The 576,716-nt window shown below is 39.1% G+C and overlaps 9 protein-coding genes and 1 pseudogene across 18 annotated transcripts; 6 read left to right on the top strand and 4 right to left on the bottom strand.

The window, feature by feature from the left end:
* Positions 47,854-110,369, top strand: SMIM14 (small integral membrane protein 14). Its single transcript, XM_018049380.1, has 5 exons — positions 47,854-48,114; positions 76,400-76,509; positions 98,289-98,337; positions 104,857-104,999; positions 107,081-110,369. Exons 2-5 carry the CDS (start codon positions 76,435-76,437, stop codon positions 107,111-107,113), a joined length of 300 nt encoding a protein of 99 aa, XP_017904869.1. The 5' UTR covers positions 47,854-48,114; positions 76,400-76,434; the 3' UTR covers positions 107,114-110,369.
* Positions 120,354-152,393, top strand: UGDH (UDP-glucose 6-dehydrogenase). Of its 2 annotated transcripts, none has more exons than XM_013964591.2 (12): positions 120,354-120,673; positions 128,892-129,060; positions 138,482-138,583; positions 141,687-141,887; positions 141,996-142,193; positions 142,902-143,049; positions 145,188-145,282; positions 147,091-147,221; positions 147,443-147,576; positions 148,045-148,136; positions 148,251-148,361; positions 150,932-152,393. In XM_013964591.2, the coding sequence occupies exons 2-12, from the start codon at positions 128,899-128,901 to the stop codon at positions 151,040-151,042; spliced, it is 1,485 nt and encodes a 494-aa protein (XP_013820045.1). In that variant the 5' UTR covers positions 120,354-120,673; positions 128,892-128,898; the 3' UTR covers positions 151,043-152,393. The 2 variants fall into 2 exon arrangements, with proteins under 2 accessions (XP_013820045.1, XP_017904868.1); XM_018049379.1 differs by having other exon boundaries at positions 120,382-120,673; positions 128,897-129,060.
* On the bottom strand, positions 156,028-171,947 carry LIAS (lipoic acid synthetase). 3 transcript variants are annotated; one of them, XM_005681520.3, is made up of 11 exons: positions 171,759-171,947; positions 170,473-170,645; positions 167,771-167,864; positions 167,080-167,160; positions 163,046-163,202; positions 162,905-162,962; positions 161,491-161,619; positions 159,692-159,837; positions 158,972-159,042; positions 158,031-158,142; positions 156,028-156,361 (listed from the first exon to the last, which is right to left on the bottom strand). In XM_005681520.3, the coding sequence occupies exons 1-11, from the start codon at positions 171,801-171,803 to the stop codon at positions 156,309-156,311; spliced, it is 1,119 nt and encodes a 372-aa protein (XP_005681577.2). In that variant the 5' UTR covers positions 171,804-171,947; the 3' UTR covers positions 156,028-156,308. The 3 variants fall into 3 exon arrangements, with proteins under 3 accessions (XP_005681577.2, XP_005681578.1, XP_005681579.1); XM_005681521.3 differs by lacking the exon at positions 161,491-161,619; XM_005681522.3 differs by lacking the exons at positions 156,028-156,361; positions 158,031-158,142; positions 158,972-159,042; ... (3 more) ...; positions 163,046-163,202; positions 167,771-167,864 and having other exon boundaries at positions 167,076-167,160; positions 171,759-171,922.
* Positions 171,966-176,730, top strand: RPL9 (ribosomal protein L9). The gene is made up of 8 exons (XM_005681517.3): positions 171,966-172,044; positions 172,474-172,520; positions 172,610-172,725; positions 173,331-173,426; positions 174,540-174,672; positions 175,429-175,509; positions 175,712-175,826; positions 175,999-176,730. Exons 2-7 carry the CDS (start codon positions 172,475-172,477, stop codon positions 175,816-175,818), a joined length of 579 nt encoding a protein of 192 aa, XP_005681574.1. The 5' UTR covers positions 171,966-172,044; position 172,474; the 3' UTR covers positions 175,819-175,826; positions 175,999-176,730.
* On the bottom strand, positions 180,042-211,558 carry KLB (klotho beta). Its single transcript, XM_005681519.3, has 5 exons — positions 210,711-211,558; positions 191,628-192,138; positions 189,136-189,404; positions 181,781-182,924; positions 180,042-180,793 (listed from the first exon to the last, which is right to left on the bottom strand). The coding sequence occupies exons 1-5, from the start codon at positions 211,446-211,448 to the stop codon at positions 180,405-180,407; spliced, it is 3,051 nt and encodes a 1,016-aa protein (XP_005681576.2). The 5' UTR covers positions 211,449-211,558; the 3' UTR covers positions 180,042-180,404.
* Positions 231,841-304,606, top strand: RFC1 (replication factor C subunit 1). 2 transcript variants are annotated; one of them, XM_013964589.2, is made up of 25 exons: positions 231,841-231,982; positions 245,424-245,552; positions 251,317-251,392; positions 253,068-253,190; positions 272,419-272,651; positions 273,563-273,640; positions 277,215-277,292; positions 278,405-278,492; positions 279,838-280,109; positions 283,000-283,107; positions 286,088-286,267; positions 287,403-287,507; positions 289,521-289,920; positions 291,459-291,568; positions 293,050-293,164; positions 294,616-294,707; positions 294,886-295,023; positions 295,172-295,267; positions 295,391-295,489; positions 296,561-296,715; positions 296,842-296,959; positions 298,602-298,747; positions 300,609-300,822; positions 302,003-302,194; positions 303,212-304,606. In XM_013964589.2, exons 1-25 carry the CDS (start codon positions 231,980-231,982, stop codon positions 303,293-303,295), a joined length of 3,432 nt encoding a protein of 1,143 aa, XP_013820043.2. In that variant the 5' UTR covers positions 231,841-231,979; the 3' UTR covers positions 303,296-304,606. The 2 variants fall into 2 exon arrangements, with proteins under 2 accessions (XP_013820043.2, XP_013820042.2); XM_013964588.2 differs by having other exon boundaries at positions 291,456-291,568.
* On the bottom strand, positions 299,823-390,926 carry WDR19 (WD repeat domain 19). Of its 3 annotated transcripts, none has more exons than XM_018049377.1 (37): positions 390,779-390,926; positions 385,257-385,348; positions 384,894-384,959; positions 382,779-382,904; positions 379,414-379,529; positions 375,834-375,949; positions 372,418-372,498; positions 371,153-371,265; positions 370,713-370,886; positions 366,138-366,208; positions 365,296-365,468; positions 365,094-365,208; positions 362,689-362,795; positions 361,610-361,732; positions 355,805-355,954; positions 353,770-353,917; positions 353,440-353,644; positions 350,572-350,731; positions 350,274-350,384; positions 346,013-346,122; positions 340,425-340,482; positions 336,327-336,467; positions 336,165-336,247; positions 335,600-335,683; positions 334,216-334,362; positions 333,765-333,889; positions 331,771-331,883; positions 329,925-329,993; positions 323,348-323,425; positions 321,238-321,334; positions 320,916-321,040; positions 317,786-317,867; positions 316,010-316,160; positions 314,323-314,446; positions 312,856-312,932; positions 312,390-312,514; positions 299,823-299,866 (listed from the first exon to the last, which is right to left on the bottom strand). In XM_018049377.1, the coding sequence occupies exons 1-36, from the start codon at positions 390,782-390,784 to the stop codon at positions 312,403-312,405; spliced, it is 4,029 nt and encodes a 1,342-aa protein (XP_017904866.1). In that variant the 5' UTR covers positions 390,785-390,926; the 3' UTR covers positions 299,823-299,866; positions 312,390-312,402. The 3 variants fall into 3 exon arrangements, with proteins under 3 accessions (XP_017904866.1, XP_017904865.1, XP_017904867.1); XM_018049376.1 differs by lacking the exon at positions 299,823-299,866 and adding an exon at positions 305,829-306,157; XM_018049378.1 differs by lacking the exon at positions 299,823-299,866 and adding an exon at positions 307,347-307,388.
* On the top strand, positions 394,258-397,513 carry LOC106502811 (annotated as a pseudogene).
* Positions 408,625-500,945, bottom strand: KLHL5 (kelch like family member 5). 3 transcript variants are annotated; one of them, XM_005681515.3, is made up of 12 exons: positions 473,990-474,525; positions 472,776-472,874; positions 457,471-457,653; positions 454,639-454,775; positions 453,938-454,134; positions 447,813-448,025; positions 436,735-436,921; positions 426,457-426,681; positions 422,566-422,728; positions 419,210-419,422; positions 414,643-414,814; positions 408,625-409,755 (listed from the first exon to the last, which is right to left on the bottom strand). In XM_005681515.3, the coding sequence occupies exons 1-12, from the start codon at positions 474,370-474,372 to the stop codon at positions 409,699-409,701; spliced, it is 2,229 nt and encodes a 742-aa protein (XP_005681572.1). In that variant the 5' UTR covers positions 474,373-474,525; the 3' UTR covers positions 408,625-409,698. The 3 variants fall into 3 exon arrangements, with proteins under 3 accessions (XP_005681572.1, XP_017904863.1, XP_005681570.1); XM_018049374.1 differs by lacking the exons at positions 472,776-472,874; positions 473,990-474,525 and adding an exon at positions 500,828-500,945; XM_005681513.3 differs by lacking the exon at positions 472,776-472,874 and having other exon boundaries at positions 473,990-475,621.
* TMEM156 (transmembrane protein 156) lies at positions 524,011-563,662 on the top strand. 2 transcript variants are annotated; one of them, XM_005681511.3, is made up of 7 exons: positions 524,011-524,163; positions 539,098-539,367; positions 542,629-542,889; positions 546,067-546,186; positions 548,791-548,874; positions 560,313-560,418; positions 563,084-563,662. In XM_005681511.3, exons 1-7 carry the CDS (start codon positions 524,076-524,078, stop codon positions 563,094-563,096), a joined length of 942 nt encoding a protein of 313 aa, XP_005681568.1. In that variant the 5' UTR covers positions 524,011-524,075; the 3' UTR covers positions 563,097-563,662. The 2 variants fall into 2 exon arrangements, with proteins under 2 accessions (XP_005681568.1, XP_005681569.1); XM_005681512.3 differs by having other exon boundaries at positions 560,316-560,418; positions 563,084-563,659.

Genomic DNA, 576,716 nt, shown 5'->3' with positions numbered 1-576,716 from the left:
GGGGTTGAAAAAGAGTCAGACATGACTTATCAACTAAACAGCAGCAACAAAATAAGACCTAAATTCTTATCGTAATATCCCAAATGTCCACGTTTCAATAAAAAATTACTCACCATACCAAAAAAAAGAAAACCTCAAAGCAAATGAGAAAAAGGCAATTAGCAAATGCCAGCACTAAGGTGACACAGATAGAGCAGCTTGCAATTGCAATCATAAGCATGTGCGTGTGTTTGTGTGTTCACTGAGTTGCTTTAGTTATGCCTGACTCTTTGCCAGCCCATGGACTGTAGCCCATCAGGCTCCTCTGTCCATGGGATTCTCCAGGCAAGAATACTGGAGTGGGTTGCCATGCCCACCTCCAGTAGATCTTCCCCACCCAGGGATCGAACCTGGGTCTCTTATGCCTCCTGCACTGGCAAGCAGGTTTTTTACCACTAGTGCCACCTGGGAAACCCAACTATAAGCATATTTGAAACAAATTTAAAAATTGAAAGTTTCAGCGAAGAAATAGGAAGTCTTAGAAAAGAAATAGGACATGAATGAGACCCAAATGGAAATTTAGAACTAAAAAATACAATAGCTAAAATAAAATCCTGATGGATGAGCTCAACATAAAAATGGAGAGGTCAGAAGAATCAGTGAACTTGAAGACAGAAGAATATAATCAGTGAACTTGAAGATAGAAGAATATAAATTATCTGCTCTGAACAACTAGGAGAAAATGGATTTTTTTTTTAAAAAATTAACAGAATCTTGAGGACCTATGAAACTATAACAAAAAATCTAATATTCCTATCATCAGAGCCCTGAAGGAGAGGAGAAAGAGAACAGGGCCACGACAGCATTTAAAGAAATAATGGATAGATAAAGAGGAGAGGGTAGATAAAGCTGTACCAAGCTGACACTTATCAAAAGGACTGTAGTAACTATAGTAATTTCAGATAGAGCAGATTTCGCAGCAAGGAAAATTATCAGGGATAGAGTGGGTATGACATCATTAATAAGGGATCATTTTCCAAAAAGGCTTTATAATCCTTACTGTGCATCCTCTTAACAACTGAGATCACTTGTACCACACTTAGCCTGTAGTTAATACTATATATGTGTACTTAAAAATTTGTTGAGGGTATAACTCATGTTGAATATTCTTACTACAATTAAAAGAAATATTTTCTTAAGAAAAATCTGTAATATTTGCATTAGCTTTGCAATATATGTATGTATGTGTACATACATAAATTAAAATAATATCTGTCAAAGAAAAACAAATAATGGCTGAAAATCTCCCAAATTTGGCAACAAAGATAAATGTGCAGTTTATGACTATATGACTGAACTCCAACAGGATGCTTAAATTATGTCGACACATCATAATTAATCATTAAGGCAATTAGATTATTAACATAAATAGTGGAGGGTAAAGGTACATAAAGGGAGGTAGGGTAAAATGTCAACACCAGTAAATTTTTTCCACATGTGGAAAAATGACAGAACTATATACACACATTGTACTGATGTCAAATTCCCAGCTTTGTTGTTGTACTACAATTATATAAAATCTAACCGGAGCGACTTCACTTTCACTTTTCCCTTTCCTGCATTGGAGAAGGAAATGGCAGCCCACTCCAGTGTTCCTGCCTGGAGAATCCCAGGGACAGGGAGCCTGGTGGGCTGCCATCTATCGGGTCGCACAGAGTCGAACACGATTGAAGCGACTTAGCAGCAGCAGCAGCAGCAACCTTTGGGAGAAACTGGGTGAAGGATATGTGAGACCTGCCTGTACTATTTATGCAACTTCTTTTGAATCTATAATTATTTCAAAACTAAACGCTATTAAAAGCTTAACATACATAAAGCACTTAGAATAGTTCTTGCTACACAGTAAGCACGATAAATGTGCCAGCATCATTAAGCAATATCGGTAAGCACATTGGGCTTCCCGGGTGGCACTAGTGGTAAAGAACCCACTTGCCAATGCAGGAGACATAAGAGACACAGGTTCAATCCCTGGGTAGGGAAGATCCTCTGGAAGAGTGCATGGCAACCCATTCCAGTATTCTTGACTGGAGGATCCCATGGACAGAGGACCTTGGTGGGCTACAGTCCACGGGGTCACAAAGAGTCGGACACAACTGAAGTGACTTAGCACATGGGCAAGTACATTGCTAGTCGAGCGTCTTGAGGCCATACCACTAAAAATTATATTGGCCATTGCCCCTTGTTTGGCTCTACTGCTTCACCTCAGGCAAGTTTCTGAAATGACTCTGAATTTTAGTTTCTATAAAAGTAGCGTACTTGAAATAGATTAACACAGAACCTGACACACAGTTGATTCAACGTTTTGCTGCTCTGCTGCTAAGCCGCTTCAGTCGTGTCCGACTCTGTGCGACCCCATAGGCAGCAGCCCACCAGGCTCCCCCGTCCCTGGGATTCCCCAGGCAAGCACACTGGAGTGGGTTGCCATTGCCTTCTTCAACAAAGCTTAGTTCCTATCAACTCTCCTACTTTCACTAAATTATCACTCCAGACTGGCATTCCCATCTACATCAACTAACCAGGTTCAAACTTTACTTCCCTCAGAACCAAAATCTGTCTTTGTATGGACATCAGAGTTCCTAAAGTCCAGCTTCTCTGTTACTCATGACTTTATTAATGGTTCTTCACATTGTGAGAGCCTATATGCATTCATTTTACCTAAAATAATTTGAGTTAGATTTATATCACTTATAACCGTATCTAAAGTGACAGTTAATCTTCTAAGGTAAATTACTTAAACTACTTGAATTAAATACTGAAATTAAACTTCGTGGCCAGAAGTTCTTTTAGAAATAATTTAGTCCAAACTTTCCTAACTACTTCTCTTAAATTTCAAGATTAAGGAGTTCCCAGAAAGGTTCACAGACTTGCCAAAGTCATGTAGATAATGCCTGCTCTGAGCCAAGACTAGAAGCTGGTATCTTGAAGCTGTGACACCACAACCTTGTGCTATAGAGAAGTGGGAATGTAAACCAAAACCAGACACCTCTCTCTCTACATTCTATCTGTAGGGCTGTAGCTGCTGTTTAATGTTCATACAATACTGACTGCTAATTTTGATCTTGTAGTCAAGATGTTCCAATTTTTTTTCCCTTGAAATACAAGTAAATCCAAGCCTCATCATTCAGTTTTTAAGCAGCCGAGTTTTTTGGTTTGTTTGTTTTGTTTTGTTTTAGCACACAAACTCTGCTTTACATTAACCCATATTAAATTTCCTTTTGGATCAGCCTGTTTTAGATCTTCTTGAATCTTTATTCTGTCATTTAGCTTATCATTTACTAAACACCCCCCTTTTTGTACTATCTGAAAACTTGATAATGAGCTTCCAATATGCTCATTCATATTAAGTGATTCATGAAAATATTTAACAGGATGGGGCTCTATAGAGGCCTCTGACAAGCTACTGGAATCATAAATCATTTCGACTTCCAACAAAATGTACTATCATCCAGCTCTCCATGTTCATGAAACTTGTCAAATACCTTAAAAAATAAGGATATATAAGGTTCATACCATTTTCTTGATCTGCTACAGTAATAAGAGTAGCAATGAAAACTAATAGTGATGAATATTATTGAGTCAACAGTCTAAGCATTTTTCATATACTATTTTAAATGTAATCCTCTCAAAAATTCTGTGAAGTAAGTATTATTATCATATTATTATTTTATTATTGTGGAATCATAGTTCCCTGACCAGGGATCAAACACATGCTCCCTGCATTGGAAATACAGAGTCTTAACCCCTGAACCACCAGGAAAGTCCACTATTATTATTTTAATTTTTGCTATGGCAGAATAATTCAGGCTCTCTAGCGCATACACAGGTATGGTTTGGTTTTGGCTAACCACATAATTTTCTAAGTATTATTGTTTTCCTGACTGGTGGGAAAACAGAAATATACCTGGAGAAACTGGAAGGTTGTTGCTGTTGTTTTGAGAGCATTGGAAATGAAGCCGATTATAAGGGGATTTTTGTGAAGTTCTTGTTTTGTCATATATAATTCCCATTTTTTATCAATGCCTTCAAAGTTTGGATTATTATTGTTGCTTTGTGATAAGGCCATGCGTGGGAGATTGTTCTCCAAGAAAGCCGTGGGTGAGAATAGAGCTAGCCCAGAAGAGCTCCATTACATTTGGGTAGCATGACAGGCTCAGAGAAGTTTTGGTAAGTGGTGGAAGTAGGATTGAAATTCAGCCTCATTCCACTCCAAGGCCCACTTTCTTCCCTTGTGGGCGTGGGATCAGACCAGGGAGAATAGGAAACCTATCAGGAAGACCCACTTATTTCTTAGTGAATTCAAGCTGGGCCTCATGTTCATCACTTTTCTAAATATTCACATATCATTTGTTTAATTATTTATTCCATAATTTCCCCAAGGAAAAATGTGCTCATGGGCTTATAGTTTCCCAAGGAAAACTGTGCTCACGGGCTTATAGGGTTTTTTTCCCCTCATTATAGAAAATGAGGGGAATTACCTGCAGTCCAGTGGTAAGGACTCTGTGCTGTCACTGCTGAAGGCCTTAGGTTTGATCCCTGGTTGGGGAACTAAGATCCTGTGAGCCATGTGACTCAGTCAAAAAAAACTCCCCAAACCCTCTTTCCCATGTAGGTCCTAGCCTTTCTAATTTGATGATAATTCTCAGTGATAGAAAACGGAAGCAAAGTAGGAGCTGATAAATTCTGCTTTTTTCTCTGCCATGTTATCATCACACCTTCTGTTCCTTGTTCTTCTTGCTCAGAACCTCAACTTCCCTGACATTGTCTTTATGTAGTAGTTCTGTTAAACATGATTATTACAAGTTAGTGTTTTTGGATTAATTTATTAAACTACATCATAGGCAGTTTAGTACAAAACCTTGCTTTTAAAAATATTTTACCTATTCTGAAGCATTTTTATAGCTGTTCTCTCATGAAACAATAACTGAAAAGCATACTGTTTACAACATTTCCTTGAAAATGCAGAGTTTCGGACAGTAATTCAACTACTTTATTGTTAAAATGAAAGCCTTTTCCCCCAACTTTATTGAGATATAATTGACATAGACCATTGTATACATTTAAGGTGTACAGGCATGATGACTTGATATACTTATATATTGCAAAGTGATAACCACCACAGTGTTAGCTACCGCCTCCATCCTGTGCCATACTACCATTTATTTTTTCTGGTGAGAGTACTTAAGATCAACTCTCTTAGAAACTTTCAAGTACATGATATGGTGTTACTAGCTGTAATTACCACCATGCTGTATATTAATTAGATCTCCAGAACTTGTTAATCTTATAGCTAGAAGTTTGTACCCTTTGACCAATATCTCCCCATTTCCCACATTCCCCCAGCCCCTGGTAACCACCACTCTACTCTCTGTTTCTCCGCATTCAGCTTTTTCAAATTAAAATGAAAGCCTGTTTAAATGGTAGGAATAGAAGTTGAGTTCCATCTCCCAGAAAGTACAAAATGATAATGTAGGAAAAAATAAGAAATGTTATATTAATAACAAAAATTTTGTTTCGACTATTTCCCCCCCTTCCAAGTTATTCATTCTCTCTGGAGAGGTAAGCTGGCCTTGCATTTTTATTTCCTTGATTTGAATTTCCATAGATTTTCCATTTAAAAATATATTTGCATAATTTTGTATTTCCCCAAATAGCTAGCAAGAAATCCTCTTCAAAGTAAGTGGTTAGATGTTATGTTCAGTTGCTTCATTTACGGGACTTTGAAACTCAATAGAGGTGACTCAGAGATGACTCTTTGGGTTGGAATCTTAGGATTCAGCCACTGTAAAATTTATGCAAGATTATGTTCAGCATTTCATGTCTTCTCTGCCTTCCCTAAATTCTCTTAATGTAGCAGGATTTTCAGTTCACTTCAATGAAGTGTTCTAAAACAGCTGCCACATTTCGTATCTGTTATTTGCATTGGATTACAACTATGAGTCAGTCTCTCCCTTTAAGACACTCACAGCCTAGTTGGGAAGATAGCCATATCAATTAAAAAAAAATTCGATAAAAATACTGGGTTGGCCAAAAAGTTAGTTTGGCATTAGCCATAACACCTTACAGAAAAACCTAAACGAACTTCTTGGCCAACTCAATACAACCATGTGTGATGTGTGAAACAAAGGAAACATGTGCAAAGGAGTGAAATAGTGCAAAGGAGGACATTCTCATTGTGAGGTTCAGAAAAGAGTCACAGAATACTGTGAATGTTTAGTCACAGATATGAAAGAATGAATAGGTATGCAGCAAGAAATCAAGGTGCAAAGAACATTCCAGATAGCAGATACACCAGGTAAAAACCATGATGTGTGTAAAAATAAAGATGACCAATGTTCTAGTGAAATGTGTAAGTGGAGTGTGAAGTCCAGATTGTGATGTCATATGTCATATATGCCATGTAAATAAATTTGAACTTCGCCTGGATGAGAAAGTGAAAGTGTTAGTCTCTCAGTCGTGTCTAACTCTTTGAAGCCCCATGGACTGTAGCCTGCCAGGCTCCTCTGTCCATGGAATTCTCCAAGCGAAAATACTGGAATGGGTAGCCATTCCCTTCTCCAGGAGATCTTCCCAACCCAGGAATTGAACCCAGGTCTCCTGCACTGCAGGCAGATTTTTTACCATCTGAGCCACCAGGGAAGCCCAAAGGTCCAAACAGTCAAAGCTATGGTTTTTCCAGTAGTCATGTACGGATGTGAGAGTTAGACCGTGAGAAGGCTGAGCACCGAAGAACTCATACTTTCCAGTTGTGGGGCTGGAGAAAACTCTTGAGAGTCCCTTGGACAGCAAGGTGATCAAATCAGTCAATCCTAAAGGAAATCAACCCTGAATATTCATTTTAAAGACTGATGCTGAAGCTGAAGTTCTAATACTTTGGACACCTGATGCAAAGAGCTGTCTGTCTGGGATAGACCCTGATGCTGGGAAAGATTGAGGGCAGGAGGAGAAGGGGATGAAGAGGATGAGATGGTTGGGTGGCATTACTGACTCAGTGGACATGAGTTTGAGCAAACTGCCTGAGATAGTGAAGGACATGGAAGCCTGGGCTGCTGCAGTCCATGAGGTCACAAACAGTCAGACACAACTTAGTGACTGAACAACAAGTGGATGGTTTTGAATGGAGAAATGACTTGTCAGAGAAGGATCTTTGAAAATCATCCTGGCATCCAGCAATATGGAGGATAACTTACAGAGAGTTGTACTCAAGGCAGAATCACCATTTAGGAGATTATTGTATTAGCCTAGGTCCTGACTGATTGGTACTAGGTTTCTGGCTTGTGATTTGGATAGCTTGCTAGCTAGTACTCCTGCTTCAATTCTTCCCGCTCTGCTCTCTTACATAGCAGTCTGAGTAGTTTTTCCCTCCTTCTATTTTGTAAAATTTCACTTGAAAGAATGCTGCTGCTGCTGCTAAGTCGCTTCAGTCATGTCCGACTCTGTGCGACCCCATAGACGGCAGCCCATGAGGCTCCCCCGTCCCTGGGATTCTCCAGACAAGAACACTGGAGCGGGTTGCCATTTTCTTCTCCAATGCATGAAAGTGAAAAGTGAAAGTGAAGTCACTCAGTCATGTTCGACTCTTAGCGACCCCATGGACTGTGGCCCACCAGGCTCCTCCGTCCATGGGATTTTCCAGGCAAGAGTGCTGGAGTGGGGTGCCATTGCCTTCTCCGACTTGAAAGAATAGTACAGTGTATACTGACATAGCTTTATTCTGGATATATCATGTGCTAACTTTTTGCCACATTTATGGCTCTCCACCCCCTTCTCTCTCCCTGGCCCTCTGCACTGGATTTGTCTTGTCAGTTTAGCTAGGCTGGAACTACATTTCCCAGAATTCATTTCTGTGCATGGTGTCACAAAGAGTCTTGAGATTCTGTGCATATAAAAGTCTGCCACAGTTCATGGATCTGGCAGAAGACATGAGACTCCAAGGTTACAGTTAGAGGATTTTGCTACTCACAGCATAGCAGGCTGCGTAAGCTTCTTATTCATACAGCTCATTTTGTGTCCCCACCCTGACCAAAACAAAAAACACACATACACACATACTCCCAATCTTTTGTAATGGACTGTAAGCAAATCTAGGCTTCCCAGGTGGCTCAGCGGTAAAGAATCCACCTGCCAATACAGGAGACGTGGGCTCCATCCCGACATGGGTTAGGAAGATACCCTGGAGGAGGAAATGGCAATCCACTCCAGTAGTCTTGCCTGGAGAGTCCCGTGGACAGAGGAGCCTGGTAGGCCGCAGTCCATAGGACTGCAAAGAGTCGGACACGACTGAGCAACTGAGCATGCAATGCAAGCAAATCTGCTCAACCTTTGCCTTGGAAGGTGACATCATATTATTGTCTGGTTATGCTGCAGAGTGAGGCAATCTGCCCTCTGTCCCAGAGCAAGACACTCTCTCTCTCTTCCAAGGCTGCACTATAATACAATCTGATATTGCCTTTTTCTCAAGATGTACAGAAGAGTAAGAGAACCATGGAGAACTGTTGCCCAACACAAAACTCCATGACCATGAGGGATTTTTTGCACGAGATTTAGAAGGCATAAGTGAAGTAGCAGCCATCTTCTTTGTATAATTGTAATGTTAGTGCAGAGTACTAGCAAGTATTAGAGTTGTCTCTTATCTGTTGGCTCATGCTGCTGGTGTGGGGCAGCAGACAGACTAACAGCAACTTTAGCTCCTGCCAGATCTCCTCCACCAGCTTCTCCACCTCCTGGGGAAGATGCCTGCATAGCCCTTCAATAAAAGTCACCAGTTTATTCCTTGTATTATACCCCCATCATTAAAGTTGGAAACTCGGAGGTGATAAAAGACTCACCTCAGTTCTAGTCCATCCTGTTAATTTCACAGATTTCAGTTTGTTCTTGCCTCTGCCAGTTCACATCCATCTTTCTTCTCTGAGTACCCACTCTGTATAGACTCGAGAAACATACTCAGAAACAACAGCCTTATATAAGCCAATCAAAATGGTCTAGTACTAGCATAAAAAAATCAGTAAATAGATCAATAGAATAAAATAGAGAGCCCCCAAATAGATCCACACTTATAACATCACTTTTTTCTTTTTTAAAACAAAGGCATCGAAACAATCCAATGAGGAAAGGAAATTTTTCAACAAATAATGTTGAAACAATAAGATATCCAACGTTGTTTTGGCTATTTTAGTTCAATGTATTCCTTAAAAAATTTAAAATCAGTTTGTCTGTTTCTCCAAAGAGTCTTCAGAAATTTTAATTAAGATTGCATTGACTCTGTAGATCAGTTTGGGGATAATTGACATCTTAACAATTTTGAGTTTTCCAATCCATGAATATCATATAGTTTTCTATTATTTATATCCTTAATTTCTCTCAGTCATGTTTTACTCTTTTGTAATGGAGAAGTCTTGGGCACTTTTTGTTACATTTATTCCTGATTATGTTCTGGGTGACGCAAGGGTGAAGAATCCACCTGCCAATGCAAGAGACACTAGGGACACAGGGTCAGAAAGATCCCTTGGAGGAGGAAATGGCAACCCTCTCCAGCATTCTTGCCTGGAAATTTCCATGGACAGAGGAGCCTGGCGTGCTTCAGTCCATGGGGTCACAAAGAATTGAACACAACTGAGCAACTGAGCACATAGCATACATGTTATTATTATTTTTTCATTTTTTGGCTATGCCATGCAATTTTCAAGATCTCAGTTCCCGGACCAGCAATTGAACCTGGGCCATGGCAGTGAGAGCCCGGAATCCTAACCAGTAGGCCCTCAGGGAACTCTGTAATAACGTTATTTTTTTAGTGCTTTGTAAATAGTATTTAGGCATCACTGGTACTCTTGACTGGCAAATCCCATGAACAGATGAGCCTGGTAGGCTGCAGTCCATGGGGTCGCAGGAGTCAGACACAACTGAGCGACTTCTCTTTCACTTTTCACTTTCATGCATTGGAGAAGGAAATGGCAACCCACTCCAGTGTTCTTGCCTGGAGAGTCCCAGGGATGGGGGTACCTGGTGGGCTGCCATCTCTGGGGCTGCACAGAGTCAGACACAACTGAAGCGACTTAGCAGCAGCAGGTATCTCAATGGTAAAGAATCCTCCTGCCAATGCAGGATATTCATGTTTGATCCCTGGGTCGGGAAGATACTCTGGAGAAGGGAATGGCAACCCACTCCGGTATCCTTGCCTGGGAAATCCAATAGACAGAGGAGCCTGGTGGACTATAATCCTTAGGGTCGCAAAGAGTTGAACACAACAACTAAACAACAACAAAAATAGTGTTTAGTTTTTGTATTTTCCAGTAGTTTGTTGCTAAGATATTGACATCCATTGATTCTTTAACTCTGATTCCTTGCTAAATTTAATAATTAAAGCACTTTACTGTGTATTCCCTATGATTTTCTGTGTAACAAATCAATCACATAATCTGCAAATAGAAACAGTTTTACTTTTCCTTTGACTCTCCATATCTTTTTTTTTTCTTGCCTTATTGCAATAACTAATACCTCTTATATAATATGAGTGGTGAGTGCGGATATTCCATCTTTATGTCCAATCTCAGAGGGAAAGCTTTCCCTAGTCCACCATTAAGTATGATACTAGCGGCAGTGTTTGTACATGTGTCTACTCAGACTAAGGAAACTCTCTTCTATTCTTAATTTGATGAGAATTTATGTCATGAATGGTTGTTGAATTTTAGCAAATGCATTCTCTGTCTAGGTAGACAGGAGATACATAGCTACATATATTCATATATCTAGATCTATATATATATATATTCACATACTTATGTTTATATCTCTCTATATATATATATCTGGAGCCTCCTTTTAGTATAGCTTGTTCCTCTCTACTGCATTGTCCCGCAGATTTTAGCCAGCTCAGAGGCCGCAAACTCTCATATCTGCCTCCTCAGTTCAGCAAGATCTCTATTCTCTGCTCAGATTCAACAATAGAAAATTGTTCTCAGGCAGAGAGCTGATCAATCATGGAACTCACCTCATGAGTATCCTTTCTCTCAGAAATTGCAATCTGTGCTATTTACTGAATATTCTCAAAATAGTTGCTTAATATGTTTTGTGCTGTTTTATGGTTGATTATTCCGCTATGAGCAGAAGTGGAAGCCAAATATAGCACCAATTCAAAAATGGCTTTCTCTTCCTCTCTTTTTAATAATTACTTATTTATTGCCGCATGGGGTCTTAGTTGTGGTATGTGGGTGGGCTCTTTGTTATAGCACACAGGCTTAGCTGCCCTGTGGCACATGGGGTCTTAGTTCCCCAACCAGGAGTTGAACCCTCATCCCCTGCATTGCAAGGTGGATTCTTAACCACTAGACCACCAGGTAAGTCCCTGCTCTTTCTCTTAATTATGGAATAACAAGCTTCTTATTTTTTACTTTTCTGTATTTTCCAATTTACTTCAATAAAGTTTTCCCTGAATTCATGAGAAACCTATGGCTTTAAATATATATACATATGTATATTTATTTTTTATACCTATAATTGTCTTGCTTCTGCCCTGGAGTGGACTGTGTGGAACAGTGACCCTCTGTTTCAAAGGCCAACATTGCCTTCTGGGATTGAGCTGAAAAAAATCATTAACTAGGAGAACAGTAGAAAACAAATATTGCACCAAGAAATTGGGACATAATGCTTCTCTTCTAGCAGTATGTCTGTATTCCAGGAAGGATTAGGGGTAAAGGTGAAAAGCAAAAGGAAGTATGAATGCCAAATGAGTTTATCCCCATTCTATTGGTAAGGAAGAATAGATTGATTGATATTGCATAGACAGTTTGAAATCTCTGCCTAACCATTGAGACCCAAGGAATCGTCTAGGTCATAGTCATTTTGCAAATGAGAAAACTGAAGCCTAGAGAAGTTAGTTCGCCTTCAGTTATATAGCTTATTAATGATAACAAATTGGAGTAGAAAGAGTATGGGGTTTTAGTCAAATATTTCTAATCATATTTTGGTTCTACCACTTCCTAATTATGCAACTTGGGTCAAGTTATTTAACTTCTCAGGGCTTGTCTTTTCGTCTTCAAAATGATAGTAATCTTACCTATTTCAACTGATTGTTGTGAGAATTAAACATATAAATACATAGTTAATTCCAAATAGATGGTTGGTATTCAATAAATGTTATCTTCATATTCCTTGTAGTAATAGTTATTTGCAAAGCAAGGGTGCTGTCTATAATAACTCATACAGAGACTGTACAGTATGCTACTTTGAATAAAGGAAGTAATAAGATACAAATACTGGAGTCATACCCTTGTTCTAAAGCCATGGTTCTCAAAACATTTTAAGGAGTATGCAGGACAAAGAAATAAACATATTTTAATTTGTATATGTTGATAATACCTGTGATGCTCAATTCTATACCTCTATTTGGCGGGGCCATAGGGTGCCCAGATATTTGGTCAAGCATTATTCTGGGTGTGTATGTGAGGGTGTTTCCGGGTGAGATTAATATTTGAGTCAGTAGATTAAGTAAAGCAGATTTCCCCCTAATTGAGAGAGTGGGCCTTATCTAATCAGCTGAAGGACTGACTAGATTAAAAGGCTGATATTCCTGCAAGTCAGAGAGATTTTTTCCTACCTTGAGACTGAAATGTCAACTCTTTATGGTTCTCAAGCCTGCCAGCCTTTGGACTGGAACTGAAACGTTAACTCTCCTGGTTCTGTTCCTTTCAACTTGGACTAGAAGTACATCAGCTCTCCTGGGCTTCCAGCTTAAATACTTACCCTCCAGATCTTGAGACTTCTCAGCTCCCACAATCATGTGAGCTGATTCCTTGTAATAATTCTCTTTATAATTATAAATACACACACACATCTTAATGGTTCTATTTCTCATAAGGACACTAATATCATACCATAGATATACACGTGTACTTACTTATTCTTCACGTCTTCAGAATAGTCAACAAATAAAAATCTATTTCGGGGAATGCTTATGCAAATCCACAAGAAGTTGGGAAATACTAGGCAACAGCTAACTTCTCACATCTGATAAACCTCTTAAGAATGTATCTGCCTCTCTGAGAGTGCTGCTTTTCTCTAAAACAACATGGCTAGTTCCAGGAGAAAGTGAGGGGACTCAGGAGCAGCAGAACCAAAGAATACATGTCGATCAACTCATTCCTAAAAGTGTTACCTTGAAGGATAGAAAGTTTGAGCAACTCTTTTGTAACATTTCCTGTTTATGTTGCCTTCAACCAGCTTTTGCAGTTCTCTGTCTATGGCATTTTTAGTGGACTTGGCAGTATCGTGAATCATGCCCATGATCTGTCCCGTGACTGGTTGGTGACTGCTGGCAGCTGGATGGGGAATCCATTGAACAGAAAACATTTTTCTAATCCTTTCGTATGTTTGGTCTAAGTGCTATCATCAAGTCAGCATTAAATAAATGTTTTATGATTCTGGTTTTTAAATCTCCAAAATAAAGATAATAATGCCAGCTATATATTTTAAAATATGGTAGGAAAATTATAAAATGCAAAAGTATTACAAAATAATACTTTTGCTTTTCAGATGAAATGGTGCAAACAGAAAGTGTTACTGTAAACACTAGAAGGCACTATTTCACTACCGAGGCGGACAATGACTCTACCACAAATTTCTTGTATCATAAACTCCTCCTCTTGCCCAATTTCTATTCAAGAACAAAAAGTATGAGAAACTCTAAAATATACATTTGTACAATATACTAAGCAGTGCAAAGAAAAGGGAAAAGGAGAACTAATGTATAAAGGACACTATGAAAAAATGTAAATTCAATAGAAAGAAGACAGAGACAAAAAACCTGCAATAGGTGATAAAGCAGAAGAGGGATAATGAGAAGAAAATGAGGTCAAAGCAAGTTTCTTTTATACAGAGTAATATATGGGAAGTATTTTCAACGTCACAACTCTTTGTCATGTTGTATTGAGAAATCCTGATTTATAATTAGTCACTGGCTCTCTAGGTCTGTGTGGGCTTCCCTTTCCAACCTTTTTCACCCATCCTATTTCTCTCAACTGCACTTTGCAGAGAGGATGCTAGGGATGTGTCAGAATCCAAAATGAAGACAAGGATTAGGGAGGGGGTTTGGAGTTTCCCTGAAAACGTAAGTGCTGTTTTGATAGTACTGCTCATTGGAAGAAAAGTGACAAATTTCCTACTTATATCTCCCTAGATAATTATGTATCTGAATGCTTCATTTTGAGACTTAGAAAGGAATTGAGGGGACTGTGAGTGACAGAGAACAAAACTGGCCTAGACTGTGTGGTTAGACGAAGAAGGCCATGGCACCCCACTCCAGTACTCTTGCCTGGAGAATCCCATGGACGGAGGAGCCTGGTGGGCTGCAGTCCACGGGATCACAAAGAGTCGGACACGACTGAGCGACTTCACTTTCACTTTTCACTTTCATGCATTGGAGAAGGAAATGGTAACCCACTCCAATGTTCTTGCCTGGAGAATCCCAGAGACGGGGGAGCCTGGTGGGCTGCCGTCTATGGGGTCTCACAGAGTCGGACGTGACTGAAGTGGCTTAGCAGCAGCAGTGTGGTTAGAGGCTTTTTTAAAATTTTAACATTTGGAACTTAAGGCTTCACAATAACTTGAGGTTCATTTGTTGTTTGGTTGCTGGTGATTTTGCTTTGTTTCCTTTTCTCTTTCTCTGAAAGAATACCTTCTTCACCTTTTAATTCTTGACAATTAAAGGGATCCAGAAGGAAGCAGCACAGAGCTGGCTGGCTGCTGGTTATGGTATAAATTTAAAGAGGCATCTTGAGATTGGATTCTATTAATACTAGTCTATTTCTGAAGTCAACTTAGAAAAGGAAACAGGAACTGAAAGTAACAGATTTGTCCAAATCAAACACTGTACATTTAAGAACCTAGGCAATCATGGTTTGAGACTCTCAGGAAATTTTTACTGTGCTTTAAGGACAAGGAAATCAAAATGCCTCCTTTAGCACATTTAGATTGGAGTTTAAAACACCTGACTAAACAATTTCTCAACAATAAATACTCTATTATACTATGCGCTCTCTGTGAATCATGTCTCATATCTTCTGCACCTCACTGTCTGTACCCATAATGACTGGCATCCAGCAGATGCTCAACAGTTGAATGAATGAACATGGAAACATTCCCCAGGTATTAGTCATTCAGGCTATCACTGTCCTGCTTTTCTTTTTTTTTTTCTTTGATCTTTTTTTTGTCCTTGCTTTCTTTGGACCATGCTCTTATGATGGAAAATATTAATTAACTATCTCTTTCTCACTTCTTATCAGGAATAGTATCTGAGTCCAAAGAATATAATTGAGGCTGGTGTGAATCTCTGTGTAAGAGGGAGCAAGGGGACTTTAATAGCCAGTAAGTAAATCTGTGGTGCCCTCAAACTCCATGGAAGAGTGGGAAAAAGAAGCCATTGGTCATTGGAAAGTTAACACAACAGTGAGTCTTGTTGACAGAGGACAAATTCTTTCTTCATTATGAATCTAGACTTTGATGCCTTCAAGAAAAAACCATTAACGCAAGTCCTTGGGAGTAATAGCCACCTTGTATATGACCCAGGGACTGGCAGTATTGCTTCCCACCTAGTTGAAGTTCAGAAAGTTCTTGTCCAGCAAGAGCACATTAATGTTGATATGCAATATAGTCAGCCTTGCTGAGGTGATTTGTGCTGCCTTCCTTCTGTCTTGTAATCCATATTTGAGTCTATAGGGCTAGACCAGGGCAGATTGAGGGGGAAAGGTCCAAGGGATGAATCTCTTCTTATGCAAGGAACAGGAGCAGTGTGTTTCTTTTCCCTCCTAGGAGTAATGTGGGGTTGTAGGACTGAGTGTCTTGAAGAGGAGCTGTTTGGGGGAGAGTTAGGGGCAAAGCCTGGAATTTTCTGTTAAGAATGGAGCGGGGGGGGGGGATGTGTGTGCAATGAGGACTCCCTCCTAATGAAATCTTTGGGTGCTTTTCCTTTAGGAATGCAAGGGAAATTTCAAGTTAGCTGATATGAAATTACAAGACACACCTTGGAAGGAAAGTAATGACCAACTTAGACAGCATATTAAAAAGCAGAGACATTACTTTGTCAACAAAGGTCCGTCTAGTCAAGGCTATGGTTTTTCCAATAGTCATGTATGGATGTGAGAGTTGGATTATAAAGAAAGCTGAGCACAGAATTGACGCTTTTGAACTGTGGTGTTGGAGAAGACTCTTGAGAGTCCTTTGGACTGCAAGGAGATCCAACCAGTCCATCCTAAAGGAAATCAGTCCTTAATGTTCATTGGAAGGACTGATGTTGAAGCTAAAACTCCAATATTTTGGCCACCTGATGTGAAGAGCTGACTCATTTGAAAAGACCCTGATGTTGGGAAAGATTGAAATCAAGAGGAGAAGGGGATGACAGAGGATGAGATGGTTAGATAGCATCACCGGCTCAATGGATATGAGTTTGTGTAAGCTCTGGGAGTTGGTGATGGACAGGGAGGCCTGGCGTGCTGTGGTTCATGGGGTCGCAAAGAGTCGGACACAACTGAGAGACTGAACTGAACTGAACTGAACTGATATGTTAACGCCTGCCTCTTCTATAATTCTCCCATATAAATAATTAAGTTCTATTCCAGCAGAGTCTGTCTAGTTGTGGAGGCTGAAAGAACAGAGTAGTGAGGGGGAAAGTGTTATTCTACCATATATATATATATATATATTTTTTTTTTTTTTGGCTGCACTGCGTCTTAGTTGTGGCATGTGGGACCTTCGATCTTTGTTGTGGCATACAGGATATTTATTTGTGGCATGAGAGCTTTTTGTTGTGGCATGGGGATCTAGTTCCCTGACCAGGCCACCTGCATTTGGGGCATGGAGTCTTAGCCACTGGATCTCAAGGGAAGTTCCTACAATATTCTTTTTAAGCACTCCAGTAGAGAAGGGGTACAAGCCTAGCAGGCAGACTGTGGGTCTTAACTGGAGGCCTCAGCTCTTTGTCAAATTGACCTCTTCCTACGATGTGGCAACTGGCTTTCCCACAATGAGAGACCCAAGAAAGACCAACACAAAAGTTAGCCTTTATGACCTAACCTTGAAGTGGCACACCATCACTTCTGCCGTGGTGACATAGACCAACTCTGATACACTGTGGAAAAGCACCACAGAAGGGAGGAAATACCATGAGACAAGGACCATGGGAGCCTAGCTTGGAATTTGGCTACCACTGATGAAATTCCTAAATGTATTTGATTATAAAACCTTTTTTTAAAATGGGAATTTCCTGGGACTATTGTTCTATGAAACACACTTTAGGAACTGCTTTTATATTTTATGGGTAATGGAAGTCCATTGGAGTTTCTACATGACTGTGGAATGAATCTATGTTTTGAAACATTGCTGGCAGAAACATGCTGAATGAATCTAAGGAAGAGTAAAGATTAAAGTTAGATTCCAGTTAGGCAATTTGGCAGTGTTGTGCATGAGAGGTGATAGCAATGGGGAAATGGAAATTGGGGGTGGAAAGAGGAACCAAAGTGAGATACACTGTGGAGGCAGAAACAAGAGAACAATGTGATTATGAAGGAGAGAGGCATCAAAATGACCAATTTCTAGCTTTAAGTGATTAGGATCATGATGAGTCCAAGAGCCAACACTGGAAATACGGAGTGAGGATCAGGTTTGGGAGCAGTGTTGATGAATTTAGTTCTAGATATCTTGAAATTTTGTGCCAGTCAGGAGCCTATTTACATGAGCACATCAATGAATACATTTTTGGCCACAAGCAACAAAAACCCCTACTCAAAATGGCTGAAATAATAAAGGCAATATTTCGCCCCCAAATTGGAAATCTAAAGGTGGGATTGGCTTTATGGTTGACTTAAAGTGTCCCCAGTTCCATTTTCCAGTGGTGGTTCCTTTGGCTCTTCTCTCTCCCCTGTGTCAGCTTGTTCCTTGGGCTGATTTTTAAGAATGCTGCAACTATTCTGGCCTCACACCTGCAGGTGACTATCTTGGAGAACAAAGAAGTCATCTCACCTGTGGAGTGGTCTTTCCTCACTTGTCAGAGCCTAGATTGAATCTCATGCCTAGCATGATTCAATCCCTGAGGCCAGAGGAATGCTTTGTGTTCATTTAAACCAATTACTAGCTAGGTGGTTGGATAGGATTCTTAGACCAATGAAACCTACTGCTAGAACTAGGGTGTAATGGATGGAGGAGATAAAATCCACGAGAATGAGCCCTGCGGACAACTGAAAGTGTGATTCCAGAGCACAAAGCGAGGCAGATTTGGAGGTCATCTGCACTGATATTAATTTGAGGACTTGGGAGAATTTGAGATCACTTAGTGTTCTTGCCTGGAGAATCCCAGGGACAGGAGAGCCTGGTGGGCTGCTGTCTCTGGGGTGGCACAGAGTTGGACACGACTGAAGCGACTTAGCAGCAGCAGCAGCAGCAGGGTCGGAGACGGTGATGGCACCCCACTCCAGTACTCTTGCCTGGAAAATCCCATGGACAGAGGAGCCTGGTAGGCTGCAGTCCATGGGGTTGCAAAGAGTCAGACACGACTTAGCGACTTCACTTTCACGCGTCGGAGAAGGAAATGGGAACCCCCTCCAGTGTTCTTGCCTGGAGACTCCCAGGGATGGGGGAGCCTGGTGGGCTACCGTCTATGGGGTTGCACAGAGTCGGACACGACAAGAACAAGAGAATGTTGAGGAGCATTTGCATTAAAGGGTCAATGCCGAGTGATGGGAACCAACAAAAAAAAAGTAAGGCATGCGCAGAGAGGCCAGTATTTGTGGAACCAGGGCAGTAACGGCTTCTCTGTAACCATGAGAGAGGCAAAAGAGTTTACTTTCCATTTGTTTTTTCTTACCTCTCCAACTAAGTACAGTTCATAGGCAAATGCTGTGTCATTTATGGCATGATATCATCAATTCAATGGCCATGAATTTGAACAAGCCCCAGGAGATGGTGAAGGATAGGGAAGCCCGGCGTGCTGCAGTCCATGGGGTGGCAAAGAGTCGGACACAACTGAGTGACCGAACAACAGCATGTCATTTATTACCGTTCCTTTTTTCCTCTCAATCAGAATGTCCCTCAAAGTGAGTTTCATATGTATATATATATATACACACACACATATATGACAAATGCTCGGTAGTTATCTGTTGATTGGTTTTTGTTGTTGCTGTTATGTTTTTTTTATTATGGTGGGAAATTTGGCTAAGAAAGCACATTGTATGAATACATAGGAAAAAGTGCAACCAAAACAAGCAAGAACATTTGAGGAACTCTGGATCTTATTTAGACTCAAACATTGGTGTCATATTTAAAAGAAAAATTTTCAAACTAAAAATTATTTCCGTGCTAGTGAAACCACTAGGAAGCATCTCCTGAGTACACTGTTGTCTTCAGAAACATTGTTCGAAACATATTTACCAAAAATATGACAAGATTGTTTAAAATGTAAAATTTTGCATTTGAAAAAAAGTCTATGTTACATAATGTCAATTTAGTGGTTCTTTTGTTGCTTTTCTCCTCAGAATATGAGTCTAAATGTGTATATTTTGCATATAAGTAAGATAAGGGCAAAGAACCACCTCTTTATCAGACAGACATTATCTAATTGTATCATGCAATGCCTTCTGAAAACTTGTGTAGGCAGAGTTTATTTTACTTTATTGAAAGGAATTAGCATCTAATAAAATCCCAGCACACTAGGAAGCATCAGGAATCATCCTGGAAATCAATTAGCCTTTTAATTGATTGACTTTTTAAGATTCTAGCACCTACGCCACGCGCAGTTTACAGTTAACGCTGGATAATGATGATAGAGAAACTGTTATACACATAGAAATGTAATCGACACCATGACACATAAATTAGGTACAACCTCATAGAAAAAAAAGAGGTAGAATAAATTCTTTATGATTAATTTTTCATTTCAAGTAATCATTTTTGAGTGATTAAAGTCTAGTAAGTTGCTTTATTTTGAGACATTTTTTCCAGTGTTGCTCCTAACCGCTCTGCACTGGTCATGAAACAATGGACTGTGGAGATGAGAGTTTTAGAGAAAAGAGATCAGAAGTTCTGGCTCTGAAGTTAGAAAGTTGAAATGCCATTTTTTTTTCCCCTCGATTTCCTCATCTGTAAAAAAGTAGTAATGTTATCTGTTGCATTATTGTGAGAATTACACACAGCATGAGGGCTGGCAAATACAAAATGCTCAGCAATTGCTAGCGAGCGACTGACTGGTAGGTTTTATTTTAGACGGTCCCCAATGACTGATCTACTCTGCAAGTAATTGGTAGACAGAGTCATCTATGATTTAATGGCAGTTGCTGCTTGTATGATTTCCAGTATTTGGGTGGAGAACTGTTTATCAAAGCCAAGGACTCTGTGTTCTGTTTCTGTGTCATGTTTATTCAGTCATTAAGTAACCTCAGTGTCTGTCTTTGGCCCTCTATTACTCAGTATCTATGATTTAACTGTTGAAAATGATATCTGAACCCAAATTATGTTTCTAAGTCAGGTCAGTCTTTCCATAGAAAAAGCAGGCCTCCACCCAAATAAATCATTCTGCTCAGAAAACTGCATCCTAGATTTTGTCCCTGGTTCAAATTAAAATATATTGATTTTTATATGTTTAGAGTAAGACTTCTTCATTTCTCACACTGTGTTTTCAAATTCTTGCCCAAATATAATCTCTTTTTCATTCTTACCATCTGGAGCTAGGTGATCTTATGCTGTCTCAAAACTTCTGCCTTAGCCCTAGACAACTTACATTAGAGAACTGAAAATTCTGTGGGAGGTATCTGTTTCCACCTTCTTCTCATTTCAATTCATATTGGATGCTATAGAGTATTGGGTTGGCCATAAAGATCATTCGGGTTTTTCCATAAAAGCATACTGAAAACTCAAAAAAAAACTTTTTGGCCAACCTATTATTTCATCAGACATGCCAATTTATTCATGACTATCTCTCCTTAAACTTCCTTGGAGTCTCATTTAATTAAATTAATTTATTTGGCCACACCAGGAATTGAACCTGGGCCCTTGGCAGTGAAAGCATGGAGTCCTAACTACCAGGGAATTCCCATCAGAGTCTCATTTTAGACATGAACCATGGTGCCCTTAGCTCAGAGTTAGGAGAGAATGTAGGATTGAATGTTTTAAATATTAAATCATTTGATGAAATCTGACCGTACTTTTGGCCAACCATGCCGTGATATCATAGCAGCTGAAAGTTTAGCCAAGTATTTTAATTTTAAATAGGCTTCTGTGTTGAAGATGGTTCTAACTGGAATTGGAGCAGCCAGTGTTGACTCTCCTCTTACGCAGTAGGGGAGCTAGTGTCAAAATATTCTGCTTATTATTTTTTCTCCTAATTAGGTAATATTACCTCCTTTCGTCATTTTTTCTTATCTTTTAAACAGAGCCCCCGATGATAGCCTAACCTTATGACCTTATTGTCTTAGAATAATTTATTTAATGTGCAATAGCTATATGTGCACTAACAGTAGTAGTTTATAGAGTTTTACTGCTAAAAATGATCCGAAGGACTCTAAATGACAATGCTTATGAATTTACAGTTTACTATAGGAAAAGACTATATCCATGGTATTAAAGTAGGATTGTTATTGTTCAGTCTCTCAGTTGTGACTCACTCTTTGTGACCCCATGGACCACAGCATGTCAGGCTTCCCTGTCCTTTGTTATCTCTCAGAGTTTGCGCAAATTCATTGTGTTGATGATACCATCCAACCGTCTTATCCTCTGTTGCCTCCTTCTCCTCCTGCCCTCAATCTTTTCCAGCCTCAGGGTCTTTTCCAGTGAGTTGGCTCTTCCCATCAGATGGCCAAAGTATTGGAGCTTCAGCATCTGTCCTTCCAATGAGTATTCAGGTTTGATTTCCTTTAGGATTGACTGGTCTGATCTTGTAGCCCAAGGGAATCTCAAGAGTCTTCTCCAGCACCACAGTTCAAAAGAAAGTAAGGATTGCATCCCTGCAAAGGCTTGTTTCACTGTAAGGGGTCCAGAGAGGCCAGGTGGGGCTGCTTTGTTCACCCTCTATAAGAGCTGAGGTCAGATGCAGATACAGACTACTTTGAACGCAGAAAGCTCCAAACGGAGTCTTAGGCAGAGTCTTTTATATTTGCTGGTCACATAGACATACTCCTGCTAAATAACCAGTCTCAATGACAGAGCTGAGTCCAGATGTAAAACACTGATCTCTTAATAATCAATGTTGCCAAAGTGGCACGAACCATAACAACCCTGAAACTCCTCCAACTTGTGGTTTCCAATCAACACTACCAATCAGTATGTTTCACGACTTGACAAGGGTCAGTGCCATGCAAGAACTTTAGCAGAACAGTTCAGGTTGATTCCTGGCCTGTTGTGATTAACTGTCCCAGTAAGGTCTACCACCCCGATCTGTGTTTCAAGACCTTTCTACAACAAAACAATTATCCTTAATTTAACAGAGATTAACTTGCACATTTAGGTTCTAAACATTTGCAGTCATCAGTGAGGAGTTGGTACAGATTTAAACAGAAACTAAACCATCCAATAATAATAGCACAAATTTTCTCATACTTTATACTGACTTTATAATTCATTTGCCTCTCTGATCTATAGCTATCTGAACTTTAAGGTATATACCAGCTAAATGATTAAGAATCATAATCAATCTACCATTAATTAAGTCTACATCTTCCTTAGGTCAATTCTTCTCCATAGAAATAATGTCTTGTGGAAAAAAATCAAAAGACAGAGCCACATTGGTATTTTTCTATGTGGCCATAGTTAGAGCTCCCCTTTTTTTCACTCATTTTGAGAATGTAGACTACTTCTGGAAGTTAATTTTTCCTTCAGCTCACTTCTTGGCTCTTCAAAAGAGAAAAAAGTTTTGTCAGAGTCCTTCTCCCCAAAAGCATTGAAGTCCAAGTTGACAGAATATTATTCTTTTATTTTAAGCCTCATCAGAATTGTTGGTTTTTCCTTTTCATGAAACCCATATATTGGCTTCTTTCCTCTCATCAATAATTTCTCCTTGCTTTCATTAATCATTAATTTTAATCCTAGTCTTTCCCCTATTAGATCCCTGTGGTTCAACCACTGAGTTTATCTGTATGACTGGTAGCAAGTTCATCTTGGCTGGACATGGCTGCACTTCCCCTTCATTCCATTCCTAATTGTATGAGGTCAGATTGGATAAGTAGAGAAAATCCCGCTCTCCTGTCCACGAGCAAAGAAACATTGTTACAGTTAACCCCAGCCTGTGGAAGTGGGAGAAAGGATAATCTATCCCACTAATCTCTTTGGAATTCTTGCATTAGATTCAAAATAATAACAGTATCTTGTTTTGCATTATCAGCCTCTGGAGGGTGTAGTTACACACCTAGTCTAGAGACTATGAATTTGGCATTTGTCATAGACCAAATTTTGTGTATCCCCTCAAATTAATATGTTAAACCCTACCTCCAGTGTGATGGTATTAGAAGGTGAGGTCTTTGGGAGATAATTAGGATTAAATGAGATTATGAGGGCAGAGGGCTTCCCTGGCGGCTCAGATGGTAAAGAATCTGCCTGCAATGCAGGAGACGTGGGTTTGACACATGGGTCGAGAAGATCCCCTGGAGAAGGAAATGGTTACCCACTCCAGTATTCTTTCAAAGGGTTCAGTCCATGGAGCCACAAAGAGCTGGACACGACTGAGCGGCTGAGCACACTTTATAAGGGCGGAGCTCATGAGTGGGATTAATGCCCTTATAAGAGTCAGGAGGGAGCTTGCGGCTGCCTAATTTCTGCCTTGTAAAAGCAAAGCAGATGGCAGTTTGCAACCTGGTGGAGGGTCCTCACCAGGATCTAACCCTGCCAGCACCGTGATCTCCAACTTACAGCCTCCAGAACTGTTGTTCATAAAGCATTCAGTCTACGACACTTCGTTACAGCAGCCCAAACAAAGACAGCATTGAAAAAGAAAATTATGGAAGATTTGTAGTTAAATTCCTGCATCATTCTGCACTCTATTTTCCCTACTTCCATAGTAAAAACAATGTATCTAAGGGAGACATGACTTCAGTCACCTTCCTGTTAAGTTGCAAACTACAAGCTATAGGTTCGAGGACCAGTCCTTTAATCCTTCAATCTGTCATCACCCCTACACCTTTTTAAGCAGTTGTGTTTAGTTTCAATTGTCTATTAATCTACTACTTTGAGTGTGATAAGGAATATGATAAATCCAGTCCATTGAATGTGGTATTTCTTTGCCTATTTTAGCACCATGTGGGCAGAGAAGTGAGGGTCTTGATCCAAGGAAATGTAACTAGGAAGGCCAAATTGGTACAATATTTTTGTTCTAAATTTTTGATAGTATTCAAAGCATTGGCTTCAGTCACTGGGTATGCAAAGCCAAACCCAAAATATGAGTCAAGTTTTGTTAATATCCATCTAAGTTCCCCCCAGGCAATAGATAAAGAGTCAGTATTATCTACTAGCCAGCTATGAGTTGGATCTTTTCTCCTGGGAATACTTCCCACAGCTATTTGCAAACCCTGCCTTTTTGATGGCAAACGGAATATTTATTATTAATGGTTTAAGCTTCAGTAAGGGCCACTGGTAAATTTGTCAATTGATCCATTGATGCGTGATTTGAATTCCTCCATGAAGACTCATTTCATGTACCCAGGCTGCCAATTCAAGTGGTCAAACTAAATCATCAACTTAGTTGATTTGTTGATTCTTTGCATAAGGCTTCTTTGGTGAGCATCAACATGTACTACTTTGGTTTGCTCTTAGAACTTACATAAAGATTTTCAAAGAGCAGTATCCTTTTTGTCACCCAGTCATTTATGGTCCACTTGCCAGGTTAATTTTCAAATCCACTGGTCAAGAGTCAGTATATACTCAAAACGTAGGGTGTGTACTTGTAGCTAATTCTTCTATCATTGCCAGGAATACATCCTATAATTTAGCCCCCTGGACCAAGTTGTTTTTATCTTCCTTCATGAGAATTTTACTATCTGTTAGACAGTGGGCCACACTTTCCATATTGAGCCATGACCCTCAATTCTGGAACTGCTAGAATCATAACTTCAAAAAGCAAATACAATTTACATCTTGGAGATCTCTCTGAAGTCAAAGCAAACTAAAACTATGACCATTAAAGTTCAGATCATGAGATGACAGATAATTCTGGTAGATATTAATTATGAATGATAGTTTAGAAATTAAATGATATATAAATTTGCATAGATATATTTCCCAATCAGAGCTTATAATTATTAAAAAGATGAGAAAATAGTCTTTTCAACAAGTGGTACTTAGACAACTGGGTCTCCACATGCAACAGAATTAACTTGGACCCTTAACTCACACCATAAAAAATTAATTTGAAATGGATCATAAAACTTAAGAGCTAAAAAGATATAAAACTCATAGAAAAAATATAGGGACAAATCTTCATGACCTCAAGTTAGGCTATTAAGTGCGGCACCAAAAGCAAAAAAAAAAAAGATAAACTGGACTTCAACAAAATTTAGAAACTTCATGCTTCAAAGGACACTAACAAGAAAATGAAAAAGACAACCCACTAAATAAGAGAAAATATTTGCAAATCATATATCTGATAAAGGATATTTTATCCAAGGTACACAAAGAACTCTTACAACTCAACAATAAAAACACAATTTGATTTAGAAGCATGTGAAAAATAAAAGTAGATATTTTTCCAAAGAAGAGATGCAAATAGCTAATAAGCACACGCAAATATGTCACACATAACCAGTCATTAGGGAAATGCAAATCAAAATCACCTTGAGATACCACTTCATATTTAACAAGGAGACTTAAGAAAAAAAAAAAAAGGACAGTAACAAGTGTCAGTGAGAATGCAGAGAAATTGGAATACTCATACATTACCAGCAGGATGTAAAATAGTATAGCCGCTTTGGAAAACAATTTGACAGTTAATCAAAATGTTTAATTTAGAGTTATCATATGCCCTAGGAATTCTCCTGCTGGCTTCCCTAGTGGCTCAGACTGTCAAGAATCTGCCTGCAATGCTGGAGGCCCGGGTTTGATCCCTGTGTCAGGAAGATCCCTTGGAAAAAGGAATGACACTCCATTTGTCTTGACTGGAGAATCCCATGGACAGAGTAGCCTGGCGGGCTACAGTCCAAGGGGTCACAAAAAGTCAGACACAACTGAATTGCTGAATTGGACACTTTCACAGCAGTTCTGCTACTAGATCAGAATAGGCAAATCCACAGAAATAGAACGTATATTAGTGGTTGCCAGGGAATGGAAGGAGGTAAATGGGAAGTGACTGTTAATGGCTATGGGGGTTCTTTCTGGAATGATGAAAATGTTTTGAAAGTAGATAGCTGCACAAATCTATGATTATACTAAAACCCACTAAATTGTACACTTGAAAGAGTGAATTTTATGCTGTGTGAATTATGTATCAATAAAGCTATTAAACAAACTATTAAAAAGTAGCTCTTATAGAAAATAATAAATATTTGAAGGTTTTAATTTCATGTTTGGGGACTTCCCTGGCAATCCAGTGGTGAAACTCAGTGCTTCCATTACAGGGAACTAAGATCCCACAGGCCAAGTGGTACAGCCAAAACAAAAACAAAACTTCATGTTTATATCTCCTGAAAGCTGCTTCATTAACATATTTAGACTTACTTTACCAAAGAGGAAATGCAGATGGCACATGAGCACATGAAAAGATGTTCAACATCATTAGCTACTAGGGAAGTGCAAGTCAATGCCACGATGAGATAACACTCCACACCTATTAGAATGCCTAAAACTAAAAAGACTGACCATGACAATTGTTGGTAAGAATATGGAGGAATTAATCCTCATATACTGCTGTAAGAATGTAAAGTGAAACTTTGGAAGTTTGGCATTTTCTTAAAAGTTAAATACACACCTTCCCTAAGACCCAACTATTCCACTTATAGGTGTTTACTCAAGAAATATGAAAGCATATACTAATGCAAGGGCTTATACACAAATGTTCCTAGTATAACAGCCCAAAGTGGAAACCCAAATGTGCATGGATAAATTATAGTATATCCATACAATGGAATGCTACACAGCAATAAAAAGGAGTTAAGTCTTGATACATGAAACAACAGGGATATGCATACTGGGTAAAGGAAGCTAGACCAAAAAGGAGTACGTATTATATGGATTCATTTATCTAAAAGTCTAGAAAATATAAAATAATCTGCAGTTACAGAAACTAAGATGAGTGATTGTCTGGGAAGGATGGACTGGGATGAAGAGAAGGGAGAGATTATAAAAGCAACACTTTGGTGTTCTACATAAATTAGTTTTCTTGGTTGCGGTAATAATTTGATTGATGTATATGCATGTTAATTCTCATCAAGTTGTAGTCTTTAAATATATGCAGTTTATTTTAATTTACTTTTATCTCACTAAGATTTTTTAAAAAAATCTTTGATCTTTTGCACAGATATAGAAACTTCTTAATGGAAATTGGTATAGTTTTAGTGAGCCTCACTCATACAACAGATTTATTTATGAAAACTTGTAGTAAGCTAAATACAGATAAATAAAGTAACATTTTTTAAGCAACAAGGAAGCTCTTTAATCAGATAATTCTTTTTCTTCAAATAAGAAAAATTTGAACACAAAATGATGATATGTGTGTATATTTCTGAGATTTTATACATGCATAGATTCTTCTCTTTTTTTGGCCATGCAACTTGCAGGGTTTTAGTTTCCCAACCAGGGATTGAGCCCAAGCCATAGCAGTGACAGCTTCAAATCCTAACCTCTGGACTACCAACCAGGGAGCTCCTTTACACAAGCATAGATTCTTGCAACCACTACCACAGACAGGCTACAAAACAACTAACACCTGAAAGAATTCAACCTGCTGCTCTTTGTATTTAGATCATTTTCTAAACCTCATCTTGGCTACCACTGACCTGATGCATTCTAGGAATCAGCGAACTAAAATGGACTGGAATGGGTGAATTTAACTCAGATGACCATTATATCTACTACTGTGGGCAGGAATCCCTCAGAAGAAATGGAGTAGCCATCATAGTCAACAAAAGAGTCCAAAATGCAGTACTTGGATGCAATCTCAAAAATGACAGAATGATCTCTGTTCGTTTCCAAGGCAAACCATTCAGTATCTTGGTGATCCAAGCCTATGCCCCAACCAGTAACGCCGAACAAGCTGAAGTTGAATGGTTAGACCTACAAGACCTTTCAGAACTAACACCCAAAAAAGATGTCCTTTTCATTATAGGGGACTGGAATGCTAAAGTAGGAAGTCAAGAAACACCTGGATTGACAGGCAAATTTGGCCTTGGAATACGGCATGAAGCAGGGCAAAGGCTAATAGAGCTTTGCCAAGAGAATGCACTGGTCATAGCAAACACCCTCTTCCAACAACACAAGAGAAGACTCTACACATGGACATCACCAGATGGTCAACACTGAAAGCAGATTGATTATATTCTCTGCAGTCAAAGATGGAGAAGCTCTATACAGTCAACAAAAACAAGACCAGGAGCTGACTGTGGCTCAGATCATGAACTCCTTATTGCCAAATTCAGACTCAGATTGAAGAAAGTAGGGAAAACCACTAGACCATTCAGGTATGACCTAAATCAAATCCCTTATGATTACACAGTGGAAGTGAGAAATAGATTTAAGGGCCTAGATCTGATAGATAGAGTGCCTGATGAACTATGGAATGAGGTTCATGACATTGTACAGGAGACAGGGATCAAGACCATCCCCATGGAAAAGAAATGGAAAAAAGCAAAATGGCTGTCTAGGGAGGCCTTATAAATAGCTGTGAAAAGAAGAGAAGCGAAAAGCAAAGGAGAAAAGGAAAAATATTCCCATTTGAATGCAGAGTTCCAAAGAATAGCAAGGAGAAATAAGAAAGTCTTCCTCAGCAATCATTGCAAAGAAATAGAGGAAAACAACAGAATGGGGAAAACTAGAGATCTCTTAAGAAAATTAGAGATACCAAGGGAACATTTCATGCAAAGATGGGCTTGATAAAGGACAGAAATGGTATGGACCTAACAGAAGCAGAAGATATTAAGAAGAGGTGGCAAGAATACACAGAAGAATTGTACAAAAAAGATCTTCATGACCAAGATAATCATGACGGTGTGATCACTCACCTAGAGTCAGACATCCTGGAATGTGAAGTCAAGTGGGCCTTAGAAAGCATCACTACAAACAAAGCTGGTGGAGGTGATGGCATTCCATTTCAAATCCTGAAAGATGATGCTGTCAAAGTGCTGCACTCAATATGCCATCAAATTTGGAAAACTCAGCAGTGGCCACAGGACTGGAAAAGGTCAGTTTTCATTCCAATCCCAAAGAAAGCTAATGCCAAAGAATGCTCAAACTACTGCACAATTGCACTCATCTCACATGCTAGTAAAGTAATGCTCAAAATTCTCCAAGCCAGGCTTCAGTAATATGTGAACTGTGAACTTCCAGATGTTCAAGCTGGTTTTAGAAAAGGCAGAGGAACCAGAGATCAAATTGCCAACATCCGCTGGATCATGGAAAAAGCAAGAGAGTTCCAGAAAAACATCTATTTCTGCTTTATTGACTATGCCAAAGCCTTTGACTGTGTGGATCACAATAAACTGTGGAAAATTCTGAAAGAGATGGGAATACCAGAGCACCTGACCTGCCTCTTGAGGAACCTATATGCAGGTCAGGAAGCAACAGTTAGAACTGGACATGGAACAACAGACTGGTTCCAAATAGGAAAAGGAGTACATCAAGGCTGTATATTGTCACCCTGCTTATTTAACTTCTATGCAGAGTACATCATGAGAAACGCTGGACTGGAAGAGGCACAAGCTAGAATCAAGATTGCCGGGAGAAATAGCAGTAACCTCAGATACGCAGATGACACCACCCTTATGGCAGAAAGTGAAGAAGAGCTAAAAAGCCTCTTGATGAAAGTGAAAGAGGAGAGCAAAAAAGTTGGCTTAAAGCTCAACATTCAGAAAACTAAGATCATGGCATCTGGTCCCATCACTTCATGGGAAATAGATTGGGAAACAGTGGAAACAGTGTCAGACTTTTTTTTTGGGGGCTCCAAAATCACTGCAGATGGTGATTACAGCCATGAAATTAAAAGATGCTTACTCCTTGGAAGGAAAGTTATAACCAACCTAGATAGCATATTAGACTTTGCCAACAAAGGTCTATCTAGTCAAGGCTGCGGTTTTTCCAGTGGTCATGTATGGATGTGAGAGTTGGACTGTGAAGAAAGCTGAATGCCTAAAAATTGACGCTTTTGAACTGTGGTGTTGGAGAAGACTCTTGAGAGTCCCTTGGACTGCAAGGAGATCCAACCAGTCCATCCTAAAGGAGATCAGTCCTGAGTATTCATTGGAAGGACTGATGCTGTGGCTGAAACTCCAATACTTTGGCCACCTTATACGAAGAGTCGACTCATTGGAAAAGACCCTGATGCTGGGAGGGATTGGGGACAGGAGAAGGGGACGACAGGATGAGATGGCTGGATGGCATCACAGACTCGATGCACATGTGTTTGGGTGAACTCTGGGCATTGGTGATGGACAGGGAGGCCTGGAGTGCTGCGATTCATAGGGTCACAAAGAGTCGGACATGACTGAGCAACTGAACTGAACTGAATGGTGTAAATATTCTGAATGTGTTAGGTTCAAACTATCAATGTGACATTACTGAACTTGGAAAGAAATGGGCACAATTTGCTCTCATAGGGAAGGAGCAAGTATGAGTTGGTTCCAGCAGAACACTAATTATTGTTAATGTAAGTTTAACAGGCACACATGGAAAGAATAGTGGATATAAAATCAGAAATACAGTGTTGCAACGCGTAACTTCTGAAAGACCATAAAAAACTTCTCAAACTTCTGATTCAGTTACTGATCTGTAGACCTAGTATAATATGTGTTTGTGCTCAGTTGTGTGCAACTGTTTTGCGACCCCGTGGACTATAGCCCACCAGGCTTCTCGACCCAAGGATTGAACCTGCATCTTCTGTGTCTCGTGCATTGGCAGGTGGATTCTTTACATGGAGCCACCTGGGAAGCCCCTAGTATAATATACTGAACTCTTAATTACTAGGATGACCAACAATGAGCTCTTCATGGAGAAGTGAAAAGCATGGTTAAATACATTTAAAAATACCATTTATGATATGAAAAACCTCCAGCAAGAAACATGTTTTTGAATAAATACAAGTTATGGATCAATTTTGACAAAATTAAAGAGAAAACTATAATAAACAATCATAATGACCCAGTTTTTAAAACCAATGGGGATTCCTTGGTGGCTCAACGGTAAAGAATCTGCCAGCCAATGCAGGAGACATGGGTTCAATCACTGATCCTGGAAAATCCCACATGCCTCAGAGCAACTAACCCTGTGGGCCACAACCACTGAGCCTGTGCTCTGCAGCCCAGGAGTCACAGTTACTGAGTCCACACGCCGCAACTACAGAAGCCTGCACAACCTTGAGCCCATGCCACTGCAATAAGAAACCCACGCACTACAACAAAGAGTAGCCCCCACGCACCACAACTAGAGAAAGCCTGCGCAAAGAAATGAAGACCTTGTCCAGTTGCTCAGTCGTGTCCAGCTCTTTGCCACCCCATGGACTGCAGCATGCCAGATTCCCCTGTCCTTCACCACCTCCCGGAGCTTGATCAGATTCATGTTCATTGAGTCAGTGATGGTATCCAACCATCTTGTCCTCTGTTGTCCCCTTCTCCTCCTGCCCTTAATCTTTCCCAGCTTCAGGGTCTTTTTTAATTAGTCAGCTCTTCGCATTAGGTAGCCAAAGTACTGGAGCTTCAGCTTCAGCATCAGTCCTTCTAAAGAATATTCAGGACTGATTTCCTTTAGGATTGACTGGTTTGATCTTGCAGTCCAAGAGACTCCCAAGAGTCTTCTCCATCACCACAGCTCAAAAGCATCAATTCTTCAGTGTTCAGCCTTCATTATGGTCCAACTTTTATATCCATACGTGACTACTGGAAAAACCATAGCTTTGACTACACAGCCCTTTGTTGGCAAAGTAACGCAGCCAAAAATAAATAATTTTTAAAGATACATTAAATGTTCAGAAAATCACAAATAATTAAAGAATTTTAATTCCTCGGATTTATTTGGATTTTTAAACTGAATTAAAATCTATGAAACTACTGTATTTAGCTGATCCTTGAAATACTTGAAACCGCTTACAACAAACTTCATAGGTAGCAATTTTCTATTAGAATATTTTTAAGTTACTCTGGAAACAAGTTGTCCTATTGTTACACTTTAGGCCACTTCTCAGTCTTATACTAGCTAACTCAGCTCTCCTTTTCTTCCTTTCTGCATTCCCCAGAAACTCATTCGGCTGTAAATTTTTCTTTAAAGACTTTCCTCTGTTTAAGTTTATTGAATGGAAAGGGGAATGAGGGAATCTTTGGAAATATTTTATATCTTGATCTAGGTGGTGGTCACATGGGTATTTACATATGTAAAAATTCAAGCTGTGTACTTAAGATTTTTAACGTGGGTTCCCAGTTGTCTCAGAACCAGCATAGCACTGCACACCATGATTTGCTCATAGAAGGCTCTCAGTTTAACTGAACTGAACCAAGATTGCCGCAGCAGAACTTGACCTTTTACAAGCGCTTGATATGTGTTTGTTTTCCTTGTTGACAATGATGACTATTTGTGGACTGTGAACCTTCTTCCTGGTCCAAGAAACATTTGCCCGGAAGTCAGTTACATAATGATTAACTAAAACTACAGTTATTCCAAATTAGTACTTTCTCTTTCTGTCCTTGAGATTTTTAACTCATAATGGAAGATTTGGGCAGGAAATGGAACATGTTTTCTTTCTACAGTGGGTGGTGTTCATGATCTTGGTTTTACCATCAAAATATTGGTTGTACATAACGGTGCCATGATGTCTATCATTTCCTTTCCATCCTTTCTCTGCTTTAAATGAATTTTTCTGCACCTCCTACTCTAAGAGTTTGCTCACACATGTTATTCCCTTGTCAGCCCCCAGCCAGTTGGACCAGAAATAAACTAAGCTGGGCCAATTGGCTTTTCTCTCCCTAAAACTTGGAATTGAGATTTAGAAATCCCAGAACTCTCTTTCACTGCTTGAACTGGAGATAATATACAGCTGGTATGGGTATGCGTCATATGTACACTTGTGTATATAAGTGGTCATAGGCCGTTGTCTTGGGCTCTGCTATATCATGCAGTACCACTTAACTCTTGGGGATCTTTTTATCATTCCAAATTGTAGAAATACAGAGTGCCTCACTATTTAGCTGACACCTCCCTCTTTCAGTTTTACCTACTCTCTCAAGTCTCTTTTTCTATTTCCTAGCAGCATCAGGAGAATGCCTTGGCAACTTTTGGTCCAGAGGTTTCCTTAATTCTCAGCTCATTGAAGCTGACAATAGTTCAGAGGGTTCAGGCACCCCTACTTTACTAGTGATTTTTTTAATTAAAAAATAATTTTAAAAATTAATTTTAAAATAATTTGATTTAATTAAATCAAAGACATAAATAGATGGAGACATATTCCATGTTTCTGAGAATCAATATTGTGAAAATGACTATACTACCAAATGGAATCTACAGATTCAATGTGATCCCTATCAAATTACCAATGGCATTTTTCACAGAACTAGAACAAAAATTTCACAATTCATATGGAAACACAAAAGACCCAGAAGACCCAAAGCAGTCTTGAGAAAGAAGAATGGAGCTGGAGGAATCAACCTTCCTGACTTCAGATTATACTACAAAGCTACAGTCATCAAGACAGTATGGTATTGGCACAAAAACAGAAATATAGACCAATGGAACAAGATAAAGAACACAGGGATAAACCCATGCACCCATGGGTACCTTATTTTTGACAAAGGAGGCAAGAATATACAATGGGGCAAAGACAGCCTCTTTAATAAATGGTGCTGGGAAAACTGGACACCTACATGCAAAAGACGGAAATTAGATCACCACCTAACACCATGCTGCTGCTGCTGCTAAGTTGGTTCAGTTGTGTCCAACTCTGTGCGACCCCATAGACAGCAGCCCACCAGGCTCCCCTGTCCCTGAGATTCTCCAGGCAAGAACACTCGAGTGGGTTGCCATTTCCTTCTCCAATGCATAAAAATGAAAAGTGAAAGTGAAGTTGCTCAGTCGTGTCCGACTCTTCAAGACCCCATGAACCGCAGCCTACCAGGCTCCTCCATCCATGGGATTTTCCAGGCAAGAGTACTGGAGTGGGGTGCCATTGCCTAACACCATACACAAAGATAAACTCAAAATGGATTAAAGACCTAAATGTAAGACCAGAAACTATTAAACTCTTAAAGGAGAACATAGGCAGAACACTCGATGACATAATCAAAGCAAGTTCTATGACCCCCCTCCTAGAGTAATGGAAATAAAAACAAAATAAACAAGTGGGACCTCATTAAACTTAAAAGCTTTTGCACAACAAAGGAAACTATAAACAAGGTGAAAAGACAACCCTCAGAATGGAAGAAAATAATAGCAAGGGAAACAAGTGATAAATAATTAGTTTCCAAGATATACAAGCAGCTTATACAACTCAATACCAAAAAAAGCAAATAATCCAATCAAAAGTGGGAAAGGGACCTGAAGAGACATTTCTCCAAAGAAGACATACAGATGGCTAACAAGCACATGAAAAGATGCTCAACATCACTCATTATCAGAGAAATGCCAATCAAAACTACAATGAGATACCACCTCACAGTTGTCATAATGAAAGTGAAAGTGAAGTCATGTCCGACTCTTTGTGACCCCATGGACTGTAGCCCACCAGGCTCTTCCATCCATGGAATTTTCAAGCAAGAGTACTGGAGTAGATTGCCATTTCCTTCTCCAGGGAATCTTCCTGACCCAGGGATCAAACCTAGGTCTCCTGCATTGCAGGCAGATGCTTTACCATCTGAGCCACCAGGGAAGCCCAGTCAGAATGGCCATCATCAAAAAGTCTACAAACAATAAATGCTGGAGAGGGTGTGAAGAACAGGGAACACTCTTTCATTGTTGGTGAGAATGTAAACTGATAAAGCCACTATGGAAGATGGTATGGAGACTCCTTAGAAAGCTAGGAATAAAACCACCATATGACCTAGCAATCCCACTCCTAGGCATATACCCTGAGGAAATCAAAACTGAAAAAGAAACATGTACCCCAATATTGACTGCAGCTCTGTTTATAATAGCTAGAACACGGAAGCAACCTAGATGTCCATTGACAGATGAATGGATAAAGAAGTGATGGTACATATATGCAATGGAATACTACTCAGCCATACAAAGAAACACATTTGAACCTGTTCTAATGAGGTGGATGAAACTAGAGCCCATTATACACAGTGAAGTAAGTCAGAAAGAGGAATATAAATATCGTATACTGACACATATATACGGAATCTGAAGAAACGGCACTGATGAATTTATTTTCAGGACGGCAATGGAGAAACAGACATAGAGAACAGACCTAAGGACAAGGTGGGAGGAGAAGAAGAAGAAGGGGAGATGTATGGAGAGAGTAACATAGAAATTTACAATACCATGTGTAAAACAGATAGCCAATGAGAATTTGCTGTAAGACTCGGGGAACTCAAACAGGGAACTCTGTGACAGGCTGAAGGGTTGGGTGGGAAGGGAGATGGGAGGGAGGTCTGGGAGGAAGGGGACATGGGTATACCTATGGCTGATTCTTGATGATGTATGACAGAAAACCACAAAATTCTGTAAAGCAATTATCCTTCAATTAAAAAAAATTTTTTTAATTTCTTTTTTTTTGGCCACATGCACAGCATGTGGGATCTTAGTTCCCCCACAACAGATTGAACTGATATCCCCTGCATTGGAAGCACAGAGTCTTAACCACTGGACCACCAGGGACGTCCTATTAATGACTCTTTTAATGACCCCGCAGTCATAGAGAAGGGAAACATTCCCTGCCTTCTCTCATAATGTAGCAAGAGAGAATAACCTCACCTTAGAACACTGCATTCCCCACAAAGGGCAACTTTCACTTATACTGTCTTCCCCTTCTGAGGAAGGGGATAATGGAGAGGGTAGCATTGATTTTCCTAACTGGTACCTCTTACTGGATCCAGTGGGGAAGGGATAGATTCCAAAAGCTGATGTTTTCTCAAACATGAGTGTGTTATCTTTAGCTGTATATCCTTAGCTCTGAGCTCAAAAACAGGATCTCACTTTACTTAGAGTGAAAAATCCCTGATATAAACAATAATATGGGTTGGACTCCTTTCCAATGCTGTTTCATATAATTAGCAGTGTAAGTGCCTCACTTCTGGTAGTGACTCTCAAATATATGTATAAGACAAATTTTACAAATTTCAGTATTGGTTGGACTTTTTAATAGTCTAGTTCATTACTTTTAACAAACCATTTTCACATATACTGTGCCACTTAATTGTCTGGGCTATCGCTGATCCACAATCCTATCCAGAGATTACACTGGAAAATTCCAGAGTACCCCGGATTCCTAGTTAACTTTCCAATTACCCTTCCTCCTTAAAGTGCACAGCCTCCTTTCCAGACCCACAAGAATTCTAGTCGGAGCTGATTCTAGATTAAAACCTGTTTTAGGAAAGAATACCTTTTCATCAATTTTATTCCCCCATTAATTTGGCAGGTAGATTATTTCTAACAATTGCATTTGGAATCTGTCTCAGGATTTTTGTTCCTTCTGCATATCTACCATTATTCGTCTTTGTTACAATATAAGAAAAAGCACATCTTAGAATTTATGGTGTATATATTGATAGTTGGTTTCTGCTACTAAGGGAAAGTTAAATAAGTAGCCCATGGAAGGGGCCCTGTGTAACCTGACCCCTCCATGATTCTATTTCCTCCTTCTTTTAATTCTTACAACCTTGGCTAGTATGCCATTTGGATTGTGACGGAAACTAAAATAAAAGTCTGTGGATTTCCTCATATAGATAACATAATGGTTAGGAATAGGATGCTGCTGCTGCTAAGTCGCTTCAGTCGTGTCCAACTCTGAGCAACCCCGTAGACGGCAGCCCACCAGGCTCTGCCGTCCGTGGGATTTTTTTCAGGCAAGAGTACTGGCATGGGGTGCCATTGCCTTCTCCAAGGAATAGGATAGAAGCACTTAAATTCCGCCTGTATCTTGAAGGTTTCCTTCGAAATTCACAATCCTAAACATCACATTAGGAGAAATAATATCCTGATCGCAGAAGGTGATATATCTTTTAGATAAACTTTAGAGAAAGACTGAAATACATTTGTGACGGTTTAGGTGGAGATTGAGGGATAAAAATAGACATAGCATTATGAATTCCAGAACTCAATTATCTCCGTGTGTGTGTGTGTATAACATGCTCCAGAGGATGAAATAAGCAATATCTTCTAAAAAAAAAGAAATGTTTAGGGCACTTGGCAGTCATATAGAAGCTATCACAGCTGCTTTTCCACATTTATTATTAAACATTATCCCCAAGGTCAGAACTCAGCTTGCCTTTTATTTTCTTCACACTAAATATCTTTCTTTCTTCCCATAAAGTTTCTAATGTCTTCCTTATTTTCCCTCACTTGGTCCCCTTCTTCAATTTTTATTACACAAATTCTCGAAAAATTATTGTTACTTTCTTTAAAATGGTACAGAGAATATTGTCAATATATCAATTGTTATGTAGCAAAAAATAAATATGTGGAATGTTTCACTTTGAAGTTTTAAATTATGAAAATGCTACTCACATTCTCTATCTTCAGGAAATAATAAGATAGCAGTGAAATTGTAAACTCTTCAAAATATAGGAGTAATTTGATTTATTCCTATAAAAGTGAACATACTTTCTCAACATCTATTTCTCCCAAATTTGTGTAAGTAACTTCAACTGGCTAACAGTGAGGGTTTTACCCCAAATAATAAAATGGCTTTAACTGACTCATTAACTTTCAAAAAACTTGAGCATTGTTGACCAAAATTAATTCCAAATAAATTGTTTAAATAAATAATTGAAAAGTTAGACAAAATTTGAACTAAATATTTATTCAATGTTTGGATCTGAATGTTCTTTGTAGCCCTCAGGATTTTCATATTCATAAATGTGCCTCTAGAGCCAAAGACACAGTGGGTATTCCACATATACCTGCTGAACTGAAGATAACCAGATAACCTTGTAGGCTTCAAAGTAAAAAAACAAAAACCTGTCTCAAAGGAAAATAGGAAACAATTGACTAAATTTTTAAAATTTAATTTTAGTATATTAAAATTATAATTAATAAAATGAAAGATAGTGAACTGAAAGAATATTTGAAGCAAACAGGAGAGATGAAGAGTAGAAATAAATTTAAAAAAGCATAGAAATCTTTATTAAAAAGCTATTCCATTTATAAGAGCATCAAAAAGAATAAAATATTTAGGAATAAACTTAACCAAGGAGGTGAAAAACTAATACACTGAAAACACTGCTGAAAGAAATTAAATACACAAATAAATGGAAAGATATTCTGTGTTTACAGATTGGAAGATCTTATATTATTAAGATATCAATACTATCCAGTGATACTACAGATCAATGCAATCCCTATCAAAATCTCAATGACACTTTGTTTGCAGAAATAGAAAAATTTACCCTAAAACTCAGATGGACTCTCCAGAGACCCTGACTAGCCAAACGAATCTTAAAAGTGAAAAGAATAAAAAAAAAAAAAAGTGAAAAGAATAAAGTTGAAAGTCTCACATTTCCTGATTTCAAAACTTACGGTAGTCAAAATAATGTTGTACTGGCATAAAGATGGATATATATACACAAATGTAATAGAATGGAGAACCTAGGGAAAAAACTCACATATATAATAAAATAACTTCTTGACATGGGTGCCAAGATCTTTCAATAGGGAAAGAATAGTTTTTTTAACAAATGCTGGGAAAAATGAATATCCAATGCAAAAGAGTGAAGTCCAACCCTTACCCTATATATATATACACTATATATATAAATTATATACACTATATATACCCTATATATATATACACTATATATAAAAATTAGCTGGAAATTGATTAATGTTATAGCTAAAAACTATGAAAAGATCTTAGAAGAAAACAGGTGAAAAGCTTCATGACTTTGGATTTGGTAATAATTTCTTGGATATGACACCAAAAACATAGGCAACAAAAGAAAAAATAAATTGTACTTCATAAAAATAAAAGATAAACTGAACTTCATCAAAACTAGAAACTTCTGTGTAAAGGACATTATCAAAGAGTGAAAAGGAAAGTCACAGAATGAGAGAAAATATCATAAATTATACACCTTATAATGGATTAATATGCAGAACATATAAAGAACTCCTACAACTTAACAACAAAAAAAAATCCCACCCAATTAAAAAATGGGCAAAGGACTTTAGTAATCCATTCTCTGAAGAAGGTATACAAATTGATAACTAGAACATTAAAAGATACTCAACATCACTAATTATCAGGGAAATACAAATCAAAACTATATTGCAACAGCAACTCACACCCATTAGGATGGCTAATATTGAAAAAAAAAAGTTATAAGTGTTGGTGAGGATGTGGGGAAACTGAAATCCTCACGCACTCACTGGAAAAGACCCTGTTGCTGGGAAAGATTGAAGGCAGGAGGAGAAGGGGACAACGGAAGGTAAGAGGGCTGGATGGCATCACCGAGTCAATGGACGTGAGTTTGGGCAAACTCTGGGAGATTGTGAAAGACAGGGAAGCCTGGCGTGCTGCAGTCCATGGGTCACAAAGAGCTGGACACGACTTAGCAACTGAACAACAACAACGTCAGGCACTGTTGGTGGGAATGTAAAGTGATGCAGCCACTGTGAAACAGTTCCTCAAAAAATTAAACATAGAATCACCATATGACCCAGTAATTTCCCTTCTGGGTATATACCCAAAAGAATTGAAAGGAGGGACTTGAACTTTATTTGTACACCCATGTTCACAACAGTGTGATACACAGTAGCCAAAATATAGAAGCAAGCCAAGTTTTCATCAACAGGTGAAAGAATAAACAAAAATGGTATGTGTATATATACACACATAACATGGATGACCTTACATAATGCTAAGCGAAATATGTTAGTCATAAAAGGATAAATATTAAACAAGTCCACTTACTTGAAGTACTAAAAATAGTCAGATTTACAGAGATTGTGAGTAGAATGGTGGTTTCCATGGAATGGGACGAAGGGGCAATGGGGAGTTAAGAGTAAAACAGGCACAGTTTTAATAGGTAAAGGAGAAAATGTTCACGAGATAGATGTTGGTAATAGTTGTACAAGATGGATGTATTTAATACCAAAGAATTGTACCCTTAAAAATGGTTAAAATGGTAAATGTTCAGTTATATATATATTTAACTAATTAACAGCTGACTTGTGGCCACGCAGGTTCATATGTTGAAGCCCTAACCCTCATTGTGACTATGTGGAGATAGGATCTTTAAGGGTGTGTGTTTTATAATGTGTTAGTCACTCAGTTGTGTCTGACTCTTTGCGACCCCATGGACTGTAGCCTGCCAGGCTTCTCTGTCCATGGAATTCTCCAGGCGAGAATACTGGAGTAGATTGCTATTCCCTCTTCCAGGGAAACTTCCCAACCCAGGGATCAAACCTGGGTTGGGAATTTCTCACAGGAATATTCTTTACCGTTTGAGCTACAGGGGAAGTCTCCCTTTAAGCGGGTAAGTGAGGTTAAATGAGGTCATAAGGACAAGCCCTAATCCAATAGGAATAATGTCCTTATAAGAAGAGAAAGACACACCAGAACTGTCTCTGCACAGAGTAAAGGCCACGTGAGGACAAAGCAAGATGGTCATCGGCAAGCCAGATCTTGATCTTCCGGATTTCCTACCTCCAAAGCTTCAGGAAAATAAATTTCTATTGTTTAAGACATCCAGTCTGTCCTATTCTGTTATGAGAGCCTGAGTAGACTAACATAACCACAGTTGTTGTTTTCTTTTTTTTTAAGGAAAAAAATCACTAATGATGTTTTGAACTGTAAAAATAATGCAAAAAATTCAAACCATACAAAGTGTAAAAAATCATTAGGGAGACTCTCATAACCCCCACCCCAGAATAACCAATGCCAATAGTTATAAGAATATCTATCAGAATACTTTATGAGTACATGGGGCATATATATTTGAATTACAAACACTTTCTACTTCTAATGCAAAAATCAGAGTAGGTCTGGATCAGAAAAGGAAGATATCTTCAAGTTTGTTAATGCCTAAAACATAATTTTACTATTCATACATTCCATTACCATTGTACATTTAGATTATTTCTAGATTTTTTCCATCATAAAATGTTAATAACTTCCTTATAGTCATTTAAAATTATTTCCAGCCTCATATTTTTTAGATCCTAACATACAATTTCACGAACCTCATTCCATAATTCATCAGGCACTCTTATCTATCAGATCTAGGCCCTTAAATTGATTTCTCACTTCCACTGTATAATCATAGGGGATTTGATTTAGGTCATACCTGAATGGTCTAGTGGTTTTCCCTACTTTCTTCAATTTGAGTCTGAATTTGGTAATAAGGAGTTCATGATCTGAGCTACAGTCAGCTCCTGGTCTTGTTTTTGTTGATTGTATAGAGCTTCTCCATCTTTGGCTGCAAAGAATATAATCAATCTGATTTCGGTGTTGACCATCTGGTGATGTCCATGTGTAGAGTCTTCTCTTGTGTTGTTGGAAGAGGGTGTTTGCTATGACCAATGCGTCTCTTGGCAAAACTCTATTAGCCTTTGCCCTGCTTCATTCCGCATTCCAAGGCCAAATTTGCCTGTCAATCCAGGTGTTTCTTGACTTCCTACTTTAGCATTCCAGTCCCCTATAATGAAAAGGACATCTTTTTTGGGTGTTAGTTCTAAAAGATCTTGTAGGTCTTCATAAAACCGTTCAACTTCAGCTTCTTCAGCGTTACTAGTTGGGGCATAGACTTGGATTACTGTGATACTGAATGGTTTGCCTTGGAGACGAACAGAGATTATTCTGTCATTTTTGAGACTGCATCCAAGTACTGCATTTCGGACTCTTGTTGACCATGATGGCTACTCCATTTCTTCTGAGGGATTTCTGCCCACAGTAGTAGATATAATGGCCATCTGAGTTAATTTCACCCATTCCAGTCCATTTTAGTTCGCTGATTCCTAGAATGTCAACGTTCACCCTTGCCATCTCTTGTTTCACCACTTCCAATTTGCCTTGATTCATGGACCTGACATTCCAGGTTCCTATGCAATATTGCTCTTTACAGCATCAGATCTTGCTTCTATCACCAGTCACATCCACAACTGGGTATTGTTTTTGCTTTGGCTCCATCCCTTCATTCTTTCTGGGGTTATTTCTCCACTGATCTCCAGCAGCATATTGGGCACCTAATGACCTGGGGAGTTCTTTTGGTATCCTATCATTTTGCCTTTTCACAGGGATCAAGACCATCCCCATGGAAAAGAAATGTAAAAAAGCAAAATGGCTGTCTGGGGAGGCCTTACAAATAGCTGTGAAAAGAAGAGAGGCAAAAAGAAAAGATATAAGCATCTAAATGCAGAGTTCCAAAGAATAGCAAGAAGAGATAAGAAAGCCTTCTTCAGCGATCAATGCAAAGAAATAGAGGAAAACAACAGAATGGGAAAGACTAGCGATCTCTTCAAGAAAATTGGAGATACCAAGGGAATATTTCATGCAAAGATGGGCTTGATAAAGGACAGAAATGGTAGGGACCTAACAGAAGCAGAAGATATTAAGAAGAGGTGGCAAGAATACACAGAAGAACTGTACAAAACAGATCTTCACGACCCAGATAATCATGATAATGTGATCACTAATCTAGAGCCAGACATCTTGGAAAGTGAAGTCAAGTGGGCCTTAGAAAGCATCACTATGAACAAAGCTAGTGGAGGTGATGGAATTCCAGTTGAGCTGTTTCAAATCCTGGAAGATGATGCTGTGAAAGTGCTGCACTCAATATGCCATCAAATTTGGAAAACTCAGCAGTGGCCACAGGACTGGAAAAGGTCAGTTTTCATTCCAATTCCAAAGAAAGGCAATGCTAAAGAATGCTCAAACTACCGCACAATTGTACTCATCTGACATGCTAGTAAAGTAATGCTCAAAATTCTCCAAGCCAGGCTTCAGCAATACGTGAACTGTGAATTCACTGATGTTCAAGCTGGTTTTAGAAAAGGCAGAGGAACCAGAGATCAAATTGCCAACATCTGCTGGATCATGGAAAAAGCAAGAGAGTTCCAGAAAAAACATCTGTTTCTGCTTTATTGACTATGCCAAAGCCTTTCACTTGTGTGGATCACAATAAACTGTGGAAAATTCTGAAAGAGATGGGAATACCAGAGCACCTAACCTGCCTCTTGAGAAATCTGTATGCAGGTCAGGAAGCAATAGTTAGAACTGGACATGGAACAACAGACTGGTTCCAAATAGGAAAAGGAGTCCGTCAAGGCTGTATATTGTCACCCTGCTTATTTAACTTCTATGCAGAGTACATCATGAGAAACGCTGGACTGGAAGAAACACAAGCTGGAATCAAGATTGCCGGGAGAAATATCAATAACCTCAGGTATGCAGATGACACCACCCTTATGGCAGAAAGTGAAGAGGAGCTAAAAAGTCCTTGATAAAAGTGAAAGAGGAGAGCAAAAAAGTTGGCTTAAAGCTCAACATTCAGAAAACGAAGATCATGGCATCTGGTCCCATCACTTCATGGGAAATAGATGGAGAAGGAGTAGAGACAGTGTCAGACTTTATGTTTTTGGGTTCTAAAATCACTTCAGATGGTGACTGCAGCCATGAAATTAAAAGACGCTTACTCCTTGGAAAAGTTATGACCAACCTAGATAGTATATTCAAAAGCAGAGACATTACTTTGCCGACTAAGGTCCGTCTAGTCAAGGCTATGGTTTTTCCTGTGGTCATGTATAGATGTAAGAGTTGGACTGTGAAGAAGGCTGAGCTCATAAGAATTGATTCTTTTGAACTGTGGTGTTGGAGAAGACTCTTGAGAGTCCCTTGGACTGCAAGGAGATCCAACCAGTCCATTCTGAAGGAGGTCAACCCTGGGATTTCTTTGGAAGGAATGATGCTAAAGCTGAAGCTCCAGTACTTTGGCCACCTCATGCGAAGAGCTGACTCATTGGAAAAGACTCTGATCCTTGGAGGGATTGGGGGCAGGAGGAGAAGGGGATAACAGAGGATGAGATGGCTGGATGGCATCACGGACTTGATGGATGTGAGTCTGAGTGAACTCCGGGAGTTGGTGATGGACAGGGAGGCCTGGTGTGCTGCGATTCATGGGATCGCAAAGAGTCGGTCACAACTGAGCGACTGAACTGAACTGAACATACAATGTAACATTATCCTTTCCATTACCATTTTTCATATAGGTTATTTCCCTCTTTTTTGCCCATCATATTAATACAAATGTAATTCATGTCTTTATAACCTTACTCTTTTTAAAACTAATTCATTAGTTTTCCAGTAGTGAAAATTGGTCAATGGATGTGATACTTCTAGAGAACTTGATATATATCGCCAGCTGATATCCAAAATGTACCTGCCAACTTACCGTCAGCAGTGCCAACAGTACCAATATTAGATAGTCGTATTTAAAAATATCTCCCTCTCTGCTAAAAAAAAAAAAAAACAAAAAACTACAAAACTCCCAAAGTATTTGTAGTTAAAAAAGGAAATATTAACTTGCATTTTTTCTTGCTACTGAGATTGAAGATTTTCAAATAACTATTAAGTCATTTGTATCTTTTTGTATTTAACTCATACTCTTTACCTATACACATATTAGAGGCATTAATATCTTTCTTAGTGATTTGTATGAGTCCTTCATATATTACATTACCCTTTTATTTATCAACATTTATTCCAAATATTTCCCAGACTGTTTTGTCATTTAATTATATATGTCCATTCAACAAATATCAATTCATTATGTTCTAAGTACTGTGGTGGGAATTCTATGTTGTTTTTTACATTACTTTATATGGAGAATTATACACATACTTTTTGACTCTTCCACTGCTTAGTTTTCAAAGGTTGAACTTAGGGCAAAAACCCATGTATGATCCTGTCTCACTGGTCAGGGCTGGTCCTTTCTATCTCTCATGAGATTGCAAGCAGACATTAAGCAAGGATGCAGTCATCTGATGCTAGACTGAGGATGCAGGATGAGCCCAGTCAAGGCAGTTCACTCACACAGCTGGTAAACTGATGAGGCTGTTGGTGGAGGCTTGTTCCTCTCCACCTGGAGTCTTCAAATATAAGTCTGCTTGAGTGGAGTGGCATGGAACCTTGCTTCCTCCAGAGCAAGCAATCCAAGACAATGAGGCAGAAAGCTGCAATCAATGCCTTTATGACCTAGCCTTAGAAGTCACACATCTTCAGCTGTAGCTGAAGGGCTACAGGTCAGAGTAGCCCTTTTTCAAAAGGCTGAAGGAGTCTTATTTCCAGAGTTGAGAATCAGTAATCACTGGGGATTATCTTGAAAGCTAGCTATGAAAGGTCCTAACATCTTGATTTTCCTGTAATTTACTTTATAAAGCAAATGCTGATAATTTTGTAATGTTCTGTACCATTACAATTTAGTAGTATACTGCTCTCAAACAGTCGTACTTTCAAACACATATGTGCACATGGGTGCACTCAAGTATATGAGACTTTGTGTTCCACAGATTAAAGTTCCACAGATTAAAGACCCTGTGTTACAGTCAGCCTCTGAACTTCATTAGGTCACATTAGAACTTCTGTGAACTTCATTAGATACCACTTAAAACTCTCTGAATTTGAGTAAACAGAGTTCAAGATGCAAAGTTTAAGAAGCTTGACTTCTACGTAGTTGTATTGTTAACTTGGAAACGCTTTGTTTTACCAGAAACCTTTCATTTTCTAGACATTTTTACCTGTGATCCCACTTTAATTAAAAAGCTCTTGCCCTTAACGATTTACTCACCTTTAGCTAGAACATGATTTTCTAAGTTGACATGGCATTTTACAAATGCTTTATTTTAAAGTTACAGCAATTATTTCTACATAGGTTATTCTAAGAGAAGTCAAGGCACAAGTAAATTGGGCAAAATAAGCAGCCTGTCATCCCCAAACGACCGTCCTTGGGTCTTGCCTCCAGCTTAGGCCCAGGTCACTCCCCCATGCCTGTTAGCTCACATGCTCTAGAGCTATGCTGTCCCATATGGTGACACCAGCCACACCCAGCACTTGAGCCTTGCTCTAAGTGTAAATTCACATTCACTTTTGAAGAGTTAGTATGACGTAAACATGAACATCTCATTAATAATTTTTACATTGATTGCATGTTGAAACTGTATATTGGACGCATGCTAAGTTGCTTCAGTTGTGTCGGATTCTTTGGGCCCCTACTGGCTGTAGCCCGCCAGGCTCCTCTGTCTGTGGGATTCTCCAGCCAAGAATATTGGAATGGGTTGCCATGCCCTCCTTCAGGGGACCTTCTGGACTCAGGGATCCAACCCGCCTCTCAAGTCTCCTACACTGGAACGTGGGTTCTTACCACTGAGCCACCTGGGAAGCCTCATAATATTTTGGATAAATTAGGTTAAATAAAGTATACTATTAAAAAAAAAAAAGCAGCTCTCACAGATTATACTAATTCGCTGAAAGTGACTCAGCTAGTTGAGGTGATAAACCAGACACTGAGGCAGAAGTCCAGGTTAGGCGAAAAGGTCAACTCAGAATAAGGAAGGTAGTTTCTTAGAGCTAACTTTCACCTCTCCTGCACGATAGGCAAATAAGCACCTCTGTAAAATCTTTGGAACTCACACTTTTCATTTAACCACTAGTCTCGCTTTAATTAAAGCCTGTCCATTCATGGACCTCAGAAAACAAGAGTAGCCCGAAGTTTTCCCAAAGTGGGAAACTTCTCGGGCCCGTTGTTCAGTGGGGAGACTTAAGAAGGCCAGAATGAGAGAGTAGGAAGCATCACCTTGGTTTAGAAAGAAATGAGGTTCTCACACCGTAAGTATCATCCTTATTTCAGTCCCGAAGGTCAAAGCAACAAAGGTTAGAGCTGACTGCCTAACAATAGCTTTCCTCTCCCAGGTCCCCATTATCGCTCTATCAGTCCTGCATTCCCGTAACACTCCTCTTGAACTGAATGCAGCCAGCTTTCCGAGCGGAGTTTGCCTTCGGGACAGGGGATCAATAACTGCCACGTCTGTCATACTTTTGTTTATATAAGACCAAACCTCGATCTCCAATTTTCACCTGGGCCTGAGTGATCCAAAACAATCTCTACAAGTCTCATCAGACACCACCTTGCGCCCCCACCTACCACTACCCCCGCTATTCTAAAGCCTCCAGCTGAGGAAAGCCATCAGCTTAGGCACCACTACCCCCGCTATTCTAAAGCCTCCAGCTGAGGAAAGCCATCAGCTTAGGCACCACTACCCCCGCTATTCTAAACACTCCAGCTGAGGAAAGCCATCAGCTTAGGCAAAGGGAGACACACTGTCCACGACACACGAAACAGAACCTACGCGGGCCACTTCAACAAACGCGGGGCCTCGCCCTCTCCATCACACAACGTTGAGCCCCACCCCTCCCAACCGGAACTGCAACTCCCGTGTTCCGTGCCCCCTCGAACCGCGTGACGCTCGCGGCCGCCCCGCCCCTCCGGACCCACTGGGCAGGCGCGGGGCGTGCGCATGCTCGGCAGGGCGGCTGCCTGGGTATTGAGCCGCTGCAATCTGTTGCGCCGCCGCCCGCGGGAGCCGGCAGATCCGGGTCTCGTGGCTTAGAGTGACGTGGTCAGTCGAATCAAAACAGAGGAGGGGAGGAAGCCGGCGGCCAGGAGCGGCGGCGGCAGCGGCTTCCCGAGCAGCCGCAGCGTTCCGGAAGCTCCAGGCGGTCTTTCTGCCGAGGCTTAGTCCGGGCCCCCATCCTCCCCGCCCCGTCGGTTGTTTGGGCGGGTGAGTGTCTCCCATTTCTCCCACCGCCGTTTGCCGGCCCACCTTCCCCTCGCCCCGATTTTTCCTGGGGGCTCTGGCGGGCTGCGGCGGCTGCGGCAGTGCGGGGCTGCTTCTCGGGCTCAAGGGGTCCCCGACCGGGCTGGCGACTCTGCATCGGGAGAAGCCCGCTGCTGTCGAGCCCGCGTCCTCCGGCGAAGAGCCTGAGATTTGGCTTTCTCTGCAGGAGACCAGAGTCGGGACTTGGCAGGGAAGTGGACGGTAGCCACGGGTGGTTTTATTTTTAGGGCAAGCAGTCAACTCGGGTGGAGGCGTATAATGGAGTAAAAAGAAGAGTGAGTGAGTCGTAGCTGGAAGGAATCCCTCACAAACCTTGCAATCTGCACTAAATCATTTACCTCTGTTTCTCAGCGCTTGCCGGGTCTGATGTAGTCACCGGGATGCGTCCTTTGTTGTGATTGATGAGACTAGAAAGCTGCCATCCAGAAAGCGGGAGCTTTTAGCCCTTACTGTGTTGTGAATTTAAAGGATTCCTTTTTTCTGTTTGTTCAGTACGTGGAACCAGAGCTGACAGTAAAGAGGTGGTACCCTTTATTGGGATAAAGTGCGATAAACTGGTTACCGGAGTACCTGAAGTCCCGTGTTACCATTAGAGCCAGTTTTCCGAAGTGTCTTTTCGTGTGTGTATTAGGATTTTAGCCACAGTGATGTTCGTTAGCTGGAGAGCGTCAATAGGGTGTTTTCAGTTGCCCTAGTTTACAGAATCGAGGATGTGGCCTTAGGAGAATGTCTTGGCTTTGCATAGAGAAAGTCGGATGAGCTTCCTGCACGTAATACCCACGTTTAAAGAGATCTTCCAGTTATGTGTTTTGTCAGAAACCGTTGGCAGCGTAGAATAACTTGGACGGCGTAAGCCCTTCCAGGGGAAGTCTTGAGCCCCTTAGAAGGCGTTCTCACTGCCCAGTCTGTGGAGCCTGCAGGTTTGTGTTCCCTTCCACTTTAGATGACCCGACACGCAGATTCTTCTGGGGTAGCCTGCTTCGAGCCCTGCCACCCTCCGCGCCTTTCCACAGCATGAATGAGACCAGAAGACCAAACCTCTGTTTTGTCCTTAGTTTTTTTAAAGTTTTTTTTTTGTTCCCTCCAGAGAATTCATTAAATTGAGGTGTTTCTTTAGCAAAAGGCAAGAAAGAGAGCTATGTATTAAATTGATTGTCATTTATCAAATCCAGGAAGAGGTCTTAGGAATTTGAACTACTCCCTTGAAGGGTATATTATGTCCTTGTGTGGTATAAAATGGACCTCTTCCTAGCAGGTTTCTTCCTTCAGCGTGTGCAGTCGAGATCTTTTTTTCGTAATACCACAGTTGGAATGCTGCTGATCGAAACAAATGAAATTATGTTTTCTTGAAGTTCTTTCTCTTTTTTTTTATTTTTTAAGCTAACCTATACCTAAATATTTTTGTTTATATGAAATAATTTGTGATAATTGGAGAAAATGTTGATTAAAGCAGATAAATGAAAAAAAGAAGAAATGTCATCGATATTCTTGCCATCCAGAGACCACCAGAATGTCAGCAGTGGTTTATATCCTTCCAGACTTTTTTGCATTTAGATATTTTATACAGAAATGGTATCATACCTCATGTTCTTCTGTAACCTACTTTTTCACATATTAGCACTTCATTTTTGAGTAACGCATTACAGTTTTTATAGATACTCTTGGACCTTAACTTTTATAGAATATTCGCTGTATGTTTGCCAAACCATAATGATTAAAATCATGGTTTTAAAAGATTTCCTCTCAAATCTCTCATGATGATATTATAAGATTTATGAAATCAATATGCATTGTGTGACAAACTAAGACTTTGCTTGTTTAACTCTTGGGAAAACAGGCACAGAATAGCCTGAGTTAACACTATGGAAATTTGAAAAACTTTTGCTCACTTGGTGATTTGATTTAGTTCTGTGCCATAGCTCCTGTATGTCCCAAATGTTGACCAGCTGTCCATGCCTCCAGCAGTAAGGTCCTAAAAGATTTTACTTTATACACTTAATATGCTTTATGAACACTGAGTCTTGGATGTGTGCCTGCTTTTAGTCCAGTGCTTTATCAGTGGTGCCAAAAGAGAAGCAAGGTTCCCTGCACCTCAGCTTCAAAGGATAAGTACTTACTAAAGAGTATCCTCGGAGAAGGCAGTGGCACCCCACTCCAGTACTCTTGCCTGGAAAATCCCATGGATGGAGGAGCCTGGAAGGCTGCAGTCCATGGGGTCGCTGAGGGTCGGACATGACTGAGCGACTTCACTTTCACTTTTCACTTTCATGCATTGGAGAAGGAAATGGCAACCCACTTCAGTGTTCTTGCCTGGAGAATCCCAGGGACAGAGCCTGGTAGGCGGCTATCTATGGGGTCGCACAGAGTCGGAGATGACTGAAGTGACTTAGCAGCAAAGAGTATCCTAAATATACTAATAACCCACTTGGGTCCCTTAGTCATAAACTTACTTACATGTGCCTTGAATGGTAGTGTTCAATATGTATTCTAGATTTGTCTACTTCTTCCCATCTCTACTGCTACCACCTTTGCCAACTCCTACCGTATCTCACCTGGCCTACTGCAGAAACCTCTGGTCTTCCTGCTTCCACTTTGGCTTTTTATGGTGCATCCCCTTTCCCACAGCCTGAGGGATCCTTTAAAATGTCAGATCGTGTCACCCCTTTGTTGAAAGTCTCTCATCACATTCAGAGTAAAATCCTACCTTTCTCAAGGTTTGCCAGGCAGTAGAGGTCTAGGCACTGCCTTCCTCTATCTCACCTTGTATCCAAATGCATTGATCAGTACCCAGGAGTCTGGCAACAGCAGTTTCTTCCTGTGTTCCAGCTGCACTAGCATTGTGCTAGGGACTTGCCAGGTTTGCTCTTGCCTCAGGGCATTTGCACTTGCTCTTCCTTGTGGCTTCAGTCTTCTCCCAGATCTTCCTGTAGCTGATTCCATCCTGTCATTCAGGTCTCAGTTCAGCTATTGTCTCTTCAAGATTGCTTCCACAATTATCTCACCATTCTGTCATTTTCTTTATAACATCACCGTCTGGAATTTCCTTTGTTTTTATATTCTGTCTCCTATACTAGAAATTAAACTCTGGGGGAAATGAGGACCTTGTCTGTCCTTTTCACTGCCAAGCAGGTGCTCAGTATGATGGTTGAATGAATAAACTTGAACATGACTGTATTACTGTTGAATGCACTGTCTCTTTTTCTTATATATAATTTTATTTATTTATTTATTGACTGCTGGGTCTTCATTGCTGCGTGGGCTTTTCTCTAGTTCTGGGGAGTGTGGCTGCTCTTCATTGCAGTGGCTTCTCATTACGGTGGCTTCTCTCATGAAACACAGGCTCTAGGGCCTGTGGGCTTCAGTAGTCGCTGCATTTGGGCTCAGTGGTTGCGGTTCCCAGGCTCTAGACCACAGGCTCAGTACTTGTGGTGCACAGGCTTAGCTGCTCTCCTGCATGTGGATCTTCCCAGACCGAGGATCGAGCCTGTGTCTCCTGCATTGCCACCTGGATTCTTTACCAGTGAGCCACCAGGGAAGCCCCTCTACTGTCTCTTTTAAACCAGTTCTTTTTATGGCAGAACCCTAATTTTCAGTCTCCTTCTGTAGGGCTGTACCTTGATTCTCCTACTTCAGTAGTTCTTGATGTTTGGACCAGGGAACAGCCATGTTGTACTTTTTGTTTAGTCACTAAGTTGTGTCCGACTCTTTGCGACCCCATGGACTGCAGCACGCCAGGCTTCCCTGTCCACCATTTTCTGGAGCTTGCTCAAACTTTTGTCCATTGAGTCAGTGATGCCATCCAACCCTCTCGTCCTTTGTCATCCCCTTTTGCTTTCAGTCTTTCCCAACATCAGGGACTTTTCTAATGAGTCAGCTGTTCGCATCAGGTGGCCAAGGTACTGGAGCTTCAGCTTTAGCATCAGTCCTTCTAATGAATATTCAGGATTGATTTCCCTTAGGATTGACTGGTTTGATCTCCTTGCAGTCCAAAGGACTCTCAAGAGTCTGCTTCAACACCACAGCTCAAAAGCATCTATCTCCTTGAGCTGGCTTAAATTCATGTTTACTGAGTCAGTGATGCTATCTGACCATCTCATCGTCCACTGCCCATTCTCCTTTTGCCTTCAGTCTTCTCCAGCATCAGGGTCTTTTCCAGTGAGTTGGCTGTTTGCATCTCGTGGCCAAAGAATTAGAGTTTCAGTATCAGTCCTTCCAGTAAATATTCAGTGTTGATTTCCTTTAGGATTGGCTGGTTTGATCTCTTGCACTCCAGGGGACTCTCAAGAGTCTTCTCTAACACCACAATTAGAAATTATCAGTTCTTTGGTTCTCAGCCTTCTTTATGGTCCAACTCTCACATCCATACATAAGCACTAGAAAAACCATAGTTTGGACTATGCTCAGTTGCTATGGTTGTGTCCAACTCTTTGCACCCTGTAGACTGTAGCCTGTCAGGCTCCTCTGTCCATGGGGATTCTCTAGGCAAAAATATTGAAGTGGGTTGCCATGCCCTCCTCCAGGGAATCTTCCCAACCCAGAGATCGAACACAAGTCTTGTATGTCTCCTGCATGTATCAGGTACTATGCTAAAAAAGTTTAACATGTTTTTCAGTTAACTGTAAAGCAACTCAGATATAGGTGTTCTTGCTCCCTGTTTACAGATGAAAGAACTGAGACATACTGAGTAGCAGGTTGGATTTGAACCCAAGTCAGTTTTCTTAATCAGTATACCCTACAGTGTTTAGAACTATATGCAGTACTTTAGTTTTAGTAAGCCATTTTTTTGTTGAGGGCAAAATAATGTTTTCCATGCCATTTCCAGTCCTTAATGAAGTTCATTGTTTTTTGGCCTTTGTGCCTGAAGTTGCACAATTGGTAGATGACCTCAAGAAACATTCTGTAAAGACTCCTATATCTTCTTGCTTTGTTGTATTGAGTTTTCAGAGCCTACCAGGTTTAAAGTAGATTTCTCCTCCCTGTGCATTACCTTGCATTCCACACATCCAGAATCTATCACTTTTCTACCTGCTCATATACTCATTTGAATTCTTCATACATTTTCTTCATTGATTTGGGTGTTGTAATATTTGGACTACCATGGGATCATCATAAACTGAACAGATTTCTCACTGTAAGACCCTTTGCAAATGAGTTAAAAGTACTGAATTTGATTGATGCATTGGTTTGGGGGGCTTCCCTGATAGCTCAGTTGGTACAGAATCCTGCCTGTAATGCAGGAGACCCCGGTTGGATACCTGGATCGAGAAGATCCGCTGGGGAAGGGATAGGCTACCCACTCCAGTATTCTTGGCTTCCCTTGTGGCTCAGCTGGTAAAGAATCCTCCTGCAATGCAGGAGACCTGGGTTTGATTCCCTGGGTTGGGAAGATCCCCTGGAGAAGGGAAAGGTTACCCACTCCAGTATTCTGGCCCAGAGAATTGTATGGACTAGTCTATGAGGTCTCAAAGAGTTGGACACACTGAGTGACTTTCACTTTCACTTTGATTTGGGGTGGGGAGGATACTTAATCTAGAGAAATACTGGTTTGTCTGTCTTCTCTTCCTAGTCTTAAAGCCTGAATAGCTATATTTATCTGTGGAAGCTCTGGTCGCACATGATCTTTAGCAGAGCTCTATCATAACCCATCTCTGGCTTTTGTAAATAACCTATGTGGCTCCTTTTGCTTCCCTTTTCGTATTCAGTTGTCTGTGGCTATTTGGCTTATTTGATTGGGAGGCCCACGATGTCAGGGAGGACCGATTAAGCAACAGTAGGCTTGTTGATGGGATACATAAATGAAGAAAAATATCAACTTTAACTATATCTGTAAAAAGCAGTACGTTGAAAAATCTTTTCCCATATAGTTTAATAAGACTTAGAACAAAAGCTTCAATAAAAGATACTAAATTGTCTACATTGACAATTAATGGTGATATATTAATATGTGAGTTATAAAGATTTTGCAGAAAGTAAGCCCTCCTGACAGTTATATTGTAGCTTATATTAGAATATTTTTAAGATTGTAAAACTTCTTAGGCAAGTACTACTACAAGCTTATAAGCAAAGGTATTCTTTTGGTGTGTGCTTACGTTCATGTCCATGTTTCAGTCCACATAACAAGGGCTAACCATCTGAATTGATTGTATGCACATGGCAGTAGATCCTACAGTTAAGTATCAATGTGGGCGCTTCAGAGCGATTTGAAAAGAAGGCTGAAAATTATTTGAATCTGAAATTAAAACAGTTAACCTGTACGCATCTCAATAGCAATGACATTTACTGTTCATGAAGTCTATAGGCTTGTCTCTTGACTTCCATTACATAATATATGTTTAGCTTACACATCAGCCCTCCAAGTCAGACATTGTCACCTCCAGTTTACACTGGAGGAAACAGGCTCTGGTTAGTAAGTTGCTTAAGGTAAAGCCACTTGGGACTTGTGGGATTCAAACTCAATTTTCTTTGACCCAAAATTCATAAACTTTATATTACAACAATGTTGACCAGTCTTTTTGTCTTATAGAATCATGGGAGCTATAATAAGTAAACCCAGTTTTAGCTGTCAGTTTATGCTACTAGAAGTACTTTCATGAATTGTTTTGTTCTGTTTAAATCTAAATTGGATATGCGTGTCTAGAGTCCCTCCTTTAAAAAAACAGGAAAAAAACCCTGAGACATGCTTGTTATTGAAAAGCTGCAAAGGATAGTAATATATAAAACCAACAACAAAAGTTACAATCCTGTACACATATTTCACACTGACTGTATTTCACATATCCTGTACAGTGACTGGAAAAGGTCAGTTTTCATTCCAATTCCAAAGAAAGGCAATGCAAAAGAATGCTCAAACTACCGCACAATTGCACTCATCTCACATGCTAGTAAAGTACTGCTCAAAATTCTCCAAGCCAGGCTTCAGCAATATGTAAACCGTGAACTCCCTTATGTTCAAGCTGGTTTTAGAAAAGGCAGAGGAACCAGAGATCAAATTGCCAACATCTGCTGGATCATGGAAAAATCAAGAGAGTTCCAGAAAAACATCTATTTCTGCTTTATTGACTATGCCAAAGCCTTTGACTGTGTGGATCACAATAAACTGTGGAAAATTCTGAAAGAGAAGGGAATACCAGACCACCTAACCTGCCTCTTGAGAAATCTGTATGCAGGTCAGGAAGCAACAGTTAGAACTGGACATGGAACAACAGACTGGTTCCAAATAGGAAAAGGAGTACATCAAGGCTGTATATTGTCACCCTGCTTATTTAACTTCTATGCAGAGTACATCATGAGAAACGCTGGACTGGAAGAAACACAAGCTGGAATCAAGATTGCCGGGAGAAATAGCAGTAACCTCAGATATGCAGATGACACCACCCTTATGGCAGAAAGTGAAGAGGAACTAAAAAGCCTCTTGATGAAAGTGAAAGAGGAGAGTGAAAAAGTTGGCTTAAAGCTCAACATTCAGAAAACGAAGATCATGGCATCCGGTCCCATCACTTCACGGGGAATAGATGGGGAAATAGTAGAAACAGTGTCAGACTGTATTTTTTTGGGGCTCCAAAATCACTGCAGATGGTGATGGCAGCCATGAAATGAAAAGACTCTTACTCCTTGGAAGAAAAGTTATGACCAACCTAGATAGTATATTCAAAAGCAGAGACATTACTTTGCCGACTAAGGTCCATCTAGTCAAGGCTATGGCTTTTCCTGTGGTCATGTATGGATGTGAGAGTTGGACTGTGAAGAAGGCTGAGTGCCGAAGAATTGATGCTTTTGAACTGTGGTGTTAGAGAAGACTCTTGAGAGTCCCTTGGACTGCAAGGAGATCCAACCAGTCCATTCTGAAGGAGGTCAACCCTGGGATTTCTTTGGAAGGAATGATGCTGAAACTCCAGTACTTTGGCCAGCTCATGCGAAGAGTTGACTCATTGGAAAAGACTCTGATGCTGGGAGGGATTGGGGGCAGGAGGAGAAGGTGACAACAGAGGATGAGATGGCTGGATGGCATCACGGACTCGATGGATGTGAGTCTGAGTGAACTCCGGGAGTTGGTGATGGACAGGGAGGCCTGGCGTGCTGCGATTCATGGGGTCGCAGAGTCAGACACGACTGAGCGACTGAACTGAACACATATTTCCTTCCAGTCTTTAACTTTTAAAATTCATCTTTGGTACAGCTGAGATGTAGTACTCACATAAGCTTGTATTCCTTTTGAGGGGTGGGAGTGGGGTCAACATAGTGATCTTTTTACCGTAGTCTTAGAAAATATCTAAACTTGATTTTAACTTGCTGCATTTTATAAGATATTTTGAATAAACTGGTTTACTTGAAGTTTTCGCTTAATATTGAACATGAATGTAGTTTCCAGTTTTCACCATTATAAATAATGTGGTGAACCATGGCTTTAAATAGCCAGTCAACCAGTCTTAATTATGTAAAAAAAATCACATTTTAATGACTTGAAATGCGATTTTAATCATAGTTCAGCAAGTATATACAGCATTTATATTCTTGCAATCCTAGAAAATTTAGTCTAGGGTTTTTTTTTTTTTTAATAATTTTACTTGTTAATTAAAAAAATTTTGGGCTGTTCTGGGTCTTCCTTGCTACACACAGGCTTTCTCTGGCTGCGGTGAGCAGGGACTACTCTAGTTGCGGTGCATGGGCTTCTCATTGCAGTGGCCTCTCTTGCAGGGCATGGGCACTCGAGCTGGGCTTTAGTAGTTGTGACGCACGGGCTTAGTGACCTCTTGGCATGTGGAATCTTCCTTGCTTAGGGATCAAACCCGTGTTTCCTACCTTGGCAGGTGAATTCTTTATCACTAAGCCACTCCGGCCTGGCGTGCTGCAATTCATGGGGTTGCAAAGAGTCAGACACGACTGAGCGACTGAGCTGAACTGAACTGAAGCCACTCAGGGATGCTCCTACATGAGGATTTTTTAAAATAGAGGTAGCCTCTGAGAAGAAGAGAACCTTTTTTACTTTTGTGGTTTTTTTAAACTTCTGTATTTGAATTGTGAAAGTATAAATGTGATTGCTTTTAAAATTAAAAAAAAAAAGTTCAACTCCTTGAGAAAGTGTATGTTTTTCTAAACTAAAACCAATTTTTAGGTTTATAGTAAAGCTTATGTTTTGTTTATAACATTTCAAACTTGAGTGCTTTTGTTTGAAGAAAGTTATCTTTTTGTTGCTTTATTTTCATATTGAACTTTCATTTCCTTTTTTAAATTTAGGTCAAAACACAGATGTGAGTCTCAAGTTTGTAAAAATACAGAATAAAGCTGGTTTATGCTTGACTGCACTCATTGACAAGTATTGCAGGTGCAGCACTTTCAAATTTTAACAATGATAAAGATGCTTCAAATCAAGTTAGGGATACAGTAAGCATCTTCTTGGTAAATGAAGTTTTAGAGGATGTGTTCTGGTTGCCATCTTGTTTTAGCTTATACTTTTTTAAAAAAAGCTAATTTTTTTTTTTAACATATTGTGTATTTTGTTGCTTTGTACTCCTGGCAGAGGTAATATAGAAGAAACTGACTTACTTGAGAAATTTTGAAGACTTCTGTTTTTCCTGTGGTGCTTATTCAGATTTCACTTTTTTTAAAGATTGAGGTATTTTTTGGCTGTGGTGTGTCTTCATTGCTGTGAGTGGATTCACTCAAGTTACAGCGAGTGGGGACTACTCTCTAGTTAGAGTGCGCGGGCTTCCCATTGCAGTGGCTTCTCTTGTGGAGCACAGGCTTTATGGTCGTGAGTCCCGAGTTTCGTGTTTTAGTAACATTGCTTTCTGTATCACAGTGGTTCTAAGCGTTTTTTTCCCTGTCATCATGAATGGCATTTGTGAGCACCTATGTCCAGATAGGTCGTCTAGGCTGTAGCATGGCTGAGATACGCCATGAGTTAATCTGAGTTGGGAGAGTAGTAACCATAACTCCGTTCTGCCCCAAAAATCATATAGGCAAGGAAGTGAAGGGGAGTAATAGTGAAAAAAAGTCTTGATTCTGCTCTGGTTTATTTGAACGGTGGAATGATAGAAGGCAGGAGGAGAAGGGGACGACAGAGGGTGAAATGGTTGGATGGCATCACCGAATCAATAGGCATGAATTTGAGCAAACTCTGGGAGATGGTGAAGGACAGGAAGCCTGGTGTGCTGCAGGCCATGGGGTCACAACTTAGCGACTGAACAATAACAACAAATCATTCGCAGATTTGTAACATTACTTGTGATGTACTTCAGAATTTCAGAACATGCTTGTATTTTGTAATATAGCTATTGAAAACTGGGTTCTTAACAGTTGCATCCTCTATGATTTGGGGGGCGGTCACAGAATATGGAATTTTTATAACATCTGTTAAATTTTTCTGTTTCTAACTTAATGGAACACAGTGTTTTTTCCTGAATTAAAAATTTTTTATTCAGAATGTGATTAAGTAGTGCTCGAGTAGAAATTTCAGAGAACATTTTCAGAGCTTGAAACTTTGGGTTAAGATGCTAAATATAAACAAAGATGATTCAGTTGCAGAGTTTTCCCTTGTTTGGCTGTTTATAATAAATTTTACCCCTGGGCCTTGAGAGAGTCTTTAGGATTGTACAAGAGTAAAGAATAGCCGGGGAAGAACAGAAAATTTGTAGATGAGGGACCAAGATTCAGAACGGAAGACTTCCTTTCTTTTTTACTTTTATGCAAAGGAGTGATAGCTGAGCCCCAGGGGAATTCAACCCCACCCCCACCCCAAAGCTGTATACAAAGAACTTGGTTGAGGATTGAAGATACATTTCAAATCTTAAGGCTTAGAGTTGAATTGCCTCAGAGCATTTTACAGTTTATAAAGCACTCTTTAAAATTCTTACCCGATCCTTGGAATAACCCATTAAAATAAATAGTTTCAATTATCACTCTTGTTTTATAGGTAGGGAAACTGAAGTCACAGAGAAGCTCATTTATCCATTTTTTCAGTAGTGTCGTAACTTAAGTCATTTATCTAAGATATATTCTTTCTGCTATCCCATGCTGTTTTTAGTGGGTGTTCTTAAGGTGATTCCTAGAATACAGTCGGGCTCTGTCCATGGAATTCTCCAGGCAAGAATACCGGAGTGGATAGCCAGTCCCTTCTCCAGGGGATCTTTCCGACTGAGGGGTCTAACCCAGGTCTCCTGCATTGTAGGCAGATTTTTTTTTTTTTTTACCATTTGAGCCATCAGGGAAGCCCACGATCAGATACAGGTAAGGGGAAAAAAAGGTTGTAGAGGAAAGAAAAGGTAGTGTCTAAGGTGTAGGAAAATAGGGTCACATTAGCAGGGAATTTCCAGAAAAGTAATGGGGGCCGGGGGGCCCTTTAACCAAGTCCTGTGATGCAACCACAGGAAATTCTTGATAACCATGAACAGTTCAGCTGTTAGTATAAAAGGCATAGAAGTTAAGTGAGTTAAGTAGTTCTCCTTTTGAGCTTTCTCTGGAGAGATTATCACAGTAGTTGTTTGTCTGAGACATTTATTTTGGCTGTTAATTATATACTAGTATGTGATTATATTATTATTATTACAAGAATGAATTATAATTAGTAATTAACTTGATTGCAAACGCTTGGAGGTAGGGCTTAACGTTTTATTTCTTCTGTATCCTCCTCTGAACTCTTCTGCTAGCTACCTAGTCCCCTGGGGACTTGTCAGATATATCCTTTTCAGGAAAGGAGAAGTGAGAGAAGACTGGGGTTTGAAGCCCTGCTCTACTGGGTGACTTTGGGTAAGTCACTGACATTTCTCAGGGCCTCAATTTTTTTTCTTTTTAAATGAGTGAATGAGAACTGCTGCGTCCCCAAAGTTTTAAAAGTACCTTTTATGAAGTTGTGGTTTGTTGAATATGAATAAATGAAGACAGCATCCTCTGATACATACCTTATCTATACTGTGCTATCTTGCACAGGCCTCCTAGTCAGATTGGCCTTGTGTTTTCTGTACATTCCCATTCTCCTTGAGGAAGAAAGAACATTTTGTTGTCATTCTTTCTAGCCTACTCTCATCTCTTCCTTTTGAATAGTATGCCCTCTGAAAGAATATATTTTAAGCTTTTTGTTATCCTGTAAAAATGTTTTTTAATAAGATTTTCGAGTGTGGTTTTTATTTTTCTCTTGTAAATAGCTAATTCTGGATGGGCCTATCAACTTGGGAAAAAATGCACAACACAAGAGCCATGAGTTGAGTTTATTCCATGTCTTACTGACATGGAATAGCACGGGAGATAGGCTCTCAGCTAGCTCTGAGGAACCATTCCAAAGGTAATGGAGGAGCTGGTATCTATATGTGCAGTCAGTTGAAAGGTTACTGAAGTTGCCTGGATCAGATATCTCAATTTTAGTGCTTTCCTGTGCATGGGAAGATGCAACAATCTGAGGTCATTGGAATTCTTCCTTAGATAGGCCTCTCGACTGTCTGTGCTGCTGTGCTGTGCTTGGTCGCTCAGTCGTGCCCCACTCTTTGCTCCCCCGTGGACTGTAGCTTGCCAGGCTCCTCTGTCCATGGGAATTCTCCAGGCAGGAATACTGGAGTGGGTTGCCATACCCTTCTCCAGGGGATCTTCCCAACCCAAGGATCAAACCCAGGTCTCCTGCATTGCAGGCAGATTCTTTACTGTCTGAGCCACTGGGGAAGTCAAGAATACTGGAGCTGAAGGGATAGGGTAGCCTAGCCCTTCTCCTGGGGATCTTCCCAACCCAGGAGTCAAACCTGGGTCTCCTGCATTGCTGGAGGGTTCTTTACCAGCTGAGCTACGAGGAAGGCCCACCTAGGGGTCCATAAATCCAAAACACAGAATGTGTCGCCCTAAATTCTTTCATTGTGTACTTACAGATCAGCAGCTATTGTGGCTAATGATTTGATCCTTAAAGAACTAGAATGGCAGGGAACATTCTTTGGTTACACACAGTATAGGGTCACCCTGTTGGATCAAATAGGGAGTAGTAGGAATTTGTAACTGTAATTGCTTGGCTATTAATGTGAATTTCAAAAATTTGTCATGCTAGAACTCAGGAAGTTTTAACTCCTAAGCACAGAGAATTGTGGTATTTAAGGAATATAATGGATTTATTTCAATATTTACATTTTAAAATGACTTTAATCTCCGAGGCAGCATTTTAGCCTAGTTTTTACCAGATGATGACTGACTGATCTGAACTTGAAACTGCATCCTTTCTCCTTGCCCACTTCCCATCAGAGAATCAGACTTGCAAATATAGTTTAAGAGGAAAGTATGTAACTCGAAAGAAGTATTAGAAAGTTAATTGATGGTTATCTAATTTCTGTAGTGCTCTAAAGTTGTCTTTATACAGTATAACCTTCATGATTGGTCATATCCAACAGATGTGCAATGAGTCTTGGTCAGGAATTTACATTATGACTTCCTGTCCAAGGTCTCTCTCATACTGGATGGAAATGTGATCATGGTCAAATTGCTCGCTTATCTGAACTTATTTTCCTCATTTTAAAAGAGGAATAATTTTCTTGCTTAACTTGTTGGAAGGGCTGTTGTTAAGATATGAAAGTAGCTAGAAAGCTGCAGGCATAACTGTTTTAGATATGACTGTTTGAGATCCATTTCTGATAAAAGAATAAAGCAAATGAGTATGTTGCAAAAACATTGTATCTGTGGGAATTTGAACACGTTATTACATTAAGATGTTGAGTCATCTGATGAAAGTAATCTGAACTTCTAATTATACATGTTAGTGTATGATATAATATTACTGAAATTGAGAGGCAAATATTTTGTTCTCCCTGTTTAATATGAAAGGTAGCCAGAGTTTTGGGATAGCTCTCCTTAATTGGTTGATCAGTTTTCTAATTGGCTACTAGGCAAAAGCGGATTCAGAAAGGGGTTTGTTGAAAAATTATTTTTAGAATTGAGTAATTTTTCCTGTAATTGGGAATAAGGTTAAAAATAGAGAGTAAATGCAAAGGCAATTTTCCTGAATGTCTGGGGGGCCAGTTTCAGCTGTTTCTGGTGTGCTTTACTCTTTTGGTTTTTATAACTTTGGAGTGTTAATAGCATTGATTTTTTTTTAGGTAAAAATGTATAAAATACTTCTGAGTTCCTCATTTCACTGACAGCATCTCTATTTTCTGTATTATAAAAACAAATTGCATGCATTCTAAATTGTTACTTTGTATTTTGCCCTTGCTGTGGGTTTTTATTTTTAACTTTTGATCACTGTAAAGATAGGACTAATTGAAAAAGTGATTTTATCATAAGTCACCTTCTTAAAATTACAGTAGAAAGATAGTTTTCATCCTCTGACCTTGAATTAGGCTTGGTTATACCTGCTTTCTCAAGAAGAGCCCTCTGTTTGCATGGGGAGAAATCAGAAGAATTATCGTTTGTCTATAAAAATGTATTTCTAAAAAACTGAGGTATGCTTGAAATTTTTAATACTAACAGGTCATGAATCTGTATGTATCCATCAACTGGCTTCAGCAGTTATTGAACTTAGGACTTTTATTTCACCCACACCTCCCCTTTTGCAGGGTTATTTTCACCTGGATCCTAGGCATAAAAATCTCTATAACTGGAAATACATAGTGAGATCTCTCGGAGATAAAGACTCTTTTGGATGTGACAATTGACATTATAGTTATGTTAAAAAATTTAATGCAGGGCAGTTTCCTAAATGACATTTAATCCAGTCAGTGTTCAAAGTTCCTTTTTGTTTGTATCATAATTGTCCTTTTGTTAGGTTTGTTTGCTTCCGGATTCAAACAAGGTCTATATACAGCATTTGATTGATGGCTCTAAAATTTCTTAAACTGTAACCATATCCCTGCCATCTCTTGAAGTTTTGTTTACTTTTTACTATTTATTTATTGAAAAATTGGAGTTAGTTTTCCTTAGTTTTGCTGCATTCAGCATTTTTCCTGATTTATAATAAAAGTTAATATATAATTATTATTTGATAGGGACTCCACATTATTTGATAAGGACTTCCCTGGTGGTCCAGTGGTTAAGATTCTGACTTCCAATGCAGAAAGTACTACTAGTTTGATCCTGGTCAGGGAACTCAGATCCCACATGCCTTGCAGTTTGGCAAAAAAAAAACAAACTATGATATTGAAAGATAAAATATACAAAATGAAAAGTGAAATCTTGTCACTCAGAGATTCCCGATGTTAGTTTTCTTATGTTTTCTTTCAACTTTTTCAAGTGTGTTTTTTTGTGCTTTTAAAATATGTGTATGTACTTTGCTTATTTTTGTATCCTTTTTAATATATTTTAATATTACATTGTGTTTATTTCCCCATGTCATTATGAAAGAAAATGAAGCATTTGGCTGCATAATACTTCACAGTATATATCTTAATTTAAGCATTTCCTTTTAGCCAGACATTTGTTTGTTGTTTAGTTGCTAAGTCACACCCAACTCTTTGCAGCCCCATGGACTGCATCCCACCAGGCTCCTCTGTCCATGGGATTTCCCAGGCAAGGATACTGGAGTGGGTAGCCATTTCCTCCTCCAGGGGATCTTCTCAGCCTAGGCACTGAACCCGTGTCTCCTGCGTCTCCTCCATTGGCAGGCAGATTCTTTACCACTGAGTCGCCAGCCAGACATTTAGACTGTTTCCAGTTTTTCACTGTGATAAAGCTGTGATAACCGTCTTAGTACATAGGTCTTTGTATTTCAGATTTTTAAAAAATTACGGAACCTTAGAAGTGGAATTATTCAAAGGGCATGAACATTTTTTAATTTCTGAATTCATATTGCCATAAAAATTACATTTTGTAATCTCCAGTGCAGTTCCCACTTTAAGAATCTGTTTGCATATGTTCCATGTTATTAAGAAATCTTTGCTTATCATATTAGTTAGTGGAGTGTGATTTTTTTCCCCTATTCTTTGGCTGTTGTTGGGGTTTCCCTGGTGGCTCAGACGGTAAAGTGTCTGCCTGTAACACGGGAGACCCAGGTTCGATACCTGGGTTGGGAAGATCCCCTGGAGAAGGAAATGGCAACCCACTCCAGTATTCCTGCCTGGAGAATTCTGTGGATTGAGGAGCCTGGTAGGCTACAGTCCACGGGGTCGCAAAGAGTCGGACACGACTGAGCGACTTCACTTCACTTCACTTGGCTGTTGCAATTGTATTTGAGATTTTTTAATGCATATATTATGTTGTAAGTTTGTTGATATTTTTCATTGTTCTGCCATTAAAGATCAAATACTCACTTAAATTTGTCTTCTAGAATCACTTAGGGTTTTTTCCTTCCTTAATTGCTAGAAGGCATTCCTAGCATGTACTTTGTACATTCCTAGCATTTATTAAACTGTTGATCCCCTCCTCATTTATTTGTAATTCCAAGTTTTGATATGTAAATACACTTTGTGGTTGGTATGTTCAGAAAATTCTAGAAAAAGGAATTGTTTCCCTGTTTACTGAGTTTTAATATTATCTCTCATCTCTCTCCTCCCTCCACCCTCTTTTTTCTGCTTCCCACCTATGAAATATATCCAGATGTCTTTGATTCTGAATGAGTCTTGGGAAAACACCTTAAAAAAACCTAGTCTAGTCCTCATCTGTTTTCCTTTATTTTCCTTGTTATATGTGTATTTTAAAAATGAATTCCCATTTGCTTTTATTTTAAACTGTATTTACCAGATGTTACCAAAACATTATACCAACATTAGTAGTTTATGATGCATACTCTGTTGTTAGAGCATTTTGATCCTGTTTAACTGTTAATACTTCCACTAGAGGCTTAGTAGAGGAAGGGAAAGGTAAAACATTGAAAACTGGCTACGCCCTGAGCCAGAGGGTATAGTCTTATGTACTTTCCAATCCAGAGACAAGTTTTCATGTATCTTAATCCAGAAACAAGTTTTTATAGTCTTTAGTATACTACAAAGAGTGATTACCTCAGATTTAAGGCAAAGGCTGACTTTAGAAATATCCATTGTATGGCCTGTTTATATACTTGGTTATTTCTCACTGATAATGGGATTTGGTTTATTTTGTAACACATATACTTACAGAGTTTAGAATACCATTTTTATGTATTAATGCTTGCTAACAAATTCAGTGATGATGGAAGGTCAGACAGTGCTTAAGATAATTTAGCATGTTCAGTTCAAGAGAAAGGTTGAGGTGTAATTATTTGTCTCTTGAGCAGATATTTCTGGTATGGGAAGAACAGGATGCTCACAGTAAAGTTATTCTTTTGAAAAGTTAATATTTTTTGAATCACTCAGAAGAGACAAAGGCAGTATATAGTGACAAGTTTTCTCACTACTTTTGTCACTTAGACACTTGGGCCCCCTCTTCCAGAGGGAACCAGTTACATCATTTTTGAATACTAAATTCTTATGGTTTTAAATGATTGGTGAGTATCCATAGAAGAAAATTTATCTTTAAGTTATTAATGCAAGGAAGTTTGGCATCAACCTTTAGTATTTATTTTGGATAGACTCTTTTGTTTACATGTTTGTGTGTTTACATATATGTGACAAATTTGCATACCCATATGTAATATGTGATTCAATTTTAAAAGTAAAATATAGAAAATTAGGAAAGCAAGAAAAAACATCTGATAACCTTAACAGAACTGGTATAGTCATTTTAATGCAGAATACTTCTCCCCTAGATTTAAATTCTGGCCACATAGTACTTCTACATACTTTTGCCCCCTTAACCACAAGAATTTCATATTGAGCATACTGGGTTTCTGACTCATTTCTTATAAGGGATATGAATTTCTTAGTAATATTGCTCTTGGAAGCAGGAGCAGGGAACTAACCTTTATTGAAGAAGAGAGGAAATGAGAGATTGGCGAGAGTAGGGAGGTTAAATAAGGGTACATATTTTTATAATTCAATCTTGAGAAAAATAAAGGAAAAGTCAAGTTTTGGTATTTTGAGGTTCTTAGAACTGATTGCTCTTGTTTTTTTCTTCTTTTGTTTTAAATTTTTTTTTTTAAGAGAGGATCGAATCCAAGATTGAATCCAAGGATAAGCTGACATTTTGTTGTTTAAAATGTTTGCATGGAAGGACAGAAATGCCTTGGGTAGCCATTGCCTTCTCCGGGGCATCTTCCCCACCCAGGGATCCAACCCAGGTCTCCTGCATTGTAGGCAGTTTCTTTACCATCTTAGCTACCAAGGAAGCCTAATACGCAGTACCTGCCTCAAAGCAATATTAATTTATAAACTTCTTGGTAGAATTTCAAAGAGGACGATCCCAAAATGTTTCTGGAGGACAATAAATGTCGGTGGAATTAATAGTACATTACCCAGGACTTTCTTGATGGTTCAGTAGTTAAGACTCCATGCTTCCACTGTAAGGGATGCCAGTTGGATTCCTGGTTGAGGAACTGAGAGCCCACAGGTTGTGTGACACAGCCAATAAATAAATAAATAGAAATATAAAGAAAATATTATATTACTAATTTAAGATAAGTAAAACCAATAATAGTCTATTTCTTTTTATCATTTATAAGGACTTTCCTAGGATCGCCTGGAAGTAATATTAGTCTGTCTCCTCTATTTTGTAGGTTTACCTTGATCTTGTGGTTAAGAGAGTGTTTGATAGGTTTTTCTACTATAAAGTTACCTTCTTCTGATTTCTATCCTTTAGAAGGGAGTCAGGAAATCTAGTCCATGTTTAAGGCTGGGGTAGGGTTAAGCTTCATCTCCCAGAGGATGATTAATACTACTTGGAATTTTATAAGGAAGATTTGTCCCTTTCCCTCCTACTTTCCTCTCCCTTTGTGGGAGTATTTTAAAGCAAACCATAGATGACACACATGTCATTGATAAGAGAATTTTTATAGTTCTTGATACATATTGCTAAATTAAACTCCAGAAGGATTATGGCCATTAACTGGAGGACTAGCAATGTATGAGTAAACTTTTATGGTACTTTTTTGGTGTTTTTTTAGGTGAAAGTTTACGTTTTAATTTGCATTTATTTGATTAGTTAGGGTGACCTTTTAAAATGTTTGTTAATTAGCTGTAGCACCTCTTTTGGGAATTATCTTTTCCCTTGGTCTTTACTTATTTTAAAGGTCTTTTAGAGACTCTGTTAGCTATTTTAACTCCTTTTTTTCTTAGAGACTTAAGAAATTTATTTACATTTTGCTTACTGGCCCTTCATTTTTAATCATCTTCAGGGTTTTGTCTTTTATTCATATCTTATGATCACATCATTCTTAGTCCTGTTGTATTCTTTAAAAATTTTTTCCTCCTCTTGCATTTACCTGTATATATTATAAGGAAATTTGGCAGCCATTGGTAAAGCAAGAAGTAAACAAGTAAGACCATTTTAGGTAAAAGTCATCTAATGGTAATTCCATTCCAAATTAATGTGAGAACTCTTTGTGGGTTAGTCTAGCATATGAATTACTTGCTTTAAAAATTCATGACTGGTTCTCCTAAGCATTTTGTATTAAAAGTACTTTTATGTTATACTTTATAAATATTTACTGTTTTGGAGTGTATTATAGAGAAGGCAGTGGCAACCCACTCCAGTACTCTTGCCTGGAAAAATCCCATGGACAGAGGAGCCTGGTAGGCTGCAGTCCATGGGGTCGCTAAGAGTTGGACATGACTGAGCAACTTCACTTTCCCTTTTCACTTTCATGCATTGGAGAAGAAAATGGCAACCCACTCCAGTGTTCTTGCCTGGAGAATCCCAGGGATGGGGGAGTCTGGTGGGCTGCCGTCTGTGGGATTGCAGAGTTGGACACGACTGCCGCGATTTAGCAGCAGCAGCAGCAGCAGCACTGTATTACAAAAGTATGAGATTAACTTTTATAATCTTGAAACCTATGTTGACATTTTAGTATGTTTTGGGAATTTTTGTTACCCCTAGGTATTGTAAAATACCTTCTTTTAAAAAAAGTATAATTTCTTAAAAAAGAAACCTAGGTGATAATAGCTTCTTGCAAAGATATATTAAAACCAAATAGTTTCTTCTGTAAGAGAAACCAAGATGAACTGTCACACATGTGCAAATATATAAAGGCCTTCCCACCTAAATTTTTAGGCTTGGGAGACATTTTATGTTTTTTTTTTTACTTCCTTTTAGTCCTTAACAATTATGACAATAACAAATAGTTCCAAAGTAAAAGAGCTGAAGTAAAATTGTCAAAAGAAAGTCAAGGGTTTATGGTTACCCTTCAGTTCTTTCAGCTTGTTCCTGGAAGAAGATAGTGTGTTAGTCACAGCATTAAAGAAAATGAGAGTACTCTCCTAATAATGTTTCACATTGTCATTGGATGTTATTTTTAATTGCTGTTGGGATTTTAGATCTATTTTCCTATGGTTGTTTACAGTTCTGTCAACTCTTTAGCTAACAGTCTAATAAATTAATATTTAAATGGAAATAGACCCTTACAAATCTGGCTTTGTAGCCACCTAGAAGAAAAGGAAGCAAATAACCTATAACACGTTCTTAATCTTACTGTGATATAATGGATTAATACTCAATAATATAAAGAGCTCCTAAAATCAACTAGACAAAAAGAGTTTGAAAAAGAAGAAATAACTTGAAAAGATGTACAGCCTCATTACATGGGTAATAAAAGCAATAAGACACATTTTGGGGCCTGACATTCTGGCAAAAAGTTTTTTTTTTTTTTTTTGTATATTTAAGTATTGTTATACTATTAGTGGTGGTTACATTGTATGAATTGCTAACTACTATGCTGTGCAATTAGTAATATATACTATGTGCTTTTGATTGAATTGAAATTGGTTAAGGCTTTTTGTGAATGCCTTTAGACCTAGAGATTTCTTTTAAAAAAAACCAAAAACTTAGTCCTACAAAATATGGGCACAGAGATGTTTGTTGCAACATTATAGTAACAAATGTTGGAAAGGCCCTAAATTATCTTTACTAAAGAAATGCCAAAATTGTATGTTCATGTTTTGGAGTATTATGTAACCATTAAAAAGAATGAAGTAGAGCTTTATATATTGAAAGGTCTTCAAGACTTAATGTTACCCAAAAGCAAGCTGCAGAACATGTATAATATGATCTCGAAAAACCTACCAAAATGATGTATGTGTATATATACTTAAAAGGATATAAATACATATAAAAAGACCTGAAAGTAGTCACACTTGACTGTTAACTATGGTACATCTGGGGAAAGGGAGGAGAATTGGGGAGCGAGAAATGGGAAGGTGGACATTTGCCATTTTACTCTGTGCTTCCAGGGATACCACTGATACTAAATATGTAACACTGATAATGTTGCTGTTTTACAAATATTTGCTACTAAGAGTGTTTGGCCTAAGCAGGAACCACTTTTAAAACGTTTTATTTCCTAAAGAATCAGTCCTGTATATAAGCATGCAGTTCCATGGCATAATTCTAGAAAACACAGTAATAGAAAAGTAGTGTCTACGTTTTTCATCTTTTCCAAAGTTAAAAACAGGCAATTGAATTTGACTCCCCAAAGATGAACTAAGGTAAATTAAACCGAGCTAGCGTGAGCTGGAATGTTTAAGGTTCTAACCGCAGATAGTAAATTGGTAGCACTGGAAAATTCCTTCAGCACATACAGAAACAGGATGACTCAACCGACTTAACTACAGCTGAAGTCTACCAGGGAGGGTTTATTAGTTGTACTTGGTGGAGGAAATGACCCAGATCTGAGGAATACGGGAAATTGTGTTTGCCCTCCCAGCATAGTGAGTGGATTATTTTACTGCTTTCCTGTGCTGAGAGTTGTTGAAGAGTGGACGGTTTGAGAGCTTTAGATCTGTTTTATCCTTTATGCTGCATTCAAAAGTCATCTGTAAACTGTTGCTTAATTTACACCCAGAGTCATAATACCACAAATATTCATTATAGTGGGAAAATACTGACGTGATATATAAGTTAAATGCTTGTTATGGCAAATCCTAAAATAGAAGAAAGTAGAAATGTATAAAAGCTCTCTATCACTCAACTTCAGTAATTATCAATTCACGGCCACTTTTGTTTCTTAATGCCGTATTTACTTCTCTCTCCTAGATTATTTTGAACTTCTTCAGTGCACTGTTATTTTTTATGACTTTGGCCTTTTGTGACCAACTGGAGTAAAACTGGTTGTCTTCAAGGGTCAAACCCATAACTTTGATATTATTCAGCATTGTTCTCACATTAAGGATGTGTATTGAGGAGGCAAATAACTCCTCTGAAACATGAAAAACAAGAGCATTGTTTTAAGTTACTTTCTATGAAAGGGCTCTTCTAGGCCGATTTACCAGAATTCTGATTCAGTAGCCCAGTTTTGTCTTGCCCAGGGTAGAGCAGCTTCTTAATGTCTTTGGCCACCAAGGGGTTTAAATATGGGGTGGAATCAGGTACAGTTTTTGCTCTAGTACTCAGCTGCTGATGTGCATTGTTGCTTGTTCTGAGGTCCTAGCCAAAACATAACTGTTGCCATTCTTTTTTTTTTTTTTTTAAGTAATTTTAAAGTGGAAACTCTTAACTGAAAATAGTACATAAAACAGCTCAAGTTTACATATAGAAATTTCCACAGAAGCATTGTACTATTGAGGAATGTCCTATTTGTAAATGCATTTTCTTATTTTACTGGCAGCTAATTAAGACCAGCTGATACTTTTAAATTCTAGTTGATTTACATGTTCCTGGCATATATAGATACAGAGAAAATAAACATTGTCCAAAATTTTAAAAATACTTGTTCATTGCTATGACTTAAGCAAAGAGGGAGGTGTTCAGAGACAGAGTGATGATTAAAATAGGCTCCTGCCCCCAAGCTGTGTCTTTGTCTGGAGGGGTGGGTAGTGGTGGAGTCTAATTTTATAAGTCAAATGAATTAAAGAGACCTAAAAATAGCTGTTTTATAATTTTGATAGGTGCTAAAAAACAAGTCTCCTTTCGTTTTATAAAAGTCAGTTTGCTAGTACTTTCTTAGAGTATTTCTGTGTTAAGGGACTATAGAACTGGATAGACATCGGACTTTTAGTATTTGAACTTTATTTTAAAAAAACTTATGATTATATCTTTTAATTTCAACCAACATTGCATTGGCCTGGCAAGGCACTGAGAGGGCAGGAGGAAGGACCCGTATTTGTGAATATTGCGTATGTCCACACCCAGCACAATCCGAGCCCTTTAACAGTTGAGGAGCAGACTTCCAAGGGTGAACTTTATGTACACAAAAGGGTAAATTATGTTTATTTTCAGGGTTTTCTCTACATCGAAAGCTTATCAATTAAAAGAACATATGGACACAGAGTGGCCTCAGACAAAACTGAAGTAGTCAGAGTTTGTATTTGATTTTTGAGAGTGAGACTGTTCAGCTTAGGTTGCCTTGAACTCTGCTTCCCCTCCCCAAACCCACTTACCTTAGCTCAGGCAAGAAGATACTAGATGGGAAATAGGTTTTCCCTGACTGTTATGTGACTTGATTTCACCTCAGTGTATCTTGGATGTTTCCCCAAATCATCACATAGAAAATTGACTCATTCTTAAAGATGACCCTGTATGCGAGAGAACAAAAGAGACACAGATGTATAGAACAGTCTTTTGGGCTCTGTGGGAGAGGGAGGGGGGGATGATTTGGGAGAATGGCATTGAAACGTATAATATCATATAAGAAACGAATCGCCAGTCTAAGTTCAATGCAGGATACAGGATGCTTGGGGCTGGTGCACTGGGATGACCCAGAGGGATGGTATGGGGAGAGAGGTGGGAGGGGGATGGGGAACACATGTACACACGTGGCGGATTCATGTTGATGAATGGCAAAACCAATACAATATTGTAAAGTAATTAGCCTCCAATTAAATAAATTTAAATTAAAAAAAAGAAAATTGGCTCATTCTTTTCAACAGCTGTATAGGACTTCATGTACTCATACTGTTGTTTATTTAATTAGAGCTACATGGATAAATACTTTGAATTAATATTTTTTGCTCTTATAAAAAACATTGCAGTGGGCATCCTTATATAAAAATTTTGCATGTTTATTTGGATATGGATATCTGAGTCATCCATGTAAAATTCCAATTTTCTGGTAAAAGTGATGTTTAGATTTGCATTTCTTACATTTTGTAGTTGCTTATTGGTTCTGTTTTCCTTGTGAACATGCTCTTTGCTCCTTTTATCTGTTAGACTGCCATTTTCATACTGACTTTTCAGAACTATCTGTAAATTAAGGAAATTAACCCTGATACGTGTTGAAGGTGTTTTTTCCTAAAGTTCTTTGTCTTTACAGTGTATTTTTGGCTTATAGTAATGAATATCACTTTAACTGTCAAAATTATTGATCCTTTATAGTTTTTTGGAATTATGTTCTTCTGCATTCATCCCAGTGACCTGGTTGTGGTTATATATTGTGACTTTTTAAATTTAATTTTTTCTATATTTTAAAAGTTTTCGTATATATGTACATAGTCATTATAAGAAATGTGTAAAAATTAACAAAATGAATGTCTGTCCTCCAAATTACATTCTCCTCTCCAGAACTGATCACTCATTAAATTTGATGTATTTTCTTCCAGTCCTTTATGTATGCATCATACTTTAAAGAAGTAGACAACTATTTTACCATTTCTGAATAGTCCATTGTTTAAAATGGCACCTTTTAAGAAACAGAGCTGAAGATTTCGGCTGATTTTTACTAAGAAAGCTCAGACAGTAAACTAGGAAACTTTTCTCAGTGACAATATATACAAAATAAAACTTCGGGATATATAATCTCTCATAGAAAACTATATTTTGGATTACTACCACTATGCCATATGTATAACACAGTTGTTGTTCAGTTGCTTAGTCACGTCCAGCTTTTTGCAACCCCATAGACTGCAGCATGCCGGATTTCCCTGTCTTTCACCATCTCCTGAAGCTTGCTCAAACTCATGTCTACTGAGTCAGTTATGCCATCCAGCCATCTCGTCCTCTGTCATCCCCTTCTCCTCCTGCCTTGAGTCTTTCCCAGCATCAGGGTCTTTTCTAATGAGTCATCTTTTCGCATCAGTTGGTCACACTATTGAAGCTTCAACTGCAGCATCAGTCCTTCCAATGAATATTCAGGATTGATTTCTTTTAGGATCGACTGGTTTGATCTCCTTGCAGTCAAAGGGTCTCTCAAGAGTCTTTTCCAACAATACAGTAGTCCTTTGAAGTTTGTTTTTTAGAATGAAAAGTGAAAGTGTTAGTTGCTCAATTATGTCTGACTCTTTGCAACCCCATGGACTGTTGTTGCCTATCATGGGATCTCCCAGGCAAAAATACTGCAGTGGGTTACCATTTCCTCTTCCAGGGGATCTTCCCAACCCAGGGATTGGATCAAACCTGCATCTTCTGCATTGCAGGTGGATTCTTTATGGGCTAAAATGTCTTTAATTTGCTTGTCCATAAATAACAAGTAATTCTTGGTTAGAGAATTCAAATAACAAAGGACCATATAGTGTATGATTCCATTTACATGAATTGTTCATAATAGGCAAATTCATGGGGACAGAAAGCCAGTTAGTGATTACCTAGTACTGGGAGGAAGAGAGGAAAGTGAAGAGTGAAAAGTTTCCTAGTTAACTCAGCAGACATGAGTTTGAGAGGAAAGTGAAGTGAAGTAAAGGTTTTGTTTTAGAGTTATGAAATGTTTTAAAATTGTGGCAATGATTGCACAATTCTGAGAATATCCTAAATATTGAATAGTACCTTTTTAGCACCTGAACTGTATAGTACGTGATTTATCTCAGTGAAGCTGTTATAAAAAATAAATTCAAGTAATACATCTGTGTGTAGATGGAATAAATATTTCTAAGACTCACTTTTATAAATATTCTAAAAATAAATAAAGTACCACCTTTATTACGTTCAAAATTCTGGTAAAGTCATAGGTCAGTTTGCCAACGTTCTGTTCTGATCCATTGCTCTGGTTGAGTATTTGTGTGGCCTCACTTTAAAAAGTTAAATTGCTCCTGCATCTAGAATTTGTTTTGTTTTAGGAATGAGGGTAAGGAGTCAGCTTTCCCCAACACTGTTTATGGAATAGCTTATCTTTCCCCCAGTGATGTGATGTGCTGCTTTTTGGTTCTTCCAGGTCTTAGTTGAACATTTCTTATATCTTCATCGGCTTTGCCCCCATTCATTTTCCAAGACCCTGGATTGTGTTCATTATCATTATCCTGAATTCTTTTTCTGAAAGGTTGCCTGTCTCCACTTAATGTAGTTGTTTTTCTGGGGTTTTATCATGTTCTTCATCTAGGACACCATCCTCTGCCTTTTCTGCCTGTCTGACTTTCTGAGATTTGGGGGTTTGTTTTGCAGGATGCGGGGTTGTAGTTCTTCTTGCTGCTTCTGTCTGCTTTCTGGTGGATGAGGCTATCTAAAAGCTTGTACAAGCTTCCTGATGGGAGGGACGGGTGGTGGGTAGAACTGGGTCTTGCTCTAGTAGAGGGGGCAAGTTTAATAAAACTTTGTCTGCTAATGGGTGGAGCTGTGTTCCCTCCCTGATCATTGTTTGGCCTGAGGTGACCCAGCACTGGAGCTCACAGGCTGTATGGTGGGGCCGTTGGTGGCCCCTAAGAGGGCTTCCACCCAGGTGTGCTTCCCCAAACTGCTGCTGGCAGTGCCCTTGTCGCGGGCAGTGAGCCACAGCCACCCCTTGCCTCTGCAGGAGACCTGCCAACACTAGCAGACAGGCTTGCTTCAGCCTCCTCTGTGGTCACTGCTTCTTGCCTCTGGGTCCTGCTGTGCACGAGACTTTATGTGCCCTTCAGGGGGGGGTCTCTGCTTTCCCCCATCCTGTGTAAGTTCTATAATCAAATCCAGCAGACCTTCAAAGTCAGATTCTCTGGGGATTCCTAGTCCTGTGCCAGCCCCCCCAGGATGCGAACCCTGACGGAGGGCTCAGAACCTTCAGTACGGTGGGAGGACATCAGTGGTACAGTTGTTCCCCAGTTTGCGCGTCGCCTACCTGGCAGTCTTAGGGTTTGGTTTTTATCCTCATTGTGCCCCTCCTGCCGTCTCATTGTGGCTTCTCCTTTGTCTTTGGGTGCCAGGTATCTTTTTTTTTGGTGGGTTCCAGTGTCTTCCTGTCGATGGTTGTTCATCAGTTAGTTGTGATTTCAGTACTCTCACAAGAAGAGGGATGTCCCTCTACTCTGCCATCTTGGACAGATCTCCTCACTTGTTACTCTTATTTTTCAAGATCTTCCCAGCCATTTCCTGGCTATTGTCTTGTTAGTTCATGCCCCTCCTCCCCCCTCCCCCTGACATTGATATCATTTTAGATAACTCATTTTTTTTTTCTTTCAGAGGGCTTTCCTGGTAGGATGAAGACTGCAAAGTGGACATAGCTTTACTGTTGTTGTTTAGTTGCTAAGTCGTTTCCAAATCTTTGTGACGCCGTGGGCTGTAGCCTGCTAGGCTTCTCTGTCCATGAGCTTATCCTGGCAGGAATACTGGAATGGGTGGCCATTTTCTTCTCCATTTGACATAGCTTAGGCTGCTTTAGTAAAACAGCGCAAACTGAACGGCTTAAACAACATTGATTTCTCACAGTTCTGGATTTGGGGAGGCCTGTGACTAAGGTGTGGTAAGGAATCTCTTCCTCCTTATGTAGATGGATGCCCTCTTGCTGTATCTTCACATGTCAAAGAAAGAGATATCATATCTTTAAGGGCACTAATCCTGTTTATACGGGCTCTACTCTGATAACCTTATTACCTCCCAAAGGTAGTGGTGGTGGTTTAGTCGCTCAGTCATGTTCAACTCTTTGTGACCCCTATGGACTGCAGCATGCCAGGCTTCCCTGCCCTTCACTATCTCCTGGCGTTGGCTCAAACTAATGTCAGTGGAGTTGAGGTGCCGTCCAACCATCCTACCTCCAGATACCATCACCTTGGGGATTAAAGCTTCAAAATAAGAGTCTGTGGGGGGCGGCAGTTGGCACAAACATTCAGTCCGTGGCAGTGCTGAGGCTAACAAAGTTAAAGGATTAAGTGATTAAGCAGAATAGAGCGCTAGCAACAGCATCTTCACAGGTGGGACCAGTAGAGTATATGAAGACTTTTGGATTTATAGAAAATCAGTCTGGTGATAAAGTGGTAGCCAGTCATTTGTATAGATTCATAATTCAAGATTAGTAATTCATAGATATAAGTCAATAAATTTGAACTGTAAAGAGAACTATTATGAATCTATACATAACATGAATTCTTCATAGCTCAAGAGAAAGAGTAACTCTGAATAGTAGTCTTATGATTTATTTTTTCCTTCCTCCTAGATTTAAACAGTCAAGTTAAATCAAGCTGGGTAATCATGGCAGAAGGTGGATTCGATCCCTGTGAATGTGTTTGCTCTCATGAACATGCGATGAGAAGGCTGATCAATCTGGTGAGATGAACAGGGCAGTCCTCTTCAGAACTGAACTGTACCCCCTCTGTCTTGTTTTTGGGAGAATGTTGGTTATTGGAAAATTTTCATCCGATGGGCACTAAAAATTACTTCATAATGAGAATTCCACAGTGGTTTAAGTCATAATGGTTACAGTGCTTGCCAGCATTTCTTTTTGTGTTTTTCTGAGCATTTCTTTTACTAGAGATAAAAACAGATTGCTGTCTTCATTTATAGTAGATGTATGTTGGTGGAATTCACCATTGTGAGTGGTAAACACACATTTATGTAGACTTCTCTGTATTAATGCATATTGTTTTTGGTTATACAGAGCTCATTTACCTGATAAACTGTTAGGAAATCACACATCCTCTTATGATATAGTTCAAATCCTACTCTAAAAAATGGCATGACAATAAAGATTTCTATATAGATCATTTCCAAATCCAAAGCAATTATTTGATAGAGGCAGATTTCTGAATAGATTCTTGATAGGTTCTATTGGAGTATAGTGAGATTTCAATTGTAGGTTTAAGACTTTCCTAGTCTATAACCTTAAACACAAGGCTGTTTATGTATTATGTAACTGACATATATATATATAATATATATATATACATTGTTTATGTATTATACTTTATACTTTTTATGTACAAAAGGAAAGACTTCACTATTATTAAAAATAAAATAAAATTGACCCTTGAACAACAAACGCCTGAACGAGTTTGAACACTGAGGGTCCATTTATGGGCAGATTTTTTTCAGTAGTAAATACCACATACAGTACTGCATGACGCAGTTGGCTGAATCTGCGGGTACAGGACTGCTTGTTTGGAGGAATTGCATTACAGAGGGCCGACTATAAGTTAGATGTGGATTTTCAGCTGCATGGAGGGTTGGTGTCTCTAACCTCCTCATTCAAAGGTCAACTGTAAGTTATTATGTTATTGATTATAACATTTTGTTTGTTTAGAATAGTCTTGTACAGGGCTGTATTATTATAGGGCAGTTAATACAGGTTGGTTCAAACATTTGCTGAAATACTTGAATTGTTGGTAGTTAATTAGCAAGTTTCCTGCCCACTCAGTGTACATGTAATCAGTGCATTGATTATGAATGATACTTCTTTGAGAGTTAGCCTATACTAGGACTTATGATCCTTAAAAATGCCTCAAGAGGGTAGAGATGAACGAGGAACTTAAAAATTAAATCAGACTTTCTTGAGTATAGAAATGTGGCAGTATCATCTCTCTGATAACCTGACATAAAAACAGATTAGTCTGAATAGTCCCTTCAGTCATGTCCAACTGTTTGCGACCCTATGGACCATAGCCCACCAGGCTCCTCTTCTGTCCATGGGATTCTCCAGACGAGAATGCTGGAGTAGGTTGCTGAGCTCTCCTCCAGGAGATCTTCCTGACCCTGGGATTGAACCAGGGTCTCTTCTGTCTCCTGCATCGATAGGCGTGTTCTTTACTGCTAGTGCCACACGGGAAGCGCCAGTCTGAGGAGAGATGATAAAAAGTACTGTCTGGGAATTCCCTGGCCAGTGGTTAGGGCTCCACGCTTTCACGGCAGCGGGCCGGGGTTCATTCTCTGGTCTGCTAACTAAAATCCCATAAGCTGTGTGGCCCAGCAAAATAAATTAGTAAATAAATTTCTCCTGTTTATGTATAAAGTTTAAGCTGATAGTTTTAATGTCTGAATTCAATCAAATATAAGGCACACTTTTCGAATCACTGTGATGTTAGGAACAAAAGATAGCCTTGTAATCTATTTATAGTAACATTTCTCAAGAGATTAGTTTTTAATAAGGATTACTACCTCTTTTTATTTTTTAGTATAATACTTTTTATTTTTAACATACTTTATTTTATTAGCTTTGCTGCTTTTTAAGAGTTGGCTAAAACTAAGCCCTGCTCTTTAGGATTCCCTGTACACGTCTGTTCTCTTTAGTAGATTGTCAAGGAAGCCATGTTTAGCTTTTTTTATAACGAGCATAGTATTTCATGTTTGATGGTACATTACTTATAGCGATCTTTGTTTGAAATACTAATTTTGTGATAAAATTGACTTCAGATTTACAAATTTTCAAAAGTCCACATCTCTTAGTGTGTGCTAGATATTGTCACATCACTATAAATTACTGATGGATGACCCACTTGTGTATAACATGCTGATAGTTTGATAGATGTTGAATTGTGGTTTTTAATTTTTATGTCATGTGTATTCTTTGATTTAAATTCAGAGTCAAGCAGCATTTTGGGGTCATAACTACTCTTTGTTGGTATTTAGTTCAGTTCAGTCCCTCAGTCGTTTTGGTATTTAAGTGCTTTCTAAACATTTTTTTCTAAAGAAGTTTCTTTAGAAATATGGTCTCTAAATTCAGTAATTCAAATATTTCTGAATAATACTACTTATAATAACCAAAAATTATAAGCAACCTAAATGTCAATTAGTAGAGCAGTGATTATCATAGAAATTATATGATAAAATCTTGTTTGCAATAGTTATATTTGAAAAATATTTAAAAACAAGGGAAATAATGTGTGTTATATGAAATGAAAAAAAAAGATACACAAATGGCATTTAGTATGATCTTGCTTTTCTGTATACACATACCTCATATATATGTGTGCATAGGAAGAAAGACTAGAAGAGAATACATCAAAATGTTAAAATTGGCAATCTCTGCATTGTAGAATATAGGGTGACACTTCTCTTTTATAGTTTCCTGTATTTTCTGTGATAATAAATCTTATAATCAGAAAAAGGGTATCTAATGAAAGCTATCAACGTTTTCATTAAAATGTTATCAGTATTCCTTTTGTAATACTTTAGGCATCTTTTCCACCTCTCATGCATGTGTTATCTTCTACTTATACTTCACAGGATCCTTTTTGCACAGTACCTATTGTCTTATTACCTTGTAGAACTCATAACTCTACAGCCTATATTTTAAAAGCAGCTTATCTGTTTAAATATATTTTTTCTGTATTAGTTATAGCTACCAGAATGTAGATGTCTGCACGCTCAAGAAACTCACAGGTATAACAATACTGTTAAAGTATGATGACAGGGCAGAGATTCTTATTTTTTAAAAAACTGGACATTTAATTCATCTTTGTAATAAAGTAACATCTCATTAATTTCAAGTCCTAATCTGGAACTTTTGTATTTTCAACTTCATGTATAATAAAATTGGCTTTTCTTGTAGGTTAGAGTATTACCAATTCCTGAGAATTTAAAATGCTAATAGCAAGTAAAACTTGAAACTTGAGGATTTTAATGATTGGTTATGGTTAGCTCATTAGTTGTATGTTGCTAATGAGTTGCAGTTTTGTTTGGCCTGTTCTGTGGAAATAGGTGGGCTTTGCCAAGGAATATATTCAGCTTAGGAGCAGTTAAGATTTTACCATTAGTTCCTTTCCATTTTAATAAAGTTGTGTTCATTCACAATTTAAAACTAATTTATTTTCCTGATTTAGTAATTATATCAGTTGTAAGTTCTTCATTGTAAGTAATAGAAGTTCTAACTGATTTAAGCAGAAAAAGGACATATTAAAAAAATATTACGTGGCTCACATTGAAGAGACTGGCATGGAAGATGAATAGCATCAAAGGGAATGTAAATACCAAAACGAGCCCATACTTTTAAAATTGGCCCAGCCAAAAAGCTGCTGCTCCTGAATTTCAGACTTTTGTATATTTCGCGGTTGATACACTGTCCCCTTTTGGACAAATAGTAGACATTTTATACTTGACGTGTGCATAACTAGACCTTTCTTAGCCCCAATCTTATACTTCTGTCTTCTCTCTCTCTCTTTTTTGACTGCACTATGCAACATTCTAGTTCCCTGACCAGGTATTGAACCTGGGCCACAGCAGTGAAAGCACTGAGTCCTAACCATAGGACTGCCAGGCAATTCCCTGTCTTCTCCATTCACTCCATTATTCTGGCTGCTCAGGCAACAGTGTTTGCATCATCTTTTACTCTGTTCTTTCAACCCAATGGCTAATGCAGAAACCAGGGGTCAGTTTTAAAAAGTCCCTTTGGATCAACCTTAAAAGTATATATCCAGAATCCATCCCTTTCTTACACTTCCAGTGCAACACCCTAGTCTAACCTACACTGTCATTTTTGCCAGGATTATTGAAATTAGCCTTCTTGCCAGTCTCCTTGCTTCTCTCCTCTTGTCATCTCCATTCTCTTCAACTGTAGTCTCACTGCAGCAGCTGAAATGATTTATTTCTGATAAGTCAGGTCATATACCTCCTTTACTCATGGTTATGCAGTAGCTCCCCCTTCAGACATTTGTAGTAGAAAAAACACTAGGGACTTCCCTGGTGGACCAGTGGTTAAAACTCTGCACTCCCCACTGCAGGTGGCACAAGTTTTGCTTGTTTGGGGGACTAAAATCCTGCATGTCGTGCTGCGCTACCAAAAAAAAAACCCACAAAATTTATGTGGTCCTGTGTAATCTGTCCCCCATTACCCCACTGGTTCCTCTTTGCTAACTCAGTTCTACCAGTTGCCATTCCTGAAAAATACAGGTCACATCCGAAGGATCAAGAGTCTAAATGACTTTAGACTTTTCAACAGCAAAACTGGAAGGCAACAACACAATGACTTTAAATTCTGAAGGGAAATTATTACCAGTCCATCATTCTGTATCCAACCAAATTGTCAATCAAATAGGGTCTTCAAAAGTTTTGCCTCATGTACTGTTTCTTTCACTGCTGGGCTCAGGTTTGATCCCTGGTTGAGGAATTAGGATCACACAAGTCACATGGCATGGCCAAGAAGAAAAGACCTGGAGGTAAATGCTAAAAGAATCAGCTAAAAGTTGAAAGTGGTATGCCTCTGTGCAGGGGGAAATAGGAAGCGGTGAGGAAGTGCTCTTTTGGAGAATAAACTGATAGAACAGTTTAAGTTGTTTACATGCATAACTAATAAAAATTTAAACAAAGAGCAAAATCCTTACAAGTTCGTGAATACAAAAAGAAGGTGCGACTTGTGGATAACTAATTATGTTGTGTGTCTTTCCCCCTCTATGGAATATAAAGTGCTACCAGGAAGAAACCAGGATTACTGCTTTTTAAAGGAAAGTAGAAGATACTCATGGGAAGGCTGCTAGTTGGGTTTTAAGGACCAAGACAGAAGCCAGGGTAACCCCAACCTCTATAGTGGATGTGAAATAGGAAGGAAAAAAAGGATGCCTGGTCCAAGAATGGAATGCACTAGTAAACCTTAAAATGAAGCCTTCCCTACTTGGAACCTTGAGAGGTTCTCTAGGCTGCCTGCATGGGTCCCTGGAGTAGGAAATGGCAACCCACTCCAGTATTCTTGCCTGGAGAATCCCATGGACAGAGGAACCTGGTGGGGTACAGTACATGCAAGCTGCCTGCATGCTTGCTTGATAAGGGACACTGTTTGTATACCCTAACTGCTCACCCAGCCTGCTGCTGCTGCTGCTAAGTCGCTTCAGTTGTGTCTGACTCTGTGCGACCCCATAGACGGCCTCCTACCAGGCTCCTTTGTCCCTGGGATCCTCCAGGCAAGAACACTGGAGTGGGTTGCCATTTCCTTCTCCAATGCATGAAAGTGAAAAGTGAAAGTGAAGTCACTCAGTCGTGTCCAACTCTTAGCGACCCTATGGACTGCAGGCTACATTCATTAATGTAGTCCTCCAGCCTAGTCCTTCATTAATAAATATGTACAGGAAAACAAGCAAAGAGTTGAAGAAAACAAAAGTACTACAGTGTGGTCTCAGGTACAGCTACATTAGAAGACAAGAGGAAATAGATCCTTCTAATATGAAAAGTCATAATGGGGAGTTCCTTGGTGGCCCAGTGGGTTAAGAATCCACCTGCCAATGCTGGGGACATGGGTTTGATCCTTGGCAGGGGAACTAGATTCCCACGTGCCGCAACTACTGATGCCCAGATGCTCTAGAGCCTGTGCTGCTCAACAAGAGAAGCTGCCACCGCGAGAAGCCCAAGTGCTGCAACTGGAGAGTAACGCAGCAGTGAAGACCCAGTGCAGCCAAAAAACCAAAACAAGTCATGATGAGTGTATAGCTCTAAACACTGACCCATGCAGGCAGGTTGTGCTGGTCTTAAGTACCACTGGCAACATGATTTTTCTAGGTGGTAAAGTTACACCACCAAATTCTTGGTGGAGTTAAAATTAATATCTTCCCTTGATTTAAATGTGAAAGTCCAGTTAAATTCCTTAATAATTCTATGTCAAGTAAAACCACCCAAAAAATAACTTTGTGTTACTCTTTGAAGGGGTCTTAGATTTTAGGCTCAGGTTTTTTACTTACGTGAATATGTGGCAGGACCTTTGAAAGCTAGGGGGGATGCCAGCCAGTCACAACAACCAAAGAGCTGCTTTGCAGATGTCCAGATGCCCTAGTACTGGCACACTTGAGAACCTTTGGATAGGGGGAGAATTAGGGTTCATAAAAAAAGGAAATCCAAATAAGCTGAAGGCAGACATGAAGAAGAGAAGCATGGTTAATAGAAAGCATAAAGTAAAATGTTATGTGTGAGTGGATTATACTCCCTTATTAAAAGAGACAGGTTGGAGTTTTAAAATGCTATTTACAGGGGAGATAGACACTGAAAACAAAATACAATAGATAAGTGATAAACGAGTGGAGAGGGGGGAAGCTGTCCCAAAAGGATGTGGTATTAATCTCAGACAAAATAGACTCCAAAGCCAAAACAGTTGAACACAGGAATAATACTGTCAAAAGATAGAATCCATCGTGTTTGGAACAAGCTATTTATGTCCCAAAGAACAGAGAATGCAAAAACTATTAGAAATGAAAGAAGAAGCATATTTTGGAAGTGTCTGAGAAATGTTAGTGAAAGCCATTGAGATGCCTATGCAGGTTCAGGTTAGAGTGTGTGTAGGTCAGGTTTCCCTGGTGGTCTTGTGGTTAGAAATCCATCTGCTAGTGCAGGGGACTCAGGTTTGATCTCCGGTGGGGGAGGATCCCACATGGCACAGAGCAACTAGGCCCATGTGCCACAACTACTGCAGCCCAGGCACTGGAACCTGAGCTCCGCAACAAGAAGTCCACGCAGCATGCAAGAGTCGCCCCCGACTTGCCGCACACATCAACTAACACCCAGCCCAGCCTAAAGTAAATAAATAAATCTTAATCAGCTGGTAAATAATCTGTCTGCAATGCAGGAGACCTGGGTTCCATCCCTGGGCCGGGAAGATTCCCCTGGAGGAGAGCATGGCAACCCACTCCAGTATTCATACCTGGAGAATCCCCATGGACAGAGGAGCCTGGTGGGCTACATGGGGTGGCAAAGAGCTGGACACCACTGAGCGACTAAGCACAGCACCCAAAAAGAAGAAAAAAGTGTGTAGGTCAAGGTCAGTTCAGTCACTCAGTCGTGTCCGACTCTGCGACCCCATGAACCACAGCACGCCAGGCCTCCCTGTCCATCACCAACTCCTGGAGTTCACTCAGACTCACATCCATCGAGTCTGTGATGCCATCCAGCCATCTCATCCTCTGTCATCCCCTTCTCCTCCTGCCCCCAATCCCTCCCGGCATCAGAGTCTTTTCCCATGAGTCAACTCTTCACATGAGGTGGCCAAAGTACTGGAGTTTCAGCTTTAGCATCATTCCTTCCAAAGAAATCCCAGGGCTAATCTCCTTCAGAATGGACTGGTTGGATCTCCTTGCAGTCCAAGGGACTCTCAAGAGTCTTCTCCAACGCCACAGTTCAAAAGCATCAATTCTTCAGCGCTCAGCTTTCTTCACAGTCCAACTCTCACATCCATACATGACTACTGGAAAAACCATAGCCTTGACTAGACGGACCTTAGTCAGCAAAGTAACGTCTCTGCTTTTGAATATGCTGTCTAGGTTGGTCATAACTTTTCTTCCAAGGAGTAAGCGTCTTCTAATTTCATGGCTGCAATCACCATCTGCAGTGATTTTGGAGCCCCCAAAAATAAAGTCTGACACTGTTTCCACTATTTCCCCATCTATTTCCCATGAAGTGATGGGACCAGATGCCATGATCTTCGTTTTCTGAATGTTGAGCTTTCAGCCAACTTTTTCACTCTCCACTTTGACTTTCATCAACAGGCTTTTTAGTTCCTCTTCACTTTCTGCCATAAGGGTGGTATCATCTGCATATCTTAGGTTATTGAGATTTCTCCCGGCAATCTTGATTCCAGCTTGTGCTTCTTCCAGCTCAGCGTTTCTCACGATGTACTCTGCATATAAGTTAAATAAGCAGGGTGACATTATACAGCTTTGACGTACTCCTTTTCCTATTTGGAACCAGTGTGTTTTTCCATCTCCAGTTTTAACTGTTGCTTCCTGACCTGCATATAGGTTTCTCAAGAGGCAGGTCAGGTGGTCTGGTATGCCCATCTCTTTCAGAATTTTCCACAGTAGGTCAAGGTAACATTTGTAAATGTGTTGAAGAGGATCTGAGGAATATATCTCATATTCATAACTGGTTATATTGGAGAGAGTTTGACAGGCATGTAGGCACTCTTTAAAGCCATAGAAAGTCTGATGCTGATCCTCCATTTTAAAAAAAAATAGTTTTATTTATTTATTTTTGGTTGAACTGAGTCTTCATTGCTGCGATGGTTTTTCTCTAGTGGAGAGCGGGGGCTGCTTTTCGTTGTTTCTGTTGTGGTTTGCAGGCTTCTCATTGCAGTAGCTTCTCTTCTTGCAGAGAGGCGAGTAGGCTCAGTAGCTGCGGCTCCCAGGCTGCAGAGCGCAGCAGTTGCGTCTCATGCACTTACTTGCACTGTCTCCTGTGGGATCTTCCTGGATCAGGGATCGAACTGTGTCTCCCGCCTTGGCAGGTAGATTCTTTACCACTGAGCCACCAGGGAAGCCCGCGGACTCTCCTTTTACAGATGGGAACACTGAGGTACAGGGCTTTAGTCACCTTTCCTAAGGGTTAAAGCTGACCAGCGAGTCGCAGAGGCACACCTGGGCTTGACATTTAGCTCTAACCCTGTGCTGTTTCTTCAGTATGGTGATCTGCTCTGCCCCCTGTGGGTTTCCGTCAGGTACCTTAAAAAGCACTGTATTTGTGATCAAGGGTGGGTGGGTAGCAGGGTAGGAGAAAAAGTGGAGACTCTTCACTGTACTTTTTTATCTTTTAAAACTTTGTGAGTACATTACTTATTCAAGTAATTAACTTAGAAATAAAACTTTGTTAGCGTTTCAAAGGCAGTATAAGCAGTACAGTTATATACAAAAATTAGACTTTTCCCACTGAAGAGTAAAGTTTTTTAATGCACTGTTACAAAGAAAATATATTCTGCAATATTTACTGGCCTTTTAATAACTTTAATAAGACTGTCTTATCTTCCCTCTGTTGATTTCTAAATTGGTAGAATTTTTCTCAAGTTAAATATATATATATATAAAATTAGGAAAACCTTGTATGTCTCCTAAGGCTAAATGGACATTAACAGCAATTCACACTCTGTACCACTGCCTCATCAGTGCTGTGTAAGGTCTGATTATTTAACTGCTAAGCTGTACCAGTACCGAGAATATAAATCTGTTTTTTGTGCATTTTATTGTACATTTCCAATAGGGCTTTTAAAGCAAATGACTATATCTCTGACTACATTCTCATAGGAGTGTTTTAAATGATGTATTAGAAACGGTGGTTCAGTGCCAGGCTGGTAAAACTGCAGTACAAAGAATGCCCATTTTGGGGTGCTAATGGCAAAGCTTTACTTACTCTGCTGCCATGTTGCCTTAGGTTACACAAGTATCAGACTGTTCTTAACACGGTTGTGTTTTGCCAGGTTCTGTTAATGTTCATAAACATTAAAAAATGGAGGCATTATCTGATGTTACTGATACCTTTCTATCCTAGCCTAATATTCTAATTAGAACTCTAATGCTTTACTCATTAGATACTGGCTAACAAGACTTAAAGAGGTGGATAGGAATATGCAGTAAATCCCTTTCAGTTAAAATCAGGTATCTTTATCATGTTACATATAATTCTGTGTTTCATTACTTGATTTAATGGTGGTAATACATCTGTTGATAAATATTGGTTTTCACTGATGTAGTAGTCGAATGCTATTAGACAGGTAGAAAGATGTCAACACAAAACCACAATCTAATTATAAATCATTCTTTTAAGTTGTATAATTTTTGTGTCTCGGAGGGTATTTTTTTAAAGAGGTGTTTCCTTATAACTAACATATCTAGTTTGTTTTGGTTTTTTAAAAATCACTTATATTTCCTTACAACCATGAAGATGCCCTGGAGAGAGTCTTTTTCCGTTCCCACCGAAGCCACTTGCAGAATTATTCTGTTTTTATCCTCTTCTGCTCTCTTGTCACCTCCTTCTGTTCTCCTCCACTGGCTGTCTCTTGGCATACAGTTTCTTCTATTAACGATAGGAGTTCCAGAAGGAGAGAACAGATGGATTTAGAAATGTGAATTTAGATTATGTTTTGTGTTTTTCCTCTTCTGTTGTAACCTAAGATTTGGAATGCAGATAATTCCTTTTTTGTTTGTTGAGCTCTGTAGTTCAGCCCTTATCTAAACAGTGTACCTGAAACTTCAGCATCTTTAATTTACTTAAACTTGTTTCTGTATTAAAGTGCTATAGCATGTGCTCTGGGAGATCATTGGTCCGATTCACCTTAAAAGCCTGAGTAAGTGAAGTCGCTCAGTCGTGTCCGACTCTTTGCAACCCCATGGACTGTAGCTTACTAGGCTCCTCTGTCCATGGGATTTTTCAGGCAATAGTACTGGAGTGGATTGCCATTTCCTTCTCCAGCGGATCTTCCCGACCCAGGGATCGAACCCGGGTCTCCCGCATTATAGACAGACACTTTACCGTCTGAGCCACCAGGAAAGTTTGACTGATGTCCACTGTACTTAAATAAATCACAGTAAGACCTGTTATTGGCCTGGAAGATGTATGCCTTAAAAGTTTAAGAAACTTCTCTACCCAGGAAATGTTATCTACTGCTACTATCTTTTCCTCTTAATATATTTTTTGTTAAATGTTTAATTACTGAAATAAAAAATATAGTAATATTCTTTCAAAAAAGCAATCAACATATTAAAATAAGATCAAACCCCTCACTCACTTCTCCGTATCTGGCACAATACTACTTCCCTAGATGAATTTGGTATGCATTTTCCCAGATCTTTCTAACAAACATTTAGATACTATGATATATATATTTTATCCCCAGTTTAATAATATTGAGCATTTTCCATGTTGCTGTAAAGCCTTTTTAATAATATGGTTGACTTTTGGTTTTTACTTTAGTCAGTAAAGGAAATGTTCTGTATTTCCTTCTTTCAAATCTTAATATTTTTTTTATCATTATCATCTAGCCACTGGAAAGCTAAATGGTCCTGTGATTTATGGTACAATTGAGTTTACCAATTAGCAAGTGTTGACCTTGAAAAAAGTCAGTTATTTTACCAGCAAAAATGGATTTATTTGGGAATAGCAGAGAATTGCAATTCAGGACAAGCAAGCCACAGTGAAAGGAGAAAGTTAGGAGGGGTCATTCTGAACAAAAGCCCATTGAAGAAAAGTGAGAGTTCAGGGTGATTATGGTTTCTCACTGGCTGAGTTTCTGGGGTAATCAGTTTCTTATAGGAGATGCAACGTACATTTTGTACTGTTGGGGCCTATAATTAATGGCTCTTCTACTGAGGTCTGTAACAATTGATAAATCTTATAATTGGCATCAAATTGTACTGTGTGATAGCTCTCCCTTCTGGCCTCATGGTTTTCCTTTGTTTTTACAGAAGGGGGGTTATGTTTTATTTAAAAGATAACAGTAACTAGTACATGTCTTCATGGCCCAAAATTCAAGGAGTACCAAGTATAGAAAGGGAAAAATAAGAATCTCCCTATGTTTGCCAGCCTCTCATTGCCACTTTACTAATTATAATTCATAGTTTCTTTTGTGTTTCCATTGTTGCTGCTGCTGCTAAGTCGCTTCAGTCGTGTCCAACTCTCTGCAACCCCATAGATGGCAGCCCACCAGGCTCCCCCGTCTCTGGGATCCTCCAGGCAAGAGAGTGGTTGCCATTTCCTTCTCCAATGCATGAAAGTGAAATGTGAAAGTGAAGTTGCTCACTCATGTCCGACTCCTAGCGACTCCATGGACTGCAGCCCACCAGGCTCCTCTGTCTGTGGGATTTGCCAGGCAAGAGGACTGGAGTGGGTGCCATCGCCTTCTCCTTCCATTGTTAGGACTGTATAACAAATTACCCTAAAACTTAGTGGGATTAAAAAAGCCTTTTAATTAAGTGGACAAACTCTGTGTCTAGAGTTCATACAGAGCACAGTGGAGATGGCTAGTGTGCTGCATAACGTCTGGGTTCTTAGCTGGAAGACTGAGAGGCTGGGAGCAGGAAGAGCATGGAAGGCTTGCTCACTCGCTGTCTGGCAATTGATGCTGGCTGGTGGCTGAAACCCTGCCTAGCGCTGTCAGCCAGAACACCTACATGCGGCCCTTCATGTGGCTTCATGCCTTCCTCACAGCACAGTGGCGTCGTTCCAAGGGCAAGCATCCATCCCAGGGGAGGATGAGGAAGGGAAAGAAGCGTGCAGTGGCTAGATACTTCTTGCAACCTAGCCTAAGGTGTCACATATAACACTTCTGCCATACTTTTGGTTGTAGCAGTCCTGAACCTGCTCAGCTTCAAGAAGAGGGGCAATAGACTTCACCTCTTTTTAAAATTGAAGTATCATTGATAAACATTAGTTTCAGGTGTATGACTTATATGTATTGGGAAATTACCATCACAGTAAGTCTAGTTAATAACACTTGTCACCATACACAGTTACAGAATGTGTATGTATGTATTGTATATACATAATTTTTCTAGTGATGAGAACTATTAAGATCTATTCTCTTAGCAACTTTGAAGTATGCATATGGTATTATTAACTAGAATCACTATGCTGTAAATTATCTCCCTATAACTTAATCATTTAACAACAGGAAGTGTACATTTTGTCCTCCTTCACCCATTTCGCTCACCTCCGACCCGCAAACCCCCCCACCTCTGGCAACCACCAATCTGTTCTCTGTATCTTTGAGCTCTCTTTTCTTGTTTTAGTTCCGCATATGGTATTTGTCTTTCTCTTACTTATTTCACTTAGCATAGTTCCCTCAAGGTCCATTCGTGTTGCCACAAAAGGCAAGGTTTTGTTCTTTTTAAAGGCTGAATAATAATTCCACTATGTGTGTATACACATCCTGGAGGAGGGCATGGCAGCCCACTCCACTATTCTTGCCTGGAGAATCCCATGGACGGAGGAGCTTGGTGGGCTACAGTCCATGGGATCTCAAAAGAGTCGGATGTGACTTAGCTACTAAACAACAACAACTTTCGCATATTTGTATTTATTTTTGCCCTTCTTGCCTTTGCTTTTAGAGTCATCCAAAAACTCATCACCAAGACTAATGTCAGGGAGCTTACCACCTATGTTTGCTTCTAGGATTTTTGTGGTTTCAGGTCTTTAATTTATTTTGAGTTAATTTAAAACCATTTCTGAGTTAAGAGAACTAAATGTGATCAGATATAATTAGATTCTAGCTATCTCTCACTTGAGACATTGGGCTTCCTCAGTGGTGTGATTATGCAGAAATTCTTGAATGTAACTTTGTATTATGTCATTTCTTTAAAATTCTCATTCTGTAATTTGGCAATGTATATCAAAACTTAAAATGTATGTACCTTCATTATAGCAACTCTTCTCTATATTCTAAAGAGATTAACCAGTATGTAAGAATGTTTTTATAGGAACATTCACAACATTGTTTTTCATATATAAATTTGGAAATGATGTATTTAAATGGAATGTGGTACAGTATTAAAAATTGGGTAGAGCTGGGTTTTGACAGTCTAAGGTTATTTCAAGCCATCCTTATTACTGAGAACTATATGAGGTCTGGTTAGGGAACACTGAACAACTGTTTAACCATTTATTTTAAAGTACATTTTTGCTGTTGGTTTTGGCATTTCACTTAAAAAAAAAAGTGATAACTATGAGCAGGCTTACTTACATAAACAGGCTGCCCTTTCCTGCGTAATGCTATAATCTGAAAGCATACTATGGGCCATGACCTGAGTTTTTTATATACATTTTATATTTGATTTTATATATGTTATATCTTTTAATCCTCACCATGATATTAACGTTGATAATAGATTGTATTTATTTCTTTTGTAGTTTGAAACTCTGCTTTAGAAAGTAACAGACACAGAATTTGAACCCAGATACCTCTGACTTTGAAGCTGCTTTTTTGAACCACTGTTCTGTATGACACTGTTTATCAGTCCGCAGGTAGATCTGTGCCTGGGAAAGAAGAGCACCTCCAATATACATTAGATTCTTGAGTAGACACAGAAAAATGGCAAATAAGTTCTTATTTAGGTTCTGTGTTAGTTGCCCCAGGCTGCTTTAACCCAACACCACAGACTGGGGGCCACAAACAGTAGCTATTTCTCATGGTTCTGGAGGCACTGGAAGTCCAAGATCAGGGTGCTACCTGATTTGGTATCTGGTGATTGGGCTCTTTTCTTGGTTTTCAGATAGCCACCTTGCTGTATCCTCATGTGGCCCAGAGAGGCTGAGGGCTCTGGTCTCACCCTCTCATGAAGTGAAGTAAAGTGAAGTCGCTCAGTCATGTCCGACTCTTTGCGACCCCACGGACTGTAGCCTACCAGGCTCCTCCCTCCATGGGATTCTCCCTCCATGGGATTCTCCCTCCATGGGATTCTCCCTCCATGGGATTGTCCAGGCAAGAGTACTGGAGTGGGTTGCCATTTCCTTCTCCAGGGGATCTTCCCGACCTAGGGATCGAACCCAGGTCTCCCACATTCCAGGCAAACGCTTAACCTCTGAGCCACCAGGAAAGCCTCTCACCCTCTTACAAGGACACTAATTCCATCAAGGTGGCTCCACTCTCATGACTTCATCTAAACCTCATCACCCCCCAAAGACCCGTACCCCCAAACTCCATCACACTGGGGATTCGGGCTTTAGTATATGAATTCAGAGGGGTGGAGGGAATACGAACATCCATAGCAGATACCTTTTGATAATTCCAAAGAGAGATTTTCTGTTTTTCTTGTAATTTTTTTAAAGAATTTCTCCAAGCTAAGATTCCTCATAGAAGTTCCATTTATCTGCTTTTTTGCCATTAGAGTCTTCTCTTTGATCTGTGTTTTTTTCCATCAGCCTCTGACAGCCAAAGTTCTATATTAGGCTTCCTAGATAGCCTAAGAGACTATTTTAGCTTCTACATTTTCCCTAACATAAAATCTCGGTGCCAAGACTCTTACATTCTTTTAATCTCTGTTTTCTTCTTTTTTCCCAATGAAGAAAAGCATTTATTCTAACCATACTATTTTGTCTCATCGATTTTGAAGCTAATTCATTTAAGGAACTTTACATGACCATCCTGGTTAGGTGGGGAAATCTAAATCTACTTTTAGTTCTTTCCTGGGATCCTGGGATCAGTGTTAGTTAGCAAAAGGGTTTACCTGGGGAGCAACCATTGACTGTAAATAGTCCGCATGTGGCTCCCCCCACTCCACTGCCATACAGAAAATATTTGAAGTTTATGGCTCCATACTATAGTTACTGCTATGCCTGTTTCCCTTATATTAGTATCCTTTTTTTTAAAAATAAAAGTATAGTTAATTTACAGTGTTCTGTTACTTTCTGTCATATACCAGGGATTCAGTGTTATTCCATTATGGTTTATCACAGAATTTTGAATTTAGCTCCTTGTGCTATATAGTAGGACCTTGTTGTTTATTGATTTTCTTTTAATTATTTTGTTTTCACAAATGACTTCCCTTTGGAGTGGCCAAAATCAGCATCAGTAGTCCCACTGTATTCCTCAGATAAGTCAAGAGAAAACTGAGATGCACTGTAAATTAGGCCTCTGTTTAAAGAGTTTTATCAAAGCAGTGAGATTCTCTTGTTTTACTAAATGTGTTTTTCTAATTCTTTAAAGACTATATAGTTTACCCATCACAAGTGTGTGAATCTGACATACTGAATATATATCCCAACACACTGGTTTGGACAGAACATGTAAATCCAGGACCAGAAATGTAGTTATGATACTTTGGCACCTCATTATGCAGAGCCTGCAGCATCGTCTGCCTGTGAACATGTAGAGCGTAGGTAGCCGGCAACCTGTGGAAGACCAGCCAGAGGAGCAGGATCCAACTCCAGCTCTCAATGGAATGTCCCAAAGACTCGCTGCAGCTTGGACTGGAGATACAGTGCTTCAGTCAGCCAGACTCTCAATGAATAATTTCTTTTCATTCTTGATCTTGTGTGTGTGTGTGTGTGTGTGTGTGTGTGTGTGTGTGTGTGTGTGTGTGTGTGTGCAGGCACTTTTTAACATTTTTATTAAAGCTGAAAGGGCTTCTTTCTGCAAGGCATGAGTTGTAATTTGACTTCCCACTTCTGGCTTCCCTTACCTAGAAAAAAATCAGTTCTAAACTGACATAGCTACCACCTAAAACTGACATAATTTCTATATTTGTCAATTGTATGTGAGTGAATTAATTTTCTAGAAATTTGTATAACAGGACAAATTATACATTACTGTTTTTTATCATAGTCCCAAAAGGAAGCTTATTCCATGTAGTAATACCTAAAGGAAGAGATCTCTTTTAGTGCTGAAGGAAAACACTGGGTATGTTAATCTTAGAGGCTATTAGGTAATTAGATATGGTCATTTTCACCTTACTCTGAATTTGCTTCGGTTCAATAGTATATCACTTGTATATCAATTCACTGGAATATTTTGTAACCATTCAAAATTGTGGCTGGTTACACAATGTTTCAGTCTAATGATATGTTAATAAAAATTATGATACATTTTGTACATTGTAAAGTAAAATAGAATTGGGATTGAAAATCTCTACTTCAGAGTTAGTACTGGATATATTAGCTAACCTCCTCCAGACTCGAATTTCTTCATCTGTAAAGAAGGAATAATAGCCCCTGCCTCCTCTAGTGAGTGTGAGGATTATCTAAATTCTTAGTATAGTCCCTACCACATAAAAGTTCCTAGTAAATATTTGTTATTACACTGGTTGTAGTTATGTGTGATTTAGTTGCTCAGTCGTGTCCAACTCTTTGCATCCCCATGGACTATAGCCTGCCAAGCTCCTCTCTCCCTGGGATTCTCCAGGCAAGAAAACTGGAGTGGGTTGCCATTTCCTTCTTCAGGGGATCTTTCCCACCCAAGGATTGAACCTGGGTCTCCTGCACTGCAGGCAGATTCTTTACCAGTTGAGCCACCAGGAACCCTGGTGATTAATTGTAATTATGTGAAACTGCATATTTTTAAGACTAGAAAACATAATGATAATTTACTAGGCAGAGAATTAATCCACATTAATTCCTAAGTATTCTGTAATGTTTCTTGTATTATAATGTAATACAAATAATTATTTAAATTATAATTTAAGGTAATATTTATAAATTCATATCATTAAAATATATTTGTATTTAAATGTACTTCTAATATGATAATAATAAGGTACTCCTGTCCCACATTGATTAAACATATCAGTATCTGTTATTTATCTTAGAATTAGAGGCAGTCAAACTAATGCCATTAACAGCAAACTGTGCTGACTTGTGCATGTACAAAGAGCGTTTGGTTCTGAGGTTGACTAAATCCAGCAGCTAAATAGTATTGCTTGTATGCCCCAAACACAGTGGCCTTGTGGTTCCTCAACACCAACTCCCAGGTACCTTTTCATCCAGGGGCCTTTCCTAGTTGTTTATTCGGTCTGGAATTCCTGAATTCTCATGTCCTTGATCTTTACTGTTACTGTCGTGGAGATAGTCCCTTCAGTGTTCCTGCCTCTGTATGCATGATTTAAAGTGGCTACTGGATTGCCACTGTATGCCATCCTATTTTCATTCTCTCTGTGACTCTTTGACATTTTTATATTTCTTAGTTGTCTGATTTTCCCCACAAGACTGTATGATCTTTAAGAGTAGAAATTTTGTCCTTTTCACATCGTATGATCAGTACCTGGAACTGTACTTGGCACATAGTAAGCATTTAGTAAACATTTTGAATGAATAAGTGGATATAAATGATAGTTGCATTATAACTAGACATAATTAATGAGCATCTCACATTTTAAAATGAACATTTGTATATAGCTACACGAAAATATTTCTTTTTTCTTTTCTTTCATCAGTGTTTCCTAATGGCTTTACCTGATGTCATTAGAAGTAGTGTTGAATGATTTAAGGGCTAGATAGTAAATATTTTAGGCTTGGAGTCTCTATGGCAGCTACTAAACTCATCTGTTTTAGGAAAGCAACACAGATAATATGTAAACAAAAGGGTGTGGCTATGGTTCAGTAAAACTATTTATGAAAATAGGCCTCCAGCCTGCAGGTTGTAGATTGGTGACCTTGCTATAGACTACAAAACCACTGCAAGGGTGTGGGGTAAAACTCTGACCCGAATCATCACTGGAACATCAAAAAAGTACACAGTGAGTATCTTATCTGGTAGACCCACGTTGAAGCAGGAGGATGGGACTGGTGCAGGCATGAAAAAGAAGCCTAGAGCTGGTGATGTGGCCCTCCATTGAAGTAAATTTGTGAGGAAATGGATTTGGGGGCTTTTCACATGGAAATCATGTAATTTGTAGATGTCATTGAGCTCCTGTTAGCTAGCAAGTCAGGCCTCAGGACAAGGGCAGCAGTTCTAGTAGAGCTATAGCCAGAAGCCAGAGCCGGCATTTGAGTTACGTAATGTACAAGAACTGATAATTCATTGGTCATTTTAATCACAGCTGTAGGTTTGGGGATATGCTGTGTGGTTGCTAAATATTAAACCCACAAAAGTTCTTTTTACTCCTTATTTGATGTCTTAAGTGATTAGATAGTGCTTGTGCTATCCAGTGACATTTTTTACCTAATAAACCTTTATGTTTTACACAATCTACTTAGAGGTGGAGGAGGAGTAATAGGAAAAGATACATATGCTTATAAAAACGTAAGGACATCTCTAGTGAGATTCACAAAAAGCTGAGTTTTGTGGAGGCTTACTTTGCCAACAAAGGTCCGTCTAGTCAAGGCTATGTTTTTTCCAGTGGTCATGTATGGATATGGGAGTTGGACTGTGAAGAAAGCTGAGCACTGAAGAATTGATGCGTTTGAACTGTGGTGTTGGAGAAGACTCTTGAGAGTCCCTTGGACTGCAAGGAGATCCAACCAGTCCATTCTGAAGGAGGTCAACCCTGGGTGTTCTTTGAAAGGACTGATGCTAAAGTTGAAACTCCAATACTTTGGCCACCTCATGCGAAGAGTTGACTCATTAGAAAAGACCCTGATGCTGGGAGGGATTGGGGGCAGGAGGAGAAGGGGACAACAGAGGATGAGATGGCTGGATGGCATCACTGACTCGATGGATGTGAGTCTGAGTGAACTCCAGGAGTTGGTCATGGACAGGGAGGCCTGGCATGCTGCAATTCATGGGGTCACAAAGAGTCGGACACAACTGAGCAACTGAACTGAACTGAAGGTTAGGAGAGAGAGAGATTTACCATGCATAGAATATCTTTTTGTACTTTTGAATTTTGTACTGTGTATACATATTACTTATTGGGAAAAAATTAATAAAACTTAAACAGAATATATGCAAAGTAGGAAATTCATTAGGTCTGATTTGTGACCCAAAGGCTAGAAGTCTGTTTTCAATTTCTTTAGAATGTATAATTTGTTTACAGTATTAACTATAGTCACCATGCTGTACTTTACATGCGCGTAACTTACTGATTTTTTTTTTAATTAGACATTTGCACCTTTTGACCTCCTTCACCCATTTTGCCCACCCTTCTCCCCCTGCCTCAGGCTGCCACCAGTCTCTTCTCTATATTCATGAGATTTTTGTTTTTAGATTCCACATATAAGTGAGATCATACAGTATTTATCTTTTTCTGACTTACTTCACTTAGCATAATGCCCTTGGGGTCCATCCATGTTGTTACAGGTGGCAAGATTTCATTCTTTTTTTATGGCTGAATAATACTCCTGTGTGTGTGTGTTTTCTTTATCCATTCATCCATCCGTTGACACTTAGAGGTTATTTCCGTATCTTGGATATTGCAAATAATGCTACAGAAAACATACAGTTATATGTATCTTTTGTATCTTTGTGTTTTTGTTTTCTTAAGGTAAATACCCAGAAGTGGAACTGCTTGATTTATATAGTAGTTCTATTTTTAACTTTTTGAGTAACTTCCATACTGTTTTCCATAGGTTGCTACCAATTTTTATTTCCACTGACAGTGTACAGGGGTTTCCTTTTCTCCATATCCTCACCAACACTCATTATTTACTGTCTTTTTGATAATAGCCGTAGAATGTATAAAAGGGTTTTTGAATTGATTCTTTGCATATTTAGGAAGGTTTAAGGTATCCAGCATATTTTTTTTTATAATAATTAAGATCTGTTTTCTCATTCTAATTCAAATAGAACTACTTTTAGTGGTATACAGAAAAACAAGTCTGATCATCTTAGCAATTTATAAGATGATTTATTCTGTTGTTTCAGATGAGGTCATAATTTGTCTAGCATAGTAATAATAATAGCTAACATTTCTTCTTTCCTGTGTTGTCACTACATTTCATATGTGCTGTGTATTTAATTCTTACCTGTATTCAGATCTAGGCATATCCTCATTTTACCACGTGAGGAAACTAAAGCTTAAAGGTGTTAAAGAATTTGCCAAAGGTCTTGAAACTCTAGAAAGTTGCAGAGCCTGACTTTAAATCAACATCTGTCTTTGTTCAGAGTCCAGCTAAGCACAAGTGCCATGGAGTGGCTTCCCCAAATAATTGCAAGTGATGTTAAACTGCTTTAATGGAGAGAGGGTATGATTATAAAGTAATGAAGCAGAATTGAAAAGTTGCATGCTCATTCTGTTTACTCTGTGTCATCTCTTTTAAGATATATGAGGTTATCATTTTTAAACATCCTAAAAGGCCTCAGCATAGGGTGAACATTCATAAAAGGATGATGTCTGTTTATTGATAGATGGGTCTTTTCTTTTCAATTATCTTTTAAACTTCATAATCATATGGTTCCAAAATTAAATTATATGTTAAGATAGACAATGAAAACTTCAAATCCCATCTCATCAGAACCTACTCTGTTCCTCCAACCCACTGCCCAACCCCTGTGGTATCATTTTTATTAGTTTCTTATTAATCCAACCACTGTTAATGCAGATGTAAGCTAAAAGGAAAAAAAAATCCCTTTCTTTCAAAAGGCCTTTTCTATAAAGGGAACCTGTTTTTCTCTCTCTTTGCTTCTAATTTTAAGTGAGAAAAAAATCTTGTTAACCAAGTTTACTCTTTCTTTAGTAGCTCTCCGCTATGGTTAAGTGCTTTTCCTTTGGTAAGTCTAATAACATATGGCAGTAGGAGTTTCTGTCACAGGTAACTTTTTAAAATTCCTAATTTAAGTAGGTGAATTGCACCAGACCACAGTATATTTGAGTATTATGTTGAGGAGAAAAAAATCCCACCAAACTGATCAGGCCCTATATGTATTCTGTGTTTTTATCTGATATTTGATTTTGAAGGTACAGTAGATAGTGTGGTAGTGTTCATTAAAAAACAAAGCATGATCTTTCTGATAAGTAGTATCCGTTTTGGGAAGTCTGGTGGCTAATTTCCTTTTTTCTTATTCATTGTAGTTGAGGCAGTCGCAGTCCTACTGCACAGACACAGAATGTCTTCAGGAATGTAAGTAATGATGGGACAGGCGGAGGCTTGGCATTGGGGGCACAGTTAGGGATCGGAATATGACTGAACATTTGCCAGAAATTATGCTTACAGTTTGCTGTTTAAGGAGATGACTCTCAGTAATGTATCTCCTACTTAAGATGCTTAATTTTTTAAGTTAAAAATGTGTTTTTTGGTCCTGCCACAAAATCAGAACTGCCTCATTGAATAAAATCATAAAACCATAGATACAAAAAAAGGAAAAGAAAAACTTCCAGAATAATAAAAGATGACCACTGTTGACAACTTGGTGTAAACCCTCCCAAGACCTTTTTTTGGGGGCAGATATGTGAGGAACCAGTCACTTTGGGCTCATTGGACTGAACACTGGGGCTTTAGCACAAACCCCTCACTCTTTCCCTAGCATCTATCTGCATCCACTGGCAACTTTGAGAGTTTGTGAGTGCAGGAAGGGGAGGCCATTTTTTGCCAAGGTTTGGAAGCTTTGGGAGCCATTGGAATCATTCCCTTGGCTCTGACATTAGAAGTCTCAAGAGGGTCTGGACAGTGGGGAGGTTTCTCCATGACTTTTGAGGCAGTGGTGATGATAAAGTGAGAATCAGTGTAGGAAGGTGGATCCTGCATGGTGAATGTAGCTGGTGGACTTGGTGGCCGTAATATGAGGCATCTTTTTTCAGGACAGAAATAACCTGAGGGATACTTTGAAGGGAAATAGTAGCCAAACCAGTCCTGTACCATAATAATTTGACCATAAGAATGGAATTATGACATTCACAGGATGGTGAAGCCAGGCACAATTCAATTCATATATACCTAGAAAAATGGGATCACTTTGTATATGTTGTTTTTCACTACTATATTGTGACTATATCAACATGTATTTACCTTAAAAATATTTACTAAATAGTAATTCATTATGAGGATGTACCAGTGTTCAAATAATTCCCTTCTGTTGGAATCTTAGGTTACTAATATATTTTTGCTGTTATAAGTAATACTTAAATAAACATCCTTATGTACATTTTAAGACTTTTGACATACTGCCAAATTGCACTTATTAGTAGGCTAGTTGCGTGTACTTCATATCTCTGAAGCTGAGTGCTACTTTATTATGTATATGAAGCGAAAGCAAAACACAGCAAGGTGTCATTATAAAGAGGCTTGTTACTACATTATTAATTACTGTTATTACTGTGTGAACTGAGCATCCCATCAAATTCTGTAAATGGAACAACTTAGAGAAATAGAAGCTAGTGCAGTGCCTGGCTCAAAGTAGAAGCTTTGTCAGAAGGTAGTCTTTTGGTGCAACAGGACAAAACCATATGCCTCTGGGCAAGAAAGTAACGGACAGACATTCCATTAGGTTTGGGGCGTGATGGGTGGTGATCGGTGCCCCCACTCCAGGTTTCTTTGCATTGCCTCTTCAGCAGCATTCACTAACCTACAGTGCTCCCTCTGATAACCAGCTCAGATTTTTGCCTCAGCAGAAAAACTAAAACCTGTTCTTCTTGTTGGAATTAATCTCATTGAACTTCTGATGGGGAAAAAGAAATTTATTGTATTTGTGGTGTTTGTGACCCTTGAGCCAACCCCACCTGTAAACCAAATATACTCTTATTTCTGTGAGTGAAATTTCACTTCTTTAATCCAAACATAAAAGCAAGACTCTAGAGCTTGAGTATTCATTCAGTTATCTTAGCCAGTTGTCCACCGCCCGCTCTGCTCACCCCAGTCCTTAGCATTTGGTGGAAATCCTTTCTAACAGCCATGTCTTTAAATGGTTTAAGCAGTTGTTTCCTCTGAGTGATATGTAATTATTTTTTCTGTGTATTTTAAATCTTTAGCAATGAGCTAATGCTCACATATAAAGTATATATGTTAATCAGGGGTCCCCACAACCCCCCTTCTGTTTCAGTAACTTGTGAGAATGGCTAACAGAATGGAGGAAAATAATTAAATTACTGTTACCGGTTTATTATAATGATGCAGTAACCAAATGGGAGAGATGTGTAGGGCAGGGGACAAGGGGAGAGGTGCAGAGCTTCCCTGTCTTCTTGGGTACACCACCCTCCCAGCCAACTCCATGTGTGCCCTGGCCCAGAAGCTCCGTGAACCCCATCATTCAGGGGGTTTATGGAGGTTCCGTTTCATAGGCGTGAGTGACTAGATCGTTGTCCATCTATATAAGTTTAGAGAAATAACCCCTCAGGATCTGTCAGCTGTTAGATCCTCTCTCTTTTTCATCTTCCTTGTGTCCAGCTAAATTAATAGTGTCACTGTGAATATCCCATTTGACATCTTACTTGTAATACTTACTTTTTCTTGTAACCGAAGACTTAACCATTGAGTAGAATGGAACACTGTATTTTAGTGTACAAAATCCTTTTACATTTTTATGATGTGACGTTTTTCTAGACCACAGAGTAAAAGGTATTTATCCTCTTAAGGCAAATAATTCCTAGGCAGTGAAGGGAACAGGTTTTATATCCCCCATGTGATTGTACTTCTTTAATACTCAGATTATTTGGCACTATATCAGTGTTTAGAATGTTTAGTGCTAAACAGTCATCACAATAAAAACCAAAGTGGCCAGATCACGTAAAGGCTGTCTCACTCCTCCCTGTTGACTTTACAACAGCTGCTCCTCATACTTGCTTGTATTGGCCGCATGCAGTGCCAGGGAGTTTGAGTAGCTTATATGTTCTGAGACTTCGTGAAGAAGCCCAAGTCAGTTCAGATATCCGGCATCTCTAATCCCAAAATACATGGTTCAAAACTCAAACAGTTAATTAGTGTGTAGTGAAAGAGGATTTCCTACTCATATTCTCCCATCTGTCCAGGTCCTGTCTTTGGGCATTATTTGCCCTCTGTGTATCTTTCCACAATTTCTTTATGCATACACAGGCAAATATTTATTGTTTGCCACCCCCCTTTCTTAGTACACACTGTTTTTCACCTGTTTTTTCCCCTCTGTCAAGAAATAGCTTGTCACTTGTCTCATGTAAACATGCCTCACCATTGTGTTACAGCTTCACCCCAACCCCCACATACCATAATTTCTTATTTGAATGCTCTTGGCAAACATTTAGGTCTGTTTTCAGCTTTTTGTTAATAACCCTGCAGAGTATGTCTATGTAAAGTACCTTCTAGAGCCAGTCTTAAGTTTGTGCTACTGCTGTAAACAAGAAAAATACTGTGGTCATCGGTTCGACTGTCCTGGTTCAGCTATTGCTGATATGGGCCTTAAGTTATTGGAGAATGAGAGAATGCTCTTATCAAACCTAGGAAGTCAGGAAAACTGTATCTGTTTAGCCTTTTTAAGTAGAGGATTCTGCATATTACTGCCCTGCAGAAGTTTTAGAGGCACACTTAGCTTTTTCTTCCTCCTCCTCCCATCACCATTTCAGGCTTTTGCCAAGTGTTGTGCTTCTCTCATCTTGTTGCCATTTATATCTGACCCTTTTTCATTCTCACTTCACCATCTTATCCAGTCCGGTCATTCACACCAGGACCTTTCTGCACGTAGTCTTTTCTGTGCTCAGTTGCTAAGTCATGTCCACCTCTTATGTGACTCCATAGACTGTAGCCATCCAGGCTCCTCTGTCCATGGGATTTTCCAGGCAAGAATACTGTAGCGGGTTGCCATTTCCTTATCTAGGAGATCTTCCCAAACCAGGGATAGAACCCATGGTTCCTGCCTCGTGTCCTGCATTGCTAGCAGATTCTTGATCGCTGAGCCACCAGGGAAGCTTAATTTGATCCTAAAGCTGATCAGCTATAGCACAGATCAGTAGTGGCTGATGTTTATCGAATACTTACTGTGTTCCAAGTACTGTGCTACTTTTCATGTACTGATCATTTCCATCTTCACAACTATTCTATGAGATGATGGTAATATTTCCATTTCACAGGTTAAAAAAAAAATCGAGGCACAGAGATTATTTATTTAAGAGGTGGTAAAGTCAAACAGCTATGAGATAGTTTCATTTTTAAAAAGTTAATGAATTAATTAGGAGACGTAGGAAACCATTGTTTCAAACTAGAAATGCTACCCTAGTCTAGAGAACTAAGGAAAGAATGGGCAGAGAAAATGGAGCTTTTTTTTTTTTCACCAGACGAGAGTGGGTTGTAGGATGTTGTTGAATGAGTTAAATGAGATCATGCCTGACAGGGAAAAATAATGAGTCCGCAGAATGACTGAGTTTGTGAAGTTGGTGAATGGCAGCCAAACTAGCGATGAACTATTGCATCAGATTCACTTGGAAAGCTTTAAAAATATTGTTGGTTCCTGACCCCACCCCGGAGGCGCTCCTGAATTAGATGATATGAGGCAGGGCCTTAGAAATGGTGGCGTGGATGTTGTCACAGGCTATTCTGTTGGGCATGCAAGTCAGGGATCCACTGGATAAAGGCGGAAGAAGGAATGAGGTTGACTGGAGCAGAGGAGGATTTTTCTGAGAAATGGTAAGTGGTAACATTGGTGAGTAGGGCCACGTCTTATGAGGAAAGGCCAGGCTGAAGAGTTCAGAGTCGAAGCAGTAGAAGTGGAGAGTGAGTCACTGGGTTAGTCAGCAGAGGTGTGTGCAGAGCAGTGTTGTAAGCAGGCTTTTTCGGCAGCAGTGTGCAGGAAGGAGAGGCTGCGGTGGGAACCAGGCTAGGAGACAGCACCGGGGAGCTAGGAGTCATGTTAGCACCATGGGAGTCTCACACAGAGAGTGAGCATTTTACCACGTTTGCTTTGTCTAGAACTAGGCATTTGTAAATTTGGGATCTGAGGTTTAACTATCTGAAACTTCACAGTCCTTTACTTGTGAAGAGCATCAAAAAGCAAGGGACCCATTTTCCACACTGAATTGGCATTGGGCTTACACTTCAGGTCTAACTAATGTAGCATTTTAGTTCTGAGTGGTACACTATATGAAGTGATCATATGTAGACAACACAGTTCTCTTTCTTTGACTCCTTTTATATACTCTTAACTGCTAGTTGTAAGTTTATCAAAAATCCTTTTAAAAACTGTATTTGCCAATTTTACTACCCACAGGAGTAATAGCTTCCAGGGGCCTGTCTTCTGTGTGATACTGTCAGAGATTATGACATAGCGAAGAGGTTAAGAGCATAGACCCTGGAATGGGACCACTGTATTTAAACCCCAGCTTTGCCACATGCCAGCTGTATGGCATTGGGATTTAACCCCCCATTCCCCAGTTTCCTCATCTATAAAATCAAAGGTATTATATACCTGCCATAAAATAAGATTGCTAAGGAATTCCCTGGAGGTCCAGTAGTTAGGACTCAGCACTTTCACTGCTGATGGCCTGGGTTCCATCCCTGTTCTGGGAAGCTGGGAACTAAGATCCCACAGGTCTCCAGGCGCAGCCAAAATAAAAATAAACAGATTGTTAAAAGGGATTAAGAGAGATAATGCCTGGTTCAAAGTAGCCGCTCAACTTTTAACTATAAGTCAGTAATAAAAATAATAGATAATATTTTGCTTTAAAAAAAAAATCAGTCTTGGAGCAGCTTAAAGGATAGAATTAGAGGAGTCAAGAGTAAGTATGAGGAGGTTGGTTAAGAGGCCATTGCAGTAGACCAGACAAGAAGCTTGAACAAGTGTGGGTGTGGAGCTGAAAGTGGACAGATTTGAGTGGTATTTAAAAACTAAAATTGACAATAACCACCTATAGATACTATTTTCTCTAGAAATCTGATCTTCTAGAATTTTCATTTCTGACACTTTGAGTTCTCTAATACACATTTCATTTATTATAAATTTGTTAAGCTCGTTCCATGAGCCAGGTACTTATTCTGAAATAAATAAGATATGGCTGCCTTGAGGGACTGATACGTACACAGACACCAGATTTTTTTTTCTTCTGGATAAATGCATAGACTTTGAAATAACTAGATCTTAATCCATATTCTTTTTCCAAAAAAAGGCCAAATTAATCCCTGTTTGAAAATGTCATTAAAGGGATCTTTAATTCATATATGTACAACTTAGATGTCCCCTTTTCCTTAAGCTCTATTTTTTTTTCAGGCTGCTTCTGTAATTAAAATGTATGACCCTCTCTCCCCTAGCATGGCTTTCCTGTATATCAGGTGGTCCTAACCTGGGTTCTGCAGATCTCAGTATAGCTATGAATTGCCATGAATCTTTTGCAATTATTAATATATACAAAATTGTTGAATGTGTATGCATGGACTGTTACTGTGGAGTCTTTTTCTTTATCAAATTCTCAAAGGATTCTATTACCACACTACTATACTTTTAAAAATCTTTATTTAATAGGCTCTGGCTTATGACTATTTTATACCATTTACCATTTAGATTTTCTCACAGGAGGAAACAAATTGAAGATGTGATATTTAATAATTCTTAAAAGTATTAATAGTTTTTATATTAATACAATTTTGAAGTTATTTAAACAGAGTTTGTTTTTACATTTACTAACAACATGGTAATTATTCAACAGTTTTTTTGTTGTTGTTGCAAATACATTTTCTGTTTGTCTTTAGTGCCAGGACCCTCTAGTGATAATGGCATCAGTATTACCATGATCTTGATGGCCTGGATGGTTATTGCAGTGATCTTGTTTCTGTTGAGACCTCCTAATCTAAGAGGATCCAACCTAACTGGAAAACCAGCCAGTCCTCATAACGTAAGTGTTGTGGATTAGAGATCTTTTGGGGTGGGGGGATGGGTGTAGCCTGGGACAGGGGTGGAGTTGTTTTGACTGAAATATCTAAATTACCAAAAGGAAGATTTAGCTCATAGAGTAAATTAAATTCTTCCTATGTAGTTCCAGTAAGTCTTGCAATCCCAAATGGCTTAGTTTTCATGGAGTTACACATAGAGAAGTACAGACCAGTAGCCCCCACATCATTTTAAGATAAATTTCAATGTTTACTCACACGAGAAACATAAAAAGTGGTCCAGTTCTTAATAATCCAGTGATAGTTCTCAAATCTCAGTCCTCCAGTTTCGAGGTCTGTCCACCTCACAGTTGATCCCTTTGCCTCTCATGTCCCAAGGTTCCTAGATACTCTTACTAGCTACAGTTCAAATGTCCCTGCTTGAGCGTGCACACACACACACACACACACACACACATTCACTTATTCACTTTCTCTCTCTCCATTTTCTCCCCTTCTGTCCTAGATGTCAAATATAGCAGGGACACGGAGCCCGTCTGGCTCAACCTGCTTTCCCATCCTATTTCTCTCAAATTCATTCTGACAGTTCTGCATCACAATAGATCAGCTGAGCTGGCAAAAGGAGTGGTAGGAATCATTTATGTTGATAAATCTTGATAGTCACGATTATAACAATTTTTAGAACCTAAATGAAAAATATGATAAAGTGACCCAACGGGGAGTTTTTGATTAACGTCTTTAATAGAGGCCTCCATTAAAGGATTCTTTTTAATTGTTTTCAGAGCCAATATTTATACTTGTTTTCTTTCTCATTTGATTTGGGTATTATCTCTTTAAAACTATTTCCATGGTGGCTTCACTTGTTGGACACCAAATTATCCCACTAGTTCCCTTCTTCAGCCTAAAATAATTGCTTCTTTCCCCCAATCTTGTGTTGCTAATATTAAAAAGAAATTTAACTAGACCAGTTGCTTATATAGGAGAAAGCAAATATGCAATGTTAATTGGTCAGTGCTTTGGGGCTGGAACATTTAGATATGTAGCATGCTGACTTTAGTTAAGAAAGAAGCCATCATTAGCACTATATAAAATGCCTTATTTTTAGGTTTTCTTCGAGAGGAGTATATCCATAAAACAGCTTGTGTGTTGTCTTGATAAAGTGCTTTCTCCCTAGCCTTTTTTCTTTCTGTGTACAGTTTTGTTACTTTCATATCAAAGAGCAACATCCTCAATGTTTGGCGCTAAATTAGAAGCCATTTAAAAGTGACAGAAATGCAAGATTACCATCATTGTAGACCAGCAGTTCTAGGAATGGTAGTCCCACAGCTCTAGGAATAAGCATGAAGACATACTGACCAATTACAAGCAGAAAAATTGAATATCATCTGGGGTTTCATATAGCATATCAGAGTAGTAAGTAAGTGGAATCTTCCTAAAGATTCCTAAAAGCCCTGCTCTTTCCTTTACAGTTCAGCTTTCTAATACAAGTAACAAAAATCATTTCAGCCTGGTTTAAGTAATTGGCTTTATTGGTGTACATATCAAAAAATCCAGAGGGAGGGTCAGTGTTTAGAAAGTTTTAACAGTTCATTAGAGACCTAGTCTCTTTCCTCAGACCATTATTTATTCCAAGGTAGGCTCCCTTTCTGTCCCCTGTAGGGCAGCTACCAGTAGCAGCTGGAGCCAGCTATTTCCTCACTGAAAGATGTTCTGTAGAGAGAAATACAAGTCTTTAGCTTCATTTTAATTCTACTGTACTCAGTCACCTTATTAGCAAGAAGGATGAGACTGCCTTAATTGGTTTAAATATCACTTCTAGAGCTGTCAGGGAGAGCACTTTCAACTAAGTCAATATCACTGTTACAAAATTTTCTTTTCTTCCATACTACAAAGAAGAAAGAGACAAATGTTGGTGAATCACAGTGCTGTCTTGTGCAGAAGAAACATAGGAGAAGTCCAAATAAGTATATGATTTAGGATGGGAAGCTGAGGGCCATCACTGCTCAGTTCTTACTGTATGTGTTAGATTGGTTGTACTGGGGAATTTAAGAAGTCAATTTCATAATTTCTCTCTCTCTGATGTCAGGGTCAAGATCCACCAGCCCCTCCTGTGGACTAACTTTGTGGATATGGGAAGTGAAACTAGTTTAACACCTTGCACGACCAAATGAACGAAGATGACCAGAGTACTCTTAACCCCATTAGAACTGTTTTTTCTTTTGCATCTGCAGTATGGGATAGTATTGTTTTCATGAGCTTCTAGAAATTTCACTTGCGAGCTTATTTTTGCTTCCTGTGTCATCACCTTTCCTATATTTGAGTAAATGATTACATTAAAAAGTTACATGGGGCTTTTTTGGTTATCCTAAACTTAAACATTCCATTCGTTCTGTTTGTAACTGTGATCATAATTTTTGTGGTAATTTCTGGCCTGATAGAAGGAAATTTGAGATCTCTACATTTAAATATTTTAAGTACTTTCAATGGGTTTAAAAATTGTTTTTCTTTAATAAGGTATTTATAAAGTTATTTGGGGTTACCTGAGATTGTATGAAAGAAAATTAGAACCACACTGTATTTATATTTACCTTGGTAGTTTATTTGTGGATGGCAGTTTTCTCTAGTTCTTAGGACTGTGACAACTTTTGGAATATTTTACACATTACAGCTGAAATCTGTATCATCCACTACAGATGATTTATGTGGCTAAGAAAAGGAGAAAAGAAATGAAATAACTGTTTACTAAGTTTTTATTCCCATAAAATGTCTAATATTCAGAAAACTTTAAATAAACATGATTTAAATGGTGGATGATTTACAGTCCATTATATGAAATTTGTAAGCCTCTGCACACTAGCCTTATTACACAGTTCATGAAAGGAGGAAAAAATTTAATTCTTTCTACCTTTGCCAGGTATAATCTATACAGTAATAATTTAAGCTATAACTTATTTTTAGAGTGGGTGCCTCTCAGGAAACTGCTTTTGTGTTGTAAACTTCCCTGTTAAATGAAACGATCTTAAAGCTGTCTTGGGGGCCTGTTGGGTTACTGACATTTGAATGCTTTCACTTACTCTTTTTTTTTTTTGGAAGATAAAATTTAGAGTCTTGTTATCTTTCTGACTTTAAAAAATATTTAATGAATTCTTGGTTTACTCCAAGGGAAAAGGAGGAAGATGAGAAACAATCAAGGATATTTTTTCTCAACCTCTGTTTCATTCTTGTTTGGTAATAGGATGGATTGGGGTGGGGAGGGGCACTAATATAAGGAAAATTTTTGAAATATATAAAAATGTAAAAGGTTTCATTTGTTTTTGTTCAGTTTGAAAGAAAATGAATACAAATGGCATTAAAAAGTCTGCATGACCTGTGTGGTTATAGAGTTTTTTCTAACAAATGATCGCAGATGATTTATGGGGGCTAGAAGATACTTTGCTGTCAATGTAAGGATGCTGCCCCTCCCAGATCAGTTTAGCTTTTCACTGTATAGACCTGAGAAATTACTTGTATGAATTAAATAAACTTCTCTATATTATTGTACTGTTTAATAGAGTCTCTGATACAATTACATGACACTTGTAGGGTATTTTTCCCCTTTATTATGATTCTGTTCTAGGCTATAAACACTGTAAGGGCTTCATTTCATTATATAATCTGATATCGAATGCTTGCATTCCTCCTGTGCATCTTGGCTTTGTGCTCAACTTTTCTTGAAATAAAATAACCTACTGTTAATTACTTGTGTTAATCGAGGGGTGTCATAACACAGGTAAGTCAAATCCTGGGTAAAAGAACACCATAGATTTAAGGTTTTTCCTCTTAATATGGCCTATTAAAAGCCTTCTCAGCTTCATAGCTTTTAAAGCAGAAAGGGCAGGAATGGCCTAAGATGGAGCTGAATCCCTGTAATCATTTCTTTTTCTGCCCTTGCCCCTGAACTTTGAAGGCTAGCACATATCTCGTAACGGTCTGCTGTTTAAGCTGCTAGAAAGCTAGTCTCTGGAAGAGATAGTGATGTGTCACTGACTCTGTGGTTCACAAAGAACTAAGAATTGACTTTGGGGAATTCCCTGGTGGTCCAGTGATTAGGACTCCATGCTTTCACTGCCGAAGGCCCAGGTTCAATTCCTGATCAGGGAACTAAGACCCTGTAAGCCACGTGGAGTGGCAAAACAAACAAACAAAAAAAAGAATTGACTTTGGTTGAAGGAAGTGGCTGTGACCTGGAAACAGTATCTAGTATTAGCTAGAGACCTGGAAATCTGGGTTCTTATTCCTAGTTCTTCATTTCTGTCACATGTACTTAATTGACATTACATTAGAATATTAACCATTCCTATATGGACCATCTATTTAATTAATAACAAAAGTTCTTAGTGAAGTATTTAGTCTTGGTTTTTCTGCTTGTACAATTTCTCTGCCCTCCCAACAAAGACAGTATGCGGTAGCACATAAAGTATTCCTTTTAACCTAATTAGTAATTTATACTATTCTGTTTTATCCCTAAAGCTTCTACATGTGGCCTTTTTATTGAGCATACTCTTAGTCATTATTTGGCTTGTAAACATTCACCTAAATTATGGCTACAATAGTTTTTAAATAGTCTGGAAAAAAGCTTCACATTTTAATCACTTTTGGCTCTTAAACAGCCCACAAATGCCATTAATAGTTTATTTTATTTTAGAGTTATTTAATGTTATTTTATGCAAAATAATGTTTTGTTCTGTTTTGCTTTCCACATGGAAAAAACATTAGAACTGTGTATAGTAAAAGATTTTATGATGTATCTATCCAAACACTATCCCATGTTCAGTAAGTCATATTTTAATTTTAGACTACTTGGAGAGAGTTTCTAAAGTAACTATTAACTACAGCTATTCAGTGGTTACTTTTAGTTTCTTTGTGATATGCGATGTTACAGTGTTTATAAATTATCTATATCTTATATTTTCAAAGGAACCTCAGAAGTCTCACACCCTGAATCAAAGTCTGTCAATGAATAAGTGCTAAAATTTGACCAGCTCAGCTTAAGACACAAAACAGCAACTTGAAGGAGAAACTGAGAGAGTTTAAATTAATGGGTGAAATTTTTGTTGTTGCAATAGTAGGTTTAGTCTTAACTTTATAACATTTCTAAATGAAAAGTCATATGTATTTGTTACTGTGTCTGATGATTACTTTGTTAAAAGCAAAAGTGGTCATGTGATGTACCAAATGTTAACTGCTGTTTTTAAATGTTTAAATCATGCCAAACAAATCATGTCTGTGCCATCCAGGGTTTATTGTAATCTTTTACTGAGTACTTGGACTGGGAAAAAGGGCTTGTACTATGCACTTTTTATTAATGAATAAATAGGAAACATTAGTAACACTCACTGCTTTCTGTTTGGTTTTTGTGGGAAGAGAAGGGAGCATCTTTTGCCTAGTAAAATGTTAAAGTCCTTTATTCAACAGTTTTTTTGGGGGGTAAGATTTTTTTACCCTTAACTAAGACATTCCTAAGCAAGAAGAACTTTGAGTTATACAAAGAATATTTATGTAATAGCAATCTGGGGCCAGTATTCAGAAGGATTCTAAGAATCTCTAGGAAATTAGGTTGCAATTACATTTCTTTTGTTATTTCTTCCTAGAATACAGGTCCAGTAGACAGACATTTGCTATCCAATAGTGTTAATTATATGAGCAGATATATGTTACCCAAAAGGAGCTAGACATGTAACTGTTCTGAAAACAGACAAAAGTGACATTTGCTTTTGCTCTGTGACCTGGAATGCATCCAGATACTAAAGATCACAGAAGCAACTAAGTGTTCATTGACAGATGCACAGATAACGATGTGGTATACACGGAATAGAATATTACTCAGCCATGAAAAAAGGAGTCTTGCCATTTGTGACATGAATGAATCTAGAGGATATTTTATGCTAAGTGAAGTGGGTCAGAAAGACCAATATCATACTGCTTCACTGATATGTGAAATATTAAGAAAAAAGTGAAAACAGACAGATACACAGAACAAATGGGTGGTCGCCAGAAGGGAGAGAGCAGGGTGGAAGGTGGTGTGGGGAAGCAAGGGAGGACAAAATAGGTGAAGGAAATTAACAGGCACAAACCTCGTTATAAGTAAGTCACAGGGGTGTAATACACAGCATAGGGACTACGGTCAATAATAGTCTAATAACTTTGAGAACAGATGGTTACTAGACTTGTGATGATTTCATGTACATAAATGTCAAATCATTACATAGCATACCTGAAACTAACAATGCTTTATGTCAACTATATTTCAACTTAAGAAATCCCAGGACTGGGACCTGGGTACATATTTAGAGCTCTGGTTGAGAGAGGAACCTGCAAAATAGACTGAGAAGGAGCATCCTGTGAAAGAAGAAGAAAACCATATGCATGTAGTCTTGGAAGCCTGAAAAGAAAGCAAATATCTAAAGGGAGGAGGGCTCAGTGGCGTTCAGTTCTACTGAGAAAAAACATGGAGGTGGAGAGTTGAACATTTTGACAAAGGATTCGTAGTGAACTTGAGAAAAGGTGTTTTGTTGGAGTAATGATGCAAACCCAGCTTGGAGTAGTTAAGGGAAGAAATTAGGGTAAGGAAGGAGAGACAAGTACAAGTGACTCTTTGGAGGGGGTTTTCAGTGATTGGGAGCAGAGAAATGGAGTAGTAACTTGAGTGCGATGTGGGTCTGGGGCAAGAAGAAATTTCTATTGCTGTTGTTTTAAGATGGAAGATAAAGAGTATGTGCAGAGTTGTGAGGTGATAGCCAAAGAGACCCCTCCACAGTGATGTCACCCCTGTATTGGCCTCAGCACCAATATCATCGTGTGTGACAGCAAGACTCACTAATACCTACATGTTTTTGCCAAGGCTCCCTACTGTCTCCCTACACCCATAGCCTGGCTGTGGTAATTCGCCTTAGAGACTACCTTGATTAATCCTGTCATGTCCTGTACCCCTGTTTATATTGGCTTCCACAAGTCTAAGACTCCAAGGCCATCATCATTCATTTCCCCTCAGCTGATGCAATCTCATACCTTTCCTCCTAAACTTAAGGGTCATCATCTGCAAAAGCCCCATATTTTCAACGCTTTCTCTGAACATTCCCTTCCCTAAAACATGGTATTTCCTTAAGGGTACTAACTCTTGCCTCTTTGGTGAGAGCTATTTTCTTTTCCAGATCATATGACCAAGGAATGGAGACAGTGAACCTCTTCCCAGTTTCTCTTTTGGACAGCCAGGCTATCATTCTCTCCTCCCTAAAACTCTCCAACTCTTGAAGCTCATGCTGTTAGAGTATTCTACCCTGGCTTTCACAGTTATTTATAGACTTCTGGATTACTCCGCACTCCTTGAAGATTTTAGCACCGGACTTTCTGCCTATCTTTTCAGCATTCTTCTATGGTGATTCTGGTATCAGTATCCAAGAAGACAACCCTTTCAATACTCAGTCCTCTAAAATCCTCTAGTTATCTCATTTTCTACACACCTGCAGCCATCCACTCCATGAGCAAATCCTAGACCTATAATTTTAAACCTTATTACTTGTATGTTCGTAAGAGAATTTTGAAAAGTGGCATACTATTCTAAATTTTTTTTTCCTTTTAGAAGTCAATGCAAAGCAATCTTGATGCTCTTTCTTAACATAGGTTCATATGTGTCCCTCCCACTTCAGAAACTGTACTACTGATGTCATTTTAATTATTTTTTTCTGTATTTTGCTGAAATACACAAGGAGGTAGAAGGGGATCTAAACCTTGATTTGTATCTTTCACCCAAATGTGGCTCCATGTGTGAGCAAACCAAACAGAATCTCTACAACTACCTTCATTTATTTTAATACAGTTGTTCAGTAAAGCCACAAGTAACAGCAAGATTATAATGCAGAAACTACAAGAGACTGTGAGACTTGCAGACAAAACTTGATAGCCTCAAAGCATTCAGATACCTGCAAGCCCAGCTGCTGTTCTTCATGCCAGAATCAGTGTGATTAAACACCTTGGAATGTGAAGTCAAGTGGGACTTAGGAAGCATCACTGGGAACAAAGCTAGTGGAGGTGATGGAATTTCAGTTGAGTTATTTGAAATCCTAAGAGATGATGCTGTAAAAGTGCTGCACTCAATCTGCCAGCAAATTTGGAAAACTCAGCAGTGGCCACAGGACTGGAAAGGTCAGTTTTCATTCCAATCCTATAGAAAGGCAATGCCAAAGAATGTTCGAACTACCACACAAGTGTACTCATCTCACACACTAGCAAAGTAATGCTCAAAATTCTCCCAAGTGAGGCTTCAACAGTATGTGAACCGAGAACTTCCAGATGTTTAAGCTGGATTTAGAAAAGGCAGATGGACCAGAGATCAACATCCTGCCAATGTCTGCTGGATCATAGAGAAAGCAACAGAGTTGCAGAAAAACATCTGCTTCATTGACTACACCAAAGCCTTTGACTGTGTGGATCACAACAAACTGGAAAATTCTTAAAGAGATGGGAATACCAGACCACATTACCTGCCTCCTGAGAAATCTGTATAGAGGTCAAGAAGCAACAGTTAGAACTGGACATGGAACAAAGGACTGGTTCCAAACTGGGAAAGGAGTACATCAAGACTGTATATTGTCACCTTGCGTATTTAACATATGCAGAGTTCACCATGAGAAATGCTGGGGCTGAATGAAGCATAAGCTGGAATCAATATGGCCAGGAAAAATATCAATAACCTCAGATATGCAGATGACATCACCCTTATGGCAGAAAGTGAAGAGGAATTAAAGAGCTTCTTGATGAAATTGAAAGAGGAGAGAAAAAAAGCTGGCTTAAAACTCAACATTTAAAAAACGAAGATCATGGCGTCCAGTCCCATCACTTCATGGCAAATAGATGGGGAAACAGTGGAAATAGTGTCAGACTTTATTTTCTTGGGCTCCAAAATCACTGCAGATGGTAACTGCAGTCATGAAATTAAAAGATGCTTGCTCCTTGGAAGAAAAGTTATGACCAACCTAGATAGCATATTAAAAAACAGAGACATTACTTGGCCAACAAAGGTCCATCTAGCCAAGGCTATGGTTTTTCCAGTAGTCATGTATGGATGTGCGAGTTGGACCGTAAAGAAAGCTGAGCGCCAAAGAATTGATGCTTTTGAACTGTGGTGTTGGAGAAGACTCTTGAGAGTCCCTTGGACTGCAAAGAGCTCACACCAGTCAACCCTGAAGGAAATCAGTGCTGAATATTCATTGGAAGGACTGATGCTGAAGCTGAAACTCCAATACTTTGGCTACTTGATGCGAAGAACTGACTCATTTGAAAAGACCCTGATGCTGGGAAAGATTGAAGGCAGGAGAAGGGGACGACAGAGGATGAGATGGTTGGATGGATCACCGACATGATGGGCATGAGTTTAAGCAAATTCCGGGAGTCGGTGATGGACAGGGAAGCCTGGCATGCTGTAATCCATGGGGTCGAAAAGAGTTGGACATGACTGAGTGGCTGAACTGAACTGAACTGAACTGAATCACCCTGGAAATTTTCAAGAACGGCTCAGACTTTAGTCAATGCTTAAACCATTTAAAGTTGGCATTTAATATGTTTTTAGATATGTGTGTATAGTTTTGTTAATAAAAGTATTAAACATCATCACTGACTCGATGGATGTGAGTCTGAGTGAACTCCAGGCGTTGGTGATGGACAGGGAGGCCTGGCGTGCTGTGATTCATGGGGTCACAGAGTCGGACATGACTGAGCGACTGAACTGAACTGAACTGAAGATGAAACCTCCAAGTGGAAAAAGTATTGTAAGATTTGATATGCTAAGTCACTTCAGTCGTGTCCGACTCTGTGTGACCCCATAGACAGCACCCCACCAGGCTCCCCTGTCCCTGGGATTCTCCAGGCAAGAACACTGGAGTGGGTTGCCATTTCCTTCTCCAATGATGAAAGTGAAAAGTGAAAGTGAAGTCGCTCAGTCGTGTCCAACTCTTAGCGACCCCATGGACTGCAGCCTATCAGGCTCCTCCATCCATGGGATTTTCCAGGCAAGAGTACTGGAGTGAGGTGCCATTGCCTTCTCCAAGATTTGATATAACAAGTTTAACTAGTTTAATGAATAAATCTTTTAAATTCTATCCATGTCAATTTTATCCACTACTCTTTGCCATTTTTATAGTCCTACAAAATATTTAAATTGCTTTAAAAGTATTCCAACTCATTAATTTAAATGGCATCTTTTTAAATTCAGAACGTGTCCAAAATGTCCTGTTTCTACCTCTGACCTTCACCCTTAACAAAAATAAATATAAAATGAGGAAAGACAGATTTGAAGTGTCTTGATTAATGAGTATAAGGGACTTTCCCCAAACCAGAATTCACTTTATCCCTTTGTTTGGCGTCCAGAATTTTACCCCTGGTGAATGGATCATAGTAAGGGTTTGTTTGGATAAAAGGTAAGTCTTTCTTTTGTAAAATGCACTATTCTTGGACATATCAATTTTGAGAAAGAGTACCTGTGAAAGTTGAGCCAGAAATTTATTCCCTTAAATATATCTGTGCAAGGCATAACTAACCTTTACTGTCAAAGCCAAGATAGTGTCACCCTTGGTGTGAGATGAGAGGAGGGGGAGGATATTACTAAAATCATCATGCTTTTATTCCCTGATCATCTTGCTCTTTTTTTAATTTAAATATAAATTTATTTATTTTAATTGGAGGTTAATTACAATATTGTATTGGTTTTGCCATACATCAACATGTATCCGCCACAGGTATACACGTGTTCCCCATCCTGAAACCCCCCTCTCCCTCCCTGTACCATCCCTCTGGGTCGTCTCAGTGCACCAGCCCCAAGCATCCAGTATCATGCATCGAACCTGGACTGGCTGTTCGTTTCATATATGATATTATACATGTTTAAATGCCATTCTCCCAAATCATCCCACCCTCACCCTCTCCCAGAGTCCAAAAGACTGTTCTATACATCTGTGTCTTTTGCTGTCTCGCATACAGGGTTATGGTTACCATCTTGCTAAATCCCATATATATGCATTAGTATACTGTATTGTGTTTTTCTTTCTGGCTTGCTTCACTCTGTATAATCTCGCTCTCTTTTAAAAAACATGATTATTTATTCATTTTTGCCTGCACTGGGTCTTCACTGCTGTGTGCAGGCTTTCTCCTGTTGCAGAGCATAGGCTCTAGGGCACATTGGCTTCCATAGTTGCAGCACTTGGGGTCAGTAGTTGTGGTGCTTGGGTTTAGTTGCCCTGTGGCTATAGGATCTTCCAGGATCAGGGATCAAACCTGTCCTCTATATTGGTAGGCGGATTCTGAACCGCTGGACCACCAGGGAAGTCCTGATCATCTCTTGAATCTGTTCATTGCTCTAAATCTCTTGGGTTACTACACTGGACATACTGCTTCTAATTCTTGATGGCTGTCATTAGCTCTGAATTCATCCTTTTTATTCCTCCAAGCCACCCTCTTTGTTTCCCCCTGTTAATGCTATATTTCCTTTAGGAGCTTAATTTTCAAAACTTGAGGAAGGAGCTTCCCGGGTGGCTCAGTGGTAAAGAATCTGCCTGCCAATGCAGGAGACACGGGTTCAGTCCCCGGTCCTGGGAAGATCCCACATGCCTCGGAGCAGCTGAGCCCATGTGCCACGACTATTGAGCCTGTGCTCTAGAGCCCAGGAGCTGCAACTGCTGAGGCCATGTGCCACAACTACGGGACCCTAGAACCTGTTCTTGGCAACAAGAAAAGCCACTGCAGTAAGTCTGCTCACTGCAACCAGAGCATAGCCCCTGCTCGCCACAGCTAGAGGAAAGCCTGAGCAGTGGCAAAGACCCAGCACAGCCAAAAATAAAGCATCCCTGACCTGCTGTGCTAGATGCTTCTATTGTGTATTCCCACAAGACTATATATATCTTCCTTAATAAAGTTATTTTACATGCATCTGTGTTACTGATGTTTCCCCACAGAGAGTAAAATATATGAAGGCTGGGAATGTACTATTCTTTACTCACAATTCTATTCCTAATGACTAGCACAATTTTATCACGTAGTAAACACTTGGAGGAAATATCAAGCGCTTTTTAAATTTTAGGAGGAACCTGTTTGTAAATTGAAATCCTACATGAAATTTTGATAATATGAAGCAGATTGACAGATAAAAGTAGAACTGCTCTGATACGGAGGAGGAAGTCGGAGACACAGTGCTCTGTCAGCTTTAACCTCCCACTCATTTTCTTTCTCATAGACTCTGACACACCACCAGGGAAACTCAGAGCTCCATGATACATAATCTGAAAATAATTGCCCTACCACATGCAGTTCTCAAACTTTTTGTTCTCAGGACTCCTTTATACATTTAAAACTTGAAGACCCCAAAAAGCTTTTTCATGCTTATTATAGCTGTTTGTATTGACCCTATTAGAAATGAAAATTGATAAATCACAAAGCAATACATCAACTCCTTAAACTTAGCAATAATAAGCCCATTGGTGGTGGTTTATTTGCTCACCGACTCTGTGTGACCCCAGGAACTGAAGCCTGCCAGGCTCCTCCCTCCATGAGATTCTCCAGGCAAGAATACTGGAGTGGGTTGCCATTTCCTTCTCCAGGGGATCTTCCCAATCCAGGAATCAAACCCAGGTCTCCTGCATTGCAGGCAGATTCCTTACCAAGTGAGCTACAAGGAAAGCTGTAAGTCCATTACATGTCAACATAATGTATTTTTATTAAATTACTTCTAAATAAAAAATTAGAAGATTGGCATTGCTTTACATTTTTGTAAACCTATAATATCTGCACTGATGTGTTATAGGGGCTTCCCTGGTGGCTCAGATGTAAAGAATCTGAGGGAGACCAGGGTTCGATCCCTGGGTTGGGAAGATCCCTTGGAGAATGAAATGGCTACTCAATCCAGTGTCCTTGCCTGGAGAATCCTATGGACAGAAGAACCTAGTGGGCTATATAGTTCATGGGGTTGCAAAGAGTTGGACATGGCTGAGCGACTAACACACACTGACCTGTTATAATATCACATGTCATATAGCCTCTGAAAAATTCTACCATATCCTTCTGACAGAATGAGTGAAAAAAGAAAGGGACATATTAGTATTATCATAAACATGTTTTTTACCTTCTGGATCCCTTGAAACGTTCTCAGAAATAATCAGCACATTTTGAGAACTGTTGTCCTATATCTAAAGGCCCGTTTTAGCTAATATAGTTTGATTTTGTTTCTAAGATTCTATTGAGCTTTTTAAAGATTATGATCGTTATCAAAATACTAACAATGTGAAATGAATAATAGGTAGAAAAATGTTGAATTCAAAATAAAGGGACTAGAATAGTGGTTTTTTATTAGAAAGCCGACTGTAACAGTAAACAAATCTGTACGCACCAGGTTAAAAAAAAACCTTTGGGACTGACTTGGTGGTCTTGTGGTTTAGACTGCGTGCTCCCAATGTAGAAGGTGTGGGTTCAATCCCTTGTCTGGGAACTAAGATGCCACATGCAGTGTAGTGTGTCATGGCCAAAAGACCAAAAAAAAAAAAAAAAGATACTTCTATTAAATGCATTGAAATTACTGTTTATTTGTCTCCCCCACAGCTTGTGAGTTTTGGAAGAAAGAATTGGATTTTGATCTATTTTTGGTCTCTAGGATAATGTCTAACACAACAGGCACTAAATCTTTGCTGAATGAATCAATTTAAGCATATAGAATGTACAACGCCTACATATGCTATCACTTTTTCTAGAATTCACAGCAAACAATTCAACAGCTTGTTTCAAGTGCACATCATGCTCATATCAGAAATCTGTCATCTATCTACATGGTATTTTAACATGCCTTTATAAACTATCCACTTTCCTCGACATGTTTCAGATGGTCTTTGATTTCAATATTACCTGAATAATTTTTTAAAAAATTTATATAATTCATTTTTATTTATATAATTGATTTACAATGTTGTGTTAGTTTCAGGTGTACAGCAAAGTGATTCAGTTATATATATATATATTTTTCTTTTTTCAGATTCTTTTCCATTACAGGTTATTACAAGATATCAAGTATAGTTTCCTGTGCTATATACGAGATCCTTTTTGGTTATCTTTTTCTTTTTTTGGCCCTACTCAGCGGTATACCGGTGGTTACCCAAAGGGAATCCAATCAGCACCCTGTGCAGTGGAAGCGCAGGGAGTCCACCACAGATCGCCAGGGAAGTCCCTGATTATCTATTTTACATATAGTTGTGTGTATATGTTAATCCCAAACTCTTAATATGTCCCTCCTTCCCCTTTCCCCTTTGGTAACCATAAGTTTGTTTTCTATGTCTGTGAGTCTATTTGTATTTTGTAAAGTTCCTTTGTATCATTTTTTAAAAAAAGATTCCACATGTAAGACGTGATATAGTTATCTTTAGCTGACTTCACTTAGAACGATAATCTCTAGGTCCATCCATGTGACGTAATTCTTTATTTAACCAGAGGAAAGAAAAAGTCATGACTGCTTCCCCCACCTCTTTAAATTTGAGGTTTAAGATGACCTTGGAGTGGGGAAACTGGAATAGAACTGCTCTCATTAAAAGTGGGCGGCTCCATACGTTAATTTCACTCTTCCTCATACGCGGCACTTAGATCTTGCATGCTCTCTGCTACCTATCGTGCACAGACGTCTCAAATCTCAAACTTGGCAGGAGTATCTGGAAAATCTGCCTGGAGGGCATGGCTGTCTCGCTTCTCTACTCCGGGATCAGGGTGGGGATCACTAACTGGTCCAGTCATGATGGACTCAGCATCCATCTGGCGTGACTCCTTCCCAGAAGCGGCGGGTCTATGTAAACTGACTAAACCCTCGGACTCGGGCCCGCAGGGTACGAAGGATCCACGAGCCTGGAGGACGTGGGACTGGAGGAAGCTGCTGGCCACGCCTGATCCACAGGGTCTAGGGGAGCCGGAAGACAAGGCAGGCCCTCCAGCCTGCGGGGAGACCGGAAAGGGGGCCTGGACCTTCCGGTCCCCTTAGGCCTCAGCCCCAAAGTATGGCTGACCTGGCACGCACGCGGCACCACCTCAGCGCTGTCAGACAGGATGGGGACACGTGGAAGGAACCGGGGGCCAGATGGCAAGAGAAGACTTCAGACTACAGGGGAACTAGTACCTGATCTACTCGCTCCCCAGGATCTAGCCGCTTGGGCCTTGGTGGACCCGCAGCGCACGCAGCCCCGCCCAGCGCGGCTCTCGGCAGGGGCGGGGCCGCTGAGCTGGACGGAGCGGATTTGCTCAGCTTCGGCAAGGGGCGGGGTCTGTCCCCCTCCCAGCCGCGACTAGCCACGCCCCCGTATCCCCGCCCCTGGGCCCCGCAGGAAATTGGGGAGGGCCCTGGCCTAGCTTGGCGGGAGGGGGAGCAGGGATGCAACTGAGGGCAGAGTCCGGGAGGGCTTGGCTCCCAGGGAATGAATCCTCCGCCTTCTCGGGTGGAAACCTTTAAATACGGGCTCGGGCCCGGGACTCAGGGTGTGGCCCCTGGCAGCCCGAGAAGGGTGTGCGGTGAGGGAAGATCAGACGGAGCAGGGCGCGAGTGCTGAAGCTGCGGCTGCGCGGCCCAGAGCGAGGAGCTGTCCGAGCCGGGGGGATAGAAGCGGTTGCAGCGCTCCGTGCCTGGAAGTGGGTAAGCGCCTTTCTCGGGCTGGCCCCGCCGCCCAGTGGGGTGCTCCCGGATCCCGCCGGGATGTGAAAGGAGCCGGGCGGCGTGTGCGCGCTGCTTCCAGTCGCTCGCTGCGCGCGGTCCCAGGCTTTCCAGTGTCACGACTCTCCATCTCCTCTTCTGGGCTCTGGGCGGGAATCGTCTTTTGGATCTGCTGCCTTGGAAGAGGGATAGCTTAGGCTTTTAATTCAAGACTCGGCGAGTCTTCCAACCGCTTCTCTTTTCTGCTTTCTCCCACTTTGCGACTTAAGTGAGATTTCCCTGGCGCCTCTGAAAACCGAACATCACCGGAGGAAGTGGTCCTTTGCTTAGGGACCCCATTTTGGCCTCTGAATCAAAGTCTTTTGTGTTTAGAATTGCTCACATGGAGTGCTGCTGCTTTTCTCCCTTCACTGACCGCCCTTCTTAAGAAACTGACAAGAAAATGAACCACAGAGCCTTTTTGAAGGCGAAGTCCTAAAATCTATATAGCTGTCCTGAAATGCATTGTTGGCTGCCACACCATATAATGGCTTTATTTCATGTAAAGAAAGGCCTTTCTTGAGTGTTTCAGTAGATCGTATTTGTGTGAGGCCTTGACAAATTATACCTTCTTATATATAGGAACATAATTGAGTAGGGTCGAGAATTCTGGTATATAGAAAAGAAGGATTCACTGATAGGGAACTTTTCAGGGATATACAGAGGAGTAACTGTTCACTGACTGCCCTCAAAGACACAGGGAGTCTGTGAGTTTCTTCAAATCCCCTGAGAAATGGACAACTGTAGTCTGGTCTGTTTCTTGGTGGGTAGGAGGGTGGTTCTGGAAATGAAAGAGGTTACTGTGTGCTCTGAGATGTGCTTGGTAGTGCCTAGCATCTAGTTTAAGGTAAGGGATAGACAACCCTGATTTAAAGGGTCTCATTTCTTCTCCTGTTGCTGTACTCCTTTAATAGGAAATCTGCACCCAATAATCATACTCCATCTTCTCTTCTTGTTTCCACAGCTTTACATGAAATCCTTTAGATATAAAGTTAACAGTCTTATTCATTGATTGAATATTTTTCCCAGGTCAGGCATTTGTTAGTATTTAATTTCTGAAATGTCTAAAATGATGTGTGAAGTTAATGTGACATCCATTGCCTTAGCTTTGTGGTTGTTTAGTCACTAAACTGCATCCGACTTTTTTGCAACCCCATGGACTGTAGCCTGCCAGGCTTCTCTGTCCATGGCATTTCCCAGGCAAGAAATGTGGGTGTGGGTTACAATTTCCTTCTCCAGGGGATCTTCCTGACCCAGGGACTGAACCTGCATCTCCTGCACTGGCAGGCGGATTCTTTACCACTTAGCCACCAGGGAAGCCCATTATACTGGGTAGTTATAGAGTACACTGAAGAGAGGTGGAGATGGAGGGATTATATTCACCTTAGATTGTAATAGGAGGTTCGCTGTTTGTTAGCCAGAGCTTGTAGGTTGAAATATTGATCTGAATTTGTAAAATTTTTAAAGAAAAATAGTTTTGGGACAGCTTGGATTGCTGTGACTTTCCCAAAACACGGGATAAAAAGTCATTTCAAACTGACTTATTCGTAAGCAAATATTACCATTTCCCGGACAGCACAGTAGAGGATCAGAAGGTATATAAAAGTAGAAATTTAAAGTGGTACCAGAAGATATCTGTGTCAGGCAAAGTACATCACTAACACTGTATCAAGCTCCATATTAAAGCTTATTGAAGCTTTGTTGAAACTTCCAAGTGGACTTGCACAGATGGTACATTGGGCTTCTTCAGTAATTTACCCATTGTCATCTGCGACCCATATGAAATAGCAACACAAGGACACCCCCAAAACACATGCAGTCCTATACAGGCCCACCTGCCATCAACAGTTTACCCTAGCTGCTTATATGAAAGGCAAGCTGAATATGGCCTGGCAACCAAGGTGGATAAGAAGTAACTCTGGGGGCTTCCCTGGTGGCTCAGTGGTAAAGAGTCACCTGCCAATGCAGGGAACACAGGTTCAATCCCTGGTTCAGGAAGGTCCCACATGCCAAGGAGCAACTAAGCTGGTGAGCCACAACTCCTGAGCCAGTGCTCTAGAGCCTAGGAGCTGCAGCTACTGAGCCTGTGTGTCACAAGTAATGAAGCTCGTACGTCTAGAGCTTGTCCTGTGCAACAAGAGAAACTACTGCAATGAGAAGCCCTTGCACTGCAACAAAGAGTAGCCCCCCGCACCTCACCAGCCGCCACAATTGGAACAAGCCTGCAAGCAGCACTGAAGACCCAGCACAGCCATAATCTTTTTTTGTTTGTTTTTAAAGAAGTAGCTCTGAGAAGACATGCTACAGTTCTACCTTAACAGAAAGGATGATAGGATTTTGGACAATCTGCAAAAATACTGTGATAAGCCTTCTAAGCTAAAAATACTCAAGTAACAGTTTTCATCTCAAAAAGACCCTTAATAAGACTTACTTATCCAATTGATATTTATTGAGAGCCTATTCTAGGTGCTTGGGTGAAGAGCAGCAGAGAAATGTTAGCCTGGGACCACCTTATTAAACTCCTGAACCTAAGAGTTCATCATGTAGATATTCAACGCATGTTTATTGTAAGAATGTTAACAGAACCTGTTCTGGTTGAGATTGAGGGCATAGGCTGCCCTTACAACCTCTTGACTATGGGTTAAGTGATAACATCATAAAATCCTCTCTTTCAAAAGTCCTTTGAGATTTCACTTTTTAGGTATTCCACATATCTTGGTTTTGATTAGAGAGGCCACCTATCTAGTAAGGGTGTTGCTGTCTGTGGTAGTCCTTCAGATTTGTCACAGTTCACGACCTGACCTTCAGCCTTACAGATCTGGAAGGTTGATTTTTTTTTTTTCTCCCACAGACCCATGGTTAATGAGGTTTTAGGTGTTAACTTTCAATGCCTAAGCTCATAAGAGACTGATGGATATACTAGGATGGAACCTTGGTAATACAGTAGGGAAGTTTTATTCTAGTGCCTGGAATACTGATGTCTCAAACCCAGGCCATCCCTTTCTAGCATTTTAATTTCTGGCAATCTGAACTCATAAGGCAGAGTGGAATCAGAGCCAAGAATTTGGGGGGTAATTTGCCATCCAAGCATTGGGAAAGCCTTTTCTTGCCTCACTGTTCTGAACCCAGAACACTTCTGACTTCCAGATTCTGTGTCACTCTAGATAGCTCTGAAATAAATGTCATTCTTCTTCTTAATGTTCCTTTTCCAGGCTCCAAGCTGATCATTCCCTCTTCTTTTTCTTCAATGGAGCTTGTTAGGTTTTAGAAACATTAATGCCTTTGATTGTTATGGTTACTTTCAGCTGTTTCCTTAAGTTATTAAATTATAGCCTCATGGATTTTTATGGTCATACCATCCTGAAAAAGGCATTTGAGACCCACTTCCAATTCATTTCCACTCTAGGAGACAATTATTACCTGTTAATACTTTTTTTTTTTTTTTTCATAATTTTAAACTTTTGGGACCTTCCCTGGTGGCTCAGTGGTAAAGAATCCACCTGCCCATGCAAGAGACATGAGTTCAGTCCCTGGTCTGGGAGGATCCCACATGCTGAGGAGCAACTAATAGTGAATTGATCCTGTGCTCTGGAGCCTGGGAGCTGCAACTGTTGAAGCCTGAGCTCCTTGAACCGGTGCTCCAGAGCAAGAGAAGCCACTGCAATGAGAAGCTCATACACTGCAACTACAGAGTAGCCCCCACTCAACTAGAGAAAAGCCTGAGCAGCAACTAAGACCCAGCACAGCAAAATAAATAAATAAAATTATTTTGTAAAAAACAAAACTTTTATTTTGTATTGGGGTGTGTGTACTTAGTTGCTCAGTCGTGTCTGACTCTGTGACCTCATGGACTGTAGCCCGTCAGGCTCCTCCATCCATGGGGATTCCTCAGGCAAGAATACTAAAGTGGGTTGCCATGCCCTCCTCCAGAGGATCTTCCCAACCCAAGGATCGAACCCAGGCCTCCTGCATTGCAGGCAGATTCTTTACCATCTGAGCCACCAGGGAAGCCCAAGAATACTGGAGTGGGTAGACTATCCCTTCTCCAGGGAATCTTCCCGACCCAGGAATCTAACCGGGGTCTCCTGCATTGCAGGTAGATTCTTTACCAGCTGAGCTATTAGGGAAGCTCTGATTAACAATGTTGTGGTAGTTTCAGCAGAACCGCAAAGGGACTCAGTCATACATATACATGTATCCATTCTCCCCAAACCTCATTCCCATCCAGGCTGGCATATAACATTGCCTCTCACTACTTAACATCCACTATTTTTTCCTTGTAACTAGGCAGATCGCCTCACTTCTTTGGACTCATTTCTGTATGTAAGTCCTTATCTATTCCCTCCTATCATCTGAAATGCCCTCCCCGCTTATATTTCCTTTTTATATCCTATTCATTCATTTTTTTTTTTAATCCTATTCATTCTTTAGGCCAGTCTTAGATCTTACATTTCCCTTGATGTAGGTTGATTTCTTATTTTGATTCCTCTGGACTTTAACACTTATTTTGTCATTTAATTGGTTATACTCTCTTGTATAATTGAACCATGTTAACTGGGTGCCACTAATTCCATTTTATCCTTTAAGTCAGTTTAAAAGTCACCTCAGAGAGACTTCAGTTCAGTTCAGTTCAGTCTCTCAGTCGTGTCCGACTCTTTGCAACCCCATGAATCGCAGCACGCCAGGCCTCCCAGTTCACTCAGACTCACGTCCATCGAGTCAGTGATGCCATCCTGTCATCTCATCCTCTGTCATCCCCTTCTCCTCCTGCCCCCAATCCCTCCCAGCATCAGAGTCTTTTCCAATGAGTCAACTCTTTGCATGAGGTGGCCAAAGTACTGGAATTTCAGCTTTAGCGTCATTCCTTCCAAAGAAATCCCAGTACTGATCTCCTTCAGAATGGACTGATTGGATCTCCTTGCAGTCCAAGGGACTCTCAAGAGTCTTCTCCAACACCACAGTTCAAACGCATCAATTCTTTGGCACTCAGCCTTCTTCACAGTCCAACTCTCACATCCGTACATGACCACAGGAAAAACCATAGCCTTGACTAGACGGACCTTAGTTGGCAAAGTAATGTCTCTGCTTTTGAATATGCTGTCTAGGTTGGTCATAACTTTTCTTCCAAGGAGTAAGTGTCTTTTAATTTCATGGCTGCAGTCACCATCTGCAGTGATTTTGGAGCCCCCAAAAATAAAGTCTGACACTGTTTCCACTGTTTCCCCATCTATTTCCCATGAAGTTATGGGACCGGATGCCATGATCTTTGTTTTCTGAATGTTGAGCTTTAAGCCAACTTTTTCACTCTCCTCTTTCACTTTCATCAAGAGGCTTTTTAGTTCCTTTTCACTTTCTGCCATAAGGGTGGTGTCATCTGCATATCTGAGGTTATTGATATTTCTCCCAGCAATCTTGATTCCAGCTTGTGTTTCTTCCAGTCCAGCATTTCTCCTGATGTACTGTGCATATAAGTTAAATAAGCAGGGTGACAATATACAGCCTTGACGTACTCCTTTTCCTGTTTGGAACCAGTCTGAGAGACTTGCTTTACCCTAAATAAAATAGTCCATTCCCCACAGTGTTTCTTTTTCAGCTTTTCCTTTATTTCCTTTATGTGGAATTTACCACAACTGCCATTGTTTTGTTTGCATGCTCTCCTACTAAAATATAACTACCTAAAGGTGGGAATTCTTGTCTGTCCTGTTCATTGTTGTATCTATAGTACATAGAACAATAGTGTCTGATACATAATGGGGTCTTTAATAAATGCTTTTCAGTTGAATTATTCCCTAAATAAATTGTTAAGTAGTTGAGGGTCAGGACCTATATTATTCTATGGCCAAATTCTCTGCTGTGCCAACACAGTAGACTGGTAAATTCGGAATGTTAATTTTTCATGAAGGAGAAGAAGGGGATAAGCCTGAAGAAAGTTGAGGCACTTTTTCTGCAACCAGATGCCCAGAGTCTCTTCTGTAGAGGGGATAGCAGCAGTGAGTGCTGGAGATACATCTTTGGTAAGCCTGCTCCAGGCCCAACTCTCCCTCCCACAGGTGGGAACTTTCAGGACACTCCCCTCCGCTTTAGCCACTTAGCAATTCCAACTCAGTCATAGCTCCCCATACATTTTCCTTGTCTATAGGGCGCTTGAGGCTGGGAGAGTATTAACAGGCAGAACTGAAAAATAGAAGGGTGAAGTAATGAAAGACACATGGTGGCCAAAAGTTTATTTTTCTAGGCTCAGTGTTTTTCTTAAGGTGTATCCTGGAATACTAACAAAGGTTGCTTGTGGTAGCAAAGTAGATAAGGATGGGGTAGGTGTGAGTCTTTTGTTTACCTTATTACACAGATTTTTTTGGGGGGGGCTGCCCCAAATGACTTGTGGAATCTTAGGTCCCTGACCAGGGACTAAATCCAGACCAACTGCAGGGAAAGTGCTTAACCATAGGACCATTAGGGAACCCATCAGGTTTAATTTTTGATTCATATGAATTATTACCTATTCAAAATAAAAATACATTTAAAATATTACTTTGTAGGTATATTGCTAAGCATATTGCTCTCTTTCAAAAGTCATTAGGTTACAAATTCTGTACATATTTACTGTTTTACTGAAATTCCATCTTAAGTTATTAAAAGGTCATTAGAGGGAATTCCCTGGCGGTCCAGTGGTTAGGACTTTATGCTTCCTCTACAGGGGGCTAGGGTTTGATCCCTGGTCATGTAGCTAGGATCCCATAAGCTGCACAGCCAAAAAAAGAAAAAGGGAGTCATTAGAGATCAGACTCTGGGAGCTGATATCTTGTAACCATAACCAAAAGATCAATTTATAAACCAGATTATTTGTTTATTAGCACAGACCAGGATACTTGTATGGGTTGTCAGGCCATTTGTTTCCAGTAGGGAAGCTTACCCAGAGAACCAGTGAAGATTAGAACATTGTTTGATTAGTGCAAATTCATATCAGAGGGAATTGGATCATCTTAATTACGTGCTTTGTGTACCTTTTTTCACTGTAGGGATATACTTGCCAGGCACTGTATCTAGGTGAGCCTTCCATATTACCTTCTCTGATCCATGCAGGAATATACTAACAGGTTCTTAAACTCTCTAATTCCCATTTTCCTTCTCTTTGGAATCCATGAATGGGTTAGATCAGATGGTGTCTGAGATTAGATTTGGTCCTTGGCAAGGGCAAAATTTCTAAGAATTTGATCAGTTTGATTATTTTTATTCTTATTACTGAATAAATTGACATTCTTTTGTATAACTCAGTCCCTTGTCATTTTGATTAGTGTGAATCAGTTCACCTTCACTTGGAAAGTCATCAAAATCTGTGAAATAACTTTGCTAACTACAGAAATTAGTCTTAAGTAGCTAAGTCGTGTCCAACTCTTGTGATCCCATTCACTGGCCCGCCAGATTCCTCTGGCTATGGGATTCTCCCAGCAAGATTACTGGAGTGGATTGCCATTTCCTTCTCCAGGAGATCTTCCCAATCTAAGGATCGAACCCAGGTCTCCTGAACTGCAGACTGATTCTTTACGAACTGAGCTACTAAAGCCCAACTACAGAAATTAATTTCCTTTAACTATTTTATAGTTTCTGATTAAAATTGAAATAGAGTTTAAGATCTTTGTCCAGTACCTAAGAAAGAATTGCTGAAGCCAAACTGTGCAGGGAATATAATCTCAGAGGTCAATTTTGGGCTTAGAACTAATCTTAATATCTGTCATTTTAGTCTAAACCTGTCATAAAGCTGACCTTTGTACACCAACATTTAGTTAAGCAAGAATTGCACGGGTGTATTCACCTATGAATTTTCCCTTGGCAATCAAAGTTATGCTACTGTGTTAGAGAGCAAAGGTTTTATTGTGCTCTTTGACTTTCTAAATATTAGGTCATTATAATCTTTGTCACACTTTTTCAGTAATATCAGTTACTATAATTTTTTCCATGTTTCGTGCTGGTACAGCTGAGAACAGGCTAGGTCATCCATTACCTTTTTTAAAAAAATCACTGTTTTCATAATTCTTAATGGGTCTGATTGTAGGAAATCTTTCCCTATACCTGTCACCTTGACAGTTGTTATAAAGTGTGATGAATGTGCAATGTGGTTTCTTTAAATTTTCTGTTCTCAATAGTCTTACTGTTTCTCTTCTAGTCCAGCCATGTTTGAAATTAAGAAGATCTGCTGCATTGGTGCAGGCTACGTTGGTGGACCCACGTGTAGTGTCATTGCTCACATGTGCCCTGAAATCAGGGTGACGGTTGTTGATATCAATGAATCAAGAATCAATGCATGGAACTCTCCTACACTTCCTATTTATGAGGTAAATCATATTAAACAATGCATTGTTCTTATGCTCTTTGCTTTCTTACTTTTTTTGCTAATTTAATTTGATGTAAAACTCTATGACTGTAACTGTAGGAATAAAATGGAAAAGTCTAAATACATATTATGAACATTATAATTATGTCAGATATGCCCAGGAAAAATGTGTAGAAAAAAGTTTACTGAATATTAATAATTGTATTAGTGGAGTGAGATGATGAGTAATTTTCTTCTCCATTTTCTAATTTTGTCTGTTAGTATGGCTACCATATTATAATAGTGCAATTAAAAAGTGGCATTCTGTAAAAATAAAAATTAAAAAACTGGTTGTTTCTAATATTGATTCAGGTAAGCCTATTATATTTTTGGATTATTGTATTTATCTCAGATAAACCTTGAATGAATAAATGGTGTCTTTCATGTTCAGTGTTCAGTATCACAAATTTGTTTAAATTGGAATTTCAGTATTTCTTTAATTTAGAGAACTCATAGTTAGGAAAATGTGTCTCTATTTTATTGAGTAAGGTTTCATTTTTAAAAGTTTTCATAGTAAAAAGAGTTCATGATATTATCCTTTTGAAACCCAACAGAAAAACATTTGAAAGTTTTGAGGATAGCATTTTTCTCCAACATCAATATATTCTTTTTTTTTTCCAGAAAAGTTTTGTAATTTATAAGACTAATCAACTGTAGTCTTTAAGCAGTCTTTAGCAGGGGAAATCTCTGTAAGATAAATCTTCCTGCTGTTTATAGTTCTATGAATAGAAATCCATGATTTGTTAATATCTAAATCAGACTTAGAATTTTTTTAAAGCCCTCTGTGTGGTAGCTTCTGTTTGTGCTTTATCCTTTCTTCCTCTACCAGATGAACTTCCTGTGATACTTCTTTAAATACCTCAGTGTGATGGCATTTCTTTCCCTGTTAGATAACACTACTACTACTTTGGTTTGTGGGAATTTTTAAAAGCATTTTGGAAAGATAACTTGATTAATAGTTCAATAATTCTGATATCCATAAAAGGGCTGGAAGTCATCTGAAATCTTGTGAACGGTATTTATATCCAGTCATTCAGTTGATTACTGAATTGATTATTACATAATTATTATGCCAGCATAATTTTTCAAACACAAAGTGTAACAGAATGGCTAAAATTATGACTGCTAACAATGCCAAATGTTGACAAGGATTTAGGGCAATTGGAATTTTATGCACTGCTGTTGTTTAGTTGCTAAGTTGTGTCAAACTCTCTGTGACCCCATGGACTCTAGCTTTCCAGGCTCCTCTGTCCATGGGATTTCCCAAGCAAGAATCCTGGAGTAGGTTGCCATTTCCTTCTCCAGGGAATCTTCCCAACCCAGGTATCGAACCCACGTCTCCTGCATTGCAGACAGATTTTTTACCACTGAGCCACCGAGGAAATGCTTATACACTGCTGATTAGAACATAAATTGGTACAGCCAGTTTGTAAAATGTTTCAGCGATAATTATTAAAACTGAAAATATGCATAGTCTGACTTAGGAATTCCACTTCAAGGCGTATATGCAACAGAAAAGCTCACATATATGCACCAAAAGACAGTATTACTAACAGTGTTATTCCTGATAACCCCAAATGGGAAACACCCTACGTGTTAATTAGCGACAGAATGGATACATAAATTATAGTTTAATTTTATAATAAAATACTACGTTGAAAAATCAATGAAACTACTCCTGCATGCAAGCATATGTTTAAATTCTATAAAAGTAACAAGTCATTGGACACAAGGTAGTCCATACTATATATCCCATTTATATAAAGTTCAAATATAGATATACTGGCCTGGTGGTAGAATTCAGCATGATGGTAGTTTGAGGGGTTGTAGTTACTAGAAGAGGACATACTGCAGGCTTTGATTTAATGTTTTTTGGTTTTGTTTTGTTGACCCAGCCAGGCTTGTAGGATCTCAGTTCCCCAACCAGAGATTGAACCCAGGCCACAGTAGTAAAAACCCAGAATCCTAACCACTAGACCACCAAGGAACTCCCCTGTTTATATTCTTCTAGTTCTTATATGGATAGTGATCACACAAGTGTGTTCACTTCTGAAAACTGAGCACTTTTCTGTGCTAAAGTATATGTACTGTTTAAAACTTTTTTTTACTTCACTAAAATTTTTACTTAAAAAAAAGATTATCTCGAACTAGAAGTATAAGCTATCTATAATATATTGGCTTTAGATTTTTTTTTTTTCGAGAAAACAAAAACGTTAGTTGATCAGAACGCATGTTCCCTAGATTCTTATTATTAGTACTGTTTTTTAAAAAAATAATTGGATTTATTTCTTTATTGACTGTGCTGGGTCTCTGTTGATGCCAGGGTTTTTCTAGTTGGGACGAGCGAGGGCTCCTCTCTAGTTGAGATGCATGAGTACTCAGTAGTTGTGGTTCCCAGGCTCTAGAGCACAGGCTCAATAGTTGTGGTGCATAGGCTTAGTTACTCCATGGCAGGTGGGGTGTTTCCAGACCAGGGTTCGAACCCATGTTTCCTGCATTGGCAGGCAGATTCTTTAGCCACCAGGGAAACCCAGTTGTTGCTCAGTTGCTAAGTCGTGTCCAACTCTTTGAGACTCAATGGAAGACCAGTGCCATTTCTATTATCTGAAATTTGAAACTCTTTTTCCTGAGACTTCAGTGCTTTAAATTAAATATAGTATGTTCCACAGATACAGAAAACTTGTGATTACCAAAGGGGAGAGGGACGGGAAGAGGGGCAAATTAGAGATATAGAATTAACAGATATAAACTATATGAAGTAGATAAGCAACAAAATTATCCTGTATAGCACAGGGAATTAAACCCATCATCTTGTAACAACCTGTAATGGACCATAATCTACAAAAGTACTGAGTTACTATAATATAGACCTGAAACTAACACAATATTATAAATTCAGTTCAGTTCAGTCGCTCAGTTGTGTCCGACTCTTTGCGACCCCATGAATCGCAGCACGCCAGGCCTCCCTGTCCATCACCATCTCCCGGAGTTCACTCAGACTCACATCCATCAAGTCCGTGATGCCATCCAGCCATCTCATCCTCGGTCGTCCCCTTCTCCTCCTGCCCCCAATCCCTCCCAGTATCAGGGTCTTTTCCAGTGAGTCAACTCTTTGCATGAGGTGACCAAAGTACTGGAGCTTCAGCTTTAGCATCATTCCTCCCAAAGAAATCCCAGGGTTGATCTCTTTCAGAATGGACTGGGTGAATCTCCTTGCAGTCCAAGGGACTCTCAAGAGTCTTCTCCAACACCACAGTTCAAATGCGTCAATTCTTCGGCTCTCAGCCTTCTTCACAGTCCAACTCTCACATCCATACATGACCAGAGGAAAAACCATAGCCTTGACTAGACTGACCTTAGTTGGCAAAGTAATGTCTCTGCTTTTGAATATACTATCTAGGTTGGTCATAACTTTTCTTCCAAGGAGTAAGCGTCTTTTAATTTCATGGCTGCAGTCACCATCTGCAGTGATTTTGGAATCCAAAAAAATTAAGTCTGACACTGTTTCCACTGTTTCCCCATCTATTTCCCATGAAGTGATGGGACCGGATGCCATGATCTTCGTTTTCTGAATGTTGAGCATTAAGCCAGCTTTTTCACTCTCCTCTTTCACTTTCATCAAGAGGCTTTTTAGTTCCTCTTCACTTTCTGCCATAAGGGTGGTGTCATCTGCATATCTGAGGTTATTGATATTTCTCCCGGCAATCTTGATTCCAGCTTGTGTTTCTTCCAGTCCAGCATTTCTCATGATGTACTCTGCATATAAGTTAAATAAGTAGGGTGACAATATACAGCCTTGACGTACTCCTTTTCCTATTTGGAACCAGTCTGTTGTTCCATGTCCAGTTCTAACTGTTTTGCTTCCTGACCTGCATACAGATTTCTCAAGAGGCAGGTTAGGTGGTCTGGTATTCCCATCTCTTTCAGAATTTTCCACAGTTGATTGTGATCCACACAGTCAAAGGCTTTGGCATAGTCAATAAAGCAGAAATAGATGGTTTTCTGGAACTCTCTTGCTTTTTCCATGATCCAGCGGATGTTGGCAATTTGATCTCTGGTTCCTCTGCCTTTTCTAAAACCAGCTTGAACATTAGGGAGTTCACAGTTCATGTATTGCTGAAGCCTGGCTTGGAGAATTTTGAGCATTACTTACTTATTTATTTATTTTTTATTTAAGTATTAATAATAAATTAATAAATTTATTTAAATTAACTATACTTAAATTAAAAATAAATAACAGCCAAATACCCAAAATAAAAGTAATAGCCACAGAAGAAGTGAATCCGTGATCTCACCTTGCCATGTTATACTTTTTTTTTTTTGAAAAATTAAAGGTTAAATTCCTCCAAAAAAACACAATAGTATTCTACACTGATATTGAATCCAATTGGGATATATACTTAGAGAAAAAGAATTAAGATCTAAGATGATTTTTTTCCATGTCTTACTTGTTTTTTCTCACTAACCTACCAAAAAAATCAAGTCTTTCTTGTTGTTTCACGCTTTTATTTCATAAAATTTTTCTTCTTTAAAACTCTTTAAATAGAATCTAAAAGATTTGAAAGTCTATCTAGCACGGCTGCCCATTCGAAACAATGTTTGAGTTCTCAGAACTCTAACAGCCCATAATTGTATTGGCTTTATGTAAAGTTGTAATTATTTGGTCTTCATAGTTTTTTTAATCTCATTTTTAATATGTCTACTCCAGAAAATTAGATGATGATAAGCTAAGCAGCTATTTCAGTTCTGTACTAGTTAGTGTAGCTTGCAAAGAAATGGAGTCTTTCAATAAAACCCAGCTGACTTTGGAGGTTAAAAACATGGCATTGCTACTTTAAAATTCTAGAAGGAATCTTCTTGTAAACAAGAAGATTCTTGTTTTAACAAGTAGAATGGTTTTCCTCTTAGCAAGTAAATGACTTTAGGCTTATAATTTTCATGTGTATTTCTTAGACATTAGTTGTTAAAAGACATCTACTGAAGGAATTTATAAATCAGAAGAAAATAGATCATTTCCATAGCATTGTGTATTTAAAAAAAAAATTGGGGGAAAAAATTAGGAAAATGAGCCATGTGACCCAATTATCTATTTTCAAATATATGTTAGGCCTTTGTTCCAAAATGGAACAAAATTTATTTCTTTATTTTGTGTTGTAAAACTATTCCTACACGTTTCCTTGGCCATATTGAAGGTGTGAATGTTAGCTGAAATGTCAAATAGGGAGAACTGTGAAAGAAGAAGAACAGAGACAAGTTTAACCAGAGTTCATGCTGTTTTATGAATTCCTTTACTGAGTAGCTTATACGTATTGTTACCAGTTGTGATTTTACACTGACCAGTGACTATGCCAAAGCCTTTGACTGTGTGGATCACAATAAACTGTGGAGAATTCTGAAAGAGATGAGAATACCAGACCACCTAACCTGCCTCTTGAGAAATCTGTATGCAGGTCAGGAAGCAACAGTTAGAACTGGACATGGAACAACAGACTGGTTCCAAATAGGAAAAGGAGTACGTCAAGGCTGTATATTGTCACCCTGCTTATTTAACTTCTATGCAGAGTACATCATGAGAAACGCTGGGCTGGAAGAAGCACAAGCTGGAATCAAGATTGCCGGCAGAAATATCAATAACTTCAGATATGCAGATAACACCACCCTTATAGCAGAAAGTGAAGAGGAACTAAAAAGCCTCTTGATGAAAGTGAAAGAGGAGAGTGAACAAGTTGGCTTAATGCTCAACATTCAGAAAACGAAGATCATGGCATCCGGTCCCATCACTTCATGGGAAATAGATGGGGAAACAGTGTCAGACTTTATTTTTTGGATTCCAAAATCACTGCAGATGGTGACTGCAGCCATGAAATTAAAAGACGCTTACTCCTTGGAAGAAAAGTTATGACCAACGTAGACAGCTTATTAAAAAGCAGAGACATTACTTTTCCAACAAATGTCTGTCTGGTCAAAGCTGTGGTTTTTTCAGTAGTCATGTATGGATGTGAGAGTTGAACTACAAAGAAAGCTGAGTGCCAAAGAATTGATGCTTTTGAACTGTGGTGTTGGAGAAATCTCTTGAGAGTCCCTTGGACTGCAAGGAGAGCCAATCAGTCCATCCTAAAGGAGATCAGTACTGAATATTCATTGGAAAGACTAATGCTGAAGCTGAAACTCCAATACTTTGGCCACGTGATGTGAAGAACTGACTCACTGGAATAGACCCTGATGCTGAGAAAGATTGAAGGCAGGAGGAGAAGGGGATGACAGAGGATGAGATGGTTGGATGGCATCACTGACACAATGGACATGAGTCTGAGTGAACTCCGGGAGTTGGTGATGGACAGGGAGGCCTGGCATACTGCAGTCCAGGGGGTCGCAAAGAGTCGGGTACGACTGAGCGACTGAACTGACTGACTGCTGAGGCTCATGTGATCCAACCAGGGATTGAATCCAGGCCCTCAGCACTGAGAGCTTAGACTCCTAACCCCTAGACCACCTAGGGAATTCCCAAGGGAAATATTTAGAAAGAAAAATGATCAGACTTGACTGTTGATTATATAAAAGGATGAAGGAGAGGTACGAATCTAGAATGATATTCAGGAATTCAGGGCTGGGGAATTCCCTGGTGGTCCAGTGATTTAAGTCTTGGCACCTTCACAGCCGAGGCCTGGGTTCAGTCCTTGGTTGGAGAACTAAGATTCCACATGCCACAAGGCATGGCCAAAAAGAAGAAAAAGAATTCAAGTCTGAAGAAGTAAAGTTAAGATTATCCAGGTATTAAAAAAAAATATTATGCAGGCAGCAATAAAATCAGAGTAGGTTAGCCCTCTCAGGAAGGACCTATAGTGAGAACAGAGCATGAGTCAAGGGCAGAACCCTGGAAAATACCAATGTTTCATGGTGGGTGGAGGAAGAAATGCCTTAGGGAAGCTATGAAGAATAGTTTAGAGAAGGTGAACTAAAACCCAGAAGAGTTTTAGTGGTGCAAACTCCATAAAGAATATGTCTTGATTATGAGTGACTAACACAGGGGCCAGTACTCAGTCACTACTTGACAAGTATTTGCAGAGTGAATAAGCTGTCAATTATGACAGATACAGCAGGAGTAAGAGATGAGACGTATTCTTGCAATTCAGTATTATGGAGGCCATTGCAGGTTTTACAAGAACAATTACAAGTGGTAGGAGATTGGAGAAGTAAGAGTGTAGAAAAGGAATGACTCTTAAAAAGTTTAGTAAGGAAATAAAGGTGGTGGTCACTGGAGAGGGACATGGGGTAAAAACGATTTTTTTTTTAATTTATATTTTTTTCCTATGGTTGATAAAGAATCAAGCATGTTAATAAACTAAGGTAGACAAATCACATAGAGAAGGAAAGGTCAAAATTATAAGAAGAAAGAAGCTAACTGATGGAATTAAAGTCTAGAAAAATAGCAAAGATGATGAGGTCAAAAGCACAAGAAAAGGAACTGGCCTTGAAAGTCGCCTTCTCAGAAATTGGAAGGAAGTAAACAAGGATGGGGCTTCTCAGGTGTTTCAGTGGTAAAGAATCCACCTGCCAGTTCAAGAGACTAGGGTTTGATCTCTGGGTTGGGAAGATGTCCTGGAAGAGGAAATGGCAACCCGCTCCAATATGCTTGCCAGCAAAATCCCATGGGCAGAGGAGCCTGGCAGACTGCAGTCAGTGGGGTCAGACAGGACTGAGCACACAGCCATGCAAATGAGGATGGATAAAGGTACTGGTTTGTTGGTGGGAACGGGAAATAAAAATGACTGGAACGTTGGTCAGTCTCAGTTGTCGGAACATGGGAGGTACAATCCTCTGAAGAACCTGTAGTGTAGGTTGGAGCAGTAACCTCAGAATGAGAGGACAAGTAAATATATTACCAAGCTACCTTGAAAAACTCAGCTAAGTGTATGTAGGGTCCACAAAGTTGTGCTCATTGTGATTTTTTTCCCTGGTGGTCCAGTGGTTAATGTTATAAGTTTATATTTTATGGGTCAAACTATATTAATAAAATTAGGCATTTTTACTGTCTAAGAAGGAAATAGTAATGACCATCAGATGAAACTTGGTAATAAGGTATTCATGTTTTTACTCAGAGAACAGAATAGTAGATTCTGTTAATATTTAACAATGAAAACTTTTTGTGTTACCATATTTATTAAATAGTTATTACTTTAATGTTAATTTTGTTCACTTAAAAAAGCCATTTAATAACTACTTCTAAAAAAACCAAACTGGATAATTTGCTTTGCTTTTTCTGAATAAAACAAAAGCTAATTTTAACCTGTGAAAGGATCTGAGTTCTTCCATTAAATAGTACCATATAAACTCGAAATACTAATTATGATAATTACATAATGAACCTAATAAGAGGTAGAACCTATATTATAAACTGCTTCTGCATTTGTTTTGGATATCTACAAACATCCCATTGATTTTAATGGAATAATGTAGCTGTTCATGTTGAAGTCTTATTAAGACTTATTGTAAATTCTGCATTGCTCTGATTTTAGGTTACTTTAATTTAAATACCGGAAGATTATATATAGGATTGAATTAAATCTTTGCTATTTTACAGAGATTTACCTTTACAGAGATAACCCTTTACTCTAATTTTCTAGAACCTAGTCAAAATAAGGAAACAGTTGCTATAACTGGTGACACCAGGGACTTCCCTGGCTATCCAAGGGTTAAGACTCCACACTTCCACTGCAGGGGGCAAAGGTTTGATCCTGGTCAGGAAACTAAGATTCTGCAGGCCATTCGGACAAAAAAAGAGACATTTCTTGAACTGAATAAAAATGAAAATATAACATATCAACTTAAAAAATTATATGGGAAAGTAACAATTTTTTTGATAGACATATTTCTTATAATAGGACTTAGAAAAGTTATAAATTTACGCATGTGTAAATATTTATCAACTATTTCACAACTAGTCTGAATGGTCTGTGTTCTACGACCTGGATTCATGGGAGTAAACCTGCATTCATAATGACGATGCAAAATCAAATGTTTGCTTGAAATCACAAAAGACTTTGACTTTCCTGATCATTATGTGATACTTGGTGTTAACTGTTAACTCTTATGAAATAGTCTGGAACATGGTCAACAATGAAATGCATTAAGTTGATCTGCTGCTTTAACTGTTCAAGTTCAGTTTTGCTTTTTTTTTTTTTTTTATGTTACATAATGTGCATTAGATGGCCTTTGGTACCAGTTTGATCTTTGAGTTTTCTACAGAGGTGTTATTTGAGAGCAAATCTAGACCTTTAAATTACAACATGACCTTTCCCTGAATGAATGCAATTCTATACTATTGGGTTATCTCATCTGGCTGGTAAAATTTATGTGCAACTTCGTTTCTTTTCTCTTTTTAGCCAGGACTAAAAGAAGTGGTAGAGTCCTGTCGAGGAAAAAATTTATTTTTTTCTACCAATATTGATGATGCCATTAAGGAAGCTGATCTTGTGTTTATTTCTGTAAGTATTTTCCTTTGCTGTGTGAGTTAATGTATTCTTGTCTGTATAGAAGTTTCATTGTAGTTTAATAATAAATCCAGTGGCATTAGGCCATAGCATTACTTAGTATAAAGCTGTCCAGTTGAATTTTGATGCTTACTAATTTTATCCAACAATTCACCAAACTCTATGATCATCTGATCATTTCAGATCATTGAATAAATAAGTTCAGAGAAAGTTCTAGTCTGAGATCTAGAATTAGGAAGTGTTGATAACTTGTGAGCACACATGAGCACATAGGGTGATAGTATATGTATTTCGTTGTTTCTTGGTTCCCCTGCTTAGTGTAGGTACGGTAAAAAGAATCAGGTAAAGTTTGCTGCAACTGTACAACCATCTCCTATCTAGATGAATTTATATTCCAAAAGTCATTTTAAATTAATTATTTAGAACTTGGCATATCTTGATTAGGTTGTTAGGCTAGTCCATAAATAACTTCAGTTCATAATAGAACTTAACTGTTGTACCTTTGTAATTAAAAAAAAAGTAGAATCAGTGCTTGGGAATACACTCTGGTAATCCAATATGTGAACCAAGGTAGCTTTTTTTCTTGCTGTTTTGGTGGCTCAAATATTCTGTGTGTGATGGTATAGTTATCACCAGGTGGTAGCTGAGCTAGCGTGTTATATGACTTAAGACCTTTATAGCCTTATGGAGTAAGGGGAAAGCCAGTGGTGTGAGCTTGGACAGGGTTCCATGAGATAAAGAAAACACCAGGGGTGTCCATAGTGTAGAGATGATGTTGAATTGATTATGTGTATCAAGGCAAAAGCAGTACTGTGAAGAAATATGAACTCCAGGAGAAAGTAGTAATGAAACCCTTGGTGAAACTGCGCTATGAATTCAGTCTTTTTAAAAATTACTTCAGAGGAACTGGTGCCAGTTTTGTGACTCACCTATCCTTTGTCTGCTCAAGCTTGTAGAAGGTTAGGGTAGAGGCATAGAAAAGGAGAAATTATTTGGGAGTATCTAGATGCTTGGAGAAAATCAAGAAGTTACCTTAGTCCCAACATTTGGATAACCACAACCTAGAATGGGAATAGGGGACTTTTCTGTAAGAAAAAGAAATATTTTTTTTAAAGAATCTATTCTTAAGGCAATAGAGTTTACCTTAGTGTGTTCTGGCAAAGACAGCTGATTATACACTGCCTGAGTTCCCTTGACTCCCTTGAATCTTTCCAAGCTATTGCTTTGTGTGCCTGTTAGAGTTATTTTTGTGGTATGACTCCTACCTAGCTTCCATTTTTCTCTGCATCAGTTTTTTTTTCAAATTGTGCTTGTTGTATACTTTTCATTATGCAAAATAGCAAACTTATGCAAAAGATGGAACCAACGATATAATGAACCCCTACGTAACCATTCTCCATTGTCAACAGTCATCATGGTCATTCGTGTTTTTTGTCTTTATAATTTTTTTGGCTGCTCCTCGGGGTATGTGGGATCTTAGTTCCCCCAACCAAGGATCAAACCCACACCCCCTGCAGTGGAAGAATGGAGTCTTGACCACTGGACCACCAGGGAAGTCCCCAATCTTCTTTTATACTTCTCTCCCATCCTAGATTACCCAAATTATTTTTAGGCGAATTCCAGGTAGGAATAGTTTTATGCTATGGAATCAGTTTTCAATGGTTATCTTTAGAGCTCCTTTGCCTGGGGAAACCATCTGATCATCCCACATCTCCAGCATGGCTCACATTGTCTTATCAGTCGTCTTCGCCCTTCTGTGCGCCACCGCACCTTGACTTCCATACCTAAGTCTTTTCCTAAGTTGTTCCATGCATATAAACAAAATTTCCTCATGCTTCTCACACCTCATCTAAATCTTCATGTTTTGATTTATTTTGGTTTCATGCTTTTATTTGGTCTCCCATTAAGTCATAAGCTTGTCAAGAGAAGAAAATTGGTGCTACATACTGGTTCAAAAATTATTCCTATATAGAAGTTTGGACTTCTCAGAGTATTTTCACTTTTATGTGAATGTTATGAAACTCATGAGTTAGATTTTAGAGCATGTGTTATTCTCATTTTCCAGTGAGGTCATTGAGACAAAGGCAGCCATACTTCCCCACGGTTACATGATACAGCTACACCAAAACTAAATGCCTGGACTCTGAACTCATGGTTTCTTTTTCTTTCTATATGATAGTCTTTGTCTGCATAGTGTTCTGTATCCTGGAGGTGCTAGATAATTTCTAGTTCTAAATAGCCAAGAAAGCATTTGTGAATGACACTGCAGACATTTATAAAAACTTATTGATATAGGTCTATAAAAAAAGGAGAGTACAAGGAGTTTTAAGTTTAGTTTTAAAGACTAGGATAATATGTATACATATAATCAGGAGAAGAAGTAAGAGAGAACTTACATTTCATTTCAGTCCATGAACTCCTTTTGGAGTCTCCTTCATCTTTATATCTCCAGTCTTAGCTTAGTGAAGTGAAAGTGAAAGTCACTCAGTTGTGTCCGACTCTTTGTGACCCCATGGACTATACAGTTCATGGAATTCTCCAGGCTAGAATACTGGAGTGGGTATCCTTTCCCTTCTCCAGGGGATCTTCCCAACCCAAGGATTGAACCCAGGTCTCTCATATTGCAAGAGGATTCTTTACCAGCTGAGCCACAAGAGAAGCCCAAGAATACTGGGGTGGGTAGCCTATCCCTTCTGTAGTGGATCTTCCTGACCCAGGAATCAAACTGGGGTCTCCTGCATTGCAGGTAGATTCTTTACCAACTGAGCTATGAGGGAAGCCCAGATGAGCTATGTGGGAAGCCTAGTCTTAGCTTAGACCCTGCCTATCCTGCTATCCTGACTCTGACACATATATAGTAGCTTCTCAATAGAAATGTAGAAATGTAATGAGTGAGTTCTCCAGGTACTTCAAGCTGTTCCCTAAGGTATTATATTTATAAAATGTATTATTTCCATGGAATTAATAGAGGGTGAAACCAAGCCTACTGATGCTGTTAACTTCCCACTTGACTAGTCAGTTGTTGGTCCAGGGTGTATCTTGATATAAGTGAACATTTCACAGATACTTTGTTCTTAATTCCGTATACTTTCATCAGGTGAACACACCAACCAAAACCTATGGAATGGGAAAAGGCCGTGCAGCAGATCTGAAGTATATTGAAGCTTGTGCTAGACGCATTGTGCAAAACTCACACGGGTACAAAATTGTGACTGAGAAAAGCACAGTCCCAGTGCGGGCAGCAGAAAGTATTCGTCGAATATTTGATGCAAACACAAAACCCAACTTGAATTTACAGGTATGAAAAAGGAAGCATTAGAATCTGGCCTTCTTATGTAAATATCAGTGCTTTGAGTTGTCCATAATGAATTCTAGCTTAAAACTTTCCTTTGCTTTGGGATTTTAGGTGCTGTCCAACCCTGAGTTCTTGGCAGAAGGAACAGCCATTAAGGACCTGAAGAACCCAGACAGAGTACTGATTGGAGGGGATGAAACCCCAGAAGGCCAGAGAGCTGTACAAGCACTATGTGCTGTGTATGAGCACTGGGTTCCCAGAGAAAAGATCCTCACCACTAATACTTGGTCTTCAGAACTTTCCAAACTGGTTAGTATGTAGCACTCAACTCTCTATTAAGTTTAAGCCAAGGACTTATTTTTCTTAATGCTGATAAGCTACCTAGGTACTTTTTTAATAAAAGATATGCTTATGAAGATAATATTCTTGTGTATTATGAAATAATTTCATAAAGGGATCAAGTATTTGGGTTAGAAATATTTTAGAATATGTAAAAGAAAATAGAGTGTACTAAAATACTAATTTTAAAAATCACTCATTTCCTTCTTTTTATTTTCTCTTTTTTAAATCTTCACCTTTATTTATTTATTTTTTAAAATATTTATTTATTTGGCCGAACTGGGTCTCAGTTGCAGCATATGGGATCTTAGCTGTGTCATGTGGGATCTAGTTCCCTGACCAGGGATTGAACCCAGGCCCCCTGCATTGGGAGCAAAGAGTCTTAGCCGCTAGACTACCAGAGAAGTCCCTTTTGAGGCCTGACGTGCTGTGATTCATGGGGTCGCAAAGAGCTGGACACGACTGAGCGACTGACCTGAACTGAACTGAACTGAATCATCTTTCTTCTCTAATTTAAAACATTTTTCTGAACCAACCCACCCATTGCCTCTTTAGATTGAACCCATCAGAAACTTTCATATCTCCTTCAGTAATTTGCATCAACTTGATGAAATATAATGCAGATTATATAAAATGTTTATCTTAGTTCATTGTATTCTTCCTTTTTTTTGTTTAAAGACAGCAAATGCTTTTCTGGCCCAGAGAATCAGCAGCATTAACTCTATAAGTGCCCTCTGTGAAGCAACAGGAGCTGATGTAGAAGAGGTGGCCACAGCCATCGGAATGGACCAGAGGATTGGAAGTAAATTTCTGAAAGCCAGTGTTGGTGAGCTGAAAGTTTTCTATGCATCTAGAAAAAGTTAGACCTCTAACTTTAAGGAAGCCTTTGCTTGACACCCTTAAAATGATGATTTCATTATACATGTAGCCTTCAGCTTATCAGGGACTTTCTAAGTGAGACAATAGTTACATATTGTTTAATAATTAGTGACTGATTAGTATATAAACATGGTTCAGTGTTTCAGAAGAAATATATTAATGTTTTATTAGAACATTTAGGTAGAATAAGTTTAGGAGATCACATCAGAAATCATGTAACACCTTACTGAAGCAATAGGAAAAAATTCCTTATCATTTGCTTTTCCTACTGATCAGTCAGTTCAGTTCAGTCGCTCAGTCGTGTCTGACTCTCTGTGATCCCATGAATCGCAGCACACCAGGCCTCCTTGTCCATCACCAACTCCCGGAGTTCACTCAGACTCACGTCCATCGAGTCCGTGATGCCATCCAGGCATCTCATCCTGGGTCGTCCCCTTCTCCTCCTGCCCTCAATCCCTCCCAGCATCAGAGTCTTTTCCAATGAGTCAACTCTTCACATGAGGTGGCAAATGTGACCCTAGTGAAATATCTTCATTACTTGTGGATTCCATATTTGTGAATTATTTAGCCTACTTGCTAAAATGTATTTGTAACCCAACATCAGTCCTCATCTGGTCATTTGCAGATATGAACAGAGCAGCATAAAATTTGAGTCACCCAACACATACATTCCCAGTTGAAGTTGAATAAGGCAGTACTCTTACCTTCTTGTTTTAGCCCACATACTGCAAATGTCTGCTGTTTTTGTGGTCTTTTTAGTACCATATTTTTTGCATTTTGGTGCTTTTTCCCCTCTGTGATTTCACTGTTTAAAATGGCTCTCAAGAATATTGCTGAAATTTTTTCTGGTGTTCTAAAGTGTCAGCAAATTATGATGTGCCTTACAGAGAAAATACATGTGGTTTGATAAGCTTCACTTCAGTGCTATTGGCTTTGAGTTCATTGTTAATGAAGGTCAACAATATTTTTAAATAAGGTGTCTCTAAATATAAGCACACATAAAACAAGATTATGTTGATCAGTTGACAAAAAACATTACCAGAAGCTCCCAGGAGCCTAATGCTGTATTTTACCTACAAGCAGCACTTCAGTATTTGCTAATTCAGTCTTTGTGGTGAATTTATAGGATATAACTACTGAGTTTAATGAGAATTGTGTATATTTTTGGATTTAAATTAATAAAGTTGATGTAAAGGTAAAAAGAGTCTTTTACAGATTGGGCCACAGGCAGCACTTCCTATGTTTCTGGGGCTTTATGCCATTTTTCAGTACTGATTTCCTGGCCTTTTCTGTCTTTCTGATATTTACTTCTAGTGACCATTTAATAAAAATAGCTACTGTTTCCTGAAGGCATATTATGCAACAAGTTCTGAAACAGGTGTTTTATATATCTTAATTTATAACCTGTTATATAAAAGTGTTGCTGATTAAGGATTGGGGGAATTTTCATAAGTTGTTCAGTCATACAACTAGTGAGTGGCTAGGTGTGTCTGACTTCAAAGCTCATGCCAACCCTCACTGTATACTGCATTGCTCTCAAACAGCGGTGGGCGAACTATAGTCCTCAGGCCAAATCTGGCCCACAGCTTTTTTTTTTTAATTAAGTTTTATTGGAAAATAGCTATGCCCATTTGATTACATATTGTCTATGACTGCTTTTGAGCAACAAAGGCAGAATTGAATAGTTGTGCCAGAGACTACATGACCTACAAAGTCTAAAATATTTTTCACTGGGAATGTTAAAGTTTGCCAGCTCTGTGTTAGAGTGAGAGATGTGGAGCAGTTATACCAGCTAATGATGGAAAAAATAGAAATGTAGCCACAATAAAACTTAAGTTAGAAAATTATTTTAAATTATTTGTAATTATTTAAAATTATTTATAACTATTAGGAAATTATTTATAGTTGATTAGTTTCTTGCAAATTTCACATAATTTATAAACTCATTAATTTTCCCCCATTCAAATTTTATTATTAAAAATCCTAGCATAGGCCTTCTGATTAGTATGACACAGAAATTTGTAACATGATTTAGTTGTGTGGTTCCAAATGAAAATATTGTCATTTTTTTTTTTCTTTCTTCAGGTTTTGGTGGGAGTTGCTTTCAAAAGGATGTTCTGAATTTGGTTTATCTCTGTGAGGCTCTAAATTTGCCTGAAGTAGCTCGTTATTGGCAGCAGGTATTTATAGTCAACAGGTTATGATTAACTTCCGATTAAAACATGTCATCTTTTTCTGTCAAATGTTTTTGAGAGTATTAATTTTTTCTAGGAACTCAATTATTATTATATTCAATTTGTTCATTTTAGGTTTATTTATTGAGCTTCTGTGTTTATAATTTGTCTGTTTTGGTAATCAGCTATGATGAAAGTTTATGATAAACAAGTATTCCTTTTACTTTTAATAACAAAATTTGCTCCCTGTATAAAGCAAGAGCTTTTAATTGTAGTTCTTCATCTTGAAAGGCATAAGAGAGAAGTAAAAGAAGAACCTCTGTTGTTATGCTTGCAAATGGTTTGCATGTGTTGATATTTGTTTTGTCCCTTTGAGATTCACAGAGCTAAAATTGGAGACCCTACTCAAACTGGAAATAGAGTTAACATTTATTGAGTGCTTACTCTGTGCCAGGCACTCTTTAAAGTACTTTGTATGTAGTATCTTAGTTCTCATCATTAATATTATCCCAGAAGGAAATGGCAACCCACTCCAGTGCTCTTGCCTGGAGAATCCCAGGGACGGAGGAGCCTGGTGGGCTGCCGTCTATGGGGTCTCACAGAGTCGGACACGACTGAAGCGACTTAGCAGCAGCAGCAGCATTTATAGATGGGGAAGCTGAGGCTTAACAGTGTTAAGTAATTTGCTCAAGATACCAGTCAGTGTATGTATCTTTTCCAAATATTTTTTCCCAAGGCTTATAATTTTTCAGATTTCAGCAGTGAGTAGGAAAGTAAGGAAATGAGCATTTTTAGGGAAATAAACACTTCTAAGTTCCTTTCACTCACTCTAGTGTAACGGCTTTATGTTACTGTCCATTGTGGGGAAAATGCAGATAAAGGCTTCATTTTCCAGGTTCCATGGCAGTCCAGTGGTTAAGATTCCACAGTTCCACTGCAGGGAACACAGATTTGATCCCTGGTTGGGGAACTAAGATCCCACAATGCCTTGCAGCTATTGGCAAAAAAATAAAGGCTTGATTTTTCTAAAGCTTTGAGCTCATTTCCCAAGCTTTCAGACTCTGAGATGGCTTCTGGAAGCTTAGAGCCTTAAAAAAAAAGTCTTTCCTTAAATTCCTCTGGTCACAAATATGATGTTTGTTTATAAATTCTTAGGAAAGTAACAGATTAGATGATCAGAGACTTTACTGGTCACAAATATGATGTTTGTTTATAAATTCTTAGGAGAGTAACAGATTAGATGATCAGAGACTTTTACTTGTAACATTCAGTTAAAAATTTCTCCAAATGTTCATGGTGTTATGGTTCATCTGGAGGCAACTGTAGCTCTGTACGTGGTTTGACTGTTCTCTATCTTCTTTCTACTCACACTCAGTTTTGAAGAGGGGTCTGGTTAAGCATATGAGCGAGTACTTTGGAGTTTAGTTGCTTCCTTAGGGTTTGGAGAAGTTGGCTAAGGAGAACACTATTTTCTATGTGCCTTTTTAGGCTGGCCTCATGGCAGACCTCAAATGGGGTTGGAATTTACCTGTGCTCCTCACCTTAACATTCATCCCAGTCTGATGCATGTAAAGTTAAAACCAAATGAAACTTATAAACTTTTCAGGGTGGGGAGGAGTGGGAAAGGAAGGGAGTGGGTAAATTCTTTGTTTTTTTCTAATCTGTGGATACTAAAGAGGTTGGAAACTTTTGCCTCCTGTTAATTCTTAAGGTTTGTATTTATACAAGAGTACTAACCATAAAGGTATACGCAGTGTATACACAGGCTGTACCACTTTTAACTGATCCTTGCATAATTGTGTACATCCTTTCAGGTTATAGACATGAATGACTACCAGAGAAGGAGGTTTGCTTCTCGGATCATAGACAGTCTGTTTAATACAGTGACAGATAAGAAGATAGCTATTTTGGGGTTTGCTTTCAAAAAGGACACCGGTGATACAAGGTATTAATTCTTTCCTTTTTGAGAATCTTAAATCCTCATCCTGATTTTTTGATGGTAGCTGTATATGTGAAATACATGTATGTGTATAGTATAAAGAGTAAAAAAATGGACGTTCATATCCTCACAAGAAATAGAATCTCACCTGTATATTAAATCCATAGGTATTAAAATATATGCCATTCAGAAGCATAGCAAAGCTGGGTTTTGTTTTTTTCCTTCAGAGAGTCATCTAGTATATATATTAGCAAATATTTGATGGATGAAGGCGCACACCTCCATATATATGATCCAAAAGTACCAAGGGAGCAAATAGTTGTAGATCTTTCTCATCCAGGAGTTTCGAAGGATGACCAAGGTGAGTCAGGCTTTGTCTCCCACATGTCATTTTGAGTTTGGGCTCCCAAACTTATTTATTCTCTGGAAACCTTTGGTTGTTCAGTTTTTGTCATTGTTATCATTGCTAGGCCCCTCTTTTCAACCTATATTCTCTAAAATTAAACTCTGAGTCATTGCTTCATCAACTTTGATTTGAAATAATCCAGTGGATTAGTAATGTAATTACTAATTAGTAATCAAGTAATGAAGTAGATTACTCTAACAATGTTTCCAAGATATTCTTTTAAAAAGCCCCAGAAATTATAAGGAGATGCTTCTGGGACAAGACTGGGGACTACTCCAGGCCCCTCACTGTTACCCCCACTCATATTTCAACCAGACCATTCCACTTCTGTCAGACTCTCAATTCCTCCTGCAATCCTAGTGTTAAAATGCATAATTTCAAATCACTCCTCTCTTACTGCAGTTTTTTGTTGGGTTGTTACAGTGGCCCGGCTCGTGACCATTTCCAAAGATCCCTATGAAGCCTGTGATGGTGCCCATGCTGTTGTGATTTGCACTGAGTGGGACATGTTTAAGGTGAAGTGACAGAAATGAGATTAAGGAAAATTTTAGAGGTGTTCTAATAGCATTTGGGGTGGAGTATGCGTTCCTGTATATGCTCTAATTATTTCTCTGGTTCTTTCTTTATAGGAACTGGATTATGAACGCATTCATAAAAAAATGCTGAAACCAGCCTTTATCTTTGACGGACGACGTGTCCTGGATGGGCTCCACAATGAACTACAAACCATTGGCTTCCAGGTAAGCATCATCCTGAATTGGTTTTGTTTCACTTGTTGGGTCGTTTGCCTTTTGAAATGGGCTTTGAGTTTCTTCGTTTTCATCTTTTTCATTTATTTTTTGGCTGCACTGGGCCTTCGTTGTGATGTGCGGGCTTCTCATTTTGGTGGCTGCTCTTGCTGCAGAGCACAGGCTCTGGAGCACGTGGGCTTCCGTAACTGCAGAACATGGCCTCCGTAGTTGTGGCTCACAGGCTTAGCTGCTCCTCGGCATGTGGGACCTTCCCGGATAAGGGGTGTCCCCTGAACTGGCAGGTGAATCCTTAACCACTGGACCGCCAGGGGAATACCTGGCTGTAAGTTTTATGATTTTAATATTTTCTCATTTAGCAGTAACATAACTCTGGGAAAACGTCAGTCAGTTCTCTGGGAAGTCTCTGTGGTGTTTGTGAAATACTCTACTCCCTCCTCAAATTCATAACCTAAAGGGCATTCAGTTTGGTCTCTCTTACAAAGTTTATAGGGCCAAGATGTGCCTCACCCTACCTCGTATAAACATCAAGTAAGAAAGTATAGGCATTATTTTTTTTTTTTCCTAGAGCCTCCAAAGCTGCTCTGTTACACTGTGCGCGCCACACTGACCCCCTCAGAGGCCAGGTCATTTATTCCTATAGAAATGTGTTAGTACTATAGTTGTCCCATGATGGTTTAGGATCCTCTGTCTCTGAGTGCTTAGCACTATGCTGGTGCTGTGAGAGGTCTAAATGAAAAGTATGGGAGCTGCAGGGGTGCCTGGCCCTCTTTTAATGCAAAGCTTGTCAGTCAGTTATGGAACGTTTGGAGAGCAGACAGAAAGCTGCACAATACATTTTGTGTTGCACCCACTTCAGTTCTACCAGGGGCCTCAAAGGTATTAATAAGAAAGAGCCCCTTTCCATTTCCTCAGCAGACGTGGAGTCTGGGCCCCGAGGGGGAGGTTGGGAGGATAAAGAAATCTGCCAAGAGATTGTTGTCAGCAGAGTCCCAGAGCAGAGCAGAGTGTGGCAGTGTTTCGAGTTGGCTGTGTGCGTCTGCTTAGCACCAGCTGTCTGGGAGAGGTACTGATAAGGCCTCGTTCCCTGTTCGGAATATCTGATCTATTTCTCTTAACCTGTCGCTGACTTGTTGAAGATCCTTCTTACTTATAATTCAGTGCCCACTCCTCATCCATGAGAGATTAACTTGCATCACAAATCAGATGACATCCTTGTCAGTACACATTCCATCAAAGACCCTGGGGACTCTTCTATCCAACCCCTCCTTAGTGAGTAATGGGACTGTTTTTCCCAATCATGACTTAACTTAGCAGTGTTATTTTTTAAACATTATTTGCAGGCACAGAAACATTTTCTCTCATTGCTGTTTTACTCATCTAGAGGAGAAATGCAGAGACATATATATATAAAAAATGAGTTCGAGCTCTTATAATTAACTATTCCTAGTAAGGGTTAAAAAAACTATTAGACTGGAATTGCTAAATAAAGAGAATTTATAAGCCATTAAATAAGACAACTGATTAATACAAAGCAGAGGGACCTCCTTGGTGGTCCAGTGACTAAGACTCCACACTCCCAATGCAGGTGGCCTCTTTTCAATTCCTGATCAGGGAACTAGATCCCACATGCCTCAACAAAGAGTTCACATGCCACAGTCAGAGATCCTGTATGTAGCAATGAAGATCGATCTTGCGTGCTGCCACTAAGACCTGGCCAAATAAATAAGCAGAAGCCCTTTGTGGTATGTGTCAGCATTAAGTATTAATTTTTAATTAAAAATGTCCTTTTTAATTAAAAATACATTTCTGAAAATTAGTATATTTCTCTCTGCTGTAGAGAGGAGATAAACTATTATTAAAGAAACAGTATCTGTAAAGATAATATTGATAATTTTGGAAAGAGGGGGAAAAGTTTTAAATGTAATATGCAAAATGAAAATTGACTACTATTGGTTTATTGAAGGTTGACTTAATATGCCAGACATTGTCCTGAGCACTTTATCTAACTGAATCCTTACCACAGCCCTTCGATGTAGGTGGTTAACACCATTTACGAACAAGGAAGAAAGACCTTAGAGAGTTTAGGTATCAGCAATTATCAGTCAGGATTCCAACTGGAGCCTTTAAGACTCTGAAGCCTGAACTTCTAAAAACTATGCTGTTATAACTTATGCAAGTTTTTTAGAATAAGGGAAACAAGACTTTAGAATAGAGTTTGGAAGAATGTGAATGAATGGGAATCTGGGCTGTTTATTGCTTTCACATCTGCTTTTAAAGCCACAGTGGCATGTAATCTCCTATTCTGTTTGAGAGAGTCTGGTGTTAAGAACGAGAGGAGTGAGCATGTCTAGATATGAATATGAAAAGGGGAATGTAGACTGACTGTAGAAACAAAAAATATGGAAGGAACCAAAGGTCTTTCACAGCAACCCACACAACCTGAGAAACTTCTTCTGCCTTTAAAAAGAAAAAAAAGTCTTCTAGGTTTTAGCCCTTATTACACTGTATGGCAAAATGTTACATTTAGGTATTGTTAACAATTTTCTTTTCTCCTCTAGATTGAAACAATTGGCAAGAAGGTGTCTTCAAAGAGAATTCCATATGCTCCTTCTGGTGAAATTCCAAAGTTTAGTCTTCAGGATATGCCCAACAAGAAACCCAGAGTATAGACATTGCCATTTTTATTTGGAACTTTTTTGGTACTTCAAGATAGCAAATATCTATCTGATAGTAAATGATAAATGAACCAAGTGCTTTTAAGGAAACAAAACTATTTTTTTAATAATCAAATTTATACTAGCTATATGGGAATTAGCATATCTGATAATTATGAAACTAGAATTTTTTTACGTATTTTTATAATATTGTTACCTCAGTGATTGGATGAGTAGCAAATAATCATGTTGGTTTTAATGGTGTCGATTTTTGTAAAATTAAACTTCAAACACTTTTTACTTTAGAAAATATCTTTAGGCAGCACTTCAAAATCGAATGGTAACGGGAGTGACACTCCTCAGTTTTTCTGATCAGTGGTTTATCTACTTGTCATTAAGTATGTATTTTCACTGCTGGAGTAGGAAGTGACTACTCACTCCAGTACTCTTGCATGAGAAGTTCTATGGACATAGGAGCTTGGCCGGCTACAGTCCATGGGATTGCAACAGAGTCAGACACAACTTAGTGATTAAACCACCACCCCATGTATTTTCTGCCATGAAATGGCTGTGCTAAATACTGGGCTAAACCTGTTAACCTTTCCAATAGTGTCATGGAGATTTAAAGTTTTCTGGATTAATTGGGTGAGGTGTGTTCCATGCCATTTCTTGTCTCCCTGAACTGAGGAGGGTGCCATGGACAGAATGTGGCCTTTGTGCTTTTTTTCCGCCTATGCTTCCACGTTGGAAGTAACCCTACAGGTCTGGTTTGGTTATTGTTCTTTTGCTTCTTTTGTTTTAATGGGCTGTATCGATGGTTTCTTGAGTCCACTGCCCATTTCCAATCAATTCAAATAAGACTAAACGGTAATCTTTTTTTAAAAAAACATGAAGAAAAAAATCAGTGTAGTGAAATGAAAGTCTGTATCATTCCTTGTTTTTCCTCACTGATCATTGTTTTTTAGTCTAAAAGCCCAAACTATGTTACTTTTACTTGGTATTTTATTCCTGTGACTTACTGCAGTTTCTCCCATTTTAAGTAATAAAATCAATATAATCTCATACATAAATTTACAGTAGTAGATTTTACAAGTTAATGTATAGCATAATCCTAAAATAAGGAATTTTGTGTTTTCATCTGCTTTTTTTCTTATGTCTCTTGTTGACTTATATTTGATTTTCTCTTGTGTTTATCATTATTGAAATATGTCCATTTGATGCTTGTGCTCTGCCGAGAGTATACAAATTGAGTTAAACAGATACAAATCTCATCCTTTAGGAATTTTGCAGTTCAATAATAGAGATAAAGATGAGGACAGAGACATCTGTACAGATATCAAATACATAAATAAAATATTCTTCATAAGCCAGTGTGTGGGTTATTTTTTGTCTCGTGCAAATTCGTGACAGTATGACATTAGACAGGAAAATCACTCCTTTTTTGAGAAAGGGGCATTATGTTGTTGTTTCAAATGATGCAAGAAAGGAAGAGAACAGACCAGGTATTGGCAAACAAAATCCCATGGGCCAAACCCGGCCAGCAACCTGTGAGCTAAGATGTCTTTTACATTTTTACATGATTACATTTTAAATGGTTTCATATATATTGCTATCTGACCCTTTAAGAAAAAGTTGGCAGACTAGAGTGAAGGAAACAAAACAACAGAAAGAGACAATAGATGGTCCCTTACTCCTAGATTTTGAAATGGGAGTGGGCTTATTAACGAACTGCTCTTCATTTCTCTTGAGAATATTCTTATATTCTGCTAACAATCTTAAAGTCTAGTAAAGGGATTATAACGCAAAGGTGTCTTGCTAAAGCAGTTGAATAAGGCACCAGTTTTAAGTTGCAGGATGCTTCAGTGCCTAGAATTGATAACTAAATGTGTAAAACATGGTTACTGATTAGAAGGTGGGAGAACTGGCAAGTGGATGAAAATACAAAAGACAAAGAGCCATATAACCTGGCTGTAATGGGGAAGAAGTGACTTGGTAGGTTAATTTATAGCAATTTGAGCCTTTATGTGAAAAGTTGCAAGAAGATGGTTACCATTGTTTTCTCTATTAAGACAATTAAAGACCTTGTGTTTTTTTAAAAATTGATACGTTTCTATTTTTAGGGGAGATCACTGGTGGCCCATATTTAGGATTTTGGGCTTTCACTGCAGTGGCCCTGGTTCAACCCCTGGTTGGGGATGTGAGACCCCACAAGCTGTATGGTATGGAAAAAAAAAAAAGATTTATTAGCTAGTACTTTTGAGATTATTAACTAGTACTTAAAATTGAAAATAATACATGGACATGATTTTTAAAAATTCAAATCAATACAAAAGGATATATAAAAATCTCAGGACTTCCCTAATGGTCCAGTGGTTCAGAATCCGGAGGCCTGGCATGCTCCGGTTCATGGGGTCACAGTCAGACACGACTGAGTGACTGAACTGAAATGAACTGAACTGAACTGAACTGCCAATGCAGGGAACCATGGGTTAGGTCCCGGGTCGGGGAACTAAGATCCTGCAAGCTGTGAGGTATGACAAAAATAAATACATACATTCGGCTGCAAGTAAGAGAAACTCCTGTTCAAACTAGTTTCATTAATAATTATATCTGACCAAATAGGAACTGGGTTTTGGAGTTGGCTGATTTAGTCATTGGAAATGGGGCAGAGACCTCTGTTCTTCTCCCTTAGTCCAGCAGCTACCCCTCTTCCAACTTCTTCCCTCTCCCCTGGCAATGCTGATGCCCTGCTGGCACATTTTATTCTCTTTCTTGTTGTGAACACACAAATGAGAAATATTAAGTTTATGCCATTTCAAGTTGACTTTGTGATTAAAAACTATGTGCCACCTGTCATTTTCACTTTTTCAAAGAATTTCATTTGTACTACAGAAAGAAAAGGATCAGACATATTGAAATGTGCACATACCAGATATTACATATTGGAGACTATGGCTGCATTAACTTGTACCACCCGGTCAGAAATTTTTTATAGGCTGCCTGCCATGTCTGTGCATTTAAATGTGCTTGTTTTTAATGCATCATTGTTTAGGAAGGTCAGAGCTCTGTCCTGGCCTTTCAAAATTCAGGCCTGCCCATTCTTGTACAGTTGTACAAAGGACTATACCTACATCTCTACAGTACATGCCCACCAGATTTGGTCACATATTCTAGTCTTGATAGAATGGTCAATTATGCAATAATGAGTGGAGGAATAACAAATTCAAAAGATCGAACATTTCTTGCTAATCACCTTTCAGGTTTTTGGAATATATTTAACTGGAGAGTATCCTGAGATTGCAAGATGTTTTAAAGTTTTTAAATGTGTTATTATTTAGCTGTACCAGACAGGATTTTTCTCAAGAGTATGTAACCAAAATAAAGGAGTAAATGGACTATTGAGATCTGACAAAGGCTGCAAACGTCACCCATAACTCCCAATTTCACATCTGTATCAAAATAGCTTCATTTTACCACTCACTATTTTTATGAGCAGTTGTTACAAATTAAAACTTTATCAGTTCAATTCAGTTCAGTCGCTCAGTTGTGTACGACTGTTTGCGACACCATGGACTGCAGCACGCCAGGCCTCCCTGTCCATCACCAACTCCTGGAGTTTACTCAAACTCGTGTCCATTGAGTCGGTGATGCCATCCAACCACCTCATCCTCTGTTGTCCCCTTCTCCGGCCTTCAATCTTTCCCAGCATCACGGTCTTTTCAAATGAGTCAGCTCTTCGCATCAGGTGGCCAAAGTATTGGAGTTTCAGCTTCAACATCAGTCCTTCCAATGAACACCCAAGGACTGATCTTTAGGATGGACTGGTTGGATCTCCTTGTAGCCCAAGGGACTCTCAAGTCTTCTCCAACACCACAGTTCAAAAGCATCAATTCTTCGGCATTGAGCTTTCTTTATAGTCCAACTCGCACAATCATACATGACTACTGGAAAAACCATAGCCTTGACTAGACGGACCTTAGTTGGCAAAGTAATGTCTCTGCTTTTTAATACACTGTCTAGGTTGGTCATAACTTTTCTTCCAAGGAGTAAGCGTCTTTTTATTTCATGGCTGCAGGCACCATCTGCAGTGATTTTGGAGCCCCTCAAAACGTTTATACTTACGCTAATAAAATGCCATTTTAATTATTTTACACTGGGATAACAAAAATTTCACTTGACAAAATAACTCTTCTGTTAAGATATTTCATTATCACTTGCCTACCCTGGGCAATTATTAACAGCAGATTATGTTACAAAATCAGAGTCTGAAAATTAATCCATTTTTTTTTCCTGTGAAATCCCATAGACAGAGGAGCCTGATAGGCTACAGTCCATGGGGTTGCAAAGAGTTGGACATGACTGAACACACACAACATAAGGAAAGTGATTCAAAATATATATGGCTCCCCTGAGTTAAATTAAAATGTAATTTTCAAAGTTATACACTATAAAAAAAATTAGTTCACGTACTTAAAACCTCAAAACAGAAATGGCTATCCAACTTACATATTTTACCATATTGCCATCTAAATACATCCCTAGTGAGATGTGGTAGAAAAACAGGATTCAGAGTCAAAGGATGAATTTGAGTTCTACTAGTTAGGAAAGAAATTCCTCACTCAGATCATTACTATGATAGAACACAGTCACCTCACCAGAGTGATGTAAGTTGAATAAAAGGAATAAGTGGACAGTGCATGTGATGAAGCAAATTTTATAAAATCAGAGTTAATATTTTATTATTAGGTTATATTTCCCCATCTTGGACAAAACCATGGTCTTGGTTTCATAGAAGTCCTAAACAAGTAATCAATGTAGAACTATGTTGTAGGTGTAAAACAGTTGTTATCTATATGAAGGGTCTACACTGAAATTCTTAAGCCTTTCTAAATTATTCCAATGTTTTTGCTAAACAGACATAACCTCAAGTCTATACTGTTTCATCACAGTATGTCATTTTCCAGAAATGAAAGGTGACAATGATATACAGAGGCTCAAAAGACTTTCTTAAAGTTTTTAATGTATTATTTAAATGAATGATAAACTCTTACAAAGACATTTTATGATTATATCATAACAAGCAATTGTTTACTGGGACAAAGAAGATATCCTAAAAGATGAATGAATTATTATAGTTAAATATGCATAGCTTATTGACATTTTTCTTAAAACAAAAAAATTAGGATATATGCACTGAATTCTAGGCATTACACCATGACTTCTGTTAACAACTGGAGTGAAACTTCCAAAACTGTTATCATCTTGAATGTCTCGTTAAATGTTACAGGGCTTTTGTTTTTCTTTTAGCCACTAGATTTTTCAGGAAAAATTCACCTATTTAGGAAAAATAAAAATATATTAGTATCAATTTAAGGTATAGATTTCAGAATAATTATACTTCCATGTTTCCCTTTAAAGACGACTTCTGTATTTATTGGTGTTTCCTTCTTCTCAATTCTCAATGGCAATAATTTTCTAACCCCACAGATCCCCCACATCTTTGGCTCTTTCCTCAACCATAATGATCATTATCCTTAAAAGACGTTTTCTATCACCACAATATCTACCATTTTTCTTTCAAGTAACTCAACATATTATAAAGGGTGACCCTATCGTATCTAAGGTGCATTTATTCTACTTTATGTACATTTATTCTACTTTATGTGCAGTATCTACTCCTCAGCACTGATAAAGTATTGCTGTTGGTTGGCACAGTTATTTCAGAGAGCAATTCGGCTACATTATTAGCCTAGATTCGATATTTATAAAACAGAGACCTTGCTGCAGTTGAGCAAATTCATTTGATGGAATCTCTTTAGCTTATTCCCCTCTAGGGAAGCAAGAGCCCTTCACTTATAATGGGCTTGCATTCTCTCTGCACTCTTAAGATGTGCCTGTGCACTAAATTAGCTACTTGGAGGAGGCATTTCACTTTTCAGGTCTTAAGGTACCGCTTAGTCTCTGGCTGTTACACCACGGCTCAGTGCTTAACGCCAGAGCTCAATACTCCAGGCCCAACATTATGCGGAGTCTTAATGTTGTTGTCACTTAGTTGTGTCTGATTCTTTTGTGACCCCATGGACTGTAGCCCACCAGATTCCTCTGTCCATGGGATTTCCTAGGCAAGAATACTGGAGTGGGCTGCCATTTCCTTCTCCAGGGGATCTTCTGAGTAGAATGCAATGACTGTGATGTGTACATAATCACCAAGAACCCCAAGGCTCATAACCTAGCCAAGTAATGGAGAGAATAATCCCTGCTGTCCCAGGCTTTATCTAAATCTGATAAGAACAGAACCATATTATTATGTCCTAATCCATCTGAATCTAAGGCTTTGTTCTTTTACTGGTAATTTTAAAGGAATTTAAAAGTTTATAATTCACTTACTTGTAAAAGTGAGAAATTTGCCTTACCAAAAAACAAAACAAAACAAAAAACCAACATAAACTCCTTTCAAATGATATTATTCTACTTTAACCACCCTGGAAGCTGCTGTTGGTCCTATCCTTTATATATATTTTTAGCTTGCCAGCAGCACTGCTTGAAGAAGAATAATTTATAATTATTTCCAAAGTTCCCACAGTCTGTCAATCAGCGTCTGATCAAATTCTTGGGTTTTATAACCAAGATAAGCTGTTGCTAGTTCATCAAAAAATTCTTCAATTTCTTTACAGAACACACTAAATACTACATCTAAATATTAATTTTTACAATCAGAATTTATGTCTAATTTAAACATATCTAGGATTAGACTTCAACGTATAACAGTCATTAAAAAGATTATTAATGTATAACACAGTTTGGATATATCAAAAAAATAACTAGCTGTTTATTCTTGTAATGGCCATTACCACATGACTTTCTCTCTTAAAAAGGCTTTTATTGTCACAAGTCAGCTCAAGCTATTTATCAAAATAAGAGCTGAAATTACAAAGGTAAAAAATCATATTGCAGCTAGTAAAATTACACTAAAATTATGGACTAAACAGAAGCATGAACTTACCTGCTTTGTATGAAGAACGCACCAGGGGGCCACTTGCAGTATAATGAAATCCAAGTTCATTTCCTACTTTTTCCCAGTATTTGAACTTTTCAGGAGTAACGTATTCTTCAACCTAGATTTAAAGAATTCTAGATTCTAGAATTTTCCGAAATCATTTTAGTTCTATATGTAAATCTACTTGTTGGCTACTTGGTCAGAACATAATGGTAGTGAATTACAGTGAAGGGGAAACATCAATTTTGTATTACACTAGCTATTCCAATGAGGTCGATAAGAGTCAGACACGACTGAGCGACTTCACTTTCACTTTTCACTTTCATGGATTGGAGAAGGAAATGGCAACCCACTCCAGTATTCTTGCCTGGAGAATCCCAGGGACAGGGGAGCCTGGTGGGCTGCCGTCTATGGGGTTGCACAGAGTCGGAAACGACTTAGCAGCAGCGGCTATTCCAAAAGAGAAAGGATCAGTCATGCCTGTAAGATCGATCCCTAAGGATAAGACTGTGTTACTTATCTTGTATCTTCTGCTCAGCACTGTGTCTGGCACATGGAAAAGTGCCAGAAAGTTTTACTCAAGAAAAGTTTTCTGAATGAATGAATAAATGTCTGATATAGAAATAGGGAGACTGGCTTTTCTTTCTTACTTCACCTCTGGCTCTCATATAATTCTAAAACAAATCACAAGACTGGCAGGAGTTATATGAATGCACTTCCCGACTTAAAAGTTTTTTTTCCTATAGGTCACTTTCGTAAGACAATATTGAGGGCAGCAAATAAGTGCTAGCATAGCCGCTTTATGCAGATAATAAAATGGAACGGGAACTCAGAAATATACATGGAACATTACACTAAAAAGCAGCTTCTGAATTTTACCTACAGAAAATAAAGATTTAATTCAAACTGCCAAGAAACATTTGGCAACCTATGGTAGTTTACTGTACCTTAAGGTGGCGCTTTGTTGGCTGCATATATTGTCCTAAAGTCAAACAGTCCACATCTGCCTCACGAAGAGCTATAGGAAGAAAAGCACACATTATATGAGCAGATTTTTTTTTACAGTGCTATCTGTATGCATTGCTGTAAAGAGTAGCTTTTAATTATTATTTGAGTTTATTACTCTTTGAACCAATAGATAACTGCAAGTTGGCCAAGGGCCTTCAGGTAAAATAAAAGCTTTTATATTTTAAAATTTAAGAAGCTCAAGAATTGCAAAGCAAACAGATTTAATACACTAAAAGTCAAAAGCACACCATGTTATGTAACAGTGCTGTAAGTAAGCACTTTCTCAAAGGCCTGGATTCATCTTAGTCATCTTTGAGCTCAGTGGTTGACAGAGCTCCTGGTACCTGGCTAGCACTCAAAAATTGTCTTGACTGGACAAGAAAAGCAGACAAAATCATGTTTTTAGTTGATGAAAGGGTAAGGAATAAAATGGAATGCAAATTCCATATTCTAAGCATCCTGTACATCATTCCATAAAGTTTTAAGAAAACATTCTTCCTTTCCTTTCTATGCTGCTGTTTATAACCACATCCTAAATTTTTGTTCTCACTAGCACTTTCACTGAGACTATGGAGAAAGCATACCAGGTCTTCCAAAGTGGGATTCCTGCTATCACTCAAGTTAAATGGAAAAGAGTTTTCATTTTCCAATTTCTTTACCTTTCATCGTGGCATATACTTGGTCATCATTCTCACCTAAACCCAACATAATAGATGTTTTAGAGATAACATCAGGTCGAACCTCCTTGGCATGTTTTAGTACGCGTAGAGACTGGTCAAAATTGGCCCGGGGATCACGAACTTTCCTTGAAAACAGCAGAGTTGTTGTCAGCAAGAATAACCACAAACTCAACTAAGTACATAATTATGCAAGCAAGCTGAAACACCAGGAAGGTACATTCTGGACATCACGCCGCATCATATGGGTCAATGGCAGCATTTGTGCACAAATGTCTAACTGTTACTTTGGGAAAGAAAATAAGGCTTCACTAGGCCCCCAGTTCTGTTGACTTTTCAGGCCTTTCAAGCCTGGGGCAGGGAAAATGAGAACAGAAGTCATGAATGAAGTAATTCAGTTTATGAATTACTTATTGAGAAACCAGGATTCTTCAGCCGGAGAATGAGTGGTTATAAGGGTAACTGAGAGAAGGGGGAAACATGGAAGAAAATTTCGATACTGAACAAAGAAAAAACTGTTTAACCTGAACCATTTCAGAGGACTGAAACTTCTATGTTCATTTCTTTTCTAAAGACTAAGCTGCCCTCTGCTGGTAACTACACAGCATTGACATTTCTTAGGTTAAAAAAAAAAAAAGCACTATTCTGGAATTTTCACTGGAAAGGATAATGTTTTTTAAATGAAAACAGAGAAACTGGCACCCACTGGTGGTGGGATCATAAGATATGACAAGGCTGGAACAGGCTGTGTGCTTGACTTCAACAGGGGACAAACCACCAAGTTTTAAATGGATAAAGACCCAAAGGACACAGTTGCTGACGTTAAATTGCATTGATTTGAACTCTAATGTACCTTTATTCTGTGTAACTGATCTGTTGTTATGGTTGCTATTTTTAATCAGAGACCAGTTCACACAGGAGGAGAGGGAACAAATTTATGAATTTAAAAGTAACCACAATACTGATAAGGAAAATACTTTTTGAAAGTATTTATCCACTGAATTTAAATTATGCTCCCTAATACAGTTATGATTTAGTAGAAATGCTGGTTGTTGTTTATCATACTTCTGACACAGAATAACGTGTAGAACCTAATAAAATCACTACCAAATGCTTTACTAAAATTATGAAAATGAATGTATAATCTTGCCTGAAATTTTTTATTTTTCTGAAATACGAATAGTTATTGATACAGAATAACAATCTATAATTATTCTTAACTACTAAAATTACTAGGAAGAGTAAGAAAGCACAGCACCTACTTTTTTAAAAGAGATTTAAAATACATCTGAATGATACCATTTTTTTTCAGCATCATTTACTGTATATATTATTGTCAAATGCATTGTTATATGTCCTTTTTTAGAACTACAATCAATTGCTCTTTTGTAATATGTTTCTTTTTGAAAATTGTTCTTTGGGAAAAAACCCCAGCTCATCAGCACTTGCAATACTTTACCAAAAAAAGGAAAGGAAAAAAGATGCTAGTTATGTTTGTATGCGTATACCAAAACATATACACACATGCATAAATATGTAAGTATATAGACACTGAGATGTAAGTAACTGATATTGCCAGGTGGAAATATGGATGATGTCTACACTCTTTTTGTTGTCTATATTTTCTAATATTTCTGTACTAGACATATATATTTTTTAAAAAAAAAACAGTTTTGTTTAAAGAGAGTTCACTTTATAAAATTACAATCTTCTCCCCTGAAAAAAAGTATAGCAGATTTGACCCTCCAAACTTCCCAACATTACTCCATACATGAAATCACCTCTGTAATTCTGGAACTGTTTCTACATTATGTGCGTATACATCTAATCCTGACAGGGCAACTTTCTCTATCGCTTTAAGATCTCCTCGGAAATCAGGGGTGAGACATTCCACAAGAATTTTTGGATTCCTATAGTGAAAAAGAGATAGGTATCACACTGAGGAAAAGAATTGACGAAACTTGCTCAAAATAGAAACCATCAATATGCATTCAGCATCAGTTTCAGCACAGTAAGCTTCAGAATCTTGCCAAGAACAGCACCAACAGACAAATGCTTATATATGAACTGTTAAATGAAAACAGTGACAACCTAGAACATCAGATAATATGTACACTGTGGTTAAAACACATCTGCTTGCAAATAATGATCAGAATAAATTTTGGGATGACATAAACTTTTAAACTTTATTAAAAGGTGTTTGAAGAAATTAAAATATTAAATATTAAATAAAAAATAACATATTTTTATGAAAGTAAATTGGGATACCTCTTATGTGAATATAAAGTGATTGCCTTAATTTTGATTTCTTTTAAAATTCATGAATAATGCCCTCCTCCCTTCCTCTTGGTAAAATATTTCACAAGTATTCTGGGCTTTAAAACCTGTCTTCTGAGTTGCTGAGTCATGAACTTTGCTTAAATGAAATACAAGCTAAACATTTATCTATTTATACTATGCATTCAAGCATTAAAGTATGAACTAGGTAATGGAGCTGTTCCCTTTGATAAGCAGTAGAAATGACTGAGAAACTAATAAACTTTTTCACAAACAAAATTGCAACTATTTTTTTTGGAGTTGTTTTATGAGAGAACAGATGTAGAAAGCACCACATTGTACCCTCTCTTGGATTCAAGAGATGTTGAAAGAACACATCCTATAGCTCACTGTTTAATTGCAAGGAGGGACCCACTGGTAGTTTGTGAAATCAATTTTATGGGTGGAACAGCAAACTTTTTTTAAATGAACTATTAAAAAAACAAATAGAAAATATTGGGGGAATCAGGGCAAAAACATTTACTGAGTGTGCTAGGTGCCAGACTAGTTCTGAGCTATAGGAAATAAGCATAGACTCCTTTTTAAAGGCTTTTAAAATAAAATTTACATATTAATAAAATGTGAGTTATGGGTAAAATCCCCAGGGCATGTCAATATCAATAAAATTTATATTATGATTACATATTTTAACAATGTGGGCGTTTATCTCATCCTAACTTCTCCTAGATGATGATTTATTCAATTCAGTCCTGGGAAGACTTTAATTTCCAGCAGATTATAAAACGAGTTTTTATAACCCCCTGCAAAAGGTTAGTAACCACTGCTTTAAGTTAACCTTAAAAAAACCTTAAATAAACTGAATTTAATATGGGTCAACAAAAGTCCCTAAATTACATAAGCAAATGCAAAAACAAGTACCTTTCCTTTAAGTAAGATACAGTCTTTGCAAAGTGCTCAGCTCCTCCATCAGGCATATCTGGAATCAAGAGAATCCACTGCTTAAGATGACGTCACAGCTTAATAATTCAATTTAAGAAGAGGTAATGATGTCTCACTAACCATCTCGATCCACAGACGTCAGGACAACATAATCCAGACCCCACTCTGCAATTGCCTTTGCCGTATTGTAGGGCTCACTGGCATCCAGTGGAGGTGGATTTCTTGCAGTCTTAACAGAACAAAACCTACAACCTCTTGTACATGTGTCACCCATCAACTAGAATAGAGATGTTACAGTTTAAATCAAATAAACAAATGACAAATTATACTCATAAGGGAATAAAACTGCAAGGAATGAACAAATTTTGACCCTGTTTATATGAAATTTGAAACATTCAAAGCTAAACAATATAGTTAAGGAATACAAATATATATGGTAAAACAAGAAAGAAAAGGAAACAATAAACTCAGAATAAGGAGTAGTGTTAAGGGAAAAAGAAAGGGGATGGGATCAAGAAGGGATGAAAAACTAATGTTCTGTTTTCAAACTGGAGGTATCAGGGTATCTGCGTATTGGTAGTCTTTATAACTTACACATAGGTTATAAAAATTCTTTTATATCTATATAACAAAAATGATGTTAAAATAAACAAAATATTCAATTAACCTATCAATACGCAGATCTCTGTGGAAGTTAAACAGAAGGCATAGCTCCCTCTTGTTAAACAGATGAAACAGAAAAACACATAAAACGTTAGTAATGGGATTCCCTTCTGTTTCTCCAGGACACTGCTTCTGCTGCCATGGGTCACTACCATACTCTACCCCTCGCCAAGCACAGCCACTGTGGATGTTTTGGAGCCACTGGAGTTTCAAAGCCCTATGCTAAAAAAAAAAAAAAAAGCCCTATGCTAAAAAAAAAAAAAAAAAGCCCTATGCTAGGGGTTTTGATTTGAGGCAGAAAGCAATTCTTTCCCTTTATGTTTAACTCATTCAGAAGGAACTCACTGCAGTGGTAATTAGGCCCACCATCTCAAAGAATGTTACTGAAACAATGAAACCTCCCAGGAGCCACTAGGTACCAATAGTGATCATAGAGAGCAGGCAAGGGATAAAACCAGAGATTTTCATCAGGGAGTATTCAGAATAACTCCTTCCTTCAAGAATTGATGTTGCATAGAGGGAAAGTTATGACCAACCTAGATAGCATATTCAAAAGCAGAGACATTACTTTGCTAAGAAAGGTCCGTCTAGTCAAGGCTATGGTTTTTCCAGTGGTCATGTATGGATGTGAAAGTTGGACGGTGAAGAAAGCTGAGCGCCGAAGAATTGATGCTTTTGAACTGTGGTGTTGGAGAAGACTCTTGAGAGTCCCTTGGACTGCAAGGAGATCCAACCAGTCTTTTCTGAAGGAGATCAGCCCTGGGATTTCTTTGGAAGAAATGATGCTAAAGCTGAAGCTCCAGTACTTTGGCCACCTCATGCAAAGAGTTGACTCATTGGAAAAGACTTTGATGCTGGGAGGGATTGGGGGCAGGAGAAGGAGACGACAGAGGATGAGATGGCTGGATGGCATCACTGACTCGATGGACGTGAGTCTGAGTGAACTCCGGGAGTTGGTGATGGACAGGGAGGCCTGGCGTGCTGTGATTCATGGGGTCGCAAAGAGTCGGACATGATTGAGCGACTGAACTGAACTGAACTGAACTTAGAAAAGCTCTCTGAGCCAAAGCAATCTTGAGAAAGACTAGAACTGGAGGAATCAACCTGCCTGACTTCAGGCTCTACTACAAAGCCACAGTCATCAAGACAGTACGGTACTGGCACAAAGACAGAAATATAGATCAATGGAACAAAATAGAAAGCCCAGAGATAAATCCACACACCTATGGACACCTTATCTTCGACAAAGGAGGCAAGAATATACAATGGATAGTGGTGCTGGGAAAACTGGTCAACCACTTGTAGAAGAATGAAATTAGAACACTTTCTAACACAATACACAAAAATAAACTCAAAATGGATTAAAGATCTAAACGTAAGACCAGAAACTATACAACTCCTAGAGAACATAGGCAAAACACTCTCTGACATAAACCACAGCAGGATCCTCTATGTCCCACCTCCCAGAATACTGGAAATAAAAGCAAAAATAAACAAATGGGATCTAACTAAAATTAAAAAGCTTCTGCACAACAAAGGAAACTATAAGCAAGGTGAAAAGACAGCCTTCGGAATGGGAGAAAATAATAGCAAATGAAGCAACTGACAAACAACTAATCTCAAAAGTATACAACCAACTCATGCAGCTCAATTCCAGAAAAATAAACGACCCAATCATAAAATGGGCCAAAGAACTAAATAGACATTTCTCCAAAGAAGACATACAGATGGCTAACAAACACATGAAAAGATGCTCAACATCACTCATTATCAGAGAAATGCAAATCAAGACCACAATAAGGTACCACTTCACACCAGTCAGAATGGCTGTGATCCAAAAGTTTACAAGCAATAAATGCTGGAGAGAGTGTGGAGAAAAGGGAACCCTCTTACACTGTTGGTGGGAATGCAAACTAGTACAGCCACTATGGAGAACAGTGTGGAGATTCCTTAAAAAACTGGAAATAGAACTGTCTTATGACCCAGCAATCCGACTGCTGGGTATACACACCGAGGAAACCAGAACTGAAAGAGACACGTGTACCCCAGTGTTCATCGCAGCATTGTTTATAATAGCCAGGACATGGAAGCAACCTAGATGTCCATCAGCAGATGAATGGATAAGAAAGCTGTGGTACATAAACACAATGGAGTACAAAGAATACATCTGAATCAGTTCTAATGAGGTGGATGAAACTGGAGCCTATTATACAGAGTGAAGTAAGCCAGAAAGAAAAACACCAATACAGTATACTAACACATATATATGGAATTTAGAAAGATGGTAACTATAGCCCTGTATGTGAGACAGCAAAAGAGACACAGATGTATAGAACAGTCTTTTGGACTCTGTGGGAGAGGGAAAGGGTGGGATGATTTGGGAGAATGGCATTGAAACATGTATAATATCATGTAAGAAATGAATTGCCAGTCTAGGTTCAATGCAAGATACAGGATGCTTGGGGCTGGTGCACTGGGATGACCCAGAGAGATGTTATGGGGAGGGAGGTGGGAGGCGGGTTCAGGACTGGGAACTCATGTACACCCGTGGCAGATCCATGTTGATGTGTGGCAAAACCAATACAGTATTGTAAATTAAAATACAGTAAAAATTAAAAAAAAAAGCAGCTACTTGAAAAAAAAAAAAGCTCTCTGGATGGCTCTGTATTATTCTAGAAGGAGCTCTATCTCACACGAATTTCCAGATTCTCATGTAAATAGTCTCTTGCTGGTATAACTCATTTATCAGACATTCCCGAGACAAGTATAACTTTAAGTTAGACATAATTTAGATTTAACCCAATATTTCAATCTCTTTGTATGAATAAATACGGTAGACTGCATTGTGAATTCCATTTCTTACTCCATCATATTAAGATTGTACATTTTACCCACTGCCATGTTACTTGCAGGGCCCACCTTCTGAGGGAGGAACTTAGACCTCTATTCCCATTGATGTCTGGCTTGGCCATGTGACTTATTTTAGCCAACAGAATGACAGCAGGCATGACCAAGCATAAGCCTCAAATAAGCATGGATGCTTGGCTTGCCCTCTTGTGCTCCTTCCATCCTCTGTGATAAGAATATCCTTGGTGAGCAGCTGGTCCAAGAATAAAGCTCTGCAGAGGAGACCTGAGTCCAACCTACTTCCTGGAGTCCAGTTTAGCACACTCAAGATCAGAGGATCATGGGCTAACTGAAAGGCCCATGAGAGGGAAATATAAATTAATAGAAGAGGTAGTTCAAGGTAGCATGTAATTAATCATTATATTCTAGGTAGATGGAAGAATCAATAACAGACTTATTCAGAGAAAGGTGAGATTGTAACAAGCTAGATTATTCTGTCAAGGTTCGCCCCCACCACAAACTCATATGTAACAAAAAATATCATATTTTTTTTGAGACTCAAAATGAACATTTGTAGGAAAAAGACATAAAACATTTCCTTTCGGTTTCTACACTAAAACTCTGGAATTTGAGGGTGGCCTTACCATGATTGTGGCTGTGGCGGTAGCATGTTCTCCACCTCCCCAACACTCTCCAATATTGGGACATCGAGCTTCCTCACACACCTATGAGTAAAAGAGAACTGAATACAATCAGGTTGAAAATATTTACCAACTGAGAAATTAGTCATCAGGCATTTTATACTATCCATTCTTTATATAGTATGTTAAGAAATTCACTATTTGGAAATGCTGTTAAACTGCCAAACTACACAGATATTAGGATTCTATTTTTAAATTAAAAACTATGAATGTATATGTTTTATATGTACAAATAAAAAAGTCTACAAGGGTATATGTTGAATACTTAAAGTGGTAAAACAAACATTTGAGATTTCATATAGTATGTTTCACATTTAATATATCCTTTCCAACAAGCATGTACTTAATTTGTAATACAAGACAAACAAAAACTCTCATTCCCTGAATGGCAGAAAAAAATTTTTTGGTTTGTACTATTAAATAAGTGGCTAAGAAATACAATTACTTTTTGCTTCTTTTGCAGGGAAAATAACTTTTAAATCTATTTCCATTACTGAGAGTAACGTGAAAACGTCTTTACTTTCCTTGCTATTTTCAATGTGTATTTTATTAATTTTCAAGTTATATATGCATAGAAAAATTATGTCTTCTAAAGAGGGATACTTAACCCTTAACAGTAAGTAACAAAACTTACTGTGTGAAGATTTAAATTCCGCAAAGTGTTTTTCAGCTTATTGTAATTCTTCCCCATAGGAATCTCTGTCTTTAGCCATGGAGGTAGTCTTAACCTGCGGAAAGCCAAAATAACTATATGCTAACAAATATGTTCCCAAATAAGCACACCGCTTTGAAGTTACTTTGATCTATTAAGATGACCAACTGGGAATTTTCCCCCTGTAATCCTGGAATGATTCTTTTAATTTCTGCCACAGGAGATAACAGAATCAAAGTTCAGTTCAGTTCAGTCCAGTCGTTCAGTCGTGTCCGACTCTTTGTGACCCCATGAATCGCAGCACGCCAGGACTCCCTGTCCATCACCATCTCCCGGAGTTCACTCAGACTCGCGTCCATCAAGTCAGTGATGCCATCCAGCCATCTCATCCTCTGTCGTCCCCTTCTCCTCCTGACCCCAATCCCTCCCAGCATCAGAGTCTTTTCCAATGAGTCAACACTTCGCATGAGGTGGCCAAAGTACTGGAGTTCCAGCCTTAGCATCATTCCTTCCAGAGAAATCCCAGGGCTGATCTCCTTCATAGTGAACTGGTTGGATCTCCTTGCAGTCCAAGGGACTCTCAAGAGTCTTCTCTAACACCACAGTTCAAAAGCATCAATTCTTCGGCGCTCAGCCTTCTTCACAGTCCAACTCTCACATTCATACATGACCACTGGAAAAACCATAGCCTTGACTAGACGGACCTTTCTTGGCAAAGTAATGATTCTGCTTTTGAATATGCTATCTAGGTTGGTCACTTTCTTCCAAGGAATAAGCGTCTTTTAATTTCATGGCTGTAGTCACCATCTGCAGTGATTTTGGAGCCCAAAAAAATAAAGTCTGACACTGTTTCCACTGCTTCCCCATCTATTTCCCATGAAGTGATGGACCAGATGCCATGATCTTCGTTTTCTGAATGCTGAGCTTTAAGCCAACTTTTTCACTCTCCTCTTTTACTTTCATCAAGAGGCTTTTTAGTTCCTCTTCACTTTCTGCCATAAGGGTGGTGTCATCTGCATAATGAGGTTATTGATATTTCTCCCGGCAATCTTGATTCCAGCTTGTGCTTCTTCCAGTCCAGCGTTTCTCATGATGTACTCTGCATCAAAGTTAAATAAGCAAGGTGACAATATACAGCCTTGACGTACTCCTTTTCCTATTTGGAACCAGTCTGTTGTTCCATGTCCAGTTCTAACTGTTGCTTCCTGGCCTGCATACAGATTTCTCAAGAGGCAGATCAGGTGGTCTGGTATTCCTATCTCTTTCAGATTTTTCCACAGTTTATTGTGTTCCACACAGTCAAAGGCTTTGGCATAGTCAACAAAGCAGAAATAGATGTTTTTCTGGAACTCTCTTGCTTTTTCCATGATCCAGCGGATGTTGGCAATTTGATCTCTGGTTCCTCTGCCTTTCCTAAAACCAGCTTGAACATCAGGAAGTTCACGGTTCACGTATTACTGAAGCCTGGCTTGGAGAATTTTGAGCATTACTTTACTAGCATGTGAGATGAGTGCAATTGTGCAGTAGTTTGAGCATTGTTTGGCATTGCCTTTCTTTGGGATTGGAATGAAAACCGACCTTTTCCAGTCCTGTGGCCACTGCTGAGTTTTCCAAATTTGTTGGCATATTGAGTGCAGCACTTTCACAGCATCATCTTTCAGGATTTGAAATAGCTCAACTGGAATTCCATCACCTCCACTAGCTTTGTTCGTAGTGATGCTTTCTAAGGCCCACTTGACTTCACATTCCAAGACGTCTGGCTCTAGATGAGTGATCACACCATCGTGATTATCCGGGTTTTGAAGATCTTTTTTATACAGTTTTTCTGTGTATTCTTGCCATCTCTTCTTAATATCTTCTGCTTCTGTTAGGTCCATACCATTTCTGTCCTTTATCGAGCTCATCTTTGCATGAAATGTTCCCTTAGTATCAACTTAGATTTGCTCAAACCACTTTAGAAAACACCCATAACTGTGTCTATCAGGGCACTTTGCTCATGTCTTTGTTTTGCAAAGGCACAGAGTAATACCATCTTTAAAAAAAAAAAAGGAGCTTTTGAAACATCTCATTCCCTAATGAATAATACTGACAAAAAGTTCTGTATTTGTTCAGATTAAAAAGAGACCCCACAGGTGAACTTTCTGTTCTTTGATTTTGATAGGTGTTAAATGGAAAAAAAATGTAAAATTTGGAGTAAAGGCTACATATCCTCAGGTTTCCCTTGTCTTCCACCCACTTGTAGTCTAGAAGTTGCTGGGAAAAGTATCTCCCCAAACAATTTGTGCTCTGCACCAAATTCTCTTACAATTCTTTTAAACTAAGGCATGCTATCCGTGCTAGGAGAAACAAGTTAGATCATCAGCACCCAGTAACAATGAAAACCTTATCAAAGTATAACAGACTAGTATCAAGGTGATAATCTTCGCTCTCTGAAGACACTTGTTGTTGGATGGACAAAGGGAGATGGTGGGTAGGATGGATAAGTCCTAGCAAGGCCCTCAGAGGACAGACAGAAAAGAAAATTTCACCTATTTGCTTATTCTATGTTAGTTATTAGTTCTTTCTAATGATTTTTAGCTAAATTTAACAAGCTGATTAAAAATGTATTTCAGGGTTTGGTTATATCTGAAAATGACACACTATGAAGAAATGGGATGTTAAAATTACCCCAAATTTTCAATTACCTTTCTCCTTTCTGGCGTTTTAAATTTCCTTTATATTCATCCCAGGTACTCTTGTCAGCCAGATCACCAGATATAAATTCTTGAAGGTCTGGTCCTCTCTGTAAAAATTCCTTTTTTTCATCTGGCAGGGTACTTACTTCTCTGACAGGGCTGCATAAATATCTTCCAAACACCTAAACAAAGGGTTCATTATGACATTTATTTAGTTTGCTGTTTAGTCACTAAGTCATGTCTGACTCTTTTGCAACCCCATGGACTATATAGTCCACCAGGCTCCTCTGTCCATGGGATTTCCCAGGCAAAAATTTATTTAGAAGAGTTAATAATAACTTAGTTTTAACCTATTTAAATAGCTAAATGGAAGAGTAAGCCAGAGAACTGATTCAGAAATGTTAAACTATTTACAAGCTCTGTGTTGAATAAGGCTAAGGAGGACCCAAAGGGAACAAAACAAACCTAAAAAATAATAGGAATTAACTATTTCTGTCTAGATTTAAAATAGATTTGGAAACGTCTTGAACTGGCTAACAAAACATGCCACACTTTATCTGTATCAGGACTAAAAGTCAGTCATTCAAGTTTAAACTGCAATAATAGGAGAAGATGCTACAGATTTGAATTTTCTATTCCTGAGGAGTCAAGGACGTTTAAATAAAATCTGAAGTAAATTATCTCTGTCTTGGGCTTTGGATAAACACGTGTTAAAACTTAGAAGTTTAAGGTTTAACCCAGCTGATTTCAGAGAACTTGAAGTAGGGAAACCAAACTTACTATTCCAATTTTCTACGTTATATTCTGTGTTTGATCAAGGAAGTCACTCAACATATATTTGTTGACCAAAAGAAGCCGTCAGCTTATGGATTTGAACACACACATGGACAAGACAGCCAAAACACTATAAAACTCAAAGAGTTTAAAAAAAAAAAAGTGTGCCTATTAAGATGCTGTACAATTGCTACTGTTCTCGGCCAAGTCTCCCGCTCAAGCTTACAACACAGATTTGGGTTCTAACTGCCCAAACCGGTGTCTAGTACAAATCACTGACATGCAAGAAAAAAAAAAAAAGACACCTCTCAGAGTCAGCCAGAGATACCTACAAACAAATCACTACCAGAGACTTAACTTCCTTGGGGTGTCTGAAGAATTAGACGAGATACCACACGAAAAATGTTTAGAAGAAAACCTGGCTAGAAGTAAACATCCAGTAAATGCTGGCATTATTGGGTGCTCTAAAGGGATGGGAGCCCTCTACCCTACGCCCGCACCCTGCTCCCCCAGCCGCTCACCCGGGGGCCCACGGTGCGGACCGCGCCCCCGCAGCGTAGAGACATCTCGCTCTTTCTTTCCTAGCAAGGACGAATAATCAGTAATTCCCGGGAAAAGAGAAAAGGACAAACCGTCGCCAGATTTATGACAACATGAACCACCCTGACCCGGTGGAACTCGCGCAGCTCCGCGATTGGCTGCTTTAGTCTAGCGGTGTCGCACACTGATGACCCCACACGCAGACCTATACGGACTATAAGTGCGTGATGACGAAAGACGCTCTCTCTTTGCCGCATCTACTGCGAGGTGAGGTGGTTTCTGTAATCGGTGGGCCTGGGGAATCTGAAGCCATCGGCTCTGGGAAGGCCAGCGGCGCGGTTGTGGCCCTCGGGAACTCTATCGTGGTTGTCTCCCCACACAGTGACCGCCATATGAATTTGGTTGAGCTGGAAATCGAGCCCTGTACTGGGCTTTCAGGCCTACCCCAGCTCCTCAGCCTTGCCGGGATGGCGCCAGCTTGACAGGACACCCGGGGGTGCGCTGAGCAGGGAGTTCGCCGGCTGGGCTTATAACATGCGCCTGCGAGCTGCTCCTTCGAACCAGGGCGCAGCGGGGACCTCTCTCGGTTCGGGTCCTCCCGTATTCTTGCCGGCGGTCTCCGGTAGGAGTGGAGTTCCGTGCGGTGGAGGTTGGTCGTTAGGGGCCTTCTTCTTACCCTAGGTGTTTGTGTTTCAGAATGAAGACCATTCTCAGCAATCAGACTGTCGACATCCCAGAAAATGGTACGAGACTTGGTGTTTGCGTTTTTCTTACGTCTTTACTACATGCTCTATACCTTGTTCCGAGGCCTCACGAGTACGTTCTCTCCTAGTCGACATTAACTTGAAGGGACGGACAGTTATTGTGAAGGGCCCCAGAGGCACCCTGCGGAGGGACTTCAATCACATCAATGTAGAACTCAGTCTCCTTGGAAAGAAAAAGAAGAGGGTGAGTTTTTTGTTCGTTTTGGACACAGTTGCTTGTTTGGAAGGTTGTGATTTAAGAGTAACAAGATGGGTTGCTTTTCAAATTACGAAATTCAGATTCTGTGTTTTAGCTTCAAATTGGGTGTTTAGAATTATAGCTAGTTTCAATGTTGTTGCTTTAACAAAATTGGAAGATCAAATTCTGAACAAAGTAGATTAGAAAAACTCCTTCCAGACCAGGGTGCAGCGGGGTAGTAATGATTCGTAGCAGATCTTAATAATACTGTTACAAGTTAAGTTTTTTTTTTTCCCTGATTGTTTTGTAAAAATCTTAGGGACGCAGCAGTGGGTCTTAAACCTGATAATTTTCCAGGATTGACGTTTAATGCAGCTTGTACCATACTTTTGTTTCTGGGTTGTCGTTCCTTTGTGAAATAGTGTACCTTTAATGCATAGTAATAAAAATACTTTGAGGTGGTGTGGCTTTTTTTTTTTTTTTTGGCAAGTCATACTTTTTAATTAGGGCAAGTACTACAATTTACAGTGATTTTTGTGAATAAATGGACTTCTTTCTAAGCCTGCTTATTTCTGGAAAGAGTTTTCTAAAGTTTTTTTGTTGTGTTACAGCTCCGTGTTGACAAATGGTGGGGAAACAGAAAGGAACTGGCCACTGTTCGCACAATCTGTAGTCACGTACAGAACATGATCAAGGGTGTTACACTGGTAAGCAGATTCCTCAGACTGCTTTGTTTTGGAAGGGGGAGGTTTCTCAGCTGTACTTCATGTATGCAACATATATGTTTGCTGCAGAGAATAGATTATGCATGAAATTTAGTGGCGTACTTGAGCTCTAGTGCTTGGGAAGAGGTAATGTTGGCAGATGTGTCCAATAGGCGTTCCTGGGTTTTGGGATTAAGTGATACATATGTGTGTGTGTGTAAAGACCAGGTAGTCTTTGATAGTCTGCTGATGGTTTTTTTTTTTTCCCTACACAAATTAAGTCTCATTTTCAAGGTGCATGCTTATAGAAAAGTAACACACGGGGTAGACTTTGGTTTCTTGTTTGATGCCTGTCAATACTACTCTTGTGGGGATAGAAAAAGGTGGATCAAATTTCTGAATTCCATGTCCGTTTCCTTAAAAACATACCAGGGTAGGTTCCTTGAGTGTGGGTGCCTTTGTATCCTTAATTCTTGCTATCTGGTGTACCTTAGTAATTCAGTATGTTAGCCCTGGTGCCCAAGATGAAGGGCTTTGGGGTTCTTTATGAGAAACTAGTGTTGTTTACTGTGGGCATGGTGGTTAAATCACTGTGGTCTCCGACTCTTTCGCAACCCTGTGAACTGTAGTCCACCACGCTCCTCTTTCCATGGGATTTCCCAGGCAGAAATACTGTAGTAGTTTGCGATTTTCCTTCCCAACCAGGGATCAAACCCATGTTCCCTGCACTGGCAGGTGATTTCTTTACCACTGAGCCACCTGGAAAGGCATAGGCGGTAGTGAAACACTTTTCATTAAGGTGCGCACTGCAGTCCGGCAAAGAGACAACAGAAACCGATGATTCTGTATACAGTTGTGTGGTGTGGGTGATTTTATAACGCCTTGACATGAGTATGTGAGAACAGTTTTCAGTTTCCTTTGTCATGGAGGAGGAAGTTTTCCTCTAAAGTCTCTAGAGATTTGGTCATCCTTTTCTAGGTGCAAAGAGGGAAACAACCCTGACAAATATGTAAATATTCCTTACAAAGGGGCAGTTCCTACTTGGTTTTCAGAGAAAAACTGGGTATCCTGTTCAAATTTCTCAGCGTTACTGATGGTTTCTTTATTTAAATCTAGGGCTTCCGATACAAGATGAGGTCGGTGTATGCCCACTTCCCCATCAACGTTGTTATTCAGGAGAATGGTTCTCTTGTGGAAATCCGAAATTTTTTGGGTGAAAAATACATACGCAGGGTTCGAATGAGGCCAGGTATGGTTCATAAGTTTTTTTTTTTTTTCTGCTTGTGAAGGCTTAAATATATTTTGGGTTAGTTATAACTAAGGCTAGATTATTTCAGACTTACCCAGTACAATTAAAGTAGAAGTGCACTTAAAATAGTTTTTCTCTGATACATAATTGATGCGTCTAACACTGAAGCAAATTTTAAAACTTAGTGCTCTTTGATTCTGCTTTTTTTTTTTTCTATTGAATTGAGGGGGAGTGGGAGGTCTTGCACAAAGCTTGTGAGATCTTAGTTCCCCACTAGGTATCAAACCCTCGCCCCCTGCATTGGCATCATGGAGGCTTTAACCACTGGATCAGCAGGGAAGTCCCCAAAAATGAGCTTTGAAGAATACCAAAGGTATACAATGGAAATAAGAAATAAGATTGGATACAAAGCTTATTTATTTATCTGGCTGAGTCTTAGTTTTTGCTTATTTATCTATGGGATTCTTAGTCACAACATTCAAACTCTTTAATTTGCAGCATGTGGGAACTAGTTTCCTGACCAGGGATTGAATCCAGTCTGCCTGCATTGACAGCCCAGAGTGTTAGCTACTGGCCCACCAGGAAGTCCCAGGAATACAAAATTTGCCCAGATAATTCAGATTCTATTACAGAACAGATAGTTTCATTTGGTGTGTGGAATTTTAAATCAAGTAAATTGCTCCTTAAACATTTTAAGTATTCTATAATTCTTATTTTTTATCTTGACACTATGCAAATGCCCTCTTAATATTTTAGGGGTGGCCTGTTCAGTATCTCAAGCCCAGAAAGATGAGTTGATTCTTGAAGGAAATGACATTGAACTTGTGTCAAATTCAGGTTTGTATGTTTACTGTGCATAATTAATGCCTATAAAGTCTTGTCTATCTAAATCCTGGAGTTGAATACCTGGTATTTGTTCATTTGGTGAGGGTTTTTTTTAATTTTGGGAATCTTAATTAAAAGCTATAAAGTACAGCATGTGATGAAATACTTGTGATGAGTTTGGCTGATAATTGCCTTATCTTTTTCACCCTTATAGCTGCTTTGATTCAGCAAGCCACCACAGTTAAAAACAAGGATATCAGAAAATTTTTGGATGGTATCTATGTATCTGAAAAAGGAACAGTTCAGCAGGCTGATGAATAAGATCTCAGGTGGGATTTTGTAATACCTGTATAATTTTATTGCTTTAGTTGGGTCTAATTAATAAACTTAAACTGTAGTTGTAGCAAAGGCAGAAAGTATGTTTTACATGATTGGGAATAAAACTTTTCTGGGTAAGAATATTGATGGAGAATTACAGACTGTTTCTTTTCTTTTTTACAGTGATCCTGCTGCAGAAACAACAAGATAGCAGATGGTTCTATGGACTCAGTTATGATCCTTTAAAGAGACAATAAAAACTCTTGATTTGAGATTTTTTCCTACTGATTTGTCATTTCAAACTATTTGGCCAGTAAACAGTTAAGTAAATTCTAATGTGTTAAGAATAATAACAGAAGGAATAGGAGTGGTTGATTTTGTTGTTGTTGTTAGCAAGACTTAATGGCAGAAGGGGCTTGAAGGAATACCAAGGACATTTCAGGCAAGAGGAATACGGTTATCGTGGGAAGAACTTTAGGAGATGCCCTGAAGGTATGTAATTTTACAGTGGCATAGATTTGAAGATTTGTGAGGCAAATGCCTGAGTCGCAGTAACTGAAAAGGCAGCTGAGAAGTGCTACTTGTCTTGGTAAGAATTAAAAGATGGAGTTAATTTATATTTATGATAAACATGGTTGCTGTAGTCTAAGGTTCTCTCAGACCCAAATTTCAGCCACTTCTATATCTTAGTCTTTGATAGCTTTAAAAAAACTTAAGAAACATTCCATGTGTCATACTTCAGATACACTACTAAACAATACTGTGTTTTAACTCAGTAGGGTTGCCCCTAAACCTGCAGTCCTCCCCTATCTCATTTGTTAGAAACTGTAACTGTGTAATTTCTCAGGCAATACATTCAACTTTGTCTTACCTACTGTGTCTAGTCCATCAATAAAATCTGTGGGCTTACTAAGATCTTGGTTGAAATAAATGAAATTAATTTTATATTCAGTTAATCATTGGTTTGATGATAACAGTTAAATTTTTTGTAAATACAGATTTTGCTTTGAATTATTTTGAGATGAGGTTTGGGGTAGGTGTTGGATGGGTAAGTTGTCTTCCTTTGAGTGACAGGTTAGCAGTCAGATATTTTCAGTGAAGCCTGTTGAGCTCATTCCTCATGTCCGTCCTAGCATACCCTGCTCCAGTTTTTGTCCATAATGTTTATAATGTAAGATTAATAGTTTACTTTGTTGGGTATTGATTATATACTCTTTTCCTGCTAAGAGTCTAACCTTCATGGGGGGGGTGTGACCTTGTCTACCCTGGGATATTCTGAGTTCTAGAACAGTGTCTGGCATATAGCTGTTTGCTGAGTAATTGGTTCCCAAATTGCCAGGGAGATTCAGGTTGTGGAGATTGAGTAATAGTAATGGGCCTCAAAAGATGTTTTTAAGGTATTGACAGAATTTTAAAATTGAATTTGAGGGTTGAAATTTCCAAGTGGCAGTGTTGCAGAGGGATAAAGGTGTTATTGCAGAGTGTCGGTATATAGGCAGTGGTAGCAGCAATGGGAGTGTGTAACACCAGAAGTGAAGCGTGGAGACTTTAAAGGGTAACTGTTGGCAGTCTGGTTGTAGCTGAGGAGTTACTTCAATTTAATAACTTAGATGTGGTAAAGGAACGTGTAGCAGCTTCTCCCCAGGGAAGCTGTCCGTGTTTTCTGTTACTACAGATGAGCATGTAAGTGCATCCTCAGTTTTGAGGTGTATCAGTCTACATTTTCTAATGAGAAAACATACTTGGGAGTAAATTGCCCATTTGGCACACAGTTTCGGCGGATGGAGGGAGGGGGTGTTGGCAGAACCCAGTTAAAACACCATTCACATTCCACAGTCCTTAAGTTGAATATAAATAATCAGCATAACCCAGTTTATTTGGAATGAATTACATTGAGAATTAAAACATCCAGTCATAATTTACTGACCTCAATTTCCAGAGGCTCTTTAAACACCATAATTGCAATACTTCCATATATATCAGACTTAGTGGTGAAAGGGTTGTTAAACTGAACGTGGAGAATGCAATAATATACAAAGTAAACTACATTTTAAGATGTTCTTCAAGTTTTGAAAGGTAAATTAAAAGATCTGTCAAAAGCTGCCAACAGTTCCTAACTGACTCTATGGTTTTATTTTTTAAGTAAACAACCAACCATGTATTTGGTAATGCAGGATCTATGTTGTGGCAAAGGCTCTTTAGATGTGGTATGTGGGTTCTAGTTCCCTGACCAGGGATTGAACCCAGACCCCCTGCTTTGGGGTATGGAATCTTAACCACTGGTCCATCAGGACAATCCCCATTTATTATTTTAAAATGAATTTAAGAAAAACCTGAAAGGTATAACTGAGCATGAGCTAGATTAAAATATGTACCTAGGGACTCATGGAGCTTCCCTGGTGGCTCAGATGGTAAAGCATCTGCCTGTGGTGCAGGAGACCCGGGTTCGATCCCTGGGTTGGGAAGATCCCCTGGAGAAGGAAATGGCAACCCACTCCAGTACTCTTGCCTGGAAAATTCCATAGACTGAGGAGCCTGGTAGGCTACAGTCCATGGGATCGCAGAGTTGGACTCAACTGAGTGACTTCAGTTTTCAGGGACTCATGTATCATGATGGCTTAAAGACTAGTAAAATTCCCAGATGGCAAAAAAGGACAGCATTGAATTAGGGACTTTACTATTGATACCTTCTCTTCCCTGGTGGCTCAGATGGTAAAGCATCTGCAATGCAGGAGACTCCGTGAGATCCCCTGGAGAGAAGGGAAGGGCAACCCACTAGTATTCTTGCCTGGAGAACCCCATGGATGGACCATAGAGTTGCAAAGAGTGACTAACAGTTTTCACTTTGTGGCAAGGTGACAAGTTTAAAAGATACATTAAGCACTAAATGTAAAGACTTACAAACAATACAAGATAATCAAAACAGGACAGGAAAGCAAACATCTTAATTCCAAGTCTGTTTTTAGGACTGAATATGGATTTCTTTTTCAAAACCTTGGATGTTGATGAGTTGCTCAACTGATACTCTAGGATTAAAAAACTAGTTACTATAATCATGTATAGCCTCAAGCCTAATAATCAGATGAAAGTTGCTCAGTCGTGTCCGATATTTGTGACCCTTTGGACTGTAGGTCTCCAGGCCAGAATACTGGAGTGGGTAGCTGTCCCCTTCTCCAGTGGTTCTCAGAGAAATATAAAAAATTCTTGGAAAACAAAAGCTGCTAAGGTTGGAGGAAGGATGCAGTTGGAACAAGGAGACAAAAGGATCTAAAATTTTATTATCTGAATTGGCCAGCCAGAAAGAATATTGATGTCTTAACCACTTTTGCATTTGTTTGAATTGACCAATTGTGTTATTTTTATCTTTGAAACTTAATGCTGTTATCAATTAGTATCTCAGTTATGCAGGAAATAAGCTTTCCTTTGACTGGAAGTCAGACTTCCAGAGGAGTAGACAATAGTTAAATATTGACTCACCTAAGGAAAGAATGGGTATAAATGGGTTTAGATTCAGGTTTTCTTCCAACATTTAGAATACAGTGAATGAATGTTAAGAACAGAATTCAAAAAAGTCAAACTGCAAATTCTGTTTCAAGAATTTACTTAATCCTAGCTTCAAAGGTTGCAATGTAAGAATAGTTTACTCAGGCCACCAGTACTCTGAATTGTGTCCACAGTTGGGAGGTGCCTTCTACACCTTGAGAGGTCCATATGTGCTTGTGTTAGATCAGTGAAGGACTTCAGGGGCGAGAACAAGTCTCATGGGATAAATGGTAACTTGATAACGATAATATAAAAAAATCATATCTTAGAATGTTTTCTGCATCTGTCACCTAAGATTCAGGTGAGGAATAATACCAATTTGAAGGAAGTTGCTGTACTCTGAGGTTGAATGACCTCTGTCTTCACAGGCAGTTGGATCTAGTTGAATTTAATCTTTGTCCTCTGATGTTTACATGAGTTACTAGAAATTAAATGTTATTTTTAAAAAAATCATCTGATAAAAGAGCTCATAAAATGAGATGTTTTATAAATGCTCAATTTTAATTTCTATTGACAAAAGCTGAGGGATTGATGTGCTTAAGAGTTTATAATTGGCTATAGACAAATGATACTTAACCCTATTTTTTTCCATTTGAGAACCACCCTGACCAAAGGGGAAAGCACCTAAAAAGTGACAGAATTTTATCGCTGACAATCTCCACTGTGGAATCTTAACAGAGTTGTACTTTCAAAACAATTTATTTTATCATAAGTAGCTACTGGTATGAATAGAGGAAAACTAGAGAATAATGATAGGAAACAGCTCATCAAACACCATGAGACAACGTATCAGAAAATCGTCATAGGCTTACTGTCGAGGGAAACCTTTACCTCAGATCCAAGAACTGAATTCACTGATGTCAACACCTTTTAAGGGACAATTTGAACCATACAATGGAGACCAAGATTGTCATTACCTTGGCTATCACTAAATTCTCAAGTTGTCCTTTTTCTACAATATAGGTGTATCTTCTGTAAGTTACCAGTATATGGAACTGGAGTGAATTTTTAAACTTTTCCATCCTGCAGACAGAAATAAGATCAGCTTAGCTAAAAACTCTTTTGTGACCTTTCTTTAATGGTATGTGCTGTGAGTTCTTTGCTTTCCAAATTTTTCTTCTCTTTCGCTTATGAAAAATAGTAATTGATAACAGTAGAACCAGAGTGGAGAAGAAACAACATCCAAAGAATATCAGCGGTTTCTTCTGCACAAGAAGTAAGCAGACAATACATTCTGTGTTTCTTTGAGCCTGACTGCATCTAGGACTACCGTTCTCAGAAAGGAAGCCATTGTTGCTGATCAGTTTGTTGTAAAACTGGATTGAGGATTTAGCTTTGAAATCGGGTGTGAAGAATCCAAATCTGGGTCTAGATTTTTCTTCAGTCAGTTTGAATACATAATAGCCTTTGATTTTGATTTTATCAATCAGGTATGCTGAAAAATACCAAAAATAAACATTATTAATCACATGTGAACTATTAGATATCCTTAAGAATTTAGTTTTCATTGAAAACAGTCTAAAACTCATGCTCATAAAACATTTTCATTAAAGGTTTTTTGACATTCTTTTATCAATGATCTTTCTTGAGAAGATGAATATAGGTATAATGTAATTTTTTAAAGATTGAATTAAAACATATCTATAATCATACCAAAACACCTGCAGGAAACTCAGATTTAAGAACTGTAGCCATAAAGGTCAAAGGACTTAACTGTCAACTTGTTCACAGTGTTAAAAAACAGAAAAATTTTGCTTATTTACCTTGATTCCAGAGCTCAGATGTGAGATAACGGCCCAATAACTGCACTTGATTTCCCCAGCCACTCACTCTGGCTCGCCTACTCAACTCTTTTATACCTTCTGTCAACAAACTTACAGCACCTCCTCTGTTGGAATCATCTTTGACTACTCTCATACACACATCCAATCCTGTTGACTACCTTCAAAACACATCCAGAACCTATCCACTTCTCACTATCTCCACTCTTAACTGGAGAAGGAAATGGCATCTCACTCCAGGACTCTTGCCTGGAAAATTCCATGGATGGAGGAACCTCCTAGGCTACAGTCCATGGGGTCCGCAAAGAGTCGGACTCGACTGAGCGACTTCACTTTCACCACTCTTAATAACCTGACCCAGTCCACCATTATCCTTACCCAGACCAGCGCAATTCTCCCTATATCAATTCTTGCTCCTTTAGAGTGTGTTCACAAGAGCAGCAATTCTTTTGGTGTGGGTTGGATCTTGTTAACCTGTTTAAAACCTAGAACCTTCCTATCCCTGAGAGTAAGCTACAGTTTTTACGACGCCTTCTAAGCCCATAATAGACTATCATTAATGAGCCTGTTCCCCCTCATTGTTTGGTTCATATTACCTGGTAATGTCATATATTTTAAGGGAAATGGCCCTCGAACCTCACCTTTCAAAGCCTCCTGAATGTATTTCTCTAAGTAGTATTTTCGGAGCTCATCATTTTCCAGAGACTGGTCATCGATGCCACTGGCCGTGATGTAAACATCCATGTCTCCATAGTTCCTCCGGATCCACTTCAGCACCCTGCGCTCTCCCCAGGGCATCACGGCCAGGCGGGTGGGGGAGCTCAGGCAGGTGATGTCCTGCAGAAACTGGATGTCCCTGTCTGTGTCGTAGGTGCTGCCGTTCTGGCGCTCGTGCATCACGAACCTGGTGGTGAAGTGGTTCAGGGCGTAGAAGTCCGCAGTGCCCTTGACCAGCCTCCTCTCCTCCTCAGTAAACTGAGGCAGCGTGGAGCGTGCGAGCCCTTGCCTATTCTTGAAGGCGACGTACTCTCTCATGGCCAGCGGGTAGTCCCCCGTCTTGAAAAGGGGTTCTGCGAACCAGGCGATTTGGAACTGGAGGAAGCGCTCGGCCGCCTTCCAGTGCGAGTCCGCGTAGGGATTGGCGGGCTCGGCCCAATCCGAGTGCAGAGACAGCGACAGGGCCCCGCGCTGCACAGGCCTGTACTGCCGGTCGTAGAGGTGCCAGGCCAGGGCGTGGGCGATCAGCAGGTGGTGGGCTGCCCAGTAGGTGTCGTTACTAGACTGCTCGTAGATGTCACTCAGTCGGTTAGGCTCGTTGATAGTGATCCAGAGCTTCACCAGGTCCCCCAGCTCCCGGAAGCACAGGTCGGCGTAGTCCTGGAAGGCCTCGGCCGTGGACCGGTTCAGCCACCCTCCGCTGTGCAGCAGAGGCCCAGGGAGGCCTAGGTGGGTGTGGGTCGGATAGTACAGCGTGACCATTGAGGAGATGTTGAGCTTCAGCCCCTCGCTGACCACACACCTGTAGTACCTCAAAGCCTGTCTGTTAGCCATGGACAGGTTGCCAGTGGGAAGGATTGAGGGCCAGTCCAGAGCAAACCGATAGTGGGTCACTTTCATTCTTGCTAACATCTCAAGCTGTCTTTTGATGCTGACAAAATCCGTGCATTGAGCTGGCCTTGTTTTCAGCCTCACTCCTTCCACTCGGTGCAACAGTCTGTTGCCCGTCACATTCCACACATACAGATGAGGATCGCTGAACTGCGGGGAGGAAGCCACGGCCTCAGGCTGTGAAAGCAAGCACATGCAGGCAGGCAGAGTCTTAGCATGCGTCCTCTAAGAGAAAGAGGTGTGTGTTAGTCACTCAGTCATGTCCAACTCTTTTGCGACCCCATGGACTGTAGCCCCCAGGGCTGGAAGTGAGTTGCTATTTCCTCCTCCAGGGGCTCTTTCTGACCCAGGGATGGAACCTGGGTCTCCTCTATTGCATTCGGATTCTTTACTATCTGAGCCACTTCAGACCTTCAGACCAGAAAGGAAGAGCCTGATCTTATTTTGTCTCTCACAATAGAGAAAATAAATGATGCACATGTCCTTCAGAACAACCTGTGTCTTCCTGCTTTTTTCCTGTTGATGTCAGCAAAAAAGGCCTGATGGATTATCCTCCCTCCAGGCCCTTGAAATTTACCAGGTAGACAGGAAAATGTAGAGAAAGAACCACACCTAGGGCTTGGCTTGCAAAACAATTTGTCTTTCAGAAAACAGGAGGATGTTTTCCAGTTCCTGGGTCCTAAAAACCAGGTAATATGGGGTTGGGGGTGGGGGTGTGTGTGTGGGGTTCTCATGTGATTCTGTTCAAATGCATCAGGAAATTGGCTTGGTTCTCAGTTAAAAGGAACCACAAAAGATGGACCTTCCAAACCTGTCATAAATTAAAGGCAAATTAGCATTCCAGTTGTGGAGGATTTCACTGAGATTAGCATTTGGGGTTAGAGGAGGCTGGTGGACCCCAGCCACAGTTCCTAAAATAGGCCAGTGGGAAAGAGCAGGAAATGACCCCTTGAGTTTGCTGAATGCGGCTAACACATTCCAGTTGAAAAATCCAAGTGATGTCACACGTCCATCATTCAGTTCTCCCCTTCCCATGTGCCTGTGAGAACACAGCATTTATTCCTCCAAAGGGAGGATTCTAAACACGCTCCTTATATAAGGTAATGAAGTGTGAAAGGAGAGAACCCTAAAATAACCCCCAGAATCTCACAGGTTGACTCTTGAATCCATTCTCTGCCCCTCCACTAAGCAGAGAGCCCTGGACTCCTGCTCTGGTTCTGTCCCTTTAAAAGCCAGGCTTGACAACTCTGTTTAGTGACAGAGCAATCTCACCCACCTCACAGGTGTACTGTGAGAAGTCTGTGACTCTGGGCAATTCTCTGTCAACTCTAAAGCACTCTACAAACATAAGATACTTATGACTTGGGTGTAGCTCTCCCTGCAATTATCGCCTGTTAGGCCCTTGAGTCTAAATTAAAACAGAAAAGGGCTTAAGAAAAACAAGTTCAAGATTAATAAGAAAAAGTGAAAGTTCTGTTCTTGTTTTAATGTGCTTTTTCTTCCCATGACTGAATTTAACTGCACCTGGTAATCAATGGTAATTAGCCTTTGGTAAATATTTTCCCTCTAATTGTTTTCTCATGTGTCATCTTTCATAGTCTAATTATAAAATCATATCATTGCCCACTTGCCATCTGCCAACTAGCTATCTAGAACATTAAACGGAGAGAACATTGATCATGTGAGCATGAAGCTAAATCTGTATATAATTATTTGAGTAAAACCCTTAGCCTAGATAGCCAGTTTCAGTGTTTTGAAACCTCAGAGCATCATGGTATTGAAAGGGTATTTATTTACAAAGGGCAATCTTACAGTAAGGTAAGGTACAATGAAATGAAAATCTGTTTTACTTTTAAAAATCTCCAGAAAGCATTAGTCTTAGCAACTGTGTGATTAATCTGCTAAGAGAAATAGTTGAAGTATTGCACTCTGACCTCAGCCCCAGCTCCCAGAGCTTGGTTCTAAAGTTCTATTTTCCACTAAAAGGATCCTGGACTCCTTGGAAAAATGGCTGTTTTCAGGTCTGGTTCAGGAAAGGAATGAGGGGATCCTGGTGAATATTGCACCAGAAAAATAAGAACATACTTAAAAACTGGAAAGGAAATGTCAAAAAGACATAAAAACAGCTTGAAAGAGTCCCATATGCCAAATTTGAGATAATTTGAGCATCAAAAGTTCCAGTGAATCAGTGACAACAATGAATTATAACTGAGTTAATTCACTCATTAAACAATGTGTTTAATTCACTTAATAAATACAGAAGAAATAATCTAATTAGAAATTTGCCATTTTGCAATCTACAAAGTAATAACTAATTCAGGCAAGGTTCATAAATCAATGTTAAGAGCATTGGTTGAATGCTGTTGAGAAATAGGATATTTATACAGTCTTAAAATATCACCATCAGACTAATTCTTAATTACAAATGGAAAAGGACCTTTCAGTTAAGAGATCTGGCAAATGCCACATCAAGAAATCTGGTGACTGCTACTTCAACTAGTGTCTCCAGTAATGAAAGAAACTGACTTTATGTGCCTCCTATGGGCTGGAAGAAGCACAAGCTGGAATCAAGATTGCCGGGAGAAATATCAATAGCCTCAGATATGCAGATGACACCACCCTTATGGCAGAAAGTGAAGAAGAACTAAAGAGCCTCTTGATGAAAGTGAAAGAGGAGAGTGGAAAAGTTGGCTTAAAGCTCAACATTCAGAAAACTAAGATCATGGCATCTAGTCCCATCATTTCATGGCAAATAGATGGGGAAACAGTGGAAACAGTGTCAGACTTTAATTTTCTGGACTCCAGAATAACTGCAGATGGTGATTGCAGCCATGAAATTAAAAGATGCTTACTCCTTGGAAGGAACGTTATAACCAACCTAGATAGCATATTAAAAACCAGAGACATTACTTTGTCAACAAAGGTCCGTCTAGTCAAGGCTATGGTTTTTCCAGTGGTCATGTATGGATGTGAGAGTTGGACTATAAAGAAAGCTGAGGGCCCAAGAATTGATGCTTTTGAACTGTGGTATTGGAGAAGACTCTTGAGAGTCCCTTGGACTGCAAGGAGATCCAACTAGTCCATTCTAAAGGAAATCAGTCCCGGGTGTTCATTGGTAGGACTGATTTTGAAGCTGCAACACCAATACTTTGGCCACCTGATGCGAAGAGCTGACTCATTTGAAAAGACCCTGATGCTGGGAAAGATTGAGGGCAGGAGAAGGGGACAACAGAGGATGAGATGGTTGGATGGCATCACTGACTCAATGGACATGGGTTTGGGTGGACTCCAGGAGGTGGAGATGGACAGGGAGGCCTGGCGTGCTGCAATTCATGGAGTTGCAAAGAGTCGGACATGACTGAGCAACTAAACTGAACTGAATATGATGTATTGGAAAATACACAACAGCATCTATGTAGTATTATTTCTAGAAACACTTAACTGAATCTAATAAAGAAACAGAAATCCATGCTTGCAGACATTTTACAAGCAACTGGGATGTCCCTGGTGGCTCAGTGGTTAAGATTTCACCTTCCAATGCAGGAGGTGTGGGTTGAGGAGCTAAGATCCCACATGCCTCCTGGTCAAAAAAAACCAAAACATAAAGCAGAAGCAATATTGTAACAAATATGATAAAAATTAAAAAAAAAAAGTCCCACATTCTACAAAGCAACTGGCCTGAACTCTTCAAAACTATCAATACCATGAGATTAGGGGGATTTCTCTCAATTAAAGAAGCTAAAGATACACATAGGCCCAGATGCTGGGGAAGGCATAGTAGTATTTTTTAAATGTTATTTTCATTTTGTAGTCTTCTTATAGAGCCCATCTACTCTTGCCTGCCCATCATCTATTCATACAACCTTTGGCTGAGTTTTCAAAAAGCATCCAAATTTTTCTTGGTAAAGCATTTATCCTCATTCCTTAAGTGCAAGTAAAGCTGACTCCTCAGTGGGCTCCAGGTGTGAGCAAGAAGCCCAGGTCTGATTGGTCACAGCATTGCTTTCCCCTGACCAAGTGATCAGCTCTTGCTCCGAGGAATAGGAGTAGGGTCCTCAGAGCGGACTGACGGTCATAGTGTCAGTTACTGGAGAGCAGATGGGTCTTCACATGAAGCAGGAACTTGCAGGTTGGGTTATGTACAAACCGGAACTCTTGTCTCTCCTGGGGCCTGTTGTTGCTGGTTCTAGACTTTGCAAAACATAAACCTACTTGAAGTGGTAGGGAAAAGATGGTCTGCCTGTGCCATGTGGAAGAGGAGAGACATACTGGGTAAGTGCGTGCCTCTCCGGGGGTCAAAAACTGAAGGTGAGTCACTGTGTTTATATCACTCTCTATATCTTTCCTCCTTTTATCACTCCCGGGCCTTTCCTAAAGTTTTGTTTAAATACTGATAGGGGTTGAGATTCATAACTTTGGTCACTCACGGTTTCGGCCCTTTTGTCTAGTTGTATCCCTTGCACATCTTGTTTTTCCATAAGCTTCTCGAATACAAGTACTATGAGGTCTTATAGCATAATGGTCAGAGACAGACAAATCAGGGTAAGTTGGATAAGTTATGTAACCTTCCTAAGCTTCGATTTCTTTGCCTATAAAATGAGGGTTTTGTGATTAAGTATACTGAATGCACATACATCCAGAAGTTAAGTGCTTGGAACATAGTAGGAGCTTCAAAAATAGTTTCAGAAAAATTATTTCGGAAAGGGCATTGTGCATCTGAGAACTTGAGGATAGCTTGCTACATGTTCTGTCACTATTTGTTACCTTAGGCAAGTCACTTTCTGTTATTAATTGACAGGCCTTACTTTCCTTAGCTATAAAATGAAAGATTTGGTATAGGCTCACCTGGGTCTAAAAGTTGACCTTTTTCATACACTATGCACTGAGTACTTACTGTGTATCTGAAACTGCTCTAGTAAGGCATCCAGCAGGCAGTAAAGCCTCAAACCTCTCCACTGTCTTGCAGAGAAAGTTTGCATTCTAGTAGGAGAAACAGGTGATCAGTAAGGAAAATGTGTAAAGCAGTTAGCAGAGGATGGCAGTGAGGGAAATGAGATACTGATTGAAGGGTACAAACTTCCAGTTATAAGATTAACGTGTTCTGGGGGTCTATTATACAGGATGATGACTATAGCTAATAATATTGTATTGTATACTTGAAAGTTGCTAAGAAGATCTTAAATTTTCTTATCATAAAAAAAGATCTTAAATTTTCTTGCCTGTGATGGTATGGAAGTGATAGCTAATGCCATAGTGGTAATGTTTTTGCAATGAAAAATGTATCAAATCAACACATTGTACACCTCAAACTTACACAATGTTGTATGTCAATTATATCTCAATAAATCTGGAGAAAAAAAGGAAAATGTGTAAAACATAGTATGGTAGATGTGATGAATGCTATATAAGAAAATAAAGCAGGAAGGGAGAATAAGCAGTGATAGTGATGAAGTTATGTTGTTTAGAGTAGAGGGAAGCCTTATTGAGAGGTTGACATTTGAGTTACATTTGAAGAAGGTGAAGAATGAGGCAAGTCAGGAGGCCGCATTGGGGTATAAAGACCTCATAAGGCAAATGACCCAAATTTATCATAAATCACTTAAATGAAGGTCCACTAGTAATTTGCTTCTGGCAAAACAAAAATCTAGGGAATTCCCTGGTGGTCCAGTGGCTAAGACTCCATGCTTTCATTGCTGAGGGTGTGGGTTCAATCCTTGGTCGGGAAACTAAGATCCTACATGCTACATGGTTGCAGCCAACAAATTAAAAAAAAAAAAAAACTGTAAAATTTGTTTCCTGTAATTTTGATACTACTGACAAATGGCTGTCACAAAAATGACTGGAAGATCTCTCTAGACTATATGCAACTTGAGGGCAGTATGAAAAGCTCTCAGTAAGCATGAATTCTTCCCTTCCTCTCTCTTCTTTCCCCAATGTCCCTTATAACCCCCAAATAATCATGGTATTTGATATTATCTGACAGCTGTTTCTTAGATGTCATTGAGTAAAATGAAAGGGAATACTGTGTATTATTTGGAGTTGGTGATGGACAGGGAGGCCTGGCGTGCTGTATTTCATGGGGTCGCAAAGAGTCGGACACGACTGAGCGACTGAACTGAACTGATAGTTAAATTTGTGGAGCTTCCTAGGTGGCGCTAGTGGTAAAGAGCTTGCCTGCCAATACAGGAGACAAAAGAGATGCATGTTTGATCCCTGGATCAGGGAAGAACCCCTGGAGGAGGGCATGGCAACCCACTGCAGTATTCTTGCCTGGAAAATTGCATGGACAGAGGAGCGTGGTGGACTACGGTCCATAGGGGAGCAAAGGGTCAGACACAACTTAGTGACTTAGCATGCATGCATAGTTAGTTTGTAAGTAGCCACTTACCTTAAGGACAGATTCAGTGACACCCCAGGAGAAATCACAGGGAAACTGACCCTGCACATCTGGTGTGGACTCTTTCACAGAGAAACCATTTTCTTGAATGATCTGTTTATAGTAATGTGCTGAAGACTTGGGCTTTCTTTCTTTTTGTTTACTATTAAAATCCACATAAAATAATCCTCGGCGAGTGGTATAAGCATCCTGCCATTCAAAGCCATCCAGGAGGGACCAGGCTGTGTAACCAAACACTTGTATTTCATCAAACTTGATTGCTGTACAGAAAGACAAAAGCAGATGTTCAGAGGCCTAAACACTCTGGTTCATGCTTACAGCTTCACAAATGACATGCCAGGGGCAGCATATTGTGAAACCAACCTTTTGCCTAATTTGCAGGCCCATTATATCAACTAGGAATTTTATTTTATTTATTTTTTTGAATTTTATTTTTATATTTGAAAACGGGCAGTTATTTTCAACTAGAATGGTCTTCCCAAGTGAACAACACAGTTAAAGGGTCAAGTTTAAAATATTCCTTGTCAGGGAACTAAGATCCCACGTGGGGCACCACGTGGCCAAAAAATAAATACATAAAATAAAAATAAAATATTCATGAGACTTAACTTAGTGTGCAAATCTGTGTCAGAGTGCATGGTAATTTCCAGAACCCTTTGGGACCAATGCAGATGCCAGCTTTGACCAAGAGTTTCTCATTTCAAGCTTGGGTGGTTTCCCATTTGTGGACAAACTGTCTTTTATGACACAATCCTCAGGGACTGAGACATCAGCTTTGAGAATGAACATATGTGAATGCAGATTTAAGGAGGAGACAGAAGCACGGTGATGTAAGAGAACAAGAATTGACTGGGCCCAGGGGCAAGAGGGGAGAGGGCTTGCTCTATTGTGCTCCTGGGCGGGGCTCTTGGGCAGGTTTCTCGACCTCAGTTTTCTCATTAGTAAAAACAGAGGATTGAAAAAGATGATCTTTCAGAAATTTTCTAGCTCTAAATTTAACAACGTTTAGGAATTAGATAAAAATTAAATATGCAATAAAAACAACAATGGTTCAATCAAACATGAACCTTTGTTCTTAAAAGCTTTCATTTTCTCACGGAAATGTCTCCTTTCTGCACTTTGGGGGTTTTATCACAGAATTTCTTTTCCTAAAAGGGAGAATTAATGTCAAGAGATTCTAATGAGATAAATGTTTCAACAGGCCGTGGGTCTCGTGCTTTGGTGTCATAGGGCCCTGTGAAAGGAGGAATGGTAATGCCTAGGGAGTGATACCACCTCTGCCCAGGCGCTATGGGCAGAGTTCTCTGCTCTGGAGGCCCCCATGTGCACGAGCCCTGGGGCTGGGCCTGGCACAGCTCTGTTCCATGCGATCCTCCTGCAGTTTAGAACACTAGTGTCTTGCTCTCCCTGGGGACCTTCCCTGAACACTCTCTACAGAACTGGGGATTTTTTTCTCAAAGTTTGTGACTTTTGTTTTGGCCACTCCATGCAGTTTGCCATGATCTTAATTCCCTGACCAGGGATTGAATCCATGCTTTGGCAGTGAAAGCACGAAGTCCAAACCACTGAATCCCCAGGGCATTCCCTTCAAGCTTGTGACTTCTAAAGAGAGCTATAGAGTTGTAGAAAGAGCCACCAAGAATTCCTTTATATGGGAGAGAAATGGAGCCCAACTCTGTAGGGGACAGAACCATCATAATCAAAGCTCGTCTTCTGCTCCATTATTTCTTTCTTTTTTTTTTTCCAAAGAAAGCTCCATTATTTCAATCAGCCACCTGCAGATGTCACTCCCTGAGTAATGGAAAAGGAATGAGAGGATGAGCAGGGCTTAGAGAAATATCCAGGAACAATAGAAATTGTTCAGCTTAGCCATTCATGGCTCATTCCCGGTATTCAGACTTCTCATCATCGAGTCATATAATAGAGTAAAAGGACCACAGTCAAGAAAAGCTTTCAGCATCTTAAAACTGTTAAACTTTGGACATGTCTCCTTTAGCACTGGTGGCTCACACGGTAAAAAATCTGCCTGCAATACAAGAGATCCAGGTTCAATCCCTTGGTCAGGAAGATCCCCTGGAGAAGGGAATGGCAACCCACTCCAGTACTCTTTCCTGGAGAATTCCATGGACAGAGGAGCCTGGTGGGTTACAGACCATGGGGTTGCACAGAGTTGGACACGACTGAGCGACTAACACTTTCTTTTCATTTTCCTTTTGTATTATGTTCTTTTTGAAGGAATGAAGCAGCACCTTGTTGAAAATTAGGATGTATCTACAACCTAAAATTATTCTGCTTTCAAACTCATTTATAAAGGACATGAAACTGAAAAAAAAGGGGACATGAGAGTAACATAAAATTCTGTCATCACTGCACAATAGAAAAGTCCAACAATACCAGCAACCTAGTCAAAGGTGACCTTAAATATCCTATAGCAAAAAGTATTCAAAACAGTTTTTTTTTAATTGAGCTAATGTACGACCAACCTTGAAGAACCTGGTTGAGGAAGTTCTTCATCATGTAGATGGCTGTGGTATCCTCTGTTTTTACGTGACTGTCCATGAACCAGCCATTCTCAGTAATCAAGATTCGGGGATTGCCATATTCCAGTTTAATCCAGTTTAGCACATCTCTTAAATTGAGTGACACGTTTTGTCCCAGTTTAGCCATAGTGTTGGGGGGCTTGAAATTGTTGGGTCCAAAGGAAAAGGCAAAGAAGTCAGCTGTGCCCCTCACCTCATTCTTCTCTGCTTCAGAGAAACGAGGTAGAATGGAGAGCAACTGCTTTCTCATCACTTCTGGATAGTCGCCATCCCTGTGGATAGGGTTGGCAAACCACCCGAGCACGGAAACCATGGATTGCTGGCACTTGAGTATATCCATTGTATTTTCTGATCTGTTTGGTTCAATCCAATGGGATCCCAATGTGATTGACAGCTGACCCTTCTGATGTGGGCGGAAGTTTCTGTTGTAGTTATGCCAAACTTTCGAATGAGCCTAGTAATAAGAAAATATTGTTAATCTTTATTGCTGTTACTCACAAGGTTGTGACTTGGCTGGTAGAAGGTATTTTCATGGATAAATTAATGAATTGCTGGGTGATGGAGGGGAAAGCTGCCAGAGAACTCTGATAACTACGGAGTCTGCACTCTGTTCACTTCCTCCATGCTTCCAACTTAAAGGTTCCGCTGTAAGATCACCGAGGGGCAGGCAGAGAGCCCTTGTCCAAGCTCCATCTTACTTTTTCTCTCCCTGTCTCCCTTCCAGGCCTTCTTGGGGCTGCATGCAGGTGAGATACTATGTAGATTACAGGGTTTTTTTCCTCTACATAAAAAGACTCGGAGCAGTGATCTTTCATTCGTCTACAGAATCTTTTGGCACTAAGTTAGAAATGCAGGATAACACAGCCTTTAAATTCTATAAATGGATAATAACAGAGCTCACCTCTTATTGTAAGATTTGAATGAATTAATGTACTTTAGGAGAGTACCTGGCACAGAGTAACCTCTATATGAGCCTTAGCTATTATTACTGTTATTACAAAAGGGTGGCAGGCATGGTACAAAACAGAAAACCAGTGGAAATAGTGTAGGATTTGGGGTCAGCACACTTGGGCTTCAAGTTGAAGTACAAGCTACAGTGGCCTTTGACAAGTCACTTAAACTTTCTGAAATCTCTTCGTATCTTCAGCTGTAAAATGAAGTTACAAATAATAATCCCCTTTGTAAAGTTGTTTTCAGATGCAGGGCTAATGTATATATTGATTATGTAGCATAGAATAGAGCATCCAGGAGCTACTGCCTAAAGATGGATGTTATTATTGGTCCCCCTGGAGTTTACATTTCCAGTTGAGCTCACTTAAAACAGAGCCTCATGATCGGTCTCTAATCTATTTAATAGGTACTTATTGAGTGCTAACTCAATGAATGCCTGTCTTGCCTTGCCTTGAGAAGCTGAAATAAATAGCACAGGAACCTGCTCTCAGAAGCCAATGATCTCAATGGGAAAATAAGACTAAAATGTGTGAAAGAGAAATATATAGCACCACATAAAATAAAACAGTAAATTAAGCCAGTAAAGAACCATGAGGTGTATCAGAAGGAGAGCCAAAGGTTAAGGATTCCAATTAACGGCTCTAGGCCAGTTAAGGGCTTCCGTGGTGGTTGAAACAGTAAAGAATCCACCTGCAATGTGGGATATCTGGGTTCGATCCCTAGGAAGATCCCCTAGAAGAGGGCATGGCACCCATTCCAGTATTCTTGCCTGGAGAACTCCATGCACAGAGGAGACTGGTGGGCTATAGTCCATGGGATTGCAAAGGGTCGGACACAACTGAAGCGACTAAGCACACACACAAGGCAGATTAATGCCCAGGGTCTCTTTCCTGTCCTGGGAAGCCAGAACTTCCTGGGGAAATGAACACATTTTCAATAGGCTTCCCATATTTTTCTACATTTGCTTCTTTTTGTTCCCCTCTCTACAAGGATGGTGTTTTAAAAAAATTAACGCACATTTAATGTGCATTATGTAGTCTATTGTACATCCTTATGTAGTCTATTCTCCTTTCCTCTTCTCAGCACCTGACTTGCTTGCCTCTTCTTGTCTCTTCCTAAATCTGCCAATTTCTCCTCTATTTGGGTGCTTCTAGAACAAGAGCACAAACCCTTACTGCTTCTAACCCACAAAGTCAGCTTTCAATCTGTTCCTTTGCTTTTTTTTTTTTTTTTTTCCCCTTTTGCTCACTGGAGATGTTTTATTATACTGGGTTGAATTATCCAGAAGTGCCTTTTTGTAGGTCAAAAATAATAAAATATGAACAACGATTCAATCCTAATAGATCCTGTGGACATTAAAAATGCTCCATAAAATCTTGTTAGGGTGGGGAGAGATAAACATAAATGTAAGGGGTGAGGATTTCAAAACTGATGTCTCCTTGCTTTATGCAAGAAGAGCTAAATTAAGCAATTTCATGAAAGATTTTCTGAAGAAGGAGATGCCTCCAGCTATTACCTCTATCTACCTGTTCTTACTCAGTTTTCATTGGAAGATTCTGGGAGCACTGAGCAAGCATCCCAATGTTCCTAAAGATCCTTAAAGAATATTCTTCTCACAAAAGTTTTCAGGCTGTAACCTCTTCCCCTGCCTCCAACCTGAGGTTGCAATTTCTGGAAGGACTCTCAGTACTGCCTGGGACAGACTCTATCTGAAGTGGTCTCAGCTGCTCCAGACTTTTCTGGGGCTGGAATCACAGCGGGTCTTAACTGCATTTTTCCTGATTTGAAACAAAAGCAATTGTGCATTGCTAGAATTCAAAGGGAGGCATTCTTTGCTTATTCTAATCCATCACTTAATCCCTTGGTAGCCTCAGTGCTTTCATCCATAAAAGCCCCAGTGATCAGTAGTACGCCTCCTGTGGGTGGGTGTGCACCTCTGATGTGTAAACTGAAAAGCATTAAACACATGTAAGATTCTGAGCTATAAAGTAGCTGCCTGGCAAATATGATGTCATCAGACACTAAAGGGAAAGTGAGTTGAAATTTGTATAATGTATTAAACCAGTCCCAACAGCAATTAATCAGCTCTAATAGGAAAAAACAAGGGAGAATTTTCTTTGAAATAAATATTCTACTGCATATTTCAGTGATTAAACAAAAGATGATGTAAGTTGTGATAAAACAGACATATATCTTTGCAGTAGTTTTCCAAGCAAGTTTTCTGGAAAAATAGATCTCTCCATATATCTAGATACACATGCTATATACACATTTTGTTATGCCCCAAGGTGACCTTGGTGTTTCACAGTGTCTCTTTCACCTTTGCTGCTATTTGCATAGGCTATCAAGGTATCTAGGGTTATCTTTGCTCTGGGCTGAAGAGAGCCTCTCCATTCTCATGTGGAGAATGGGGGGGAGGTTCTTTGTGCAGTATTTATAGTTATAACTTGATCCTGTTTGCCAAGTAACCAGGTAAAAAGTATCGCTCCAAAAGAGTGAGTTTGACATAACTCTTGATGACACTGGAATATCTATGTGCATGCTTTGGTCCAACGCTCAGAAAGGAGGTCTGCTGGGGAAACTGGACCACAGTTGGTGGGGAGAGTGCAACCTGGGCCCTGCAACCTTGCACAACCGTCATTCTGTGATTTTCCAAGGTTACCCTCTTTCTTGTACAAGGCCATCTACCTTTGGAATGATTGATTTAAGGGAGCTTCAACCTTTGTTCTTTAGATTCAGTAGCTTAAAGGAGAAGTCTGCTTTTTCTTTTTGAGGCAGATAGCAGGCAGAGACAGCCAGGGGCCCAATATCTCATTCTGCTCCCCCCTCTAATCTAACATAGAAGTTCTCTGATGCCACTGGAAGTCCAGACGCATGATAGGAAGCAAATAAGATAGCTGGACAACTTTAGAAACAAAGATGAAGAAGGGGTTAGGGTCAGGATGATGGAAGGGACACAAATGCAAGGCAGTGCTTTGGATGGCATGTATCGAAGAAACCTGGTACATCACACGTATCTGTATTTAAGGAATGCCCAATCATTGGTCAAAAATTAAATTTTCAAATCTGTGCACGGTTTTAGTCACATTTTGGCTGAAATATTTGCATTTGAACTTTAAACTTGTTTATTGTTAAAGCTATTTAATAAAGTATTAGCACCATTAAAGCAAATTTACTTTAAAACTCCACAGAGCACATTGTTTCCATATTTCTGTTTCCCTCCCAGCTTTTCAAAATATATTTCTCAGCTAAAGTCACTCTAACATTTTCCATGTTATTTTTAGTTTTCATAATAACCTTAACAGTATGAGTTGGATGAAATATGATTTCCTTAGTCATCTCCCTCTTTTGATAAAAATTAGCTTGTCTTTCCTTTCCTGTCTCCTTTCCTCCTCCCTCTCTTTTCTCTCTCTTCGTTCCTTCTTCCCTCCGTCACACCCTTTCCTCCTTCCTTTCTGCCATAAATAATGTAATGACTCTCTTTGGTCATATAGCTTTTAATTTGTTTGAATTATTTCCTTTTTTTTTAAAATAAAAACCCAGGAATGAGCTATCTGTTTTTTGAAATACCTTTACATATTTCCAAATTGCTTTGCATACATTTTGTCCTTCAGTGTGGCTGTTTTTCAACCATCTACTTGGAATCATTGATTGCTCTTTTGGGGGATAACTGGCAGTCAGGAATGCTATGTAAGTGCTGCTCACCTACGTGGTACCACGGGGGACAGGACCTGGATCTTGAGAGCAGGACGCCTAGGCTTTGGCACTGGCCCTGCTACTAACTAACTTTAAGGTCTTGTGTAAGTCATTTCCCTCCTAGAGGCAGTCAGGTCCCTCCTTCATTATACTGAGCTAAAAATAGACATTCCAGAGAATTACTGTGAAGATAGAACAGGTAATATACTTAAAGACCTATGAAAACCACAGAAACCTAAATTTAAAGTACTTTAAAGGAGGAAGCTGAAAATTAATTAACTTGCTGTAGAGAACAGCTTTGGGAAGTTGTGTGGGCATACTAGCGTTCCCAGGTGGTGCTCCCTGAACTCTCAAGGCTCCTGGCCGACAGTTTTGCCCTTGTTGCTGCTGACTGAGTTTATTCATTGTCTATTTGGGCTAGAATTAATTTCCGTTTGGTTCATTTTTACATTTACCTAGCACTTAAAAAATTTTTTTTACTTTTACCCAGCACTTCTTTATATTAAGTATCAAGTTTTCTATTAGTTACAATCCTGCTCTTCTAAATTATTTAATATTCATTCACTCCACATTATTTATTGGGTGCTTAAGATGTGTCAACTTTATAGTTCATTGCTAAAAAGATTATATGACTATTATTTCTTTGAAATATATTATGTGAAAAAAAATATGTGATTGTTATTTTCTTATTATTTTTTGGACAATCTTGAAACTCTCTTGGAAACAATATCTTACGCTCATTATTCTTAGGAGAGAATTTAAATATTAACAGAAGTTATGACTTTTCATAAAGAAAATATTTACCCATTTTATTTCTAATGGTTTGAATTTGTGTTTTGTATGGTTGGAGTAACACAGATCATGTTAAAATTCACTATTTTCCTCCTATTTTCTTTTCAATCATGATCTCTTCAACTTATTCTTACAAGTCATTGATTGTTATCAATTTGCATAGTGTCAGGATTTCCCCATAGAAGTCATGTAAAAACTAATATATTTGTTCCTGCAAAAAAAGGTCCTATTATTGTCACAGGATTCTAATTTCAATTATAATATTACTAGATTAAACTAATGCCTGAGCCAGAATCTAAGCAACACAAAGAAGAAAAGGTTTAGAATAAAGGCAATAATCTATTAAGTGAAGCATCTGTAGGTTTCTCCAGATACTAGGCGGGCACTTAGAAGAAATCAATATCAGTAAATTGGTACCTTATTGAAGTTCAGATTACTTGCTCAAGGAGAATATATGCATGCCAACTTTGCAGAAGGCAGAATGACATTTTAAGTTTTCTGTTATTATTAAATTGACAATAGTGATCCTGTTAGTAATATTTTCAGGCAAAAAGACTGTATCTCCAAGTAAAACTGAAGCCAAAATGGCCTGGGTTGGAGACTTGAAGCCTTTCTCAGAATTTAGAAATAAAAAGTTAAAGATAGTCAATATAGAAACCACTCTGAAAATTACAAATAATGTAATTATTACAAAAGTAAAAAGAAGACCTACCACTTTGGGGCTTGCCACAAAGGCAGACTGGCTGGAAACCTAAGGAACCTAAAACTTCAGGGCTCCTCACTGGCCTGAGGCCCCATGAAATATCCTGGGTGGGGTGGGGAGCCAGACAGTAATTGGAAACGTTTCTAATTAAGTATTTCTGATAAATTCCTTGATGAGACCTCAGAAAATAAGGAATCTGAATCTCTAAGACTACAATTACTACAGTAATTTGTTGTAATATTTTTCTCATTCTAAATAGATGTTTACTTTTGTACCAACACTTGTGTTTATGACTTTGTTTTGCTTGTTTTCTCCTTTATGTAAATTTCAGGCCCAGGCAACATAGATCCACTCTTGGCCTACAGGGTTCTTAACTGTATCTATTTTGTTCACAGTTTTACAAACAGATGCTCAGGGGAGAGCCTGGCATAGAATACTTGTTGACTGAATGCCCACTATGGATCAGCTAGTTTGCTGGTGACCTGAGATACATTGTTGATAATACAGCCTCTGCAGAGCAGCTTTTATTTCTCCCATTTTAGAGAAGAAACTGAAGTTAAAGAGACTGAATAGTGATGGAGCCAGGACGTGAACCCAGGCCTCTCTGAACGCTATACTAAACCATCCGGTTTTCTCTATGTCCCACCAGTTCTAAATTTTGAATCTTGGGGAAAGGCCATTTGACATGAACCATGACAGACTGTTTTAAAATTACATTTTCTTTCTGCTGCACTTGGTTATTAAAAGAACTAAATAGTCTTAGAATGAGGGTCTCACCGTTGCCTGTTGAGAATAAAATATCTATATACGGGTCTGAAATTTAGGATCATGTAGAAAGTTCATGGAGGACCTACCAGCAAATTTGGGATTTTCAGAAAACCATGTTGTTGTCCAAGTGCCTAGTACAGCATGTGACATTTATGTGTAATTCCCCTCTTTCCTAGAACTGGCAATGTTGACATTGGATATTGTTCTCACTGCTGTCAGAGGCTAAATGAATCCCTTAGGAACCATTTTTACACTTGACTGTCTTGACTAAAGATGGTGAACTGTACACCATTGTCAATGTTAGACTGAAAGGGCAGGGATGCTTTGGTTGCATAGCACTTAGCACAGCATCATCTTTGCACAAGTCTTAATTAAATAGTTCCTTAAAGGTGAGTGACTTTCATGATAAAATAGAAAAGTATTTAAATTGCATAATCAGAAAATTTATAATATAAACAGTAGTAAAAATAAACATATATCTAGTGCTAAACACACTGAGCTTTTCAATACACTGTCTAGGTTTGCCATAGTTTTCCTACATCACTTTGCTAACAAAGGTCCGTCTAGTCAAAGCTATGGTTTTTCCAGTAGTCATGTATGGATGTGAGAGTTGGACCATAAAGAAGGCTGAGCACTAAAGAACTGATGCTTTTGGTAGTGCTGGAGAAGGCTCTTGAGAGTCCAGGGGACAGCAAGGAGATCAAACCAGTCAATCCTAAAGGAAATCAATCCCAAATATTCATTGGAAGGACTAATACTGAAGCTCCAATACTCTGGCTACCTGATGAGAAGAGCCAAATCATTGGAAGACTCTGATGCTAGGAAAGATTGAGGGCAGGAGGAGAAGAGGGCGATAGAGGATGAGATGGTTGGATGACATTATTGACTCAATGGACATGAGTTTGACCAAACTCTGTGAGATAGTGAAGGACAGGGAAGCCTGGCGTGCTGCAGTCCATGGAGTTGCAAAGAGTGGACACAACTTTGTGACTGAATAACAGACATTTGTGGTTCAGTCAATAAAGATACTAAGCACTATTCTAACTACTTTCCATGTCCTATCTCATTACAGTCCTCATTTAAATCTCGAGAGGTAGGTACTATAATTATTCCCATTTTATAAGAGAGCAAGGGAAGAGAGGTTAGGTGGTTTGTTCATAAGTTAAGTTAAGCTGAGGCTGTATTGCTCCAAGTTTTGTGTTCTTGCCTGCTAATTAGAGGTAGAAGATGGACTTTAGAGATCATTCGGTCTAATTCTTTAAAACTCTTTGTTACAGAAAAGATGCTGAAGCACGAGAAATAAGTAACTTGCCCAACGTCTCAGTTAGTGCAGAGCTAGAATTAGAGCTAAATCCTTCAGCCTCTAGGTCACTGTCATTTCTGGACATGATGCACATTAAACTATGTGCTTTCAAAACAGACATTTATATTTTAGACTCAAAGGTGATTGAACAGGCTGTGTAAATGCAAGGAGTATGTAACAGACATGGCACAAAAATGAGGGGCAGTACACTGAGAAAGACATGTGACAGGGGGTGCCAGGAACACTTTAAGAGGACTTCCCTTGTGGCTCAGCAGTAAAGAATTCACCCTCAATGCGAGAGAAGCAGATTTGATCCCTGGGTTGGGAAGATTCCCTGGAGAAGGAAATGGCAACCCACTCCAGTATTCAGGCCTGGAGAATTCCATGGACAGAGGAGCCTGATAGGCTATATAGTCCACGGGGTCACAAAGAGTCAGACAAAACTGAATGACTTTCACTTTCACTTTTCATCCAGTCTTACCAGCTGGGACATCATCTCAGTCCCCAAACCGAAAGGTCATCAGCATTACCTCCTGTTCTGCTTAATTATTTTTTTGCCCTGAAAGAAATTATACACAACAATAAAAGCAAGTTTAGAAAAATCATTTTTACTTCTTGCTTTCCTTCAACCCATGGCTATTATTTTATCCTTTTCTTCACACTGCATTCATTATGGTGATTAATTGCTTAAATTCAAGTCTATAAACACTTATTTAACAAAACAAGGCAGCTTTGCACAGTGACAGTATTGTAGCCAATTAAATTTATCCAAAGTGTGATCGTTGCTAATTGAAAACTTTTCCCAATATCCTGCTTAAAAACAAAACAACAAAAATGCACACATACAAATACAAAGAGAAAACAAATACAAGCCACTTTAGTAGGCATTTAGAAAAAATATTAACAAGATAGCTCCTGCCTTCAGGTGACCTATGACCTCTAGTAGGAGAGAGAAGTACAGAAAGAAGTAGAAGAAAAATTAGTTAGAAATGATAACAAAATCTTAATGTAATAATATGATTCAAAGTTTTAAAGAATGTCTATATGTGTAGGCTTATATATAGAGAGAAATATATTTTGACATTGAACAAGCTGCTAGCATTGTTAGTTCTGAGGTATGGATTTAGGGAGTAAGAAAAGAGAAGACTGTTCATTTTTAACTTTATGTCTTTCTGTATTGTTTAAATGTTTTGTAGTAAAAATGCATTATTTTGAAATTTTAAGAAGTCAAGAGAATAGGTTGAAACATGTTTCCTGTCAGTGAATTTAATTGCTCTGTGCTATCACTTTTCACTTTCTCTGAAGTTTCAGAAGTCTCAAATTTAAAAAAAAGTGACTTACATAAAAAGTTCTGTTCTTCTGGATTTCATTCTATATTAAAGAATGTTTAGTTTTTTTTTTTTTACTCCAGAATAACATGTTCATATTTAAAGGTAAAACAAGGAAGCATACAATAACATGTGATTACCATGTAAAATGAACTGATAACAGTAAACCCAACCCTTTATTTAAGACTCAGTCACAGAATCTCGGGTCAAGCTATGATGCTATAGAGAACCAATGAATGGACTCCTCCAAAATACTAAAGGATCCTGGTTTTCACCAGCCTCAAGTCTCCCTCAATTTTTAGGTAGTACTATTAGATCACCCAGGAAGTCAATTTCATTACTTCTGTGATTCACTATTTATTGATTAGTAAGTTAGGAAGTTCTAGTCTATTCTCAGTGTCCCTCTGCTTTTCAGCAACAGAATCACTGTTAATGTTCAATAATTTTAATTACTCCTTTTCTTTCAATATAAACTATTTTCTAATATGAGTTTTCTCAGTAAGATTTTTTGCATGCAATTAAATGACACGTGTTATATTATAAACTAGTACATGTTTCCCTCAGTTCATAGTTTCATTGTATTCACTGTTTCCATTAGTTACAATATTTTTGATCTCCAGTTGGGCCTAATTTTCCATGTATGAGAGTGTTCACATCAAATCAAGCTGTTTAAATACGATCCCAATGTTATTCTCTGAACATTTATAATTACATTTATTTAAACCTGTTAATCATTCACTGAAGTATAAGTTTTTCTACTTAATGATTAGAAAAGGTAAACACTGGTCTCTTGAAGGTTTTAAAATACCAACTGTCCTCTACAAATAGTTTTTTTACTAGACTGTTCTGTCAAACAATGGTATTCTGGTTATTGAAACTCTTTGGCAATTCTTATCCAAAAGCTGTTTTAACCTTGTATTCAAATTTGATTAGAAACATTGATAAGAATACTATTTTTAACTTGCTTGATCATTATTTCCTGTGTCTTGTTAGACGTGTCTTAGGTCCTAATAAAGATGAGTTGGGATTATAATATAGGTACTATGGCGTTCCCTGGTGGCCTAGTGGTTAGGATTCTGGGTTTTCACTGCCATGGCCCGGGTTCAATCCCTGTTGGGAAACTGAAATCCTGCAAGCTGCTCAGTGAGGCAAAAAATATATATATATTATATATATACACACACACATATTTGTGTGCATATAATGTTATATATATACCATGCATTAGCTAATTAAATGAATAATTATGTTAACATTTTTAAACTTTAGATGATATTGTCAAAGGCACGCATATATGAGTAAATAGCACTTTAATGGGACATTAAAGTTTTGACAAGTAAAAATTAAAATCATGGGACAAATAATAAACCTCATGATTAACGCATGAGTTAGGGATAAACTGTTCATAGATTTTGTGGACAAATAAAACACATAGCTAGATTGTTTTGGTCTTTAAATAGGCAAAGTGAAGTCAAATATCTATCAAGTCTGCATCAACACAAGTGGCTGCCATGAGGTTGTAGGCTGTAAATTGGTCTTTTTTGCTGAGGCTAGGTAGCTGATTCACGTCAGCTAACTTGCTAACTTGTATTCAGACTGATGAAATTTAAATTTTGGATCTGACACTTATTGTGAATTAAAAAAAAGACATTTGTATAGTTGTGCAATCTCACAATTATACAAAATACAAATTTCTGTGGGCTTCAGTTTCATCAACTATAAAATGCCTATAAGAATACCTACCTGGCAGGGTTGATGTAAAAATTAAATGAGATAACATATGAAAAGTGGGGAAGGAAATGGCAACCTAGTAGTTTCTGACACAATAATAGGTGTGCAATAAAATAGTTTTATCATAATAGCTATTAAGAATAGTATAATAGAACATAAAAAAAGTTATCTGTAATAATTGTGTCAAGTGCCCATTTTAAGAATTAAAACCAGTTTCTGTCCTTTATCCCATTTCTGTATTATTTTTCCTTTGTTTTGTTTTTGGTGTTAGAAGGGAAGTGGTGGAAGGTAGCAAGTTAGTATTTTTTTAATGTTCTCATGGACAGAAAAGCTTGGGCAAGTTTTTTAGCTAGCAGATTTAACAAAAATTATTTTTGATATATTGTTGTCTTGCAACCCAACTTTAACAAGGGAGCTTTTAAAAATTCCTTTTATTTTCCCATGGAGAAAACCATTTCAGATGATCCTTGGAGGTTTTGCTTCTCTGTAACCAAGACAAGCTAAAAAGTACTCCTGCTAGAAACTCCATTTTGAAATATTATGCTTAGTTTTCAAAATATTCGTGGGAGGTTGGGCTGAAGAGGTTTAAAAATGACATTTAATCTATTTAAATGTGTCTATGAAACAGGGCAGCCTTCTTGTTCAAGAAAACAGTTGCAGCCGTCTGTTGCCAAAGAAGGCTTAGCTATAAATCATGTGAATGGTGGCTTTTTCACAGCTGTTTCTGCAGTTTTAGCACTAAATTTTGGTTAGGAATTTTGACGGAACCCTTAAGAAGCATACTATATAAAGATGACTGTTTTCTTTTCTTTTCAAAATACAAAATAATCTCTTTACTTTCTTACTTTATGTATTCTTTGCTTTTATTTTTATTTATTTTATTTTTTGCTTTTAATTGTGAAAATTGTCATAACACGTAAAGGTAGAAAGGATACTATAAAGACCCCTGAAAACACATCACTCAGTTTTAAGAGCTGTCAACATTCTGCACCTTGTTTTGAGATGGGCTTTCAATGTAAACTTTTTAACAGAAGCAGGTATACACAATGAATTTGCATGTTCTGAAAAGACAGTGTGTTTATGCCAGTATCTGGTTTAGTGTGTGTGTGTGCGTCTGAAGCCACTTTTATTCAATTACAATTTTAAATCCTTTCTGGGGCAAAGCAGATTTTCCTTAAATAGGAAATAATCAATTGAATTATTTATTGAATACCTAATACATATGCAGCCTTGTGTGACCTTCTCTGAGGGAATGACGCCAATAAATGCCAAGACAGAGTTCCTCAAAGAGGTGGAAAAATAGGGCATAAATCAAGTCGTATTCCAGGCTCAGGAACAAACTGGTGAGGCCTTGACCTCGAGTAGAGTTTCCCAACGTATCTTGTCCTGAAAGCCTCTTTCACAGTATTAAGCAATCTCTTGAGCCCCTGAGGAATTTAAAGATATCATTTCATCATTTGTGTGTGGTATACAAACAAGTGTTGATCTATATTTTCTTTTATGTAATTCTATTTCATTAAAGATTGTACTGAAAAGTTTATTTCAAATAAATTTAAAATATTCAGAAAATAAAATATGAATATTTAAAATACTCATACATAAAGATAAATATTGGCATTTTCCCATTTAATAATGAATAGGTTTATGTTACTAAAATTATTTTAACTACATAAGAAAATGTATTTTATGACATATTTTTAAATGACACACTGTGTTTGGTATTAGGACTGAAAAAGTAAAAAGTGAAAGTGAAGTGACTCGTGACCGATTCTTTGCAACCCTGTGGACTGTAGCCTGCCAGGCTCCTCCATCCGCAGGATTTTCCAGGCAAGAATACTGGAGTGGGTTGCCATTTTCTTCTCCAGGGGATCTTCCCGACCCATGGATCAAACTCAGGTCTCCTGCATTGCAGGCAAAGTCTTCACCCTCTGAGCCACAGGGAATCCCACTGAATATATACTCAAATACAGAATAAAATGTACATATTCATTATGGTTTTCCAAGGCTGGTACATTCATATCTTTTTGTATGGAATGTGATATTGGGCATAACAAAGATGAACATTTTTTTATTTTAAATGTCACATATTTAAGGATATTAGAAAACACTGGTCTTTCATATATAATAGTATATAAGATTTCCTTTCAAAATAAACTTTTTTTTCACTTTCTTTTTTTCTGGCCAATTATCTTATGGGATTTCAGTTACCCAACCAGGGATTGAACCCCGGGCCATGGCAGTGAAAACACCAAATCCTAACCATTAGACCCCCCGGAGACTCCCCTCAAAATAAACATTTTTAAAGAAAAAATAATTAATAATGCATGTGGTACTTGGGTATACAAACGAGCCTGCAAAAAGCCACCATGAAGTAATGCTTTGTGAAACACAAAGTTATGGCATCAAAAATGGATAAATATTAATATATTTATAATATTGCTTCTATAACATTTTGTCTGAATTCTTGAATTTTACTCTTAAAAAAGAACAAGTGTGCAAAAAGTAAGTTTATTGTTTTGTTCATAAATAACTATATAAGAGAAATGGGTTGGGGCAACTCTTTCAAGTATTTTACAATGAAAAGCCAAACTAGATACAATCATCAATGTTACTTTCTCATTTAATATTTTTTAAAGCATCATTTGTTATCGAAAAACATCCTGATATGCTATAAATTAGGGTCTGTGTATGGGACTTAACAAGTCTGGTGAAAATCTCCTTGAGGTGATTTTATAAAACTGAGACAATTGTATGTCCCTCATATTGATTGTATTTCAAAGTTACTGTTCTTTATGGTTCATATCTTTAACCAGTTGACAATTTATAGCTTTAAACCAGTTGTTTTCAAGGGAGAGAAGGGGGAGAAATTGTGCATCCCCCCTCAACTCCAGGGGACATTTGGTAATGTCTGGAGACAATTTTGGTTGTAACCCTGGGGACAAACATGCCACTGTCATCTAGGGGATAGAGGCCAGGAATGCTTCTAAACTTCCTGTAAAGCACAGGACAGATCATGGAGGAAGAATTATTTGGCCCAATATGTCAACAGCACCCAGGTTAAGAAATCCTGGTACTGTGTAAACAGTACACATCTATGATGGATAATAACTTAAACCCATGAAATGATCAGAACTATCATAGAAGCTGGCAGTATTTAGTTGTGTAATAAACTGAAGGAGTTACCATCTTATGAGCAACCTCATATCCCCCACCTCCCTATATGTTTACTCAGAGGCTCTCAAATATTTCATTTTAAGGTGGGGGAAGGGAATAAAATTCATATATTTAAATTATTTTGCATATTTGTTGATTTACAGATAGAATAAAAACATATACCATTACTGCCTTTATTAACATGAAAACTTGGCGCTTTGCTGCTCTGAGGCATGCGTGCATAGGCCAAACAGGCTAGAATCTCGTCTCTGGGATTTTAAAACCTGATTTTGGGACAGAGAACTCTTTCCTCTACAAAGGAGAGTACGAGGCAAACCCACAAGAAGAAATGAACAAGAGAGACTAAGATAAAGGGCTTGTGAGGGTGTCCTAGTTACTGGGTCCATTCATCCCTGTGATTTGGTTACAGGAAATTGCTCATTTTTGCTTAAGTCAACTTGAGTTAGGTTTTTATCTCTTGCAACCAAGAATCCTAACATAAAACATACCACTGAATAAATATAAGCAATATTTCAAGAATTAGCTAGAATGCAATGAAATACGAATTTTGAACCTGTGGTTGGTTCTTCGATTACAAGGTATAAGATAGACATCCCAAACCATTCATTCCACAGTATTAATACCTGTTGCTGCTGCTGCTAAGTCACTTCAGTCGTGTCCGACTCTTTGCGACCCCATAGACAGCAGCCCACCAGGCTCCCCTGTCCCTGGGATTCTCCAGGCAAGAACACTGGAGTGGGTTGCCATTTCCTTCTCCAATGCATGAAAGGGAAAAGTGAAAGTGAAGTCACTCAGTCGTATCCGACTCTTAGCGACCCCATGGACTGCAGCCCACCAGACTCCTCCATCCATGGGATTTTCCAGGCAAGAGTATTGGAGTGGGTTGCCATTGCCTTCTCCATATTAATACCTAGCATGTACCTAATATTCTGTATTAGGTGCTGGAAACGTAAAACACATCAAACAGTCTCTCCTTGCAAAGAACTCTCAGGCTAGTTGAGGGAGATGGAAAAATACCACATGAAAGGAGTGCTATGATAGACGCAAACATGTCTTATTACGGGAGCCCTCAGGAGGGCACTAACTCTGATGAGTCGAGAACTTAGCAGTGGAGACTGCCGCAGTTGAGTCTTGAAGGACATTAGATGGATAAAGCAGGGAGTTAGAAGGGCATTCTAGCTGGATAGAGCGCTGGTAGACTTAGCACGCACACACAGAGGCTGCGTGGAGAGGAGTAAGTGAAGTGAAGTCGCTCAGTCATGTCCGACTCTTTGCGACCCTATGGACTGTAGCGCACCAGGCTCCTCCATCCATGGAATTTTCCAGGCAAGAGTACTGGAGTGGGTTGTCATTTCCTTCTCGGTGGAGAGGAATGGTAGCGTAAAATTAAGACCCTCTTGGGCTTCCAGGGTGGCTCAGACAGTGAAGGATCTGCCTGTGATAGGAGAGACCTTAGTTCCATCCCTGGGTCAGGAAGATCCCCTGAAGAAGGGAACGGCTACCCACTCCAGTATTTTTGCCTGGAGAATCCCATGGACAAAGGAGCCTGGTGAGCTTCAGTTCATGGGGTCACAAAGAGTCGGACACGACTGAGCGAGTTTACCTTTCACAAAGCACTCCTAGTAGTGCGTTATTATGGAGAGTAGAGTACTAGGGGTTAGCGTCACTGATGGGAACAGGAGTGTGGCCAGGAGGGAGGAAATGCAGGCTGGGGCTGTGTCTTAAAGATTGTGAAAACTTGGGACTTCATTTCTAAAACTTTGGAGAGCCACTAATGGATTTTATGCAAAGGAGTGACATGATGCTTGGTAGAAATGTCATTGTATAAACAGAGATGATAATAGGTACCTGGGAAGGTTGTAAAAATCATAGAAAATATTTAAAGCTATGATTACAGTGCTTAGAGATAGTCAAGGCCGAAGAATGCACCCTCTTTCTGTCCAAATGTTGTTAAAAACTCAGAGTGGAGGATCTATTAGTAGCTATCAGACTTAGCTTGCTCTAAGGTAATCCCCAGATATTCAATAAAGTGAAATCTAGATTCCAGGTCAGTCTCAGGACTGGCTAGACCATTCAGGTTTCCTGCAAACCAGAACATTTAAGACTGAGATGGTGCTTTCAACATCATCCTGGAACTAGAAAGGCTACAAAGAGCCACTGTGAAATCTTTTCAGTATCTGAGGACTGGGGAATAAAGTGGTCTATAAATGACTTATGAATTTAGTTTTATATTAGTTTTTTTTTTAACTCAATAAATGTTCTTGGACAAAAAACTAAGCCTAAAGAAATGCTTCTTCTGGGTCACAAGTTGACATAATAAGGGAGAAATATTTCGTTGCAACATAAAATATCAAATGAATCTTTTCTATGTTAAAGGAAGGCGAGAGAGGGGGTAAATAAGAAAATCTAGTTCACCGTGGGCTGCCAAACTATTGCGAGATTTCTCTCTGGTGCTATAAGTCACTGGGTTATGCAGTAGATTTCACTTTCTGACTGATTGCAAGAGACCCCTCATGCTCCTTATTCACTTATAGGTCAGTGATTTAGAAACTTAAAGGGATAAAAGTAATTATTTGGAAAATAATTAAAATGTAATCCTTTTATTTTAAACAATAAAATTTATCTTACTATCTAATTTTATGTTAAAGACAGTTTATTTCAAACTAGAGGAAAATGAAAAATATCTGAAAATATAGCTTTGATAGAATAAGTTTGGAAACAGTATCTATTTGTTAATTAAAACTTTTTTTCTGTGTGTTTTTATCAGATAGTTTTTAGGGCTTTAAATTAACCACTGAAACATATTCTTCATGATAATTCTAATTGTTAACATTTTTCCAGGTAGGTGACCAAAAACTTTTTAACAATTTAGAATATTTTTATTTATAAAAAGGTTAAATAAGCATATATGCACATGTGTATATTTGCATAGAAAGCTTTATAAAGACTATATGAGATACTACTAACAGTAGTTTCCTTGAGTTTGGGATTATCAGGTGCAGAGGGAGGGATAAATTTAACTTTTTCACTTTATATCTCAATTTATATGAGCATGTATTATTTTAATAATTTAAAGAACTAAATAAAAGGAATATTTTTCTAAAATATATATGCATAATCTTCATAGTTAATAGCTGTATGCTTTCTCCCCTTTGAGGTCTATTTGCCAAATCACAGTATACCCATACATTAATATTTGTTCTGTATACAAGTACAGTCAAAGATACATAAATGACCTTGAGATTGTAGTGCAATATGTTAACTGAACTGCAAGGGCAGGTGTGACTGAAACATAGTGCAATGTACATGTACAATAATCCAAAAAGTTCAAAAAGGAAAGAAGGGTTAACAGGTATTTTTGTATGTGAAAATTTAGACATGGAGTAATTTTATGTTCCTATACATTTTTCTGTTTCTATATATTTAACATTTGATTATTAAAACATCAAATTACTTCTCCTAGCACATTATGAAACCCTGCTAGTAAAGCTTTTTTCATTTTCAAAATGTAGCAGGTGTCCAGAGTAATTTATTTTTTCCAAGTAAACTATTTAGATTAAAAAGTGAAGCCTGATTCTAGATATTAGCCTCAATATAAGACAAAACTTGAAAATTCCTGAAAGATTGCTCTTTTAAAAATATTCTTAATATAGATATTCTGTGTTTAATAATATTATAATTTATAAATTCCATGGTCACAACAGCTCATTTTACTCTCTAACCTTGGGCAACTTATTTAATCTCACTAAGCTTCAGTTTCCTCATCTTTAAAATGGGGATAATAAAAGACCTAGTTCATAAGGTTATTATGAGGATTAAATATGATAATACATATAATATGCTTAATGTCATTTGTGGTAAATAATAAGCTCTCAATAAATATTAGCTATTATTTTGCTTACATTTCACTATTCTTTTAATCATTTTAGCATTTCCCAACATAAACTCTAGGTTTTGAAATATACTCCTTTAAAACACTTAGTAGAGCATTTTCTTTCCAGTTGTTATATTACTAGTTTAATTTTAACTCCTAGAACAAATAGTCTCATCTTTTCTGCCATGTAACACAAAATCAACTGGAATACATTTATTTCAATTCTTGCATTTAATATGTATTATCAATTAGCTAACATTTATCTACCTCATTATTGCTAAATATCACTAAGAATAGCAATATCAACAACAAATACATGTTTGAAATGGTTATGCCTTAACATTAAGTTCTGAATTGGTTGCATATGGTCAGAAAAAGGGTTTCAACAATTAAATTTATGAAGGACTGGCTTTCCACAGAATGAAAGTAAACTCATATTCTCACTTTCTGATGTATAGCTGTAGATTTAAAAATAGTTAATTTAAAAAGTGTAATATTTAAGGAAAATAATTGGGTTAATACAGTAATAAAACATGCACTACCTTAAGTATGAAATCTGAGGATAGAACTTGTGAATTAGACTAAAATTAGTTGAGCTGATTTCAGTAAAAATTTATTTAAATGAAACATACATTTTCATACAGTTTCTTTTAAACTCCTGCTCTTTATATTCTGAAAGTATACTATGAAGTCAGCTGTACAGTACCTTGATCAGGTTGTGTCCCACGGTGTAGACAGCTGCTAAATTTCCCTTCTCTCCAGGAGCATGGATACCAGTCCCATACCCATGCCAAGCGACTAGATATGGGTTGTGAATTGTAATCCAATATTTGACACGGTCCCCAAATGTCTGGAAACAGTATGTGGCATAGTCATTGAAGAAATCTATTATGGTTTCATTTTTCCACCCCCCATATTTTTCCTGGAGAGCCAAAGGCAAATCCCAATGATATAAAGTAACTATAGGTTCAATGTTTCTAAGTACCAGAGCATTGAGAAGAGTATTGTAATACTGGAGACCTTTCACGTTGACAGCTGATACTATTCCACCTGGGAAAAGCCTTGGCCAGGAAATTGAAAATTGATAGAAAGAAACGCCTATAAAATCCAGGGCTGATAAGTCCTTTTCCAGAAAAATGTAACTGTCACTGGAACTATTCGTGGTGTTGACATTTTTAAGGTGTGTATGGATGAAGTGATCCCATATAGAAGGTCCTTTTCCGTCTGCCTTCCAATTTCCTTCCACTTGAAATGCTCCAGTCCCAACGCCCCAGAAAAAGTTTTTAGGAAAAGTGTCATAGAGAAACAGCTGACTTTCATTTACCGGACTGAAATTAGGATTTTTAGACCATATAGTTCTTCCGTCTCCAGAGAATCCAGTTACAGCTCGTAGGAGAATAAACGCTGACAGGATGACAGATCTTGGCAGCCCCCCGCTGGACATTGTTTTCCTATAGCGTATGTTTCTTTCGTCGGTGCTGAAGAAAATCCATTCATTCCCTGGAGATCATGCTGCACAGCCTGGCTTCATTTGCCACTAACTGCTCGACTGTCTTATCAACGCTTCAGTATAAAAGCTTGTGATTGTAAAGCTCTGTCAATGATTAGCTTGAACTGTGAGACTTAGGATGGGTCAGGGAGAGCAACGTAATTTGAGGGAGGTGGCTCTATTACACTCACCAGCATGTTGCCTTCTCTCTTATTATTGGAAAAATTATATGGAAATGCATCAGTGACAAATAGTTCAAATGTATAACTTATATATAAATAAGGAAGGAAATGCCATAGTTTCTTTGTCGACTTTCATAGTGATGAAAATCTTTTCTGGATGTTTTGGACATTATTGAGTAAAGAGTATACCTTTTCTATTTTTGTAGGTTTTGAGTGGTAATTTTATGTTTCACATTTCAGAAAAAGCAATTTTATGGACAAATAAACAGCATTCCTATATGCTAATAATAAAGAATTAGAAAACATAAGATATTATACATGCATGAAAATTATAACACATTTAAGAATCTTATTAACTACTGTTTATTTTAAGAACATTTAAAAAATGTATTTATAAATTAAAAAATGAAGGAAGAAATATACAGCACTTTCTGGGTGGAAACACTGAATAATTTCCAATTTAATTTATACGTTTAATGCACTTTTAACCAAAGTCCTCTGATCCCAAATTTTAGTTCAACAAAATTATTGTGGAAATTCACTTAAAGAATAAATACACAATAATTGCAAAAAAAAAACACTGAAAAAGAAAATAGTGATGCTGTGTACTGCCTTTAGATATGAAAACATAAAGAAAAATTTAAGGAGCATTGTCTGGAATAAGAATAAATAGAAATAAGTATTGTACAGAACCTATAGCCTCCAAGTGACCTTGGTTATTTGGTCATTAGTTAAAATTTTAAAAATCTGAAGCATCACATACTAGTGAGAGGCAGAACGGTTAATGGTTTGGCTTCTACAGTTAGACTGCCTGAGTTTAACGGTTGTGTGGCTGAGGACAAGTTTTTCAGCTTCCTGCACCTCAGTTTCTTTTCATGTACAATAAGGCATAATAATAGTATCAACTACCTGAATTATTGTGAGATAATACATGTAAAGCACTTTGAATAGACACTGACACATAGTAAGTGCTCAATGAACATCATTCTTATTTCTATGTGAAAAGTGATGATTATTCAGAAAGTGGTGCAAGGATTTAGCATAGAAGACACTAAGTTCTGGCTCCTGCCTACATGTTTACCTTCATTTCTCATCCATTAACCACACGATCTGAACCACATGCAACCCTCTTCTCTGCAGCTGTAACAGCCTTTAATGAGCTCTGCACACACCCATTGCCCCTACCCCTGTGCCTTGGTCTGTGTGCTCTCTGCATAGATGTGCTCTCCCCACCTCAGTTAGCTCTGGTCTACGCGTCCTCCAAAACTTCAGTACGTCTTCTGGAAAGCCTTTCTGACTCCCCCATTGATTTTATTTTTAAAAATTATTTTGTTTATTAATTTGTTTTTGGCTGTGCTGGGTCTTTGCTGTTGCTAGGGCTTTTCTCTAGTAGTGGCGAGCAGGGACTGCCCTCCAGCTGCAGCGCACGGGCTTCTCACTGGAGTAGCTTCTTTTGGTGTGGAGCACAGGCTGTCCAGTACGCAGGCTTCAGTAGCTGTGGCGCACAGGCTTATTTGCTCTGCGTCATGTGGGATCTTCCCAGATCAGGGATCGAATCTGTACCCACCTGCATTGGCAGGTGGACTCGTCACCTCCTTATTTTATTTATTTTTAAATTTAGATTTTAAGAAGGTTTTAGTTTATTGGCCCTCTCCTGAAAACACTCTTCAGTCACTGCAGGTAAAATCACTCCATCTGCAGAACCTACTCCACCTGTTGTCCAGGCTCCAGCTTGCTTTTTGCCAGCGTCACCATTGGCCTTACAGTCCCGACTTCATTCTGTGCTTGCATTCCTTTGGCTGTTTTCTTGAGGTTTGCTTCTTTTCATACAGGCCACGTCTTGCAAGTCTGTGTCTGGGTTCATTTTGGGGGATGTAATCTAAGGAATTGTAAATCAACTGTCTTGTCACCATAAAATGGGTTCTAAATCCAAATACCAAGATGACATCTGGTGTGGTTTTATACATTTTAGCTAGTTTTTCCTGACTTTCTGTCTTAGGCACTGCTGTGTCCCCAGGGTGAAGGACATTTGTTTCTACTGAGGCAGCAGTTTGGTCATGAACTTCCTGGTCCAGATGGTTACAGTGACATTCATGATGGAGGTTGATCCTCAGGCAGGTCAGGAGGAAGAATAGCCACTCTGATTTGATTTAAATGAATATTCTCTGTGTTCCCATGGCAGCCCATGTTTTCACTGTTACGACACTTAACATACACTACATTTATCTGTATCTTTTGTTTGACTGTAATCTCTGTCTTAAAAACAAGAGCATTACTGTTTGGTTCCCTGTTGAATATCCGGGGCCTAAACTTGTGTTGAATGAAGGAATGTAGCAATGATATACTATGCATACCTCTGTCACTGCATTTATCATATAATCCCAGAACTGTTTGTCTCTCTTACTAGACTGTAAGAATATCTCTTATTTAAATTTTTATCTTATCAGAGTAAATGCTTGATCATTGTCTGTTAAATGAATGGAGTTGATGCAATTAGTTCCCTGTTTTAAGATTAAAATTTCCTCAGTCTAGTGAGACAAAATTGACATATAGGGCTTCCCATATGACGCAGTGGTAAAGAACCCACCTGCCAATGGAAGAGATGCAGGAGATGCAGGTTTGATCCCTGGATGGGGAAGATCCGCTGGAGGAGGAAATGGCAACCCACTCCAGTATGCTTGCCTGGGAAATTCCATGGACAGAGGAGCCTGGTGGGATACAGTTCAAAGTGCTGCAAAGAGTCAGGTATGAGTGAGCAACTGAGCACATACGCACACAATTGATATATAACATTGTTTTAGTTTAAGGTGTACAAATAATGATTTGATATATATATATTATGAAATGATTACTAAATTTTTTTAAATATAATAATTCAGAACCTCATAAATATATTCATTTCAAAAATATACAGCCACAGAAATTTAAGATGGTAAATTTTATGCTATGTGTATTCTACCACAATAAAAAATATGTATACATAGGGAATTTCCTGGCAGTCCAGTGGTTAGGACTCTGCACTTTCATTGCTGAGGGCTCAGGTTCAATCCTTGGTTGTGGAACTAAGATCCCATAAGCCACATGGTGCCACAGAAATCTAGAAGGAAACAGAAGTAAAAATGAAATTATAGAAATATATGGTTTATAGGATGATATATATATTTGAACATACATAATTTGTAATTAAAATATTTGAAAAAATAAAAAATTGAAAAGCTAATAACAAACTTGAAAAATGAGCAAATCTAGAAAGGTAATGGCCAACTTTTTATTATGTAAGTAATTCATTGCAAATCAAGAAAAATAAATAAATGGGTAAACTACATGAGTAAAAAATATACAAGAGAAGAAATTGTAACTGTGTAGCTAATGAAAAAATTTTAATGACTGGTAATTAAAAGCACTTACAAAAATTACTATACAACATTTTCTTTTATAAAATTATCAAAAATATATGTAAGTAACAAAAATCAACATTAATGAGGTTGTAAGACATTGCTGATTAGAATATATTCGTACAATACTCATGGAAAACAATTTTTAATATATTGTGAATCTTAGATTTTATTCTATCTTTTAATCCAGTGATCTCTGATGTATAATAAATTAATTAAAAATATATAAAGTGCTGTGTGTGCAAATATTTTTGTAGCAGCATTATTTATGACAGAGGGAAATTAAAAATAATTTAAAGATTCATTCATAGGGGAATAATTACCTAAAGCATGAAATGTCCATTTGATGAAATGTTTATTATTAACATTTTCAAAGAATATGTAGTAACATTAAAATATTAAAGATAAAAAACTGAAAAAAATTCAGACAATAAAATGAATAATCAGTATGATTATAATGATGTAATAAAAGCTATAACCAATACTTAGAATTATAAGAAAATACCCACATTTTTGGCTTCCCTGGTTCATTGGTCATAAAACTGCCTGCAGTGCAGGAGACATGGGTTTGATCTTTGGATCAGAAAGATCTTCTAAAGAAGGAAATGGCAACCCATTCTGGTATTCTTGCCTGGGAAATCCCATGGACAGAGAAGTGTGGTGGGCTGTAGTCCACAGGGTTGCGAGAGTTGGACATGACTTAGCAACTAAACAACAATAGCAACAACCACCCACATTTTTTACCGTATTGCATTCGGTAATATATCATATCATACCATTTCTTGGTATTTCCCCAAATGAATTAAAAATTTATGTCCACACAAAAGCATGCACATAAATGTTTATAGAAGCTTTATCCATAATTTCCCAAAATTGAAAGCAATGCCATTCAATAGGTGAATGGTAAACAAAGCTGTGGTAAATGGAATATTATTCAGTGATAGGAAATGAGCTATCAAGCCAGGAAAAGACATAGAGGAGCCTTAAATACACATTACTAAGTGAAAGGAATGAATCTGAAATGGCTACATACTGTATGATTCAAACTATATGATAAGCTGTAAAAAGACTATTGGTTGCCAGGTACTGGGGAGAGGAAAGCATGAATAGGTGGATTGCAGGGGATTTTTAGGGCAGTGAAATAAATATTCTGTAGGCTCCTGTAATGTTGAGCCCATTAATCAAAACCTATAGAATTTACAACATACACAGTGAATCTTAATATAGACTATAAAGTTTAGTTAGTAATAATATATCAATATTAGATTATCAATTATAATAAATATACCACACTAAAGCAAGATGTTAAATATGGGAAAAATGTGGGGTAAAGGAGTGAAGGAATTTATGGAAACTTTGTAACTATAATTGCTCATGAAAAAGTATTAATTAAAAAATAGTTTGTTGACAAAGACTAGGTTTTGAAATGTATACTGAGCATTTTTTAAGTTAATTTGTTAAATTAACTATAGTTGATTTACAATATTGTGTTAGTTTTAGGTATACAACTTCAGATTCTTTTCATTACAGATTATTAGGCTATATTGAATATAGTTTCCTGTGCTAAAATGTAAATCTTCGTTGTTTATCTATTTTATATATAGTGGTATACAGTGATATGTGTCCCACCTCTGTTCACTTTGGTAACCATAGGTTTGTTTTCTGCGTCTCTGAGTCTGTTTCCGTTTTGTAAATAAGCTTGTTGTGTCATATTCTACAAATAAGTGATAGCATACGGTATGATGATCTCTAGATCCTCCTGTGTTCCTGCAAATGGTAATATCTCATTCCTTTTTATGGCCGAGTAATATTCCACTATATTACTCATTCAGTTCCGTTCAGTTGCTCAGTCATGCCAACTCTTTGTGGCCCCACTGACTGCAGCACGTCAGGCTTCCCCGTCCATCACCAGCTCCCAGAGCTTGCTCAAACTCATGTCTATTGAATCAGTGATGCCATCCAACCATCTCATCCTCTATCATCCCCTTCTCCTGCCTTCAATCTTTCCCAGCATCAGGGTCTTTTCCAATGAGTTAGTTCTTCACATCAGGTGGCCAAAGTATTGGAGCTTCAGCATCAGTCCTTCTGATGAATATTCAGGACTGATTTTCTGTAGGATGGACTGGTTTGATCTCCTTGCAGTCCAAGGGACTCTCAAGAGTCTTCTCCAACACCACGGTTCAAAAGCATCAGTTCTTTGGTGCTCAGCTTTCTTTATGGTCCAACTCTCACATCCATACATGACCACTGGAAAAAAGACTAGACTAGATGGACCTTTGTTGGCAAAGTAATGTCTCTGCCTTTTAATATGCTGTCTAGGTTGGTCATAGCTTTTCTTCCAAGGAGTAAGCATCTTTTAATTTCATGGCTGCAGTCACAAACTGAAGTGATTTTGGAGCTCAAGAAAATAAAGTCTTTCACTGTTTCCATTTTTTCCCCATCTATTTGCCATGAAGTGATGGGACTGGATGCCATGATCTTTGTTTTTTGAATGTTGAGTTTTAAGCCAGCTTTTTCACTCTCCTCTTTCACTTTCATATTACTTATATATATATATACACACACACACACATACCCCATATCTTTTTTATCCATTTATACATGTATCTGTTGATAGGCACTTAGGTTGCTTCCATGTCTTGGCATTTTTAAAGAATAAAACGGAAAAATAGATAAATAAATTTTATGATGACAATGACTCAATACTGAAACAAAAATTTCCAAATATTTACAAAAATAGATTATGAATTTATGAAGTATTTTTCATGGCTTAGTGAATCAAGACTAGGAGCTTCTTTTTTTTGTAAACAACTATCAAATATTTTTTGAATATTTTACTCATAAAAGGATCCATCTTAGGTCCTAGGAGAGGACTATATACATCCGTGCCCTCAAAGAGTTTACAGTTTAGTCAAGGAAAAAAAGAATAAAAAACATAAAATGTCTAAGAATTTAGATAGTGTCTGCCAAGTACCAGGTGAGTGGGGCAGATCTATACACTCTAGGAATTCTACGTTCAAAGCACCACTTCATAATGCTTTGTACAAATGACAGAATTTTATAGTTGAATGGGTCTTTAGAGATCTGGGTCAAGCCTTTATTTTATAGATGAGGGCTTTGAGACCAAGATATTAGAAGCCAGAATTCATCATTTAATCATTCATCTATTTTCATTCAACAAATCTTTATTGATTATCTCCTATGGTCAAGCACTTTGTTGGAGGTTGGAATTTAAAACTGAAGATGTCACAGATTTCACTGATTCAATTCACAGATTCAGATCTTATAGAAATACATCTGTGCTCACTCAGTTGTGTCTGACTCTTTGCAGTCCCATGGACTATAGCCCACCAGGCTCCTCTGTCCATGGAATTTTCCAGGCAAGAATACTTGAATGGTGTGCCATTTCCTACTCCAAGGGATCATCCCAACCCAGGGATGGAATCCACATGTCTTGCATCTCCTGCGTCGGCAGCTGGCTTCTTCACCACTAGCGCCATCTGGGAAGCTTAGAAGCACATAGGAGTCGTATATAATCCAGCACTGTGAGTCTGTGTGTGTGTGTACATGTGTGTGTATGTAAGTGGAAGGCTGAGTGGAGATGCCTGAAAACTCTTACTTTTTTCTTAAAAAATGAAGAATGAATGACAAGATTTAGCCAGGAGGAGGAGGGGAGGAGAGAGAAAAGCTATCCCATGTAGATGGAGGAGCATATTTAAAGTCCCAGGAATGGAAACGTTTGGCAAGTCGTTTAGGACCCCCGGGTCCTAAGAGTTAGAGGGAAATGGCAAGAAATGATTTGCAGAGATTGGCAGGGACTAGGTAATGAAGAAGTTCATGACCCATGTTGCTGGAATTTGGCCTTTACCTTGAAAGAAATAGGCAGCCACTGAAAATATTTTAAGCAAGTATGTAAGGTAGGGTAATACTGTATAGACAGACCCAGAAATACAAAGTTAAGGCCCACACAGAAGGTCATCTGCCACACATTTGTCTGAAGAAGGAGTTCCAAGTTGTCAGGTGGCTCTTTACAGTGATTCAGAGATCCAGACTGCTTATGTGTATGGTCAGTTGCCCCTAAGGCCTCGCGGGGGCCTCACCCACTGCACTCAGTTGGTGAAAGTGGAAACCTGACAAGCTTTGGCCTGGAAGTGATGTACACAGTTTCTAATACATTGCAGTGGAGAAAACTAGTCCTGTGGCCACTTCTAGAGGCAGGGTGAACTGGGCAATATTCTCTGGTGCTCTTGCATGCTCAGTCACGTCCAACTCTTTGTGACCCCATGCACTGTGGCCTACCAGGCTCCTCTGTCCATGGAATTTTCCAGACAAGAGTCCTGGAGTAGGTTGTCATTTCCTACTTCAGGGTATCTTCCCAACCCAGAACCGAACCTGCGTCTCTTTCATCTCCAGTATTGGCAGGCAGATTCTTCACCTCTCCACCACTTGTGTCCCGACTCTACTCTCTACTCAATGCTGTGGATGGGAGAGCACGCGATTTGGTATTTAGCCAGCATCCTCTGCCACAGGGAGGGCCCTGATCAGATCTTCACTCTAGGAAAATCACTCTGGCAGGGAGTGGGTAATACTGGAGGCAAGGAGATTGGTTAAAAGGCTCGTCTGTTAATCTGAAAAATGATCTGGCTTGTACAAAACATAGTATGTAGCAGGGTAAGATGGAGAGAAAGAGATGAGTTCAAGAACTAGTTAGAAGATAATACCAACAGGCTTTGATAATCAACTGGATATTGAGACAGAGTTTAGAAGAGAAAGGAGCCAGTGGTGACCCAGGTTTCTGACTTGGGCAACTGGTTAAAAGTGAGAACACAGGATTTTGAAGAGAAGATGGTATTCTTAACATTTTGAGTTTGAGGTATGAGATATCTGGTGTCCAGTTAGCTATTTGAGACTAAAGTTTGAGGAAAGATCTTTTTCTGAAAGTATAAATGTGGGCCGTATCAGTGCGTAAACAGTGGTTGAAACTTTAGAAATAAATGGAGATGTATCACACAAGAAGTGAAAAAGTAGTTTTTTGCAAATCTTTACAACATTTTTATTGTGATGAAATATACATGGAATTTACCATGTAACTGTTTTTAGGTGTACAGTTCAGTGGCATTAAGTACAGTCATATTGTTGTGCCACCATCACCATCCATCTCCAGACGTCTTTCATCTCCCCAAACTGAAACTCTGTACCCATTAAACAATGACTCCTCATTTCCCCCTTTCCTCAGCCCCTAGCAATCACCAACCTACTTTCTGTATCTATATGAATTTGACTTCTCCAGGTACTTCATATAAATAAAATAATACAATACTTATTCTTTTGTGTTTGACTTATTTCACTTAGCATTATATTTTCATAATGGTTCATCCATTTGTAGCATGTGTCGGAACTTAATTCCCTTCTGAAAGTGAAAGTGAAAGTCACTCAGTCGTGTCCAACTCTTTGTGATCCCGTGGGCTGTCCATGAAATTCTCCAGGCCAGAATACTGGAGTGGGTAGCCTTTCCCTTCTCCAGGGGATCTTCCCAACCCAGGGATTCAACCCAGGTCTCCTGCATTGCAGGCAGATTCTTTACCAGCTGAGCCACAAAGGAAGCCCAAGAACACAGGAGGGGGTAGCCTACCCCTTCTCCAGGGGATCTTCCCAACCCAGGAATTGAACCAAGGTCTCCCACATTGCAGGCAGACTCTTTACCAACTGAGCTATCAGGGAAGAGGTCGAATAATATTCCATTGCATGGCTATATCACATTTTATCCATTCATTCATTGATGAACATTGGGTTGTTTCTACCTTTTGGCTGTTGTGAATAATGCTACTATGAACAGCATTATTCCCCTGGTGGCCCAGTGGCTAGGACTCTGGGCTCCCAATGCTGGGGGCCTGGGTTCAGTTCCTGGTTGGGGAACTGAATTCCACATGCCACAGCAAATAATTTGCATGCTGTAACCAAAAAGATCCCGTATGCTGCAACTAAGACCCAGCAAGCTAAATAAATAGATATTTAAAATAAATAAATAAATTTATTAGAGTCCCTGCTTTCAATTCTTCTGAGTATACATACAAAAGTAGAACTACTGGATCACATGTCCCTTCTATGTTAAATTTTTTGAGGGATTTCCATACTGTTTGCCACAGTCTCAATTTTTGCTGCACATCAAACTCACCTCTTGAGTTTTAAAAAATACATGTGCTCAGTCTCCATCCCCTGGAGACTGATTTCAGTATATCTGAATAGACACCTGACTTCTGTTTCTTTTTAGAATTCATATTCTTTAAGATACTAGAAACAAATTAATAAGGTTGGTTTTAAAAGAGTAAGAAATTCTATCATGTAAGAATTGAATCGCCAGTCTATGTCTGATGCAGGATACAGCATGCTTGGAGCTGGTGCATGGGGATGACCCAGAGAGATGTTATGGGGAGGGAGGTGGGAGGGGGGTTCATGTTTGGGAACGCATGTAAGAATTAAAGATTTTAAAATTTAAAAAAAGAAAAAAAAAGAAAAAAAAATAAAATACTACTGTATTAAAAAAATAAAAATAAAAAGCAAGCACTTAAAAAAAATAAATAAAAGAGTAAGAATAAAAGAATATGGAGCTAAAAGTTGAAGTCCTCACTTAATATTTGGAGTGTATCCTTACACACACACACACACACACACACACACACACGAGCCTGGCAAGCTACACACACACACACACACACACACACACACACACGAGCCTGGCAAGCTACAGTCCATAGGGTCACAAAGAGTCAGACACAGCTGAAGTGGCTTAGCATGCATGCATGCATGCTAATTATATATAAAGCATTAAATCCCTTGCCTGATATATATGTTGCAAATACTTTCTCCCAACAATTTCTCTCTTAACTCTTTAAAAAAACAGCTTTATTGAGATATAATCTCCATACCATGCAATCATCCACTAAAGATATACAGTTCGATAGTTTTTAGTGTATTCAGAGTTCGGCAACCATCTCCACAATCAATTTCAGAATATCACTGAACTCTGCTTTACTATATTTACATGTGAAAATGGTTTTCGCTTTCTGTAATCAAATTATTAATTTCCTTTTGGGTTTCTGGGCTAGGGAAGCAGTCCCCAGTCCAAAATTATAAGGTATTCTCATATATTTTTAGTACTTTTGTAGTTTTGCTTTTCATGTAGGATTTTCTTAAAATTAATTTTTATTTTTATAAACTGACTCATTTGAAAAAACCGTGATGCTGGGAAAGACTGAAGGAGGAGAAGGGGATGACAGAAGATGAGATGGTTGGATGGCATCATCGACTCAATGGACATAAGTTTGAGTAAATTCTGGGAGTTGGTGAAAGGGAGGCCTGGCATGCTGCAGTCCATGGGGTCGCAAAGAGTTGGATATGACTGAGTGACTGAACTGAACTGAACTATTCCCCTGTCCCCTCCCCTACTTTCAACTCTGTAGCTGTTCTTCTAGAATTTGTATATTTCCACATTTGAAGCTTGCATAATAGTCAGGTACGGTTGTTATCCTTCAGTTCATTAATTTTAGACTATTGATACCCTTCCACAGTAGATAAAGATTTTGGTTTCTTATGTCACCATTTTTTGTTCGCTAAAATATTTTACTTTTTTGGTTACATTGATACATTATTTTTTACACAAATATTATTCATTGCTGAGTATTGTAGTATACTATGATTATGTTCTCTCTCTTCCTTTTTGTTTTTCTTACAGTTTAATAATTGCTTTGTTTCTCACTTGCTTAGTTGTCTGTAGCTGTTGTCAAATTCCCACACCTACCAATAGCTCTTAGTACGAAGTTGATCTCTATTATTAGTTTCAATCCTTTTTCTCAGATTACTCCTCCTGAAGACCTTTGTTCCCCTCCATCTGCTGATGCTCTGGGCCTGTTCCTTTCTGCCTATTTGTCATTTTGGGACTTCTCTTTGCTGACAACTTCGGAATTCCTTTACCTTTTCATGGTTTCAGTTCCATTATATGAATCTCGTTCTTTCATTTTTTCTGGTTTATTCCCTCCTGTCCTGGAGTGAATGCCCCAGTAGCTTTGTTCAGAGGGCACAGTGATGCCAGCCCTTGATCTGCCTGTCTCCTGGGTGACAACTTCTACAGTCCGGACTGCATGCCCTCTCACTACACCTGGGGCACAGCTGCCACCTGGGGGCTCCTCTCTCTTTCTTTTTCAGTGCAAATGGTAGGATGCCATCAATTGAGACACAGGTTTATGAGGGAAGATCAGGAGTTTAGTTTTGGACAGATTAACTTTGATATCTCTATTAGTGGAGATGTGAAGTTGGAAAATGGATATAGAAGTCTGAAGTTTATAGGAAAATTCAGCAGCTGATAGAAAATTGGAAATGTCAGTATTCATGTAGTATGTTAGGCTATGAGATTGGATAAAATTACCAGGCAGTGAGCACAGAGCAAGCCCTAGAGCAATCAAATATTAAAAGGAAAGGAAAATTAGGAGCAATGAACATAAGAATCTGAGGAGTGGCTGTTGAGGAAGAAAGAAAACCAGGAGACAACATGTCCTTGAAACCAAGTAAAGGAAGTGTTTCATTAAGAAATTATTCTCATGAAGAAATGCTTTGCTGAAATCATAGAGATTTAAGGTATAAGGTTATCAATAATTTATTAATTATACTCTCAAGTTTTTTTTTAAAACAGAGGATGCTTCTTAAAAATTTTATTAAGCTTCATAGCCATGTTACCTGGACATGTATACAAATACTTGGACATAAATACAAATTTTCTGATTTCTTTGCTGTGACTATTTTTTTCATCCCAAGTCTGAAGACATCTCAGACTTAACATGTTCAAAAAACAAACTCTTGCTTCCTATCTTCGACAGTCCTGTGTGTTTCACGGTACAACTATCCACTTTAGGGTCTTCTTTTTTTAATATAAAAAAGTTATAGGAAAGTGGCTAAAAGAGTAAGAGAGTTCACACACATCTTTCATTCAGTTCTGCTTCAGGTTAACTTACATAATCACTTGCAATGATCAAAACAGGGATACTATGCTATGCTACTATTTATTAAAGTACATATCTTATTAAAATGTAGCCTATTTCCTTCTAATCTCCTTTTTGTCCATTATTCCACATTGCATTTATTTACTGTGTAATTTTAGTCCTCTCCAATCTGTGACAGTTTCTCCATCTTTCTTTGTCTTTCATGACCTTGAAAGACTGTTGCTGAATCCTGGTTAGTTAATTTATAGAAGGTCTTTCAGTTTTGGTCTGTTTGATATTTTCTCATGATCAGATTTAGATTATACGCACAAGTAGAAGAAGGTTAAAGAGGTGAAATTCAACTTTTGTAATGGGTTTCAACATATGGTAATGTTCAGTCCAGTTCAGTTCAGTTCAGTTGCTCAGTCGTGTCTGACTCTTTGTGACCCCATGAATCGCAGCACGCCAGGCCTCCCTGTCCATCACCAACTCCCGGAGTTCACTCAGACTCACGTCCATTGAGTCAGTGATGCCATCCAGCCATCTCATCCTCTGTCGTCCCCTTCTCCTCTTGCCCCCAATCCCTCCCAGCATCAGAGTCTTTTCCAATGAGTCAACTCTTCGCATGAGGTGGCCAAAGTACTGGAGTTTCAGCTTTAGCATCATTCTTTCCAAAGAAATCCCAGGGCTGATCTCCTTCAGAAAGGACTGGTTGGATCTCCTTGCAGTCCAAGGGACTCTCAAGAGTCTTCTCCAACACCACAGTTCAAAAGCATCAATTCTTCGGCACTCAGTGTTCTTCACAGTCCAACTCTCTCATCCATACATGACCACAGGAAAAACCATAGCCTTGATTAGACAGACCTTAGTCGGCAAAGTAATGTCTCTGCTTTAGGTTTTGAAAATAATATTTTTAGATCAAGCTGAACATCTCAAAAATGTCTAGGAAATCCCAGGTGTTAGAGATATGCTATGTAGTGTTAATTCAGAGCTAATGATAATATTTATGTAAAGATCAAACCAGGTATAATATTTAGAAACATAGAGTACAAACCACTTGACTTTCTCTTAAAGCAAAGTTAACTCTATAGGAACTAGCAGTTTAAATAGATATCTTAAAATTATTGTTTATATCCTTTCTGTGGCAGTGAATCAGACTTCATCTGACTAAGATTTTGCTGTATATTTTATGAAAGATGTGAATTTATTGGAATTCCTTTTTCATGTGTCTTTTCTATTCAGCTTGTGTTCATTTACAAGATATTTTTCACCCTCTAATATACACTACTCTGTATAAACAGTGAGTACATTCAATTCTACTTAAACTGCACATTGAGAAAGATGACCTGTGAGATTTCCCTGGAAGTTCAAAAATATTTTCATTGCAAACTTTGTTGAAATATGCACAACAATTCTGGGTGTATCTTATCATAGAAACTCAGATTCTCAAGTGTCTTAAACTTCTATAATATCCAAGTATGTGATCATTCTTTAGTGTGCGTGTGGGCATGCTAAGTCACTTCAGTCGTGTCTGACTCTTTGCAACACTAGGATCGTAGCCCACCAGGCTCCTCTGTCCATAGAGGTTCTCCAGGCAAGAATACTGGAGTGGGTTCCATGCCCTCCTCCAGGGGATCTTCCCAACCCAGGGACTGAACCTGCATCTCTTAAGTTTCCTGCATTGGTAGGCTGGTTCTTTACCAGTAGCACCACCTGGGAACCCCTAAACCTGGTAATTTCCTCTATTTGTTGTATGATTATTATATATCCTCACATTATTCCCACGAAACAACAAAAGTTCTAGAACTACTTTGATTTGTAGGACTTGGAGAATGAAAGACTATCTTAATTGTAAATCTACTCTCACTACAAAATATGGTTCACATTCCTGTTGTTCTGTCTATAAACAACTTTAACATTGCCAATGCATATTTTATTTATTTATTTTTTGCCCCACGTGGCATGCAGGATCTTAGTTCCCCCACTAGGGATCAAACCGGTGCCTGCTACAGTGAAAGCACGGAGTCTTAACTGGACCTCCAGGGAAGTCCTGCAGATGAATATTTTAGGGATTTAATTCATAATTTGAGATACATTTTATTTATATAATCAAATATGTATGCCAGAAGTAAAGTTATATGCTTTTTGTTAAATTTATTATTTTAAGTGCAACTTTCTGCTAACATAAGGGGAAGATATTGATTTATTAATGGAACAAACTTTTTTTTATTATTTGTAAGATATTATCAGGCAAGTTTATATAAATTTGGATTACTCAAGCATAATCACATTAAGAAGATATCATCCAAGAATTAAGATAAATGACCTAGTTACTACCTAATTTCCTAAGTTAGAATATGTCCACTTTAATGGTGACAGATTATGACTTAATGATTATGTTCATAAATGGATTATAAGGTCAACATCACCGTTCTGGATCTCTGCAGGCATCACAAACCTAGAAAAGGACAAGCTGCCTATCGGACGGCTTTCTACAAGGAAAATGTTCCAATAAATCCTAGCAAAGCAGGACGTGCTAATATTTATCCAGAGGGCAGAAAGTCACATTTGTTGTTGCACAGTGAAAACTCGATTGATTTCTGCTGACTTATAAATGTCTAAGTGAAAGACAATGTAACTATTGTGCTCTTGAAAAGCATTTCTGAGTGACTCTAAGGGTTATATCTTATTACATAGATGATTTAACTAAGACACAGGCATTAACACTAATTTAGATTGCCTTTGCAATTGTTTTTCACTTATGTATGGCAGTAGATAGTAAGATTATAAAGGTTAACCAAAATTCAAGTTATGCACTTCCTAACTAATACATAGCTTTTAAGTCATTTTCAAGAGGGCAATGGAGGTTTCCCAGGTGGTGGCAGTGGTAAAGAATCTTCCTGCCAATGGAGGAGGCATAGGAGGTGTGGACATAGAAGGCTCAAGAGACACAGGTTGGATCCCTGGGTCAGGAAGATCCCCTGGAGTAGGAGGTGGCAACCTGCTCCAGTATTCTTGCCTGGAAAATTCCATCAACAGTGGAGCCTGGCAGGCTCCAGTCCACGGAGTCACAAAGAGTCAGACATGACTGAGTATTCACATACATTATGGAAGGAGAGCCAATTTTTATTCTCATAATCCAAACTATTCACAGATTTAGAAATATATTAACAGAGATGTTACTGTCAATATTCTTACTTTTGAAGTAAAGAGTTCTCCATGGAATGTCAGCAATTCTTCTACAGGTGATATATCCCTAAATGGAAGAGAGAAAGAGAGCCCTACCTTTCACAAAATCTACTTTCTCTACAAAGTTTTCCTTGAAGCTTTTTCTTTTAAGAACTAAGACAAGGCCAGTCAGTATCAGATGATCACATCCAATACATAATATATCCCTTAAAATGGGTCTTCTCTGTGATATGTCACAAACCATTATTAAAAGCAAAGAATTTTTAAAAAATATTTTAGGCTTCTAGATAGATACCCCTAATTCTGGAAACTGCAGCATTGATTTAATTGCTATATTATCTGTTACTGGTGTTATTCTACCAGTTAATTATTAGTCTTATTTATTCATCAGCTAGTTTTAGAAACATTTATACTAAGAAGAGCTCAACTAAGGAAAGCATGACCAAGGAAAACATGAGGAAATAGCTTTGGTGAAAATACCTTCAAGAAAACATTAGCCAATCTGTGTTGGCTAATGTTTTACATCAGTGATAAATGACTTTTCTGGGCCTCTCTAGAAAAACTGTCTAAAAATCATTAGCCCTAGTTCGTTGTATTCTTTTTTGCGCACTCTCAGTTTCCTGGAGATGCATTATTCTAGTCTTTCAGTTAATAGTGAGAGATGGGAGTAGTTATGACCTATTGTCATTTTATTTTCATTGTTGAAGAAAGACCACATAGAGATGGAAGGTGCACACAGGCTGGCCTTTTGCTTGGAAAAAATTCAAACTATTATAGAATAGTGCCCTGTAAGCGTTAAAATCCAGATGCAGTTATCATGGAGAAGCAAACTTAACAGGGAACTCTGCTGCTCTCCTATAGACACATTTTTAAAAAATCACATTTGATCATCTTTTTAGCACTTTTCAGATTTCTCTACCATGCAAAACAAATGTGTATCATATTTTGCCACAAAACATTTAGCAATCTTTTATTTTTTCTTTTTTTGGTCATAAAATACAAAGGTGGCTCAGTTGGTAAAGAATACACCTGCCGTGCAGGAGATCCAGGCTCAAACCCTGGATGGGGAAGGAAATGGCAACCCAGTTCAGTATTCTTGCCTGGGAAATCCCATGGACAGAGGAGCCTGGTGGGTTATAGTCTGTGCAGTGGCAAAGAGCTGGACACGTCTTAGCAACTAAACCACCAACCAAGAATAATAGGATCATAGCACTCTTTAGGCTTCAAATCTTATGATTTCTTTATAGCACTTACCCATATCTAAAAGTACAGATTTTATTTTTGTCTACTTATTTTTATCATTTCCTCAAAAATAGACTTCAGAAAAGCTGGGACTGTCTGTCTTGTTTGCTATGGTTTCCCAGCATGTACATAAAATGTGCTGACACACAGTAGATGCTCAATAAATATTTGTTGAATGATGCATCAGTAAAAAAAGCACCGCAGTGGAGAAAATAAGCCTGAGTATTTTGTTCCTGCTTATTTTTTGGTTATCCTTTGGTTTCTTTAAAACATTGCTGTTCTGGTTATCTATTATTTTACAACAAACTACCCTAAACTTAGTACCCTAAAAGAACAATCATTTTATTATGCTCACATTACTGTTGGTCAGAGAATTTAAGCAAGACTTGACTAGGTGGTTTTTCTGCTCCACATAGTGTTGATGGGGTCATTTCGTGGAATTCCACCAGCAGCTGGTATGGTGTGTTGAAGATGGTTTCACTGATAAGCCTGTTACCTGGTGGAGACGGTTGTAAGCCTGGACTCAACTGGCCCTCCTCCTGCTTTACATGGTGGCTCAAAGCTCCAAGAGAGCAAGATGGGAGCTGCTGGTCCTCTAAAAGCTTTATTAGGAAGCTTTACTTGGAACCGTCATAGCATCATTTCCACTATATTCTTTGGTCAAATCTATCACAGGCCAGTCCATGTTTGGGGAGGAGCATTAAATATATATAGCCATTTCAAATCTGGTACATTTCTGAGATAGGATAGTTCCAAGTAAATGTTCCTAAAGAAAACAATCCAACAAATTCAGTTCAGTATCTTTCTAGTGGTTAGTCTTTTGATTTAAATCTTGCCTAAGTTCAAGGAGGGCTTCCCTGGTGGCTCATAACCCGGGTTCGATCCCGGGGTCGGGAAGATGCCCTGGAGAAGGCAATGGCAATCCACTCCGGCACTCTTGCCTGGAAAATCCCATGGACAGAGGAGCCTGATAGGCTACAGTCCATGGGGTTGCAAAGAGTCAGACATGACTGAGCAAAGTTCAAGGAAGGCTTCAAAATACTAAAATAGAAATGCAAAAGTTTAAACTTGTATAATGTAAAAGATATGTAAATGTTTTAACATACATCTTATTTGCTTGAGCCTCTCTGGTCGCTCGGCTGGTAAAGAATCTGCCTGCAATGCAAGAGACCTGGGTTTGATCCCCGGGAGAAGGGAACAGCTACCCACTCCAGTATTCTGGCTTGGAGAATTCCATGGACTGTATGTCCATGGAATCACAAAGAGTCAGACATGACTGAGCGGCTTTCACTTATTTGCTTATTTACAACACAATGAACACTATAAATTGGTTTAGGTTCTCTGAAGTTACACGCAAAATCTTTTGTGATGTGTCTGCCATGTACATTTTTCTGGGGAGTAGTTTTTTTATTGATTTCTCAACAGATTTGATTCCCTTCTTCCCCAATCAAGTATTTCCCTAAGCAAAACTGTGGAGTAGGTATGTTCATTTTTGGAACTATCTCTCTTGATATCACCTAGCTTTGTATAATAATAATAGCTGATTTAAAAAAAATTATTCACTTATCCAGGAAAAGTTTCATAATAACCCTACGAAGAACACAGAACTATTATCATTGTTTTACAGTTGAGGAAACTGAGGCATAACAACTTGCCCATGGTTACACAATTAGCATGTGGCAGGGCTAGGAATCCTGGCATATTGGCATCAGAGGGTCCAATGCACTGAGGCCCTGTTCATGAGAGTAGTTTACTCCTTTGTAAATTGTGGATGATAATAGTAGCCAGTGTCACTGTAGGTATAAGATGAGTTAAAGTGGGATAGTCCATAGCTGCTTGCTTGGCACATATTATGCTGTGCAGTTAATAAATAGGAGCTCTCTGGGCTTGCATGCTCAGCTGCTTAAGTCCTGTCTGACTCTTTGTGACCCTGTAGACTATAGCCCTCCAAGCTTTTCTGTCCATGAGGATTCCCAGGCAAGAATACTGGAGGGGCTTGCCATGCTCTCCTCCAGGGGGTCTTCCTGACCCAGGGATTGAACCCAAGTCTCTTATGTCTCCTGCATTGGCAGGCAGGTTCTTTACCACTAGCCCCACCTTGGCTCAGAGGTTAAAGCGTCTGCCCGCAATGCGGGAGACCCGGGTTCGATCCCTGGGTCGGGAAGATCCCCTGGAGAAGGAAATGGCAATCCACTCCAGTATTCTTGCCTGGAGAATCCCATGGACGGAGAAGCCTAGTAGGTTACAGTCCACGGGTCTCAAAGAGTCGGACACGACTGAGCAACTTCACCACCCACCTTAACCTCTGTTTCATTCCTGAAGGCTTTGCTATCTTTCATTGCAGAGATACTGGGTGTGATAAAATGCAAGGTGGAACAAGGGGTGGGTGAGGGTGGATAAGGATTTGAAAGTCTAGGGCCAAACCTGGAGATATTGCTCTTCCCATTAAACTACTTAAGGTCTCAAGTTTTCTCTTAAAATTGTATGCAAATGTCACATTCTATTCTAAAATGCCATTGCTTATCTATTAATATAAAACTTGTTTACTCCAAAGCTTTCGGGATCATCGTTTTTCTAGGGAGATGTACCTCATTTATGCCTTGGCTTCCAACACAGTTCTTTGACAGACTCAGCAGCAGCTGAGGTAGGTTTGGGAGTTTGGAGGCCTAGATTCCCAGTTAGGGCCCCTAGCTTGTTTGGGACCCACTTCAGTGTTCTTGCCTGGAGAATCCCAGGGACGGGGAAGCCTGGTGGGCTGCTGTCTACGGGGTCGCAGAGAGTCGGACATGACTGAAGCGACTTAGCAGCAGTAGCAGCTTGTTTGGGCGTTATATTATTCATTTATAAAATGGAGTGGGTGGTAATGACTATTTTATCAAAATCTTTTTTGTTCTGGAATTATACAGTATAAAATTGTCCTAAAAGTGTTTTCAAACTGTGGGTCTCCACTTAAAAGTAGGCGAACAAAACCAACTGGATTGGTCAAACATTTAAAAGATCAGGGGAAATACTGTTTGGTGAAATTTTAATTTCGGAATAGATGTTAAAATGTAATTTGTGAAACATACACCCAAAATGTTTGCCTTACTGCCGCTGGTAATAGAAACATTTTTTAAAAAATATAAACATTTTAAAGCTACTAAGAAGGGCAATGAAACCTCCAAACGTGCTCGCCCTCGGAGGACATCCATTTCGAGACCTCCCCAATTGAGGGCCTCTACCAAAAGTCGAAGGCGCAAAACAAGGCTCGGCCACGGTCCCGCCACTCCTTGAGACGCCAGCGTCCAGGCTGTCTCAAGGGCCGCACCTGGGCTCACGTAGCCCTCCCGCCTCCCGCCGGGACCCAAAGGAAGCTGCGCGCCTCCTGACGTCATCATCGGGCGCCGCTGCCTCGACCTCCTTCCACTTCGCGGGAGAAGTTGTTGGCGCGAATGGATCCCGAGTCCCGGTAACGGATCCCCCAGCCGGCCCGGCCTGCTTGCTCGCGCGTTCATCCGTGGGCTGCAATGGTGAGCACCTGGGAAAGGCTTTGCGGCTGGGGGGCTGGGGAGAGTTCGCAGGCAGGGCGTGGACCTGGCTCTCTTGGCATGGAAGGTCTGGGAGGACCGGGATGCGTGGCTCCGGAAGGGAACGAAGGCACGAAAGGGGCTACAAGCTGGGCGCCGGGCTCACAGCTTTCCTTCCACTGCGGGCTTCAGCTTTCGGCCGCAGCCAGCGCGCAGCGCTCTTGGTGCTGCGCGGCAGCTTCACGTTTTCCCACTGTTGGGGGAAGGGAGGAAGGAAAGGAGTAATGAGGTGATTTGGGGGGCTCAGGGGTAAAGTTGCTTTTCCTGTTAAGTGTTGCTTCCAACCTCGGTTTGAGTCCTGCCTAACGCGTGGATTTCAAGCTTTGAGTGTCAGAGAAGAAGAGTCGAACAAACTTCATTTCTGATGAACAAGTTTCAGGCCTTCAACTTTCGTCTTTAACAGCACCGCGAAATACTCTCATGAATGTTTCTCAGCCTTCAGTTTTCGTACTTTCCTCATTAGCAGCTCCGCGAAGTGCTCATCAGCCGTTTTGCGATCGAGGGCACGGGGAGGATGTTTTATTTTGCTCAGATGAGTTCATAGAAATTAAAGGGATAATACGGTTTACAGGAGAGAGGGCAAACCTGGGAGGAGCAGCTGTAGTGCATTTGACAGCTGTCATCACTTGTCACCTGATATTAAAAATAATCTTAAACAAACCCTCAGTGCCTAATTCTGCATAAACCATATAAAGAGTGAAATAATTATGCAGCCGTCAAAACAAAACATTCATGCTAGAATGGCAGTAGATACTAGTGTGTGTTTGAAATATTTTAATGTAAAGGACAGTTTATTGTGCTGCATTAAGCTGGAGTCTACTTAATAATCAGACATTTTTTTCAGTCATTTTATTTTCAGTCAGCATATTTGTCACAGTGTCCACATTCTGGGCTGTGTGTGTGTAATTTTATGCCAGATTGGGAAACCTTACAGCCCTTTGTGTTTCTTCTCAGAGAAGGATGAAATAATGATAACAGCATAATAGTCAGCTTGTAGCAAGTATTTTTTTTTTTTTTTTGGAAGGTAGCAAGTATCTTCAGGTGGATATGTGGGCTGTTTATATTACATGTCTTTTCTCATTTAAACCTCACAGCAGTCCAGTTTTAAAGATGGTAAAGGGGGCCTTTAGAGTTTAAAACACTTTGTGATGTAACTAATAAATGGTTGAACTAGAATTAAAACCTAGGTTTTTCTGACCACCACATTATGCAACCCCCCTAAAATGACTGTAATTAGTAACTACATTTTGGACTTAAGGCACTGCATAGTAATTGTGGAAAATTCTTAAGACTTGGAGTCTTGAAGGTAAGAGTGAGGCGATGTTTTGGTATTGCTCTGCCATTTAATGATGAAGTGGTTTTTGAACAAGTAAATAGCCTAATTTTAACCTTCTTAAATTATGTTTCCTTAACTGTAGAAAGGGAGAAATATAGCTGCCTTGAGTGATTGTCTTGAAGGTTAAACAAAATAATAAATGTAAAGCTTCTGTTCTGGTCCCTGGCTTGTGGTAGGAAACATACAACTACACGACTAATGATCTCTTTCTCAGGAAGGATTGTGTGGAACGTTAAAGAGTTTAAGGGGCATCAGAGATACCTTTGATGTTGTCAGTTATGGAGAACGATAGCTTATGTAGTCAACTTTTGATCATTCAGGTACTTTACATAATTGGTTCTTAGTACTCCTGTTCAGGGTGCAGATGAAAAATAAAGCCCTTCTCAAAAAGAGTGAGAGTCAAAGGGATCGGTTTTGCTGTTTGTAAAGGGAAAAGATTCTATAAAGAACATAGCAAGTTTGGATTTTATTGGTGTTTAGTTCTCTCTTTAGTACAAAAAAGAGCAGATCCTAGACCAAAATTCTGTTCAACCTATGTTTATTAGACACCTGCACATAAGTTACATGGTATAGTAGTTTGTGACTTTTGTTTGGCTCTCAGCTGTCCCTTTGATAATGTGGTGAATGGTATGCAAGTTTGCTGCTCACAGAAATATGTAAGGACATACATACGCCACTTAAAGGGATTCACATATCTTCTGAGGCCCTTCGATAGATGTAAGGTTAGCAACTCTTGCCCTGGGAGCTGCATCTTTTTCTTAAATCTTTTCCAATTAAAAGTTATCAAAGGTGTAAAATATTGTGTATCTATAAAATGGAATACTGTGCAACTATCAAAAAGAGAAATCTTTGTGCCCTGATACGGAACAGTTGCCAAAATAATTAAGTGAAGAAAGATACAGACAGTATGTAAAATATGCTGCCAGTTTATTGTAGAAAAGGAGAGAAAAGAATATATACATATTTGCTTGAAGATGGGAAGGCTACACAAGGCACTGATAACATCTGTTGCCTTCAAAGATTGGGAAATGTGTGTCTGAGAGGCAGGGTAGGAGGGAGACATTTTACCCTTTTGAATTTTTGAACCATGTGAATAGAATGTCTATTAAAGGAATTGAAAATAAATAGGATAAAAAGTAGCCATGTAAGTGATTTGGATTGCTGCTGCTGCTAAGTCGCTTCAGTCGTGTCCGACTCTGTGCGACCCCATAGACGGCAGCCCACCAGGCTCCTCTGCCTATGGGATTTTCCAGGCAAGAGTACTGGAGTGGGGTGCCATTGCCTTCTCCTCGATTGCTATGAGGACTTAATTATTTGCTTAAAACATTAATGAAACTTGAGAGATGCCATTTAAAAAAACGTGCCCTGGTGGCTCAGAGGTTAAAGCGTCTGCCTGCAATGCGGGAAACCTGGGTTCGATCCCTCGGTCGGGAAGATCCCCTGGAGAAGGAAATGGCAACCCACCACTGCAGTATTCTTGCCTGGAGAATCCCATGGACGTAGGAGCCTGGAGGGCTACAGTCCATGGGGTCGCAGAGTCCACACGACTTCACTTTCACTTTCAACATATTTAATTCATTGACTGCCATAGTTATTTATTGAAAATATGCAGAAGTTTGAATTAAACAGGCATGAGACTTGAGGGATGAGAGAGAGGTCAGAATGCATCTAAGCTGCTGCTTTGCCACATTCTAGGGGAGACCTTTCACACTGAAGTTTACTGCATGAATGCTTCCCTGGAGCAATGTTGTCACCCTTTTGTATTAATAATATAACTTTTGCCGTTTGTACTAGTACTTGACCTATAAGACTCTTATTTCCTTTCCAGGCTCATCGATCTGTTCTTTGAGTGTGTTAAGCTAGTTCTGTCTCAGCTTTTATTTTTGTTATTTTCTCTCCTTGGGATACTCTTTCTCCTCTTGGAATACTCTGCCTTTTTCTCACTCATTCAAGTGTCAGTCATCACTTCCTCAGAGCTTTCTGCGTCATATCTAAGAAACCCATTACCTAATCCAGGGTCATGCTTCTATTGTCTTCTGACAGTTTTATAGTTTTAGCTCTTAACATTTAGGACTTTGATCCATTTTGAGTTAATTTTTGTATATGGTGTGAAGTAGGGGGCCCAATTTTTTTTTTTTTTTTTGCATGCGGGTCTCCAGTTGTTTCTGCACCACTTGCAAAGTATTCTTTTCCCACTGAATTGCCTTGGCTCCCTTGTCAAAAATCAGTTTACCATAAGTGTGAAGGTTTCTTTCTGGACACTGAATTCTATTCCATCGATCTGTGTGTCTTCCCTAAAGCCAGTAATGCACTTATTTTATTACTGTAGCTTTGTGGTATATTTTTACATTGGGAGGTGTAAGTCCTTCAACTTAGACCTTTTTCAAGATTGTTTTGCCTGTTCTGGATCCCTTGAATTTCTAAAATATGAATTTTAGAATCAGCAAAGAAGCCAGCTAGGATTTTGTTAGGGATTGTATTGAATCTGTAAATCAATTTGGAAAGTATTGCCATCCTAACAACATAATGTCTTCTGATCCATGATATGGGCTATCTTTTCATTTGTTTGTGTCTTCTTTAATTTCTAAATAATATTTTATAGTTTTCAGAGTATGGATTTAACACTTTTGTTAAATTTATTTGTAAGTATTTGGTTCTTATTGATGATGCTATTTTGTTCTTATTAATGATGTTATAGATGGAATTGTTAATTTCATTTCTGGTTTGTTCTTTTGAAAAGTATAGAAATACAGTTGGTTTTAGTATATTGATCTTGTATCATGCAACCTTGTAGAACTCATTTAAGTTAGTTCTAACAGTTTTTCATTTTAGTAAATTCCTTAGGATTTTCTTTATTTAAGATCATTTCAGCTGCAAATAAAAATAATCTTGCTTCTTTCTGCCCAATCTTGTATGCCTTTTATAATTTAGCTTTGCCTAATGGCTTTGTTTTTTTTTAAAACCAGAGTGTTGAATAAGAGTGGTGAGAATGGATCTCTCTCCTGAACTTAGGGAATTACATTCCAACAGCTTACCTGTCGTTTTTAAAGTATAAGCTTTTAATATAATTTAAAATTATTAAATTTCATTTGTCTATTCTGTGCTGCTGTTAATATACACTTTTAGTCAGATATATCATTTTGCATTTAACTTTTTCAGGATTAAAGATTTTTGCATTTGGATAGATTTTGTGAAGTGTGTTGGTGATAATCAGTTTCTGCTTGTGGATTTGGTGGATAAATTAAACATAGTAATCAAAATATTTGTATTTCTTTACTTTCAAATTCATGGGAAATAGATGGGGAAACAGTGGAAACAGTGTCAGACTTTATTTTTTTGGGCTCCAAAATCACTGTGGATGGTGACTGCAGCCATGAAATTAAAAGACGCTTACTCCTTGGAAGAAAAGTTATGACCAACCTAGATAGCATATTCAAAAGCAGAGACATTACTTTTCCAATAAAGGTCTGTCTAGTCAAAGGTATAGTTTTTCCAGTGGTCATGTATGGATGTGAGAGTTGGACTGTGAAGAAGGCTAAGCACCGAAGAATTGATGCTTTTGCACTGTGGTGTTGGAGAAGACTCTTGAGAGTCCCTTGGACTGCAAGGAGATCCAACCAGTCCATTCTGAAGGAAATCAGCCCTGGGATTTCCTTGGAGGGAATGATACTGAAGCTGAAACTCCAGTACTTTGGTCACCTCATGCGAAGACTTGACTCATTGGAAAAGACTCTGACGGTGGGAAGGATTGGGGGCAGGAGGAGAAGGGGATGACAGAGGATGAGATGGCTGGATGGCATCACGGACTCGATGGACGTGAGTCTGAGTGAACTCTGGGAGTTGGTGATGGACAGGGAGGCCTGGCGTGCTGCGACTCATGGTGTCGCAGTGAGTCGAACACGACTGAGCGACTGAACTGACTGATTTTCAAATTAGAGAAGTAAAGCCAACCCCACAGAGCACTGCAGTGCTTATTTTGCATAAAATCCTGTACTCTTCAAAGTGAGTGAACACAGTGGTATGATATGGTTTCTCTTTGCATTTTTGGTAGGCAGATATAGCTTGTTTGCTCGTTGAGCCCATGTACAGTGGAAAAGTTACTAGCTGTTTGGTTATACTTCAAAGTAAATATGTATCAGCTTTTGTACTTTGATCTTTTAAAGTTAAAAGGTCATTATGATAGCTTCCTTTGTGCAGGTTTAGGAGTATTTATTGCAAAGGTTTTTTTTCCCCCACCTCTAACTCTACTAATAGATTTGTAATTAGCAGATTTGGAAACTTCTAAAAAATTAATAATTTTTTTTTTGAGTACTGGTCTGGTACTTTGTCTTGACTTATGTCAGTTCAGGTCAGTTGCTCAGTCGTGTCTGATTCTTTGTGATGCCATGAACCGCACCATGCCAGGCCTCCCTGTCCATCACCAACTCCCGGAGTCCACCCAAACCCATGTCCATTGAGTCGATGATGCCGTCCAACCATCTTATCCTCTGTCGTCCCCTTCTCCTCCTGCCCTCAATCTTTCCTAGCATCAGGGTCTTTTCCAGTGAGTCAGCTCTTTGCATCAGGTGGCCAAAGTATTGGAGTTTCAGCTTCAACATCACTCCTTCCAATGAACACCCAGGACTGAATTCCTTTAGGATGGACTGGTTGGATCTCCTTGCAGTCCAAGGGACTCTCAAGAGTCTTCTCCAACACCACAGTTCAAAAGCATCAATTCTTCGGTGCTCAGCTTTCTTCACAGTCCAGCTTTCACATCCATACATGACCACTGGAAAAACCATAGCCTTGACTAGATGGACCTTTGTTGACAAAGTAATGTCTTTGCTTTTAATATGCTATCTAGATTGGTCATAACTTTCCTTCCAGTGTAAATGTATATTAAAATTGCATTTGGGCTGCCTGATAGGTGATGCTTTTCTTTAATAGTGTTGTAGAATTGTTAGTTACACCTTAGGGTAGGAAGTGCAACAGATCTTTCGCTTTTGCTTACATTTATGTGACTCAGCTGGTAAAAGATCTGCCTGCATTGTGGGCGACCTGGGTTCCATCCCTGAATTGGGAAGATCCCCTGGAGAAGGGAAAGGCTACCCACTCCAGTATTCTGGCCTGGAGAATTCCAAGGGGTCACAAAGAGTCAGACACGACTGAACAACTTTCACTTCACTTCAAGAACGTCTTATATTTCAAAACTTTTACTAGAAAATGTCTTGTTGGCATTTTCAGTTTTTTCATCTATGAATTAAAGAATGTTATAGACTTTGTTATGTGGATTAAATTCATTTTTTAAAGTGTTTAAATCATTGTCTAGCACAGAGTAAGTCCTATTTAAGGGTTTGTTAAAAAAGTAAATAGGGACTTTCTTGGCGGTCCAGTGGTTCAGAACCTGCCTTCCAATGCAGGGGACGCAGGTTCGACTGCTGGTCCTCGAACTGGGATCCCGCATGTTGCAACTAAGCTCTGGTGCTGCAGCTGCTGAGCCCACACGTTCTGGAGCCCACAAGCCACAACTTGAGGGCCTGTATGCTGCAAAGAAGAGCCCATGATGGAAGATCCCCCCTGCAGCATCAGAGATCCTGTGTGCCCCAATTAAGACCCAACACAGCCAAGTAGATAAATAAATATTTTTTTATTAAGTAAATGAAGCCCTAAATCAGGGCATTGGCAATAGAAACAGAAGAAGGAAGACAGCAGTAGTCAGGAGATTCTTAGATAGGTTGGTGAGGTGGAGGGTCAGAAGGAGGAAAAACAGTGCCCATTTTTCTGTTTTGAGTGAATGCTTATGCTGTGCATTGAGGTGGGAAAGAGAGAAACAAGTACCCCCAAAATATGAGCTTGGTTTTGGATGTTATGAGCTGGAGGCATCTTTGGGGCATTTGGATAGAGGTGAGATCCAACCAGTCCATTCTGAAGATCAGCCCTGGAATTTCTTTGGAAGGAATGATGCTAAAGCTGAAACTCCAGTACTTTGGCCACCTCATGGGAAGAGTTAACTCATTGGAAAAGACTGATGCTGGGAGGGATTGAGGGCAGGAGGAGAAGGGGACGACAGAGGATGAGATGCCTGGATGGCATCACTGACTCGATGGATGTGAGTCTGAGTGAACTCCGGGAGTTGGTGATGGACAGGGAGGCCTGGTGTGCTGCAATTCACAGGGTCACAAAGAGTTGGACACGACTGAGCAACTGAACTGAACTGAAGATGACAGACTGTTTGGCTACATGGATATGGAGCTCAGAGGTCTGGAGTAGAGACAAGATTTAGGAGGCTCAGGTGGCTCAGTGGTAAAGAATCCACCTGCTAAGCAGGAGACGTGGGTTCAATCCCTGAGTCAGGAAGATCTCCTGGAGAAGAAAATGACAACCCACTCCAGTGTTCTTGCCTGGAAAGTTCCATGGACTGAGGAGCCTGGCGGGCTTTAGTCCGTGAGGCCTCCAAGAGTGGGTCACGACTGAGCGACTAAACAGCAGCAGCAGCAGCAGCAGCAGCAGCAGTAGTGTGCTTCTAAGCGGTACCTGATTTTGAGATGGATGTAAGTTAGCTTATGCAGTGTGAGTATGTGAATCAGAAGTTTTTAACTGAAGGTCCATGGAGAGCCATTAATAGGCTTTAGAGAAAAGCTGTGAAGAAGAGTATTACACTAAAAGTGAAAGTATTTTGTTTTTTGTAGCCACAATACTGTAATATGACAAGAGTACCATATGATAGAAGAGTCAACTTGAATAATTTTCCTGGGAAATAATACACGATAATGTTAATTTAATACCTGCTTAAAATTCCTTAAAACAAAGAGCAGTAGATAAAATCATGCCCACAAATTAATCTCAAAGTTTATTTTAATAAGCAATCTTTAAAAAAAAAATCTACCATCAGTTTCATTTTACACAGTTAAGAACCTCTCTTTCTGAGCCCAGTTGTGAAGGTCAGTGACTTTAGAAATAACCACTCATGTGTTTAGCCATTATTAATTAAGCATCTGCTTATCTGAGGTGCTGGCTCTGTACTTGAGATACAGAGGTGAGTAGGATAGACAAGCCTCCTGTATGGAATTTATAGCAATGTGTTCAAACTCAGATTTCTATGACTATCAAAAGTATCTCCTACTAATCATTTTGGGACCCATTTCAGGTCTTACTCCTGTCCTTGAGGCTGTCTGTATTAGGTGCTCCTGGTGCTTTTACAGTTTTGTGATTAGCTCTGTCTTAGCACTGTTTTGTATTTAATTCTTCATATACTAATTTGTCTCCCAGGTAACTTTATGAGGTCTTTTTCCTGTTTGTGTCCTAAGTCCCTGGCATGGTGCCTATCTGTAATCACATAAGGATCAAATGTATCAGAAATAATAAGGGAAAGGCCATATTGCTAGTGATGGAGTGTGGCTGCTTTTGCTTAGATCCTGAGAGTTATCAGGATCTATCAGGGCTTCCTTGATAGCTCAGTTGGTAAAGAATCTGCCTGCAATGCAGGAGACTCCAGTTTGATTCCTGGGTTGGGAAGATCCGCTGGAGAAGGGATGGGCTACCCACTCCAGTATCCTTGGGCTTCCCTTGTGGCTCAGCTGGTAAAGAATCACCTGCAGTACGGGAGATCTGGGTTCAGTCCCTGGGTTGGGAAGATCCCCTGGAGAAGGGAAAGGCTACCCACTCCAGTATTCTGGCCTGGAGAATTCCATGGACTGTATAGTCCATGGGGTCGCAAAGAGTTGGACATGACTGAGTGACTTTCGCTTAGAATTATGGTAAAACTATGAGGGGGCAGTCGTGGTCAAGTAGAGAGAGAACTATGAAAGGAATTTGGAGTCAGAGGACCAGGTCACAATCTGGTGTGCCATCTCTAATCCCCACAAGAATCTTGTGAGGCAAGTGGCATTACGAGGAAACAGAGGGCCAGAAAAGGTAAGTAATTCATCCCAAGTGCCCGGTGCATGTGTGCTAAGTTGCTTCAGTTGTGTCTGACTCTTTGTAGCCCACCAGACTCCTCTGTCCTTGGGACTCTCCAGGCAAGAATACCGGAGTGGGTTGCCATGCCTTCCTTCAGGGGATCTTCCTGACCCAGGATCGAACCCATGTCTCTTACATCTCCTGCATTGGCAGGCAGGTTCTTTACCACTGGTGCCACCTGGGAAGACCCCAAGTGTCTAGTGAAAGTGAAAGTCACTCAGTCGTGCGACCCCATGGACTATACAGTCCATGGAATTCTCCAGGCCAGAATACTGGAGTGGGTAGCCTTTCCCTTCTTCAGGGGATCTTCCCAACCCAGGATTGAACCCAGGTCTCCTGCATTGTGGCCAGATTCTTTTACCAGCTGAGCCACAAGGGACACCCAAGAATACTGGAGTGGGTAGCCTATCCCTTCTCCACTGGATCTTCCCCACCCAGGAATCGAACTGGGGTCTCCTCCATTACAGGCGAATTCTTTACCAACTGAGCTACCCGGGAAGCCCAAGTGTCTAATAGTAAGTGGCAAAACTGACTAAAAGCTTATGTTTGTCAGACTTAATTCTACTTATTTTTCTATAAAATGAAGATAAATCGTTCTGTTTGCCTTTATACCTCATAGAATCGTCAAAAGAGATAAATCTGTGTCCAGTAGCTGTAAATAGAAGTGTGAAAAACTTGTTGCTATTAGCTGTCTGTGCTAAAATCTGTTTTAATGTTTATGTGATTTTTGCCTAAATCTTTTGCTTTATTTGAACTGTCATGTTCAATTAATAACTATTTAAAAAGAAAATAAGAGTTAATTACCACTCTTTTGGTTTCCCCAAATAAAACCGTTTCTTTTACCATTTCTTTTAGAAGTGAAATCCTGGGACAAAGGGTATGCACATTTAAAATTTTGATAAGTGTTGTTGGATTGTCTTGGAAAGGTTATACCAATTTTTACTGTTATTAGCAGTATAGTGTGTGAGAATCTGTTTCCCCACACCTTTGACATACCTGGGCATTACGAATCTTTTAACACTTAGAAAAATAATCAAGTTCTAATTTATCTATTATTTGTCAGGTTGAGCATCTTTTATTATTCGGTTATTTGCATTTCTTCTATAATTTATCTACTGGTAACTTTTATCCATTTTTTTCTACTGGATTACCTTTTATTGATTTGTAGGAGCCCTCATATATAATGTGTGGTAGATATTTTCACGTTAGTTATTTTTTAACTTTATGATATCTTTTATTTTTATGTAGTCAAATTTTTCTTTCTTAATGGGTAGTTTCTAGTCTTGATGTTCTGCTTGGAAGGACTTCCCTTTGCTAAGATTATAAAAATAAATTTAAAAGTGTGTTCCTTTTTCTACTCATATACTGAGCAAGAATTGTTCTGTGCAGGTAAGAGTGATGTTTAGATCCATTATTTGGGAATTTGATTAGTCACTAGTGTTATTCTTTATTTCATGAAATCTTTAAAGACCTGGAATACCAGATAGGGACTGTTGATAAAGAATAAGGTAAAGTCATGGTATAAATTAAAGTCAAATTGGTGACCTTTTTATCTTAGATGTTTATACACCAGATGGCTGCTCACTTTGGAGGTAACTCCTAAAAAAAGTGTGAGTAGAATGACTTTCACTCCAATGAAAATTCTTTTTCAAAAGTTTAGATTTTTAGTAGATATTGAGTTAGGATCAGGATGCTGTAATTTAATTGTTCTGCTGCCGTCAGAGTGTAACGGCATGAGGAGTGGGAAAGTAGGGGAGAATACAGGGAAAGGAAAGGGGTTGTGAATAGGAAGAATTACTTAGGAAGAAAAGGTTGCAAAAATGCTTAGGATTGGCAGGGTGGTACAGACAGAAGTCAGAGAGCTCAACGTTACCAATAGTTCCATTTCCTGAATTATGTTTTGTTTTCTTTCTCTTTGTGGTTTTAAGTATTTGTGTTTCCATCACAGATGGAAAACCACCACTGACTTTAAGCTGATTGTTAATGTTCAGTATTGAACTGTGGTGCATGTGTGCTCTGTGTGTGTATTTGAAAAATCACACTATTTGAAGACTCACTTGGTAATTTCAAAAGTGAAACTCCAATGTGAAACTCTCATTTCCTCCAGAGGCAATAAAGTAAGTAGTTGTCCCCCTCAAATTCAATTCTTTGCAAATTATACGGAAGACTGTGGCTTTCTGGCTTTCTTTATTATCTAGTTTTTCTTTAGCAACTGACACAAATGTCTCAGTTTCATAGCTAAGGTACCATTTTGCAAACAATATATCTTAGATTTTATTAGGATGGATTTGTGACTTTTTTATATTAGGAAATTTACAGAAGAGGGTATAAAACCAGGGAAGTCTGTAACCTTTCAAGAATATTTAACATGTCTGTGTACCTCGTTTATCTGTTTTCTTTATTGGCTTAACCACAAAGCTGTGTGTTTCTGTGTTTGCAGAACACACTTATTTGGGATTTTTGACATTTTAAGAGTGTGACAGTTACCGCTAGGATCGAGGAAAAACATTGTTACCTTGTTACACTTGACAAAGTACTTTTAACAGGTATTTTCCTCATTACAGTAAAGAGAGAGAACTTGGAACAGGCAAAAAAAAAATTGAAGACTCAGGATTATAAGCATTGAGGATAGGAATAGGGAAAATAGTTCAACTCCCTCTTTGAACCCAGTTCTTTGAAATTCAGATCCTAAAATCTCATATTCTGTGTTCCTTATACCCTTCCTTTCCTGTGAGTAGAGAACTGTAGGTGGAGATGTTTCAGTGATATGGAGGGTTAATAGTGCATAAATGAGGGAGAAGGGAAGTTTTTTACTGAGTCAGATTTGTGATAGATACATAATTAATCCTCATAAAGTGTAGGGAGTATTCGACTCACTTTACTGATGAGAAAACAGATTAAAAGTCAAGGTCATACCTTGGTCCACTGGAAAGTGCTAGAGCAGAGATTCATACCAGGGATTTCTTACTCTAAGGTCTATTGCCTTTTCTCTACACCACAGTGTATTCAGAGCTTAAATCTAAAAGTCCGTCCTAAAGAACATCAGTCCTAAATATCCATCGAAAGGAGTGATGTTGAAACTGAACCTCCAATACTTTGGCCACCTGATGCGAAGAACTGACTCATTTGAAAAGACCCTGATTCTGGGAAAGATTGAAGGCAGGAGGAGAAGAGGACGACAGAGGATGAGATGGTTGGATGGCATCACCGACTCAATGGACATGAGTTTAAGTAAACTCCTGGAGTTGGTGATGGACAGGGAGGCCTGGTGTGCTGTAGTCCATGGGGTTGCAAAGAGTCAAAGAGGCGGACACGACTGAGAGACTGAATTGAACTGAAAATCTAAAAGCGTAGGAAGAATATGTATCATAAGAAAGATGAGTGATATTAATTATGTTACATTGCAAATGTTTTAGTATGATTAATTTGACAGAGTAATTGAAGGAAGTATAATCAAAATTTTTCCTTTGGAATTTGGAAAAATCATGTAAAGGGAAATAATTTAAAAGTTCTTAGTTATTAAGGTCTTAAATGATCAGGGTTGTAAGAGTTGTTCTTCTCTCAAACTGGAGTATAAATTCCATAGGCAAGGATTATGTTCTTCAACTCTTTGTCTTTTCCCCTAGTGTGTCTACGATGATGGGGTATGTGCAGGCATAATCAATAAATGCTTGTTACTTGCCTCTTAACTGTGCTGTTTTTAGCAAAAATTTCCTTTATTTTTGCCCTGTTTTTGGCCAGATTCTGAGGATTAAAATGACTTTTCATTAGGCACATTATTATTATTTTTGAATCTTTTTGCCTGTGCTGCTCAGCTTGTAGGATCTTAGTTCTCCAACCAGGGATTGAACCCGGGGCCTTAGCAGTAAAAGCTCGGAGTGCTTACCACTGGGCCACCAGGGAATTCCTTAGACTCATTTTTTTGACTCAGGTAATTTTATCAGTTAATTTTTGCATCTAAAAAGGATGCTGCTGCACACTTGGAACTATATCATTGTGAAGACATGATTGAGAGTGCACCAGTGTTATGTAGAGTTGTTCCTTTTTACAACTGAAATTAGAATTTTGTGCAGTTAATGTTTGTTTATGAATCTCCTTTTTTGCTTCTAGGATATTCGAAAATTCTTTGGGGTTATACCAAGTGGAAAGAAACTTGTAAGTGAAACAGTAAAGAAGAATGAGAAAACAAAGTCTGCTGAAGAAAGTTTAAAAGCAAAGAAAGGAATAAAGGAAATCAAGGTCAGTTTTCCAGATGCAATGTTGAATTGTATAAAATAAACTCAGTTCTGAGATTTGATATATTGAGAGCCTTATGTAAATATAAATTTCGACGTATTTAGCAGATAATAAGGTCTTACTTATTTCTAGTTTATATATCTTACTGTGTCTATAGTTTGGTATTTTCGTTAACTGTTTTAACGAAAACGTAACCAAAGTTTGCTCATAAAGACATAAGCTCCAGTATTGGGCTTCTCGTGAAGCAAGGCTTTGGAGGAAAGCTTTATTCTTTTTCCTATCCTCCTTGGGCTTCAGAGAATTTAAGATATAATATCACTATGATAAGCAGGCAGTGGTGCCAGTAGTGTATTTGAGTTAATGTTGTTCCTCTGTGTGTAAAATGTGAGAATTTTGCAGCTCTACAGGTAGGTTTACTACTACCCCACCCTTTATGCCATAATTGGCATATGAATTATATCTATATATGTTAATACTCCACATTCAATATAATAATTATTGCTCTAAACCGTTATTTTAAAGGAATTAACAAAGGAAAATTGCTTTGTGACTACATATGGTGATGGATGTTAACTAGGCTTACGGTCATTTTATAGTATATGTAAATATTGAATCATCATGCTGTACACCTGAAGCTAAGATAATGTTACATGTCAATTACATCTCAGTAAAAACTTCCTTTGTAAATAAGGTAAAAATAATTTTAAACAATATTTTAAAAACATGTAAGAGTAAAATTACCAATGCATGTAATTAAACTGTCATTAAAATACCAATAAATTATAATTTAAACACATAAATTAACTTTTTTTATTTCCTAGGTGAGACTAAAATAAAAATCTGTCTTCTGCTGTCAAAAAAAAAAAAAAAAACAGGAAGATTGATCTTTTGTACTTAACCATATATTGGCCACTTCTGGTGTTTTCCTTTCTTATCAAAGATCTGAATTTCCATCTACTATAATTTTCTTTAATTAATATATTTATTTATTTAATTATATAAATGCACCCAGTCTTAGTTGCAGCACACAGGATCCTTTCGATCTTTGTTGGCAGCATGCAGAATCTTTAGTTGCGGCATGCAAATTCTTAGTTACTGCACGTAAAATCTAGTTCTCTGAGCAAGGATTAAACCCAGACCCCCTGCATTGGGAGCGTGGAGTCTTAGCCACTGGACCACCAGGGAAGTCCCTTATACCATTTTCTGTAAATCTGAAGAATTTTCTTAAGCATTTCTTGTAGAATAGGCCTATTGGCAGTGAATTCTGTAAGTTTTTGTTTATCTAAAAATGTCTTTATTCTGTCTCCATTCTCGATGTTTTTGCTGGATATAGAGTTTTGGACTGATAGTTTTTGTTTCAGCACTGTAAAGGTGTTCCATTCCTTTTTTTTGGTCTCCATTTTTTTCTGGTGAGATGGTAGCAGTCATTTATATTGTTTTCTCTTGTATGTGTGTATTATTTTCTCATGCTGCTTTAAAAGACTTTATCTTTGAGTTTCAGCCTTGCCCATGGTGTACTTGGATATAGTTTTCTTTTTTTTAAATACTGTTTAGGGTTTCTGAGCTTCTGAGTCTGTGAATTTATATATTTTTTTGAATTTGGTAATATTTTACCATTATTTCTTCAAATATATTTCTGCTTTACTCTCTCCTCTTCTTATAGGAGAAGAGTCCTTATATATATATATATATATATACACACACACACATACACGCATATGCCCACACACACATATATGTATATATATTAGAATTATGGAATTGCACTACAGATAATTGAGGCTTGTTGTTTAGTCCCTCAGTCGTGTCTGACTCCGTGATCCCATGGACTGTAGCATGCCAGGCTTCCCCCACCTTCACTCCCATAGTTTGCACAAACTCATGTCCATTGAGTCAGTGATGCCATCTAACCATCTCATCCTCTGTCATCCCATTCTCCTCCCACCTTCAGTCTTTCCCAGCATCAGGGTCTTTTCAGATGAGTTAGTTCTTCACATTAGGTGGCCAAAGTATTGGAGTTTCAGCTTCAATATCAGTCCTTCCAATGAATACCCAGGACTGATCTCCTTTAGGATGGACTGCTTGGATCTCAGTGTAGTCCAAGGGACTCTCAAGAGCCTTTCCAACACCACAGTTCAAAAGCATCTATTCTTCAGTGCTCAGCTTTCTTTATAGTTCAACTCTCACACCCATACATGACCACTGGAAAAACCATAGCCTTGTCTAGACGAACCTTTGTTGACAAAGTAATGTCTCTGCTTTTTAATATGCTGTCTACGTTGGTCATAACTTTCTTTCCAAGGAGTAACCGTCTTTTAATTTCACGGCTGCAGTCACCATCTGCAGTGATTTTGGAGCCCAAAAAAATAAAGTATGCCCCTGTTTCCACTGTTTCCCCATCTATTTGCCATGAAGTGATGGGACCAGATGCCATGATCTTAGTTTTCTGAATGTTGAGCTTTAAGCCAGCTTTTTCACTCTCCTCTTTCACTTTCATCAAGAGGCTCTTTAGTTCTTCTTCACTTTCTGCCATAAGGGTGGTGTCTTCTGCATATCTGAGGTTATTGCTATTTCTCTTGGCAATCTTGATTCCAGCTTGTGCTTCATCCAGCCCAGCATTTCTCATGATGTACTCTGCATATAAGTTAAATAAGCAGAGTGACAATATACAGCTTGACGTATTCTTTTTCCTATTTGGAACCAATCTGTTGTTCCATGTCCAGTTCTAACTGTTGCTTCCTGACCTGCATACAGGTTTCTCAAGAGGCAGGTCAGGTGGTCTGGTATGCGCATCTCTTTCAGAGTTTTCCACAGTTTATTGTGATCTGCACAGTCAAAGTGTTTGGCATAGTCAATAAAGCAGAAAGAGATGTTTTGCTGGAACTCTCTTGCTTTTTCCATGATCCAGCAGATGTTGGCAATTTGATCTCTGGTTCCTCTGCTTTTTCTAGAACAAGCTTGGACATCTGGAAGTTCACGGTTCACGTATTGCTGAAGCCTGGCTTAGAGAATTTCGAGCATTACTTTACTAGCCTGTGAAATGAGTGCAGTTGTGTGGTATTCTTTGGCATTGCCTTTCTTTGGGATTGGGATGAAAACTGACCTTTTCCAGTCCCGTGGCCACTGCTGAGTTTTTCAGATTTGCTGGCGTATCGAGTGCAGCACTTTCACAGCATCATCTTTCAGGATTTGAAACAGCTCAACTGGAATTCCATCACCTCCACTAGCTTTGTTTGAAGTAATGCTTTCTAAGGGCCACTTGACTTCACATTCCAGGATGTCTGGCTCTAGGTGAGTGATCGCACCATGGTGATTATCTGGGTTGTGAAGATCTTTTTTGTATAGTTCCTCTGTGTATTCTTGCCACCTCTTCTTAATATCTTTTGTTTCTGTTAGGTCCCTACCATTTCTGTCCTTTATTGAACCCATCTTTTCATGAAATGTTCCCTTGGTATCTTTAATTTTCATGAAGAGATCTCTAGTCTTTCCCATTCTGTTGTTTTCCTCTATTTCTTTGCATTGATCCCTGAGGAAGGCTTTCTTGTCTCTCCTTGCTAGTCTTTGGAACTCTGCATTCAAATGGGTATATCTTTCCTTTTCTCCTTTGCTTTTCACTTCCCTTCTTTTTCTTGGGGATGGTCTTGATCCTGTCTCCTGTACAATGTCACGAACCTCCGTCCATAGTTCATCAGGCACTCTGTCTGTCAGATCTAGTCCCTTAAATCTATTTCTCACTTCTACTGTATAGTCATAAGGGATTTGACTTAGGTCATACCTGAATGGTCTAGTGGTTTTCTCCACTTTCTTTAATTTCAGTCTGAATTTGGTAATAAGGAGTTCATGATCGGAGCCACAGTCAACTCCCGGTCTTGTTTTTGCTGACTGTATAGAGCTTCTCCATCTTTGGCTACAAAGAATATAATCAGTCTGATTTCGGTGTTGACCATCTGGTGATGTCCATGTGTAGAGTCTTCTCTTGTGTTGTTGGAAGACGGTGTTTGCTATGACCAGTACGTTCTCTTGGCAGAACTCTTATTAGCCTTTGCCCTGCTTCATTCTGTATTCCAAGGCCAAATTTGCCTGTTACTTCAGGTGTTTCTTGACTTTCTACTTTTGCATTCCAGTCCGCGGTAAGACATACATCACCTGTTCGTTTGAGGTATACAGCATGATAGTTTGATTTACACATATTATGAAATGATTATCACTCTGGGTTCAGTTAGCATCCATCATCTTATATACATACAGTGAAAGGAAGAAAAGTTTTTTTCCTTGTGAAGAACTCTTGGGATCTGCTGTCCTAAATTTTCCTGTGTAGCATACAGCAGTGTTAACTACAGTTGTCATGTTGTACATCACACTCCTAGCACTTCTTTATCTTAAACTGGAAGTTTTTACCTTTTGACCACCTTCCTCTAGGTCCCCCTGCCCCCCACCCTCTGCCTCTGGTAACCATAGATCTGATCTCTTTTATTATGAGTTCATGCTTTTTTATTTTTTGCTTTTGATTCTATGTACAGTGAGATAACCAGTATGTGTCTTTCTCTGATTTATTTCACATAGTTAAATGCCTTCGAGGTCCCTCCACGTTGTTAGAAATGGTAGGATACCCTTATTTTTTATGGCTGAGTAATATTCATATATTCACAACTTCTTTATCCATTCATCCATTGACTGACGCTTGGGTTGTTTCTATGTCTTGGCTTTTGTAAGTAATGCTGCTGTGAACATGTGGGTGCAGATAACTTTTCAAGTTAGTGTTTTTTCTTCCTTTGAATATATTCTCAGAAGTGGAATTGCTAGTCATGTGGTAGTTAGTTCTATTTTTAATTTTTTGAAAAACCTCCATACTGTTTTTCATAGTGGCTGTTCCAATTTACAGTTCCACCAGCAGTGCACAAATGTTCCCTTTTATCCGCAGCCACACCAGCATTTGTGATCTCTTTATCTTTTTGATGATGCGTCTGGCCTAGTCTTTAGGGTTTCTCAGATGGTACTCTAGTGGTAAAGAACCCGTGTGCCAATGCACACAGAGACCTGAGAGATGCGGGTTCAATCTCTGGGTTGGAAAAATCCCCGGAGAATGAAATGGCAACCCACTCCAGTATTCTTGCTTGGAAAATCCACATGGACAGAGGAGTCTGGCCGGCTACAGTCCATAAGGTCGCAAAGAGTCAGACACGACTGAAGCGACTTAGCAGCAGCAGTAGGAATAGGCTAAAGAATAGGCCAGTGTGTGCGTGCATGCTACGTCACTTCAGTCGTGTCCAACTCTGTGCGACCCCACAGATGGCAACGCACCAGGCTCCCCCGTCCCTGGGATTCTCTAGGCAAGAACACTGGAGTGGGTTGCCATTTCCTTCTCCAATGCATGAAAGTGAAAAGTGAAAGTGAATTTGCTCAGTCGTGTCCGACTCCGCACAACCCCACAGATGGCGGCCTACCAGGCTCCTCTGTCCATGGGATTTTGCAGGCAAGAGTGCTAGAGTGGGGTGCATTGCCTTCTCCATTCTTTAGCCTAATTAGGGCATTATTGACATTTGGGGTGAGATAATTCATTGTTCTGTGCATTGTAGAACGTTTAATAGCATCCCTTATCTACCCAGTATATACGTGTAACACCCCCACCCCAGTATGACAAGTGAAAATGTTTCCTGTAGGGGCAGGGTTTCTCTGCTTGTGAACTATTGAGCTCAAGTCTAACAAGGAAAAAATAGGTAAGTTATATAGGCTTCCTTGTATTCTAACTATACTGTGATGTTTATAGGTAAATAATTCTTGTACAGAAGATGAAATCAAGCCGAAGCAGTCAAACAAGAAAAAGAGGATCATCTATGATTCGGGTAATATTTCTTTTCAGGAGTTTTCAAGTTTAAAAATTTTCATTTTGTATCTGTTAGAGCTGATGTTCTGTATAATGTTAATAGGTGCTGTGAGAAGAGGGCTCTGTGTTCAAGAAAAATTGAAAACAACTTTTATTATACTACAGGATTTATCAGAGCTGAAATATGTTAATAAAGTTTTGTTCTGTAGAGATGTGGTATATATGGCGTGTCTGAAACTTACTTTGAATATGTTAAAGTATTTGTATTAATTTCTCTTTCAGCTGAGGTTCTTGGAAACTGAAAAAGAGTGCCATAAAATGTTGCTTTACAAAGATCTAAAACTTCATTTTTGTCCTTTTGATTTGGTCCTTTTTTATTGCAGTTAAAAAGGAAAAATGGTAAAAGTTTTAGATTTTGATTTTTTTGGAGAAGATCTATCCAGTATGAATTCTTAAAATTAAGAATGTAACCTAAGGAAGCATTTATAGATTATCAGGATTTTGACAGTCATAGCAAAGGTTCTAAAAGTACCTGAATGTTTATTGTGAGTCTTTTACTGCCGTATATAATAAAGAATTTGAAATAAGTACATATCCCTATTCCCCAGAAGTTTCCATCTTTTGGGACAGTGGAAATATAACTGATACATTTTTAGAACTGTATGAGACAGGATTTATAAAAGCATGGTGAGAGGAAGAGGAAGGACACTGAAATTTCTGAAACTCCTGTTTTGTACCAGACATATACTAGGTATTTGTACTTTGTCTTGATTTGTATTTAAGTGCTCTGGGTGATTAGACTGTGGTAGACAGAATAATGGCTCCTAAAGATGCCCACGCCCTGGTTACTAGAACCTTGTGACTATGTTCGGTTGTAAGGCAAAAGAGGTGACATTAAATTTATAGGTGACCTTAATGTAGGGAGATTATCTGGATGGGCCCAGTGTAGTCACAAAGAAGAGGAAGGCAGAAGAAGAGGTTTAGAAATTGACTGTGGGAGGAGGTCAGAAAACTGGAGAGATGGCAGTGTGAGAAGGACTTGGCCTAATGCTGCAGTCTTTGAAGATGGAGGAAGGGAGGGGGCTATGAGCTAAGGAATGCTTGCAGTCACTAGAAACTGGAAAAGGCAAGGAATGGATTCTTCTGTATAGTATCCAGAAAGGATCACAGCAGTCCTGATGCTTGATTTTAGTCCAGAGGCCCAAGTTGGATTTCTAACCTCCAGAACTGGGAATAATACATTTGTGTTGTTTTAAGCGAGTAAGTTTGTGTTGACTTATTACCGCAGCAGTAGAAAGGCTTAACCACTGGGTAGTGATAATCTACCAGAATTTAAAAAAGAGATTTGTTTGGAAAAGAATCTTGAGGAATTGATTAATAATAATCACTTTAGAGTAATTCCTAGTAGTCTAGTGGTTAGGACTTGGTGCTTTCACTGCTGTGGGCTCAGGTTCGATCCTTGGTTGAGCTAAGATCCCACAGGCTGTGTTTCATGGCAAAAAAAATAAAAGCAAACTATATGGGGGTAGGGTGGGAGGGAGGTCCAAGAAGATGTATGAATATGGCTGATTCACTTGTGTTAGCAGAAACTAACACAATGTTATAAAGCAATTATGTATTCCAATAAAAGAAATAAAAGCACACTATATTAATACTATTTCTTTTCAAAGTTTTTATTTTCCTCTTGTATTCAGATTCAGAATCAGAAGAAACAGTACAGGTAAAAAATGCCAAAAAGCGACCAGAAAAATTGCCACTGTCTTCTAAACCTGCTAAAATCCAACAGCAGGATCCTGTTACCTACATTTCAGAAACAGGTAAGGGCACTAAATATGTTTGTTTTCGAGAGAAGTGCACTGTGTATTGTGTTCTTGAGTTTCTCTTGGTAGCTAAATGTATCTCCTTCACTTTCAGCTGAACTTCAGTTGCCTTTTTCTCTGTGTAGAATTGTCCTTACCAGGGGAAGGCTGTAATTATCTTTGGCATTTCCTGTGAGTTGAGGGCCAATAACAGGATAGTTGTTTCTTGGAATTTTTTTTTTAAGTGCTCTATATCAAACCATACATGTTGATACTATGTCTTGAATCATATATTAAACTATTATTGGATTGTTTAAAAACTTTGGTGTTTTATTTTACCTTTTTAAGTCATAACAATCTTAAGTATATAATGACTATGCAAATTTGTGCCTTCTAATCTATAATCTTGTGACTTGAATTCCTTATATTCTCTGGTGACCCTAAAGATTTAATAGTGGCTTTAAAAATATGCTTGTTTTTTGTTTATATTTATTTGATCTATTTTGAGTGGTCCAAAAATAAGACATTTATAAATGTACACTAATTTTAAGATGTCATAGTATAAATAATGTCATAGTATATAAATAATTGCAGTATTCTTTTATAGTGAAAGGCCCTGAATTACATTGTCATCTTAGGGAAAAAAAAACTTAGGGTGGATTTGTTATAAAGTCATTTTGATCTGAGCATTGTTAACTCCTAGAGGAGACTGTCTTCAAATTCACGGAGCCTGTTGAATCAGTTTCTAATAAAAATGCTTGGGGGCCATGAGAGCATCTGGTATACCTCATTGGTTTGTTCGTCTTGAAGAAAACCTCTGACAGCATTATTTTTAGCACTCAGTTACTTGTGTTGCTGGTGAAGTGAATACACCTGGTTTGAAGAGAGAGGGTAAAAACCACATAATTGTTTTGCGACAGCATGTTGCAACTTGCATTCACCAGGCTTTTACTGATTGTCTTTTCCATCCTGATTGCTAGGTGCCGGGGATATAAAGGTAGGAGTATAGACTCCTAAGTACTGTAGGAATTGCCTGAGGCTGCAGTATGCACTAGTTAGAGAGAGAGCTTAATGGAGAGGGTAGGATTTGGTCTAATCCTTGAAGGATGAGCAGGTGATGGAGGGAAAGAATATGTCTGGTTGTTGTTTAATCTCTCAGTTGTGTCTGACTTTTGCTACCCAATGGACTGTAGCCTGCCATGCTCCTCTGCCCAAGAGATTTCCCAGATAAGAATACTGGAGTGGATTGCCATTCTCTTCTCCAGGGGAATCTTCCTGACCCAGGGGTCAAACCCACGTCTCCTGCATTGGCAGGCAGATTTTTTACCACTGAGCCACCAGGGAAGCCCGTCTGGTTAATAGGATGGGATTATTTAAGATACAGCATCCAGCACGAGGCTTGATATGTTTGTAGGACCCCAAAGAGATTGCTTGCCCACATGATGAGAAATAATGAGTGGTATATGAGGCCAATTTAGGGAAGACTTTGAAAACTAGATGGAATAATTTAGTTTAACATACAGGGAAAATGGAAAACTAATAATTGAGGAGGCTGAGACTCTTAGAGTAATCTATGAGTGAAGTAATTAGTATTTTAAAGAGGTAGCAATAGTAAGGGACTGATCTATAAACATTTGAGATGTGAGTTATAGATTAGGTTTTTGGATTACCTGTGGTTCAGCCATGCTGTCTATGATTTACTATTAGGATAATTGGAAAGTTGATGTTATTATCCTGCTTATGTTTAATTTTTTTTATTTTCTAGCATCAGCTTTATTGAGGTAGAATTCACATACCCTACAATTCACCTTTCATGTTTTAGTGTTACTGGAATTTTATTATTTATTACGTTTGAGCTGGTACTTGAGAGCATGAAGGTACCGATGGTAGATAAATTGGTCAGTAAGTAGGGAATGAAACAGGAAAGAAGTCCTTGTGTTATAGAAAGAAGCTGAAAGAAGTCCTGCCTGGGGGGATACATCCTTGGTTCCTATCTAACTCTAAAGGGCTAAAGGTCAGTGACTCTGCCTCCCTTTCTGTAAAGCAGAAACTCTTAATTGAATAGGACAGTTGGGACAACTTAACAGGGTGATGCACATGAGAGGGCCAGACCCAGTGCCTGAAACATAAATAGCCTGCTGTCAAAAGGGAAAACTAAAAACAAAAGAAGCCCACAGATGAGATTTGCAGGCTCTCTGAAACATTTGCATATTTAATAAAGTTGTTCAAATACCAAAGGGAAAATCTAAGTGGCATGAGCATATTTCTATAACATTTTTTGTAAGCTGAGATGTTTCTTCATTATGACTTGTGGCAGGTTGACTTTTGAACCTGGTTCGTTGCTAAATATCTGCTCAGGCAAATGCAGTCTTCCATTAAAGGGCCCCCTCTTAACATCTAGCCACGTTTGTCAAGTTTTAACTATGGGGGAGAGATACTAAAACCAGTTAAGGTGATAGGTTTATTATGTAACTGAAGGTGGTGTGATCAGGCTTTCCAGTGACACTCTGAAAACGTCAAAGTTGGCAGACAGCAATGGCCTTCAACCGGGGATCAAGGCTATCCTTATCTTGTGATTTTTAGAGGTCAGACAGTTTAAGCTCTGGTCACAGATTTTTTTAACATGGGACTGTTTACTTCAGACCAGGTATTTTTAAATGTTATTTTCTAAGGAGATAACTGACATCTTATCTGAAAATTTTATGACCATTAGACAGTATTTATGTCATTCTGCCAAGGGTATGTGCGTGTGAAAGTGAACGTTGTCTCCTGGTTTTATCAAAGAATCTTGGGGTACAACGTATCCATTTAATACGATCCTGTTATATAGTTTTCTGCTTTTTCTTAGAATTGAGATATAGGAAAGAAGCTAACTTTTTTTTGCCTATTTTATCTTTTCATATTTTTTTATACCTTCGAATGATAGGTGAATAGGAGAAAGATAAGCCCTTTTCCTTCCCTTCATAAAAGAGAATGAGACTGTTAAAAAGAAGTCTGCAATAAAAATTAGCATAATGAGATCAGAAATAAATGAGTTTGTAAAACAGAAAAGTGCAGCTTGAAATAAATTTGAAATTTCTTGACCACAAAATAATCTTTTTATTCATTTTTAAAGCTAAATCTATAATTTTGAATAAATAAATTATAAATATAAACATTTATCATAAGTTTAAATAAAATATGTGTGGTAATAGTTTACAAATAAAAATTCTAACCTAAAATTGTTTTTATTTTATTCTTTTTGGAGTTTGGAGCTTCTTGTGGAGAATTATATTATTCAGTTTTAATAACCTATTAATTCCTAAAGAAATGATTTTGCTTTACTATTCCATATTTTATCTTTTATAAATCAACTTTTTTTTTTTCTGACAGTATAGCATGTATAGTGATTAAGAGCATGAGCTCTTGAGTTAAACCTCCTACTGCCTGGGTTAAACCTTCATTTACCTTCCCTATGTCCTAGTTTCCTTGTTTGTAAAATGAGGGTATTACTAGTGCCAGCATCAGGGGCTTTTGTGCTTGATCAAATGAGATAATGCTTGACAAGCACTTTAAGTAGGGTCTGGTACATATGAAATGGTTAGTAAGTATTAACTGTTATTCTTATATTTTGACTTGATTGTTTACCTACATCTGCCTTTAAAGATTATGCTAAAGACATTTGCTTTTGCTTAGGTATTTAGGGCTTCTTTTGATTATATAACTCTGCTTTAGAAATTTAGAAATTGTATTTGACCCACTTATGTTATAGATGCTCTCTGACCAATGTAGGATCATGTGTCTATGGAGCACTTGAAATGTGATTAGTCCAAATGGAAAAGGTGGTATGTGTGAAGTATAGATTTCAAAGACTTAAAAAAAAGATAAATTATCTTATTAATAATTTTTTAGCATCAGTTACATGTTGAAATCATCTGAATATTTTTGGATAGATGAAATATATTGTTAAAGTTAATTTCATCTGTTCCTTTCTACTTTTTATTCTTTCTACTTTTTAAAATGTGGATCACATTTTATTTCTGTTGCATAGTGCTTTATAATCAATGAGAAATATATTTAGGAAATAACAGTACTTTAGAAAATAACCTACTTAACCTACTTCAGGTGCTTTTGTTTGTACTATCATATGAGTCTTTAGGCTATATTATTATACACATCTTAAGGCTTATCATTTAGCTCCATGACATACTTTTCATCATCACTTTGACTAAACTTATCTTCTGTTACTTACTGATTTCTAAAGTACTTTAACTACATTAGTTTCCCAGATTACAGGAAAGGGAAAAAATTCTGTATACTATACGTATCTTCATAGCAACTGTTGACTGTAGTGGGATGTTTTTGAAGGTTGGTAAAAATCCAAAGTACTGGGTAAATATATTTACTTTTAGCTGTTTAATGAAGTGAGAGACCTTGAGTTTTGTTTGGTAAAAGATGACCTTTTATTATGCAATTTCATCAGGAGCTGTGGGTGTTTGCTTGAAAATAGTGAGGGTTTTCCGTGTCTTGAGAATTGTTTATGACTGGTAATTAAAAAAAAATAAAATTTTTAATTGAAGTATAGTTGATTTGCAATGTTGTGTTAGTTATAGGTGTCCTGCAAAGTGAATCAGTTATGCATATGCATGTATCTACTCTTTTCTAGATTCTTCACCCATAGAGGTTATTACAGAGTATTGAGTAGAGTTCCTTGTGCTATACGATAGGCCCTTATTTGTTATCTATTTTATATATAGTAGTATGTATATGTCAATGCCAATCTTCCAGTTTATCCCCCCTTCCTCCTCTAGTAACCGTAAGTTTGTTTTCTCTATCTGTGACTCTTTCTGTTTTGTAAATAAGTTCATTTCTTTTCTTTTTTAGGTTCCACATATACGCAATATCATGATACTTGTTTTTCTCTGTCTGACAGACTTCATTCAGTATGATAGTTGCTAGGTCTACCCGTGTTGCTACAAGTGGCATGATTTCATTCTTTTTCATGACTGAGTAATATTCCATTGTATACATGCACCACACATTCTTTATCTGCTCCTGTGTTGGTGGACATTTAGGTTGCTTCCATGTCTTGGCTTTTGCGTAGTACTACCATGAATATTGGGGTGCATGTCCCTTTGGGAATTAAGATTTTCTCTGGTATATGCCCAGGAGTGGGACTGCTGAATCATATAGTAGTTCTATACTTAGTTTTTTGTATCAGTTTGCATTCCTAGCAACAGTGTATAAGATGTCCCTTTTCTTTACACTCTCTCCAGCATTTATTGTTTGTAGACTTTCTGTTAACAGTCATTCTGACCTGTGTGAGGTGATATCTTGTTATATGGTAGGTTTGATTTGTATTTCTCTAATAACTAGTGATGTTGAACATGTTTTCATATAATTTTTAGCCATTTGTATGTCTTTTTTGGAAAAATGTCTATTTAGATCTGCCCATTTTTTGATTGGGTTTGGGTTGTTTTTTTTTTTTTCTAATTGAGCTGTTTGTATATTTTGGAGATTTAATCCTTTGTTGGTTTGTTTGCAAATATTTTCTCCCATTCTGTGGGTTTTTATGACTGGTAATTTTTAGTGAGCACATAATTCCAGAGGCAAGTGCTCTTACAGCTGTAATTATTTGGGGAACATTAAGTGGGAAAAAATTGGGAATGTGGTGTTCTCCAGATTTACCAGGCAGTATCCATGACTTGGGGAAATAGCAGTAGAAAATATTATTGGAGATGTATGTGCTAATTTTTAATGACCTATAACTTTGTATACTGGATAAATGGAAATGGATTTCATATAGGGTAGGGACCTTCTCTTAGACTTTTCAGGGAAACCCAGCATGATTGAGACAGAATTTCTTTGAAGTGAGAGGAAACTTAAGAATTATAGTTCTTTCATTATACTTGTTCAAAAACTAATATTGATTTGTGCACTAAGACTATAAAAGAAACTAGGTTTAGGTTTTAGAGGATGAGTATTTACATTAATATTATTTAAAATTATCTAAGTAACACATTCTCACTGAAAAAGAATTAATTCAAATATAAAACATTCCATTCCTTCATCCATCCCTTTGTCTGACATAGCTATATAAATTTAAACTATATAATATGAAAGAAAGAAAGTGAAGTCACTCAGTTGTGTCTGACTCTTGCGACCCTATGAACTATAGCCCCCCATGTTCCTCAGTCTGTGGGATTTTCCAGGCAAGAATACGGGAGTGGGTTGCCATTTCCTTCTTGAGGGGATCTTTCCCACTCAGGGATTGAACTCAGGTCTCCCGCATTGCAGGCAGACTCTTGACCATCTGAGCACCAGGGGACAGATAAAAATATATATATATATAAAATATATATGTACGTATATACCCACATGTGTATGTATTTGAGAGCGGCATCTTATAACATTTCTGTAGCTTGGTTTTTCATAGTTTAATGTCTCCCTCCCTTCCTCCTTTCTTATTGCCTTTTCTCTCCTCCTTCCCTCCCCACCTGCCCCAGCCTCTCTTTCTTTCAATACAGAAAGATCTGTATCTCATTCTTTTAAACTTCTTCATTTAATTTAATAGTATGCATTTACTTTTTCCTCATCCTCTTATTTTGGATATTGGATTATTATATGAATATCCTTGTTTATGCTTCATTGTAAGAGAACATATCTAACTATCAACAAGTGGGCAGTTCACAATGAAGAATATGATCACTAAAGAGAGAGTAGTGGGACTTCCTTGGTGGTCCAGGGGCTAAAACTCTGTGCTCCTAATGCAGGAGGCCTGGGTTCGATCCCTGGTCTGGAACTAGATCCACATGCTCAGACCTAGTGCAGCCAAATAAATAAAATTAAAAAAAAAAATAGCATTTCTTAAGATTTAGTGGTATTCATTTTTAAGGATGTAGTTCATCTGCCTATATTATGAAGGATAGAATGGGGCTTCTACTCATTGATTCTTAGGTCCAGAAAAGGAACTTTACATTTATTTTCATTAAATTTTATTCGGAAGCTCTTGACATTTTTATCTTGATTCCAGGCTTTTGTATTCTGATTCTGTCATCTATTTTTAAAATTTTAAATTTGAATACTTTTATTGAACAATATTAAATTCTTCGGACTCCTCTGGTGGTCCAGTGGCTAAGACTCCACACTCACAATGCAGGGGGCTGGGGTTTGATTCCTGATCTGTGAACTAGGTCCCACATGCTGCAGCTAAGAGTTCACATGCTGCACCTAAAGATCCCATATATCCTAAGACCTGGTGCAGCCAAATAAATATTTTAAAAATGTTAAATTCTCACTAATTTACTTATTTAACAAATGTGATGGTTCACCATATATGCCCAACCATGTACTGGACAATCTATAAAACAGGTAAGAGAATAAAGTTCTGTTGTATTTTCAAGGGGTTATAAACTATCAGGTTATCTCTTTTAAATACTATAAATTATAATATAAGGAAACAATTAACAGTGATAGAAATATCTTCCAAGGATATTTGGGCATGAGAGAAATCGCTTTTATTTTGGAGGTTCAGGAAGCATTCCCTGGGAGAGAGATTCAATTTGTAAACTTTCATAGACTTACTTAAACTAGATTATTACTACCTAGATTGTGTTATACCTTGTATTTTCTTAATTATAGCATCATCTGTGTCGGAATCTCTTACTCTGCTTGAAACCCCTGTGTCCACAGTGAGAGGCAGGGGGAGTCCGACCATAATAATGATAACATGTTTTGTCTCGTATGGTATTGTAAATTTTTTTCAAAGCAGTGTTTTACAGACTTCATGAACAGAATAACATCATTATATGGCTTGTGTTTCTATCTGTCTCATTGATCTTTAAAACTACCTTATATTCAGGGCTGACTTACCTTAGGAAAACTTACTTTCGAAAGAATCAACTTTCAAACCATTATACAAACCTTCACTGTGGATGAATTCTGTAGTTCTTTGGATGTCCCCATCCACTTTTTTTTTTTTTTTTTCATATCTTCCAATTTGATGAACCTATCTGTGTACATTTTCTGGATCATTAGTAAAATGCAGGAGACGCAGGAGATACAGGTTCGATCCCTGGCTCAAGAAGATCCCCTGGAGTAGGAAATGGCAACCCTCTCTTGTAATCTTACCTGGAGAATCCCATGGATAGAGGAGCCTGGTGGGCTGTAGTCCATGGGCCAAAAAGAGCTGGACATTACTGAGTGACTGAGCGCACGTGTGTACACACACAAAGAAACCTTTTTCAAAATGGACATGATCCATTATCAGCCCCCTGGATACAGCTGTTCAGTTTCTTTTGAATAGCTGTTCAATTACTTACGAATTTCAGAAACCACGGTCACTTATCTTGTATTTCTCCATTTTGCCATAAATCAGTACTTCTTAATCAAGGGTGATTTTGCCTCCCAGGGGAACTTTGGCTTATCTCGAGTGCTATTTTTGGTCATCACAACTGGTGGATCCTGTAGCATCCAGTTGGTAGAGGCCAGAGACGTTATTAAACATCCTACAATGCAAAATGTCAATAATGCAGAGGTTAAAAACCCTGCCGTGGCCTATCAGAAGACAGTTTTGGTAGATTCTTTGTTGAAATCCAGACATCCCTGTTTCTAGTATTCTTCTTATCTACTAGTCCTATAACTCAAGGAATAAATGATGGCTTAGGCCAGTGCAGTGTAATGTCAGTGAATTCTCTGCTTCTATTAAATACTTTCTCTAAGGTTTTTAATTGAAGTATGGTTGATCTGCAATGCTGTGTTAATTTCTGCTGTACAGCAAAGTAATTCAGTTATAATATATGTACATTCTTTTTCATATTTTTTTCCATCACAGTATATTGATTATAGTTCCCTGTGCTATACAGTAGGACCTTGTTGCTTATCCATTCTGTCTATCATAGTTTGCATCTGCTAACCCCAAACTCCCACTGAAGCCCTCTCCACCTCTGTCCCCTTTGGCAACCAGAAGTTTATTCTCTGTAAGTCTGTTTCTGTTCCGTAGATAAGTTCATTTGTGTCTATATTTTAGATTCCACATGTAGGTTGTATCGTACAGTATTTGTCTTTTTCTTTCTGACTTCACTTCGTATGATACTCTGTAGTTGCGGCCATATGGCTGCAGATGGCATTATTTTATTCTTTTTTATGGCTAAGTAGTATTCCATTGTATATATGTACCACATTGCCTTTATCCATTCATCTGTCAGTGGGCATTTAGGTTGTTTCCATGTCTTGGCTATTGTGCATAGTGCTGCTTTGAGCATTGGGTAGGGATGGGGGTGTGAACATATCTTTTTGAATTATAATTTTGTCTGGATATATGCCCAGGAGTGAGATTGCTGGGTCATGTGGTAGTTCTGGCTTTTTAGTTTTTTGAGTAACCTCAATACTATTTTCCATATTGGCTGCACCAGCTCACATTCCTACCACATTGTACCAGCGTCCCCTTTTCTCCACCCGCTCTCCAGTATTTGTTACTCGTAGACTTTTTAATGATGGCCATTCTGACTTGTGTGAGGTGGTACCTCATTGTAGTTTTGATTTGCATTTTTGTAATAATTCACAGTGTTGAGCACCTTTTCACGTGCCTGTTGTTTTAGTTGCCAAGTTGTGTCCATCTCTGTTGTGACCCCATGGACTATAGAGCCCGCCAGGCTCCTCTGTCCGTGGGATTTCCCAGGCTAGAGTACTAGAGTCGGCTGCCGTTTGCTTCTCCAGAGGCTCTTCCCGGTTCGGGTATCGGAGCTGTGTCTCCTGCACTCACAGGTGGACTCTCTACCACTGAGCCACCAGGAAAGCCTGCGTGTGCCAGTCTGCCATCTGTAAATCCTCTCGTTTTGAACTGTTCTTGATATTGATGCACAGAATTGTCACAAAGCCTTTCTGGTTCTATTGTAGTTGGGAATTTGCCTTTCTCGTTTTGAAATTAGGCCTCTACTTCTCTTTAATCTTTAGAGACTTCTTCCATTTTATGTCATGATCCACAGGTTGCTGATACCCTTTAGCAATTTTTATTCACAGATTTATTTTGACTAAAGCATCATTATAAGAGCTAGATGCTTTTTTAAAAATATAAATTTATTTATTTTAATTGGAGGCTAATTGCTTTACAATATTGTATAGATGCTTTCTTAAAATATTTTTTGCCTACTTTGCCCTTCATTCCTCTTTCAATATTTGACCTAAAAAAATTTGGTGGCATGTGGAGAGGGAGAATTTAAAAGGACATCTGAATAGTGAAGCACTAGCGTGTCTGGAATGATTATTTGTGTGAAGCATCTCTGAAAGTGAACAGACTGTTGTTGGTTATCGTGACGTGTATTTTGTTGTCAGGCGCTTGTGAAACTGAGAGAGACACAGGATTGTATTCCAGAATGCTAAGTAGGATTATGTTATGAAAATGTCAGTAAGTACTAATAAAACAATACACAGGTGATTTATGCTTAGTTGTTACACCGAAACCACAGTCATTCCGTTCTCTCATGTGCAGGGATTTGGAACGTGAATGGAAGTGGGGAATTGCGTTGCTGAACCACTCCCTTAACGCTTCTGGTCAGTCAGGTTTCCTTCTGTAACTGGTTGGAAAATGTACCTGTGGCCAGTTGTCCAAGTCTTCCCTCCCCTAACTCCAAACCTCCTTTTTCTTTTCCTGAGAGATGCAGTGGAGATGGAGGAAGGAGGCGAGTAAGTAGTAGAGTATTCCACTTTCTTCTCCTGTGTTGTGCTTTCTTAGAAATTGAAACCAGCTGGTATTTTCCATGGACTGTTATTCCTGCTGTGGTGAGGACTCTGTGGTAGATAACATCACAGCACAAGTCAGTGCTTTTATCTCTTGAGGATAAATATCATTGCTTACTTACCTCACTGTATACCTCATGGATTATTAAATATTTTTATTCTTGAAATATAATTGACTCCATTTGATTGTAAGAGGATTTATTAGTAAAGAATCATAATATCTTTAATTTCTTGATTAAAGATGATCAGTCTCAGTTTTATTTCACTATACTGAGAGCTATTTGATTCACCACAGAATATCTGATTCTCACACTCCTTAAGTTTTGCAGAGGTGGTATGTGTAATTTCTCTTCTATCCACGTAATTGACAGATATTTATTGAAGATTTGAAATATGCATGAACCTTTCTCTTTGTCTATAACCAGAGTTACAGTTGGGATTTTTGACTCACGGAGGTATTAAAAAAGAACTTAATAGAAAAAAAGCTCTAAAGACTCAGATTCCCTTTTTAGCTTTTGACTTGTTGTAAAATAAATTATTTCAAATCTCTGTAACCAGATTCTCTAGCATGGTCTCCATTGATTTGGTTTCTATGTGTTTCACACTGAAGGAAAAAAAATCAGAATCCCAAACTCTGAGCAGTAGGAACATCAGAATTAGATTTTTTAGAGAGCTGCACATTATTTTCTTGCTCTTTCATTTGTTACCCTTTTAAATAAATGAGTGTATCCAACTCAGAGTGGGAAAGCAATCTTCTTTTCTAGGCAGTTCCTCTGCTGTGTGTTGGATAGTGCTAGTTTACGTGGTGACTGTTACCATGTTTGAGGTTATATTGTATATAAATAAAAATAAATGGTGTTTTTAAAGGGAGTCAAATATCCTGGGGGGAGATTCTGAGTGTTCAATTGCCAAATTTTCAAGTAGGTCACAGCAATTTGACTTAGATTTATCTATCACTACTTTATTATAAGTTTCTGGGAAGAAGAGAACACAATTTTGCCTTTGGCTTCTGACAAGGCAGAACAAATTTAGGTTCATTAGAAAACAAGAATAAATGTTAAAAAAGGAAAACAAGCATAACTTTATTTGGCATGTTTCATCCCTATACACTGTGTAGAATTGTAAATACTTATTTTACGTGAGGTTGGTCATACCACCACCTGTTAAATGATGGTCTTTGTCAAGCAGCTAGTTGCATTGTTCTAATCCCTAGCCTTTTTTGCCTTCTGGAACTTCATAATATTTTGGTATAGCTTTTGAAATATCCAGGAGGAGCCTGGTGGGCCGCTGTCCATGGGGTTGCACAGAGTTGGACACGACTGAAGCCACTTAGCATGCATGCATGCATTGGAGAAGGAAATAGCAACCCACTCCAGTATGCTTGCCTGGAGAATCCCAGGGACGGGGGTGCCTGGTGGGCTGCCATCTATGGGGTCGCACAGAGTAGGACACGACTGAAGCGACTTAGCAGCAGCAGCAGTAGGGCCAAAAGAGTTTTAGGGGGTTTCCCAGGTGGCAGTAGTGGTAAAGAGTCCACCTGGCAATGCAGGAGATGGAAGAGGTGCAAGTTCAATCCCTGGATCGGGAAGATCTCCTGGAATAGGGAATGGCGCTCCACTTTAGTATTCTTGCCTGGACAATCCCATGGGCGGAGGAGCCTGGTGGGCTACAGTCCATGGGGTCGCAAAGAGCTGGGCAAGACTGAGCACGTGAGCACAAAGGGACCTTAAGCTGGCTAGTTCAGAAGTCATCAGGTAGAGAGAGCAGGACTGCTGCTTTGTTCAGGTTTCCTGATGTTATCAAGGCAAGGTGACAGCATGCTCTCGGATATGCCTGTGACTTTTTCAGTGTTTACCTTGATGAAATCCTCTCTGAGAAGCACAGGGTCATGAATTTGCGTTTTGGTGTTCGTTTTTCCCACATAACTATGAAGACTACAGAGAAGTGCACAAATCACAAGGCACTAAATAAGTATTAAGTCAAACATTAATTTTTTTTTCTTCTTGCATAACTGTATTTCACTAGAATTGCTCCTGCTTTCCAAGTGCCTGAAGAACCATTTTTTTTTTGGTGTGGTTAGTAGAGAAAAAGGAACTTTGATACAATTTCTTCTCAGTACAATGAAAACATACTTGATATTTCATGCAGAATATTTCTTAATTTTTTTCTTGAGAATTACATTTTTCTTAGTATTTATGAAAATGTTTATAAAATTATGTTTGTGTTTAGGTATAATATATTTTTGGAATCTATAGCTTGAAGATATTTTAAATTTTAAATCCATGTATTCTAAGCCAAAATTTCAGAGGACTCTATTACCCTCCACCATTGTAAAGAGATCTCTAGTAGAGAAGGCTGTGAAAAGAAACTATTTTAGGAATGATGTTTAAGGCTAACTTAAAAGAACAAAGTGATACATTTTTGGTTTTCCATGAACCTATTATGTGATCGGGCTTTCCTGGTGGATCAGACGGTAAAAAAAATTTACCTGCTATGCAGGAGACCCGAATTTGATCCCTGAGTCGGGTAGATCCCCTGGAGAAGGGAATGGTATTTTTACCTGGAGAATTCCATGGACAGAGGAGCCTGGCAGGCAAGCTACAGTCCATGGGGTCTCAGAGATTCAGAGACAACTGAGCAACTAACACTTTCACTTTCATTATATGATTAGATCGCAATTTATATAGCCCTTCCAGTTTTAAATACTTTTGTTGCTTACATTTTTATGTTCTCAATAATGTGATGAATATATTTGTATATAAATATTTGTCAGCACCGCTGATTATCTCTAAGAATTACTATGCTAAATGTTATGAATTTCTTTGCCAAATTGCTTTCTAGAAAAGTTGTGCTAGTTTACACTTTCATAGTTAGTGTTTATATTAGTACATCCTTATCACATTCTCACCAGTACTGAGTATGGAAGCTACAAAATCTACGTGACCATCCACAGATTCTTAGAATTATAGACAGGAAATCTGAAGAGTTTGTCTGGTCCAACATTTTGTGGAGGAGGATAGTGCATCTCAGATAATTAAAATAAGTTGGAAGTCAGGTTAGAATTTTGGTTTTCTAGATTTCTGATTCAGTATTGTTTTTACCAGAGAATACTGCTTTATTACTTATTGAATGTTTATTATAGCATGATGAGTTGCTATACTGAGCAGTTTGATTTTTAAAAATCTAATCTTCCTACTAACTCAAATGGTGAGTTGTTTGAAACTGTTTTACCATTTATAGGGAAGAGGAGCTAAAGAAGAGAATGAGAGCAGTCTTCAAATGCTGAATGTGAGAAAAGGAAAATAGGTAGAATTCACAGGGAAATATTTTGGCTTAATATAAGGAAGATCTTTCCTAAAGAGTACAGTAGTGCTATTCACTAAAGAAAGAGGAGGCTGCGTTGAGTTTCACTGTTCTATTTTGGAAGTATTTAAGCCCAGTCTGTGTTTGCCAGGAATGTGGAAAACACATTCAATACATGTGGAGTCCATGTATTGAATAAGAAAACTAGTTGACTAAAGGTAATGGATTCTAAAGAATGTGGTAGAGAACCTGGCATGAAGTTAAATGCCCCAAAATGATAGCTATTATAAATTTTTATTCTATCATGTATTAGATAGAAAGATACAATGTAGTCCCTGAAGCCAGTGACAGAATAAGCAGAGATGTTAATAAGTAATGAAAGAAGTAGCAAAGAAAAATGGAGGGAGAAGCTAAAGCCAAACCTTTCTGTCTCAGAAAGCCAAAGGGACAGAGAGTTTCTAGGAGATAGTCAATTTGTTGTAAATATTAGATGTAGGTTAAAAAGAAAGACAAATGTAATATAAAGATGAAAAACATACGATGAAAGAAATTCAAACCACCCATAATCCCCTATCTAGACATAAAAGTTGCTAACATTTTATTCTTTTCAGATCTTTGAACATGAATTTAAAAGCATAAATGAGTAGATTTAGGTATATCACTAAACATCTTATGTCTCTCATCACATAAACATAAGCATATCTTGATGTCAGTAAATATGTATATGCATTGTAATTTTCTATCGGAGCATAGACTCCATTACAGGATTGAACATAATAGTAGATATTCTGGTAATTTGTTTTCCCACTTTATAAACAATGTTCACTTACCTCTGTCTTTGGTGCCACTTCATAGTTGAGGCTGTCTTTTTTGCCTCAACTGTATTCATCTTTAATTTAGTTACTATTTTTGGCTGCCCTGGGTCTTTGTTGCTGCACGAGCTCTCTCTCTTTGCGGTGAGCATGGGCTCCTCTCTAGTTGCGATGCGTGGGCCGCTTGTTGTGGTGGCTTCTCTTGTGGCAGAGCATGGGCTCTAGAGCGTGGGCTCAGAAGCTGTAGCACATAGACCTAATTGCTCGTTGGCATGGGGAGTCTTCCCCGGCCAGTGATGAAACGCGTCTGCCTTGCATTGGCAGGTGGATTCTTAACCACTGGACTAGGGAAGTTCCAGTCCCTTAATTTTTTTTCATCTTTTCTTACCCTCTTGCAGTCTATTCTTCATACTTTTGAATGGATAAATGCCATTTCAAGCATTTTTGTACATACATCTTTGTATGTATGTTTCTTTTTGTTTATTTATTTGTTTTTTGGCTGCAGCATGTGGGATCTTAGTTCCCTAACTGGAAGTGACCCCAAGGCCCCTGCAGTGAAAGCATAGCATTGAAACCACTGGATCCCTAGGAAAGTCTGTTTTGTTTTTAGACTAATTAATTAGAGGTGGAATTGCTGGGTCTGACTAATGGGTATGCATAGTTGAGATTTTGATATATATTGCAGGTTTGCCCCCCATAAAGGTTTTTTAAAGTTTGCTATTTTTAAATACCAGAAGATCCTTTTGCATATATGAAGGTCCCGTTTCCCTATACACTTGCCAACAATCTTTTTAATCTGATAGTCTTAGAAATTCTTGATCTCACTGAATTTCATACTGGCCTGTTAACCTGTGAATATTTATGAGATTGCTAGAGAAAGGGTTAAGCTAGGGATTGCAAATATTGCTAATACCGTTGTTTCCTTTTCTGAGGTAGCAGTGGATGATCTTGTCTGAATTAATTCCTTAAGGACAGTTATTATATACAAATGAAGTTCTTGAGTGAAGGGGGAAGAGCTATAACAGAGAAACATAGTGGTTGACTTGATGGTTCTAAGATTTTCTGTCATACTGCTTGTACACATGGGTGGATGTAGTGGAAATTAAATATTACCACCTTTGACATTTTTAAAGTGAGGGAAAAACTAGTAGAGGACTGTCATTTTGTAAATACAGTTTAGTTTATTTTTATCCATTAAAGGAGTCCTTCCTCCCCAAAAGTACAGTTGTTGAACTTAAACCAAGTAAAAATTATAAAATTTAATAAGCTCTCAGATATGATTGGAAGTCTTATATATACTAGCTATGCTCTTAATTTCGCACTTATGGCCTAAGGAGATGTATTGGGTGTTCACACCTAGAAGCTTCCAGGTTTGTTGTTTTCTTATTTTTATTAAAGCCAGATATCAGCAGTTTTGTTTTAATCTTCTTTTAGGGGCATTTTGTGCAGTTTGGTTTGGCTGGTAAGGAAGAGTAGTTGCTCGACACCGACAGTTTGCCTGTGCTGCACCTTAGCTGAGTGTAGGGATTTAAAATTGACAAACAATAAATTATAAAAAAAAATTGGACTGCTATAACAGTTCATTTTGTTGTTATCTTAGAAGGAGAGAAGTTTCAGATTATATTCTCTGTGGTTACTAGGACTGCTGTGGGTGATTTGCGTGGCTGTTGTACCTACGTGGAATGGGGTATAATGTCACCTAGACTTTGCAGAACCGTCTGAATACAGTGGCAGGGAAAGTGAAGGACTGATCGTCATGTAGGGAGAACAGATACATGAGAGACTGAATTTAGTCTGTTGACTCTTGTCAACACATGGTTAAACTGAAATCTGGTAAGTGTATCAAACCTTGCATGTGCTTAGAAGGATTGATACGAATTTTTAATTTAATCTTGAAGGTAGATTGGCTGTAGTTGAAGCTAAGTAAAACAAGTATGTTAAAATCTTTGGTTGCAGGTTAAGAAGAAAACCTAGCTTGTTGTGAGCAAAATGGAATTTATTAGGTCATTATTGAGTCTCATTGAATGTAAGAATAAACCTTTAGCACCTTAGTTTAAACATGTGAGTTCAGCAAAACGATTAAGGGTAAGATTGGGCCCACCTTGTTCAAGTGCCCATTCCTTGTCCAGTTTGTGACGGCACAGAATATGTGCGTGTGTACTAAGCTGCTTTGGTTGTGTCTGACTCTTTGTGACCCTGTGGATTGTAGCCCACCAGGCTCCTCTGTCCGTGGGATTCTCCAGGCAAGAATACTGGAGTGGGTTGCCATGCCTTCCTCCAGGGGATCTTCCCGACCCAGGGATTGAACCCGAGTCTGGTATTCTCCTGCATTGGCAGGCAGGTTCTCTACCACTAGCGCCACCTGGGAAGCCCTATGGAATACGGAACCATGTAATAAATATATCTGCGGTTATAGGAGGCCATTGGGATGTCAAGTGGGGTGTAAGTCCTTTGGGAAAGTGGACTTGTAGTGAGCTGAATGGGCATTCTCTGAGATGTCTGTTATATTTTTGCTTTATATAGTGGATTACTTTTAAGTACTCAGAAACCTTTAAGAGTTGTTTATGCATTGTTTATAGTTTCATTTTAATGTAAATAAATAGAGAATAAGACTAAATCCTTTTTGATTTTTATATATCTTAGGCACTTTTTATGTTTGAGATGGCAGCACCTAGGAATAGCCTGGTTCCTGCCACATAACACTCTTAGCAAATACTAGTGGTTGAATGAGGACTAGAGAGGAAGCAGGGCCCATTCGTAGGTGGCCTTGAATAACAAACTTAGAGAGTGAACATGCGCTCCTCCGGAGTGACCTAGAGACTGCCTTTTAGATTTTTCTTTTCATTGGATTTCTTTTCTTTTTTTTTTTTTTTTTTTTTAGGCCAAAAGCCTTTTATCTTGTGAATCACTGAACCAAACAAAAAGAGTTTACTGAGGTCCTTTTGAGGTGCATTTTTGGGGTCTCTAGTTATGTATCGTCACGCATGCTTATAAAGACTTTTAAAGCCAGATATTTGATGTAAGCATTTTAGAAACATAAAATGTAACACAGCAAAGTGTTTAAAGTCTTCAGTGGTTAGATATTGCTAGATATTCCGCCTTCAAAGTGTAGCTGTACTCTGCCTCTCACCACCTCTGCAGCTACCACCCTAATCCAGGGCTTCAGCATTTCCTCTGTAACTATGGAGAACAGCTTCCTAAATGGGCTCCCTGCATTCACTTTTATCCCTTGATATTGTGTAACCAAAAGACATGACTTAACTTGGATTACTCACAGCTCTGCTGAAAATTCTCCATATTGCATAGGAACCTGGAATGTTAGGTCCATGAATCAAAGTAAATTGGATGTGGTCAAGCAGGAGATGGCAAGAGTGAACACTGACATTTTAGGAATCAGTGAGCTAAAAATGGATAGGAATGGGCAAATTTAATTCAGATGACCGTTATATCTACTACTGTGGGCAAGAATCCCTTAGAAGAAATGGAGTAGTCCTCAAGTCATCAGAGGAGTCCAAAATGCAGTACTTGGGTGCAATCTCGAAAGACAGAATGATCTCAGTTCTAAGTCAAACCATTCAGCATCACAATAATCCAAGTGTATGTCCCAGCCACTAATGCTGAAGAAATTAAAGTTGAACAGTTCTGTAAAGACCGACAACACCTTCTAGAACTAACACCAAAAAAAGTTGTCCTTTTCATCATAAGGGGTTGGAATGCAAAGGTAGGAAGTCAAGAGTTACCTGGGTAACAGTCGAGTTTGGCCTTGGAGTGCAGAATGAAGCAGGGCAAAGGTTAGCAGAATTTTGCTAAGAGAACGCACTGTTCATAGCAAACACCCTCTTCCAACAACATGAGAGACGACTTTACACGGGGACATCACCAGATGGTCAGTACTGAAATCGGATTGTTCATACTACCCTGTCTAAAAGAGAACCCTTCATCCACTCTCAATCTTTCGTTTTGTTTTACTTTTCTTCATAGCACTTATAACTTGACAGCATATGTTTATATCTGTTTCCTCTTCTAGGTGCCAAGCTCTATAGGGGCAGGAATTTTGTCTTTTTTAAAAAAATTTATTTATTTTTAACTGAAGGATAATTGTGTGGAATTTTGTCTGTCTTATTGGCTCCTGTATCCTCAGTGCCTTGCACATAGTGGACACTCAGTAAATATTTGTTGGCTATGTGAATAAATGTACATGTTTATGTACTCTGGGTAATCAGTGGGGATATGGTGTATTACAGACATAGCACTGGTAAATGTGAGGGTAACTGTTGAATTTAGGAGAGAGGAAGAAAAAAAGTCATTAGCATCCCATAGCACGTGTATATTTTTTAGAAAGTTGGTGGAAATGGTTGTCTTTGTAGTTAGAATTGATGTTTTATCAAACCACATTTGGTTATGTTTCGTTTAAGATGAAGATGATGACTTTGTGTGTAAGAAGACAGCCTCTAAATTAAAAGAAAATGGAGGATCTACAAATAGTTATTTTGGAGCATCAAACATGAAAAAGAATGAAGAAAACACTAAGACCAAGAATAAGCCTTTGTCACCAATAAAACTTACCCCCACATCAGTGCTTGATTATTTTGGAACTGGAAGCATCCAAAGATCAGATAAGAAGATGGTGGCAAGCAGAAGAAAAGAGGTGAGTGTTCTCCATGCAGGCAAGAACATTCAGGATTTGTCCCTGTTCACTGTTGTTAATAAGAGGTGACATGTGAATTTTATAAATAGATCAACATTTTATTGATGAAGATAGTTTTCCTCTGGGTAAAATGTGTGGATGCTGTTTTGGAGCATGAAGAAATTGGCATATCACACATTGAAGCTTCTAATATTTGAAAGTGGGAAAAGATCATTTAAATCATGAGAATAAATTATAATTCTTCGTGTTTAAATACTCAGAATGTAAACTAATTTTACCGTTAACCTCAGCTAGACAAAACTGGCCAATATAATTGTTCCCAAGTGAGGTCATGAATACATAACTTAGAATAGAGCCCACCCATTCTGTACATTTGACCTTTCAGGCTGATGGTTGGATTTATTTTGTTTGGACACTTAGGAAACAGACATACAGATAAATAAAGTAGTTCCCTGCGTGGAAACCTGGTACATGGTGTGTGTGTGTGTGTGTTGATTTCATTAGTGCCTCCATAAGATGATGTAATTTCTCTCACTGTTGGTTTGCCACCGTTCTGGGCTATTTCTGAAGTCAAGACAGATAAGATTTTGGGGATATTTCTTTTGAATATTTCAATAGAATATGTGAGAATCATCTGTCTGTAGGATATTTGCTCATTAGGAAATTGAATGTGACCATGGAGTAGATGTGAACACAATTTTTTGGCTGATGCTGCTTTGAGACTGTATTTATCTCTCATTGGTGTATTGGGTTAGCCAAAAAGTTCGTTTGGGTTTTTCCATACGGTTTTACAGAAAACCCAAACGAACTTGTTGGCCAACCCAGTATTTATTCATCTACGTTTAAGAAAAAGCACCTTACTTTGAACTTAAGGTTTATGCTGTTCTTGCTTGATTTTCTTTGAAATGTAGCCTTCACAAAATGCAGATGATTCCAGATTAAATGATGAAGCCATCGCCAAGCAATTACAGCTTGATGAAGATGCAGAGGTATTGGCATTTTCATTAGATAATCGTAATCATTGGAGTTGTCACTTATTATTTAGTCTCCTCAGGCAGACAATTAGAGTAGTCTTATTTTGAATTGAGCCTCATTCTAAGAGTTATATGTAAAATAAGTTAAGATCTAAAGCTATATGAAAACCTAAGTTTATATAAAAGATAAATGATGAGAGCAGAGGATAATTGTTTAAAGATTTATTATTAGATTTCTTTGAATAGAAGCTTCCTTTAGTATAATTAAAATAATTTAACTTGGTCATATATCTCTTTTCACTATGGACCATCTCATCTACTTCTGTGGCCTTATGTAGTGTGCATATGTTAGTGATCCCTAAATCTACCTTCATTCAGAGTATTGTTTGTAGTAAACCTGTTCCACTCATTTAATAAGTGTTTACTGAGCACTTACTGTGGCACACTTATAGGTGTTGAGGCTACTGCAGTTAAAAAAAAATAATGTCAGGTCATTATAAATGCTATGAGGACAAGTAAAGGGATAGCTGCTTTTGGGGGCAATCAATGGGGTTATTTAAATAAGAGGTTAGGAAACCCCTCTGAGGGAGTGACATTGGAGCATAAAATTAAGTGGTAAGCTTCCCTCCACTTGGAGAAAGATTTCTTCTAAACAGAGAGAAAAGCAGGTGCAAGCCTCCTGAGGTAGAAATATTTGAACTTTATGACTTTGAAAGAAAGAGCAGCAAATATTGTTAAGTCATGACTGGTCTTTGGTACCTACCAGAAGGACTTGGGATGGAAAGGAGTCTGGATTTTAGTCTCTGTGAGATGAGAAACCATTGGAGTACTGAATAGAGAAATGACATGACTTGATGGATCTTAAAAGAAAATTATTCTGGCTGTTATGAAGGTAATAAACCATGATGGGGTAAAATCAGATCAGTTTGGAGACTGTTAGAGTGGGGTGAGGGGGCAAGAGACAGTGTTGGCTTGTACCAGGGTGGTGGTAATGGAAGAGGTGGTGAGAAGTGGTCACAATCTGTATGTGCTTTTTGAAGATATAACCTTCAAGTTGCTGATAGATTGAATGTAAGGTATGAGAGAAAGAGAAGATTCAAAGATAACTCCATGTTTTTTTGGCTTGAGCAACTAGGTGAATGGTGTTGTCGTTTATTAAGACTGAACAGTGGTACAGGGAAGTCAAGGAATCTGTTTTGCTCAGAAATGCCTAATAGGCTTCCAAATGGAGATGCAGAGTGGGTAGTTGGTAGAGGAATCTGGAGCTCAGGGGAGAGGTCTAAGCTGAAGATACTTATTTGGGATCAGTAGCATTTGAATGGTATTAAGACCAGTGTAACTAGATGAGATCACGGAGAGGATGTAAACAGGAAAGAAGTGTCAGAATTGAGCTCTGGGGCACTGTTAACAATGAGAGGTCAGGAAGAGGAGGGGGATCAAGCAGAGATTTACCGAAGTGGCTAGGGAAGTGGAGCAATCAGGAAAGCTTGGTATTTTGTGGAAGCCAAGTGAAGAAGGTTATTTCAAGGACAAGTGTTCATCTCTGTCAGAGGCTCCAGATCTTGGTGCCTGTTGTTTGAACCCTCTTCCTATTTATTAGCTTAAATGTCGCTTTCTTATACTCCCGAAACTATGTTAGAAACCCCTTCTGTGTACTTTGCTGAACCCCCTGTGTCTGCTGTTAACATTTAAGTGTCTTCTTAAATTGCTATTTAAATGTCTTCCTGCATGTCGACTTTAAACTCTACCTACCAGGGGTGTTCATGTCACAGCTGTCATACATTAGTGCCTGTTTTAGTGCTTGGCAAGGAAGAGGCTCTTGATAACAGCTGTTATGGGAGAACAGTATTCCAGTCTTCTGCAGTGCATGTTGCTGTTCACGTTTTATTGATTTGGCAGTTTATAGTTTGTGTTTTCAAAAATCTTTTTCCATCTTACTGTCTATACTGAATTTTATAAACTGCATACAGGTATCCATGTGACTCAGGGTAGCACACATGGCCTAGGTAAAACTGTGGGGTGAGTTTTAGGGACTGACTTCTTATCTGTCCCAAATACTGAAGGCTTACCCTATCCTTTCCAAACCAGGTGTGGTGCTTTGTATCACAATCCTCTATTTTCCCATTTCTGTCACATTCTTTCAGAATCTTGTTTGGGTAATTTATTAGTCTGTGAAGGACTTTCAGGGTGTTAATGACTGACTGATGCTGTCCTTCTTAATTATCCCTCTAAGAGCTTCTATCTTCCTCCCCTCCCCTTCACTTTCACCTTTTTGTTTATTCATTTAGTGAATGTGTGCCCAGAATCTAACTTGCAAGTCAGTATGTTAAACACTATCTGCTATGATAAATATTGTATTAAAATATAAGACTTTTGATCACATAATACCATAATTACCAATAATGAATTTCTAATGGAAGTATTTAAATTTCTTCTAAAACAACTAGAATCCTGTTTACTAGAAGTGTACTACTACATAGTATGAAATTTTAGAAAAATGATGTAGAGTTCAGCCAGAAATCCTTGCAGGACCACTGAAAGTTTAGAGTTTGGAGGAACTTTATATGATAAAGTTTGTTTTTGTTTATTTTTTTAGAAATTAGATGTGTAGTTCAGTTATGGTAAAGAAATGCTAGGCAACAGAGAGCATACTGATGTGCACCTGTCTGGCTTGCTTATAGTTCTGTGTAGCTTGAGTTAATTCATTTTATAAACAAGAGGAGGCTTGGTTACCGAGTTCTTACCAGGTTTATACCAGTCTGCAAATCTTTTCTTTTCGATTGGTTTTGAGGTCCTTTCCTTTGTTTGAATAAGGTATTGTATTAGGCCATTTTATCAGGGAGCATAAATTTATAATGATAAATATAATCTGTTTCTATACATTCTCTTCTAGAAGAGTTCCATTTAACTGAAAGTAAAAATAGTAATATTTGGAAATAACATTGAGGTAATTAGAATGACTGTGTATTATATTAGCATGTTAGGAAAACTTCTGGTATAATGACTTACATTTTCAGAAGTTAAAACAGAGAAATTACTACTGTGTTGTATACCTTAAACTAGTATAAAATTGTTAAGTCTGCTATACTTCAATTAAAAAAGAACAGATACATTTGAGTTGGTAATTGAAAATAGAAGTTTGATGATATTAGTGATAGTTGCATTGTATGTATCTTACTGTCATGTGCAAAGAAACTATATAATTTTCTTGATTTATTCAGTTTTTTGTGCCCCCCACCCAGGCTATTGCTTTTTGTGTTAGGATGATGATTCTTTTCTGAGCCCTTCTTAGAGTTTAGAATAAATAGAAATGAGAGATCTGTAAGTATTGCATTGGGACCATTAAGAGAAAGCTAAAGACTTGGATCTTTATGCTCAGATCCATCTATCTTGCCTGCAAAATTAGCAGTATATATTCTGCAATCTAATTTGACTTAGCAAAGCAAACCTGTGACACTTCTAAGTGAAAAAATGTCATAGTTACTTTCTAGAAAATGTTTTTCCAGTTTAAGTATCACGAACCGAACATTTTAAAGCTTTTTATTTATGAAAAGAAAAAAAAGCAACTCACTGTGTTGACACTTTACAGCTGGAGAGACAACTGCATGAAGATGAAGAGTTTGCTAGAACGTTAGCCATGTTGGATGAAGAACCCAAAACCAAAAAGGTAGTGTTTTACCAGGCTGTTTGCACTCTGAATATACAATACAGACCAGTGTTTGAGATACAACCATGAATAACTCTTCTAGAGAGATACTTAAAATTATTTCAGTTAACGAAAATGCTTTGGGGGAAGCTCACTGAGAAACTTATTCTTCCTAAAGGAAGATTAATAGGACCAAAGCTAATCAGAACCCTTCTTCACAAAAAAACAAATTGTAACTTTGACTTACTGTCTGTCCCAAAGAGGTTCTTATGTACTTGTTCAGAGAATAACACTGATAAATAAAGATTCCAGTGGAATCTAAAGTTTAATAACTATAATATTAATTACTGTCTTTTTAAAAGCATAATTTGTTGTTTGTAGCTAGCTAACTTTAAGATCTGTATAGGACAGTCTCAAATAGTGAGTATTTTGGGGAATCTCTGAAAGCATCAAGATTTTTTTCCTTAAGCACTTGATCTCCAAAAAATTAGCCTTATTTCTATTGAATCACACTCTGTTAATATTGTCAGTATCAATCTGACCGTTTTAAGAGATTTTACAGCAGGCAGATGTAAGGCAGTATAGGGAATGGTGAAGACTTTGTCATTAGAAAAGCCTTATTATTTCATCTAAAGACATTCACATTGAAAGTACTGCATCGTACACCCCAGTTGTGACCTTTCTGCAAAATGGAGTTTTGAAGAGCAGTGGAGAGAATGGACATTTTTTTCCCTTTTGAGAAAGTGCTCTGTTTTTCTTTTGAGCTTTAGATTGTTGTTAGTCTTTTGGGTTAGATTTTAGTTTTTAACTGCATGATGCTAATAGTTTTGAGAATTGAGATGAAAGCAGCAGAAACAAGGCTTTCATTTTCAGAGTCACAAGTGGGGAGCAACTGGGGTAGTTTTTTTTAGGTCTGTTTTTATACTCTTTCATCTGTTTCCTCATCTGTACAATTGAAAGTAATTAAACATGTTTCATCTGCCCCAGAAATTTTATGTAAGAATGAATGAAAATTTATTGCATTGTTTTGCTACTTTGGAAGATGACCCTTAATCTTTGGTTGATTTTAACAACATACTTTGTGGTAAAAGTTTTCCTGTTGTCGCATTTGACACTTTTTTACATTTTCTTAGGCTGAAAAGGCTGCAGAAGAAAGAGAGACGTTTTCATCTGTACAAGTCAATTTACGTAAAGCAGAGAAACTTAAATATCCTCATAAAGGTAAAACTAGCAGAACAAAGTAAGCTGGAACATTTATCTTTATAGAAGAAACTTCATGTAACCTTTTGTTTAAACGTTTGTTCAATAATTGCCTGGTATTCTTTTTTAAAAATTAATTAATTTATTTTAATTGGAGGATAATTACTTTACAATATTGTGATGGTTTTGCTATAGATCAGTATAAATTGGCCTTAGGTATACATGTGTCTCCTCCATCCTGAACCACCCCCCAACCTCCCTCTCCACCCCATCCCTCTAGGTTGTCACAGAGCAGCTGTGTGACAGGTGCCTGTCACATGGTGATGGGTTTGGGTGCCCTGCTTCATATATCAAACTTGCACTGGTTATCTGTTTTACATACGGTAATGTATGTTTCAGTGCTATTCTCTCAAATCATCCCACCCATGCCTTCTCCCACTGAGTCCAAAAGTCTCTTCTTTACATCTGTGTTTCCTTTGCTGCCTTGTACATAGGATCATTGGTACCATCTTCTAGATTGTATACAGTTAATATACAGTATTTGTCTTTTTCTCTCTGACTTCCTTCACTCTGTAAGTAATTGCCTGGTGTTCTTAGGTTGACATTATTTCATAGTACTGGAGCATGTTCTACTTAGATGCTTGGCAAACTGTGGATGTTAGCCAGTACAGAATGCCTGTCTGCTCTGTAATTGTTGTTTGGGTTCATGTTAATTTCCAAGTGTAGCGCAAGTGTGTGGACTTCAATACATGAAGACAAAAGGCTCGATGTTTCAAGCTCGTGTAGTTGAATCGTCATCGCCCAGGTCATCTGAAGCTCTTCTGCTAGTTGTAGGTTTTAGTTTTTTTTAAGTGGTCCTGATATCTAACCATGTGCTAGTGGTTAGATGCTAATAGATGGCCTTAATCTTACAAGTATTAATGTATCTGTTCATATAATTTTAGTCTTGAAACCCCAGGATTCTTTCAGACTTTATTACAAACAGAATTCTTATGTGACAGGATATTCTAATTAGTAACTTTTCTCTGTGAATTTCGGATCATTGAAGTTTATCTGTGGAATAAAGTCCATGTTCTCAGATGTAGTTTACTATCTCATTTCAATTAATGAATAATTTATAGTTAAAAAGGCAGATCTCTTATTTTGAACTGGTTACACAAAGAAGTAATATACAAATATTTAATTTTTTAAAATAAATATTTTGTATAAACTTAACTAAAATTTTAATGTGAATGTTATGAAGTCACCATATGACATTATGTCCTACTAAGATTATTCTGTTGAAAATGAAAAAATAGTCTTGATATTGGGTATCGTTTTGCAAAAACAACATTTATAATCCTTTCTTTCTTCCTCATAAAAACAGAACAATTTTCAGATGAAAGAAAGAACTTCAGCCCTAAGAAGCAAACTAAGTTTGAAGGTTCAAGAGAATCCCAGCAGCGTTCCAGGTCATCAGCTCATAAAACAGGAGAAACTTCTCCAAAAGCCAGTTCTAAGCTGGCACTTTTGAAAAAAAAAGAAGAGAGTTCTAATAAAGAAACAGAGTCTATGGCCTCAAAAAGAAAAGAAAATGTTATTGAGTTAAAAGAGACAAGAACTCCTAAGAAAATCAAAAGTTCTCCAGCTAAAAAAGAGGTAGACATTTTCGAAAAGGGTATCATTGCAGGGGCTGTGTGTTGATCTGGTTTGTTTTCAAGTTTTGTCTCTAACTTTATAAGGCATTATAGTATCTTAAAGATAACTTTCTTATTTAAAGATGCTGTTGCAGAATATAGGTTATGTTAATAATATAGCTAAATAAGCCAGTATGTATTGAGGGTTAACGTGTATCAGACACTGTGCTCATACAGGTGATATGTCATGTAATCTTCACCACAAGAGATATTTACTTTTATTATTTAACTTTTGAAGATAAAACAGGCTAAAAGGGTTTAAGTCGCTTTCCCAAGATCATCTGGTGAGTACTTGGCAGAGTCATTTTGAACTCAGGTCCTCTAAGACCAGTGAAAAGTAATGTAATATTGTGGCTCTGAACATGGATTCTGGAGCCAATTTTGGATCATAGTCCTACCACTGGGCAGATATGTGACCTCGGTCTGGTTACTTCGCCTCTCTCTGCTTTGGTTTCTTCATTTGTAGAATTGGGATAATAATGGTATGCAATGAGATAATGTGTGTAACTGCTTGGAACAGTGCCTGGTACATAGTACATGCTATATAAATTTTGGCTATTATTGTTATTAAAATAACTTATTTGGATTTGTCCTAAATGTATGCCTTTTTGCTCTTGTTTAACAGTGTTGAGATACTGAAATCATTTTCAGAGGGATAAACAGTGAAGTAATGCAGAATGATTTTTAGAAGTTTTTTTGTTTTCATATATATTTGAGAATTTTTTCTTAGTGTCTCCAGTTTGAAACCACCTTATTAGGATCATGAGAGAAGCCACTGTTCGTTCAAGCCTCTTTGGCACTTGGAGTTAAAAGCAGAATATTATCTATTTTAAGTGCTCATCACCATTATTTTTTAGTAAAAAACTGAAATGCTGATGATTTCTAGATGCTTTTGTTTTTGGTCAGTGCTAATAAGTACGCTTAAGGGAACAATTAACTTTTTGGTCTCAGATTTTTCTTCACAAAGTACTTAACTGGAGAATGAATATTTTTCTTCAGACTCGTTAAACATGTTCACTTTACAGATGCTTGTCTATTTTTATTAAAGCAGAATAATTTTAAAATGATACTGTTGCTATTCACGTTATTTTTCAAAATTGGAATAGAAATGACTCAAAGAACTTAAGTAGTTTTGAGAACATGAAAGTCTGTTTTATAAATTCAGTCTATCTCAGTCAAATAATTTTGACTTCACAAATGAATGTGCTTCAGATTTCTTTTATAATTTGTTTATAATTCAGTCATTTTTTTCACAGAATTATTGTTATAAATGATTTTCCCATTTTGACATGCATTGTACTTTCCTATGACACTGGTTAAAAATATGATTTCCTAGGGCATGTGGTCTGGGCAGGTATATTTCAACAAGCTTCTCAGATGAAATGGTTGCACACCACCATTTGAGAACCACTGATAAAAGTAGGATTAGAGTCTAGGATTAGCCTATAGCCTATGGCACAATTAACTCAAAACCAAAGCAACTTATTTTCTTTTGTTGATTAAATCATGTTTGTATAAAAGTGGTATTTTGTCTACTCTCAGAGGACTTTGAGGTGGCGTACAAGTTAAAAATAATGTAAAATTAGGAAGTAGAAAAAATGACAGAGATCATTCTTGCAGTGATTCTTAATTATCTAAGATGTTCTTCCCCCAAATATACACATGCTGGTTATACCGCCTATCTCGCCTATCTCTGGATCAAAAACTTGGAGTGCATCCAGGGATTACAGTTTAAAAGATTTCCCCAGTATTTTCTGAGACACACCCATGGTCAGATCCCTTGAGAGAAACAGAATAGGGGACATTAGACCCAGAAGGTAGAGTGGTGGCATACAGAATGTGTCTGCTTTTTGGGGTATAGCTTACCCCTCATTTGAGCCAGGTGTTTATATGAAGCCATTGATTCTCAGACTGTAGTGCTTATTTCCCCAGGAGTACAGTACAGTTCAGTTCAGTCGCTCAGTCGTGTCCGACTCTTTGCGACCCCATGAACTGCAGCACGCCAGGCCTCCCTGTCCATCACCAACTCCCAGAGTTCACCCAAACTCATGCCCATCGAGTCGGTGATGCCATTCAGCCATCTCATCCTCTGTCGTCCCCTTCTCCTCCTGCCCCCAATCCCTCCCAGCATCAGAGTCTTCTCCAATGAGTCAGCTCTTCGCATGAGGTGGCCAGAGTATTGGAGTTTCAGCTTTCGCATCAGTCCTTCGAAAGAACACCTAGGACTGATCTTGTTTAGAATGGACTGGTTGGATCTCCTCGCAGTCCAAGGGAGTTCTTAAGAGTCTTCTCCAACACCACAGTTGAAAAGCATCAATTCTTCGGTGCTCAGCTTTCTTCACAGTCCAACTTTCACATCCATACATGACCACAGGAAAAACCGTAGCTGTACAGGGGATAAGTTATTTTAAGGGTATTCAGAGCCATTGGCTAAAAATAGTATATTTTCTTCTGTGATCGTTTACTTGGGAAAAAATTAATTTTTCCACTGAAATATATATGATATATTATGGAATAGAATTTAAAATTCACGTGGGTTTTTGAAATAACATCTTTTTGTTTTGTGGCTTGGGGCTAGCAGCTTGGCTTGTACGCTCAGTCTACCCTGAGGTTTGTGCCTTTAGAGAGAGTTGAAGGGTTTAAGAAGGGCTAATGACAGGGCTGTTTGTAAGCCTGGCATGTGTAGGATGGGGCGTACCTACGTGGTTGAAAATGTTAGTATCAGGATCAAGCACTGAAGTGACTTAGTGTTTATTTATTGATAGGTGTTTTTATTTATTTTTTGATATGTATTTTTAATTTTGTAAGAATTTTGCATGACTTTATTCAGTTTTCTTTCTGTCTCCTCAAAGTCTGTAAGTCCTGATGATGCTGAAAAGAGACGCACTAATTATCAAGCTTACCGAAGCTACTTAAATCGAGAAGGTCCCAAAGCCCTGGGCTCCAAAGAAATACCAAAGGTAAGAATACTGAGAGGATGTTTCAAGGCCTCTGGTCTATGGGTCCATGTATGTATTCACTATGACTGCAAGAGCAGAGAATTAATAATTAAAAATGAACAGGGCTTCCCTGGTGGCTTAGTGGTAAAGAATCTGCCTGCCAATGCAGGAGACATGGGTTCGACCCCTGGTCTAGGCAGATCCCGCGTGCCTTGGAATAGCTAAGCCCGTGCACTGCAGCTACTGAGCCTGTGCCCTAGAGCCCGAAACCGCAACTGCTGAGGCCGTGTGCTGCAGCTGCTGACGCCCGCGTGCCCTCGAGCCAGCACTGTGCAACAGGAGGAGCCACTGCAGCGAGAAGCCCTCACGCTGCAAGGAGAGAGTAGCCCCCGCTCACCACTAGAAGAAGCCCACACAGCAACAGACCCAGCACGGCCGGAAGTAAATAGATAAGGACAGGAAAACATGAGTCACCATCTTTACAGGTTAGGGAGTGGCAGTCACAAGACTAATGCTTTTTGCCTTCAAGGTATTTAATTTTTATAATTGTGATATGTGCCATAAGGGAAAAAGCAGAGATTCTTTTAGGGAATCTGGTCCTTAAGTGGAGTTGTGGGTGGGGGAACAGTATGACCAGATTTGCATTTCAGGCTGAGCACTCTTGGCTGCTAAATACAGAGTACAGTGGAGGGAACGGGGAATAAATACAGGCAGATCAATTAGGAGAGATGGTGAGAAATGATAGAGACTTGTCTAGGGTAGTGGCAGTGACCAGGCTGAGAGTGAAGTAGCTTCAGTGAAAAAGGAAAATCTCTAGGACATGGTGGTAATTGGGAGTGGGAACCGAGAAATAATGAGCATGTGGTGATTTCCTCGTTACTGGCATGAGCATCTGTGGGTGGATACTGATGCCGCTGGAGGCAGAGCAGATTTGGGGAGATGACAGTGAGTTCATTGTGACCATGCTGTGCTTTAGATGTATGCAAGGTAGCCACGTGGAAATATTCAGTGGACAGGAGGACTGGCGCTCAGAACAGAAGTCACAATGGGATGCAAAAGATTGGGCATTATTGGCATGTAGAAAATGTTTGAAGGACTTGATGTCACCTGGCAAACAAGGACAGAATGAAGAGACCTTGGACCTAGCTTCCTCGTGAAGTGGAGGAGGGTGAACCCCAAAAACAGACTGAGGAGCAGCAGCCACAGATTGCGGAGAGAAACCTGGTTAAGGTGGTATCACAGTAGCAAACGGAGAAGAGAGTTTTAAAAAAACATTGAGGAGGCTGAAAATTGTCCACTGCGTTTAGTGATGTGAATGACCCTTAGTGATCTTAGCAAAAGTTTTATAGAATGATGGAGGCAGAACCTGGTGGAAGTGGGTTGAAGAGTGAGTGGGAGGAGATGAAATGGAGGCAGCATAAGTAGATGATGTTGGCTGTGAAGGGGAGAGGAGAGAGAGGACTTCTATCTACAAACGGGAGGCGGCTTTCGGGGGAAAATGTGAGCGTCTTTAGGGTTGTTGTTCACTTGCTCAGTCACATCTGATTCTTTTGCGGCCCTGTGGCCTGTAGCCTGCCAGGCTCCTCTGTCCACGGGATTGCCCAGGCAAGAACACTGGAGCACTGTTGCCGTTTCCTATCCAGGGGATCTTCCCAGACCAGGGATTGAACTGTCATCTCTGTAATTGGCAGGCAGGTTCTTTACCACTGAGTCAGATGCTTAAAGCATGTTTTTTTTTTTTTTTTGATGATGGAATTGATCTACCAGAAAGGGAGAGATTGAAGATATCCCAGAAAGAGAAGGATAATCAAAGATACTGTGAGGTTTCTGAGAATGTAGAAGGGCAGGGGATTCAGATCACAGATGGAGGTGTAGTTCTCATAATAAAGAGGGGCAGAGGATGAGCCAGAAGGGGCTAGAGGGCTGTGTAGGAGGCTGGAGGAAGATGCCAGGCTTGCCTCCTGTATGAAAGATAAAAAAGCTTCTGCTTGAGAGGACTTGAGCCAAAGCGGTGTTCTTAGGGGGTGGCCAGGTTTCAGTGAAAGCAAGGCCATGGAGGGAATATTGGAGAAGAGGTTGAGAATATTGGGTGGTTTGCTGGTCCTGCAATGAGAGTTTGAGAATGAAAGAGTGTGGTAGGGAGATCCACAAGGTCGTTTCAATCCTAGAGTCATAGGGACCTTGAGATGTTGTTAGTCAAACCTCTTCTCTCCAAACAGACTTACTACACTCCCCCTACCCTCCCAACAACAATTCTTCACCTGGATGGTAAAGGATTGAGCTTGTATTGGGGCAGTCTTTGAATTTTGCTTAGCTGCTTCTTTGCAAGCATGTTTTAAGTCTATGTTGATCTCAATCCTCTTTTCAAAAGTAATGAGTAACTTGGAATGACTTATATATTTTTCCTTTTGCTTGGGGTTATACCATATTGAGCCATTGTGAAAGTAAAAAAAATCTGTACCTGTACACAGTTCCAATTAAGATTAAATGTCTTTCCATCTAGCCTTCTTTTGCCGAGTGTCTTTTGTCTTATCAGATTAACTTTTCAATCAAGAGATGGTGTGATAGGGTAAGAGCTCAAACTTGTGTAGTTTCTTTCAGAATTGAAACTTTTTTTTAGCAGAAGCAAGATATTCTGTAGGTGCATTACATCTGGTTGCTTACTTAAAGTTATACAAGTTAACCAGTAGTTTAAATATTTTTTAAACAATGAGGATAGTATGAGTGGATAACTTTAATAAGGTTTCCTAACCATACTGAACATACATTTTTTGTTGCTGGTTTTATAAGCTTGTTAAATGTTAACCTACATAAGAATTTCTCAGGATTTAATTTCCGTTTCTGTGTATTCATTCACTGTAAATTTCCTGCACATTTTTTCATGCTGAGATTATTTATGATGTCAAATGAGAAAAATCAACTTCCTGCAGTTTTGATGCCAAATATTTCTTTGGAAAGCTACCATGTAATTTCCTCTCTGCTTGAACATTTTGGTTTTTAGGGAGCTGAAAATTGCTTGGAAGGCCTTACGTTTGTAATCACAGGAGTGCTGGAGTCCATTGAACGAGATGAGGCCAAGTCTCTAATTGAGCGTTATGGGGGAAAAGTGACGGGAAATGTCAGCAAGAAAACAAACTACCTGGTCATGGGTCGTGATAGTGGCCAATCCAAGAGTGACAAGGTGGGTAGTGCTGTGTTCTCAGCACAGTGAAATAGCCTGCTTGCCTTGGCAGGCTCATGGTGTGACCATACGTAGTAATGTCCTGTACACAGAGGGAAGTGAAGAGAAAAAATGGAAAAGTAATTTCTTCTCTACATTATTTCTTCTCCACAGAAGTGTTGTTTGGCTTTGACCCGGGATTTCGGTTTTCCAGTTGAAGGCATAGTTCCTATTTACTTGGCTTTCTTAGTGTAGTATTCTAGCCAAAAATCTTTATTTGAAGGTAGAAACAAAAGCAGTTTTCCTCCTCTTCTAGTCCTAAGTATTCCTATTTATGCTGCTGTGGACTCCATCTTGGGTTTTTTAATTGGTAACTCTCTTTTATACTTAGTTCCAATAATAGAATACCTGAGTAACTGTGGTTTTGACAGATAGCTGCTTATTTCCTTACCTTATGAGGATTCCAGAGGTGGGCCGTTGCTGGGGGTGGTTCAGCCCCTTGGTGATGTAGCTGGACTTAGTTCTGTCCTTCACTCCTGTCTTCATGCATGTTGCCTTGTGTTGCAAGCTGGCCGCTGCTCTCAAGTTCACATTCAAGGCAGGAAAGAGGGAGCAGTGGCAAGATGTTACACTAGGTGTAGCTGGCCTCATAAGAGTTTTCCCGGAAATACCTCCTATAGAATTCCACTGAAGTCTCATTGGGCACAGCTGTCCTGTGGCCATTCAGAGTGATAGAGTTTGGGGAAGATAAAGAGTCTTCTGATTCTTAGACCAGTCATAAGTCATCCCTTGGAGATGAACACACTGGAGTTCTGTTAGCAGGGGAGACGGTGGAGGAGAAGGTCTGCCAGCCAGTTGTGCCTGGAAGAGGGTGTGAAGAGCTGGACTTAGGCCCTAGAGGCTTTGACTTTTTTAGGGTAGAAAGGGAAAGCAGTCTACAAAAGGGGCAGTGTGATACCCCAGGTGCCAACCCACCATTCTTAGAGGAGGTTCTGTTATTTTCTTTTAAACGATGCTTTCTCATGCATACTGTTGTAAACAATATTCCAGTGTTACCTAGTTTACAAATGTGGTTTTTCACCTTTTGACAAGCCTGAGAATCATATTTTTTTTACAGAAAGTAATGGTTTCAATGATTTGAATTTTAAATTAATAGGCAGCAGCCTTGGGAACAAATATTATTGATGAAGATGGCCTGTTGAATCTGATTCGAACCATGCCAGGCAAGAAGTCCAAGTATGAAATAGCTGCTGAAGCTGAGGTTTGTATAAAATGAACTTGACTTATTTATGTTGGTGTATAGACCTTTCCTGTTTCATAGAGACATTTCTTGGGTGAATACAGGCCTGTGGGCTAAAAAATTAACTTTTCCTCCTACTGCAGATGAACATGCCTTATTTCCTTTTGAGTAGGTGGACTCAGCTGTAGGCTGTTGTCCTTGATGTATTTCTTTAATTTTCTCAAAGGAGTATGAGGAGGAAGAGGGGACCATACATTATACTACCCATATCTATTAATTTCTGATTAAACTGTCCATCTTTTCCTTTTTCTTACAGTAAAACTGTGCAGAGCTTCTTGATTAAGAATTCTTTGAAGGTTATATCATAGATATCGGCATGATAAAATCATTTGCATTTAGAACTATGTCGGGACTTTTTCAGTTGTGATAGAAACCAAGCCCATGTTACCTTAGCAAGAAAGGGAACCATTCTGACTCACATAAGTAAACTCTGAGAAGTCTGATGTAGGGACTGCTGGGTCTGCAGACTGCCGTGCTTCTAGTTCTCTTTCCGTTTCTGTCTCTCTGCTTCTCCTGGTGTCAGTTGCCTTCATTTCCACTGTATGCATGTCCGTGTGTGGGACACAGGGGTGCCAGCAGCCCAAGTGTTCTGTCCCCAGCTCTGTCACCCAAGTGGTGAGGTGGTCTTCCAGTCTATTCCAGTTAGAAAAGTCTTGGGGAATGATCTGGATTGCCCCGCCATCCATGTCCCCTAGTGTTCACAACTTACATAACATAGTGCAGTTCTGAACACCAGGAGATGAACACTGATGCTAAATGTGTTCCCTTCACATTTGGCCCCATCGTCCTTAGGATCTCACACTGTGTTGTGTCTTCTTAGTCTCCTCCCGTCTATGAGAGTTCTGCAAGTCTTTCCTCTGTCTCTTTATGGCCTTGATTTGATGAGTGCTAGTCAGTTGATTTGTAGAATGTCTCTCAATTTGGGCTGTTAGTCTTTTCTCATGGTGAGATTGAGGTTATGCATTTTGGGCAAGACAACCATATATGTGATACTGTGTCCCCCTCAGGGCATCAGATCAGCTGTGCATGATGTTGACATGTCTTATTATTGGTGGTGGTAGCCTTCATTACTTAGTTCATATGATTTCTGCCTTGTTTTTCCACTAGTGAAGTGACAGTTTTTCCTTTTATAGTTGATATATATCTTGGGGAGATACTTTAATACAATGCTAGTACCTTGCTTTTGGTCAAATTTCCCACTAATTTTAGTTCTCATAGATGCTAAAATTCACCTGTCTTAAAATGTATGTTAGTGGATATTCACAGGATTGTGCAACTGTCGCTGCTGTCTATTCCAGAACAGTTGCATCACCTCCCACAAAACCTGCTCCATTATCAGTCACTCTGCATACCCACCCCTTAGCGACCGCTGCTCTATTCTGAACATTCCATATAAAGCGAGGCATGCACCATGTGGCCCTCTTATCTTTTTCTACCTCCCGCCTTGCTTTCAAAGTTCAGCTATATTGAAGCATAATTGGTGCTCCTCTCCTTTTTATTGGTGATTAGTTATTTCATTGTGTGGATATACCACGTTTTATTTGTTCATCATCTGTTGGCCAAAAGTGGTTGTTTCTACTTTTTGGCTGTAATATTTGTATATATAAAATATAATAATGATGCTATGAACATTTGTGTAAATGTTTTTGTGGAGGAATAAAATATTAATGTCACAAAGCAAAAATTCTTAATCCTTTTTTTCAACTAATTTTATAATACTTAATTGCTTTCAAAAAGCTCTTTTCATTTTTTTTAACTCTCATTTTTAAAATTGGATGTGGATGCTTTTGGTGTGTTTTTCATTTTTTTAAAATAAGTTTGGAACATAGAGGTTTCCACAAACAGCAGAGTCCATTGTGAGAAGACAGACCCAGGCTGCTCACCTGGGCACCTAAGCTTGCCCTCTAGAGTACATTTAGCAGGATAGAAATTCTGTATATCTCATCAGGTTTCTTTTTTCCTCCAATTTTTAAGATGAAGAAAGAAAAATCCAAATTGGAAAGAACACCCCAAAAAAATGACCAAGGAAAAAGAAAAAGTAGTCCAACTAAGAAGGAATCAGAATCTAAAAAGTGCAAACTGACTCCCAAAAGGGAAAGCTCTATAAAGTCACTAAAAAAGGAAGCAAGTGTGTCTCAGAGAGGCCTGGACTTCAAGGAGCAGGCGGCTGAGGAGGCAAATGGTGACAGCCGGGCTAGGAATTTGGCTGATGACAGCAGAGAAAGCAAAGTGGAAAGTTTGCTCTGGGTGGATAAGTATAAGCCAACCTCGCTCAAGACCATAATTGGACAGCAAGGTGACCAGAGCTGTGCCAACAAACTCCTGCGCTGGCTCCAAAACTGGCACAAGAGTCCATCCGAAGATAAGAAACACGGTGATTTTACAGCTTCATTCATTCTTGTGTGTGTCTGTCACCATGTCGTTGCTCAGGAACACATATGTTAGGAAGTGTAATAGTTGGTTATTGATTCTCAGCAGCATTTATTAAGAGCCTGCTCTGAGCCTCGGTGTCATACTAGACCCCAAAAGTGCTGTTGTGAACAAAGCACGGTCCCCTTTAAGGATCTTCCAGTCAGTGAGGGAGACGTAGATAAACCAGCAATTAAAATGTACTGTGCTAAGTACTGTTACAGGGTTAAGTGTAGGGCACTCAGGGGTTGGAAGAGTGTGGACAGGGATTCCCATCCCTAGAGGAAGGGATAGCTAAGCTAAGACTTAGAAACTCAAGAGGAGTTAGTTAGCGTGGTGAAGGGAGGGGAGTGTCAGGTGGGAGAGCACACGTGGACCAAGGTCCGCGACATGTGAGAGCAAGACCCCCTAGAGGGCCAGAGAGACTCGGAGGGGAAGGGTGTGAGTAAAAAGCTGAGGCATGCTGCAGAGTAGGCAGCCTAAGAACCCCAGCAGCATGTTTGCTTTTGCTAGGCTTGGAAAATGAATGGTCATATATATATATATATGTCCACATATATATTTAATGTCCAAAGTATTTATTATTGGAACTGAAGTTTCTAATCACAAATGCTAGTAGTCTTGAATTCCAGCCACAACCCTAGGGGATATTTTGTGAGAAATAGAAAGGAGAAATTTAGTGAGCATCGTAGTGAATTTCCAAAGTGATGGCTGGGTTATTCGCAGCAAGGTTGTCACTAGACATTGGTCAACAGTGCCAATTTATTTTATTTATAACATTTAATAAATAATATAATTTTGATGATACAGAGTTAAACTGACCCCTTTTCTCTGTCAAAACCAAATAAAATGTGGTGTAAGTGCTTTATGTGCCTAAAGAAGAGATTTTAAGGCTTCAGGCGAGCTGTAGTCCCTTTCCCCATGCCTGAGGTAGGCTTAACCATCTCTTTCTCTGTCCTTGTGTACGTATTGAGCACCTATTATGTTTCAGGCCCCCATGATAAGGAGAGGAGTTGAGCTGGGCAGGATAGTTGCGGACGCAACATCTTCAATTCATTCTTTTTGTGGCCATTCTTGTTAATATTTATTAAGACATGCCAGGCTCTGTGCTCAGCTTGTCCATCCTCACAGCTTCCCCTCCAGGCACATCGCTGTTGTTCCCCTCGTTTTACAAAGGAGGAAACGGACAGGGGTTAAATCACCTGCAGCTCTCCCAAAACCCAGGTAGTCTGCTCAATGACCTATGCTTTTGTAGGAAAGGAAGCTCATAAAATTATTGTTTGTTTTGAAGTTTTTTATTTGAATGAAGATGAGGTAGGGAGTAGAATTTCACTAAATGCTCAGGAAAGTTGCTTAAACTTTGTAAAAAAAATATTTTGCAGATTTTCAGTGAAACTGGAGGACTGCTCTTGATGCTAACTTAATGCACAGTTATTCCTGTCATTCCTACATTTCTGTTAGGTCATAGAGGTTAACATTCTGGAATTTCTTTTTCCCTAGCAGCAAAGTTTGGTAAATTTGCTGGCAAAGATGATGGGTCCAGTTTTAAAGCGGCATTGCTCTCAGGTCCTCCTGGTGTTGGCAAAACAACCACAGCTTCTCTGGTTTGTCAGGTGGGTATTCTGTCATTACTTTTCTAAAATCTAACCTCTGCAGTTTGCTTTGGTTCTGAGCCTATTTGTCATTTTCAGCCTTTTAAAAATATTGGTAATTATAATAATAGGTGATATTTGCTTGTGTGCCAGGCCGTGTGCAGATAAGCCCTTGGGTGCATAATCTTATAGATAATATGTCTTACAGACTGTTACAGATATCTTATATGCCCCTGTAGGAAAAATTCTGTGTACCGAATATATATACTCTTGCCATTGCCACGTGACAGATGAAAAAGATGTGTAGAGGACGGTGGTGGCAAAGTGTGAACCCAGACAGTCTGACTCTTCACCACTGTGGGATCCTGCCTTTGGTCTTGTCTCTACGGTTGCCACACCTCTGGACAGTGAGGGCGTGAGGCACTGGAGCAAACCAGGACTCTTGTATCAGAATGTGTGCTAAGTCACTTCAGTCATGTCCGACTCCTTGTGACCCCATGGACTGTAGCCCGCCAGGCTCCTCTGTCCATGGCATTCTCCAGGCAAGAATACCGGAGTGGGTTGCTGTTTCCTTCTCCAGAGATCTTCCTGACCCAGGGATCGAACCCGGGTCTCCTATGGCTCCTGCGTTGCAGGCAGATTCTTTACCGCTGAGTCGCCAGGGGAGTCCAAATGTATCAGAATGGTGTGAAACAATACATGAAGTAGTATCAGGAAAGTTAAATGAGAGATTTTAAATTTACTTTATTACTGGATTTCCCAACCCTTTTCCCATAGGGTGATGTTTTTGTTTAGTATTTTTTATTATAGACCAGACCATAAATTTTTAGCTTGTGAATAACTATATTTTCTACTCTATTATTTAACATTTAAAAACAAAAACAAAAAATGTTTTCCCTAGTCTTTACAATTGTGAAAATGACGCCTTTTTCCCCCTTTATTATTATCATTACTTGTTTGTGGAATTAATGGTTTTACATAATGCCTTAACATAATGATCCCTTTTGGGAAATAAGCCCAAGTTAGTTGATTTTTCACAATTTGAGAGGGAGATTATATATTGGGATAATTTGACACACAACAATTTATAGTTTATCTTGAGTCAGTGATTACTTTTTGTTATCTTAATGTACTTTTTGATATCTTAATTCTGTATCTGGTATTGAAATTTTGGGGTAGTTATATTTAATTCTTTTGGGGACTTTAAGAAGCGAACTTAGTAAAATTGCTTGTTCAGATATGCTCTTCCAGATTAGTTATATGTAGCAGTTGAGGTTTTAAGACCACACTTGCGTGTGTATTTATGTGCTGTGTTATGTATGTATATGATATTTTAAAAAAAATCTCTTATAGTTAATCTCATTATCTATTAGTGTTCACTGTATCATTTTACCCATGGTTACTTATGTGACTTTTCTAGCCTCTTTCTTAATTGCTCTGTTTCTGTGGGGAGAGTTTATAATTTGCATTGTGATGGCAATGTTTTCCAACGTTTTGACTAGGAATTGGGGTATAGCTATGTGGAACTGAATGCAAGTGACACTCGGAGTAAGAACAGTTTGAAGGAGATTGTTGCTGAGTCACTGAATAATACCAGCATCAAAGGTTTTTTTTCAAGTATGTGGGTTTCTTTTTTTCTTGGCAGAGGGGTTGGGGGGAGGTTATGTAAGAAAAATGGGTTCGTTTCAGTGTTCAATAACATTACTATGATTGAACATTACTATGTGCCAAGCACCCTGTTAGATCCTGGGGTTACTGAGAGAAGGACATAACCCTGAGAGGCAGTAGTTAACTGTTTTTTGTTTAGGTCTTAGTGGTTTCTGAGAGTGTGATTAAAAACATATACGTGGACATAATTACGCAGATTTTAGAGGATTCAAGAGTGAATCCTGTGAAGAAAGTTAATAAATAACAAAGTGTGATGAGTGAGGAAATAGAGGCCTGTAGATGAAGGAATGGTTCTATCTGGGACACTGGGGAAAGCTACCATGAAAGGGTGACATTTGTTCAAAGGGCCTTGAACAATGAGAAGGAGAATAGTTTGCAGGAGGAAAAGATTGTTTCAGGCCAAGGCAGTAGAGGAGGACACGAGACACAGTATAAAAGTGCTGCTGTTTCCGGCTGTAGCTAGTGGTCTGTGTGGCCAGAGTTTATGGGGAAAATAGGGTACTCAAATTACAGACTGTGCTGTGTACTTAGAATCTGTGGTATTGTGCATGGTCACTGAACGGTAGAGATGATTGTTAAAAAGAGTTTGCTCAGAAATGTCACACATACGCATGATTGTCGGGAATGTAAATTGGTGCAACTCTGGAGAGCAATCTGACAGCATTTCTTGAAGTTATTTAATAAATTATACATACCCTTAACCCAGAAATTCTGATTCCTGGAATTTAGCAACTGTTATACTTGTATATATGCAAAATGATACATCCATGTAGGGATCTTCATTTCATACAATTCATAATAGCAAAAGATTGAAGGATCTTCATATTACATCAATGAAAAGTGATTGATTTTTGATGTGTGTGTAAAATGGAATATTACAGCCTTTAAAAAATGAGGTGTTCTGTATTTATAGATAAGTAACAGAATACGAAAATATATTAAGTGGTAAAACCAAGGTGTGTGTGTGTATTTTAAAAATAGAAATTCCATTTATTTTTTTGGCCATGCCATGTGACATGCGAGATTATAGTTCCCTGACCAGGGATCAGACCCACGCCTTTTGCAGTGGAAGTGCTGAGTCTTAACCCCTGGACCATCAGGGAAGTCCTGAAGGTGTATATTTTTATGTACACGTTTTTAACATGTAGGATATCTCTTAAGGGGTATGTCCCTGAGTTTGTTTACGTCATTTGCCTCTAGAGAGAGAAACTGCATACCCTAGCGGACAGAGGTGGGAGAGAATTTCACTGCTTACTCTTGTGCCTTTTGAATTTTGTATCATGTATCTATGTTATTTATATATATGTGTATATAGTTTTTTTTTTTTTTTTAAAGCAGCAGTGTTTGAACAACAATTTTTCTTTTTGTGTCCCATCCCATTGCTTCCCACCATGGGTCAGGTGGAACAGTCCATTCAGTAGGCACGAGGCATGCTCTCATCATGGATGAAGTAGATGGCATGGCTGGCAATGAGGACAGGGGAGGAATTCAGGTAATGAAAGACTGTATTTCTGTAGTGGTACTGTTAATTTTTAGGTTTTTAAAAAAATTTGAAGAGCTAATTATAATTACGGCAATTAAGACATGTTGCTGAGGAGGTTTTAAAACCTAAAATACATTTTGTGATTTTTTTTAACAAATTATATATATGTTGCAAATTTGCTTTTTAGGAATTAATTGGCCTGATAAAACATACAAAAATTCCCATTATTTGTATGTGCAATGATAGAAACCATCCCAAGATTCGCTCTTTGGTTCATTATTGTTTTGATCTTCGTTTTCAAAGACCTCGGGTTGAACAGATTAAGGTATGATAATTGGAATTTTTTCTCCATCATACTGTCCTGTATATTTTTGGGTCAGTTTTTTAAAGTACCTGATAAATACTTTAAAATATCTGATTATGTGAATTAAAAAAAAAATCATTGAAGGTTCATTCTCCCTTGTCAATTTCAGGGTGCGATGATGTCTATTGCATTTAAAGAGGGTCTAAAGATCCCCCCTCCAGCTATGAATGAAATAATTTTGGGAGCTAATCAAGATATCAGACAGGTAAATTAAATATATGTTATATAGCTGTTGACAGTTCTTTTGAACTGATGCCTTTAGTGTTTTGGGGATAGGGAGTGGCAGTGTTTTCCTATCTTGACAGTATCTTGCTTGTGATTCTTTTAGGTTTTACACAATCTGAATATGTGGTGTGCACGAAATAAGGCACTAACCTATGACCAGGCCAAGGCTGATTCTCATAGAGCCAAAAAAGATATCAAACTGGTAATGAATTTCCATTTCCTGCTTTCTTAGCCAAAGCATTTCTTCTCCTGTCAGTTTTAATCTAATGGAAATAGTTATTATAGTTCAGAGACATCTATACAACCTATGGATATTTATAGTAAACAAATATAGATATAGCTGCTAATAGCTTTTCCAGAGTCCCTTGTGTGTGGGCTTCAGGTTTTGAATGGTTTTGAAACTTCAGAATAATCTTGTTTCAAATGGTTTATAGTTGACCTCCCTGAGACTAGAGGTCTATATAAATTGAGATTTCCTAGGTATGTCCTGTCCCCCAGATTTGTGTATAGTGTCCCCTACTATCAACATCCCCTACCAGAGTGTTACATTTGTTGTAACTGATGAACCTACACTGACATATCATTATCACCCAAAGTCCATAGTTTAACATTAGGGTTTGCTCTGGGTTTTATACATCCTGTGAGATTTGACAATGTGTAATGGCTTGTATCCACCATTGTAGTATTGCACAGAATACTTTGACTGCCCTAAAAATCCTCTTTGCTTTGTCTCTTCATCCCTCACTTCTCCCAACCCCTGGCAACCACTAGTCTTTTTACCGTTTCTGTAGTTCAGGTTTTTCAGAATGTCAGACGATTGGAACCATATAGTGTCACCTTTTCAGACTGGCTCCTTTCACTTAGTATCCATTTAAGGCTTCTCCATATCCTCTCATGGCTTTATAACTCTTTTTTCTTTGGTGCTGAATGGTAGTACAGTGTTTGGATATACCATAGTTTATCCATTCATTCACCTGTTGAAGGACGTCTTGGTTACTTCCAGGTTTTGGCAGTTTTGACTGAAACTTCTATAAGCATTCATGTGCAGGTTATTTTGTGTTTTCAGTTCATTTAGGTAAATATCAAGGAGCACACTTGCTGGATGGGATGATAAAGAGTTTTGTAAGGTCTGTCTTCCAAAGTGCCTATAACATCTTGCATTCCTACCAGCAACGAAATGGAGTTTCTGTTGCCCCACATCTTAGCCTGCGTTTGGTGGTGTCAGTGTTTTGAATATTGGCTGTTCAACTAGCTATGTCCCTCTCTCTTTTAGGGCCCGTTTGATGTTGCCCGGAAAGTGTTTGTAACCGGAGAAGAGACTGCTCATATGTCACTTATGGACAAATCAGATCTCTTCTTCCATGATTATTCAATAGCACCCCTCTTTGTCCAGGAGAACTACATACATGTGAAGCCCGTAGCTGCAGGGTGAGTGTTCAGAGGTAGCGAGGAGTTAGGATCAGCACCCTCGCAGCCCCACGAAGGCCAGGTACCCTGGGAGGGAGGGTGTGGAGTGTGAACAGTGGTGTAACTCAAACTGGTGTATTCCTGCAGGGGTGACATGAAAAAGCACTTGATGCTTTTAAGCAGAGCAGCAGACAGCATATGTGATGGTGACCTAGTGGACCGTCAAATCCGGAATAAGCAAAACTGGAGTCTTCTGCCCACACAGGTAAGCATAGGGCTCCCCTTAAAGTGCAGACTCTGCTTTAGTTAGAACAAAAATAGCTTTTAGCTCCTGTAATTATTTGAATACCAGATAAACATTTAAACTCTTAATGGCAAAAATAGTCTTTTATAAAGTATCCTGTGGGCACTATTCTGTTTCTTAATCTAGCCTTATTTTTCAATGTTTTTATATAAATGGACATATGGAATAGGAAAGTTAGATTTTGGTCATAATGGAGAAGGCAATGGCACCCCACTCCAGTACTCTTGCCTGGAAAATCCCATGGATGGAGGAGCCTGGTAGGCTGCAGTCCATGGGGTCGCGAAGAGTCAGACACGCCTGACCGACTTCACTTTCACTTTTCACTTTCATGCATTGGAGAAGGAAATGGCTACCCACTCCAGTGTTCTTGCCTGGAGAATCCCAGGGACGGGGGACCCTGGTGGGCTGCCGTCTGTGGGGTCGCACAGAGTCGGACACGACTGAAGTGACTTAGCAGCAGCAAGATGTGAATCTAGTTTCATTTGCTTTCTTTTATCTTAAGAATCCATTTCTTTCTTGTCATTCTTGGCTTTCCCACGTTGTTACTAAGTAGCTTATTCTTAAAGAAATGCAGGGCAGATCTATAGCCACTTTTCTGATACGTGAATTCTGATCTTCTTTAATTTCCTTGCTACAGAGGCAGTTTTATATTGATTACTTTATCTAGGTTGATATCTTTTACTCAAACAGAATTTTGCAAACTTTCATCGTTAAGACTGTTACTTGCTCTTGAGTTGTGCATATGTAGTTATGGACCTGAGTAGCAAGCAAGGGACTGCTGGAAGGTCTACTCTTCTTTTAAAGATACCTTTTTATTTTGTTTTAGAAGTGTTCATTTTTCTCTGTACCTAATAATTCATTATACCTGTGAGGATTTATCCTAAAGAAATAATGCTAAACACAGCAAGAACTTAATGTGCAAAAATACTCCCTAAAGCATTAATTCTGATAGTAAGAAAAGGGAGAAAATCTCTATGGTCAGCAATAGGAGTCTGATTAATTATGGTAAATCCTCTTGATGGTATGTTCATGCAGCCTTTAAAATTATAAAGATGATCTAATATAAAGAACACTAATGCCAGAAAATTGTTAAAGCAGGGTAGAAAATTTATGTATAATTCCAGCCTTAAAAACGTTAAAAACTGTGGCTATAAAAGATAACCAAGGATGCCTATAAAAAAAGAACTTTCCTCAAGTGCCAGTTTACTTACTTCTCTATTAGATTTTCCATGCTTTGATTGACCTGGGTCTATCAATATATTTTTCTTAAGACAGTCGTATCCCTCTTAAAATATTTTCTGTGACATTGACCTGAAGTAACTGGTGTGTTGAGATCAGCTGGCTGAGGAGGCTAGGTCGGTGAGATGACCTCTGAGGCCGTAACGTGTTTTGGTCCAAGGCATTTACAGCGATTAGTTGTTTTCTCAAGTCGAAGCTTCCCATATCAGCAAATCAGAGACAGAGGGAAAGGGCTTGACTGTCTTGGAATTGGGCACGGGGGATAGTGTTGCCTCTTTCCAGAGACTGCTTAGAAGCCAGCAGCTGCTAAAGAAGCAACTTAGTACTGGATTTAACTTGTGGACTGCAATTAATTTTTTTTTAGGCCATTTATGCCAGTGTTCTTCCTGGAGAGTTAATGAGGGGGTACATGACCCAGTTTCCCACCTTCCCAAGTTGGTTGGGGAAATACTCATCTATGGGCAAACACGATCGTACTGTTCAGGACCTGGCTCTGCATATGAGTCTCAGGTAAGCAGTATTACTCCATGCTCAACATTTTAAAATCAGGGTAGTATATTTAGCCTTTATCTAATAACGACAGCATGAGTCACAAAGATTTGTGTTTTAGTTTTGATTTTATTACTAATTAGATAAATGATCATGGATAAGTTCATGGCCCTGAGTTTTATTATCTATAATTAGTATAACACTTGCTTTATTACTTAAAAGGATACTTTGGAAAATAAAGCCAGATGGTAGATGTGCCATAATGTTAAGTTCTAAAACTGTATAAATTTGAGGTAGTGCTATTATTTGTTGTTATTGTGAGTATGTCTATTACCAGGAAGCATACATAATGTCTTGGTCTCCAGAATACTTAATAGGAGAAAGAGAACTATTTAAATAGATGAACTACTTTTTGCCTCCTATGCTAATAGTAAACTGACCTGGTCATTTGGGGAAGGGGATATAGTTTAGCATATTACAGAAGGTAGATACTCAGATAATTGAAAACCAGTCTCTTTAGAGGAGTTTAAAGAAGTTCAAAAATTCTTGTTATTTGGTAAAATTCTGTTACAGTTTAGAAACGTAGAAAATGTATGTACACACAGATATTAGGTGAACTTTCAGTTCAGTTCAGTTGCTCAGTTGTGTCCGACTCTTTGCAACCCCATGAACTGCAGCATGCCAGGCCTCCCTGTCCATCACCAACTCCCAGAGTTCACCCAAACCCATGTCCATCGAGTTGGTGATGCCATCCAGCCATCTCATCCTCGGTCGTCTCCTCCTCCTGCCCCCAATCCCTCCCAGCATCAGAGTCTTTTCCAGTGAGTCGACTCTTCACATGAGGTGGCCAAAGTATTGGAGTTTCAGCTTTAGTGTCAGTCCTTCCAAAGAACACCCAGGACTGATCTCCTTCAGAATGGACTGGTTGGATCTCCTTGCAGTCTAAGGGACTCTCAAGAGTCTTCTCCAACACCACAGTTCAAAAGCATCAATTCTTTGGCGCTCAGCTTTCTTCACAGTCGAACTCTCACATCCATACATGACCACTGGAAAAACCATAGCCTTGACTAGACGGAACTTTAGGGATTCATTTTTAACCACGAAGTACTACTTGAATAATTGTATTTTCCTTTCTGGTCCCTGAAGAGAATATTAGTCTACTGTTAACTTTTATCTAAAACTGAACCAAGATGCGCCTTTCTTTTGTCCCTATAGAATTCTACTTCCTACTGTGTTCCCTCTTCATAGCCTGTGGTATGGGGTTTGTTTGTTTGTTTTTGCCACTCCTGTATTAGTTTTCTATTGCTGCTGTAACAAATTACCAAAACTTAATGTTTTAACATGAATTTATTCTCATCTTGAGATGGTAAGGTTATCCTGGATTATCGGGATAGGCCCAATGTAATTGTAAGTGTTTTTTTTACCCCCCCCCCCCAAAAAAAAAAAGTGGTGAGGGAAGGCAGCAGTTAGGCAGAGATCTGAAGATGCAGCTTTTCCTCTGCTGTCTTGAAGATGGAAGAAGGGACTGTGAGCCAAGAGACGTAGGTGGCCTCCAGAAGTGGGAAAGGGCTCTTTCCCCAGCTCTTCTTATTAATAAAGCTGAAGGCCTGCATCTCAGCTCTTTTCCTGTTCTCTGCCCGTTGCTTTTTAAAGGTGAAGCATCACTCTATCCAGGTGTCGCTCTCTGATGCTTCCACTGTATTTGTGTAGATACACTAATGTGTATCCATTGCCCTAGTGATGTAAGTGCTAAGCTGTCCCTACTCCAGCTATTAATTAGTAAGCATTCCTCTGAGCTTTACTAAAAGTGGATTAAATTCTAGCAAACTGTGAGCTGGTGGTAGTTTGCCAGTGACTACATTTGTATCTCTTTTGTTTCAAGAACTTACTCCAGCAAAAGGACAGTAAACGTGGATTATCTGTCACATCTAAGGGATGCACTTGTACAGCCCTTGGCCTCACAAGGGATAGAAGGAGTACAGGATGTTGTTGCTCTCATGGATGCATATTATTTGATGAAAGATGACTTCGAGAATATTATGGAAATTAGCAACTGGGGAGGCAGACCTAGTCCGTTTTCTAAACTGGATCCCAAGGTAAACTATGTACTCCACTGGTTCTCCAACAGTTTATAATTACCATATAGAGGGAATATTTCAGAAATGTTTTAGATGCTTTTAGAAGTTTAATTTTTTTTTCGTAAATGCTTTTTGCTTATGGTCTGCACTTTCCAAAGATACTATTTGAGTACAATATTTGACTTTGTAATTTATAGTTTTATCTTTGCTTTATGCTAAATGGGAAAGCATGATGTGAAATCTGAGGGGCCAATGTATTAATAAATGTATTCTTTATAAGGATGGGCAGATGAGCCTGGGGGGGTAACAGACACACAGACTTTTTATAATGAGCATGAAAAAACTAAAGTGACATTAATTTGTGATATCTAAGACCTCACCTGGTGCCTTTTTATTTGGTGCTGTTCTGGAAGTTATATTTTCTGTGACTTGCCTTCTCTAGAACTTTGACCTGACTATGGGAATGACTATTAGGTAAATTCTCACAAGAGACATCCATTGTTAGAATTTTTGCACTAATTCAGCAGTTAGGTTTAGAAGCTTGAAGTTAAGACTTTTCAAGTTACCTAGTGTTTTGAAATAACCTGTTTTTGTGGGAAATGTAATTTATTTCTGTAGTAATTAAAGGCCACCTTTAGTCTGTACTTCATTGTAAATCTTTTTTGATTTGTTCGTTTACTGATCAACTTTGTCACTTTGTAGAACTGCAGAGAGCACTGAATAGAAAAAAATGACTTAAAATGATTATTAGAAATCTGCCTAATGTTCCCAAATACTGATTTTTTAAAAAATTTATTAAAGATAGTTGATTTACAGTTTTTTAAAAAATACATTTATTTATTTGGCTGTGCCAAGTCTTCATTGCGGCACGTGGGATCTGGTTCCCTGACCAGGGGTTGACTCTGGGCCCCGTGCACTGGGAGTACAGAGTCTTAGTCACTGGACCACCAGGGAAGCCCCTGATATACAGTGTTTGATTCTTACTTTTTGTCATGGGCTCTATTAAGAATGTCATGAAACATATGGAACTTCTCCATAGAAAAATGCATAGAGATAGACTTACATGTACATGCATGCATATTTTACAAACAATTTCAAGGGGTTCCTAGGGTCTCTCAAGGCCTCTAGGCCTGTAGAGTTTAAAGGGGTTGTTTGACACTTGAAGTTTTAAAAACCTTCCTCTATTCTTTTTGTGTAGGTGAAAGCAGCCTTCACAAGAGCTTACAATAAAGAAGTCCACCTTACTCCATATTCACTCCAGGCAGTAAAGACACACAGACATAGCACAGGCCCATCACTGGATTCTGAATACAGTGAAGAGTTAAATGAAGATGACTCTCAATCTGATGAGAAAGACCAGGACACTTTGGAAACTGATGCTATGATCAAGGTACTATTTTAATATACTAATAGGAGAAGCCACGATACTCCCTCAAAATAGCTTACCTTGTATGTAACTTGCCTTTTGAAATGATTCAGAGCCTGTTTAGCAAGTAGCAGAGGAAGCTGAGAAAGTTTTTTTGTTCATCACAGTTCCAAGGGTAAAGAAAGTATAGATTTTATAAACAGCTGCTTATAAGGGTGTAGGAGCCTGATAGCAAGAAAATAGGCCATCATATTGATGGTCATATTCTCTGTTGGAGAAAGGACTGTTTTGGTTTTTTTTTCCGCTCTTGGTGTGTGCTTTACCCACAGACACATTTTCACAGCATAATTAAGAAAAGCATTTTTAATGAAACTATTCCTCCCTTCTGTTGTTTTTTTGCTATAGCTATTGAACTGCCTATAGAAACTTCTCAGAGCAAAACATCCTCATCTTTTCCTAGGAAAGATGAAAATCATTTATGGTGTCGGTCCACTGTTTACCATGGGCCAAGGCAAAGGAAATCTAGTTTGTATCCTCTTCTGTCCTTGGTGTGGGTGCGTTTATCATTCGTGCCCCTCGATTCTGTTTTGTATGTGTAGGGGTGGGGATAGTGGCCTCTCCAGTGTGGCTCTCACTAGTCTTGTCTAGACATACCACTCCTTCCCCTGCTCAGACTGTGTATTTGGATCTCTACTCTGAAACTGAAAGAGAAGATAATTCTTCATGAAAGCATTACTGTGTGTGTAAATTATCTCTTGCTTGTTTTGTCTTTCCCTAAGTATATCTATACCTGAAGTCTACGAAACTGCATATTGGGGAACATATTCTAGTTCTAGAGGCTAAATAGCTTTTCAGTAGTTTAAAGGCCACACACCTAGCCAGTTGTTAGTAAGCTCATCAAGGGTAGCCACAGCTCAGGATATAGGTGTTTGCAGCCTTGTTTCTTTATTAAGTTGAAGATAAAGATTTGATTTATTGTAGAGATCAACTTAGCCATACACACAAATGCTAACTATTCTGTGCATCTTTCCCTCCCAACAGAAAAAGACAAAATCTTCAAAGCCTTCAAAATCAGAAAAAGATAAGGAGTCCAGAAAAGGAAAAGGAAAAAGTTCAAAGAAATGAAACTCTTTCACTGTTGACAGCTACTTTTTGCTTACCCTGCTGACCAGTCTCAGCTGGTCTTAGAGAATATCTTGTTTTTCCAAAGGAACCATGTTTTAGTGTAATGGGAGAACCTCATGGTCTCATTGCAAATAAACGGTGGTACAGCTAGAAGGACGTAACCGGTAGGCTGATGTACACCTCTTATAGAGGTTATTAGGACTGTGTAGGTCCTCCACTGTCCCCTGTCAGTCTAACAAGATTGTACTTCAAAATGACTGTATAATCAGAATTAGAAACTGCATGTGGGCTTTGGAGTCAGATTTTTAGTTAAGAGTAATATGTCTGGGAACAGAGGTAGTAAGGCGGCTTTTGTAGGCTTACGAGTTTATCCTAATGGCCAATATGGGACCAGTCCCGATTTTTTAAAAAGCATTGTTACTATAATGTGGTGAACTTTTGTAAATAAATCATAATACAAAATAATCACCACCTAGAACTGGGTTTTCTTTGTATATTGTCAAATATCTTGCAAAATATAAACTAGGAATAAAAATGTTTCACAGGCTACATGTACAGATTCTTAAGATTGTTATCTTGTACAGTAAAATATTATGTTGGTATATTTTTCCTTACTAATTTGCAAATGATTGGATACAAAAGCTAACTATATTCCTACTAACCTCTTGTGTAAAACATGTAACTTTTGCAGTTGAAGAGTCAAACTCTCATTCCAAACATTGTTCCCCTGTGAAAGTCAACCACACACACCTCTGCTGTGAACAGAATTTCATGGAGAGGTCTCTTTGTTATTACTAGAGGGTATTGTGGCTGCAAAAGGATTGTCAGACATTCCTAACCTTCCAGAGTTTCAGCTCATCAGGTTCAAACCAGAAAGGCCTAGGCTGGCTCAGACTCTTATCTTCCTCTGGTTTCGGACAAAATGAACACAGGCATTTGTTGACTCTGTCCTTGGGAGAGCCAGTTCTGTCCTCACAGCCTCCACAAACCCTGCTAGGATTTTAGATTGTACCTGCAGCTGCACTTGTTGAGGAGCCTTGAGGCTGTGAAACCAGCCTGGAGTTTGGGTGTCTAGCGATTATTTAATCTTGTCAGTAAATGCTCAGAGGTATGTGCTACTTCTGTGAGGTATGTGTTAAAAGGAATGTAAAATCTGGAATCTGTTCCCAGCCTTTAGGGAACTGATTGTCTCTCTCACCTCTATAACAAGATTAAGTCTTGAGACATTTAAAATGTATTTACCAGTGTGAAAAACGTCTTCCATGTAGATTAAGTTCATTATGGGAATAAAATGTTTCCTTAAGCCTTTGCCTACTGAGCCATGTCCCTTTTTTTGTTAAAGCCCTGTTCGAAACTTCTGCTTCAGTGAAGATTTCCTTGATTGATGCCTGCCTCACCTCACCAGTGGGGTGAGCATAAATTTCTTAAGCATATTCTTCTATCACTTTTGGATATGCAAGTTGTGTCTGTTAACTTGCTCTGTGCTCCCCGGGAAAAAGACTGTAATTGTAATCTCCTTGCACCCAGGTCAGCAGGTTGTGTCCTTTGCTTGTTCAATATGATTTGGAGCAACCAGAAAATCCTTATTGGAGCCCCTGGAGGCCACACATCATCCTTGCAGGCACACTTTCTTTTTTTGAAATCCACTGAATCTTGGCTCTTTGGTAGTCTGTAAGAAACTACTAGTTTATTACTACTTCTACTACTTTACCCTTCATCTTTTAAGTTTTGGCAGTCTTTTATTTGCAGCATTATTGGGCCTCTTGAAGTTACTAACAAGGAGTATACTGGTGCATGTACTGGGAAGAGTATCTTCCTAAATAAGTTTTGGTACAATTATGTTCATTAGTGAATGTCTAAGCCTCTTATGGGTAGGTTTAATGATAATGACTTGTATCACTTAGTAAGTAAGGCCAAGGCCTCTAGCCAGCGTTTGGGAAGAAAAAAGAGATTATAAAGTTGGAGGTATTCATATGGATACCTGGTGCCATAAAACGTCATTGGCACTTTGGTTTCTACCCTAGGCGCCTAGGTACCTCTGTAATGCTCAGGATGCTGGTGGCTACCCTGTAAAATTGTATCATCTGATACATTCAGAGTTAGGCTACATGATCTTGTCTCTGCTCAGACTTTGGTACTTTGGTTTTGGATGGCAAGGAAGTATATACTCACCTGTATAGTATGGGGGGTACTATACTATGGGGAAGGAACCCTCAGGGCCACCTTGGGGAAGATACTGAATAACGTACATCTACAGCCGATGTCAAATGATTTAACTTTTGACAGCAATTCTGTACTACATAGTATAATGGCTCAGGAAACATAAGCTTATAGTTTCACTCATTCTTTCAAATATTGATTTTACTGATTTTTGATGTTTTTATTCTAGGACTGATTCTGCTAAATAGCCTTGATTTGTGTAAGCCTCTCACTTTAAACTTTTTAACACTGTTAACATCTGTGCTGTCTAAACTTCAGTGTTTCAAAGCTACTTTATTTCTTTTTCTGTCTTTAAATACAGGAAAACATTACAAATATTTAATAAGTTTATTTTAAAGGGGATATTTCAAAATATAAAAGATATCAAAAAGCTGAATATTTACAATTATGTTATAGGTTACAGTTATGTTATAGGTTACTATTAACAGTACAGAGTATTGAATATGTAAGACTCAGAAGAGGAAATATACAAAGTATAAAAAATAGCATGTTATATATCACTGTCACTCTATAGAAGTTCAAAGTGGTGACCTGGAGATGTGACTTTATTTTTTATGTATCCAGAAAGAACCATCCTTAATCTGCCAGGGGCAGAAACACAGCCTCTTGTGGAAAAACGTTGTCTTCTCAGGATCATTATACCTAAAAAGGCCAAAAAAACCCCCAAAAACCTCATATGCTTTTATAAGGGTTTCAAATAATAAACTGGCATTCAGTAATAAAAAAGCTAAGCATGGTAAAGATATTTTGCTCATTTCTGGAATGTGAAGCAGGATCACTACATGTAGGTGAGAAATTTTCAGTCTGTAATTAGTACTGAGTTTCAGTCTTGGCCTTTCAGTTGACTAAAACTGTATGGGCAGGTTGTTGAACCTCGTTATAAAATAAGGATGATGTTGACAACAGCCACCTTACTGAGAACAGTGAGGAAATGCAAAGTTAGTGCTCAGCGACTCAACCCAAAGAGACCCATCCCAAGACACATTACAGTTAAACTGCCAGAAGTTAAAGACAAGGAAAGAATCTTAAAAGCAGCAAAAGATAACTTGTTATGTACAAGGGAACCTCCTCCTCCTCCCCTTAAGAATGTCAGCAGATTTTTCAGGAGAAGCTTTGACAACATCAGGCCATTCTCTGCTAGCCTGTAAAGTGCTGAAAGAATAAAACTGCCTGTCAAGAACAGTTTTTCTGGCAAAGCCACCCTTCAGAACTAAAGGAGAGAGAAAGAATTTTCCAGACAAGGAAAAGCTAGATGTTCATCACCACTAGACTGGCCTTACAGAAATGTTAAAGGGACTTCTTTAAGCTGAAATGCAAGGGCACTACTTAATAATAGGGAGATATATGAAATTGTAAATCTCAATGGTAAAAGTAAATACAAATTCAGACTAATGAAAGGTACTTATAACTAGTGTGAAAGTTAAACAAGAGTAAAAATAACTAATAATGTTTTATTATACCATAAAGTGAATAAACTAGGTATATAAACTATTCTATAGATATCCTTCTCATAATGCAAAGGCTTTCTAACTACAGTAATTTGTTAATGATACATAAGGTTCAGTTGCTCGGTCGTGTCTGACTCTTTGCGACCCTATGAACCGCAGCATGCCAGGCCTCCCTGTCCATTACCAACTCCCGGAGTTCACTCAGACCCATGTCCATTGAGGCAGTGATGCCATCCAACCATCTCATCCTCTGTTGTCTCCTTCTCCTCCTGCCCTCAATCTTTCCCAGCATCAGGTGGCCAAAGTATTGGAGTTTCAGCTTCAACATCAGTCCTTCCAGTGAACACCCAGGACTGATCTCCTTTAGGATGGACTGGTTGGATCTCCTTGCAGTCCAAGGGACTCTCAAGAGTCAAAGATGTAAACTGTGAGGTCAGAAACAGTGTGGATAAGGAGAGTAAAAATGCATTTGAACTTAAGTTGTTATCAGCTTCAAATAGACTATTGCATTTTATGTCAGTCTTATGGTATCCACTCCAGGGTTCTTGCCTGGAGAGTCCCAGGGATGGGGGAGCCTGGTGGGCTGCCGTCTATGGGGTCGCACAGAGTCAGACACGACTGAAGCGACTTAGCAGCAGCAGCATGATATCCACAAAGCAAAACCTATAGTAGACAAAGGAATCTAAGCATACAACTACAGAAAACTGTCAAATCACAAAAGGAGAGAAAGGAGCAAGAACAAAGGAATAACAGCCAGAAAACAAAATGGCAGTTAAGTCCGTATCTATCAGTAACTATTTAACTATAAATTCTCTGATCAAAAGAGAATAGATTAAAACCAAGATCCATCTGTAGGCAGCCTACTAGACTCCGCTCTAAGGACACACAGACTGGAATGGAAAAAGATAGGGAAATCAAAAGAAACCTGGAATAGCTATAGTTAGACACAGTAGACTTGAAAACAAAGACTGTAATAAAGGACAAAGAAGGCCATTATATACTGATAAAGGGATCAGTCTACAAGAGGATATAACATTTGTAAATATAAAGCAAATATTAACATATCTCAAGGGAGAAGGAGCAATATCATAATGGTAGGGGACTTCACTCCCCCACTTTCATCAGTGAATAAATCTTCCTTTGACAGAAAATTAGTAAGTAAACATTGGTCTTAAATGATGTGTTTCACCAGATAGACTAAACAAGCATAAGTGGACAGATCACATGTCAGGCCACAAAACAAGTCTTAAATTTAGAAGACTGAAATCACATCAAACATCTTTTCTGACCACAGAAATACAAAACTAGAAATCAACTTCAAGAAAACTGGAAAATTTACAAATATGTAGAAATTAAAACATACCACTTAGCAACCACTGAGGTCACAGAAGAAATCAAGAAGAAAAAAATATCTTGAAAATGGCAATATCGTTGACCCTCCATATCTATGGGTTCTGTATTCACAGATCCAACCAATCATGGATCAAAAAAATTCAGGAGAAGTACCAAAAAGTTCCAAAAGGCAAAATGTGAATTTGCCACATGCTGACAGCTTTTTATATAGCATTTACATTGTATTCAGTTATATAAGTAATCTATGACTGAGCGACTTCACTTTCACTTTTCACTTTCATGCATTAGAGAAGGAAATGGCAACCCACTCCAGTGTTCTTGCCTGGAGAATCCCAGGGACGGAGGAGCCTGGTGGGCTGTCATCTATGGGGGTTGCACAGAGTTGGACACAACTGAAGTGACTTAGCAGCAGCAGAGGTGATTTAAAGTGTATGGGAAGATGTGCATAGGTTTTATGCAAATACTACACCATTGTAAATAAGGGGCTTGAGCATCCGTGGATGTTGGTATCCACTAGGGGTCCTAGAACCAATCCCCCACGAATACTGAGGGACAACTCTACAGCAAACCAAACACAACAAAAACAAAAACGCTTCTGAAAAGAAACAACAATAAATACCTACATTAAGTAAAAAGAATGATCTCAAATAGCCTAACTTTCCACCTTAAGGACCTAGAAAATGAACAAGCTAAGCCCAAAGTTAGTGGAAGGAAATTTCAGAGCAGAAATAAATGAAATGGAGACTAAAAAGACAATAGAAAAGTTCAATGAAACTAATAGCTGTTTTTTGTTTCTCAAAAGATAATAAACCTTTAGCTAGACTCACCAAGAGAAAAAGGGGACTCAGAAATGAAGGAAGGGATATGACATTCAACAACATGGAAATACAAAAGATTGTAAGAGACTTATATGAAACACTATAAGGCCAGCAAAATGCACAACTTAGAAGAAATGGATAAATTCCTAGAAACACACAACCTTATAAGACTGAATCATGAGGAAATTAAAAAAATAGGCCAATTACTGTAAAGGAGATTGAATCAGTAATTTAAAAAATCTAGGACTAGATGGCTTCACTGGTGAATTCTACCAAGTATTTAAAGAATTACCTTCTCAAACTTTTCCAAACTCATTTGATACCAAAACCAGACAAGGAAACTACAAAAAAGAAAATTACAGGCCAGTGTCTCTGAACATAGTTGCAAAAGCCCTCAACAAAATATATGTGGTGTATATCTTGTGTATATACATATACAAAAGAAGGCAATACTGCTGTTTGCAACAACACGGATGGACCTTGAGGGCATAATGCTAAATGAAATAAGAGACAGGTACCTGTACTATCTACTTATGAAAAGTGAAAGTGAAGTTGCTCAGTCGTGTCTCTTTGGGACTCCATGGACGGTAGTCCACCAGGCTCCTCTGTCCAAGGGATTTTCCAGGCAAGAATACTGGAGTGGGTTGCCATTTCTTTCTCCAGGGGATCTTCCCAACTCAGGGATTGAACCTGGGTCTCCTGCATTGCAGGCAGACTCTTTACTGTCTGAGCTACCAGGAAACCCCCATCTTACTTATATGTGTAGTTAAAAAAACCCCACTGAACTCACAGATGCAGAACAGTTTATTGGTTGCCAGAGGCCCAGGGTGGTGGGTAGGCCGAATGAACGTGGCTGAAAGGTATAAAATTCTGGTTACAAATAAACCCCAGGTATGTAGTGTACAGCATGGTGATTATAAGTTAACAATACTATATATCTGGAAGTTGCTAAGAGAGTAGATATTAAAAGTTCTCAAAAAAAACCTGTTAACTGTGTGTAGTGATGGGTGTTAATTACTGTGGTAATCATTTCCTAATATAAACACAAAATCATTATGTTGTATGCCTAATACTAACACAAGATGATTAATTATACCTCAAAAAGTTGAGATATTAAATACATATTAGGATGCTAAATATGTGATAATATGTAGCAACAGAAAAATAAATGGATCCCAATCATAATTTGAGCAAGCTTTTAAAACAGAATCTGACAAGCTGATTCTAAAATTTTATAGAGAAATGGAAAGAAAAGTAGGAGTAGTCAAAACAATCTTGGAAAAGATGACAAAGTTGTAGGAGACACAATATCTGGCTTTAAGATATATTATAAAGTCACAGTAATCAAGACAGTGTAGTATAAAAATATGGGACATACATACTCAAAACCCAACTGATTTTCAATAAAGGCATGCAAGCAGTTCAATGAGGAAAGACTTTTCAACAAATGCTGTTGGAAGAGTAGATATCTACTTGAGGCGGAAAGAAATCTCAATCCCTACCTCACACTGTAAACAAAAATAACTTCAGGATGGATCACAGACCTAACATAGGCGAATATGCACCTGACTTCCAAGTAGGGAAATATTTTCTTAGACACAGAAAGTCATAACAATAAGATAGATTGCTAAGATATAGTTCATCAAAATCTTCTGCTCATCAGAAGACCACTAAATATAACTGATTCACTTTGCTGTACACCTGAAACTAATACAACATTGTAAATCAACTCAGATAATACATAAATTAAGAAAAAGAATTGGGAAGCCACAGTGGGAGAAAATATCTGCAAAATAAGACATCTAGAACATAACAAATAAAGAACTTATATAATAAGACAATCATCTGGTAATAACAGGAAAGGAACAGCCTTTTCAACAAATGGTGCTGACATATCTGGTCATCCACGTGCAGAAGAAGGAATTGGGGTCCCTACCACACATCATATACAAAAATAGACTGAAGACATAAATACAAGAGCAATAACTATAAAACTCTTAGAAGGAAATGTAACTGTAAAACCTTTGCGATCCAGGATTAAGCAATGGCTTCTTAGACATAACACCAAGCAACCAAAGGAAAAAAAAAACAGATAAATTGGACTTCATCAAAATAAAAACTTGAGTACATTAAAGGATACTATCTAGAAGATATCTACAAATCACGTATCTGATAAAGGACGTACCTAGAATATATTAAGGATTCTTATAACTCAATGAAAAGATGAAATACCCAGTTAAAAAATGGGCAAATGATTTGAACAGTTCTCTAAAGAAGATATACAAGTGGCCAACAAGCCCATGAGAAGATGCTCAACATTAGTATCATTAGGGAAATGCAAATCAAACCACAGTGAGATACCACTTCACACCTACTAGGATGCCTGTAATCAAGAAGGCAGACAATAACAGGTGTTGGTGAGGATGAGGGGAAACTAGAACTCTTTATGCTGCTGGCAGAAATATGAGAGACTGCAGGTGCTGTAGAGGAAGCAGTTTGGAGTCCAAGGAACAGCGAAAGGCCAGTGGGGCTGCGATAAGTAGAGGAAGAGGCTGGGGCCTCTCTCTGTTTTCACTTGCAATCAAAAGCCCCACCTGCGGAAGGGAGCCAGCTACACTAGAGGTAGACTGAAAGGACCTGACCATGGACTGGGTGACGGGGGGTTTCCAGGTTTCCATCCTGATCAGCTGGTTGGATGGAGCTGCAGTTTACTGAGGGAGTAAAGGAATGCAAGAACAGGTTTTGTGAAAACCGAGAAGAGCTTTTGGCAGGGGCTTTTGGCTTCCTAGCTAGAGACTGCATTTCCCCGCCTCCCCTGCAGTGTGTGTGGCCACATGAATAGGTTCTTCCCAGTGGAGAGTGGAAGGGTTATGTGCTGCTTCTATGCAACAAAAATGAAACTTGGAAGGAAAAATGGGAATTTTTCAGGTCTCTGGAAACAAAAACTTTTACAATTACTCTCCTGAGTTACAAACTAAAACAATCTCCATTTTAACAGCTAGCTATAGTTTTAATGAACTGGTTAAAAAGAAACCCATGTGACTTGATAAAATACACTCCGGTTGGAATCCATGATGCTGTTCGGTCAAATAACCTTTGTCACCATGGAGATTGTACAACCTGTATTTTAGTTTGTTGTTCAAATCTGACAGGTTCCATGATGCACAAAAAGGAACCAACGGCAGAACACACTGTAAAGCTGTGTCTGCCCTGTGGATCCCGTGCCCTGAGGTGAGTGGATGACCTGGTACTTACTTGCACATGCCGCTCATTGCTCCACTTCTGTCCGCAGGTACTGGGTACAGTCAGAGGTTTTTTTCAGTTGATCCAAGTTTAATCTTTCCGAACACATAGGACATGTGCTTTCCGTGCTTAACATGCTGTTTGGGAGGGAAATTTGGGAGGGAAAGGCAGAGTAGATTAAATATATAATATTCCTTTACCTTTGCATTATTGTGACAAGAAAAACAACTGTTCCTTTCTATGTCTTAGTACATGTTCATCATGCAACTTAAGAATTAGGAACATTCAGTCTTATGCAGTAGTCCCTTTAAGGAAAATGTTCTCAGAAGTCATAGAAGATTCTCCCAAGAAGACAATTTGAGTCTTTAGAGATTTTTAGGAAATGAACAAATAAAGAGACCTCAGTAGAAACTGGCTGAATAAAAGGTCTATTTTTTGATAATAAGTCTGTATGACTAAGTGAAACGATACAACTTACACCTTGAATTCTGAGTACAGAGCTGGGAAGTCACAATGTGGACACACCGTCCAATCATCCTTCAACATATGTCGACCCTGGAAACAGTACATTGAAGAGTAAACCTCATCTTTGTTCAAATTTCCCCTGTTACTCAGTTACAATACATGGTTACAGTTAAAAGCCAAACCTCTAAATCATGATATAATAATAGGTGGGTAATTGATTAAGAAGAGATGACATCAAAAGGACCTAAAGCCAGATTTTATCAAATTTGTGTATAAAAGAATAATCTTCAGAATTGTGACATTACCTAAATTTGTTTTCATTTAAAATAAAGCTTATATTAGTCTAGTGATGAACAAACATTTTAATATTTTCTAATAATAGGTCTTAGTTTTAAATAGATGAGGACAACAGTGGAAACAGTGGCTGGCTTTATTTTTCTGGGCTCCAAAATCACTGCAGATGTTGACTGCAGCCATGAAATTAAAAAACGCTTACTCCTAGGAAGGAAAGTTATGACCAACCTAGACAGCATATTGAAAAGCAGAGACATTACTTTGTCAACAAAGGTCCATCTAGTCAGGGCTATAGTTTTTCCAGTGGTCATGTATGGATGTGAGAATTGGACTATAAAGAAAGCTGAGTGCCCAAGAATTGATGCTTTTGAACTGTGGTGTTGGAGAAGACTCTTGAGAGTCCCTTGGACTGCAAGGAGATCCAACCAGTCAATCCTAAAGGAGATCAGTCCTGGGTGTTCATTGGTAGGACTGATTTTGAAGCTGAAACTCCAATACTTTGGCCACCTAATGAGAAGAGCTGACTCATTTGAAAAGACCCTGATGCTGGCAGGGATTGGGGGCAGGAGGAGAAGGCGACGACAGAGGATGAGATGGCTGGATGGCATCGCTGACTCAATGGACATGGGTTTGGGTGGACTCCGGGAGTTGGTGATGGACAGGGAGGCCTGGCGTGCTGCAGTTCATGCAGTCACAAAGAGTTGGACATGACTGAGCGACTGAACTGAACTGAATAATAGGTCTTAATATTAAAGTTTATAATAAAAACCACCACTTAAGTGCTACAGCATGCCAGGTATTGAATTAAGACTTCATATTCATTCTCTGGTCAACCTGCAGTTCATCTCAATAGACGAGAGATTATGATGGAGGGACCTAGTGAGGTAAAAGGCAAAGCGCACCAGGTTATACAGCCAGTATGTGGCAGAAAGAGGATCTAAGCCCAGGACCATCTGATCTCCAACTCTGGGCTCTCCTCCTCTGCAGGGCCTCATACTTACTCAGGTTATTATATGCCTTGAATACAACTTTCAGCTTTGTTGATCATGCAATTATATGCTAAATGTTGCAGGAAATTTGAGAGGTAAGATTATTTCGGAAGCAAAGAATGTGTTAACACATCAAGTATTCAAGCGGGTTATAGATTATATATATGTAAAGAAAGGGAAATGATAAAGAAACTTACTGTTGCAATGCAATATGGGATGTTATTTTTACACCCAGGACAGAGGAGTTCACACTCTGGGAGGAGAAATTCGCAGAAGGGACATGGGGTTGTAGCCTCTTCTGTCTCGGATGTATCAGGTCTCCTGTGAGGAAGAGTCACATGAACGCACCTGTTTCTTCATAATCAGGTCCTGAGACTAGAGATACAAGCTAGAGACTATGGGCCCATGCGCCAGCCCGAGGAGGAGCAAGAGGAATGAGCGTGGCTCAGACCGTTGCATTCCACGGGCCGCCTCTGGTGGGGGTGGGTAGAGGCCACAGCACAGTATGTGCAGAAAGCATGCCTGGGTCTGGCTGTACCCTGTCTCCCAGATCACTGGAGCAGTGAGCCCGCTACTTCACTTTGTGTTCTGAAGTGGTAAAAGCTGTCTAGGGCTGTGCAACACAACTTTCCCTGCTGGCGGCTATGTTCGAATTGTGTGCACACCAATATGGTAGCTAGGAGCCACACAGAGCTCTGAGTGCGTGGAATGTGGGTAGTGTGAGAAACTTTTACATTTTATTCACTTTTCAACGTAAATAGCCCTATGTCCAGTGGCTACCACAGCAGACCTCACGGCTATAGAGCACTCGTGTGGGGCGAGATCCAGTGCCTCCCCAAACTGGCACCAGGCTGGTGTGGCATGAACCTGGGGGTCTATGCCTTAGCATTTTCTCCCCGCTTCATTTCCCACGCTGGCAGGCATGCTCGGTCCTGATGATTTGGCCTGACGCGCCTTAGGCTTATCGGGAGCGGTCCATGTAGCCCCATCCAGGTGAGAGTTGTGTGCCGTGAGCCCAGCTAGCAGTCAGCGGTACCTGGTTTCCCTTTGCCGCTACGGGCGCAGCCGTCACGCTTGGCTGACATGGGGGTTCTGGGTCAGCAGGCAAGTACACCCGAGTTCCCTGGCCAAAATGGGACTAACAGGCGCCCCAGATGTCATCACTGCGGCCCCAGAATTACCACGTGATTGCAACTACCTTCTTTTGTAAAGATGAGTGCTACGTTCCCTGAGTTTCCCTGTAGAGAGTCTGATCACTGTACTGCTTTCTGAAGCGGGGCTGTGACTTGTGTGCCTTTGGAGCTACACAGGCTTTGGAAATAAACTCTCTTGGCAATAGGCTGTGTAATTACCAAGTTGTTTACACTGAGAAGCATTCACTCTTTGTCCTTTCGTGGCTGACAGTGTTTGCTGTCTACCTAACAGCCATCCTGGCCAGCAGAGCTTTGTTTTTATTCAGAAATATGCATCGCAGCTAGAAGGAGCCACGCAGCAGAGGACTAGCCAGTAAGAGGTAAACACAATGTCTTTCCTAACTAACAAGGCAAAAACCTTCTCGTCTTTGGATTTCCCTACTTCTTTCTTGCTGCCTTGAACAGGGTACGTGATGTCAGACAACCACAGCTGTGCAGCTGTGAGGCGGGAACTTTTTTTGTCCTTGGTGATAAGCAGGACAGAGGTACCAGCCTGGGACTGCAACACCTTGTGTATGAGTCAAACAAATCCTGACTTATTCAGGTCGTCGCTGGGTTTCCTGCTCCTGATAGCTGAGTACAATCCTAATTGTTATCCCCAATCTGTGTTCTTATTCAGTCCACACATTAGTAGCTGTGTTCTGAAAAATATACTTGTGATCAGACAGTAGGAATGGTTGTCCCCACATACCTGACCATCGCCTCGATCTTCTTTTTGTATTTGGCGTCTATCTTGTTGCGGTACTCGGGCCTCATCAGCATGGCTGCAAAACTGAAGGCCGAGTTCTTCAGGCCGGCCCTGTGACACTCGATCACAGTGGACGTCAGGATGGGTACGATGTCTGCAAAGCAAATGGAGGAGCACTGGCATGATGCCAGGATCGCCTCTCTCAATCTGCCTTTCCTGGCAAAGAACCTGTGATGGACTGTTTGAGGAGGACAGGGCACAGCGGTGGAATCGGGTGTCTTTCCTCCGGTGATACTGTGTTTTGCTGATAACACGGGGCCCCACACTCCCTTGAGGTAACCTTTGGCATGTTTCCTTTCCTGCCTCGAAGATGAAAGTTCTGCATTTGACAGGACAGCTGATGAATGAGTGGGGAGATTAACAGTTTTATGCACTAACCTGAGTGCACTTGTTTCTTCAGGACAGATACCTAGAAGTCAATTTATTGGGTCAAATAGCATAACTTAAAAAAAACACACAGAAACTTGCGCCCACTCAGTGCAAACTGTCAAACTGCTTTCTGGACAGACAATGTTTGTTCCCACCAGCAATCAGGAGAGTGCCTGTCTAGCACACCCTTTGCCAGCCACATACAGTTATTTAGTCTTTTTCATGTAACAAAAATGAACTCATTTAAAGAACGGGGTGAATTGTGACCTGTGAGCTAAATCTGGCCCTCTGTTTTTGTATGGTCCATGGGCTTTTACATTTTTAAATGGTTGGAAAAAAATCAAAAGAATAGTAATTTGTGACGTGAAAGTTATAGGAAGTTCAGATTTTAGTATGCAAAAGAATGAAGTTCTGTTGGAACACAGCTGTCTCATTTACGTATGGTTCAGGCCAAAATGGCAGAGACTGGCCCACAAAGCCCCAAGCCTTCGATATCTGACGCTTTATAGAAAAAATTGATCCTGTCATAGAATGTGACAAAATCTAATCACTGAAAAATGTTATGACAACATGTCTTAGAATACTGGGACCTCTTTCAGAGGCAGGGACCTACAGTGGTTGAGAACACAGAGTAAGACTTGTTTGCTGACTGTATGATCGTGGGCACGTACCACCTCACTTCTTTAACCCAAGTTTGCTTATCTATAAAGTAGAGAAAATAGGACACGTGTGCAAACTGGAGCCTGGTAGCCTGAAAAAGACCTGCTTGAACCTGGAGCTTGGATTTTGGGAGAGTTCCCACCATTTCCAGGGCAGGGAATGAATGGTTCCCTGTGCCTGCCCTTGGTACAAACAATGGCGTTTATACTGAGCATCTGCTTTCTGGGAGCCAAGGCTGGGTACCTGCTCATCAGGGGGTACCTATGTGGCCAGCCCCCCATGCTCAGCCCTGGGCACTGAGTCACGTACACCCTGGTAGACACGCTACGTGTTGCCTGGAGGCTCTGAGTGTGTCCAGTGTGACAGCACAGGGGGCGCTTGGGTGCTGGCACCTGACCCCCAGGCCCTGCCCCTCACCTTTTCCCTTTCCTGGTTTTGCTTCGTATCCTTTCCTCATAATAAATCTGAACCTTAGCACTACTCTGTGCTGAGTTATATGAGTCCTCCTCGTGAATGATCAAACCTGGGGGTGTCTTGGGAATGCCGGTTACATCTCTTCATGGGGTGGCTGTGAGGATGAAATGACTCACTATGTGTAGAGAAGAGAGGCTGGCAGAGTTAGCGAGGCTAGATCTTAACCATGCTACACTCAGGCAGAAATGGGGACAACTGGCTCCTCTCAGGACTCACGTGATGGAAATTTGCTGATGTTGTTGGCCACCCGGATGAGCAAACGTGCTCCTTTCATATGATCTCCATTTTTCACGTGAATCTGAAATAAGTGACACATTAGACTCTTAAGAGACTTTTAACACTAACTCAGTATACTCCAATTAAAAATTTTTAAAAAACCCACTAATTCACCTTTTATTCTCCCAAATAAACAACTCAGTTGTGATCCTGAACAGGGCGGTCAGGAGATTCTTGCAGTCTTACTCTCATGTCACTCACTTGAGGTTTCTCCTTATTTCCCCTTCTGGCAGCTGCTGCCTGGCCTCACGGCCTTGCCAGCCTCACCCTGCTCTACACTCTGCTTTTTACTTTGCTCTAGATCACTCAACATCTTTTACTGGCCTTTGTTGGGGAGCTTGAGTAACAGTAACAACTTTACCAACTTGCTGTGAGACCTGAAATCTGAGTTAGTGAGGCAGGAGGAGAAGGGATGGGCTGTTTCGAGAAGAGGGTGCTACCTGTGAGAGGCAAAGGGGCAACGATGGCTGGAGAGCCTGAGGTTAGGTAAGCATGAGTGGGGTGTGTGATGCAAGGAGGTGGTCCTCTTAGGATGACACGAGGCTGGGGAGTTGGCAGGGCCAGACCACTATGTTGCTGCTGTTGTCCAGGTGAGAGGAGGCGGCCCTGAGAGGGTGGGGAGTGGGGATGGAGAGAAGCAGACAGACAGGGAGTCGGAAGTGGTGCTATTTGGTGAGAAGGCGAAGGGTGAGTACAGAGTAACTCCCAGCTGTAACATCCATCAGGTCTGAGCAGATGGATGATGGTGTAATTAACTGAGCATTGCAACATAATTAATAAATATTAACTGAACCTGAAGCCGCCTTCCACTGACTCCCTGGGCCTCAGACTGCCCAGATCAGCCATCCATGTGCAGAGGTCCCAGGCTGTCCTTCAGCCGGAGTTCCTGTCCCAGCTGTGGGAGGAAGCAGCCACCAACGCCAAGTCTCCCATTTCCCCTGAAACATGGATGGCTTTCTCCAACCCTTTGTGTCAAAGAGGCCTGTGACACTTTTATATCAGTGCTTACTTGATAAGGTCTAATAGTTTCCCTTTTGAATGCCAGATGCAGTTAAAAATCTTGAATATATCTGGTGTTGGGATAAAGGAGTATAGAGGAGGGGAAAAGTTACATGGGTGCTCTTCAGTGGTGGGGAGGACGTCTGGTCCGGGGGAAGTGATGGGCTCACTCTTAGAGCCAGAGGAAAAGAAGACTCAAGAGCCATCCCTGTGGCTTTTGGTGGGAGAAAGCCCTGTTCTGGAGGGCTTCTAACAGGAACCTGTAATTTTTGTTCCCATCTTCCACCAACTTGTTTCTGTCTCCCCCTCCATGCCCAAAGGCTCCATTTTGCTGGATTCTGTGCCTCAGTACATTGGTGCTGCCACTCATGTCTAAGCTTAGAAAGCCCTCCTTCCCCATTTCTAGTCCTTTCTGTACAAGAGCCCTCCTGTGGCTCAAGAGGAAAAGTACTCCTGGTGGCTGCACATTGGAATTCTCAGATTTCCCTTACAATAGGAACTGTAGACCTGTGGGGGTTTCCCTGGTGGCTCAGACACTAGGTAAAGAATCCACCTGTAATGCTGGAGACTGGAGTTCGATCCCTGGGTTGGGAAGATCCCCTGGAGAAGAGAATGGCAACGCACCTCAGTATTCTTGCCTGGAGAATTCCATGGCAGAGGAGCCTGGCGGGCTATGGTCCATGGGGTTGCAAAGAGTTGGACGTGACTGAAGCACAGCACAGAAGACGTGTGGGACCTAAACTGGCAGCCACTAGTCGCATGCAGCTACAGTACAAACTAAGATTATAACAATTCAAAATTTAGTTTATCAGCTGCATTACGTGTAATTCAGGTGCTCCATAGCCAGGCTAGTGGATATAGGACACATCTATCACTGCAGAAGTTCTATTAGGCAGTGCTGTTATAAGTCATAATTAGTATCTAAGTCATTCATAACATGACTGCTGTAACATAGGAAGCTTCCAAACTGAACACACTCTTGTGGACTGGCCTGAAAACCAACTTAGCATTAAAATGGGAAGATGTACTTTGACATAAATCAAAATTTGGACAAGTACGTAAGTTGGAGCCTACCTGTATTTTTACAAAGATATGTGTGCATATAAAATGTATATATACATACACATACGTTACATAAACTGTACATAGAAGTATTTCAGGTTTGCATATTCTGTTTTTACTAAAAATCACTCATTAAAAACAGACAACTAGACATAAATATATTCTTAATAAAAAAAAAAAAAAGGCTGCTTTTTAGTTATGTCCAACTCTTTTGCGACCCTATGGACCGTAGCCTGCCAGGCTCCTCTGTCCATGGGATTTTCCAGGCAAGAATACTGGAGTGGGTTGCCACTTCCTTCTCCAGGGTACGTTCCTGACCCTAGGATCGAAACCATGTCTCCTGCATTGGCAGGTGGGTTCTTTACCACTGAGCCACTTGGGAGGCGCCCCCAAAATGGTGCACACAAGTATTTTAGAAGCATGGAGGATATAGTGTACAACAGTGTTAACAGCTTATATCTGATGATGGATTTAAAGGGGGCAAATTATTTTTCATTATATTTTCTATATTCTCTAAATTTTCTCGGTATTATTTTATATTCAGATGAAAACTAAATAGTATTAAAGCACAGTGGAACTGTATAAAATTCATTACCCTACAATTAATAAACTAGGAAACTGGTTAAACAAAAATGTTTTTAGTAAATCTTTTTTTGGACAAAGTAACACATTTATCTGCTTCAAAAGCAAGACAATATAAAAAGATATTCTATATGGAGGGACCTGTTCTCCCTCTTCTCCCTTGACTGGGTTTAGTGCTATGCTGCGCCTCTGCCTCGATCCCTTTAGGAAACTACTTTTCCTAATTTTTAAAAAAAATGTATTTCTAATTTTACTTGGGATGAATATATGTATTTATTTTTCTCTGCCTTTTTGTACACAAAAGGCAGCATATTATATAGTTATCCTGTATCTTGCGTCTTCAGTTAACAATATAGAGATCTGGGAGATGGCTCCAACCCAGTGGAGGGGTGCCCAGCTTATGTCCCACGTCACCCAAAGGCCTCACCCTCACTAGTATGTAACTGTGCAGAATCATGAGGTTGGTGGCCATCTCAGAGGGAATCTTGATCTTCTGAGATTTAAGTTCTGCATACATGCTGAAGAGAACGTCATGTGCATTCCGATAGTTTCCTTGAAAAGAGGTGGTAAATGACATTACTGCAAAGGATGAAATCTGAGGACTTTCTGTGGACCACCATTTAACAGGTGGATTTTGTCAAATTGTCTTATTAAGTTATTAATAAAGAATGATTTACTTAATTCCATGTTTTCTGGAGCATGCTTCTACTACTTGTCTGGGGAGTAAACCATGGCTTTGGGGGACCCACCTGCAGATTGCTCTTCCCTGGCGATGATGACGGCGGTCCGGGCGGCTTCCCGATACTGCTTCAGGGCCATGTACAAGCGGAACAGGTACTTGGCATCCTGACATACAAGCCATTAGAGAAACATCACATTCTGCATTAGCTATGCGGGAAAATACCTAAAATCTTGCATTTTCATTTAGGATCACATTTACTTTCTAGTTAAGTAAAAGTGTCAGTCACTCAGTTGGGCCTGACTCTGCGACCCCATGGACTGCAGCCCACCAGACTCCTTTGTCCATGGGATTTTCCAGGCAAGAATACGGGAGTGGATTGCCATTCTCTTCTCCAGGGGATTTTCCTGACCCAGGGATTGAACCTGGGTCTCCTGCTCTGCAGGCAGATTCTTTACTGACTGAGCTACCAGGGAAGCCCTTCACTTTCCAGTGGCTGAGTGTTAAAATTGTTTTTTAAAAACCCAATAAAGAGGGCCTTTCCTGGCGGTCCAGTAGTTAAGACTCCATACTTCCACTGTGGGCGGGGGCGGCGCATGGGTTCCATCCCTGGTTGGGAACTGAAATTCTGCATGCCGCACAGTGTGGCCAAAAAAAAAAAAAAAAAAAAACCCCAAAATAATTTAGCTTGTGTTAAGAGGCCATTTTTTTTAAAAACAACCTTTTCTTTTTGTTTTTAAAGAGTCAACAAATAATTATTTATTATGTATTTATTCAGAGTTTAATATGTGCCAGGCAGTATTCTAAGTACTTGAGAAATAACAGCTCTATTAAATCTTCATACCCTCCCTGGGAGGAAGGTGTGATTATGTACTGAAACAAAGCACCTCTTCCAAGCCAGGATCTGAACCAGCGTCAGAGTCTGTGCTCCTAACCCTGGTCCATAGAGTTCTCTCGTGTGCTTCAGATGGAAAGGTATGCTGAGACAATGTACCAACGTCACAAAATTTCAAAAATTTTTACACCTATAAACATTTTTTGAGCCCATTTTCCACTCCTATTTTAACTCTAAACAATTTCACATACTTGATGCTGGTTTTCTGATTATTAGAAGAAGTGGATATAAGGTGAGGGATTTGGCAAATTTAACCTGTGCCCTTTGGCAGGTTCCCTGGGCCTCCCTGGGTCTCAGTGTCTTTATATCTATAAAACATAGGAAATGGACTCGGGGATCAGGATGGCCAATCCTCTCCAGGTACAACTTTCAGCACCTTGTATCCAAATCAGTTACAGTTGACCCCTGAACAATGATGGGGTTAGGGTGCTGACATCCACAGAGCTGAAAAATCAGCGTGTAGCTTACAGTCAGCCTTCTGTATCTGTAGTTCCTCCATATCCGGGACTTAACCGACTTGGGATCATGCAGTACCACAGTATTAACTGTTGAAAATAATCTATGTAAGTGGATACACAGTCCATACCCATATTGTTCAGGGGTCAACTGTACTCAAGTTCCTCACAAACAGACTGATTCCCTTAAACACCAAAGCAAAAGGGAAAAAAAAGGCTTTGGGGCGGCATTCTCGAAGGAGTCTGTCCTTATCAGGACTGAGAGAAGATCAACTTCTGCACAAAATCCAAGAAAGTCACCTATTTTGAAAACATATTCTTAATGATATCCACTTTATTTTTGGTGAGTTACTTTTATAGTAAATAGGATTTTTATTAATTTCCATAATTTTTGAAATATGAACCAAGTACACTGATTTTGGAGGATTAGTGCTAACTCATGATTTTAATAGTCATTTTTCAAAGTTCTAAGAATAAATAAAACTCTACCATGTTTGAGAAAAATGGTGGGTGGTGAGAACTGTTACCCAGGAGGGTGTGGCATCACAGGGAGTGATGCCAATTTCCAAGAGTGAATGCACACAATATCTAACACGCAGGATCTGTCTAGATGATCTCAGGCTGCATGCAGAGAGAAAAGTTCGTGCATCTATGATGCAAAAGCGTTAATAGATAAAAACAGTGGATGCACGTGTGCTCAGTAGCTTCAGCTGTGTCTGACTCTTTTACGACCCCATGGCTGTAGTCTTCCAGGCTCCAAAACAGGGCAGATAAAAGTAAAAGCACAACTAGGATACTTAAGAATCCCAGTGGAGAAAACACTTGAGTACCTTGGGCATGCCATCACTCTCTCCCATAAGATGGTCTATCAGTTGACTGGTCAGCAGTTCATCTTTGGCCTGACCAACCTGTTTAGGAAAAGAAAGAAACAGTAAGTTCAGCATCTTAAACCTAGGAAGGGAATGGAGAGGAAGGACAAAAAGTCGTCTGCTGAGGAGGCAGAATTTTAAAAGTGTAAAAAACACCTATAGTCAAGTGCCTGAACCATGATGTAAGCTCAGGGTCTCTGTTGTCATTCATTGGTGGGTGCATGCTAAGTCGCTTCAGTCGTGTCCAATTCTTTGCGACCCCACGGACTGCAGCCTGCCAGGCTTCTCTGTCCAGGGGATTCTCCAGGCAAGAATACTGGAGTGGGCTGCCATGCCCTCCTTCCAGGGATCTTCCCAACCCAGGGATTGAACCCGCGTCTCATGTCTACCTACATTAACAGGCAGGTTCTTTACCACTAGCACCACCTGGGAAGCCTGTCATTCATTTGTAAAGTCTCCATGAATAAAAATCCATCCTTAGAAGCTCTAGCTTTTCTAAGTTGCTGTATCAAAATACTGTAGTATTATTTTTACACACAGAATGTACTCCTTGGATGTTTCAATAAACACTTTCTCAGGATGAGTGATTATGACATGGAAAGGATGCCATCTTGAGCACAGGAACTGGGCCATTCACAACAACGCACCCCTAAACGCTCACCTCCAGCAGCTCCCTAAAGACACATGCTCGCTCGTGGTTACTCGTAATCTACAGTAGAAATCAAAGTATGGCCAAGGGATCCCAGAAGTGGGCAGGCAGCTGGAAGTGTGGGGCGGAGTTCTGGAGAGGACCTGGCCTGGAGATCCAGATTTCGGAGTCTGCTCCATAAAGCTCAGAGTTAAATCACTGCTAGGTTGGGTAGTGATGATCAAGAAAATTATCTACCAAATTGGAGAATAGAAATATATTAGTTTTAGTTAGTAGGAATAATTATTGACAAGATCTGGAGGCGTAAGAGTCTTGCATCTATAAAAAAAAGAGGTGAGCCAAGAGCCCAACTGGAGCTCAACCAAGGAGCAGGGAGTCCTGCCCTCCTGTCACAGCAGTGATGTGGTGAGAAAAGCGACTGGAAAAGGAAGGAAACTCATTAGGGACAGAGCAAAAAGAGGCCTAGCTCACCACAGCTCAGGGGAAGTGCAAGACGTTCAGAAGCTCTCTGTGCAGCAGAGGGAAACTGTGAGCACAGAAGGGGTCTTGGTGAACCTTCGTGAACCTGTGGTGGGGGGTGGGGGCACAGGCTCTAGGGCTGCCGAATTTCCACACGCTCCACTGCCCGTGGTCCTCACTGCAAGAAAGCTAAGCTTTGACCAGTGTGCCGTCTCTGCTCTGCCCACGGCTATAAGGAAGGATGGAAAGGCAGAGCTCATCAACTTCAAGGCTTTCGGGCATGGCTTTGGGTGAAGAAACCTGTACAAAGAAATGGTTAAAGCAAAGGGCTTTGGAGTCAGTCTGCCTGAGGTCAAAAGGTCACCTGTGAGATCCAGAGCAGGTCACTCTCAGGACCTCAAAGGAGATACATATAATACCTAACTCACAGAATTGTTGTAAGGATTAAATATGTTCATACACAAGTAAGCAAGTGCCAGACAGTGTTGCCAGAGAGAGCAAACAGCAGCAAAAAAATGTGATGCCTAGTTAAGCTTGAATTTCAGAGAGTTGAGCACATCCGAAACACTAGGATAAATGGAAAGGGGAGCCAGGAGAGAAGAGATGTAGCCACTCAGAATCAAAATTAAAAGAAGCATGGCGCCATAGTGCTGCGGATGCTCCCACTGAAGGGCGGGGGAGCCAGAGAAGGCGGCTGAGAAGGTCCATCTGAGGGGTAACTGGAGAGCCAAGCGAAGCAGTGTGCCAAGGGAGTAGAAAAGTTCAAGAAAGATACGGTGTAAGAGTATAAAATGCTACCATAGCATGGAGTAGGGTGCAGGCTGAGAAGAGACGTCGGTATTTAGCAAGAAAGAGATCAGTGGCGACCCTTCCGAGAAGGCTATGATTGGTGAAGGCGAAAAGGGACTGCAAAGAGGGAAGCAGGCCCCCAACAAAGCTAACGGATGCCGTACAGTCTCATCTTTCCCATCTGTATTGTGGGTCCACGCTGGTAATGACTCCTAACCTGGGGTCCATGACAGCTCCCCTCCACCAACACAGACACCTAGAAGGTATTTCAGAACCCTGAGGGGTCGAGGGTGTGGGTGGGCGAACTATGAACATTTTAAAGATGTTCTCAAAGGATTAAGGGCTGTGCCTTCTGGTTGAGAATCAGCAGATACAAACACACAGGTTGTGGGAAAATGCACGTCATGAGTAAAGGTGATTCTTTCTTCAGGGGAGGGTTCTCAAGGTGGAAAGGAGAAGAGGGATGGGAAGGAAACTAACATCACCTACACAGTACTTTCAGAACTGGGGCCAATATGTGTTCATTCCAGTGAATATTAATTGAGTGTCCACAATGTGCTAAACACCACAAACAGATGGGCCTTTCGCTTAGAGGGACTATTAATTTGAAGAGGGTTAACTGTAGCAGTGAGGTTCAAAGTATTCACAGGATTCCAAGGAGGCTTAATTTACATCCAGAGAACAGTTCAGGAGGCATGTAAAGTGGGTCCTGCCTGTTGGGTAGGAGGCAAGGTTGCAGGGAGGAGAGTGTCCCAGGTGTGGGTAACAGCAAGAGCACAGGAACAAAGGGATGGGAGCCCTCAACTACTCGGGGGAAAGTGGCCAGTTGGGCTGTAGCACAGAGCACCGACCTAGGACTGTGATCAGGCAGTCTGGTTGGGAAGAAGACTTGGGTTTTGGTCTTAGCTCAATTCCTCTGTCTTTAGGTTGGTTTTATCATCTTCTGGGACCTTGGTTTCCTTGTCAGTAAATGGAGATTAGGTTGGATCATTTCCAGGGATATCTAAGATTCTTTTAGGAGTCTTAGAGGAGGAAGAAAAGAGCCCTCAGCAGGAATCAAATAAGCAGGTCCCTTGATCTTAGGGTTCTCAGCCTCCAGGACTGAGTGAGAGATAAATGTCTGTTGTTTAAGCCACTTGGTCTGTGGTATTTTGTTACGGCAGCCTGAACTACGACTTGGGCCTGCTAACGTGATGATATAACAAGTACATGGCATTGGGACTTCCCTGGAGTCTTAACTCCAGGCTCTCAATACAGGGGGCCCAGGCTGGATTCCTGGTCAGAGAACTAGATCCCACACGCCACAACAAAGAGTTTGTGTGCCACAACTAAAAAAGATCCTGTGTGCTGCAACTAAAACCTGGTGCACCCAAATACATAAATAAGTTTGTTTTTTAAAAGAAGTCCATGGCATCATCTATGAAGCAGTGTTTCAAAAAAAAAAAATCAAATCTATATCTAATAAAATACCTAGATTAAATACCTAGTTAGTTGGAGGTGCAGGAGGTAGAGAAACAAATTACACCACAAGGATGCAATCAGCTAAATCTAAATGTCAGGAATTCCTCAGCACAAATAACCCATTTTCTTAACAAACAAGTGACAAGGGGGTAAAGAGAGAGGGGAGGGGGGAAAAAAGCAGAAGGGAGAAGAAGGGGGAAGAAAGAAGAGGAGGAAGAAAAGAGAAAAGGAGCCAGAAGGAGGGAGAAAGGGAGACGGGGGAAGAACAATCTTTTGATAGAAGAGATTTAAGGCCCATGTAAACTAACTGCAATGCAAGGACCTTGTTTGGATATGATGTGAAATAACCAACTGACAGGCACTCATGCAACATTGGGGAAATTTGAACTCTAGCTACATGTTTGAAAATATCAAGAGATTATTGTTGGAGAAATTTGAACTTTAATACATTGGTGCTGGGATGTAAAATGGTGTAGCTGCTTTGGGAAACAGCTGGCAGTTCCTCAAAATGTTAAATGTAGACTTAACGTATGGCCTAGCAATTCTACTATTAGGTATATTCCCAAGAGAAATGAAAACATGTGTCCACATAAAACCTTGTACACAAATGGTCACAGCAGCATTGTTCATAATAGACCCCAAGAGGAAGCAACCCAATGTGTAACCACTGGTGAATAAAGACAAGGTATACAGCATTCAGTGAGACATTATTCTGCCCTTAAGAGGGATAATATATCAATACGCGTTACAACAATGCTTCTATCTGATGAAAAGACTAGTATCCAGAATATATAATACAACTGTACAAACCAGTAAGAATGAGATGATACCATTAACAATTAGAAAAAAAGATCTGAATAGAACTTTTTAAGATAGGACATTCAAATAGTCAACAAACTTGAAAAAAATGCTCAATATGGTTATTCTTTAGAAAAGTGAAATTAAGACCATCATGAGATACCTCTACCTATCTATCAGCATAGTAGCAACAAAACAGATCAGTGCTGGTGAAGATGAGGAGCAACTACATTCTTTTACATCGTTGGTAGAGTGAAACTGGTACACCTAGTGTGAAAAAAGTGTTTGGCAGTACCTACTATTGCTGACTGCCGCCATGAAATTAAAAGACACTTGCTCCTTGGAAGAAAGGCTATGACAAACCTAGACAGTGTATTAAAAAGCAGAGCTATCACTTTGGCGACAAAGGTCTGTATAGTCAAAGCTCTGGTTTTTCCATTAGTCATGTACAGCTGTGAGAGTGGGACTATAAAGAAGGATGAGTGCCAAAGAATTTGAACTGTGGTATTAGAAAAGACTCTTGTTAAGTCCCTTGGATAGCAAGGAGATCCAACCAGTCCATCCTAAAGAAAACCAGCCCTGAGTATTCATTGGAAGGACTGATGCTGAAGCTCCAATACTCTGGCCACCTGATGTGAAGAGCTGTCTTACTAGAGAAGACCCTGATTCTGGAAAGGACTGAGGGCAGGAGAAGGGGGAAACAGAGGATGAGATGGTTGGATGGCATCACTGACTCAATGGACATAAGTTTGAGCAAACTCCAGGAGATAGTAAAGGACAGGGAAGCCTCGCGTGCTACAGTCCACGGGGTCACAAAGAGTCAGCCACAACAGGGCGACTGAACTACACAACTATTGCTGAAGATATATATATGTATTCTGTAAGCTAATAATTCTACTCCTGGATACATACCCAATAAAACTGAGTGCTTATGTCCACACAAGGATATGAACAGCATTATGGCAACTTAATTCATAACATGCCCAAACTGAGACAACCTAAATGTCCATTAATAGAACAGTGGGTAAAGAAACTGTGATAGTCACATGGTGGAACACTACACAGCAATGAGTAGGAATGAACTACTGACACGTGATAACACAGCTGCCTTTGCAGACTTACTATTGACTGAAAGAAACTGGATACGAAAGGAAACATATGGGCTCTGTAGTACAGAATCTGCCTGCAAGTGCAGGAGACACGGGTTTGATCTCCAGTCTGGAAAGATCCCATCTGCAGTGGAGCAACTAAGCCCGTGCGCCACAACTATTGAGCCCGTGCTCTTCTAGAGCCCAGGAACCGCAACCGCTGAAGCCTGCCTGCCCTAGAGACCGTGCTGTACGACAAAGGAAGCCACTGCAATTGGAAGCCCGCGCGCCGCAACTACTGAGCAGCTCCCACTCACGACAACTAGCAAAAGGCCCACGCAGTCTGAAGACACAGAGCAGCCAAAAAAAAAAAAAAAAAGATTGTGTGTATGACTTTATTTACATGAAATTCATAAACATGTAAAACTATAACAACGGAAGTCTGAATTGTGGTTACCCTTGTTGGGCGGCAAGGACGTCCCTGGTGGCTCAGATGGTAAAGAATCTGCCTGCAATGTGGGAGACTCGGGTTCGATCCCTGGGTCTGGAAGATCCCATGGAGAAGGGAATGGCAACCCACTCCAGTGTTCTTGCCTGGAGAATCCCGTGGACAGAGGAGCCTGGCGGGCTCCATGGGGTCGCAAAGAGTCGGACACAACTGATTGACTAACATTTCTTTTCTCTCTTGTTGGGGAGCATGGATTGGGAGGCAGCACGAGTGGGCCTTCTGGGGAGCTTGAGCCAGGTGGGGGTTACACAGGTGTACATATCTGAAAAAACTAACTGAATTGTATATTTAAGATTTTGGCATTTTACTGGATGCAAATTACATCTAAAAGAAAATCCAAATGTTTTTATCTTTCAGAGATAATTTTTCTATTCACAAATGAAATGGTATTTGTGATTTTTGTGATATTTGTGATTTGCTTTAAAATAATACAGGGAAAGAGGGTGGGGGTAGGAATAAAATATGATGGGCCATGTGTTAGCTGTTGAAATGAGATGATGGGTACCTGGGAATTTGTTATACTGTTAGGCCTATTTTTGTAAATGTTTGGAAATTTCAAAAAGTTTTTATTTTTTCCCCATATTTAACAAATTAACTTTAATAAATAGTCAGGGTAAGTTATTTATTTTGTGCATGAAGAGATGGAGATGGAGAGAATTTAATTAACCTCCTTAACTGCTCAAACTAAAAAGTAACAAATGGAACTAATATTTGCATTTTGACTTGAAATCTAGTGTTCTTTAAAAAGTTAGCATTCTTGAAAATTTCATTACAGAGTTTACGTACAGTTTCAATGGCCATTTCTATTGCTGCATTATCTTCTGAGCTTGGACATTTCAGGAAGTGTTTAAGTGCCTGAAAGGAGAATTGTATAATAATTAAAAAAATTTCAGACTGCTTTCACAATAGGAAACACAAAGCTTTCACACACACATAGTAATCGCAGTTTGCGAAAGTATCTTCATCTCAGCCAGGAGCTTGCACCATGTTGGGTCATGTAACACATACTTAAAAGGCTGAGTGTAGTTTAAAAAGTAGAAAGATCCAGTCTGAAGAATCTAGTTTTGATTTTGAATGAAATAAGAATGAAAAATGTGCCCTCTTCAGCTAGGAAGATGCAATTATTTTCCTTGATTCGTTCAACAAATCATTTACTGACAATCTGCTGCTCTGAATATGAGGCTGTGCTAGATGCTCAGGAAAATACCAGTTAAGGGGATTCTGCAGCTTGTCTTTTTGTATCATGTACAGTCTCACCTGGGGGATCTATGTGATGTGATGATAATACAGAGAGTCAATCTTTTTTTTAAGTTTTTTTTTTTTTGATGTGGACCACTTCTAAAGTCTTAGCTGAATTTGTTACAACACTGTTTCTGTTTCTCTCTTTTTTTCCCAATGTTTTGGGTTTTGGCCACAAGGCATGGATCTTAGCTTCCTGATCAGGGATCCAACCCACACCCTCTGCAATGGAAGGTGAAGTCTTAACCACTGGATCACCAGGGAAATCCCCAAAACCAATTATTTTAAACCACAGTTGTCTAATTCCTAAACACCACCACAACTATGAAGACAATTATGGCTATAAAGGCTTCAGAGACAAATGGGCAGTATTTTCTTTCCGATTTATTTATACACAGTATGTCCTTGCTGGTTATCTATTTAAATTTTTTAAATACAGCAGTGTGTGCAAGTCAGTACTAAACTGACAAATGAACAGTATTGCCAGTTGGTTTTATGGCTGGTATGAGGAAGACAGGACGTTCTTGAGGGTATCACAGAGGAAAAGGACTTGAAGATGAACAGGTCTGTGGTAGGTGGGGAAGAGGGCAGAGAGAAGCCCAGTGGAGAGCAAGGATGGGAAAGGCTAATGGGATCGTAGGACTCTTCACTGGAAAAAGCGAGATGCCACTCTGTGAGGTTCACGCTGGTTGATCAATCGTGGAAAATCCAGCAAAGGAATTTAGACTCAAGAACTAAAGGGCCAGAACAGCAAATTGGTGTCCTGAAGGCCAAGTTCACACACAGACATGTTTCTTTGGTCAGAGAGATGTTATACAAATATCCGGGCCTACATTTTAACACTGACCCAGACTTATGTTTATGAAAAATCCTATGATCTGAAACTAGTGGGCCCAAACTCCTGAATGGCAACACATTTTTGAGGGTGAGTAGCAGCCACTTCCTTCATACGAGGTGCCATCCAGCAGTCCCGGCCCTTCACTCACTGAATGCAAGCCTTACTCCACAGCTTCGCTTGTTTACGTCCCTTGCTTAGACACCGTAACTCTGCTTTAGGGGTCCTTTGGCAGTCAAAGTCAGTACCATTTGCGGAACAAAACGAAGAATGATTTACAGAGAGAGAAGGTAAAAACGAGGAAAACAGGAAACAAGCTAAGGTGAGGTGACCCGGGTCTGGATTATGTGGATGGTGGTAAGAACAAAAAAGAGAGAGAGCTGTGAGAGAGGTTACGAAGGCAGCTGTCAAAGAGGTGACCGGGTGTGGGAGAGAGTGGAAGATGTCAAGGTTGACTTTCAGATTTCAAAGCTGGGTGTCTAGGAGCATACTATATTTTAACACATTTCCCCTAACCATTCCTGTGGAGTCCAAAGTGTGTTCTTCACAAATACTCACTCGTGAATACTGGCCACACAGCAAGAAGAATTTTCCAGCCTGAAAATGTCTTTTTTCTCCTTCAAAATATAAGGCTATGCTTTGATAGTCCTCATTAGTGGTATCTTCAGAACCTACAACAGAAATCAGAAATTCATTGAGTAAAATATCTGAGCATAATCTGTTTACTTCTCATTGCTAATTCAAAAACAAGATCTAAAAACAGGTGATCTAAGAAGAGGCAATTAAAATCCCTTAACAGCAAATATTATTATCAGTGTCTTTTTCATCACAAAACACATTCACCATAACAACCTCACAGATCAACTGTTCCACCTTCTTTTCTCTCTAAACAGCAATCAGGAGAGGAAGCTAGGAGGCTTTGTGAGAAGCTAGGTTATGGTTTGACATTACCCTTAGGGGCTTTTATCTTTCTTTAAAAGTTTCAATCTCATTTGCTAAAACAACAGGAACAATCCAGGATTTCCCTAGGGTTTCAAAACAACTGGGTCCATCTCCTTTCTCGGTTTCTCCAATGCCTGGTTTAAACAATAGTCTGTGTGTATTTGTCAGACAGGGAAGATGATACTCAAGTGGATAATAGATGCTATTAAAGATAATTACTGTTTTTCCTTTTTTACTGTTGTTCTTTTAGTTTGAGGCTTAACCATATTAAGCACAGAAGACCCCAAAGCTGCTGGAGTTCCAATTCATTGTTTACATTCATTTTACATTTACTCACGGGAGTTGGAGGCCCAATAGGGCACCAGAGTATGAACAGTCCTGTATCTCCAGACCAAGCTAGATTTAGAGTTTATAAAAGGAGAGAGTAAAGAAAGATGAAGGAGAGTGTGTGTTATGTTTGGGGACTGGAGGACCTGTGTATTTCTGTGTATGTATCGGATAAGCCACATCCTTATGAAATTAGAGAAACTTAAATGCTTTAGTGCAATGATGACTTGTAATGTTAGGATAGAAATGTCATCGGCCATGTTAAACATTAATAATTATAATGTGACTTTCATCTGTACTTTCTTTTTTTAACTCTTTATATTTCCAATTATCTGAATGACTTCTAAAGATATTACAAGATGCTTTTACCTATTATTTCCCTTAAAGACTGAAACAAAATTTTCTTATGAATCCTACCATCATTTCTTATGGTCATTTTCCGAATTTTAAAACATGAAATAACATAAAAGGACAAATATTATAATTCCACTTACATAAGGTGCCATGAATAGTCAAATTCATACAGACTGAGAGCGGAACAGTGTTGCCAGGCTGGGCGGTGAGGGGAATGGGAGCCACTGTTTAATGGGTAGAGTTTAGGATGGTGAAAAAGTTCTGGAGACAGATGTGGCGATGGTTGTACAACAGTGTAAACGTACTTCACACAACCAAACTGTGCACTTAAAAATTATTAAAATGGAAAATTTATGTTTTGTATATTTTACCACAGTAAAAACAAGAGAGAAAAATCACACCACAAATAATGTTATATATGGCCCATGAAGTGAAAAATCTGAGTTATTTCAGTAAGTTTTAAGAATAATTACAAACAGGGGAAGATAACCTATAAGCTGGTATTCTCAGAGTATAAAATTTTCTTTCAGACTTTCAAAATTTTTAAAAATCACATCCTATATTCTTAATTTACAACTCAATTTTTAAATTTTATGAACACAATTACTGTTTCAAAAGTCACTCTGCATTTCCTATTACTTTTGTTTTGGAACCTTCCTTTACCACTGGTTGATCGGCAGGAGAATTTGGGAAATCTGGCCTCCCGTGGAAGTTACCTGAAACACCGTAATTTTTCAAAGTGGTCTTACAATTCTGTCTCACCTTGAAGGAGACAGTAGGGGTCTTGAAACCTAACACGTAACATACAGTTGTATGTGTGTCTGTGCACAATGGAATGGTGTGTGTGCATGTGCGTGCGGACGTAGCCAATCTGATTATTAGACCAGATAAAATCTTTAAGAGAAACTGGGGAAAACAATGATATTTACCAATAATGTCTGCATAGATTTCCATTTTGTTGTGTTGCTGAGCCAGTGTGAAAGCTTCGTTATTACATTTGGATATAACAAGAAATTGGATGGCAGATCCGTAGTCACCAAGCTGTAGAAAAAATCTAAAGCAAAGAGTACTTTAATTAGCTTGACTGATTTAAAAGAAGTCTGTCATTCACAAAATAAAATCTTTTTCAAGCCAGAGAAACCATTCCAAAGTAAAAACACAGTGGGTAAACTGTAGTTCTATACCATATGTTTATATTCGGTAAACATACTCTCGTATGTTGACCATAACAAACAGCCTTTGAATTTAAACACCTAGAAGATATAATTTTGAAAAGAAAGAATAAATATTCCATTTGAAATGATTTTTGTTGACAAGGGGAAGTGGGGGCTGTCTTTAAAGGCTGGTTTTTGGAAGTCCAAAAATAGCGCATTACATCACCTGGCTACCATCTTGGCTCCTTCCAGGGACTGGGTCTCTCTGACAATACTGACAGCCTTTTCTGGATTGTTGAGGTGGTCCAGGTAGATGCGGATCACACTGTTCCACTGTTTCGCGTTCTCATAAGCCACAACAGCTTCTTTGTATCTATAAGAGATATTTAGTTCAAACAAACTTTCTCAACCCTGTCATATTTGGGAGAAAAATGTCAATAAATGTTTGGGACATTGTTTTTTTTTTTTTTTAAATTGATGGTGGCTGCTCACTTTTCTTGTACTTCTTTATTTTTTATCAGAAAGAATACCATGAACCATTTCATTAAAATATGCTATTTTTAGAGGTTTGATAAACTAACAGTAAAATACCAATAATGAACTGTGTTTTCTCATCTGAATCACATATATACAATTTTTTATATTTTACTGTTTTGTTAAACTGGAAAGATTATAACAGTAATACAGGCTTATTTTAGCAAACAGAAAATCAGGAATTTTTCACAATTACAGATACAATTTAACAGTAACCTATAAAATCATTGTGTATTGACCTCTAGATGGAGCTCAAGACTTCTGTTCCGTCTCCATGAGCTCTCTAGCTCTTTCCATTTTAACAAGACATTTAGTGTGTATCTCTTTCTTAAGGTTACTTTTCTAAAAGTAGAAGGAAGTAACCTTTAAAAATCTCTTAATACGTATTGCTAAATAACCTTCTAAAGACTTTAGAAATTTACAGTCCTATTAGTCATGCATAACAAGTGCTTTTTGACAATATGGTTATTAGTTTAAAATAAATCTTTTCCCAAGATAAGTTAAAATGATATGCTGTTGCTTTAATTTAATTACCATTAGTGAGATGGAACTTTTTTGTGTTTGTATAAAATATAATTTCATAACTGTATTTCCTCCTCTGGCACTCCTTGTCTTAGCCCATTTCCTCCCAGTGCATTTGAGTTTCTTATATTAAGTTCCAGAAAATCTTTGTCTATTTAAAGTACCAACAATCTGTTGTTATACTGTAATCCTGTTTTTCAGCTTAAACAGAGCAGCCATGAAATTCATGTTTCTTCACTTTTCTTTGCCTCTGTAAGTTATCCTCCTTAATAAAATGACTATTGTCTAATTTCATTTTCATGCCATAATTATATCAAAATTTCAACTTCTGGTATTTAACCTTCAAATAAAAATGAGATTGTAGTCCACATATAAATACATAAAGGACTGGATGAACTATATAAAGTATGGGGAAAACTTAATAGCCTGGCACTTCAAGCCAGGTGAGGGTAAAGATGTTTTCTGTTTTTGCCTTTCTTAAAGGTTGCAGATATCAACGATTACTTTATAAAACATCCTTTTAGATTTGTGTAAAATTGAGACATTGCACAAACCTCCCATCTGCTTCTTTAGCTTTGGCATACTGCAAGTGAATCTTTGGAGAAGAAACATGAGGCAGAAGCTCACCAACTTTCGCCCTAGAAACGTAGGTCGAGGAGAATAATGTCAGCACTGCATTTGCTCCAAAAGTAGCTTCCTACAATCAGATGTTAACTTTTTGGATTCAAGAAACAGTTATCATGATCTTAAAAAAATCTTGGCCCCTACAGTGAAAAGATTTAATTGCTTTTTCTCGGGCCGCTGACCCCGCCAGCCCACCCTCTGTGGGAAAATGAAGGCTAGTTCATTGACTCTTTGTGGATAACAGGGGTTTTTTATTCTAGTAATTTATCTGATCAGGTTATTTCCCCATATTAAACCAAGAAAATGTGCTGTTCTTTGGAAAAAGAACTATTAAGATGAACCAATCTATAAAGAAAAACAGGCAATGGAGGGAAGGCCCAGACAGAGGCAATAGCTGTGCAGTTGGGAGCAGGAGCAAGAAAACCAGAGGGGAGGCCGTCGACACACACTCATTTCCACAACCTGCTCAGAACACACTTTACAGCAGATTCTTACCAGTTCTTACAGCGGATGTACACAGATGCCGCTTTGTCATAGTAGAGACCCTTTTCATACAGTTGAGCTGCTTCTGAAAATTGCTAAAATAGAATGAGATTATCAAATACCAGTTTAATTGTGTATGAGACCTCATAAATATGTTTTTCCAGGAAACGCTACCTTCATGTTCTCCAGGATGGCTCCACAGTCTCTCTTAAGGACCCTGCTGGGGTGCTTGAGGGCTTGGTTGACCCCTCGGCGGATGTCTCCCATTCTTATGGACATCTGGGCCACGCCAGCCAGGCACACCTCATCGTGTTCCTGAAATTAGAAGGCAAATAACTAACAAATCACACCCTAGCTTAAAACGATGTATTTTATTTTTGTTTATTTCTTAAAAGCTTTTTATTTTGTATTGGGATATAGCCGATTAACAACGTCGTGATACCTTCAGGTGAACAGCAAAGAGACTCAGCCATACACATACGTGTATCCATTCTCCCCTAAAGTCCCCTCCCATCCAGGCTGCCACATAACATTGGGCAGAGTTCCGCATGCTATACAGGAGATTCCCGCTGGTTATCCATTTTAAGTATAGCAGTGTGTACATGTCTGTCCCAAACTCCCTAACTATCCTGTCCCCCGAGTCTTTCCCCGGGCAACCATAAGTTCATTCTCTGTGAGTCTCTTTCTGTCTTCTAAGTAAGTTCATTTGTAAAGATGATATATTTTAGCCAAACAATTTAAATCTAAAATGAGCCTAAAGGTTATGGTTTACTTTCAATAGTCTTTGCTGAAAATCTAAAGATTCTGAAATAATACTGAATCTTTTTTTTTTTTTAAATCATCTGTTACAAAGTCATATTCTCTTCTTTAGAAGTCTAGATCTTTTCTGCTCAAGGCCAAATTTTTACTGCACCTTTGTCATAATACCTTGCATATCTTTGTAGTCTTCTTGGTATAAAATTTTATGTGAGAGGAAATAACACTGGGTACATAGCTATGCTACGAATAAAATTAAGAGAAAAAACATTTATCAAATTAAAGATTTCTCTACTAGGCATGATGAAACATAAAACCTTTACTTATTTGTGACAGAGGATCTGAGTTTTATGTTTTATTTAATTTTAAATATCTTAAATGGCCCCATGTGGCTAGTGGTGACTATTTAATAATACAGTTAAGAATGAACTAAAATAGATGCAGTCAAACAAAGAAATTGTCAAAACTCCAAGAGATAAATGAGCAAAGGATTTAATTAGGCAATTCATATTAATTTAAAAAACATACAATTGGCCAATAAATAAATAAAACACACTTGGCTTCACTAATAATCAAACACACAAAAAATAAAATTAAATACAAATGCTGATCAAACTGGTAGAGATTGGTAGTGTAGAGAATATGGGGGAAATGAACACTTTCATGCACAGCTGGATGAATTACCACAAGTTCTTCTGAAGAGCAATCTCACAGTTTAAAGAATTGAAAGCACACATTTCATGATGTAGAAATCCCACTTGTAAGAATATAACCTGCAGAAATACTATCTTAAGTAGCTAAGATACATATGTTAATACTAGGCAGAATATTCACCACAGTGTATTTGATAGAAACAAACCCCCAAATAATTATAATTATCGATAAAGGACAGAAATGGTATGGACCTAACAGAAGCAGAAGATATTAAGAAGCAAGAATACACAGAAGAACTATATAAAAAAGATCTTTACGACCCAGATAATCATGATGGTGTGATCACTCATCTAGAGCCAGACATCCTGGAATGTGAAGTCAAGTGGGCCTTAGAAAACATCACTACAAACAAAGCTAGTGGAGGTGATGGAATTCCAGTTGAGCTATTTCAAATCCTGAAAGATGATGCTGTGAAAGTGCTGCACTCAATATGCCAGCACATTTGGAAAACTCAGCAGTGGCCACAGGACTGGAAAAGGTCAGTTTTCATTCCAATCCCAAAGAAAGGCAATGCCAAAGAATGCTCACACTACCGCACAATTGCACTCATCTCACATGCTAGTAAAGTAATGCTCAAAATTCTCCAAGCCAGGCTTCAGTAATACGTGAACCGTGAACTTCCAGATGTTCAAGCTGGTTTTAGAAAAGGCAGAGGAACCAGAGATCAAATTGCCAACATCCGCTGGATCATGGAAAAAGCAAGAGAGTTCCAGAAAAACATCTATTTCTGCTTTACTGACTATGCCAAAGCCTTTGTGCATCACAATAAACTGTCGGAAATTCTGAAAGAGATGGGAATACCAGAACATCTTACCTGCCTCTTGAGAAACCTATATGCAGGTCAGGAAGCAACAGTTAGAACTGGACATGGAACAACAGACTGGTTCCAAATAGGAAAAGGAGTACATCAAGGCTGTATATTGTCACCCTGCTTATTTAACTTCTATGCAGAGTACATTGTGAGAAACGCTGGGCTTGAAGAAGCACAAGCTGGAATCAAAATTGCCAGGAGAAATATCAATAACTTCAGATATGCAGATGACACTACTCTTGTGGCAGAAAGTGAAGAGGAACTAAACAGCCTCTTGATGAAAGTGAAAGAGGAGAGTGAAAAAGTTGGCTTAAAGCTCAACATTCAGAAAATGAAGATCATGGCATCTGGTCCCATCACTTCATGGGAAATAGATGGGGAAACAGTAGAAATAGTGTCAGACTTTATTTCTTTGGGCTCCAAAATCACTGCAGATGGTGACTGCAGCCATGAAATTAAAAGATGCTTACTCCTTGGAAGAAAAGTTATGACCAACCTAGATAGCATATTGAAAAGCAGAGACATTACTTTGCCAACAAAGGTCAGTCTGGTCAAGGCTATGGTTTTTCCAGTGATCATGTATGGATGTGAGAGTTGGACTGTGAAGAAAGCTGAGCGCCGAAGAATTGATGCTTTTGAACTGTGGTGTTGGAGAAGACTCTTGAGAGTCTCTTGGACTGCAAGGAGAGCCAACTAGTCCATTCTGAAGATCAGTCCTGGGATTTCTTTGGAGGGAATGATGCTGAAGCTGAAATCCCAGTACTTTGGCCACCTCATGCGAAGAGTTGACTCACTGGAAAAGACTCTGATGCTGGGAAGGACTGGGGGCAGGAGAAGGGGACGACAGAGGATGAGATGGCTGGATGGCATCACTGACTCGATGGACGTTTAGTCTGAGTGAACTCCGGGAGTTGGTGATGGACAGGGAGGACTGGCGTGCTGAGATTCATGGGGTCGCAAAGAGTCGGACATGACTGAGCGACTGAACTGAACTGAACTGATAGTTATTTGAATTCAACAAGGGAGTGGATGAAAAAACCATGATACATCCAAACAATCAAAGTTTAGAAGCTCTTAAAAAATTAAATTGTTCATATGTATTGACTGGGAAAGACCATAAGGCAAAATGCTCTTTTTCTTTTACAGAACAGATTCTCAGTTGATCTTTGCTGAGAGAATGGAAGTGAATGATTTCATTTTTAGTAAAATTGCCTATTGTATACATATCTATATGCTTAGAAGAGATTCTGGATGGAAATATATAAGATCATGACCAGTAGTCATCATTAAGGATTGGGTTTGGAGGAGAGAATGTTGAACTCTCACTTTGGAAGGTTAACAGACTTTGGTGATTTTTCAAATTGACTATAATGACATTGTTATCACTTTTGTAATAAAAGGCTAGATATAAAACAGAAAATAAAAAGATTTTCAATCTTGATCCCACCTAACAAAAATATAAATTTTTATCGTAAAATTTAGCTTCTTGAGTTAAATTCTGAGATGGTCTGGGACAAGATAATGGACTGGAATGGTGGGTAAAGTATATGCTTACCAGGTTAATCATACAAGATACAGCATGAGTAATAAAATGGCAGAAAAACCTTTATGGACTGGGAATTCACTTTCAAAGCAGTTACTGAAACGTATTAAGAGTGAAACGAAAAGCCTTATGAAAATAATAGCTAGCCTGGAAGTGGAAAGGGATACAAATTTTACTCCCAACCTCAACAAAAAGCTCATATTTAGGGTGCAATGGAAAACAAAGCTTTTTCAGACAGATAAAAATATTATCAATGTCAGTTTTTAAGAGGTCAAAGTGTTTTAAAATGATTTAACAATGTCCTTGCAAAGTTGTTAATAAACTGAAAAAAAAAAAGGCTCACCTGCTTCATACTAAATAAATACAATGCAAATAAGAGTATTTCTTACAGGAAACTAACAACAAACTTGAAGATAACTATGCATATCTTATCTTAATTCAAGGTTACCTTATTATCACCTGTTATTCCTTTCTCATAATGAGCCAAAGCATTTACATAATCACCTCTGGAAAAAAAAGAGTGAATTTTAATTCACATTTAAGTATCTTGTTTACATATACAAGATTTAAAACATAATCTGTCACTGAGTTGCTTAAGCACATGAAAGATGAGATACACAATGTTTACGCATGCATTCTTTGAAATGCAGGCCATTATTTTGCTACTTTTTTTTTTTTTTACTTTATTTTATAATACTGTATTGGTTTTGCCATACATTGACATGAATCCACCACGGGTGTACATACGTTCCCAAACATGAACCCCCCTCCCACCTCCCTCCCCAATTCGTTTCTTACATGATAGTATACATGTTTCAATGCCATTCTCCCCAATCATCCCACCCTCTCCCTCTCCCTCAGAGTCTAAAAGTCTGCTCTACACATCTGTGTCTCTTTTACTGTCTCGCATACAGGGTCATCATTGCCATCTTTCTAAATTCCATATATATGTGTTAGTATACTGTATTGGTGTTTTTCTTTCTGGCTTACTTCACTCTGTATAATCGGCTCCAGTTTCATCCATCTCATTAGAACTGATTCAAATGTATTCTTTTTAATGGCTGAGTAATACTCCATTGTGTATATGTACCACAGCTTTCCTATCCATTCATGTGCTGATGGACATCTAGGTTGTTTCCATGTCCTGGCTATTATAAACAGTGCTGCGATGAACATTGGAGTACACATGTCTCTTTCAATTCTAGTTTCCTTGGTGTGTATGCCCAGCAGTGGGATTGCTGGGTCATAAGGCAGTTCTATTTGCAATTTTGTAAGGAATCTCCACACTGTTCTCCATAGTGGCTGTACTAGTTTGCATTCCCACCAACAGTGTAGGAGGGTTCCCTTTTCTCCACACCCTCTCCAGCATTTATTGCTTGCAGACTTTTGGATTGCAGACATTCTGACTGGTGTGAAGTGGTACCTCATTGTGGTTTTGATTTGCATTTCTTTAATAATGAGTGATGTTCAGCATCTTTTCATGTGTTTGTTAGCCATCCGTATGTCTTCTTTGGAGAAATGTCTATTTAGTTCTTTGGCCCATTTTTTGATTGGGTCGTTTATTTTTCTGGAATTGAGCTGCATAAGTTGCTTGTATATTTTTGAGATTAAAGATCTAAATGTAAGACCAGAAACTATAAAACTCCTAGAGAAGAACATAGGTAAAACACTCTCCAACATAAATCACAGCAGGATCCTCTATGATCCATCCCCCAGAATTTTGGAAATAAAAGCAAAAATAAACAAATGGGATCTAATTAAAATTAAAAGCTTCTGCACAACAAAGGAAACTATAAGCAAGGTGAAAAGACAGCCTTCGGAATGGGAGAAAATAATAGTAAATGAAGCAACTGACAAACAACTAATCTCAAAAATATACAAGCAACTTATTTCGCTACTTTAAAAGTAAGTATTAAGCTAAATTATGCTAAGAGTGTAAGGTACTAACTTTGTACTATGCTAGGCATTTTGGGGAGCTACATTAAAATTTTGGGGTCACTTTTGTTTAATTATCTCCTTTGGGGTTCTAAGGGACTTCCCTAGTAACTCAGTTGGTAAAGAATCTGCCTGCAATGCAGAAGACCCGTGTTCAATCCCTGGGTAGGGGAAGATGCCCTGGAAAAGGGAACGGCAACCCACTCCAGTACTCTTGCTTGGAGAATTTCATGGACAGAGGATGTGGTAGACTACAGTCCATGGGATTGCAAAGAGTTGGACACAACTGTGTGACAAACTTTCCTTTCCTCCTTTCCTTTGGGGTTCTAAAGACAATCATGAGACCATAAAAAGCAATGTTTGGTTTTTTTTTTTCCACAAATACCCAGTATTTATAAGTGCAATATGTATTGAGAGAATCTGTGTAGAAATTAAGGAAAATACTGGGGATGACAGTATTAAGGGCCCTGATTCTTATTCTGATAAAAAGTATCATGTTGTTTGTTTAGTCACTAAGACGTGTCCGACTCTGCAACCCCATGGACTGTAGCCTGCCAGGCTCCTCTGTCCATGGGATTTGCCAGGCAGGAATACTGAAGTGGGTTGCCATTCTCTTCTCCAGGGGATCTTTCTGACCCAAGGATTGAACTCTTGCCTCCTGTCTCCTGCATTGGCAGGCAGATTCTTTACGGATGCTAATATGGATCTGCATATCTAGAAGCCATATTTATTACCTCAGTTCATTCTTACTGCTTGCAACAGAATGAATCAGTGATTGCTTAGTATCCATCTGGAGATCCATTGTCCTTTAAGAAACCATCTCCTCCAGAATAAATTAATCAGCTCTGAAAAATCAGCTTAGACCAGTCAACCTCCCTCAGCTTCACTCAATTTCCTCATCTGTTGGTTACAAGGAATTTGTTGTACAGCCCAGAGCTTCACAGTCAGCAGTGTTCCTACGTGGGAGTTTCTAATGCTGCTGTGCTATGCTTAGTTGTGTCCGACTCTTTGAAACCCTATGAACTGTAGCCCGCCAGGCCCCTCTGTCCATGGGGATTCTCCAGGCAAGAATACTGGAGTGGGTTGCCATGTACTCTCCAGGGGATCTTCCCAACCCAGTGATTGAACCCAGGTCTCCCGCACTGCAGGCGGATTCTTTACCATCTGAGCCACCAGGGAAGCCCCAAATACTGAAGTGGGTAGCCTGTCCCTTCTCCAGGAGATCTTCCCGATCCAGGAATCCAACCAGGGTCTCCTGCATTGCAGGTGGATTCTTTACCAGCTGAACTACCCAGGAAGCCCAGGAATTTCCAATATTTGGACCCAATTACATCAACACAGATAGAGATGTCTCTTGATGGTTCCTCCTTCAGGAACCTGAGGTTTCCTTTGAGCAACCCAATTAAGAGATGCTAGAGGAGATGAGCCCTGGGATTTCTTTGGAAGGAATGATGCTGAAGCTGAAACTCCAGTACTTCGGCCACCTCATGTGAAGAGTTGACTCATTGGAAAAGACTCTGATGCTGAGAGGGACTGGGGGCAGGAGGAAAAGGGGGCGACAGAGGATGAGATGGCTGGATGGCATCACCGACTCGATGGACATGAGTCTGAGTGAATTCCAGGAGTTGGTGATGGACAGGGAGGCCTGGCGTGCTGCGATTCATGGGGTCGCAAAGAGTCGGACACGACTGAGCGACCGAACTGAACTGAAACTGAGACTTGGGAACCCTTACTTTTTTTTTTTTATGGTATTTTAGTTCATGTTATTTATTTTGGAACTCTCATGTGGCCCTAGCTCATGATTCTAATGTCAGACTGGAGAGCTAATCCTTCCCACAGATGTCAGATAGGTCCTTCTTTGATCTAATCAATGTCTTGGATGTGGAATGGAAAAGACTGTTGGAACTGAGCAGAGGCCCAGGGCCTTAGAATCAAACTCAGCAGCTGGTGGGACTCCTCTGGTGGTCCAGTGGCTAAGACATCACACTCTCAATGCAAGGGTCCTGGGTGCAATCCCTCCCTGGTCAGGAAACTAGATCCCACATGCCATAACTAAGAGGTCACATGCCACAAATAAGACCTGGTGCAGCCAAACAAATAAATATTTTTTAAAAATCAGCACCTGGTAGCCACTGGGGTACTGGACAGTGATGAGCTATACCTAATTAGTTATGATTATCACAAGAGTAAGTCTCCTGATTTGGGTGTTGGGGTGCATACCTAGATCAGGACCCAGGGGTCAGCATAGAAACAGTGAAAACTATGGAAACTGGCGGCTTCACAGTCACATGTTGAGCAAAAACGGTTAAAAAAGTATCAATAACATCAGACTTTCAACTGGCTCAGCTCACCTGACTATGATGAGACAGTTTTTGAGGGTTTGCTACAAAGACTTTGATTCTCCCGAAAGGAGGAACAAGGGAAGTTTTCTGGATAGTTCCAGAGCTTCCTCAAGTGCTTGTGCTCTGACAGGGGAGGGTGGGTCATCTCCCAGTGCAGTGACCCTCTTCTCTTTACTCTCAGCCCCAGTCATTCACAGGACAGAGATGCAGGGCCAGGGCACTGGGCCTCCTCTCTTGAGTTATGCACTAAGATTCCTGTTTGTTCTTTTCAACATATTGGATTAACTCTAAGGGGCAGATTAAGATTGACTATGAAGAAATAAAATCTCCAAAAAGCTTTTATTTGCAAAATGGGAACTTTTAAATAAGGTATCCTGGTTAGAAATGAAAGAGTACTTTTTGACAGAGTAATTTCTACAACTATTATCTGTCAATATTCTCAATGACTATAAAGTCTATATGAAAATAAAATGGAACTACATAAAAATGATTTTTAATGTTAGAACCATATTTTCTTTGTTCAAGAAGCAGTGTTTTTCCCATTTTATAATTTTTGAAAGTGGAATATATCCTATAATAAATTGTCCAGTTATGATGTAGTTGTCATTGCAACTACATATACTTGCAAACTTGTATCTGTCAATAAATGATTCAGTTCTTGTCTGCAGGCATCTGCATTAGTGACATTAACCACAGCTGAATGCAAGTCTAAAATTGGATCCTGAATTCCCTCTAAAATTACGCTTTTAGGCAGGACTGAAGTAAAAAAGTATAGTCTGTCAATTAAGACTACTGACAGTTAACACTGTCTAGCAATTAAGACAGAGAAGGCAATGGCAACCCACTCCAGTACTCATGCCTGGAAAATTCCATGGAGGAGGAGCCTGGTAGGCTGCAGTCCATGAGGTCGCTAAGAGTCGGACACGACTGAGTGACTACACTTTCGTTTTTCACTTTCATGCACTGGAGAAGGAAATGGCAACCCACTCCAGTATTCTTGCCTGGAGAATCCCAGGGACGGGGGAGCCTGGTGGGCTGCAGTCTATAGGGTCGCACAGAGTCGGACACAACTGAAGCAACTTAGCAGCAGCAGCAATTAAGAACACTAGAAATTTCTAAAGCTCTCAGAACAGATTATGGTATTTTCAAAGGCAGGTGAGATCTGTGAAGCATATTCATCATGCATCAGCAGGGCTTATTACTCAAGCGCTGCAGCTTCACCTAGAAAAGCTTCTGGCTTGATTTGCAACACGAACTGATGAATTTTTATCCGTGTGCAATTCAATCTTAAAGAGCAGAAGTACAAGTTGAAGCAAATAGAGTTGTAGAACAAAGCCTGTATCTTTCACCAGGCCTTGAATTCACACTGCAAATCCTCAAAGTGTTCAAAGAGGTCAAGGTCATGATCGTAAATTAAGAAAAGCAGAGTCACCTTGACACTATGTGTAACTGTTGTTGACCAAATGTGTTTCAAAACAATATTTCTCAATTCAAAACAATTCTAAATATGGAAAAGACTTAGACCCAAACTGAGATTTTGATGCTGAAAGGGAGTGGATAGATACACGGATAAGACATCATTAGTTAGAATAAAACATTTTTGGATGTATAATTAATATGGTTTTTTTCTACCTAAGAAGCCACTATTAAATCCATGGATTTAATTATTAAATCAATGGCCTTATAATGAATAGCGGTTTAGAACTGAAGATATTCAATAATTAGATACTGACTGAAACATATAAAGATGAGGACTTACGTGAATTCAAGCTGAACAGCATATTCTTTTGATATAAACGGTATTTGGTCTGGGGCTAAACGTTTTGCCAGCTGCAGAGCACTGTCCCAGTGCTGCAAATCCCTTCTCATCTATTAGAAAGAGAAAGATATTAATTTCAAATAGCAAATCATTCTGCACAGTTACCATATAGTGCTGGTTTTAATAAAAGTGATTACATTCCCTGGTGGCTCAATGGACCACTGCCAATGCAGGGGACATGGGTTTGGTCCGGGAAGATCCTAAGTGGTGTGCCACAACTATTGAGCCTGTGCTCAAGAGCTGGTGAACCACAACTACTGAGCCTGTGCCTTCCAGGGCCTGTGGCTATTACAGCGGTTCATGGCCCTCCAAAACTCAATCCTAAACAAAATCTTATTCTCTCTAGTATTTAATTTGTCTCAATAGGAAAAGGGCTTCCCTGGTGGCTCAGAGGTTAAAGTGTCTGCCTCCAATGCGGGAGACCCGGGTTTGATCCCTGGGTCAGGAAGATCCCCTGGAGAAGGAAATGGTAACCCACTCCAGTATTCTTGCCTGGAGAATCCCATGCATGGAGAAGCCTGGTAGGCTATAGTCCATGGGGTCGCAAAGAGTCAGACATGACTGAGTGACTTCACTTTCACTAGGAAAAAATTAAATTGAATTAAAATTAATTCAATCAACTAAATTAAAACTTCTCAGAGGGGAGATGATAAAGAAAAAGTTGAGAAATACCTTACTATAGGAATCAATCTTATTTTCTGAGAAAATCTGAACCTGTATCATGAGATGAATAGTAGCAAACATAAATAAAATGTGAACATGTCTCTGTCTCTGACTCCTGAGGTCTTTTATCTGTGTCTGGGGCACAATTTCACAATTCCAAAATTGTATGTAATTATTTTATATTGTGAGGTTAATCATGTTTCCATTATGGCTTGAAATTGTAATTATCTTTCATTTTTTGTCCGGCTATTGATTGCAAATACTGAGAAACATCTTTTTACTATTGTGATTATGTAACTATTACTCACTTAATACCATTGTATTATGATTGGTCAACAGAAAAATTATAGAATTCTGTATCACCAAAACTACCATTTAATAGAAAAACCTGTAATCACTTTTTAAAATTCATATGGATATCAGAATTATCTTGGAATTTTTTTGAAAAATACAAATACAAATGCCCAGGGATTGCTTTTTTTTTTTTTTTTTTTGCTAGAGCTCCAGTTTCTAATGAACAGCCATGTTACGGGAGAATGGCATTGAAACATGTATAATATCATATGTGAAACGAATTGCCAGTCCAGGTTTGATGCATGACACAGGGTGCTCGGGGCTGGTGCACGGGGATGACCCAGAGGGATGGGATGGGGAGGGAGGTGGGAGGGGGGTTCAGGATGGGGAACACATGTACACTCATGGCGGATTCAAGTTAATGTATGGCAAAACCAATACAATATTGTAAAGCGAAATAAAGTAATTAATTAAAAATAAATAAATAATAAAACACCTGGACTATATGAGGATCTTTCATTTTTATCTATTTTGTTTCATTTTTTCTTTCTATTTCATATTGAGTGCTCCCATTTCATTTTGTTTATGTTTTCCAATTTTCCATCTTTTCTTTTTTTGGATGTTCTTTCTCAAGTCTTTATCAAGAATAGTAGAAAAGCTTTTGTAAACATATATATATTTTTAAAAACTTATGAATTTTTGCCTAACTAAAAAATTAACGAAATTTTGATTCCACTTGTTTTTCTTAGTATGAATAGAATGCTAGATTTCCAAATTAAAAAAACAGATATGCAACAAGCAACAAAGGTTTACCATATAGCACAAGGAACAGTATGATGTAATAACCTATACTGGAAAATTTCAGAAATAATGTGTATATGCATAACTGAATCACAGACACAAAAAAGAATTCTACTTTTTGAAATTCAGTTTTTGTAAATGTCCTATGGACATCTAATAACATATGAGATACAAAATTTTAAATATATTTGTGTAGGATATGATTAGGACTTTCCAGGTGGCACTAGTGGTAAAGAACCCACCTGCCAGTGCAGGAGATATAAGAGATGTGGGTTTGACCCCTGGGTCTGGAAGATCCCCTGCAGGAGGGCATAACAACCCACTCCAGTATTCTTGCCTGGAGAATCCCATGGACAGAGGAGCCTGGTGGGTGCAGTCCAGTGGGTCACAAAGAGATGGACATGACTGCAGTGACTTAGCATACAAGCACACAGGATATGATTAACATAAATTAATTAAATATAAATCTATATTTAAATTATTAATGACATCATTCAAGATGCTCCTATTCTTTTTGCACTTGATAAAATGGTCTCAGAGAAATGTTAATATATCTCACTATATATTATATATTGCTTCTTTTCCCTTTTATTTCTTCTGATTTTTGCTTTATGTCTTTTGTTTCTTTGTTGTTAAGCGTCTAATGGTTTATGATATCTTCTTTGTGAATTGTTCCTTTTATCATTAAAATATTCATCTTTGTTTCATTTAAAATTAATAATAAAAACTAACCATTAAAGAGTAAACCATTAATCTCCTGGAGTTCATTCCTCACTTTATTCACCCTTTGTACAGAATTAACAATGGCTAACATTTTGCAAGTGATATTTTCTACTCTAAGACATTAGCCTATTTACTTTCCGCAACTAGGCCTTTTATAATGAGCTGTTCCTGTACCAATTTTAGGGATCCAGAACTGAGGCAGAGAGGCTAGTTTTGCACACACAGTCTCACTGTTAGTGTGTGGCAGGGCTGAGCAGTAGGACTTTGCCTCCAAAGTTTTTACTTAGCTAACCTGTCAGCCTTCAAAGTGAGGTTAAAGGAACAATGGGGTGCAGTCACCGCTTCCCACTGTGAAGCCATCAGCTTAAATCCTTTACGAAGCCAGGAGCACGTGACAAGTGTCCACAGCTAATGCGGAAGAGTGAGGATGACATCTCTGCGCTCACTCAGGGAAGCCTTGTTCCTACTCTAGCACATACCAATCCAAGATCTGAAAATTTCTCAGGGTGTCCCCAGTCCTCTCAAATAATAATGCGCACTAAGTCGCTTCAGTCACGTCTGATTCTTTGCAAGCCCATGGACTGTACCCCGCCAGGCCGCTCTGTCCATGGGATTCTCCGTGCATGAATACTGGAGTGGGCTGCCACTTCCTACTCCAGGGGATCTTCCTGACCCAAGGATCGGACCCACATCTCTTTCATCTGCTGTACTGGCAGGTGGGTTGTTTACCACTAATGCCACCTGGGAAGCCAATAACACTGGAAAACCATCTAATTTTTTTCTTAACATTCAGTCCACTTAAAATTTAAAAATGGAATTTGCTATAGAACAATTTGAAAAAGAGAAGTCGTGAAATCAATAGCAAATGTGCTTTCTCTATGTGGCTGTGGAAATGTTGGCTGAGGTGGAACAATGTTAGTGATGACAGCCACCATCTGTGTCTTTACAGTCAAGCTGGCGCTGTTCCCAAAGATCTAATCTCATTCTTACATCTTTACGGCAACCCTATGGGCTACATATTATTATCCCTCCTTTAAATGGGATCTAGGGCACTGAGACATGGAATAACTTGTCCCAGGGCACACAGAGGTGGGATTTGAAACCAGTCACGCCCAACTCCAAAGTCCACATTCTTAACTGCTCTTCTACACAGCCACAGTGCTCTCCTACCTCATGTGGCCCTGGGTCCTTCATTCTGTTCTGGTCCTTCCCTCGTAATGCTCACCTCTGGGAAACTAGTGATGATACACAAGCCTACCCCTCTTCACACACAAGAGAACGTCACACAGTAAATGATAAATGTGCCTCAGGTTTCCCATTTGGAAAATAGAGAAAATAATAGTATTATCTCACAGGAGTGTTGTGAGGGTTGAATGAATTAAAATATTTATGTCAACACTTAGAAAAGTACCTGGTACACGTAAGCACTCAATAAATGATGGCTGTTTTCATTTGTGTTTTTGTAAGTTACAGAATCTGTTCTCTTTGGATACACTCTGACTCTAAATTATTTGGTAATGTTACAATACCATCCCTTTTACTGCTCCATAGAATGCAGAGTGAAAATATTTCTAAGGTTAATGAATACTCAGGGGTTCTTAAAGCTGAAGTCTGAGTTCAAGGAGGGGGAAGGCATGTGGTGCCTGGTGCTGAGAGATGTTAACTCTTTAAAAGAGGCGAGAGCCTCTTTGTGCGTTCTTTCCCTCATCTGCTGCCTTACCTCAAGGGCGGCAACAGGGCAGCTGGATGCCAGGTACAGGTCCTGAGCCAGGTTGAAGTCATTGCTGAACATGGCAAGATGTCCTGCCAGAAGATTGTAGTCCTCTATTCCCTATAAATAAAAACAGTTTTAATGAGAGGAAACTCAAGGGTTTAATTTTTATATAAGGACTGTGCTTAGGAAGAAGTGGTAGTATCTATCAGTTTTTGAGCTAGGTAAGACTAACTGCAGAAATTTAAATGCTTGACTCAGTATCATTTATATGCTAATCTGATAATTCCCATAAGATGCTGTTTACCTTTATTTGTTCCAAGGACATCACCATGCCAACGTTTCCAATAGTCCGATAAACACGGATTGCAAACTCCACTTCCATGTGGTGTAGACAGGCTCTGGCCAGTTCATTCCAGGCAGTCTGATCATTGAGAATCTTGCACAGTTCCCAGGCATCAGAAAACCTGGCATTTGAATATATAAGCATAATCAAGGAGCTCTATTTGTTTCCTACTAGGCAGTTTTCCCCAGGGACAGGGAAGCCTCATGGGCTGCCATCTATGGGGTCGCATAGACTGAAGCGACTTAGCAGCAGCAGCAGGCAGTTTTTAGACTGTATGTAATTTAATGTTATGCCTTAGATAAATTTTGCAAAAATATTTTTCAATCTTTAATCATTTCCAAGTTATAAAAGAACTACATAAACTTTTCTTCCTTTTTTGTATAGATGTTTTTTCCTGAATTTATTGAATTAATCTGTGTAACCACCCTCCCTCATCAGTAACTAATTCTACTCATTTATTTTTTGGTTTACTTGACACACATATGAAAATTATTTCTGCTGTCATATAAGTCTAATAACATTAGTATTCTATTCCTATAAGCTGGGAAATTTAAAATAGGTCAGCCCACTATGGCCTGCAGCTTCCTGCTTTGGGAAATAAAGTGTGAGTGAAAGACAGCCACCAGCCCACCTATCCTTTATGGCCTGTCTGGGCTGCTCTCATTCCAACAACCAACCTGGGTAGTTGTGATGGACCCTATAGCCCTTAAAGCCTGAAATACCATTTTGACCACAACAGAAAAAGCTTACTGACTTCTGGTTTAAAACTTAACCACAAATGTCAATGAGACTTTTTGTGGGACTCCTATATTAATGAATATGTTGTCCTCCCCATCTAGTCATCAATCTAGTTTCCACCCAACACACACTCACTGAGCACTGCTATGTGCCAGGATGTGTGTGTGGAACCAAGATGTAAGGATCAAATGTAGTCACTGTCCTTAGGTGATCACACTTGGGGAAGGCAGAAGAGACAGGTGAGTAAACAGAGGACTATGACACAGCATGGCAGAGGTACCAGAGTGCCTGTAATATGTGCATCTTTGTGCTTAGTGCTTTGCATAAATTATCTCACTGGATCACCCTGACAACCCTATTCCCTATATATTATTATTATTTCTTCTTTATAAAGGAGGAAAGTGAGGCTTAGAGGCCTTAAAAAACCAGCCTAGTGGTAAGAGACAATGTGCTCTAAACCACTCTGCACACCAGATCCTGGCTCTGAGGCAACACATGAGAAAGGCCTCAATCTACACTGCCAGTGGTCAGGGGCTTCAGGGAAGGCTTCCTGGAGGAGAGGGCCCTGCTGAATGGTGGAGAATGAGGCGTTACTACCTACACAGACAGGGAAGGGCAGTCTAAGATGCGAAAGCAGCGCATGCCAAGGCAGGAAATCATGAAAAATTATTGAATTCAAGCAGTCAGTGGACAGAGAGCACTGGAGGAGTCGGGGCAGGTGAGGCTGGTATTACATCAGCAAGAGCTGAGTATGTCAGGCTGAGGTCCCCGAGAAATAGGGGTCTCTTCCTAAAGCCAGTGGGAAGTCGCTGAGGATCAGACTCACATTTTCCAAAGTGTGTGGAGAACAGATTGTCTTGAGGCTACCTGGAGAGAGAGCCGTCAGAGTCGCTCTGCTACACATTACTCCACTGGAAGGCCTGAGTTAAGGTGGGGGAATAGTGGAGGAGAAAAAGACCTGGGGGTGTGTGGGTGTGTATGCGTGGGTGTGGGTGTGCACTGTAGGGCATGTGTACAATGTGATTTGGGCAGGGGGAGAAAAGGAGGCTGGGAAAGATGATGGCGCGAGTTTGAGGAACTCGTGGACTCCCAGCTACACAGGACTGGGAGGCAGTGGTGATACAGGTTTAAGTCAAGGACGCATATTCCGGAGTTAATCTCATATATAAGGTATTGAAACCACCTTTGAGGAGATTCATTCTGGAAGAATAATTAGAGTGAGAAGATAAGAAAGGAGCCCAAGGGACCCTGAGGAAGAGCAACATTTACACAAAGGAATTCACAGTCACCCTAAGAGGTGAGAGGAAAAAGCAGGGATAGCTCAGAAAGTAAAGCGTCCACCTACAATGCAGGAGACCCAGGTTCGATCTCTGGGTCAGGAAGATCCCCTGGAGAAGGAAATGGCAACTCACTCCAGTACTCTTGCCTGGAGAATCCCATGGAAGGAGGGGCCTGGTGGGCTACAGCCCATGGGGTCACAAAGAGTCGGACATGACTGAGCGACTTCACTCACTTGAGGAGATTCACTCTGGAAGAATAATTAGAGTGAAAAGAGAAGAAAGGAGCCCAAGGGACCCTGAGGAAGAGCAACATTTACACAGAGGAATTCACTGTGGTCCTAAGAGGTGAGAGGAGAAAGCAGGGGAAAAAAAAATCTCAAGTAAGATAAAATTAAACTTTGTTATGATGAAATTAAGGGAGTGTTGAAATAATTACATTTATTAGAATTTCACAATAACTGTGCTATTTGGGAGATTAGAAACCCTTTTTGTTCTGATGGGCTTTTCCCATAGTACAAAAGCCTTTCCTTTAGAATTTACATATATTCTCAAATCGATCATATCCGAGCTTCATGATAATCCCGTGAAGTAAATCCTATTATCTCCATCTTTTTTTTTTGGTCATGCTGTGTGGCATGTGCGACCTTAGTTTCCCAACCAGGGATCGAACCTGTGCTCCCTGCATTGGAAGAGTATAGTCTTATTAATCACTGGATGGCCAGGGAATTCCTTTCCATCTACTTTCACAAGATTTGACCTTTAAAATCACAAAAGGAAATGAGAAGCTCCACAAGAAGTGTTTAAGCCATACCTTTTTAGCATTAAAGTCTGTGTCAGCACCTGCCTCAGTTCATGAGGCCCCACGTCTTTTAAAGTGTCGAGGAAGCGGTGAGTGCTAAGGTAGATGTTGTTTATTTTTCCACTCTGGGTCTGGCAGGTCAACTCTCCATTATATAACAGCAAAGGTTTATGAGAGAAAGGAACTTTGGTGCCACCAGCCAGAATGACCTTGGATCCTATATTATAAAACAGACACCTTAATGTTGAAAACTAATAGCACACACATTAAAAAAAGAATGTTTTAATTTTAGTGCAATGGAAATGTAATTCTCAACAAACATACAAAAAAGTGATTAAGTACCTTGGATAGTGTCCTTGTGAAAGACATACGTGTATACCTTATCGTCATCATAGGCGATAAATACACCTTTATCCATTGGCCAGTTTTCCCAAAGAACACCTTTAATGGTTGGCGAAAAATCTGGAATCTCATAGGTAGCATCATTAACCTAAAAATTAAGGATTTACAGATTTTACCCAAATCTGCACTTAAACCATTATCATTTGCCTTTGTAGGATGGAGCTTGTCTGCAGTCTTAGCTGGTAAAGCTTACCAACTCATATTCAACTCATCAACATCCCAAGATAAATGAAGAAAAGTTTCTTTTCCCTCTTCTATACTAAGCATGGCTTTAAAAAAAACTGTAGTTACATGCAAAGTCAAGGGTTTTATCTAAAATTTGGTGAATTTGCAGGAAAAACTACAAGTCTGGACACAAAACTTCAGGTTAAGAAAAAAAGTTAAAGTTGCTCAGAATGATAACAGAAATATTAACTATGAACACACTTGTGCTTAGAAAATTATCAATAATATTGGGTACAGAAATGCTCCAACTAGAGAAGAAACAAATAATTCATACTTGATTTGAGATCTAAATAAATTCTACTTGATACATTTTATTTAAAAACATGCATTCCGACAATGTATTCCAACAAACTGTAATTATAGTAATATAAGCTATTAAAAAAAATCAACCCATATATTCCTATAAACTCAGGCAGATAGGTTTATATATATATCCTGAAAGGAAATCTCTACAAGATTGAATTTCCTTATTAAGCAGGGGGAACTCAAGGTCATCTTTACATTCAGGTCATTTTTCCTCATTTATTTTGCAACTGAGAAATGGGTTGGAAAGAACTAGAATATTAGGAATTTTGAATAAATAATCCAGGCACTTCTATTGAAACCTGTTATACATTTGTCAAAGACAGAAAAGAAAAGAAAGAAAAGAGAAAAAGAAAAAGGGAGGAAGGAAGTTTTACTATCTAGGAGAGTATATCGTGAAGTGAGAGCTATCTTCAGGGAATGTGTCTTCACTGCGGTAAAGCTAAGACACCTGGGAACAGTTACTAAGGTTCAGCCCAAGCACAGCTGTAGGCTGTGTGAACTATGAACAAAAATATACTAACTGGATATTAAAAAAAAAAAATCCAAGAATAGTAAGTGAGATAAAACCACAATATTTCCTTTTTTCTAAATTAAGCCTTGTAAAAGTTAAGGATGTTTAAAAAAAAGAGTAACTAAATCTAAAAATCTTAATCAACCCTGACTATTCACTGGAAGACTGACGCTGAAGCTCCAATACTTTGGCCACCTGATGTGAAGAACTGACTCATTGGAAAACACCCTGATGCTGGGAAAGAGTGGAGGCAGGAGCAGAAGACAGTGACATGAGGATGAAATGGTTGGATGGCATCACCAACTCAAAGGACATGACTCTGAGCAAACTCCTCCAAGATAAAAACTTCCTTTATCTTGGACATGAGATAGTCAAGGACTGGGAAGCCTGGTATGCTGCAATCCATGGGATCGCAAAGAATCAGACCCAACTGAATGACTGAACAACAATAAAAAATGTCTAAAAATGGATTCATCTGTTTTTAAATCACCTGATTAAAAAAAAAAATCTTTCCTTAGTGTTCAGGATCTTTAAGAGAAGAGGAAAATCAACTGAGGCGGGCAGAAAGGACAGGGAACAGTCCTTGCTCTCTGAAGCTATTGTATTTCCAGAGAGAAAACTCATGTTATCTGAAGATACACTGTAGTACTGTGCCATAAATAAGGTTAAAATGATACAGAATAAGAACTGTTCTTTCCATTAAAAAGTCTAAGAGTTTTTAACACTTAAAAATTACAAATAATGTAAAAAGTTTTATAGATGAAAAGTCATGAAAACAAATCACAAATATACCACAAACATAATAACAAAGTACCATAATTCTCCACACTGTTTAAGAGAAAGTGATCTTACATACAAAATATATTTTAAAAACACTTTTTTCATATGTTGCCATTTTAAAAAATAACTATTTGAAAACTTTTCTAGACTTACTGGACAGTAGACATATCCATCACTTTTTTCATCAATGAAAACTAATCTGGTCCCATTTGGGTCAGGAAAAATCTTTTTCACACTGACGGGATGTCGATAATCATTAACAAACTGCCAGTCTTCAATGTAGAAATACTGAATAACACCAGTCTAAAAAAAATCCAGTCATAGAAATGAAAGGTTGTCAAGAAAATACTGACTTCTCAGCATTTATGTTAAGCTATTTCCTAATTTGAAAAAAATAAGTCATATTTTTGATCAAGGAAGAGTCTAAAAATAATATTTACTATATACAGATCCAAGAAAGTAAGTTAAATGAGTATGTACATCTGAGTCAACAGTCTATTATTAGTTCTAACATCCTTAGTCATATTAAGGCTTAACTGATTTTCAGATTTTCCACTTGTAAGAAATACTCTTATTGGTTAAAAGTAACTTTCAAGTCATATTACTTAAAATATTTTTGCTGTTAACAAATTAGAAAATTAAGTTTAAAATAAACAAAAACCCACAAGATACAGTCATAGTTCTCTAACAACAATGAACACGTAGACATCAAAATTTAAAAATATACCATTTAAACTCACTCAAAAAAATGAAATACTTAGGTGTAAATTTAACAAAGCATGCATAGGACTTGTGTGTTAAAAACTAAAAATCACTAATGAAAGAATCCAAGAATATTTAAATAAATGGAGAGGTACACTGTGTTCATGGATTGGTGTCAGAATAAAGATGTTATTTCTCCTGAACTGATAGACAAGATTTTTTTGTAGATACAGACAAGATTATTCTAAAATTTACATGGCCCTGCAAAGGAACTAGAATAGGTAAAACAGTTGTGAAAAAAAATGGGAAAATTAGTCTTTTTTTTTTTAATAGCTACAGTGGAGGGACAGACACACAGACCACTGGAATAGACTAGAAAAGCCAGATTGTTATCAGGGATTAAGGTAGAGGCAAGAAGAAAGTGGGTGTGGAGATAAATGCAACATGAAGGATCCTGGTGGAGACAGAATTGTTCTATGTCTTGCCTGTTAATGTCAATACCCTGGTTGTGATATGTAATATAATGTTACCATTGCGGAAACTAGGAAAAGGATTTATAGGATCTCTCTGTATTGTTTCTTATACCTGCAGGTGAGTCTATGATGATCCCAAAATAGAAAGTTTAATTAAAATAAAAACACATGTTAACATCTTACATTTCTATTCAGGCCAAGATGGCGTGACTGGACTTAATTTGCCCACTCAAAAGAACCAAAAATAACAGACAAAATACATGAAAAATGATTTTCAAGATACTGGAATAAGGCAACATAGGATAATGGTCTCTTGGAGATGGGAAACAAGCTAAGTCCTGTGATTGCTCCAGTTTTTGCCCTGGGAGAGTCTTCAAGCCTGGCAAAGCGGGGGAACATGCAGGTGGAGCGCGACTCCCTGAGCTGCGGAGACTGAGCTGAGGATCCAGTGGGGCAGAAGGGAGGTGGCTAGACTTGCAGCGTAAACACCAGAGAGGAGAGAGATGCACTGAGAGAGCACTGAAGATCTTCAGAGGGTCCACCCTGAGTCTTCAGCAGAGTACTGATCACTGCACACTTAGAAAACTGTCAAAGCCAGGCAGAAGAACCATCCAAAGGCATTAGAGGAAACAGTGACTGGCACTCACAGAGAATTGGGAACAGCAACTGTTTCCAACTGGCAGATTAGAAAACGTAATTCACAGGATATTGGATGGAGTACTCAGGAAGACCTTGCCTCAAAAGTGGGAAATAATTAGTTGTAGACTAAGCAGTGTTTCAGGCTTCCCTGATGGCTCAGTGGTTAAGAAGCTGCCTGCCCACGGAGGAGACACAGGAGACGGGGGTTCAGTCCCTGGGTTGGGAAGATCCCCTAGAGAAGGAAACAGCAATCCACTCTAGTATTTTCGTCTGAGAAATCCCATGGACAGAGGAGCCTGGGGGCTATAGTCCATGGGGTTGCAAAAGGGTTGGACACAACTTAGCAACTAAACAACAAAAGTAGTGTTCCACATCTGCCTAACAAATCATAAAAGCCAAGACTCAAAACGATCAGACTGCTTCCAAGCAAATTACCTGTATTCTGGGAACAAAGCTCACAAGTATCTTTAGGAATACAAAACATCCAGCACCCCGAAAAGGAAAAAGTACCATGTATGCAAAGAAGTAGGAAAAAACATAACCCTTATTAAGGACAATAATTAATCAAAACTGACCCAGATATTAGAATTAGCAAATAAGGTAACTAAAACAGTTAATATAATGGTATGGCATATGTTGAAATGGATAAATGGAAGATATAAAAACAGATTCTAATATATCTTCTGCAAATGAACTATGGTGTATGAAATGAAAAATACAGTGGATGAAACTACTGGCAGATTCAATATGACAGAAAAAAAAGGCTAGCAACCTTGAAATACAGCAGTAGAAATTGTCTAAAATGAAACTGAGAAAAAAAATGAGTAAAAAAATTTAAATAGCATCGACTGTGGGATAAGTTAAAGCAGTTTAATATATGTGTAATTGGAGTTCCTGAAATTGGAATGCAAACAGAGGGGAGGAAAACATCTTTGAAGAAGTAATGGCTGAAAATGTTCCAAATTTTATTAAAGCTATAAAGCCTTGGGTTTAAAGAAGCCTCAACAACCCAAGCACAAGAAATATGGAGAAAACGACATCAAAGCACTTCACAATTAACTTACTCAAAACCAGCGATTAAGAGAAAATATTAAAAGCAGTCAGAGGAAAAAGACAGATGATACACAGAGGGACAAAGTAAGAATGACAGAGATTTCACTGGAGTAAATGTAGGCAAGAAGACAGAGGAGCTACACCTCCAAGGTACTGAAAGAAAAAACTGTTCATGGAAACAACCTAACATCCACCAACAGATGAACAGATAAAGAAGGCGTGGTACATATATACAATAAAATATTACTCAGCCACAAAAAGAATGAAATAATGTCATTTGTAGCAATATTGATGGACCCAGAGATTGTCACACTGAGTGAAGTCAGAGAAAAACAAATATATATCACTTTTATGTGGCTATCATGATATAAGCATGATATATAAGCATATATCAGTTCAGCTCAGTTCAGTCGCTCATTTGTGTCCGACTCTTTGTGACCCCATGAATAGCAGCACGCCAGGCCTCCTTGTCCATCACCAACTCCCAGAGTTCACTCAGACTCGTGTCCATCAAGTCAGTGATGCCATCCAGCCATCTCATCCTCGGTCGTCCCCTTCTCCTCCTGCCCCTAATCCCTCCCAGCATCAAAGTCTTTTCCAATCAGTCAACTCTTCACATGAGGTGGCCAAAGTACTGGAGCTTCAGCTTTAGCATCATTCCTTCCAAAGAAATCCCAGGGCTGATCTCCTTCAGAACGGACTTGTTGGATCTCCTTGCAGTCCAAGGGACTCTCAAGAGTCTTCTCCAACACCACAGTTCAAAAGCATCAATTCTTTGGCGCTCAGCCTTCTTCACAGTCCAACTCTCACATCCATACATGACCAAAGGAAAAACCATAGCCTTGACTAGACGGACCTTAGTTGCCAAAGTAATGTCTCTGCTTTTCAATATGCTATCCAGGTTGGTCACAACTTTTCTTCCAAGGAGTAAGCGTCTTTTAATTTCATGGCTGCAGTCACCATCTGCAGTGATTTTGGAGCCCCCAAAAATAAAGTCTGACACTGTTCCCACTGTTTCTCCATCTATTTCCCATGGAGTGATGGGACTGGATGCCATGATCTTCGATTTCTGAATGTTGAGCTTTAAGGAAAGTGCTGCACTCAATATGCCAGCAAATTTGGAAAACTCAGCAGTGGTGCCACAGGACTGGAAAAGGTCAGTTTTCATTCCAATCCCAAAGAAAGGCAATGCCAAAGAATGCTCAAACTACTGCACAACTGCATTCATCTCACATGCTAGTAAAGTAATGCTCAAAATTCTCCAACCTAGGCTTCAGCAATACGTGAACCGTGAACTTCCAGATGTTCAAGCTGGTTTTAGAAAAGGCAGAGGAACTAGAGATCAAATTGCCAACATCCGCTGGATCATGGAAAAAGCAAGAGAGTTCCAGGAAAACATCTATTTCTGCTTTATTGACTATGCCAAAGCCTTTGACTGTGTGGATCACAATAAACTGTGGAAAATTCTGAAAGAGATGGGAATACCAGACCACCTGACCTGCCTCTTGAGAAATCTGTATGCAGGTCAGGAAGCAACAGTTAGAACTGGACATGGAACAACAGACTGGTTCCAAATAGGAAAAGGAGTACCTCAAGGCTGTATATTGTCACCCTGCTTATTTAACTTCTATGCAGAGTACATCATGAGAAACGCTGCACCGGAAGAAGCACAAGCTGGAATCAAGATTACTGGGAGAAATATCAATAACCTCATTATGCAGATGACACCACCCTTACGGCAGAAAGTGAAGAGGAACTAAAAAGCCTCTTGATGAAAATGAAAGAGGAGAGTGAAAGAGATAAACATATATAAACATATATATATAAGCATATATATGCATACATATATATATATACACACACACATATATAGCTTCCCTGCTTATTTTATAGAGTTAATGAGATAAAATAAATGAGATCAGGGCTTTATAAATTGTTGTATGTTATACAAATGTACTATTAATTTATTTACTACTTATTTACCATATCACCACCACTTTATCTGATACATGAGAGCTACCTTACTTGCGTATATAAGCTCAAAAACTGACTTTGGGTCAAATTTAAATTTAAAAAGTGTCTCTTCTGGCAATAAGCATGTTTTTAAATATGCTCTTTTAAAAAAACAATGTGAGAAAAGAGAACCTTTGAAACAGTGATTAATTGCCTTTCTAATGAAGGACAGGGAAGCCTGGTGTGCTGCAGTCCATGGGGGAGTCAGACATGGCTGAGCAACTGAACAATAGCAACAAATGTGGAAACAATGCCTTTGTTTTTAAACCAGTTTAGTGAATTCTTCTAGAGGCTAAGCAAGGTAACAGGTATGATATGCTTTGAGAAATCTTTAAAAGGTTTTACAAATATAAATGCTATTACTAAACTATGCTTTATGTATATGTGGCTAATGTAACATCTAAGAGTACAGGGTGTTGGTGGTTCAAATGACCAAAAGGTTGAAGTGGGATTCTCAATCTTCAATTAATTTTAATTAAATGCCTGCTAAATGTAGGCATTGGATAGCTAAAGTCAAATGAGGTGTCTTACATTTGTCATCAAAATAAATCCTGAAAGCATCAAAATAAGGAAAATGAGACTGGGAAGTGTCAAGCAGCAAGTAAGAGGACTAGTATTTGAGCCCAGGTTGTCCAGACTCCAAAGTCTGTCCTTTTCATTGTGCCATCAAAGTTGCTTATAGTTACAAAAGCACTTGATAATAGCAAATCACACCAAAGTGCTCTACATACATATATAATAATTTTTTGCACATATAACGCTTCCCAGGTGGCCCAGTGGTAAAGACTCTGCCTGCCAATGCAGGAGGCGTGGGTTTGATTCCTGGGTTGGGAAGATCCCCTGGAGGGGGAAATGGCAACCCACTCCAGTATTCTTGCCTGGATAATCCCAAAGACAGAAGAAAACTACAGTCCATGGGGTTGCAAAGAGTTGGACACAAGTGAGTAACTGAGCATATATGCATGTATGTGCATATAATATCTATATAATATATATATATACACACACGTATATAATAAATTACAAGCTAAAAATGAGAAATTTTCCCACGTTCTATATTACAGAAGACAACACGTACATCTGTGCCATAGATGAGGAAATCACCAGTTAAGGCATGACATAAAATACGGCACTTATCATCCACTGCTGGGAAAAGTCGCGTCTCACGTTCTTCTTGAGCATCCAACATTTCACTTTCTATCTAAAACAAAGAATAATAGTGACTCATAGACTTAACTGAATAAATCTGATTTGCAATATCTAGGGGGTAATGGGAGTCTTTTCTTAAATTCAACTAAATATTTAGGCTCACCAGATAAACCACTTTACTCAGAAAGGTATCAGGCAGGAACCCAGCTTGCCAGCAAGGCAATTAAATATCCCTTTTAATGAGTTTCCCTGGTGGCTCAGATGGTAAAGAATCTGGCTGCAATGCAGCAGCCTGGGTTTGACCCCTGGGTTGGGAAGATCCCCTGGAGAAGGGAATGGCTACCCACTCCAGTAATTCTTGTCTGGAGAATTCCATGGACAGAGGAGCCTGATGGGCTACAGTTCAAGGGGGTGCAGAGTCAGACAGGACTGAGCGACTGACACTTTCACTTTCTTTAACGGTAATAGTCTTTGCAGTAGCCTCTGCAGTTGTCTTGTAGCTAATCTCTTTGGCTTCCCAGAAGTAAAGAGCCAAGAAATACATGTGGGAAGTGTCCTGGTTGAGAAGCCTCATATTTCAAGGGCCAACATCTCTTGAACAACTCATGGAGCATAGTTTCAAGATCCCCACCAGTGACAGGACCAAACACATGGGTCAATCCATTCCAGGAAGCCAGACCTATGGCATTCCCATCAGTTTTTACAACTTACTTATAGTTTCTTCTAGATGCACTTTACATGGCCATTTTTACATAAGCCATGTTATGAGCAGCACAGCTGAAACGTTGTTGGGTTTCTTGGGAACAGAGTTAAAGGGTTAACTGAGGGTTAATCTCATGAGATTACTCTCATGACAAACTCAAAAGTTTTGTCAGTCCTTTATTACATACAGCTTTCTAGCTAGTCTGTACATGGTTGCTTCTTGACCAAAGTTCTTGATTATAAAACACTAGGCTATTCATTGTCTTCACTGACCTAAGCAGGCCATGGGACACCAAAAATACTTACCAGATGTAATTGGACTTTGCCTTCAAAAAGTGCAGACGCATAGTCAGAATAAAGGCAAACACTGGCTACTGTCCCCAGATATTCCACATCTTTCAATTTTTTAACAGCTGTAGTAATCAAAACAAAAACAAACACAATAAAATATAAACAAAATGATCTAATCTAATGATCTGCAAATAAGTTTTAAATGTGTGCCTTTGAAAGAATATTCTGAACCTGAAAGTTTAATTTTAGCCATTCTAAAGAAAATCTTAGTTGCCATATAAATTTGCCTTTAGGAATTTCATAGTGGTTCACAAGAAACAAAGTAATAAAAAATACAGTCACTTGCAAAATAACCAAAAATTAAACCTTAGTGACAAGAAGCTTAATGGACCATCTGAGGATAATTCTCAGGCTGGCTCTGTTCCTGAGGGACATCTGACCTCCTGTGGGAAAGACGAGGAGAAGCAGAAGGAGGAGAAGATACAGTGAGGCTCCCTTCAGATGTCAGTGGTTATTCAAGCATACAGTGGGAGGGGTAAGGAATTAACATTTATGATGCTGTGAGAGTGCTGCACTCAATATGCCAGCACATTTGGAAAACTCAGCAGTGGCCACAGCACTGGAAAAGGTCAGTTTTCATTCCAATCCCAAAGAAAGGCAATGCCAAAGAATGCTCAAACTACTGCACAATTGCACTCATCTCACATGCCAGCAAAGTAATGCTTAAAATTCTCCAAGCCAGACTTCAGCAATCCGTGAACCATGAACTCCCTGATGTTCAAGCTGGTTTTAGAAAATGCAGAGGAACCAGAGATCAAATTGCCAACATCCGCTGGATCATGGAAAAAGCAAGAGAGTTCCAGAAAAACATCTCTTTCTGCTTTATTGACTATACCAAAGCCTTTGACTGTGTGGATCACAATTAACTGTGGAAAATTCTGAAAGAGATGGGAATACCAGACCACCTAACCTGCCTCTTGAGAAATCTGTATGCAGGTCAGGAAGCAACAGTTAGAACTGGACATGGAACAACAGACTGGTTCCAAATAGGAAAAGGAGTACGTCAACGCTGTATATTGTCACCCTGCTTATTTAACTTATATACAGAGTACATCATGAGAAACGCTGGACTGGAAGAAACACAAGCTGGAATCAAGACTGCCGGGAGAAATCTCAATAACCTCAGATATGCAGATGATACCACCCTTATGGCAGAAAGTGAAGAGGAGCTAAAAAGCCTCTTGATGAAAGTGAAAGAGGAGAGTGAAAAAGTTGGCTTAAAGTTCAACATTCAGAAAACGAAGATCATGGTATCTGGTCCCATCACTTCATGGGAAATAGATGGGGAAACAGTAGAAACGGTGTCAGACTTTATTTTTCTGGGCTCCAAAATCACTGCAGATGGTGACTGCAGCCATGAAATTAAAAGATGCTTACTCCTTGGAAAAAAAGTTATGACCAACCTAGATAGTATATTCAAAAGCAGAGACATTACTTTGCTGACTAAGGTCCATCTAGTCAAGGCTATGGTTTTTCCTGTGGTCATGTATGGATGTGAGAGTTGGACTGTGAAGAAGGCTGAGCGCCAAAGAATTGATGCTTTTGAACTGTGGTGTTGGAGAAGACTCTTGAGAGTCCCTTGGACTACAAGGAGATCCAACCAGTCCATTCTAAAGGAGATCAGCCCTGGGATTTCTTTGAAAGGAAGGATGCTAAAGCTGAAGCTCCAGTACTTTGGCCACCTCATGTGAAGAGTTGACTTATTGGAAAAGACTCTGATGCTGGGAGAGATTGGGGGCAGGAGGAGAAGGGGACGACCGAGGATGAGATGGCTGGATGGCATCAAGAACTCCATGGATGCGAGTCTGAGTGAACTCCGGGAGTTGGTGATGGACAGGGAGGCCTGGTGTGCTGTGATTCACGGGGTCACAAAGAGTTGGACACGACTGAGCGACTGAACTGAAGTACCTACCAGACCAACAGGTGCCTAAGAAAGACCAGGTGCAAAAGTAGATCACATATTTTATTCCATGTAATTTTTCTCATAACCCTTTACAAGTAGAAGAATCTTCATTTTCCAGATGAGGAAACCAAGGCTCAGAGGGGTAAAGAATTTGTCTACAGTCACCCAGCTAAAAGGGGCAGAAGGGAATTTGAACCCAGGGCCCAATTCTAAAGAACACAATCTGCTCAGGATACCACAGTGTCTTCACAGCAAAGATAAAGAACAAAACCTTTCCCAAAACTATGCAAAATTTTTAGAAGATTCGCAAAAAACCATTTAAGCTAAGAAAGAGATGTCTGAAGAAAAAGAAAGATTTGGTCTTAAAAGAAACTACTAGTGCTTCCCAAACAAACAGACAGACAGACAAAAAAGCAAATTATATGTTAGATAAGAAATCAACTGGATTTAGACTTGCCATTCTCGCCAAGGACATAAAACCAAGCTCGATTATTCATTCCCACAGCCAGGTGATAAAGTCCCACTGCTACAAAGTTGGGCTCCACGGCGACAGAAACTGTGATTGGCAGTTCCTATAACAGAGAAAAGGAGCAGTAGTGAATCAACTGTCAACACTGTGTTAATTTTATTGACAAGTGAAGAGAACACTGTTTTTGTACTCCTTCAACAGGGTTGGCTACGGTGACTTCAAGGAGGGAGGTGAGGTATGCAATCCTGGTGCTGCAGGCGTCTCCAAGGATGGGGAGCTTGGTCAGGAACACGTGCAGCGAGCCCCTCTGGGTGGACAGTGCCAGCAGCTGGCCATCATCTGTCCAGGACAAGGTGCCCAGCCCTGAAATGACGGAGCACATGAAGGATTATTTAAAAACAGATATGCTGTTACAAGAAACCAAGCATACTAAATATCTTCACTTAAGCTACCAGAGGCATAAAAATCTTCAAAGTTAAAAAAAAAAATAGTGGACATAGCTTTTATTTAGACTAGGAGATTCATCATGGATTGGCTTATGAGCATGAGCCCCGATGCATTTAACACTGGCTCAAAGAGAAATATATCAGAATTCAGATTCTGCAACTGGATTTGGGATAAAATACAACAGAAATCTTTTGAGTCAAAGTATATTCACATCCTCCTAGTCAAGAAGTTTTTTTGGTTTTTAGTCACTGAGTCATTTCCAACTCTTTTGTGACCCCATGCACTGTAGCCAGCCAGGTTCCTCTGTCCATGAGATTTCACAGGCAAGAGTAATGGAGTGGGTTGTCCCAGATTGAATCTGCGCCTCCTGCAATGGCAGGTGGATTCTTTACCACCGAGCCAACTGGGAAGCCCAGTCAAGGAGTATGACCCAACATAATTACTAATAAAGAGGCTACTTGAGGGAATTCTAGTGAAAGGTGTAAATTTGCTTCCTCCTACAATGAATGCAAACCATACGTTAACAAACACATTACTCTCTTACTAAAATGATCAAACGCCAACTTGCTTCAGAAAAATCAATACCTTTATGTTCATCATCCAGGCTGACTATAGAATATATATCTCTTAATTCTGCCAAGTCATGGATTTTAATGCTGAAAAATAAAAAAAAATATATATATATTTTAAATATGAGCACTCAGTTAAATTCAAGCAATTATAAGCTATGGAACAGGTCAGTGTTCTCCAAAAAGGGATGTACAGGAGGATCTATAGGGTTAAGGTAAGAAAATATTAAACTTTCCATATTTAATTATATTTTCTTTAAAATTTTTGTTTGTTGATAGGGGGTGGGAGTGGGGCCCAGCTTAGTTCTTTGATCTACAGTCAGGAACAAGGAGGCTGAAGATCCTGAGGAAAAGTTTGAGTCAGAAAACTTTCCCCTGAGCAGTACTGATTATTGTAAAATGAAGCAGGTTTCTCCTTGCAACATGTCCTCCCCTCTGCTCCCCCCATCCACTGCTCTAAGAGTTCCTTTCTACAAAAATAAGTGAGGTATAACAGAAAGATTTGGAAAGGCCTAGGTGGAAAGCTCTGAAAAGTGGAGGTATAATGTTACTTCAAAGGGTTACTGTGAAGGGTAAGTAGGCTTATGCAAGTGAAACCTGTGTAGCATGATGTTGGGACCTAATAGTGGTATTTCTTTCTTCCTGTCTCCCTTGCTCTCTCCTTCCTTTGTCCCTTCTCCACCCTCCCAGTGCTTCTTCTTCATATATTTTCTGTTTTCATTTAATTAAATTTTTTATATAATTGTAGGTCCACATGTGACTGTAAGAAATAACAGAACAAAGAGCCCAGAAGTAAATCCACAATGGGAAAAAGACAGTCTCTTCAGCAAGTGGCGCTGGGGAAGTTGGACAGCTGCACGTAGATCAGATGTTAAAGCACATCCTCAAAAGGGTGATGTGCACCCTTTTGTGCACACCACACACAAAAATAAACTCAAAATGGCTTAAAGACAAATCTAAGACAAGATAGTAAACTCTTAGAAGGGAACATCGGCAAAACATTCTCTGACATAAATCATATCAATGTTTTCTTAGGTCAGTCTAGCAAGGCAATGGAAATAAAAGTGAAAATAAACAAATGGGATTTAATCAAACTTAACAAGATTTGGCACAGCAAAGGAGACCATTAAAAAAAAAACCAACAACAAAAACGAAAAGAACTTACAGAATGGGAGAAAGTATTTGCAAATGATGCGACAGACAAGGGCTTAATCTCCAAAATATATAAACAGCTCATACAGCTCAACAAAAAAACCAAACAACCCAATTGAAAAATGAGCAGAAGACTTTAACAGACATTTTTCCAAAGACAACATACAGATGGCCAGTAGGCACATAAAAATGTACCCTCGACTGAGTTGCTTCCTATGTTCCAAGTCGTCAAATTTCTGAGTATAAAGTTGTTTGTAGTATTGCTTTGTTAGTGGTTTTCAGATCTGTAGTGAAACCTCTATTTCACTCATGATATTGGTGAACTGTATTCTATTTTTGTCATCCTTGCTAGAGATTTATCAATTTTCCCCCCAAACCCCTAGCTTTTAAACTTTTTCTCTGTTTTCAATTTCTGCTCTTTGTTATTTTCTTCCTTCTGCTCTGGGCTTGTTTTGCTCTTTCTAGTTTTTTGAGATAGGAACTTAGATCATTGATTAGATGTCTTTTCTCTTTCCTCTGTATCAATTTAGTACTATAAATTTTATTCTCAGCACTGTTTTAGCCGCCTGAAATACATATTGCTATGTACATCTATTGAAGATTGAAGACAGGAGCAGAAGGGGACAACAGAGAATGAAATAGTTGGATGGCATCACCAACTCAATGGATATGAGTTTGAGCAAGCTCTGGGAGATGGTGAAGAATAGGGAAGCCTGGCATGCATGGGGTCACAAAGAGTTGGACACTACTGAGTGACTGAACAACAAATGTACATTTCCATTTTCACTCAGTTCTATGTATTTTCTAGTTTACTTTTAGATTTACTCTTTGACCCATGAATTGTTTGGAAGTAGGCTAATGTTTAAGTACACAGAATTTCCTGTTGTTACCAATTTCAAGTGTGATTACATGATGGCTTAACACATTTTGTATGATTTCAATTTGTTGAGGTTTGTTTCACACTCCAGGATATGGTCTACACTGGTGAATGTTCCACGGGTGTCTGGAAAAAATGTATACTCTGTTGTTGCTGGGTGGAGTGTTCTGTAGATGTCTGCTAGGTCTAGTTGGTTTATGGTGTTATCCAGGTCTGTTGAGAGTTTAACTAAGTTACACCGTGATATAGCTGCCCTGGCATCTATTTTGTTTGGCTAAGTGGCCTGCAGTGATCTTAAATGAACACTAGTCCCTTTATGCACATGCATGCCCTCTTCATAGCAGCCCACGGTCATAAACAAATATAAGTTCCTGATGTGATTTCACCACTAGCCTTTGTGACCAGCACCTTCACTTTATCTACTGTTATTTTCCGTTTCTATTGCCTTCCTTTTATTTTTGACATTCCAAGTTTCATTCTGTCATCTGTTATCTCCTATCTGAAGAACCTCCTTCAGTAGTTCTTTTAGAGGAGGCCCACTGGCAGTAAATTCTCTTCATTTTCCTTCATCTGAGAATGTTTATTTCACCTTCATTACTGATTGCTATTTTTACTGGATATAGATGGAAGTTTGGTTGACGATTCTTTTCTTTCAGCAATTTAAGAGTGTTATGAGTTTCCTCCTGGTCACTATGGTTTATGGTGAGAAATTTGCTGTCATTCAAAATGTTCTCTTTCAAACCTTTTCTTTGCCTTTAGTTTTTAGCAGTTTAACCATGATGAGTCTGGGCCTAGATTTCTTTGGATTTATCCTTTTGGGGGTTTGCTGAGCTTGTATAATATATAGGTTGTCTTTTGTCAAACATGAGATGCTTCCAACCTTTATTTTTGAGATTTTAATGACACAAATGTTAGACATTTTGGTAATTTCAAGGTCCCTGAGGCTGTTTTTTTTTTTTTTTTTTAATCTTTTCCTCTGTGTTCAGAATGGGTATTTCTATTGATCTATCTTTAAGTTCACCAACTCTTTTACTGTGATTTCTATTCTGATATTATATACACTGTATTAATTTTATTTTTTCAGTTCTAGAATTGCCATTTGGTTCTTCTTTATAGGTTCCATTTTTCCCCCCCTGAGGATATGTTTCAGTCTGTTTTGAGAATGCTGTTACCTTTTGGAACATTTTTATAATAGCTGCTACATGCATCACCTCAGCACTGGGGTCCTTTGATTGTCTTTTCTCAAGTCAGTCAAAATTTTCCTGATTCTTCATGTGTCAAGCAAATTGGGGTTATATTCTGGACAGTTTGACAATTATGTTATGAGACTCTGTCTTGTTTAAATCCCATGAAGAAGTTAAAATTTTTTTTTTGAGGAGGAAATTGGCCCAGTTGGGTTCGGGCCACACATTTCGACCAGCCTTCTGTGGGCTATGATTTCAATGTCTGTTCCACTTCCAAACCCTTTGCAGTGGTATTCAGGTATGTCCTTGTATGGTCCACTCAGTGGCCAGTACAGGACCTGGGCTATGGTCTATCCCTTAGTTCAGTTCTCAAAGTCTTTGTCAGGCATGTAGGATATGATACACACACAAAGCTCAGAGATGAACCTGGGACTTCCTAAGTATCTTTGTAGGATTACTTTCCAGAGTTCCTCCTTCTCTAGGACCTCCCAGGTATATCAGAATATACCTGGACTTCCCCTTGTTGGTCTTCCAGCACAAAAGCTGGGCTCTAGTTATTCTCCTTTGGTCTCACTACAACTGCACCAGCAGCCAAGCAGAGAAAGGACAGAGAGAAAAATAAACAGCGGGGGTATGCCCCATCTTCTTGGGACCACAGTTCCCCCAGCTGAAGAGGAAGGTTAGCTTCCTTCAGGGTTTCAGGTGCCTGTGGGTCCTTGCTGTCACTGCCATGGTGGACTGCTTGATGGCTAGGGCATGAAAGAACAAAGAGGGGTGGGGAGAAAATTGAGGGATTTCCCCAACTTAGTCTGAGTGTTAGGAGTTCTCTTTACTGAAAGTTGAGCCAGAACTAAACGGCTTCTTTCAGAGCTCTGTCTGTCTCTGCTCCAGTGCTTACGTCCAGGTCTCAGGCTGCCTTGAGTCCCGGCTGAGACCAGAAGACACACAGGAGACTCACCGCTGGCTCAGTGGTACTTCAAATGCAGGCTTTCTTCTCCAATCTGCCTGCTACTATTTACTTTTCAGAATCCTTACATAGCTGTTTCATGAGTTCTTTTCAGGTTTTATGGCTGTATTTGGTGAGAGAGACAGGGTCAAGGGTACTTACTCCCTGTTACCCAGAAGTGCTCATTTTATTTTTATGACTGATTTTAAAGTATACTCCATTTTAGGTTTTGTATCCGGTACACATTTAGTATTTTAGGTTTTACCCTGAGTGTTCAAGGCAAAGGTAAAGGTATCTTAGAAATTTTCAGCTGCAAACATGTTCTAATACTGCAAGTATGGTGGGTAGATGAACATTAGTTAACAACATCTTGTTGAATCTCTTGACTATTCCTTAAATAAGCTTTCCTAGGAATATGCGAATGTAACTTACCAGTTATCACCACACGTAGCAGCTTTGTTAAGGGTCTGTGATACTGCAATACTGGTTAGATTGTCTTTATGGTCATGAGCCTGAAATATCTCTTGACCGATCTCTCGAATATGAGTGGAAATGACCACAAAATTTCCACGAGAAAAACCAATCATGATGTAGCCATCACCGTACCTACAGCAACAAAGGCAGTAATACAGTAAAAGGAAGATTAACTGTCATTTGCAATACAGTAATAAAAAAGTACCTTAACATTAAGGAAACAGAATATCATTTATCAAGGGCCTATTTGCCAGATAACATGCTAGGTAGTTTCACACGTTAAGTCTCAGACTGCAATCCAGAACATGTCACATAGAGGAGTGAAAATGCTACAGACAAAAAGGAAACACATTATAATTAGTAAGGAAAAACTCTGTGTATTGTGCTTCTGTACATACCAGCTGTAGCAGACAATGTTGCCATAGTGTTGCTGAAACTCCATATCAACTGGGTTATCGGGTTCATTCAGATTAAAAAGAAATAAAGTTTTCTTGCCAACCACTACACTTATCTGCCAAAAATAGGAAGTATGAGAGGAATGTTCAGTCCTTCATGAAAAGACTAATAAGCAAATTCAAATAGCATAAACCTAATTTAGAAAAACAATTGAGCCAAATTTAGTGTTAAATGTTATAAATTAATCAGGAAACAACGTGACTAACTCAAAACATTTGTACCATTTTCCTAAAATGTAGTCTGGGAAGGATCCTTGGGTTTACACATACCCAATATACTCTTGGAAGTATACTAAAATAGCTCAATGGAATACCTTTTTAAAATTCTCTGTACCTCTAATAAGAGTACCGTGTAGTACAAGCAGGTAAGTGTGACACAGTTCCTTTGGAATTAAACTCACATTCAGAGTATAGCAACTCTTCTACCCTAAGGCCATCTGATTTTGATTCTGAACCACGTGGGACTACCTGTCCACACCTGTGTGGATAATCTAGCTCAGCTTTTTATATCATCACTTTTTCCATCACCGCAGGGCACTGCCCAATGTGGCTAGACTAGTATCCCTGTTACTCACAGGCCAATACTAAACTGTAATTCTCAGCTGAGAGTGTAACTGTATCGAGACAGAAGAGTACATTACCAATTTGGGCTCACTAAGGGTAATGGATATATATATATAAACAGAAACACTTTGGTATATTTCCTTGCTTTGAAGATGCTATCAGTTATGAGTCATTATCAATATAACATCTTTTTAAGAAGTAAAGAAAAACATTACTTCATTACATATATTCTGGTTGATTGTGAAGACCATCTGGACTTCAGAATGTTAAAATGTGGCAGGGAAAATAAATCTAAGGTGTTAAAAAATAAAACTAGTAATTTCTGGCATTCTGGTCCCCATATCTGATAAGAATGAAAAAATTTGAAAGATACAGAAATCAATACTCTTGTTTTTCAAGGCGCCCCCACTGTTTTTGCTACCATACAGAGAGCAACAACAGCACTACAGGACGCTGTCTTCAATTGTTTTGATGTTAGGTGGCAGCAGAAACAACATTTAGGCCTGAGAAACTGGGGTCTATGTTGGTTTAATAAGTGATGCACCATAATTATTTTAATGGAGATTCTGAACCATGCCAGGAAAGGAGACAGTATATCCTACAAAATTACCAAAATAAGTTGGGCCTGGATTTAGAACACTTACTGTGCTTTCAGCAGCGGAGGTTCGGTCATTAGTCTTCATCATGGAAAATTGCATGTCACTAGGCTCCGATCTCACTGGTATCTGTGGAGATGAACATAGTATCACCATGAATAAACCCCACATCCAAATTCCATTAACAAAACAGGGAACTTGCTTTCATTTCTGAATACGTTGGACTGAATAACCTGAAAATCCCACTGCTACAAAGTTCTAGAAATTCAGGATGAAACTGAACACGTATCTTATTAAATGGCTAAGATAAGCCTGAAAGAAGGTAAGGAAGATTTCTGTGGCCCATAAGCAAAGATCAAACTGAAAAGCAAAGTGAGTGCAGGAACTGATGCTGCAGATATCTGGCTGATAAAGAGAGATGATAATGAACCCATTTGACTCGAGCTTTTCAAATCAGTTTCCCTCCTATACTCTGTGGTCTAAGGTCCAAAGTTATACTCTGAGTGGTCTAGAAACTCCCTGCAGTTTTCAGCAAAAACAAATCTAAAGCCTCTTCCAAGGAAGGCTGCAAACAACTTCCTATAGTAGATGAGCTCCCAATTCAAAATGAGAAAATTCATAAGCAATGTACCAAGAGCAAGGGTCAGCAGATCTAAAAAGAACAAAATTATCAGAAAAAGATCATAAAATACTTTTAAAATTATTACAAACATAAAAAGACTCATAAATAGAAGAAAAGACAACACTTTCTTTAAAAGTCCAAGCAGGTTTTAAAAAAGAACTAGAAAGTACTTTCCACCAATAAAAATTAGGGTCATTACAATGGGAAGGACTGATGGGATAGAAGATTAGATGTATTTGAAGAATAAGTGAACTGATTTGTGGAAATTATCCTGAAGATTGCACAGAGTGACAAAAAGAAACTATTAAAGAGAGATTAAGAGACATCAGATGGTCAAACATATGTCTAACAGTTGCTGCAGAAAGAGAAGAGCAAGGGCAAGAGGCAAATTTCAAGTAGACAATGACTAAGAATTTTTCAGAACTGACGAATGACAGCAATCTTCAGATTTAGGAAGCAAGACAAGCAGGATAAATAAAAAATAAATCCACAGGGGTAACGATGGAGTGCTTTGCAGAATAGCCAAGTATAAGCAATTCGGAGAAAATACCAGATGAAACAATACTTACAATGTACGCTTTGTTTACTAAATTACAACTTTAGTATGTCATATTCTGGAAGCATAATTCTTGGGATTGAAAATGGGAGATAGTTATCTTGTATGTAAATAACAGCTCAGTGGTAGAGGCTTCCTGGGATGTTATATGTGGAATAGTATTCTAAGGTCATGTCTTGATTTCAGTGAAGAAAAAAATGCCAGTATCTACTGATGATGTCTGGTATGGACACAAGAGCAGGGCCTGTAGTATTAGAATTCTAAAGGATACCAATACAGATTGATGAAAATCACAAGGTTTCTAGAAACTATTTTTACAGCAATGCCTTCCCTAAGAATCACTGGAATCACGCTGAGTTACTTCTACCTCAGTTTCAAAGCTTTCTAGATATAAGAACCAACTTTCTTCTTCAGACTTCTGCAAATTCTCAAAGCCCAAATTTTCAGTCATTCCAGTCTGGAACGAGCCATAGTAAGTTTTTCCTCTTATCTTTGTTCTGTTCTGCTTGGAGTGAATGACAGCAACTGATAAAAGTCTTCCAATATCCTCTATAACAAGTTTTAGCAGGGTACATGGTCACCTAGGGAGACTAAATTAGCAGCTTCCATGGCAGCACTTAGGTTTGACCATATGACTAGGTTCATGTGATATGAATGGCAGGAATGACTGCATCTCCCAGATCAGGTAGCTTACAATTTCTTGCACTCCACTTCTTTTTTTCCTTTCCCTGGGGCTGAAATGCAGATGTGGTGCTAATGAGGGCAAAACACCCTAATAAATGGCAAAACAGTAAGATGGAAGGAAGGGTGGGGAAGGAGAGAAGGGGGACTTTACACAACCTGGAGAAGCAGAGATACGCAGATGACCTGCTTACCTCTGTTGTATGATAAAATGAAGGAGGAAAAAGCCACCCAAACTACTATATTCTTAAGAGTCCTTGTCATTTTGGGTCTCTGTTACAATAGTTTAGCCTTCACCCTTGACTGATTTAGATCTTCTCTTACAAATTCACAATCCAACATTCATTTATCTCCTCTATCTCACAAATGCTACAGGGTTTGTAGGCTATATCACACATTTGACAATCATATAAGGCTACATGTGTTTTATCATGATTAGTTTTCTCTTCCTGGGGGCCTATGGCAGGCAGCCTCTAGGATGGTCCACAATGGTCCTCGCCTCCTGGTTTTTATGCCTTAGTGCAATTGCCACCCAGACCCTGAGTATGTGCTGAGCCTAGTGACTCACTTCTAGAGAACAGAATATGGCAAAAATAATTCTGAGATCAGGTTATTTATTAAGAGGTTATGGCTTAAGTCTTGAATGACTATTCTCATTCTCTTGCCAGTGGCTTTGTTGTGAGATATGCTATGGATAGATACATGTGACTATAAAATGAGGCAGGCTTCCAGTCAATAGTGAGAGGAGCTAAGCCCTGAGCCTAACAGCCTGCATTTCAACAACCTCATGAGCTTGGAAATAGACTTGTCCCTAGTCAAGACTTCAGATAAGACTGCAGTCCAGACTGCTAAAATGACCGCAGCCTTGTGAGAGACCCTGAGGCAGAAGCACCCAGCTTAGCTGTGTCTGGACTACTCACACACAAAAATGGCAAAGCAGCATCTGTTATTTTAAACTGCTAAGTTTCAGGGGTAATTTGTTATGCAGCAATAAATAGCTAATGAAGGACCTATTAATGTAAAACTAGCAGTATTCAAAGAATGTGTCAGTCACTACTGCTCTAGAAATACTAAATAAACCATAAGCCAAGTCATCCGAATTGAAATTTTGCCACTGGTAAGATTATATAGCTATGGGTAATACATATTCCCTTAATCATGGGAAATTTGAACAGCAGTAAAATTTAATCCTAAAATTAAATTTAATTAGGATTAGTTTGGAACCAATTTAACATATCAGCTAAAGGAGTAGGCTTTAGAATCAGGCAGATCTGGCTGAGTCCAGTGGTTAAGATTTACATTGTAAATACCCATATAAAATAAGAGAGATTCACAAATATAATGGTTGATTATAACCACAGAGCTGATAATCCAAGCTAACACTAGCCAACGGGAAGTGTACAAAGGAGGAAATTTGGACAAAGTATTTGTATTAAAAGAAAAATGTCCTAGTACATAAAAAGAAAAAACTTGAGGTTTAGAATATGAAGTTATTGTAAACATCTCTCATAGAGATTTTAAAATTTTATAGGTCAGTTTGATAGACAAACTTTATTTTGGAGGGAAATCTGAACACAGCAAGTCAAAGAGATGTTACTGTATTACCTGTCTTATTGTGTCACCTTCCTGATTACTAACTGTAATCATTTTATCTTCACCACCTAAAGCAAGCATGTTTTCTGCATTCCAACATCCACATGTGATTCTCTTAGTATGTTTTCCTGCAAAAGAGACGATTTTTGTACATATTGATTTCTCAAAAAAAAAATTTTTTACAAAATCTGTGATGGTAATTTCAAAGTTAGATAATATACTATGGAAATTAAATAAACAAGGAATTTAAAATCTCAAAGCAGTTTAGTGTCTAAGCAGCCTTATTTAAAACAGTTTATAAGAAGTTTTAAATCAAGATAATTGTATATAAGGGCAATCCTATTTTCCAGCTTTTTATGTGAATATGAGCATAGGTCCTAACATAAGAAGATATCCCACCCCTCGACAAGTTTGTTTGTTTAACCATATAACAAGACCTATCACAGTAATGTCTTAAAAGAAGTAAATCTCAAAGCACTGAAGTTATCTTTATTATATTCAGCTTTATGATGTGGGAGACCCTTGGCATAAGCCAATTCAACATCACAATTTTGATTATTTGTATATAACTAAAAGACATACAGTGATTCGTAACAATATTGAGGTACAAATTTGAATGCACTTTAGTGAGAGTTATGTTAAAAACTGAGTCATTTAGCTAGTGAAGGATATTAGAGAGCCACTAAGTAACAGAATGCTTTTTAATTAAGCAATCTAGTCAGTGCAAAAACTACATTTTGGGGTGGAAATTACATGACTTGACACCAGGTATTTGTTAAAGGTCCTAGAATAGATAAATACTCAAGAGTCTCAAGGTTAAGTATACAGTTTCTGGAGGCAGGCTGCCTATTTTGAGTAAGTGGCTCCACTACTTATCACAAAACCTTGGGTAAGTTAACCTTTCTATTCCTTAGTCACACTGTCCAAAAACTGGGGATAATAGTAGAAGCTATCTCACAGGGCTGGGGATCAAATGAGCTAAAGCACTTAGAAGAGTACCAGCCATACAGGAAATGCTATATAAGTGTTAGCTATTTTAGCTGTTATTGAGACAGAGATCATGCTTATTTTATTCCTTGTACCCCTTATTGAACCTGATAATACAGTATCTCTGCAGAAAGCAGGCTGTAAATAAATAGTTATTAAGCCAGTAGACCCTGAAGCAAGAGTGTGTCCAGTGTGTTAGAGGCTCAGCTAGGAGAACAGTGTGGCGGGAGGCCAGAAAGTAAAGAAAGGTAACTAAGAGATGAAATCACAGTTTTCAAGGGCCAGGTCACAGAGGGCTTGGCTAGCCATTGTAAGGATTCTGACTTTGATCTTGGGTGACATGAAGAGCCACTGGAGAGTTCTGAGCAGAAGGCTCACTCGGGCTTCTGAGTTGAGAATATTATTATAGCAGGGCAAGAGTTGAAGCAGGGAGACCGGTTAAGAGATTGCAGAGATGCCGGTAGAAGATGTCTGAGCTCCACACCATGGCGGTGGTGGTACTGGTAGAGGTGATGAGACCAGTTGATTCTGGACATATTTGGAGGTAGATCCTGTAAGGTTTTCTGGCACATTTGGTATAGAGAGTATGAGGAAGATAAGAGTCAGGATAACAGCAAGATTTGGCTTAAACGTCCAAGAGGATGAAAAGATACCAATGATGAGAGGGAACAGCTGCACGGTTTGGTGATAGCAAATCTGAAGTATTTACTAGAAATTTCACTGGAGCTCTTGAGTAAGCAATTGCTTGCATGAGTCTAGAGTCTGGAAGAGACAAACATGGGACTACAGAGGTAACATTTCAAACCAGGAGACCAGAGCACAAAAATGAAGGGAACATTCAGAGAAGAGACTGGAATATAGGAAATTTTGCTGATCACAGATTAAGAGATTTAGGTAGTGCAATGGAACTGGGGTGTCCAAAGTAACAGGTATTAGAAGGGATAAAGGAGTACATTAAGAGAGGTGGAAAGATGCCAAGGACAAACTTCATCCTACACTCAGGACAGAGAGAAGAAAATCTCTCCTTTTCTTCCAGTGCTCAGAACTCAGGTTAGTCTTAACATCAGTGATAACAGTTAACATTTTCGTGTGCTTACTTAACAGTGTTCTGGGCAGGTATTGACTCATTTAATTAATATTAACTTACAGGAATATACCACAGTTACTGAAATGTGAATCATGTTATTGGGAAACTGACAATATTAAGTAAACTGTGGTCAATGAAATTCATGCATATTAGAATCATGCAAAGTGAGGATTGCCTGTATCTAACCCAGCTCAAGGAAAGAAATCAGAGCAAGATGTAACAAGGGAACAGATATTTAGCTACTGTAAAAACCACCTGCTGATTGTGCATTTGTGCAGCTGCTTCTGGAAGTGAAATGCCTTGGTTTTAGAAAAGTAAATTATTTCAGAGGAAAAAAAAGCACACCTACAAATCACAACAAACTCTGAAAGAGGCAGTGAAAGGGCCTAAAATGTACAACTAACCTGAATATTTTCAGGTCTATTTTACACAGTTAATAAATTAGACTGAATTAGAATCAATATTCATATTAAATACAAAGATCACATATAAAATCATGTACATATGAACAAATAATGACACAAAATGATCATGTTTTGACATGATTATTTTCTTATTACCTCAAGTGTCAAGCTATCTAAGGACTGTAAGTTAACTGGTAGGACATGCCTATAAATGAAGTAGGATACAGAAAATGCCTACTGAAGTCAACAAATTAATTTACATGGTGAAAGCTGATTTTTTAGTTCAATTTTTCAAATGGATCAATGATGTAACTGTACAGCTAGAGTGCTAAAAATACCCATATGAAAGATATACATATATGTGAAAATAATTTGAAATGAATAAGTGTCTTTAACTGAAAAGCACTTTCTCAAGTATTCTGTGGGCACTATTATCTCCAGCATTTAACTCTTCCATTAGCTGTAGATTATACTGGCCACTTGTATGTAATTAAGCCTACCCATTTCACCCCTCACCAGCATGATGTTACAACAATTGAAAAAAATCAATACTATTTCCTTCAGGTAGTCAGATGCTAAGTGCTCAGAGGCTGCGGGAATCAAAGAGGCTGAATCAAGAAGGTCAAAGAAGGAATAAATACGCATACCCTCCAGTCATATACCCCGAGGTAAAATTAACTCCTAGTTCACTCCCAGATTAAATTAGTGACTGGAGAGAGTGAGGGGTCAGAATTAGGAATATGGATATACTATGCCCAAGAAGCGGCCAAATGTTTTAGCCCATCTACTAACGTGTTGATAGGCACATGAGCTACTCCATACCAGAGGCATAATCTGGGTGAGAAAGGGACAGATGGAAATCATGCTGTTAACGTACTGGTGTCCAGAGGCACAGGCTCACTCACCTTACCGCAACCTGTTCTATGTAACCTGGGAAGTTCTTAGTAGGTAGTGAAGATGGATCTTCTAGTTAGACAGAAGTATGGCTTGACAAGGGAAGTCAATTTTAAACTACAAAATTTCCCCTGCAATATCAGGGAAACCTGAGGTGATAAAATTTACATTTATGTTAAAGCATCCCAAATATTTAGCAGTGTTTCCAGCTGTAACCTACCAATGACAGGAATCTTTCGAGATGTCTGATGATTATAAATTAGCAAATTTCCTTTAACAGTTCCAACGGCCAGGAAACTTCCAAATTTTGACCAAAGAAGGAAAGACAATTGATCCCTGTAACATTAAGATATAAATTATTAAACAATTTACAACCACAACCTCCTAAGCAGTCCTTTTAAAAAGTGCTTCGTGAATTTCATGAATAACTGTAATACCCACTTAGAAGCTGAAGTATAAAATTACAATTTTAATGATTTAGGACAAAGAGTAAGTGCTAAAGGTATTTTGAGACACTATAAAATGATCTTAAGTCCGAGAGACCTAAAATACAAATGTATAATGAATAAAAGGCTTCAACTCAGTCATGATGGAATCTCAAATTTCAGGAGATGACTAATGATAAGATAGTTATTAATCTGTCTACTAATTATTGTTGTAACTCTTAATTGGCGTAAAAATCTTAATGGATAACATCTTAAGCTTTTAACAAGTCTAAAAATGTGATATAATAAACTGAAAAAATTATTGGGAATTCATGATTTGAAAAAGGATATAGATTTTCCAGCTCTGTCACTATTGAGGGTATCTCAGAAGGAGGTTTGGGCTTCCCTGGTGGCTCAGATGGTAAAGAATCCACCTGCAATGTGAGAGATCCGGGTTGGAAGATCCCTGGGAGGAGGAATGGCAACCCAATCCAGTATCCTTGCCTGGAGTGCCGGGGTCCAGCCCCGGTGGATCCAGGGAATTCGAAGCGGGGATGGCATTGGCGAGGAGAACTTATTTATTTATTAATATAGAAATATAAGATTAGATTAGGAAGAAATAGTGTAGTAGGAAAATTAAGTGGAGAAAGAAGGCTGAATAACTTGGTTTACGTGGGAAGCCAATAAAGTTCCAGACAAGGAGTTTGCACCATCTACGTTAGGCCACTGGCGTCCTCCTGCATATTGGGGGGTGCCCCGCCTTGGGCTCCCCTTCGTGTGGATCTTAAAAGCTGGGACAAGTAAGTAGACATGGTGAGCCTCCACGCCCCAGATGGGAATTCAGCCAGAAATTAGAGAGGAGACACGGGGGAAACCAGTCCAGCGACTGGCCCCCTCCTCTATTGTTCAGAAGGCCTTTTATACTTTTGATAAAACATGGAGATCAATGGGTAACACAAAGTTATGCAGTGTTAGCTGCCCAGACTCTTATCAAAACCAGACTTTTCTCTCTGCATACCTAATTATATACACAAGTCTTAGTTGATTTATATCATCTTCTGGCCAAAAAGGCCAATTAACATTTCACAGCCTTTTTTCTGATAAGGGTTTGTCAACCAGAAGACTTATTTGTGTTGATCTTCCCAAAGTCTGGTGCCACTCTCAGAAAGCACTAAATAAAGTTACATTCTTACACAGCAAGGACACAAGAGGAGTGCAGTGATATATAACAAAGAAAAGTAATTAACTCAAAAGTCTAGTGTTGCTAACATCAAAACTACTATACATCTTTTTCCATATCCCATTTACATTGATTAACATCCTCCCAGGTGCCTAAAAGATAAAGAATATGGAGGCCTGGCAGCAATCATTGAGTCAACAGTGAAAACCCGTCACCGATATGACTTTTAGCTCTTAGAAAAGGCTCTGTATCCTAAGATGCTTTAAGCTCTGTGTCTCTCGCGGTTGGGGGGCTGTAAGCAATTCACAAGCTGTAAGAGGTCAGGGGAAACCTGTTAGGCAAGCTAGAGAGCTATCAGAGGGGTTTTAACTGAAACATCCCTTTCAAATGCTAAAGACTAAAGCCCTGATTTTACTTTTTCCAGAGAATATTAGAAGAGTGGAAAAGCAGGCAGATTCTTATTTTTTGGGGGGTGGATGCTCAGGAAATTCCAGGGGGAAAACCTGAGTTCTGATTAGCCTTGCCATCAGAGCTCTGCCGCATGACCTTGTCACGGGTGGAATTCCTCACGCTGGCTCCTGGCACTGGAGAACTGCATGAACAGATGAGCCTGACGGGCTACAGCCCATGGGGTCACAAAGAGTTGGACACAACTGAGCAATTAACACTTTCACTTTCTTGAATGGACGCACAGACTGTATAAAATCCTTCTGAAAAGTGACATATGGAAGTGTAAAAGGACAGAGCAAGAAGTGGAGGTTCTCAGATCTAGTAAGGCTTGATGTTGGTCAGACACTATTGCCTGTGGATGCATTTCTTGTGCATCACTTTGGAGGGTCAAGGGAACCTGCACTAGGGGGATGTTTTGACCTGCTCTGTTATTCCTTGATAAGTAAGTCGGAAAAGTAAAGTCTAATCTTATGGTAGATGTGTGATCTCTTCCTGCACTTACAGGCCACATGATACCATGGGGCAGATATTATTACTAGACTCATTTTACATATACGAAGAAACTGAGGCTTAAGCAGAGGTTAAGCAACTTGTTCAAGGTCAAAATTGCAGTTTCAGTTGTAAATACTGACAAGTTTTTCTTTTCCATATGGCAAACAGCTTCTATTTTAGCAGAGATCTGTAATTTATTCTGTCTGCCCAGGATTTCTTCCACTTGTGAACTGCCCCACCCTTACCCCAATCTTCATGGGTAGGATTATCAACCCTATGGCCCTGCCTACCCTATTCAAAGACCTTTTAAAGAACTGAAAGGATACTGGTGATGTAATAGTGGCATGCCCTTTTCTCTGGCATAACTTGCTGTGAAGAATGGTAGAAGCTGATACCTGCCAGTAGCCAGTAAAAGAGCCTAAATATATATAGGATGGATAAATGACTTGGACCTATTGTATAGCACAGAGAATAATATTCAATATCATGTGATAAACCACAATGAAAAAGAATATGAAAAAGAAAGTACATATATGTATAACTGAATCACTTTACTGCACAGCAGAAATTAACACAATATTATAAATCAACTATACTTCAACAGAATTAAAAAAAGAGAGAGAGTCTGACTTAGAAGAAGTCAATACAGAGAAAGAAAGAGCTGTGAGATGTCTAGACTGCATCATTACAACCCCTAGATCCAGTCATGCCTGTAGTCATCCTATTTCCAGATTTTCCCATAAATCTTTTCTCTCTTCTTTGGACTTTTTAGTCTATTCCATTGAAAGCAACTTTTTAAGAAGCTCTTTATACTTTAGAATGATACTGTATTCTAATTAACTGGGCAAAATTAATAGGATTATATATAACAATTTTAAAAGAAATGAATTTTTCTTTTAAGAAATTAAAAATATTTTCTTATAAGAAAATAGCTCATCAGAGCATATTTATAATGAATGTAGTAAGACCTTTTTAGCATCAAAGCTGCAGGTAGTATTTCTAAGTGAAGATTTAAAACATAAAAAAAGTTATCCTTACCTCAAGCCACTCTCTAACTGACTGGTTTTGTTCGTGTTGGCATCCCATAGATAAATGCAACTGGATTTCTCAGCAATCACTGCTAGAATATCTCCATTCTTGTCCCAATCCATAGCAACACAGTTACTTTTTTCAAAAAGAGAACAAAACAATCACTACACATTTTTTTTTTAAAGTAGGGGAAAGAAATTTAAACACTCAACCATTTGTGATTCTTGTCTATAGCAAGTCTAACCAATCTATTTTTAAAATCATAAACTTTTTAAAGTAAGTAACAGAACTCCACATACACTGCCTGGATAACACTAACACCAATTTTGTTGTTGTTGAGAGGATGGAAACATTTTGAATTCTATTTTAAATATCATTTTCACATACTATATTAAATACAATTATATCAATAGGTTAATAGATTTTCTTGACACCTGTAAAGAGCTGGGCTCTTGTGGTAAAATACTCTAGAAAGGAATCACGTCTGCAATCAAAAGGAAATTTGTGTGATCAACTTTTAAAAGGTTGTTTCAGATGCACAGAGGGAAAAAGAAGGTACTGATAAGTGAAATATCTAGACAAGCTGTGTATTAAACAGAGCAAGGTTGGTTAGATGTAGGATTGCAAACAGTAAGAAAGACTGAATTCTGAAATACATAGTAAGAAAAGTTATTTTCATTTCATATCTTAATATTGAATAGGATAAGAAGAGTAATTTAAGGTAACAAAATAGTTATAAATAGGAAATGCTCTATTTAATAAGTTTCTTACTGTTTAAAATTACTCCAAATGTTTATTATAATTTAAGAACTTCCCTGGAGATTAACCTTTTCTTCCTTCTGATTCAGTTTTGGAGACTGTTTTTGGGCACCAACCCAGTGGTCCCCAACCTTTTTGGCCTTTTGTGGAAGACAATTTTTCCATGGACTCAGGGTTGGGAGATGGATTCTGGATAATTCCAGTGCATTACATTTACTGTGCACTTTATTCCTATTATTATTACATCAGCTCCAGCTCAGATCTCAGACTTTGAGGGCCCCTGAAGCAACACTCAGCTTTCCATTTAAGAGATCTGGGAATCACTTCAGTTATTTTATTCTTCAAACTGTTAAAATATGTTTTGGGATCTTATATTTTCTATAGTATTTTCACAGATTTTGAGAGGTATGGAAGAGGGAGATTTTCAAATTCTTAATAAAATCATTATAGACAACATATAATAGCATTTTGTTTATCTGGTGATCTTTTGTCAGTCTAATTCAGCTATGTTGAATACAGCAAAAGAGCTCAGAAGCAAAAAAATAAGGACATTGCATAACCAAAAGCGATGTTGCAGAGATTATGCAATAAAGCTCATACAACTTAATCAAAGAAGTTTTTGACCAAGTGCCTTTCACTTTATTTTAAACATAATTATAACTAGCTTGCCCTCTGTTCCCCAGAATATAGAAACCAGAAGCAACAATTAAGAGAGCAATAGGAAATGCTAAAATGGTGGCATTAGGTGGGTGTGAGATAAGAAGAGTCACTTAATTTGCAAAGATGGTGGCTGATAAACTACAGAAGGCTGATGTGAATTTAAAAAGCCTGGCAGCTTAAGACCACTTAGGTCTTATGCAAACACCATCATAATCACTAAGACTATGGGTAAGATAACTAATACAGGTAATGATCACACTGAATTATTAAAAATGCTTATGTTATGCTTACTGTAATCTAGAATGACTTCCTTAAAAACAATAAAAAAAGTGTGGAAAGTAACTATTTTCCAATTTATATTAGAGAGGAAAAACTATATCAGTAAGGGCTTATCTGCAAATATATACACTAAGGCTTGTTTATAATTAAATAAGAATTCTTTCACATAGACTCATTTACAATTCTGCCTTAAAGCTTATCTGTCAATGAATGTATTAAACTCTTAATTCATATGCTATATACCTATTTCATTAACTGCTTATGGTATACAAAACTAAATCTCTTTGGAAATGGAGAAAGCAAAAGAAGAGATACAGGTTAGACACAGGTTATAAAATTCTACTTGATTATAAGTTTTAAGACAGTGCTTTTTTATCTTTTAGGCCACAAAGTTTGAAAATATTTTTGATCTACCTCTGCACTTACCCAGATAAGTTGATTTCACTTCTTTTTTGACCATGGCGATCAAAGATTTTCACAATATGATCAGCTCTAAAACCAATTAGAACAAAAAGATATGATTTAAATTTTACTTCTTATGTATCTAAAGAGTTTTCTTATACAGTCAAGTGATTTCTATATTTTCTCATGATGGTTTCATAATTTGTATGTAAAAAGTTATCACTAGGGAAAAGGTTCTATGAATTGTGATATTAATAGAAATTAATATATTACTTATCTCACCATGCAACCATCATTCAAGAATTTCTACTGAACAGATGGTGTGGTTTGGTGGGCATACAACCATGTGGAGTCAGGATGATTTATTAACAATCACTGTTATCTTACCCTGTTACTGCAAGATAGTTTCCTGATGTTTTCTGCCAGGTAAACTGTATTGGTGTGCCAAGCCAAGTCTTTTCTAGTAGTGAGAAAACACGCTAAAAAAGCACAACACAATTTTTATATTTTAAAACATTCAATTAACAGTTGGTCAGAAAAGATGTCAAAACATAATAATGAAAACAGTAGGATCCAGGATGGTGAAGGCTTATGCTAGAGCTTACCTCAAAGAAGTCAACAATGTAACAAATAAAATGACCAATTAACCAACCAACCAACCAAATAACCATAATCTGGCTGGTCAAGTACAGACCTCAACATACACAGGAGCATTTACTATAAAACATTTTTGCTTTTGAATGTTTCTAAATGTTAATTTTATAAAAATTTATGATTTAGTGTTTTATAACTATTAAAAATTAAAAAAATTTAAACTTGAATTTGTAAAAGTCACTCAGTCATGTCCAACTCTTTGCAACTCCACGGACTACAGTCCATGGGGATTCTCCAGGCCAGAATACCGGAGCGGGTAGCCTATCCTTTCTCCAGCGGATCTTCCCCACCCAAGGATTGAACCCAGGTCTCCTGCATTGCAGGTGGATTCTTTACCAACTGAGCTATCAGGGAATTTAGCTAATTATTAATAGCATGGATTTGGGGAGATTAAATTTAATAAAGTTGCTATTAAAAAACCTTAACCATGACAGAAATACAAAATATCTATACCTTCTTCAAATGTATTTTTTCTCCTTTCTCCATTAGATACACTTTATCGTTAAGTGTTTAATTTGGCTATTGGGTGGATACTTTTTCAACTGAAAAACCATTCTTTTCACTTAGACAACAAAGAACTATGTATACAATATGGAGGGCTTCTCAGGTGGCTCAGTGATAAAGAATCTGCCTGCAATGCAGGAAACCCAGGTTTGATCCCTGGGTCGGGAAGATCCCCTGGAGGAAATGGCAGCCCTCTCAGGTATTCTTGCCTGGAGAAACCCATGGACAGAGGAGCCTGGAGAGGGTTCAAGTCCTTTAAATTCCAAAGGGTCAAATACCACTGAGCACATCTGATATAGAAGCCACAAACCACATGTGTACTTGGAATTTTATTGAGGACTTGAAATACAGGTAGTCCAAATTTAGATGTTCAAAAACAATACAGCTATATATGACAAACCCACAGCAAACATTATCCTGAAAAATTGAAAGCATTTCCCCTAAAGTCAGGAACAAGACAAGGGTGCCCACTTTCACCACTACTATTCAACATAGTTTTGGCCACAGCAATTAGAGCAGAAAAAGAAATAAAAGGGATACAAATTGGAAAAGAAGTAAAACTCCCACTGTTTGCAGATGACATGATCCTCTACATAGAAAACCCTAAAGACTACACCAGAAAATTACTAGAGCTTATCAATGAATACAGTAAAGTTGCAGGACATAAAATCAACACACAGAAATCCCTTGCATTCCTATACACTAATAATGAGAAAATAGAAAGAGAAATTAAGGAAACAGTTCCATTCACCACTGCAACGAAAATACTTAAGAATATATCTACCTAAAGAAACAAAAGACTTATATATAGAAAACTATAAAAACACTCACCGGGGAAAGAAATCAAAGAGGACACTAATAGATGGAGAAATATACTGTGTTCATGGATTGGAAGAATCAATATAGTGAAAATGAGTATATTACCCAAAGCAATCTATAGATTCAATGCAATCCCTATCAAGCTACCAAACGTATTTGTCACAGAGCTAGAACAAATAAACTTCACAATGTGTATAGAATACAGAAAACCTCGAATAGCCAAAGCAATCTTGAGAAAGAAGAATGTAACTGGAGGAATCAACCTGCCTGACTTCAGGCTCTACTACAAAGCCACAGTCATCAAGACAGTATGGTACTGGCACAAAGACAGAAATATAGATCAATGGAACAAAACAGAAAGCCCAGAGATAAATCCACACACATATGGACACCTTATCTTTGACAAAGGAGGCAAGAATATACAATGAAGAAAAGACAATCTCTTTAACAAGTGGTGCTGGGAAAACTGGTCAACCACTTGTAAAAGAATGAAACTAGAACACTTTCTAACACCATACACAAAAATAAACTCAAAATGGATTAAAGATCTAAACGTAAGACCAGAAACTAGAAAACTCCTAGAGAAGAACATAGGCAAAACACTCTCCGATATAAATCACAGCAGGATCCTCTATGACCCACCTCCCAGAATATTGGGAATAAAAGCAAAAATAAGCAAATGGGACCTAATTAAACTTATAAGCTTCTGCACAACAAAGGAAACTATAAGCAAGGGGAAAAGACAGCCTTCTGAATGGGAGAAAATAATAGCAAATGAAGCAACTGACAAACAACTAATCTCAAAAATATACAAGCAACTCCTCCAGCTCAATTCCAGAAAAATAAATGACCCAATCAAAAAATAGGCCAAAGAACTAAACAGACATTTCTCCAAAGAAGACATACAGATGGCTAACAAACACATGAAAAGATGCTCAACATCACTCATTATCAGAGAAATGCAAATCAAAACCACAATGAGGTACCATTTCACGCCAGTCAGAATGGCTGCGATCCAAAAGTCTACAAGCAATAAATGCTGGAGAGGGTGTGGAGAAAAGAGAACCCTCTTACACTGTTGGTGGGAATGCAAACTAGTACAGCCACTATGGAGAACAGTTTTGAGATTCCTTTAAAAACTGGAAATAGAACTGCCATATGACCCAGCAATCCCACTGCTGGGCATACACACTGAGGAAACCAGAATTGAAAGAGACAACGTGTACCCCAATGTTCATTGCAGCACTCTTTATAATAGCCAGGACATGGAAGCAACCTAGATGTCCATTAGCAAATGGATAGGAAAGCTGTGGTACATATACACAATGGAGTATTACTCAGCCATTAAAAAGAATACATTTGAATCAGTTCTAATGAGGTGGATGAAACTGGAGCCTATTATACAGAGTGAAGTAAGCCAGAAAGAAAAACACCAATACAATATACTAACACATACATATGGAATTTAGAAAGATGGTAATGATAACCCTGCATGCAAGACAGCAAAAGAGATACAGATGCAAAGAAGTCTTTTGGACTCTGTGAGAGAGGGCGAGGGTGGGATGATTTGGGAGAATGGCATTGAAACATGTATATTATCATATGTGAAATGAATCACCAGTCCAGGTTCTATGCATGATACAGGATGCTCGGGGTTGGTGCACTGGGATGACCCAGAGGGATGGTATGGGGAGGGAGGGGGGAGGGGGGTTCAGGATGGGGAACACGTGTACCCCCGTGGTGGATTCATGTCAATGTATGGCAAAACCAATACAGTACTGTAAAGTAATTAGCCTCCAATTAAAATAAATAAATATATATAAAAAAAAACAAAGACAATACAGGAAAGAAGGCAAACTATCTTTACTGATAATTTTTCATACTGATTCCATGTTGAAATGATAATATTTTGGATATACTGGGTAAAACAAAATATATTATGAAAGGTAACCTTACCTGTTTCTTTAAAAACATTTTAATGTGGCTACTAAATATTTTAAAGTACATTGGCTTACATTATATTTATATTAAACAGTGTTGATACAAAACATCTAGGACCATAAGAGTTTGAATGAATGAATTTACATTTTAACATTAGGTTAAATTAAAAATTAAACAATGATGCCTATATTGAGGCAAGTGAAGTTTAGATACAATTGCAGGTGGTGTGACAGTCTCAATGGTAACACAAAACTCTTCCAATGGTCTAAATTTTATACCAATCACCGGCAATTACTACATTAAAAAGATGATCAAATCCACCTCTATTGAAAACAGAGGTGCCTATAATCACAGGTGCATCCAAGTTGTGTGGAGCAAGAAGACACCCTTTAAAAAAAAAGCATAAAAGCATTTTACTTTTGCAATTTTATGACCACATTGCCCTGGAACCCCTATATGCAAGTAAGGGCACCCTAAATTTGAATGTCACTAGCTTCTTGGTAGATCTCCTCTGGTTGTGATTTTACATACTATTTTTCTTCCAAGGAGGTCAACAGGTGCTCCATACACATACAACACCCCATAAAAAGGTGCTAGCTTCACAACCAGAAAACGAACCCTTAGGCTTTGCTTTTTTTTTTCTTTCAATCTTTTTTTTTTTTCATCTTTATTTTTTAATACAATTGTTTTTTGGCCACCCACATGGCTTGTGGGATCCTAGTTCCCTAACCAGGTAACTAACCTGGGCCCTTGACAGTGAAAGAAAGGAATATCACCAGGGAACTCGAGATTTTGCTTTTCACTTATTAGCTGTAGGGCTTAAAGCAGGTCTATTAAATGGCCTCAAGCACAGAATTCTCAACTGTAAACCAGGAATAACAATATCTCCTTACACTGATGGTTTAGTCCTTAAGTCGTGTAGGACTCTTACGACCCCATGGACAGAGGAGCCTGGCAGGCTACAGTCCATGGGATTCTCCAGGCAAGAATACTGGAGTGGGCTGCCATTTCCTTCTCCACGGGATCTTCCCAACCCAGGAATCGAATGCAGGTATCCCGCACTGTAGGCATTTTCTTTACCAGCTGAGCTACAAGTATTTCCTAAATGGCGAAGAGCTTTAGAAATGTGAGTTAAGATTACAGGTCAACTCCAATTTCCACTATAGCCACGAAAATGTACAAAACAATGAAAAAAATTAAGCTTTCCATTTCTATGCCAGATCAGGGCCTGTGTGTGGTGGGGGGGTGGGGAGGTGGGGGGGGGGGTTGGGGAGTAGAGGGCACTAGGAGCGGGGCGGGGGTATTGTTTGGTAAGGCGATGGGTGAATGAGCTGTAGCCAGTGACCCGGGAATGGGGTTCATAAGAAGCCCAATCCTAAAAACGGTGCACGCAAAGGATGACGCTCTAGAGATTGAGACCCGTCCATGCAGATTTCCCCGTGAATAATATACACCGTCACCAGGTGATCTGTAATTGCGCCAGTCACAGCCAATACAACTTGAGATTCTTTCGGAGCTTTTCACTCATTTTAAGGAGCTAAACAGCTGCGAGGCTTGCCAGGTGTTTAGCTGCAAGAAATGAGGCAGCTCCTGACACTCGAACGAGCCAACTTCACAAGGACCCTCCAAACGCTTTTTTTCCCAAACTCGTTCTGCCCGCCGCGTGAATTGGGGCGAATTCGGAGTCTCTTCAGATCCAGTCTGCTCATTTCCAGCAGTGGAGGGGTGGCCAAAACGCACCAACTCCGTCCGCGGTCCCAGAAATGAGAGGCCTCCCTCCCCGCCGTCTCTTCAATTTTCCTTCCTTTCCCCTTATTTCTTCAACTTCGCCTCTGCTCTCCCTGGTCACCCCGCTCCCTTCCCCATTTCTCAAGCATTCGGGAGAAGGAAGGGAGGTCACAAGCCTCTATCCTCAAAGCGACTCTCGGAGAGTTTAAGGGACTGGCCAGTGGTCGCATCTTCCCGCACCCCCGGGTTTGTAAGTTATTTACCTTCATCTCAAAACATCCAGCAGCCGCGCGATCTAACAAGTGCGCAAGCGCACCCGGTCTTCATCAAGAAAGCTACCGCGTTCCCGTCACCCAGGAGACCGCGCGAGCAATAACCAATCAGCGGGCGCCAGCTGAAGGGCGGTGCCCCTAAACAACCTCGGAGGGAGTGGGCGGGAGGCGGGAACTTGAGTCACGTGATGCTAGCGAAGCAAGGCCCTGATTAGTTGAACGTCGTGAGGCGTTGCTGAGCTTTGGCTTTCTGCTTGGGCCCTGATTGGATGACACCGGAGAGTTCTGTGAGATGTGGAAGCCGCCGGCGTAAATTTAGGCCCTGACTACAAAGAAATCAGTGCTGGCGAGTAGAGACGCTGAGAACTTCAAGGAGCTGAGTGTTGTATAAGAAGAGGCGGGAGTTGATTCGTGGGGCAGTGCTCTTAAGCAGTTCACGCAAAGAGCTCACACTGCAGCTGTTCAAAGGATATTCAATTTGGAGGCTGATTTTGGCTGGGAATATGTTTGTGTCTTCAGATATTTAAATTTGGCTGCAAGACCCACACATTTAAACGGAGATGTCTTGAATAGGTGATTGGGTGAAGGAGAAAAAGGTCAGAGAAGTAGAAATTCGGAAATTGTTTTTGTATTGATAATAATTAAAACAGAGTGAATGGGACTTCTTAGATTTAGGGAATGTTAAGACGGAGAAACAATTTTAGGGGCTGAGAATTAAACTGACAGAAGGCCAATTAACAGGAGAAAAGCTTACGAATTTGTATGTATTATGTTTAGCCGATATGGGAGAATTAAATTAGTTAAAAAGAGAAAAGAAACATGAAATCTCACATCAATGTATTAATTAGGGTTCTATATTTCTCTCTAGTTTTTGTCCCTGTGTATACCAGTTTTACTTTGTGTTTATAATTATGATATATGTGTATTTGACAGTTATTTAGGTCAAATAATAAAGCACATTTTTTAGAGTGGTTAGTACTGTTAGGTAGCAAGTTAGGCATGTGCAACAAGGAGTGGCCTAGCCAAAAAGGATGCAAGCTGATCTCTAAAACCCCTCTCAGACACACTCAGGAAAATTCACAGATGCTATAGAAATAACCACAGAGACTTTTCTAACTCCTGCACATGTGCCCTAGGCACACAGTGGGTACAACCTAACCACAGGGGCTTCCTCAAGTAACCTTAGGCAACTAGGAGCCAATTAAGGGTTCATAAATATTACACACACACACATATATATCTGATTATAACAGACTGAATTATGGGGAGACATGCACAGCAGAGCCTGCTGTTACATAACCTGCAGGTGCCAGTTGCCCTTGAGTGTATGCCTGTTTGCATTCCCTTTCTTGATTGGTGGTGGGTACACGGCCTACTGTGTACAGGGCACAACCAAAAGGAAGAGACAGGAAGTATAAAAACGGAGAGGCCAAGAGGGATCATTATGACCATGGCCTACTCCCATGTCTTGGGAGTGTCTGTCAAATAAAAAGATCTGCCTGCTTGTACTGTAACTTTTCTGTCTTTTTAAACAAGGAAGAGAAATAAACTGACCTGATAGTACTGAGTAATAGAGCATACAATCCTAATAAAAGAGGTTTTAATTTTCCCCTACTAAGTAGAAAGCATCATTAGGAACAAGGCTAGTGGAGGTGAGGGAATTCCAGTTGAGCTGTTTCAAATCCTGAAAGATGACGCTGTGAAAGTGCTGCACTCACTATGCCAGCAAATTTGGAAAACTCAGCAGTGGCCACAGGACTGGAAAAGGTCAGTTTTCATTCCAATTCCAAAGAAAGGCAATGCCAAAGAATGCTCAAACTACTGCACCATTGCACTCATCTCACATGCTAGTGAAGTAATGCTCAAAATTCTCCAAGCCAGGTTTCAGCAATACGTGAACCGTGAACTCCCTGATGTTCAAGCTGGTTTTAGAAAAGGCAGAGGAACCAGAGATGAAATTGCCAACATCCGCTGGATCATGGAAAAAGCAAGAGAGTTCCAGAAAAACATCTATTTCTGCTTTATTGACTATGCCACACAGACTGGTTCCAAATAGGAAAAGGAGTACGTCAGGGCTGTATATTGTCACCTTGCTTATTTAACTTATATGCAGAGTACATCATGAGAAATGCTGGACTGGAAGAAACACAAGCTGGAATCAAGATTGCCACGAGAAATATCAATAACCTCAGATATGCAGATGACACCACCCTTATGGCAGAAAGTGAAGAGGAGCTAAAAAGCCTCTTGATGAAAGTGAAAGAGGAGAGTGAAAAAGTTGGCTTAAAGCTCAACATTCAGAAAACGAAGATCATGGCATCCGGTCCCATCACTTCATGGGAAATAGATGGGGAAACAGTGGAAACAGTGTCAGACTTTATTTTTGGGGCTCCAAAATCACTGCAGATGGTGACTGCAGCCATGAAATTAAAAGACGCTTACTCCTGGGAAGAAAAGTTATGACCAACCTAGACAGTATATTCAAAAGCAGAGACATTACTTTGCCAACTAAGGTCCATCTAGTCAAGGCTATGGTTTTTTCACTGGTCATGTATGGATGTGAGAGTTGGACTGTGAAGAAGGCTGAGCACTGAAGAATTGATGCGTTTGAACTGTGGTGTTGGAGAAGACTCTTGAGAGTCCCTTGGACTGCAAGAAGATCCAACCAGTCCATTCTGAAGGAGATCAACCCTGGGATTTCTTTGGAAGGAATGATGCTAAAGCTGAAGCTCCAGTACTTTGGCTACCTCATGCGAAGAGCTGACTCATTGGAAAAGACTCTGATGCTGGGAGGGATTGGGGACAGGAGGAGAAGGGGACGACCGAGGATGAGATGGCTGGATGGCATCATGGACTCGATGGACGTGAGTCTGAGTGAACTCTGGAAGATGGTGATGGACAGGGAGGCCTGGCGTGCTGCAATTCATGGGGTTGCAAAGAGTCAGACACGACTGATCGACTGAACTGAACTGAAGTAAATCAATTTTTTCAGCTCCTTTCTACAACTTTTGAGAATGAATCATTTAGATCATTGGTTCTATAACTCTACTGTGTATTTGAGAGGTTTAGCGGGTGTTTGAACCACCTTGGGAGCCTGCTGAAACATAGATTGCTTGGCCCCACCACCAGTCTTTGATTAGTTGTCCTTGGGTGGATTTGGAGGATTTCCAAGTCTAACACATTCCCAGGTGATGCTGATGATGCCCCTCTGGATTACACTGAGACCACTGTTCTCTAAATTTGTTTCCTAAATCCTCTGTATTCTTTTTCATGGTGTTACAAAGCAACAATTTTTTCCCAAGTATGTGCCTTCTGAAAAGTCAATTGTCAATTTATTTTTAAGCTGCAAGGAACATTTGGTATTATTATTTTACACAAAGCAGGGAGCCTAATTAATGCCTAGTTTCTTGTTTTTTATTATTCTGTTTTTCTCCTTAGGGTAACAGAATAGGCAGAATTTCAATATGTGAATGAACGGATATTTAGAGGTAATGAGGCACAGGGGAAGATATAGACAATGTGAACCAAACAACAACCTCTTAGTAACTTAGGTTATGTACTTAACTTTCTCAGCTCTCCTTTTAAAAAAATGGAGTTATATATTTGACATAGAGTGTCATGTAGATTTAAGGTGTACAACATGTTAATTTGATACATTTTTATATTGTAATATGATCACCATTGCAGTGACAATTATCAGCTTCACTTTTCTTCTTCTTTTTTGGCCATGCTGTTCAGCTTGCAGGATCTTAGTTCCATGATCAGAGACTGAACCCTGGCCACGGCAGGGAGAGCTCCGAACCCTAACCACTGGACCAGCAGGAAACTTCCCTTCAGATTCACCTATCTATAATGAAACTTGAAAACTGGTAAAAATATATTTGGTTGTGGTATTCTTCTGGAAGTATTTGTATGCATTGGAAATATGTGTATCCTTACCTGAATACAAAATTATGTAAAATAATACTTGGGAAAAGATGGAACAGCTGTATACAGTCAGTAAAAATAAGACCAGGAGCTGACTGTAGCTCAGATTATGAACTCCTTATTGCCAAATTCAAACTTAAATTGAACAAAGTAGGGAAAACCACTACACCATTCAAGTATGACTTAAATCAAATCCCTTTAGATGATCCAGTGGAAGTGACAAACAGATACAAGGGATTAGATCTGATAGAGTGCCTGAAGAACTATGTATGGAGGTTCATAACTCTGTACAGGAGGCAGTGATCAAGACCATCCCCAAAGGAGAAAAAATGTAAAAAGGCAAAATTATTGTCTGAGGAGGCCTTACAAATAGCTAAGAAAAGATGAGAAGCAAAAAGCAAAAGAGAAAAGGAAAGATATACCCATTTGAATGCAGAATTCCAAAGAATAGCATGGAGAGATAAGAGAGCCTTCCTCAGTGATCAGTGCAAAGAAATACAGGAAAACAATAGAATGGGAAAGACTAGAGATCTCTTCAAGAAAATCAGAGATACCAAGGGAACATTTCATGCAAAGGTGGGCACGATAAAGGATAGAAATGGTATGGACCTAACAGAAGCAGAAGATATTAAGAAGTGACAAGACCACACAGAACTATACAAAAAAAAAAAAAAAAAGATCTTTGTGACTCAGATAATCTCGATGGTGTAGTCACTCACCTAGAGCCAGACATCCTGGAATGCGAAGTCCAGTGGGCCTTAGGAAGCATCACTACGAACAAAGCTAGTGAAGGTGATGGAATCCCAGTTGAGCTATTTCAAGCCCTCAAAGATGATGCTGTCGGAGTGCTGCACTCACTATGCCAGCAAATTTGGAAAACTCAGCAGTGGCCACAGGACTGGAAAAGGTCAGTTTTCATTCCAATCCCAAAGAAAGACAATGCCAAAGAATGTTCAAACTATGGCACAATTGCACTCATCTCACACACTAGCAAAGTAATGCTCAAAATTCTCCAAGCCAGGCTTCAACAGTACATGAATTGTGAACTTCCAGATGTTCAAGCTGGATTTAGAAAAGGGAAAGGAACCAGAGGTCAAGTTGCCAACATCTGTTGGATCATAGAAGAAGCAAGAGAGTTCCAGAAAAACATCTTCTGCTTTACTGACTATGCTGAAGCCTTTGACTATGTGTATCACAACAAACTGTGGAAAATTCTGAAAGAGATGGGAATACCAGACCACCTGACCTGCCTCCTGAGAAACCTGTATGCAGGTCAGGAAGCAACAGTTAGAACTGGACATGGAACGACAGACTGGTTCCAAATAGGAAAAGGAGAACATCAAGGCTGTATATTGTCACCCTGCTTATTTAACTTATATGCAGAGTACATCATGCGAGATGCCAGGCTGGATGAAGCACAAGCTGGAATGAAGATTGCTGGGAGAAATATCAATAAGCTCAGATATGCAGATGACACCACCCTTATGGCAGAAAGCAAAGAGGAACTAAAGAGCTTCTTGATGAAAATGAAAGAGGAGAGTGAAGAAGTTGGCTTAAAACTCAACATTCAAAAAATGAAGATCATGGCATCCAATCCCATCACTTCATGGTAAATAGATGGGGAAACGATGGAAGCAGTGACAGACTTTATTTTCTTGGGCTCCAAAATCACTGCAGATGGTGACTGCAGCCATGAAATTAAAAAATGCTTGCTTCTTGGAAGAAAAACTATGACCAACCTAGACAGCATATTAAAAAGCAGAGACATTTCTTGGCCAATAAAGGTCCATCTAGTCAAAGCTATGGTTTTTCCACTAGTCATGTATGGATGTGAGTTGGACTATAAAGAAAGCTGAGTGATGAAGAATTGATGCTTTTGAACTGTGGTGTTGGAGAAGACTCTTGAAAGCCCCTTGGACTGCAAGGAGATCAAACCAGTCAAGCCTAAAGGAAACCAGTCCTGAATATTCATTGGAAGGACTGACGCTGAGCTGAAACTCCAATACTTTGGCCTCCTGATGTGAAGAACTGACTCACTGGGAAAGACCTTGAGGCTGGGAAAGATTGAGGGCAGGAGGAGAAGGGGACGACAGAGGATGAGATGGTTGGATGGCACCACCGACTGCATGGACATGAGTTTGAGCAAGTTCCGGGAGTTGGCAATGGACTCCCATCACTAGGGAAGCCTGGGACCCCAGCCCTCCTCAGTCCTAGTGGCAGCACAAGGCGGCTCCAGGACATCCTGCTCGGGAGACAGCGGCAGCCCCAGGCCCAGGGTGCCCTACGTGCCATGACACTGTCTCAAGGACCAAGAAGCAAAAGAAGAAAACCTGGAATGGGGCGTCTGTTGCCAATGGAAGTGGGAAGACCCCAGAAAAGCAGGCCCCCAAGGAAGCCCCCCCTAAGCACAGAAGTGCAGGCTGAGCAGCTGGCTTGGGAACTGGCCTGGTGCGTGGAAAAAGCTGGAGCTGGGACTGAAGATGCAGAGACCCATCCCTAAGCAGAAAGAACAAGCTCTTAGGGCAATCCGAACCCTGAGCAGCCAGAGAACCCCCTGCCCCAGAAGAGGCAGCTGATGTGCTCTTCGGGGACTACAGGGCTCAGATAGAAGCTGAGTGGTGCGAGGCCCTGCAGGCTCTCAGGACTGCTGCGTACTCAGCTCAGGTGCAGCCTGTAGGCGAGGCTGCCAGAAAGAAGAGCAGAAGGGTCTGCAGACCTTATCCAGAAGGAAGGTCCAAGTGCACCTCGGATACTCGTGATGAACAGTTTAGGTTTCTTTTAGCTTCTTCCCTATTCTAGAGTGGCCACATCTGCAATGGTGCAGGGTTTCTCTGGAGTGTAGCACTTTTCCAGGAATGCTATGGGGCAGATGGGAGACCTGCATGTTTGATGCTGACAAGCCCAGGACCCCATTTGTAGGTTTTCAGCTTGAGAACCCCATCAACAGTATGAAAAGGCAAAATGATAGGATACTGAAAGAGGAACTCCCCAGGTCAGTAGGTGCCCAATATGCTACTGGAGGTTAGTGGAGAAATAACTCCAGAAAGAATGAAGGGATGGAGCCAAAGCAAAAACAATACCCAGCTGTGGATGTAACTGGTGATAGAAGCAAGGTCCGATGCTGTAAAGAGCAATATTGCATAGGAACCTGGAATGTCCGGTCCATAAATCAAGGTAAATTGGAAGTGGTCAAACAGGAGATGGCAAGAGTGAACGTCGTCATTCTAGGAAGCAGAGAACTAAAATGGACTGGAATGGGTGAATTTAACTCAGATGACCATTATATCTACTACTGCAGGCAGGAATCCCTCAGAAGAAATGGAGTAGCCATCATGGTCAACAAAAGAGTCCGAAATGCAGTACTTGAATGCAGTCTCAAAAACGACAGAATGATCTCTGTTCGTCTCCAAGGCAAACCATTCAATATCACAGTTATCCAAGTCTATGCCACAACCAGTAACGCTGAAGAAGCTGAAGTTGAAAGGTTCTGTGAAGACCTACAAGACCTTTTAGAACTAACACCCAAAAAAGATGTCCTTTTCATTCTAGGGGACTGGAATGCAAAAGTAGGAAGTCAAGAAACACTTGGAGTAACAGGCAAATTTGGCCTCGGAATGCGGAAAGAAGCAGGGCAAAGACTAATAGAGTTTTGCCAAGAAAATGCACTGGTCATAGCAAACACCCTCTTCCAACAACACAAGAGAAGACTCTACACATGGACATCACCAGATGGTCAACACCAAAATCAGATTGATTATATTCTCTGCAGCAAAGATGGAGAAACTCTATACAGTCAACAAAAACAAGACCAGGAGCTGACTGTGGCTCAGATCATGAACTCCTTATTACCAAATTCAGACTCAAATTGAAGAAAGTAGGGAAAACCGCTAGACCATTCAGGTAGGACCTAAATCATATCCCTTATGATTATACAGTGGAAGTGAGAAATAGATTTAAAGGCCTAGATCTGATAGATAGAGTTCCTGATGAACTATGGAATGAGGTTCATGACATTGTACAGGACACGGGATCAAGACCATCCCCATGGGAAAGAAATGCAAAAAAGCAAAATGGCTTCTTGGGAAGCCTTACAAATAGCTGTGAAAAGAAGAGAAGCGAAAAGCCAAGGAGAAAAGGAAAGATATAAGCATCTGAATGCAGAGTTCCAAAGAATAGCAAGGAGAGATAAGAAAGCCTTCTTCAGTGATCAATACAAAGAAATAGAGGAAAACAACAGAATAGAAAAGACTAGAGATCTCTTCAAGAAAATTAGAGATACCAAGAGAACATTTCATACAAAGATGGGCTCGATAAAGGGCAGAAATGGTATGGACCTAACAGAAGCAGAAGATACTAAGAAGAGATGGCAAGAATACACGGAAGAACTGTACAAAAAAGATCTCCACGACCCAGATAATCATGATGGTGTGATCACTCATCTAGAGCCAGACATCCTGGAATGTGAAGTCAAGTGGGCCTTAGAAAGCATCACTACGAACAAAGCTAGTGGAGGTGATGGAATTCCAGTTGAGCTATTTCAAATCCTGAAAGATGACGTTGTGAAAGTGCTGCACTCAATATGCCAGCACATTTGGAAACCTCAGCAGTGGCCACAGGACTGGAAAAGGTCAGTTTTCATTCCAATTCCAAAGAAAGGCAATGCCAAAGAATGCTCAAATTACTGCACAATTGCACTCATCTCACACGCTAGCAAAGTAATGCTCAAAATTCTCCAAGCCAGGCTTCAGTAATATGTGAACCGTGAAATTCCAGATGTTCAAGCTGGTTTTAGAAAAGGCAGAGGAACTAGAGATCAAATTGCCAACATATGCTGGATCATGGAAAAAGCGGGAGAGTTCCAGGAAAACATCTATTTCTGCTTTATTGACTATGCCAAAGCCTTTGACTGTGTGGATCACAATAAACTGTGGAAAATTCTGAAAGAGATGGGAATACCAGACCACCTGACCTGCCTCTTGAGAAATCTGTATGCAGGCCAGGAAGCAACAGTCAGAACTGGACATGGAACAACAGACTGGTTCCAAATAGGAGAAGGAGTACATCAAGGCTGTGTATTGTCACCCTGCTTATTTAACTTCTATGCAGAGTACATCATGAGAAACGCTGGACTGGAAGAAACACAAGCTGGAATCCAGATTGCCGCGAGAAATATCAATAACCTCAGATATGCAGATGACACCACCTTTATGGCAGAAAGTGAAGAAGAACTAAAACACCTCTTGATGAAAGTGAAAGAGGAGAGTGAAAAAGTTGGCTTAAAGCTCAACATTCAGAAAACAAAGATCATGGCATGCGGTCCCATCACTGCATGGGAAATACATGGGGAAACAGTGGAAACAGTGTCAGACTTTATTTTGGGGGGCTCCAAAATCACTGCAGATGGCGATTGCAGCCATGAAATTAAAAGACACTCCTTGGAAGAAAAGTTATGACCAACCTAGATAGCGTATTCAAAAGCAGAGACATTACTTTGCCGACTAAGGTCCGTCTAGTCAAGGCTATGGTTTTTCCAGTAGTCATGTATCAATGTGAGAATTGGACCATGAAGAAGGCTGAGCGCCGAAGAATTGATGCTTTTGAACTGTGGTGTTGGAGAAGACTCTTGAGAGTCCCTTGGACTGCAAGGAGATCCTACCAGTCCATTCTGAAGATCAACCCTGGGATTTCTTTGGAGGGAATGATGCTAAAGCTGAAACTCCAGTACTTTGACCACTTCATGTGAAGAGTTGGCTCATTGGAAAAGACTTTGATGCTGGGAGGAATTGGGGGCAGGAGAAGAAGGGAATGACTGAGGATGAGATGGCTGGATGGCATCACTGACTTCATGGAAGCGAGTCTGAGTGAACTCCGGGAGTTGGTGATGGACAGGGAGGCCTGGCATGCTGCGATTCATGGGGTCGCAAATAGTCGGACACGACTGAGCGACTGAACTGAACTGAACTGAACTGTCTCTCCTGCCAGAAGACTGAGGTTCCTTTAGATGGTTCTACAGTAGACTGAAGTGAATGTTCACAGTGTGTTGTAAAACAGCTGTCCCTAACCTTTTTGACACCAGGGACAGATTTCATGGAAAACAGTTTTTCCACAGAGAGGAGGGGAGGTGAAACTCAGGTCATAATGTAAGCAATGGGGAGTGGATATAAATATAGATGTCTTCCCTGTTCACAGTCTTTTCACCTCCTGCTGTGTGGTGTGGTGACTAACAGGCCGTAGACCAGTACTGGCCTGGGGGTTGGGGACCCCTGTTATTGAAGACTCTCAACAGTCTCAGGAGCAGACTAAGTTGGTGTTGTTAATAAGGGTTAGTGGGGAAGCTGTATAGTTGTACACTGGTGCTCATTTATGGGAGGATGTCCTCGCAAGTGGTGTGGCCTATTGCTGTAATAAAACTCTTTCTTATAAATGTGGATTAAAAAAAAAAAAAACTAGGGAAGCCTGGCATGAGGCAGTACATGGAATTGCAAAGAAGTCAGACATGACTGAGCGACTTAATTTAACTGAATATTTGGGAAAGGAGGGAAATACAGTGTCTCATTCTAAAATTTAAGAACTAAAAAAAAAAAAAAAAAATTTAAAAACTAGGGACATGATTAAGCCTGTTCATCTGGGAAAGGATCTGGTGTACACATGCTGGGAAAGAGCTACTGAAGAGTTAGCCAATCCATTATACAACCTATGGGAGGGGGTAATTCTAGAGTGCACAGAGCTATTTTAAAAAATAAACTATATAACTTAAAATTGATTGCTTAAGTATAAATAAATATCTCTTAAATATGCTATCCTGAAGATAGCAATCTTCAGGAACCTCTAATTTGTTAAAGTATGACATTATGAAAAATATTTGTCAGAATCTGCTATAAAAACTGGCAAAAAACAGCATGAAATTTGTCAAAAAGATATTGAGAAAAATAACCTAACGTTATATCAGAAAAATGTTTTTCCAGATAAAGAGAAAATGAGAGAGGAGAGTTTCCATGGTGAAGACAAAGCCATAGTATGGGATTGAGGATGGAAAAGAATGACATTTAACACTAAGTACAGATAAAAAAACTAGGAAATTTAGGTGGAATTCAGATTTTTTAAATAAATAGATATGATACAGAAAATTTTTATTTTATACAATATTTCCAGTAAATGCCAGTATTGTTTGATCATCTTATATTTTGCTTTCAATTTATTGTTTATACTTCTAAACTTTAAAATGATGCCCATTAGAACAAATAAATAATTTTCTACCAATATTATGTGGAAAGTCTAATAAGCATGACAATTAATAACTAGGGAAAGACGGTATATTCAAAAATAATATCTGATCAGGGGATCCTAAATTGAGCACAGTTCCCTTTGGTTTCCTAAGGAATATTAGTAGCTAAAAATATTAATGTCATTTAAACATTAATAGCTATTATATATGATTAATTTTAAGCTTAAAATATAATTGAATATTCAACATTAAGACAATTATTTTTGTCCAGTTCAGTGCCAAGCATGATTCTAGGTGCAGATACTTGCCTGTGAATAAAATAGCCAAGGAAATTAATAAAATTAGTTCTGGGTCCATGACAAGTTAATGATTCCTATTCTCTGGAGAAAGTTTTTGCATTACTTCCCCTGAATTCATATTGTAGTTCTTAATCCTTACTGCCATTAGAATTAGCTGGGGCTCACTTGCAGTAGCTTAGGCTCAACCCAGATTTATTGAAACAGATTTCTAGAGACGAAGCCTACCTTTTCTTTCTTTCCTTCTCTCTCTTTTTAAATTCTGTGGTGCACAGAGTTGAGAACCATTGGTCTAGAGTATGCCAAATGTAAAGAAGCAGATGGAAAGCCTGTTTTGTTTCTGAAGATGGATAACTACTTCTGCTAAAAAACCTATGCTCACTCTGCTCCTCTGGAAACCAGCTTGATGGTTCCTTAAAAAGTTCAACATAGAATTTCCACAACTCAACAATCCCTCTCCTAGGTATTTTATCTCAAAGAATTAAAAACAGGGATTCAAACAAATTCTTTTATACATATGTTTGTAGCAGCACTATTCACATTAGTCAAAAGGCCAAAACAATTCAAATGTCCATGAATGGATCAGCAAGTTTGGTATACACATAGTGGAATATTATTCCATCAGTATAAAGTAATGAAGTATTGATACACATCATGCTACAATATAGATGAATCTTGAATATATCTTAAGTGAAAGAAGCCTGACATAAAGAGCCACATGTCATATGATTCTACCTGAAATATCCAGAATGGATAAATTCACAGAGATGGAATGCAGACTGGTGGTTGCCAGGAGCTGGGGAAAGGGGGTCGGGTAGGGCACTAACTGGCCATGGGGTTTTCTTTTGGGCTTATGAAACTGTATTGGAATTAGATAGAGGTGGCAGTTATACAACATTATGAATATACTAAATACTACTGAATTGTTCACTTTAAAATGATTAATATTATGTTATGTGAATTTGGCCTTAATTAAAAGAAAAACGTATGAACTGAATCTTTACAGTTAATGTGATTTTCTTGATATAACAAAACTAGCTTTTCTGAAAATTAAAGCTTTTCATAAAACAATTATTGTATCTACTTATTCACATGATCCAGGCATTTGTTTCATAAAGAGCCTTAGGTAGAAACTGACTTACCTATATTCTGAATACACCTAAGGATATACTGTATTTGGACTTATTAAAAAAAAACTGGATGTTTAGGGAGCATGCAATGACTAAAACATATCCCTTGTTTCAATAATTACTATTAATGATTTAAAAACTTCTGGATGGACTTGTCCACCAAGGGTAAATGACTGAAGATAATGCTTTCTCTAAAAGGGTAGAAGAGAAGCACACCAGAGGGAGGGAAAGAAATTAAGGAAAATAAAAAGAGAATAGGAAAAACAAGACTAGTAGGGTTGAGAGATATGAATATTGTCTTAAGTAGCTGCAGACTTCAAGATTTTTCTTGAAAACATGCCAAACATGAATTTTTCTTCAAAAAACTATTAGGGTTGAGAGATGCGAATATTGTCTTAAGTAGCTGTAGACTTCAAGATTTTTCTTGAAAACATGCCAGACGTGTGAATTTTTCTTCAAAAAAGATATCAATACATTCTGATAGTATTTAAAAATGCCAAGCAATGGGATACAGTTGAGACCTGGGAAAAGTTACTGTTTCAGAAACAATTTTCTGAAAGAATGGAAATTGTAGATAAATAATGTAACTGTTATGCTAGAACAGTCTATGATAAACACACAAGATCAGACTTACAGGGCAGGAGTGGTCAGAGGCCCAAGACCTGCCATTAGACTTCTTCTAGATGATACTCATATTCACAGGAGGACCGCTAGTATAACAGAGCTAAGGCCCTTACACACTTTGCTTATATCAGGTCTTTCAAATCCTAAGGCTGGCCCTGAGTATAAAATATCTTTTTATCTTCCTAGTTAATGTGTAAAAGAATATGCTATTCATTCCAAAGTTTTCGGCATTTCTTTCCATGCCCCATTTACTTTCTCTAACCTCTTCCACAGGGAAGTCATCATTAAGCGGGAATAATCATATCTACTTCATAGAGCTATTATAAAGATTAAATGTATGAACATATATATGACATGCTTAGCACGTATCTGCCACACAATCAAGTTGACTCAACCCTCCTATATTTCAATAAACAAAAGGCCAAGTCTGAAGAAATTTAATAAAACATGAGATTTAGCCTCATTACATTTAAATGCTTCAAAACCTAAGAGATGCTCTGCTTGTCTTCAGGCCCAGAGAGTCAGTTATTTATCCTCTGACTTCTTTCAATCACTTTCTTGATGTTGGAAGCCCCACCTTGGTTTACCATTTTCTTTGCTGTATTTCTCCACATCCTCTCCAATACTTTATTTTTAAAATTACAGTCATCCTAGTGGATGTGAAGTGGTGTGCAGTGTGGGAGACCTGGGTTCAATCCCTGGGTTGGGAAGATCCTCTGGAGGAGAGCATGGCAACTCATTTCAGTATTCCTGCCTGGAGAATCCCCATGTACAGAGGTGCCTGGTGGGCTATAGCCCATGGGGTCACAGAGTCGGACATAACTGAATGACTAAGAATAGCACAGCACATGCTTCCCAGGTGGCTCAGAGGTAAAGAATCCACCTGCCAAGCAGATGTGGGTTTGATCCTGGGTCAGGAAGATCCCCTGGAGAAGGAAATGGGAACCCACTACAGTCTTCTTGCCTGGGAAATCCCATGGACAGAGGAAGTTGACAGGCTATAAGTCCATGGGGTCACAAAAGAGTCGGACATGACTTAGTGACTAAACAACAGTGTGAGATAAAGTAAGGGTGCAATTTCATTCTTTTGCACTTGGGGATCCCCAAGTGGCTCAGCAGTAAAGAATCTGCCTGAGAAGTAGGAGATGTGGGTTTGAGCCCTGGGTCAGGAAGATTCCCTGGAGGAGGAAATGGCAACCCACTCCAGTATTCTTGCCTGGGAGATCCCATGACAGAGGAGCCTGGTGAGCTATAGTCCATAGGGTCACAAAGAATTGGGTATGACAGCATGCATGCCTGCATCTGGCACCATTTGTTGAAGAGACTGTTTTCTGCATTGAATGGTCTTAGCACTGTTACTGAAAATCAACTGACCATAATGTTGGCCCTCCTTAGGTAGATGCAGAACCAGTGGATACTGAGGGCCTGCTGTTAAGACATTTAAGCATCCTTGAATTTTGGTATCTGTGTGTGTGAGGGGAGGGGGTGATCCTGGGACCAATCCAGCCACCCCCCTCAGGATTCTGAAGAATGATTGTGTAATCTTTTAATATTGTGTTCATCAAAGTGTATTTTAGATATGATACTATTTCTCAAGGGAAGTGGGGATATGTTGTTTATTAACCAATGCAGAATAAACATGTGCTGTGGCTTGAAAAAAAAAGAAGATATTGACTATAGTTTATTTCTAGACTTTCTATTTTATGCTTTTGGTCCGTATGTTTATCCTTGTAACAGTACCACACTGTTTTGATAAATTTTGATATAAGAAAGTCCTTCAACTTTGCTATTCTTTTTCACAATTGTTTTGGCTTTTTTGGGTCCCATGAAATTTTACAGGAATTTTAAAATTGGCTTTTCCATTTCCGCAAAAAGGCCGTTAAGATTTTTGACAGATCTATAATTTGTGGAGTATTGCCATCTTAATATTAAGTCTTCCAATTTATGAACGTCTTTCCACTTACTTAGGTCTTCATTTCAGCAATGTTTTCAGTGTACAAACCTTATACCAAACTTTTCAGTGTACAAGCCTTATACCTCCTTTGTTAGATTTATTCCCAAGTGTTGTACATGAAAAGGTCTTCTAATTTTCATCTTACACTTTTGGTCAGTATATAGAAATCAGCTAACAGTTGTGTGTTGACCTTGTAACATTAGCTCTAACAGTTGTGCATGTATGTGTTTTCTTTAGGATTTTGAATATATAGGATCAAAACAGCTGCAAATGGAGTTATACTTCCTAATTGTGATTTGTTTTCTTTCTTGCCTAATTGCTTTGGCTAGAACCTCTTGTACAATATTGACCAGGAATGGTGGGAGTGGATCTTTTCCTGATGTTGGAGGAAAACCTTTTAATTTTTATCATTTATTGTGTGGTTAACTGTGGGTTTTTCATGAATGTTTTTTAACAGGGTGAGGAAATTTCATTCTCTTCCAAGTTTGCTGAGTGCTTTTATCATTAAAGGGTATTGATTTCTGTCAAATGCTTTTTCTTATCAACTGAGATGCTAATGTTATCTTTTTTTAAATAATGAAGAGCTTTATTTTCATGTCACTGTTTTAGTTTCTTCTAGCTGAGTTCCCTTCATTCTATTAAGTGGTAAATTGCATTGATGAATTGATTTTTGTATTTGAACCACCCCTATATTTTTGCAATAAATTCTTAGTTTGTCGTGGTATAAAATCTGCTTTTGCCTGGCTTAAGTATCAAGGTAATGCTAGTCTTATAAACTTGTGAAGTCTACCAAATTCTGGTTCTGAACTTTCTTTGTTGAGAGGTTTTGATGATTGAGTCAGTTCTTACTTGTTAGATTTGTTTAGACTTATTTCTTCTTAAATCAGTTTTAGTGATTTGTGTACTTCCAGAAATTCCTCTATTTCATACACGTTATCTATTTTGTTGGCCATAAAACATTAAAAATATATATATTTATTACTTATTTGGCTGTGCCGTCTTGGTTGTGAAATGCGAGATCTTTGATTTTCATTGCAGCATTTAGGATCTTTAGTTGTGGTAGGTGGGATCCAGTACCCCAACCAGCTGGGCCCCCTGTATTGGGAGTGTGGAGTCCTAGCCACTGAACCAACAGAGAAGTCCCATAAAGCATATTTTTGATTTATGATTGAGCCATCCAAAATACCATGAAATTTATCTAATATTCATAAAACTTGGAAGTATGTTTACTTACATTTACTTTTCTAAAGCAAAATGTATATAAAATTCCATGAGTTTTATTTAAATAAAATATCCCCCTAATATCAAGGAACCACAATTTTCTGCTAAGAGTATAACTGATAAATTTTACTTCTAAAGCATTAACATTCTTTTAAATTAAAGTAAATGATTTATTTAAAATAAAGTTTTTTTAAATTAAATGATTTCTCACATGAAACTTCTTTTCTACCTAGAAGCAGGAGTGGTAGCAGAATGGACTCCTGAGCCAGAGTTCCTACACCTGAATCCCTACTCTGCCACTAACTTGGTATATGTAATTTTGGGGTTAAACTCTCCATGCCCTAGTTTCCTCATCTGAGTAAGGAGAATAATAAAAGGAAAACAATAAGTACATTAATGCATCCAAAAAACTTGGCTCCTAATACATAAGTATTCAATAGTTCACAAATATTCTTAATTTTCATAAGGTGGTCATTAATTGAGGCTAAAATAAAGAGCAGCTAGATGAGACGTTCATTGGGATAATGAAGAAGCTAATGGTAAAAGTTAAGACAGCAGTCTTGGATGATGCACACAAAGAAGGGTCGTATTTTCCTCTAGATTTACAAGATCCCAGTCTAAGAGAAGAATAAATGTTTTGGCAAATGCTCTGTCACTAGAAAAGAAATTAGTTTTCTTCATTTGTATCCAGAAGAGCAGGTCCTATTGACTACAAAACTCCATTAGAAAGGCTCTCCAGTGGGAAAGAAAATCAAAGAAACTATTCTAATGAATCCCATAAAGGAAAGGAAGATCCTCAGGGACAAAAATCAGTTCCTTCACTTTAAGGTGAGTCTGACTCCACTGCAGGCACAGGGAATGAGAGAGTGAACAATGAATGGAGATGAGAAGTAATCAAAAGGCTAAGTACTTTCCTTTCAAATCCAGGCCTAAGCCTCCACATGAAGGGATGATGTACTAACACATTTCTGCTTTTGAAATTTTTTTGTTTCTTATACTTTTTCCCTCTTCTCTCTCTTACCCTAAATACATAAATATACTCTATAGCTGATCCCTCCTTGTGAGGAAAATATCTGAATTCATATACACACTACAATGAACATATGAAATAATAATATATTTGTCATGATCACTGCTATTTTCTTAGTACCCACACCAGTAAATGCCCATGAGAATAGAAGTCCTCAGTTTGTTGACTTCAAAGGTAGAAAAATTTCATGAGTATTCAAAATCAGCTCAAAAAAAAAAAAGCTCAATTTTTAAAGGAAGCAACTAAGATAAAGGCTACACTGATACAGAATGTTAAAACACATTAACCACATATGAACTTTTAAAAGGTGAGAATTTAGTTTATACTCTTTTTATATTAAGATATAAGTTAATGACTTATACCCTAAAGAATTTATCATAAAATACTGCCCAGTGCACTTGTGCAAACAATAAATAATTCACTGAGAGTATTAACATTCACATGTGTAATTAAGAGTTTACAAATGTACAAAATTTGGGGTAATAAACACTTTAAACTCATTTTCCAAACATTCAATAAGCCCACCCCCCCCAAACTGATTACAAAGATGCACAAAGGGTTACTAATTCTGGCAAAAGATAAGAAACAAGGCAGGAGAGGCAAACACAGACTTGAGAACATAAGAATATCCAAACAGTTCTCTGATATAAAAAGACAAAATCAAACCATTTTTAATAATATAAAAGAAAACAAATCCATATAATTAAATACTACTTGGGTGAAAGAACATTAGAGGGTATATAGCATTTATTTTCTCCACAAAATTTGCATATCTTGAATTTAATGTAAAACACCTTGTTTCAGTTCCAAAGGAAGAAGATCATGATATGGAGTTCTAGATGTACCTAGATGGAATGAATATTTAAATAGATCCCAAAGATCAAAACAAACTTTCATTTGGTCATTGTTCTAACTCTTTAATGTTCATTAAATTGATTCACTTAGAAACTTTAGAAATAAAACTCCACAACCAAAGCACAGAAAATTCAGCTATTCCTGAAAAAAACTAAATGCATAGTCTTTAGTATATCATTAAAACAGTGGTTGTGGTTAAGCAAACAAATGAACAAAAATTACTACAACTCATGTATGATAAAGTTACAAAGCAATACATTAGAAGTTTTATCAGATGTATTTGCACTGTAATAAAAGAAATCCGGATTACAGTATCAGTAAAGTGTGGCTGATTATTAAATGACATGAAATCCCCAGTTAACCCTGGGCTGTGTCAGGAGCACTGCATTTGTCGTCCTATTTTTTACGTCAGGAACATACATTCACAGTCCACCAGATGCAGTTTTGATTTCCTAAGAAGTGAAAGTTTTTAATCCTGGTTCTTCTGCTCTTTCCTCCTGTGTTTTAACATCTTCACTTGGAGATCAGGCACTTTGTGCCCAGGAATGTGGCGTTGCAAATTTACTAAAAACATATCCATTGATAGTAGAATAATTACACTAAATTCATAAAGGAAGACGATATCTTCATTTAGAAAACAAGCACTAAGTTATAGTTTCACAGTCACAACGCAAGCTCCAGCTCTTCCGAGGCACAGTGGAGCAACCTAAAAAAACAAACAAAAAACCAAAAAGACTTGTGTTGGGATTGTGGGTAAAAATGTTGATAATACCACAACAGTCAGTGAAATATTGAAGCAGTTTGCTCACAGTGGTTGGCAAAGAGCTGCTGCCTGAACCCTACTGTCCGAGCTCTTTTGCTGGCCCTTTTCTTAAATGAGATTCTCCTTCCTGATGCCAAAGCTTCAAGGACTAAATCGTTTTGGGTATGTAACATAATAATGTAGCATTCACTTCTCTTTAAAGATGACTTTTAAAGATAGATCAGGAACTATTCTATGTGAAACACTATTTTGGCCAAAATGATGTACAATATGGATGTGAGACAAGGCTGAACACTTAAAGTAACTTTGTGACTAATATGGAGAAAATACCAAGTATTATCCAGAGTGGCCGTGACTTTGCTGTCTCAGAGAGTACACAAAACACACTGCATGCCTGGGATCTGCTTACTCTGGAGGAACCACTAACTTCACAGTTATTGATGACCTTCTCAGCATGGCTGAAAAGTCTAAACTCATTCTACTACTCGTTAGCAGAGTGAGTAAATAATACATATCACCCACCCAACTTCTTGGGAGTGAAAACAAACCTGGTGAATTAACTCTACAACCGTGAGAACAGTGAGATAAAAATATGAGATACTTGGGAGAAAATATAATCTTATGAATAAGGATCAATTCTTAAATATTTCACTTATTGTCTTTTTTTTTTTAAAGTACTCTAGACACTGGAGTAATTCACAGTGGAGATAAGTGTAGACAAGAATAGTTTTAAAAGAAAGACTATTTTGAGCCCAGTAAGAATCTATGCATTTGAGCTAAGAGAATTAAAACATTAAGTACTTGGAAAGGGTTTTGTTTTGTACCTAGTCATGTACGGATATGTCGTAAAGTGTTTTTGTCAAATGGTGGGGGGGGGGGGTTAGTCTCTCAGTTGTGTCTCTGCAACATTATGGACTGCAGCCTGCCAGGTTCCTCTGTCTTTAGGATTATCCCAGGAGGAACAGTTGAGTGGGTTGCAATTCCCTTCTCCAGGAGATCTTCCCGATCTAGGGATGGAACCCAGGTCTCCTGCTTGGTAGGCAGACTCTTTACCACTGTGCCACCTGTACATTATTTCAAAATGACCTTCCAGTCATTCTGACTCTCTTCTCCTGACCAATTAAGAATACATCTGACTTCAACGTGAGTGAAGTCATGGTTGTTCTCCACCTGAATCAGTTGTTTTGATCACTGTTACATCTTTTTGATCAAATAACCTATTTTAAAACCATATTTACTTACAATATTCTAGAAGTAACCTCCAAGTCATTTAAATAAAAATGTCTGTAATTAGTAGTTTTTCTCAAAACACTCAAGACACTGCCTCTACTCTGTGAATAGTTGATGTCATGACAACCAGCTAGAAAGTTGAGCTTTGAGAATTTACTAAACGCAATGTGGTCACCTGTTTTGGGTCAATGCTGGTAGTGGAGTGAGTGGTGGCTTAAGACTTCATAATCATATTTCATTTCCTATACAAATAAATGTCCTCCTGTCCATTTGTAGGACCATCGAATGGAAAACATTTATCTTCCAGATACTATGGTTATAAGTTCACATTTAGGAGCTTTAACATCACTTATATGTGGAACCTAAATAATGCAACAAACTAGTGAGTATAATAACAACAGCAAAAGTCAGACGCCTGGATCTAGAGAACTAGTCGTTACCACTGGGGAGAGGGGAGGGGCAACGCAGAGGCGGAGAATTAAGAGTTACAAACAATGCAACATGCGCACACACAGACATAGGAAAGCGGGCCTCCCAGGCGGCACGGTGGTAAAGACTCTGCCTGCCAATGCAGAAGACCCAAGAGGAGCGGCTTTGGTTGGCCCCTGAGTGGGGTCCCCTGGAGGAGGAGATGGCAACCCACTCCAGTATTTTTGCCTGGAAAATTCCATGGACAGAGGAATCTGGTGGGCTACAATCCATGGGATAACAGACTCAGACACGACTGAGCACACACATGTATAGAACAAACCACAAAGATACACTGTACAACGCAGGAAATACAGTGACCATTTTATAGTCTGCATAAATGGAGTATAATCTTTAAAATCACTATATTGTACACTTGTAACTTACGTATATAATATTGTATATCAATTGTACTTCAATAAAAAATTTTTAAAAAGTAATGGAGATGGCATGTAAAGCAAAGGGCCGCATGGTCACAGATTATGAATTCTGATACAGAGTGATTATAGCATAAAGTATTATCTGTAATAGCAAGTTTGAAATAAGATTTCCTTAATACTGGCCCAAGGGCTTAAATGAAATACATTTCAGGAAAAGAGAGTCTTCTCTCTCTTCTTGGGTTCCTCAATTATCATTCACAACTTCTTCTGCCATGGTAGGAGGCTGATGGTAGTTTCTAATGAAATCCTGTAGCTCTAACTTAAGTCCTCAAATTATGCCTTCTCCCCTTCACCAAGTGATTTCACTTATTTAAGAAATAAGATCAAGGTCATACTATCTAAGTCTCTTTACCTACCATTCTCTTCACCTGAAAATACTTTCTATCTTCCAATCCTCATATTCTCATCTTCCCCTCCAGTTTCGGAGGATAAAACCTTTCCGCCAGTCTGAGAAGGATAAAAACTTTCCTCCTGCCTTTGCCCTCGATTCTGTTTCCTGTCCTTCTTTTCAGAAAAATGCCTTCAACTTTGCTTTCTGTCAACTCTTCTGTCTTCATCTTTAATTGTGAAAAAGATCCTAGGCTCAAATTTTAACTCCACCATTCACCTGCTATGTAGACACCTCATCCAAGGAGATAACAGTACTTACCTCATAGAACTGTTGGGAAGATTCTTTAAGGTGAAGTGCTTAGAACACAGCCAGGTACATAAAATGTATTAAGTGCTAACTTTCTATCACTATCATTATTTTAAAATTGCATGCCCTTCTAGCTTCCACATTTACTTTTAATCTTCTCTTTACTTTTTACACTGTGTGGTGGCTTCTGCTTCTATCACATTCTCAAAGGTCCTGACAACTTCATGAATGACAAATCTTCATTCTTTTATGTTATTAAAATCCTCTCTCCTCTCTTTTAATGCTCTATTTCATTATCTACTAAGATACTCTCTGATCATTCTTTTGCTGTTTTCTCCAGAAGCTGCACCTCTCTATACAACCTAGTAAGTGTATAAAGAAAAAATTAACAGGACTTGGTAATATCTCTTGAATCCACCTAGGTATTCAACACCTCAAGCCTTATAAATGAAGCAACCTTCTAAATGTCCTTTCACCCAGCCTTCACTTACCCTGCCCCAACGCAATTTACCCTGGCCCCAGCCTCTGACATGTGGATTCTCTATTACTACATTGCTCTCTTGGTTAAAAGTCTCCACTGGCTTCTCACTACCAAACTCTTTAGGTTAACCATTACAGACCTTCATCCTGATTCCAACCTTCCTCTCCAAGATTTCCTACTCTTTTCAAGCACGGAGTCTTATAACCAGCCCCACTTCCTCAAGATAGCCTGCATATTTCCGCTTTAGTGACATATATTTCATGTATTCTTACATGATTTCCTTTTTGAAATAGATCAGTTCATTAAGACTTACATTAAATCCCACTTCTTCCTCACTGAAGCCCTCTCAACAACCATGGTCTCTCTTCTCTTTGATTTCCCATGCGGCTCACTGCCTAGACCATGCGACACTTCATGCTCCACACTGTGGATCCTCTCTTTACACGTGCAGATCTCACTGACCCAAGTAATTAAGTTCTATGACAGCAGGGCTTCTCATAAATTCTGTTATAGTGACAATACTTACCACTACTCCTTGTACGTAGGTAAAAGTGAAAGTGTTAGTTGCTAAGTCATGTCTGACACTTTGTGACCCTTTGGATTGTGGCCCACCAGGCTCCTCTGTCCATGGAGTTCTCCAGGCAAGAATACTGGAGTGGGTAGCCATTCCCTTCTCTAGGGAATTTTCCTGACCCAGGGATTGAACCCAGGCCTCCTGCATTGTAGGTAGATTCTTTACTGCCTGGGAAGGTAAACCTTGGCTCAATTAAAGATCTAAGTGCCGTTTCTGTACCAGATATTGAATTGTGTGCCAGAGGCAGAAAATTCATGGTTCTGTTCTGGGTGATGATGGAAACAAAGATCTCAAAAGATCATTCTCAGAAGTTCTAGACTCTTTTAGAAATAGATAAAGATGGATTTTTTTTTGTTAATAAGCTTCTCAAGTCAAGTTTCTTACTTGTTAATGTTAAGTAAGTTTGCCATCTTTATTAGGTTATAACCAGACATTTGTTATTGTTGTTGTTTAGTTGCTAAGTCATGTCCAACTCTTTTGCGACCCCATGGACTGTAGCCTGCCAGGCTCCTCTGTCCATGGGATTCTCCAAGCAAGAATATTAGAGTGGGCTGCCATGTCCTTCTCTGTTCCCAAATATCAGTTGCTTGAGTATTTAAAAATTATTGCTCATCTATGGGAAAGTGATTCAACTTTTTTCTTTTCCACAATCTCTCCTTTCTTTATTATAGCCTCTTGTGGTTCTATCTGCTCTACAGATGCTAGAATATCTCAATTCTCAGTAAGCAAATGGTGGCAGCTAATAATAGTAACAACAACAACAATAATAACCAATTAATAATTTCTCTGAGTATTAACTCACACTTTAAAGGTAATTTTGAATTTTAACTATACTATAAAATTAAACACTCCCTCTGTTTTCTTATATTTAATTAAAGATGACTTTATCTTACTTATGCTATGTATTTTGATACTGGACATAATTCGGGTCTGTTTTACCAAAAGAACTGTCCTTAACAAAAATACAGTAAGTGTAATAATGAAACATGAAATGCCATACCTGGGTCCACTCATTTGTCTGGGGATCATAAGCCTCCACTGTATTAAGGTAAGTCTGTCCATCATACCCTCCAACAGCATATAATTTATCACCAAGTAAACAGACCCCCACAGCATCTCTGCTGATGCTCATAGAAGCCACTGCAGTCCACATATCTGTTTTAGGATCATATCTGAAAGGAAATTTTAAAAATGGAGCTGACATTATTCTCAGAACACTTTACATAAAATCCTTCTGTCCTTTAATCCTATTTTATGTCTTATTATCTATTACATAAAATACATTTGAACACATTTTAGAGAAAAAAATTAGTATTTTCCTGAAAACTTCTAAATTACAACAGAATTATTCTACAGATGTGTAACATTTAAACTAGTCCAAAAGGGCTCATGTGAATGTTTAAAACTGCTTTAGGGTTTTAGATTGCCTACTGAAAATCTGAAGAAATCAATTCATGAAGCTCTACATAAGATGGATGCTCTATGTAAGATGACTTACAGCCTCAATTGCAGCTTTTTTGCTTTCTGTGTGTTTTTTTTTTTTTTTGGGTGGTGGTGGTGCTGAGATCAAAACCTGTACTCCTCACAAAGGAAGCTCAGAGTCCTAACCACTGGACAACCAGGGAATTCCCCTCAACTGCTGTTAACTGTTCATTTTTAGAGTTTCTTGTCCCTTTCATGAAGTATGTTAACTAGAACTGCTCCCAAATTGTTTAAGAGCAGATATACTATGCTAAGATGACTTATATTGCTTCCAAATGACTTATATAAGCTTCTTGTATTAATGAACAGCTTTTCAGTGGGTATGGTCCTATAGTGGGTCTGTAATTTATGGGACAAAGTATTTAAACACTTCCATATATCTTTACTGGATTTTAACACGCAGCAGGCAAAGTCTGAATTATTATCTCCCTGACACAGGTGAAACATAGGTGTTAACTATCTTGCTTTTTCAAAAAACACCAACTCTGCTTATTATTTCATAGAAAGCACTCACTGTCATCAACAAACCTTCATTTTTTATCCTTCTTTTAGTCATTTATAATTTATTAAATAATTCACACACCTACACATATTCGTTAACATTTCATTGCTCTTTAAAATCCAAGATCCTTAACAGGGCTTCAAGACTCTACAGGATCTTCCCCGACCTCCCCCTACTACTGTCCTGCCACTTTTTATCGTTCTGTGTTCTCCAGTGACAGTGGCTGCCTTCCAGTTTCCTGAATGAAACACATACCTTTCTGGTGTGTTCATACACACTCCTACTGAATCTACTTCCTAAATCCCTTCAATTCTCTCCATCCCACTGATCACACAGAAGATGGGGGCCTGAACCACTGTCCAGAGCTTCGGTTGACGTCAGGCTCTTTACCTATACCCATATATGAGTTTTGAACATGGATAAGTTGTTCAAGTTTTAAGTCTTACTAGCCCTTTATTTTCTTTTACTATTTCACCAGTTCAGTTCAGTCACTCAGTCGTGTCCGACTCTTTGCGACCCCATGAATCGCAGCACGCCAGGCCTCCCTGTCCATCACCATCTCCCAGAGTTCACTCAGACTCATGTCCATCGAGTCCGTGATGCCATCCAGCCATCCCATCCTCGGTCATCCCCTTCTCCTACTGCCCCCAATCCCTCCCACCATCAGAGTCTTTTCCAATGAGTCAACTCTTCGCATGAGGTGGCCAAAGTACTGGAGTTTCAGCTTCAGCATCATTCCCTCCAAAGAAATCCCAGGGTTGATCTCCTTCAGAATGGACTGGTTGGATCTCCTTGCAGTCCAAGGGACTCTCAAGAGTCTTCTCCAACACCACAGTTCAAAAGCATCAATTCTTCGGCGCTCAGCCTTCTTCACAGTCCAACTCTCACATCCATACATGACCAGTGAAAAAACCATAGCCTTGACTAGACGGACCTTAGTCAGCAAAGTAATGTCCCTACTATTGAATATGCTATCTAGGTTGGTCATAACTTTTCTTCCAAGGAGTAAGCGTCTTTTAATTTCATGGCTGCAGTCACCATCTGCAGTGATTTTGGAGCCCCCCAAAATAAAGTCTGACACTGTTTCCACTGTTTCCCCATCTATTTCCCATGAAGTGATGGGGCCAGATGCCATTTTCATTTTCTGAATGTTGAGCTTTAAGCCAACTTTTTCACTCTCCTCTTTCACTTTGATCAAGAGGCTTTTTAGCTCCTCTTCACGTTCTGCCATAAAGGTGGTGTCATCTGCATATCTGAGGTTATTGATATTTCTCGCGGCAATCTTGATTCCAGCTTGTGTTTCTTCCAGTCCAGCGTTTCTCATGATGTACTCTGAATAAGCAGGGTGACAATATACAGCCTTGATGTACTCCTTTTCCTATTTGGAACCAGTCTGTTGTTCCATGTCCAGTTCTAACTGTTGCTTCCTGACCTGCATACAGATTTCTCAAGAGGCAGGTTAGGTGGTCTGGTATTCCCATCTCTTTCAGAATTTTCCACAGTTTATTGTGATCCACACAGTCAAAGGCTTTGGCATAGTCAATAAAGCAGAAATAGATGTTTCTCTGGAACTCTCTTGCCTTTTCCATGATCCAGCGGATGTTGGCAATTTGATCTCTAGTTCCTCTGCCTTTTCTAAAACCAGCTTGAACATCTGGAAGTTCACGGTTCACGTATTGCTAAAGCCTGGCTTGGAGAATTTTGAGCATTACTTTACTAGCATGTGAGATGAGTGCAATTGTGCAGTAATTTGAGCATTCTTTGGCATTGCCTTTCTTTGGGATTGGAATGAAAACTGACCTTTTCCAGTCCTGTGGCCACTGCTGAGTTTTCCAAATTTGCTGGCATATTGAGTGCAGCACTTTCACAGCATCATCTTTCAGGGTTTGAAATAGCTCAACTGGAATTCCATCACCTCCACTAGCTTTGTTCGGAGTGATGCTTTCTAAGGCCCACTTGACTTCACATTCCAGGATGTCTGGCTCTAGATGAGTGATCACATCATCATGATTATCTGGGTCGTGAAGATTTTTTTTGTACAGTTCTTCCGTGTATTCTTGCCATCTCTTCTTAGTATCTTCTTCTTCTGTTAGGTCCACACCATTTCTGTCCTTTATCGAGCCCATTTTTGCATGAAATGTTCCCTTGGTATCTCTCATTTTCTTGAAGAGATCTCTAGTCTTTCCCATTCTGTTGTTTTCCTCTATTTCTTTGCATTGATCGCTGAAGAAGGCTTTCTTATCTCTCCTTGCTATTCTTTGGAACTCTGCATTCAGATGCTTATATCTTTCCTTTTCTCCTTTGCTTTTTGCCTCTCTCCTTTTCACAGCTATTTGTAAGGCTTCCCCAGACAGCCATTTTGCTTTTTTGCATTTCTTTTCCATGGGGATGGTCTTGATTCCTGTCTCCTGTACAATGTCATGAACCTCATTCCATAGTTCATCAGGCACTCTGTCTATCAGATCTAGGCCCTTAAATCTATTTCTCACTTCCACTGTATAATCATAAGGGATTTGATTTAGGTCCTACCTGAATGGTCTAGCGGTTTTCCCTGCTTTCTTCAATTTGAGTCTGAATTTGGTAATAAGGAGTTCATGATCTGAGCCACAGTCAGCTCCTGGTCTTGTTTTTGTTGACTGTATACAGCTTCTTTACTACTTCATTTTATATCAAAACGTATCAGAAATGTCCCTCTCCTTTTCACTTATTTGGCTTCCAGCTCCTAATTCATTCTCTGTAAAATTAATCAGACTCCTTTTCTTATTAGGTACAATATCCAGTACAAAATAAGGTATACACTAAACGTTTGTCTTAGGATTCAATTAATGAATTACGTAATCAATTCTAAGGTAACACTGAGGGAAGACTCTGAGGGGGCTGCTGGAGACAGATCAAGAGATTGCCTGAGCAGACCACCCAGTATTTACAGTTCATAATGCCTTGTTTGTGGTGCTCAAGCTGGAGAAGGCGAGGGTGGGATGATTTGAGAGAATAGCACGGAAACATGTATATTATCATGTGTGAAACAGATCGCCAGTCCAGGTTTGATGCATGAGGCAGGGTGCTCAGGGTGCACTGGGATGACCAAGAGGGATAGGATGGGGAGGGAGGTGGGAGGGAGGGTCAGGATCGGGAACACATGTACACCCATGGCTGATTCATGTGAATGTATGGCAAAAACCACCACAATGCTGCTGCTGCTGCTGCTAAGTCGTTTCAGTCGTGTCCAACTCTGTGCAACCCCATAGACGGCAGCCCACCAGGCTCCCCCGTCCCTGGGATTCTCCAGGCAAGGACACTGGAGTGGGTTGCCATTTCCTTCTCCGATGCATGAAAGTGAAAAGTGAAAATGAAGTTGCTCAGTCATGTCCGACTCTTAGCGACCCCATGGACTGCAGCCTTCCAGGCTCCTCCATCCACAGGATTTTCCAGGCAAGAGAACCACCACAATATTGTAAAGTAATCAGCCTCCAATTAAAATTAAAAAAAATAAAAACAAACAAAAAAAGAGTTATTAATTTGTGTGGAAGCGTCAGAGCTTAGGTTTGTTCATTCATTCCTAGTTTTCTTTCACAGGAAATACCTCTCCACGCAGTCAGACAGCCTGGAAGTCAAGTTGGACGCAGGCGCGTCGTGTCCTCCAATGGCATACAGCAATCCATTCCAGGTAGTGACTCCTACTCCCCCTCTCCTTTTTGACATTTGTGCACACAGTGTCCACTTATTAGTATGAGGATCAAAACATTCTACTGACTTGAGACAGGAACTTCCATCACGACCACCAACTGCATAAAGTCTATAAAAAGAAAAAATTGAATGGTAAATAAGAGACAGTCCTATTATTATGCATAGGACAAAGAAAGAGGTTATTCTTATGGTATTTCATTGAATTCAGGGTGTCATCAGTTGTAAGAAATACTGTCAATCTATATGTATATATATGCACATGTATATATCATATATTTGTATATATTACATATCATTCTGTACATACATAGAAAAGAAAACAAACTCACGTGAGCAAAGACAACCCTTTCATAGCTGCCATCTAACTGACAAGTTACCTCTGATTGTAGAATACATCACAATTTTAGAGATGTTAAAGTGTGTCTTAAAACAGGTAATAGATGGTATATAAATATACCATGACATTTCTTAAATAGCTAAGATAGGACTTGGTAATAAATAAAAGAAACTAACCTTCTCTGAGCACTACCACAGGTGAGGCACTCTACATGTATTAATTTAATCATTACAGTGATCCTATGACAAACTGTTTGTATCCTTGTTTCACAGGTAAAGAAACTGGGATTCGTGGAGATTAAGAAACTTGCACGTGATCACCCAGTACGAAGCAGAAGCAGGACAACAGTTACATTAATGAGCAGTTGTACAGTCAATAGTCATCTGGGATGTATTTGTAACAGTGAAATATGAGAACGGAACTATCAATTCAAATATACTCATCTACTAGACAATGTTTAGGACATTAAAATACCGTATCTATATTCATTGGTATGTTAATGTTCTAAATGTTGCCTAGTAAACTAATAGAAATTCATTATCAATCAATACATTGCACTAAGATTATTATTAATTATATTATTACTACTGCACTAATAAAAATATTATTTTAAAAAATAATTCTATTTATTTATTTTTGGTTGTGCTAGGTCTTCATTGGTGTGTGAGCTTTTTTCTAATTGCAGTGAGCGGGGGTTACTCTCTAGTTGTAGTATGAGTACTGCTAATTGTGGTGGCTCCTCTTGTTGCAGAGCACAGCCCTAGGGTGTGCAGACTTCAGTAGTGGTGGCACGTGGGCTCAGTAGTTATGGCTCACAGGCCACAGAGCATAGCCTCAGTAGTTGTGGCACACAGGCTTAGTTGCCTTATGGCATGTGGGATTTTCCCAGCCCAGGGATAGAACTCAAGTCTCCAGCATTGGCAGGTAGGTGAATTCTTTACCAGTGAGCCACCAGGGAGACCCTAATTAAAAATACGTTTACTCTGATCTTAAAATATGTAAAATATTTTAAATATTTGGACATATGAATATTTTTTATTAAGCACAAAATCTTCTTAGACTTACTATTCACCTGGGAAACTCTTTGTAGATATTTTTCTATCAGTTTTTTGTAAAATAATTAATTCAGCTTACTGGATGTACAAAAGCTTACACATTTTGAATTTATGGATGCCTTAGTTAATATTCAGCTATCTTTTAATTCTTAAGAAATAGCATTTGAACTATATCAAATAGCATTTGAACTATATCATTAAAACTCTAAGTATTTATATTTGGGTAGATATACATATTTAAAAGACATATTTCATAATTTTAATTCATAATTTGTAGTACCTGTGCCACCCAAGTGAAGTGAAGTGTTAGTTGCTTAGTAATGTTTGATTCTTTGTGACTCCACAGACTGTAGCCTGCCAGGCTCCTCTGTCCATGGAATTCTCCAGGCAAGAATACTGGAGTGGGTAGCCATTCCCTTCTCCAGGGGATCTTTCTGACCAGGGATCGAACCCAGGTTTCAGACTGGTTCTTAAATAATAAGATAACATATCTTAAACAGTAAAATATAGTTGCAGTATTATCTTGTTTTAAACTTAAAATATATTAATAGCATGGAATTTGAAACTTATTTGAAACTTTAACCTGTTAAAATTTTATGTTAAAAACTTTTTTTGATGTTACTGCCTTAACAATAAACTGTCCTCATCTTAAACTAATACTTGGTAGAGTAATTATATAAATACGGATCACAGAATATTAGAAGAAATCAACAGCTAGAAAATGTCAATAACTAAAAACACATATACACATGCACAGTATAATAGGTTTTCAGGTACTGTACGCTCTTCACAGTGAATTCCTGGGTCTTCCTTGTGAAAAGTGATATAGTACAGTCATTAAGAGAATGGACCCTGAGCCAGACTCTCTGGGCTTGAATCCTGGTTCTACCACTTATCACTTACTAGCTGTGACTTTGGACAAGTTATTTAATCTCTATCTGCCTGTACTTCATCATCTATAAAATCTAAATCTTTTAATAATCAGTAACAATCCTACAAATAATTTTAAGCTTCTGTATTTTAACCTTTATTCTTTTCTCTTTCTGGAGATGATGATAAAGCATTTTGAATGAGTAAAGTTATATAACAACTTTTATTTAATAACCATATAGGTCTTCATTTTATGGAAGAAAGGTCTGGAAAAGATACTATATGTTTCAGTCTTTGAGTAACCAAGAGCTATTAGTGGTGGCTCTATCCAAATATGTTTATTTAGAGCAGACAAGAAACAAAGAAACACTTATTTCTAAATGCATTCTAGTATTCAGCAGTTTACCAAGATAAGAAAGAAGCATTAAGTAAGGAAAGGCTTCCCCCACAGCTCACTGGTAAAGACTCCACCTGCCAATGCAGGAGATCTGGGTTCAGTCCCTGGGTCGGGAAGATCCCCCGGAGAAGGAAATGGCAACCCATTCCAATATTCCTGCCTGGAAAATCCTATGGACAGAGGAGCCTGGCGGTCTACAGTCCATGGGGTTGCAAAGAATCAAACACAACTGCACGACTAAAACACACACATATTTAAGTAAGGAAAAATCAGTAGAAGAGATGGAAGGAATTATTTAGAGAAATATGAGCGAGCCTATATAACTTAAAAAAAAACTTTTCAAGTTATATAAACCACCAGATTTTGACTATATTGAATATTTATATAAAATTTACTTAACTAGAAATTTATAATATCTGTACATTAAAATAAAACCCTAACTAATGTTGAGCTATTTATATTTAGCACTATTATAAAAAAGACACTAAAAAGTTTGTTTACATCAAAGTATTTCTCTCATGATTTCTATGTATCTTTAAGTTGGACATGCTATAGCTTGATACATTTAAGTGGAACTTTAAATATATCCTTACTTTCCACTTAGTACAGCCACACCAACTGTGCTCCTGGGAGTGGACATAGTAGCAACAAAGTTCCACTGGCGCGCCTGAGGGTCCCATCTTTCCACTGTATTCAGATAGCTCCACCCATCATGCCCTCCTACTGCATACATGGGACCTTCCAGTACAGCCACGCCTGCAAGGAGACAGGAAAGAAGCAAACTGAAAACTCTTTCACTGAAATATAAGTAAAATGAACCTTTAAGAAGCAAATTTAACTGAGCAAAAATTTATGATAAAAATTTATGACAAAGATATTGGTTATAAGGAACACAGCTCTTCTTGATAGATAGGTGGGTGGGTAAGAGGGAGAAATAGCACTGTAATTCTGGTCATAAAAGTTTTAGAGGCAGCACTTTCAGGCCCAAGTGGGGAAAGTTATTTAAAAAGCATACAATATGCGCAATTTTGCCATATTTAGAACAATTTTCAACAATTTGGATTTACAATATATTTGAAAACAGCAATTTTATTCCTTTCTTCCTTTAATTCAAATTATGAGATTTTGCTCTAGTTAGATTTGATACCACAATATATTGGTCTGATTCATCACAAGAGAACCAAGTCAGATTCATGTGCTCATTTATTCAGCAAACAGCTACTGAGCTTCTACCACGTGCCAGGTATTTAATAGAGCATAATAGATACGGGCTCTGCCCTGATGGATCTAATATTTTACTTGGGAATAAAGGAAGAGGGTAGAGAGGATCAGGGAGACGTGTAGGATGGAGTGATGTTCGAACAGAAATGTGAATGAAGTTAGGAAACCAGGCTTGAAGGTATCTAGGGGAAGAGAAGGTGAGATAAAAGGACTAGTGTACACAAAGGCCCTGAGGCATGCTTAGTGTGTCTGTGGCATATACAGCTAGGAGGCCAGTTGGTGAGTAAGGGGGAGAGAGTAGTGGATGAGGGGAAGGGTGGACTCAGATTATGTAGCAGTCGGGACAATTGTAAGGACTTCGGAATTTACTCTAAATGAGATGGAAAGGCAGTGGAGGGTTTGGGGAAGTGACTTAGCAACAGCAGCAGCAGCATGACATGACCATAGTCAGGTGAGATATAAATACATATCACTTGAAGGCCAAAATACAAATATTGTGATACAAAGACATCTATTTTTGTGAAATCATAGCCAGATGACATAGTCACCGTCCATGCAAGAACCAAATCAACATACCATTCTACTCATTTGTGTCCTACCAGTATTAGCTATAGGAGATTGCCAGTCTATCTCCAAATATACATAAAACATAGACAATTTTATATTTTTACATGTGTGTGTGAGTGTAATTAAGTAATTTAAAATTTACTTAAGATTTCTTCTGTAAGTTCACACATTATTTTAAATAATGTTTGTTTAAAACATTTATTATAAGGTAAATTAGTAAGAACAAAGCTGTTCTGAACAACACAAAATGGAAATAAAGGCTTAAAGGAGACACTTTGAATGATATGGTCATTCTCCTTTGAACTTGCTACAGTTCAGTAAACTCTTTTGTATGGTACCTAGAACTAATGATAGTATCCCATGCACAACCTCATCTGTATAAGACATAGGTAGATGATAGCCATTCTCATTCCATGTACTATAAGAAATTACATTAAGTTAGAATTCACTTTCTTTTCCCCATAATAGAGGAACATTTGCAGCTGAATCATACTTTTGACCCAGGATTTTATGCTCAACACAAATTTAAAAACCTCGTTCATGCTGCTTTTAAGATACATCTTCCCATTTTGTGCCTATGTAATAGTTGCCAACAACGGTCCGGCTAGTCAAGGCTATGGTTTTTCCAGTGGTCATGTATGGATATGAGAATTGAACTCTGAAGAAAGCTGAGCGCCGAAGAATTGCTGCTTTTGAACTGTGGTGTTGGAGAAGACTCTTGAGAGTCCCTTAGACTGCAAGGAGATCCAACCAGTCCATTCTAAAGGAGATCAGTCCTGGGTGTTCTTTGGAAGGACTGATGCTAAAGCTGAAACTCCAATACTTTGGCCACCTCATGTGAAGAGATGACTCATTGGAAAAGACTCTGATGCTGGGACGGATTGGGGGCACGAGGAGAAGGGGGTGACAGAGGATGAGATGGCTGGATGGCATCACCGACTCTATGGACGTGAGTTTGAGTGAACTCCAGGAGTTGGTGATGGACAGGGACGCCTGGCATGCTGCAATTCATGGGGTCACAAAGAGCCGGACATGACTGAGCGACTTAACTGAACTGAATAATTGATTTTATGGATTCAAGATTACTGTTTTAGTTTTGGTTGCTGAATTTCATGTAGTTAATTTTAAGCTCCTCTCTCAGTACCTTAGCCCCAACTCTCTGGTTTTACTTCCTTATCTAACTTGAAACTTAAGATCATCTTTCATTGAAAGCTAACTGGAACTAGTAGAATCCCTTGTCTCTTTGATCTTTTGCTGTTCCCATTACCATACCAAGCTTCATGCCTAGATAATTTTCATTGGCATTTTGGGCAATCTCTACTCGGGTGCTCAGTATTAATAAACCGGGTATAGTATAAAGTCATGCTATCTAAACTCAACTATCTCTTCACTGTAACTTATTCATCTTTTATGATAACCTATCAAATTCTTTATTGCAATGATTTTAAGCCTTTTCCAAAACTGTTTTAAACTGATAATATGGTAACAAATTCTCCCTCTCCCGGGAGACATGTCTATTTGCAATGTGATCCTGTAGGTCCTCCCATCAAGAAGTGGAGTCTGTTTTTCTACCTTTTGAATCAGATCTTGCCCACGTGACTTATTTTAGCCAATGGGATATCAGCAAACATGAGGCAAGAAACAGCTTGAAAAATGTGTGTGCACTGGGACTTACCTTCTCTTGCTGCTTTTGAAACCCTGTGACTGCCACCATGAGAAAAATACTGGGCTAGCCTGAATGACAGAGGCATGTGGCCCAACTGCCTCTGGTGCCTAGGCTGATAGCCTGCACCACATGTACCACTATACATGTGAGTGAGGCCATTCTTGATCAACCACCAACCAGCCTACCTGCCTACTCCAGATTCCTGAGAAAATCCAGGAGAAATCTTCTAAGTCAGCCCAGACCAGAAGAACTGCCCAACTGATGCACAGATTCATGAGCTAAAGAAATGATCCTTGGTTTAAGCTTCTAAGTTTTGGAGTGGTTTGTTATATAGCAAAATCTGGGTGATACACATACATTTCAAGCCCCATCTAATTTTATAATACAGCCACCTCTTCACTCTCAGCAAATAATTCTTTCCATTTTTTTCTATGAGAAAAGAGAAGTCATCTGATACAAGATCCCTAAATTCTCTTCTGTCCATTTCAGAATGAGTCATCAGTTTCTTGAAGATAAAGACAGTGTCTTCCTCATCTTTATATACCTACAGAACAGAGAGCATGGCACACAGCACATGCTAATCAATATTTGCTCAGTGAATTACTGAATTAAAGAATGAAGAGTCTCTATCATGACATTCTCTGTGCTACCTCAAAATTTTTCTGCATCTTATTCATTTCTGCTTAAAAACAAAGGAATATACATTTTAAAAAATGCTAAAGATTTTTAAATAAGCATTCCAATTAGATAACATTAAATGTCAACATAGAACACACATGTCAAATGGTGGCTTGTCAGTCCATCGTGCTACACCATAATTCTTAAATATTCATGTTTTCACTTGTGATGGCTGCACATATACATGCTTGTGTTCTCTGCTTCTGCTTCTCAGATAACAGGGAGCATAAGGGAATGCTGGTGACTGCTGCTGGCTCAGCAGCTGCGACACTGATCTTCTGCCAGGTAAAGAATGTGAAAATGCCACACAGGCCTATACATGAAAGTACGAACAAATCTGCAGTTATCTCACCAAGGCCATGCCTATGTGTAGACATAGGAGGCATCACACTCCAAGTTTTTGTTTTAGGGTTGTAGCATTCTACAGTATTCAAAGTCTTCAGTCCATCTCTTCCTCCAACCACGTACAGTTTGTCATCTAACACTGCAACGCCGAACTGCAGCCTCCGCCCATTCATATTTGCTACAGGAGTCCACATATTTGTACGAAGATCATACTTTTCGATGCTTGTTGCTCCTTAATAGTAACAGAAAGAAGTTATGCACACAAAAAACTCACCATCATTGAGTATTTTATGAACTTAGACATATAAAAGTATAGGATTAGCACTGACAATAACATTTCTAATATGTTCCAAAAAGCACCTGCATGGTCTCAACCTTGCTTGTATCCCTGCCCTCATCTCCTTCTATTCTCTAGTGCATACACCAGACTCTGGTACTAGAAGGTCCAGTGAGAAAGGACTGTCTGTCAAAGAGGGCTGAGAAGCAACAGCCAGAAGAAAAGAAAGCAGGGTAGTTTAGCACGATGGAAGCCAAAGTTAAAAAAAGGGCACAGCTGCTGAGAGGATCAAGTAAAATGAAGACTAAAAAGTATGACTGAATTTAGCTACATGGAGGTCATTCATGACTTTCGGGAGAGTCCTTTGTTTGAGCAGTGGAGGCAGGACTAGGAGGTGAGGAAATGGAGAAAATGAGCATCAGTCATTCCTCTAAGAAGTCTGGCTATAAAAAGGTGGAGAGAGATAAGAATTATTTGGTGGGCTGAGGGAAGTTTTGTTTTGTTTTTAAAAGTGGATAAACCTGAGTTAATGGGAAGGATTCAGCTGTGGGGAAGGAAGCTGAAAATACAGGAGACGAAGGGCTCCTATTTAATGGTGAGAGGTCCTGAGAAGGCAGGAAAGGGCAGTATCAGGGCCCAGGTGAGAGGCTGGCTTTCACAGGAAGACGAGGGGATACACACTTCACCAAAACCAGGAAGGACAAGAGCTTAAAAGTGGATGCAATGCTTTGAGGATCCTAAGCGTGGGAAGTTTAGGAAATGATGGTGTCTACATGTTATCAAGAATTAGAAGATCCAAAGAACTCTTTCTGTTTTCTTTATGAGGTAAGAACAGTGGAGTTAAGGAAAGAAAAAAAAAAAACCTACTCCTCTAAACAAAGAGCCAATCCTTAGTTAGTTCAGTTCAGTTCAGTCACTCAGTCATGTTTGACTCTCTGCGACCCCATGAACCACAGCACACCAGGCCTCCCTGTCCATCACCAACTCCTGGAATCCACACAAACCCATGTCCATTGAGTCGGTGATGCCGTCCAACCATCTCATCCTCTGTCATTCCCTTCTCCTCCTGCCCTCAATCTTTCTCAGCATCAGGGTCTTTTCCAATGAGTCAGCTCTTCGCATCAGGTGGCCAAAGTATTAAGAGTTTCAGCTTCAACATCAGTCCTTCCAATGAATACCCAGGACTGATCTCCTTTAGGATGGACAGGTTGGATCTCCTTGCAGTCCAAGAGACTCTCAAGAGTCTTCGCCAACACCACAGTTCAAAAGCATCAATTCTTCGGTGCTCAGCTTTCTTTATAGTCCAACTCTCACATCCATACATGACCACTGGAAAAATCATAGCTTTGACTAGACGGACCTTTGTTGGCAAAGTAATGTCTCTGCTTTTGAATATGCTATCTAGGTTGGTCATAACTTTTATTCCAAGGAGCAAGCATCTTTTAATTTCATGGCTGCAATCACCATCTGCAGTGATTTTGGAGCCCCCAAAAAATACAGTCTGACACTGTTTCCACTGTTTCCCCATCTATTTCCCATGAAGTGATGGGACCAGATGCCATGATCTTCGTTTTCTGAATGTTGAGCTTTAAGCCAACTTTTTCACTCTCCACTTTCACTTTCATCAAGAGGCATTTTACTTCTTCTTCACTTTCTGCCATAAGGGTGGTGTCATCTGCATATCTGAGGTTACTGATATTTCTCCAGCAATCTTGATTCCAGCTGGTGCTCTTCCAGCCCCGCGTTTCTCACGATGTACTCTGCATAGAAGTTAAATAAGCAGGGTGACAATATACAGCCTTGACGTACTCCTTTTCCTATTTGGAAACAGTCTGTTGTTCCATGTCCAGTTCTAACTGTTGCTTCCTGACCTGCATACAGGTTTCTCAAGAGGCAGGTCAGGTGGTCTGGTATGCCCATCTCTTTCAGAATTTTCCAGTTTATTGTGATCCACACAGTCAAAGGCTTTGGCATAGTCAATAAAGCAGAAAGAGATGTTTTTCTGGAACTCTCTTGCTTTTTCCATGATCCAGCGGGTGCTGGCAATTTGATCTCTGGTTCCTCTGCCTTTTCTAAAACCAGCTTGAACATCTGGAAATTCACGGTTCACGTATTGCTGAAGCCTGGCTTGGAAAATTTTAAGCATCACTTTACTAGCGTGTGAGATGAGTGCAATTGTGTAGTAGTTTGAACATTCTTTGGCATTGCCTTTCTTTGGGATTAGAATGAAAATTGACCTTTTCCAGTCCTGTGGCCACTGCTGAGTTTTCCAAATTTGCTGGCATACTGAGTGCAGCACTTTCACAGCATCATCTTCCAGAATTTGAAATGGCTCAACTGGAATTCCATCATCTCCACTAGCTTTGTTCGTAGTGATGCTTCCTAAGGCCCACTTGACCTCACATTCCAGGATGTCTGGCCCTAGGTGAGTGATCACACCATTGTGATCATCTGGGTCGTCAAGATCCCTTTTGTACAATTCCTTTGTTATTCTTGCCACCTCTTCTTAATATCTTCTGCTTCTGTTAGGTCCAGACCATTTCTGTCCTTTATTGTGCCCATCTTTGCATGAAATATTCCCTTGGATCTCTAATTTTCTTGAAGAGATCTCTAGTCTTTCCCATTCTTGGCGGTAGCTGAGAGGAGCTACCCTACGTCCAAGGTAAGGAGCAGTGGCTGTGCTTTGCTGGAGCAGCCATGAATAGAGACCCCACATCCAAGGTAAGAGAAACCCAAGTAAGTACTGAGAGTGCCTACCTAAGTAGGCACTGAGAGAGGGCATCAGAGGGCAGACAGACTGAAACCACAATCAGAGACAACAGGTCAATCTGGTCACACGGACCACAGCCTTGTCTAACTCATGAAACTAAGCCATGCTGTGTGGGGGCCCACATAAGACTGACGGGTCATGGTGGAGAGGTCTGACAGAATGTGGTCCACTGGAGAAGTAATGGCAAACCACTTTAGTATTCTTGCCTTGAGAACCCCATGAACAGTATGAAAAGGCAAAAAGACAGGACACTGAAAGATGAACTCCCCAGGTCGGTAGGTGCCCAGTATGCTATTGGAGATCAGTGGAGAAATAATTCCAGAAACAATGAAGGGATGGAGCCAAAGCAAAAACAACACCCTGTTGTGGATGTGACTGGTGATACAAGCAAGGTTCGATGTTGTAAAGAGCAATATTGCATAGGAACCTGGAATGTTATTAGGTCCATGAATCAAGGCAACCTGGAAGTGGTCAAACAGGAGATGACAAGAGTGAACATTGACATTCTAGGAATTAGCAAACTAAGACGGACTGGAATGGGTGAATTTAACTCAGTTGACCACTATATCTACTACTATGGGCAGGAATCCCTTAGAAGAAATGGAGTAGTCATCATGGTCAACAAGAGAGTCCAAAATGCAGTACTTGGATGCAATCTCAAAAATGACAGAATGGTCTCTGTTCGTTTCAAAGGCAAACCATTCAATATCCTGGTAATCCAAGTCTATGCCCTGACCAGTAACACTGAAGAAGCTGAAGTTGAACAGTTCTATGAAGACCTATAAGACCTTTTAGAACTAACACCTAAAAAAGGTGTCCTTTTCATTACAGGGGACTGGAATGCAAAAGGAGGAAGTCAAGAAACACCTGGAATAACAGGCAAATTTGGCCTTGGAGTACATGATGAAGCAGGGCAAAGGCTAATAGACTTCTGCCAAGAGAACACATTGGTCATAGAAACACCCTCTTCCAACAACACAAGGGAAGACTCTACACATGGACATCACCAGATGGTTGACACTGAAATGAGACTGATTATATTCTTTGTAGCCAAAGGTGGAGAAGCTCTATACAGTCAGCAAAACAGGACCAGGAGCTGACTGTGGCTCTGATCATGAACTCCTTATTGCCAGATTCAGACTTAAATTGAAGAAAGTGGAGAAAACCACTAGATCATTCAGGTATGACCTAAATCAAATCCCTTATGACTATACAGTGGAAGTGAGAAATAGATTTAAGAGACTAGATCTGATAGACAGAGTGCTTGATGAGCTATGGACAGAGGTTCGTGACATTGTACAGGAGACAGGAATCAAGACCATCACCAAGAAAAAGAAATGCAAAAAAGCAAAATGGGTGTCTGAGGAGGCCTTACAAATAGCTGTGAAAAGAAGTGAAGCAAAAAGCAGAGAAAAGGAAAGATATACCCATTTGAATGCAGAGTTCCAAAGAATAGCAAGGAGAGATAAGTAAGCCTTCAGTGATCAATGCAAAGAAATAGAGGAAAACCCTCAGTTACAAACAGTTCAATTAGTATCTACTTTACTTCTCTCTTCTAAGCCTCTAATACAACATGCAATCAGTGCTATTCTTATAGCACTACAATCAAGACAAGCATTTATTCTGAAATATTTGTCACAACTAGGTCATCAGAGCACTGATGCTATTGATGTCTCCTAAAATTTAGAAACAGTTTTGCCATTATACGTATGGCAAGAAACCTTGAAAGTCTTAATACGTGTGTGTATGCATACTTTTGTTGTTGTTCAGTTGATAAGTTGTGTCTGGTTCTTTTGCAACCCCATGGACTGCAGCCCGCCTAGCTGCTCTGTCCATGGGATTTTCCAGGCAAGAATACTGCAGTGGGTTGTCATTTCCTTCTCCAGGGGATCTTCCAGACCCAGGAACTGAATCCATAGCTCCTACCAAGTCTCTTTGCAGGGAAGAAGACTCTTTACTGCTGAGACACCAGGGCTGTGTGTATGCATACATTTTCCCTAAATTAGTCTTACTGTTTTTATCTACCTTATAAAAGCTTTAAGCTATCTGTGATAAACACTGAGTCTTTCTCCATCGCAGCATTCTCAAATGTCATATAATAGACTCTGTTGCATAAAGCAGCTATTGAAAAATATTTTTGAATTTGAATAATCTTTGTGATTTTTAGCCAAAATGAGACTTTACTGATACAAATATTTTATGTAATAGTGTACCTGAATTATCACTCTAAACTTGACCTTAAAAACTTCTTTCTTCCTCAAAATAAAAAGGCCCTGCTAATTATCTCTCCTAATTTGTATTTTAAGTTATTCTTTTTAGATCCAGTTCACTAAGCAGTATCAGAGTCATACGAACTAGTAACTAAAAATTCTTTTGTTAATATCAAATGTAATTCTTAAAGATGTAAGATTTTAAAATCTGAAGCATGTATCTTAAAAAATGTTATCTCCAAATAACAAAATCTTAGTAATTGTAAAAATCCTATGTAAAAGCTTGGAATTTCCCTAATTTATACTGAAGGATTGATCTTTAAAAAAAAAGTAAGTACAAATATATCCTGATATCATTTTAGTGGCTATTTAGAAAACCATTACTAGCTCATTTGGGGGGTCTATACTAAACAGATATATGAAGGGACCAAGAACTCAATAATCAAGACTCCTATCTAACTAATGCAAATTGCTCTTCATTATGAAGACATTGGGAATAAGATAAGGCCTTGGAAGATAGCTTAAGTAGGACAGAACCTCAGAGTATTTGATTATTAAGAGAGACTTAGAAATAAATTTGGTCAAACTGCAAAGGCCAGATTACAGAAAGTCTTGAAACCTAGAGAGAGGAATTTATACTTTATGCAGTAAAGAAATAAAGATTGCTGAAGCTTTTGAGCAGAGCAGTGGCATGTTAACAGAAGAGTTAACATGGGAATTAAGCAGAGTACAGTGTCCAAAGTCAAAATGCCTATCTGCATCTTGATTCCATCGCTAATTAGCTGTGTGAGCCTAGGAAAGTTATTTAACTTCTCTGTCTCAGTATCCTCTTCTGTAAAAGAGGGCAGTAATAACATACAGCTCTGAAAGTTGCTAGGAAGATGAAATGAAAACAATATAGGTCAAGCCCTTAGCATAATGCCTGACATTTATTAACAATATAATGAATGCTATTCCCACAAAATTAACATAATCAAAATTTGTGAGTTGAGAGAAGGCTAACTGGAATTATCAAGATAGCAGTGGAGATTTGGAAGAATCAGGAGTCATTTGAAAGAAGTCACTTGGTGACTATCAGAATGTAAGTTTGAGAGAGAGGAGAGAGGAGATAAGTATTGTTTACTTGGCTATTTAGAATTCAAGTTCCTTTCCCAAGTTTGGGGACTCTTCCTATGTATGTATGAGCCTTGATGGGAGCCAGGAACCCATCTCTCAGAAAACTGAAAAGGCAGATCTTTCTTTTTAAAAAAATTTTTTATTGGAGTATAGTTACTTTACAATGTTGTGTTAGTTTCTACTGTACAGCAAAGTGAAGCAGTCATATGTATACATACAACCCCTCTTTTTTGGACTTAAGCAGTCATTGTCTTTGGAATTTTAGGGCCTATGACTGACCTAAAGCTAGTCAAATGGATGTCTGAACTTGGAATTTAAAACCTAAAGCAGGATTTATAAAGACGCAGGGACAGTGGATGTAGTCCTATCCATTTCTCAATAGCCTTCCAATAAATTCCTTATTTGCTTACATGAGTCAGAGTTGATGTCCTCTGAAGAGCACTGAACTATGATCACAAGTTCTCAAGTCTGAGAGACACCGTCAGAGTAGATTTGAATACATGACGTTTAAGGTGAAAACCAAACGTCAAATAGGTATTTTATACAAGTTGGAAATATGAGAATAAAATCAAAGTGCAAGACTTATTTTGTGGAATCTGAAATATGATACAAATGAACTTAATCTACCAAACAGAAACAGACTCATAGGCATAGAGAATAGATGTAGCTGCCAAGGAGGAGGGGAGGTGGGGGAGGGATGAACTGGGAGTTTGGGATTAGCAAATGCAAACCATTTTATAGAAAATATTAAACAACAAGGTCCTACTGTATAGCACAGGGAACTATATATTCAATATCCTATGATAAACCATCATGGAAAAGAAAATAAAAGGATGTATACAGAACTGAATCACTTTGCTATAGAGCAGAAATTAACACAATACTGTAAATCAACTATACTTCTATAAAATAAATTATAAAAAAATCAAAATGTGAGAGTATAATTAATACAGAGATAACACTTAAAGCCTTGAAAAAGAGAAGGAAAGACTGAGGAGAAGAGTAAGTGTTGGTAATGACTACAAAGCTAAGCACCAGTTCCAGACATATAGCAGGTTATTAAATAAGTATCTGCAGATCAGTTATCTGGACAGTGGACGTCTCCAAAAATGTTCAAATACTTACATTATAACTCCAATCAGTTATCTTTATGTATTTCTATAACACTGAGTCATCAAGTCTATATTTAAAACTTAAGCATCTATATATACATAGCACTATATGCTATGTGCAATAATAGCTATATTTATATTTATTTATATTTTATAACTTAAAAGTTAAATAACAATGCAAGATTTTCAATTAGAGCTCACATTTTGATATTTCTTAGAAATATCACATAGAGGAGAAACCTTTAGATATGATCACTGTATCAAGTGTTTTAGTCATACAAGTAATACAAGAGAACTGAGACCACAGCGGTAGCCAGAAGTCAGAGGTATTGTTAGGAGCCTGCAAATTGTTAGTACTAGGAATTCAGAGGAAGAGGAGATCAATGTATGGTGAGAAAAAATACACATAACAGAAAGCTTCTAGCACAATACCTGGCATTGAGTAGGCACTGGGCATGGTGTTTGTTGTTATTAATGTTACTATGAATAACAAATGCTACAAGAAGGGTACAAAGATTTCCAGATACTCCTGACCTAGATTTCCTGCATATTTATATTTTACATTTGTTTTCTATGCATGTACGTGTGTAGGCATGAATGTTTTTCTGAACTGTTTCATCAGAGTAAGTTGCAAAACTGATGACCATGCATGCTTAGTCGTTCAGTCGTGTCTGACTCTTTGTGACCCCAGACTGTGGCCTGCCAGGCCTCTCTGTCCATGGCATTTCCTAAGCAAGAATACTGGAGTGGGTTGTCATATCCTCCTCCAGGAAATCTTCCTGATCCAGCGACTGAACCCACATCTCCTGTATTGCAAGTGGGTTCTTTATCACTGAGCCACTGGGAAACATGATGCCCCTGTATCCCTAAATATTTCAGTGTTGCTTCTTCTAAACCAGAAATCCTCTTACAAAACCACAATATAATCATCAAAATCTGGAAATTAACATTTATACAATGCTGCTATCTAATCTACAGATCTTATTTGGATTTCATCATTTGTTCCAATTATGGCTTCCCTGGCAGCTCAGCTGGTAAAGAATCTGTCTGCAATGCAGGAGACTCTGGTTTGACCCCTGGGTTGGGAAGATTCACTGGAGAAGGGATAGGCTACCCATCCAGTATTCTTGGGCTTCCCTTGTGGCTCAGCTGGTAAAGAATCCGCCTGCAATGTGGGAGACCTGAGTTCAATCTGTGGGTTGGGAAGATCCCCTGAAGGGAACAGCTACCCACTCCAGTATTCTGGTTTGGAGAATTCCATGGACTACACATGGGGTTGCAAAGAAAGAGTCAGACATGACTGAGCAACTTTCATTTTAATGTCGTTCATAGTAAAAGAAAATCCAAGAAGATGTATTGTAAAAGTTGTCATATCTCTGTAAGACATATGACAGAGACAAATTCCTAAATCTTTTTTTTTTATTTCATGATGTTGACATTTTGGAATACTTCAGGTAAGTTATTTTGTAGCATGTCTCTCAATTTGAATTTGTTTGTATTTTTCTTATGATTAAGTCCAGATTATATACTTTTGGCAAGAATACCACAGATGTCCAGGTGAGTTCTCAGTACATCACATAAGCACAGGCTGCTGGTTAGTCTCTTTACTAGCAATATGACCTTTGATTATTTGGTTTAGGTGTTGTGTGTCAAGTTTCTCTACTGTAAGACCTAACTTATGCTTGACTAATAAGCAGGTGATTGGGAGATACTTTGAGACAAAAGATCCTGCTCTCAAAAACTTTCACCTATGAGTCTTAGAGAACTGATGATTGACTGAATTACTTATTAATATGATGACTGCCAAACGGTGATTTTTCTAATCCCATCTTTGCTTCTATATTTTAATTAGTTGGTATTCTACTGTAAGGAAGAGCATTCCCCTCTCCTTCTGTTTGTATCAGTATGAATTCATGAATACTTATTTATAATCTTTTGCTACCATTATTTATTTTGATGTTGAAATTATCCCAGGTTTGGACAGTGGTAGCCCTTACAAACTGTCTGCTGTATCTCTTGACCTGTTTCCATCATTGGGCACTTCCTCTGGCACTACAAGTTGTTCTAGGCTTATCTTGTCCTTTTCCTACCTCAGTGCCAGAATCAGCTATTTCTCCAAGGAGCTCATAAGCCTTAGTTATTACTAATTCATTTATGATGTTTCTTTCAAAAAGATACATGTACCCCAATGTTCACTGCAGCACTGTTTACAATAGCCAAGGCAAGAAAGCAACCTAAATGTCCACTGACAGATGAATGGATAAAAAAGATGTGGTATACATATACATATGATACACATATATAATGGAATACTACTCAGCCATCAAAAAGAACAAAATAATGCCATTTGCACCAACATGGATGGACCTAGAGATTGTCACACTGAGTGAAGTAAGTCAGAGAAGGACAAATATCATATGATATAGCTTATATCTGGAATCTTAAAAAAGGTACAAGTGAACTTCTTTACAAGAGAGATAAAAGTTATAGATGTAGAAAACAATCTTATGGTTAACAAGGAAAAGAGGGGAGGGATAAATTGGGAAACTGGGATTGGCATATACATATTACTGTATATAAAATAGATAACTAATAAGGACCTACTGTATAGCAAAGGGAATTCAATATTCTGTAATGACCCATATGGGAAAAGAATCTTAAAAAGAGTGGATATATGGCTATGTACAGCTGAATCACTTTGCTGTACACCTCACACTAACAACACTGTGAATCAACTATACTTCAAAGAAAAACAAAAATTCATTTTGTGTGTTTCTTCAAATAAAAGATTATTTAATACCTTTTGTTGAATCCATTCCTCCAACTGCAAATAATGTACCAACAGTTGACTTCCTTGGTTTTGTCCGAGGACTCTGTAACATGGGCCGTCTCTCTGGTAGTAAGTGATACTTCATTGCTTCCATAATTAGTTTCTGACATTCTATATCATCTCGAAAAAGTGCATTATTTTCCATGTCTGCTAGGAACTAGAAAAAAACAGTGAGTATGTATACTGACTAATGAAGAAAATAATGAGGCTAAAAGAATAAACACAAATGTTCACAAATGGAAATTTTCTCATTTAAAAAAATCCAAGTCTGGACATCTATTTTTAACTAAAATATTCAACAGTTACAAAATTTACATTTTACTGAAAAACAGAACTAAGGAAAAGTGGTATGCTTTAAAATCTTAATATTGCTTATCTCTCGGTAGTGGGGAAACTGGTGCTTTTTAAAATAACTTTTCTGGTATGTTTATATATTTTCAAGATTTTCTAAATCATTTTACTAAGTTAGAAATAGTTTTAACTGAAGAATAGTTATAAGCGGGAGTTGACGAATTAGACTGCATTTATCTGACCTCTCTAAAGAATGTTCAATCAGCAACAACAGCAAAAACAAACTTTCCAATTTTTCCAAGGGGCAAAGAATTCCAAATGGTGATTATTTTAAAAGAACTAAAATTCCTTGTACTTCATTGAATTCTACGTTTTTTACCTATGTAATTTTACATAAATGCATAAGTATGGTTACACCCTACCTTTAAAAGATGAATTAAAAAAAAAAGATGACTTTCTCTTCTTTTGTGCTTGGTTCTCCATCCCCCTACTTACCTCTTTATTGCCTTATTTGTTTCATTTAGGATACTAATTCATATGAAGTTAATTTTTAAACAGAGTATGAGTTGAGAAATACTTTTTCTTCCAAATGAATAGCTAGTTCTAGACCAAAATAATTCCCCCTGTTTCCCAACTGAATTGACCCTTGGTCACAGTAGTCTCAAGATGTATGAGATCTGTTTTTTGATTCTCTATTCTGTTCCACTGATATATTTGTCTATTCCTTTCCTAATACTAGAGTATCTTTTTAAAAAATTCTTTATTGAATTTATTACAATATTGCTTGTTTTATGATTTGGTTTTTTTGGCCATGGGGCATGTAGGATCTTACTTCCCAGACCAAGGATGGAAACAGCACCCCCTGCATTGGAAGGCGAAGTCTTAACCACTGGACTGTCAAGGAAATCCCTATTACAGTGTCTTATGACGTTTTTTGCTTATCGGACATAAATCTACCTTCACTATTCATTTTAATAATTTTCTGGGCTATTTTTGAGTCTTTACTTTCCATATAAACTTAAGACAGATTTGTCTAATTCCCCTTCACCATCTTGGTCCTGTTTGAATTCTAATAGGAACCGCATTAAATTTATCAATTTTGGGAGAATTCATATCATTATAATACATCTTTCAGCTCAAGAAGCCATCCCATTGTTTAGTTTTCTTCATGTAGGTAACATACCTTTTATTAAATATATTCCTACAAGTTTTATTATTTTCATTGCTACTAGAAATAAATTGTTGAATTTACACTTTGCATTTTTGCTGGAGGACAAAAATTCTATTGATTACTGCATATTTGTATTATAACCTACTACTTCACCACATTCCCTTATCAAATTCTACCTGTTAGGCATACAGTCATAATAACTGCCAAATAGGGATAGTTACACCTTTTTGTAATGTATACACCAATTATATCATTTTCATTTCATTGATGCAATTGCTAAAACCTTCCAAGCAATGTTAAATAATTAGAGTGATAAAGAGTATCCATCTTATAGTTTAAATTGATATGGTTTCAGTGTTTCACTATTTAGGATAATAGTTACTATAGCATTTAATTTTTTACTATGTTTAAATAATTTATCTTTATTATAGATATGTTGTTTTCTTCTCTCCCTATTTTAGAGTTTTAAAATTAAGAATGGTTAATTCTTTCCAAATATCTTTTATACAGCTAGTGATATGATTATATGGCTTTTTCTCCTTTAAATTATTGATATAATTACCTTGACAGATTTCCTAACACTCAACCATTCTTAAATTCTTGGAAAAAGATCTTCCTGGTCATACTGTATTACCCTTTTGATATACTGCAGGATTGTATTTGACAATGTAAGGTATATTTTATATACTGTATAATTCACCATTTCAAGTATACAGTTCAGTGACTTTTAGTAAATTTACCAAGTTGTGCAACAATTACTATAAAAACAGTTTTGGAGCATCCTCATCACCCTGACTAGATCCTGAATGTCTGCTCACTGTTAATCTCGGCTCCTATCTACTGTCCCAAGCTCTAATCTGTCTCTACAGATTTGCCTTTAGATGCTTTGTATAAACTGGATCATACAATGCATGGTCTCCTGCATCTCGCTTTTTTTACTTATGTTTTTGAGGTTCATCAATATGTAACATGTATCAGTATCCACTTCTTTTTACTGTTGAATACACTTCATTGTATGGATACTTCGTATTTTATCTAACCATTCACCAACTGATAGGCACTTACAATCAAGTTTTTGGCTATTATGAATAAGGCTGCTAAGAACATTTGTGTGCAAGTCTTTATGTAGATATGTTTTCAGGAGTAGAATTGTTAGGTCATATGGTACATTTATGTTAACTGCTTAAGAAAACTGCCAAACTGTTTTAGAAGGTGTCTGCACAATTTATATTCCCACCAGCTATCTACTAGGGTTCCTGTTTCTCTACATTCTCACCAACAATTATTACTGTCTTCTCTTTTCAGCCACTTGAGTGGGTGAAAAATCTGAGTTTACTTTGTATTTACTCAATGGCTAATAATATTGAGAATATGTTCATATTTTGATAATGGAAGAGAAGGAAGTCTCCAACAAAAGTAACTCTAAAATAGTTTGTGGCATCTGGCAACTGAGAACAGCATGTGAAAGGCAAAAAAAGCCAAATTGAGACAGAAGTCTCAACATAGAGAACAGATTGGTGATTTTTAAGGTGGAGGGGGTTGAGGCAAAAATGGAGTGGGAGGTTAGGGATAGCAGATATAGATTATTATATATAACTGATAGCACAGGAAACTACATTCAGTATCTTATGATAAACCATAATGGAAAGGAATATTAAAAAGAATTTATACATGTGGATAACTGAATCATTTTGATGCACAACAGAAATTAACAATATTGTAAGTCAACTATAATAAAAACAAATATTAAAACTGAAAAAAAAGATGTAAGTCTCAGGATCTATCTAAGGCAGAGTGTAAATTCTGATATTAATCATTCCATGTTATCCTATGCACACAAAACATACTTGTTACAAGTCACTAATGAATATGCATCAAATGGCTCATTTAGATTAATCTCAGTATTTCTATTACTTGTTATACATAAATGCTTCAGTCCTTTCTAAATAAAAATAAATGTGAAAAAACTGTAGAAAGTAGTCTTAGAAGACTCAACTGCTACTACAGTAAAATATATTTCTTAGCATGCTGACAGTATCTATAATTTATGAGTAAATGGGATTAATTATATTTAAGTAGAGAGATGACAGTAATGGAAGAAAATATGAATCCAGTAATATAAGCATCAGATGAATGGAAGACCAGGTATCACTTGGAAAACGATTCAGAAGGCACCGAGAAAGGACAACAAAATACAGACTCTCATAAACTCTGCATTTTAGGGTAATACCATGTACTTTCTCTGCCAAAAAAGAATGGCAAATTATTAAAGTGGAAACATTTAGAAAAGATGAGAAACATGTTCAATTTGTAAATTTTTATCTTCACTCACATACTTGACAAGGCCTTGCAAATAGCTGAGAAAAGAGAAGCTAAGGGCAAAGGAGAAAAGGAAAGATATAACCAATTGAATGCAGAATTCCAAAGAATAGCAAGGAGAGAAAAGAAAGCCTTCCTCAGCTATCAGTGCAAAGAAATAGAGGAAAACAATAGACTGGAAAAGACTAGAGATCTCTTCAAGAAAATTAGAGATACCAAGGAAACGTTTCATGCAAAGATGAGCACAATAAAGGACAGAAATGGTATGGACCTAACAGAAGCAGAAGATATTAAGAGGTGGCAAAAATACACAGAAGAACTATTCAAAAAAGATCTTCATGACCCATATAACCATGATGGTGCGAACACTCACCTAGAGCCAGACATCCTGGAATGCAAAGTCAAGTGGGCCTTAGGAAGCATCACTACAAAGCCAGTGGAGGTGATGGAATTCCAGCTGAGCTATTTCAAATCCTAAAAGATGATGCTGTGAAAGTGCTGCACTCAAAATGTCAGCAAATTTGCAAAACACAGCAGTGGCCACAGGACTGGAAAAGGTCAGTTTTCATTTCAATCCCAAAGAAAGACAATGCCAAAGAATGTCCAAACTACCACACAATTGCACTCATCTCACACACTAGTAAAGTAATGCTCAAAATTCTCCAAGCCAGGCTTCAACAGTACATGAACCATGAACTTCCAGATGGATTTAGAAAAGGCAGAGGAACCAGAGATCAAATTGCCAACATCCGGTGGATCATAGAAGCAACAACAGAGTTTCAGAAAAACTTCTACTTTTGCTTTATTGATTACACCAAACCCTTTGACTGTGCGGATCACAAAAAACTGTGGAAAATTCTTAAAAGAGACGGGAATATCAGACCACTTGACCTGCCTCTTGAGAAATCTGTATGCAGGTCAAGAAGCAGCAGTTAGAATGAGACACAGAACAACACACTGGTTCCAAATCGGGAAAGGAGTATGTCAAGGCTGTATATTGTCACCCTGCTTATTTAACTTATATGCAGAGTATATCATGTGAAATGCCGGGCTGGATGAAGTACAAGCTGGAATCAAGATCTCCGGGAGAAATATCAATAACCTCAGATATGCAGATGACATGACCCTCCTGGCAGAAAGCAAAGAACTAAAGAGTCTCTTGATGAAAGTAAAAGAGGAGAGTGAAAAAGTTAGCTTAAAACTCAACATTCAGAAAACTAAGATCATGGCATCTGGTCCTATCACTTCATGGAAAATAGATGGGGAAACAATGGAAACAGTGACAGACTTTATTTTTGGGGGCTCCAAAATCATTGCAGATGGTGACTGCAGCCATGAAGCCATGAAATTAAAAGATGCTTGCTCCCTGGAATAAAAGTTATGACCAACTTAAGATAGCATATTCAAAAGCAGAGACATTACTTTGTCAACAAAGGTCCATCTAGTCAAAGCTATGGTTTTTCCAGTAGTCATGTATGGATGTGAGAGTTGGACTATAAAGAAAGCTGAGCACCGAAGAATTGATGCTGTTGAACTGTGGTGTTGGAGAAGACTCTTGAGAGTCCCTTGGACTGCAAAGAGATCCAACCAGTCAATTCTAAAGAAATCAGCCCTGAATATTCATTGGAAGGACTGATGCTGAAGTTGAACTTCAATACTTTGGCCACCTGATGCGAAGAACTGACTCACTGGAAAAGATCCTGATGCTGGGAAAAATTGAAGGTGGGAGGAGAAGGTGACGACTGAGGATGAGAAGGTTGGATGGCATCACCAACACAATGGACATGAGTTTGAGTAGGCTCTGGGAACTGGTGATGGACAGGGAGACCTGGTGTGCTATAGTCCATGGGGTCACAAAGAGTAGGACACAACTGAGCGACTGAACTAAACTGATATGATTTGTACTAAAACTATCTCCCCCCAATATTAATATTTCCCCCCAATACTACTTAGAGTGAAAAACATAATGTGAATGATTTATGAACTCCATAGGCTTTAAAGTGTTTTGGTACCCCAAACTTGTAAATTAAAAGAATGCTAAAGATAAATACTGATTTGTTTTATATTTCTGAATTTTAGTAAAAAACAATAATGAGAATTGAGAACAGAATAGTGGAGACCACGATACTTGTAATGCAGACTAATCATTGGGAATATTAAGAATTTAGGTATCAAAGTATTTAAAATAATGCCCTAATGCAGTTGACCCTAGAACAACACGGATATGAACCATGAAGGTCCACTTATACATAGATATTTTTCAACAATAAATACTACAGTATGACACAATCCATGGTTAGTTGAATGCATAGATATGGAGGAATCTCAGATGGAGGGCAGGTGATATGTTATACACAGAATAATCCCCATGCTGTTTGAGGGCCAACTGCATTTTCATCCACATTGTTTAAAATAGGATCGAACAGAAAAGTCTGGAATGCTTTCAAAGGTAAAATAAAACCACACACACCTATCTTCTGGATTATTCAGAGTTTAAAAATAGAGCCACACTAAAATGATTATTTGGTTGAGGATTATAATAATATATATTATTTCCTATATTAAGGAGACACTACAATAAAATGACTATATGTAGGTTGAACTCATTATAGTTAGGCTAAAAGAGAATATTTCTTACCAACAGAGTAGGGTTAAAACTATGAGAAAGGAATTATTTTGTGAAAATAAATTCTTTAGGTAACTAGATGTAATGGTAATTTTTTTAAAATCAGTCATTTATTTGATAGGCAATTATTTGTGATAGGCACTTATAGTCATTTATTTGATTTTGCTTTCATTTGTCACATTTATTTTTTATTAAGATATAAATGACATATAACATTAGCTTTAGATGTACAACATAATGATTTGACATATCTATATACTGGAAAATGACTACCATTGTAAGTCTAGTTAACATCCATCCCCACATAGTTATCTTCTTCCGTGTCTGTGATGAGAACTTTTCAGATCTACTCTCTTAGGAATTTCATCCTTTTCCTATCTTTTAAAATAAAACATTCAGAATATAATCCAAGATTTTCTTGATGATTTTAGAGTCTACTTCAATACTTTATCACTTGACAACTCTAATTCTCCAAATCTGCCCTTTACTTTTAGTAAGGAAAAAAAAGAACCTAGCTAGTATCTCTGAATGCCATAATAGTGCCATATAGTATTATCACTGTAGAAAAAAATTTGCTCAAAGAGGTGTTATTAACTTGTTTAAATTATACAGAGCAATGCGGCTTCCATCGTTGCTACTCCCTGGGCTAAGACAGTGGTTCTCAAATTTGAGTGTGCATCAGATGCACTGAGGGCTTATTAAAACACAACCGGAGTTTCAGAGTTAGTAGGTGGAAGCCTAATCATTTTCATTTTAAACAATTACCCACGTGGTACTGATCTTACAGTTGGGGAACACACTTCGAGGAACACTGGGCTGATCCAATGCATTTACTGTCCTTATCTGTCTTCTCTGCAGCATCTAATGATGTTAAAATTCCCTTTCTTGAACTTGCAATCTCTTTTTAATAGTACTACAGTTATTTAGGCAGATTTGGGACTACCACTAAATATTAGTATCTCCTAGGGTTCCACCTCAAGTGCTTTAATGTTCTCTTTGCTTGGTGTCACTCTCTTCCCCTTGGCTTCAACAACCTAAATAAGTAGTTTCTAAAACTTCTTAGACTCTAAAAGGATTAAAGGTATCAATAAGCTCTGGGAATGTACTTCTTCTACTTCCTTCCCCACCTTCAAAATTAATGCGTCATCCTGTATTCTGTATTAACTGACAGTACCTTCAGCAATCTCATTGCGCAAATCTGAATTATTCTGGACTTTCTTTTTTTCACCTTGTACATTCAATCATTCCAGTGTATCAATCCTACCTCCTAAATAGCTCTTGACTGTCGTAATTAATTTCTCTACCTCCACTTTTTTTTTTTTAAAGTGCTTAATTCACTGGTCGGAATCCAACAGTCTTCCTTAGCAGGTTTCTGCTTTGATCCCTCCAATCTATTTTCTGCAATGCAATCACAGGATCTTTCTAAAATAAAAGGATAATTATGCCATTCCCTACTTAAAATCCTTTAGTGCTTCCTCATTGCTTTTAGATAAAAAAATCCCAGTTCTTTGGCATGACTAGAATTCCTCCACAATCTGGTCTGTTTCCCTCTCCAGTCTCATCTCTCAATATCGTCCTTTATGTAACTTTAGCCATGCATGCTCTCTTCAGATTTCAGAACATGATATATTTGCTCACAGCTCTATAACCAGGACTCCTATCTTTTCTGGGCTATCATGCCCATTCTTTTGGGTGACTAACTTGGCTTGCAAATTGAGTGACACATCAGAGACTTTCCTAGCTTCTCTACTATCAGCCTAGGTGGACCACTCCAACTGCTTTCATAATGCCATGTCTATCACAGACTTTATCTCATTATATTGTAATTACTGATTTCCTTTTCAATCGTTTTCTTCCTCCACCTGATTTCCTCCCTACCCAGCAATTTTACACGGAGTACATTCAAGAGGCAGAACAGTTCAGTAGAAAAGGCATGTAACTTTGAGTTCAAGGTCTACCTCTATCTCTTGTTGTTCAGTCGCTAAGTCATGTCCAACTTTTACGCAACCGCATGGACTGTAGCTCACCAGGCTCCTCTGTCTATGGGATTTCCCAGGCAAGAATATTGGAGTGGGTTGCCATTTCCTTCTCCAGGGGATCTTCCCAATCCAAGGATCGAACCAGAGTCTCTTTGTGTCTCCTGCATTAGCAGGCGGAGTCTTTATCACTGAGCCACCAGGGAAGCCCCTGTCTCTTATTAGCTCTAGTCTAAAGTCAAATAAAACCACAGTGCCGAAGAACATGATTTATGCAATCACTTTGTGATTTTGAACGTATGGCTTTAGTTTTTTAATCTGTTATTTCATTTGTAGAACAGGTGTTAGACTAAATGATCTCCAACATGCCTTTCAACTCATAAGATCTTATGAGTATGATTATCAGCAGCATCCTGGATAAAAGAAATTCTAAAGGTCTCTGAGAGTCATGCAAATACAGTATCATAAATATTTGAAACTACAAGGCTAAAGTAAATTGTCAGGTTACGTAATTGCACAGGTTCTTTTCAAAGTATACTAGGATTTTTCAGACTTCATTTTCTTTCCTCTAGAGAAGGATCGGATAAGGCAATGGCACCCGACTCCAGTACTCTTGCCTGGAAAATCCCATGGGCGGAGGAGCCTGGTGGGCTGCAGTCCATGGGGTCGCGAAGAGTCAGACACGACTGAGCTACTTCACTTTCTCTTTTCACTTTCATGCATTGTAGAGGGAAATGGCAACCCACTCCAGTGTTCTTGCCTGGAGAATCCCAGGGACGGGGGAGCCTGGTGGGCTGCCGTCTATGGGGTCGCACAGAGTCAGACATGACTGAAGCGACTTAGCAGCAGCAGCAGCAGCAGAGAAGGATAAGGAAAAAAATTAGGCTGGATAGCAGTAAAAATAGTCCTCTTTAAATCCGATTTTTAGAAATGTTTTATGATGTTATTTTTCCTGAATTGTCAAGTCATGCAGTTTCACTCCTATGAATTCATATAATATTCTACCTCTGAAGAGGGAAGTGATTCTTGTAAAGTATCACACTGATTTTTGTTTCTGTAAGGTAGAGAGCACAGTAACTTTTGCTCACGACAGCTGGAAATACATAATGCTCAAGATAAATACAAACCAAACAAAACACACAGCACTTGAAACAACAACAACAAAATCTGATCTTGAGCAGTTAATAGCTCATTTTTTCCTTTTCTTACAAGGACTCTACTTAAGGCCTCAAAATAAGCAGCCAAGTGTGTGTTAGTCGCTCAGTTGTGTCCGACTCTTTATGAGCCCATGGACTGCAGCCCACCAGGCTCCTCTGTCCATGGGATATTCCAGGCAATACTGGAGTGGGTTGCCATTTCCTTCTCCAAAGCAGCCAAGCAGGCAGAGGAAATTTTTGTATATTCCAACTGAAATTGTAAAAAAGGGAAACCATGCACGTATATATGTTATGACTAATTGCCTTGAATACACCATCTAGGTATCTCTCAATTCTAAAATAGTGATAATACACTATCCTTATTTATAGCACATTTTATTTCAGAGCACCTTTTTGATCCTCATAAAAATCCTGTGAAATAGAAAGGATGTGATCTCCACTTGACAGATGAAGAAACCAAGGTATGTGAACATGCCAAGTCACAGAGTTTTAAAATGTCAGAGTTAGAACTATGTCTCATTAATCTGTTTATCATCAGAGTTCAGCATTTAGTGGATACTTAATAAATGTGTGGCACATGAATTAATATAAATTTTCTGGTTCCTAGAGTTCAGTGTTCCTTTCATTAGCAGCTTTATTAATTCTTCAATTGCTAGGATAGGTTTGTAGCTGAGTCAAATAAAATTACTAACCCCAAAGCAATGATGTTACTTAATGAATGCCATTTAGGTAGTCAGACTTTCTGGGTTGAAAAAAAACCAAATTTTTTTAGCTCACTATCTTTTCACCTTAACATTTCATAGGAACATACATAAAACAACCACATTGAACAGATTAAGGAAAAAGCCTATAGACAAGCTAATATTAATGGGCTTCTCTTGTGGCTCAGATAGTAAAGAATCTGCCTATAATGCAGGAGACCCAGGTTCAATCCTGGGTCAGGAAGATCCACTGCAAAAGGGAATGGCAACCACTCCAGTATTCTTGGCTGGAGAATCCTCCAGACAGAAGAGCCTGATGGGCTACAGTCTATGCGGTTGCAAAGAGTTGGATACGACTGAGAGACTAACACAATTACCATTAATGTGCATTAATTAATGCAATTAGCATACTGTAATTAGCTCACATTAATGTAATTAGTAGTCCCTCAGTATTCTGGGGACAAGGGGTTGGTACCAGGACCTATGTGGATACCAGTATCTCAATTTAAATATGTAGTATTTGCAGTTAACCTCTGCACAGCTTCCTATATACTTTAAATCATCTCTGGATTACCTATAATACCTAGCTAATACAATGCAATTCCTACATAAAGAGTTGTAAATGCAATGTAAATATTATGTAAAAGTTGCTGGCACAGAACAAATTCAAGTTTTGCATTTAGGAATTTTCTGGAATTAAAAAAAATTTTCAATCCATGTTTTGTTGAACTTAGGATGTGTGGAATGGTGTCTACTCAAAGTTGTTGAAATTATGGCATTGATTTTAAATAATTAAAAATAGTTTACCTGTGGTGCAAGAAGAGGTAGCCTAATATAAGCCAAAAGTTTACTGAGATCTTTCCGTCTCTGTTCCAAATCATGACGAACCCAAGTAAGAAGTGCATTCAATATTGTCTCCTCATTAGGAATGTTCATGTCATCACTGGCTAAGAGCTTTGCAATTTCACTGGCTGGTAATAATACAAATTCCTGGTTTCGAATTACTTCCATGAAATTTTCCTGGAGGAAAAAAAGAGCATATAAACAATACTGTTTCTTCTTTCCATCACAGTTTAAGAGAAACTAAACATTTCTTAATTAGATGCCAAAACACAGTTTATACTTTAGCCCTTTCTAACAACGTATTATTGCTTAAAAGGGGGAAAAAACCTGTAAAAAATAACATTTAAACTGTAATTGCTATTAAAATTCTCATTTCTCTGTATACAGAGGATTAAAGTGATATAGCAAGTATTACAATTTAAAAAATAAATTTAGGACTTTTAGGTATTGCTTTGCTCAAGTTAGGGAATAGTTTTGGCAAGTCTTTCAAAGGAAGATAGAAAAAATGAAAGAAGACACTTTTTATGATACTCCAACATCAAAAGTTAGTTCAGATTTGTGGTTGCTGAAGAATTTGGCCAACAGGGGAGCCAAATACCTGGGTAAGAGTGAAGTATTTCTCTTACCCAGAAATGGCTTCTAGGGTGGCTACATTTCCCAAGACCATTCTGGACCACGGAAGTCTCAGACTCTGCTTGGCAAGAGCCTGTGTCCTTAGAGCTATCCTAAACCCAAACTGGCCTTTTAAAGTGTTTTAATATTATTTATAAGGCCACAAAGGATTTTAGGTCTGATGTGAACACTTTAATCTCATCTAACCTGATCTATGTACAAAATTCTTTTGCTCTCACAGGAAAAAGAGCTGATAGGGGTAGAGTAAAGGAAAATTCTGAAAGAGACGGGAATACCAGACCACCTGACCTGCCTCTTGAGAAACCTATACGCAGGTCAGGAAGCAACAGTTAGAACTGGACATGGAACAACAGACTGGTTCCAAATAGGAAAAGGGGTACGTCAAGGCTGTATATTGTCACCCTGCTTATTTAACTTCTATACAGAGTACCTCGTGAATAACGCTGGGCTGGAAGAAGCACAAGTTGGCATTAAGATTGCTGGGAGAAATATCAATAACCTCAGATATGCATTTGACACCACCCTTATGGCAGAAAGTGAAGAGGAACTAAAACGCCTCTTGATGAAAGTGAAAGAGGAGAGTGAAAAGTTGGCTTAAAGCTCAACATTCAGAAAACGAAGATTATGGCATCTGGTCCCATCACTTCATGGCAAATAGATGGGGAAACAGTGGAAACAGTGTCAGACTTTATTTTTGGGGGCTCCAAAATCACTGCAGATGATGACTGCAGCCATGAAATTAAAAGACACTTACTCCTTGGAAGGAAAGTTATGACCAACCTAGATAGCATATTCAAAAGCAGAGATATTACTTTGCCAACAAAGGTCCGTCTAGTCAAAGCTATGGTTTTTCCAGTGGTCATGTATGGATGTGAGAGTTGGACTGTGAAGAAAGCTGAGCGCCAAAGAATTGATGCTTTTGAACTGTGGTGTTGGAGAAGACTCTAGCGAGTCCCTTGGACTGCATGGAGATCCAACCAGTCCATTCTAAAGGAGATCAGTCCTGGGTGTTCATTGGAAGGACTGATGCTAAAGCTGAAACTCCAATACTTTGGCCACCTCATGTGAAGAGTTGACTCATTGGAAAAGACTCTGATGCTGGGAGGGATTAGGGGCAGTAGGAGAAGGGGACGACAGAGGATGAGACTGCTGGATGGCATCACCGACTCGATGGACATGAGTTTGAGAAAACTCCGGGAGTTGGTGATGGACAGGGAGGCCTGGAGTGCTGCGATTCATGGGGTTGCAAAGAGTTGGACACGACTGAGCGACTGAATAAATGGATAACACAGGAGATTAAATAGTTAATTGCCCTAGCAGACTGTAAGTAGAAAAAAAATGTAAGGGAAATTCCTGGAAGTTAATGATCACTCAAGAAAGCAGGTTTTCTAGCAAGCAGCCTTGCTTAGCAACGAAACAGTAAAACAGAAGCATGAGACATGCCCCCAAACAATAAAAGAATGGTGGCATGAGACCCACATCCTGCCCAGTGAGCTCAGTAAGTTAATGAACCCCTAGGACATGCTCTCTGCACACATCAACAACAACAACAACAGTATTTTATGGAAAGGTGACATTTCAAAGTGAAAGACCCTCATTGTACTGGGACCCGAAATAATATTTCCATAGTGCCACAACAGTCCCACCTCATCCATGTAGGGACAAGAAAACTCTCCTGCTCAATACTGAGGAGGAATTATGATGGAAGTGTGATATCTACTCCAGAATTGGCCTCTCACTGAATTCTTTCTGTGCTGAGACATAAAGAACTGGAGCTCCCTGGAGCCCCCTAGAGATTTCAGAGCCAAAACAAAAATGTTGACCTAGAATGTACTGGGACTCCATGATCTTAGACTGAAGATGACTCAGTTCTGGCCACATTCTTGAATCATGCTCCTTGTAATTTGAAATGGAAGATAATAATGTCCTTAGGTGTGAAATAATAATAATAATTTTTACTAAACTACTATGCTAAACAATCTAAAGAGAAGGAAAATAGTCTTCTGGTGTACAAGTCTTAATGCACGGGCTGTTTATACAGTTATAATATAAATGCAAATTCTGTAAGTATTGTCCCTTAATGTTTTTCTTATGCTTCTTAATGCACTATGGCTGTCTCAGCACAGAGTTTTAGTAAAAAAGCTAAGGCTGTTTAAATTAGAGCTGTTTAAAAATAGCTTAAGCTATTTAAATTAGAGCTAGAGATAAGGACTATCAAAAATTATCTTCTATATTAAGATGAGAATTATATTTTCCATATAGCCTCTAGTAACCCAAGTTAGGTACTGATCAAAGATATATCTTGGGTTGACATTCCATTCCTTTCGTAGAAATTCTTAAGAGGAAAACCATACATGAATAATTAACGATATTCAATAGCTTCAATTCATCATGATTTGTTAAAGATGCCCAAATGAATCTATTTTAAAATGACTGATTATCATTTTTCAGAAATATATTTTAATAAAACCTCAGGGCTGAAATGGCTTCAAGCAAATTGTTCTACTCAATTGCATACTGACATTATAAAATGATTTCATAACACATAGCAAGGGCTATAAAAATGTTGAAGCTCTCAACTCCTAGCTATCCCATGAGAAGCTTAATCCTTGGTAAATAATTCACAAGAGGGGGGAAAAAAGCTGATGCTTCTCTGTACTGTTATCTATTATATTAAAAAAAAATGAGAAACAGCCTAAATCTCCAGCTCTAGGGAGTTGTAACTCAATTGGCTATTATGCAGGCATCAAAAACTTTAGGGACAAAGATCACACAGATAAATAGAGAGATATTTATTATTTAATTTTAGATGAGATTCTGAAGAAATCAAAATAATATACATTTCTAATTGTTCACAAGTATAGTGTATAGTACAGTCAACGTTATATAACACTGAAGTAACTATTGCCATACATTCAAATGGTATTAACTGCATTTCATCAGTGAGAAAAAGATTATACAAATATTCATTTAATAGTTTATTTGTTGATATATCTATTTCAGAACAATGCCCATTCCATTCTGGTATAATCTGTATTAAGTGAAAATGGAGCTTTTCAACACCTTATGGAAATACTACGGAACTCAAGGTTAAACACAAAGTGCTTTTCAAAATCATTAATTTGGTTTTGAAGTAGGTATTTTAGCAAAATTCAATGTTTCAAATAGCTTTTCTAGGTCAAGAAACCAAATTTAAAACTGCAAAAATCAAATGTTTGTATTTATTCCATAATGACATTAAATATCTGTAATGATATAACCAGTCTCGAACTTTTTCGTAGAGGTTAAATGATGTGTTTCAGGTCATGTTCAGCGGCAGTCAGAACAAGAACAAAAGTTTCCATATTTCAGGATTACAAGAAGGAACTTCTCATCCCTTCCTACTTGTATTCATGCAGGATGAATGAACATCCCAAGTATATGCACTATTTGCTAATTGTGACAATTGATTTCATTCTGTGGCACTGTGCTTACTTCATATTTTAAATCCATTTTATGATATAAACAGCTATCAAGCTACCAAACACTTGCTAGCATTATGCTCTTTCCCCCTTTGGAATAGTTTTTAAGCAAACGAAGTTACTGAGGGACTTATTTAAATTGAAGATTGAGTTTTGCTATACATTTTCATTCAGTTCCCATAGCAACAATTCAAATCACACAATCTGTCTCTAAATTACTTTTTATTAGAATTCAATTTTATGTATCTGTTGAAACTGAATAAAGTCAAATAATGGCCTTGAGGAAAAAAACTACCACAACTAACTGGCTATAAATATAGCTTTATAAACACAAGCTAATTTAGATTTAACTTATATCTAAGCCTTAAAGCAGCAACTATGCCTCTACTGTAAACAATAAGAATGACCTAAATGCATACAAATGTTTGCATGTGAATAAAACTCCTTTGTAGGTAAGAGATATTACTTAAATTATGAACCGATTACAAAGAAAAAAATCCAGCTTTATTTCACTTATGTGCATCTTATTCCAAAAAGCATTCGAACTTGAGGTGTAAAAGTTAAAATGAGAAATCTACAAGGAAGGATAAAGACTAGAGTGGGAGGGGAGGACTATTTCAAAGGACTTAATTTAAAAGATATTAACCTAATACCATCCTAGGTCTGTATAGTACTGCCCTGTCACACAATCTTTTTCACTTGAAGAAATTTGACATCATAAACTAGAAACATTTCCCAGGAACAGTTATACCACAGGGAGAATAATATTCATAAAAGTTGTGCTTTTGCCTGAGGGCTTTTGCTCACTCACATAGGTAGCTACTGTGTGGAACAGAATAAATCTAAATAATGATGATGATGGTGTCATTTAATGTCCAGGTTGACACTGTGTATCAATCACTGTTTTATTGGTACTATGTACCAATCACCATTTTAAGTGCTGAACTTCTATTAACTCACTTAATCCTTGCTTAAGCTTATGAAATAGGTAGAATTAATCTTCCCAATAGTTATAAAGATCTGTTCTTGTAATTTTTTCCCCAATTTCTATTTCTGTAGTGCAAGATTCCTAAAGTACTGGTCAATCCCTTCACATATGAACCAACTCAATGGAAGGATGGGGAATGGAAGACAGGGTAGACAAAAATATATCTCTTACATGTTGACAAAATCAGTAACATGGATAATAACATATGTGTATGTGAATATCCACGTTCTTTCCTCTCTCAGAAGATGTATTGCCCTAAATGAAGCATTTAAAGCAAAAATCTTCCATCACTACCCAGGTATGAAAATCCCCGCATGGCAAAACGGTCACTCCTTAAAAATCCACACACCTCTGCTGCCCAAAGCCTTCTACTATTTGATGGTGGAGGCTGGTCCTAACAGCATGCTCTCAACATGCCCTGATTTTCTTGCTGTCCTAGATCAACTTGTATCCATTATCCTCTAGCCTTCTGAATCAGAACTCCCTGGGATTTATTTTCAGCACAGAATTTGCTACAATCAATAGGAACATCTTTCTAGGTGGCTAAACATACTTCTTTATATATAGTCAGATTTATCCTTAATAAATAGCCTCCCTCTTCCATCCTCATATCTTCTGTACTAGCACTGCACCAATACACTATCACCAACTTCCATCAGTGAGTAAGGGGATAATTTCTGAAATTCATCCATATGCTACAAGGTAAACTGTCTAGGGGAAATCTGCTTTTTAAAGTAGCAGACTGAAAATCTTGAATGAAACAGTTCTAAAATACTGCTCTGCTTCTTAGTGGCTGTGATAATTTAAGGCCCACCTTATAAATCCAGGAGAAATATTACTTGGGGTTTTTCCCTCAGACATCAGTGAAAATATGACACACTAGACAGCGAACCTGAACCTCAAGACATATAGCAGAGCCATGGGAAAACAGCAACATGCAGACAAGCCTGCAACAATAAAGAATAAGGCAAGCGCATATGCCTTCCTGCTTTTTTAAAAATACATACCATGGTATAATTGTGAGCCACTTTATGCAAATCTGTACAACCTTGAGCATCAGCAAAAGAACGGATTCCAAGACAGTTGGATGGGTGAAGCTGTTTCATTAAAAACTTACAGCATGCTTCTACAACCTGTGAAAGCTGAAGAAGGCAAGCTGTAGATAACAGGCACTCAATATTATCTTCTTTTAATTCCAGGCGGCCTTAATGATAAAAAGAAATTCCATTAACTATGGAACTATATTAACTTTGGTTTATAAGGTAATTGATGCAAACAATAACAATTCTAAGAGCTCATGACATGTATTCCAGATATAGATGATTTAAGACATTCCAAAAAGAATAAAAGGACTAAATGTGAGAAATAAGCTACCAGTGCTTTGTGACTTCTACTAAAATAAAAAATGAATAGCTTGTTTCCAGAATTTTCAAAGAGTGATTAGTAATAATGCAAAAAGTGAAAAACATTGTATAATTCATCAAATTATTACATTAACATGTAAAAATATCATTCAAAAGCTTAATTATAATAACCACTTTAAAGGTTCTAATATAGAGATTTTATCTACAGAGGTACCACCAAGGGTGGTGATTTTAACAGCAGAACTATTAACTGTGGTAGGCTTAATAAAGGCAGAAATCTGAAATCTAATAACACAACTTACATCAAAGAGGTTTTAAATTCATTGTATTTTCAGACTTATTACCTGTATATGCATACTGAATCAAGGACCATAGGGAATTCGGTTCTACACCTTCCATTTTTATTTCTTCTTGTCTTGCTTCCCTGACATCACTAGTAAACATGGCAGCAAAATAATCTGAGACAGAGGAGAGCACCAATCTAAGAGCACATCAGAAGGAAAAAAATCAGTGACGACATCAAAGCTGATGTTCAGTAGTAAACACTTGGCTTGCTTTCCTTCTCTTTCTTCTATTGTTTAAAAAACTTTGTTACCCATAGAAAGTGTCTGGTACTAAGAAATGCATTTTTAGTTTGATAAATTGCTTTATGCTCTAGTCTCTTCCTTTGTTTTTTCCTTTTGTGTCTTTTTTAACTTTTAATTTTGTATCGGAGTATAGATGATTAACAACACCGTGAGAGTTTTCAGGTAGATAGCAAAGGGACTCAGCCATGCATATACATGTATCCATTCTCCCCTAAACTCCCCTCCCATCCAGGCTGCCACATAACCTCTAGCAGAGCTCCATGTGCTATACAGGAGGCCCTTGTTGGTTATCCATTCTAAATACAGCAGTGCGTACATGGTGAGCTCAAGCTCCCTACCTTCTAGTCTCTTCCTTGAATAATAAATTTCTATTACTGAAAGTTTTCTGCCGATGTAAATGATTTACTCATTCACTACTCAAATATCCCTTTTTATCATCCTGAAAAAAAGCTGTAATATTATTTCAACTAATGATACATAAAATGCAGGAAAAAATGTAAAGGTTCTTCGGCTTATCGTTTTTTAAAACAACCTAAGGTTTGTTTTTTTTTAAATTATATAAGTAGTAAATACATGGGAGACATCTGACACTGGTTTTAGCAGGTTATCTTTAACTTTTATGATTTTTAAATTATTAGAGTATACTATAATGTTTATATTTTGTTATAGAATTATAGTATCTTTGTTACCACAATACAAAAGTATATTTTGTATCTTTTTATAATAATACATTATTATATAATATGTATGTCTCTGTCCAAATTATTGATAGTCACATATATGCAAAAATAGATTTTAAGTGGTGGCACTAGTGGTAAAGAACCCGCCTGCCAATGCTGGAGATGCTGGAGATTCAGGTTTGATCTCTGGGTTGGAAAGATCTCTTGGAGGAGGAATGGCTACCCACTCTAGTATTCTTGTTAGGAGAATCCATGAACAGAGGAACCTGGTGGGATATAGTCCATGCGGTTGCAAAGAGATCTAGATACTTTGAGATGTAGTGGTGTGAAAACTAGACAAAAGATCCCTTCTTTTATGGAGTCACAGTCTACAAGAAGACAACAATACACAGCAGAAGTAAATTCTAAATTACGGCAAGAAGTGATAAGTGCCACGGGGAAAAATGTAGGGTAAGAGCAAATGGGGAGTTGGTTTAAATAGGTGGTCTCACTGGAAGGTGACACTTGAGATAAAATTTGAAGGAGGTGCAGGAATTAGTTATACAGGTGTTTGGGAACAGCATTCAGGCAGAAGAGTAGCCAGGGCAAACATCAAAAGGCAGAAGCGGCATCCCTACCATATGCAGGGAACAACGAGGGGGTCAGAGCGGCTGAAGCAGAGTGAGTAAGATGGTGGGCAGCATGATAAAGAAGTAACGGCAAGCTAGGTCACAGAAGCCACGGGGAAGACATGGGGTTTCACGCTGCAACGTGAGGAAGCATTAGAAAGTTTGATCAGAGGAGTGACCATATCTGAGTACCACTTTACTGGGTCACTCAGGCAGCTGTGTAGAAAACAGAATGTAGGGAAAAGAGTGAAAACAGGGAGATGGGTTAGGAGTTTCTTGCACGAGTAATCTAAGTGAGATGATGGTGTCTTACACAGGTGTTGCAGGTAAGGTATTGAGTTCTGTTTTGGAAACAGGAAATTTGAAATGCCTCTAGAAATTCTGGTTGAAATATCTCTAATAAACCCACACTCACAACATGGACTTTTGGTCACAACATATAGTGGCATCTCAATAAATGAATGCTGATTCAGGCATTAAAGACTGTAAGACCAAGCCCATGCTTCCTAATTTTACTTTCACTTTAGAAGGTTTAACAAAACTTTTGGGACACAGTGTTAATTAGTTTTGAAAGGTATTAAAAAAAAAAAAAGCCTCTGGGATCATAATGGTGATTAACACTGAACAATTAAATACGGAATTATTAGGAGAAAAATTGTTCTTTATTAAACAGTTTCCATTTCCTTTTCTTACAACAGAAAGTAACACCTCATTACTGTTAAATGCTTTTATTCCCTAGCACTACTGCCTTTCATATTTTCTGGAGGTCAGCAAACAGAAGTTGGGATGTGCTCAGTCGCTCAGTCATGTTCAACTCTTTGCAGCCCCAAAGACTGTAGCCTGACAGGACCCTCTGTCTATGGAATTTCCAGGCAATACTGGAGTGGGTTGCCATTTCCTACTCCAAGAAGGTGGGATAGAGTTGGCTATTTTAAAACTCAACAGCTTTGCCACTTCATTCTACCAATTTGTTTCTAAATAATCACCACTTTAATTTCCATTGAGTTTACCGAAAGTTACACAACAGATAAAATTAGGTGGGGTGTGACTTAAATAGTAGCTGAAAACTATGCCAAATTATTACACACTGTGTGCTCACAAAGAGTCAGACACAACTAAAGCGACTGAGCACGCAGTGTGTAATAATTTCATATGCACTGTTTTCTTTGCAGAAAGTCCATGAAATATACTCCTTTACCAAAACACTCCACTGAATAATCAATTAGAACAAGTTACCTCAACATACATTACTAAATGATCAAGGAAGTATTCACGCATATAGGAATTTAGAAAACAACTACCTGTGAGCTGGAATTCTGCGATCACCAGCAACTAAAATTACATCACATAACTGTTTGTGTCTCAAATAGTTTTCCATCTTTTTGAATGTTTGTTCAGCATGATTAAGGGCTTGGAAGAATTCATCTGATGAACATGGCTCCATAGTATGGGAGGATGATAATGTCTGACTACTATTGGAAGTCCTGAAAAAAAAGAGAACACATGTTTTGAAACATTATGAACACATTAAAAATATCTTTCCTATTAAGTCCTTTTAAAGCCTTCAAATGTAACAGAATAATACCAGTCAATATTAATGTGTAATCATCTATCATTTTTGCCTTTTAAAATCAATGACAGATCAAATCATCTGTGTTTCTTACAAACATTGTGAGTAAATGTGGTACCTTCTAGCTAACAGCTATGTAACACATATTCTTTGACTGTCCTTGAGGTCTCTTCTCTGGTCAGTATGACATCTCTGCTGAAGAAGTGCCAAACTATATTCATACTGACAGCCACAGTTCCAACATTATATTTAAGGGTAGAGGAGATCACTTTTTGAAGGCAGGAAAACAATTAAACTATTCTGCAGATGTAAGTCCAAGGTATCCTTTATTTAAAAATGGGTTATGTTTCACAGTTCATTTTAAGACAACTGTTTACAATACAAAATATATGATCATAAACACAGTATTGTAAATAATTCATTTGATTTTAGATAGTATCTAAAAATTATTTGAAATTTCCAAATTATGTGAAGAGTATGATGAGTTCAATATTTTCATGATTTCTTGATGGAAAAAGTGAAAAGGTTGAGACTAAGAATGAAATCCTAAATCCACCCCTTTCCTCCTTCCCCCTAAGATCCCTTCCCCAAGATTACCTGAATCAAGTAATCAACATCCCATGGTTATGCAACCACAAAACCACCAAGTGGGCCATAACTTAGTTCTCATTTCTCATAAGATCTACTTTTAAGGATATTATGATTCTGATAAATGCATTGTTGAATCAAGCCTCACTATATCTTGAGAACTTTCTTAATATAAATATCTAATAACCTTATCAAAGTCTTTGACTCTTCTATAATAAAGGGAATTGAAGCCAAGGAGATTAACTGCTTTGCCAAAAGTCAGAGAGTTTGATCATGGCAGAAATAGGGCCGTTGCAGAGAAATCTGTGTGTTCACCAAAACCCTTTTTCTCCTGAGAATATAGCTAGACTGCATTTCCCAGCCTTTCTTGCAGATGGGTGTGGTCTTATAGTGGAAATGAACTGTGTCACCTCCCAGCTAAAGTGGCCAAGAGCAGGTGTATATCTCCCATTCTTTCTTTCTCTAACCATGAGGACCGAGGACTTACATGGAGGAAGAGGCAAAATACACACATGTGTTTATAACAAGGATTATATATACAGATTCTACTCATAAGAATTCTCATGTTGACTCAGATGTATCAGTTTTGAAAGTTAGCAGGGCCATGAATAATAAGTATCTCTACCTAAAGCCTCCCAGCTCACTGCAGTTTCAATGCCATACAAATATGGGTCCTAAAGAATGTTCTTAGACGGTAGCAGTGAATAATGATAATAGAAGCAAAATATAGATTATCTAGAAAGTATTTATTGCACATTATGAATATTATTGGTGTAATGACTTGGGAAACCTAGTATACAATACTCAACTTTACATTTACGATCATTAGAATAAAAACATATGGAGTATTGTATAACTGTATGTTGCCTATATAAATAAATGAGAATTAGAAACTATTTTAAAATCTAGGGTAAAATGTAATATAAGCAAAAACAAATAGTTGACTTTGATGAATACCAACTTGAAGATTTAAAGCATTTCTCAATAAAATGTAGTTTTCTATTGTCAAAATACTGACAAATGATTATGAGGACTAGTGATCTAAGGATGAGGGAAGATCAGAATACCTAATTGCGTGTGTGTATGTGTGACAGCACAGCATGGCATGCGGGGTCTTAGTTCTGATCCCCTGCAGTGGAAGTGTGGAATCTTAACCACTGGACTGCCAGGGAAGTCTCTGAACATCTGATTTTATAAGCCCAAATTCTTTCAAGAATAAGAACACATGAAGTAAAGTTGGGGGGGTGCTCCTATATTTTGCATCACATTTCTCATACTTTATAATAAATTCTCAGTAATGACTGGACAATGAATTAGCTGGGTGTTTTTTGAGTGATGAATTGCCATCATCAAAACACACATTAATGTTTAATTCTGAAAGAACAACAAAACTTTATAATACTGCTGCTGCTAAGTCACTTCAGTCGTGTCCAACTCTGTGTGACCCCATAGACGGCTGCCCACCAGGCTCCCCCGTCCCTGGGATTCTCCAGGCAAGAACACTGGAGTGGGTAGCCATTTCCTTCTTCAATGCATGAAAGTGAAAAGTGAAAGTGAAGTTGCTCAGTCGTGTCCGACTCTTAGCGACCCCATGGACTGCAGCCCACCAGGCTCCTCTGTCCATGGGATTTTCGAGGCAAGAGTACTGGAGTGGGGTGCCACTGCCTTCTCCATTATAATACTAACATCACTAAGTTTTTACAGGCTAGCTTTGATGTTGGTATAAGTCCAATTAATAAAGGGGCCATCTCTTTTCTTGTCAAGAACTTTCAAGGTGTTTAGTTCTTCAGTCTGAGACATGAATCAGGATAACCTGGAGAGCATTTCAGTTTTTGTGCTCAAGGTTTCATTCCTTACGATTGATTCAGCAGGTCTGAAGTGAGACCTGAACATTGTATTTTTCAAAGCCCTACAGGTGATCCTAACACATCGTGGATTAAAGGCCACAGATAGACTTCAGAGAAGAGATGCATACCTTATACAAGTCAGCATGTGATGAATGTACAGATTCAAAAACACTGATATATGTAATAGATACTTCAAACATGTAAACTGAATTTCTTTGAATATTTTAAATGAACTAGTAGAACTTAATAGAATACTTGTTATTTTCAAAATGAACATAATGGTAAAACATTAAAATTGTTTAAATACATACACATTAACAAACAACTATTTGTGCTTCTAAACATTTTTAACTTAATTTGCTTTCAAGGCTTCATTTGCTATCATGTGTTAAACATGCCATTTCAATGATGTGTTGAACATGTTATTTCAATGCGACAATTAATTCAGAGATTTCTGGGTATAGCAATCATTCCCACAGCTTCAGATGAAGGATCAAAAGAAGTACAGGCTTCTGATTTGTGTCTGTGGAAGACTGAAGCCATCCATTCACAAAAGGAACAAGAAAGAGGCAGGAACAGAGCTAATCACACGTGAAAAGCTGCACAGCTTTCCAACATTTCTTGTTCGAGGAAATTTGGGGTCTTGTACATACAATGTTAATAATCTAAGAATTTACTTAAAATAGAATTTACTGCATATCCATACAACTATAGAACCCTAGCCATTAGAACCATTATATACAGAATCTTTGTATCCAGAAAGAACCTATGCGGTCATTTAATTCAACCCCCTTACTCTGCAGATGAGAACATTTTGAGGCCCAGAACAGCACAAAGAGATCAACAAAGGACATATAGGCAGCTGGATACAAAGCCAGGACCTGAAGGCATTCAGAATGTTGGTCAAACCACTCACAAAGGAATGGAAATTTTTGCTAACCTCTGCCCGAAGCATCAGTGAGTGCAAAGACTAAAGGTTTGAAGGGAGAATGATAGAACAAAATGAATGAGGATAATTTAACAAGAAGACACTAGAATTAAAGATCTTAGACAAAAGTCTACTACTGTGTTACTGCCCCTTAGCTAGGTATAAGAGAAAAGGAGTCTCAAGTTTCTATGTGTAGAGATAACATCTCTATCTCTGGCTAATCAAATGTTTTTAATACTGCGGGTCTGTGTAGTTTATAGTGTCAGTATTGTTACTATTACCATTTTTTTCCTATTATGTGCTTTGGTTTCAAGGTGTGAACTGGAGAGGTATGGTGTATGATTTAGGAGTATTTTAGGAAGGTTCTAGAGCTGTGCTATCCAATACAGTAGCTACTAGCCCCATGTGGCTATTTTAATTAAAATAAAAATTCACTTATTTAGTTGAACCAATCATATTTCAAATGCTCAAATAGCCTCCTGGGGCTAGTGGCTGTCAGATTGGACAGTGCAGATATAGAACGTTACTGTCATTGCAGAAACTGCTTTCTATTGCATAGTGCTGATTTGACTCTGTCACTATGTATCTGGACAAGTATTTAACTTCTCTAAGTTTTACTTCCAACAGCAATACAGATAAGTAATACATAATACTCTCTTTTAGAGGATCTTTCATGGGAAGACTATTAAATGAAGTAATGAATGCATAGCCCTAGCATAGAATAAATATACACTCAAGGTAAATCAACTCCTATAGTAGAGCCTCGCTTTTCAAAGACCAATGGAAAGACCTGTAATCTCAGTCTTTTGTCTTACACATTGTTGTTCCTTTGGCTGTCTTCCTAAAAAATGATCCCTAGCATTATTAATTTTTATAACTAAATTTCCTAATTCCTGATTAAAATGACCTTTAAAGAAAGCTGAGTGCTGAAGAATTGATGCTTTTGAACTGTGATGTTGGAGAAGACTCTTCAGAGTCCCTTGGACTGCAAGGAGATCCAACCAGTCAATCCTAAAGGAAATCAGTCCTGAATATTCATTGGAAGGAATGCTGAAGCTGATGCTGAAGCTGAAACTCCAATACTCTGGCCACCTTATGTGAAGAACCGACTCACTGGAAAAGACCCTAATGCTGGGAAAAACTGAACGCGGGAGGAAAAAGGGAGGACAGAGGATGAGATGATTGGATGGCATCACTGATGCCATGGACAGGAGTTTGAGTAGGCTCCGGGAGTTGGTGATGAACAGGGAAGCCTGGCGTGCTGCAGAACATGGGGTCGCAGTCAGACACGGTTGAGTGACTGAACTGACTTAACACGCCCAGCAGACATCCTAACCCATAATATAAACGTCTGGGAACAGGCTATTTATGGAGCATTTAAAACACATCTGTCTATGAATTCTACTTTATCTCTGCATGGTAACAGAGGAAAACATCTAACATTTCCGCTTAGTTTTATTTCTTTGATGTTACTAAGACAGTAAGTCTTATTTCAAAGAACTGCATCATGAGATCATTCAAATCTTTTATAACAGACATTCAATATAGAATAATGAACTCTATATTGCTGGATATTTCCAGATCACAGGGAAACATTTAATTTCTAGCTTACTGTTCCTCTGCAGTAGGCAATCAATTTATAAGTCAGAAAAATACCTAAACATAGAAAAGAGGCAAGTATCAAACAAATCAAGTCACCAACTATGTAAGATGAAGCACTGCACCAGTTGTTAAAACTGTGGGGATGCAAAGAAGATATGATTTTTTTTTTCAGTGAAGGGACTTGGAATTTGAGGAGCTGAGTTTTATGAAGTAGAAAAAAACTAAATAGCAAGAATAATCACTTGCAATTCTTCAGATTTCACATGTGTGCACACACACAGTATGCACTACAGCCAAAACTACCTCTTTATTACAAATTATTTAGATTTCTTCACTTTCATCACCAGAACTTGCATTAGGCTTTCTTTTTTTTTTTGTATTTATTTATTTGCTATGCTGGGTCTTAGCTGTAGCATGCAGGAATTTTAGCTGTGGCATGTGGGATCTAGTTCCCTGACCAGGGATGGAACCCGGGCCCCCTGCATTGAGAGCTCTGAGTCTTTGTCTGTGGACCACGGGGGAAGTACTTGCATTAGGCTTTCTTAATGGAGTAATTTTTTCAAAAGAAGTTTTAAGAATCACTTCCCAAGGATTATACACTATATGATTTTGAGTAGAAAACAAAGCTGCATTGAAACTCTATTCATGGTCTGTCTGGCTCACTCCCTAGGTAAGTGATTTATTCCTAGCCACCTGCCTCAGCTTTTGGCATTCAGAATTCATGCCTTTGCCAACGTGCAAATGACTGTATAATGAATCTTTTGGCATCTTTTGCACATATTCAAAGCCACAAATGTAAAATAAGAATGTAAATTGCTTAGTATAGGCTAGCAGTCTCTAAAAGAATTTTATGCATATCCTTTACAGTATAATTTAAAGCATGTGCCCCAGTATATAGACATTTGACTTTATAAAAGATATACATATATCATATAATTATTTATATTATAAAACAAAAAAGAGATTTAAAAGATAAAATGTAAATAAATACATTCCAGTTATCCATATTGTAGCATTCCTCCAACAAATCATCTTGTACATTCCCAACTGGAATGTAACTGGTATCAGAATACAAAGAAAGGAAAGATCAGCATGGGCTAGTGTCTGGAAAGGCAACAAGTAACAGGTGAGATCTGATTACTGAAACTCTCAAGAGTTTAGATGAGTAACCTAGAGTTTAGATGAGTAACGAGGAAGAGGAATTGGAGTCATCTCTTTTAAGGTGAGGACAAGGCAAGGTGCATACAGAGAAATGACAAGAGGCAAAGAAAAAGACCTTCACCTCTTCCCTTCTCAAGAGAAATATTTTTGAATTTAAGGCGTTCGCTGCTGGTCCTGTGGCCAGAATATCTGTAGGGAAGAGTTAAATGTTGTTTATATAAGAATCAAAATTTCTAAAACAATAATCAGTGTGAAGGAGAAGAGCCAGCAGGCACCCTCATGCAAGGCTGCTGAGAATTAAAATATTTAACACCCCTGAAGGGCTTGCCAGGTGTTTCAGTGGGTAAAGAATCCACCTGCAATTCAGGAGCCATAGGAGATGCAGGTTCGATCCTTGGGTTGGGAAGATCGCCTGGAGGAGAGCATGGCAACCCACTCCAGTGTTCTTGCCTTGAAAATCCCATGGATGGAGAAGCCTGGTGGGGCTACAGTTCGGGTCACAAAGAGTCGGACGTGACTGAAGCGACAGTATGGACACACTTGATGTTCCTGAAATGACTTTGAGAATACAGATCAAAAATCCCCAAAAATGTGCACACTCTTGGGGCTTTATCTAGAGGAAAATAGTCATCTGTATGCAGAGATCTACCTAGGGGGTGTAGGGGAGTAGGATTATCAAGGGTTGTTTCCTATAAGAAAATATTGGTTAAATAACCACAAGTTTTGTCTGTGCATAGAATGATTCAGCCATTTAAAAAGATACAGAAGAACATTTAATGCCATAGCAGGATGTTTTATTGGACATTACCTTTGCCTATCCAGGATTCTTTCTTACGGTGACAGATCCATTTCTCCCTTTTGGGAAACCACACATTCCCTACCTCAGCTCTCAGGGACTGGGCAGAGGTGACTCCTCCCACTGAGCAGAGGTGAGCAAGGGACCAAGGCCTGGCCAATAGGAGTGTCATATCTCTGGCAATCACCATCAGCTGGGTGGATATGAGAGCCAAACAAGGCCAGAGAGAGTCAGTTTCAAGATGTTTGTTGATGCTCTTGGAAAAGAGTCACTCTCTTTCCACTGAGGAGGCTAAGCTGATAAAACGTAAGCTTGGAGCTGCTAGCGGATTTTTGCTACCACACAGATAACCTGCATAAGGAAATGCCATCACAGAGGAAAAGAGAATCTAGAAAGGGAGGAAAAAAAGGATTTCTGGCATTATTTGAGTATTTGAATTAATCACATCTAAAGTTGAGCTTTTATTTACTTCTGTGAATCAAAAACTTTAGTTTTTGTTTGTCAGTTGGAGTTGGGTTTCTGCCTTTTGTGACCTACTTTTTATGTTTGTTGTTGTTTAGTTGGTAAGTTGTGTTTGACTCTTTGTGACCCCATGGGATTTCTCAGGCAAGAATACTGGAGTTCGTTGCCATTTCCTTCTCCAAGGGATTTTTCCAACCCATGGATCAAACCCATATCTCCAGCTTGGCAGGCAGATTCTTTACCACTGAGCCATCTGGAAAGCCCCTAATTTTATGTTTCAGCTCAGTTCAGTTCAGTAGCTCACTCATGTCTGACTCTTTGAGACTCCATGAACTGCAGCACACCAGGCCTCCCTGTCCATCACCAACTCCCAGAGCCTACTCAAACTCATGATCATTGAGTCAGTGATGCCATCCAACCAACTCATTCTCTATCGTCCCCTTCGCCTCCTGCTTTCAATCTTTCTCAGCATCAGGGTCTTTTCCAATGAGTCCAGTTCTTCACATCAGGTGGTCAAAGTATTGGAGTTTCAGCTTCAACATCAGTCCTTCCAAACACCCAGGACTGATCTCCTTTAGGATGAACTGGTTGGATCTCCTTGAAGTCCAAGGGACTCTCAAGAGTCTTTTCCAACACCACAGTTCAAAAGCATCAGTTCTTTGGCACTCAGCTTTCTTTCTAGTCCAACTCTCACATCCATACATGACTACTGAAAAAAACCATAGCTTTGTCTAGACGGACCTTTGTTGGCAAAACAATATCTCTGCTTTTTGATATGCTGTCTAGGTTGGTCATAACTTTTCTTCCAAAGGGCAAGTGTTTTTTTAATTTCATGGCTGCAGTCACCATAGGCAGTGATTTGGGAGCCCCAAGAATAAAATCTGTCACTGTTTCCCCATCTATTTGCCATGAAGTGATGGGACCAGATGCCATGATCTTAGAAGAAATGGAGTAGCCATCATAGTCAATAAGAGAGTCCAAAATGCAGTACTTGGATGCAATCTCAAAAACGACAGAACGATCTCTGTTCATTTCCCAAGCAAACCATTCAATATCACAGTAATCCAAGTCTATGTCCCAACCAGTAACGCTGAAGAAGCTGAAGTTGAACAGTTCTATGAAGACCTATGAGACCTTCTAGAACTAACACTCAAAAAAGATGTCTTTTTCATTATAGGGGACTGGAATGCAAAAGTAGGAAGTCAAGAAACACCTGGAGTGACAGGTAAACTTGGCCTTGGAGTACAGAATGAAGCAGGGCAAAGGCTAACAGAGTTTTGCCAAGAGAAAGCACTGGTCATAGCAAACACCCTCTTCCAACAGCACGAGAAGACCCTACACATGGACATCACCAGATGGTCAATACCGAAATCAGACTGACTACATTCTTTGCAGACAAACATGGAGAAGCTCGATATAGTCAGCAAAAACAAGACGGGGAGCTGACATGGCTTGGATCATGAACTCCTTATTGCCAAATTCAGACTTAAATAGAAGAAAGTAGGGAAAACCACTAGTCCATTAGGTATGATCTAAATCAAATCCCTTATGATTATACAGTGGAAGTGAGAAACAGATTCAAGGGATTAGATCTGATAAGACAGAGTGCCTGAAGAACTATGGATGGAGTTTCAGTTTCGTGACATTGTACAGGACACAGGGATCAAGACCATCCCCAAGACAAAGAAATGCAAAAAAGCAAAATGGTTCTCTGAGGAGGTCTTACAAATAGCTGTGAAAAGAAGAGAACCAAAAAGCAAAAGAGAAAAGGAAAGATATACCCATTAATGATCAGTGCAAAGAAATAGGGGAAAACAACAGAATGGGAAAGACTAGAGATCTCTTCAAGAAAATTAGAGATATCAAGGGAACATTTCATGCAAAGATGAGCACAATAAAGGACAGAAATAGTATGGACCTAACAGAAGCAGAAGATATTAAGAAGAGATGTCAAGAATACACAGAAGAACTGTACAAAAAAGATCTTCACGACCCAGATAATCACGATGGTGTGGTCACTCACCTAGAGCCAGACATCCTGGAATGTGAAGTCAAGCGGGCCTTAGGAAGCATCACTACAAACAAAGCTAATGGAGGTGATGGAATTCCAATAGAGCTCTTTCAAATCCTGAAAGATGATGCTGTGAAAGTGCTGCACTCACTATGCCAGCACATTTGGAAAACTCAGCAGGAGCCACAGGACTGGAAAAGGTCAGTTTTCATCCCAATCCCAAAGAAAGGCAATGCCAAAGAATGCTCAAACTACTGCACAATTGCACTCATCTCACACGCTAGCCAAGTAATGCTCAAAATTCTCCAAGCCAGGCTTCAACAGTATGTGAACTGTGAACTTCCACATGTTCAAGCTGGTTTTAGAAAAGGCAGAGGAACCAGAGATCAAATTGCCAACATCTGTAGGATCATCGAAAAAGCAAGAGAGTTCCAGAAAAACATGTTACTTCTGCTTTATTGACTATTTCAAAGCCTTTGACTGTGCGGATCACAACAAGCTGTGGAAAATTCTTCAAGAGATGGGAATACCAGACCACCTGACCTGCCTCCTGAGAAATCTGTGTGCAGGTCAGGAAGCAACAGTTAGACCTGGACATGGAACAACAGACTGGTTCCAAATAGGGAAAGGAATACGTCAAGGCAAAAATGCTGCAAAACAGTATGCACAATGAAATTCAGTTTTTATTCTAAAAACATATTTTTATTCTATACTAGTATAAAATATACTGGAAGAACACTTCCTCAAATTGTTAATAGTTATTATTTCAAGGTGGTAGGGTAATTAGTGATTTTTATTTTTTTATTTCTGCTTATCTCTATTTGCTAATGTCTAATGGTAAAAAAAAAAAAGTACACAATATTGAAAAAAACTCATCAAAAATTAGATCAAAAGGATTCTGAAGAGACAGCTATCCAGCTGTCTTCACCTCTTGCACCCTGTTGATCATAACCCCCAAATCATTCTTCACATCCACCACAGTAGTGAGTTTTACCTGGACACATGGCTACCCAGGCAGATACCACATCTGAGCTTCCTTTGCTACTCACTGTGGCCATGTGACTAGGTTTTCAACAATGGCACATGCGCAGAACTGATATCTGTAATTTGTGTTAACAGCTTAATGTCCTCCTTGCTCTTTCCTTGCTCTATCCCACAGGCTAGAATGCAGAGGGGGAGCTTAGGAAGCTTTGACCATAAAGAAAGAATAACGCCCTATGGGATGGAGAAAGAGTATGGAAGGAACCTAGGTCTCTGAGGGAACTTGGGTAGCAGAGCTGTCTGCCCTAAGCCATTTGTCCATTTGTGAGATGACAGAGAAATAAACTTCTATTTTATTTGAGACACTATATTTCTGAATCTCTTATCATCTTGGCCTATTCTCTACTAACATACTCCCTAAAGTTAAATGGCCAAATTATATGGCTTTGTGCATATTGAGTGATTGTGTCTATGTCTGTATCACTGTTTTTCATGCCTAATTTATCTAATTCTAAAAATGTAAAACTTCATTGTCTAGTTACAAATGGATGAACACAGAAGCAGTTAAGTGTCATAGAAGTTTCCTCTGCCTTAAAAATTTGGACTTACAAAGGTCAGTTGTGCAACTCTAGAACCCATCAGCTGTTTTTCTAAGCTAATTCTTTTTGGGAACTAATGATTCCAATAAATTTCTATTCTGTTTAAACCAGCCAGTCAGTTTCAGTTGCTTAGAACTAAGAACACTGATTGATACAATGTAAAGATAGACTTTAGGGGATTTATGAAGCAGAGACATTACTTTGCCAACAAAGGTCTGTTTAGTCAAGGCTATGGTTTTTCTAGTGGTCATGTATGGATGTAAGTTGGACTATAAAGAAAGCTGAGCACCAAAGAATTGATGCTTTTGAACTGTGGTGTTGGAGAAGACTCTTGAGAGTCCCTTGGACTGCAAGGAGATCTAACCTCTCCATTCTAAAGGAAATCAGTCCTGGGTGTTCATTGGAAGGACTGATGTTGAAGCTGAAACTCCAATACTTTGGCCACCTCATGCGAAGACCTGACTCATTTGAAAAGACCCTGATGCTGGAAAAGATTGAGGGCAGGAGGAGAAGGGGACGACAGAGAATAAGATGGTTGGATGGCATCACCAACTCAATGGAGATGAGTTTGGGTAAACTCCGGGAGTTGGTGATGTCCAGAGAGGCCCGGCATGCTGCACTTCATGGGGTTGCAAAGAGTTGGACACGACTGAGTGACTGAACTGAACCCTGTATGAAATATTTAACATATGTGTGTGTACATACATGCACATATAGACACACACACATACAGAGGGTTTTCTGGGGAAAGGTTCTATAGCTTATGTCAAGGGTATCCATGATATGACTTGGGCTTATGTGTGAGGAGGACATTACAATACATCCTTTCTTGATATAGGTACAATATAGTAGAACTTATTTGCCACCTCTGGAAGTAAAGGTTTTTTTCATGTGGAGATGTGTAAGATTTTAATTTTAAAATGAATCAGAATTAATAGACTGGTTCAAAGAAGATGTTAGACATAAAAACATAATATTAAAAAGGGTCAACAACAGAAAGAGACACTGCTAATTACTTTCAATTAATTCTACATAAATTCTTGGGTTTAAAATTTATGCTCCTATTAAGATCTGTCCTAATCTAGACTTCTATTAAATCAAGAATGCTTCATCTAATGAGAAAAAAAGGGTCAAGAAAAAAGGGACAGCACTTGAGAAATGCTATATTATGAAGATAACCCTTTGCTGGGAGAGAAGGGCCTAAATGTCTTCAGGATGAATCAAAGAAAGGCAAATCAACAGACCAGGAACAGAAGAGTTCAAGGATATCTGCTGAAACAGAATAGCAAGCAATGAATACAGTGGATCAGATGACTGTGGGTAAATGCCTGTCAAGAGATTATACCTGTAAGTCAGTCAGAGGTGGCTTGTTTCAAGAACCACGCTGAGAAAATTAGTTGAGGAGAGAAGGTAAAACTGGTTAGAATGAATCAGTAACTATTATGTTAATCCAAAGCGAATTCAGTGATTAAATGAAAAGTCACAGAGAACTGTCTACTGGTATTTGTCCATGAAATTTACATGTTAATGGTTTGGGTTCAAAATGCAGCTATTTCCAAGAGACCAAGGTCAATATTAACAATGGTAAGTCAGACTGATATCTATCATTGATTTGGGTGTGATGAAAATGGCACTTTACCTTTGTGGTCTTCCTCCCTAAAACTTATAACCCCAGTTTAATCATGAGAAAAGTATCAGACAAATCCCAACTGAGTAAGACATTCTGCAAAATACCTAACCACTACTCCCCAAATTGCCAAGGTCATCAAAAACAAGGGAAGTCTGAGAAACTGTCACAGCCTAGAGGAGCCTAAGGATATATGATGATTAAATGTAATCAGTATCCTAGGTGGGATCCTGTAACAGAACAAGAACTTTAGGTATTCAGACATTAAGGGAATCTGAATCAAGTATGGTCTTTAGTTAATAACAATGTATCATATTGGTTCACAGTAATGGATACACCATGTTCTAACATGTTAATAACTGTTAGGGAAATAATAGGGAAAACTGGGTGTGGGATATATAGGAACTCACTACATTATCTCTGTAATTTTCCTGTAAATCTGAAAGTATTATAAAAATACAAACTATAGTTTTTTTAAAATGCAGCTTCATTTTACTTACTATTTTTGAGCAAGCTACTTAACCTTTCCGTGCCTCACTGGCCTCATCTCTACAGTTAGAATGACAATAGTGACAATCAAACCCAGAAATCTGTGAAGACTAAATGATGTAATACAGCACTAAAAAATGCTTAGAACAGTGTCTCACAGACATTAAATACCCAGCCAGTATTAGCTATTACTTTATTGGGATATTTATAAAATACAGTAGTATTTTAAATACTACTATTTTAAATAAATTAAAAAATAATCTGAAATAAAAAATGTTTAACTTCATAAACAAGGTTGAAATAATGAAAATTTCTTCACTATGTAAAAATACCATAATTTCAAAGTTGGCCAATCAACAGCGTAAACTGTGTTTATGTTATGGTCCCAAGATGAGTTAATCACGTAAACCTGACTGGCCCTGGTGAAAATTCATCTTGAGTTACAGTCATAGAAATCTACTGCTCACACAAAAGGTCACAATTCTGTTACTCAGGGCCTAAAATTCCTCAAGGTGTAAAAATCAAAGTTTGTATTTTAATAACAAAGGAACACAAGTCAAAGTTAAAAGATAAGAAACTTTTAAATCACTTAGATGTGAGACAGCAGAAATTACCATAAATTGAAGAGTCAGGCAGGTTTGAATACAACTGATGAAACATATATCATATGAATTCCCCCATCATGTCATGTCAGTCTATGGTATACTGAAATAAAATGTTTGCTATATATTTTATTGCAGATAGTATAGAAGGAAAAGAACTATATTCAAGTTATATACAAAATTTGATGAATGTCAGTGTAGCTTTCTTTGACATTAACAGTGATAGTTTTTGATTTATTTACAGTAGAAGGGCAACCACCTAGAGAGATTGCTCACTTAATCAAAAAGCTGGAGGCAAATACATGCATCCTCATGATGAAGATCAAAGACTTAGAGCTGGAGGATTGAAGAAGGGTATGAAAACTGATACATTTAATCTGGAAAAAAAAATGGAAAAGTAAAAGTACACACACAAATGACATTTCTAAAGTCTAAAATGATTTTCACTTTTTTTGCAGTAAGATGTTGGGATAGAAATTTTAAGCCACCAAGAATATTAAATTTCTTTGACACATTTCCTCTCAAATCTAAAAATCGAAGACATTTTCTTTAAGTACATTTTATTTTTGAAATAGTATTTTAGAAAGAGTTTGGTCACTGCAGATGTGAACTGTTTATTCCCTTACTATTTATTTTCTCAATCTTCTCTATTAGCATTTTTTTAAAAAAATAGCTGCATTCACTTTAAATTTTAGAAAATATAATTTTCTGATTTTTATAACTCCTACAAATAAAAACATCAATTATATATTCTTGAACTATGCACACAGCAATCTCAGTCCAAAAATAAAAGCAATCTTTTTCTGTCATAATGACTATCCCATCAAGATGACATTTTAATGTGGATACTAAAGAATAGAGTAACTTAATTTCGGTAATCATTAGCTTTGCAAACTACCTTTCCTGTAAGGAAGTAAATTACAGTGACCCAGGTGTGTGTAATGTAAGATTATATACATGTATATAAATTTTATACTCCCTCACATATGCATAATCTCTCCAAGTAGAAGACACATGTTAAAATTTTTATAACTTATGCTGGTAAATGAATGAACCCTTTTTTCCCTCTAATTTTGTTAAAATATTTTTAATACATTATATTGATTTTCAAATGCAAAGATGATTGATTACTCTTTGGTTTCTCACAAAAATGGTAAACCCTGAACCTTTTACTAAATAAATCACTCCTTTTATGGCAACAAGTATCCAAAGACAACACAAAACAATGAAACCATATTAATTCAAATGATCTCCATATGAAAATTATCAGTGGCTTCTATTCTCTTAATATAATGCTAAATCATGAACTAATTAATTTTTTTAAAATTAAATATACTAGTTACCTATGTAAAGATATTCCCCTCTCTCCATTACACAAATGAGCATAGATGACTGGTCTATATTTGTTACTATTCCAACACCACAGTTCAGAATTCCATATTCTGAAGATTAGAAGAGAAGGTGGTAAATATCCCCAGGTAAGAGATGCTTGAATATATGAACTCATTTTGTCTCCATCTCTTATGATCCCTATATTAATAATAACCAACATACAAATTACAAGTGTTATCAAAACCTGCAGAGAAATTTTAAAAGAAAAAGGATCCAGAAATTAATCTAGAAAAATAAGCCTTTAAATATTTTTGAGTGAAGATGAATCAGAAGGGTGACTTTCAGGCTCTAACTTATTTCTTAAGATGTGATAGTAGTTTAAACTGATTAAGAAGAAAATTCATTTCAAAAGTAAAGCCTGGCTCCATGGGTGAAAATGGATAAAGTCATATGAATTTAACCAATTTTTAATTTTCAAACTCATTTCCCCTTCTTTTTGCCCCCTTTTTACGAGCTGACCACATCTAGCTCCTCTATGTTCCCTTATACTTTCCTGGAATGTGCTTCATTTCCCTAAATAGCACAATTTCCAGTGAAGTCAAGCTAACAGGAATTAGTAGCTGTCATCTTAGAAAGAGATGTGCTACTGTATTCTCTGTATTAGTCAAGAGGGCTGCAACATAGGACAAAGAGAAATAACCATAAGAAAATATTACTGACAACCACAACGGTGCAAATAAAAATTACTGGCAAGTACCATGTGCATCTCCTGGTAAAACCTTTCACTTTCACTAAAATTAAAAAATGACTATAATCCATTGCAAACTGAAATGTCATAAAATTTTCTGTACTACAGAAATGTTTCCTATAGTTTTGCTATAAGACTATAGAAGGTACATGAATGAAGCAAACTACAAGGCATGATGCATTAAACTGCTACCATATATTATTTTCAAGGCAGAGCCAGATCTATATACGGAACACAAGATATTTCAAAATGAAAGCTATTTGTTGTCTTTATAATTTTCCAGAATTAAAATCAATATTAGAACATTTAAAAAACCCCAGTAAAAGTACCACATATACATATCAATATATATGTGTATTTATGTAGAGGCATATATATGTATAATCATAGATTTTAAACAATAATACTAAATTATTTTAAACAGTCTAGAGAATATCCCCCCACACCCCATTTCTAACAGTAAAAAAAATAATCAACCTGCATGAACTGGAATCAGATTCATTTTCTTCTTCACTAGTGCCATCATCCACTTCTGGTCTATCCAGCCAATGTGCACCGCCACAATCTTCTGCTGTAAACTCAAATGCAGGGACTTCAGAGGTGGATGCCATTGGCCAAGAAGGTGAATTCTGAAAATCCAGTTGGCTGGACCTTCGGTAACCAATTGAAGCCAAAGGCAATTGCAGGCTACATGGATCTAAAAACTTTCTCCCACCGTTCGCTCCAGTCTGTCCTCGATTCCAAAATTCTCCCTGCTGGCTGTCAACTGTAGAATTAGGAGATGATGCTTGATGGCTAAACCACCTCCATCTGATTTTCAAAATCTGCTTCACATCAAACTCTTTACGAGAACCAGACATCCTCAGAGAAACCAAGTGATCGTCTAGGCAACGGGCAAAAAGCACTGCACACAGATTTGTGCATCCAACCAAGACAAGAGAAGTATATGCCCTGCTGTACACAATAAACAAATTGAAAGGAAAATAAATCACATTCACATATATATCTACATTTACTTTTATACCAATATATCAGATTATAAAGAACAAAGGACAATGAAAAAAAGAGGAAACACGGTGGAACATTCCGTTCAATCAGAGCAAACTCTCATCCACCTATCCTGAAGCAGCTAGACTTTCCCCTGCTCTCCTTTCCCTTACTGACCATTAGCTCTCACAAACACAGACAGCATTCATTAAAGTCCTTTTAAATGCAGAACACCACCCCCTTTTCTTAAACCACAAATGACAGAGACAGAAAGCACTATCCCGTTGCAGTGTCTGTCTCTGCTGCTTAGTACATTAACTCTTTTATTGCTGAAACAAGAAATGTATTCCACAGCATTTTCCTTTGTACTTAAAAATCACTGTAAAACTAAATATTTCTATCTTTATACTAAGTTCCTAAATGAATTTCACAATCACTGTTTTAGAAAGCACTTTTAAATCAGATGAGTTATAGTGATGTTGAAGCTGTACTCTGGATGGGGGTGAGAAAGGAGGAGAAATACAAAGGTGGGGCTCCCGTTTACTGCTCTCCTCTTCTGTTTTCTCCCTTAAGGAAAGGAGGGTGTTTCATTAATATAGTATGATACTCGGTAGGACTTCATTTGAGCAAAGAATATTGAGAAGACTAAAGAGAGAGAAAAAGTTTGGAAACTACAAAGGATCAAAATACGACAGTACTTACTCTTTTTTAAATAAATAACCTGAAGTCAGTATGGCTTTATAATTATGACTGAGCCATTCTGATTTAGTACAGTAGACAAATTTCTATGACACTACTTGGCAAAAGGAAAATGTGGCTCAAGAAAGATACCTAGGACCGGGATAGGATTCTTTCTTGGGTGTACAAATACCCTAACGGTACCCTCTGTTGTTGACAAAACAAATGGTGTGAACATGGTTATAGCTAAGGCACATTGATAAAGCAAATAAAAATCTATCAAATACAATCAAATTTTAAAATACTGAATGGTAACTGTGAGCAAGACACTCTACCAAGCATTGTGGGGGACACTGATACACATCTTTGTTCTTACACTCAAAAATAATTAAACTGAGTTACTGAAACAAAAAATGACAAATTAAATATAAGAAACACTATAATGCTGCAGTATTAACATTTTGTTACCTACAAATGTACAAATACAGAATTTGAGCTTTCAGGGTGCCCAATATCTTTCGAATGACCAAAAAAAAAAAAAAAAAAAAAGCTGCTTTGAAGGCTTACAAAATATTGTGAGGCATATACCTTAACTTTACACAGCTCTTTAGGAGAATAAAAATTATTCAGAGACATAAGAATGAGAGGCATGAAAAGCCATATACAATTCTGTGCCAAACACTGTACAACAAACCATAAATACTGTGAGAAAGAGAAAGGAGATACCAGCATGGTGTGGAGTGCTATGGGTCAGTTCGATTAGGGAGAAGGCTTCTAAGAATGGGAAGAAGTTGCGTAGGCAGAATGATGAAAGGTTTTATCAAGGAAGAAATGTATCAATAAAAGCATTAAGTGAGCATACTGACAAAGAAAGAGGGGGAGCTATCAGTCTGATCAGCCAACCAGACATTCCTAATTAATTTTAAGGAGTAGTAAGAGACAAAGTTGCATATGCATAAGATGACATACAATGTCCTGAGCACAGAGCCAAAGTGTAAAGGCTAGCAGGCAATCTTAAGTGGACTGCTGAATAGGGCAATGCTTTTAGAAAGTTAATTTGGCAGTAGTACGCAGCATGCATTACAGTATGAAATGATACTTTTCCCTCTTCTTCACCTCTGCCAGACTCTTCCTATCCACAACCTTCTAACTCCACTCTACATATCCAACTTTGTTTCCAACTATTTTCCAACATGGACACACCACTTCAGAGGCTACATTATGTTGCTTCCTCTTCCACACGCCGTTTGTCTCCCAATTTCTCTAGTTTTGGAAATTCACTCATCCTTCAAGGTTTATCACTGGCACTGCTGCCCCTTAGAAAGGCTTCTCCAATTACTCTAGCCTTATGATTCTCCACAAGAGTAGCACCAACCCCTCTGCTCCCACACCCTGAAAGTAGCGGGCGTGGATTTTTAGTTGTTGGAATGACAAAAGAGGGCACTGAGTGGGCAGAGGCCAGAGATGGTAAATATCTGCAAGTACAGACCCACACAATGAAGAAACGCCACTGGCACAGACCCACAATGAAGAAAGGCCACTGCAGTAGTTCATGATGATCTTACCATCGCTGTCTTCATGCAAATAAGTATAATATTTACCAAGCATTTATACGTTTAAGGCACCACAAGTTGTGGAAAGATACATAACAAAGATCTTTAAGAGGGCTATTTATTGTGGCAGAGAAAATAATTAAATGAACATTACAAATAAGGAATTTATCTTAATAAATATAACATGTAAATAAAATTTTAAATTGGATTCAATCTGTCAATATGAGAACACTTACCAGAGAATCCATTTACAATGTGCCAGCTCCAATAACTAATTTTAATTGTTTTGCTGTTTGGTTGACTGGTTGAAGCCTGAACACAAGAATGGACTTTAAAGGCCACTTGAGGTGCCAGATATTTCTCAGTATGTGATAGAGAAGAAATCCAAAGATGTGAATGTTAAAATGGTGAACCATGCCTCTAGTCCCAAGAGGGGCCAAAGACCCTTTTCACAGAGGAATTGAGAAATGCATTAAATAAATACCTCTTAAGTAGAGAAGCTCTTCTGAGTAGGCTAGAGATGCAGGTGCGAGATTAACCCCTGAAACAGGCTTTCTGATTAAAGGGAAACTAGGATCTCCGGTTGGAGAAGGCAATGGCACCCCACTCCAGTACTCTTGCCTGGAAACTCCCATGGAAGGAGGAGCCTGGTGGGCTGCAGTTCATGGGGTCGCGAAGAGTCGGACATGACTGAGCAACTTCACTTTCACTTTTCACTTTCATGCATTGGAGAGGGAAATGGCAACCCACTCCAGTGTTCTTGCCTGGAGAATCCCAGGGACGGGGAATCCTGGTGGGCTGCCGTCTATGGGGTCGCACAGAGTCGGACACGACTGAAGTGACTTAGCAGCAGCACCAGCAACAGCAGGATCTTCAGTTGGCAAAGGCGAAGCAGCAGTTTCTAACCACTGCTGTGATAATCATGGGTTTAGCTGCATACATATGTACATATGCATGTATATACAACACCCTGCCCCATCCTTCTACATCAGCAGGCTCACACTGCATGCTTTTCTTCACGGAGACACTTATTTTGTCCATTGTCACCACTCATTCTTCCTGGTAATCAATGCTGACAGCTTGGTGTATAGCCTTTCACATCTTTCTCCATGTTTATAAAATTCATATCCAAACTTACATACACATATATAGTTTTTATTATTTTGTTTTATAAAAGAGATTATATTGTACATATTTTTGGCATTTTGCTTTTCTCACTAAAATTATATACATGGAAATATAAATTAATAATGATCTTTTTAAGAGTTGCATAATATCTCATAACTGTAAAATGCAATTTATTAAACTATTTCCTTGTTAGTGGGCATGCAGATTGATTTTATGCTTGTTTTATGCTATTAAAATAATTTTGAAATAAAAATCCTTGTGAGGCTTTTGTTATCTATGGGATTTATTCACAGAAGTGGAATTCCTGGGTTCAAAGTATGTCTATTTTAAATTTGAAAAGATAGTTAACTTTCATAAAATTCATATTTTCAAAACTAAATTGAGTGTATCCTTATTTTCACAGGCCCAGTAGTTAACAATAAGTATTATCAGTCAGTTCAATTCAGTTGCTCAGTCGTGTCCGACTCTTTGCAACCCCATGGACTGCAGAACGCCAGGCCTCCCTGTCCATCACCAACTCCCGGTGTTTACCCAAACTCACGTCCATTGAGTTGGTGATGCCATCCAACCATCTCATTCTCTGTTGTCCCCTTCTCCTCCCACCTCCAATCTTTCCCAGCATCAGGGTCTTTTCCAATGAGTCAGGTCTTTGCGTTAGGTGGCCAAAATATTGGAGTTTCAGCTTCAACATCAGTCCTTCCAAAGAACATTCAGGACTGATCTCATTTAGGATGGACTGATTGGATCTCCTTGCAGTCCAAGGGACTCTCAAGAGTCTTCCCCAACACCACAGTTCAAAAGCATCAATTCTTGGGTGCTCGCTTTCTTTATAGACCAGCTCTCACACCCTTACATGACCACTGGAAAAACCATCACCTTGACTAGATGGGCCTTTGTTGGCAAAGTAATGTCTCTGCTTTTTAATATGCTGCCTAGGTTGGTCATAGCTTTTCTTCCAAGGAGCAAGTATCTTTTAACTTCATGGCTGCAGTCACCATCTGCAGTGATTTTGGAGCCCCCCAAAATAAAGTCTGACACTGTTTCCCCATCTATTTGCCATGAAGTGATTGGACTGGGTGCCATGATCTTAGTTTTCTAAATGTTGAGCTTTAAGCCAACTTTTTCCCTCTCCTCTTTCACTTTAATCAAGAGGCTCTTTAGTTCTTCTTCACTTTCTGCCATAACGATGGTATCATCTGCATATCTCCTGGCAATCTTGGTTCCAGCTTGTGCTTCATCCAGCCCAGCATCTCTCATGATAGATATACTCTACATATAAGTTAAATAAGCAGGGTGACAATATACAGCCTTGATGTACTCCTTTTCCTATTTGGAACCAGTCTGTTGTTCCATGTCCAGTTCTAACTGTTGCTTCCTGACCTGTATACAGATTTCTCAGGAGGCAGGTCAGGTGGTCTGGTATTCCCATCTCTTGAAGAATTTCCCAGTTTGTTGTGATCCACACAGTCAAAGGCTTTGGCATAGTCAATAAAGCAGAAATAGATGTTTTTCTGGAACTCTCTTGCTTTTTTGATGATCCAGCAGATGTTGGCAATTTGATCTCTGGTTCCTCTTTTTCTAAAACCAGCTTGAACATCTGGAAGTTCACGGTTCACGTATTGTTGAAGCCTGGCTTGGAGAATTTTGAGCATTACTTTGCTAGCGTGTAAGATGAGTGCAATTGTGTGGTATTTCCAGTATGAGCTCTCTATTACCAACATCATTTTGATATAAACCACCCTCTTCCCACTGAATTGAGGTACTATTTTTGTTATGAATTTTAGCAATTCAGGATGATAATTCTGTTCCACTCTTTGTCTATTTTTATGCCAATATTACAGTGCTTTAATCCCAGTACATTTATAAAATGTTAAATACCTGTTAAGGATCCTATCTCCATATATATTCTTGGACAATAATTTGTAAACTAATTTTGAGTATCTACTCTTCCATATATACTTCAATATTACCCAATCCTCTCAAAAAAACTTCAACCCTATTAAGATTCTAATTGAGATTGTATTAAATTTGAGTATTAACTTTAAGATGACTGGCATTTTATCATATCAAGGCTTCACATCAAAGCATACATGTGTTTTTTAGTTTACTCAGATCTTATGCTCAACAATAAGGTTTTTAAATCTTTTGTCTATAGGCCCTGTGACTTATTAAAATTTTTATTATGTTCTAATTTTCTCACTGTTGTAAATGCGCTTTTTTTCTAGCATTTCCACATGGTTGTTGCCATTGTAATAAAAATATTGAGTACATTTATCTTATATCCAGTCATTTTCATACTTCCTCATTAGCTATGATACTTTAAAAATTAGTCTTTATTTCTTTTTAAGTTAGAGGCAACTTTGGGACATCTAGATGGAGATGTTAGATAGCTGGAAAAATGTTCCTGGAACTCGGTTCCAAGCTCCAAAGATCTCTACCAGATAAAGGCACCAGAGAGCACCAAGAAGGAATAACCAATGAAGCAGAGGAAACTCAGCAGGGTCTGGTGTTAGGCAACTCAAGGAACACAGGTGTTTCAAGGCAAAAGCCATGGTCACTATGTCAAATAAGAGGTCAGGTACCATGTGCAGAGAAAAATGTCCATAGAATTGGCAACATAAAAATTTTGCCAAATCAGATAGGAACAGTTTCATTAAAGGGTTGGGGACAAAAGCCAGACTATGATGGGTTGAAGAGTTAATGGCCGATGAGAAATAAGAGACAGCATGTACAGACACCTTCGGAAAATTTTGCTCCACAGTGAGGCTGTGGAGTGAGATAGATAATGGCTGGAAGAATTGAGAGGAATCAAGGTAATGGATCTATTTTGTCTACGTATTTGTTTTTAAAATATACAGAACATATTAGAATGATGAGAATGATCCAACAGGAAAGTGAGACTGTGATTATAGGTGGGAGCACCAGAGCAAAAAAAGTAAGACTCTAATAAAAGAAAAACGGATGGTACCTAAGCACAGTGGACGGTTTGGATAGTCACTGTAGGTGGGATAATTCCTCTGCTGTAAGACTGTGATTTTCTAAATGCATCAATTATTTTAAAAGGAAAGAAAAGACATGCACTAAGTCATCTATTCAAGTTGAAAACTCCTCTAAAAGGAGCCATGAAATAATAAAGATTAGAGATGAAACTCGGAGAAGACAATGGCACCCCACTCCAGTACTCCTGCCTGGAAAATCCTATGGACGGAGGAGGCTGGTAGGCTGCAGTCTATGGGGTCGTGCTAATAGTTGGATATGACTGAGCGACTTCACTTTCACTTTTCACTTTCACGCATTGGAGAAGGAAATGGCAACCCACTCCAGTGTTCTTGCCTGGAGAATCCCAGGGACGGGGGAGCCTTGGTGGGCTGCCGTCTATAGGGTGGCACAGAGTCGGACAAAACTGAAGCAACTTAACAGCAACAGCAGCAGCAGAGATGAAACTGAACAATTAAGAAATAAAAGAATTAGAGACCTAGCTCTAAAAATCTCTTCCCTTCTAGCAAGTTTAATCAAAGAAAAATTAGAACCTAGGAAGAGGACAACATGACCATTAAAATATTTAAAATAAAAGACCTAATTCTGTTATTTTATGTCTCAATTCTTTAGTTTCTTCTCTAATAATCAATACAAGAAAATTTTTAAATGTCAAATTGAGTAAGGGTAATGAAAGTGAAAGAGGAGAGTGAAAAAGTTGGCTTAAAGCTCAACATTCAGAAAACTAAAATCATGGCATCTGGTCCCATCACTTCATGGCAAATAGATGGGGAAACAGTGGAAGCAGTGTCAGACTTTATTTTTTGGAGCTCCAAAATCACTGCAGATGGTGACTGCAGCCATGAAATTAAAAGACACTTACTCCTTGCAAGGAAAGTTATGACCAACCTAGATAGCATATTCAAAAGCAGAGACATTACTTTGCCAACAAAGGTCCGTCTAGTCAAGGCCACGGTTTTTCCAGTGGTCATGTATGGATGTGAGAGTTGGACTGTGAAGAAAGCTGAGCGCCGAAGAATTGCTGCTTATGAGCCGTGGTGTTGGAGAAGACTCTTGAGAGTCCCTTGGACTGCAAAGAGATCCAACCAATCCATTCTAAAGGAGATCAGTGCTGGGTGTTCATTGGAAGGACTGAAGATAAAGCTGAAACTCCAATACTTTGGCCACCTCATGCAAAGAGTTGACTCATTTGAAAAGACCCTGATGCTGGGAGGGGTTGGGGGCAGGAGGAGCAGGGGACGACAGAGGATGAGATGGCTGGATGGCATCACCAACTTGATGGACATGAGTTTGAGTAAACTCTGGGAGTTGGTGATGGACAGGGAGGCCTGGCTTGCTGCAATTCATGGGTTCGCAAAGTGTCAGACACGACTGAGCGACTGAACTGAACCTAAGTGAATGATGACAAATGTAGAGAATTTAGGTAAGCAAAGTTTGAAAATCCTCCCCAAAGACAGAATTTGCTGAAAAATCCTTCACAGCTAGTTCTCTAACAATTTCTGCCTAATCTTAAGCCTGGGTATGTGTTTTGGGAAAAGACTCTTCACTTTAACAACATCTATTAAAGATAATCTATTGATAAAGTAGCTTGCTATAGTTACCATAATAGAAAAGGGTCTATAGCACTACTTCCCAGTGTTAACACTGAATTCTTGGGCCAAATATTTTCCTTATGAAAAATACGTAGTAAACTTAGGCATTAATGTTTTCATGGCACAGAATTCAGAGTTTATTTAAATAACACTTTTTCTTCTGTCCCAGTAAATTTTACTATACAATATCATATTATTTCACTCAAAAATTTATGCTATTCTGATGAGAAATACTTCTTAATTACTGATGAAAAATCAATACATATTAAAAGTCATTACACTGTTAAATTATTAAAATGGTTTGCAAGGGTTACACATAAAAATTATATCCATCATCACTCTCTATCTCCTTGACCCTCTTCCTTTTTTTAATAGCACTTGTCACCATCAGGCATATTAGATGTTTATTCCCTTATTTGTTATCTTTATGCCCACCACAAATTAGCTGTGGTAGAGCTTTGGCTCACAGCTGTACCTAGCACTTAAAATAGTATCTGAAAGACAGGTGCTCAATATATATTTCTCTAATGAATGAATGAATCCAGTAACTGTAAGAGCAATAATAAAAGACATATACTTGAAATGTACACTTCTGGAATTATAAACTTAAGAATTGAATGTTAAAAAGAACATCAGAAAACATTTACTGCTGGTGAGAAAACCTCTTTAGTATTTTTTCAACTTAGGAAAATTTACAACATATTACTCTAAGACTTTCTTTTTTCCTATTTTGTTCTTTGGGTATAAAAATTTTTATCACTTTGACATGCATTGGCTAAACAACAAATGTCTTTTCAGATTGACGTAACATTTTTTTCAAATTGATTATCAAATTACATTCTGTAACTCTTTCTTAATAACTTTGCTTTACTTAAACTTGAGATACAAAGGGTCACACATTGTTTAAAATAGATGTGTCAATTATGAATACATTTTTCAAAATGTAATAAAGGAATCCACATGCAACTTCTGCTTCAAAACTGCTCAAACGTTAGTTTGTGAATTTAAAAGATGAAGTTATTCAATATGACAATAGCAACACTGAGATGTCATTAAGATAGACTGCTGATGAGCTTACTTCAACAGTGTGGCTTTCAAAGCTGTGGCTTCACTCAGCAATTCAAATTACAGTCATCCAGTAACTGGTTTATATGGGTAATCACTATTACACAAATCTCTCTGCACATGGTGTGTTCACAAACAACAGTGTTTGTTTTATGAGTAATCAATTTTAATGAATCTATTCCTATAGTTTTAATATATACTAAGTATACATGTCATAAAACATATATATGGTATATGTTTTATATACCAGTAATATATATGGCATAAAACACATCAAGAACTAATTTACTGTACTAACTCAGCAGCACTTCACCTCCCCAGTTTTCCTCTCAACTAAAATAAGTTACAACATATGATTTCAAAGAAACTTTTAAAGTGTGGTAACTCTAGGATACTTTAAAAACTGTTAAATTAAGTCTTTTATCAGAATTTGGCTTATTTTAACAATCTGAAGACATTTAATTCCACTAAAATTTTAAAATGTATGATAGCAGAAAATGTTCGTTAAGTACCTAGATCAGGAAAGACGTGAGATTTAATTTTATAATTCCAGAAATATATCAGATACTCTGTACCTCTTTTCCAAACTCACAAAAGCAAACATTATAAAGGTAAAAAAGAATCCTGTAATTATATAAACTCAATAAATTGTGCTGTATGTAGAAAGAACTCAAAGATGAGAAAACAGACAGTAAAATCTATCAGGGCAGGGGTCACCACACTCCTAACAACTTGTATAGTGCACAACATTCAAACATTTCCTGAATTTAGACCAAAGAATAAATGACTAAATTAACGGCACAGACCTTCATCTGAAAGGTCTTAAAATACAGCAGAAGAGGGTTTTGAATGAAACCTTTACTAATTATCAAGGAATAAATATGTCTTTTATTTGGGAAAAGATGAGGTTCTTGAGTTGAGAATTTTGAAGTATACCTCAAAAAAAATTAATTTGGCAAGTGAAGAATGGATTTGTAAGGGAAGATGCCATTGGTGGGAAAATCAGTTAGACAACTCTTTGAGGTGAGAGGATAGTAACCCTGGCTAGAAGCAATGAGATCTGAAAGGGGAGTGGCTGTTAAAACCTACTACAGGGTCAGGCCTTATAAAATGCCCATGTCAAATAGATAGGAAGAGGTCAAAGATGACAGCATTTTCAAACATGGACGGCTACGGGGGTTGAGTCGCTAAGTCGTGTCCAACTCTTGCATCTCCATGGACTGTAGCCTGCCAGGCTCCTCTGTCCACAGGATTCTTCATCCAAGAATACTGGAGTAGGCTGCCATTTCCTTCTCCAGCGAATCCTCCCGACCAAGGAAACGAACCCTAGTCTCCTGCAATGCAGGCAGATTCTTTACTGACTGAGCTATGAGGGAAGCCTAGGTGACTATACGAACACTAATATTAACATAAATAGGTTAAGTAAGAAGGATATCGTATCTTTATATATGTATGTTAGTTGCAAAGAGTTGGACATGACTAAGCAACTAACATACATATATATATATACATATATATATATATGTTACATATATATACAAAATGTGGTCCACTGGAGAAGGGAATGGCAAACCACTTCAGTATTCTTGCCTTGAGAACCCCATGAACAGTATGAAAAGGCAAAAAGATAGGACACAGAAAGATGAACTCCCCAGGTTGGTAGGTGGCCAATATGCTACTGGATATCAGTGGAGAAATAACTCCAGAAAGAATGAAGGGATGGAGACAAAGCAAAAACAACACCCAGTTGTGGATGTGACTGGTGATAGAAGCAAGGCCCGATGCTGTAAAGAGCAATATTGCATAGGAACCTGGAATGATAGGTCCATGAATTAAGGCATATTGGAAGTGGTCAAACAGGAGATGGCAAGAGTTAACGTCGACATTCTAGGAATCAGTGAACTAAAATGGACTGGAATGGGTGAACTTAACTCAGATGACCATTATATCTACTACTGTGGGCAAGAATCCCTTAGAAGAAACGGACTAGCCATCATAGTCAACAAGAGTCAAAAATGCAGTACTTGGATGCAGTCTCAAAAACGACAGAATGATCTCTGTTCATTTCCAAGGCAAACCATTCAATATCACGGTAATCCACGTCTATGCCCCAACCAGTAATGCTGAAGAAGCTGAAGTTAGTTCTATGAAGACTTACAAGACCTTCTAGAATTAACAACCAAAAAAGATGTCCTTTTTATTATAGGGGACTGGAATGCAAAAGTAGGAAGTCAAGAAACACCTGGAGTAACAGGCAAATTTGGCCTTGGAGTACAGAATGAAACAGGGCAAAGGCTAATAGAGTTTTGCCAAGACAATGCACTGGTCATAGCAAACACCCTCTTCCAACAACACAAGAGAAGACTAAACATGGACATCACCAGATGGTCAACACCAAAATCAGACTGATTACTTTTTTTGCAGCCAAAGATGCAGAAGTACAGTCAGCAAAACAAGACTAGGACCTGACTGTGGCTCAGATCATGAACTCCTTATTGCCAAATTCAGACTTAAATTGAAGAAAGCAGGAAAAACCACTAGGCCATTCAGGTATGACCTAAATCAAATCCCTTAACTATACAGTGGAAATGAGAAATAGATTTAAGGGATTAGATCTGATAGAGTGCCTGAAGAACTATGGATGGAGGTTCATGACACTGTACAGGAGATAGGGATCAAGACCATCCTCAAGAGAAAGAAATGCAAAAAAGCAAAAGAGCTGTCTGAGGAGGTCTTATGAATAGCTGTGCAAAGAGAACCAAAAAGCAAAGGAGGAAGGAAAGATATACCCATTTGAATGCAGAGTTCCAAAGAATAGCAAGGAGAGATAAGTATTCCTCAATGATCAGTGCAAAGAAATAGAGGAAAACAATAGAATGGGAAAGATTAGAGATTTCTTCAAGAAAATTAGAGATACTGAGGGAATATTTCATGCAAAGATGGGCTCGATAAAAGACAGAAATGGTATGGACCTAACAGATGCAGAAGATATTAAGAAGAGGTGGCAAGAATACACAGAAGAATTGAACAAAAAAAGATCTTCATGACCCAGATAATCACAATGGTGTGATCACTCATCTAGAGCCAGACATCCTGGAATGTAAAGTCTAGTGGGCCTTAGGAAGCATCACTACAAACAAAGCTAATGGAGGTGATGGAATTCCAGTTGAGCTATTTCAAATCCTGAAAAGATGATGCCGTGAAAGTGCTGCACTCAATATGCCTGCAAATTTGGAAAACTCAGCAGGAGCCACAGGACTGGAAAAGGTCAGTTTTCATCCCAATCCCAAAGAAAGGCAATGCCAAAGAATGCTCAAACTACCGCACAATTGCACTCATCTCACACGCTAGCAAAGTAATGCTCAAAATTCTCCAAGCCAGGCTTCAACAGTATGTGAACTGTGAACTTCCAGATGTTCAAGCTGGTTTTAGAAAAGGCAGAGGAACCAGAGATCAAATTGCCAACATCTGCTGGATCATCGAAAAAGCAAGAGAGTTCCAGAAAAACATCTACTTCTGCTTTATTGACTATGCCAAAGCCTTTGAATGTGTGATCACAACAAACTGTGGAAAATTCTGAAAGAATTAGGAATACCAGACTATCTCACCTGCCTCCTGAGAAATCTGTGTGCAGGTCAGGAAGCAACAGTTAGAACTGGACATGGAACAACAGACTGGCTTCAAATAGGAAAAGGAGTATGTCAAGGCTATATATTGTCACCCTGCTTATTTAACTTATATGCAGAGTACATCATGAGAAATGCTGGGCTGGATGAAGCACAAGCTAGAATCAAGATTGCCAGAAAAAATATCAATAACCTCAGATATAAGGGCAGATGACACCACCCTTATGGCAGAAAGTGAAGAAGAACTAAAGAGCCTCTTGATGGAAGTGAAAGAGGAGAGTGAAAAAGTTGGCTTAAAGCTCAACATTTAGAAAACTAAGATCATGGCATCCAGTCCCATCACCTCATGGCAAATAGATGGAGAAACAGTGGAAAGAGTGGCTGACTTTATTTTTGGGGGTTCCAAAATCATTGCAAATGGTGACTGCAGCCATGAAGTTAAAAGATGCTTACTCCTTGGAAGAAAAGTTATGACCAATCTAGATAGCATATTAAAAAGCAGAGACATTACTTTGCCAACAAAGGTCCGTCTAGTCAAGGGTATGATTGTTCCAGTAGTCATGTATAGATGTGAGAGTTGGACTATAAAGAAAGCTGAGCCCCAAAGAATTGATGGTTTTAAACTGTGGTGTTGGAGAAGACTCTTGAGAGTCCCTCGGATGGCAAGGAGATCCAACCAGTCCATCTTTAAGGAAATCAGTCCTGGTTGTTCATTGGAAGGACTGTTGTTGAAGCTGAAATTCCAATACTTTGGCCACCTGATACAAAGAGCTGACTTATTTGAAAAAACTCTGATGCTGGGAAAGATTGAGGGCAGGAGGAAAAGGGGACAACAGAGGATGAGATGGTTGGATGGCATCACCGACTCAATGGAGATACTGCTGCTGCTGCTAAGTCACTTCAGTCGTGTCCGACTCTGTGTGACCCCATAGATGGCAGCCTACCTGGCTCCTCCGTCTCTGGGATTTTCCAGGCAAGAACTCTGGAGTGGGTTGCCATTTCCTTCTCCAATGCATGAAAAGTGAAAGTGAAGTCGCTCAGTGTTGTCTGACCCTTAGTGACCCTATGGACTGCAGCCTACCAGGCTCCTCGGTCCATGGGATTTTACAGGCAAGAGTACTGGAGCAATGGACCTGAGTTTGGGTGGTCTCCAGGAGTTGGTGATGGACAGGGAGGCCTGGCATGCTGCAAGTCCATGGGGTCGCGAAGAGTTGGACACGACTGAGCAACTGAACTATACTGAACTGATATATACAAGAAGGATACAGTTTCAGTAAGACTGAGTAACTTTAGATAAATTTGGCTTTAATTGTGTATTTAGCAACCCAATAGCTAGGAATACGGAGTATAGAGCCCTATTTTCCTGCATGTATGCTCAGTCTCTCAGTCATGTCAGACTTTTTGTGACCCCGTGGACTGTAGCCTGCCAGCCTCCTCTGTCCACAGAATTTTCTAGGCAAGAATACTGGAACAGGTTGTCATTTCCTACTCCAGGGGATCTTCTGAACCCAGGGTTTGAATCCACATCTCCTCCATCAGCAGGTGTATTCTTAATCACTGAGCTGGTAAGCTCATGTTTAGCTTATAGTTTAAAATTAATCTGCAATCTATTTAAGAAACCAGAAATTGAAAAGCTGGATAGATATATCCTGGGCTGTTAATACTGACTATCTTTGCTTTCTTTCCCATAGTTACCAAAAACACATGACATCAGAATTTCTCTTGTAACGAAAATAAGCTTAGAAATACAGTCTGAAATACAAAATTAAATTCCTAGCCCAATGTTAAGTCTTTCACTCTGTTAAAAATATTTGGGAAATATTTCTGATTAATCAGTAAAATTAAAAATAAGTATTTAACTTAAATTCAGCTATAACAAAGAGATTTAGTTTAACTTTTTAAGTTACATGGTAGATTGAAAACTCAGAAGTTGGAAACTCTCATATACACAGAAAATGAAGACTAGTTTCATAGTTATAGCCATTTAACACAAGGATTTTATTTCCTGCTGTACCCTAAAAGCATTGTGATCTATACTTACTTAAGAGCAAGGTAAAAAAGATTAAGTGGGGTAAATTTTATCCTTTAAACTAAATTATGTCTCCTTGCTATATGGTGACACAGCATCCTAACTACTTGCTCAGTTGAAATTATTTACTTAATGTTGCTTTCTTCCCTGGAATGGAAACTCTATGAAGGCTACAGAAAGGAGTACAGTTTGGGAACGAATTACAACACAGGAATTCACCTTCAATTTTAAAGTTGCAATACAGCATGGTAAAAATATACAAGGGCAAGCACAGGCTCCTGACAGCTGCCAAGGTCAAAGATACATTTCTAGCTGGCTGGAACTCTGAGTATAATAAAAGCCCCCTTGTTGGATGAAATCCATAGCTGCTTCATGAAATGAAATAGTAAGGATAAAAACTGTATTTGCATATTCTTAAAGATTTTATTTCAAGTTAAACACACAAACGCACATTCATTCACAAATCTTTTCATATAGGTTTAGTGCCATATATTTGCTATGGGTCTCCTACTGAATTTGGGTCCTCTTTCTTGCATAAGCCATGTCCACCATGACCTAGCATCTGTGATTTCCACTTATGGCTCCCCAAAACGGAGAGAGAACTTAAAAGCACTTCTGAAAGAGTATGAATACCAAATCCATGAGACCAGTGGTGTATCCACTACAAGATACATAAGAAGTTACACCAGAAGATATGTGCCAGACATAAATTAATGCACTGCTTCCTTCAAGGAGAAAGTCTTACCATGAAAAAGTGTCAGTGGATCCAAACACTGTGCTCAGTGATACAGTTAACTTACATTCCAGTGTGGGCTCCTTACTTCCTTCGGTTGCTCAGTCACATCCAACTCTCGGTGACCCAATGGACTGCAGCACGCCAGGCCTCCCCGTCCATCACCAACTCCTGGGGCTTACTCAAACTCATGTTCATTGAGTTGGTGATGCCATCCAGCCATCTCATCCTGTCGTCCTCTTCTCCTCCCGCCTTCAATCTTTTCCAGCATCAGGGTTTTTTCCAATGAGTCAGTTCTTCACATCTGGTGGCCAAAGTATTGGAGTTTCAGCTTCAGCATCAGTCTTTCCAAGGAATATTCAGGACTGATCTCCTTTAGGACGGACTGGTTGGATCTCCTTGCAGTCCAGGGGACTCTCAAGAGTCTTCCCCAACACCACAGTTCAAAAGCATCAACTCTTAGGCGCTCAGCTTTCTTTCTAGTCCAACTCTCACATCCATACATGACTACTGGAAAAACCATAGCCTTGACCAGATGGACCTTTGTGGCAAAGTAATGTCTCTGCTTTTTAATATGCTGTTAGCCATAGCTTTTCTTCCAAAGAGCAAGCATCTTTTAAGTTCATGGCTGCAGTCACCATCTGCAGTGATCTTGGAGCCCGAGAAAATACAGTCAGCCACTGTTTCCATTGTTTCTCCATCTAGATGCCATGGAGAGATGGGACTGGATGCCATGATCTTAGTTTTCTGAATGTTGTTTTAAGCCAGCTTTTTCACCTCTTTCACTTCATCAAGAGGCTCTGTAGTTCTTCTTCACCTTCTGCCATAAGGTGGTGTCATCTGCATATCTGAGGTTATTGATATTTCTCCTGGCAATCTTCATTCCAGCTTTTGCTTCATCCAGCCTGGCATTTTACATGATGTACTGTGCAATAAGTTAAATAAGCAGGGTGACAATATACAGCCTTGATGTTCTCCTTTCCTAATCTGGAACCAGTCTGTTGTTCCATGTTCGGTTCTAACTGTTGCTTCCTGACCTGCATACAGATTTCTCAGGAGGCAGGTCAGATGGTCTGGTATTCCCATCTCTTTATTTTCTAGTTTGTTGTGATCTACATAGACAAATGCTTTGGCATAATCAATAAAGTATATATTTTTCTGGAACTCTCTTGCTTTTTCTACGATCCAACAGATGTTGTCAATTTGATCTCTGGTTCCTCTGCCTTTTCTAAAACCAGCCTGAACATCTCGAAGTTCACAGTTCACATGCTGTTGAAGTCTGGCTTGGAGATTCCTTGAGAATTACTAATAAAGAATCAGTTAGGTGGACCATGGATTTGAACACTTTGACAGGCTTTGCTTTCGACTTTGAGGATTTTCCCCCTAGTCTTTTACAGTTTTCCAGGCTTCATCAAATTTGATAGCAAATTTGTTGTTTCCTTTATATTGAGACGATATACGAAAGCAGTCAGCTTAATTTTTAAGAATAGAAAGTCTTTTCCTTGCACTCCCATTAATTTACATGTTTATTAATGTTTTATAGTTACTGTAACAAGCATAACAGTTAAAAACAGGTTTGTGAATAAACACAACCAACTTTGGTAAGTACCCAACTCAGTGGGTAGGCACAAAGTCATGTAGGTCTGCCCTGGAGCAGCCTACTCAGCCATGAGCGATCTCTCGGTCTTCAGGATCAGTAGATACATTTCACAGAGGCAAGAACGTGCATTAGGTTAAAGCCATGAGCCAGTGCAGAGGTAGCTGGTGGGGGTGTTTCTGCTCTCACTGCCCCACATAATCACTTATTAATGGTACCCTAAGTGACACAGCAGAAAAAACTTGAGGCAATAACCAAGCCTCTCACCAGCTAGTGCATACTTTGGACAAATCACTTCACCTCCTCCATCTTTGGTTTTCTCTTCAGTTAAATGGGATTCAGGAAGTAGCGTGTACAGGTATCGAGAAAGAATGTGAATTTGTAACAGCAGCTTCCATTTTGTCAATATGTAAATACGCAAGGTAACGTGTAACACTTTGTGTGTGGCATGAATGCGTGGCAAATGAATGTGGCATTTGGTTGTTACAGTCACTTTGGAAACAGGGTTCATCCCCTTTACCCTTATATACGAGCACACTGCAGTCATTTTGGAGCCCTCAAAAATAAAGTCTGTCACTGTTTCCCCATCTATTTGCCATGAAGTGATGGGACCGGATGCCATGATCTTAGTTTTCTGAATGTTGAGCTTTAAGCCAACTTTTTTATTCTCCTCTTTCACTTTCATCAAGAAGCTCTTTAGTTCTTTGCTTTCTGCCATAAGGGTAGTGTCATCTGCGTATCTGCTTGCTCCTTGGAAGAAAAGCAATGACCAATCTAGAAAGCATATTAAAAAGCAGAGATATTACTTTGCCAACAAAGGTCCGTCTAGTCAAAGGTATGGTTTTTCCAGTAGTCATGTATGGATGTGAGAGTTGGACTGTGAAGAAAGTTGAGCACCTAAGAATTGATGCTTTTGAACTGCGGTGTTGGAGAAGACTCTTTTGAGTCCCTTGGACTGCAAGGAGATCCAACTAGTCCATCCTAAAGGAAATCAGTCCTGAATATTCATTGGAAAGACTGATGCTGAAGCTGAAACTCCAACACTTTGGCCACCTCATGTGAAGAACTGACTCACTGGAAAAGACCCTGATGCTGGGAAAGATTGAAGACAGGAGGAGAAGGGGACAACAGAGGATGAGATGGCTGGATGGCACACTGACTTGATGAACATGAATTTGAGTAAGCTCTGGGAATTGGTGATGGACAGGGAAGCCTGCAGTCCATGGGGTTGCAGAGTCGGACACAACTGAGCAACAGAACTGATCAGGCCACTGAAATAAAGTGAGATTACATATATTAATAAATGGTGAATAGCAGGGTTCAATTTGAATCTGGGACTGATTGTAAAGACCATACACTCTCAAGGATACCCCACTGCTTCTTGTTTTTAAGGTATTCTCATTTGCAGCTCATGACTACCTTGTGAGAAGTAGAGTAGGTAATTACCACCATTGTCCAAACTGGGAAGCAGATTCAGAGTATAGTTGATTTGATATCTAGGTTATCAAGGTTAGCTATTTAGAAGACAGCCATAGAACAGACTTAACATATCACTCCTAATGTAACAATATACTATTAAGTTCAACTTTATTACAATTAAGTGCCAATGTGGCATTTATTCACCAAGTACAAATGCCTCACAGAGTCTGCCCCACTTAAGCTCCCTGCCAACCTTTGTCACTAATTCTCATAGGATGAAGTGCTGACCCACATTAATATGAAAAGTATCTTTTCATCTCTCAACTGTATCAGTACTTACAGACAGCAGAAGAGCAAGTAACATTTTTAAAAATCAGCTAAATTAATATTTTACGGACTTTGTATCCCCAACTTATCTACACAAGTTATCACAATTGATATTCTGAAGACTATGGCATGATTATAACAAAATGGTGGTGGTGGTTTAGTCACTAAGTAGTGTCCGACTCTTGCCACCCCAGGGACTGCAGCTTGCCAGGCTCCATGGGATTCTCCAGGCAAGAATACCAGAGTGTGTTGCCATTTCCTTCTCCAGGGGATCTTCCCGACCCAGGAATTGAACCCGGGTCTCCTGCATTGCAGGCAGATTCTTTACCAACTAAGCTACAAGAGAAGCCCAATTATAACAAAATATTTACTTTTAAATAGCCCTCTGACTTGTGACAGGTAAAAAAGATTTCCTTGCTGCCCACTCCTGATTTTGTGAATATATGTTTGTTATGACACAAGCATGAACATCTTAATACCATAAACATGATGGCAAACCACTGTTAACTTCATGCCAGATACCTTATTTTTGGCATGCACAAAGCTGTCTTATGCGCCATAAAAAGTAATAATCTGGATAGCTATAATTTTGCTTTTTCCCGACTTAACAAAATCCAGTAAGGGTTTCTGTCTTGTTTGTAGCTTTACAGTGATGGAAAAAGTGAGCAATCAGTACTCTTGAGACACTAATATAATCAAGCAAAACTGCCTGGGTTCTTGGAACACAATGTGTTAATCACAGATTAACTTGACTCTGTTGTAGGCCCAATCAGATTTTACAAACTGCATTTTTATATTAGATAGAACAGTGTTAAGCTATGTAAGGAAAGGGTAAAAAGTTCAATGTAAGCAATAGGAGAAAAATGTAAAGCACTATGTTTCTCAATAGCTTACAATTAGAAATGGTTAATCACTACAAATGTCAAACCAGTTAGCCATTAAAGAAACTCCCTGGCTTGACCTCTAAGCAAGAACTAAAAAACAAAACAAAAAGAAGAGAAAAAGCCAACAAATGACTGTTTTATAATTTAATTCCGGTAAAAAGCAAAATATGGCAATTTAAGTGAGTCACATGGTGATCAGTGGAGACCAGTGGAGGCAAGGGTTATTTCTTAGTGTTAATCCAATGTTCTCAGGCAGTTCAGAGCCATTCTCTCAAATTCCCAGTCTCCAAGTTGGGAGAGGGGATGGCAAATAAACTTAGAAAAACGAGTGGTTTGGCCCCTCCAGCCAATGTACCATGCAGAATCTTCCCAGTAATTCTAAACTCTGCAGAGCACGGAACTGAGTATCCCTTCTTTCTGCTTATCAGAGAACTCTCTGCCCAAAGAAGGGCAGATTTAGTAGAAATGAGCCGACTGTCCTCAAATCTAAATCTCTAATTTGCTCTCCATACTACAGCCAAAGTTAACCTTTCAAAGTGTAATTCTTGATCCCATCACTCTTAGTTAAAACTTCCCGCACCCTCCACCCCTAAAAAAATAAAAGCCGAGCTCTTTAGTATGGAATTCAGTGTTTTTTGACAATCTAATGGTCCCAGCCTACCTTCCAGCCTTACCTTTCTCTTCTCTATTTCCCTCTATCTCATACTTCCTGTCATGAAAAGTTAAAACACACAGCATTAAAGTTAACAAAATGAATATTACTGAATACTTCCCAAATGAAAAGGGCTATGGAAGACACTGTGGATAATGACAAGTGTGGGTAAAATCTTTTTCTCTTCTACTACCAACCTTCAGTTAATTCTCTTGGTTCTACTTCCTTGGCAATCTAATGAAGTAGGTATGTTAACTATGTTACCTGGCAACATTCCTCAAGTAAAAATGAGCCCCCTGATTAGTAAATTTGCATCTGGACTCAGAGGAATTATAATGAACTAGAAATACCTCATAAGAAGCCATGGCTTTGACTTTCCTAGGTGTGATAGCTCTTGAAATAGGCACATCCCTTGAGGGGACCCTGAAGCTAAATCTATGGAGTCATATAAGAGACAACGTCTCCTGTGGGACATAAGGTGTTTTAAGCCAAGCCGGCTCTGGGACCTACCTGATGTGAGCTTTGTTTCCTACCACCTAAGCTTTCTCGTGGAGAGATGTCTCCCAGGTGGCTCCATAAACTGCTTACATGGCCTGCTGTGAGGATCACAAGCACTGATGAGGAATATGTGATGCTGCCTTGCCAGCCAGCTGTGGTTCCTCTCTGATATCTTCTGAGTAAACAAGCCTACAGCAGTTTTATAAGTCTGAACCCAAGAAAACCCAATCATTTCCACAGCAACAAGACCGTTAAGAATGTCTTAAATGAGGCTGCAGATGTTCTACAATCTGAACCCAAACCCATTCCTCTTTTTGCCTTTTTTAGTGTAACATATAGCCCTGACAAATCCCACCTAATCTCATACACAGCTTTTACTCACCTTCCTCTGTTGTTACTCTTTTCTCCTGGCGATGCCCTCTTCCAGGTAACATATACCTCTCACAGTCCATCCCTTCAGCCATCTGCTGAGGTGATGCTATGGATGTTTTTCAACTCAAATGAACAGAGACATTGCATAGGTAAAGAATGGCAAGGAAACTCTGCTAGAAAACCTAAGTACACAGTTTAAAGAAAAAGAATGGAAATTTATTGACAATAAAAATAGGTTAAGTTGGTGGAGAAATACAGCAATAGCATGTTAAAGGGTAAAATGTCCAAGGAGGCTGTCTAGACCAATTTGAAGGATAGAAAAGAATAGAAAAGCAGTCTTCCTGTATTATTAGTCATGGGAAGAAACAAGGGAGCCCTGTATTAGCATCAGAAGTAGGTGATTTATAAGCATTAGACAATTCAGTAATCTGTACCTTGGGAGAGGGAAGAGAGATGGCTGACAGTATTACAATGGAGACGGCATCTGCCAGTGTTCTGGGAGGGGATATTGTTGCTACAAGTCAGCTCCAGTTCTACCTTCTTATCCTGATTATTCTAATCAGCCTGTCTCACTAGATTTGCCGGCTGATGTTAATTATGTAGTAGCACTTTCATGGACATCACAGGTTTCTTTCATCCTAAGCTATTAGAACTGCCTCTCTCTCTATTACAAAGTTGTCAATTACCCTAACTTGTTATACTTCAGGGCCAACTCTATCATTTCCAGACTCTGATAGTAAATTACCTTAAGAACTAACCAAGTTGTGGCACTTAGAAAAAAAGCAGTTCTTCTGAAATGGCCAAAGGCTCTAATTTGTATGTGAACTCTTAGGTTAAATGCACCCATTTAAGAACAGAACAGAGAAAGCCAGCCAACAGAGAAAAGAGGAATGAAGTCTATGTGTGGAAAGAGACACTGGCAGGAAATTACAGATATGGAGAGCAAAAGCAGCTCCAGCTCCTAACTTTCTGCTATAGATGCCAGCTGCCTCTGAGCAACTGCACGTCCTGCCCTTGGATTCTCTAACAGACAGCTATGTCACTTCTCTAACAAAACACTCTTTCTGCTTAAATTAGTGTAAGTAATTTTCTACAACGTCACCAAATAATCCCTAAGACCAAAAAAGATGATTAGAAGCAAAGTGTAATGATGTAGATATACATAACCAAGTTTTATCACATTAAAAGACTGTTTATGTTATTTTAAAGAGAAAGAAAGGAGAGAGAGAATTCAATTATAGCTGTTTTCTGTTGGTGTAAACTTCCTATTCAGCTTTTTACCCTCATGGGATCTAACACAGGGCCTCATACAATACCACATTTAACAAATGTTTACTGAATGGACATATAATTAAAAAATAATGAAATTCACTTGGCCAAACACTTTGTCTAATTAGTTTTCAAAAGCACTTCAGTTCCAATTAATAAAAGATGTTCTTTATAATTCTCATTAGCATAATTCTATGATTACATAAACACAAAGAAATGCTGTTTTCTATTCCTTAAATAGAATATTGAAAAACATGGTTTGGATTTGATTTATTCAGACTGTGTTAACTCATGGAACTATAAAGTCTGCTTAGCTGTAGTCCAAAAGACCATCCCAAGATTATTCCCATCCTCCTCTTTTTGGTGCAAGATAGAATTACATTTCCCCTCCTCCTTGAAGTTGGGTTGCAGTCATATGACTTGTTTGGCCAATGAAATGGCAGTGGAAGTTATATGTGTCATTAAAAGTCTTTAAAAGCCAATGTGCAATTTATCACATCCTTCTCCCTGCCTAATAAATGTGGAAGCAGGTGTTAAGATGAGCCTCTGACGACCTGGCGCTAAATGACTACTGGAACAGAGCTCTCCTGCTGACCCTAACTGGACACTTAGCATGACTGAGAAACAATCTTTTGTTGTTTTAAACCACTAAGATATGAGGGTCTTTTTTTTTAACCAAATGAATGAAGACAATGAATACCTTTGGCCCTCAATTTGTCTTCAGGATGGTAACATTTTATATAGTACTGAATCATTTACAGCAGAGTATCCCCAACCTCCGGGATCTAATGCCTGATGATCTGAGGTAGGGTTGATATAGTAATAATAGAAATAAAGTGCACAATAAATGTAGTGTGCTTGACTCATCCTGAGAAACAGCGCCCCCCCCACCCCGCCCCATCTGTGGAAAACCTGTCTTTCATGAAATCCATCCCTGTGTCAAAAAGGATGGGGACAACCGACTTATAGAATACTTTCTTATAGAAAGTATTATCTAAGTCTCCTAAGTTATTATCCTAAGTCTCCAAATCCGAACACAAGAACTGAACAGAGTCAAAATTTTGGACTAATTCCTCATTCTCTCAACTCTCACTACTTGCTATCTGAAACTCACAGGCCAAATATATTTGGATAGGATATTTCTTGCTGTTCAAACTCTTGCCATCTATACTCAGGAATGGAAATAATTTATAGTAAAGGATTCTTGATACATTATTTCATTTGCACTCTTAAAGCTGTTTTTCTACTACTCAGTACCTATTAGACTCTCAACATTCACTGAATGAACTGCATGCTGTCATCATTCTAATCTTACAAATAAGGAAACAGATTCAGAGAGGTTCATAAACTTACTGGAAAACAACCCTGTGCATTAATGGCACAATCCCAGATTTTCTGGCTCCAAATATCTTTCCATTATGTACCACGCTTTCCAAGATGTCTTATAGCTACAGAATTCCAGGTTTGACAGTAATAGTGCCAGTAGTGTTTGGAATAAAAAGCAAATATTAATAATGAAATCTATATCCAAGAATAATTAAAATTATCCTTTAAGGGGTTCTACTTGCCTAAACCTAGTTTAATTCAAGATCCCAAGTTCCCTGAAGCACAGAACAACAGGAAGAAGTTCTAGAGATCATTTGATCCAACAGGCAATTTGCAGAACAAGGAGGAACTGTAAAAGAACTCTGAGGGAAAGTAGCCTTTTCCTTGATGTAAAACATTTTAAAATTCTGGGCTACCTAGGTGGTGCAGTGGTAAAGAACCCACCTGCCAATGCAGAAGATGCAAAGAGATGTTGGTTCAATCCCTGGCTCGGGAAGATCCCCTGGAGGAGGATATGGCAACCCGCTCCAATATTCTTGCCTGGGAAATTCCATGGACAGAGAAGCCTGGCAGATTACAGTTCAAGGGGTCGCAGAGCGTCGGACACAACTGAGCACATACACACATTTTTAAATCCTGACTTTTATCTTTACTTTGGCTCTTACTTAATAAATTGGCAAAACTCAGGCCCTTTGCTCTCTCATTCTTATCAAATCTCAGCTATAAGAAATATCCACAAAGACTGCTTGAAGGATAAGCAATCCACCCACTTCTACAGGTTCAGTGGTTTTCAATTTGTGGTCCATATCAAATAAATTTGGAGAAGGTCACAGAATACATCCCCCTTTACGAAAGTAAACTGTAACATTAGCCAAGAAATTGAGGGGAAAAAAAAAAAAAACAAACCTGAAATCTGTTTAAGCCAGTTATCTCAAACTTATTTAAGCTAAAATCTTATTTCAAGAAATAAACTACTGATTTCTCATGCCCCAGAACACAGTTTGGGAATTACTATTCTAGGTAACTCTACACATTATGAATGGATCATTATGAAAGGCTTAACGCCTTTACAGAACTTACCTTTAGAGTCTAACTATTGCTCTATACTGAAGTACACTGTTATCCAAAATTCATCAGTTTCTGTAGAAATACCTTAAAAATGTTGTCAGCTGCATCACAACAATCTCTTTTAATTAGGCCCCACGAGAAACCATTCCTCTCCGGCCTAATTATTGGAAAATGCTGGGCTTAGGCAGAAAAACTGGTCTGTTTTTACCTCAGAATTCGAAATACACTGAAACTTACTTATTCCTCTCTCTCTCTTCCCCCTGGCTGCTAGCGATGTTCAGAGCCAAAACTGTGACTCGCCTCTAGTACAGGATCTTATGCACTTGGTATTATCTTACCCTTGACTTTTTTCCCTGCTCTGCTTCAACTTTTCATTTAGTTTTGTTTTACCCCACAGTACCATATGGACATTAAGCTGCTTTAAATCATTTTTGGAACTATTATATACATCAAGTTCTATTTTCTTACCATTTCATACTGATTTCTCCCTACCTGTCTCCCAGAACCCGGAGATATCCGTGTCACCTTTGTGTAAAAGTGTTCATGTAGCTTTGAGAAGCCAACAGAACATACACATTTACAATGTGGTCATATTCACTATGCTTAAAATCGAAAGAGGTCATTATTGGTTTTTCAGCGGTCGAATAACCAAAAAGACTTATTAAACTGTTTTTTAAACGGAAGGACAATTGCCATTTATTGGGTGCCAGTAACTGCTAGGCACTTAATACACAACACTTCCGTATTTTTTTTTTAAGAAGCGAAGACACTGGCATATACATTATCTCTGGAAAAATGCACAAGAAACTGGTAATACTGCTGGGTGGGGCGAGACAGCGTCTCTCTTCTGTACTGTGAATTTTGTAAATGTATCATTAAAAAATTTAATGAATCGATAATAAAGACGGCAGAAATGCTTTACTCTTTAATACAGCAAACTTTCTTCGTCATGTTTTTAATCTCTGGGTACGACTATGAAATGCCTAAATGAAAAAGTTTCAACCAGAACTGAAATGCCTAAATCTCTGAGAAAGTTTCACCCAGACACGCTGGTTTTTCTTGAAATAAAGTCTCTTTCTTATTTTCCATACTCCCAGGGTGAGGCAATTACTCAAAAACTTAGCTTATGGTAGCCTGAGGGTAACGAGGGGAAAAAAAAAAAATCCAGAATGGTTTCCAGTTAAGTTTTATTGGTAGAAGAGTACGGGGAGGAAGCACTGATTCTGGACAGCAGCCCACGCCGCAGCCCGCCGGCCACAAACGCCGCGTTTAGAACTTTGCATAACTCGAGAGCGGCCCAAACGCCGCTCCGGGCTGGCGACTGAGCAGCGGGAGGCCCGACCGCGGTTCCAGCCCCGGGAGGTCCCCGCCTGGCCCACCCTGCGGAGTGAAACGCCAGGGGCCGCCTCTCCGAGGGCCCGGCAGGAGGGTCGCGTGGGGGCGGGGAGCGGGCCTCGGTGCGCGGCCGACCCGCTGCGGCCCCCTCCGCGGCGCCGAGGAGGAAGTCGCACTTACCGCGTCGGGCTCCGGAGGCGGCCGGGGGGCACGGCGGGGCGGGGCGGCCAGGCGGGCGGGGGGAAGGCAAGAGGCGGGGGCCGGCGGGCCGAGGAGGAGGATGCTCGGCCCCTCGGGCGCCCCCAACCCCTTCCCAGTGGCCTCACGCCCGCCGCCGGCCGGCCCGGGGCGGGCCACTCCTCCTCCGTCAGGCGGTGCGGGGCCAGGGGGCGAGAAACTCGTCAGGCAGCGCTGGAGGGGGCCGCGCTGGCGGTTGGGGGTCGGGGACCCGCCAGCCAGTCAGTCCCCGCGCGGCGCGAGCAGCTGCCCGCCCCGCCCCCTTCCGCCAGGCTCCGCCCCCCCTCGCCGGCCCGCTTGCCCCGGGAGACCGCCGCTGCCGCGGGGTTGGTGGTTTCCCTTCTGGTTTCCCTTCCCCCCGGCCTGGTGCGCGCCGACGGCGTGGGCAGTCGGGGCAGAAGGAAGGGGAGCGGCGGGGTGCAGCAGGGGGCGCTTGTGGGGGAGGGGGACGTCAGGCTGGGTGGGGCTCTGGGGGAGGGGGCGGGGCGCGGAGGACCTGACAAAGATTCCGGTTGTTCCCTGCCCTTGAAACTGGGATAAGGGAAAATTCCTGGGGGTGGAAGTTTAGGAAGAGGTCCCTCTGCAGGGCTGGAAGGCGATCAGAGAGCCGGCCTGTTTTTTTGTTTTGTTTTTTGATTCGTTGGAGGACAGGACTGTATTGTTCTAAAGCTTTGGGGGAACTCACCAAGAGTTGCCTCTTTTCTCCAGACTCTCTACCCCTTCCCCCATGCAACACGCTGGTAATTATTGCGCTCCATAGTGGGTTTGTGGATACGTGTCATGATAATTACGATCCTCAACTTTGGGGTCATAATCATTGTTTTCTAATGGTGGGATAATAGGAATTCCGCTGAAGTTGGTTGCTTCATTCCTGTAGCCAATATATATTAATGCATGTATTTATATATATATAGTGAGTGCATATATGTATATATGCCAGGTGCTGAGAATTCAGTTTATTCAGCGCCTGTATCCCAACACCAATCGAAAGCGCTTCATATAGCTTAACTCAATCAGTCTTAAGCAAAGTAGCTAAGGTCCCTGCACCCACGGAGCTCATGGTGGATAAGGGAAGGAAGAGGCCTACTTAGTTTGTCTCTAAGTGCTGTGTAAAGGAAATGTCCACTTGGTTTCTGTTCTCAAAGTAATGCGTCTGTTCATTATTTGCAGATTTAGTGCTCCTGTGATACATTGTCATCCTGTCCGTGAGGTTGCATTTGGTCAGTCCTCCCAAAATGAAATTTGCACTGGAGATCTTTAGTATGTGTCCATAATGAAAACCCAGTGCAAGCAAATGGTCCAGAAGACTGATGGGTCAAGTCAACAGCAGAACAACTTGGCCAAATCGCGTTCCTGGCAACAGCCTGGGGTGGCTGGGAGATTTAGGGATCTATTTTTGTACACTCCCACTTGGGGACGTGGTTAGAAAAACCAACAGAATGTAAAACACTGAGGCATTGATATGGACTGCTAGTTCAAAAGGAAGTGGATTGGCTGATTTTAAACTGTTACAATCAGGAAGAGATACTTTACAAAATCCCAGTGAGAGCTCCAACCACAAAGCACAGGATGCATTTTTTTTTGTTTTTAATCAGAGCCACCTGGAAGAGACTCCCCACTCCCTCTTTGCAATCACACCTACATGCATGGATAAAACTTATTTGAATAGCATTGTCTTTAATTACAAAAGACAGCTGTGAAACCCACAGTCTGAATTTTTGGAGTTGAATGCTATTTTTCAGCCTTCATTTGATTTCTCTGTGTTAACATTTGTGCACATTCACAGCAATGACATTGCTCTCATAGTTTTGTTTTGTTTCCTCTCATTATTTGTTGTTCAGTTTTGGAAATTTAATTCAGTCTTTTGGGTTTATAGTGAGAAAGTCTAGAAAAGCATTACAATCAAATCAGATTACAATTGTAGTTGTAAAAAGAAAATGAATCCTAATTTAAGAAATAGGAATTCCTTCTCCTTTCAGTTCAGTTCAGTCGCTTAGTGGTGTCCGACTCTCTGTGACCCCATGAATCTCAGCACGCCAGGCCTCTCTGTCCATCACCATCTCCCGGAGTTCACTCAAACTCACGTCCATTGAGTCAGTGATGCCATGCAGCCATCTCATCCTCTGTCATCCCCTTCTCCTCCTGCCCCCAATCCCTCCCAGCATCAGTCTTTTCCAATGAGTCAACTCTTCGCATGAGGTGGCCAAAGTACTGGAGTTTCAACTTTAGCGTCATTCCTTATGAAGAACAGCCAGGGCTGATCTCCTTTAGAATGGACTGGTTGGATCTCCTTGAAGTCCAAGGGACTCTCAAGAGTCTTCTCCAACACAGTTCAAAAGCAGCAATTCTTCGGCGCTCCTTTATTTCATACTAAATATATTGTTTGAAGTCTATCAAAATTGAGAGAGGAGTACGTCTATATTGTCTCTGTATTATCACCCTGCTTGTTTACCTTATATGCAGAGTACATTATGCGAATTGCCAGGCTGGATGAAGCACAGCTGGAATGAAGATTGCTGGGAGAAATATCAATAACGTCAGATATGCAAGTGACACCACCCTTATGGAAGAAAGCGAAGAACTAAAGAGCCTCTTGATGAAAGTGAAAGAGGAGAGTGAAAAAGCTGGCTTAAAACTCAGCACTCAAAAAACGAAGATCATGGCATCCAGTCCCATCACTTCATGGCAAATGGATGAGGAAAAAAAGGAATCAGTGAGAGACTTTTATTTCCTTGGGCTCCAAAAATCACTGCAGATGGTGACTGCAGCCATGAAGTTAAAAGACGCTTGCTCCTTGAAAGAAAAGCTATGACAAACCTAGACTGCATATTTAAAAGCAGAGACAAGTTTACCAACAAAGGTCAAAGCTATGGTTTTTCTAGTAGTCATGTATGGATATGAGAGTTGGACCATAGTGAAAGCTGAGCACCACAGAACTGATGCTTTTGAACTGTGGTGTTGGAGCAGACTCTTGAGAGTCCCTTGGACTGCAAGGAAATCAAACCAGTCAATCTTAAAGTAAATCAATCCTGAACATTCATTGGAAGGGCTGATGCTGAAGCTGAAGCTCCAATACTTTGGCCACCTAATGTGAAGAACTGACTCATTGGAGAAGATCCTGATGCTGGGAATGATTGAAGGCAGGAGGAGAAGGGGATGACAGAGGATGGGATGGTTGGATGGCATCACCAGCTAGATGGACATGAATTTGAGCAAGCTCTGGGAGTTAGTGATGGACAGGGAGGCCTGGCAGGTTGCAGTCCATGGGGTTGCCAAGAGTCAGACAACTGAGTGACTCAGCTAAACTGAAATCTATTCTCTTTGATTTACTAATTTTGTTTTCAGGTTATTTGTTCCGCCACCCCAATGCAAGCAAATCAAATATACATCCCTGATGACCTGACATCCTGCTGTTGGCCTCAGCTGACAGCATGCTTACTTTCAGGCTGTTCCCCACAGTGGATTTCTTTTCTGCCATCACACCAAGCATTTGCCAATGAAGTCTTTGCATGTCTCTGTTTGGAACACTCTTAGCCATACACACGACTGTCTCCCTTTTCCTTCATATTACCTTTCCTGACTGTGCTATGTAAACTTGCAAACCATAACCCCCACCTCATCTCCTTATTTCTCACCACTTAGCACTACCTGACGTTTATCTGTTTCTCTGCTCCCACTAGAATATAAACTTTAGGACAGCAGAACCTTGTCTTTGTAGTTTACTGTTACATTTCCAGTGTTGTCTGTCACAAAGTAGATGTGTGTGTGCATGCTAAGTCACTTCAGTTGTGTCCAACTCTATGCAACCCTATGGACTATAGCCAGCCAGGCTCCTCTGTCCATGGGATTCTCCAGGGATGAATATTGGAGCGGGTTGCCATGCCCTCCTCCAGAGGATCTTCCCCACCCAGGGATCTTATGTCTTCTGCATTGGCAGGTTCTTTACCACTAGTACCACCTGGGAAGCTGCACATAGTAGATGGTGGTGGTGGTGGTTTAGTCACTAAGTCATGTCCAACTCTTGTGACCCCATATACGTGTGAGCCTGCTAGGTTCCTCTGCCCATGGGATTTCCCAGGCAAGTATACTACAGTGGGTCGCCATTTCCTTCTCCACATAGTAGATAACTAAGCAGCTGTTATTTGAAGGAATGAATGGCTTCAGATAGGAAAGATAGGTTGTATTCTTTTTGTAATGGCCAAAGGGATTTCATGAAATTTATCTTGTAACTGGGGTCATCTGACTTAGACATATTAATGAGGTCTCAAATGAAGCCTGGTTTTACTGTATTTAGAATTAGAAAATGGTAGTTTTTAACCTCTTATTCTGGCAATATACTAAGAAACAGGAATTGAAGAAGCATTCACAGCTAAGAATTTATGGTAAGATCTTACAACTTGGCCTATAAATGGATCCATAGAATCAGAGAATAATAATAGATCAGTAAATGCTGTCAAAGTCATAGTATTTTTTCCCTGATATGATATAGCAGCAATCAGAAGTGGAATAATTGAATCTAAAATGTGATTACCGATAACTTGATAAATGGTACCAATACAATGTCCTTTGAATGCTCAAATGATTTTAGTTGAGAATAATCATGATAGGGAAGGTGACAATTAATGTTTGAATTTAGTTAAGGTGTAGTACTGATAGCAAACAGAACTTAATCCTAGTGTATGGATGCACTTAGTAAAGAAATGGTTTTACTTTTCATTTTCTGCTCTGATTATCAGTTTTATGGGTGGGGAGGATTAAAAGCTTAAATATAATTTTATGTAGTATCTATATTCAAAATCTGGATCTCACAAATGGGATTGCTTTTAGAGGCTTTAGGATTACTTTTAACAGTATTGTTGTTCTCCATGTTTTGACATGAAACAGCCTCCTGTTTCATGAAAATACACAGTTGTGTCCAACTCTGTGTGACCCTATGGCCTGTAGCCAGCCAGGCTCCTCTGTCCATGTGGATTTTCCAGGCAAGAATATTGGAGTGGGTTGCCATACCCTCCTCCAGGGGATCTTTCCAGTTATAAATTTCATGAAAGCCCTTTGGCCATTATGAAAAGGAATACAACCTATCTTTCCTATCTGAAGTTATTCATTCCTTCAAAAAATAGTTGCTTAGTATCTACTATGTGGGGCTTCCCAGGTAGTGGTGGTGGTGCTGCTGCTAAGTCGCTTCAGTCATGTCCGACTCTGTGCGACCCCATAGACGGCAGCCCACCAGGCTCCGCTGTCCCTGGGATTCTCCAGGCAAGAACACTGGAGTGGTTGCCATTTCTCCAATGCATGAAAGTAAAGTTGCTAAGTCGTGTCCGACTCTTTGCAACCCCATGGACTGCAGCCTACCAGGCTCCTCCATCCATGGTATTTTCCAGGCAAGAGTACCCAGGTGGTGCTAGTGGTAAAGAATCTGCCTGCCAATGCAGGAGACATATTTCCTCCTATGAAAATAAACAGCTTTAAGAGGTCTGAGCAGATCATACCCCTGGAAGGTACCTTTCCAGGGTGGGAGAAACAAGTGGCCAAGTAAATCCAACCCAAAGTATGTTCCCTTGAAATTTACCTCAGATTCTCATTCTGGTTTCTCTTGGTTCCCCAGGGCAATTCACTCCCCCCTTTTAACTTGATGCAAAAAAAAGTGAAAGTCTCTCAGTCTTGTCTGACTCTTTGTGACCCCATGGACTACACAGTCCATGGAATTCTCCAGGCCAGAAGACTGGAGTGGGTAGCCTTTCCCTTCTCTAGGGATCTTCCCAACCCAGGGATCAAGCCGAGGTCTCTCGCATTGCGGATGGATTCTTCACCAGCTGAGCCACGAGGGAAGCCCAAGAATATTGGAGTGGGTAGCTTATCCCTTTTTCAGCAGATCTTCCCAACCCAGAAATCAAACTGGGGTCTCCTGCATTGCAGGCAGATTCTTTACCAACTGAGCCTGATGCAAACACCAAAATCAATAAAAAGTTCCCTTAGCTTTCTTTACCACAGCCAAGCCAATCTAGAATTTTCAAAATGAACTTTTAAAGACCAAATTATAGAGGAAAATAAAAATGAAATTATTATGGAAAATATAAACAGCGCTTGTAACTCCATTCATTTGTTCAATTGCTCTCCTATGGTTTCCATTCTTCCAGGAACAAACTTTCATCTCCAAAGGGCAGGTATAAATTTATAGGCAATCTGCCTAGTTTCCTTCTCTCCTGGTTCTTTTTCTTTCTCCACATGGTAGAGTCATTTTTGTTTCTTTTACATGAGAGGCATCAGGCTTGTTCCAGGCACAACTGCTGGTCAGAGGGTGCTGGCATAGTCCCAGTCCAATCCCAGGACTTTGAGGACTGACACAGCGTGAGAGCTCCTTCTTTAGGTGGAACTCTCTTAATGGAGGAAAGGTCATTCTAAGCCCACTGGTCAGGTCACTCCTTTTTGTCTTCAGAGCATTCACATAAGAACTGTCCTTCAAGCACACCCCTCTTGGGACAGGGGTCTGGCAGTGCTGGGCAGCAGAGACAATAGAGTCAGGTGCTGACAGTCTGAGGGTTTCTCACTGGAGGGCAGCCCTGTTCGAAGGTGGGAAAAGCAATGGCAAGGGCGGCCCTATGGGGAGAGATGCCCCCCACCAGCCGCAGACACACAGGGACCTTCAAAGCACAAAGCCATGGTCACAGTGCAGTAGAAGCGCAGACTTGGTATTGACTCCCTTCTGAGTCAGGAGGGGCTTCCAGGAGACCTCCCTGGAACACACTGACAGAGGGACAAGAGGGCCTTGTCTAAAGCTACCCAGCAAGTCAGTGGCAGGTCCCAGATGGGTCCAACAGGTCTGTCCACCCGCAGTCCAGGACATATCACTGTCGCAGATGGCCCTGTCAGATCCTGTCCTGAGCAGAGACCTGGCATCACCCCCAACACACCGTCTGCTCAGTCCCACCCATGGAAACGCTGTGGCCCTTGGCAGGCAGGCAGCAGTCCCCAGGCTCAGAGCCTGTGAGCCTTGTGAGGTGAGCCCTGCAACCCTGCCTGCGGCTTGTAACCATTCAGCGAGGCCCTGCAAGGCACAGGCTCCTGCTCGGAGGGTAATGATTCATGGAGGGGTGGGCCCAGCCCCAGCTTCCAGGGCACTGTCGCCGTGGATGCTGAAACACCGTAACTGAGAAAAGGTAAGTAAGAAATGAGTAAAGCCAACTTTTTACCAAAAATTAAAAAAAAAAAAAAATAAGCGAGCGTGTCTGTCCCCCTCTCCCTGCCTTCACCCCAGCAAACCGGCTGAGGACAGGGGAAGAATGTGCATTCCCTCATGCACGTGTTTCCATTCCTTCATTCGTAAGTAGGCCTCCAATAATCAGGCTATGCTCTGACTGGGAAAAAAAAACACGTTTTTGTAAAACAACTTAAACACTTCCTTCCCATGTCCTAAACACAAACCTCATTCTGTTCATCCCCCGGGACCCTGCTTAATAGGCTTCAGCGATTCCATTACCTTCAAGGTAGAGTTCGAACATCTTAGAGTCGTTGTAAGATCCTTAGTAATCTAACCCCTCTCCAGGCCTGTGTCCATTCCAAATGATTTGCAGTGTCCAGAATGTATAATTTCTTCTGTAATTGTACTTTCAAATAGCTTTCCTCCTTCTGGCAAGTCCAGCCTTTCAAATCTCTTCTTGCATGAGTCCCTCAAGACTCAGCTCAAGGGGACCTGCTCTGGCAATCATTATCCTAATCTTCCAGAATGAGCCTGTTCCTTCTTTGTGTTCCTATAATATCCTGTACGCTCCTCTATCACCACTGGTACTTAATGGGCTATGAACATTGGTTTACTCATCTGCCTCCCTGACTAGCTGAGAGGCCTATGATGACAGGCACTTATAAATATTTGTTGAATGAATGAATAGATTAAAAAACACCCCTTGCCTGTGAAGGCTTGAGAAATAGCAACTTATTAGAGCAAGACCATTTCTACCTGTTAGCATTACAACATATATGGATAGGGTTCCCTGGTTGCTCAGATGGTAAAGGGTCTGCTTGCAATGCAGGAGACCCGGGTTCAATCCCTGGGTCGGGAAGATCCCCTGGAGAAGGGAATGGCAACCTACTCTGGCATTCTTGCCTGGAGAATTGCATGGACAGAGGCGCCATGGGGTTGCAAGAGTCAGACGCGACTGAGTGACTAACACTTTCACTCACTACTATGTAAATGTTAGCTATTATTATTACTGTTATTAATTCCAAGAACCCAAAGCTCTAAACCCTCATCTGTGATGACAGGCACTTGTAAATATTTGTTGAATGAATGAATGGAGAGATTAAAAAAAAAAGCACCCCTACCCTATGAAGCCTTGGGAAACAGCAACTTATTAGAGCAAGGCCATTTCTACCTATTATTATTATAAACATATATGGATGGAAACTTTCCTCTAATTTATAGTGTTACACTACCAGTTTCATAAAACTTTAGAAGATTCTTAATTTAAGATTCTATAAACTTATAAGGAAAGGGAGTGAACACAAATTACTGGTATGTATTTTCATGCAAGAAAAAAATTCAGCATCTCAATATACTTGTTTTGCATTTTAAAAATGAAAGTTGCAATACTACTAATTGACATTGATTTCTTGTGAGTTAAAAATATTCCAGGATCTTCATATTTGAAATATTCTTTCTGGGTTCACCACCTAACAGACAAGAACCACTCATCTGGCTTCCATCTTAATGGTCTCAGAGAACAAGTTTACAACCACTCTGCAGGGTTAAACATTTAGGTTTGGCACAGTGCTGATGGTTTGCTTATAGAATATTCATGCAGTAGCACTCACCAGATGTGACGAAAAGGCCTACAGCATAGAAGACACTGTGCTACTTGTTATGGGAGAGAGTTTTAAATAAAGATGATTCAGACAGATATGTAAACTGAAAAGTTCTTATCAATCACTGTGCTTCCACTTCCTCCTCCGTTTCATCTTTTCTATAGCCCACATTCCTTTGTTCACACCTGCATTCTAAATTCAGTGACTATACTTAGCACAGAATACTTGAGGAAAGGTTCTGGCTAACAAGCAGCTGACCTGAGATACAAAAACAGAGAGTGACTAGGAGGCGGCACACACGGTACGCATTCGAAGACAGTCTCAGCAAAACAAAGAGGGAAGAAAACAAACATTTCATTTTCCTTCGCCCTGTCCCCAAGAAAATCACGACATAGTATTACTTACAGATTACATGTATTAGGAGACAGAAAAGCACAATGGAAACATTGTTCGTGATGTTAGACTAGAAAAACCTTTGACTGTTTAGGAAATAGAGTAAAATCAATCGCTCAGCATCTGAAAGTATTAGGTACAGTAGGGACAGTCTCAGAAAAAAGAGAATAGGTTGCAACGAGGGGGCGTTTCAATTTCAAATTACGAATGCATTTCGTTCTTCTCCCCTCCATTTCCAAGAAAATCAAGAACTAGTATTAATTAGATTTAGAAGAGCTCTCCTATTGCAGCCAATTTTTTTCTTTTTTATTATCAGAGTCTGGACCTATTAGATCTAAAACTTTCAGACTCTCAGCAATTGATTTTTCTCTGTTACCTAAAAAGTCAAAGCTTGTTCTATGCTAGAATGGTGAAAAATGTTTCAATTGTGATTTCTGTCTCTTGATACATGTCGTTAACATGATAATACATTTTAAGGTCAGATTAGTTGCCAGAAGCTGTTCCCAGAGGCTAAGACACTACAGTGTCCCCGGAATCCATTCCAGGGTGGCTTTCCCTCTGGCCTCCCTCTCTCACTGTGCCGTCTGGGCAGACAAGCCTGCCTCCTATTCCTTTCAAGGAAGGTGGCCCCAACAGGTTCCTTCCTGAGGCTGCTATCTCACTGCAGTGGGTTTTGTTAGTGAAAACAGACTGTGCTTTTCCTGACACAGGTAATGGAGTGGGGCCTGTGTAGGGAAAGCAGCCATGTGTGGGCTGGGCACGTGAAGGCCTGACACCTCTGCGGAGGCCCGTGGGTGAAGACCTCAGGTGCACTCTGCCCAGACTCCAGCATTCTTAAACACAGCGGGGGCAGATCAAGCCAGATGTCCCCCAGAGGGGAGGTGAACAAAGAAAAGGCAGCTCGGTGAACAGCAGCCTGTGGTCTGAGCAATGCTGAGCTCTTCTCTGGTTCTCTGACGGGCCAGATGTATGTCCCAGGTTGGCCAGGCTGCACTGACTGCTAACGGGCGACTCCTGTGTATCCACGTGGCCTCAAATTTCTTTGCAACAACCTCACCACAGCCACTGAAGGTTAACAAGGCAAGAAAGGGCAGCTCTGTGGTCTCCTGTCAGCCTGATCTGAGGCTCTCTCTCACTCTCTAATTAAGTTCAGGTTCTGACCCACACTCCCAGCTCCAGGAACATCCCAGCATGTTTCTCAATAATCTTTGTTTTTAAAGCAGTAAAAAGGCTATGTGCAGAGAGGGGGAGAGAGAGAGATAATTATGTTTATCGAGTTACAATTTACATAAAGTAAAATCTACCCTTTTCAGTGCACAGTTCTAGAGTTTTTGCATATGGTTATATAAGTGCCACCGTCATCAAGATAATATTTCCATCACCCTAAAAATTCCATCTTGTGCCTTTGTAGTCACCCCCTCCTCTGCCTCCAGCCTCTGGCAACCACTGGCCTGTTTTCCTTAGTGCCACTTTTCCTTTTCCTTAGCACCATGTACAAGAAATGATAGAAAGCCTTCTTTAACATCCTTATTCAAACCAACATGTACCTTGCCCAACTCTCTGTTAGCACATCATATTCTTCTTTTTTTCCTCCAGAACACAACATTATTTGAAAATAAACTATTGCTGTGATTTTCTTGCCTGTCGTCTGTCCCTGGAATGTACACACCCACTAGAATGGGAGTGCCAGGACTTTGCTTCATCTACCACTTCATTTCTAGGGTTCAGAACACTGCATGACACCATGGAACTGTTCAGTAAATATTTGTTGAATGAACTGAAACTGAATGAGGACATTGGAGTTTCCCCCAAACTTCTTTATGCTTAGGCAGATCTCATTAATTAAAGATTATTTCCTCCCACAAAATGTGTTAATCCGAGCATGGCTGTGTTGCCAAAGTAGATGGCTTACCTGCAAGTAATACAATGAGAGGTAATTAGACTGATCCAGATTATGAGTCATTCGCTTTCTGGATGATTAGATTGCCCTGTATAGAACTGGCTTCAAGTGAGTAAAATGAAAGTAACGTTAGTAACTATTTCATACTGGTGTTATGAAGATTAAATGACTTAAAGTAAGTGAAGCATTTACCAGAGTAGCTCTCAACTGGGAACTATCTTTGCCCACCCCAGAGACTTCTTGAATTGCCTGGAGACAGTTTTTTGTTGTCAAAATTGGGGTGGGGAGGGTTGCTAATTGTATCTGCTGCTCAGCATTCTACAATGCACAGGACAGCTCCCTGCAAGGAATCATCCAGCCCTAAATGTGGATTGATGCTTTTGAACTGTGGTGTTGGAGAAGACTCTTGAGAGTCCCTTGGACTACAAGGAGATCCAACTGGTCCATTCTAAAGGAGATCAGCCCTGGGTGTTCTTAGAAAGGAATGATGCTAAAGCTGAAACTCTGGTACTTTGGCCACCTCATGTGAAGAGTTGACTCATTGGAAGAGACTCTGATGCTGGGAGGGATTGAGGGCAGAAGGAAGGGGGGAGGACAGAGAATGAGAACTGAAATGTTGGTAGTGCCATTCCTGAGAAACCCTGAACTAGAGCAGTGTCTGGCACACAGAAAGGGCTATATTTGTGTTTGCTGTTATTCAGTTCAGTTCAGTCGCTCAGTCGTGTCCGACTATTTGCGACTCCATGAATTGCAGCACGCCAGGCCTGTCCGTTCATCAACAAACCCTGAATTCACTCAGTCTCACGTCCATTGAGTCCAGCCATCTCATCCTCTGTCATCCGCTTCTCCTCCTGCCCCTAATCCCTCCCAGCATCAGAGTCTTTTCTAATGAGTCAAGTCTTTACATGAGGTGGCCAAAGTACTGGAGTTTCAGCTTTAGCATCATTCCTTTCAAAGTAATCCCAGGGCTGATCTCCTTCAAAATGGACTGGTTGGATCTCCTTGCAGTCCAAGGGACTCTCAAGAGTCTTCTCCAACACCACAGTGCAAAAGCATCAATTCTTTGGCACTCAGCTTTCTTCACAGTCCAACTCTCACATCCATACATGACCACTGGAAAAACCATAGCCTTGACTAGATGGGCCTTTGTTGGCAAAGTAATGTCTCTGTTTTTCAATATGCTATCTAGGTTGGTCATAACTTTTCTTCCAAGGAGTAAGCGTCTTTTCATTTCATGGCTGCAGTCATCATCTGCAGTGATTTTGGAGCCCCAAAAAATAAAGTCTGACACTGTTTCCACTGTTTCCCCATCTATTTCCCATGAAGTGATGGGACCAGATGCCATGATCTTCGTTTTCTGAATGTTGAGCTTTAAGCCAACTTTTTCACTCTCCACTTTCACTTTCATCAAGAGGCATTTTTGTTCCTCTTCACTTTCTGCCATAAGGGTGGTGTCATCTGCATAGCTGAGGTTATTGATATTTCTCCCGGCAATCTTGATTCCAGCTTGTGCTTCTTCCAGCCTAGCGTTTCTCATGATGTACTCTGCATAGAAGTTAAATAAGCAGAGTGACAATATACAGCCTTGACATACTCCTTTTCCTATTTGGAACCAGTCTGTTGTTCCATGTCCAGTTCTGACTGTTGCTTCCTGACCTGCATATAGGTTTCTCAAGAGGCAGGTCAGGTGGTCTGGTATTCCCGTCTCTTTCAGAATTTTCCACAGTTTATTGTGATCCACACAGTCAAAGGCTTTGGCATAGTCAATAAAGCAGAAAGAGATGTTTTCCTGGAACTCTCTTGCTTTTTTGATGATCCAGCGGATGTTGGCAATTTGATCTCTGGTTCCCCTGCGTTTTCTAAATCCAGCTTGAACATCTGGAAGTTCACGGTTCACGTATTGCTGAAGCCTAGCTTGGAGAATTTTGAGCATTACTTTACTAGCATGTGAGATGAGTGCAATTGTGCAGTAGTTTGAGCATTCTTTGGCATTGCCTTTCTTTGGGATTGGAATGAAAACTGACCTTTTCCAGTCCTGTGGCTCCTGCTGAGTTTTCCAAATTTGCTGGCATAGTGAGTGCAGCACTTTCACAGAATCATCTTTCAGGATTTGAAAGAGCTCTATTGGAATTCCATCACCTCCACTAGCTTTGTTCGTAGTGATGCTTTCTAAGGCTCACTTGACTTCACATTCCAGGATGTCTGGCTCTAGGTGAGTGATCACACCATCGTGATTATCTGGGTCATGAATATCTTTTTTGTACAGTTCTTCTGTGTATTCTTGCCACCTGTTCTTAATATCTTCTGCTTCTGTTAGGTCCATACCATTTCTGCTCTTTATTGTGTTCATCTTTGCATGAAATGTTCCCTTGGTATCTCTAATTTTCTTGAAAAGATCTCTAGCCTTTCCCATTCTGTTCTTTTCCTCTATTTCTTTGCATTGATCGCTGAAGAAGGCTTTCTTATCTCTTCTTGTTATTCTTTGGAGCTCTGCATTCAGATGCTTATATCTTTCCTTTTTTCCTTTGCTTTTTGCTTCTCTTCTTTTCACAGCCTCCCCAGACAGCCATTTTGCTTTTTTGCATTTCTTTTCCATGGGGATGGTCTTGATCCCTGTCTCCTGTACAATGTCAGGAACCTCTGTCCATAGTTCATCAGGCCCTCTATCTATCAGATCTAGTCCCTTAAATCTATTTCTCACTTCCACTGTATAATCATAAGGGATTTGATTTAGGTCATATCTGAATGGTCTAGTGGTTTCCCCTACTTTCTTCAATTTAAGTCTGAATTTGGCAATAAGGAGTTCATGATCTGAGCCACAGTCAACTTCCGGTCTTGTTTTTGTTGACTGTATAGAGCTTCTCCAACTTTGGCTACAAAGAATATAATCAATCTGATTTCAGTGTTGACCATCTGGTGATGTCCATGTGTAGAGTCTTCTCTTGTGTTGTTGGAAGGTGGTATTTGCTATGACCAGTGCATTTTCTTGACGAAACTCTATTAGTCTTTGCCCTGCTTCATTCTGCATTCCAAGGCCAAATTTGCCTGTTACTCTAGGTGTTTCTTGACTTCCTACTTTTGCATTCCAGTCCCCTAGAATGAAAAGGACATCTTTTTTGGGTGTTAGTTCTAAAAGGTTTTGAAGGTCTTCATGGAACCGTTCAACTTCAGATTCTTCAGCGTTAGTGGTTGGGGCATAGACTTGGATTACTGTGATACTGAATGGTTTGCCTTGGAAATGAACAGAGATCATTCTGTCGTTTTTGAGATTGCATCCAGGTACTGCACTTCGGACTCCTTTGTTGACCATGCTGGCTACTCCATTTCTTCTGAGGGATTCCTGCCCGCAGTAGTAGATATAATGGTCGTCTGAGTTAAATTCACCCATTCCAGTCCATTTTAGTTCGCTGATTCCTAGAATGTCGACATTCACTCTTGCCATCTCTTGTTTGACCACTTCCAATATGCCTTGATTCATGGACCTGACATTCCAGGTTCCTATGCAATATTGCTCTTTACGGCATCAGACCTTGCTTCTATCACCAGTCACATCCACAACTGGGTATTGTTTTTGCTTTGTCTCCATCCCTTCATTCTTTCTGGAGTTATTTCTCCACTGGTCTCCAGTAGCATACTGGGCACCTACTGACCTGGGGAGTTCCTCTTTCAGTATCCTATCATTTTGCCTTTTCATACTGTTCATGGGGTTCTCAAGGCAAGAATACTGAAGTGGTTTGCCATTCCCTTCTCCAGTGGAACACATTCTGTCAGATCTCTCCACCATGACCAGCTCATCTTGGGTGGCCCCACAGGCATGGCTTAGTTTCACTGAGTTAGAAAGGCTGTGGTGCTAGTGTGATTAGACTGACTAGTTTTCTGTGAGTATGGTTTCAGTGTGTCTGCCCTTTGATGCCCTCTTGCAACACCTACCGTCTTACTTGGGTTTCTCTTACCTTGGATGAGGGGTATCTCCTCACCGCAGCCCCTCCTGACCTTGAACGTGGAATAGCTCCTCTAGGCCCTCCTGCGCCCACGCAGCCACCGCTCCTTGAACATAGGGTAGCTCCTCTGGGCTGCTCCTGCACTGTCGCAGCCTGGCACTCTTGGCCACCGCCCCTGACCTCGGACGTGGGGTAGCTCCTCTTGGCTGCACTAACTGAGCTGGTTGCAGCCGCCCGTGCTAAGTGCTACTATTATTTCATGAATGACCCTTTCCTGACAGACAAGTGTTCTCACACAGTCTGAAAATGGGTGTATAGCACAGTGGTTGAGAGCACAGTCTACTGTCAGGCTCGATGGGTTTGAAGCTTAGCTTGACTGTTTATTAACAATGTGATTTTAAGTACATTATTTGACTTTTCTATACCCCATATTCTTTGCCTATAAAATTGGAATAACAGTAGAAACTCACTCAGAAAGTTGCTGGGAATTGAATAAAATAACCCATATAAAATACTCAATAATGTTGTAAAAATCACAACATTAAGCAACAGAAACCTCAATTAAATAGAGTGAGGAGACCAGAGAGGGGAACTCTCATATCCTGCAATGATAGTAGAGCCCAACAGGAAAGAGAGGGGAACTCTCATATCCTGCAATGATAGTAGAGCCCAACAGAAAGAAGAATGGCTCCTCTTCTTACCTGACAATAGATCATCCAATGAGAGACTGTCCCAACTCAGCCAATGAAAAGCCATACCCTCTTTGTTTACTATAGCCTCCCAACTTCCTTCCCCACTCTATAAGAAGAGTTCTCCTCTTCATTTTCACTGGGGACTTGCTTGTGGCTTGCCATGATTGCAGAGCTTGGATTGCAATTCTTTGCTAATCCTAAGTAAACCTTGCCTTTTTTTTTTTCTGGAGAAATAATTGATAGTCTAATTGGTTTTGGTCAAGAATGTGTAGTCGCACATAGTAAAATTTCAATTAATGTCATTGATAATTTTTTTTAACCTAAAAAGATCTTTCCACAGAATATAGTGACAAGACTGAGAGTAGGCTTCCCTGATGGCTCAGCAGTAAAGAATCAGCCTGCAACACAGGAGATGTGGGTTCAGTGCCTGGGTCTGGAAGATCTGCTGGAGGAGGAAACCCACTACAGTATTCTTGCCTGAAATATCCCATGCATAGAGGGCTACTATCCAAAGGGTTGCAAAGAGTTGGACACAACTGAACACATGAGCACATTGTTTTTATTCACCTCAAAAAGATCTTTCCACAGAATACAGTAAAGGAATTGGGGGTAATTTTGACAAAGAAAAATAGAAAAAATATTGTTTATGTAAAGTATTACAAATGTGTATTTCATATGATAAGAGATAACTACACAGGCTTTAAATTCAAACCATAATTTTTAGACTGTTTCTTATTACTTTTTAATGTATTTGATTTTTGGCTGTGCTGGGTCTTCATTGTTGCATGATGGCTTGCTTTAGCTGCGGCGAGTGGGGGCTTCTCTCTAGCTGTGTTCAGGCTTCTCATTGTGGTGGCTTCTCTTGTTGGAGAGCACAGGTTCTAGGCGCTTGGCCTTCTTTAGTTGTGGTGCCTGGGCCTAGCTGCCTCTCAGCATGTGGAATCCTCCCACACCAGATACTGAACCAATATCCCCTGTACTGGTAGGTAGATTCTCAACCACTGGACCACCAGGGTCGCGGTTATATATTTTTAAAAACTATGTTGCTCTTTCTGGTAAGAGCAGCTCCTTGAGATAAAGGATTCTCTCATTAAAGAATAAAATTGCATCTAGCACACAACATAAAATTATTAAGACTTTTCCCCATTAGAGTTATAAACGTACTAAAGTAATTCCAGAACCCCAGTCTCAGATACAAAATATAAACTTAGGGAAGTTTAATACTGGAGCAGAATCAATAATATCTTGGGTTTTAGGTTTACTAATGGTTTATTCCTTCACTGAAGTAGGAGGGTAGAGTCCACAGTGGGTGAGTAACACAGATTTGTAGTCATTCTCCTTTTATAATCTAATATTTGTGAAGGCGCTTTGGAAATTGTCACAAAATGGGGGAGGAAAAATCCCAATATCAATAACCTCAGATATGTAGATAACACTGCCCTTATGGCAGAAAGTGAAGAAGAACTAAAGAGCCTCTTGATGAAAGTGAAAGAGGAGAGTGAAAAAGTTGGCTTAAAGCTCAACATTCAGCAAACTAAGGTCATGGCATCTGGTCCCATCATTTCATGGCAAATAGATGGGGAAACAGTGAAACCGTGGCTGACTTTATTTTTCTGAGCTCCAAAATCACTGCAGATGGTGATTGCAGCTATGAAATTAAAAAATGCTTACTCCTTGGAAGGAAAGTTATGACCAACCTACACAGCATATTGAAAAGCAGAGACATTACTCTGTCAACAAAGGTCCGTCTAGTCAAGGCTATGGTTTTCCAATGGTCATGTAAGGATGTGAGAGTTGGACTGTGAAGAAAGCTGAGTACTGAAGAATTGATGCTTTTGAACTGTGGTGTTGGAGAAGACTCTTGAGAGTCCCTTGGACTGCAAGGAGGTCCAACCTGTCCATCCTAAAGGAGATCAGTCCTGGGTGTTCATTGGAAGGACTGATGTTGAAGCTGAAACTCCAATACTTTGGCCACCTGATGCGAAGAGCTGACTCATTTGAAGAGACCCTGATGCTGGGAAAGATTGAGGTCAGGAGAAGGGGACGACAGAGGATGAGATGGTTGGATGGCATCACTGACTCAATGGACATGGGTTTGGGTGGAGTCTGGGAGTTGGTGATGGACAGGGAGGCCTGGCATGCTGCAGTTCATGGGGTTGCAAAGAGTCAGACACGACTGAGTGACTGAACTGAACTGAATACAAAACAAAAAGGAACATGACAACCTGGGAAAAATGTTTGCAACACATATAGCAAAAGATACATATTCCCAATAGAGAAAAGAGGCTGCTAAAGCAACAAGACTATGAGTCCAAAAAAGACATGATGAGGCAAATCACAAGAGGAGAAATTCAAACTGCCAGAAAATCTGGAAAATATTCAGACTTACTAATAATCAAAGAAAAACAAATTAAAACAAGTTTTTCATTCTTTTTTCCTTTCAAACTGACAAAGATTAAAAGAATAAAATGGCCAGCATTAAGCTTGGTGATACAGGGCAGTCTCATCCACTGTGAGCAGAGTATAGGTTGACACAATTTTTTTTGGAGACAGCTGTCTATATGAATTAAGAACCTCAAAAATCTTCATAGTGTTTGTCTTCATAATTAAACTATGTAATTATACTTGCACAAAGATACACACATGTGACTACTCACATTGTGGTGTTACATTAAAAAATTTTGATGATATAAGTGGAGTATGGTTAAATAAATTTTGATCTATCCATGGACCATTAAAAATCAAATAATCTTTAGAAATAACTTATTTTGCAGGTCTTTCACATTTTGCTGACAGAGAGGTGATGGTACAGAAATATGAGAGAGAGAAGAGCACAGACGCAAGGGGGAAACATTTTAAAAAGAGTGCCCTTTACCCTTACTGCTTCTCAAGCTCTGGGAGTCCCTTGGGTGCTCACAATTCCTTAGGGTAAATATCCACACTGAATTCTAACAATGTCAGAGTCACACACTTAGAGGTTTAGAGCTTAATACATCTCTGTCCTCCAAAGTCACAAACAACATCGTTAAAATTTCCAACACATCACTAGATGCTTATCTACTTGTTTCTAACTTTTCGGTTGCTTCAGTTCTGCCTTCAAAATAAAATAAAAAGTTAGATAAAATCCAAAGCTCAGGAAGCAACAGTTAGAACTCGACATGGAACAACAGACTGGTTCCAAATAGGAAAAGGAGTACGTCAAGGCTGTATACTGTCACCTTGCTCATTTAACTTATATGCAGAGTACATTGTGAGAAACATTGGGCTGGAAGAAGCACAAGCTGGAATCAAGATTGCTGGGAGAAATATCAATAACCTCAGCTATGCAGATGACACCACCCTTATGGCAGAAAGTGAAGAGGAAATAAAAAGCCTGTTGATGAAAGTGAAAGAGGAGAGTGAAAAAGTTGGCTTAAAGCTCAACATTCAGAAAACGAAGATCATGGCATCCGATCTTATCACTTCATGGAAAATAGATGGGGAAACAGTGGAAACAGTGTCAGACTTTATTTTTGGGGCCTCCAAAATCACTGCAGATGGTGATTGCAGTCATGAAATTAAAAGATACTTAGTCCTTGGAAGGAAAGTTATAACCAACATAGATAGCATATTCAAAAGCAGACATTACTTTGCCAACAAAAGTCCATCTAGTCAAGGATATGGTTTTTCCTGTGGTCATGTATGGATGTGCGAGTTGGGCTGTGAAGAAAGCTGGGCGCCAAAGAATTGATGCTTTTGAACTATGGTGTTGGAGAAGACTCTTGAGAGTTCCTTGGACTGCAAGGAGATCCAACCAGTCCATTCTAAAGGAGATCAGTCCTGGGTGTTCATTAGAAGGACTGATGCTAAAGCTGAAACTCCAATACTTTGGCCACCTCATGCGAAGAGTTGACTTATTGGAAAAGACTCTGATGCTGGGAGGGATTGAGGGCAGGAGGAGAAGGGGTCAACAGAGGATGAGATGGCTGGATGGCATCACCGACTCGATGGACATAAGTTTGAGTGAACTCTGGGAGTTGGTGATGGACAGGGGGGCCTGGAGTGCTGCAATTCATGGGGTTGCAAAGAGTCAGACATGACTGAGCGACTGAACTGAGCTGAACTGAAAATCCAAAGTGAGCACAACCCATATTTATTTATTTCTAAGGCACTATCAGGAGAAGGCAATGGCACCCCAGTCCAGTACTCTTGCCTAGAAAATCCATGGATGGAGGAGCCTGGCAGGCTGTAGTCCTTGGAGTGGCTAAGAGTCAGACATGACTGAGCACTTCACTTTCACTTTTTACTTTCATGCATTGGAGAAGGAAATGGCAACCCACTCCAGTGTTCTTGCCTGGAGAATCCCAGGGACGGCGAAGCCTGGTGGGCTGCCATCTGTGGGGTCGCACAGAGTCGGACACGACTGAAGTGACTTAGCAGCAGCAAGGCACTATCAGATAAGGTAATGGGAACCCACACCAATATTCTTGCCTGGGAAATCCCATGGACAGAGGACCCTGGTGGGCTACAGTCCATGAGGTCACAAGAATCGGACACAACTTAGTGACTAAACCAACCAGCCAATCAAGGCACTATCATTTTAAGTCGGATTACCTTCAAGAAACTGCAGCCTAATTTTTAAATTTTAGTGATTGGTGGTGTTTAAAATGCAAGTATGTAGTGATGTATTTTATGTGGCAAGTTTCTGTAATAAAACATTTCAATGGATGAATTATGATAGTCAGAAAAAAGAAAAATACTTCAACCCTTTTCACCCTTGCTATTGAATCTTGGAGAATTTGACTCAGGGGATACTTGGAACTTGTTGATTATTGTTCTGCTAACCCTTTAAGCAGTTAGTAACTGTAGGCAAAATTATCAAAAGCATTTATAACAATTAGATGAAAATATAAGAGAACAATTGAGGACAATAAAAGATTCCTGAAATATCTGAGGGCATATAATAATTTTCTCATGATTTTCTAAATCAGAGATGACACACTGGTATCCAGCAGATGGATTGTAGGCCAGTTATGAGACACTCCCAGGTGGCGCAGTGGTAAAGAATCTGCCTGCCAAGGCAGAAGACGCAAGTGATCCAAGCTCAATCCCTGGGTCAGGAAGATCCCTTGGAGTATGAAATGACAATCCACTCCAGTAGTCTTGCTGGAAAATTCCATGGAGAGAGGAGCCTGGCAGGCTACAGTTCATGGGGTTGCAAAGGGTTGGACACGACTGAGCACGCAGCATGCACGGATGCACATGAGACCCCGATTCCCTCCATCCTCAGAGCAGCCAGGCATGACCTGGGACTAAGGGACCCTGGACTGGTCTCCTGACATCCACCATGTATACAGCACCAGAGAAAGCCAGCTGCAGAGAACATGAAACAGCCCATCACTGACAAAGCACCCATGGAGCTGCTACGGAAGTCTGTTTTCCAGATGTTCTAGGATAGGATTAGCAGCCTAAGTTCATATTGGGTGGAAGAGGGTAGGAAGGAAAGAGGTACATCTATAAGAAATACTACCGCTCATGCACAAAACTCACAAATCCATAGAATTTAGTAGGGACGAAAGAATTAGTAAATGAACTAAAGCAGTGTTGTTCATAGAAAAGGACAGATACTAACAAAAAGTAGTTTCAGAAAAATCAAAATCAAAGAGGAAAAACATAGAAGAGGTTTAATTGCTCTTATAAGGAAATTCATCCAGGAATTCAACTGACAATGGTTTTATGTCAATTAAATACTTTCTTGATCAATTTCATCTTCATTGGTAAAGTTATGATTGGAATGTTTGTATTCATAAATGAGATTTAGAATGTCTGAGGGAATCAAAACAGGGTGAAAATGGGAAGTAGAGGCTCCACTGAGCACTTAGTGGCACCTGTGAGAACTTGCACAGGTTTTCCCACCCATCCCTGCCAGCATCTCTGCTGGAAACACTGCCTGACCTGTAATCTGGTGTGTCTCAGTCCATTAGCTGGTGCAGGCCATAACTCTCATCAATTCCTCTCTTCCTTTGAACGGTCCTTACTACTGTTCATAAGTCTTATATTTGAAGTCATACTCCAGTTTTGACTGTTCTTAGACTCAAGTCCTAAAGTCCCTTAATCCATGATTCCAATTTGACCATCAACTTGTTGCACTCAGTCAGAAGAAAAACAGTTAATTCATATTCATAATATATATTCACAGGACAACCTTTGTTTCTTGATTCCTATCCCCAGCTCACCTGTTGTTCCATAAAGCCTAGGGCTGGGTGGGTAAGAACAAGAATAGGATAAACGGAAATGGATGGGTGGTGAGAGTACATGATGAAGTGAGCAGGAGAAAAGATTGGTGATATCTGGTGCCACTTTTCTTTTTTAAAGTCAGAAAACAAGAACATGGGAATAAAAGTACTTGTTTGTACCTTTTCTTTATTCACCATGATTTTTGCCCACTCTTTATTAATGTTCTAAGACAATGCATTTTGTTTCACTTGGATTGTCATATGAAAGATCTTTTTTTTTTTTTTTTAATGGGAACTGAACATGTGGGTTCTGTAACAGTAATCACATTGCTTTAGGTTTAATGAGTCCCATTTTACTGCTTGTGGTGGTGCAGCGGTAAAGACTCCACCTTCCAATGCAGGAGCTGCGAGAGATGCGGGTTTGATATCTGGGTTGGGAAGATTACCTGGAGAAGGAAATGGCAACCCATTCCAGTACTCTTGTTTGGAAAATTCCATGGACAAGGAGCCTGGCAGGCTATAGTCCATGGAGTCTCAAAGAGTTGGACATGGCTGAGCACACACACACACATACAGTGTAGAAAAGTAAAACCAGAATTTTACAGGTCTTTAGTTTATCCTTATATTTTGTGCTATTTACTATTTTCTAGACATATATTTTTTTGAACACCAGAATACAGGATAGTGCCTAGCACTTAAAAAGGGGTCAATAGGGAATTCCCTGGCAGTCCAGTGGTTAGAACTCCATACTTTCACTGCCAAGGGGCAGGAAACTAAGATCCTGCAAGCTTGTGACCTGGCAAATAAATAAATACATAAGGGTTTCAATAATCACTTAATAAGTAAATGAATGAATGATGTTTTTACAACTGGACATAATAGACGTTCATCATTTCATTTTTGATGAGTATATTTTGGGTTTATATTTACTCACACAGATTGGTAAGCATAGGAAAATAGCTTCAGATTTAGATGAGGACAAACCCCTTTACTTCCTGATATTGTTCCTTCACTCTTTCTTATTTGGAAGACAGTTTGAAAGTGCTTGTTACAAAACAGTCTTCTTAGTGGAAAGTGACTCAAAATGAAGAAGTCTCAGTTCTAGGTCTCCTTTTTACAAAGTCTTACCCAAGAGGAAGTGAGCATGAGGTAAACTGCATAAACTTAAAGTGCCGCAGAGATGAAACGTAAACCAGGAAGAAACATGCCATCAGTATGCTTGATGGGAACACATGTACCATGTGAAGAGACATGACAAAAACAGCCCTCCTTAAATTACTTTTGGCCATAGTGATCACGTTTATTTTAATTTTGCCAGAATATTTCAAGGCACCCAAAGGTGAGTAATTACTATTTACTTTTCCTTTATTAATTTTTTAAAATTATATCAGTTAATGGAAAGGCCTTATTTTTGGCTACGTGCTGTGAGTGCTGATGTTCTATGTCTGGAAAGCTAATAAAATGAGATTGTAATTTTAGTTGACTTTTACATGGTACAGTAACCTTACTTACAGTACTTAGGTACTGTAGCATGCAATAATGAAGTGAAAAAAATGAAAAGAAATACTTAAAATCTGTAGTCTAGGTTTCAAACATTGAATTTACAACAATTTCACCATATGATTTTGCTCTTTGAAAGTTTCCTTCAAAACAGCTTTAAATATGCTTTTACATCCTGGAATTACTTTATAAATAAAGTAACATTTACTATGTTAAAAAGTGCTTGCATTCCTTTCCATTACAACTATTTCACACAAATCGCTTACTGTTACTTTTTTTAAAAAAAGTATAAAGATTTTTTTCAAAATATAGCTAAAATAAGATGGGTAAAAATTTAAGTGGCTGTATACCTGTATATATTTGTAATTAGAGACTAATGGGGTAAAATTATCTCTGTTTATATTTCAGAAAATTGTAATATTGCTGAAACCTAGAGTAGGAAAAGAAATAGATGTAAATTTAAACTACTTTTATGTCAGTAAGATTTGAAAATATATTAGCATGATTATTGAATGGTAATTATGCTCCCTAGCATTTTATATGGAGAAGGAAATGGCAACCCACTCCAGTGTTCTTGCCTGGAGAATCCCAGGGATGGGGGAGCCTGGTGGGCTGCCGTCTCTGGGGTCGCACAGAGTTGGACATGACTGAAGCGACTTAGCAGCAGCAGCATTTTATAAGAAGAAAAATTAAAAAGAAAATGCTGTATTCTGTCATTAAAAAGTTATCATATGAATTGATTAAAATTAGAGAAAACCTTGTATTTGATGACTTTTTATAATGATTATTGTTGTATATACATATACTAAGTGACTTGATGACTACACTTGTTAATTACATTTAGTGACATATTGCAAGGGTTATTTAATGTTGCATATGCATGATGTGAAGTAGCAGATAATTTCTTTGCTTAATAAACACTATGAATGTACATTTTGTGAATAATTAAATTTTTCAAATTTCTCTTGGTTTTCTGGCATTATGTTGCTTAGATTAAGCCATCATAGCATATATTTTAATTGATCTATTTGGTAATGACTGGTTAGGGTTTTGTGACAAGTAACATGTTAAAAGAGCATGTTAAAAATTATTCTTTGGGGGCCAGATATCTTGACAAATAATCTACCATCATTGATAACAACTTTATACTCTCAGTTTCCTAATTGTTTACAGTAGCTTTCAATACTACATTTACTGCCTCCTAAAACTTAAAATAGCCATGTCTCTTTCCCTGGTCCAAGAGCAATGTCAAACTTTTCTCCAACTCTTTTTGGAGTGATGGATTTATTTGAGAATTTTGTTTTGAAAGAACTCTCCTTGGGGCCAACAAATAAAACTATTTGAAAACCACCATTTTGTCCTGATATTGTTTTGTGGTAGCAGGAATTTTGCACATAAGTGAAAAGTTGATTAGGCAAAATGTTTTACACATATGATAGTATAATAATAATGCTTTATATTTTATAATGGTTTATGGATCACCAGGAGCAAATTTATATAGACTCATTTTATACAGTTCTATATTGATTAAACTAAGGATGTATAAGTATTTTGTCTTTTTTTTGGTGGCAATTTTTAACCACAATAGCTCCTTATGAAATGAGTTGACTTGTTAACCAAAGTATCTTGCAAAATAAGCTATTTAGTAAGAATATTTAGACGGTAAGATAAGAGTGTTCTGCTGCTGCTGCTGCTAAGTCGCTTCAGTCGTATCCAGCTCTGTGCGACCCCATAGACGGCAGCCCACCAGTCTTCCCCGTCCCTGGGATTATCCAGGCAAGAACACTGGAGTGGGTTGCCATTTCCTTCTCCAATGCATGAAAATGAAAAGTGAAAGTGAAGTTGCTCAGTCGTGTCCGACTCTAGCGACCCCATAGACTGCAGCCCACCAGGCTCCTCTGTCCATGGGATTTTCCAGGCAAGAGTACTGGAGTGGGGTGCCTCTAGAAGTACTAAAATTAACCTTGAGAGTTTCTCCTGTAGTCTTACTCTCCCTATCAGTTACTTGTGTCTCTTTTTCATTCTTATGTTCTATTCACTTTAATATCTAAGATAAATATTATAAAATGATTTTTACTTATAAATTATTTACTGATACACTGTCTTTAGCATGTCAAATGAATTCAAAAGGGATCTTAATGAGGAATAATGTATTCACAAGGTTTAATAGATTTTATTTCAAAATAATAAGCCCTCTGAAGACCTAAGTTAAAAATAGAGCACTCTGTTTGATCATTTTTCATCAAGAATGTATGAGTCTCTGAATAATCATTACTCAGAATATTCAATTATTATAATTACATAGTATAAGCTATTTAGTCTAACTTCTTTGGAAGGGGAACTTCTTTAATGGTATTTGGGACTTGTAATAACTCCGCATTGGTATTCACTGGCAAGAGAGCATATTCTAGCTTTCAGTTTATTGGAAACACATCTTACACTAAGACATAGTAGTTAATATAATGGTTTCATACTCTTATATTGCGTTAGATAACAAAGATACAAAAGGGTGTGGATATATTTTTATTCAGAGCTTCTTGAAGTTAAGAAAACTGGGTTGTTCCAAACAAGAGACATTTTATTAACCCACTTTGGGTGGATTTACAGTCTTTAAGAGAAACAGAGCTCTGGTTAACTCATATAAATCTCAGTGATCTTTTATTTATTTGTTCTTTCACGTATGAATAGTGTCTAACGGTACTAGGAACCCAAGGCTACAAAAATGAAAGGTAATTCTTCCTTCAAAAAATTTTCAGTCAAGGGGAGGACTGACTGGTAAATAATTAAATACAATACTGTAATAATGAAAATAGCAATATAAAAGACACAATGGAAACATAAAAGTTGCTTCCAGTCCTCTCTGGGGGAGGACGTTTCTTCATTTTCATTCACAAAACAAAACAACTGTCAGAGTTCTAATGATCAATTAATATTTCTCCTTAGCTATGTTAGAAGCACTTTCTAAAAGAAGGAATTGTTACTGATTTTCAAATAAAGTGTATTCATACTGATATCTCAGAAACTCTCGAGGCCAGAAATTATAGAGTTATGTGAGTATATTCCAGACTGTGGTGAAGAGGACCAGGAATAGCACAGATGAAAACACCACAGACCTAATTTTATTTGTTGTTTTGACTTCTTCTCTTACTTTTAGGCATCAAACTCACATATACTATGTTTATCAGCTTTCATTTTCCTTCCATTTCATATTTTCTGATGGAAATGGCAGTATAGTGAGCAGTGAAATTGAAGAAAACAAAGGATACAAGAACTTTAAATACCTATAAAGGACAGGATAAACCCTGAAGTATATGAGCATATATTCATATTACTTATGTCTTTATTATAAAGACCAGTGTAATCAAGGATAACAGTAATTATTTTGGAAAATTATTATCCTAGTCCTTAAAATATATGTCCTTATTTTCTTATTGGTTTCCAATCAGGTTTGGAATATAATCATGACCATTTAAAAAAGGTTAAAAAGTACATATTTATGCATACATCAGTTCAGTTCAGTTCAGTCGCTCAGTTGTGTCCGACTCTTTGTGACTCCATGAATCGCAGCATGCCAGGCCTCTCTGTCCATCACCAACTCCTGGAGTCCACTCAAACCCATGTCTGTAGAGTCAGTGATGCCATCCAGCCATCTCATCCTCTGTCGTCCCCTTCTCCTCCTGTCTTCAATCCCTCCTAGCATCAGAGTCCTTTCCAATGAGTCAACTCTTCACTTGAGGTGGCCAAAGTATTGAAGTTTCAGCTTTAGCATCATTCCTTCCAATGAACACTCAGGACTGATCTCCTTTAGAATGGACTGGTTGGATCTCCTTGCAGTCCAAGGGACTCTCAAGAGGCTTCTCCAACACCACAGTTCAAAAGCAACAATTCTTCGGCGTCAGCTTTCTTCACAGTCCAACTCTCACATCCATACATGACCACTGGAAAAACCATAGCCTTGACTAGACGGACCTTTTTTGGCAAAGTAATGTCTCTGCTTTTCAATATGCTGTCTAGGTTGGTCATAACTTTCCTTCCAAGGAGTGTCTTTTAATTTCATGGCTGCAATCACCACCTGCAGTGATTTTGGAGCCCCCCAAAATAAAGTCTGACACTGTTTCCACTGTTTTCCCATCTACTTCCCATGAAATGATGGGACCAAATGCCATGATCTTAGTTTTTATACTATCTCTGGAGGAGGGAATCGCAACTGACTCCAGTATTCTTGCCAGGAGAATCCCATGGACAGAGGAGCCTGGGAGGCTATAGTCCATGGCATCACAAAGAGTCAGACACTACTGAAGCGACTTAGCACAGCACAGCATACAGGTATTATATACCAAATACTTTTACATATAATAATTATTTTAGCTTATTAAATACTTCAACTCATTAATGGTGAAGTATTGTTCTCAAGACAGACTGTTTTGAAAATCTTTGGGAAGAAAGAATAAATCTAGATAGATAAATTTACTTTGTTGTAATTTTATTTCTTGCTGAATTTTCTGAATCATTATAGTTTTTAAATAGCTACTAATGGACATGGATTCATATATATATATCTTAGACGTACATAATGGCAAAAAAAATATTAATAATGCTTTTCATTGCTTGGGCAGAATTGGCCTTATTCTCTCATAGGCTAGGTTACAATACCAACAACCCTTGCTTGGAAAGCTTTCTAACTACTTGTCTCATTCATTTGCCTTTGTAGATAAATGTTCTCTCTGAATATCTTGTATCTGCCACATTAAAAGGCATTCAATGAGTATTTGTGACTAAGCGAAATTTCTGAGTCATAAAGGAAATAAAAAATATTATAAAGAAAATTAAAATGCTTTCTGAAAGGAAGCATTTCTCATCAGGCCCTCACAACCATCTCTTGATTTAGGTAGGCCAGGCATTATTATCCTCATCTTACTTTTTTGGGGGGGCCACACTACAGAGTGGTAAAGAATCTGCCTGCAATGCAGGAGACCTGGGTTCGATCCCTGGGTTGGGAAGATCCCTTGGAGAAGGGAAAGGCTACCCACTCCAGTATTCTGGCCTGGAGAATTCCAGGGACTGTACAGTCCATGGGGTTGCAAAGAGTCTGAGCGACTTTCACTTTCACTTTCACACAGCTTATGGGATCTTAGTTCCCTGACCAGGGATAAAAACTGAACCACCTGCAGTGGAAGCACAGAGTCCTAACCACCATCAGGGGACCCCTTCATCTTACATTTTTGAAACCTAAAATTTCACCACCAACCTTGAACTTTTAGGCTGTGTAGCCTCTGAAATTTTTTTCACATAATCTTTTACTTAAAAGACATGCATCTCTTTACCTTGAATCATTTTTCTGCTATTGTTCCCCCAATGGAGAATTCCGTAGTGCGGGATATGATAAAAATGGCAGGTATTTAGAAGAAAGTTTACAGTTTTAAATTCTTTGCTATAAGAAAAGTGAGATAAACCCAAGGTAAGTAGAAGGCAGGAAATAATAAAGACAAAAGCAAAAGTCAATGAAATTGACCTGATGTGATATGAAAGAAAGGATCAATAAAGTCAAAAGTTGGTTTTTTAGAAAAGTCTAATTGAACAGAAACACCTCTGGAATGCTTGATGTTTCAGTTTCTTATGGGTTCTGTACAAATGACCACAAACAGTAGCATCAAACAGCACAAATATATTATCTAGAGTTCTCTAAGTAGAAATCCAGCAGAGGTCTCACTGGGCTAAAATAAAAGTGTTAGTAGGGCTACATTCTTCTCAGAGGCTCTAGGAAAGAATACCTTTATTTTCTTGTCTTTTCTACCTCCTAGAAGCTGCCTGCTTTCCTTCGCTTGTGGCTTCTTCCCACCTTCAAAGCCAGTGATAGCCTGTTGAGTTTTTCTTGCATCTGAACCACATGTATGATTACATTATGCCTACCCATATAATCCAGGATAACTTATCTATTTTAAGAACAGTTCATTAGCAACTTGAATTCCATTTTTTGACTCAATTCTTCTTTGCCATGTCATGTAACATACTCACAGGGTCTGGAAATAAGGATGTGGATATCTTAGGGAGGCCATTATTCTGCCTGCTAAAACTGAATAATCAAAAAAGAAAAGGCACAATAACTAACTTAGGAATGAAAAAGAGGCATAGAAATTAAAACTATAATGAGATTATTATGAATAGCTGTAAGTCAATAAAACATAAAGACACATTTCTAGAAAAATATAACTTATCAGAACTCATTTGGGAAGAAATGGAAAATCCAAGAATTGTAGAATAATTAAGAAAATTGACCAATGGTTTGATTTTCCCTGAAAAATCACTTGGTTCAGATGTTTTTATATGTAAGTTCTGCCAAACTTTCAAGAAATAAATTGAATAGATAAATGTAATTTGTTAAAAACCATTTCAAAAAATATAAAAAGGGAAACATTTTCTAATTTATTAAAAAATTTAAAAATTTTTATTGATTTCTTGTCTTTTCTACCTCCTAGAAGCTGCCTGCTTTCCTTTGCTTGTGGCTTCTTCCCGCCTTCAAAGCCAGTGATGGCCTGTTGAGGTTTTCTCGCATCTGAATCACATGTATGATTACATTATGCCTACCCATATAATCCAGGACATTGTTGCTGGGACATTGTTGCTGCATGCAGGCTTTCTCTAGCTGCAGCGAGTGGGGGCTCCTCTCTAGTTGCAGTGTGCGGGCTTATCATTGTGGTGGCGTCTCTTGTCGTGGAGCACAGGCTCTAGCGCAGGTGGGCTTCAGTAGCTGGCACTCCTAGGCTCTAGAGTACAGGTTCAGTAGTTGCAGTGCATGGGCTTAGTTGCTCCGTGGCACGTGGGATCCTCCTGGACAAGGGGTGGAACCCATGTCTCCTGCATTGGTAGGTGGATTCTTTGCCACTGAGCCACCAGAGAAGCTCTCCAGTTTGTTTGTTTATTGTCCGGGCTGGGTCTTTTGTTGCTTGGACTTTCTAGTTGTGGCAAGCAGGGGCTACTCTCTAGTTGTGGTGCGCAGGCTTCTCATTGAGGTTGCTTTCTCATTGTGGAGCATGGGCTCTAGGGCACTCAGGCTTCTCCGGTTGCAGCATGTGGGTTTGGTAGTTGCGGCTCCCTGGCTCCAGAGCACAGGCTTAATAGTGTGGTGCACTGGCTTAGTTGCTCCAAGGCATGTGGGATCATCCTGAATCAGGGATTGAACCTGTGTCTTCTGCATTGGCAGAAGCCCCTCCAATCTATTTTTTAAGGCTAGTATATCTTAGTATTCAAACCTAACAAAGACAGTACAAAAAAGGCAACTTTACAGCCAATCTCATTTATAAACATAGATTAAAAATCTTTAAACAAAACATTAAGAATCTGATTGCAGCAATGTATAAAAATGATCAAATTAGATTTATTCCTGGAATGCAAGATTGAGTTAGCATTAGAAAATCTAATAATGTAATTCACTATATTATCTGATTAGAGAAGAAAGCCTATATAATCATCTCAATACTTGTTGAAAGAGCATTCAATTAATATATTCAACAGTCTTTATAATTAAAAACTCAGCAAACTAGGAATAGAAAAGAACCTTCTTAAAGTGAAATGGGATATCTAAAAATGATTATATATCACTCTCAGTAATGAATATCATAAGCATTATTTTTAAGACCAGGAGCAAACAAGGATGTCCACTCTCAACACTTCTATTCATCATGGTACTGGAGGTCCTAGTCAGTGCAGTAAGACAACCAAAAGAAATAAAATGTGTAAGGAGTGAAAAGCAAGAAATAAAGTTGCAATTATTTGCAGTAAATTAACATATTTATGGTCTTCCCTAGTGGCTCAGTGGTGAAAAATCCACCTACCAATGCAGGAGACAAGGTTCAATCCCTGGGTCAGGAAGATCCCTTGGAGAAGGAAATGGCAACCCACTCCCGTATTCTTGCCTGGAGAATCCCATGGACAGAGAAGCCTGGAGGGCTAGTAAATGGGGTCACAAAGAGACAGACACAACTTAGCAACTGAGCGCAAGCACGAAGCATATCTATATAGAAAACTCAAAAGATTTATAGGAAAAATTAAAATTAATAAGGAAGTTTACAAAGTGATAAGAAATAAAAAATTTATATTCAAGAGTCAATTGTACATCCACCTATCGCTAACAAACAGAAAACATATTTCTTAAAAAATACTGTCGGCAATAGCAACAAAAATTAAGGTACCAAGGAGGAAATCTAGTAAAAGATGTATGGGACCTTGATGGTGAAAATTTGGAAATTTTATTAGAAGATATCAAAGAAGACCTATAAAAGTAGAGAGTAAGAAAGGAAGAAAGAGTGATAGGAGTAACTCAATGTCATATCTTTCTTCTCCAATTGATTTTGAGATTCAAGTCAGAATCACAACTGGGTTTTTCACCAAACTTAATAAGCTGATTCTAAAATTTATTGGAAAGAACAAAGGATCAAGAATCACTAAGACATTCCCAAAGAAACTGAACAAGGTTAGGGGATTTTTCCTATGAGTTATAAAGACTTCCCTGGTGGCTCAGACGGTAAAGAATCCACCTGCAACGTGGGAGACCTGGATTCCATCCCTGGGTCAGAAGATCGCCTGGAGAAGGGAATGGCAACCCACTCCCAGTATTCTTGCCTGGAGAATCCCCATGGACAGAGGAGCCTGGTGGGTCCATGGGGTCGCAAAGAGTTGGACACAACTGAAGGGACTAAGCACACATAAAAGCTTTATAAAGCAAAAGTAATTAAGTCCATCAGATGTCTTTGCCAAGAGAAGAAAAAATTTGGAACCCAGAAATACAGTCATACATACATACATGGATATTTGATAGATTATAGAGATGTCATTACAGATAGTGGGGAAAAGATAGACTACTTAAAATTGCTAGTACAATTGATTATCACATGTGGAAAAAATTAACTTGGTTTCTTACTTTGTACTGTCTTAATTCCAGATAGATTAAGAGTTTACACATAAAAGGCAGAACTTCAAAACTTTTAGACGAAAATGTGAATGAAAATCTTTTTAAAAGAGAAAGATTTCTTAAACAAGATGCAAAGCACAATTTGTAAAGAAAATGATAAATTTAAAACACTCAAATTAAGAGCTTCCTTTAACTAAAAGATCATAAAGAAAATGAAAAAACAAGGTACAAATGATGAGATGATATCTTGATAAAAATGCAAATAACTTCTTAAAATTTCAAAGAGAAAAGTTGAAAAACTCCTAAACATTAATAAGAAAATGAAAAAAAACCTATTAGAGAAATAGAAAAAGTAGGAACTTTTAAACCATGATAAGATTCCACTTAACATTCAACAAATTGTCAAAACTTGAAAAGCTTTGGCTAAGATATGTGTCAATGAGAACCTTTCTACACTGCAGGTGGACAGATAAATTGGTACAACTTCTTTGTATAATGATTTGGCATTTTCTAGTGAAATCAAAGATAAGCATACTGAATACCTGGCAATTCATTCAGTATGTATGCTAGAGAAACTTCTGTAACTGCGTACTAGGAGATATGTTCATGAATATTCATAGTAGTGTTATTTAAAAATAAACTTAATTGAGATATAATTTACATATGATAAAATGTGCCACTTTTAAGTGTAAAGTTGAGGTTTGACAAATTTTTACAGCAGTGTAACTACCACCACAATCAAGATATAAACCTTACCAGCATCTCCAAGATGTCCCTCGTTCTCCTTTGTAAAAGAACCCTTCTCCCACTAACAATACTGTTTTCCATTTTCTAGAGTTTCATATAAAATGGAATCATATTAGTATGTAGTGAATCGTATCTGGTTGCTTTCCCTTGGCATAAAGCATTTGAGATTCTTCCATGTTGTTTGTATTAGTACATTCTTCCTTTTTGTTGCTGCATAGTATTTCATTATGTGGATATGTCAGGAATTATTTATATATTCATTAGTTGTTGGTCGTTTGGGTTGTTTCCAGTTCTTGGCCGTTATAAATTTCACAAGTGCCATGAAGCTTCCTATACAGGTATTTGTGTGGACATGTTTTTATTTCTCTCTTGTAGATTCCTAGAATTATTGGGTCATGTGCTAAGTGTATGGTTAACTTAAAGAACATAAAAATATCTTCCAAAGTGATTGGAAGATGTGTTATCTACCAACAACACATGAGTTATGGGTCAAAGCAATATTATCCAGAACAGCAAAAATAGAAACACCCCAAATGCTCAGTCAGAAGAATATATACATTGTAGTATATTCTTTCAAAGATACCACAAATAATTAGTACAGCAATATGCAGCAACACTACTAAAACCCATTAAGCAAAAAAAGCGAGTCATAGATGAATACCTACAGTATAGTCCCTATATATGGAGAAGGCAATGGCACCCCTCTCCAGTACTCTTGCCTGGAACATCCCATGGATGGAGGAGCCTGGTAGGCTGCAGTCCATGGGGTTGCTGAGGGTCGGACATGACTAAGCGGCTTCCCTTTCATTTTTCACTTTCATGTATTGGAGAAGGAAATGGCAACCCACTCCAGTGTTCTTGCCTGGAGAATCCCAGGGAGGGGGGAGCCTGGTGGGCTGCCCTCTACGGGGGTCGCACAGAGTCAGACAGGACTGAAGCACTGAAGCGACTTAGCAGCAGCGGCAATCCCTATATATGTATATAATTTGCTAATGAAACAATGTTATTTAGGAATATATACATTTTGGAAAGACTCTAAGATGAAGCAAAGGAGTGATAAACACAATTTCATGATGGTGTTTAAACTCTGGAAAAGAAGGAATGTGTAGGGTGGGATAGGGTACTTCAGAGATGTTGCTAATATTCTGCTTCTTAATCTGTGTAATGGATACATGGGTGTTCATTTATTTTTATTATTCTTTAACTGGAGCAATATATTTTATTTTAATATATACTTATATATGATAAATATTTATAATAAAAGTTCAAAAAGAAAATAAAGATAGTTCATGTTTTTGTTGCTTTTCTTTAAAAAGAAAAAATAATTGACTTGGCCTTTGTCCTATACCATAACTTATTTTCCTAATTCTACTTAGTATTCTATATCATTACCTTGAGAGATTACAGTCTTAGTACTACAGTAATTCTGGTATGCATTTTTCTATCCCTGGAAGTGAGAATTTAGATGTGTGACTCTCAGCAATATTAATAGCGGTAGTTAAATTCATAAATCCTTGCTCATGAAGATGAGATTATGACCCACAATAACAAAATATGATTGAGTAGAATTCATTTATTTCTTAAAATTATACTAGGAAAGGATGTGCCCTATATTTATTTCTTTCCTAATTGAATTATTTAAAACTAAGATTAGGAACCCATCATAAAATGACCTCATAGCCAAATGTAAAGGATATACCATCAATTCTAGAAAGCCCAGGTTGTCATTTATTGGATAAGAAGACTGCAATACTGACAGCAAAAATTTCTCTATCTCCCTTCTAGGTTATAATATAAGAATATCAAGTTCAAGAAGTTGAAAATTTCATAAGATGAAAAGCATCAGTGAGGAAAATGGAGAGAGGGCAAGAAATATGGTTTTCATGTGTTTTAGTAATACAGAAAAGCCATAAACTACAGATTTGCATCAGATAGTGAATTCCTATCATCTTACTGGAACAGTTATTGAAGACAATTTTTTTTAATTGTTATTGATTCAATTACAGCTTTGTTTAGAAATATATTGAAACATAACAAAACTGTATATTTGAGTAAAATACAATCTACTCCTCCCCAAACTTTTATAGCAACTGAAGTATGAAATGTGTTTATAGCTGGAAATTACCTGTGAAATATTACAGAAACAATTTCAAACACAGAGGGCTAGAAAATGAGCCTTTAATTTATTAAATCATCAAAATATAATCATCAGTAATGAAACAATTATAAGAGTATGATTAAAGTACAAATTCCACAAGTAAAAAATGTGCCTTAATATCAATCAATAGTTTCATTTTCTTTTAAGTTTGAATCAGGATGTATGACTAGGAGAAATCACTCTTAAAAATGAAGCAATTCTTTCATTGTGCTCCATATTATTTAGAAAAATTTTTTAATGTGATTATGATTATGAAAAATGGTAAAAAAGACACATACAGATAGAATTGAACATGTCAGTTATCAATATTTTCTCATCCTAGTAAATAGCTGTCACACTGAGAGTATCTGAAAGAGAGGTTACCTATTCCTTAGTTCATCATTACTGCTACATAGGGATTCCCAATTTTTACATGGTGAGCTTTAATTACTTGTGTGGATTAAATCTTAATCCATCATAAATAAAGGATAAATTTTTAATTTTTACTTTGGGATATGGGCTTGTATTTTAATAATATATACTTGTTTTCATATATATTGTATCATTTGATGCTACTATAACCCCACAAGATTTGCAGGATCTGGTTATTATCTCTATTTTGCTAATGAGAAAATGAGACTTGTGGAGATGAAGTGAATTGTTCAAGCGCCTCAGTTAGTAACAGATATAGCACTAGAGTCATCGTCTTTTGCTTTAAAATCAGTCTTCTTTCTATTAGGCCATTAATTCTACATCTGATACTTGTCTGTAGACAAAATATAAAAATTATGATATCATCTATTAAATTTCATCTTTGGAGATTCAAGTAGGTTGAATAATGGTTGCCCAAAGATATTAGGTGTCAGTTCCTGGGAACCTGTAAAAGTTTCCTTGTAAGTAAAAAGGGTCTCTATAGATGTGGTTAATTTTAGGATCTTGAGATGGGGAGATTATCCTGCCATATCCAGGTGGGATCTACATCCAACCGCAAGTTTCAGTATGAGAGAGAGGCAGAGGGAGATCTGATACAGACAGAGGGCAGAAGATGAAGATAGAGAGAAGGCAATGTGACCACGAAAGCAGAGATGAGCGCTGTGGTCACAAGCAAAGGAATGCCAGCAGTCTCCCCGAACTGGAAGAGGTGCGAGGGACAGATTCTTCCTTCGGGTCTTCAGAGGGAGTGTGCTCCTGGGAACATCTGAATTTTAGACCAGTGCCGGGAGCCAGCGTGAGGAATCCCACCCGTGACAAGGTCATGGGGCAGAGGCCTTGATGGGCAAGGCGAATCAGGCCTCAGGGTTTCCCCCTGGTATTTCCTGAGCAGGTACCCCCCAAAATAAGAATCTGCCTGCTTTATTGTACTTTTCTACCTTTCTGACACTCTCTGGAAAAAGTTAATTCAGGGCTTCAGTCTCCTGCAAAAGAATGTCTCGGCTTAAAACCCCCTCTGATAACTCTCTAACTTGCCTAACAGGTTCCCCCTGACCTTTTACAGCTTGTGAACTGCTTACAGCCCCCCAACCGTGAGAGGCACTAAGCTTAAAGCATCTTAAAGATACAGAGCCTTTTTCTAAAGAGCTAAAAATCATATTGGTGACAGATTTCACTGTTGACTCAATGATTGCTGCCAGGCCTCCTTATTCTTTATCTTTTAGGCACCTGGGAGGATGTTAATCAATGTAAACGGGATATGGAAAAAGATATACAATAGTTTTGATGTTAGCAACACTAGACTTTTGAGTTAATTACTCTTCTTTTGTTATAAATCACTGTACTCCTTTTACTTGTTATAAATTGCTGTATCTTTGCTATGTAAGAATGTAACTTTATTTAGTGTTTTCTGAGAGTGGCACCAGACTTTGTGAAGATCAACACAAATAAGTCTTCTGGTTGACAAACCCTTATCAGAAAAAAGGCTGTAAAATGTTAATTGGCCCTTTTGGCCAGAAGATGATGTAAATTACCTAAGACAGATATGCAGAGAGAAAAGCCTGGTTTTGATAAGAGTCTGGGCTGCTAACGCTGCATAATTTTGTATTACCCATAGATCTCTACGTACAATCAAAAAGGTATAAAAGGCCTTTCTAGACAATAGAGGCCTGGCTGGTCATTGGAAAGACTGGTTTCCCCTGTGTCTCCTCTTCACTCTAATTTCAGGCTGAATTCCCATCTGGGGCGTGGAGCCTTGCCATGTCTACTTACTTGTCCCGGCTTCTAAGATCCATGAGAGAGGGAGCCCAAGGTGGGACACTCTCCGATATTCAAACGGATGCTGGTGGCCTAACGTAGATGGTGCAAGCTCCTTGTCTGGAACTTTATTGGCTTTCCACGTAAACCAAGTTATTGAGCCTCTTTTCTCCACTTAATTTTCCTACTACACTATTTCTTCCTAATCTAATCTTATATTTATAAATAAATAAGGTTTTTCCTTGCCAACACCATCCCCGCTTCAAATTCCCTGGATCCACCGGGTGGACCTCAGCAGACCAGTATAACTATCATTGACCTTTTCACTTTCAGAACTGTAAAAGAATAAATTTCTCTTGTTTTAAGCCAGCAAGATTGTATTAATTTGTTACAGCAGCCTTCAGAAACGAGTACAGAGATTCTGTTCAGGTTTTCCATTCCCTGTTCAACTCCATGCAATTCATGTGAGACTCTATTTTGAAACAGATGGATTCAGAGGAAAAGGTTTGTCCATTAAAACTTTCTTAGAAGAGAAAATGGTTAAAATGTTAGGATTTCCAAGAAATTCTCAGCAAAGACTTCTCTTCTCTGAAAATTAATAGGGAGTGTTGACAAATTTTTAATACGAAATATTTAAACACAGTAGATATTATTGTTTCATGTGAAAACAAAGTCCTGCTGCTGATAAACTCAAATGTACTGATCTACCTAAGATAACTGAGCAGTATATTGGGTATTTATCTGAAAGCCAAAACCTCAAAATTTCATAGTCAAAAATTTGTTTTTCTTTGTAGGAAACATGTTGGAACTATCATGTCTGGAATTATATTTACAGCAGAATTTCAGCTATTCATTCTTCTCTACAAATGCTTCTTTTGTGACCTTTCTGCAACCAATAAGAGAAACTCAGACTATTACAGGAATCTTTCTAAATCACTCCAACTTTCAAAACTTCACCAGGATTTGCCAAGATATCACAAGTAAACTCAAGACGTGCTTCTCATGTTTGGCTTGTGAGTCCAAAGGAAACACTGATTTTATTTTTCAGGAACAAACATCAAAAGGTAAATGTGAAAGAAAAGTGAGAACAAAATTTATCAAGGATAAATAACCTTATTCTGTGAAAAAAAAGTATTAATAATATATTCTAAGTCCAGTGGCCCTGAAACACTCAGCTGTGTGGTGCTCAATGAATGACTTACAGGCTTTGGGACAGTAACTTGTTCTTGGTTTACTTTGATTTATCAAAAACAAAATATCCATTCTTAAAATACATCAAAATGCAGCTATAATCCATGTACATTTGATAGCTAAATGATTATTTAGCATGCTCTCTTCAAAAGTACTGAAAAAATTCTAAATAAACTTGTAGGTTCTCATATAAAATCATATTTGGATTCCCCAAGGAGTCCCTGAATCCTCAATGCATTTGTACCTATTCCTGTCTAATATTCATCCACTGTTCATGAATTGTCTTTTTACTTGTTTAACTATCCAGTGAGCCTCTCAAGGGCAGGAATCCTGTCTTTGTTCATGATGATATTTCTAAATCTTAGTATAATGTCTGAACTGAGGCACTTAAAAGATACTTGTTTAATGAATGAATAAACAAATAAAAGAATAATTATGTATTATCTAATCAAACCTTGCATTTATTATCACTGAGAAATTAAATAATTAATTTACAGCTATGAAATATACTGGTGGCCCCAAGCCCAAGCATCAAATTTAGTGCTTATACCTGTTCAGTGAGACTGCTTGCTGGGCACCTGCAAACTGGCATTTTTCCCATTCTTTCAAAATGGAAACAAAATTTCTTGGCACTGACTTCAGATAAAGTACAATAGGCAAGTCTTTTTTCTAAGAATCTGCCTGCAGTGCAGGAGACACAGGAGACAGTGATTTGATCCCCAGGTTGGGAAGATCCCCTGGAGAAGGAAATGGCAATCCACTCCAGTATTCTTGCCTGGGAAACCCCATGGACAGAGGAGCCCGGCAGGCTACAGTCCATGGGGTCCCAAAGAATCAGATATGACTGAGTGACTAAGCACATACACACACGTTCAAGTAATCCTGTAACTATTGCAGCCTTCTGGGTCAAATGCACCAGAAAGCAATTTGGGGAAATGCCTTCATCATGATAGAGAACAATGAAGTGTTTTAAGAACTGGAAGCTCACAGATTCTACTTCTCTGCCTCCTTGAAAAGTAAAGCAGTGCATTGATAAGTTATTCTAGTTGCTATGGCTGTGTAGCAATCACCCCCAAACTTAGCGGCTCTAACAACAGCAATCATTTTACTTTTTTCTTTCTTCTTTCCTTCCTTCCTTTCTTTCTCTCTCTTTTTTTTCTGGGTCAGGAATTCAGAATGGGCATAACTGGGCATTTCTGGCTTGCAGCATTTCATACTGCTGGAGTTAGACAGTGACTGGAGCTAACACAGGAGTGGGCTAGAGCAGCTACAGGCAAGCTGGGCATTTCTCTCTCTTCTTGTAGTCTCAGAGTTTTTCTATGCGGTCTTTCTTTTTGGGCTAGCTTTGGCTTCCTCACAGCATGGTGGCTTTAAGTTGTTGTTACTTAGTGGCCCAAGGCTCCACCATTAGGGATCCAAAAAGCAAGGTAGAAATTGCTTCGTATTTTCTGGCCTTATCATACGATGTAATTTTCTCTGCATTTGATTAGTTCAGTTCAGTTCAGTCGCTCAGTCATGTCCGACTCTTTGCGACCCCATGAATCGCAGCACGCCAGGCCTCCCTGTCCATCACCAACTCCCGGAGTTCACTCAGACTCACGTCCATCGAGTCCGTGATGCCATCCACCCATCTCATCCTCTGTCATCCCCTTCTCCTTCTGCCCCTAATCCCTCCCAGCATCAGAGTCTTTTCCAATGAGTCAACTCTTCACATGAGGTGGCCAAAGTACTGGAGCTTCAGCTTTAGCATCATTCCCTCCAAAGAAATCCCAGGGCTGATCTCCTTCAGAATGGACTGGTTGGATCTCCTTGCAGTCCAAGGGACTTTCGAGAGTCTTCTCCAACACCACAGTTCAAAAGCATCAGTTCTTCGGTGCTCAACCTTCTTCACAGTCCAACTCTCACATCATGACTACTGGAAAAACCATAGCCTTGACTAGATGGACCTTAGTCGGCAAAGTAATGTCTCTGCTTTTGAATATGCTATCTAACTTGGTCATAACTTTTCTTCCAAGGAGTAAGCATCTTTTAATTTCATGGCTGCAGTCACAATCTGCAGTGATTTTGGAGCCCCCCAAAATAAAGTCTGACGCTGTTTCCACTGTTTGCCTATCTATTTCGAGTAGGTAAATCCTTCCATAGAGATTCAAAGGGAAAAGTATTAGACTCCATTTATTTATGGTGGAGTGGCAAAGTTTTAGGTTAACATGTGTGTTACAGGTTGAATTGTATTGGAGTTCTAACCTCAGTATCTCAGAATATGCCATTATTTGGAAATAGGGTTGTGGCAGATGTAAGTAGTTCAGTTTAACGTGTTATAGTGTTAGTCGCTCAGTTGTGTCTGACTCTGCCACCCTACGGTCTGCAGCCTGCCAGGCTCCTCTGTCCATGGAATTCTCCAGGCAAGAATACTCGAGTGGGTAACCATTCCCTTCTTTAAGGGATCTTCTCAGCCCAAGGATTGAACCTGGGTCTCCTGCATTGCAGGCAGATTCTTTACCGTCTGAACCACCAGGGAAACCCATGGGTAAAGTCATTAGGGTGGGCCCTAATTCAATATGACCGGCATCCTGATTGAAAAAAAAAAACCGAGGGGGTGGGGATTTGAGAGAGATCAGGGTGATGTTCTACAAGACAAGGAACACTGAAGACTGCCATGAAACCAGCAGAAGCTAGAAGGGAAGTGTGGACAGATTTTTCCTCACAGCCTTCAGAAGGAAGCAACCTTGTCAACACTTTAATCTTGAAAGTGTAGCTTCCAGAACTGTGAGACAATACATTTCTATTGTGTAAGTCACCAGTTTATGGTACTTTGTTATGACAGCCCTAGTATAATGTGGGATGGGAAATAATGCTGTGACCATTTTGGTAAATATAACCTGTCCCACAAGTCATCAGGGAAAATTTTTTTTTTTCCTTTGAGAGGCTCCAAGTGTATTTCAATTTCACGTAGTTTTCATACTCTTAAAAAAATGTAAGCACTATAATTGTTACTTTTAGGCTGATAACTTCTTGTTTCTACTCTTTTCTTATTGTATAGGAAGGAAGAGATTTAGCTTTGAGGTGCGTGTGTTTTCTTACTATGTACTACTGTTTTTGTGCGTGTGAATAACATTTTGTTAATCTCTTTCTAGTTCTTTTCATGACAGGATCAATGGAAGTGACGTCAAATAATTTTCACTCACCTTGTCAACATTTTAACTTCACTGTAACTCCTACAGTTGACCACCTGGAGGAATATAATCTTACCTATAATCTAAAAACCCACACTGGAAGGTCAGCAATCAAGGAGGAAGATCCAGCTGAGGCGACATCTATAAACCATACTTGTAGAATTATGGAACACCCACATAATTGTATAAACATTTCTTTCCATTTAGAAGTGGATGCAAAAAGTAAGTTTTTAAGGAAATTAGCGGGAAAAGGAGAGTAGAATACAGACACAAACTTAAGTAAGGGCTATCATGCAAGCTTCACTTTAAGTTGAATAGTTGAAGAATTTTATTGATGAAATAACAAGGCTAGAAAGAATGTTAGCTCTTTTACCTGTTTATTTTTCTTTTAAAATGTGTTTTTGTGGAGCACAGCTGTACTCAGAGGCAAAGGAGGCATCTATGGGTTGTTATTTGAGGAACTTTACAAAGACCCTCTGCCCTAGGATAACTCTGGGAGTGCCTATTAGCTGTGTTTGAAGTAATACTATCACACTTGCATATTAAAGGGTGAGATTTCTTTTTAAATGTAAGTATACATGTGCATTGTGATATGCTATTAAATTTTGAATTGATTTAACATGTCCTTGCTTAGAGCTGAGAAACAGACATGAGAAAAAGGGATTTTTGATGTACTCCTGAGAAGACAGGTGGGGTATAGATTAAGCATTTTGAGTCACTGGAGGACTCTGAGGGAAAAGTAGGAGTCTGGAAGATAAAACTCACGTATATATTAATTCTATTTAAGGTTGATTACCTTCCTAGTCACCCTATTTTGAATTAACACAATTGATTCTCTTTTAAATTAATTTTTATTGGGATATAGTTGCTTTACAATGTTGTGTATCTACTATACAGCAAAATGAATCAGCCATACATATGCATATATTCCCTCCCATTTGGACTTCCTTTTCATTCAGGACACCACAGTTCATTAAGTTCCCTGTGCCGTACAGTATGTTCTTATTAGTGATTTTATATTGTATTTATATAATTTTATATATATTTTCTATAGTATATACTATTATGTATAGTATCACAATTGATCCTTACTACTAAGCAAGGTACCCTCTCTTGATCCACAAACTCTACTCTTGAGGAGCATTTCATGATATTACCATTTAATGAGTGCTTGCTGTATGCCAAGCTGCATGCCAGGTACTGAGGATACAGAGAAATGTAAATGGTCAAGTAAGTGTCATCAGTGTAACAGGTGCTATGTTAGAATAATTTACTCTGTTTTCTGATGTTCCAAATATATGGAAGTGTTTCAAATTGCCTTAGAATGCTTTTCTAAAGCTTTAATCATTTTAGAGGCCATTTAAAATATTATATTTATCTTAAAGCAAACACAAACATATGATATATATGCATTTTTAAAGTGAAATGTAAGACTTCAAATAAATTTCTCCTGTGAGTTAGTTTGCCTGAGGCCCTACAGCCTCTGCATTTAGAGAGTATTTCAAGGTGTGTGTATGTGTAGGGAGGGTGGGAGACAATCTGAGAAAATCTGAACAGATAGTGGGAGAATCAGGGTAGAGGTTCTGAAAAGGCCATATAAAGAAGGTGACTATGATGAAATCTGAAATACAGAGAGGTTTGAATGACAAATATTTAAAACATATTTATTTCAGTGTCTATGTATGTATCTAGTTGCTTTTTATATTTTCTAAAACATTAAGAAGAAATAACCATTGGCATATTGAGAATTTTTGTGTTAATGGAAAAATTCATAAATTCCAAAATGAAGTCGTAATTGACAGCTTTTTTGGGTACATAAATCAGGAAGTTATCAGTGATATACAACTATGTAGTGTTGTATTTGGGAAAAACTATACCTGTCTTGCCATGTGTAGAAGAGTGAAAATTTATTTATGTTTTATTCTGCTGTACAAAGACTAACTTGATCTCCTTTCAAAGTCCTATCTACCCGTGGGCAGGGGAAGCTAAGCTTAGTTTAGTCTGGTAAATTTACTCTGAAACAATAATTTAACCTGTCCCTAGATTTTTTTTTTCAGATTCCTATCCATTTCCCCTTGGTCCTCTCCAAGATGGTTCCAGGGATGGGGATAGGGGGCCACATGGAGTGTAGGGAGACACACTCATCTGTTCTCACTGGTGCTTTGGTGGGAACACTGGCTAGCTTGGTCCCAACTGTGTATATTTTGCTATTGCAGTATGATGTTGGTGAACGCACAGTTCTTTTTTCGTATCTGATCATTGCCCAATGCTCCCTTGGTATTGGGCCCACCTTGGCCTGCTGATACTGTACATCTTCTGTGCCAGTTAACTGCATGCTTTTATTTTGCTGAGTGAGGTATGGAAGTCTGGCCACTAAACAGCATGGAATGATACTGGGGAGGCTGAGTGCTGCCATCCCAGTCAACCACTAACTTCTCCATTCAGCCTCTTCTTTAAATAAGTGTTGACTGAATATTTAATGGACAAATGCACATGGAATGGAGGGGCCTGTGAAAGAGATACCCAGATCATGAGCCCCAGAAGGACAGTCACCCAAGGGTAAAAACAAGTTATATATCCTGCTAAGGTGAACAAGTACAACCTGTGATTTACATGCAAGGAAGAGAGTACCTAGGTTGGTTTAGAATGTCAGTAGACAATGGTGTTTTGGACATAAGAAAGTCACTCTCCTTTAAGTTACCGATTCCTGGGTCTACGGGCCAGTGTGTCTTTATGGGACGAAAGGAAATCTTGCTAAGCTATCACTGATGATGATTTTCCTTCCTTGTTGCCTCACTGTCATTTGAATGAACAAATTTTTTTTTCTACCTGTATCCTTATTCAATATGGGCGAGGGTAACTACGTTTGTAACTAATGCTTGCATTTGATCTGATCATTGCCAAGTGAGCCCCTGTGGAAAGAAGGTCTGATTAATCATCTACTCAGGCCTCTCACATGCCTCAATCCAGCCTCTTTCTTTGTCTTTCCCTTTCTTCCCCATCCTCATCTTACTCATTGCATCTTTGGTTTGAGGGCACATTTTTTTGGTTGCTTGGCCCAGGGTCAAATTGTTCATCACAAGTGGCTCTGATGCTGGTATTCTGCTTGTTGTGATTCCAACCTAGTGAAAGCAAAACTTGCATCGACATAACCTGGAAGTGAAATTAATTCTAGAATCTTGAAATTATCAATAAGCGGATCCCTGGAAACCACTTGGTCATGTTTCTTCATTTAGTATGTTAGGAAAGAACTCAGCAAAGCAAGTGACCCTGTGACAGCGATGGCTATATATTCGACTTCTCAGTTATGGGCAGGATATACAGTAGAATCCAGCTGTATGGTGCCTCTTATCTGCTGCATCCCACTTTACTGTATTTTTGCTACATTTTTCTTTGCAGATTCTATCTGTTCCATGAAGATCACTTGGTATGTTCTAGTTCTATTAGTTTTTATAGTTTTGCTCATCTTCATTATCCACAAAATAATTGAAGGCCACAGAAGAGCGCAGAAGTGGCAGAGTAAGTACTGAAAAATTCACTATTTGGGATAATTTATCTAGTGTCCAGAAGTCCCTAATCTTATCTGTAGATTCCATTTCTTTTTTTGGTTCAATTTACCACTTACTGGGCATCTGTGTATTTAAGTGGTGATTCTAGGTAACTCAAGGGACATAAGCAGAGGTAAGACAGCGCCAGCACTCATGGAGTTTCCTGTGTCTTTCTCCAGCCCAGACAGGTGATTAGGAGGGGGAAGAAAGGCTGGGTTAATTGGAAGGAGTTGGTGGACTGGAGATTGAGCAGAGCTTGGTGGAAGTGAGGCAGAAGAGGGTAGAAGAATAGGGAATGGTGATAAAGGATTTCAGAATTGGAGGTCTTAAGCTCTAGGCTCTAGGTGATGAGTATGAGCAAGAGTCAATCTATAATAAGTGTTGGGGAGAAAATAGATTTTTGACTGTGAAGCACTAAGATGTGTAATTGGAAATAAGGATAATAGGGATGATATTTAAAAGGAATTAACAACTGATTAGGTATGACAAGGGCATCTACCTATCAGAACAGACATTGACTGTCAACTACTGTTGCGGTCCTATGGTGTGTACCCATGTATATACTGGCCCTACTGCTGTTTGAGTATGTATACATGGCCCTTCTGGCATGTACCCATGAACATGCTGGCTGAATATTAAACCTGATGAGTAGTTGGTTTCTTAAGGATAGTGTAAAGTGTATCATTACAAGATTAGGCTTTGGAGACGGGTACTTAGTTTAGAATCCTAGGGCTACTACTTACTATTTATGTGACTTTGTGAAACTTACTTACCATGGTTGAGTGTTCCTTTCCGCCTCTGTAAAATGAGATTAATCCCCATTCTTACACAGGGTTGAGGTAAGGATTGAACTAAAGAGATTATATAAGAAGTAGTTCTCAATAAAGGATAGTAGTATTGTGCTGGTGTAGTATTTCCCAAGACTCTTGTGTTCTTTACCAGGCAAGGCATGTTAGTAGGCAGAACAAATGGTTGCCTCTAGGTTTGAGTGAAAGTGTCATTAATTATTTTGGCTAAGTGTTTGTTGGAGATATTTCTAAAGACAGTTTCATATCGTCTTATCATTGGTACATTAGTATATGAGTTCCTAAACACATTGGTCAGTAATATCATCAATATTCTTCATTTGTAGGATAAACATTTGCAGAGCATTCCCATGAGTTTCTTTTTTTCTTTTCTTTTTTTTACTAGATTCTCAAAGTATACAGACAGGACAAGTTCTATTTCTTTTATTTTATAGATGAGCCTCTGAGGCTCAGAGAGGTTAAGTGTGTTGTCCAAAGTAATACAGTAATAAAATGACAGAATTAGAATTAAGACCCAGGGTCTTTCTAGTTTTTATTATTTTAAATAAAATATTTTTTACTATTTTAAATAAATGTGTGTCATTTGCAATAGTGCATAGTTTTGAGTTTCTTGATCTATTTTTCTATGAATGGTTCAGTTCAGTCGCTCAGTTGTGTCTGATTCTTTGTGACCCCATGAACTGCAGCACGCCAGGCCTCCCTGTCCATCACCAACTCCTGGAGTTCACCCAAACTCACCTCCATTGAATCAGTGATGCCACTGTTGTCCCCTTCTCCTCTTGCCCTCAATCTTCCCCAGCATCAGGGTTTTTTCAAATGAGTCAGCTCTACACATGAGGTGGCCAAAGTATTGGAGTTTCAGCTTCAACATCAGTCCTTCCAATGAACACCCAGGAGTGATCTCATTTAGGATGGACCAGCTGGATCTCCTTGTAGTCCAAGGGACTCTCAAGAGTCTTCTTCAACACCACAGTTCAAAAGCATCAATTCTTCAGCACTCAGCTTTCTTTACATGATCACTGGAAAAACCATAGTCTTGACTAGATGGACCTTTGTTGACAAAGTAATGTCTCTGCTTTTCAATATGCTGTCTAGGTTGGTCATAACTTTCCTTCCAAGGAGTAAGCATCTTTTAATTTCATGGCTGTAATCACCATCTGCAGTGATTTTGGAGCCCAGAAAAATAAAGTCAGCCACTGTTTCCACTGTTTCCCCATCTATTTGCCATGAAGTGATGGGACCAGATGCCATGATATTAGTTTTCTGAATGTTGAGCTCTAAGCCAACTTACATATTAGAAAAGAGAGAGATAGAAGCCAGATGGAGAAAATGTCTAGAAAGAGATCAATAGTGGGGAGTGACATGTTTTTAGGAACATCTACCTAAATGACGGGATTACTGGCTTTCAAAAGCTTGCCTTGCAAATCCAACATATGAAGTAGTGAAAATTATCATGCCATTTAGGACATTAAATATTAAATACATGTCAAGTATTCTGTATATCATATCTATTACACATAACAAAATAATATTCTGCATACAAGAATAGATGCACAATGGCACTTATGGCAGTGGAGAAGCCGTTGGTTTTAGAAAGTATCTACTTGTTAATGGAAAATAACAATAAGAAAAAGCTCAATGTCTTATTAATCCAGGCTCTGCTATGAATGGCCCATTTTCCTTGGTAATCCTTGGAACCAACATGGGGAATATATATTAAGAATATGCTTGCTTATCATCTAAATATTTAATATCTTTTCTTGGAATAGGTCATAAATACAAACCTACATCTGTCCTCTTACGAGGAAGTGATTCTGAGAAACTACGAACATTGAATGTGCGGGTTGTTTCAGGTGAGTTCTGTGATATCCAAACAGAGCCCTGCCTATGAAATTCCAATGCATCACCATTTCACTATAGACACAAGATAGAGTGATCTGAGATCATTTAAATTAGTCTTGTAGCTGGAAGAAAGGAGCCATGAGCAAATGAAATCCAGTATAATGTGTCTTATTATCAGGGGACAGTTATGATAAAAACTACTTCCTTAAATAATGGAAAGTTGGCTTAATTGGCAAGAAGAAATTCATGTGAGTAGGCAGAGGAGAGAAAGCAATAAGGAATAAGCCTCAGGTTTATTTTTAAATGAGACAAGATACCATTATTCCTTGGAATTGCAAGAAGTAATTGCAGAGTGGGCATAGTTTTGCTGGAGTCTTCACTTAGCAGAGGGTGTCATTGTACAAAGAGAACGTCTAATAGCCCCAATTAAAAAGTCCCCTGTCCTCTCCCGAGAGCTAGAAATGGAATAAGGGAATCCTAATTAGAGCAGCTGAGGGGGCTGTGAGCACAGATGCTGTGGTTCGATCTCATTCTTCTAATTGTGAAGCCTCTTTCTGAATTCAAATTGTCAAACCATATTAAAGAGAGAGAGAGAGAGAGAATACAACATGGGCAAAACTTCTTCATCAGGGAGAAATATTGTCCTCGACTCAGAAAACCAGAGAATTATGACTGGTGTTCCCATAGCTCCTGATGCACAGCCAGGGAGCAGGTGCCTTCACATTTTATGAGAAGTTCGATAAGGAAGCTTCATGTCTGCTGTGTAAACAATTTTCCAGAACAAAAGGAAACCAAACCCTGAGCCCTCACCACAGCTACATTTGTAACCACATGGAGAGTTGCACAGCATTTCACTGGAAAATATGCTCTGGGAACTTTCTTAGTTTTTTTAAACTGGGAGGTACTCAGAGCCCTAATTTGAGAAAAAAAATTGGGTTGGGTGCCCTTAAAGAGCTCAATTAAAAAGAAACTTAGACTTTCTACGCTCATCATTAACAGTAAAATGGTTAACCTATGGCGAATAAGAAGCATTAGCTAAGTCATCATTTGACATCAGCAAAGTACATGAACTTGGGCAAACTCCGGGTGATGGTGAGGGACAGGAAGGCCTGGCATGCGGCAGTCCATGGGGTCGCAAAGAGTCAGACACAACTGGGTGACTTGGACAGCAACAACAAAAAGGAGGGGAAGGTTGATGAAAACTGCATGCGGTCAGTGCCAATTTTGTTTGATGAATGAAATAGACAACATAGGGGGTTTCAAATGGCAAAAGTAATGTTTCTTTGTGGCATAGACTCTGCTCGCCCTTCTTACCCAGTGCCTGTGCCTGCCGTTCACGGGCCAGGCATGTTTTAACCCAGTGCTCCTGGGCTTTGGATCGACCTAGGAATTCTGGTACTTTTTCATTTTAAGTCATAATTCTGAGCCCTGTAGCCTTGTCTGAAAAAAAGTCAGTAGTTCCCCTGTCAACCTGTAAATTCAGGGGAAACACAAATTTAAAGTACTAGCTAACCACAAGACTCACCTCGCAGGTTCTATTTATGAGCCTGTGATTTTCATGCACCAGAGGAATCTGCCTCGGCCATCCTTTCCCTTTAATGGTTCTCATTAAAAATCCTCTGACTTTATTACCAGGCATATAATATTAATGTTTAGAGTGGGCCAAGGGGTGATGGCCTTTAAAAAAAACAAAAAACAAAAAACCAAGAGGTCTTTGGAAGCTTAGGATCTTAAAGGGAGGAAGAAGCAGATGCTTTCTTGTTATAAATATTCCTTTAACCTAAATGCAGTTTTCCCCCTCCCATGATAAGTTGCTCTTTCTGAGAGAGAAATGGGAAGGAAATAATGTCTCCCCTGAGTGCTGTTTCTAAGGCCTCTCTTTGTAATGATGGATGATCGGCAACAGTGAGAATCTAAGGGAAAAAATGTGCCAGCATGATTCTCTGGAGAAGCAGTAACATGAGTGAAAACGAAAAAAAAAAAAAAAAAGTAGTTCAAAGAGAACAGTGACTATAGTCAGATTCAGCAGAGCAGCTTGCTGTCAGCCCTGCCTGTACGTTCCAGAAGGTCTCTTTAGTTGCTCATGTATTACAAAATAAGTATTGTGACACACATACACACAGAGATATAGATAGCTCACACCCTCAAGAAGAGAGAAATAACACCCTTGCACTGCACGGGGCCCGGCACGTGCCGGGGGCACAGTGAACACAGGTGAAATAAATAAGCCTCATCGCTACAGAAAGAGAAGTCATACAGAATCAATTCTCAAGCTTCTGTGTGTCTCTAATATTTTCTCTCTTGCTTGGGGGAAGTGTGGTGCCTTCTGTTGTCTGCCTTGACATTCATCTATTTTACATTTTATTCACTTGACTATATTCTTTTCACACAGGTGATGACTCTGTCTTATTCATCTTTGGATTCTTGTCCCTAGCATAGTATCTGGCATGTAGTTCATGCACAATAAAAGCTTATTAAATTGCACAAACCCTAAGGGGAAATGAGTGTAGAGTAAAAGGAGCAGTTGAATGAAAAATGAACCTTGGGGGTGGGGAAAGGTGAAAACAAATGGAGAGACAGAATGATCAAGGGTACATAATTTCATTTCATTAAAGAACATAAAATGTACTTTGTAGAACTGCTAAGGATATCAAAGGATAATAAAAAACATTTTGAAGAAATTTTGAGAACCATGCAAAAGTAACTTGGAGATTCATCCATAAAAACAGTGCTTAATGAGTTGACTCCCTTGGGAGATGAAGGCCAGGGTAGTGTATCTGAATCATTGGGTGCAAACAATAGAAACCAACTTGGCTGATTTGGCAGAAAGGAAATTCATGGGAAAAGCAGTAGAGAAACCATGGAAGCAACAAGAACATTAGGTATTCTAAGCTTGTGCAGGAGTTGAGGGGACAGGCAGCCAAAACATGACTGGTGTTACCCCATAGGAATGGTCTGTTGAGAATGCCTCTGCTGATATCCACACCGGATGCTCCCTCTGGGTTGCCAGAGCTCCCTTTTGACCACCTAGCCACTTTGCATCACTGTCCAGGATTGCAAGCCCCACAGAGGGGTATCTGGTTGACTGAATGAAGGCACAGATTGGTACTCTGGGTACCAGGAAGCAGGGAGAGGGGATGTCTGCCCCTCTAACTTCCTGCATACTTGAGAGTGCCCCTGAGATGGCCACATACTGGACAGCCAACAAATACATATCTATGTGCACGACAGCAGGTTCCTAGGAGTTGAGCCTCCTCCACTGCATGGGTCAGCCAAGGGAGTTCTATCATCTCGTTCTACACTATGTCTATCAAAAACGGTGAGATCTTTAAAGCTTGAAATTCTGTACTTTCAAATATTCAACCAAAATATATTGAACACTTACTCTGAGCCAGAAATGGTGCTAAGCATTGCTGACACAGTGGTCGTACCACAGTGCGGTCTCTGCCTTCACAGAGCTGAGGCCACCATTCAGGAGATTCAACCCCTGGTTCCTTAGGAGAAGGGAAGCTAATTAAACTATACAAACTCAGTAACCCCCTTGATGTGCACAGTACTTTCACACACATCATTTTATATCATTTCATAAGAACCTCACTTTTTTTTCCTGATGAGAAAAATGGAAGCTAAGAGAGTTTAAAGTAACTGACCCACTGCCAGATCCTAGCAGGGTCAGGGTTCAAACTCGGTTCTAACCAGTGGTTGCACTTTCCAGCACATCGCTTAATGACAATGATGAACCGGGAAGTTTACTGCTGGTTCAGATCAAAACTCTTCTCACTCTTTAGATGTAAAAGAGCTGGAAACCGAGATGAAACATTTTCTCTATAATGTAGCAGGAGTTGTGTGAGACAGTGTGAGTCATCCTCAAAGTAACATTTCAGCACTGACAGTTAATGTGGGTGGGTTCTGAAGAACCACAAAGCAAAGAAAATGGAATTTTATCATGAATGAGAATTGCTAAATGCCAAAAGGAGGCGGATGACCTTGTAATATATATTACTCCCAAATAAAACTGATGGCAGTGTAAAATTATAATTTGCAACATGTTTAAGGCCAGTATAAAGATTAAGCAGGTTTCAACTTTATGCAGAAGATAAATTACTGGTACCAGATGTCCAGCAACCAAGCAAGATAACATGAAAATTTAATTTTCACTTGCTTAACTATAATATTTATGACTCTTAAAATACAGGTTTGGGTTCATAAAACAGTAAAGGTTATAGCCATCTGCTTGGTTACAGAATAGATCAAGAAGCAGAGGGTGACTCTACATGTAGGAGGAAATTCATGAGTGAAGAATCCATAGGCTAAACAAGATGATTTACCCTGTTCATTCACTGAGTGAATCTATGTGACAGCCATTTGTGCCAGGTCTGAAAAAACATGGTAAAACATTTTGCAGATAAACATCTTCATCTGTACAAAACTTTCCCTGCCTGACCCACCCTACCCCCAGTCACCACCTCCCTTGCAAACCTTCCCCTTTCCCACCCTGCCTTTGTCTGATTAACTCCAACCCTGCTTTTCTTTAATCTTGGCTTAACTAACCCTTTCTCTGGGAAGTGTCTCAGATTTGGTGGACAAAGTAAACTACACCCTGATAACATAACACATCTTTTTTGTGGCAATTATCACTGTTGTTCTTTTATGTTTCTGTTATTACTTGCTGATGTCTCTCCTGTGAGCCAGTTAGCACCTTGTGATCAGGACACTACCTGATAATACTCATTGCTGCATCCCCAGCTCATAGTACAGTGTGTAGAAGAGTTCATAACAGGTACCCAATAAATATTTGTGAAATAAATACAACCCTGTGTTGTCTATGTTGAAAGAATGGCTGCTGTCATCTTACAAACACCTTTTCCTCCTAAGCTATAACTTTTGATAATGCCTACCCAAAATAACAAAAGGAGAATGGTTAAACACTTAATCAGTTTCATTCCTTGGAGTATTAAGGATACCTGCAGTGTCAATGAATCAGATACCGAGTCAACGACTCAGAATATTAGCACCTATCTGTTCAAGAAGCTTTTCCCCCTCTTTAATTGCTAATTCTAGATCATGCTGCAGTCATTTCCCCAGCCCACCATCCACATTTGATTCTCTCACTGGCCAGATTCGGAACAGCTGAGTAGTTTTAGGATCACTGTTAATAAAAACAGATGGAGCTTTGAACATAGCAGGGAGTTGGCACCTTGAATAATGGAAGTGTGTTTTAAGGCACCATAATTGGTTCTATTAGCCCTAAAAGGCTACTAGCTATCTTGGGCTTGCACAAAAGTGCCCATGTTTTCATGTGATAGAAAGGTCAGAATGATGCATAGCAATATTGAAATTCTATATTCCTATGACAATTAGATCTTCATGACCCAGATAACCACGATGGTATGATCACTCATCTAGAGCCAGACATCCTGGAATGCGAAGTTAAGTGGGCCTTAGGAAGCATCACTATGAACAAAGCTAGTGGAGGTGATGGAATTCCAGTTGAGCTATTTCAAAACCTAAAAGATGATGCTGTGAAAGTGCAGCACTCAATATGCCAGCAAATTTGGAAAACTCAGCAGTGGCCACAGGACTGGAAAAGGTCAGTTTTCATTCCAATCCCAAAGAAAGGCAATGCCAAAGAATGCTCAAACTACCGCACAATTGCACTCATCTTACATGCTAGCAAAGTAATGCTCAAAATTCTCCAAGCCAGGGTTCAACAGTATGTGAATCATAAACTTTCAGATGTTCAAGCTGGATTTAGGAAAGGCAGAGGAACCAGGGATCAAATTGCCAACATCTGCTGGATCATCAAAAAAGGAAGAGTTCCAGAAAAACATGCTACTTCTACTTTATTGACTATGCCAAAGCCTTTGCCTGTGTGGATCACCACAAACTGTGGAAAATTCAAGAGATGGGAATACCAGGCCACCTGACCTGCCTCCTAAGAAATCTGTATGCAGGCCAAGATGCAACAGTTAGAACTGGACATGGAACAACAGACTGGTTCCAAATCGGGAAAGGAGTATGTTAAGGCTGTATATTGACACCCTGCTTATTTAACTTACTTGCAGAGTGAAAGTGAAGGTGAAGTTGCTCAAACTTCTGACTCTTTGCGACCGCATGGACTGTAGCCTACCAGGCTCCTCCCTCCATGGGATTCTCCAGGCAAGAGTACTGGAGTGGGTTGCCATTTTCTTCTCCAGGGGATCTTCCTGACCCAGGGATTGAACCCTGGTCTCCCGCATTCCAGGCAGACGCTTTAACCTCTGAGCCACCAGGGAAGCCCAAATGCTGGGCTGGAAGAAGCACAAGATGGAATCAAGATTGCTGGGAGAAATATCAATAACCTCAGATATGCAGATGATACCACCCTTATGGCAGAAAGCAATGAAGAACTAAAAAGCCTCTTGATGAAAGTGAAAGAGGAGAATGAAAAGGCTGGCTTAAAACTCAACATTCAGAAAACTAAGATCATGGCATCTTGTCCCATCACTTCATGGAAAATAGATAGGGAAACAATGGAAACAGTGAGAGACTTTATCTTTTAGGGGGCTCCAAAATCACTGTAGATGGTGACTGCACCCATGAAATTAAAAGATGGTTGCTCCTTGGAAGAAAAGCTATGACCCACCTAGACAGCATATTAAAAAGCAGAGACATTACTTTGACAACAAAGGTCCATCTAGTCAAAGCTATGGTTGTTCCAGTAGTCATGTATGGATGTGAGAGTAAGACTATAAAGAAAGCTGAGTGCCAAAGAATTGATGCTTTTGAACTGGTGTTGGAGAAGACTCTTGAGAGTCCCTTGGACTGCAAGGAGATCCAACCAGTCCATCCTAAAGGAAATCAGCTCTGAATATTCATTGGAAGGACTGAAGCCGAAGCTGAAACTCCAGTACTTTGGCCACCTGATGCGAAGAACTGACTCATTGGAAAAGACCCTGATGCTGGGAAAGATTGAAGGCAGGAGAAGGGGATGATAGAGGATGAATGGTTGGATGGCATCACCAACACAATGGACATGAGTTTGAGTAAGTTCTGGGAGTTGGTGGCGGACAAGGAAGCCTGGCATGCTGCAGTGTGTGGGGTCACAAAGAGTTGGACGTGACTGAGCAACTGAACTGAACTGATGACAATTAGAAGAAATAATTAAGACGGAAAGATTTTTTTTGAAGCCAGCTTAGAGAACTGAATAAGAATCACCGAACCATCTGAGAACGTCCACATCTGTCTTGCCCGAAGTAATCTGTGAGGATTAACTTGAATTCATCCATTTTTAGAGAAGCTCTAAAAATTTTTACCTTTATTTTCCTTAAGGCAGCCACACTAGCTTTGCCAAAGTCACAAGGAAACGATCTCGATAGTTCTGTTTCAGTACCTGGTCCGCTTTGAAGGAACATGGCAGGTGAGGCCCAAGCCTGGTTGGGCCGCTGCCCTCAAGGCCACACAGGTTCACAGAGGTAACTTACCTGGTCCAGCGCCTTCCTTCAGGCCTCTTGGCTCAGCCTCCTGGAATGGCAGCAGGATCTATGGCTGTGTAACCCAGCTCACACCAACAGTTGATAAAACCAGAAGAGCAGAGTATTAATTCCCAAAGAGAAAACACAGCTGAGAGAAATATGGACCAAAACGCTTCTGACGGCATGCACCTGTATTCTCTCTTCTTAGAACCATGTGAGAAGTCAAATCACAGCCAAGGCTTGTTTGCCAGGTCTTCAAGTGGATTCTTTTGCTAACATAGTTTCAGAGGCCTTATTCCCTGTTTTAGAGGAAGCCTAATTGGCTCGTTTCACACAGCACTTTTAACATTTAACAGGTTTTAGCCTAGGGGTAATTTCTGAAGATAACTTAGCCTTGTTTGTGTTCTGAGTATGGGTTGATTTTAAAGATTAACTCTCACAGGGCACTCTTGTTTTCCTTATCTCCAAATTCCTGGGTGGCACCTCAAGAGGTTTTGTTCAGCTTGAACCCACAGCCTTTTTTTTCCCAAAGAAACACAGGCACAGATAAGTTAAATAACATTCTTTCAGTCATTCAACAGGTATTTATTGAGTACCTGTTATGTATCATGCTCCAAGACGGAGTTCTGGGGAGTAAACTGAGCAAAAAATACCAACTTTGTACCCTGGAGGCAGACAAATAAGGAATTACAACAAAACTAGATACATTCTCCTTTGGGGAAGTAGAGGTCACAGAGGGTCATAGGACACCTAAGTTTGTTTTGTTCTCCTTGTTTTTCCTTTTGGCTTTCCAATTCAGTAACCAAGTAAAATTTAGCTGAACAAGCACTTTTACAGAAAAGAAGATAAAAAATTTGATGTGGCAAATTCCCTTAGTAGCCAAGAGAGCCTGACTAGGATGGGGAAGTTTTAGATGTTTCTTCAGTGTGGAAGATGTACCCTGTGTTTCACATGAAAATCATCAGGAACAAAGCGAAGGAAACACCTCATAAATTTCTGTTACTCAGTGGGAATCAAGAATTACTTCGGAAGGACAAGCTGAGGTTAGAGACTAAATATTACAGACATGAAGCATTTTGAAAAGTGATAAAAATTTTTAAAAAGAAGAAGAAACATCATCAGAGGTCACCCTGGCCATTGTCATGGGTGGAGTGATAGGGGCTTTATTTGAGAACATAAAGCATGTGGTTTTATTTTTAATCAAAATTTCTATTGTTGGAAATCCATTTTGTTCACTAGATTCAGTCAGGTCAAAACTCAGACCAGGGTTCTTTCTAAATTTTTAGGCTCCGCTGAGGCTCTTATAAAAAGTCAAAGAAATGTTTGGTTCAGAGATTTGACAAATTCATGAAAAGACCTTTTATGAAGTTTTAAAATATTTCAGACTGCTTCTGCTGCATTAAGTAGTGTTGCTAAATGAATATGATTTGAAAGAAGCTATTTTTCAGTGTAAAACTAGAAAAAATATCACCTGTTTTAGCTATTCTGAAGAAGGTATTAAAATGACAGATATTCTACCTTTTTGCCTTTTAATCAATTTTTCTGAAGTTTTCCTATTAGCATATAAGTTACATGACTTTGGATACTAGGAGAAAAAGAAGATAATGTTCCACTGGAGAGTTACTTTGAACTAGTTGTCATTTTGACAAATAATGACTTTCTGAATTATAGTTATACCACACTATAAAACATCAGGAAACCGAATAAATAAGCAAATGATGAGCAGTTTGACTTTCAAACCAAAAGGACTCTGTTAATTTTCTTTGATAATTATTTGGTTCCAGGAATAGGCTCTTTTGAGATTTTAACCTTTAAAAAGTATTCTCTCTAAATCTCAAATTTTGGAAGGTTACAAGATGTTTTACCAGCAGGGAAGGAGTGGGGAGGAATAGATTAGGCATTCGGGATGAACATATACATGCTCAGTCGCTCAGTCGTGTCTGACTCTTTGCGACCCCATGAATTGCAGCATGCCAGGCCTCCCTGTCCATCACCAAATCCCGGAATCCACCCAAACCCATGTCCATCGAGTTGGTTATGCCATCCAGCCATCTCATCCTCTGTCGTCCCCTTCTCCTCTTGCCCTCAATCTTTCCCAGCATCAGGGTCTTTTCCAATGAGTCAGCTCTTTGCTTCAGGTGGCCAAAGTATTGGAGTTTCAGCTTCAACATCACTGCTATATTTAAAATAGACAACCAACAAGGACCTACTGTATAGCACAGGGAACTCTGCTTAATAGTCTGCAATAACCTAAATGGAAAAAGAGTTTGAAAAAGAGTAGAAACATCTGTATGTATAACAGAATCATTTTGCCATACACTTTAACATTGTTAATCAATTACACTCCAATATAAAATAAAAATTAAAAAAAGATGCTTTGTCAAAGATGTCTAAACAATTACTCACATGGATGTTCATTCTGAAACTTTAATGTGCATCAGAATCAACCATCAAAGGCCCCCTGGGCCATTAAGAAGATAGATCTGGGGCAGGGTTCTAGAGCCTGCGCTTTAAATTACCACTGCTGGGGATTTTCAGGCCAAGGCTCTGTTGATCACTTTATTTGTTTTCTATTGCTGTGTAACAAATTACCACAAACCTAGTGGCTTAAGACTACGTACCTTCATTATCTTACAGTTTCTGTGGGTCAGAAATTTGGGTACTGTTCTGCTGCATTCCAGGGACTCATAAGCTTGAAGTCAAGATGCGAGCTGGCCTGTGTTGTCATCTGAAGGGTTTCCTTCCAAGTTGGTTCATGTTGTTGGCAGAATTCATTTATTTGAGGATGTAGACTGAAGACCCTGGCTTCTTAACTGGCTCTCACCACCAGACACCACCCCCAGGTCCTAGAGGCCACCTGCAGAGCCCTGCTATAGACCCTTTACATACACAGTTCACAACATGGCAGCTTGCTTCTTCGAGCCCAGTGAGGGATCCTCCCTGATGGCAGGGAAGGCCAAGTCTCTCTTTTAAAGGCTTTCGAATCAGACCCACTCAGGACAGACTCTCTCAAAATCAACTGATTTGGGATGTTAATTAACCTGCAAAAGCTCTTCATCTTTGTGTAACCTAGTCACAGGAATGAGATCCTATTACAGTCCTGCCCATGCTCAAGGGAGGAGAATTAAAGGGGGACATGTACACCAGGAGTGGGAATCTTGGGGGCTGTTGTAGAATTCTTCCTACCACAACCACCCTTGAGAAGGACAGGTTTAAAAAGACAAAAACCACAGACCCCTGGGGATTTTCCGTGTGAGAGAAATAAGGCTGATACATCTAGCCCCGTGAGTGTAGTTGGCCCTTACCAACAAAAGAGCCCGTGAAACATTAGACAATTCAGGACTTTAGTAAATGATGAAAATGGCTTATCACATTAGTAGGAATACAAAAAATTGCTGAATGAATAATGCTTGGACAACTGACTAACCAGAAAAAAAAAATTACTTAATCCAGAGCTCACACTAACACTACAGTAAATTTCAAACAGGTTAATGATTTTAATAGTAACATGAAACCACAAAAAAGAAGAAACAATGGTAGAATTCATTTATAATGAACTGCAAAACTAATCATGACACAAAACTCAGCTAAATCACTAATAAATTTGACCATGTGTAAAAGAAAGTACTGGAGAAGGCAATGGCAACCCACTCCAGTACTCTTGCCTGCCGGAGGAGCCTGGTAAGCTGCAGTCCATGAGGTCACAGAGTTGGACTTTACTAAGTTTTTTCTTTACTTTGCTTCTCCTTCACTATACTTCAGATCTTGTGCCCAGAAAGCGGTGGGAGAGGAGGAATGAAAGGAAAGATACAAAGTTGAGAGAAATGGGCGAAAAGTGTCAGACTTGCAGACAGGAAATTGAGTGAGTGGTAGAAACTGCCAAAATCCTGTTTAGACCCAGGGCATAGTTCTCTCACTACAATAGAATATACTGTGTCTGCTTTTGCATTGCTGTTGAGTAAATAAAGACTAGAACAGCTCTCTTTATTAAATAGCAGAGACCACAGAGAGGCTGCCGATGACTCTGGTCAAGGACGTGCTTCCTCCAATACCAGAACTAGAAGTTACTCCCGCGGTGCATCAGCAAGATCAACATACACGGTGAGTGATGCTTCAGTTTTATCAATGATTTGGCTATTTATTATAAACTCGAATAGATCCAAGGAGGTATGCTGCTGCTAAGTCACTTCAGTTGTGTCCGACTCTGTGCGACCCCCTAGACGGCACCCCACCAGGCTCCCCCATCCCTGGGATTCTCAAGGCAAGAACACTGGAGTGGGTTGCCATTTCCTTCTCCAAGGCATGAAAGTGAAAAGTGAAAGTGAAATCGCTCAGTCGTGTCCAACTCTTAGCGACCCCATGGACTGCAGCCTACCAGGCTCCTCTGTCCATGGGATTTTCCAGGCAAGAGTACGGGAGTGGGTTGCCATTGCCTTTTCCAGAGGTATAGTTAACTTCAAATTGCATTCCTGTCTGGATGTAGCAGATAGAGGGCTTCCCAGGCAGTGTGCTGGTGGCGCTGCATTAGCGCCTGCCAATGCAGGAGACATAAGAGATACGGGTTCAATTGCTGGGAAGATCCCCTGGAGGAGGAAATGGCAACCCACTCCAGTATTCTCACCTGAAGAATCCCATGGACAGAGGAGTCTGGCAGGCTACAGTCCCTGGGGTCACTAAGAGCCTGTCATGACTGAAGTGACTTACCAGGCAGGTAGCACGTAGGAGATCGAATGTGATGAACTTTCAAAATCGGTTCATGTGAATTAGAGGGCATGAAATAAAATCACTATTTCCTCCAAGGTCTAGTAAGGACCAGTAAACTAATCTCTTAGTCTGTTGAATAACATGTGCCCTGAGATGTCAGCTCATCTCTTGGCACTGTTTCCTGGGATTGAGTCAGAAGTCCAGCAGGCTAATCATCATTTCACTCAGAACATGAGAAAAGAGAGAATGTAAATTTGTAAAGTAGAACTACTCATTGACCCTCAACTACTGAAATAAAAATTTCTCTAAAGTTTGTATTTTATAACCTAGATGAATGCACATTGATTTCCATGCATTTGAATACAAAACTGTGATCAGAAGTGTCCTAGAAATCTTTTTCTTTCATTCAACAAATATTTATTAAGTAGCGATTTTGTGAAAGGCACTATTAATAACCATTGTAAGAGGTATAAAAATTGGGACAAAATGGGAAACTAGCATTTCTTAGTATTCTTTTATGGTGCTTAGTGTTTATAATACTTGGGTCCTGGCAGGAAATGGATGATATACTCATATTGAATAATTTGGGGAGAGTTTCATAAAGGGCCTTTTAAGTCAGCATGTGGGAAAACCAAAACAGGACAGTGTGGCAGCCTAGGACTAGTAACAGTGGGGCACTGCTACTGTCCCTAAGACCAAAGAGACAAAGAACTCAGAGGGACAGGGACAGAGGGACACACGCAGAAAGAATATGTGCGCAGGGCTGCCTGATAGGAGCAGTGGCTTTTGGTCATGGACACAACAGCCTGTGGTTGCCCTGAGCAGAGAGAATTAATATCTCAATTTGGCTGTTCTCCTTTCTTCTCAATGTCGAGTACTCCCCACTGGCCAAACCCAACCAGAGCCAGAGGACTCTGGAGCTAGCTTGAGACAGTTCATATAGGCTGGTCTCCCAAGCACCAAGCAAGGTGGACAAAAGGGGAAAGCCAATTGGGAGAGTCAACCAAGGAGATCCAGCATAGGTGGCTCAGTGCACCAAACTGGAAACTAAGTGCCAAGGATCCCTCTGTCTTCAGGACTAGAGAGAGTCAGGTCTGCATGCTTGGGTCTTAGGGCAAAATTCCTAGGGAGACGACAGTGCCATCATATAATGTTTTAATGAAATGTTACTGGCTGTTGTGCTTGATATTTCTCATTGAGGTCCTCGTTCTGGGATATTCAGCCTTGCATATGAAGGAAGACTCTCCTCTGTTCACTCACCAAATACTTTTAGAGCACCTGAAATGAAGTGAAGTGAAGTCGCTCAGTCATGTCCGACTCTTTGCGACCCCATGGACTGTAGCCTACCAGGCTCCTCCCTCCATGGGATTCTCCAGGCAAGAGTACTGGAGTGGGTTGCCATTTCCTTCTCCAGGAGATCTTCCCGACCCAGGGATAGAACCCGGGTCTCCAGCATTCCAGGCAGATGCTTTAACCTCTGAGCCACCAGGGAAGCCCTTAGAGCACCTAGTGTGTGCCAAAAATTCTGCTACTCATTGGCAAAATAACAGCAGTCAGTGGAAGAATTAGATTAGGGAATCCCTAATTGTCAAGTAATGTGATAGAGGCTCTCACAGGAACTTGGGGAGCGAAATGAGACCCTTTCACATGTTGCCTAGTATTTAACCGATGTCCAGTGAGTATTTGTTGAGTGAGTGGATAAATTCCAACTTCTGTGTTTCTCTGGTAGTGCATAAACACTTTTTTCATTTTTATTTTATAGAAGTGGAAAATAAGCCCAAAAAATAAAGTGGCAGGGGCTGGAAGAGACCCTAGGTTTCCTGGCTCCTAGGCTGAGAAGTTTATTACCACTAACCCCACTGTCTTCTTGGGGCCCTAAAGGAGGCTCTGTGGCATAACAAAGGATTGGAAAGAGCCTTTAATCAGTGACTTTAGGAAGTTTTCTTGTGTTCTTATAAGACATAGTTTTAATAAATGGTTTTAAATTTTTTTCCACTAATTATTTTCAGGTCAACAGTATTTTTGTATGAATAATATTTGCCTTTGTTTCTTAAATCTTCAGAGTATCCTTATGAACTCCTCTGGGCAATTTGGACTGAACCCTTCTGAAGAGTACTCATAACTCTATTCTGGAAATGAGTTAACTGGTAAATATTTGGTACAGCTGAGGCTGCACAATAGGAACCAGTAGAAATGCTGACTGGTTGATGGGAACTAACTCAATAGCACTCATTTTACCCAGGAGATCAAAGGAATGAGAGTTTTTTTAGAAAGGAATTATGAGTCATGAAAAACAAGCTGATGAAACCCATGGAAAGAGAACACTTTCTTCCTTTGTTTATCTATCATTATACAGCTTACAGTAGCCCGCAAATTTGATTTTGAGATACCAAAAACAAGGTTGAGGAGGAAAATGCTTTCTCTCATCATCCCACATTGCAGATCCTGATTTGATGTGTTTTCTTAAACAGATGGATTGTTCCTATTTTACAAATTGCTTAAGAGGATCTGGGTCGGTTGTTTATACATTTGCTTGCATCTAAAAATCTTGCCTCTTTTCAGCACTGAGATGTTTAAAAAATTCAAAGATACCAGAATAAAATGAATTTAAGTGAAATATATGAAAATTTAAATCTAATAACAACATGTTTCCTTTGTTTCTTTTGGTATTCATCTTTTTATAGCTATCACTGATGTCAACAGTTATTATAAATATTAATTACACTAAAATTACATATAAACAAAAGGACAGTTCTTAACTTTGAAAAATAGGAAAGTATCTTCCAAAGAATTAAAATGGCCTTACTATTCATAGCAATCTACAGATTTAATGTGATCCCTATCAAATTTCTCATGACATTTTTCACAGAACTAGAACAAATAATCCTTAAATTTACATGGAACCATAAAAGACCCATAATTGCCAAAGCAACCCTCAGGGGAAAAAACAAAGCAAAACCAGAAAAAAAGCAGGAGGCATAACCCTCCCAGACTTCAGACAACACTACAAAGCCACAGTGATCAAAACAATGTGGTACCAGTACTGGCACAAAAGCAGACATATGGATCGATGGAGCAGAGTAGAGAGCCCAGAAGTCAATTCACACAGCTACGGCCAATTAATCTCCAATGAAGGAAGCGAGAATACACAATGGGGAAAAGACAGTCTCTTCAGCAAGAGATGCTGGGAAAGCTGGACAGCTGCATGTAAATCAATGAAGTTAGAACACACCCTCATACCATACACAAAAATAAACTCAAAATGGCTTAAAGACTTAAACATAATATATGACACCATAAAGTTCCTAGAGGAGAACATAGTCAAAACATTCTCTGACAAAAATTGTACCAATGTTTTCTTAGGTTGGTCTTCTAAAGCAATAGAAATAAAAGCAAAAATAAATAAATGGGACCTAATCAAACTTACAAGCTTTTGCACAGCAAAGGAAACCATAAACAAAATGAAAAGACAACCAATGGAATAGGAGAAAATATTAATATTTGAAAATTATGTGACCAGCAAGGGCTTAATTTCCAAAATATACAAACAGCTCATACAACTCAACAACAAAAAAACAAACAACCCAATCGAAAAATGAGCAGAAGGTAGACGTTTCTCCAAAGAAGGCATTGCTGCTGCTGCTGCTGCTGCTAAGTTGCTTCAGTCATGTCCGACTCTGTGCGACCTCATGGCCAATAGGCACATGAAAAGATGCTCAAGATTGCTAATTATTAGAGAAATGTAAGTCAAAACTACAATGAGGTATCTCCTCACACTAGTCAGAATGGCCATCATTAAAAAGTCTATAAACCATAAAGGCTGGAGAAGGTGTAGAGAAAAAGGAATCCTCCTACAGTGTTGGTAAGAATGTAAATTGGTGCAGCCATTGTGGAAAACAGTATGGAGAGTCCTCAAAAAACTAAAAATAGAACTACCCATATGACCCAGAAATCCCACTCCTGGGCATATACCCAGACAAAACTACAATTCAAAACGATACATGCACCCCCACTGTTCATAGCAGCTCTGCTCACAGTTGCCGAGATATGGAAACAACCAAAATGTCCATCAACAGATGAAGGGATAAAGAAGATGTGCTGTATATATATAATGGAATTCTACTCAGCCATGAGAAAGAATGAAATATTGCCATTTGCAGCAACATGGATGGGCCTGGAGATTATCATACTAAGTGAAGTCAGAGAAAGACAAATACCATATATCATCCTTACTTTGGAACTGTGGTGCTGGACAAGACTCTTGAGAGTCCCTTGGTTAGCAAGGAAATCAAGCCAGTCAATCCTGAAGGAAATCAACTCTGAATATTCCTTGGAAGGACTGATACTGAAGCTGAAGCTCCAATATTTTGGCCACTTGATGCAAAGAGCCGACTCATTGGGAAAGACCCTGATGCTGGGAAAGATTGAAAGCAAGAGGAAAAGGGGACAACAGAGGATGAGAAGGTTGGATGGCACCATCAAGTCAATGGACATGAGTTTGAGCAAACTCCACGAGATGGTGAACGAAAGGGAAGCCTGGCATGCTGCTGTCCATGAGTTGGAAACAACTTAGCAACTGAACAACAGCAATAATATGTGGAATCTAAAATATGACACAAATGAATTTATCTGCAAAACAAAAAGAGACAGAGAGAACAGACTTGTGAGTGACAAAGGGGAGGGAGTAGGGAGGGATGGGCTGGGAGTTTGGAGTTAGTTCAGTTCAGTTGCTCAGTTATGTCCGACTCTTTGTGACCCGATGAATCACAGCACACCGGGCTTCCCTGTCCATCACCAACTCCTGGAGTTTACCCAAACTCATGTCCATCAAGTCAGTGATGCCATCCAGCAGTCTCATCCTCTGTCATCCCCTTCTCCTCCTGCCCCCAATCCCTCCCAGCATCAGGGTCTTTTCCAATGAGTCAACTCTTCACATGAGGTGGCCAAAGTACTGGAGTTTCAGCTTTAGCATCATTCCTTCCAATGAACACCCAGGACTGATCTTCTTTAGGATGGACTGGTTGGTTGGAGTTAGTAGGTGCAAACTATTACATATAGAATGGATAAGCAATAAGGTCCTACTGTGTAGTTCAGTCAACTACACTGAATATCATGAGATAAACCATAATGGAAAGGAAATAAAAAAGAATGTAGGAAAGAAAAATATCTTCAGAGAGTTAAGGTGGAACTTAATCTCTTAATGTCAATATATGGCTAAAATTGCTTATCTGAATAGATTTTCAGAGTTTAACTGCAGAGTCTGATTCAATATTAAGCAATCTAACAGGAATGAATGTTTTAGCACATAAAGGGTTTTTTTTTGTACTCTATATTTTGTTATTATTAGCTCACAAACTGAGGTTCTAATTGTAAAATTTAGAGATTGAGGATTTGGCAAATGGAATTCTACTAATCATACTTTTTCTTGCTTGTATTTCCTCGATTAATAGGTGAGTCAGGCTCAGATCTGGAATACTTCAGCAGGAATTTAGGGGTGTCACACTCTCTGAGGTATGGACATTATATGATTTCTGAGAAGCCAAATTATTGTTTCCTTGCATATCACCTACTATATTCTGACAAATGACTTGGAAATCAATGGGAACTTGGCATACAAAAAGCATAAATCAAGCTTCAAGTTGTGTTACATTGTGGCAGCTTTTAAAAGCTGATTTCACTTATTTGTTAAAATAATAGACTTTAACTGAAACTGTGAAGCACTGAAAGATGTGGATGGCCTGCTGTCTGCCCACAGGCTTATGATGTGAAGGAAACAGGAGACGCATGCCACTAATTATAACACTAGGTGCCGTGGTAAGATGTGTCATTAAGAGGCTGCACGGTTCCTGCTGAGACTTCACAGGCCAATAGAATCATCGCCAGTTGAGGGTGATCTGGTAGGCTTCTCCGGAAGCCCACTTCTGAGCAGGGTCTGAAAGATGAGTTTTCCTAATCTCTCAGTAAATCTATGCTTGCTCAGCCCTCATGCCCTTTTCATATCTGTCATTTATAATTATTTTCATGATTGTTAATTAAGGTCTGTCTCCCTGCCTAGACTGGTTCTGTTCACCATACTCTCCCTGCCAGCTGGTATAATGCTCGGCTCACAAGTAGGGGCTTAATAAGTATTTGTTGGATGAAGAACTATTTCTTGAGTGTTCTTATACACCAGGCAGGCACATGCCATGTGCACTCATTTCCTCCTCACAGTAGCTCTCAAGGTGTCATTACCTCCAGGAAGCTAACCAGTTAGCGTGTCATCTCTGGACTAACATCTAGCTCCAGTTGAGGTCTGTTGGGCTGCAAAGCTGGGGCTGCCCCCAGGACTCACACTGCGGGGTAAAGATGGGATAAAGGTCGCAAGACGCTTGGGGGTGCCTGAGAAAACGGCTCCCGCCCAGAGCTCCAGTGTCCTCTCTCCTGGGAGTAAGAGGAGCCTGGGTAAACCTGACCTTGAAGGAATCTTCTGATGGAATGTCCCTGGGCTTGTTGGTCCTGCCTGTCTCTCCTGCAGCCAGCCAGTTCTGCTCGGCTCCCTGCGCACTTGGCTCCAATAAAAATGAACCCGTGTTCCTGGGTGTCTGGTGTGACTCCAGGCTTCCAATCCCCACCGTTGAGCCTGACTTTTAGCACACCCCACTTTTGCACTGGTTCCACTTCTGACCTTGACCCACCTCATACCCCCTCCCTATGACTTATAGTTTCATCCTCTGTGTGTCTGTGGTTCTCACCATAGGCGACCCTTCCTAGCTGTCCCCCACACTTATCTCCTTGATCTCTGTGTCATGCTGAGTAGCGAGGACCCCAGCTCTCCGTCCAGAGGAATTCAGGTGTCAACTGGAGTGGGCAGGGAACCATGGCACCAGGCGGAAGGCTGGCTACGTTGCTGAGACGCTGAGCAGACATGGTGGGATTAGCATGGAAGAAAGAGGGATGGGCAGAGGAGAGGGTGTCAGGGGAGAATTGGTGGCACTTGGCAATGATTTGATGCAGGTGTGGCCTGAGGGTGTGGCAGGGGAAGGGGGAAGAGAAGAGAGGCAGAGGGCACCCCTCCGGGTCTCTGTGTGGAAAACAGTATTGCCCAAACTTACAGCTGCCGCCTTTGGTTTCCAGAATTTTCATTTTCCATAAGATTCCCTTCAAGCTTTACTTTCATCCTAGTTTCAAGCTCTGCTTCTCCCTGCACCCTGCATACTTAGTCATCCTGGATGGAGCAGTCATTCTTCAGACCACGTTGTTCCTCCAGCTTCCTTTCTGACTGATCCCCTTCCTCCCATCTGCAGAAATCCTCTCCACCCCTCAAAGGCAGACGGGTTGCCATGTCCATGGAGCAGCCCCTCCTGATGCCAGTTGGAATAATGTCTCTTTTCTGTGCTTCCCTAGAGCTTAGTCCTCTTATCAAAGTCGTTCTCACATCCTGCCTCACACCACAAACACTGTACTCATGTCTGTTTCCCCACCAGACTGGGAGGAGACTGGGAATTACATCTTCTCCAGCTTCTAAGTCCCCAGTGACAGGTGCTCGCTTCTCCCTACCTGCTCCTCCTTTGCAATTCTCAGCAATGGAGTTTGACAGATATTGGTTGTAAATCTGGCACAGTGTTAATCTTGAAGGCATGTGGAAGGGAGTGGGGCTGGGGAGCTCCCTGCCAGGGACATCTAACACATTGCCATGTTCTCTTGAATACTTGGTAGCGGATATATGGGAGTCATTGTGTTGTGATTCTATGTAGCTTACATATATTTTAAAATACACTATTGTACCCACTTGAAATTCAATAAAATCAAATTTTAAAAGAGATAATATTGTATAAATTGCATCATCCTTTCTCCTTCTGTCAGAAGACGGCTCTTTCTCCCAATTATATTTCTTTTCCTTCATATAAAACATGCTAGAATAAAGACTCAGACTCATTTTTCTGACAGTTGATTCTCGTGATTTGATTTTGTTTTCTTCCTTCTCTATTTTTATTTTACTTCTCTTTTCTGTCTATATCTTTCTTTCTTTTTGTAAAAAAGACAAACATTTATTTATTTGGCTGTTCAGTTCAGTCACTCAGTCATGTCCAGTTCTTTGTGACCCCATGGACTGCAGCATGCCAGGCCTCCCTGTCCATCACCAACTCCCAAAGTTCACTCAAATTCATGTCCATCAAGTTGGTGATGCCATCCAACCATCTCATCCTCTGTCATCACCTTCTTCTCCTGCCTTCAATCTTTCCCAGCATCAGGGTCTTTAGCAATGAGTCAGTTCTTTGCAAAAGGTGGCCAAAGTATTGGGAGTTTCAGCTTCGGCATCAGTCCTTCCGATGAATATTCAGAACTGATTTCCTTTAGGATGGACTGGTTGGATTCTTGCAGTCCAAAGGACTCTCAAGAGTCTTCTTCAACACCACAGTTGAAAAGCATCAGTTCTTTGGTGCTCAGCTTTCTTTCTAGTCTAACTCTCACATCCATACATGACTACTGCAAAAACCATACCTTTGACTAGACGGAACTTTGTGGCAAAGTAATGTCTCTGCTTTATAATATGCTGTGTAGGTTGGTCATAACTTTAATTCCAAGGAGCAAGCATCTTTTAATTTCATGGCTGCAGTCACCATCTACAGTGATTTTGAAGTCCCCCAAAATAAAGCCTGTCACTGTTTTTATTGTCTCTCCATCTATTTGGCGAGAAGTGAGAGACCAGATGCCATGATCTTAGTTTTCTGAATGTTGAGCTTTAAGCCAACTCTTCACTGTCCTCTTTCACTTTCATCAAGAGGCACTTTATTTCTTCTTCACTTTCTACCATAATGGTAGTGTCATCTGCATATCTGAGGTTATTGATATTTCTCCCGGTAATCTTGATTCTAGCTTGTGTTTCATCAAGCCCAGCATTTCTCATGATGTACTCTGCACATAAGCTAAATAAGCAGGGTGCCAGTATACAGCCTTAACATAATCCTTTCCTGGTTTGGAACCAGTCTGTTGTTCCATGTCCAGTTCTAACTGTTGCTTCTTGGCCTGTATACAGATTTCTCAGAAGGCAGGTATGGTGGTCTGGTATTCCCATTTCTTAAATAATTTTCCACAGTTTGTTGTGATCCACATAGTTAAAGGCTTTGGCATAGTGGGAAAACTGGTCAACCACTTGTAAAAGAATGAAACTAGATCACTTTCTAACACCGTACACAAAAATAAACTCAAAATGGATTAAAGATCTAAATGTAAGATTAGAAACTATAAAACTCCTAGAGGAGAACATAGGCAAAACACTCTCAGACATAAATCACAGCAGGATCCTCTATGATCCACCTCCCAGAATTCTGGAAATAAAAGCAAAAATAAACAAATGGGATCTAATTAAAATTAAAAGCTTCTGCACAACAAAGGAAAATATAAGCAAGGTGAAAAGACAGCCTTCTGAATGGGAGAAAATAATAGCAAATGAAGCCAACTGACAAACAACTAATCTCAAAAATATACAAGCAACTTATGCAGCTCAATTCCAGAAAAATAAACGACCCAATCAAAAAATGGGCCAAAGAACTGAATAGACATTTCTCCAAAGAAGACATACAGATGGCTAACAAACACATGAAAAGATGCTCAACATCACTCATTATTAGAGAAATGCAAATCAAAACCACAATGAGGTACCACTTCACACCAGTCAGAATGGCTGCGATCCAAAAATCTGCAAGCAATAAATGCTGGAGAGGGTGTGGAGAAAAGGGAACCCTCCTACACTGTTGGTGGGAATGCAAACTAGTACAGCCACTATGGAGAACAGTGTGGAGATTCCTTAAAAAATTGCAAATAGAACTACCTTATGACCCAGCAATCCCATTGCTGGGCATACACACTGAGGAAACCAGAATTGAAAGAGACACATGTACCCCAATGTTCATCGCAGCACTGTTTATAATAGCCAGGACATGGAAACAACCTAGATGTCCATCAGCAGATGAATGGATAAGAAAGCTGTGGTACATATTCAAAATGGAGTATTACTCAGCCGTTAAAAAGAATTCATTTGAATCAGTTCTGATGAGATGGATGAAACTGGAGCCAATTATACAGAGTGAAGTAAGCCAGAAAGAAAAACACCAATACAGTATACTAACACATATATATGGAATTTAGGAAGATGGCAATGACGACCCTGTATGCAAGACAGGAAAAAAGACACAGATGTGTATAACGGACTTTTGGACTCAGAGGGAGAGGGAGATGGTGGGATGATTTGGGAGAATGGGAATTCTAACATGTATACTATCATGTAAGAATTGAATCGCCAGTCTATGTCTGACACAGGGTGCAGCATGCTTGGGGCTGGTGCATGGGGATGACCCAGAGAGATGCTGTGGGGAGGGAGGTGGGAGGGGGGTTCATGTTTGGGAACGCATGTAAGAATTAAAGATTTTAAAATTAAAAAAAAAAAAAAACAGAAGTAGACATTTTTCTGGAACTTGCTTGCTTTTTCTACGATCCAACGGATGTTGGCAATCTGATCTCTGGTTCCTCTGCCTTTTCTAGATCCAGCTTGGAGAATTTTGAGCACTATTTTGCTAGTGTGTGAGATGAATGCAATTGTGTGGTAGTCTGAACATTCTTTGGCATTGCCTTTCATTGGGATTGGAATAAAAAGTGATCTTTTCCAGTTTTGTGGACACTGCTGTTCAGTTCAATTCAGTTCACTCACTCAGTCGTGTTTGACTCTTTGTGACCCCATGAATCGCAGCATGCCAGGCCTCCCTGTCCATCACCAACTCCCAGAGTTCACTCAGACTCACGTCCATTGAATCAGTGATGCCATCCAGCCATCTCATCTTCTGTCGTCCCCTTCTCCTCCTGCCCCTAATCCCTCCCAGCATCAGAGTCTTTTCCAATGAGTCAACTCTTCTCATGAGGTGGCCAAAGTACTGGAGTTTCAGCTTTAGCATTATTCCTTCCAAAGAAATCCCAGGGCTGATCTCCTTCAGAATGGATTGGTTGGATCTCCTTGCAGTCCAGGGGACTCTCAAGAGTCTTCTCCAACACCACAGTTCAAATGCATCAATTCTTCGGCACTCAGCCTTCTTCACAGTCCAACTCTCACATCCATACATGGCTACTGGAAAAACTATAGCCTTGACTAGATGGACCTTTGTTGGCAAAGTAATGTCTCTGTTTTTCAATGCTATCTAGGTTGGTCATAACTTTCCTTCCAAGGAGTAAGCGTCTTTTCATTTCATGGCTGCAATCACCATCTGCAGTGATTTTGGAGCCCCAAAAGATAAAGTCTGACACTGTTTCCACTGTTTCCCCATCTATTTGCCATGAAGTGATGGGACCAGATGCCATGATCTTCATTTTCTGAATGTTGAGCTTTAAGCCAACTTTTTCACTTTCATCAAGAGGCTTTTTAGTTCCTCTTCACTTTCTGCCATAAGGGTGGTGACATCTGCATATCTGAGGTTATTGATATTTGTCCTGGCAATCTTCATTCCCGCTTGTGTTTCTTCCAGTCCAGCATTTCTCATGGTACTCTGCATAGAAGTTAAATAAGCAGGGTGACAATATACAGCCTTGACATACTCCTTTTCCTATTTGGAACCAGTCTGTTGTTCCATGTCCAGTTCTAACTGTTGCTTCCTGACTTGAATACAGGTTTCTCAAGAGGCAGGTTAGGTGGTCTGGTATTCCCATCTCTTTCAGAATTTTCCAGTTTATTGTGATGCACACAGTCAAAGGCTTTGGCATAGTCAATAAAGCAGAAATAGATGTTTTTTCTGGAACTCTTCTTGCTTTTTCGATGATCCAGAGGATCATCATGTTGGCAATTTGATCTCTGGTTCCTCTGCCTTTTCTAAAACCAGCTTGAACATCAGTGAGTTCACGGTTCATGTATTGCTGAAGCCTGGCTTGGAGAATTTTGAGCATGACTTTACTAGCATGTGAGATGAGTGCAATTGTGTGGTAGTTTGAGCATTCTTTGGCATTGCCTTTCTTTGGGATTGGAATGAAAACTGACGTACCAGATCTTAATTGCGACTTGCGGGATCTTTAGTTGCAGTGTTTGAACTCTCAGTTGTGGCGCACAAACTCTTAGTCGCAGCGTGTGGGATCTAGTTCCCTGACTAAGGATCAAACCAGGGCCCCTGCACCGGGAGTGCAGAGTCTTAGCCACCAGACCACCAGGGAAGTCCCTACATCTTTCTTAACCATTTCCAACTATTGGTGCTACTCTGATGGGTGGCAATCTTAGGATAATGGGTGAAAGGAAGTTCTTACATTTGAAAAATATAAATAGGTATGTTATTGATTAACTGAGAGGTATGACAACAAATGGATGCATTTTAAAATCCTCTATGAACTAGGAATCATTACTTTAGTAAAGACAGAGTGGTCTAGAAGCTTCTTTGATTTGAAGGACAAGATGAAATGTGCTTGGAAGGGCATGGGGCAAAACAGTCCATTTTGGCAAAAATAATACTTCACAAAATCTCCTGGATGAGTTATTCCCTCCCCAACCCTCAGAGTTAAGGCTGTTATCAGAGGGAAATATCGAGATAAATTTATTGCTTATTGAAAGAATATAATATTTAGGTTATCATTTGAGATACTTTCATCTGCAAATAATAGCAAGCCCAAGTCGAAGTGACATAAATTATAAGAAGATGTATCGTCTCACCCAATAGAATTCTGAGTAGGGTGTTTCCCAAGTTGGTGAACTCAACAGCTCACCTCATTGAGCACCTGGCTCTTTTCTCCTTTTCCTCTCTGCTGTCTTCTACTTGTTGGCATTGTCTTCAGGCTTCCCCTCTCATGGTTTCAAGGACAGCTTGTACTAAACGGTGGCCCCACAGCATGTTCTTCACCACTCTGTTCTTTTTAAAAGCTGTTATAGGAAGCCCCCTTCTGGAAAGATTTCTCCTCGTGTCAGAGTGTCTAGAATTGGGTCACAAGTGTGCGTGCTAAGTCATAGTCTTTCCAGGCCAGGTGGCAATTGGGTCACAGACCTACCCTTAAACCCAAGGATGACAACACAGAGGGATTGAGACCATTATGACTGGTTTGAAAGTTAAAGTGAAAGTCGCTCAGTCGTGTCTGACCCTTTGCGACTCCATGAACTATACAGTCCATGGAATTCTCCAGGCCAGAATACTGGAGTGGGTAGCCGTTTCCTTCTCCAGGGGATCTTCCCAACCCAGGGATCGAACCCAGGTCTCCTGCATTGGAGGCGGATTCTTTACGGCTGAGCCACCGGGGAAGCCCAAAAATACTGGAGTGAGTAGCTGTTCCCTTCTCCAGAGCATCTTTCCGACCTAGAAATCCAACCAGGGTCACCTGCATTGCAGGCAGATTCTTTACCAGTTGAGCACCAGGGTCTAGAAGGACTCAGATTGGCCTGGTTCTTTAAGGAGGGAGAGAAATTGACTGTCAGAATGAAAACAGGTCTCTGCAAACATGGAAGAAGAGGAAACGACTGATGAGTGCCTCCTAGAAGGCTCCTCGTCCTAAGGAGATGTGCAGAGAGAAACTGATTAAAAACAAAACACAGGCTTCCCCCTCGGAACAACCTTTTGAGGCACACTAAGGCTCATGCATCGGAGAAGGAAATGGCACCCCACTCCAGTGTTCTTGCCTGGAGAATCCCAGGGACAGGGGAGCCTGGTGGGCTGCTGTCTATGGGGTTGCACAGAGTTGGACATGACTGAAGTGACTTAGCAGAAGCAAGGCTCTTCATCCAGCATGTGTCCTCATCCAGCATTTTATGATGGGTGTCCACAGGGTTGTCATAGGGCTATCATTTCCTCCAAAGATATGTCTATTTTCAGATGGACTATGAAAATAGCCCAACTATTTCTACATAGAAAGGTGATTATCAGTGTGTAATAGTACAAAGGCAGGCACAGTGTTTGTAGTGAAGAGTTGAATGGTTTTCATTATCTTTCTTTTGTGATCTTATGCCACTTTCCTCTTAGGAATTATGTCTCATCTATTGAACGATGTCTTGGCAAGGCTGTATGTAAATCGAGGTTTCTTGCCCATCAGCCAAGGGGTGACATGTGACCTAAGCTAGACCAATGTGACCCGCTTTCTCAGGACTTTGAATTTATAGTGACATGAGAATGGAAAATATTATTTGAGTTCTTCATTCTGGCAGTTAAGTTGCATCATTCCTGCTTTTAGACCCTCTAGGATCCACCCAGCCCCTCCAAACTGTCTTGATCCTGAGGTTGGTTCTCCAGCCTTCCCTTAGATTCCACGAGCTACCAGTAACATCCTTGCAAAAAGATCATTTCCTGCTTCAGTAGCCTGCTATATACAACATCTAACATCTATTTTATTTCATAAAATCATAGGATGTCTGAGCTGTAAGAAATCTTAGAAATCATCTGGGAAGTGCCCTCATTTTATAGCTGACGAAATTGAATCTCCCAGAGGTTGAGGGTTTCTCTCAAGGTCACATCACAGAACTTATCAGTGACAGAACTGGGAATAAGACAGGGTCTCCTTTGCCCAGGGTAGTGCAGCCTGCTTGTTATTTTCATTCCTTTTATTATAAACCACAGCCTGCCTTTCTCCTCTTTCTCTCATACTTAATACAGAATGGTGACCTTAAAATTTTCATTTCTCCCCTAAATTCATAATTTGCTTGGAGGAGTTAAAAATTTTGTTTCAGAGGTAGTCCTTTCAGAGATTTGGCATCTGGTAAAGACAGGCATCAGTTTATATCCTTATATGGAGTCTTAACTATTTTCAACTATCTATAAAGAAATTCATGTTTGGAAAGGAAGTGGTTTGCTCTAGGGAAACATATGGGTTAGGGTTCTGAAAGTGATTATCTCCCATTTTTAACTTTAGCTTCTATCTGTATGCATTTGGAGAAAGTCTTCCTCGATTCCCACTAAAAGATAAATATCTGCTCTATTTTTTCAGTCACCTTAGGGGAATCATAGCTTAGACAACTACTGCCCAAACAGCCCAATGTTAGGGTAGGAATTGGGAAGAGGTTTTCCCTGGTGGCTCAGTTGGTAAAGAATCCATCTGTAATGCAGGAGACCCAGGTTCAATCCTTGGGAGGGGAAGATCCGCTGGAAAAGGAAATGGCAATCCACTCCAGTATTCTTGCCTGGGAAATCCCATGAACAGAGGAGCCTGGTGGGCTATACAGTCCATGGGGTTGCAAAGAGTTGGACAAGACCTTAGCAACTAAACTATCACTGCCACCACTTTAGGCACTAAAAATGTACTGGTTAATTCATTCACCTCACAATATCAGAAAGCAAGTACTCTTATCAGGATCCCAATTTACAGATGAAGAAAGTAAGGCACAGAGAGGCTAAGTAACTTGCTTAAGGATACACAGATTTAAGTGGCAGAGCTGAGATTTGAACCAGGTGGTCTCAGTTCAAAGTCCATGCCCTTAACACTCTGTTACATCTTAATTATTAACTCTCGCCATGGAGATAAAAGTAGATTTATTTTCCTAGGAAAAGAAGATTGTCCAATACCTTTTTGTACACACTTCCAGCAAGGGGGGGTTCTGCAGCATGACTCTCTTGTGTCCCAGTGATGCTTGCAGCATACACTTATGAACACCATTGAACTGCAAGTACTCCTACACAACAAACGTTTTTCTTGTCTCTACCCATGTAACCAAATACATCTAAAGAATCTGATCACTTGGTAGTTGTGAGATGAATTGCACAGAGGGAAGCTTT

The sequence above is a fragment of the Capra hircus genome, chromosome 6, assembly GCF_001704415.2.
Source record: "Capra hircus breed San Clemente chromosome 6, ASM170441v1, whole genome shotgun sequence".
Taxonomy (NCBI): domain Eukaryota; kingdom Metazoa; phylum Chordata; class Mammalia; order Artiodactyla; family Bovidae; genus Capra; species Capra hircus.
Note: the sequence above shows the minus strand (reverse complement) of the source record. Positions and strands in the feature narration are given on the sequence as shown.

Bases quoted from the DNA above. Each gene is read 5' to 3' on its own strand.
- SMIM14 (XM_018049380.1), top strand. From the start codon at position 76,435: ATGGCAGAAGGTGGATTCGATCCCTGTGAATGTGTTTGCTCTCATGAA. The intron at 98,338-104,856 runs GTAAGTAATGAT...GTTTGTCTTTAG, and splicing joins CACAGAATGTCTTCAGGAAT to TGCCAGGACCCTCTAGTGAT. The intron at 105,000-107,080 runs GTAAGTGTTGTG...CTCTGATGTCAG, and splicing joins AACCAGCCAGTCCTCATAAC to GGTCAAGATCCACCAGCCCC.
- UGDH (XM_013964591.2), top strand. From the start codon at position 128,899: ATGTTTGAAATTAAGAAGATCTGCTGCATTGGTGCAGGCTACGTTGGT. The intron at 145,283-147,090 runs GTATTTATAGTC...ACATCCTTTCAG, and splicing joins TAGCTCGTTATTGGCAGCAG to GTTATAGACATGAATGACTA. The intron at 147,577-148,044 runs GTGAGTCAGGCT...GGGTTGTTACAG, and splicing joins AGTTTCGAAGGATGACCAAG to TGGCCCGGCTCGTGACCATT.
- LIAS (XM_005681520.3), bottom strand. From the start codon at position 171,803: ATGTCTCTACGCTGCGGGGGCGCGGTCCGCACCGTGGGCCCCCGG. The intron at 162,963-163,045 runs GTTAGTGAGACA...TCTTGATTCCAG, and splicing joins GACGTCTGTGGATCGAGATG to ATATGCCTGATGGAGGAGCT. The intron at 158,143-158,971 runs GTACAGTAAACT...CTTTAAATCTAG, and splicing joins CAACAAAGCGCCACCTTAAG to GTTGAAGAATACGTTACTCC.
- RPL9 (XM_005681517.3), top strand. From the start codon at position 172,475: ATGAAGACCATTCTCAGCAATCAGACTGTCGACATCCCAGAAAATG. The intron at 172,726-173,330 runs GTGAGTTTTTTG...GTTGTGTTACAG, and splicing joins TTGGAAAGAAAAAGAAGAGG to CTCCGTGTTGACAAATGGTG. The intron at 174,673-175,428 runs GTATGGTTCATA...TTAATATTTTAG, and splicing joins CAGGGTTCGAATGAGGCCAG to GGGTGGCCTGTTCAGTATCT.
- KLB (XM_005681519.3), bottom strand. From the start codon at position 211,448: ATGTCCAGCGGGGGGCTGCCAAGATCTGTCATCCTGTCAGCGTTTATT. The intron at 192,139-210,710 runs GTACTGTACAGC...TCTTATTACTAG, and splicing joins TGGGACACAACCTGATCAAG to GCTCATTCGAAAGTTTGGCA. The intron at 182,925-189,135 runs GTAAGTGGCTAC...TTGCTTTCACAG, and splicing joins TCACTGAATCTGTCCTTAAG to CCTGAGGCCGTGGCTTCCTC.
- RFC1 (XM_013964588.2), top strand. The intron at 287,508-289,520 runs GTTTGTATAAAA...CCAATTTTTAAG, and splicing joins AAATAGCTGCTGAAGCTGAG to ATGAAGAAAGAAAAATCCAA. The intron at 295,490-296,560 runs GTAATGAATTTC...TCTCTCTTTTAG, and splicing joins CCAAAAAAGATATCAAACTG to GGCCCGTTTGATGTTGCCCG.
- WDR19 (XM_018049377.1), bottom strand. The intron at 372,499-375,833 runs GTAATACAGTAA...TCATCTCCACAG, and splicing joins AAGGTGACACAATAAGACAG to ATACCAGTGAGATCGGAGCC. The intron at 350,732-353,439 runs GTATGGCTTAAA...TTCAAATGCCAG, and splicing joins CAGACTTTAATGCTAAAAAG to GTTTTCTGATGCCTGGGAAC.
- KLHL5 (XM_005681515.3), bottom strand. From the start codon at position 474,372: ATGTCTGGTTCTCGTAAAGAGTTTGATGTGAAGCAGATTTTGAAAATC. The intron at 454,135-454,638 runs GTAATAAGTCTG...TTTATCATTAAG, and splicing joins GATTCAGTATGCATATACAG to GCCGCCTGGAATTAAAAGAA. The intron at 426,682-436,734 runs GTATTAAATAAT...GTTACTATTAAG, and splicing joins AGGAATGGATTCAACAAAAG to GAGCAACAAGCATCGAAAAG.
- TMEM156 (XM_005681511.3), top strand. From the start codon at position 524,076: ATGACAAAAACAGCCCTCCTTAAATTACTTTTGGCCATAGTGATCACG. The intron at 524,164-539,097 runs GTGAGTAATTAC...TTTTCTTTGTAG, and splicing joins ATATTTCAAGGCACCCAAAG to GAAACATGTTGGAACTATCA. The intron at 546,187-548,790 runs GTAAGTACTGAA...TTCTTGGAATAG, and splicing joins AAGAGCGCAGAAGTGGCAGA to GTCATAAATACAAACCTACA.